The sequence below is a fragment of the Periophthalmus magnuspinnatus genome, chromosome 20 (genome assembly GCF_009829125.3).
Source record: "Periophthalmus magnuspinnatus isolate fPerMag1 chromosome 20, fPerMag1.2.pri, whole genome shotgun sequence".
NCBI classification, from domain to species: Eukaryota; Metazoa; Chordata; class Actinopteri; order Gobiiformes; family Gobiidae; genus Periophthalmus; species Periophthalmus magnuspinnatus.
Window position 1 is genome coordinate 6,792,620 of NC_047145.1, and position 576,716 is coordinate 7,369,335.

Consider the following 576,716-nt stretch of genomic DNA (forward strand, 5'->3'; position numbering starts at 1 on the left):
GTGTTTGTTAGTTTGAAACAGACCGGAATTTCATACTGTCTGAAAATTCTCTGAAGCTTTTCAGTCACAGCTAAAAACAGGACAACAGGGAAAGTAAACCTAGAAGGAAAGGTGTAACTATGCCTTGCACAGCTGGTGTAGGCATGGGAACTTCAGGCATCATCTTTCCCCCATCTTTAATTCCATCTTCAGACCCAAAGCAAACAAATTAAACAACGAGAACAATAGAGCTAGCAAGTATCCCAATAGGTGTGAAAGCACCCATTAAGAGTTGAATGAATATGATAAGTATTATGTTGGCACTGCACACTTAGTGTAGCTCAATAGACCTAGCCTATATATAGAAACTGTAAACAGCACGTGTTTCCCTTCAGATAGATATAAGGCAGTGTCCACCAGTAATCTGACCACTAATCTTAACTCTTACAACTTTTTGTCCAGTTGAGAAATTTTACTTTTGGCTTTTACTAAGGATCACACCTGGACGACTGAGGGATTACACAGATATGGTGAAACTTGTTGAGTAAAACATAACTTTTGATAGATCTGAAAAATGTCAGAATGCTCAAGTGTCCTGTCCTGTCTTGGCACCATAGGTTTTTATTTTGCGCTGTGCGTTACGTGCTAACATGATCATAGCACCACCAGTTGTATAGTCAGCTTTTTTGGGCAACACATCATCTGTTAAGACTCCATTGTGACTGGGTGTAGATAGTTGTGCTTAAAATATACATAATCCTTAAAAAAATGTGTGGGGAAAAGTACACAGTGACATGTTAGTGACAGTATATACAGGAGTGTGTAGGAGGGTGTAGATCACCCTGTACGTTGCAGGGCTGCATCTCAGCTCCTCCTATGTTTGTGTAATAATGCCACACTTCCACGTGGTTAGCTGCTTTGCATAGAGCCGGTGATGAGATGGGATCACAGCGCTACACAAATGCCACATGCTAATGCAAAGGGCAGAGGAGGCAGTAGTACACACGCGCAGCTCTATTAGCTCCACTCTGCACACACTCTGATTGATCTGCTCCTCACAGCCCTCCTAATTAAACATTTAAACCCACAGGCTGCGCTGGTTCAATGCAATTTTCACCAAATCTAAAAGTGGCCCGGTCCAAAGAAATCTTTATTATTGGCACAGCAAACACAGGCTAACAAGGAGCGGCTGGAGAGACGGGGGATGCACCCAGCGCAGCCTGGGAGGGATATTAGTGCGGAGGATAGGGCTGTGCTGTTCATTGAATTGTAATCAATTTTAGAGACAATAATTTCAAATCATCAATAATAAGCTTGGGTCTTTTTAATCAACACATCTACAGCCAATCTTCTGTCAGGAAAAGCATGTGGTTTGAGCAGAGTTCACGTTGGCGCTGATTATGTTAGTGAAGATTGAAGACTGAAGGGCATTTTTATTAGTTTTAATCAAGAAACATATAAATTTAAGACAGTAATCAATCAATGTGAAGGGGAAAACATTTTTGGACACACAAGCAGAAGAGGAAACAGTGGACCTTTAAGGGTTTAGTTATTTATTCCCAAAGAGGCTAGTTTCCATCTGTAGTTATTTAGCAGATGTACAGTCAGTATGGAACTTCTGGCTCTTTTATGGGATCCGAATCTTTTGAATCCATTAATTACAAATAGCTGTTCAAAAGACTGGCTTTTGTCAGATTTATTTATATGACAGAAGCCAATGTGAGAACTCATTTTATCTAGAGACTCAACACTGAGAGAAATGAACGAGGCTCATATGTGTTTAAAATGATTTAAAGTGAGAGTGGGAGTGTGTTTGTCCATTGAAATAATGCGTAATCTACAATAATTTAAAAACAAACTGTTATTATGACGTTACATTTTTTTTTTGTGTTACATACTGTGCTTCGGTGCTGATTCTTGCAAAAATACATACAAATTAGAATGAACAAAATCTGTCTCTTTTCAAAAATGAGATCTGTCTCCAACCGTTCACGTTAAAGAGCCGTTCAGAAGAGCAAGAGAAGAGGAATCACAGTGACGTATATAGTAACAAACATTCACAGACGGGGACAGAGAGTCTAGACAGTGACACACTGTTACAAGGGGGTACTGGGTAAGTTTTCACATTTGAGGAAAATAAAAGTGCAAATGTAAAGCAGCACAGTGAAGCGCAGTAGCAGAAAGCTTTTAGAGTTTAAGAGGCAGCATTAAGGAGGGATTATTATACTTCTATGGGGTATTTATTGCTAAGACATATTTAGATCACCACCTTACCTTTTATTGTTTGAAATTGCTATATTCGCCCAAAACGTATTAAATTGTAACATGTTTTTTAAGTTTTACTTTTGTTTTTTGATGGTCTGAGCTAGAGTAGGGGGTTTATAACACCTCTGTAAGTTATGAAGGTCAGGTCTTCACTGGTTTCATTACTACTGACCATTGTTCCTAATTTTATTCTGCAAGTCAAAGCCATAGGAAGAGTGGTAACTTACTTTTTCATTTTTTTAAATTATATCTTATTGTTTTTTCTGGACAAAACATACTATGCAGTGTACAATCAGCAATATTTTTACCCACATCTTTTTTTTTTTTTATTTATTTTATTATTATAAAGAAAATAAAGTTACTAACATAACTAAGTTGCTGAACACAGAATTTGGGAATAAAGACAGTTAGATAGATCTTATTAGTTTTACAAAGTCCAGTCAATACTCCATATACTCTCAGATTTCTCTATCCCTAATCTTAAAGTATAAGTCAGTTTCTCCATATTATAAATGTCATGCATCACATCAACCCAGTTTTCCATTTTTGCTGCATCTGCCCTTAACAATTTCTGAGTAATACCCTTTTCCCCACTAACAACATGATCCTAAACATTGTGCCATTCAAGTTCTTTTATAATTAGCATTAAGTTTACCTAAATAAAACAATTCAAAAATATAAGGGAGGTCAGCATTATGTATCTTATCTGCACATTTCTTTAGCTCTGCCCAATAATTCTGTACTGAGGGACAAGTACAAAAAATATGAACATGATTTGACACCTCTCCAGCACGTTGTTTCTTGATACTTCTAAAATTCTGTTTCCAGGCACACTCTCCACGTTAGTTTTTACACAGAAAATATCTATATCTTCATTATTGGCTGGAACATGTCTACTTAAAAAAAAAAAAAAAAAAAAAAATATATATATATATATATATATATATATATATATATATATATATATATATATTTGTGGAAATGTACCATTTACAAACAGAGTTGAGAGAGATTTATTTACTTTGATATGACTAGAAACTGAGACTATTACACCCAAAGCCCCACACTGTGATCCGCAGCAGAGGGAGTACGATTTGGACCCCTGCATCATTCTTAAGTGTGCCAAGCCTGATCGTCTAGGGGATTTCTCTGACTCAAGCAATCCAGACAAATACTAGGATAGAGGCAGATTGTCAGGAATGTAAATGCGCGTGGTTAACCTGGCTCCTAACACAGTTACAGCAGAGAGAGCGAGACAGAGCCATCCGTTACACCGCAACGGCCTTTTGGAAAATCACCACAAATCCACTCAGTCAGGCGCTGTGGCATTTCCATCCTTCTGCAGCCCAATATCTGCCCCAATGGCACAGGCTCAAGTTTAGTCTCATTTCAAATAACGTGAAATAATGCTGCCTGAGAGCTGAAGACAAGCACGCATGTTCTTATGAAACATGTAGGGCTATGTTTTATTCAGATGTGGTTGGTTTTAAAGTGGAAAGTCCTTAGTTTGGCTTTTTTTTTTTTTTTTTATTAATTTACCTTGACTGCTGTCTGTCATCCTCAGAAGAGTCACGTGATGTTGCTATGATGTGTCTTGCGGCTGATTGACACGGTCTTTGGTGAGGAGGGGGAACAGCGCCCTCTGCAGTCCAGCTTCTTCACAACAGTACCCCCCCCCCTCATCTCAGTTTTGTGTATTATGGGCACGTTATTGGGTTTTTTCTCCAGCGATGGTGTTTATTGTCCACTGTCCCAATAACTGTGGCTCTGTCCCAGTCCACAATGTGCTTCTCCCTTTTACAATGGTTCTTGTTCTGCTTTTTGTTTAAGTGCTCGTGTGCATTCTCCTGATGTTCCTTTTCGCATTCTGATCTATGTTCTTTCTGTCAAGTAGTGAACGTTTGCCAGCCTGAAAGACACGTCACAGCAACATCATGTGACTCTTCTAATGATGATTACAGACATGTCAAAATAAATAAACAAAAATGGACTATTAGATGAAAACAAAAAAAGAAAACCAAATTATCCCTTTGTATCCTTGGATTTGATATTGTGTAGGTTGGAATGTTCCACAGTATGACATTAAACTCACGGTATGTTCCTCCATGCAGACAAGCAGGTGATACCACTAGGTCTGTCGTTGTGTCCTCAGGTAAAACACTTCCCCCATCTCGCCTAGTATGAAAGTGGTGTGTGAATGAGTGCATGACGGTGGTTGGAGGAATCAATAGCACAAATCAGCAGCCTCGCTTCTGTCAGCTATGGCAACAATATTAGCTTACCACCACTGAGTATGGGGTAAATGAATAATGGCTACAGTGCAATGCTTTGACAGGTTTTGGCAAGATTTTAAAGCGCAGTGCTAAGTCACTCCCTGTTCAGAGTGACTTCACAACACAAACAAACATCTGTTGATAAAACTACTGCACATCGCATCAAACTGCTGTGTACAGATTTGTGTCATGTTTTTGTATGTTTATGGAGAATAGTCATGTGGGAGCATGGATGAGGGCTTACGGGCCGAGCATTACACAGAATCTTACAGCTAATCGCAAGGAGGGTTTGAATAGGGCCTGGGCGAGATTGCTAAATTACTCAAACATGCATGGATGGCATCTAAGACCGCTTCAGGCATGTTTTTAATGAGGGAACATGGTAGAAAGCTGGATTTTGCAAACACCCTCTCTTTAATATGTTATAACTCTATGGCTGTAGTAAGAACACAAGTTTGACCTACAACACTGTGACAGTGTGGCTTCTGTAGTGTCCCCTCCAAGCACATGCACACACTGTACTATGCCCCTCACTGAGGGATTCTCCTGTAGGACTGTGTTTGAGGAGCACAGACTGAAGCCTGCAACTGCCTGAGTGACTGCAGGTGAGTGTCTTACATGTATACCAGTGTAAGTGATGTGAGCAGTGAGCCGTGCAGTGAGGCTCTATGTGCAGCCACACAAAAGAGACTGTGATAACAGGAACAAACAGCCTGTGCAGTGAGGACAACACAAAGGTTGTCCCTGACAGCTCTGTGACAAAGGTCAGTGACAGGCTCACACTGCTAATTAAGTCCAACTGCTGAATGTCATACTCACAAAGGCCAGCGCTAACCGCCACCATGGCTCCCATGCAGACTGTACCAAAAAGTGCCTACAAGTATATATATTACTGTATCATAAAGTATCTACAAGTATATTTACTACTGTACCACAAAGTATCTACAGGTATATATACAACTGTACAAGAAAGTAAACAATAATCCAGTGCTATTCCCCATCATGGCTCCCCTGCACACTATACAGGAGGAAATATTTTCAAGTATACACCACTGTACAGATGGAAGTACGTACGAGTATACACTACTGTACTGGAGTGTGCATGTATGTATACCAGGCCCTAATCTTAACCATAACTTTACAACCCTTCAATCTTAACCCTACATCTAAGTCCTAAACTGAACCAGTACCTTATACAAAAAGGCCCTATACTTAAAACTATACTTATATCACAGCCTTACAACAAAGTCTTGATCTTTGCTATAACTACTGAGTTACTGAGGTCAAAGTGGACTTGATCCTCCTGAGCAGCTCACTCTTCTCATGTGCTGGTATCTGGCCCTGTTCACAGTATAGCACAGCTCTCCCGGTGCATCAGAGCGTCCTGTGTGGGGGCTGGAGGCTCGGATGCCTGCTGTCTTCAGGATCAGCAGTGGACAGAGGCGGAGCACAGTACATGTTTGATGATGGGCTGTTTCATGGGAGTGGTTTGCATGTTTGTTAGAGATGAGCAGCTAACGAGCCCCGCTGGTGATCCTCTGCTGTGGCCCATTGATCATTAGGCTGTGTGCGTGTACGTGTGTGTGCTTGAGTTTGTGTGTGTGTTTTCAGCCCCACGCACACACCGGTAGCCTCTTGCTGCAGCTGATCAGGTAAGTGTCTGCTAGCATTTGTCTAGGGTGATACAACCACTTACTCTGAGCAAACACAGGCATTTGTGCACAAGTGTGGACGAAGCTAAAGCTGAAGGAAGACAAATCAGTTCACATAAAACTGTCACCCAAAGTTGTGTTGTAAATCCAATTGGAGCATGGATAGTTATGTAAGTGAATTCAATTACAGGCACTGAACCTGATTATTACTGTTTTAAAAAACATGAAAAACAGGACTATTTTATGAAACAGTGCATTGGTCCAGTATTATTCTCCACTTCCCTTATGCATTCAAGAATCCAAATTATTCATCCTGATGAATAATTGAGATTAGAGCAGAGGTTTTGCTGTCATGGTAAGCTAACAATGACACAAACAATTCTAATATTTTTCTGGCTGTTTATTACCTTGCGCAATTGAATGCCTCTCCTAGTCTGTGCCTAATGTAAACCGGACTCTACTGTTACTTGGAGCGAGCTTTGATATTTGATCCAGGGCACCTCAATCGCCGTTTCCGGGTTCATATGCATTTCGAAAGTTCTGTTTAAATTGGACCTGGCCTATTATCTGGTTTTCCCGACGTGCATGTAAAAGTTGTGAAATGAACAGAATGAGTCCTGAGAATGCTCTTGCTCGTGTCATCAGTTCACGTATTTGCTATAACCATTCCACTGGTTTGTATAATGTTAATAACTTCTTTAAACCAACAGCACACCTGCAGCACGGTAACACAGTGTCAACACTTCATTATCACAAAATGCACATGTTTTTCTCCTGCCAGAGTCGGAGAGACAGGTGCTGGGATCCGCCTGACATAAACACACATTTCCATGACAATTAGAGCGCCGCTACAAGGCAGGGGAGGGAGGGGCCCAGCGGGGGGCTAATGGGGATTCCTGTGCGTGTGGACAGGTTGCTCCATTCCGCAGTACCACCCACCTACAGCTCAGGGAGGAGGAGGAGGGGAGCGGCACACACTGGCTACTGTACTGTATTGTATCCTTGCATATATTTAAGACTCAAGCAATGATGATTTTAAATATGCTACTTAATTCTCTCCATGGAGATCATATTTCTTTGCCTGGAATCTTCCACAATTTGGCTTTATGTTTTACTAACTTTGTGGAGATAAGCAGATGATATCGTCAGCAAAAAAAGACCTGCTGAATAAATGCAAGACAGATTAGTTTAATGCCGTACAGTGGAGCATCGGGCTAAGCAACAGCAACTCTATGGAGACTATAATAATAATAATAATGGCTTACACTTGTAATGCACTTTACAGGCTTGTCAAAGCCTCTCAAAGTGCCACACTATAGTCATTATTCATTCATTTCCACACTTGGTGATGGTAAGCTACTATAGCCACAGCGGCCCTGGGGCAGACTGACGGAAGTGAGGCTGCCAATCTGCGCCATCGGCCCCTCAGACCACCACCTATCATTCGCACACACACCACTTTCATACTAGGCAATGTGGGTGAAGTGTTGCCTAAGGACAGAAGTTGGTCCGAGCGGGACTCGATCCTCCGACCTTCAGGTTGGGGGACCAACACTCTAACCACTGAGCCACTGTCGACTATCAGGTGCCGAGCCTTGGACCGGAAAAGTTATAAAGTGCATCTTTAATGTCTTGCACTTTTAATTATTTGTATATTTGTATATAAGAAAATAAAAGCTGTGGTGCTGTTCACATTTTAACTGAGATAATTCAATGAGGAATCAACTCTGGGGCTGTAAAGATGAAACTGATGTCAAGGCTGAGAAGGCCAAATAAAGCCTCATCATCATGTGATTGTCCCTGGATGTGTGTCTCACCAGTGTGTACAAGGTGTGGAGGACCAGTACCAGGTGTGAAGGACCAGTATTAGTGTGTCCCAGGCAGTGTTGGGAATAACGCTGTTGCATTAGTAGCATGTAATCAAACTAATTACTCTTTCCTCTGCTGTACAGTAGATACTGCCAATATAACAGGGCTCGTTATTTTACTGGATCTCAGTAGCAGTGACTGATCAGACTCAGCTCTCTTGTCTCATTTAGAGGAGTTGTCAAGTTTTTCCTTTGTTTTGGGAAGTAAACAGAGATGAGGGATTAGAGACAGTGATTGGCTAAAACAGAGATTGTCTGTAAAGGTGACCAATCAGATGTAACATGAGGTGGCCGTAAAGACTGTCATGACGTTCAGTTGGTCCGAATACTAGCTGTTTTCAGCACACATAAGGAAATATGCCAATTCTTGTGTATTTTATGGATATACATTGTTATTTCATGACTCTTTTGTGACGGGAGTGCAAACAGATGACTACAGGGGTAGTGACATGAGCATTTGGAGTTTACAAATCACTAAAGAGATGTCAGCCATGCATTGGTGAACACAGTCCTTTGTTCATGCTAATTTAATTAAAGCTGACTTAATACCTGTTTGGTAGTTCATCGATGATTTTGCGAGTGCATAGGCGTTGTCATGTAGCGTGTAGATATTTGTAATGTTCTGTGTGTTGTGACCGTACAGTTGTGAGTCCATGTTGGTGCTTGAGTTTTGTGGAGGATAATAGCTTATAACACTGGCTCTGGGCGCATTTGGTGATTTGCAGGACAAATAAGGCTGGATAGAGCTTGATTTTTACTTGTTTATTTTAATCAACCAGTAGGGCAATTACTAACACAATTACTTTGGGGGTAAAGTAACGGGTAACTATAACTAATTACTTTTTGAAGGATCTTATCCAACACTGGTCCCAGGTGTGAAGGAGCAGTACTAGTTTGTACCAGATGTGGAGGACTGGAGCCAGTGTGTAGCAGCTGTAGAACATGTTTAGTCTTGTGAGATTATTATTCCATGTAATATGGTAAATCATACTTTGTACTCCTGTTTACGTGTGCGCCAACGTGGCATGAGATTGTATATGTACCCTGAACCTCCATATATGATGATACTTTGAAAGATCAGCTAAAAATGCTTGTTTTTGTGCACTTTGTCTTCATTGAACCCAGATAACAATCTGCGTGCTGTACATTTCTAGCTAATTATTGAGGAATTATGACGTGTGTTAACTAGTATATAAGGAGCCACAGTAGAGATGTAAAACAGGAGACAGTTGGTGTTTCATTCGATTGATGCCTGCATCTGCTGAATAAAGAGACTGATTTGAAACTGCCCGGCCTTCTCGACTCCTGCTTCTAGTTCGCCGTCCAGGAAAACTGACAGTTTTGGTGACCCCTGACGTGATGCTAAGTCCTGGTCGCAAGGGCGAACCTTCTCCTCCACAGAACGCCTGAGAAAGACATCGCAAAAACGAGCGCTCCAAAAGACGGTACGACAGAGGCCTTTTTCATAGAATTTCTGTCAATTGGTTTAATGCTAAATTAATGTGATGTGCTCTTGGGACATTCTGTGCAATTAATTGTTATAACTTTAAATTAGTAAGTATTTCCGTGTTTATGGCTTAGCACGAAGAGAGAAAAAAAGCACTAGGAATTAATAATAAATAGCAAGTTTACACTTAGATCAGGTAAAGTGTAATTAGAAACAAATTTAATCATTTCCGTGTTTATGGCTTAGCACGAAGAGAGAAAAAAAGCACTAGGAATTAACAATAAGTAGCAAGTTTAGACTTTGATCAGGTAAAGTGTGATTAGAAACAAAGTTAATCATTTCCGTGTTTATGGCTTAGCACGAAGAGAGAAAAAAAGCAAGTTTTATAAAAAAATATTTAGTGGTTAAAACTTTACACTAAAAAAGAAAACAAAACTGTTTAATCAAGTTTATATAAAAATGTGGTACCCAAAAAAACTATATGTAATGCTGGCAACAATATTTATTAGCATAATAAGAGCTCAAGCAAACGAACCTGTTCAAATGAATTTTACTCAGAATGAACATGAAATTACTTGTTACTGCAAAGTTGATAAAGGGGCAATAATTCAGATTGGCATCATTTATATTCCCTGTGAAACAGAAGCATTAATAGATGGAATTAACTTGGTAGACTTAACTAGGAAAGAGCAAGAAATAGCAACTTATTCGCCGGAACACGGTGTCCACTCGAAAGTTTGTGATTTCATTAGCAATATCCCCAAGCAAAAAGATAATGTAACCCAGACCAAAATACAGTGTACATGGTACAATCAGCCCATTCGTTCTAATATTGGCTGTGTTTGCATCTCATATCCTTTTGGTAGTAAGGAACTACGTAATATTGACAATATTTGTGAAAATAATACAATAAGAAATGTAAATACAACGGTCAAAAATAGCAAGCATCTTAATGTGACATACCAAAATGCTAGTGAAAATAGTCTGTTTGATGTCCAAATGATAAAAAGTCAAATTGGCACTCTTATGAAAAAGGTTACGCTTACAATTGGAGCAGTTTCTGAATCAAAATCCACACAAGAAACAAAAATAGAGACTATGATTAAGAAATTAAAGAATGAAATGGTAAAAGAGATTATAGACGAAGCTAGAATTATAACCAAAAACTTGTGTCCGTCAAACTCAGCAAATGTCGCTAAAATGCTAAAAGATCTAAAAGAAGAGTATGATGCCTTAAAAAATATCTTGAAAGGAAATGTTATTTATATTGTGGCTGCATTTGTTGCTGTTTTTCTAACTCTGGCTATTGTGTTGATTATGGCTTTATTGTTATGCTTGTGTTCGCCACGGACCACTAAAATTATGGCATTAAATCTCCCTGATTCAGCTTCCATCTTAAGTTGGGATGATTGTGATACAAAATAGACAGTTTAAATGGTTAACTGATATATTATTGGATGATATTTGTTAGTGGCTGTATCTTGTAGTGGCCAGATGGGTTATGGTTCTTTTAAAATGATATTCACATAAATAAATTGACTAATCGGGAGAATTAAAAAACTGTTGCTATGATTGGAAGTTAATAGAAGGTATAGATAATTGTTTAATTAATGTGGTAAAGGATTGATTTTGCATTTATTGGGCAATTGTATGGATAATTGTTTAATTGATGTCAGGTGATGCTAATGTTTTGCATTTATTGAATTATTTGTGAATAATTGTTTGATCTAAGTAGGATAAAGCTATTGATTTGTACTTACTAGTTATTTGTGGATAATTGATTTATGTGAAATGATGCTAATGTTTTGCATTTATTGAATTATTCATGAATAATTGTTTGATTTAAGTAGAATAAAGCTATTGTTTTGTATTTACTAGTTATTTTTGGATAATTGATTTATGTGGAATAATGTTAATGTTCTGCCTTTATTGGATTATTGGTGGATAATTGTTTGACTTAAATGGAAGAAAGCCAATATTTTGCAATTACTAGTTGTGTGAATCATTGTTTTATTTAAGTGAAATGGAGCTAATGTTTTGCATTTACTAGATATTGGTGGATAATTGTTTGATTTATGTGAACAGAGCTATTATTTTGCGTTTATTGGGTTATTTGTGGATAATTGTTTAATGCATGTGGAATGAAGCTATGGTTTTACATTTGTTAGTTGTTTATGGATAATTGCTCAATGTATTTGAAATAAGGATATTGCTTTGCATTTATTGGATGCTTGATGGTTGTGGGATGACGGTTTTGCTTCTCATTGTGAAAGGTTGAGCCTTGTGTTGTCCTGGGATAATTTATGACTACAAAAACAACTTTGTTACAGCAGAACTCATTTCTTCATCAAAACTGAGGCACTTATTCATTTTGACAAATTTCATAAAATAAATAAATAAATTAAGAAATAAAAATTAAAAAAAAATAAATAATTAAATTAAATTAAATTAAATTAAATTAAATTAAATTAAATTAAATTAAATTAAATTAAATTAAATTAAAATTAAATTTAGATTAGATTTGGATTGAATTTGGGTTGAATTTAGATTGAATTTAAGTTGAGTTTGAGTTGAATTTGAATTGAATTTGGATTGAATTGGAATTGGATTTGAATTGAATTGAATTGAATTGAAATTGAATTTAAATTAAATTAAATTAAATTGAATTTAAATTAAATTAAATTAAATTAAATTAATTTAAATTAAATTAAATTAAATTAAATTAAATTAAATTAAATTAAATTAAATTAAATTAAATTAAATTAAATTAAAATAAAATTAAATTAAATTAAATTAAATTAAATTAAATTAAATTAAATTAAATTAAATTAAATTAAATTAAATTAAATTAAATTAAATTAAATTAAATTAAATTAAATATTTTGAAGTTCAAGTTGTCTCCAGGTTTCTCCTATAACGTGGCTCAACTTAATTTGTATCACTGTACAACCAACGAACACAATGCAGTGGTGGAAATTAAGAGTTGCAGGAGGTTTTGAGTTCCAAAATTGTACATTATCCATTAAAGTAGGGTCTACTAACCAAAACAAAAATGTATTATTTAATTACTTAACTAATCTGGTAATTAACTCATTAGTGTGAAGACAGATTGAAGATAGACCCCAAATTAAAAAAAAAAAAAAAAAAAAAAAAAAAAATTGTTACTTTAAGATTTTATTTTGAGAGCTGGGAAATGCAAATTGGGGAAAAGTTTAAAGTATTTGTAATGTAACTCTATTGGAAGGAAAACGCAAGGCTTAATGGATATGAAGTGAAGCTGTTGTTGTACAATTGTTGGGCATTTTGTAGTTTACATTTTTGCATTATTAGGTGGATGTGAAGTAAAACTGGGTGGCACTTTGTAATGGCTGCACCCTATTTGGCCTTAGTGAAGTGCAGGTACTTAATTGGTGGTGATTCGGGCTTAGGGACTGTTTGGTTGTGGCCTTAAGTGAGCACTTGATTTGGAATTTATTGGCTTGTGTTGTGTGTAGTTGTTCATGCTAGTTTTGTGCTTGGTTGGTCCTTGGCTAGCCATTTGTGTGTGTATTTGTGGACGCATGTTTGAGTGTCAATTTGGGTTGATACTTGGGTGTGCGTTTGCAGGTGCATGCGCTGGTGGTTGGTTGATCATTGACTAGGTGTGGGTAGCTGCACGTGGCGCAGGTCAGTTAGTTGTTGGTTGGATGTTTATTTAGGATGGAGATTGAGTGATTGTTGGGCCTAGGTCGCTATTGGTCAGGTCTAGTCATTATTGATTGAATCTTTGTTCGTGCCCTGTTGGGGCTGAGTGAAGTGTAGTTGTTGAAAGGTGTTATCTAAAACTGTTTTTTAAATAATACTAATAGAAATAAACAGAATTAAATTATAATAATAATTAGCAGGATTGTTAAATTTAAATAATAATAATAATAAAGAATATATTTATAATAAAGAATAATTTTAAAACTTAAAAAAAAATAAAATAAAATAATACTTCTTTAATTTAAAAATAAATAAATAAATAACTAATACAAATTAAAATAAAAAATTGAATTGAAATTGGAAAAAAAAAAAAAAAAAAAAAAAATATTAAAAAAAAAAATAAAAAATAAAATAAAAAATAAAAATTAAAATTTAAAATTTAAAAAAAAAAAAAAAAAAAAAAAATTTAATTGAAATTTGAATCGGAAAAAATTAAATTGAATTGAAAATAAAACTTAAAAAAAAAAAAAAAAAAAAAAAAAAAAAAAAAAAAAAAGGAAGCGATAAATAAAATAAAGAATAAATAAAATAAATGATCTTAATCAAGTACTAAAATAGGATAATGCTGGCTTTTGGGTGAATTTCGAGCTCTTTCTAAGTCTTCTAAGTTAAGTTTTTTCTCTCTTTTAGAAACCAAATTAAAGGCAGGAAGTGAGAACGAAGACGCCCCCCCTCCGAGATCAAAAACCCCTTAGAGTCCACAGGTAGATAGTTAAAGACAAATTGTTCATTAAATAGTAACTCATTCTAAGTTAAGTTCTTTCTTTTTTTAGAAACTAAATTAAAGACAGGAAGAGGGAACGAAGACGCCCCCTTCGAGATCAAAACCCCTTTAGAGTCCACAGGTAGATAGTGAAAGACAAACTGTTCATTAAATAGTGACTCATTCTGCCAAAATCATAGACTTGACAACAAATTTAAAACAATATCCAAATTGTTATACAGTAGCCGAGAGGGTAATTTAACAAAATACTATAATACAATATATATCACAATGTCCCAGTTCATCACGCTAGACCAATTGGTAGAATTCTGGAAAAATAAAGCCCTGCAGGAGGAGGCAGATCCAAAAAAGGCCCAAGAAACCCAGTCCATCATTCAAGTCATTATTAAAAAATATGTCAAAAAAGGAATGATCCATGGTGGAAAAGATGCCATTGCCCCCACAGAAGAACAATGGAAGAACATCAAAAACTACTACAAGGAGAAGATCAAACAGTGCCAATTGGACCCAACCCGAAGTGCTTTAGTAAGAAAGGTGAACCAATTGAAGATACAAAAGCACAAAAATGAGATGAAGAGTCAAATAAAAATACAGAAGTACGAGAATGAGATGAGAATGGCGAAGAAGATGCATAAATGGGCAAAGGAGATGACGGTGATAAAAGAAACGAAAGAATTGTCTTCTATCCTGGTTCTTAAGCCGAAGGAGAAGGAAGTGTCCCTGAAGGAAGAACTGCTGAGAGAGAAACCGAACGAACCTGCAGCAGGCGTATATCCAACCCTTGAAGAAAATAAAACATCACACAAATATGCCACACGCTCTAAGCACAGAAAGTCCTGGGAAGAACCTGAAAATTCTGATGAAGAAGAAGAAGTGACTGGCAGTAAAGTACTAAAGAAAAATCAAAGATCACAAAGATGGGATGAAGACAACACAGATGATGATGTTCCACGTCTCGACAGTACTTTACGGTATGCAACCAGTCCATCCCCACATGATGAAGAATGCTGGTATGAGATGTCCAGAAAAGCTGCTCTGCCCCCACCATATTCAGGTACCACCAGCAAAAACCCAGTGCTGAGGAAATCTTCTGCTTCCATGATGACATCAGACCTGGCTGCATGCTTGACCCCGAAGATAACTCACAAGGTAGTTGGAGGAGAGTTGGCATTAACATCTGTTGAAGCATGCTCAAGAGAAATAGAAGAAAAAATTGACTCTGTCCAAAACCAAGTAGCTGCACTGGCTCATATTATTGAAACTGAGAAAAAGCTGAAGCGAAGTGATGACGAGAGACGCATGCAAAGACAAGAAATGATGCCTGACCAAGAGATGACAACGAAGACAAGCGGAAGTTTGCTCTCAAGGACTGAAGAAGATGAAACTAGAGGTGCTATGGCTGAAGTCTCAATGAAACAAAATGATGAACCCTTTTCAGTTGATGGATCGTTCAGCGGAACTGTTGAAGAGACTCGATACGAAGAGGCATACATCAACGGTACCATCAATCCCATCCAACAAAGAGAACCTGCAACTGTCTTTCCAATAAGGACGGATGGCCGACAAGTGGTCTACCAGCCATTCACATTAAAGGACTGGAGTGCCCTGATGCTCACCCTACCAAAGCTGACCAAAGGAGGCGTGCCATGGATGAGAGCTCTCCTGAAGCAGACGGCTGGAGATAAACTATGTTGGGGAGACATGCAAGCTGCCCTAATCAAAGCTGCCGATGAAACAGTCGCTGATAACATCAGAAAAGCCATAGAAAGAAGATTGAGAATGCGGCTACAGAATAACAATGCCATTCACATCTTCCGAGACATCCTGGAAGAAGAACTCAGGACACGATATCCATGCATTGTGACAGAAGAGTTGTTATCCATGCAGATGAGAGATACTGAAGATTATTACAGCTTCAAGCAACGTGCCACAAGCCTATATCATGATGTCACTGGAGAACCAATTGAGCCAGGAACTGGTATGTCAGTCATGTTCAGGTCTGTTCTGGTCAAGGGGATGCCTAACCAGGTTCAAGAGGCTTTGCAAAATGTGATGGGGCTGTACCGTAAGGCTGAAGACGACTTTGATGCACATTGCAATCATGAAATAAACAAGTGGCAGAGAAACAGGAAGGCGTTTGAGGACCAGAAGAAGGAGTTGGAACTGGCTACTGTGAAGTTGCAATTGCAGAAATACCAAACTGAAGTTAAAGAGAAGAAGAAAGATAAGAACACAAATGTGATGAGTATACAGTCAGACCCTGCTGAAGAAGACATGTTATCTGTCACAAAACAACTAACAACTGCAATCAAGATGGTGATGAACACACAGCAACCACAAGCAACAGCAGTGACACCCAACTCCCAAACAGGTCAGCCTATGTCAATACCAAATGTGCCAGTGATGATTTACAACGGTCCTCAATCAAGGAACCAAGGAGGTTTTGGAGACCCCAGAAGAAACAAAGGTACTGGCTACATGAACAATCCAAGACGTGATCAGTGCCACCTATGTCATGGAATAGGACACTGGAGAAGAAGTTGTCCCTTAGCATCTCAAGGACAAAGGCAAGAGCCACACAATTTTCAACAATACAGGCAACCAATGCAGAGATACAACCGACAACAGCAGCCACCAATGATGCCACAGCAGACAGCCGGTCCAATGCCCCCACCTCCAAATGGAAGACTCATGAACGTCGGAGCTTACTATCAAGGAGGAAGAGATGTTCATGGATCCTTGGATGAACACTATGACTACTGAAGGGGCCTACAGCCAGACCATTCGCTAAAACCATGGAAGAGCGAACCAATGGTGGTCTTGAAGGTAAATGGACAAAAGATTAAATTTTTGGTGGATTCAGGAGCCACAGTATCCTGCATTCGACAGAAATTTCCACTCTCATCGAAGACTATGTCCATAACCGGCTGTGTGGGAGAACCAGAAGTAAGAACTTTTACTGAACCATTGGCAGTAACAATGAATGAACAGACAGTGAAACAAGAATTCTTATACTTGCCTGACTGCAGTATCTCCATATGTGGAAGAGACTTGATGTGCAAATTATCATTGTCAGTGGTGTTTTGCCCCGAAGGTCACAAAATACTGGACCGATGTGAAACCCTCAAGATACTGAGAGATGCAACTATGTGTAAAACCACTGAGATCTTGTACCTTTCTCCAGATACTGCTCAAGACTCAAAGTCACAAGTCACAATCTATTGGACAGAAATACTCACAGATCCAGAAAAAGGTAACACTGCATCAGCATTATGGCAAAACTACAAAACATGGGCAAGATCACTATATCCACTCAGTGAACCTTTTGACCCCTTGCATGTCACTCTATACTACTCCACACTTGATGATGAGACCTATGACGAATTATGGCAAAAGGTGGATGGACAGACTTTTCGAGTGAACTACTCATATCTCTACTTGGGCCCTCAAGGTATGGCACTCGCAGTCTCCCTCCCAGAAGAACTGAAACCGTATTCCAGGGGGAGTGAAGAAAGCACACCACACGTATCGCTGGCCATATCCAAACATCATTCACCAAGACAACTTGGTCCAATGGTCAAGCTGGCTTCAAGTCTTCAGTATGAAGCCACCGAAATCGGAGGTGTGTTCTACAACTCACAACACAAAATATTCAGAATTGTGCTACCTCAGGGCTCTGAAGATAACACAAGAGCATCCAAGCAATCCAGACAACGAATTTTCGAGAATCATCCGGATACAGAGAGGTATCTTGCCCAAGTACCATCACACATATGGATGATGCACCCGAATGATGTGGGTCAGACGAAACATGCTGTTAAAGTGCAACTCACCACAAGCAAGCCGATATACCATCCCCAATATCCACTCAAAGAAGACCAAGTAATGGGGATTCAAGAAACTATTAATGGATTGCTGGAGTCTGGAGTGATATATGAAACTGAATCAGAATACAACACACCTCTCTTTCCAGTGAAGAAATCGGACTTGCAGAACTGGAGGATGGTTCAAGACTTCCGTCCAATCAATGAAGTTACAGCTGGAGAATCATATCCAGTGCCAGACCCCTACATCGCCTTGAATAATCTGTCACCAGAGCATAAGTATTACACTGTCTTAGACTTGGCAAATGCATTCTTCACAATCAACTTGGAGGCCTCCTCCCAGAGGTATTTTGCTTTCAGACACGGAGACAAAGTCTATTCCTACCGAAGAATGCCCATGGGATGGAAACACAGTCCCGGTTATTTCAGCCACTTCCTAAGACAAGACCTGGCAGATTTGAAGTTTCCAGAGACATGCACTCTGATCACTTATGTGGATGACATCCTCATCGCTGGAAAAACGGCAAAAGAGGTCCTAGAAGCAACAGTACAACTGCTCACACATCTGTCGAAAAAGGGGTACAAGGTAAAAAAGCAAAAGATACAAGTTGCAAGACAAACTGTGCATTTTCTCGGACGAGAGGTGTCGAACGGTGCGCAAGGAGTGTCTGCCAACAACAAAGATGCTATCCTGAGTACTCCAAAACCAACTACGGTACGTCAAATGCTCAGTTTCCTGGGACTCTGCAATTACTCTAGGGAGTACGTCCCTGGCTATACCGAACTCACAACGCCCCTCCGAGAACTCATTAAGCCCCATGGTATGCATAACCTCTCAGCCAATTTACAGTGGACGACGGAGTCTGAAGAAGCATTTATCAAGACAAAACAAGCTATTTGTGCAGCATGCAGCCTATGTGCTCCAAATTATGACATTCCCTTCCATCTAGATGTGACAGAGAAACAATCATTTGTCCAAGCTGTTCTCTATCAAAAGCATCATCAGAGCCGAAGAGTGCTGAAACACTACTCTTGTAAGTTGGATCCCCATGAACAAACTCAACCTGGTTGTGCTCGTTATCTGGCTGCTCTGGCAAAGACAATTGAGAAGACTTCACATATTGTACAAAATCATCCACTGGTGGTGCACACTCAACATGGGATACTTGCTTATCTCAACTCTCGTTTGTTCATAACTACTGCACGAAGATCCAATCATATTTCAAAGACTTTGAAACAGTCCCATATTACTTTTGAAGGAGGAAATACCAATATGGCAGTAAATATGGAGACTGAAGGACTTTCACATGTGTGTGAAGAAAAAGTCAGAACTGAACTGTATGTGAGAGCAGATTTGCATACTACACCTCTTTCAGACCCAGAGATGACCATTTTCTGTGACGGATGTGCATACAGAGCAAAAGAAGGTCATATTGTGTCCTCGTATGCAGTGGTGGAACAACTGCCCTCTAACCAATATCGTCTGATGGAAGCCCAGCAGATAGCAAAAGGTTCTGCACAAGTAGCTGAAATAACAGCAATGTTACGAGCACTACAACTTTCAGAAGGCAAAGCAGTAAACATCTATACAGACTCAATTTATGCTTACAAGACTGTCACATTGTCTTTAGCTGGCTGGATCAGAAATGGTTTCAAACTTGGGACCGGCCTTCCAATTAAGCATGAACAACTGATCAAACAACTGATAGATGCTGTCCAATTGCCATCAAGACTTGCTATCATGAAATGCAAAGCTCACACCAAGGGAACAGACTCCATTTCCCTGGGCAATCAAGCCGCAGATCAAGCTGCAAAGAAAGCTGCAAATTATAATCCAAGAAACATGCTTGTTTGCACTGAAGAAAAGATTGAGAAGTTACCTGATGCAAACCTGATCGATGCAACATACATAAGAGAAATTCAAGAAGCAGCTGGAGCATACGAACATGGTGCTTGGAAACAACGTGGGGCCATTAAAGATCCTTCAGGAATCTGGAGAAATCATGAAGGAAGAATTGTGGCTCCTATCTCACTGCTGCAGATGCTCTACGACGAATACCACACCCCTACTCATCGTAGCTACGAAGCCATCCTCAAACATATCGATTTGTGGTGGCACCCAAACATGAAGTCTATCATGCAATATTGGATAGATGATTGTCGCATTTGTCAAACCATGAATCCAAAGAAAGCTTGTAAACCACCGCCAGGAACTTATACTCTTCCCAATAAGCCTTTTGAAAGAATTGTCATGGACTTTACAGACATGGGTCCAGAAATGAGAGTTCGAGGATATCGCTATCTACTGGTCATAGTCTGTGAGTATACAAGATGGGTTGAAGCGTTCCCCTGCAAGACGGAAACTGCCAAGGAAGTAGTTAAGCACCTAACTACTGATGTCTTCCCACGATTTGGCATTCCACACGTCATAAGGTCAGATAACGGGACACATTTTACTGCTAAAATAGTCCGTGATGTGCTAAAGGCTCTTAATATCACCCAACGTTTTGGTACTGTCTATCATGCGGCCAGTCAAGGGGTATGTGAAAGGATGAATGCCACTGTCAAAAGAAAACTTGCAAAGGTTTGGAAAACCACCAAACTTGATTGGGTCACTGCCTTACCTTTTGTTTTGATGGACATCAGAAATAGCGTGAACAAAACCACGTCATATTCTCCTCATCTCCTATTAACAGGCAGAGAAATGCATAAACCAGAAGGCTCATTCACTGAAGATACACCATTTATAGAATGGGACAAACAACATCACTCATATGTTCAGCAGCTCCAAGAAATAGTGATGCAACTACATAAATGTAGACAAAGAACACATGATCTTGAAGATGTAATTGATCCAGAGATGAACATAACCCCGGGATCTTTTGTGTATGTGAAGGTACACAAACGACACAACTGGACTCAACCATATCAAACTGGTCCATATCAAGTTCTACAGTCCACTGGAAGATCAGTACAAGTTCAAAAAGAAACATCTAAAGTGTGGTACCATTTATCACACTGCTTTAAGTCACCAGTAGACCCAAGTGAACGAAGTCTAACCCAAATCCAAACTGACATTGCCACCACATCTACCATGCAGAATGAAGAAAGCCGACCAAATCCAGACATCGCTGGAAACAGCGACCCTGATGAACAACCCCAACCACCTTCTGACACTGGGGCTCCAGAAGAGGAGGAAGAAAGGGGGAGAAGAAGAAGCGGGAGAAGGAGAGTATAGGCCATTTTTTAAGCCATATTTTTTGAAAAAACTTTTGGAAAATTTTCATTGTCTATTCTGGATCACACTAATTATGCTAATTTCTATTGTTCTAGTGTGTTGGTACGTTCCCCTTATTCATGGAAGTGTTGAGAATGGCCTCGGACAGCCAACAATCAAAACAACAACCGAGCTGACAACAAACAATACAGGTAAGAGACAATGGGCACTGAAAAGAGTAAAGAGAGGGACACCAAAACTTCTAAAATATTGTTATGAAGGACAAACGTGCAACGTACTTTTTGATGTATGCGAAGTACTAGACTGTATGCAAGACGCACCTGCTATAGACCATGCCTTAAATGTACAAATTGTCTGCAAAGATACATGTCTGACCAAGGTAAATGCTCAAAATGATAAGGTTATAGAGATCGCCAGAGTTATAACAAGTACCAGTGGACAATATAATAAAGAAAAAGATACTTTTGAAATTGGCTTACAACAGAGAATTACTTTAACAAAAGTTAGGAAAAATCATGCTTCTTATCAAGAGGACCTAAAACATTGTAGAGGGCGCAAATCAATTACTCAAAGATGCAATCCTTTAGTATTATCTATTAAAAATCCAACACTTAATGACTCTGGAATCTATTCTATAGGATTCCAGTGTTCAAAAATTGATACTGTACCCTGCAATAGAAAACTAAAGTTAAATTTTGAAGGCTACATCCAAACAACAATTTTGAAACCTAATAAACCTGCTCCAGAAAATGATTTAATTTCCCTAACCGAAGCAATTAAAATTGAAACAGGGCACGAAATGAATGAAAATACTTGGCTAAAATGGGTACAGTATACCGCCCATACTTTAACTACAGAAGATTGCATTGCATGTTCTGCAGCTAGACCACGATTAACAACTACATCAATACCATATTCTAATGAAAAAGACCTAACTTGCATACTTAAACTCTTCACTAAAAATTCATTTGATAAAACTGATGAATGCTATCAACTTCATAATAAACTACCAGTAGTAGCCTCCAAGGATGTGCCGACATCCTGGACTCTGGGAATAGCTAAATATACGTGTTTCCTTAAAGATACCATTATGCGTACAGACGCAGGGAAAAATGATAAAAATGAAATAGAGAGTTTCACTAAACATTTTTGTAATCAGACTTTATCTTCTGATAATTATAGAGAATTTGCTTTTCTGAACGGCCATAATACTGCTCGTGCAGATATTTGGTGGTTATGTGCAAATTTACGTTTGTATGCCATTCTACCAAAAACATGGTCAGGTGTTTGTGCACCGATTATGTTAATTATTCCATTTACCATAGGTCCAGCAAATTCACTAAATTTAAAACAAACTCAATTGTCATACAGAGTTAACTCAGGAAATAATCATGTATTCAAAAGGTCGTTGTCTCCTCAATCTAAACCCAAACTCCAAGGATCATTTAATGAAGATATCTACCTCAGTTCTATCGGTATACCCATGGGGGTTCCAAATGAGTTCAAAGCACAAGATGTAGTTGCGGCTGGATTTACTTCAGTTTTATTTGCTGGAGTAACTGCTACTAAAAATACGGCTTGGATAAATTATCTCTACTATAATCAACAAAGATTTATAAATTACACAATTGAGGCAATAGAAGGCATCGTAGAGCAATTGGGCCCTACGTCACTTATGGCCTGGCAAAATCGGATTGCTCTAGATATGTTACTTGCCAAAGAATCATCAGTATGCAGCATGTTTGGAGCAGAATGCTGTACTTATATACCAAATAATACCTCACCCGATGGAAGTATTGCAAAAGCTTTGAACAAACTTAAGTCCTTGTCCATGGAATTTGCTAAGAATTCTGGCGTATCTGAAAACACTTGGTCAAATTGGTTATATGGGATGTTTGGTCCTTGGACTACGACCATAATATCTGTCATTACTACAATATTGACTGTAATTGCTATCTTGATCATAATTGGATGCTGTGTTATCCCATGTCTCCGATCTCTAGTAGAACGATTGATTGCAACTGCCCTAACGAAAAAAGACCCCTCGTCACAAATTCTATTACTCTCTGTAGGGTCCCAACTCTCAGGTCCCGAATCAATTGACTAAGTTTGGTCAAAATTATGTAGATTGCTAAAAAAGTATACAAGAAAACAAATTCTGAATCCTAGTAAGTGCTCCTTGTTTCTTATTTGCTGTCCGAGAGTCATGTATTGATTTATGTGTTATGTTAGCCTAAGGGCTGGGTTGTGTTATAATCAGGGTGGTTAAAGCTAAAGCTAAAATTTTACTCACATATGGGAACTTTAAGTTGAATGTATTATTATGTGAAAGTAGCTTTTTGTTTTTTTGTTTTTTGATTTTGTTTTGATGATCACATGTGTGTAAATGTGATCAAAAGGGGAAATTGTGAGATTATTATTCCATGTAATATGGTAAATCATACTTTGTACTCCTGTTTACGTGTGCGCCAACGTGGCATGAGATTGTATATGTACCCTGAACCTCCATATATGATGATACTTTGAAAGATCAGCTAAAAATGCTTGTTTTTGTGCACTTTGTCTTCATTGAACCCAGATAACAATCTGCGTGCTGTACATTTCTAGCTAATTATTGAGGAATTATGACGTGTGTTAACTAGTATATAAGGAGCCACAGTAGAGATGTAAAACAGGAGACAGTTGGTGTTTCATTCGATTGATGCCTGCATCTGCTGAATAAAGAGACTGATTTGAAACTGCCCGGCCTTCTCGACTCCTGCTTCTAGTTCGCCGTCCAGGAAAACTGACAGTCTTCAGGTTGTTGAGGTCATGAAGCGCGGCATGGTTCTCCATAGCTTGAGGTGCCATTAGACTGAAAAGAGAACCACAAATTAAACATACATCTTTTAAATTCAGGGTCCGCAACCACTGTAAAGAGCCACATGTGTCTGTGATGCGGCACTTTGAGCTTTGATTGAGACAAAAAAAAAAGGCTTTGGAAAAAAAATTATCTATTATGCTTATTTATTATGTTTTTATTTAACAGTTTTGTATAGCGGGAGTTACTTTATGTAGCACAGACATTCTTGGGTTGGGGCCTCCTCCAACAAAACAATGTGTTAAAAATAAATCTCAAGTCTTTTTTACTATATGTTCTAGTCTAGTGAAAATCATGTTTCATTAATTTCAAATGAAGTCCAAGACTGGTCAGAATAAAGATTATTTTGTATGTTGCTTGGTTTAATCTTACTCATAAAATGCACCAGAATGCAGGAAATGACATACCGTATTTTCCAGACTACAGTATATGTCGCTCCGGAGTTAAGTTGCACCAGTGAAAAAATGCGTAATAATGAAAAAAAAAACATATATAAGTCTCACAGGACTATAGGTTGGATCTTTAAAGGCAATTTATAATAATAACAATAAAATAGACAACAACAGGCAGTAGCAGTACAGCACGCTAACATAACACATAGACAGCAAACTGAATATAGGTCTGGTATGTTAAAGTAAGATATTAACAGTTAATCAGATAACTAAAGCATGAAAAACAAGCTAACAAGTTTACTCTCACCCCAAATCACTAAATCCATTGAATTCTTCATCGTCCGTCTCACTTCTGAACAACTCCACCTGCTCCAGAAGTAGATGAAGCGCCGCTCCGGTAGATGGCTGTCATACTGGTGCAAGATTAGAGTGGCTTCATGCAGCTGTCAATGTGACAATAATGAAGATGTGAAATTATATATATATATATATATATATATATATATATATATATATATATATATATATATATATATATATATATATATATATATATATATATATATATATATATATATATATATATATAATGTCGCACCTCCAGCCAAACTATGAAAAAAGTGCAACTTATAGTCTGGAAAATATGGTAATCAAAGGGTTCCCCCAGAGCCACACTTTAAATAAATTTACAAAGTTGATAAATACAAAATGTTACATTCACTTTACAGTGGATTAATAGTGCAAACATTTGACCTGCTTCTTTTGAATTCATTTTATTAATCAGCATGTTTCTTTTCTGACTTTCATTTGGTTTGAAACTGTTCTTCTGCTGCTATAGGTTGCAGACCTCTGCTTTAATTAAATGAGCTCCTGGGGATTCTTTACATGAAGCCAGCACAGCTAGTGTGGTTAAGACATGGCACAGTGGATTTTTTCCCAAGATATAAAAACACATCTATAAAGTTTGTCTGCAACATTTTCTGGCTTTGAACTAACTCCAGCTCATATCATTGGCCTTTTTGCCCATGGCACAGTTTGGCAGCCCCACTTCTGTCAGTCTACCCCGGGGAGTAGACTGACAGAAGGGTAAATGGGGTAAATGAATATTACTCAAAATGGTAAAGCGACTGAAAGTCTGGAAAAGCTTAATATAAAACTGAAACTAAAACTAACATTATACTAATAAGTAAAATACCATGGAGACAGTTTTCCTCTATTTCGACTGGTTCATTTCGGAGCTGACATCTGATTTCAAACACAACCAAGGTCAAAACTGTCTGAATGAAAGAAAAGTGTGCCAGTGTTTGTCAGACACTTGTGAGCAGAGCCGTGATGGGGAAGCAGCTGGCTGAGTGGATGGGCCTTGGAGGCTGGGGCTGAGTTAATGGAGGAGCAGCCAGGGGAAGGTGGGCCTCACTGGGGACAGACTCAGAGCGGCCCTGTCCTCTGCTCCGGGACAAGCCTCTTATCCCTATGACTCAGCAGTGATGTGAGTGGTATTTCAATACTCACATCAGGATGAAGCCATCAGAGGTCAGATATGCTTTACACTTGAGCCGGCATCAGTGCCACCTGCTGCACCTGGGGCATTATGGGTGATGTGGATGTTATTGCTGTTAAGCATAACATCAATATTGCCTTAATGGGGACAACGTAACAAGACTATTTAAGCTTTTGTCTGGTATTTGGCCATAATTTGTTACAGATATGTACACTAAAAACAATTAATATTGACTGACTGAAATCTACTTCATGATAAAAGAACCATGATAACATGGTTATAAGTTTCAAGAAGCTTCAGTTAGAAGCCTGCTTTGCATAATATGTGTCCATTTACATGATTTTTAGAGGAGTAATAGTATATCTGTCTATAAACATTATGTGGACTGTTTAGGCAGTGGTCATTTACATCATGCTTTAGGGCTAAATTGCTGTTCCCACATGGTACAGTGTCTCATACAGCTGTGTCTGTGGACTTACGCCGCCCTGACTCAGAACTGCTCCAGCTCCACAGGGACTGGGTTTAGTCCAGGCTCATTCTGCAGGATTATCTCCTCAATAAATGGACTGAGCACAAACACAGCCACACTTACCATGCTGAGTCATCTACAGTTAGACACATCACAGCGACCGCTGCTGCAGTGCAGACTGCCCTAGTCTGACACTTATAGTCTTAACACTGGTCCTTGCCTCTGGTCTTAGGCAGCAGCTCCTGCACTGGGGGTGCACTCTGACCTATCTGAGCCATTAAAGCTGTTTTTTCCTGGGTCATTTTGGAGTTGTATGGTCTGAAAGTGTTTCTACTGTCATGAGTGAACTGGGGACCTACCGCGGCCTATTTGAGCTTTGGGTTCCTGGATCATTTTAGCTTAAGAAGAAGCTACACAGCACAGCAAGATGATTGGATAAGAGAGAAAGCAGACTCAAAACTAACATGGCAAACCAGATATAAAGAGAAAATAATAATCTCACCAAACGCTGACTTGATCTTGTCATAAACTGCCGTATTTCTACTCGTGGACACTTATATATTGAGCAGACATGTTAGCAAAACAACACTAGCTCATTTTATTCAAAAGTCAAATTAATCAAATTAATGAACTGCCCTGCCCTAGCATGAGACCCTCATACTCAAACATAGCGATTAGCTTTTAAAAAATGATCAAAGCATCATTTCAGAGCAGAAGCCTGAGCCTGAAGAAAGATGTCAGCTGCTGAACATTTGGGAGATTTTAAAAAGACAGAAAAGCTCAGTTGGAAAGTGCTACAATCTCCATCTGCCACAAACCTGCTCCAATTAAGACATGCGTGGACCGGAGCTCCTAATGTGAGAAGATACAGGTGCCGACTGCTTCTTGCTGGTTTTTGAGAAGCTTTTAAGACAACTGTCACAAGCTTCCAGAGACAAGGGGTGGATTGAATCAATTTTATACTTAAATTTTTGCATGTTTGAGTAATCCTACATGCTGACAGCTTTTCCTGAAAACATGAACATTTACTGTTTTGGGTTCATGTGATGTTGACCTCTGCTAGGAATAAAGTTCTACAGCTAAACTTTATACATTTTGTGGTCATTTTAGCATTTAAAGAGCCTTCACTAGGATGCATCTTCTGTTAACTTGTGAGCAGAGTTTTGCTGTCACAGTAATGATAATTAAATGCAGAGAGTACACAGCAGACTTATTTTGACATGAGCTGCTTTTACTATTTATCTGCCTCTCTTTGTCTCCTTGTTTTTCTCCTCTTTTCTTATTCCTTCTAAGACATGTACACAGGGGATTCAAAGCCCAAGAGCTGTTTGCCCCATTCGATGCCCATAACCATCCTTTGTAAATAAGCTTGTCAGTCATTTTCATGCTTGATAAAGGTTGGGGTCCTGCTTTACTCTCCTTTTTTCCTGCAAATAAACTTTTATTGCAAGGGAAGTACATTGCCAGCTTTGTGGTTTGAAACTGTTAAAAAACGTGTGTGTGCTGCCACCTGTGGTCAAACTCTGGCTCTGCATGTCAAGAGATATATGACATCACACACCTCTGATATCAGGAGAGACGCAGTCCACTTCTGAGGGGACTGTAGCTATCCACAGGTGTTTTGTTGTAATGATGACGAGGGAGGAGTGCAGATTTGAACTGGAAGTCAATGGATCCATTTCTTTTGTTGAAGTCTCAGTTTGTAAAGAGATTAACCGACCCTGTTGTATTCTCCCGTAACACCACCTGATGCTGACAGAAGAAGAGCAGGGAGCGCAGACAAACCTGAACCTGAACCAAGGCCAGGCGAAGGGAGGGGGGAAGAGCCAGGAGATGAGCCTGAAGGGGGAGGGGCCTGCTCAGGGGCTTCAATAATAGGGGAGGGGGGAGGGGTCTGACGAGAAGAGGAGCTAGGTGAGGAGAGACGAAGAGGGGAGAATAGTTAAAAAATTATGGAACAAGTAAATAAACTTATATATCATAGCTTTAATTGTTTTAGCTCAATATTGTGATTTAAAGTGATCAAAAAGTAAAACAATCAATCTATGTGGGTCATATTAGATCAGGGGTCACCAACCCTGTGCCCGCAGGCGCCATGTCGCCCCCAAGCCCCACATGAGTCGCCCACAGACCGGTTGTAAAAATAGCACAACGCAATAATGAGCTGCATCTAAAATTTAATTTTATTCTGTTGCTATTTTTTTTTTCTGTCACCCTTGCGTCTATATAGATTTAAAAATGACAATATCTTAAACATATGTTCATTATACGTGAAGTTTAGATAAGTTAAGGTGAACTTTGACCTACTCACTTCAAAGGTCAGTATTGTGCGCGTGACAAAACCAGTGCTCCGCTCGTGAGCGCTGTGAGGATGTGCTGAAAGCAGTTTCTTACTCCAAAACATGGTAGAAAATAAAGAGATCACTTTCTCAACGATTTAAGACTGTAAAAGAAACCTGCGCGTATCTCATCTGAGAGACTGTGGTGACGGCAAAGCAGCACAATGTGGAGGGACACGTCACTACGTCTCACAAAACTCCACACTAACTACCCACGGGGACGCGCACTCCCCACGGGGACGCACACTCCCCACACTATGGGCAGAACAAGCCCAGAGCTAAACGCAGCTTTGGGTAAACAACAGGCTTTTTTCACGACACCGGTGAAAAAGTCACACAACGCAACCGAGATTTATTTAAAAATATGTAAGCTTATTTTTCTTTAACATTACATAATTGATAACTTTATGAAACATGGTGCAATGTATATTATTTATGTTTTGTTAAAAAGGTTTGTCAGTGGATAGTGAAAATGGGACACTTTTCCTATGAGATGTAGTGATGTAAGTGTCATCTGGAAATTTTACAATTACTAAGATTAGTAAAGTTAAAGTGCTGAATACTGATAACTGTTTCCCTCCTCGCTCATTGTTGATAATTATTTTGAGAAATCATTAATGTGATCAGTGTCTTTTAACGTGATCAGTGTGTTCACATAGATGATTATCATTTATCGTTATTAATAATGTATAACTAAAGGCAAACTGAGAAAATGTGTTATTTCAGAAGAGCGTCTCAAACTGGTAGCCCTTCGTATGACTCAATGCCCATAAAGTAGCTCTCAGGTTAAAAAAGGTTGGTGACCCCTGTATTAGATCATATTAACAAAAAAAGCACAATATGTACACATAACAACATAGATCACCGTGTTACTGCTTTGAAATGCTATATTCGCCAAAACAACGTATTAGCATGTTTTACAAGTTTCCCTGTAGTTTTTGACACTCTGAACCCCCCCCCCCCCCCCCCCCCCCCTTATGCTAAGATGTTTTAGTTTTTTCTTTTAGCTTTCTATCATGTTATAATATACATGTCATCAGTGCACGTTTGAGTATTTTAACGATCTCTCCCGGGCTGTATTCAAATCCTTTTAATAGTTAGCTTCTGTGCAAGGCTACATCACCGGTTAATATGTTGTTTCCGGCGAATGCAGCATTTTCAAAACAATAAACGGTAACATGGTGATCTAAATATGATTGTTAATATCCCATAGAAGTATAAAACCCCCTCTTTAACCTAAAAAAAACACAATATGTCTTCTTCAAAGGCCCTGTACCTGACTGTAAAGAAACAGAAACCTCTGCACTAGTGAACCACACAGAATCAGGTATTTTAACTGTGACTCGCTCGTATCCAGATTAGCGCAGCCCTTGCATGTCCACACCCCATATCTAACACCACGCTCTGGGTAGATTAGTCAAAAAAGACCCGTGTTTTCATAGCGGATCCATCATTATTCCCCTGTCCCGTGGTCATCGCCGTCCTCTGCCCCTCACACAATTCGTCGTTACACCTGCCCACTAACACCTCCTCTGCCTCCATTTGGGCAAATCCATTCCACCAAGGCTGCCTGCATAATGGTCTATTTACCGGCGCATTACCATTTCGCGAGCTTGTAAGCCGTGGATGAAAAACAATGCTTCGGGGCTGGGAGGGGGGGGGGGCACAGAAAGCTCCTCTGGCCCGCGCTGACGCTAATTAGTTACCGCTGCTTTTTGACAGTAAATTGATTTTTAATTGTTGCGCTGCTGCATCGGTCCAGGTGGCGGTGTGTTCTCGGCGCGCCCGTTTCCCCAAGCTTAAGTGCCGCGAGATGCTTGCCATGGTTAGCGGCAATTTCCCGAAACAGAGCGATTGGTGAGCATTACGGGCCGGCGCCAAAGGGAAGCCAGTGCGTGAGACTCAGAATTGCACCGTAATTGTCAGTAATGCTTTTCTACTTTAGTCATTTGGAAGCGAGGAGCGGGCCAAACAGACAGTCCCGGTGACTTCCATTTGGGTGGGTTTGGACACGTGTGGTGGAGGTTTGCGGGTCGGTGTGCCGAGGCGGTCCACGCGTAGTTAATGCACCAGAAATGCAGTTTGTTGGTGGTTCCGATCGAGTTTGGTTAAGTGAGGGTGGAGGGCTAAACTGCTGGAGAAGGTGGTGGGATTGTAGCGCTTAGAGTGACGCAGCAAGCGAAGGAAAGAGACTGATGAGAAAGCTCCACACGCAAAAGTCAACGGAGGTGTAGTACTAGTAGAAATAGTAGTAGAAAATAGGTGGCAGCTGTGTTGGTGTTGGAGGAGTATAACTTTTCTTTTGGACTGGGTTTCAGCAGAGAATTACTCCACTTTATAATGCCTGAACGTTAAAGAATGGGGTATTATGTGGTATTAACTGCAAATGCATAACATATTTAGATCACCACGTCACCTTTTATGTACTAGCAAGGACTATATATAAGCGCAATGACGATATTTATTGTTGGATGATATGATGGCTCCGTCTCAGGTGGTCAGCCCATCTGATACAGCAAGGACAGGCCAGTAGAATTAGACTTCTGGGTAATTAGAGGTGTAGTTGACATGAGCTGAAGAGGAAAAGAAGGAGGTTGAGGTGTGGCCCTGCTCCTGAATCTTAGTCAATCATATTAACTCATATTTCGAAAATGTTATATTCGCAGAAAACAATCTATTAACATGTTTAATATGTTTCATTGTAGTTTTGGATGCTCCGAGTTAGACATGGACCGATCCAGCTTTTTCAGTTCTTATACTGATTTCCGTACTATAGTTTTAAGTGTTTGCCGATACCCAAAGCTAACTAATACCAGAGCAGGGACTGAAAACAGCATTTATTTTCTTAAAACAAGTTTAATATAAGACAAACGGATCCAGATGTGTTATGTAGCTGTTATTCATACCTCAAGTAACAGCTGAACAACTTTGTATAAATAAAAGTTCAAACATTATGACACTTTCTGGGCCAAGTATGACCAGTAAATAGTTTTATTACATAAATCTCACCAACTCCCTCCCTTTGCGTAGACTTAGACTTTGTTGTTACTCAGATACAAAGAGTGCTATCACAACACAACTGGGGTGCATTGCGTTAATGAAACTATGGCACATCGCATCAGTTGTGTGTAGTTGTAGTGTATTGTTTTGTATCATGGTTTGTATATTTATGGAGAGCTGTCGTGCAGGAGCATGGGCTGATGAAGGCTTGTGGGCGGAGCATTAAACAGAATTGTGAGGGGGTATATAGTTACAATCTATCTGACATTATGTTATATTTTGCACATTTAAAATTGAAGTATTGATCTAAAATGACCTAAAAAGAAACATGTCTGCTGATTCCGGGTTGAAAACTGATTTTTAAATGCCTCTTTACTGTAGGTCGGCATAAACGTCAGCACAACAAAGCACCACATGTCGTCAGCTCCTGTGACCGGAACAGTAGGTGTGAAAACGTGGTAGATCAGAGCAATGATGTCTTGAACACAGGAGAATAAAGATTACTCAAACATGCTTCAGTCACTCTAAATGCAACTTCGCGTGGGTAAACATCTAAAACATGTTTAAACGTTTTTGGGTTTTTTTTCCGTTTAAGGACATAACACTGTACTATGTGCTGTAGTACTGTATTGTCACAATACTAAAATTACAACATTGATTTTGATAGAAAGGCAAAGGCTTGATACATCATACTGATTTTGATGTCATATTGATAAAAAAACAAAACAAAAGTATGACATAAGCTCATCAATCTTGTACTTTATTCCAGGCTCAAAAATATGCATGACCAAGCAAATACACATTGAGGACACAGCCGTCCACTGGGGTCTAAATCTAGTCCGTGGGCCAGTAGTTTGACATGTCTGCTCTAGTGCCTTCTCTAAACTTGGCAGCCTAGATCACTCAGCTTATTGTCTGGGACTCTCAGATCACAGGAATGCCTGGACAGTACATATCTCCTGGTCTTTTTTTTTTTTGGTGATCATAAGATTTTGATTTTCAAATGATTGCAAATTGTTTGTTGTAGATCATCTTTTTAGACATAGTTCAGGGCAGTACTTTGCTTTTGCTTTTTAAATCAGTTCTATTCATCTTGTCACAAATTGTACTTTCATGGCCTGTGAAAATGGAAAAAGAAATCTGGAGGGCTTTCTCATAGTGAAAAAAAATATTGAGTAGGTAACATTATAATATAATAAGTGCTGCAAAAATAGCAGATAAAAACAACAGCATCAAAAGGGAATTTGTGCACCTTTAGGTTTAAAGGAAGATTTAGATTTGACATAAACCTGTGTCTCCAGACACCAGGTTCAAATCAAATGTGCTCTTATTGATAACAATTATAATCTACATAATGGTAAAGTTGTTAATAGGCTTGTTTGAGATGAAAAGTTAAGCTGGTGCTATGCCATGAAGTCCGCCCATGCTAAAAATCGAAAATACTTTCTACCCTGCAAGTTGTGGCTTTGCAATGCCTAATGTCTTAATACTGCGATGTGAGAGGATATTTGAATTGAAGTCAGAATGTGTCACCATTGTGTACTATTTTATATGTTTTTACTTGAAATAAAGATGTAATGCATAGGGGAAAAAAAGACATTTAACTAGTTAAGTGTTTTGAGAACACATGTGCATTCTCCTTTTATTCATATATTACCCAGAGAAAGTGTCAAAATAAAGCGATCATCCAATCAGAAAACAGAATGAGCCTCACATCAGTCTCTCATTTGGGTTGCCAGTTCCAATGTTGAAATCCAGTTTAAACATAAAAAGACTGATCCAAATCTTAGAGTCATTCACTATTTTATTTTACTTGAACCTCAACCAAGACATTTAGCACATTTCTGATGTATTTCAAATATACCATGTGACTATGTGACTCTGTGTTCTGTGATTAACTTAAAACCAAGCAGCACCAGGCAATTTCCAGTCCATAATGAACCTTACATTGCTCAGGTAACCCAGCTTTAACAGTCAGGTGGAAACATTCTTAGTCAAATGAGTCCCCTCCCCCTGGTGAACGGCGAAGAGGAGGAGGTGGAGAAGGTTTTATTTTGAAAAATCAATCAGACAGACAAAGTGTTGTGAAATGGCAGCGAGATAATGCGATAGTGCAGTGGGGTGACCTTTAAGCGTCGCACATGTTACATCCTGCCCCCCGAATCCTAACCTTTGTGGAGCCATTACCGCAACCTCCATCTGCACCATCGCCTTATACGCATATGAAGATACGCCTGCGCCAAAACAAAGGCGGGACCGAGGAAGAGAAGCACTTTTATATGAAGAATTATCTGCAACTGTGTCCAATTTCTGATCTGATGTATGTCTGAGCCAAGTGATGGGCAGCTAAAGGAATACAGCATTTAAAGCTGCGCTATATAGCTTTTCTGCTACCTGCTTGTTTCTGTAAAGATGTTTAAAGGTCCTATATTGCATAAAATGGATTCTTGTGAGCTTTGAGCCGTGCTATAATGCACCTAATCAAAAACATACCTGGATCCTGTAAATTGAGTACAGCTGTTTACATCTCCAAAGCTCAAAATGCTCTGTTCCCCCGTGTGATGTCATGAAGTGGTAGTTTTCAAGTTAACAGCTGCCTTTTACGTTTAGTTCAGTAGAAACTGGCAACTCCAGGGCTGAAATCATCCAAATGATTCTAGTGAAGGTGTACTGAGTTTAAAAACACAGTGGAGCACGTCCTGTATTACCACATGACATCACAAGGTGGAACAGCGTTTTCTGTTTGAGAGAAGAACTCGGCCTAAACATGCGAATGAAAAAAGCAAACTCCAGGCATGTTTTTGATGAGGAAACAACATTATAACGTAGATCACAAATTGACGCAATAGGCCTTTAACCTGGAATGTTTCACAGCGTAGCATTTACTGATCCAGCTTGTATTCATTTGTATAGTTGTTATGCTAAAACATGCAGGTAAATTTTTACTTTACCTGCTAAATACTATATGAGTTAGTGTTGTCACAATATTAAAAGTAATACTAAGGAATAGAGACACTTTATGTCCTGTGAATGTGACTTTTTAGTATTGACACCTCCTTAAATGTGTCTAGTTTTGATACTAATTTTATCGATTAGACAAGAGATTCACATTTTGCGTATCGATATACAATTCTAACAAGTTTCTGATTATTTCAATATGCGGGCAGAAATCATGGCCCCTGCCCCCATCAAACCCAGTGTAGAGTTGCCTATTAGCAGAGAGCATAGAGCAGATACATGTAATCAGATAGAAATATGCATACAGCACACACAAAGACCTGAGCCTCCGCCTCGCCTCGTACTCCTGGATCATGCGCTCGGGCCGTTTTGAATTGCAAAACACCAAAAGTGGAGCGGCGCATTGTTTGTAAAGGCTATTGGCACATTCAGAGAAAAGAGAACATACATGGAGGGAGGGAGAAGGAGAGAGAAGGAGAGAGAGGGTAATGAGAGAGAAGAAGGGAGAGAGAGCAAGAAAGGGAGAGAGGGAAAAAGAAAAGGGAGACACAGGAGAAGAGAGAGAAAGGGAAAGACAGAAAAGGAGAGAGTGGGAGAAAGAGAAGAGATATGGAGAGACAAATAAAGAGAGGTATGGGGGTAAAAGATGAGAGAGTGGGAGAAAGAGAGAGAGAAGGAGGGTAGATGAGGTGTGGTAGAGAGAGAGAGGGAGAAAGTGGCAGAGAGAAAGAGAGAGAGGAAGAGAGCAGGAGAGACGTAGGGAGGGAGAGTGGTAGAGGGTGAGACAGAGGGAGGAAGGGGGGGGGGGTTAGAGAGAAATAATGAGCGTGCATGTGTATGAGCGTGCACGTGGAGTATGGATTATGGGCTATCCAGGTTGTCCGGGTAACGGTGATGTGATGGTGAACACACATTGACAGCAGTGAAACAGCAGTGAGGTTATCTGACTGTAACATGTGGAGAGAGGTGTGGACTGTGTTCATGTGGACCTGCTGGAGTCTTAATGTGGTTTATTCATTAAATGCTGCCTTACACAGGAATTAATTCATCTTTTGATTTATATAGCAGTTTTCATGACACCTGAAGCACTTTACAGAGCATTATTCATTCAGTCCATACTCAGGGGTGCTTAGCTGCCATGTGAGGCAGACTGACGGACGTGAAGCTGCCGAGCTATTGGCCCTGCTGACCAACACACACACACACTTTCATATTAAGGAATGTGGGTGAAGTGCCTGAGGACACAACGACAGCTTTTGCCACTGATGTCCCACTGTGGCACCTCCTATTCCCAGTGGCCTCCCTAGTACTATCCAGGACTGGCCTTGTTTAGCCTCTGAGATCTGATGAGATCAGGCTTTGACAAGCTGCTATGGCCACATCTCCATGCTACTGTTTATTGCCGCTGCATCTTGCTGCCGTTCTGTATTTTCAAGTGCTTTTACAACAATAGTTGTAAAAGGACAAGAGTTCAGAGGTACTTTTTTTTTTTTTAATAGACATACTTAAAGAAGACATATTGTGCTTGTGTCTGCTATAGAGTTATAATCTATAATACTCATGGATCATTATAATTTGCATATTTTAAATTGCATTATTGATTAAAATGACTTAATAAAACAAGTGCAAACATTGGAAAATGGCAGTGCCCAATGGGAGCTGACGATTAAGAAAATAAAATTGGAGAAAGAAGTAAGAACAGAGCAGTGGGCGTGTACTGGTGGAGGTGGAAACTGGAGTTGATCGGCAAAATGGAATCTTTAGTGATCAGAGATTGGTCAAACATGCATGAATCACTCCAAATCCAACTTTGAGAGGTAAATGAGAAGGAGAGACAACTATAATATCTGACAAGTCCATTTTGCATAATCATAATTAAAGGTACTGTATGTAACTTTCTGGAGAGAGCATGTCACCTGCATGATTCCATTGAAATAAAAAGTTAAAACCATACTTTGGAACATTCTCCACGTAGACAGAAATGTTTTATGCCAGACCCACTGAGCTGGAGTCTGAGGGCTGTGCAATGAGGACATCTAGTGGCTGGGCTGTGTACTACTCACATGAGAACATCTGCACTACGCACCACTGGATCTGCTCCTACAAAAGAAGATGTGCTCCTCCTGCTCCCGTCTGGCAGACTGGAACACACAACAGTAAATTTGGTATTACTGTAAAACCATGGGCATTTCTTCTCACCCTGGACATGGATTATTTGAGCCACTCCTCTTGGGCAGGAGGCTACAGAACCTCTTGCTACATGAACAGTTTCGTCCCTTCTGACGTTGGAGTCATAACACCTGTCACGTTATGAGACCTGCCACTTTATATAACACCTGTCACTGTATAAACCCTGCCATTCTATAACACCGGTCACTTTAAAACACCTCTCACTCTACCTTATTTAATGCATGCCCTTATTTGATTTGATCACAGTGTTTTGTATTATTTTTCTCTGTTTAATGTTGCACCATAACGCCAAACAAGCTGACCATAGCAGTAAAAGTGATTCTGATTCTTCCATGGTTACAGTCTATGTCCACACACTATCAGAGCTTAATTATTGCACAACAATAATATGATCATATGGGTCAGTATATCATATTCCCATGTGGACAAGGACCATTACTCTCATTCAAAGCGCTGGTGATCATGTCAGCCTCAGACTTCATATGTATAATGGTCTACCAGGAGAGGTGGACTGCAGCACGTGACAAAAAGACTTTTTACATAACCCTGAAGGACTGGAAGTAGCCTACCGCACGGGGAATATGAGCTCATGAAACACTTTTTTTTTTTTTTTTTCATTTTGGTTGAATTTATTGCACTGAAAAAAGTTTGAAAACATGCATCAGGTTTGAGCAAGCTTGCATCTCCACAAACCTGATTCTTTTTGACATGGAGGAGGGTTTCTTCCTGTTTGTTTTTGTGGAATTGGTGTTCCTTTGGATTTAATATTCCAGAGTATGTCACAAAAGTCAGTCTATCTCCATGTACATGATTCCGAAGTATGGCATTAACTTTATATTTTCACGAAATCATGGAATCACGCCAGTACAGTGAATACTTCAAATCTGTGTTATTATTCCAAGTTAGACTGAACCACTAGATCTTTATTCATGCTTACATCCTCAGTAGGACACATTAAATATTTGATATGGGCTTGTTAAAGTAGATTTTCAGAAATGTACAGTAAAAAGTACTGTTTAAGGTAATATGGGCCAAAGCTTGAGGGCCAAGAAAAATTGGTCTGCGGGCCCCGGGCCACAGTTTGGGCATGTCTGTACTAGACCTATCACTTTAAAGGAGCACATGTGGGTTCTCTAACATTTGCTCTGGAGCCTATATCACGTTCTCTAGTTTCATTTTTCTTGTCTTTTTTTTTTTTTTTAAATCTTGGTAAAGCTTAACGCCAAAGTAAAGTTGGCTGGATTTTTACGCAGGCCTGTCCCAGTCCACATTCCAGTGCAGCAGAGAGCGCTCACGGCTCTCCACAGCCACAGCCACAGCCCGGTGAGGCGGTGCCATAGGAGCGCTGTTTCCGTCCCTCTGTCCGCTGCACCTGAGTGCGCGTACAGAGCGTCAGTTTCCCCCGGCTGTGCGTGCGATCCGCGGGGGCGCACTGAGGACTATGGCCGTGCAGGGATCCGCCGCTGACCTCTCTGTGCCCGTGCTGGATTTGGAAGAGGACGATGATTTGGAAGTTTTCTCAAAGGTACACGTAAACACCAACTAACCCCGTGTGCGCGCTCATACGTGGACAGCGCGCGTCTCCAAAACTTCTCAGAGGAAACTTGGTCCGTCCCGGTGATTTGTTGTAGGGAAGAAAAGTTGTTTAAATGCTTTTCGTGGTCTTTACGCTGCGCAATTCTCAAGGCACTCCCTCTGGAAGAACTGTGGAAATATGGGCATGTGACCGCAGCAGTGAAGTAGGAAGTGATGCAGTGAGACAAATGGACAGGGACGATCAGATCTGAGTGTGAACGTGTGGAATACAGGATTTTAAGCTTTAAATCAAACATCCTTTCAAGTAAATGAACCAGTCACGGATACTCTGTATGGATAAAGTAGTTACAGTCAGGTCTCCACATAATAAGCTATAATAATAACACTAATAATACTACTCAGTTACATTTACTTGAGTAACTTTTTAAAGAAATTATACTTTCTAGCAGCATACTTTTACTTCTACTTGAGTTATGTTTCTATTAAAGTATTAGTTCTCTTACTCAAGTAAAAGTTTTAGTTCCTCTTCCCCTTGTGAGTAAGTCTACAAGTGACAAAAGCTTTACGTCGACAATATGAAATTATTTTGTGTTTCTTACAGCGCTCCTTCACATATGATTTCTCATTTTTGTGTCTTTGAAAATACCACATTTTGTTGATTATTTAATGTTTTGTCCTTCAAATTGCATTAACTTTCTATTATTAATCAGATGTTACGTCCAATTACTATACTCTCACTTCAGTAGTAGTTTTCCCAAATGCTTTTTACTCTTACTTGAGTAATTTTTGGACCACTACTTTGTACTTCTACTTGAGTAATATTATTTTGAAGTAATAATCTTTTTCTCGTACTTGAGTACAATTTGTTACCCATCCCACCTCAGCTTGTCAGTTTAAGCATAACGGGAAATGGAAACGTTAAAGCAAAATACGAATAATGAATGATGTCTATTCAAACAGTACTATATTATGAATCTCTACTTAGCTTCTGTCTGTTAGTTGTTGTTTTGATTCAGTGTTATGAAGTTGTTTTACAGCAGCCCTTAAGATTGACTAGTTTAAATTAAAAAGTATTCAGATCATGTTGGAGGCTGAGATCGACAGCTGCACACACAGCCTACGATGAGAGCAGCAGAAACAGTTGAGACTAATAAACAGGGCAGTGGTGTTGAACCTGCTTACTTCCTTTTTCAGTTGATCACATGATCCAGGTGCACGGCTCACACAGACAGTCTGGTCTGTAACAGACCATAACAGCAAGTGAGACAAGTGTCCAGCTCTGGGACAGTCCACCTCAGTGTGTCATGGGCAAAAATTTAGAATCAGGGCTGCAACAATTAATCAGAACAAATCATATTTTGGACTATTCAGACTGTAAAACACACACCACAAAGCCTTTTAGAACAAATACAGCAGAGTTATTTAAAAAAAAAACAAAAAAACATTTCAAACTTTTTTTTGGTAAAACTAAATCTCTGTACAATAGAAATTAGGGTTTTTTTGGTGTTGTTTTGGTGATGTTTTTTTTTTTTTGGACATATACCAACTATGTGTTTCCCTGATTGGTTAATCCACCTGTCAATCACACCCTCTGAACATCATGGAGACTGGATACTGTTCCAGACGATACATCTTTGTGCAGTAAAGTCTGTTATCTCCGTCGATGGTTCCCCTGTCATTACCTGTGTGTCATTACCTGGACTTTTCAGCTGGACTTGTTGAGACATGCACACCTCTCAATGACAGTCTCCACACAGGACTGAGTCCCTCTTTATGTCAGACTAAGACTGGACAATATGAACTTTTTATCATTGTTGATTTATCAGTCCCAACAGCTCTAATGTGGGTCTGTAGGTTGAATCATTTCTCTACAGTTGTATGTAGTATATTGCCCTGTAAAATGCTGTAAATTGATATCCTCAGCTATAAAAGTCTCCATGGGGTCTTAGATGTCGGTAATCAGCTAATGAGGCAGTGACAGTATCAGTGAGGGCTGAGTGATTTCAGTCAATCAAAAATAACTTTATTTGTGGCAGTTTACGCACATTGACTAGTAAAATACAGTAATGATAGAAGGTTCAAACAAAAGCCTCAGTGCAACAGGTAGAGTCAGCAGATCCAGTGTCAGTGCAGTTTGCGTTGTTGTATAAAGTCTGTAGCATTTCAGCGCTGGCTAGCATCGCTGTTTCCAAGCAGGGTCACCACGGATACAGGAAAAACACAACTTCTGTCTTTTGAACTGCACAAACTGCACTTCTTTGTTGGTCAAAATCCCCAAATATTGAGTAAAAAATCTAACATTTGAAAAAAAAAAAAACTTTAATAACTGCTCAGTGTGCCAGCCAGACAGCTTCAAGAGCAGCCAACATAGCAACCACAGAATGATTTTGTGTCATTAAAAACTAATAGAATGCATTTCATTTTTATTTTCCTGAACATAAACAAGACACATTTTAAATAACTGGAGGAATACAATGTACATTTTTATTTTAATGACAAAGTTTGGTATTAGAAAGTTACTGGTCAGATCTGTGGAAAGGCTAGCCCACTGACAATAAGAACGCACCTGTAATTGAATAAATGCAGGATGGGTACATTTATTACCGTACTGTGGAACATTCCAGGCAGAGCAATAAAATCTCCATGGAGACAAGCACATGACAGACTCCCACCAGATAATATACATTTTAAAAACAAAAGTAAACATGGTCATTTCAATACCATATAATATATGTCGTGTTAGCAGTTAATACCCTATAAAAGTGTAAAAAAAACACTGCTGACTTGGATGAACGACCCTGTTTCAGAACACCTCTGTGGCTGATGGGAGCCCTCTGCCCACCTCCCCCAGCTCCATGACCAACCAGTACCACCTGGACCGTGAGGACCCTGAGGAGAGCCTGGAGCAGAACCCAGAGGAGAGGGAGAGAGACCTCTTCATCACGGTGGACAACCCCGAGAGTCAGGTGACCGCCATCGAGACCTTCATCATGTACAGAGTGCTCACCAGGGTAAGACTGTCCACTACTGTCCAGCACTGTCTTCACTATTGTCCACTGCTGCCCGTTACTGTCCAGCATCGTTATAATACTAAAATTTGAAACTCGATACTAAACTTTAATACTAAGGAATAGACTTTACACTCAATACTGATTCCGATACCACAATGATAATAAAAAATAAACAATACAATGTAATTTTCAACATTAAATGGCAATATGTCCTTTTACATCACCACATGACCTTATATCTGTTATCGGTCTATGTGGTCTTATACAGCTCATCATTCTAAAGCTATTCAGAAAAGATTTATTCCTCTGAGTGTGACTTTTTTAGTATCAATATGAGAATGAGAATCTCAAATGAGAATCTAGTTTCTACACCAGTTTTAGTATCTGATTTTCAATACATCTGCACAGAAATGGATTGACCAATAGGAGGAGCTGGCATCGTGCTGCATTAAATAGAAAAGCACTGAATCACAAAAAGGCAGCCTTGGTTTGCACGTTTTTCAATTTTATTTTTTTAGAGCCCATATTACGCCATTTTCTGCTTTATGTTATAATGTTGTTTTCTCATCACAAACATGTCTGGAGTTGTGTTTTGTTTCATTCACACATGTTTTGAAGCTTTGGAGATGTAAACAGACTAATAATAAAGAGTAACTCAAACATGTGAATGAAACAAAACACAGCTGTTCATGTTTTTGATGAGGTAACAGCTCTTTAACGTGACTTAAAGCTCATAAGAGTCCATTTTGCACAATGCAGGACCTTTAAGTGTTAGTTGGAGCCTTTCGCCGTCAATATGCCAATAGACAGTTGACCAATCACGCAGTGTTTTTTATGGTCACTAGATGGGTCACTATAGATCACGGTGCAATGCCAAAGAAAACACAGAGCAGCGGGACAATGACGGGTCTTCTGTGCACAACACGACTCAATAAGAATCTATAAATACTGTTTAAACACACTCTGTAGTTGTGATTATGAATAAACTACTCTTAAATAAAAACCCTTATGGTGTAAAGTTGATGTCATTAGTGATTTACCTTCACTTAAAAGATCAATAGCTTCTCATCTCACAAGAATGTGTTTTCTTGTGATATCCATGTCAAATAAATTATGTATGATTAATATTAGTCCATAAATACTGCCTTTATGAGACACATACATTATTATTGGAGTTACATAAGTTCACACTGTTATATTTGTACAATCTTGATACATTACTTTAATTAATATATCTTTTATCCTGTATAACTTGCATGTGATTATTATATTTAAATGTAGTCATGATTGTGGTGACCTGTGGTGACTGGTGTGCGCTCTGTGTGTAGACCACCCGAGGGGACTTTGACTCCAGTGAGGTGGAGGTCCGGAGGAGGTACCAGGAGTTCTCGTGGCTCCGGAGCAAGTTGGAGGAGAGCCACCCCACTCTCATCATCCCTGTGAGTCCCTTTACTACTACTACTGTTAATCACCCATGTTGTAGCATAGTTGTCTCATTCTCCTCTCAGGAACCTACTGCAACATTTTTTTACAACCAAAAAACAGTTTCTGCTCAAGGTGAGAAGATGACTTGTGCTGAAAGTATGTTTGTTGTAAAGAGCAGGTATTATACAAAATTGACTTTTTGGCACATGCTATCGTGTTATAATGCTGTTCCCACATCAAAAACATTCCTGAGGAGTTTTTTTAATGTCATCTATGCTTGTTTGAATAATCTAGAGATCTCTCCTGGGCCCTATTCGGACCCTGCACTCTTCACTACACTGAATGGAGTAGACCACATTACTTTATGGCTCAGTTTTTTTTTGCTTTGGGTGAAAGTGTTTGTAGGGTTGAAATAGACCCGAATTTCATACTGTCTGAAAATTCTCTGAACCTTTTCAGACACACCCGCTGTGGAAGGATAATAGTTGCACCTTTCCTTCAAGGATCAGGATTCCCTGTTGTCCTGTTTTTTTAGCTCCCTTAGATCTATTAAAGGCCCATTTTGGATATCCACAGGCAGAGAGGGCTTTCTCCATGAGTTGTTCCCCCCAGAACTGAAGAAGTGGCTTGAATGAGCAGTGAAATGTCTTCACTCCTACAATTTTTTGTCTAGTTGACAGATTTAACTTTTGGCTTTTGTCCCTTTTTAAGTAGAGGGAACCAATGCGATTATAAAGGGTGTCTTGAATTACGGTTTTCACAGTTAATAGTGACTAAAGATACCTATATGGTTGTTGTAACTATATTATAATCATAAATCCTTGCTGTATAATACCAGTCAAAAGTTTGGAAACAAGTGTCATTCAGTTATTGTATTTATTTATTTTTTTACTGCTTTCTACACTTTATACAGTCATCAAATATATGAGAAAGGAAATATGGAGTTATGTAGCAAAGAAAAAAGTGAAATAACCCAACTAATATTAGCCAAAAATGCAATTCTTGACAAAGGGTCAAGAATTACACTTTTGGCATTTCTTGACGCTGTGTCTTGTCAGGGTCAACAAATGCTAAGAGTGCAAACCATGCAAACCAAACCAAAGCGTGGCTATGTTTAAAAATCTCAAACAAGTGGAGTTATTTTGACTTCATTTTTGTTTGCTACATTCCATGTGTCGCTGATAGTTTTGATGCCTTCAGTGAGAATCTACAATGTAAATAATCACGGAAAAGTCCAAACTTTTGACTGGTAGTATAAATTGAATCTACGCTCCACAAATAATGAACATTTACTGCTACAGGATTGGCTGTAGACCTCCCTAAAAAAACAAAACACCTAAACACTTGAGTGACACAATTTGATATATAAATGTAATTCATTCAGGAACTCTCTACTCGGGATGTGATGGTATTGGTGATATTGTGATATTGTGGCAGGAGAATTGTCTCGATATGGTCGTGGCCTCTTTTCTGTATTAAACTGTATTATTTGTGCTCAAAATAAATAGTTTTGAGTTTGTGTCAGCGGAAAAAAATATAACTACATATAGTATGATCTTCCGTCAGATCCACAGTTTGAGCCAATAGGATCACGTGCTGCACGGTTTCTATTAACAACCAAACACAGCGGCATGCGGATGGCAGCGTTTGTTAAGAAGGGAGAATGGATAGAGGAAAGCTGAGCAAAGACCCTGCATGCTCCCAATGCTTTTAAGTCCCAGATGTATTTTGGTTTTGCCAAGATCAGTGGAACAGTGCTGCCCTACAACAGAGCAAGATATGCTGCAGAATACACAGCCAGTGAGTCACGTATGTTTTCTGATGCTGGCAAAAAAGACTAGAATATACTACTGGAATACTAGAATTTACTGCACAGTTTCATTTATTGGGTAGATAAGGGGAGTTGTAGAGCACAACACAAAGTACAGCCTTATTCGAAGTGCTTTACAGAACAAGAACGTGTTAAAACTATTAAATTGCAATGCAGTTAAACAAAATATTGTTTTTTTTACTACTCCACCGGGCTGTTCACATTGCAGTTGTTTTGAACATAAATTGGTATTTTGCACTTCAGAAAAGGTATCATTGAAAAGTAAAACGCAAAAAGCACAATAATAAGCACAAGTTCAATATCACAGTAAATATTGTAGTGTGAGGTTCATACCCAACATAATATTGTACTGTGGATATCTCTGCTTGTCCTCATCACATATCTAGAATCTGGCCACTGACTAAAAATGTTATTTGAGTCTAAAGCCCAGTGTATTTTGCCTGTGTGTTTGTTGCAGCCTCTGCCAGAGAAGTTTGTGGTGAAGGGCATGGTGGAGCGCTTCAGTGAGGACTTCATCGAGACCAGGAAGAAAGCTCTGCATAGGTTCCTCCAGAAACTCTCTGTCCACCCAGTCCTGTCCCACAGCCCCCATCTCAAGGCCTTCCTCACTGCACAGGTACAGGGAGGGGGGAGCATGGGAGGGGTTAAGGGGTTTTCTAATTCTGACTTGGTTTGGTGGGATAGTACCTGGTCAATATTTATCATAGTTTTACATCAGTTAAGTTTCAGAGTTGAAAAATGAAATCCCTGTATCTACTTCATCAACCCGGAGAATTCCATTCATTCAAAAGTCAGGGAAAGGAAGGCATATTTTACAGTTTAAATCTTCATTTACCAAAATATAGTTGTTGTCATTTATGTTATTAATCTAATCATAAAGTTTGTGTAATTAAAGGGTGTGACCCTTTGTTTTCTGCTAGGTAAGTTATATATCCATGTATGTCACATCTGCTACCTGTGTCCAGGAAGTAAAATATAAACTTCACCATATATATATTTTATATATATATATATATATATGTATATATATATATATATATATATATATATACACACACACACATAATATTATCATATTAGCTTTTTTTTTTGTTTGTTTGTTGTTGTTGTTGTTTTTTTGTTTGTTTTTTTATAGAGATGGGTGATATATTGGTTCCACTAACCGTATGGGCCGATACTGATACAGATTCTTCATACAGACATCAGCTGTATATTATGTGTGTACTTTTTGAAAAAAATAAACTAAATGGTTTCTGTTTGAGAGAAGAACTGAGTAAAAATGGAAAATTTGAATTTTAAGAAGTTTCGACAGGCAAATGGTGCCAATTTTTCAGAATAACTGTGAATTACAAATTGAAATGTCATTGTTAAGACATTTTAGAGTCAAGTTGCACCAAACAGAAATGGAAAAACCTGCTGAGATGCACCAGAAATGTCTCTTTAAACCTCTTGGGGGGGATAACCTGTCAGACTTAAACTATCCACAGCAGTGACACCTGCAGACTGTGGTGCTGAGTGTCCATGTCTTACAGGACCTGACTCCCCATAAGAAGCAGGGCCCGGGGCTGCTGAGTCGTATGGGGGACACGATGCGCTCAATGGCCCAGTCTATGAGGGGCGTGAGGGGCCGAGCTGAAGAGTTCTCCTCCCTCCAGGACTACACCGACCGCTTCAACTCCACCATCTGCTCTGTGGACAGGGTCACACAGAGGGTCATCCGGGAGCAGAAAGGTGCACACACATGAAACAAAAATGCACACACATGAAACACAAACGCACACATTCATGACATTTCAGGGTAGTGTTATCACAATACAAAAATTTCAACCTCAATTTTGATACTAAGGAATAGGCTCAATACACAATACCGATACCACGATGGTAATAAATAAAAGCATTCTTTCTTTAGACGATAAAATGTGATTTTCAACATTAAATCATAGTACTTTATTTTATAATTCCATGTGGCCTTGTATATTAGTCTATGTGTCTTATACTTGTTCTGATACAGCTCAAGATCATTCTAAAGCTGTTCAGGAGAAGTACATTTCTATCCTGTGAATATGACCTTTTTGGTATCAATACCTGCTCAAATGATTATCTAGTTTCAATACTACTTCAGTATTGATTAGTAACTGATTTTGACAAGCCTATTTCAGGGTTCAGATGACATTTTGATGATTTTTAAATGCTTCTGTAGTTGTTTACAATCAGCACGCTTAATCCAGTTGTTTACAATCAGCACGCTTAATCCACATCCTTCTTTTTAAGCATATATTGCAAATGCAATGTTTGTTAGGAAAATTGCAATTACATATTTTTTCTAAAATTTTGCTGCTGTACCTTTCACTATTTAAAAGATACAATATTTATTTTTTATTAGTATTTGATGTGCCAACAGTTGCACTTTCTCCAGGCATTACCTTTTATTTATTATTTATAATTAAATTACATTCTCTAAAAAAATACCCTGAGGAGTCTTTAAATGCAGTTGTTATAGTGATTTGATTTTTTTTAATGCTGTTTCAACATAAACAAACTACTGCCTCTGCTTTTAACCCAGACGTTTTCCATACACTTATGTTGATCCAAATGTGTGCAGAGTACCTGGATGAGCTGCGGCAGTATAGCCCCACCTACAGTCAGTGGGCGGAGCTGGAGGAGGGCCTATCAGAGACTCTGAAAGGTGTGGCCAGGAGCCTGGATCTGATTGGTCAGGAGACAGAAGGGCAGGTCCAGGAGCTGTCCGAGGTGCTGGTGCCAGTGCTGCACGAGTATGTGCTGTGTGCCGATACACTCAAGGTAAAACGAATACACTTTTACACTGGAATATATATTACTGGAATATATATTGGGATACAAAATGATATTTTTTGTATCACAGAATTAAATCTTGTAAATGATCTTTCAAAACGCAGATGGTGCTGAGGCGCAGAGACAACATCCAGGCAGACTTTGAGGTGAAGAACGAGGCTCTGGCCACAAGGAAAGTGGAGCAGGAAACGGTGAGGGTGTGTGCCTGGGTGTGTGTGTGCGGGTGTGTGCGCGTGTGTGTGTGTGTGTGTGTGTGTGATTGTGTGCATGAGTGTGTGTGGGCTTAAAGTGCATATGAGATGTTTTCATGTTTTTCTAATTACTGCTCTGTTTGGGGGGTTGAAGGCATTTTTCTGTCAGATTTAACATTGAGCTAACAAAATAAAGCTGATGTAATGTATTTTTATTTGTCTAATCACAACTATAAGACAGACTTTGGTCCTTGTTAACATTATGGTTGCTAGGTAACATTATGGAAATACTTGTACATATGTCATACCTGCTGCTCCTGTCCAACCAGTAAATGAAATCATAAACTTCACTAGAATTACAATACTAAGTACAATGTTTAGTAAAATCTTATAAATAATTACGCTAACTATGTTTTAGTGAAAAAGTACTCAAACAAAAAGATACAAATGTCATGTACTAATGTTACGTGAACTGCAGCTTGAGTAAAAAGGAGTTTAGGAGAATCACGTCCAGAGAAAGCTGCCTGGTACTGCCTGGTTTGAAAGTGAACTTATGGAGGAGACTAACAGAAAGCACAGAGTGAACCAGCCAGAGGAATGACTCCTGTGGCATGTGCAGTGTTTTTCTTCACTTAGAGAAAGAACAGCTGGAGATTAGACTTAACTCCACAAGTATGAGACAAAAATATCTTTTAGAGCTACATTGTCTGCGGTTTTACACACATGTCCAGGGCATTTAAATTACAATACTTAAAGCTGGGATACCCAACTATTGTTTTTACTTACTTTCTCTTTCTTTATTTATTTCTGGCCTAAAACTGAATGGATATTAACTATGTGCCATTAGACAAATTACACAGATTTAAATATATACTTGTCCTCCTTTTGGAGTGTGAAAATGAGGTACCCCACATTTAAGATCACAAACTTGATTTCAGTACTATACAGACTTCTTTAGTACTACAAAGATGTCATCGGCAAATCTCCCTGAGTTTAGATGGGTGTGATTGACGGGTGGATTAGCCAATCAGGGACACACGTGGTCCGCCCTATCAAAACCAATATAGCAGCTTACAAGGAAAAACAACCAAAAAAAGTCACAGGGGACTGAAAAACATGGCAGATTTAAGCAGAATCAATTAGTGAAGCGCTAAAGTCTGTTCATCTGAGGTGAGACAAATGTAATATTGTTCAAAGTGATGGGGGACCAATGAGCTCCTTCTTCAAATGCATCTCTGATATAAATAAATGAATTGATCATGATTGATTCTGAGTTCAAAGAGGTTTTTCATTTCGGATTTGCCAGGCAATGGTTATACTAATATTCACTAGCTTTAGTATAGATGGACAATCCTAGACTCCGCCCATTGTGCTGAAGTAGGAAATCACATGTGATGAGTAGAGTTCACCAATAGTAGTATTAGTGAGTAGTGCCAAGTAGTGCAAAGGAGGAACTATTGAAAAGGGCAGCCCTGATCTCGTCTCTGATCTCGTCTCTGATCTGTCTCTGATACTTACACACACAGACTGATCACAGACTGATCAGTCTTCCTGGAGCCTTAATAACTCACACACTCCTTGTGCTCATCTCAGCTAAAAAAGCTCCGTTCAGATTACCCAAGCACAAGGTCCCCCAGCTGTGCTCCTGCCCTGCTCCACGGGAATCCCAGCGTCAACACTGCTCCTGTGTAAACCCACGCGCTAATCGCAGCTAATGAAAATTCCCAGCCTCTCCGTAGGGGCTCGCTGGATTCAAAATGTCAGGAGACAGAGAGCGCGGAATGAGAAGTTATCAGAGTAAAGGACAGGGCTATATTTGGAGCTCGGTGTTCAGGTGCAGATCATATGGGGATCTATAAGAGCTTTAATTAAGGAGAAGGCTCCCAACGATATGCACTCCACTTTTAATTAGGCTGGGCTAGGGATGTGCAGCAGGCACAGTGTGGTTTAGCTAACCTTTGCGCAGATAAAGCAATACTTAGTGATACATCAGCTGCTGTCTAATATACTGCAAGTATAGGAGTTTAGAAGTCTGTTTGGAAAACTATCATCATAATCATTATATTTACATGAAGTCATATTTCAGATGGAGGAAAGAAAATATTCTCCTGCTGAATATGTAATTGACTGGATTGCTCATTCTGTCTTTTTGACGGACATTGTTTTTTGCAAATTCACAAATGAGCCACTCCCTGTGATAAGCCTGACTTCATGGGTGGATCCAATTACAGCGCAGCATCGTGGTAGCCAAAGGTCAAGCAGGCAACTAACCAAAATAAACATGGCAACTCTAACTTAAACAAGCTGCAATTGACTAGTGCAACCAAAATTCAGACTCAGTTGTTTTGTTACTGTTGTACCTCTTTCTGTATGTTTACAATGGCAGCATTCCCAGATTGTGTGTAGGATTTTACTCAAATGCCACACATCAGTATGACTTCTGCCCGGTTTTATTGCAGTCGGGAAAAGTAACATTTGGTGCCAATGTTGCTCTTGTTCTGTATCTATACTTTACAAAGCACATGTGATTTCCTTTATATGCAGACAAGTGAATGCCAATAACCTCTAGACTAGGCCTTTGTACTTCGAGGTCTGCTCTAATGCTACCTGCTGTCTGTGGTGAAGTTGCAGGAGGAGGTGGATTCTCTAGCTGACCGCTTGGAGCAGGCTAACGTGGCTCTGAGAGCAGACTGGAGGCACTGGAGGAGCAGCCTGAGGTCGGACATCCAAACATCTCTGCTGTCCACAGCTGAGAGGAACGTGCAGTACTATGAGAAGGTGTGCATCCAGTACACACACACTTAGGACTGTCACTATAGCGTATTTTAAAGTGTGACATATTGGGGAAGAGAAATAATAATAAGAAGAATAATATTTAATGCCATTATGCCACTGACACAATAAATTTAAATCAGTACATATATTGTGTATGTAGAGTATTGTTAAAGGGCCCATATTACACTGTTTTAAGTTTAACACAGAAATTCTGCATATTTAGGATGACTTCTTCTCTCAAAGAGAAAACACAAAGCGCAAAATGCTCTGTTCCACCTTATGATGTCATGTGGTAATACAGGAAGTGCTCCACTGTGTTTTAAAAATCCATACACCTGTACTATAGCCAGCCTCTACTGAACAAAAGGTAAAAGGAGCTGTTACTTTGAAAACTACCGCTTCATGACATCACAAGGTGGAACAGAGCATTTTGAGCTTTGGAGATGCAGAAAGACTTATAATAAAGTGAATGAAGCAAAAGCTATGGTTGTGATCAGGCAGCACAATTATAACATAGGTTAAATCTCATAAGTTTTGCATATTATGGGACCTTTAATGAACATGTGCTGTAATAAATACATGAAACACTTCAATCATAGAAGTTATTTATTCAACCCTCCAAAGCTCAAATCTTATTGCAGAACAGAAAAAATAACAAAAACTCCCCAATTACTGATTAGGCCTGATTAGTCCCCATGATGAATATTGACCCCCAAAAATAATTGTTCAATCTACAATGTAGATAAGTGGATGTAGTAATTGTTATGACAGGCCTATGCAAGCACACACATATATACACACACACACATTCACACTCACCTCTGCATGTGCATCTGCGCGTGCACACACACACACACACACGTCGGGTTGCTTTTTGGAAATATTACATTGACTTGATTCATCATTCATTTACTGTTGATTAACCTTAACCGTAGTTATGACTCGCCAAACCTTAACCTGCATTTACCAGTGGAGGAAGAAGTACTCAATTTTGTTACTTGAGTAAAAGTACAGATTATTAAGCAAAAAAAGTGAGTAAAAGTATTTTAAGTACCGGTTTAAAATATACTTAAAGAGTGAAAACTAAAAGCATTTTGTGCATATTTTGAGGTCTTTTAAGGCTTCAAATGTATTGATCTTTGTACAGATTTGTGCTGAATTTTGTTCAATAGACACAGTTGAATCAATTGTTTTTTTAGCTGCTTTATTTCTATATTTTTGTTTGCACAAATATGACCTTTATTAAAAAACAACCTCCCTTATCAGCAGGTCTCAAAGAATTAAAAACATTTTTTTTTCTGTTTAAATATTTTGTGGAGTAGAAAGTACAAATACCTTCTGTCAAATGTAGTGAAGTAAAAGTAAAAACTATATGCTTTAAAATGTACAGTAAATGCCTAGTACCTAAAATTTAACACTGTACTTTACTACTTTTATTTTGTTGCGTTCCACCACTGGCATTTACCCATCTGAACTTAAAACCATGTTGTTGATCTAATGGTTAAGGATTTACCTCATGGGACCTGATTTTTGTCCCCATAAAATGACAGATTTTTCAGTCCTCACAATATGATAAATACCTGCTCACAGGTATAGCTAGAACACATTCAACATACAGCAGAAATAAGTATCTTGGGAGATACTTATTTATTACATGTCTGTACAGCACAAACCTGATGCTGCATTTCTATGGAAATGTTGTGCCTTTGGCTATAATATTTAAAGAAGACATACTGTGTTTGAGCTTGCTATATAGTTGTTACCTACGACACTCATGGATCATTGTTATAATTTGCACATTTTAAATCGAAATATTCACCTAAAGCGACTTAATAAAAGAAACAAGTCCACTGACTTCTGTGTTAGTGAACTTCAGTGCCCAATGAGAGCTGACGTTGGTGTGAACGTCATCACAACAAAGATCCATGAAGTTGTCGGCCGCTCCGATTGATAATTGAACCTCACACTGGCGAGTAGCAGATTTTTTTTCATTTGTGCCAAAATGACTACGCAATGCTGCCAAATCCTATGCATATCACTGATTAAGAAAATAAAATTGGAGAATGAAACAACTATAGAGCATTGGGCGTGTGACAATGGTGTCTCGAAAAGGGTGAAACGTCACCCTCAGCAAACCAAGTCTACACAAGTACGTGGATTAGGATACTGTCCTTGTCTTTGTGGAAGCTCCAGTAGAAGTTCTGAGTGGTGTACTGTGGGCTGCTTGTGTTTTGCAAGGAAAGGCTACGCCCCCTGCAGTATGATGCTGGTATAAGCTGTTTTTGGGTTTGTTTGTTTTTTGTTTTTTTTGTGTCCTTTAACATTTTTCTCCACAATTGAATGCATACATTTTTATTAGGTGATAGGATTATTTCACTTTTCAGCTTTTACCATGTTATAATTGTTTCCTTCTCATTTATACTCTCAAAGTATTTTGAGTAATTCATGCATGTTTAAGTGATCTTTTTTCTCCTGTATTCAAGACATCATTGCTACTTGATGTAGTCCACTTTAGCCCTAGATTAGACCTACAGTAGTCCTGTTATAGACCTGGCTTAGATTTGGTGGTACTCAGATAGCCAAATCTTTTCTTTAGTGTTACTGAGTGTGAAAAGTTTGAGAGCCATTGACTTATTACATTATTGGCAAGATTTTATTACATCACTGGCTCATCATAGTTATTACTTTAGTGGCCTTTATTCCATTATTTCCCCCTACGTCCCCCATAAATCCCCTCTACTCTGTACTTGGCGTCATGTAGACATATTGGCGCATACTAAAACTACTATTTGACTTGTTTCTTTTATTAAGTTGTTTTAGATGAGTCTTATAATTTAAAATGTTCAAAATAAATGATAAAGACAAAGACTTATGTCTTGATTAAGTGCTCTCTCTCTGGTCCTGTACGCTCCTTGTCTTCTGTCGGAGCAGGTCTATAGGAGACTTGAAGCTCATAAACTAAGGATTATGGGTAATATTTCATCTGAACCGGCTGTGGCTTTCCCATCTGACTGTGTTTGTATTATACACCCGTCTTTATATTGGTTCATATCCTACGGAATCTGCTGGTTTTACAGTTACAATACACACTTAGTAATTAGTGTTTTAGTGTTAGTGTTTTGCCAAAAATAAAATCTAGATTTGTGAGTTTGTTTTGTTTTTTCTGCAGACACTGGACGATTACAGTTTTAATCATTTTGAATCAAAGTCAGAGGCAGGACTCCTAGTGTATCAAACAGGAGAAGGTCTTTACATTTCCATCCTTTCTAAGAAATTGTAAACTGCCTATAATGTGGATTCTTTAATTGCAGTTTGTAAGAAAGTCAGGGGTAATTTTGTTTCATCATATTCCTCAATTAAATTATTTTACAATTTTACCAAATCACATTTATTACAAACACAAGTTAATCAAATTAATTTGATTAATATGTTGGACTGCAAGGAAGAAAAAAAAAAAACAACAACTCTGAAGAACCACTGTGAAGAAGGCCACTAGTGAGCAGTAGAAACGGGTATGAAAACAAACTAAACCTTTGTCTGAAAAATTATCTATTAAATTAATTTCATTAATTGTCCTGACATATTTTGACTTGGTTTCACAGCATTTGCAAACATTAGATAATTATTTTTTTTATTAGAAAAAAAGCCGCATGGAAGTTATGCAAAGCTCTGGTGCACCTTGATGCTTCAGTTCTACCACCAGAGGGCAGCAGTGCATCACAAATCTTTTTGAACCTCGTCAATGACAAAAAATCTGGTTTTAACAGTTTTTCATTTTCTGTTTAAATAATTCTTATCAAAATAAAATTTGATGTACTTGTCACAGCTTCTGTCCCTGTCTGAGAGTTAATCTGCAACATTTTAGACACTGAACAGTTAATAGAATTGGGTAGATATTACCAGTAGTAAATATTTGTGTTTTTCAGTTCGTTGTTATGTGCAACATTTTTAGAAGTTTTTTGGGTGAATCATAAGCTAAACTTGAGGAGGGTTCAAATAATACCCACGCGAGATCTCTAGGTTACGCAAACAATTTATGTGTTATACTTGTACCTTTGGCTACAGTCGTCTATCCTTCTGAACAGTCCTCCTCTCTGTGTGCGGTGCTTTACATCATGCTATTTTGAGAAGAATTGTTGTGTCATTACCCCCATGATGAGCATGTGTGCTGTAGCTGCTGTGAAATGGAAGAGAAAACAGTTCACACTTTTTCTCTCTCTGTATCATTCCCATCTCTCTCTCTCCCTCTTTCTCTCACCGTCTCTCTCCTCTAGCCTTCTCTCCCTCTCTCCTGCCTCAGGGTAAATCTTCCTGGCAATCAACAGAAGGAAGCACAATATTTAAAGAGATTTAATCATGTCATTACAGTGCTGCCACATCATTTATCTTACTGGAGTTGTGTTTTTATCGCATATTTGAGCTATCCTGTATTGTTTTGTTTTTGTAGCTTGAGTGCTCAGAACATTTTCATCCTACCCCCTATCCCCGCCCACTTGTCTGTACTTTCTTGCAAATATATATACAAAAGAATATATATCAAACATCGCTCTTTTTCAGCAACACCACATAAATGATAATGGATCAATGGAATACGTTTTTATTAATGAAAATTGATCAATAGCGCCTGTACCTGATTTTAATTTATTCTACTCAAGATAAGTGCTCTTTACATCAAGCATTGTTTGGTAAAATGTGATAAATAAGAAAAACACGGAGACAAAATCGAATCTATTCATTTTACAAAGCATTTTCTGTGGTAAGAACTAACACAGAATCTACTGATGATCACCTTTTTTCAACCAATCAGGCACATTGTTACTAAGAATCATGGGAAACCCGCTGCCTGACACTATCCCAAACACTTGAGTCTCTGTCATGGAGCATTTTCAAAGTGACAAAAGCAAATACTAGGCATAGACTGGAGATATAAGGAAACAACCACATAACACTCTCCCAGACAGTTGCAGAAAGGACTAAGTGGGCGGGGGCTAAAAGTTCAAACTAAAATATATTCCTGACTCATGGTTTGAAAACAGTTACAGGCCCTTTAAAAAGACTTATTATGCTTGTGTCTGTTATATAGTTATAATCTCTGACATGTCGTTAACATCATCTAAATAAAAGTGTAGCATACTGTTGACCTCTTCAGTGGATACTTTTTCTTATTTGTACCAACATTACTACACAAAGGTGGCGAATCCTACGTGTATCACCGATTAAGAGTTGAATAGCTTGAAAAATGTCTTGAAAATAAGCGATTAAAGATTGCTCAAACATGCATGAATCACACAAATGCAACTTCAGGCGTGTAAATGGTGAAGGATAACAACTATGACACGGTTAAAAGCTCTGAAAAGTCGATTTTGCGGAAAAGATCTGCTTTAATACCAAATACAAAAAACAATGTCTTCTTTAAGCTGTTTGGTGCTAAAGTCCAACCTAGACCCATGAACAGATGTGTAATATGTTTTATAGTCAAGGCAATCATATACACAATCGCTAAGGGAGCTGTAGAGGGTCATTTCTCTCATCCTCTCTCACACTGAGGAGAGACCAGGCTGGATGCGGTTGCCCATAGCAACAGCACACACTTCATACGTGTACTTATTGAATGGACCTGTAGCCTGCAAGATGGACACCATAGTTACTGTAAGAAATCAACTGGAGACTGAAGACTCCTGGTGCTGTGACATATTCAGTAACATTAGCATTGACCCCTCAACTACTTAAAATCTCAGCTTGAGTACATTTCTTACTTGGATACAATGTTTTATAATAGGTTTGTCAAGTTGCCGTGTTCAGTTTTGTATCGTGTTTTTGGAGATTTATGGAGAATTGTCGTGTGGGAGCATGGGTGATGTAGGCTTGGGGGTGGAGCATTGCACAGAATCTTACAGGGAACCATAAGGAGGGTTCGAATAGAGCCCCGGAGAGATCGCTAAATTACTCAAACAGGCATGGATGATGTTTTTGATGAGGGAAGAACATTATAGGATGGTCAAGAATGCATAAAACTCCCTCTTTAATATTTTAACTTATTATAGATACAGCGGTAGCACAAGTTACCTGGTGCACCTTGTAAAAGTATGTTCATATTTGTGGAGTATAGCTCATCTAAGCCGCTTCTTCAGTTCTGGTCAGATTACTGGTGGACACTCCCTTATATCTGTCTGAAGGGAGGAGCTAAATACACTGAAACTCAAATCACCTATTGTTTACAGTTTCTTTTTGTAGGTTAGGTTTATTGTGCCCTAAGTGTGCAATTTGTCTGAGTCCTATTTAACATAGTCATTAAAGCCCCAAATGAGTGATTTCACACCTATTATCAGGGAGAGGAGTTGAGATTTAAAGAAGTTTTTGTGTATTTAGTGTACTTTTTTGTGTACTTTTTGTCATATTTCCCCTCCCAGCACTGACCTCCACTGTGGTCTGAAAAAGTAAGTTTGTATTCCCTGTGCTCACTAGACCTCTGCAGACATATTGGATTATGCACTACTCAATAGTCATTTCCGCGATTTATGAGACAATGCATCACTATTATCATGTGCTGTTATGAGATTAAACATGTATTGTCTCACACTGATTCATGCAGCTCGCAAAAAAGGTTAATCTGTCAAAATTATCAGCAAAATATAGGACAATAGATTTGTACTCAAAAGGAGTAGGTAGAATTTCAAAGAACTAGCTGTGAAGTTGTCCCAAAGCTCTTGACATTTAGATTTTTGTTGTGGTTCACTAAAAGTCACACACTGTTTGAATAAATAACACAAGAGAATATGATCAAAATACACAAAATCAGTGGTAGACTAAGGAGAAAAAGTGAGACGGGATTTTTTGCAGAGTGGGAAGTAGGTTTGTTTTTTGTTTTTTTGTTTTTTACAGCACTTTAGGGCATGTGCAATATGTCAGCTCATTTTTAGGTCAACACAGTACAGTATGGCACTTTATAAGTGTTCTTAAAGCAAAATACCAGGATAAAATGTAACAACTCCACTCCTGAGTTTGTGGTTATGAATTGCTCCTATCTACCCCTGCCCTGCTCCTGTCCTAAATAAATGCATAAATTAATTAATTAATTAAAAAAATGAATAAAACAATTACTTATATGTAAATAGGGGTTCGGGGGGGGGGGGGGGGGCTCTGTTCCACCTTGTGACGTCATGTACTGTTAGTTTTCAAGCTAACAAATACCTTTTAGCTTCTATTAAGTAGTGAAGGTGTATGGAGTTTAAAAACACAATGGAGCACTTTCTGTATTACCACATGACATCACCAGGTGGAACAGAGTGTTTTCAGTTTGAGAGAAGAACTATGCAATTTCTGTGTGTTTACCATGTGTGAATGAAACAAACCAAAAAAACAAAAAAAAACACACCTGTTTTTGATGATGAAACTACATTAAATCATAAATAAAAAATAGGGTAATATGGGCCTTTTAACGATACTAACTAAGTTTTTACGGCAGAGCATATATGTAAGAGAGTGACTCACTCCACCGATAAGAGATGATAAAGAACTAAAAACACTTGCTCCTTGTTTAATCACACAATAGAGTACTATACCCTGGTGCACGCATTCTGTCACTCACTCAGCTCTCGCTCTCTCTTGCTTTGTGCCTTGTGGTGCCTTTTTTCCCTCTAACTAGGCCTGTCATGATATTTACAATATCGACTTATCGTTCAATATAGTTAAACTGGAGCGAAATATATTGGGGTTCAGTATTTATTGCATGTATAATTTCTTTGCAATGATGGGCAGATTTTAGCCATTTTGCATATAAAATTACACGATTTGAGCTGGATGTACTGCAGTTGTCTTAACACTTGTTTGGAGAGGCTATTGAGTCGGCTGTTACTGTAGTCTAACCTACTGGAGACAAATGCTTGTATAAGTTTCTTTAAGTCTGGTTTTGACAGTATACCTTTTTAGATGGTAAAACGCTGCGGATGTTATCGATTTGACGATGTGGCTGTTAAAGTTCAAATCTGAGTCCATTAACACTTTCTCTGTTTCTGTGGGCCAAAGACTATGACTTCAGTCTTGTCTGAGTTTAGCTGGAGAAAGTTGTTTTTCCTCCACACACTGATCTGTTGGATGCAGTGGCAGAGTGAATCCACTGGTCTATATTCACCTGCTGCAGTGAGACATAGATCTGAGTGTCATCTGCAGAGTTATGGTAGAACACTTTGTTGCTGTGTATTAAGTGGCCTAACAGCAGCATGTACAGTGTGAACAAAATGGGTCCCAGGATTGTCTTCTGAGGCATCCCACAGGTCAGGGACATTTTATCTGAGACACATTTTCCCATTTCAGCAAACTCCTTGTTTTCTAGATAGGAGCTCCTTTGTTTCACATGCATCATTCGAAAAAAATAAAAAAATCTGATTGGACAGACATGTTTGGTTGGGATTGAGACACAACGAAGGGAGTGGGGACGAGACTGATATCTGTCTGTATAAAAAATACAGAGATATATCAGTCTGGATTTGCCAGACAGATGTTCTGTACTAAAGTTGAAGTGTTTGTATGTTGCAGTGTCTGGCCATATGGGAGTCCTTCTTGCTGTCTCAGAAGGTGGACCCAGCGCAACATCAGAACCAAGAGCCCTCCTCTTGAAGAAGTGCCAAACGTCCCACCGCCAGAGGGGCCCTGAAGTGCACATGACCCCTCCCCTTTAAAGACACCGTACCTGATTTTTGCTATTGTGAAAAGCAGAACTAGTTAATTGTTTGCAGTGATCCAAAGTTATTCCACACTTACCTTATGCATTCCCAGCAGACCAAAGTTCTACAGTGATGGTAAAGCTAAGAACAACTAGCATGCTAACACATACTTCCTGATTGTTTTTTATCAAATGCATGGGGAAAAAAATCAGCTACAGGGCCTTTAAGAAGAGCCAAATGTCCCACTCCCAGAGGGTCCCTGAAGTGCACATGGCTCTCCTCTCAACTGCCAAAGTAAAACAAGAGGCCAAAGATGGAGCATTCCACAACACTAGAGTACTGAGGGGCTTAAAGTGCATGTGACAGGTTTTCATGTTTTCCTAATTCTGACTTGGTTTGGTGGGATAGTGCCTGTGCTAAATATTTCATAGTTTTACATCAGTTAAGTGGCAGTTTCTGGAAACAGGAACAGAATCTCATGAACACGGAAAATTCCATCCAAAATGCAGGGACAATTTATACACTAGGAAAGCATTTTTACGGCAGTTTAAACATTAATTCAACAAAATAAAGGTGGTGTCATTTATTTTGATTTGTCAGATTGTCACTGTTTAGACAAGTTCTGGCTTGTAACATAATGGTTGCTAGATAATAGTTATGGAATTACCTATACACATGTCATATCTGCTGTCCGTGTCCAACCAGGGAGTAAAATGATCAACTTCACCAAAATAACCCTATGATACTAAAGATATTGATGTTAATTTTGTTTTAATGAAGTGAATAGTCTAACCTGTCATATGCACTTTAAGACAAGTTCCACTTACTATACAGATACTTTGAATGGACCTTTGTTTACTAAAATAATTCTAAGTTTAAGTTTTACTTTCACTAAGATGACAAAACACAGCACTTGTTACTATTAGCAACCATAACAGTTTTGTATGACTCAAGTGGGCAATAGCTTGACACTATGTGGGTGGGTGCTTGGTTAGGTTTTTGAACCGGCAACTGACCAATATGCAAGCCACTGCACTTTAGATCATTTAGATAATTAGTTGTATTGTAATAATTAGTGTAGATTTGTAAACCTCACATTTTGAATTTGAGAGATTGTTTTTTATAAGGGACTAACTATGGGAGGAATTCTACAGCAGTAAAAAAAAAAACTTGCAAAATTTTTACACAATTCTTCACACTTCTTAAAAATGACATTCCTTCTTTAATCATAAAATATCATTATGATGTTTTAATTTCTTTTTTTTTTTTTTTTTTCATTTGATTCATTTAAATAATAATATGTTTTCTGCCCGAATGCCACTTTCGGCCTGGAGATTCTCAGGCGTTTGTGTAACATTTCAGCTTGTATACATTTCACCATATGTGCCTTTGTTATTAAAAAATACTATAGATAAAATTCATTCAGAAATTAAATCCACAACTTGAGACAAATTGTACTAGCTAATAATCAACACTGCATTAATAAATAAAGGGACTGGCTTTTCGTTATGGCTGCAGAATTTGGGGGAAAAAAAAGTTGATAATAATAATAGTGATGTTTACATTGCCTTTTTTCCAATGACTTGAGAGCTTTATGTGAATATTTTGAGCAAAACACACACACACTTACACTTACTCTTTTTGCCATGTGGAGCTCAACCGTGACCCCCCATCACCTGGTTCCAGACGTAGAGTTTCCATTCATTTTTCATAGAGATGTTCCGAAAAAAAAAAAAATTAAATGTTTGAAAGCTCAGGACTAGTCAGCTCTGTGATAACTAATGATCACACGAACTATAATTTAATTTCAAATCTGTTTCTGAAAGTTTACAAACCACCAAGTTATTAAAACATTTCGCCGAACCATGCTTTTAAAAGTGCTTTTTGGACTTTTGGACTAGCCTCTACAGTGGATTTGAACTTTCAGTATCTGAAATTTTCAAAAAGTCTATGGGAAAAATGAATTGAAAATGTATTTTTGGAGCGGGTAGTCACTGCTGAGCGCCATTAGTTTTAGGGCCTTGTAGATTAGCCAAAACAGACTCTTATAATTTAACATTCCTATTAAGTAAGGGCCAAGACGTTTTTGCTTTTGTTTCGCAGTGAGAACAATGGAAGGATGCTTTTGGGAACATGAACCAAATACATGCATAAATAATCCAAAAATGGTATTTCTGCTCTGCCTAATGTGCTATATCTAAAGCGTATACATAGGCGTCGGATTAATCAAAAGGTAGGACCGTTGCCATAGCAATTAACAATTCAAACCAAATATTACATCTTTTGTATGGCCAGCAGTCCTCAAAATGGCACCATGTAACAGGAGCTGAAACTGTGAATAGTTGCCATGGTACTCGTCCATAGAAAAGGCTTGAGGTTTGGCAGTATTTTATTTCATGGAATTTGTCAAATCTAGCTACGTGCAGAGGCATTTCTCAACATATGGACATTAAATGAGGATATAAAACAGGCTAGAATTCTTTGGTAGAATTTGTTAAAGGTCCTTTATTATGCCAAATGGACTCATGTGAGCTTTAAGTCCATGTTGCCTCCGCAGAAACATACTTAGAGTTGTTGTGTTTTGTTGCATTCACACATATTTGAGCAACACTTTATTATTAGTGTCTGTGTAATCGCTCATACAACGATTTGTCCAGTTGACGGATTTAAAACTTCGTCTTTTGCTCCTTTATTATTAGTCTTATTCATCTATCTACATCTACAAACCTCAAAATGCTATGTTCCACCTTGTGATGTCATCAAGTGGGGTTTAAAAGCTCAGTTTTGCCTCACTCAAGCAGATAACTAGTTTCCTTACAAAAAAATAGTGTTCAGTAGAGATAGCCACAGAAAGTCTCTAATATCGGCACTTCCTGTATTACCTCATGACATCACAAGGTGGAACAGAGTGGTTTTGTTTTTTTGTTTTGTTTTAGCCTAAATATGCAGCATTTGTGTGCACCACGTGTGACTGAAAAACACAACTCCAGGTATGTTCTCGATGAGGATACAAGATCAAAACTTGGACAGTAAGACAATTTACTGGCCCATATTAGTCTGACCTGCCACGATTTTAAAATGTAGTTTATAGATTATGATTGTGTAACGTAAATACAACTTGTTCCAATTCCAGGAGACCTCTACTTTACTTACTCTTTCAACAGAAGTGGGATCATGAACAAGTACTGTATCTTGATTATTTGAATTACCTAACAATAATCTCCATGTGATTAACTGTTTGAGTGCCAAAGGGGGGACAGTTTGAGCAGTGCCTTGTTTCCTATTTAAGAGTAATCCTTTTGTACTGATGTGATTGTTCAGTGTGTTTTTGTAAAATGATGCAGACAATTGTGTTGACGTAATAAAGACACTAAGGACTGTTGCTTTTTGCTGTTGTTTTTTTGACGCTCCGAGTCTCCTCTGTCTTTGCTCCTCATGCTAAGTTACTCCCCCTTCAGAGCGCTATCACAACACAATCGGAATCGGCGTATATCCTGCTAATGAATCGACTGCAGGTTTGTCAAGTTGCTGTGTACAGTTTTGACTAATTGTAATGTTTTTGTGACATTTGACCATGTTTTCTTCATATCTGAGGACACAGGTGAGACACACACTTGTACAGGACCAGATATTTGGACCGTCTAACATGAAAAGCTAACTGTAGGTACTGCTCTGTCTGAAGCTCTGTTAGACTTTAATCTGAGCTTTGTTTTAACACAATCAAGAACTGACTTAATTGGAACTACAACAGATGAGCTGATTTGTGTTGTTATAAACAAGTCTGTAACACATGAAATTACAGTCACAAGCTAGCTAGCATTAGCCAACAGCTTTTTAATTAGTCACTCATCTTTTTGTTGAAAATCAAACACCTAAAAAGGACCATGAACGCTCATATTGATCACAGACACACACTAATAATAATAATGCCTTACACTTGTAATGCACTTTACAGGCTTGTCAAAGCCTCTCAAAGCACTACACTATAGTCATTATTCATTCATTTCCACACTTGGTGATGGTAAGCTACTATAGCCACAGCGGCCCTGGGGCAGACTGACGGAAGTGAGGCTGCCAATCTGCGCCATCGGCCCCTCAGACCACCACCTATCATTCGCACACACACCACTTTCATACTAGGCAATGTGGGTGAAGTGTCTTGCCTAAAGACACAACGACAGAACTTGGTCCGAGCGGGACTCGATCCTCCGACCTTCGGGTTGGGGGACCAACACATCGCACACACACAACATACACCACACACACCGCTCACACTCTACACACACACTGCACACACACCACACACCCGGCACACACCAGGCACACGCACTGCACTCACCCCGCGCACACATCGCGCACACCCCGCACACACACTGCACACACACCGCACACACACCGCACACACACATCACACACATCACACACACCATACAGAATAAATAACTCATCTCAGGACTATTTTTAGTGCCAGTGTAAATCTGCATCTGTTTCATGTGGGGCTGAGGAGGCTCTAAGTAGGTTACTGTGAACACTTAATCATATGAAATATTCAGGGGGGATACTTTAAATAAAGCAGAAAGCCCCTCGTAAGCACCTTTTTACACACAAGTAGTAACACGTGTTTGTGCTTTGAACCAGAGAGAAAGTAAAGAAGAGAGATAGAGTGTGTAGAAAGGGGGGATGCAAAGAGGATGAAAGAGGAAAGGAATAGGAGGAGAGAGAGGGAGAGAGAGTTTGACAGGAGTGAGAGGATGAATGCGTGTGTATGTGTGTGTGAAAGAGAGGATGAGAGTGTGAGAGAAAGAGACAGGAGGAGGTGTGAGAGAGACAGAGTGAGAGCAAGAGACAGGAGGAGAGGATGAGAGTGTATGAGAGAAACGGAGAGAGGATGAGAAGGAGTGAGAGGATGTGAGACAAAAACAGGAGGGCTGAGAGGATGAGGAGGGGTGAGAGGATGAGAGTGTATGAGAGAAACAGAGGAGAAGGAGTGAAAGGATGTGAAACAAAAGAAACATGAGGATGAGAGTGTATGAGAGAAACAGATGGAGGAGGAGACGGAGTGAGAGGATGTGAGACAAAAGAAAGAGGAGGAGGGATGAGAGGATGAAAGAGTGTGTGTGAGAGAGAGATACAGACAGAGGAAGAGGAGGGGTGAGAGGATGAGTGTGAGAGAGAAGGGGGTGCATTGAGAGAAAGAGGGGAAGTGAGAGTGAAGAAGAGAGCTGGATTTTAGAGAGAAGAAAATGTAGAAAACTGTGGAACTAATTTTGCACAGAATATCCTCACTGTCACTGCCCAGTCCTCCCACTCATGTAAATGGAGGACGTCATGGTAACGGATCAACAGTCAAATTATATATGTAAAATAAACCTGTGGTTTTGCAACTGACAAACTTTCTCTATGGATTTACTCACACAAAGGGAATAATCAAGAACAGAAAGAGAGGTAAATGTTCCCTACTACCCCTTTATCACAGCACTGACACTGTAGCCCCGGGATGAATAAAGTATACCTTATGCCTTACCTTTACACTTTATAGATCTTATCTGTAACTTGGACTAGTGATGTCACCTCCTTGTCTCCATGGAGATAATTAATGCCATGTAGTGAAACTCTTCTAACATCTCCATGGATACAACCCTGTGGCAGATTTTCCATTAGTGCAGCTTTAAGGTTGGGATGTCACAGTTAAGAATGCTGTTAATACAGTTGTTATTAATTCTAAAACACCACCCACCTTGTATTTTTTCATTATTATTTTTTTTTTTTTTATTTGTTTTTTTTTTTATTTTTTTATTTTTTTTAACTGTTTCTTGGCTGGCCTGGGAACGCCTTGGGGTCCCAACAAAGGAGCTGGAGGATGTGTCTGGGGTGAGGGAAGTTTTGGAATCCCTGCTTAGACTGCTGCACCCGAGACCCGACCTTGGACAAGCGGATGAAAATGGATGGATATTTTAAAAGTACCACATTTTCTGGAGTAGAAGTCGCACCAGCCAAAAAATGCATAGTAATCAAGAAAAAAATCATATATTTTACATATAAAACACATCTGAGTATAAGTCACATCCCCGGCCAAACTATGAAAAAAGTGTGAGTTATAGTCCAGAAAAGGCAGTATATATTAAAGTGTATAAGAAGCAAATATATAAGATTTAAAACAGGAAATACTCTGGGGATGGATGCATGGAGACAAAGGCAACTCGGGAAGGCCTCACAGGTCCTAATTGTAAAGTGCTACATCAACCCAACATCTGTCCCGGCTTCTAAACCATGAGAGATTGCAGATATAGTGATGTTAAAGTCGATGTTACGTGCTAATTCAAGCATACAGCCTATATAGTGTAGACAGTGGGTGTATGTCTGACTCACCGTGCTCTCACATGAGGACGTGTACACAGCAGACGTCAATTCCATGGCTCCCTCACACCTCACACCATTAGCACTGCATTAGCCTCTATATAAACACAGATGCTTCTGAGGAAAGCGTCTGCTCTCAGGAAAACACACAGAGCGAGCAAAACAATGAACTAAACGTACACTATGTAACTTTAGTTTATGTCTCTGTGGTGCAGGTGAATCTGTTTGCTACAGCCATGTCAGATCTAGATGGGAACCTTCATTTTACGCTAGATAGATAGATGGCCAAGCAAAATAATAACATCTTCATGGCACACTCACCATCAGAAAAAGGACTTATAATCATGTAACTCATTCATGGATCTGATATCGAAGAAGGCAAGACGAGACATGTGTAGTAGCCAAACTCAATAGAAACAGCATTACACTGATGAGCGTACAGAAAAGTCCAGTTGTTAAATGAAACGCCATGTTTAACAGAAGAATGTATCGTTCAGAGCAGCCAGTGTGTGAGGCTTGTGGGCACTGAAGCTGGGCATTGAAGCTGGATCAAAAAGTGAAGACCTCGTGAATGAGTTGTGTCCCCGCTGTGCTTCAGAACTGCAGATGTTTGATCATTTCTCAGCACTCAGAAGCCAGAGAAACGCTTTGGTACAGCACAACCTCAGACTAGTCCCAAAGGCGAGTTAAAGAGAGCGTATTACACTTCTTAGTTGTTAACACATATTTTGATCACCGTGTTACCTTTTACTGTTTTGAAAATGCTATATTCACCAAAAACAGTGTATTCAAATGTCTGTGTAGTTACTCAGTTGTCCAGGTCTGATCAATAGTAAAAGCAAAAGTTAAATCTGTCAAGTGGACAACTTGTTGTAGGAGTGGAGACGTTTTGCTGCTCATCCAAGCTACTTCTTCAGTTCTGGTCAGATTACTGTTGGACACTGCCTTATATCTGTCTGAAGGGAGGAGCTAACTACACTGAAACTGTGAACAGCTATTGTTTACAGTTTCAGCCTTAATGGCCTACATTCAACCTTTAATGGCCCTACTGGCTCGCTCTATTGTTCTCTTTGTTTGAGACGGGAATCTCAAACTGTCTGAGAATTCTCTGAAGATTTTGTAAGGAAGCTGTGTAAGGAATAGTTACGCCTACCTTTCCACGTTCAGATTCTCTGTTGTCCTATTTTTTAGCTCTCTTAGAGCTATTGAAAGCCCACGTCCAAAATGAGCTTTCACACTCACTTTAAGACAGACACTGGTTCACCCAAAGGACAAAACCCAGAGTTGGAGAAACTGCCACTACATAAGAGAATGTACCAACACAGTCGTGAGAGCTCCTCTGGACCCCAGTCCACCGTGCATCTCCATCTCAAAGCCACTAACTACTCCTTTGAAGATAGTGAGGTTCAGATCATAGCTAGAGAAAAAGAAATGGTTTGATACGGGAGTTAAAGAGGCTATTTTTTTTGTCAGGAAAGACAATCCTTCCTTGAACAGGAATGGGGGCCTGAAACACCAACTGTCCCCCATATACAACTCCATCCTCAGACCCAACGCAAACAAAGGAAACAAAGAGAACAACAAAGTGAGCCAGTAGGGATATTAAAGGTTGAATGTAGACCATTAAGGTTGAAACTGTAAACAAGAGCTGTTTCCAGTTTCAGTGTAGTTAGCCCCTCCCTTCACATAGATATAAGGCAGTATCCATCAGCAATCTCACCAGAACTAAAGAAGCGGCTTGGATGAGCAGCATCTATGAGCAAAACATCTTCAGTCCTACAACGTTTTGTCCAGTTGACAGATTTTTTTTGCTTTTACTATGTTTCAGTTTTGTTTTTGACGCTCTGAGTTCCCCCTTCCCTTGCTCCCTGCGCTAAGTCATTCCACCTTCAGATCGCTAAAGGGGGCGTGATCAGGTTTGAGAAGTTGTAGTGTACAGTTTTTTATCCTGCTTATGTATTTTTTTATAGAACCTGTGCGACGTAGGCTTATGGGTTGACTCTTACACAGGATCATACTTCTAACATAGGAGGGTTCAAATAGAGAGAGATCACTGAATTACTCAAACATGCATAAAAGTAGAATGCAGTACTGTGCAATACAATATAAAACAACACACTAGTCTCTGTTGTAATTCTGTATTTTTTATTCAAAGGCGTAATTTTTTCGTCCATTTTGTACAGTGTAAAAGGTCACAAAGTACTCAAGAGAAAATCAAACACACATGTAGAAATCATGCATGGAAAAAACAATTCATATTCAAACAAATCTGCAGAATTCTGACTCAAAATTCTTCCCATCAAATGAAATGTAGAGTAATATATTTTAGTGACCTGAGTCTCAATAGAAAAGACACTTATTAAGATGAAAACAGAACAAATTAAATATCGTATTATAGTATTAGTGATAAAGATTTGACAAACTACTCATCATACAGTTAAAGGTCCTATATTACACAAAACTCATGTGAGCTTTTAGCCATGTTAGAATGTTGTTACCTCGTCAAAAACAGACGTGGAGTGATGTTTTGTTTCATTCACACATTCGAATAATCCTTTAATCCAGGGCTGAAATGATCAAAAATGATTCTAGTGAAGGTGTATGGAGTTTAAAAACACAGTGGAGCACTTCCTGTATTACCACTTAAGGACAACTCCATGTATGTTTGTGACGAGGAAACGACATTATAACATAGATCAAAAATTGCGCAATTATAGGCCCTTTAATGCAGAGAAATTACACTTGAACACCACACGTCATAAGAAAATACTCCGTTGTCATGGAGACCAGACATCAGGTTTAGACATAATACATATTCATAGATATATTTCACATAAATATTGTACAATTCCCTTTTTTTGTCATAGTAGAATGAATGGATTCTGAGACGTTTATGAGTTATGAATGACCAGCAGCGGCAAAACAGGTCAGCTTAAAGTGCCGATTCGATCCATATAATCTTTTTTTCTCTATATAAAAATAGATCTTTGCGGGGGTCATCTGGGTCACACGTAAAGCCATGTTATTGCTACAAAATAATGGAATATGGCACGGGCTTTCAGATTCCTGCAACGCAACTTGTGTAGACAGTGAAGAATATGGCTTGACTGTACCATCTCTTAAAATGGCCCCAAATTACTGCATTGGGCCTCTTGAACAAATTATTTGAATATGTTGACTTTTTCTTCTTATATGTGAGGAAAATTTGTCTTACCCAAGTACAGATATATCACATAAGCAGCTCTTGAGGTCAACATAAGTCTGCAGTGTACTGTCTGCATCTAGTTGTCTGAGAATCAGGAAATGTGTGATTAGCATGCTAGTTGTGTTTAGCGGCAGAACTCCACTCTGGCATTTAAAAGGATCAGAAGATAATTGCATTGGAACTCTGGGGTTACCTTGGATATATCAGATAGTACTGTGATCCTCGGACAAGCAAAATGGCTCTTTTAAAATGAGGATTATTTTTGAGTAAATTTAATACTGCACAGTTTTATTTTACAATGCAGATTAAATTACTGTGCAAAACCTGTATTTTAGTTAAAAGAAATATGACACATTTTTAAACTTGGCCTATCTGTGCCCAAAATTATGACGTAAATATGTGCAAATTAAATATAACTTTTACTGTTAATAAATGTAATTTCTAACTTGTTAAAAATCCTTAGACATGTTGTTTGTGTTGTTGTTTGGTGTTTTGGTTCTCAAGATGATTATCCAATCAGAAGGCAGTATAAACCTCATATTTGGGTTGCCAGGTAAACCAACTAAAACCAGTTGGAAAGAAACATAAAAGGAATCCTCATTTCCAAAAGCGGAGCAAAACTTGTATATGTCCTCTATCTGCAGGTTTAGGCACTGGCAACACAGGTTCAATTGTGATTGTATTTCGTTTTTAGTCATTTACCAACTCTCAATATATATATTTATCAAGAATGTCATTAGGGCCCTGTAGTTTCAAAGCGTTCTGTGATGTAACTACAGATCCCAAGATGCACCAGGCTTAGTAAGACTCCAGCTCACAAAGATGCTATGGTTCTGCAGTATTCTCCGCTTTAAACAGTCTTTTTTGTCTTTTTTTTCTGTTCAGAATTTAAACCATCCCATCTTTCAACTAGAAAGCTATCCCGTTTACAGTAATTGAATCAGGTTAACACAGAGAAACACATGGTGTGTTCACCCAAATGATAGAACAGGACACTGAGGTGATTGTCTGAAGCTCAAACTTAAAGACTTCATGATCCACTGGGTCCACAGGAGGCTGGATTTACACGGCTCACTGCATGTAATATACTACACCCCCAGGGAAGTATTTCAGCTCTAGGATCCATTTTAAGATTTTTATTTATTTATTTTTTTTGATCCTGAAGGAAATTCAAAGCTATAACATATTCTTCACACTACTATGCGATTTGCTGCTACACTTGTGTGACACCCTGCACATTATTTGACATTGAAGATGTTATCTATAATCACTTTATCTTGCCTGGCCACCCAAGACCACGTGTTTTTGCAATATTTTAGCCATTTAGTCTAGAACCACATCATGGCTGCATGATTTCTGAAGGCAGTGATCGACAGGCGAATTAACCAACCAGAGACGTATGGGTTGTTTGTGTCTGTGAGTAAAAAAACAAAATTAAGAACACAAGAACACAGGGGACTGAGAATAATGAATCTCAACAGAATCAGTGAGGTGAAGCACTAAAAGTAAATGTATGTAAAGTAAATACAATGTGAAAGAAGTCCATTCTGAATGACACATTGATATTTGAGAGACGTCTTTTGCATTTGACAGATGTGTGCTACAAATAAGCAGCTGTGATTGGACTGTCCTAACATGGTCTGAAGGACTGGGTCACCAGGCAAGATTAGACCACCATCACCACCTCTGGAAATTTACAGAATATTCCTTTCAACATATATTTTGTTTTTCACCAGATTAAAGCAAGAGAGTCAGGCTGCAGACCTCCACACAGACAACACCACCCCACAGGATGCACCTCCACCCACATGTCCCTACTTTTTTATTAGTTTACTCTTTATAAGCAATTTAATTACACTTTTTTTAATTCAGATGTTGCCTTAGTTTGCTATGAAAAGTTATTAAAGTTGATGAAGCTCATTTAATTTTTTGCACTTCCAAAATCTGTAGGCTACATTTAATACCTAAAATAGTTTCCTAATTTGAAATTGTGTGTTGTCTCTGCTCTACTCTGCTTGTGTAGGGAAACTAGCAGATTTAAACATTTAGCCTACAACTAACATAGGCATATGAAGTAGTTTGTCCGTGAATGTGTTGCTGTAGGTCGCATTTCTGCTTAAGATTAGGCACAAGTCTGTAATGGTGCATTTCTCTGTCGGGACCTGTGGATGGAGTTAAGTCAAGTGAGGGTCCTGTTGTTCAAGGTCTGCAGGTTGGACCCCTCTCGATTAAAGAACTCTGTTTACTTCAGCTTTGCCACCTGAATTTCAAACTATTTTTTGCACCAAAACAGCACAGACAAAACTTCAGTGTATAATTTTAACACAAAGATTGTAAAAGCAGATTTATGATGTTTGGTCCAATTAGCACCCTTGCACTGTACACACAAAAACATAGATTTCGGGAAAAACATATAAAATAACACTCAACAGATAATATCTTTGTAGAAATATGTGTGCCACGGACTATGACAACCTTTAAAATTCACATGAATACACATTTGATATGATGTGACAGAAAAAAGTCAAACCAGGATTATCCATTCGGGGCAGTACTGTAAACCATTAACTGCATGTTTTCTGGTATGGGTATCATAGGAGAGCACTGAAATAAAACATTATATATATATATATAAGTCATTTAGCCATTACCCACAATACTGAAAAGGAAGTCCATTTTCCCCAGTCTTCTTCTTGCATGATGTTTAAATGAGATCGTCTACTGTACAGACTTTGGTGTGATTCCTCTATGGGATTCTGGTTGTGGTTGAGTGCAGTTCCTTGAGTGCATATACCTGTCCAGGTGAAAGCAGAGCTGGGATGGGCTAGTTCACAGTGGTCAGGGGCCAGGTGCATGGCCCAGCATAGGTGCAGGGGCCAGTGGAGATGCATAGATGGAGGAAGCAGAGAGTCCAGTGCGAAGGTCTTCAGGTCAGCTGAGTGTGAGCACTCAGGGGTACGGTGGCTGTCTCAGTTTTGGTTGTTTGTTGAAAGGCAGACCTTTGTCCCCTATCCCACCAATTTTGATTAGAATACCACATTTCGTAAGTGCTAATGAAATAAATTGAAAAAAAAATAACTTTTGGAAAGTTTAGATGAAATATAAATATTAAATACTGTATACTATAACTTTTTTTGTATTGTCCTATATTCTTGGACTGGACAGTTTGGTAACCAATGCTAACAAAGTCCTAGATAGGTACTGTATGCAGGTTTAGAAATAATCAAATCTGTAATCATAAACATTTTACTGTTTACTCATGAAATAGTTTTTAGTAAAACGAGTAAAATGATTTGAATATGTTGACTTAAATACAAATATGATGATTTTTTTGTATTGTCATTGGTCTTTAAACAGTGCCTTTGCTTTGGCATTTTTTTTATTTGGAACTATAAAAAATGCCTGATAATAAAAAACAAAAACAAACATCAGTAGATGTTAAGCTAAGGATAGAGTGGTAATGAGTGTGATTTGGCATCAGAAATGCTTAAAACAAGTCTGCCGATGATTTATGGACTGCACAGGGCTTCTATCTATGGCATTACAATCCTGGGAAATTTTACAGTGTTTTCGTGAGAATCAGTGGCAAAGGACTTTCTACAAAGGATTACTGAAACCAGTGTGACCAATGAAGCAAAATACAACTCCGGGTATGTTTTAGATGAGGGAATAATATTCTAACATGGTTGAAAGCTCAAAAAAGTCGATTCTGCATGATGTGTGTTCTTTAAAGGGCCTGCACCAGATGTGTTTTCATGGATTTGAGTTCCCGAGGTCAGTTATGTACAGTCTACATCTAATTATAAAATATTTTACTGTCCAATAATCAGCAAATGCATTGTTAGCATGCTTCTTGTGGTTAAATTTACCACAGCGGCAAAACTCTGCTCTAGTCTGGGAAAAGTGCTCAGGAACTCATTTTGAATAATTAGGATCCTTGGAATGCATAAAGTAAGTGAGGAATAACTTTGGAGTACTGCGAACCATTAAAAATGAACTAGTTTTCACATTTTTGAGACAGAAAAAATTAAGCGCAATGCCTTTAATATCTGGAGGCATAAATGTCATAATAATATTAAAGGGGGAACCTGCATATAGTACCTTTGCAATGACTTTGTACAATCTGATGACTGCCCATCACTCCATGCCCTCCCCAAGTCCCAAACATTGTCCCTCCTTTTGAACTTGTGGAGGTCAGTCTGGTCAGAGGAGTACAAAGGAGCAAACAGGAGGGGGAGGGGGGTGGCTCAGTTCCGCTAGTGTGATTGGATGGTGAAGAGCGTGGACGTCCAGTGGGTCTGCCACACTGCCGACTCCACGTCATGTGACCTCAGCGAAGGCGATGTGGTTCTGCAGGAACATAAATAAATAAATAAGGCGTTAGGCGAGTCAATCATAATGGATCACAATGACCCAGAAAGGTGCAGAGGAAGTCTGATCCATGACCAGAACAGGCGCAGAGAGTTTAGATACAGGGCCAGGAGAGGTGCAGAGGAAGAAGGAGGAACAGAAAAGGAGCAGAAGAAGAATTTGGACACAGTAGGTACAGAGGAAGAGTTTGGATACAGGACGAGGAAAGGTACAGCGGAATAGTTTGGACCAGGACCAAGAGAGGTACAGAGGAAGAGCTTAACCCAAGACCAGGACAGGAGCAGAAGAAGAGCCAGAACTAGGAGAGGTACAGAAGAAGAGTTTGGACCAGGAGAAGGCCAGAGGAAGAGCCATGACCAGGAGAGATGCTGATAAAAAGCCTAACAAAGTACCAAAAGAGGAGCAGTGGAAGAACCTGACCCAGAATCAGAAGAGGTGCAGAGAAAAAGCCTCGTACAGGATCAAACTAGGGCAACACACTGCACATCCCATGCACAAAGGGAAGGTGTCAATATCACACCCGAAAGATGAACGCAACTATTTAACTCAGAAAGATGAAGACCTGGTTTCAAAGAATCTGTTAAGTGATGAAGTCCTAACTGTAGTGTAATATGTGTACTGACTCAGAAGGTTCAGAAGGTCAAAGTCTGTATTTCTGCCATTTGTGTCAATGTAACGTCTGTCTGAACCAAGGTCACTCACTGCCAGCTCAGTGTTTATTTTGGCCTTTGTCATCAGAGCTATAATACTCCCTACAACTAAGACTTCAAGTGCATTTGACAGACTAGCATTTTTTTTTTTTCAGATTATGACTCACCTCTGCCAATAACAAGAAACTGCACACAGCCAATACACCACAGTAATAAAACCACTCTTAGAAAATCCTTCGCCCTGCAGTAGTAGTGATATCATGATCTGATAAATTTCCAAATGTTTGCACTACTCATGCCTCTATATTGTTGTGTTTACAGCCTTGAGCCTTGGATGCCTGTAATGTCTTAATCTTCACTGCCCGGCCGCTACAGCTCATTTTAGCAGACATATTAGCATTTAGATTGGGGGATTAGCGCTCAGATGGGCCGTGTTACAGTTTAGCTAAAGGCCAAGAAAGAGTCCGGCGTGCGATTAAAACCTCGTTATGAGCTGAGCCAAAGCACCCAAACGTTTCTGTGCTCGTCTCATTTCTCTGGTGCAATAAATATAGGATCAGTGTGAGGGCTGCTGCCGGGTCCTGCTCTGAAATGGGCACTTATTTATAGACCAAGTACTATTGTAACTCGCCCTTAGTGCCATGGGTGAGATTGTACTTTGCTTATGTATCTAAAACCAGCGGATGAACAACGCAGCAATATAAGCCTTCTTCAAAATCCTGGCTCTAGATCTGATGATGGGTCTATCAGGAGTAGTATTGCAAGTTTAAAGAGGGGGTATTTTACTTCTGTGGAGCATTACCTGCTAACACATGATATATTTAGATTACCATGTTACCTTTTATGGTTTTGAAAACAACGCATTAACATGCTTTATAAGTTTAATTTTCATTTTTGATGCTCTGACTCTCCCTTCCTTTACACTCCCCGCATTACTCCCTCTCCAGAGCACTATCACAACACAATCTGCATGCATCCCACTAATGAAACTACTGCACATCGCGTTAGATCTGTCAAGCTGTGTACAGTTTTGTATTATGTTTTTGTATATTTATGGAGAACTGTGTGTGAGCCTGAATGACGTAGGCTTGCGGGAGGAGCATTGCACCTAATCTTACAGCTAACTGTAAGGAGGGTTCGAATAGAGCCGGGAGAGATCGCTAAATTATTCAAACATGCATGGATGACATATAAAACCTCTTCAGGCATGTTTTTAATGAGAGAACATTATAACATGGTAGAAAGCTAAAAAAAATAGCATTTTTGCATAATACCCCCTCTTTAATTGGATTTGACTCTAGATTATCTCAGCATGTTCTGAAATGCATGTGATCCTTGGATTAGTCCTGTTTTAAATGTTAATTCTCCTAGTTGTGTTCAGGAAAATCTGTACTCTTAACAGGAAATGTACAATGTTTTTGTGTACTAAAGTAAAACAAAACAAAAAACGGTTGTGCTCGAGCACAGATATATTGTAATTCAAAATATGTACTTAAAAAGGTTTTTTGTCATCCACGAAGTAATGCATGTGTGCTGTTAGCATGCTAGTTGCTGTTGGCAGTGGTGTGATGCCCAAACTCTGCTCTGGTCTCTGAAAGTTGCCAAAAGTATCTGTACACTCATAGTGGTGAATAAAAAGGATGCACAGAATGCCTTAGGAAAATGGGGAATAACTTTGGACCGCTGCAAACCAGTTTAAGACAGTAAAAATCCGGTACAGCGCCTTTATTGAGACTAAATATGTCTCCTAACTCATTGTCTGAAAGAAACACAGCATTGCAAAATTTGATTTTGATTTTTCAGAATAGGGAAGCCTAATCCTGAGTGACACAGAAGGGAGGTGTATGAGAGGTGAGGTACTGCAGTGGGCTGTGGAGGCACACAGCTCCATATATTTAAGGATGTTATAGAAATATGTCTCTGAGAAGCTCTGCACCCGACCTGACATCAGCCTTACTCAGATATGTCCTGGTTGGGCTGCAGTATGTGAGTGACCATGTTGGAATGATTTTTTGTTATATTTATTGACAGACTGAAGAGCATGGTCACTATGGTAACCACTCACTCCAAACCATGAGTAACGATGTGTCGTTACCTTAATCTGTAGCACAAAATATTTGTATATCACATTTCATGAGCCATACGTCCAGTTAGCCTGAGTTCATACCTGGCAAATCATTCCAGATATATACCCAGCTCTAATGTATTACTGATAGAGTTATATGATGTGTGATGTGGTGCTTTGTCATTACAATATTGTCAACAGTATTACTATATTATCTGCATCAGAAGCATGTGTGTCAGTCAGTTGTAGGGCATAGCACAACACACAGAGACACACACAGGGGGGGGGTTTGCCTTTTCCTCTTGAAACAAAAGAGCCAGTCCAGGCCTCTCAGCCACTCCACAAAGGTTGTGACCTTCCCCATCAGGTCCCAGCTCTGCGTTTCCTCACTGTCCGTCTCCTACAAACAGCACCACTTTACACAAATATACACAGACTCTCAAACAAACTCATAGAGGCACACTCAGGTGCTGGTACTGGAACTTTCAGCTCTTTGGTTCAAACTGATAAAATTATGATAAAATGGTTCAAACTGAGAGTGGAGGTGTGTTTAACCATTAAAATGATGCATAATCCAAATACACCATTGCACTACAATAATAATAATGTTAAAAGCTGTTATGATGCCAAATGTGTTTTTGTTTTTTTTTTTGCACAAAGCTCTCAGTTGTGTTGCCTGCTTCTGTTCTGACTCTGGTATTTGTTCAACATTAATCAGTTTCAAGATTCGGTTATTTTAAAAAATGAAATTCGGTTCCAAGTGATCACACTAAGGAACTGTTCAAAAGAGCCGACTCATTCAGGAACGTCACAACACAGGCACAGGTGTGCGTACACACACACACAAGCTGGCACAGGTGGAGCTGTGGAGGGGCACATCGGTGCATCTGCAAAGGAGCAAAGTGAGTTATCCCCTTTCCATCTGCTATACTTTTATTTATCTCTGGTATTTTGTGTCTGACCTCATAAAACTGTATTTAATAGATAGTTGGTGGGTCCATGTAGCTCAGTCATTTGATTTTTATTTTGAAATGGGAAGCCTAAAATCAAAAGATGACCATTTTCCCATTTCCCAATCTTATAACAAAAACTGAAAACCAAAATTGGAGTTGTTAAGTTCAAACTATAGCTGTAGCTTACCACCGATGAGTGTGGAGGGACTTCATAATGACTACTAGAGTGCTTTGTGAGGCTTGTTAAGGTACTTTACACAAGTGTAAGCCATTATCATTATAATAACTGTTATTAACAGTACTACAAATGATACTTATATATAACTGCCTCTTCTTTGCGCAGCTGTTTGTAAGAGTGCACTACACAGGCCCTCTCTGTGCGTGTCCTGCACAGTGTGTACATGTCCCGCTGCTGCAGACCATGCTCTCTCCATTATTTATAAGGACTGGGTTATTTCTGCTACTCGCTCCTGTTTTAGCTGTACATTTGTCAGTGTAATGGGTGCGGCTCTGACCTGGGAGGACATGTACTTCTCCAGAGGACTCTCCACACGGCCCAAGTTGAGTGCAGCGGGGCTGGGTACCTGCTCGGGGACAGGTGGGTCCTCGCTCAGGAGCAGCTTCCCCTTGAAGTTATGCACCACACACACCACCTGGGGGCACAAGAGAGCACAGAGTGAACAAACACAGGGTTTGTGTGACCAAAGAAATAATCCACAGAAATGTACTTTTACACCCTGTTTATACAAACAAGGCCAGTCAGTGGGCTATTTATTTCTTCACAATTATGTCCTACTCCTACACCTCATTTATGCAGCTGAGCCTTCAGTGCTATTGTTATCTATCTAATTATCATTATGCATTTAGAAACCATATGAGTCACCTATGACAGCTCTACAGATGTGCACCACACAAAATGTACATTCATGAAGAGATACTAACAACAACAGTGCACTGGTCAGACAGGTGCATGTATAATAAGTCCTCATGTGTCACAAATGTCCCCTTAAACACACTTCACTGAAACATAAAGGTAAAAGGGAGTTATTTCAGTCACTTTTGTTGAAAGTTAGCACTGCTGTTGTCATCTCCTGCTGCACATGCGCACTCACTAGAAATCTCCTCAGATCTCAGATTCCTCCATATTCATCGCAGTTTGAGCCTGCGGTGGTCCTCAGTGCAAGCCTCTAAAGCAATTGGCCTCTCTAGTTGTAAAAGCACATGTTGATCATGTGGCGTGCCATGGCATCCGTAGCAAAGGACAACAACACAAGGTATAAGATGATCAGAACCGTGATTGCTGCAGTCTGCTGAATGACCAGTAGGATGTACTAAAGACATTGTGACTTCAACCATGCTTCAAACAGGCAGAACTGAAGGGAAAACGAGATTATTTGGATATATTTCATAACTATTTAATTGTACATTTGACCCACAATGATTTTAGATTTTATTGGACAAATACTGCTTACCTTGATTGCCCTGACCACACACCACTGGTTTAACTTCTCCTAACTCTTTGCCTAATTACTGTATGACTATTTGAATTATTTCTACAATCTAAAAGCACTAGGATTTACAAAGCAGAGATGAGGCCGAGCAGACCAGACCTAGGGGTTTTAATTATGTTATAATTGTTTCCCTTCTCATTTATCCTCTCGTGTTATGTTATTCATGATGTCATTGCTCTGATCTACCCCCACTGCCACTGATACACGGCCACTGCTCTGTACTTTTCCTTTTTTTTTCCCTTCATCAGTGATACATGTAGGCTTTGGCATTTTACTACAAATGAAAAAGAAATCTACTGCTCGCTAGTGTAATGTGCAGCTATCCATATTGAGATCAGAGAGCATGCAGTGCTTTGGTGTGATGACATTTACAGCAACACAATAGGTCTTATTACCTACCTCTAAATAAGAACGCAAACTACAGTAACACACATAAAATGAATTAATTTAATCCAAACTTACCATTCATTTCAAAGACAGTAATAATGAAAAGCAAATGTGTATTATCAGCCCCTTGGTGATGGTGGCTACCCCAGAGGATTGTGGGGAACGGAAGATGTAGGTCACACTCCCTATGGCGCTCTAACTAGCAGAGCAAGCTGTGAGTCTGGCATGATGCTAGCTAACAAGATCAGAAGGGTCAGACAGAGCAGTGCATTCTGGGAACTCTACGGCTGCTTGTGTCAAACCCAACCAGGAACACTGCTGCAAGATAAATCACAAGCACTAAGGGCGTGATTATTTATGTAATATCAAACATGTTCTGAAATGCACATGTTTTGAAGTTTACTTTTCAGCCTTCTCTCAATATCCAGGACTTGTTCAATGTGTTAAAAGATTTGTGAATTACAGAACACACTGTATGCAAAATTGGGCATTTTGAGCTTTTACTGCTCGTCAGAATCATACCTGGTTTCAATAATCCAAAGTCGTCTTCTCAAGCACACAAAAATGCTATGTTCACCTTTTCCCAGTTTTGATGCATCACAGATAAAAGTCCAGACTTCTCCTATGCAGTTTTTAAACCCATAAACCACCACCATACTCATTATATGGTCAAACTGTGTTCATGGCTCAATTCTAACTGCTCAATTCTAACTGCTCATTCCCTTTGCTGACAGCAGAGGGAGCTCAAGTGCCTAAATGCCTCATTGAAAACAGAGATGAGGTTTATAAGGTATATTTTCAAAATGAAGACATTAAACCTCCGTTTCACCTCCACCAGTATGCACTGCCACTGCTTTTAACTTACTTACTTTTCCGATTTTATTTACCTTAACGGGTGATACACACAGGAATCGGCAGCATGACGTAGCCATTTTGGCACAAATGAAAAAAAACAACAACATAAATCCACTGATTGCTAGAGTGATCTGCAGCTATCCATAGGAGGGGCCGAGAGCATGTGGCACTTTGCTGTGATGACGTTTATGGGTACCGTAAAGGGGCAGGTGGGAATCGGCTTCCAGTGGGTTCTGCAATTTGTGATTTAAAATGTCCAAAAAACAAAATATAACATAATGATCCATGGCTGTCATAGACTAACTATATATTAAACACAAGCACAAAGGTATTTTTTTTTCTTCTTCTTCAAATAAGTCTTGTATTGTGTGTGTGGGGACAGAAGCTAAGGCCAGACATTAGCGGCTAATGTTCTGAGGCGAGGTCTGGCTCATCAGCACAGCTCAGAATACACTCTGGATCATTAGGCAATAACTGCACCATCACAGGATCCCACCCATATATCCCTCAGTATTAGCATATAATCACAACAGCCACGTCCACATCTGTCCCCCAGTGTTAGCATATAATAGCTAATGCTAGTAGTAGGATACATTCACAACAGTCCTGCCTATATCCTTTCCCCCAGGGTTAGCATACAATCACAAGATCCATGTCTCTTTTTTTTCATGTTTTAGAACTTAAAATAATGCTTACGTATAGAAAACTTTATTATTATTAAAAACGTTATTTTATATCAGTTCTGCTCCCTCTGTTGTAATTTTGGTGTTAACACCCCATCTACTGGCTGCAGTTAGAATGAACTGAACTGTCATTTAAGTAGTTTATGGAGGTGGCGCCTGCATGAATCCATTGAAATAGAAATTTAAAACCATACTTTGGAGCATTCTCCAATTCTATACCATACTGTGGAAGATTATAGCCATAGGAACAACGGTACCATGGACACAAGCAGGTGGAGCTAATGTTGTACAAGTTGTAAAAATCCCATGTGTGTGTACGGTGATGTGGCCAACCAGGAAAGTGGCGCTGGCTGTCCCAATGATGTACCCTGCATTGGCTGTGGTGTGTTAGTGTGTATGGTGATAGCACGTTAGCATATACGTATGGCATTAGCATGTTAGCATATGTGCATGGTGATAGCGTGTTAGCATGTTTGTATGGTAATAGCGTGTTAGCAAGTGCATATGGTGATATAATGACGTACCAGGAAAGTGGCGATGGCTGTCCCGATAATGTACCCTGCATGGTTGTGGTGCGTTAGCGTGTATGGCAAGGGTGTCCAAACTTTTCTCATTAAGGGCCACATATAAAAACACTGACACAGGTGATTGAGGTCCATAGACTGGTCCCCAATACAGTGAATTCTTCAAATCTGCATTATTATTACAAGTTAGATTGAACCACTAGACCTTTATTCTTGCTTACAGCCTCAGTGGGACACATTCAATATTTAATATGGGCTTGTTAAAGTAGATTTTCAGAAATGTACAGTAAAAAAGTACTGTTTAAGGTAATATAGGACAATTCACCTGGAAGCTTGAGGGCCTAGAAAAAAATGGTATGAGGGCCGCATTTGGCCCCTGGGCCCCAGTTTGGGCATGCCTGGTGTATGGTGATAGTATTTTAGCTTAAATGTATTGTGATAGCATGTGAGAATGTGTGTATGGTGATGGCTTGTTAGCATGTGTGTAAAGTGATGACGTGTTAGCATGTGTGTATAGTGATGACGTGTTAGCATGTGTGTATAGTGATGGCGTGTTAGCATGTGTGTATAGTGATGGCGTGTTAGCATGTGTGTATAGTGATGACGTGTTAGCATGTGTGTGTGTGGTGATATAATGACGTACCAGGAAAGTGGCGATGGCTGTCCCGATGATGTACCCTGCAATCACATCAGACCAGTGGTTGCGGTACTCGGCCACACGGTTGAGTCCAGTGAGGAAGGCCAGGCACATGAGCCCCAGAGATATCACAGGAGAGGCCAGACGAGTGCCTTTGGATTTCACCACACACGTCACGTACATCTGTGCACAGGTATGGGAATAAGATATATATATAGAGAATGTTTTTGTTTTGTTTTTATTTTGGGAGAAGTAAATAGTTACTAGGCAAAGTAACTATGCCGTTACTTATTATGTTAAACAATAAAAACACAACAGATGTGAACCTTTAACATTTATTTCACTTTAACAGATTGCCACTATATTGTATTTGTTTACAAGTAAATTACAGAATGTATCAAAAATAAAAAGTTTCATTTGAAGTGCAAATAAATCAACATGTCACACAATTTCAGACAACTGAACTTTAAGTATTTTCTTCATTAAAATAAACAATAACAATAAAGTGCTTTCAATATAATACTGAAAAATTCATTGCAATGTTTTGCAAAACTAAGTCATTCAAATAAAACCATGTAAAATAAGACAAAACCTTTAAGCTTCTCTGGCCACACACTGTAATTCTCTGCCCAGTATTCAAATATTAATCACTCTTATTTCAACATAAACTGAACTTTATCCATCTCTTGAACATTCATTAAAAGATTCACACAATCCCTACTAACACTTATCTATTCCTTTATTTATCGATCTATCCATCCTAACGATTGAACCAGTGGTTGTATCTTAGAAGCAGAAGTCTTTCAAACCTCTGATCTGAGCCTGTTCCTCTTTGGAGAGAACACAGTCACGTTTCTGATCAAAACACAACTCACAATCAGCATTCAGTGCACGTGTGGACAGGACATCATTTCCCATCATGCATTAAGTGTTTGTAGTCCATGCAGGCGGCCGCAGTCGGTGGAGAGTTGCTGCACTCGCCTCGCTCAAAAACTTCCCGTTACCGGTGCACATGTTACGTCAGAGCAAGTCGGTGGCATCTTGGACACAAAACTAACCGGCATGCACCGTGCACCGATCGACGGCGTCGTATCTGCGCCCGCCTCATCTCAAACAAGCCTTTTATCTCACCCCGAGCCTCCTCTTTCACCAAAGAAACACAACAGCGTTGCAGCTCCTTGGCTGAGAGACTCTGATGAAGAGCAGAGTGAACTGAATTAAAAGTAACGCACCACATTTTATTGTCAGTAATGGTAATGGCGTTGGGACGCTGGGAAAAGTAATTAGTTAAATTACTCCGTTAGTGAAAAAAATAACGCAGTTAGTAACGCTGTTATAGTTTAACTCCGTTATTCCCAACACTGTTCAACAGTGACCAGACTCTCATCTTTGTAAAATATTGAACAAGTGTGTTATCTGGATCTCAGGAATATTAAGCACTAAGCCAAACAGATACATACGTAGAGTTTGCTTGTTTATTTTTTTAAATGTACTGTATGTAACTTTCTGGAGGTAACATTACCTGCATGATTCCCCTGAAACAGAAAGTTTAAATCATTCTTCGGAACATTTTCCAAGGACATACATGAGTTTTATGCCATACTGTGGAATATTATAGCCAAAGGAAGAATGTTGCATGGAGACAAATAGGAGGAGACCAAATAAAAGTCAGGTTTGTGGAGATGCAAGCCCACTCAGAGAAGTGCATTAAAAACATCCAACACACTTTTATTTGAGTACACTTTTAGGCTAAAAAGTTATATACTGTGGCGTTAAGGAGCAATACTTCATGGCAAAAATGTGTTTCTGGTGTAGCTGTCCATGGTCCTGAAATCCCACACTCCCTTTATTTAGAATGATCATTGTCCCAATCAATTTCAACTAATCCTTAGCATCTGCAGCTATTTCAGTTTTATCACATTTGTAAACATCCTTCACCAAACGCAATGGATTTGTGTGAGTTATTATACTGAATTTCTGAGACTTCTGTGCCGCTTCCTGTTCTGTTATACTGGCTGCTCCACAGACCCAGTGATCACGTGACCCAGGTCATGTGACTGTGGTCATGTGACATGTGTGTCCTCATTGGGGTCAAGGTGAAGTCTGTGTGAGGGAGCAGTGGTCACATGATGAGCCTGGAGACAGCAGTATGTCGACAGTCCTGCTCTCGCTTGTGTGTGTGCTGAGACTGAGCACGCACAACACTGGTTTGGTTCATGTAAAGCTGATTTAATTTAAGATACAGAAAAACAAATTATAATTAATATTTTTACCGCTAAATATTATATGGAAAGACTACTACAAGCACTGTACCTGTCTTAAAATATGAAAGACAGAACCAGTTCATTTTAAACGGTTTGGAGTGGTCCAAAGTTATTCCTCATCTATATTATATTCTGAGCCTTGAAATTATTCATAAGCACTTTTCACAACTGTCAGAGGCCACAGCAGAGTTTGCCATCATGGTGCTGCTAACAACACATATCATGCTAACCCCACACTTGCTTATTTTTAGTCAATATTCTTATTTTGACCTTAAGAACTGCTTATACAATATGTCTGTATTGGGGCAAGACATGTGTTTTTTCAAATACATTGGAAAAAATCAGGTATAGGACATTTAACTCCCTATTATGTCTCACATTTAGATTTTGCGAGAGAGAACCAATGGTGTGAGTCTTTTGTCTAAACCAGCTGTAAATCAACAAGGACGCATTTCGTCTAAGTGTGCAGAGCAGATGTGCCACAAGCTACACGCAGAGGCGAGAATGGAGCAGCCGACTCTCAGACTGAAGCTACTGATTCCTCCACTGTCCTCCAACACTCTAGCGCAACAATAAAAAGAAAAAAAAAAACTTGTGGAAAAATGTTTGGGACTGCAGTAAGATTTATACGTGAGGTTGTTTGGGAAGATTGGGGAGCTGCACAGGCTAAAATTATCTCTAAAGGGAGACATTAAGAAAATCTTTTTATATTTTATTTGAACAAAATATTCAATTTAACTGTGGGATTTATTTTTATATCAAAACATAATGAAAACGACACAGTCACTTAAAGAGACAAATATATCCAAATGATATGATGTGACAGATCAGACATTCCCAGACAGCATGTGGGCAGTTCTCATATTCACCCCTGCCCACTTACCCCGTGGTGGGGGGTTCCATGGATGGAACTTTTAGTGGTCAATATTTATCACCGCTACTTTTTCTTTGTTCAAATGGGGAATTTAGTTTCAGTATTATGCTTATGATCTGTATTTTCTTCAACATTATATTACACTTAATGTGTTATTGTGACCAGTGTAAATAATTATTTGTGCCGTCCTCCCATCTATATAAAAGCGGAGGTATTATGCAAACTTGACTTTTGGAACTTTCTACCATTTTACAATATTCCCTCATTAAAAACAAAAAAACAAACAAACAAAACAAAACAAAAAAGGATGACTGAAGAAGTTTTAGACCTCATCCATTCATGTTTGCGTAATCTAGAGCACTGAGCACTTTTCAAACCCTTCTTATGGTTAGCACTAAGATTCTGTCTAATGCACAGCCCACAAGCCTACGTCACCCATGCTCCCACACAGCAATTTTCCAAAAATATACAAAAGCATGATAGTTCTCTGAGCTGTGCATTGTGATAAATCTCTGAAAGGGGAGTGATTTAATGTGAGGAGTAAAGGGAGGGGGAGGCTCAGAGCATCAAAACGCAAGTGAAATTTATAAAACATGTTATTGTGAATATAGCATTTTCAAAACAATAAAAGATAACATGGTGATATGAATATGTTATGTGTTAGCTCTTGATACCCCATAGAAGTGTAACACCCCTTTAACTATGACTGGCCTATAGAGACCAGCTATAGTCTGTCCAGTCTCCAGTGTAGTGTGCTAATACTCCTGTCTGTCCCATGGCCTCAGCGCAGCCCCTGCAGGATGGATGAGGGAGTGCGGTTGACCTGAGTATGGGGTGAATCATATCTCATCTCCTCTCTCATCTGAGCCTCATAAATCCAGTGTAATGGTCCGGTGCAGATGTGGCTGTCAGCGCGGGGGAGTGAGGGACACAGGGAGCTGCTACTGAGGAGTGTCCATGGCTCGGAGACCATCTAAGTTAAGCGATTTCCTCCTCTACTCTTATGTTAGGATGGACATGTACAAGCACTCAATATCCAGACAATGTGTGTGTTTTAATAAATGTCAAAAAAATGTTAACAAACGGTAGACCAGGTCATGTATATAAGTGACAACCAACATAATTAGCTGATTAACTACAATATGAAGTGTATGATAGAATATTTTTAAATCTTTAGGTCTCCATGGAGAAAAGCAAGAGAGGTCACAGGTCAGATCTTTGAAGAAGCACCCACTTATAGTAAGACTGCAAGTTTTTCAAGGTGTTCTTGAGCAATGAAAACAACTGTAATAGCTGACATAAAAGATAGATAGGTTCATTGCCATACTGTGGAACATGCAGACAAAGCATTAACATCTCCATGGAAACTAGCAGATAACACATGCTGTACCAGAAAGGTTACATGCACATGCCTTAGATAGTGTAAGGTATACTAATTATACACTACCTTAGGTAGAGGTGTATAAAGTATACAGAGTTAAAGCTGCCTGTCGGATTTTTACATAAACTGTGTATCTATGAGATGAGGTGGACATTGAGTGGTGCATTCAGGAACTAAGTCTGTAGCCGAGTAAAAAGGTAAAGTGATAAACTGCTGATTGGATAAGAAGAAACAGAAGAGACTCAGAGCTGAGGCAGCTCCTCTGACCACAGCCTACAGCCCTACAGGGATTAGCATAAGAAACACTTTGGCCCGCAAGACCGGGAGAAAGCAAGAGAAAGAGGAGAGAGAGGGGAAAGAAGAAGGGACTGAGCAAGAGGGAGAGGATGTAAGCAGAGAAAGAGAGGGACAAAGAGAGGTGAAGGGAGAGAGAGAGGGAGAGGGAGAAATAGAGGGGAAGAGAGGTAGAGGGATGGGGGAATGGGAAGGAGAGAGAAAGAGGGGCAAATAGAAGAAGAGAGAAGTGAATGAAGATAGGGGAGAAAGAGAGGGAAAGAGAAAAAGAGGGGAGAGAAAGAGGAGAGAGGGAGAGATAGAGTAGGGGTAGAAGGATTGAGAGACCGAGGAGTGAAAAAGGGAAAAGGGAGGTAGGAGAGTGAGAATTTGCAAGGGGAGAGAATGAATGAGAAGGAAAACAAGACATACAGAGAAAATAGACAGACACAGAAAGAGTGAGTAAGACATAGAGAAACAGAGAGAGGGGGGATGGGGAGAGAGCATGAGAAATATGGAGAAAGAAAAAAAGAGGGGGAGAGAGATGCTTCTTCTGCAAACGTGTACGTAACTAGCTTTTCCAGTCACAGTGAGGATGTCCAATCAGGAAACAGCATTAGACCAACACACAGCTCCTCCCCTCACATATTCCTAACACAAATCCAGCAACACACAGAGACCAGCAACAGCAGTTTCTTCTCAATATCATTCAAATATTTGTCTGCTGTATAAGATCATCCATAATACTGCTGCTCCTCTGAGTTCTGAATCCACCTCCCGATCCACTCGCTCAATTGGATCCCTAAATGTGGGACAGAATTTGGAATACGTTACCAACAGAGCTGAAAACATGTATGAACTATGGCACATTTTCACGCCTGGCGAAACATTGGCTCCTCTCAAACCAAACCCGCTCCCATAATGTGGACTGATGTGTGTCTGGAGAGGGAGTGATGTTCTGAAGTGAATGAGTTGATGGATGATGACTTTATGCTGCTGAGAAAACTGGATGTGAATGGTGTTACAGAACTTTTACAATGGTCTGGTCCTTACAAAGCCATTTGTGCACTGTCTCATTAAATAAATAAACTAAACTACTCAAAACACTGCATTTACTCTCAAACTTGAACTTCTTGTTTGGAATTCATCTACATATTAGAATAGTTGCAGATGGCTTCATTAGCTTCATTTTCTGACTCCAAGTCTCTGGAGGTTCTGAGCTCTCATGAATACTTCCCTTACTGCATAGTACCATAGTAGTAGTACCAAATACAACTTACCAGTCAAGAACTATTTCTTTTTTGCAGTGATCCATAGTAAACACAGTGGCCATATTATACACTCTTGCCTATGAGGAGAGGGTTCTATGTTTGACTCCCTTCTTTCTGTGTGGAGTTTACATGTTCTGCCTGTGTCTGGGTGGGTTTTCTCCAGGCACTCCTAGTTCCCCATCAACCCAAAACATGCACAATATGTCAAATCCTCCAGTTAAGGTAATCCTGACCAAGACTAGCTCCAGATCTGGAGATGGGTCCCGAGCATTGCACAGCTGCGCTTTGCTTGTGACAGGTTGCAGGATGGGTAAAATTACCCTAAACAACAAAGTGCACGGTAACAAGATTAAGATTTTAGAGAAACAAAAAGAGACTGAATATAGCCTCTTAAATACTACAACAGTTCAACATTTAGACCAAACAAGCTGCCAGTGTCAAACCTACACTGTTATAAAAGTGTGTTTTATCCATCAGAGCACAGGATTCCAATGTGCAGTCCAATTACACTTTAAGCCCAGTGAAGCTTCTGATTTCCTGTCTGGCCCATGGCCATCTGCACCCACAAAACAACATCTGAAATATGAAAGAGGGTGAGGAGGCATCCAACAGAACCCACAAAACAACATATCAAATATGAAAGAGGCTGCAGGAGGAAAAAAGTGGTCAAGGAGCTCCAGTGGTCAAGAAAATTTATAACAGTAATTTCACAAAACACAAAGACAAAGGTTATTATTCAAATTTTAATGGAGGTTGAGCTCCAGTGATCTCTGGTCAGTGATCATCTTGGGTCTTTTTAATAGAGATGTCCACAGCCAATCCTCTGTCAATAAAAGCATGTGGTTTGGGCTCAGGCGCATTTTTATTTGTTTCTAATGGGACAAAATTAAACCAAATCAAAGAATTGTGATCGATCGAAGAATTATGATTGATTGATACATGAAAAAAAATAATAAATCGCTCAGCTCTACCGATTACATTCCTCCAACCACTTCTCTAATTGGTAAAATTGTGCCAGTTTGTTAGTCTAAGGTTGTGACATCATCTGTAAAGTGGGCTGATGGTAACTATTAAACTTCAGGATGGTAATAAGAAGCTGACACAGTTAAAGTAGTTGTAAGTTATCATTAATCAGAGGCACTTAAAATAAGTCACAGCCAGTTAGAGCGCTTAAAGTGGGACTAAACACCTCAACTCCACAACCGTATTTCAAATAGAGCTGCTAAACTGGGCAGTACCTGCAGGATTAAAGTAAAGAGACAGAGGAGGAGGGGTGGGGTCTGGACATATGACGAACAGTGTGATTGGTCAAACAGATGTCCACTCCGCCCCAGCAGTCGGATCAGAAATACTTGGCTGTAATCAGGGCAAATGTGTGATGTCACCAACTACTTGAAATTGCAGAGGCCACCGAAGGCAGCACAAACTTAGATTTAGCCATTTTTTACCAGAAAGCTGTAAATATACTTAGTTTGCACTAAAGTTGCCCAAAAAAAGAGTGTAAATAATGGTATAATGCTCCTACACTATATACACATGGCACCACTTTAAGTTAGTTGTAATGTTGTTGTAATGTTGTTATGTTATCATTCACTCACAGCCAGATAGAGCGCTCCGTACACACTGAGAGCCGCCTCCTTGGATGGGAAGCTCTTCCTCGCTCGCAGGATGTCGTCCTGGTTGCCTGTGCACGCCTCCTGGTGGCTGATGTAACGTAGTGCCTGCTGACAGCCCAGTGCAGTGTAGTTGGGTTTGCACACGGTGAGGAAGTATGGAGCCAGGTTTCCGGTGACCACCTGTCCCGCGTTCACAAAGATGTCCACAGTGAAGAGGCCGAACACGTACACGCCTGGAACACACGCAACCAGTCAGTCATAGAAAGGTATAACAATCTCAACTGCTATCATAGAGGTCAAGGGAGTTTGCAATCAAAACTGCATGCATAGGCTGTAGGAAGTGTCCAATTAATAACAGAAGTTATTAGACTGTAAAGTGCTTGTCTGACCTAAAGGTCTCCTGATGATGTACCGCTTGAGGTTATTCTTGGTCTCTTTTTATTTTTGTTCAATGCTGGATTTGTTTGTATGAGCTTATGTTGCTGTGATGTCTTTTCTCTGTGTTAAAGCATGTGACCCCCTGTCCCAGGACAAATTTCTCCCATGGGAGTAGAGCTGCGTGATATGGTGATTAAAAAAACACATTGTGATTTCATACCTGAGGCAATTAGCTATTTTGGTAAAATCGCTATATTGTGATTCACAAATTTTCTCTTGAATGCAGCTCAGCATTATCTTATCGTAACGTCTATTAACCTGACGGCTGGTGGTTAGAACCAAACTCAAACCAGTCTATGCCTGAGCAGCAATAATAGCCCTGCATGACTGAAAATGCAAATAACCAACTTATTACAACAATTAATAAAGAGTCAAGTCAATTTTGAATGGGGATGGAATTCATAATCAGAATGAACTGTATTGTCCCAGAGGTAAACGTGTCTTGGCGGAGTACACACAGCTGCAAACACAACAGTAACACAGGGACATGCATCATAGAAAATACACAATACAAGGCAGTGACATTCTGCACAACATCACTGCTGCTACAGTTTGTTCAGCAGAGTTATGGTTGATGGAATAAATGCATTTTTTAATGGATAGGTCTTATATCGGGCTTCTCAATAGCGTCACTTGGAGAGTAGTAAGTCAAACTCTGAGAAGAGAATGTGTGATGAGTAATAATTCTTTGGGTGAACCGTGTTTCAGAACACTAGGGCCTTTAGTCGTTTAGTCGAGTGATCAGTCAATGGAGTCTCAGTTGATTCATTTGTATTATCTAGATTATAAGGGTGGGACAACAGCGGAAAGGAGGAGTTAGTGAGTGAGAGTTAGCTCAAGATTTGGTATTTTTTTATGTTTATATGTAAAACGATCTCTGTGTAATCCCTCAGTCATCCAGATAGGATCCCTAGCAAAAGAAAAATTATATTCTGTCAATTGGACTAAAGCTTTACAGTGCAGAGGTTTTGCCGCTCATCCAAGTGGCTGCTTCAGTTCTGGTCAGATTGCTGTTGAATGTTGGACACTGCCTTATATCCATCTGAAGGGAGAAGCTAGCATGCTTATTTGTTTACATCTTCTATTTGTTAGCTAGGTCTATTGAACTAGACTAAGTGTGAACTACACCATCATATTTCGCAGAATTGCACTGCAGCACAGTTATTTGAACATTACGACACAGGGCTCAAGTGGTTTCTACAAGCACAGAGGGAAAAATGAAAGAAGAACAACACGTGCAGGAAACCCTCTCTGCTTGTGGTTATCCAAAATGGGACTTCAATAGATCTAAGAGAGCTGAAAAACAGGACAACAGAGATTCCAAACCTAGAAGAAAAGGTGTAACTATTCCCTACACAGCTGGTGTGTCTGAAAAGCTTCAGAGGATTTTCAAACAGCATGAAATCACAGTCTTTTTCAAACCTACAAACACTTTAAGACAGAAACTGGTTCACCCAAAGGACAAAACCCCAAGCCATAAACAAAGTTATGTGGTGTACTACATTCGGCGTAGCGAAGAGTGCAGTGAGTGTTACATTTGAGAAACAAAACAGCTGCTCCCTACGAGAATGTACCAACACCTTTGTGAGAGCTCCTCGGGATCCCAATCTGCTGTGCATTTCTATCTCAAAGCCACTAACCACTACTTTAAAGATACTGAGGTACAGATTTTTGTCAAATAAAAGAAAAGGTTTGAGAGGGGAGTTAAAGATTCATCTTAGAATTCGAATGGACCTCAGCTTAGACATCATTTATCTCATATTTATAATTCCATCCTCATACTTAAATCAAAACAAGGAAAGCAATAGTAATAGCAAGTATGTCTTCATTCTAAAACTTTTGTCTTTGCTATATGTATAAAGGCAAATTAAATTCAAACTTGAAGTGCAATATACTGCAGAAGTAAATATAGACGATAAACAATATTACTGAAACAAATTTAAATTAATAGCAGAATATAGCACTTTAGTACTTAGTTTGCAACTGTAATGAGTAATAGAAGTTATTCATTCAACCTTTACATGTTAAATGTTATCATATAGCCAAAAAATAACTAAAAAATCCCCAGTAGTGCAAAGATAAAGTACACACGATAAATAATTACCAAAAAAAAAATATTGTTCCAGTTTTCATATATTGAACAATAAGATATACCAACAGTGCAGGCAGGAGGGGGCGAGCACCTTCAACAACGTCACTCCCCACTGGCACTTTGGTTACACACGCAGATTTCCAAATATGGTCCCTGGTTGCAGATTAGCCGCTATAACTGCTTGCCTCGATTAGCTTCATTTGGTTATAACTGGGCGCTAAGGGTGATGTCACACTCCCTTACTCCACTTCTATTATACAGTCTATGCTCCTGACACATGTCCAGTGAAGGCTTTGTTAGAATAATGAGGAGACTAAATGACCGAACACAGTCACTACACGGGATCGATGTGTATCCCCAACCACACAAGCCGCCGCCGTGTAAATCATCCACACAAGCCTGCGTCGGTTTAAATCAATGCTCCAGCCTGCTCTCAGCTCAGACCTCAAATCAATATGTCGTACATCAGTGTCCAATCACTACCTCCCATACAATCTGTTTTCGTTCCCCGACATGCCACTTTACGGACAATTAGCAGCAGACATACAGACATAGCTCCACACGGATGGGATCAATGGATACTTAATACAATTTGTATTATTTCAAAATCTCAAACTCAATTTCGATACTAGACTTCAATACCACAATTATAATTTTCTTTAGACAATACAGTGTGATTTTCAATATGAAACTGTAGTGCTTTTTATATTACCATGTGGCCTTATATCTGTGTAATCCCTGAGTTCCAGGTAGTTTTCATAGTGGTCCATGGGCGCATACTAGTCTGTGTGGTCTTGTACATGTTCGGAGCTCAAGATCATTCTCAAGAGATTCAGGAATAGTTTATTTACTTTTTTTCACCTGGTCTCATCTAAGGCAATAATGTATACAGGTTATTGAGTATTTAGTGGGAGGATGGTTAACACTGGGAGGGCATCTGTTTGCACTGATTCAGATTTCTCATTTCCAATACTGATACTTTGGTTTAGGGTTGGGTGATAAAGTTATAAAAATGTAATTATAATATGAGTTTGACACCCACACTTCTTAGTGGTCAGCCTCTGCAATTCTCTGAGTGTGTCCCTGACTGAGTGACAGGCGGTTTTAACCAATTACAATGACGTGTAGAGTGAATTTTGAGTAGTAGTACTGGTGGTATCACTGCATACTAGTAATATCTGCCAAACTACAATACAAGTTTTATGTTGTTTTTTTCAGGTTGGTTGTGGATTGCATGCATTCATTCTTTGTCTTGTCCATAGACTGTATCTTTGGACATAACTAACCTGCTAATGTCCATGTTCCAAAATCCATATCCATCAGCTCTGGTTCTAATGAATATTCTACTGAAAAAACATTGCCCCTCTCTCTGTAACTGCTGCTTAAAATGTTCATATTAACCCACTCTACACGACACTGGTGTATTTGTTTTGCTATTTTTGTCCCTAAATCAACTCTCAGTCAGATTTCCAAGTATGAGTCTTGGCTCCAACTTCGCTTCTATAACTGCTAGCCTTGATAATAGTCATCTGACTGGAGACGAACGCTACGGGTCACACTCATATTTAGTCCACTTATTTATATAGTCTATGGTCTTCCCTATTAACTAACATTTACAAAAGCAATGTTTTACTATAAACTCTTGTATGTGTCCTCTATCTGCAGGTTAAGGCACTGGCAACCCAGGTTCAATTGTGTGGCTACATACAGTTCCTTTAACACCAATTATTTAGGTTGACATATTGAGTTGAGTATAAGATTTTTACAGCTCTTTGACTGGTTTCTAAATTTAAGTGACAAACTCTGCATTGTATTTTAGCCGATCTGCCTATAACTACACTCTGGACATTATCTGGTAGAATAAATTGGCTCCTCTCTACGACTGAATATAATGATTATAATAACTGTGTGAAGGCAACGTATGTTTTATAGCTGCACAGATGTTTCTGCTGCCTGGGGCCACCATTACCACAATCACTCCTCCAATGAAACCACTGCATCAGGAGCATAGCCATATCTGCACTCTATATGACATTCTGTGTAATCGCATTATACAGACAGAACGTTCATCCTCTGCTCCTTTGATCATCTCCTCCGCATCCTCTGCTCCATCTCACTCTCTCCTCTGCTCCATCTCACGCTCTCCTCTGCTCCATCTAACTCTCTCCTCGGCTCCATCTGATGCTCTCCTCTGCATCCTCTGCTCCATTTGACCCTCTCCTCTGCATCCTCTGCTCCATCTGTTGATTAATTTGCTTGTCTGTTTCTCTTTCACTGTTGATGTTTTAACACTGTTGGTTAAATCAATTCTCATGTTTAGCCCTAAGAGGCAACTGCTGTGTTGATTTTGGACTTTACAAAAATAAATTGAATTGAAATGTAATCTGACCCTCTCCTTTGCTCCATTTGACCCTCTCCTCTGCTCCTCTGACTCTCTATAGTGCTCTATCTGACCCTCTCCTCTTCGTTCTTTGCTCCCTCTCATGGTTTTCTCTGGTCTGCTCTGTGTGAATGGACCATGTGTATCTGGAGTGTGTTTGTTCCATGTGACGAGCCTAGAGCTACTGCAGAGTACTTTTAATAATGTAATAATACACACACAGGCCTATGAGTCATGGAGCAGAGAGCCGCCCTGGGCCGGAGGGGTGAGGGCTGGGGAGGGGGAGAAAGAGGATGAAGCAAGAACAGATGGGACATGTGTTGGCATCTAAACATGGAAACAGCACTAATTCAGAGTCTACACTTAACCAAACAGCACAATGTAATGTGCAGTATGATCCCTGTATTACACCACACCACCTTGAGAATGCCTGATCTTGTCTGGTCTCTGAAGCTAAGCAGGGTCAGGCCTGGTCAGCACTTGGATGGGAGACTGCAAGGAATATGAGGTGCAACAGTGGCTCTAGTGTGTGCTGCCGTTGAGTCCTTAGGCGAGACACTTTATCCACATAGTCTAGCATGATTTAAGATGGTATGTGAGTGTGCGATTGGTAGTGGTTGAAGGGGCCTGTGGAGTGGATTGACAGCCTCAATTTGGTGTCTTGAAAGGAGTTATATAAATCCAAATTATTAGTGTGTGTGCGCAGTCTTACCCAGGAAGCGCACGGTACGGCGAACCAGAGGGTTGAGGTAGCAGCAGTCCCCAATGGCCACTGACTTTTCTGAGCGGTCGAACTCTTTGGACGTGTACTGGACCAGGAACAGGGCCGTCTCCGTCACCGTGATCTGGAAACAGATGGAGGTACACGTCATGAGGGAGTAAACCAGGACAAAAACAGGACTAAGCCAGGACTAAACCACGTCTGAGCCAAGACTTGTCTGAAGAAGGGCTTGACCCTGAAATGTCACATTGTGGTTCCATTGAAATATAAAAAATTGGAAGCTCTAAAGAATTGCGGATCTGTTTTTTTTCTTTTCTTTTCTACTAAACCAGGACTAAACCAGGACTAAACCAAGTCTGAACCAGGTCTGGGCCAGGTCTGAACCAGCTCTAAACCAGGTCTGAACCAGGACTAAAGCAGGATTAAACTGGGTCTAAACCATCACTAAACTAGGCCTAAACCAGGACTAAACCAGGACTGAACCAGGACTAAACCAGAACTAAACCAGGTCTGACCTGGTCTGGCTTGCTTTAGTCCTGAAGCAGAACTAAAACAGACCTAAACCAGGACTAAACCAGGGCTAAAGCAGAACTAAAGCAGGTCTGAACCAGGACTAAAGCAGGACTAAAGCAGGACTAAAGCAGGACTAAAGCAGGACTAAAGCAGGACTAAAGCAAGACTAAAGCAGGACTAAAACAGGACTAAAGCAGGACTAAAGCAGGACTAAAGCAGGACTAAAGCAGGACTAAAGCAAGGCAACTCAAAACTAACCAAGGTTAACCTTAACAGTAAAATGAGCTGGGCAAAAATGCGCTTTTTTTAACTTGCATTGATTGATCACAATTTCATTTCTTTTACTATTAAACACTTAATATGATAATTGGTGTGATGTAACACATAACAAATGTCCTGTTTAGTCCTCTGAACATTTCTCTCCAAAAAGCAGCATTTATGTGAGAACAGTGGCTAATGGTGCACACTGAAGACCCTCATTATGCACTACCTCATGAATGATGAACTAAATTGTATATTATAGTTCTCACTGTATTTACAGAATATGTGCCAGACAAAAACAGAAAGTGTTTATGTGAGAGTGAAAGTGTGTGAACAAGACTGGTGGGCAGCTAAAATGGTAAAACAAAGAAAAATACTGGTACAATTATTATACATGGATAGTCTGGTTTGGACAATACTTACAGAATAAACTACAGTATGTCAGTATTTGTTAGTGCAGAACAGGTTTTAAGGGGAGACACTGCATAGGGAAAAAAAAATACAATTAGAGATAAATTTGAAACTTCTTCTGTAGTTTACTTACAGAAATGTAAGAAAAACACATTTTACAAGTTTATCATTCTGTAATGTTTTCATATAAAAATAAGACATTTTGCGTGTAAAAACAGCCAAAATTAACAAATTCTATTGAAAAATATATATATAAAGATATGATATTAGATACTAAAAACTATACAAAGGGGATTTTGGATATGTTTTTGGAGAATAAAACTTGAAAAAATCAGGCTTCAAATCAACACATTTTTCAGCACAATCCTTTAAAATATTATTAAGTAAAAGATTGATTATTAATAATAAATAATGAAAACATATTTTGCTGCAGGTTAGACAATTGTGTTGTTTCCATTTGAGAGTTTTAATGCCATGAGACCAAACTGACAAAATGAGTTTCGGCTATAGCTCATGGGTCAGACAAAAAAATCAGTACCGCTCTAGAGTCATGGGCTATCAGTGATTTTGAAAAGGTCCATATCTAAGTCTGGTGTAAATGTCTTCCCTGTACTTCAGCAGTATCACAGTTATCAGCGCCTGGAGTTTACACACAATGTGTCAAAAAAAATGCACAGTTTGAGTGGTACCAATATGTAAAATTTTGGCAACTGGCCCATGGACTAATAGTCTCCCCTCAAATAAATTAAACATCAAATGATAATATTATGATAACTTATGTAACTTTTCAGGTTGGGAAAAGCAATACAGTGACAATTCTGATAGTGTTAGAATACTTGTACTGTTTGGAGCTTAGCACCTGAGCTCCTCCAGCCCCGTGCCCACCTTGCTGACCCCATGACACCAACCAGGGGATTACCGCTCTAAGGCCTGACATCTGACACCTGGACCGGGACAGTTTAACCTCGACTTGACACTATTTTCTGTTTACACTCCACTGCCACAAACAACACAAGCACAGAAAGTTCACAATACAGCTCAGGCAATCTAATAGTACTTCTCCAGATCAGAGCCAGGACTAAACTAAGACTTTATTATGCATGTCCATGCAGAGAGGGAGAACATGTAAAATCCACACATGGTCTCAGGATCATATGTGGGACCTTCTTCATGTGGGGTAGGAGCAAATCAGGGTCTTTAGTCTGTGGTCAGACTTTAGTCTGTGGAATTGTATCTGCAAATGGATGCCTGTCAGTCTTGGCCACATCTACTGTCCATTCCATTTTAGTCCTGGTTTAGTCATGGTTCAGTCCTGGTTTAGTCCTGGTTCAATTCTAGTTAAATACTGGTTCAGTCCTGGTTTTGCAGATACAAAAATACATTGAATTTGCTGGTTATCCAGCGGTTCTTCAGTTGCTGTGGTCAGTCACTGAGCAGCTCCGAGGTGCTTAGTCCATGTTAATGTGATGAATGAGATTAGTCGTAGTTTAGAAATCCTGTTGAAGGCTCCCTGGGGTCAGCTGGAGCCAAAGATAAGACTGCACTTAACCAGCTTATAACTAGAGAGGGGCTGAGGGCGGAGGGCAGGGACTGGAGCAGCCTGGACAACCAGAGAGGACTTAACAGTACGGAACAGTACAAAAATGTGCTGTGTAAATCTATCTTAAAACTTTTTTGGCAGTGACTCCTAATGTGTGTATTGTGTCACCATGGTAACTGCTAAACATTCTACCATAGAGGTGCATATAGAACACCGCCGTTGTGAAATCACTGCAATATAGGCTACAATTCTAAATGTTTTAATGTATTTTGATAAGCAGGTATTTTCATCTTGACTATGTTTTCATTGATGCAAAACTGCAAATAAAATCAATCAATAAATTTACTGTGTTCTTGTGAGGCCAGTTTAAATCCATATTTGTCGAGTGTGTCCTCTCTAGTGCAGCCTTGGCTTGACTCACTCAGGAGCTCAGCAGACCTTGGCAGCTCTGTGCCTATGCCGGGGGCCTTGTGTCCCACTTCCCTGACGCGGCTAACCGGAGCTGACGGCTAAATGAACCTGACGGCTAACTGGGCCCTCCTTCAGCAGTGCTCCCTACGGGGCCCTTATTTAGAGCGGCCTGGGCCCCAAACACACCTCTGTGTTCTGATGTGCACCTCTGCGGCCCTCGGCTCACTCCCAGAGGAGCAACTATCAGACAGTGTTTGGACAAAGTGACAATGGCCTTTTCACACATGCTCGTCTCAGCGCTGCCTCAGGGAGCAGCAGACAGCACAGACGAGATATTCTGTATCATAAGACAGAGCACTACAGGGAGAGAGTCTTATGTCAACAACCCAATGTGATCACAGTTTGTACATCAGCAACATTATGTACAATTTCACTTTACATAAAAGTACCAGAGGGGGTTCTATTTATGTGCAGAATGAAGAGGATGGTTGTTGAGAAGTTCACAGACTTCGGGATAGTATCATGTGTCTATCACAATAGAAAAGCTCACATTAAGTACTGCATATTAATGACATATAGCCAATAATATTAAAGGTGCTCTTCATAACTACTGGGTGAACTGTCCACCACCTGCTTATATCTAGGGAGATGTTAATGCTTTGCTTGAAATGTTCTATAGTATCTCAATATACATATCTATCCCCATGTAGACAAGCAGATGATGCCAAAACTCCAAGTTACAGATCAGTTTTGTGGAAAGGCAACCTTTCTCACAGTAAGAAGATGTTTTCGAGATCTTATTGAGCTGAATAAATCACTGTATTATATGCCGACATAGTGCTCCTTTAATATATAATTTAATCTTTTGATACAAAATATTCTCTTTTTTTGTCCATATGAATGTGCCCATGACCTTAGTTGTCAGTTTAAACATTGCAGGAGCTTGCAGTTTTCCTAAAAATTGTGTGATTATGGGTGTATTGCATGACTGTTTTGTTCAGTTTCATTTTAATGTATTGTTGTATATAGTATAACAACAGTCACCTAATGGGGTTGTCATTTATTATGTAATCATCACACTTTAGTTCATATAATGTTGTTTCTTTGTATTGGACATTAATGAACACATAGAATTACATGTCATATTGTGTCAGATGTCAGATGTTCTCAGTCTACGGCGCCCCCTGTTCTTGTGGAGGTTATATACTGTGTCCAGGCCCAGAGGAAGCATCAGACCTTCTGTGACTGTGTGACACTGCACATGGGCCAGATACACTCACAGCAGCTTTACATGACTCCTCCTTGTGTTTGAAGACATATAAAGGACAGAATATATATTGAAAATGATTGTTTATTGCTATGCCAACTATTTCACTTTTTCATCACTTGAAACCCATAGATTGGCAGTGTTGTTCTATGATTTAAAGGAGCTGTCTGTAGATTTTTATTTGAAATAACATGAACTTGACCTGTGACCCCAGATACAAGGTAAACATGTTCAAATAAAATATAGCTTTCAATGACAAAAACATTGGGCATAATGGAGCTGAATCATCACTACCTAAACGCCAAAAGTTGCATGCAATCATGAATCAACGGTAGTGCAGCCTCTGCAGCTCAGTGAGTGAATTCTGAAGATACAAACCCAGCTTCAGTTTGGATTTATAACAGGATACATAAAGTTCCTTTAACATAAAAAATGAATAAAAATAATAGTAAATCTTCACATGCTGATTGTTCTCATTTTATGTCAGTGATTCCTTATGAATAAAACTGTCCGTATTCACCCTTGAAGACTAGGTATAGCTCTTGGGCTTGTGCCTCTTTTGTCCTGCGCAGCCATTTACACCACTGTCCCTCGTCACACTTATTTACAGAATTAATTATAAAACATGAGACTTACATACATGATTATATATTTTTTCTCAGAAAAAGCAAATCTCATTGCAAGGCATTCATTTCAGTTGGCATTCTTGTTGGCACCATTTGTTATTCCAATCTCTATGTGCATTCAATACAATTGATAAAAACTAAAATTCATACTCATATTCAACAACCTGTGCCTCTTTTATGTGCCTTTTTTTTCTTTCTTTTTTTTGACATGGTCAGTTCCAGGGATGAAATTATCCAAATTATTCTAGTGAAGGTGTATGGAGTTTAAAAACACTGCAGAGCACTTCCTGTGTTAACACATGGCATCACAATGTAGAACAGACACAGGCTAAATATGGAGGGTTTGTGTGTTAAAATGTGTGAATGAAACAAAGCATAACTCCAGGTATGTTTTTGATGAGGAAACAACACTATAACATAAATGACAAAATAGTGTAATATGGGCCCTTGATATATAATTATCATGACAGGCCTACTTATGTCTATACTCTTCTGTAGCAGACAAGGTTCTCCAGGTGCTCCACGCTTATATGAGGTGTGTGTCAGCCGTGCACTCACCAGCAACGTGGGCAACCCAGCTACCAGCGCGTACAACAGGACCGGAGGCACCGCGCTGCTGTCCTCTGGGCCAAGGTACGGCTTCGTGTATGTGGTGTCGTAGCAGAAGAATCCTTGCACGTGCACGCTGAAGGTATCCGTGTACTCGAAGTAATAGGCCAGCATGATAGTCCCGGCCATGATCACCATCTGGAAGTAAAGCATGGTAGTGGTGAGCGAGGGAGGTGTGGGAGAGGCAGAGGCAGACAGCGTTCCCAATGCCCCAAAGCTAATGCGTGTGTCCCAGAGCCCCTAGCCTCTCCGTGGCTCCTCCGTGTGCCCGCCGCGCCCCCCTCCTCCTGGTCCAAGCGAGAGCCGCATGTCCTCGCTACAAGCCCGAGTGCTGATTTGTACCGTGCCGTGTGAGCCGGAGCGCTGCAGTGGAAGAGTGTGTGTGAGAGAGGGAGGGAGAGGAGAGGAGCGAGTAAAGAGGATGGCCACACCCCCCCAGCTCGGAGAAGACAGGAGCAGGAGAGGGAGGGAGGAAGAGAGAGAAAAAGGAGTGTGAATGGGCGTGAATGGAAGTGGACACACAGGAGCGACACACGTGAGGGCCAGACGGGGATGGGAGACAGGAGAGGGGGAGGGAGGGCGGAGTGGTTCATCTGACACAACACACACATCTCTACAGACAGCGCTCACATGGATGGGGAAAGGGGCTAGCATGAGACAGGAGACAAATGCAGGGTCTCCGACTGTAAGAGTAACACAGCTATATAAGCCGCTAAATGCATCTTATACTTAAACCTTCAGCGAGGTACTCCTGGTTAGGGCTGCAATTAATGATCATTTTAGTACTAATCTAGTTGATTAGGGAGTCAGGGATTTTTTTTTTCCGTTGACTAGTCAGACAATTATTTCTAACTTTTTAAATGCATTATCAGTCAAATGCAGGTTGAAATATAGTGACTGAAGGCTTCTGAATGGAACATATTTACAAATAAAGTGTATTATTGATGAAAATCCCAAATAATTTATATTTTTTTCTTACATTTTCATTTAATAATGCCACTGTCTTTGTCACATAAGTGAGTCTGTATTGTCCAGATAACGATTACAATTATCAAAATATGACTATGATTATTAGCCACAAGTTGATTAGCCGATTAATCGTTACTGCCCTACTCCCGGTGATGGACAAGAGCTTGGTACTCTGATCATAACTACTGCCTGGCCCCTGAATGCGTTCGCAGGGATCATTGTGATAACATTTATGTGATACATATGTAGTACAGTACTCCTGATTGCAATACTTAAAGATCTGGAGAAGTTCTTCAGGGCTAAACTGGATGGGTCAAATGCAGAGACACATTTGCAAGCAGAACATAAGACAGTATATCTCCTCTTGTGACTTATGCTGGAATCATGGAAGAGATTAATCCTCCACCTAGGCATTCCAGATCAAGATTTCTCTGACACAGTAAAGGACAGGACAAGTGCAGAGAACAGTCTGTCTCGTGAAATGTTTTGACTAGCTTTTCAAGGAGACCATTTGTTTATTTTCTTTTTCAATAACTCAAAAACATATTTTAACTGGCATTTTTTCTTAAAGGTGATGTAGCTTACCCAATTTTGAAATATGATTGAGGAATATTCATTTTAGAGTCTTTTCTTTCACTGTAATCATGAACCATAACAGAGAAACAACTGATTGGGATAGTCACAGGTTGTTTGCACATAGTCCAAACATGTCTGAGAGGTTGCTTCTGTTTGGTTCTCAACCTAAAAAAATGTGTTATATGATGCAGATGACCCAAGGCAAAACAAAAATAACACATGGCCATGGGATAATCTCTAGAAGAACAGGATAATTATCTTGGGACACCAGATTATCAGATGTGAATAGTTTATTTACTTTAAGCCCCGAGAGTTGACTGCTGTTGTGACTTTGGCTTATACAAAAACAATTTGAATCTAAACTAAAACAGAATTACATGGTCTATTGCTGGCCAGTTTGAGACCCATGGAGTGAAAATATAGGCCGTTAAGGAGAACGGTAGGACTGGAAACAAAAAGAACATATTCAGGCCTTTAGCTATCGTCATATGGATTTAACGTGTTGTTGAGTATTCAGTTTGGCGCTGCTTTCCCACAACCAAAAGTCTCAGGACTCAACATTAAAGATAGAAACAGGACTTCACTTATGCGCTAGGCCTTTAAATTGGTTTCCTCCAAATGTTATTTTATTTTCAGGATTTGACCATAGCTCAGGCAGCAAGGTAAAAAACCTTGGGGAAAGTAAAACATAAAACCCCAGTGTATGAGCAGAACACTGGGAGAAGCACACTGAGATATGAGCCTCACTGTTTGGGTCATTATTGTGGATGTTTACTTTACCTTTGCAAAACTTGGACTACCAACCTTTTGGATTATACTATTTTCCATTGGATATAGTGAAATGACCTGCCTGTGGAAGAAGCCCATGACAACATACAGTTGGTTGAAACTTGAACATAATGCAACTAGAATGTAATTTAGTTGCCACGAGTGCTACAGCCAGAGCAGAGTTAACCTGCCTCACAGCCGCAAACAGGGAGGGCCGTTTGTCGTGACCATCTCCACTTCCCTGTTCAGAGACTTAGAGATGAACTCCAAAATTCATTTAAAACATTTTTTTTAGAAGTGTGATTTATGAATCAAAATCATGCAGAAAGCCTGACCTTGTCTGATTTCAGAAGCTAAGCAAGACTGGGCCTGGTTAGTACTTGGGTGGGAGATGCTGGAAAAACTATTATTGTTATTGTGTCCTTAGGCAAGACACTTCATGCCCATTGCCTAGTATGAATGTATAAATGTGGGGTGTTGTTAGCCTCACTTCCATCACAAAACTGTAAAGCAACTTGGAGTGTTGAAAAGAAAAGTGCTATATAATTCAAATGCATTACCATTATTATTATTATTATTATTAAATGTTTAGCATACAGGACAATGTGAACTAGAAAATATAAGAGTCAGGAACAAGTCTCAGGAGAGTAATACTGCTGAGCTTTCCAGGTTAGTTAGATCAAATGCATTATAATACTAGTTTGTGTTATCCTATCAAACACACAGCATCCTTTTGTGTACTGGACCCTGCTCTCCAGTCTATCCCAGGCTGTGCTCCCCACACACTGTCAGATCAAGGCTGTTGGAGCTAATATATTCTTTGTGTCTGTTTATTATTCCTAGCATGGCGCGTTGACCTCATTTCTCTGTGCGCATCGTGGAGCTTTATCTTCCTCTAGCCTGGCTCTTGTAGCACAGTCATTCTGGGCCTGGACAAATACAGACATGGGTGAAAGTGTGGTACTGTAAATGCACTCTCTCTTTCCACCATTTACAGACGTGTCAGCTACAACTACGTCTATCGCACGACACCATGACACCTCTGCCTGCGGCGCTTTTACTTTAGCATCTCATCAATAATGGCTAACTACAGACAATAGACAACATGTTCCTACAGGTGTGCTCGCTCTACTGAGATATGGGGTCAGCATGTCATCTACTGGCAGCTAAGGGAATTGCCACTGAGAAATCAAACAATATCTTGGGTTAGCAACCTTTTGCACCATGCTAACACAAGCACGCAGTTGTAATGAACACAATTATATGTCCTTATAATGTGTCTGACGGTGATTTATGGACTTAAAGCAGTGCAGGACTTTTACCTATGATGTAACAATCTTGGAACAATCGTGAATACAGCTATATGCAACTCCAGGTGTGTTTTTTAACGAGGAAACAATGATATAACATGTTTAAAAGCTTAATTTGCATAATATGTTAGTTAAACTCATTATTAAACTCCATCCTAAGTCTATTCTCTCCAACCAACCCATAACTCTGGTTTTCCTATTGACCATTTCATATCTAAATGTACACGTCCAAGCTATTTCATCTATGTCCAGTTCTTGGTAATCTGCAAACATCACAATTCAAGGATAAAATGAAGCGAATGCTACTCCTCTGTGACCTCATCTGTCAGCCTGTCCATCACCGCAACTAACAAGAGGGGCTCAGGGGACATCCTTGACAAATCCGTCCTGCTTCTCCTCTGTCAGCTACAGAACACCGTATAGGCCCGTCACAAACACATTTTCTAGTGTGATCTAAGGGAAAATATAGAGGTGAAATAATAATATTGAAACGAATTTATACAACTGAGACAATAACCCTACAGCAGTATTATACCCCCTAAATGATTCTAAATTATTTATTACAAGTTATTTATTCAACCCTCTACAGTTCATTGCAGTACAGAAAAATCCCCCATTGTACGAAGAAAAAGTACCCACAACAAATACTGCCCCCCCCCCCAAAAAGTACTGTTTCATCTCCCATTTATTTATTTAAAAAGTTGACATAGTAATTGTGGCAGCAGGCCTACATCTTTATCTAAGTAGAATTGTCCCACAGGTCAAAGCCTTCAAAGGAAATCTGGGAAAAATGGGAAGAATATGCCCAATCCACTGGGATTGTGGTATTGTATGGAGCGGTTTCCTTGGTAACAAAATAGAGTTTGAAGTTCTAGCATCATAACATCTAAGGTTGCGTTAAAAATTGAAGGGAATCATGGGCTGCTGCATCGATACATAGTATTTTTGGTATCTTAAAATGATTTTGTTGCATGTTTAGAGAAAGGAAACTTGATCATGCAATACAATTTCCAAATTCGCTCTTTAGGTGATTAAAATGTGTGTATTTATTATAACTTTCTGCAGGTAGTGGTTTAACAAAGAAATACTGTTGGTAAAATGTATCTGGTTCTTAAAAAATTTGATATATCATATGAAATCGTGAGGGAACATGTAGGCCGAGCTCTAATGACAACACCCCTCTGCTGAGCGTGTCCAGAAGCACAGCCCCGGCATGTGCCTGTGCGACGGAGCAGTGGAGCAGAAGCTTGGCCTCCTCCATCTGTGCTGCCTGGGTATAAGCTCTGGCACTGCTGTCTGTCTCACATATCAGTCCCAGGCAGAACACTGGGGTCAAATGCCTTCAGAGCAACAGCAAATCAGTTTAAATGGAAAGGAAAAATGTGGAAATATATATCTTTCACCTGAATGTCATGTCTTGTAAAAATGGTATCTGAGTACTGAAATGCACATGGCTGAAATATGATAAACTGATAAACTAATACAAGGATCACATACATTTCAGAACATGTTTTTATAGGTCTAAACCAGAGATGTCCAAACTTTTTTCACCGATGGCTGCAACCTGAAGCGGAGGGCCACAGACTAGTGTCGATACAGCGAGTCAAATGATGCATTTAACACAGGTTTGACACATTATGCCTTTAATAAGACTTTGAAGATTATTTTTAGGTCTGTCACAATGCGATGTGATGTTATTCAGGTTATAGAGGTAGAATCTCTTCACTTTGGAGTAAAAACTACTTCCTGATCAATTGGCCAGTTTAGGAGGAGGCATGAGGGCCAACAAAAATTGGTCTGAGGGCCGCATTTGGCCCCTAGGCCGTAGTTTGGACAACCCTGGTCTAAACTATCTACACCATAAACCTTACCTAATTTTCCTAGTTTGAATAGTTTAAAATGAGCTGGGGAGCTGGAGTTTTATGGTGGAAACTTCTGTTTAACTGTCAGACTTAATTGTTGACCTGGTTTAGGGTTAATATCTCTGTATTTACCGAGCGTATCCACGTGAAACAAAAACTGGCACAAAAGTTCAACGTCTTTCCTGTCAGCAGCAATATATTAATATACAAAAGTGAAATGAATTGTTCACAATGGCTTCAACCTTAAAGATGTGATTGTGTCAGTTGAAAGAGCTTAAACCCATAAGATTTATATGGCAAGTTTGTGAAGTAAATCTTTCACAAATAATGATAAGGTTCAACATTTGTGGATCATAAGTTTGGATACCTCTTTCAACAGCAGCAAATCTCTTATAGAGTTATTTAGACCCCTGCTCTCCATGTGAAATTATGACACCATCAAATCCCAGAAAGTGAATGCAGCCTCTATAGTATATGAACTCTTCTGGGCATTCCTGCACAATGCCAGCCCCCCCACAGTCCCTCCCAGGCCTGAGCTCCTGGTGCAGGGGCTGAGTGAGGAGAGGCTCCAGAGACAGAGCCAGAGGCAACACGGTGACCCATATACCAGCCCCTTCATCTGCACAACGCTCACAATGTTCTTCACAATGTTCTTCAATATGTGCCTGTGGAAATATGCTAGGGTCTGACTATGGAAATGAATACAGATATATTTTTCCTGGGTACAGCTGTTGAGGTTAGAATTGCTGTTTATTTTTTAATCCATCTGGAGTTCCTGAGTTTGTTAAAGCTGGAGTACCTGATTTTCACACCACAGAAGGAGGAAGTAGGTTTTGTCTAACTCTACAAACCCTTTTGCACTTTTAATATTCACATGCATTCATTTTCAGGCATGTTCATAGCTTTAGAACAGCCAACATTAACACAGGATGAGGTAGCCCTGTTGGACGTCTTACTTTTGAATCAGAGGTTGGGATGTCACTACCACATGACATCACAAGGTGGAACAGAGAAGAATTCAGCTCAAACATATGTGAATGAAACTAAAAGCAACTACAGGTATTTTTTGGATGAGGAATCAACATTATAACATACATCCGAAACAGAAAGTAGTGTAATATGGGTTTTATAAAGATTATTCACGATTATTGATATAATGAACCATAGTGAAATCATGTTTCATTCATTTTCTTAAATTTTTGTTCTAACATAGAGTATGTGGCCAGTTTTATGAATTCAAACTTTCTGAAGGATAAAGTGAAGTTGAGGTGACATAAACAACCAATTTAAAAAAGTTCTTTACATGAAGTACATGAGTACTTTTTTATTGTAAAAATGAAATGGAAATGACTTAATTTTACTTCTGGCCAATCATTATTTTTTGGTTCTTATGGTAATATGGTATGTTGCCACCCGAATAATTCCGATTATCAATTATAATCTTGACACCCCTACTGACAGAGATGTTAAAAAAGACACATTATGCATAGTAATGTCTCTTATAAAGGAATAATTAAGATGTGAACTTCAAGACATGGCTCAATGCTAACACCACAGTGGGAGATAGACTTTCACATGACCCTCACTGGTGGAATACACTGGTTTGTTTTAAAGAAAATCTATTGTGCTTTTGTCTGCTACATAGTTAGACACTATAGACCACCATGTTACCTTTTATTCTTTTGAAAATGCTGTATTAGCCAAAAACATTCAAATGTTTTATAAGTTTCACTTTTGGTTTTGATGCTGAGTCCCCCCTCGCTTTGCCTCCTGCGTTCCCCCTTCAGAGCACTATCACGACACAATCAGCGTGCATCCCGCTAATGAAACTACTGCACGCTCCATCAGGTTTATCACATGTACTGTGCACAGGTTTGTATCATGTTTTTGTATATTTATGGAGACTTGTCGTGTGGGAGTATGGATAATGTAGGTTTGTGGGTTGAGCTTTGGACTGAATCTTACAGCTAACTGTAAGAAGGGTTTGAATAAAGCCAGGGAAAGATTTCAGAATTACTGAAACTATTACTGTTTATTACTGTTTTATTTAGATGACATATAAAACTTCTTCAGGCATGTAATATTTGATGTGGGAAGAATGTTATAACATATTTTGCATAATAGCCCCTTTTTTACTGTCTCAAGTGAACCATAAAGTGTTGATGGTGGTGACTATGTTCAAACTATCACAAGTCATGAGGTACATCAAGCAATCAAAACTGTGTCACAAAATAAATCCACAATAATGGATCATACGTCTGCTGTAGGCACCTCTCCTTGCCATGTGCCCTTCTGTCTTTGTTTTGTTCCAGACTGTGCTGTTGGTGATAAAGATAAAGCAGGAGAAGTGGGCAGCCCTGAGAACTACACACCCATCACTCTGTAAGAACACGGGCCTGAGTCTTTGAACAAATCATCCTGAGTAAGTACAATAATCACATTATCTCCACGGACACTCCATTTAAAGTCAACTACAACACTGACAGCTGCTTTTTTATGCTCAAAAGAACTATGAAGTAAATACAAAATCAGACACACACTGGAAGAGTCGACCTTGTGAACCACAGACAGTTACATCACAAGCTGTGTCAAGTCAGTCTGGCTAAAATATAGTTTGATGTCTAATCCAGTTTGTTTGAACCTAAAAGGACTTTCTGATATGAATCTTCACTACACCGCAGCCAATCATTAAACACATGCACATAACACATAACATATTTAGATCATGTTACCTTTTATTGTTTTGAAAATGCTATATTCGCCAAAAACAACAAATTAACATGTTTTATAAATTTAACTTTTATGTTTGACACCCTGAGTCTTCCCTCCTTTTGCTCTCCACGCTAAGTCACTCCCCCTTCAGAGCGCTATCATAACACAATCAGTGTCCATCCATTTAATGAAACTACTGCACATCGCATCAGGTTTGTCAAGTTTTTGTATGTTATTTATGGAGAATTGTGTGGAGCATGGGTGATGTAGGCTGAGTATTGAACAAAATCTTACAGCTAATCATAAGGAGGGTTTGAATAGGCCCCTGGGGAGATTGCTAAAATACTCAAACATGCATGGATGACATCTAAAACCTCTTCAGGCATGTTTTTGACGAGGGAACAATATTATAATATGGCAAATAAAGCTCCAAAAAATCGATGTGTCTGCGTCTCCCTCTACACTGCTCGTCTTAATTGTGATACAGAGCTTCCCTTTTTAGCGCTATGCAAAAACAGACACTTTTCTCCACCCACTCCTACTGGTCAGCCTCTGAGCACATTTATATGAGAACAACATGAAGGAAGTAAGTATACATTAATTAAGACAAACAAACAGGGATATTCTCGGCTCCATTAGAATTACGTAAACATGGGATTTGCTACTTCCAAGTATAAAAATAACATGTTCAGCCCTATTAGATGCTTAGAGATGATGCCCAAATGCAGCGCAGTGTAATTGTATCTGAGCGGGCGCAACAAGACGGCAGGAGTGAGACACGGAGTGAGAGAGAGAGACAGCAGGCATCACAAGACTGCAGGAGTGAGAGAGTAACAGAAAGAGGGCGTCAGACTGCAGGAGTGAGATAAAGAGAGTGAGCGAGAGCAGGCATCACAAGACTGCAGAACTGAGAGAGAGGGACAGTGAGAGTGGGCATCACAAGACTGCAGGAGTGAGAGAGTGAGAAAGAGAGCGAGAACGGGCATCACCAGACAGCAGAGAGAGAGCAAGAGGTGGGGTACATCACAAGACTGCAGGAGTGAGAGAGAGAAAGTGAGAGAGAGGGGGTATCATACTGCAGGAGTGAGAGAGGGTGAGAGAAAGAGAGGGAGAGAGGGGGCATCACAAGACTGCTGGAATGAGAGAGTGGGAGGTGGGGTGCATCACAAGACTTTAGGAGTGAGAGTGAGCGGGCATCAACAGACTGCAGGAGTGAGAGATAGAGTAACAGAAAGGGCGCATCAGACTGCAGGAGTGAAAAAAGAGAGTGAGAGAGAGCAGGCATCACAAGATTGCAGAACTGAGAGCGACAGCGAGAGTGGGCATCACAAGACTGCAGGAGTGAGAGAGAGAAAGTGAGAGAGAGAGAGGGCATCAGACTGCAGGAGTGAGAGAGCGCGAGAGAAAGAGATGGAGAGAGGGGGCATCACAAAACTTTAGGAGTGAGAGACAGAGACAGAGAGAGATAGACTGACTGCAGGAGCTGGGGGGGGGGGGGGGGGGGGTAATAGTGAGAGAGAGTGACAGCGAGAGTGGGCATCACCAGACCAGACTGCAGGAGTGAGAGAGTGAGAAAGAGAGGAAAAAGAGCGAGAACGGGCATCACCAGACAGCAGAGAGAGAGCAAGAGGTGGGGTACATCACAAGACTGCAGGAGTGAGAGAAAGAGAAAGAAAGAGAGAGACACACTACAGGAGTTAGAGAGGGGAGACGGGGGGCATCACCAGACTGCAGGAGTGAGAGGCAATGTGTGTGTGAGAGAGTGATAGAGGGCTGAGAGAGTGAGCGGGAATTACCAGATTGCAGGAGTGAGAGAGAGTAGGCATCACCAAACTGCAGGAGTAAGGGAGGGAGAGTGGGCATCATTAAACTGCAGGAGGAAGAGAGAGACTGGGAATTACCGGGCTGCAGGAGTAAAAGAAAGAGAGAGAGTGGGCATCACCAGACTGCAGGAGTGAGAGAGAGAGAGAGGAGCTAACTTCAAAGTGGAGGAGAGCAGGCTGCGCTCTCTCATCCCTGGTGTCACACTTCATAAGAAATTCATATGCTACTTCTGTAGCTGCTGATGCAAACCTGGGATCTAAGGGAAAGATACAAGCAAAGAAGACACACACTCAGGGCAGAAGGCTAAAACACACACACACACACATCAGGTGATTTAAAGAAGACATATTGTGCTTGTTTCTGCAGTATAGTTATAATCTATGACACCCATGGAAACGACTCAACAAATAAAAGAAACAAGTCCAGGTTGGAAAATTGCAGAGCCCCTTGAGGTGTTAGGAGCAGATTCCCGCCTGCCCCTTTATGGTTCGTCACGCTAAATGTCTTTACAGCAGAACAACAAGAACCACAAGCTGAGGGGCCTCCTATGGACAGCCACAGATTATAGTAGCGAGCAGCAGATACTTTCACATTTGTGCCAACAGGAAAATAAAGATTACTCAAACATGCATGAATGACACTAAATACAACTTTAAGAGTGTACATGAGAAGGGGAAAAAGATGGTTGCAAGCTCTTACACATTCAGGTGGTGGTTTTCATTTTCAAGAATGTGATTCAAAAGAAAATTTGACAAATGTTGAACCTGGTGACTTCTATTAGTGAGCAGAAGATAACAGTAGAAGGTGTGGATGGAGAAAAGGCTACAGTCTGTGATGGAGCATAAACCTCCATTAAAGGTGCACTATGTAACTTTCATAGTGGAGGGTTCGATGTCCCTGTTTCCATGGAGACCTTATTGTTTTGCCTGGACTGTGTCACAGTATGGCATTAAATTTGACCAATGCTGTCAACTTGCGGTGGTCCAAAGTTAGTCTGCACTTACCTTATGCAATCTGAGCATCCTAATTATTCACCATGATGAGTTTATAAGTGCTTTTCAAATCACTCAGAGACCGGTGCTGGAGTTTTGTGTCACAGTAACACAGACAACAACTAGTATGCTAACTACACACTCACTGATTTTGGGACAATAAAACGCTTTATAATTAGACGCAGAGAATACACAGCTGACTTATAAGTGGCTCATACCATACTGTATATCTGTACTGCGGCAAGACAAATTGCGTCACATACTATGATGACAAAGTTGATAAATAAATACTTTACTGTGATAGAGTCCATAGTCATAAAATAACTAGCTGGTTATATCATCCATCATATGAAAGGTAACACAAAATTAGATTGAGACCAGTATAATCCTGACTCTCTGGGATTAATGACATCCTTATTTCCAGTGGTGATGGGCAGATGGATCAATAGCAAAATACTGATATTTCAAAAAAAGTATTGCTTCTGACTCACAAATATTCATACTTAAAATTAAGAGGAGACACTACAGGCAAAACCCGTAGTTTCAATTTTGTGTATTTTTGCTCAGTTTGGCTCTCAGCATACATTCATGTGAAAAAAACAAAAAACTGACCATATACTTAAAGCTAGTTCAGAATTGGTATCAGAACTGGATCGGTGCATGCGTAATTCACAGACAGTATACACCTTACCACTAGGCCTATCATGATAAATACTTATGACTTATGGAAAAATATCTTTGAGCTGTAGAAGGTAAATTATTTGTTCATTTAACTATTTATTTGTTACATCTCAGACCTTTCGATGATACGGTACATTTAAAAACAGGTTTACTGGGATCATCCTGATTTGTGCCAGTGGCATAAAGTAGTTTCAATATCACAATATTTCTCTATAGCAATATATTGTTCTTGAAAATGTATTATACTGACAGACTTACTTCCCATTCAAATCTTTCCCATAGACAGGCACTGAAGTACTGAAGAAGACTGCAGCGCCCTCCTGTGGTACTTTCATTTACTACATATGTGTCATTCAAATTATTGTTTTTTTTTTGTTTTGTTTTTTTTTTACTTGGAATGTAGTTTCTTCTAAGTAACTTTTCTGGTGGCTACACACTTAGTAAGCATGCACATTTTTTTTAAATCTTTTTTTATTATTATTATGTTTAATACAGTGGGACATTCGGGCAAGGCAATAACATCCATTGAGACAAGCAGGTAATGAGCATGTGTTTTGTTTCATTCACATATTTGAATAACCGTTTATTATTAGTCTGTTCTCATGTCCAAAGCTCAAAATGCTCTGTTCCACCTTGTGATGTCATGAAGTCGTTTTCAAGTTAACACCTCTTTTTACCTTTGGTTCAGTAGAGATTGGCAATTCCACTGCTGAAATTATCCAAATGATTCTAGTGAAGATGTACTGAGTTTAAAAACACAGTGGAGCACTTCCTGTATTATCACATGACATCAGAAGGTGGAACAGAGTGTTTTGAGTTTGAGAGAAAAACTCAGCCTAAATATGCAGGGTTTGTGTGTTAAACATGTGTGAATGAAACAAAACACAAGTCCTGGTATGTTTGTGATGAGGAAACAACATTATAATATAGATAAGAAAATGGCGTAATATTGTCCTTTAACCAAATGAAACAAACAAATAATTTTTATCATTATTAACAATATTAAAGATGTGAATGTTTCTGGTACATTCTGAAGAGAGCGGGACACTGGACAGTCTGTGTGTGCTGTGAGTGAGGTGATGTTTGCATGTAAAAGTTGACCTGACACATTTTAGACACATGGGCAGAGCAGACATTACCTCTTTGGCCAACTGCTTCAGCTGTTTGTTTCTCTCTTTCCTGCTCAGCTTCACTTTAGCCATGCTTCTTATCTGAAACATACACACACGCACACACAGAGGGTTAGTGGGTAAGGTCATGCACACTTCCCGCTCTCGACATAAACATCATTGGTTGAGCAGTCGGATTCACTGACCCAAAGTTTAGTGATGCGATTCTAGCTCCCACAGTGAATGTTGTTGTTGTGTACTTGCCCCCGGTGTCGACGTAAGCACTACATAAAAATGTCAATTTACCATTACCATAAAAGTACAAGGAAATTAAGCATTATAAACCAAGATTTGATATCCACTACTGCATCGTGTTCTTGTGTCCAGTGGCAAAACACTTTCAGCCTCCTGTGATTGTAAACACTGGGAGAAGAAACTAACTGGGACAATACACTAACATATTAATGATAATAACTAACCTGTTGTTATGAAAATTTAAAATTAGAACATCCATTTATAATAAAAGAACACAGTACTTGCAGAGTAATATTTGGTAAGGGGGTATACAGCAAGATTTCTGCACTTTTATGGTTCATTTTGCTACTCGTGCACTTTTCATGACATTTATAAGCCCGTTTTAGCGCATAGATCAATGTAATGCAATTTGTGTTATTGTTGTTGTTATTTTTATTATTATTATTATTATAGACTGCCATTGTTGAGGGTGTGATAATTCCTTGTTGTCTAGAGATGGAAAAGCATGTGACATTTGAAGCACTATGACTTCATGTGAGTCAAAAACTGCTAACTGTACACTGCAGAGCGCACTTTGTCCACACGGGGTCAGTAGAGGGCAATAAACAAAACACATCATCTGCCTACACTGCCCCATGATGGCTTAGTGCAGCAAAAAATGTACTTAGGCTAATGGAACAGAAATGTGACTCTGAAGAATACAGTTTATTGACATTCTAGTTTATAATCGCAGAGAGCAGAGGTAAAAAATGATTGATTTAGACAATACACACATCCGTTTAAAGGGCTTATACACTATTCTCTGATCTTTGTTATAATGTTTCCTCAAAAAAATGCCTGGAGTTGTGTTTTGTTTCATTTGCAAATGTTTAATACACAAACCCTGCATATTTAGGGTTCTTCTCTCAAACAGAAAACACCTTGTGATCTCATTAACTAGTAAAACAGGCAATGCTCCACTGTGTTTTTAAACTCCACACACCTTCACTAGAATCATTTGGATCATTTCAGTGCTGGATTTGCCTACCTTTGCAGTTGCAGCTATTGTTTTAGCCTCATTGAAACTCAAAAAGAAAAGCAACCACTTAAGATTTTTCAGTAGTACCGGAGAGTAAACCTGTTCACTTGAGGTTAAAACTCGGGGTTAACCTTAAAACTACCACTACGTGACATCACAAGGTGGAACAGAGCATGTTTGAACTGTGGTGATGCAGACAATAATCCAGGGTTACTCTAATATGTGTGAATGAAACAAAGCACAACTCTGGGTATGTTTTTGAGGAGTAAACAGCATTATAACATGATGCTCACAAGAGTCAGTTTTGAATAACAGAACCTTTAACTTAACCTTATCATGATTTGTGTAAATGTTTAAATCACAAAACAGCAGATCGTCACAAAATTACCCAGTCCTTCCTTCAACTTTTTTTCTTTTTTTAATTGTTACAAAAAGCAGGATTCACTGCTCAGAGATTAATATAAGGCAGCAGAGACTGTGCACATTGCTGGTGTTTGGAGCAGAGGCCCGTGTGTCAGTTTGAGCAGATAAGGTTGCACTGGAGCTCTCTGGAGTAATAAGAACTAGAGCCACAGTGACACTGGAAGCCAAACCACAGACAACTTCACCATCCGCTACTACCGCGATAAAGATGGAGCAATAGTCGACTGCAAACATATTTAATTGCAACTTTTGTGACAAACATTTCAATTGCGATTAAATTTACATGTGTATGGAATATGTTTTAATAATAGGATTCTGGTCAAACTTCATATTTTAAAGACATCCAGAAGAACAGGTAAAAAGACTGAAATATGAACAATGATAAACTGATACAAGAATCACATTTCAGAACATGTTTGTGCAGATCTAAACTACAGGGTGAGCAGTTTTTATGGAGAATAACACAGGAGATTTTGTTCGTGGGTGAAAGTAAACAGTAGTAGACTCTGCTCTGCTCTAACTCACTCACCTCCGGAGCTCACTGACGCGCGCCCATGGCTCCTCTTCCCGCCTGCTGCCTGTTGCGCGCGCCTAGGTGCCAACACTTGTTTCCGGAGCATGGAGCACCGTGCGCGTACCCCCGGGGACAGCTCCAGGTCAGTGTGTCAGCGGGACAGGGCACTCCACACGCGGGGACACAGAGCTTTTACTCAGCTCCGCTCTCGCCTCATGTCAACCGCGCGTTTTGTTTCCAGTGCGCATTTTCAGTGGATAGCTCCAACGCACGGTAATGTACCGTAACTGGACTGACTCTTTAGGCGCATGCGCACATGAGACCAGTAACTGGCGCGCTCAGGTTCCTGCTTCAGGTGATGGAGAACATTAACATCTTAAAAAGTTGTAAGTTTATTGGGATGCAAACCTGTTAGACTAACTGAACATACCATGGATGGATGCATGTATGCATCCATCAACAGGAAAAATGGGATTATGGCCTCTACTTTAATCACCCCTTCATCAATTTAGTTAATCTGGTCAAATGTCCGTAATCCAGTCAAGTGTGTAATCCCTCAATAGTCCAGGCAGGTTCCATAACAAAAGGAAATTCAATTCTATCAAATGGACAAAAGTTTTGGAAGGAAGACGTTTTGCCGCTCATCCAAGAGGTGATTGAATTATTTAAGTAACCTTTACCGTCTATGCTTTCCCAGGCCAACAGAGAGACGTACTCCCTTCAGCATGTCTTGGGTCTTCCCCAGGGCCTCCTCCCGGTGGGACATGCCCGTAACACCTCCTCAGGGACGTGTCCAGGAGGCGTCCAGAACAGATGCCCGAGCCACCTCAGCTGCTCCTCTGCACGTGGAGGAGCAGAGGCTCTGTTTTCCAGGGGCAGTGCTGAAGTGGACACAGACATTTGAACTTGAGTTTGCACCTGAAGTGAGATAACCAGAGGTCCCTGAACGCCTCACAGGTCTGTGGGATTTCCTGGAGCAGTAACCCTAGTACTATGACGCTCCGGTGTCGGTTTACCCACATATCATGAATGCCGAGGAAACCAGAGCTGCAGAGTGCACCAACATTACCAGGATTTAACACAAAAGCCTGTAATGAGGCTATGAGAGTGGAAGCCGCCTCAGTGTCAGTCTGTTCCTGGGCAGCTGAGGCTAGAGTAGTATCTTACCATCACTGAATGTGGAGTGAATAATGCACTGTAAAGCACTTTGAATGTCTTGAATCTTGCTATGTAAATCCAAAGCATTATGTATCATTGTGGGGAGGCTGGCCCGAGTGATCAAAATAGGAGGCAGACTCAAAAGAAGTCCCATTAAACACATTTATTACCCGTGCAGTGGTACACCGTGGACAAACAAAAATAATACATATGTACAAAAATTAACGGTGCTCAACAAAAAACTAAGCAACCAAACTTAAGCAACTGAAACAAAAGCCACGTGTACTCTGGCTACACAGGTGTTCCCTATCTGGCTAATTGGCCAGACTAATATACTTCCCTGTACTGGAAGCCCCTCCCCCGGTCTACTCCATTTCTTGTCCAGGGGCGGTGGGAGTATCATAAACACTATATTGCATAAAAACAGCTCTCGGGCCCAAGTCCTTTACCAAAAGTGTTTAACTAAACACAATATAAACACTTAATTCCAGAAATGAAAATATACAAAACATTAACACAAAGAAATAAATAAACTTAAGCCAGTTTTTCCCCCTCCACATGGTCCGGCCCACGACCCCACTCTAGCCTATAAAATGGCTGACATAGGGCACGCCCCCTCTTTGTCTGGACCATGTGGAGATACAGGTAAGATGATTGACTGAACTGAATAGACGCATTTAACTAAATAAAATATATTTAACTAACAAATGTGTGGTGCTTTAAACTGATAACAAAACAAACCCGGGATAGTTATATTTTGTTGGGTATTGAAGTTATTGAAAATGAACAAAGATGTGCAAACCAAATCATAATACTATTAAAAAGGGACAAAGGCCCACTTTGTCACACACCCCCCCCCCCATAAGCCCGTTACTCGTCAGAGTCACGGGACAGAAAATCAGCAACAACATTTTTATGCCCTGGTTTGTACTGGACCTTAAAACAAAATGGCTGCAGAGACCAATACCATCGAGTAATACGAGCATTAGTGTCCTTCATATTATGAATCCATTGCAATGCACGATGGTCAGTTTCTAAAACAAAGTCTTTACCGATAAGATAGTATCTCAGAGTGTCCAAAGCCCATTTAATGGCGAGAGCCTCCTTCTCAATAGTTGAATACTTTTTCTCTCTTGGAAAAAGTTTCCGGCTGATATACTGAACTGGAAGTTGGTTACCCTCCTCCCCTTGCAGCAACACCGCCCCCAGCCCCACACCTGAAGCATCAGTCTGTACAGTAAAGGGCAGTTCAAAGTCTGGACACTGCAAAACAGGTTGTTGACACAAGCAGTCTTTCAAGTCATTAAAAGCACGTACAGTCTCTGGAGTCCATTTAACCTGTACTGGGCTATTTTTACAAGTCATGTCAGATAAAGGGGCGGACCTAGTTGCAAAGTCTGGGATCAGGCGTCGGTACCATCCCACTAAACCCAAGAAGGATCTCAGCCTTCTCTTGGTGTTAGGCAATGGGGTAGCAGAAATTGCTTCAACTTTACTGACCTGAGGATGAATACCCCCAGCTCCGATCACATAGCCCAAGTACTGCACCTCAGGCTTGGCGATGTGGCACTTCTGGGCGTTGATAACAAGACCTGCCTCTTGGATCCGCCTGAAAACATCAGACAGATGGCGTAGGTGCTCCTCCCAGGACTGGCTGAAGATGACGATGTCATCAATGTAAGCAGCAGCGTAGTCCTCAGCTCCTCTTAGCACCTCGTCAACGAGCCGTTGGAATGTGGCCGGCGCTCCGTGTAGACCAAAGGGCATCATTCGGAACCTGAAGAGGCCGCTGGGCACCCGGAAGGTCGTCAGATCTCTTGAGGCTTTATCCAGGGGCACTTGCCAATACCCCTTGCAGAGGTCTAAGGTTGTCAAATAACTTGCATGACCCAGCCGCTCGATCAGTTCATCTACCCTTGGCATTGGGTAGGGGTCAAATGCAGACACCGCATTCAATTTAGAAAAGTTCACAGAATCTGAGCTTTGGATCTTCCTTTTTGGGAACCAAGACTACCGGGCTGCACCACTCACTGCGCGATGGTTCAATAATTCCCATCTCCAGCATGTCCGCTACTTCTGTCTTTAACTGTGGGATAAGCTTAGCTGGAATGCGACAGGTAGTGTCTCTAATGGGCTGCTGTTCTGGTGAGCGTAGGCGGATCTGGTGCTGGATGAGGTGAGTGTATCCAGGTTTCACACTAAAAAGTTCATTTGTCATGTAAATTTGAAGGTTCTGTTGCTGCTCAGCACTCAGATGACTTACATCAGGGAACACTGGTGCCTCTGCTGGTGAAGGGAAGTACTGCTCCTGGACCTCCTCCTCATCTGTGACTGCACGTGCCATTAAAGAGAGCTGGTCTGACCGGTCCACCCACTCCTTAAGTAGATTAACATGAAATATTTGAGCCTTCTTACGACGTTCCGGCATAAACAGTTCATAGGTGACTGGACCAGTTTTTTTTCGGATCTCATATGGGCCTTGCCATTTAGCTAAAAGACCACTCTCGGATGTTGGCAATAAAAGCAAGACTTTCTGGCCCACCTGGAATGCTCTTCTTCTGGAGACCTTGTCATAACTGTGTTTTTGTCTCTCTTGTGCTTGTGTCAAGTTGTCACAAGCAAGCTCTTTGAACTGCTCCAATCTATCTCTCATTTTCAGTACATATGAAAGTTCATTACATCCCTGCTCTGGCGTTGGCCCCTCCCAGGCTTCTTTTAGGACATCCAAGGGCCCTCGAACAGAATGTCCATAGAGAAGCTGAAATGGTGAAAATCCAGTAGATGTTTGAGGGACTTCTCGGTAAGCAAACAATAGGAACGGCAGCCACTGGTTCCAATCTGCTCCCGACTCAGCCACAAACTTTCTCAGCATAGATTTGAGAGTCTTATTGAAGCGCTCAACAAGCCCATCAGTCTGTGGATGGTATGGACTTGTCTTTATGCCTTGAATTCCCAGGAGGTTGTAGACTTGTTTCAGCAATGTAGAAGTGAAGTTGGTGCCTTGGTCGGTGATGATCTCTCTGGGGATGCCCACTCTGGAGAAGAGCTGAATGAGGCAGGTGACGATCTGGCGTGCTTTGATCTTCTTCAGTGGAAATGCCTCCGGATACCTAGTGGCATAATCCAACACCACTAGGATATACCGATGTCCCGCACTGCTCCGCTCCAGTGGGCCAACAATGTCCATGGCAATACGAGAAAAAGGGGTGTCAATGATGGGCATGCTAATAAGGGGCGCCCTATCTCCCTTTTTGTTTGGGGCTGTTAACTGACACTCTGGGCATGACTGACAGTACTTTACAGTGTCTGCATACTGCCGGGGCCAATAAAACCTAGGCACCATTCTAGAAAATGTTTTAGCTTGGCCTAAATGTCCTGCCCATGGAACTGAATGACTAAGATTAAGGATAGTGGGTCTCAATGATTGTGGGACTACTAATTGGTCCCCCACCTCACTTCGTCTGTAAAGTCTATCACCCTTAATCACAAAAACTTCACTCCCTCGCGTTGTCACTTTTGTCGTGTCTGACACACATTTACTGAACAAATTAGCTAACGTTGGATCTTGTTTTTGTAATTTTGCCACATCACTACAGATGGAAAACAAATCTGCCTCAATTGGTGTTTCTATATGTTCCTGCACTTTAGTCCCTTTGACTTTTTCTTGCCTCTTTTGTCTCTTACTCTTCTTGATTTTGCCGTTATTAGTATTTGACATGTCTGAATTAGCGAAAGGTAAGTCCTCCCATCCTGTTCTCTGACTACTTACTTTCTGATGAGTTTGTGATCTAGTAACTGCCATTAAACTAGCATTTACCTTGGCTACGTTAGATTGATTGGCTATTAGCTCAGGAAGGACCGGAACATCCAGGCCTAATACAACTTGGTAAGGCAGCTGTTCTAGCACGCCTACAGCAAGTGTAAAAGACTGGCTTTCCACTTGAACACTTATTTCTGCAAGGGGATAGCGTACCCTGTCACCATGGATACACACAATATCTACGGTCCCTCCACAAAAAATTACATCCTTAGGCAAACTGTCCTGTCTGACCAGAGTACGATCACTTCCTGAATCTAATAAGGCAATACAAGGTTTGTCATCTATCACCACCCCCATAGTGAGCTCCTCCTGATGACCCTCCCGACTGTCTACATTAGCAGGTAAGGTGGATACACTACACATGTAGTTTTTACTAGCCCTGCTATTAGCCCTGGGACACTGTGCTTTGAGATGTCCTATTTGACCACATAAATGACAAGCATAAGTGTCTCTACTCCTGCTGTCTGGTCTAGGTGCATGTAAGGGAGCACTAGGTCTAAAGTGTCTGGGTCTAGGTTCAGGGGCAAATGTCTTACCCATTGGGGTGGGTTGGTGAGTCCTTGGGGCAAGTAGTGTCTTCGAGGGGCGGCGTGCAGCAAGGAAAGCTTCGGCCATGTCCGCTGCCTCTTTGGAAGTCTTTGGGTCTCTTTCCTTAATCCACGTGCGTAGTTCTGGACTCAGAACTCTAAGGAACTGCTCCAGGATGATTGTATCTCCAATTTGCTCTTTGGTTTTGGACTTTGGGTCCATCCATTTATTGTACAGCTCCTTCAGACGAACCTGTAGCTCCTGCGGCGTCTCCTCTTCTCCCGGCTCCGTTGAACGAAACCTCAGTCGGTAGGTCTCCGTGCTGATCTCAAACTTTTGCAAAACAGCACGTTTCACTTTGTAATAGTTCATAGTATCGTCAATGTCCATAGCAACGTACGCTGAACGTGCTTTGCCAGTTAAGAGCGGTGCAAGACGAAGAGCCCACTCATCATTTGACCACTGGCATGCATGTGCAATTCGTTCAAAGGTGCACAAGTAATGTTCAATGTCCTCACCATCAGTGTAGGGTTGCATTTTTGGGCCTTTCCAGTTGCTGTTTCTCATGGTGCTGGATTGCCTGGAATGACTTTGGTCAAAATGAGAGCTCTGGGTTGGAAGCTCCTCTGCTCTCAGTTCATCAGGTCCATCCATTTGCGTCACACGACTTTGTTGCATTTCTCGTTGGAGGTTAAAAATGTCTCTGCGCATTGTAGTCCATTGCTCATTTTGTTGTTGCATGAGGCGATGTAGTAGACCTGATAGCTGATCCACACTGTTAACCTGGGGTTCTGGTTCGCCACCAACTGCCACCTCCTGGTCGTCTGGTGGTCTGTTCCAGCCTCAGCACAAGACTTCTTTGGGTTCTGTCTTGTGGACTTCATCTTCACTGCCTCCTACTGGCCTGGATCCCACCACTGCCACCAAATGTGGGGAGGCTGGCCCGAGTGATCAAAATAGGAGGCAGACTCAAAAGAAGTCCCATTAAACACATTTATTACCCGTGCAGTGGTACACCGTGGACAAACAAAAATAATACATATGTACAAAAATTAACGGTGCTCAACAAAAAACTAAGCAACCAAACTTAAGCAACTGAAACAAAAGCCACGTGTACTCTGGCTACACAGGTGTTCCCTATCTGGCTAATTGGCCAGACTAATATACTTCCCTGTACTGGAAGCCCCTCCCCCGGTCTACTCCATTTCTTGTCCAGGGGCGGTGGGAGTATCATAAACACTATATTGCATAAAAACAGCTCTCGGGCCCAAGTCCTTTACCAAAAGTGTTTAACTAAACACAATATAAACACTTAATTCCAGAAATGAAAATATACAAAACATTAACACAAAGAAATAAATAAACTTAAGCCAGTTTTTCCCCCTCCACATGGTCCGGCCCACGACCCCACTCTAGCCTATAAAATGGCTGACATAGGGCACGCCCCCTCTTTGTCTGGACCATGTGGAGATACAGGTAAGATGATTGACTGAACTGAATAGACGCATTTAACTAAATAAAATATATTTAACTAACAAATGTGTGGTGCTTTAAACTGATAACAAAACAAACCCGGGATAGTTATATTTTGTTGGGTATTGAAGTTATTGAAAATGAACAAAGATGTGCAAACCAAATCATAATACTATTAAAAAGGGACAAAGGCCCACTTTGTCACAATCATTATCATTATACTGATCAATCACAGTTTTCAATTCAATTTAATATTGTCCTAACAAAATAAATAAAATGTCTCTCTCTGATTCTCTGAACAGAAACAACCCAGGCTTTTAATTATTGCTATTTAAATCAAACATGTAATCTTTTTTTTTTCTTCTGCCAATTCTGAACTCTGCTCCAAATCAGTCTTTTACTGACAAGAGGATTGCTCCATTAGACAGATCCAAGCTGATCACTGACCATAAAATTTGATTAATTGCAAAGCTCTAGCTCCAAGCCACTGTCCTTTTGAATGCTTGGATTTGTGTCAGACCTTTCTGTATTAGTGTCAGTGTCAGTGTGAGATGGTTTAAAGGGGGTTTAAGTAGTTCAGAGTGTAATTGGGTATCAGAAGAAGATCCTTGGCATTTCAACTCAGAGTATCTCAATGAGATGAATATAGGCTGTATGTAACATACTGCACATGGTGTTCTCTGATCATAAGATTATTTAAAGTATGTGTGAAAAACGTTTTATTTATTTATTTATTTTATTAAACAAGGTCTAAACCAAAATCAACAAAGTAAACAAGGACTACTACTAAACCTTAAGGACCCAACATGTAATACTTTAGCCAAAAATAGAAAATACTTTTTTAATGTATTTATTTTTTATGTTTTTTTTATGCACTAAAAACATGCAGGCTTGCGTCTCCACAAACCTGACTCTTATTTGACCTGAGGCATGAATAAAACAACCATAATGGTGGCACTCACGTCAGGGTCTCACACTTTCTTCATGATCCAAGGGGTTGAGATGGAGTATGCATGGTTTAGTCCAGGTTTAGTTCCAGATGTCACAATAATTGCTACATGGGGTTAGCATTACATAAATGATAGATGGAACGATCACTTTTGGGGGGCAGTATTTATCGTGGGTACTTTTTAGTGGTGAACTTTTTGTTATTTTTCAGTATTACAATACGATTTGAGCTTTAGACTGTTGAATGAATAACTTCTGACTAATTATGACTCATTAAACACAAAATTATATGTTTCATTGTGTTATTTATTTATATTTGTAGTATCTATTTTTATCTATGTTGTACAATTTTTTTTTTTTTAGATAATCCTTCTGCAGGGTTATTATGTCAGTGGCATAAATTAGTTTCAATATTATCGTTAATTGTCTATATTTACTTGAGCTTTTATCTCTTGTCAAAATGTGTTATTGTGAGAGGCCTAAATGCAGTAAACTTTGGACCAAAGTCAGACTAAACCAGGTGTAACGTGTGGCAGGTTGAGAGTGCTAGCTATACCCACATTATTGTTGCCAAAATTATTGAACATCAGACAATAATCAATACAAAAACTAGTATCAAAATAAGATACTCATCTGATCAAGTACCAAGTCTTTCACGGGACAACAATGAGGCTTTCCTGAACATCTTTAGAATGATCTTGAGCTGTATCAGAACAAGTATAAGACACATAGACTAGTATACACCCATGGACCACTATGGAACCTACCTGGACCACATGATAATATAAAAGAAGGTATTATGATTTAATGTTGAAAATCACATTCTGTTGTCTACGGTGGTCTCCTTAATTACTTGGTTTATTGCACATTTAGAAACCATACAGGTCTCCAAGCACTAAGTCTAAATCATATATGACAGAGAGATTAGTCCATTCTATAGGTGTACCTCACATTACTTGAACGGTCCATGATACTGCACTGTAAAGTGTGACCTTACAGGACTATAGTAAATAGCAGACGCAGCTATAAAGTACTACAACACAATAAACTTGTACAGAGGTAGGTAATCAGTTACATTTCCTCAGTTACATTTACTTGAGTAACCTTTTTAAAGAAATTGTACTTTTCAGAGTGATGTTGTAGCGGAATACTTTTACTCCTACTAAAAAAGTTGTGGTTACTTTTCCCATTTTTAATAAGTCTACAAGTGTCAAAAGCCTTATCTTGACAGTATGAAATGATTTGAACATTTGTGTTTCTTGCTGCACTCCTTCAGATATGTTTTAGTTTGTCACATTGTTGGTCTGTTTGAAAATACCAGATTTTGTGCATTATTTCATGTTTTATCGTTCAAATTACATTCACTTCATATTATAATTCAGATGTTAGTCCAGACAGTTAATCTTTAAGTTACTGTAGTAATCATTTCTTGGACCACTGAAGTAACGTTACTCTTATCTGCTGTTTCTGCACTTGACTCATTGTGACACACAGAGCGCGTCTCCCATGCCCGCTGCCCTACTCTCAGACAGCGTCCCTCGCCTTTCCTCTGCACTGCGCATGCGCCTTTCATCCTCCTCCTCCTCCTCCTCCTCCTCCTCCTCCTCCTCCTCTCTTCATACCTGCCGCCGCTCCAAAGAGGACATGCTCAGACGCGCCTCCCCGCTCAGAGCCCGCGCTGCTGCCGGTACCGCGGAGCCGCACCGCCCGTGACGCAGCTCCGTGGGCTTCGTGTGGAGGAAATCCGCGCTCCCGTCGCCATGCTTCGGCCTTGATCTTCCTTCCCCAGCTGCCTCCCGCCGGCCCCCCCGCCCCCTCCCTCCTGGTTCCCTCCGCACACCGTCGCCGCTCTTCTCCACCGCTTCTCCATCCGTGTGCGCGCGCGTACCGAGAGGCCCCAACAACATGTCCGCGCGAGACAAGAGGATCCTGACCAAAGACAGTGTCAGCCTGCTGCCCTGCTTCTATTTCGTGGAGGTGAGTGGGCATCACGTTCACACATTTTGGAAATAAATGACCGAATTATGGTTATCCAGGCGTAATTGTGTCCGTGCGTAAAAGTGGCGGGTTTCGCTGGTGCTGTTCAGCGTATATAGGTCAAGGCTGTGCAAAAGTAATGTGCATGAAAACGGGCGGAGAAGCGACTCTGAGCCAGGATTTGTGCATTATACAACACAAACGCGAGATCCGTAACGCAAAGAATCAGAATGTCACTTGGTTAAAACTGTTTGGTTCTTGGACTTCCTTTGATTAAGCTGTCAGTCCAAGCGCTTATCAAGAAAATGCCCATAGACTACAGCTATAACAGTAGACTACTCTCTGATGTGGTAGAGGCATCTTCTGATATGATTGACACCATATATTTGATGAACTGTCTGAAAGTGAAAGGATTGCACCAGAAAAGAAAGGAATGCTGTTGTGGAAATGGATATATTACATGGATTTTTATGACAAATATCCTCCATTAGCTATATTGAGGAGGAAAAAAAAACAACAAACAACACATTTTTTTGGAGTAAACGTGTATGGCTTGTAGCTCAGAGTTGATATATTTGTAGTAGTAGTTGTAGTAGTAGTAGTACCATAGTACCCAGGGACTGCAGATGTAAAGTAGCACTAGGTAAATCTGGTACAAATCATCTTTTCTTTCGTAAGATTAATGAATTTGTACATGGTCCCTGTGAAATAAGGAATAAAGAAAGTAAACCAAGCAACACGCATAGTCTGGTGTGTTAATACTGTCTTTCAAAAAATAAAATAAATAAAAACTTTGTGCTTATTAGGCTATGTATACAGTTTATGTATAATGGGGCGACAGTGGTTCAGTGATGCCCCGACTCGAAGGAGGATCAATTCCCTCCCGGACCAAGTTTTGTTGTGTCCTTAGGCAAGACACTTCACCCCACCTTTGCCTAGTATGAAAGTGGTGTGTGCGTAAGTGAATAATGACTAAAGTGGAGTGCTTTGGGTGGCTTCAAGGCATAACAAGTGCATTATTATTATTATTTTTAGTCATAAATGGAAGGTGTAAACTCGCATTCCATCATAATCTGTTCTAAAATTGTAATAGGTTGAGTCAATTCGTAATGAGATTTATATTTCAGCGTTACAAGTTGTAGTGGCCCAAATAAGTCTGTGATGATGTTGCAGTGTCACAGATGGAGGGTGTAGCAGATTGTGGATCGTAGCACTGCAAGGATTTAATAGGAAAAGAATGAAAGAGAAAGGATTACAGTTATATTATTAATAAAATAACCAGTATGTTTTTTTACAGTAGTAACAGTGCGTTTTGAGATTGTGGCATTCTTATTGTGGTCAGGAGGTTAAGAAAATATTAAGCGGTGGGCCAACAGTCTTTTTGTCTATTGAGGGAGGACTTTCTGCTGACATGATCTCCATTTATCGGGGAATCAAATTGTCGCCACAAGTATTTTTCACATGTTTTTTGATAATTGGCAACTTTTCTCTTACACTTTTTGAGGCGCAATGTGTGACGTCTCCTCTGCTATCAGCCAATAGTGCATCTGGAAATATTCTCATGCCTCAAACCCCGCCCACCTGCTTCAACTTTTGCCATGCTCCCAACCATGAGAGAAGATGTGCTGTGTGGAGTGTGGTATAAAGCTGGGTACTTGCGTCAGGGCTGTCATACTTTTTTAGATTCATCTTTTGCGTCTCTACCCTAAACTCTCTCTACCATGGAGCTTTTGTAAAATATGTGCACTGTAGGCAACTTTACTGACATAATAACCAAGACCAAAAGCTTCCGCAGATGAGGAAAACCAACAGAATAATAATTAGTTTGTGTGAATGTATGTTGTAATAGCGTCATTTCAGGAAATCTTTAACTAATTTATAAAGATAGACCCTCGTGTTGGTGGCATTACATTGACACAAAAGATTACTGCTTTGTTGTCTGTAAATGCGCACCATCTTCTAACACTCACATTATTCTTATGAAGCCGAACTCCAGCCGCTGTCTGTTTGTGTTCTGAGTGAACAGCTGTGTGGTGCTGCTCACTGATTGGTTCATGGTCAAAATGCATCAGGCAAACTCTTGGTTCATGACAGTGGTGTTTGTGCAAGAGTGCCAACAAAGCAGGTCTCATTGAGTAAAATATATTCTACTTATATTTTGAATTCTGTTTCATCCCTCGATGGAGACGTATGTTTTCACAAAAGAACGCACGCAGATGCTCTTGGCCCGTTACGTCATGGGGTTTCCTCTTGAAGAGTACTGTTTATTCTGGCAAATGTTCACAGTCAAAGATGAGTTAAAATTACATAAATATTCACTAAACTTCACTTGAGTAATTTTGACTAATTGTATTTATTTATTTGATAGATCTAAACTTCTTCCAAAAGGTTTTCTAATATCCAAATGGGCTTAGAAAGACACTTAAGACTAGGGCTGGGTGTCATTAAGAAATTGCTGATACGATACATACCTCAATGGCCATGATATGATACATATCCGGATACAGTCCATATATTTCATATTTATTTGACACAGTTCAGCAAAAAATAAAGGGCTTCAGCTCCTTACTTAACAATCAACCCCATTTTGGTGTAGATTACGCACTGGAAGAACACATCAAACTGTTGCATTGGTTATTGGTTATTCATCCATAGCCTATACAAGCTCAACATTTACTTGTACGAAGGGACATATGAAGTTTAACAGCTCTAAAGGATCACAACAAAACTTGTAAATCATGGCTGTGTTACTAAATGTCTTTGTTAAACACATGGCATATATCGATACAAGTGCTTACAATACCGATACTGTATCATCAAATTAAATGACACGATATGTCGATATTTCAGTATTATTGCACACCCCTACTTAAAACAGGCATCCTTATTTCAAGCTTTAAAAAAGTCATTTTGCAGTGAAGAACTTTTCCCACACAGTAACCGCCAGTTTTCACAGACTTTCTAATCAGATCATCCTCCTCACATCCATGGATTTATTTTATCTGACACGCTGTGATCCATACATCTGACCATGGGTGCACTCCAACAGCACCCATGTAGACACCCATAGAAGTCACGTGTGTGTGTAAGTGTGTCTGTGCTGCTTATATATGCTCCAGTTCACCAGAAGCCCACGGCACCCAGCAATTAACCACACCCATAAAACTCTATCTGTGAAGGACGCATGTGTGTGAGAGGACAGAGGGGGTGAGGGGGCAGAGGGGGTGAGAGGACAGAGGGGGTGAGAGGACAGAGGGGGTGAGAGGACAGAGGGGGTGAGAGGACAGAGGGGGTGAGAGGACAGAGGGGGTGAGAGGACAGAGGGGGTGAGAGGACAGAGAGGGTGAGAGGACAGAGGGGGTGAGAGGACAGAGGGGTGAGCGGACAGAAGGGGTTTTGAAACACTGGAGCCAGTCCCCTGTATTTTTCCTATAGCCGTTAGCATTCAAAATAATCCAGAGGTTGTCAAATGATACCAACACATCAACCACATTAAGGTGAGGACAAAGTCTCGTTTGAAGTCATTGTTGAGTGTGTAATTTAATGTCTCATTTTAGATAATAATTGGCCTGTAAAAGTGGCATCTGAGCTAATAGTTGACCCACTTTCAGTAGAAATTTCTGAACTTTTGTTTGTCCGGTAAACATTCTCTAAACATCCTCTTTTACATATTACTGTAGGAGACTAGATAAATGACATAAATATCATGAAATAAACATTTTTATATACTTGGGGGATTGGATTCACCTTTCTTTTATATGTGAAGGAATGTTCAATTTGACATAATTCTGGGTAGTAGCGATTAGCCAAGTGAAGAGTTATAGCGCAATGCAGATATAAAGTATTTTGCATCTATGAATGTGTATGGTTGAGGTGATCATGAGGAGTGGGTAAGGTGGTGGAAGCGTGGTGAAAGGCGGCAAGGTGAAGGAAAGGAGATGATGGGGGTGAGGGGGCTGAGGGGATGATGGGAGCAGTGTGATTTTGAGCTAAATTTTAAATGTCATAACATGGGATCTTAACACCCTAAGAAGTGCAGCTTGTGCAGTTCAAAGGACACACTAAGAGACTGTTGTGATATGAGATGTTTGTTTATCCCGCATCCATGGATGCCATGCAAGAAGCTATCTAAGAAGCTAGTTATGGACCTCTGAGATGCTACAGTCTTTTACAAAAAATGGTGGCAGCAAGTGTGGTGGTAGCAAATGTTTCCAATGGAAATACTTCAAGACCTTCCAGATATACTTTGAGTCAATGTCCAATCACATCAGCAACTGAAACAACAGAGCGGAGGAAAAATGAGGCTTAGAAGAGGCTTTCCTGTTGGGTGTCCAGGAGGAACTTGGTGAACACTGGACTCTTTTCTGTGATACTCGGACTGCAGGACACAGTGAAGGGACACCTTTGTCGAGAGGGCTATTACTCACCTCAAACTGCCTTGACACAGGATCTGCTGACCCTACCTGACCAGTCCTCCTGTTAAACTGCTCTGAGACCTTTGACTTACAAATGGGACTGAAAAGTGCAATATGCTGCTGCAGCTAAGTTTGTCTCTCTGGGTGAGGGTGATTAGGTGGTGATGACAGTGTGGTAAAGGTGTTGAGTGACTAACACTCACTTCACAGCAAGAAAGTCAAAGTTTAACTCTCTCGCTGGCCCAGGCCTTTCTGTGTGGAGTTTGTGGTCTCCCTTGGTCTGGGTGGGTTTCTTCCAGGCATTCTGTTTACCCCATTGCAACTGCAATTTATGTTTTAAAGGGCCCATATTACGCTCTTTTCTGATATATGTTATAATGTTGTTTCCTCATCAAAAACATATTTGGAGTGTTTTGTTTCATTCACCCCTGTGTACCACACAAATCCTGCATATTTAGACTGAGTTCTCTCAAACTGAAAACACTGTTCCCCCTTGTGATATCATATTGTAATACAAGAATTGCTTCACTGTGTTTTTAAACTCCATACACCTTCACTAGAATCACTTGGATACTTCCAGTCCTGCCTTTTTCAATCATTATTGAACAAAAGGTAAAAGGGATTTGTTAACTTATATAACTAATAATAAAGTGACACGTGTGTATGAAACAACACAACTCCAGGTATGTTTTTGATGAGGTAACAACATTATAACAGGGCTTAGAAAGAGTCAATGTTGCACAATATGGAACCTGTGATAACAGGATTCTGTTCACCTTTTAAACATGTCCAGAATAATTGACAGAAAGAAAGCTGAACTGAACTAAATCTAATAGAAGAATCACCTTTCAGAACATGTTTGTACAGATATAAACTACAGGGTTAGCAGTTTTATGCAGAATAAGACAGAAGATTTTGTTGTTTGTGGGGGAAATTTTGGAACTTGAAAAACTGTGGCTTTTGAAATTCACTAATTGTGTCCATTCAAATTGCAATTTTGATTCAGTTGTGCTGAATTGTGCAGCACTAATCTCTGTAATGAGGGACACTGAGGTGAGACAGAGTGATGAGGTGGTGACATGAGTGATAGGGAACGCTGAGCTCTCATAAAAGTGTAGTTTCCCTGAGTGTGGAGGTCCAGAGCAGCTGTGTAAAGTAGGTCAGCTACTTTAGCTGAACCTGTGATGAGGAGAGTCAGCCCTAGTCCACAGTACAGCAGAGAGACACAAGCACAGTACTGCAGTTACTCACGGCCCCTGAACACATCATGCAAGGTCTATTCAGTACAGCGCAGAGAGACCCAGCACAGTACTGCAGTTACACACAGCCCCTGAACGCATCACACAGGCTGCAGGTCTCCTCAGGACAGCATCTTATGTGATGGCACAGGAGGACAGAGCAGTTGACCCATAAACAGAAGGTTCTCACTTTAGATTGTGTTTATACTGTTGGTGGTTTTGCTGAATTGCACATCCCTACATGTGTATCACATCACAATAGCAAAAAAAAAGTTCAGTTCAGGTTTTAGAGTGAAGATCATCCAAGCAGCTTCTCATCCAAGCAGCTTCTTCACTTCTGTTCCAGTTCCTTCACTCTAAAAGTTGATTTTTTTCTTCTGCTATGGAGCATACCTGGATGACTGAGGGATGACACAGACCAGATCACAATATTCTATATCAGGGTGCAAAGTTACATAATAATTTGGGTTGATGTGACAACACAGCATTCAAGAATGCTTATAATTTCAAACTGAGTTGGAGAACAGGTTCGAGTTCTGTGGTGGAAATTCTGTGCTGCAGATTTGTTGACATGTTCTTTGTTCTTTATCTTCTTTCTTTTACTGAGATGATCCACATGAATCAAAAACTAGCACAAAGTTCAACATCTTCTCTGTCAGCATAAATAAACAGCAGTGAATTTCTGGGTAAATGTGAAGATGGAGAATTGTGTCCTCTGCATTAGAATGATCCTATTGTACAGCACTGAGACCAAAGGGTCACAGGGAGGACAGTGTAATTTGTGACATAATTTTCATTGTGAGAACAAGGTCTCCTGGGGGACTTCAACGCCCATGTGGGTAACGACAGTGACACTTGGAGGGGCGTGATTGGGAGGAACGGCCTCCCCGATCTGAACCCGAGCGGTGTTTTGTTATTGGACTTCTGTGCTAGCCACAGCTTGTCCATAACAAACACCATGTTCGAGCACAAGGGTGTCCATCGGTGCACGTGGCACCAGGACACTCTAGGTCGGAGGTCGATGATCGACTTTGTTGTCGTGTCATCTGACCTCCGACCGCGTGTCTTGGACACTCGGGTGAAGAGAGGGGCTGAGCTGTCAACTGATCACCACCTGGTGGTGAGTTGGATCCGCTGGCGGAGGAGGAAGCCGGACAGACCTGGCAGGCCCAAGCGTATTGTGAGGGTCTGCTGGGAACGTCTGGCGGAGCCCTCCGTCAGGGGGGTCTTCAACTCCCACCTCCGGGAGAGCTTCTCCCTGATCCCGGGGGAGGTTGGAGACATGGACTCCGAGTGGGCCATGTTCTCCACCTCTATTGTTGATGCGGCTGCTCGTAGCTGTGGTCGTAAGGTCTGTGGTGCTTGTCGCGGCGGCAATCCCCGAACCCGGTGGTGGACACCGGAAGTAAGGGATGCCGTCAAGCTGAAGAAGGAGTCCTATCGAGCCTTGTTGGCTCGTGGGACTCCTGAGGCAGCTGATGAGTACCGGCAGGCCAAGCGTGCCGCGGCTCGGGCGGTCACAGAAGCAAAAACTCGGGGTTGGGAGGAGTTCGGGGAGGCCATGGAGGAGGACTATCGGACGGCCTCAAAGAGATTCTGGCAAACCGTCCGACGCCTCAGGAGGGGAAAGCAGTGCTTCACCAACACTGTTTACAGTGCGGGTGGAGAGCTGCTGACCTCGACTGGGGATGTTGTCGGGCGGTGGAAGGAATACTTTGAGGATCTCCTCAATCCCACTGTCACGTCTTCCGAGGAGGAAGCAGAAACTGGGGACCCAGAGGCGGACTCGTCCATCACCCTGGCTGAAGTCACTGAGGTGGTTGGCAAGCTCCTCGGTGGCAAGGCTCCGGGGGTGGATGAGATCCGTCCTGAGTACCTCAAGTCTCTGGATGTTGTGGGACTGTCTTGGCTGACACGTCTCTGCAACATCGCGTGGCGGTCGGGGACAGTACCTGTGGAATGGCAGACCGGGGTGGTGGTCCCTCTGTATAAGAAGGGGGACCGGAGGGTGTGTTCCAATTACAGGGGAATCACACTCCTCAGCCTTCCCGGTAAGGTCTATTCCAGGGTACTGGAGAGGAGAATCCGACCGATAGTCGAACCTCGGATTCAGGAGGAGCAGTGTGGTTTTCGTCCTGGTCGTGGAACACTGGACCAGCTCTATACTCTCCATCGGGTCCTCGAGGGCTCATGGGAGTATGCCCAACCAGTCCACATGTGTTTTGTGGATCTGGAGAAGGCATTCGACCGTGTCCCTCGTGGTGTCCTTTGGGGGGTGCTCTGGGAGTATGGGGTCCGGGGCTCTTTGCTAAGGGCTGTCCGGTCCCTGTATGACCGGAGCAGGAGCTGTGTTCGCATTGCCGGCAGTAAGTCAGACCTGTTCCCAGTGCATGTTGGACTCCGCCAGGGCTGCCCTTTGTCACCGGTTCTGTTCATTATATTTATGGACAGAATTTCTAGGCGCAGCCAGGGGCCGGAGGGGGCCTGGTTTGGGAACCACAGGATTTCATCTCTGCTGTTTGCAGATGATGTTGTCCTGATGGCTTCTTCAAGCCAGGACCTGCAGCAGGCACTGGGGCGGTTTGCAGCCGAGTGTGAAGCGGCTGGGATGAGAATCAGCTCCTCCAAATCCGAGGCCATGGTTCTCGACCGGAAAAAGGTGGTTTGCTCTCTCCGGGTGGGTGGTGAGTCTCTGCCCCAAGTGGAGGAGTTCAAGTATCTCGGGGTCTTGTTCACGAGTGAGGGAATGATGGAGCGTGAGATTGACAGGCGGATCGGTGCAGCGTCTGCAGTGATGCGGTCGCTGTATCGGTCCGTTGTGGTAAAGAAGGAGCTGAGCCGGAAGGCGAAGCTCTCGATTTACCGGTCAATCTACGTTCCTACCCTCACCTATGGTCATGAGCTTTGGGTAATGACCGAAAGGACAAGATCGCGGATACAAGCGGCTGAAATGGGCTTCCTCCGCAGAGTGGCCGGGCGCACCCTTAGGGATAGGGTGAGGAGCTCGGTCACACGGGAGGAGCTCGGAGTAGAGCCGCTGCTCCTACACGTTGAGAGGAACCAGCTGAGGTGGCTCGGGAATCTGCTCAGGATGCCTCCTGGACGCCTCCCTAGGGAGGTGTTCTGGGCATGTCCCACCGGGAGGAGGCCCCGGGGAAGACCCAGGACACGCTGGAGGGACTATGTCTCTCGGCTGGCCTGGGAACGCCTTGGGGTCCCACCGGAGGAGCTGGAGGACGTGTCCGGGGTGAGGGAAGTCTGGGAGTCCCTGCTTAGACTGCTGCCCCCGCGACCCGGCCCCGGATAAGCGGAAGAAAATGGATGGATGGATGGATGGATTTTCATTGTGATTATAATTATTGTGCTGATCAAAAAACAAAAAACAAAACTGGTGTTCAGAATAATGTTGGTTACAACACTTGCTTTATTCAGTTGCAGGTGCTTTTATTGCTAAGAACTTCTAACTTGTCCCAATGGCGTCATATGCTTGTTTCCATGGAGATATATAAGTGTAATGCCATACTTAAAAACATTCAAGGCATTCTCATAGTGGAACCTTCACAAGAAAATTTTCACATTGCACTGTTTTGTCATTCAGTTTTACACAGCTCCACAGCGACAGGCTCCAGAAATAGGGAATGGAGCTCGAAGCTTCTGAGAGCGATAACGCAAGAAGCTAATTTGCTATTTACGCTACATGCTAACAATCTGTGTGGGCTGTGTGCAAGTTTACAAAGAGAGAGCCTTTGAGCGCATGATGTCTGGATTCTCAGGTAAAACTCTCCGCTACAGACTCACTTATTTTACTCGTCTTGATCGGTTTTCGCTCTGCTTCACCAAAAATAGCAGCAGCAGAATCCCGGTGGAGCGATTCCTCTATTTTCAGGCATGTTTTATTCAGCTGAGTGTTCGTGGAATTACCTCCAGCCCTCCACTCATCGCTCCAACTTTAGGAAAATGCAGACTCCTCATACAGCCCAGTATTCCTGTGGGACAGTACAAGTGAATGCAGAATGTTGTATCATAGGCAAGTGCTTTTACAAGGGTTAGGGGCTTCAACATGGCTCCAGTATTCTGTTTATAGCAAAACGATAGCTATTAAAGAAGACCTGTTTTTTTGTTTGCTATATAGCTATGATCTATGATACCTGTGAATTAGTATGTTATGATTTCCACAGTTTAAATCGCAATATTCATATTTATCAAATACAACTAAAGCTTAGAAAAGAACATGTTAATATATTGTTTTTGTGGAATATAGCATTTTCAAAACAATAAAAGGTAACATGGTGATCTAAATATGTTATATGTTAGCAGTTAATTCCCCATAGAAGTAAAATCCCCCCTCTTTAAACATTAAAGAGCTACATAACATCATCTGAACCCCACCGTAGTAGCTCCTCCGCCCCATGTTGTTGTTATGTCTGACCACAGCCCTGACCATCTGCCCGTGAGCTCTTCATTTGTTTATGGGGATCATGAATTCTCTGTGACACGTTCCATCAGCCACACTGCCATTCCCTCTGTCCCCATCCGAGTGTATTAGTCTGCTCATTGAACCACACGCAGCCAGGGACAGTTACAGTGATATCTGCGTCTTTATGTGGTTATAACCCTCTTCTCTTGCATCCTCTGCTCCATCTGACTCGCTCCTTTACTCAGCCTGTCAGTATATGCTTTATTATTTGGTTAGAAGCTCTTTGTCTCAGCGTATTAAAGAGTCTGTGAAGTAAACCTGAGAACACTTTTCAGGTCTCTGGTTGCCTGTATAAACCTGAAATAATAAAACCTAGCAATATCCTCCAGCTGGCTAATAAAAGTTCTATGCTCAAGGTTCTTGCCATATAATTAGAGCAATACAGCCATATTTGTTTTGATATAGTCAGAGCATGTGTGTCCCTGATTGGCAAATCTACCTGTCAATTACATCCATCTGAATTTGAGGAGACCAGACTCTCATCCAATCAAATAGGTCTTGGATCTGTATCCAGGTCATAAAAACTATAAAATGTAGAAATAGTAAAATGGAGTAAATGGAGTAGTAAATAGAGTAGTAAAGTAGTGGTTACTGTATTAAAGTAGTGGTTACTTTGGTTAATGTTACTGTAATTACTAGTGAATGACATATGATCTGAGATGTTCATTGTGCAGCCTGACAGCTCTTGTTCACACAGAGAGGATAGTTTTGTATATCATCAGTTAAATTCAGTAGTTCCAGGTAGTTGTGCACGAAAAATATATTCATAAAATATAAAGAAATTCATGTAGTTTTTTTTGTTATAGCCAGATCATGATTCGATTGTACCATGTTTTTCTCATTCATCTTTTTTTTGTATCTTTTATACAGTAAGAGGTAAGTAAAGCTACGTGCTGTTTCTGAAAGTTCACACTTCACTGTGATTGGTTGAATCCAGCAGTCACTCACTCGTACATAATAGAGGCTGACCAGTAGCAGTGTACTAAGTGACATCAGAATATCACAAATAACCTTTCCTGGCATTTGATGCTTCAGCGCTCAGGGTATCCTCACCTTATGCTATTTTCTACAACTTTTTCATTTTGTAGAAAACCTTTGAATCCAAAGGAAACTTGCCTAAACACATAGAAAAGTAACTCCTTTCAGAAATGCACATTTTCATACTAATATCCATCCAACAGTGAGAGAAGAATGTTAACCACTCTGCCACATGTCTGACACTGCTGTTTTCTCTGTGTCCCAGCTGCCCATCCTGGTGTCGTTCGTGGTCAGCCTGTACTTCCTGGAATGGACCGATGTCTTCAAACCGGCCAAGTCGGGATTCACCTGCCACGACAGGAGCCTGAGCCTGCCATACATCGAGCCCACGCATGAGGTCATCCCTCTGCTCATGCTGCTCAGCCTGGCCTTCGCTGGACCTGCCATCACCGTAGGCACAACACCACAAACATACAAACAAATCTTTACTTTTTATTTCTTTTTCTGTTTAGGTTTACTTTCTAGTTGGACACAGATATGGCGTTGATTTTTGTTTAATGATCTCCAGTATGCCATTAAACTCTATCTATCTGGCATTTATTCAATTATGGGTGTTCGACTGCTCCAAAATATCTTCAAAAACATGTATTGTTGTTAGCGGGGTCACCTTCAGATCTGACATGTGACTTGAGCTGTTTGACACTGCAGAGATAGATAAAACAGTAAGATCTCCATGGAGACAATCGGTGGGCCCTGCACTGGAAAAGTGACTTGAGTTAACTGAAATAAATGTGGATTATTCAGGTTTATGCCATTCAAACTCAAAAGAGTCCTGTATTGTCTTGCTTTCAAAATCCCCTGTTTTCACCTACCCCTTATCTCAACCTACTTTTCTGTGCAGTACTTGGAATTATTCAAGAAATTCTGACTCTGGGTCATATCTGGAGAATTCAAAAATGTCACTTAACTATTTTTCAACAATACAAACACATTAATGAAAATCTGCTGCTTGCTACAATATAAATGTCAGTATGAGGAGGTGGGGCTTCTGCATTCACTAGCAAGGACCATGCTACAACAATAGTATACGATAAAGATATTTATTGATAATATGAATATATGTGGAGGCTGGGTAGAGACTCAGGATGGGAACTCAACATGGGGCGCTCTGTCTCAGGTGGTTAGCCCAGCCGATTCAGGACCTCCTCTCTGTAGATGGTGAGGTCTTTGGGCTGAAAGATAAACAAGAGACATGGGTGGAATGGAGGGTCCTAGAGAGTGGAGACAGACGGTGTTGCTGGGATAGGCTTGTAAAAATAGGGCTTCTGGGTAACTAGAGGTGTGGTAGAGGTGAGACGTGGTTTGCTGGAGAGGAGGAGCAGGAGGAGGTTGAGGCGTGGTCCTGCTCCTGAATCTCAGTCATTCCTATTAGCTCCATGTTTTGAACAGAAAGTTTGCACCTGTTTCTATTCCTAAACTGCTTTAATCATAATACGTCTTCATAAGGAACAACATATTTTGTTCTTTTTGGACCTCTTTACCTGTCGTGGTGCATGTTCATCACAGCTCCTTCATTGGTTTGTGTCTGCTTGTGTCTTTCTTGGTGAAAAATTTAAACGTGTGCACAAAGCTAAACCTAGCTTTTGTTGCAGATCATGATCGGGGAGGCCATCTTGTTCTGCTGTGTGTCTCGGAGGAGAGGAGGAACTGAGGCTAACATCAACGCAGCAGGGTGTAACTTCAACTCCTTCATCCGCAGGGCCGTGCGCTTTGTCGGTACGGACTCTTTTTACACTCTCTTTAGTAGTCACAGTACTATCAATGCTCTCAGCTAATGGGGTTTAGCGTGTATAGGCTCACCTGCATTTCTCTTTCTTTCTCTCCCTCCCTCTTTCTCTCTTTCCCATCTTACATCTCAATCTCTCTGCCTGTCATGCCTCTTTATCTCCCTGTCTCACTCACCACATCTTTATTCTCTATCTGTCCCTCTTCCTCTCTTTCTCACCTCTCCCTCCTTATCTATCTATCCCTCACTTTTTCCCTCTTTTTCTGACTATCTATTTGTTGCACCCTGTCTCCCTCAACCACCCACCTCCTCCCTCTCTCATCCCCGCTTCCCCTCTCACTCACGCCCCTCTTCCTCCCTCTCTTGCCCTCCTCCTTCCCTCTCCCTCTCTTTCCCCCTTCTCTCTCTCCCTCTCTCTCTCTCTCTTCCACCTCTCTTCCCCAGGAGTGCATGCATTTGGACTGTGTGCGACGGCTCTCATCACAGACGTACTGCAGTTGATGACAGGAAGTCCCGCCCCTTACTTCCTGACCGTGTGCAAACCAAACTACACCAGTCTGAACGTGAGCTGTGAGCACAACCCCTACGTCCTGGAGGACATCTGCTCTGGGCCCGACCCAGCCGCCATCACCCAGGGCAGGTCAGACTCAAATACTGACAGAAAACTAAAACACTGTGCAGATCTTGGTACTTGGTAAATACATTCTATTCGTGCAGTGTGTTTGAATCATATTTACAGATTGAAGGCAGGGGCCTGTATAACTCTGTGGGAGATTCAGTATTATCTATACGTATGATCCACAAATGTTGAACCTTGTCAGCACTCGTTAAGGATTATTGCCTCATTCATATGATCTTGGAAACTCAGAAGATCGGGAAAAACAGGCTTGAACCATAGACTGCATAAAGAAGTGGACTAAGTGAGTGTGACGGCACCCATAGCGTTTGGCTCCAGTCAAATGAAATGAATCGAGGCTAACAGTTATAGGAGCGAATTTGGAGGCGAGTTCCACATTTGGAATTCCAACCACAAGTATCATAGCAACCAAAGATCCAATCCAGAGTGAGGCTGTTGAAAGCAATGCCTCTTCCTGCCTTCACCGCTAGTTTAGCAGGGATGGGCACTTATCTGTTATTATTGTTCATATCTTGATTCATGGATAAAATTGCAAAATAAAAACACCAGGGTCATGTAGAGCAGGTTAATACAAACATTTTAAGATGAAAATGATGAGGCCCAGTGCTGCAATTACAGAGGGAGGAGTAACATTTTTGATCACTTTGGTCTATGGCTTGAACACCAACTCAAGTTGAAATTCCAACCAGGAAACTGGTGTGGAAGCTCTGGAGTTTGAGGTCCTGAGTTTATGTCACAATAACAGGCCAGCATCAATACAGACTCAGAGATTTGGTTTTACACTGATGGTTTCCTCACACAGCCAAACACCAGCTTTATATTATAATTAATGAAGTCATCAGCAACATTGTGAAAACATATAAATCATTTATTTATAAGCAAAGAAGAAATAAGACATCTCCTCACATGGTCCTCCTATCATTACAATACACCGTTACAGTGCACATGTTTGTTATTGTTGCAGTAGGACTTTGGTTTTGGGAAGTCAGTTTTTTATGTAGTTATCTCTGAGTTTCTGAAATCAGATGAATACAGCACACTCCATAAACTTGTAATATTAATCTTATGCCATAAAGGTGCACTATGTAGCTTTTCTGGTGAAGGGTCTATCAGCATAGAGATGTTATTGCTGTCTGGAATGTTCCACTGTATGGTGTTAGATTTCATTATCTTGATTTATTCAATCATATGTGATACTTACTGTGAGCAGGGTCACCTCTCCATAGAGTTGACTTATAACTTGGCCTAGTGGAGTTTTTTCTGCATGGAGATAAGTGTGTTTAATGCCATACTGTGGAGCATCCTAGGCAATCTATAACATTTCCATACAGAGCAGGTAACAGACTCAACCATAAAAGTTACAGAATGCACCTTTTAAGTTCTTTCAGACAACAAGAGTCATGTCTTTGGTGTGGAATAATAAAACCAGTTTTTGAAGCTAAAAAAAGATGCTTTTTTTATTTATACTGACAGAGAAGACATTGAACTTTGCCACAGTGTTTTGTTTTATGTGGATAGTCCCAGTCATTATAGAGATATTAACCATAAACCAGGTCAACCTATGTGACAATTAAACAGCAAACTCCACTATAGACCTGTCCTCCAGCTAAACTTGATGTGTCAGTAGGGGGCAGTAGTGAGTGCAGTGTCTTTTTGGCTGCAGACTGTGGTGGACTATAATTAGCCTCATGCTTTTGGCACAGCTCTGTTCTGTAGCTCTGGAAAACAATGTTTCTAGTTCAACACAAATCATTACTTATGCTGAGTCTGTGGGGCAGCTGTAGTTATGGAACACACTCATTATAATGGGATGATTCTGTGGTATTTAAAGCTTACTATTTCACATTCTCTATTAAATATTAAGGTGTTGTGCTTTTGTTTATTTATATATCACTAAACAGCATCCCTTAGTCCTTAGATCCATTGGTTTCAGATAGAAGAACATGGGGTTCACGTGACATCCCTTTAGTTTAAACAGACCTGGAGGACGTGGAATTTTGCAGATTTGTTGACATGGTTTATGGTTAATATCTGTAATTACTAGGCCTATCTACATGAAAAAAAAAAAAAAAAAAAAAACTGGCACAAAATTCAATGTCTTCTCAGTAATTACTTCAGAAAGTGGTGCCATTACTCCAAAAAGGACTTTAAGCCACAATATTAATATGGCAAGTTTGTGGAGCCAGCTCAAACAAATAATGGTATGGTTCAGCATTTGTGGATCTTAAGGTTGGATATTTATTTAAAAAACAATGAATCTCCCATAAAGTTATATAGAGCGCTGCCCTCTAGCTCTATATAACTTTATAGGGTTTTATAAGATCTAGTCAATAACAGAAGTAGAAAAAAAAGCCGACTCTGCCCTCCATCTGGGACTATGACGTCATCACAATCTGAAAACCACCAAAAGCTGCCTCTTGCCCAGATGGACATTTCCCTGTTGATACTTTGCAACTGATGTCATCAACATTCCCTGGGGTTGTGATGCTAACTGGAGGCACTGCTCTGTCTGCAGCTCTGTCACTCAAGTTAGACTTAGGCTTTGTTTTAGCACAATCTCACCATGAAGAACTACAACAGATAAGCTGATTTCTACTGTTAAACAAGTCCCTCTCACCTTTTTTGTTGAAACTTAAACGCCTAAACAGGACCATGAACAGTCGTATTTATCACTAGCTCCTGAAACTGTGCTGTTTAAATCCATTTTGTCATTTTTCTTAAGGTTTCAGACCCCCAGAAACTTATTAGGCAGGGTTGGCTAATGTGTGCCTCTTGTCACCATGGAAACCACTGAACATTCCACCACAGACATACATGCAGGACCCCCCAGCGTGACACCACTGCAAAGTATTACTTGAATGCATTATGCTTTAATTAGAACTATCCAAAAGGCAAATTCAGAAATGTTGAACCTGATCATTTCTATTAGTGACTAGACCCAAGAACTCACTGCATTACAACAAAAATCTGCATTTTAGCAATATTATTTTAGCTGCCCCCATCTGTATTCAGTTATTATTGGCCAAAAGAATGTGGTGACATCATCTGAAACCCAGCAAAACGCTAATGAGGGAAGAAACCTGTATTCTTGTATCCATTGTGGCATTTTAACTAGAACTACTATTATAATTTTAATAAGATAGACTATTTTCAGCTAACCTCAGAACCTCCACAGAATCTGCACAGAAAAGCAGTAAAACAGTTTAGCCCCAGCGCTTTGTACATCTCCTCCATAGTTAGTGTGTGAAGCTGGGTGTGCTGTGTGGAGCTGATGGGAGCTGCTGTCAGGAGGGAGTGGGGGAGCACAGCAGAAGTAGGTCATGGAGCTCAGAGAAGAAGAGGCCAGTGCTCGGCTCAGCTCTGCCCAGAGGGAGAGGGGGAGAGCTGGGCACGCCTGCTGACGAGCCTGGGCTAAAGAGGGGCAAGGATCTGGTCAAGACTAGCAGCTAAACAAGGGCCGGCTAATATTTACAATCATTAATACAACAGGATCTATCCATGCTAGCCTGGTTTGCTCTGGCTGTTTGCATAATTCATCCATAAAGACTAGATTTCCTCTGTGCTCCTCCCTTCTGTCACTGAGTACGTATAGATGTGCTCGAGTATCCCGGTTATGATCTTTTTTTTTTTTTTTTTTTTTTTTTTTTTTGAGAATTCTGGTTTACCGTGTCCATGTATACGCAAATTTCTTGGTTATGAGAAACTAGGATACTCTCACTGGGATATTCTCATAGTCTTCAGGATACTGTGGCATGTAGGTGCAGTATCCTGATTACTCACCACTGGTGCTGTACTGAGCATGTGCCAACTGAAGTTACAAATAGAGTATGAGCTGCAACTTTCCCAAAACGACTCAAATGTCTTCCAAGACTAATAAACAAAATAAGGTTGTGTACTGTTTAATACAACGATCTTCTAACACCAGACTAACCTCTGTGACTGTCTGTGTTACTCTTGGACTAAATTGATGCCGCGGGACTCGGTTGTATTTTTCAGTTTTTAAAATGCCTTTTACTGAAGGTACTGTTTTTATTTAATATTTTTTGCTATTATTATAGGACTGCTTTTCAGAAGTACAGCTTCTCAAAATATATCACAAGATCATTTTCCACAATTTTGTGACTAATTTATATTGCAATATCTGACAAATCAAATTTCAAGACATTCATTAAAAAAGACTCTCTATATAATCCCCACTGTAGCAGCAGAACCACTGACATGCAGCCTCTCCTCCTCTTTAACACCATTCGTAATATACTCTTGTATTGAAATTTCATTTTTGCTCTTAAGCACTCTCTGTATCATAAATTTCTTCATTGTTGTTTTCTCTTACAGGAAGTCGTTCCCTTCTCAACACGCCACGCTTGCATCGTTCGCAGCCGTCTATGTTTCGGTAAGAACCACTTACTTATCAATGAGCTGAGAAAAAAAGATTTGTAAAAGCTAAAACATGTCTGCTTGTCATTAAATAGGAGGTATTATATAAAATATCTTGTTCCTTCATCATATTCTTGAAGAGGTTTTAGATGTCATCCATGCATGTTTGAGTATTTTTAGCGGCCTCTTCCCAGCCTTTAGGGCTGTGCCAGAACTCGAAAGATCGATAGATCGCAATCTGAACTTTGATCGATTTTGATGAAAAGGCAAGTGCATTTAATCGAGGACTACAGCCAATCCTCTGGCAGTAAGAGTGTGTAGTACTGAAGAGGAGTTACGCTTTCTTCTTTAAAGCTCTGAGTCAGAGCCACAGTCTCTCTATATCTCCTCACATGTCCACAAGTTTCAAGTTTCACAATTTTTGACTTACATGTTCACAATTTGAGGCCAGTCTTTCCCTCTGCCTCTCTGATCTAAACTCACCTTTTTCCCCTCTTTTCTCTTGTCTTGTGCTTCTTATCATTATAATCCAAGTTATGGAAAGTAAACAACTATTTTCTCATTTATGAGCAAAACTTGAGGTTCAATTTAGCACATGGGCATCGCACATGTTTTTGCTGATAATAATCAATAATTGATTAATTTATAATTATCAGTGCTATCAGCACGAAATAAATAGAAAGAAGAAGAACTGTAGTGATGGTACCTTGCTTTTTATGCTTGAAGTCCCCCTGTCTATGTTTTCAATAAAATGGAAGAAAATAAAAATCAATAAATGATAATATCGAAACTGATTTATGCCACTGATATAATAATCCAGCAGCAGATTTATACCAAACAAATCTACAAATCTAAATCTACAATATTGTAAAAAAATTAAAAAAATTAAAAAAACATGAGCTGAAATAAATAAATAGCACAGTGAAACACTTAATGAAACACTTTAGTAATTAGTTTGCATCTGTAATGAGTCATAGAATTTATTAAATCAAATCATATCATATTGCAAAAAGTAAAGAAAAATTTCCCAAGAGTGCAAAGAAAAAATACAGACAGTAAGTATTTCCACCCCAAAAAATATTGTTCTATCATATATTGAACAATATAGTAATTATGATGACAGACCTAGTTGTTGACTCCACAGACCAGACCGTGTTGTTGTGTTGTGTGCAGATGTACTTTAACAGCACCCTGACTGACTCGTCCAAGCTGCTCAAGCCTCTGCTAGTCTTCTCCTTCATCATTAGTGCCATCATCTGCGGCCTGACCCGGATCATCCAGTACAAAAACCACGCGGTGGACGTTTACCTGGGCTTCCTGCTGGGAGGAGCCATCGCCGTGTACCTGGTGAGACTTTGTGAGCCTGTTAGGGATGGGACTATAACTGTATTAAGGTAAACAAAGGGCCAAATGTATCAAGCGTTTATTGTGCTAAAGAGCTAATCATGCTAAAAGTGGAGCAAAAATCTGACGCAATTTCTCAGAGAGACGCTAAAGGAGACGCTGAATATGCAAAATGGGGTGTTTTTTTGGCAGCATGCGCAAAAGTGTAGGCGGGGGAAATGCAAATGACATTGTTTAATGGGTGCAGATCAAAAACTGTGTGATAATATATAGAGATTGGGTTTTTTTTTGTTTGTTTGTTTGTTTTGGGGGTTTTTTCATGGCCGATGCAGATAGCTATTTCTATTAATATAGTACATTAGTGAGAGAGGTGCAAACATTAAACACTTTGTGCAACTATAGGGCATTTGATAGTGGTTTTAAATGTGTTAAAATGACCCATAAAGACAGATAAGAAAATAACATGTTGTTTTCAAAGCAGAGTAATAAAATATCCTCTTTACCTATGACACTTTGGCCCTTACTTGACTCCCACTAGTCTTCCATTGATGCATAGCGTTCCACAGCAGCAACCCATCAAACTGGACTTTCAAGCATTTATCCCATGTCCTAAAGACTGCAGGGTCCAGTCACTGCATGTTCTATAGAGATCATCAATGAGGTCGATGCGTGTTCCTGTCCCTGCACCGCTCTGATCCAACAAGCATGGGTGATTTTGTGCATGTATTTCTGCGATCTGTCATCCCGTGTTTAAGTCCAAAGTGAAAAGGATAATGCCAGTAAACGTTCTATTCAGAGTTTTCATTACTCCCCATCAGACGCTCCTTTACTTCAGATGAGGTAAAGCCAACCTCTGAGAGGACTGTCCATGTACCCGGCCACATGTGTCCTCTGACCAAATGTGTCCTTTTTTCACAGGGCGTGTTTGCTGTGGGAAACTTCCAGCCCAGTGACGACAGCTGTCCTGCTCCTGTGCAGCCCCAGAGACCCCCCTGCTCCCTGCCCCACATCAGCCAGGAGGCCGTCATGCACCACATGCAGTTGAAGGCCATGGCCGGAGAAGCACTACTGCCCACCTCTCACTCTGAGGGTCTGCTCCACCGGGGCCTCCCCCAGCAGCGGCCTGACGACGGGCTTAAAGCTCACCCTGAAGGGGGCACTCTGTCCCCCCGCAGCACTCAGAGTAAAGAGGCCTACATGGCCTTCAGCCACACCCTGCCCCGCGTGCACACACCCCAGGCCATCGCCGCGTACGAGGAAGCCGCCCGCCGACATGCTGCCACCCTCCACCACGCCTCCATGGACTCCAGCCGCTCAAAACAGCTCCTGTCTCAGTGGAAGAGCAAGAACCACAAGTGCTCCCTGCAGGTTCCTGATTCTTTCTCCTCCTCCCTGGACTCGTCCTCAGGGCAGTCCTCACAGCATCCCCCTCACCACGGCAGCATGGACCACCTCCACCCCGGCTCAGAGCCGCCCGCCATGGGCCTAAATGGAGGCTTTGACTGTCATTCGTACATGTCCAAGCTAGCTGCAGGCACTAGCACAACCTTACCCAGTAACTGTAGTGGCATCACTGGAGGTGCCAGGATCGCCATGCAGTCCCGGCCAGGATCTTCTCAGCTTGTTCACATTCCAGAAGAGGCTCATGAAAACTACAACTCCTCCCCGAGGTCAATGCCCGGAGGAGCACCGGGCGACAGCACAGGCGCTGGTGCAGGGCAGGCCAATTGGCAGAAGGCTGCTGAGAAGACCTGCCGGACTATTGATGCTCCACCCAGGATTATGCAGGTGATCGCCATGTCCAAACAGCAGGGCCTGCTCCAAACCTCCAAGAGCCTAGACGAGAGCAGTATAGGCACCACCACGCCCTGTCAGGGCCCCCCACGATACAGAGCACTCACTGACCAAGACAGCTCCAGCATGTCCGGAAGCACAGGCGCCATTGTCCGAATAGAAGCCCATCCAGAAAACAGCAAACCCGTGATCCAGCCCCCTTCGACAGATGGGAGTGGGTCGTGGAGGTGGCGTTCCCTGGACCACGGCACAGGCACTCGGGCAGGAGCCACCCTGGAGCCCGGAGGATGCCCGGCAGGTCTCAGGCAGTCCTTTGAGATGAATGATCTGAACCGCGACTCTGAGAGCTGCGAGTCGGGCTCTATGGACAGGAAACGGCCTAATCACGTAGTCACCACCTCCGCTGCGGCCTGCACCCCTCCTGTAGTGACGGTGCACACACAGAGCACCTCGGGCCAGGCTGAGCAAAGGCCCCATCCTGCCGGACTCTCCACCATACGAGTGACTCCAGGAGATGGGGGGTCTACAGCGGGGGCAGGGGGAGAGAGTGCTTCTGAGACCCCCTCAGTCGCGTCCAGTCGAGAGTCCACGCTCCGGAGGAAGGCCAATAACGTGATCCTCATCCCCGAGAGGGCCAACAGTCCAGACAGCACCCGCAATATCTTTTACAAGGGCACGTCCATAACTCCAGCTTTTAAGGAGTAACTGTAGCAGCACTGTGGGTTCCCACACGTCCTGGAATATGGATTTAATAAAAGTAAATGAACAGGTTTATGGCGGTAACTGTTGCACTAAAAACCTGGTAGAAATGAGCCACTGTCAGTTCTAGTAAATTTGCAGCTAAATAGAAGACCCACAATTGACTATATCTGAGCAAAGGTGCTCAGCTTGTGGTTGATTTGTACATTCTGAGCCCATATTCCCTGTGGAGCAGTGTGATCCCTGCTGTAGCCAAATGGAGCGGTTCGTGTACATATATGTGATGAGCATGATTTTGTATGTTTACACCAAAGCACAACCTCCATGTGTAGTTTGAACAATCACTGTGTTAGCTCCTCCTACGAACCAGAGCAGGGCCCTGAAGAACAAAAAAAAAAAAAAAAGAAAAAACAGAGTATAGGGCAGAAGCAGACGTAGTAGCAGGTTAGGCTAGCCCCTGTGTGTGACCTTGCTCTCCACTCCCTAATACTTATTTAAAAAGATAAAAGGTGCTGTTGAAGACACCATGTGGAGTTCTTTATGTGGATAGCTGATGTTTTGTACAGTCTTTATGTACTAGTGCACAATGGAGATACTGTTGGAACCATAAGTGTGCTTAGCCTCCTCCTGTAGCGATGAAGTCCAAAATGCTGTGACTGCACTGAGCTGCGTGAAGCTAACCTGTCTGTGCACTGTCCTGAAATACAGACATGTAGAAACAGCTTTTTATACACACACATTTCCAAAAATGTTTGATATGAAATGTAGCTGACAATTCTGATTCTGACTGCTCTCAATGTCACTGCCAAAAGCTAACGCTACGGTGCACGGGGAAGTTCTCTGTTATTCAGGCTGTACTTTTGTGTTCACTGAACAAATCATTCACTCTTTATGCACAATATTATTTGATTTCAAAATCTGTCTACTTGCACTTGCTCCTCGCATAAGCATTTGTACTTTCAGAGCTAAGGCTAGCATACTGCCCAAAACATGTGTTCAAGTGAATTTGAATCCTGCCTGAGGAGTATGTCATCAACAGTGTAGCATTTTGTTTTTAGTCTAGCAGAAGGCCAATATGCAGCCATCGTTCTAATGCTATGTGGATATTATTCAGAGTGCTTCCATTATTCTGACAAAGTTTGGACCGCTTAGCAGAAGAACATGTTACATACATGTTCATGAGGGACTGCACACGGACCACCTGTGACTGCTGGTGGTATTTGCTGCTGTGCTCTTGCAGTCCACCTATCCACACGATAATTAAGAAGTTATGAAAGAAAACTGCAGGACTGCAGCATCCAGTGAAAATAGACTCCCACCAGAATTCACCCAGAGCTCTATAAGATGCTTTGGAATTCTTGTGGCCTCTCCACCACTGCTGCTCCGTGTGCAGTCTGAGCCAGAAGGGTTGAATACAAATCTAATGTTGGAACATCTTCAGTAAATCTGAGACAACTGTGGGAGTCAGAAAAAACAAAGAGTTTTTGTGAACTGAGCTTTTCCTCCATTTGAATATTGCTGAGGCTTTCAAAAAATGTTTTACAACTAGTTTCTCCACATGATCTCGAGTCAGACTTAAGTCTAGTTATATCTATCCTGTCAGTTAAATTCTTTGGTTGGTTCAGCTTGGGTCAGGTTGGGGGTGGTTTGTCTTGAATCGGGTTGTGTCACCTTGGGACACATTGGGTCTAGTTGTGTTGGCTTGGGGTTGGTTCGGCTTGGGTTGGCTTGGGTCAGGTAGGTTCTGCTTGGGCCAGTTTGGGTTGGGTAGGTTCAGATTGGTTCGCCTTGGATCGGGCTGTGTCAACTTGGGTCAGGTTGTGTCAGATTGTGTTGGCATGAGTCAGTTGGGTTGGTTCGGCTTGGGTCAGGTTGGGTCTAGTTGTGTCAGCTCGGGTCGGGTTGGTACTCTTCAACAGTATATATCCATCTCCTCATTCACAGAAACTCTCTTGTCTGACCCCAAACCCTCTCAGTAAAAACAGCTGTGGTTTGGCCCAGTTTTCTTCAGATGCACACAGTACTTAGCCTGTAAGCACACACAGCATTCTGTTGATGTAGGTTCCCGGGGTAGACCTGGGTCACATGTGAGTGCCATGAGGTTTTTACACACCGTGTTTTATAACAAAAAGCTCTCATGAAAATAGACTTTTGTAAAAGACTAGTTGTTGGTCAAAAGTAATATTTTCCTAAATCAGTGTTTGGTGGTTTACAGTGTAAAAAAGAATCATGTTTATCTGTTCTGCTGAAGTGATGGCCCAGCACATATTTATATTTATGAACATGTTTTTTGTTGTTTTCCAATCAAAAAAAAAAAAAAAAAAAAGCCAAAGTACAGAATGGAGAGCCGTTTTGCGTTGTACAGTCTGATGATGATTCTTTGTAACAGTTGCATGTCACTAGAGTTCATACAGTCCTCATCCATCTCCAATATGAGATTTATCTTTCATATTATTCACCAGTGTCTTACATTACATTGTGTCATGGATGCATACATTTTATTCTCTTCAAAAAGTCCCTTATAACCTACTTTCCCGATCATGAAAAAAAAAATTGAACAGATCCTTTTTATTATATTGAGCAGGTGTTCTCAAAGTGAGGATGTAATACTGTACGTCCACAAAATTATAGTATATGTTTTTCAAAATTGGGATCACTTCAGAATAAGCTTTTTAAAGATGTGCTACTCCTAAGTAACTTTTAAAATACAACATGAAAATATATGTTTTAATCATTTTGCAGCATGAAGTTATTTTGGGGGATTTGCGTTTGAAGCCCCTAATATAAAAGCAGCAATGCCAATGAAAGTTAAAGAGGGGGTATTATGCAAAGCCACACAAGCGTCAAGCCACACAAACAATAAAAGGTAACACGGTGATCTAAATACGTTATGCGTTAAGTTACTACCCAACAGAAGTGTAATACCTCCTCTTTAAACAAGCTCTCTATTATGTGAATTAAAAGCAGATGTAACAGATTATTGCATATCCATATATTTATTGACATTGTGTTATGGAATAATGATAATCACAGTCACTCCAGTGCATTCACTTTCTCCTGCTGTACACATAACATCAAATGTGGAGAATTATGTCAAATCAGATATATTTTATTAAAACAGATACTGCATTTTGTGAGAACTTAGATATTCTGACCAGCAATTTCAGCAGAAGTCATACTAATTGTACATGGTTCAACTGAAAATAAAATATTTTGTAAAGCACTTTGATATATGAATATTTTCTGCATCAGCCAATTGTACTTCAAAATCATTGGAACTTTTCTTGATGTCATTTGAGGAAGAGCAATGGAGTTGAGAATTTAAAGGGCATGTTCTGGGATGAATTATGTTAAAGGGATGTTTTATTAACTGCCGAAACTTATGCCAATCAGTTTTATTTTTAAAAGAAAGAAACCTCTCTATAAACATGCTGTTGTATCAAACAGTGCGTAGTTTACTGCTGTAGATTTATACACAGAAGTGGGTTCACAAGATAATCTCATCAGTCTTGTGTTGGTCCTTGAAACACGCACACACTATTCACACAACTCAAATACACACAAATGTAAATTCAGAGATATGCATACAAAATCAGACACAGATTCATGAATACAAACTGAATATCAAATGTAGAAACAAAATGTAAATTCGAAAATCTCAAAAATTCATAACCGTGCCCAGAAATACAAAAGCATGAATGTAAATGCAGAATATTTTGTTCAAATTCAAATGCATGTATCAAATTGTGAATCATGCAAATCCAAAATAATGCACACAAATGCAAGATCATGCATACAACTCTGGAAACATGAACACAAAGTCAGGATGTATAGCTAAATTTCAGAAACTCAAATTCTAAAATATGCCCAAATTCTGAATCATGAACTCCTCACACAAGTTTACACATACGCACACATTTGAAATCACGCACACCAGCTTATAAACATACACACACATTCAGAAAACATGTAACACCCCCGATTTGTGCGTGCTTTGGTGATTTCCATTTCTGCTTCTGCTGGTGGCATTAACTTGGAGTAATATGAGCGTGAAAGTCCCACGCGGCCCTTTAGATTCTCCATCCTGGACTTTGGACGTGGATCATGTGGAGATGATTGACAGGTCCTCTGGTTCTCCTGGTTCCACTTAGAACACTAGAGCTGTTCTGCATGTGGTGTTTGTAGCTAACTGTGTGAGATACTGTGATGATACGTGTCAGAGTTCTATGCAGCTAACGCGCCGCACGCACCTAGAGTCCAGCAAACTCCAATAAACTTTATATTCATTTCAAACTGCTGTGTTTTATTGTTTTCACAGTTTTATTTAGCACCTCAAAGCAGCACACAACTGGTGTTTAGGGAGGTATTGGGCTGGCTAGAAAGCAGGCAGGCAGACAGGCAGCTTCCAACAATAACGACAGAGGCACCTGGACACAGAACAAAGCAACTGTAATATAAAAACACTGAAAAAACTGAACTTGTCTTGTGACGCCAAACGCATTTATTAACTGGAGTAGTATCAACGACAAACTGGCGTGGATGAAAAACCTCTTTTACTGTAGGTAAAGAGGGATCCAGGTGAGCCAGGAGGGACAGACAACACAGAAGGGAGGCGGAGACAACAGGGAAAACAGCAGAAGATAGGATCCCGACAATTGTATTTGTATTCTAAATGGTTTACAGTTTTTTTTGTGTTTTTTATTTTTTTCAGTTGCTTTGGCTCATGTTCTGAAGCTTTTCATAAACCTGGAAAATCTTCGGCACACTTTGCAAAACTATTCGCACAAAACAAAACAAATCAGAATGTTTGAGAAAGTAAACTTCGCGAGCAAAACTTAAGGCATTCATGTAAAAAAAAAAAAAAAAAAAAAAAGGACACTTCAGGGTTATAATAAAAAAACAGTGATCAGATTTTCGAACTTATCTAACCATCATCCAGACACTGCTGCAGCACTTTTAGACGTGTCGTGTGAGGGAGTCAGAGAACTGTATGTTTGCAAAATAACACAAGAATATAGCTAATAAAAAAGCTCTTTAAAGGGCCTGCATCTGACTTGTTTCCATGTATTTGAGCAATTTCTTGCCTCAGTACACATATATTGTCTAAGCAGCTCTTGCGGTCAAAATAGGTCCACTGAGCGCTGTCTACATCTAACTGTTATTATAGCTAGTTATTTTTAGCTTTACCGTGAAGGGTATAGTGTGCTCTGAATGCAAAGGTAATTGAGGAATAACTTTGGACCACTGCACTGATTTTCACGTATTAAACACAATAAAATCATAAAATACACACCGTACTATGCATTTTTCTGCTAAATAGTTATAATGACTGTTAAAGTACCGCGGGTGTGTTATGGAGGGATCAGTGAGCAGCATCATGATGACAGGAGACTAAAGATTACTCAAACATGCATGAATCACCCAAAATATAAATATAAACGAGAAGGGAAAACAGTAATTACATGGTTAAAAGGTCTTACAGGAGACCGATCCTGCAAAATCAGCTTTTCATGATGCTTGGCTTACGTTATTCTCCTGTATTCGAGACGTTATTGCACCGATCTATCCCCGTTTTCACTGCCACTAGTACAAGTCCACTGCCCTCTGCTGCTACTTACTTCATTCAAAAAAAAACTCCAATGTAATCTGCAGCTTGCCATAGGAGGGGCCAACAACCTGCCTTTTAAAAAGGCAGGTGGGAATCGGCTCCCATTGGACTTTGCAATTTTCCAATCTAGATGTCAGCCGACCTCTTTTGTTAATTATTTTGAATGTAGCTCAATATTGTGATTTAAAATGACCAAAATATATAATACGGATCATATAATACATCCTCTTTAACTAACCTGTAATGTGTACTCCTGGACTACACTGAATGAAAATAGGCCAAGGCACAATGTAGCTTTAAATAATTTGCCATATCAGCACATTCCATCAGCATCGTGTTTATGAATTATGGATGGAAAATTTTTAATTATTAATAGTCACTTTGACATGACACATCTGTGCAGATTAAGACACAAGCTAACACAAGGTAAGGGTTATACAGTGTTAGCATAAATGGTGAGGTCAAATTGGTGGAATTTTTTATTTTATTTTATTTTTTTATAAACCTCGTGTGTCTCTTCTTTTTTTTTTTCCCCACATTTTGTGTATCTATTATTGAGTATGGAGAAGAGGCTTGTCTGTCCCTGTGCCCCGCTGATATAGTGTGTAATATGGGCCAGTAGAATGCCACAGCCTTTAGTGCTCAGTGACCTTACAACTAATATATGACACTGCCAATTGGAATTTGATTATGTCCAAATCTCACATTAAGGGTTGACCAATGTGATTGTGAGGAAATCTCCAAAAAGAAATTACACAAATATAAATCAAGGTACAGTATGTAATTCTCTGGAGGTGGCTTGTCACCTGCATGACTCTATTCATCTCATTGAGATCGATCAGTTTCATGACATATTGTGGAAAATAATAGCCAAAGGAACTAAATTTCCATGGAGACAAGCAGGTGAAGGCCCTTCTCCAGGCCAAATAAGAGTCAGGTTTGTGGAGATGCAAGCCTGACCTAAGGATCATGTAAAGGTGCATGTAAAGATGTATGTTTTTCAGAGCAATGACCAAAAATAAATAAATTATAAATACATAAAAAATGTATTAAACATTTTATTTTAGTCTATTTTTGGGATCAAATGTTACATTAAATTTTAATTTACAAACTTGTCATATTAATGTGGCTTGAGTGCTGCAGACAGAGATGATTAAACTTGTATTTAATTTTTGTTCCATGTGGAGAGGCCCTTGTCTGGTAAATCCAAACTGATATGTCTCTGTATTTTTTTATATGCAGATTAATAGTCTGGTCCCCACTTTCTCCGTTTTGTCTCAAGCCAGAACCAAGTGTGATCATGCAGGTTTGTTTATTTCAGTGAAATGAAACGACTATTGTTTAGTGCTTTGCTCATTGATTCTGCAGAAATCTGCAATGTTTTTCAGTCCCCTGTGATATTTTTTCCCTTTATTTTATCCAATACAGATGGACCATGTGTGTCCCTGACTGGCTAATCCACCTATCAGTCATGCCCATCTGAACTTGGAGAGAGTCACCAGTGACCAGACTCACATCTTCGTAAAGTACTGAAGAAGTGTGTGTTCTGGGTTCCAGGCAGGATAGGCCCAGTAATAACAGAAATATTAACCATAAACCACCTGCTATAGAATTATTCTGTCCAGGGGCTCTTTATTTCATCAATATATGAACATACGCTCAATATGACATGTTGATGTACATAAATACAGCCCTACTACGCCACCCTTTCTCCGGTCAATATTTTGTGTTAAATGTATAGGCTGTATATTTTTCATATAGGATCATCTTAAATAATGTATTTCTGATCAACATAAACAGTTCAAAGGACAGAGTGTAGGCGCACCATAGCAGCACATCTCACAGTGAGTAAGTCTCATTGATATTTAATGCTGTGTCTTAAGTGACTGTCTTCAGATGTACTTAAGCTTTAGTCCAGTGGAGGGCAGTGTGGACTCTATGATGACAGCTAATCTGGTGAGGCTCAAATATTTACTTATGTGACGTGAAGACAACAAATGTAATGTATTTTGAAATATAATCTGCATTTTAAAAAGCTGTGTTCATATGACATCACAACTAGGCCTACTCAATTCACTTAAACTTAGTTAACACAATGATACTTTTGCAGGCAGAAGTAGTATTGTTGCCAAAACTTCAATTTTGATTTGCATTTGCATTTACATTTTGGATGTTTCATGGCAAAGTATAATGTAGCCAATAGGAAAAAATATCTCTTGCCCACATCTGAGAGTATGACATCTTCACATCTAGAAAACTACCAATTAGAACAACAAAACATGTCGCATTTAGCAGGTTACCATAGCAACCAATGTATTTACAGTTTACTTTTCATTGAACATTTACATAGAAAGTATGGAGATATAGTTAGTTATTTCTTGTTATGTCCTTTTTTCTGGTTATGTACATTTCAGGAGGGTTAGGTGGACAACAGCGCCCTCTACTGGACAACAACTTCCCCCCCCCCCCCCAAATTGATGTGATTTCCTACAAACTGATGTAAAACTATGATACCTATTCTTATTCTCATCCCTATGCTTAAACATGGGGATTCCAATTCTGGACTTGTGAGTTTCTCCCCTGAATACTGCACACTCATATATACGTATACTGAAGAGTCTGAATGGTGTGTGAGGGGCTCAGAGTATGAGTGGGAGGCTGGAGCACAGTGCAACCTATCCCAGCTTCAACCTGCGCCTCCACCATTCATCACTCACATACACACACATGATTTAGAGCTTCTTATAGACACCTGTATTTTTGTCTTAGACCTGGACAGTGTCGGCTGCACTCTGCACCATCCTCTTCAGTCCTTTTTTGTTGCTGTGACTTGTCTGCTCAGCTGATTTAAACACATTTTGGCTCTGTCTTCCTACTAGGAGCAGAAGGATGACAGCGCCATTTGTAGTTCGACTTCTTCAGAACTGTATCCCAGGTGTGAGAATGTTGATAAGCCCCCTCATCCTGATTTACAGTCTGGTGGGTGCATTTCTGGATCTCGATGGCCTCCCTGATCCCTGATTTGTGGCTCTTTGTGCTTATGACCATAGCGTTTTCCCAATCCAGTACATGGGTCTCTTTATCAGTGTTGAAAATGGTGGAATTGAGCTGTTGTTGTTTTGCTTTCCGCTTGATGGCTCCTGTGCATGATTTCTCCTATGTAGGTTTTGTGTTTTTAAATCGGCTGAGCAGATACGCCACAGCAACATCACACAACAATAAGGAAGGCAGCAGAGTGCAGACGAAACATGTCAAGGTATGGCCCAAAAATGTCTGACTATAAGATAAGAAACTCTAAATCATAATATCACGAAGACCTAACGAAACTAAGTGGACCACACACAGACATGTAGCCTAATGGTACTACTGCTACTGTAAAACTACTGCCACTGGCCAGAACCACAAAGAGTTTTTTACAAGTCTGCAAATTTTTGCTTGACAATTCCAGACTGATATCTCTATTATTTTTTATACAGAGTGATATGAGTTTGGACCCCACTCCCCTCTGTCACACCTCAAACCAAACATCATCGTGCAATCAGATTTGTTTATTTCAGTGATGTAAATGAAAAAAAAGAGCTCATTGGTTGTTCATCATTTTAAATAAAATTACATTTCTCTTCCCTCAGATTAGAGTTTAGTGCTTCGCTCATTGATTCTGCAGAAATCTGCCATGTTTGTCAGTCCTCTATGATATTTTTCCATTTCTTTTTCCCTTGAGAACAGCCATATTTGTTTTGATACAGACAGACTATGCATGTTTCTGATTGGCTAATCCACCTGTCAATCACACCCGTCTGAACTCAGAGAGATTCACTGTTGATTAGACTCACATCTTTGTAAAGTATTGGAGAAGTGTGTATTCTGGATCCAAGGCTCTACACGACTACTGCTACTAGAACTATGTTGAATTGTTAATAATATTGTGAATGGTTTTTTTTTGTTGTTTTTTTTTAAATATATGCCCCAGGTCAGATCTGTGGAGAGGCGACCATGGTCACAATTAGAGTGCATGTTTTTCAAAGTATTTCTGAGCAATAAAAACACCTGTAATTGAATAAATGCAAATACTGTGCCAAATTTCTGACCAAGGAATGACATACTGACGACCCCTAACTTGAACTAAACAGCTAGTGCTTTCTTCCTGCTGCTACAATTTTTAAAACTAGTATTTGTAGTCACAGTATCAGGCTTAACACTCACTTACATCCTTTTTTTCTAAGGATGTCGTCATATGTCCACGATAACCTGATACAGACCCCGGCTCAGATCTGGAGAAGTGTCCCAGCAGGTGAACAGTGTGTGGGTCAAATGCTTAAGACACATTTTCACGGGTGCAATAAATATATGGACCAATGATGAGACAGTACTAACCAATTAGAATAAAAAAGCATTTCCTGATAAGCCCAAGAAGTGACCTACGGAAACTCTAGAGGACCAAAACTCACATTCAAAAATGCCTCCAGATTTAAAAAAAAAACTTTCCTTATTCTGAGGATAATGCAGTGTTATGCTGTAGTCTTCAGATTGAGACTTAAGTGCCTGGTGCTGAGTTCTATGTTTATCTGGAGAGCGCCCCTGCTCGGCTCTGGAGCTGTTGCCGTGGTAACAGCAGAGCGAGCTGTGATTGTGTCATATTGAGCCCGGCAACAGTAGAATCAGCCAAATGTGATCATAACAGAGCTCGGCATACAGTAATTTTACTGTTCAAATGTCAGCTGATCGGAGAGTACGAGGGTGCATGTCCTGGCAAAACCTAAAACTAAATCCACTTTTTTCACTACTAAACTGTGTCTATGTGCTTATCTACACTAGCGTAACAGTTCCTAGTAATATTTTGGCAGTTTGTGCTGCCTCCAGTCGCCTCTGAAATGTTAAGTACTATGTGACATCACGCACCCTGAAACACCTGGCTGCAGAGGCGGAGCTTGAAGTGTGGACACCTGTTAAACCATTCACACTATTCCTTATACCTCCAGACTCCGCCCCTCTGCGACTCCTCTCCCCTCTCACTCTCCCCTTTGGTCCTCCAGGCACTGCCCAGTTTAGAAGGTCTATTTGAAATGTGGTTGTGGGCGGAGCTTAAGTGTTTAGTCCTGCTTTAACATCTAACAACTATATATATGCCTTGTCTTTAGATGGGAGAGGGGTGGGCTTTGGGCATTTCACTACGACAGCCAGGCATGCAGTAATCGGTTAAAAATATCATTTCATTACACAAATCATCTTTCTTTTACAACAAATTTTGTTTTATCTGGACACTCCGGTTTCCCCCAACAATCCAAAATCCTCCAGCTTAAAGGAAGGTACCTCACTACTCTTGACAGGTTTAACCCAGAGGCATCAGGTGAAGGATGAGTCATATGCAGAGGACACATTCCTCCTCTTCCTCCTAGGAGAGAGAGAGAGACACTTTTTCTTCCTCAGTCTTTCCTCGCTGACACACAGATCTTGATGGTAGAATCCCTGCGTTCTCCTGATCTCTGGCACAGATCTGGAGTAAGGACTGTTTCTATGGTAACCGCCTCTTTTAGCCGCAAGAGCTGTGAGTGTGCCTCTTTGTAAAATCACTGATACAAAGTGCAGAGTATGAATGACCATAATACAGAGAGGAGAGGAGCCTGTACCTGAGCATGACTGAGCACATGCAGGAGGAGATGCAGGGTGTGGGGTTAACGACCAGGAAGTGTCTGACCTTTGTGGCCTTTAGTGATCAGTCCTGATTGAATCCTAGTTTGATGCTGATGTAGACTGGCTTTGGTCTTGTTCTTGTCCTGGTTTAGTCCTGGTCTAGTATCAGTCCAGTCCTAGTTTAGTCCTGATCTAGTTCTGGTCTAGTCCTGGTTTAGTCGTGGTTTAATCCTTGTATAATCCTGGTATAGCCCTGATTTAGTTCTGGTCTAGTCCTGATATAGTCCTTGTTTAGTCTTGGTCTAGTATCGGTCCAGTTCTGGTTTAGTCCAGGTCTAGTCCTGGTCTAGTCCTGGTCTAGTCCTGGCTTAGTCCTGGTTGAGTCCTGATCTAGTCCCAGTCTAGTCCTGGTTTAGTCCTGGTCTAGTCCTGGTCTAGTCCTGGTCTAGTCCTGGTTTAGTCCTGGTCTAGTCCTGGCTTAGTCCTGGTCTAGTCCTGGCTTAGTCCTGGTTGAGTCCTGATCTAGTCCCAGTCTAGTCCTGGTTTAGTCCTGGTCTAGTCCTGGCCTAGTCCTGGCTTAGTCCTGGTTGAGTCCTGATCTAGTCCCAGTCTAGTCCTGGTCTAGTCCTGGTCTAGTCCTGGTCTAGTCCTGGTCTAGTCCTGGTCTAGTCTTGGTTTAGTCCTGGTCTAGTCCTGGTTTAGTCCTGGTCTAGTCCTGGTCTATTCCTGTTCTAGTTTTGATAAAGATAAACAAATTTTATTAGGTTTTTTTCCAGCAGTAGATGGCAGATGTGACCCTGTTCCCCTCTGTCCCCTCACCTGTCCCCTCAGCTGTCCCCTCACCTGTCCCCTCCCTTCTCCCCTGTCCCCTCCCCCCTCACCTGGCCTGTGTTCAGACTCACCTGTGCTCTCTGGCCTTCTTCTGTCAGGCCAAAGCTGCCACACTCTCAGACAGAAGTAATAGAGAAAACATCTAGTGGTCAGGTGTCCTTTAAATCCCCAGTATGTAACTACCAAAACAAAAAAAAGAGTCAGGTTTGTAAGTACTGATGCTTACAAATCTGACTTTTATTTGGCCTGTAGGAGGGCTTATACTGACATGTCATAGAGCTTACACTTCCATATAGTTGATTGCGCCACACAGGGTAACTATTTCTCAACATAACACAGGAGACACCCAGAGGAAAGACTAGATTTTGTTAGTCAGTTCATTTTGAAGAAAGAGAGAGATAAACTTTGTATAATTCTATGGGTCATATGTAGTTTATGTGTTGAACTCCTCACTTAAGCAGGCGGACTCGGGCAGGTCTGACATCTGACTGCCCACCTTGTGTTGAACCACTTTGAAGTTATATATAGACCTACTCTTACTGTCTACAAACACTACAACCACCGTCACACGGATGGGCGAAAGCGGTTCATATACATTGCAAAACATAACCATATATTTACAATGAATTTTAATATTTTAGCTTCACTTTCTTCCATATGTGAACAAGTTGCAGGTTAATATTTACTTTGCCCAGAGGAGTGAAGCAGTTTGAATCCAACTATAAACATTCATCTGAGCACATTTTACACTATGACCATATGCCACAATGGAGTAATTTATAACTTTAGGTAGTTTAAAGGTGCACTGTGTAACTTTCCACTGCCTGTGTGTTGTGGTTGCAGAAAAGTGCTCCTTTAAGTCATTATAATATCATTTTGTGGGTCAGACTCTAGTGAGACTGTAGCATTATTAAAAATCAGAATATAGAAACTTTTACCAAATCATTTATTAACCTACAATCATAAATACTGTTTTGGTCACTATGTAAAGGTGCTACAATCTGCCTAATTGTATTTACTTATCTTAAAAACGTGAAAAACAGAACTAGTTAAACAGTTTGCAGTGGTCCAAAGTTATATCTCACTTACTTTATGCATTCAGCGCATCCTAGTTATTCACCATGATGACTTTATAAGCTCTAACACACACTTCGTGTTTCTTGGAGGACAAATCACTTAACAATTAGATGCAGACAGTACATAACAGTCTCATTTTGATCTCAAGAGCTGCTTATGCAATACCAAACCAAACCAAAACTGGGTAAAGCTCTTTAAATATTTGTCTCTCCCACTGTAGAGATAAAATATAACATTAAAGAAGACCGATTGTGCTTGTGTCTGCTATATATTTAGAACCTATGTCAGCCGTGGATCATTACCTTATAATCTGCACAGTTTAAATCACAATATTCATGTAAAACGACTTAATAAAACAAACAAATTCGCTGATTTCCGTGCAGCTGTCAGCATTTCCGATGAATAGCTGCACATCACACCAGTGAGTAACAGGTTTTGTTTTGTTTGTTTTTTTTCATTTTACCAAACTGACTACATTAAGCTGCAAAATCCTACATGTATCACAGAAGAAAATAAAATAGGAGAATGAAGTAAGTAGGGAGCAGTGGGCGTGCACCGGTAAGCATTAAAGATCGCTCAAACATGCATGAATCGCTCCAAACACAATTTCTGGTGAGTAAAGGGTGAGGGGAAACAACTATAACATGATTAAAATCTCAAAAAAGTCCATTTTGCATAAGATTTCTGCTTTAACGACACAGTGGACACTTGTCACTTGGCCTTTGTCTTTCATTCTGCCCTTCTTGCTTTCTTCTCATATGTCACTATTCACTTCTGTCCCACAGCCTGATCCACCAACTGTTTGTGGAGGTATTCTGGGCTCACACACACACACACACACACTCACACACACTCACACAAGAGCAAGGGAGGAGGGAGAGAGGGAGGAGGGAGAGAAAAAAGGCAAGAGGGAGGAGAGACAGATCTGCCCACACACTCCACTCTCAGCTCCTGATGCTAACGGCACACCGGCAGCCTCCTCTGTACCGCGCATACAGGAGCTAGGACCCACGTCGCGGTGAGTGCTTTTGCTTTGTTAGCCCCGGTGTGGTGGAGGCTGTGCGGGTTGTTAGCACTCGGAGGGTCGGTGATGGTCTGATCCTTTAATCTGCTGAAGTGTAGGTGTGTGTGTGGATCAGAGTGACAGCGGGGGGTAGATTTAACTTAGCACTTTCACTATAGGAGAGGAAAAACCTATGTGTGTTATAATTGTAAAGTTCCACTACCCTTAAAGCCTCTGTACCCAGTTTTCAGGACTATGGTGCAACCAATAAGACTTTAAAGGAGACATTATACCTCAAGAAACCATATACCAAAATGACTAAAACACATGCAATATCATTAAATTTAAGATTTCATTAAGAAAAATTACAATGTCTTTCCCAGTTTGGCGTTTTTTGGGGTTTAAAATTCCACTTCCTGGGTGGAAATCATGACATCACACTAGGGAATTCCATAACTGTTACCTAGCAACCAATTCGTACAACAGGCCAAAACTCCTTTAATAATATACACAAGAGTAATGATTTGGCAAATAAATAATTGAAATAATGTTTAAAGTATCAGAAAAAAAGTTGTAACTTTTGGACAGACTTCTCCGCAATGTGATGTCATTAGTATATTTATAGCTCTCTGCTTCCTGTAATTTTCATCATATTTTTCAACTTTTCTTCTCAAATTGATTCTTGATTGGTGTAAAACTACAATTTATATTTACAATAGATGTATTCCACCAAATTAAAGGGCCTGTATTATGCTATTTTCTGATCTATGTTATAATATTGTTATTTCATCACAAACAGACCTGGAGTTGTGTTTTTGTTTTGTTTTGTTACCTGTTAACTTGAAAACTACCACTACTTGACATCACAGTGTGGAACAGAGCATTTTGAGCTTTGGAGACAAACAGTTTAATAATGCAGTGTTACTCTAACATGTAAGAATCAAACAAAACACAACTCCAAGTATGTTTTTGATGAGGTAAAAACATTATAACATGGCATAAAGCTCATAAGAATGCATCTTCTATGATATATGACCTCAGGTGCTTGGATATGCCTGGAATGTTCCACAGTTTGGCATTAAACTTATCTATTTGCATGGAACTACATGCCAGATCTATGGAGAGGCAAACTTGCTCACAGTAAGAGCATTAAAAACATAATATAATTGAATAAATAATACATTTAATTGATACTTTGGAGATGATGTCATCAACATTTCTTGGGGCGTTGCAGCTAACTGGCAGCACTGCTCTGTCTGAAGCTCTGTTACTCAAGTTAGACCTTAATCTGAGCTTTATTTTAACACAATCTGACCATGAAGAACTCCATTTGTGTATTTAAAAATGCCTCACCTATTTGCAGAATACAAATCTGACCAATGGACCCTGTTCACCTGTGTGCTATCATTTGATGTCACAATATCAGTTTACAAAATATAACTTATTATCAGTCTTATAAGTAAGTTTCATATGGATAGACTTACAAAGACATTAATCAACTGCCCATGACAGACTGGCCTGCTTCTTTTTCCACAAACCTGACTTGGTCTGAACGAGGACCTCTTCCTGCTTGTTTCCATAGAAATGTTGTCCCTTTGGCTATAATATTCCACAGTAAGGCATAAACATATCTACCAAAGTTCCAAAGTATGGTTTTACACAAGTTACATACTATACCTTAATTTTTTATTTATTTATTTATTTTTTTATACCAAAAATCATGTTTTCTAGCTGTTTTTATTTGGGTTAAGTTCACAGTTGTACAGTACAGTATGTCAGAAAATTATCTGACATATGTATAGAAGTAATAATGCAACTGTAATGTTAGCGAGGTTACACAATATGATTTATAAATGACTAATAAAAATAAATGACAACATCTTTATTTTTAAAAATCTCAGAAAATTCTCTTCCTTGCTTTTATTTTTGGTATTTCTGGGTTGCTGAAACAGATAGAGGTATTCAGTTTTTAACTCAGCGCTACTTCCTGTATTTTAGCTATTTTCCTCAGCTTTTTTCTACATATATAGCACAGGTACTATCCCACCAAACCAAGTGAGAATTAGAAAAACATGAAAACCTGTCATATGCACTTGATGGACTCTTTTGAATGTTGTGATGTTTCTGTTGTGATGACGTGATGTGAACCCAGCCTCCTGATACTTTACAGCTGATCTCATCAACATTCCCTGGTGTGATGCTAACTATAGGCATGCTCTGTCTGAGGCTCTGTTAGAGTTTAATCTGAGCTTTATTTGAACACTATCTGACCAGAAAGAACTGATTTAGTTGGAGTTGCAACAAGTGATATGATTTTTGCTGTTAAACAAGTCCCTCTCAAATAAAATTACAGTCACAAGCTAGCTAGCATTAGCTAACAGTTTTTCAGTTAGTCACTCTCACCTTTTTGTTGAAAATCGAACACCTAAACAGGACCACGAACGCTCGTACTGATCACAGGCTCCTGAAAATGTGTTGTTTAAATCCATTTTGTATTTTTCTAGAGATTTCTTTATACTTTTTGACTGTGTTTGCTAATGTATGCATTGTGTCATCATGGTAACTGCTGAACATTCTGCCATAGGCTTACACATACATTCAGTACCCCCCTGCATGATGTCATTGCAAAGTATCAATTCAAGAATGAAGAAAGTGGATGTATTCTTTCTTTTTCTCAGAGCAAAGTGAAAATTACCTGATAATCAGTGTGAACACAGTTGAATGATGCTGAGTTTAGGATCGTCCAATCAGAAGTGAGAGTGTGTGCCCCTGCGTCCCCTGGTGATGACCTCACACTGTCGGGAAGGCCTGACACAAATGTAGCATGTAGATGGCATCACTCTGTCACACACACGCAGGATTCTGATCATTCTCCACAGCTCCGGTTCAGACCAGAGACACAATGTGAATGTGTAGCTGATATCACACCAACCACCCACACCCTGCTGTTGCGGTGGCACCCATGACCCTCCCATTGGTGCTTTTCAGTTTCTAGAATGATGTCATACTCCCAGATCAGGGGCAAGACACTTTTTGCACTCAACTGATTACATTGTGCTTTGTCATGAAGTATCTAAAAGGCAAAGTCAACAACAAACAAAAATCTCCATTTGAACGATATTCATTTTAGCTGTCCCCATCTGCATTAATACTTTGCAGTGACATGAAGCTGGGAGATGCTACATGTATGCCTACGGTGCAATGTTCAGCAGTTTTCTTAGTGACAATGCAAATATGGCCGAATACCTTTTTGACGGTCTAACAGCACATTTTAGCAGCCTGTGATCAATATGAGGGTTCATCATCCTGTTTAGCTCAGTGACAAAGTGAAAAATTGTCGGCTAGTGCTAACTACCTTGTGACTGTATTGTTATGTGAGAGGGACTTGTTTAACAGCACAAATCAGCTCACCTGTTGCAGTTCCAACCAAGTCCGTTCTTTCTAGTCAGATTGTGTCAGCCAAAGACAGAACAGTGCCTACAGTTGACATCACACCACCAGGGAATGTTGTTGACATCAGCTGTAAAGTATCAATTAAATATATTATTATTATTATTATTATTATTATTATTATTATTATTATTATTATTAACAAATATTGAACCTGGTCATTTCTATTATTGATTAGACATTTAAACTCACTGTATTACAAAAAAAAAAAAAAAATCTGTATTTAGCAATATTTATTTTAGCTCAGCCCCATCTGTATTAAATATTATTGGCCTGTATAATGTTGTGATGTCAATCCAACCAACCCAGCAATAAAATGTTCAAACTGAGCTGGAGACGGAGCAGGACACTCAATACTGTGGTGGAATTTGCTGTGCAACTGTCAGATTGCAGATGGGCCCAGTAATATCTCTGTAATTACTGGACTTATCCACATGAAACATAACGCCTTCTCCGTCAGCACAAATGAACAATAGTTTCAGAAAAGTTTTAGAAAGTGGTGTCATAGATGTGATTGTTGTCAACAGAAAAGGCTTTAACTAATGAGATTAATATAACAGGTTTCTGTATCTAATCCCTAATAAATAATGATAAAGTTGAACATTTGTGGATCATAAGTTTGGATATTTCTTTCAAAAATAGTACATCTTCCATAAAGTTATACAGGCCCCAGACCCCTATCTGAAATTATCACATCATTCAATTCTAGAAAGAGACTTATTGACCCGTTTCCACCAGCCCTACTCTACTCCATTCGGCTCTACTTGGCCTGGTTGCATTTCCATTTCTCTATGGTATTCATGATGGAAACGGTCCACAAAAAATCAAAGCATAGTAAGTCAGTGGTAACCATGGATTCTGCCAGTACTCTGACCAATCAACGAGCAGTTAGTACCTTCTTGGTCATTTTAGAACCTGAGCACTAAAAAAGCACCTGGTTAGTAGCCAGTGGAAACAAAAAATAAAAAAATATATAAAAAATTTGGACTGGTATGAAGTGTAGCAGTAATAAAATATACAAGTTGATGTAGTCTGGATACTTGAGGGAGCATAACAGTATTATACAGAGCCCTACAGAGGTCTAAGTACAAAGTAGTGGCCCAAAAATTACTCAAGTAAAGTAGTAGTAGTAGGATTAAAAGTCTGTTGCTACTCTGAAAAGTAAAATTTCTTCAAAAAGTTATTCAAGTAAATGTATCTGACTACTACCCACCTTTGGAGCCATGGTCCAGGAATCAATCCCAGGAACTATTTGAGAGGAGTGTAGAGTGCTATGTAACACAATACAGTCACATGTTGTGTCATGGATCAAATACATGTTTTCATGGTTTTAGTGAGGGAGGCTCTGTGCCTTGATAAGTCAAATTCTTTCTTGAAGGATTACATGGTCCAGCCAAAATTAGCTCTGTGTTGTCTGTCATTGTATCTGTAGAGGACAGACGTAAGCCTGGCTAAAGTTAGCTTGGTCCTGGAGCTTGCTTGCCATTCAACACATCTTAAGCCCAACAGTAAAATGACCTCCACTTCATACAGACTATTTTTAATTAGATTTAATGTATTTATAAGTCAAAAACTTACAAAACATAGTTGTGATATAGCATTTAGCAGCCAGAGTATGTTAGCTCTTGTTATGTTAGCTGTAGCTGTTTTCTCAGTAACTGTCCATAAATCCACAAAGACATGGACTACTCATCATTGTGAGGAATTGCGTGTGAACTGTACAAAGGTCTGGTGCAGTGTCAGTCTGAGGCTAATCTGGCCCAAACCAGATTAGCATCAAGATTCAGGGATTAACTGTGCCGAGGGAGCAGACAGACAGTTAACACGGTCATCAGATCATAGCTCACACAATAACCCCAGAGCAGGGTCAGGGAGTCGTGATTGTCATCAGTTGAAAATACTTTAAACCACAATATGACATATTTGTGTATCTAATCCCTAACAAATAATGAAAGGCTTTAACAACTGTGGATCATAAATCTGAATATTTAACTCAAAACATGTAGTATTGATTGTTTTCAGATACTAGAATGTGGTGAGCCCAGAGTCAGGGATGCCAACAAATACACTGAGCCCAGGGTTGGTGAGACCAGCAAATACACTGAGCCCAGGGCTGGTGAGACCAGCAAATAGGCTGAGCCCATGGTCAGTGAGATCAGTGCATAGAGCCCAGGGTCAATCTGTTACCAAGTTAACCTACATGTTGCGCCCTTTTTTACTCCCAAATCATTGTCATATTTCATGTGTACATGTCCCCTAAATTATGAGAATTTCTCCAGGATGGGTTGGGTATATGATGGCGTTTTTGTAGATTGCAGATGGTGAATAATAAAGGAGAAGTGACATATCCCTGAGGAGCTCCACACAGTGTAGGACAGCTGTAGTCATAGAGTGGCACCAGTGGAGGGTGTCCGAGTGACCATAAGTTAATGTATTTTGCAGAACAAAGTCATTCTTCTGTATTATAGGTGGAGGAGTACTGTATACTATAGGAGTAATGTTGGATAAGACAATGTTTTGAGATCAGATGAGAGAAAAGCCTGTCTGAGCAAACAGGATCTGGTCTGGTATAGATTTAGTGAAGTGTGGAATTTCTCTTGGAATCTACATCACAACTGAAGTTAGAGCTAGGGGCTCTCCAGTCCCTCCAGTTTGTGACACAGGCTTTGGGCTTTGGGACGGTGTGTGTCCAGTGAGTGCTTAAAGAAGGACTACTGCAAGCTATTTGTCAGGTTGCAGCTCCAGAAGGACTTGAACTTGTCCAGAATAGTAAGATTTAACATAGTGACTGCACAGATGTTACCTGGGTCAGTAGACCTCCAATTTGAATTTCCTGTGTTTGGACCAATCACAGTTAGGGGATGAGTTCAAGATGGCTGCAGCATTAGAGGAATACTTCGCTGATATTTAGTCTGCCCTGCACATGCCTAACCACACACACTGTATTAGCTCTATCGCTCTGTAGACCCCTGTGCTCTCTCTGATTGGTTTGGTCTGAGTCTGTTAGTCCCATTAGTATCTCATGTGCTTATATATAATGAGATTTTGTACTGCTTGTTTAAGAGTACCTAGCTGGAGGATGCACCTGTAGTACGGCATGTATCAGTGTGGCTTGGATAATCTTTGAATCAGTGCAGTGTTGCTGTCTTGACTAGACCTGTCGACTTATCATTTAATATATGACAGATGGAACAATGCTTTTGGAGGTCAGTATTTGTCGTTTTTTTTCTTGCTCTAGTGGGAAACATTTGGTTATTTTTTCTGTACAACGATGAAATTTGAGCTTGTAGAATGTTTAATTATGAACTTCTATGACTCATTATAGATACAAACTAATTACGTAAGTGTTGGACTCTGTTATTTATTTACTGCAGTACGTGATGGTAACAATATTGTACGTTAAGAATACTTTTTGGGGGGTTATTCTGCTTCATGTTTTCTTTTCAGTATCATTGTTTATCGTTTATATTTACTCATATAGTAATATATCTGACTTCAAAATCTGTTATTGTGATCTTGACCCCTGCTAACCCCTGCTGACCTGTGTTGACCCTACTGACAACTTTCACCTACTCAGGAGCTGGAGTATGACTGTGTCTGACATGGGATTATCATTATATATTGACTAATACTGTGTCCATGTCTGAGAACCATGTTTTAGTTGTTTTCCCTCACCATTTACTCATCCAAAGTTCTATTTAGAGTAATTTGTGCATGTTTGAGCAAGCTTTAATCGCTTATTTTCAAGATGCCATTTTGCCAATCTACCCTCGTTTTCACCACCACTGGTACACGCCCAGTGGTCTGTAGTTACTTTGTTCTCCAGTTTCATTTTCTTAATAGGCAATACACGCAGGATTCGGCAGCATTGCGTAGTCATTTTGGTACAAATGAAAAAAAATCTGCTCATTGCTTGCGTAATGTGCAGCTATCCATCGGAGGAGCTAACAACTGCATGGCGATGTCAGCTCCCATTGGGCACTGGACGTGTTTCTTTTATTAAGTAATTTAAGATAAATATTGCGACTTAAAATGTCCAAATTATATCCAATCCACTTTATTTATATAGCACATTTCATAAACAAATTGTTTCCAAAGTGCTGCACAGAGACAAAGTGACATAAAAAAATAAAATCAATAAAATCAATAAAACACATAAAAATAAATAAAATAAAATAAAAACACAGAGGACCACACAACTCACGCGGTGTTAAAAGCCAGAGAATAAAAGTGGGTCTTAAGACGAGACTTAAAACACTCTACAGTGGGAGCTGTTTGAACGTGGGGGGGCAGGGCGTTCCACAGTTTAGGTCCAACCACAGAAAAGGCCCTGTCCCCTCTGGTTTTAAGTCTGGTTTTAGGGACCACGAGCTGGAGCTGGCCCTCAGACCTCAGAGCGCGCACCGGGGTGTAAATTTTGATGAGGTCCGAGATGTAATCTGGGGCCAGACCATTCAAAGCTTTAAAAACAAACAATAAAATCTTAAAATCAACTCTAAAATTAACAGGAAGCCAGTGCAAAGACGCAAGAATTGGTGTGATATGATCGTGTTTTTTGGTTCCTGTTAAAAGTCGTGCAGCAGAGTTTTGGACTAACTGCAGTCGGTAAAGCGAGTTTTGTGAAATGCCAGAATAAAGTGCATTGCAGTAGTCCAGGCGCGAAGAAATAAAAGCGTGCACGACTTGTTCAAAAAGTTTAAAAGATAAAAACGGTTTGACTTTGGATAAAAGCCGCAGATGATAAAAACTAGATTTTAAAACGCCATTAATATGCTTGTCAAATTTAAAATCGCTGTCTATGGTGACGCCAAGGTTGGTGACTGTGGGACGCACATAATTTTGAAGAGGTCCCACGTCCGTGAGGGCACTGCCAGAGCCAAACAGTATAACCTCGGTCTTTGCTGGTAACATACAATACAATACAATTATAACATAATGATCCACGGGTGTCATAGATTATAACTACAATACAAGCACAGTGTATCTTTTTTAAGCCGTCTATAATCCTTTAAAAAACATATACTATTTATTATTATTATTACGATTAGTGGCATTTCATCATAACAAGCAACATTTACAGATTTTCATTCACATTTTTTATTGTGGAATAATGAAAAATGTTTGAACCTATACAGACCAATGGGACAGGACAGGGGTAGTTAAAAACAAAACAAATTTCTCTTCCTCTCTCATGCATCAACCCTCCCCTCTTCACCTCCTTTTCCTATCTCTCTCCTCCTCCATATACCTCTCTCCCCCTTTCTCCCACCTCTCGCTCATTCTTTCTTCTCTCCTTTCCATGGGTGCTCTATTTCACACTGTTTCTGCCTCTCTTTTCCCTCTCTTGATCTCTCTATTTTCTCTTCCCCCTCGCAATTTTCTCTTCCCCCCTCTCTTTGCCCCCCCCGCACGTCCTCTCTGTCTCTCTCTCAACCCCAACACTCTCTTCCATCACTCGCTCTGTCTCCCTCTCTTCTCTCTCTCTCCGACTGTCTCTTTCAACCATCAACCCTCCCCTCTCTTCCTCTTACCCTCCCCCTCCCATATAAGTCTCTCCCCCTTTCTCCCACCTCTCGCTCTTTCTTTCTTCTCTGTCTGCAGGTGCCCTTTTTCATACTGTTTCTTCTCTCTCTTTCTCTGCCCCGCCTCTTTTTCCTCCCTTCCTGCATCTCTCCCTCTCTCTCTTTCCTCCTCCAACCCTCTCTCTCCCTGCACATCCTCTCTTTCACTTTCTCATCCCCACCCCACCACTCCCTGTCTTTCTCTCCCCCTCTTTCTCTTCCTGTCATCCCTCTGTCTCTCTCTTTTCCCCCTCTCTCTCCCTCTCTGTGGGTGAGTAGTTATAGTGACTGTTAGACGAGTGTGTGGGCGCTGTACTTCCTCTGTCTTTCTCTCACTGGCTGCTCTGTCACTGGGATGCATCTGCTGTTACTGGGTCGAACAGAGCAACAATATTAGACTCCAATTCAGAGCTGTTCATTATCCTCATAGAGAAATGTGTCCTCTGCATTTGACCCATCCTTTAACACCACATGGAGTAACCCGTCAGGATCAACGGGTGACTCCAGGACAGCAACTACATTGATACTTTTGATGCTTTGCAGTGATATCACGCTGGAAGTGTTCTGCGTGTATGTCTATGGTAGAATCTTCAGCAGTTACCATGGTGACACAATGCGCATATTAGCAAACACTGCCAAATGAATACAAACAATACAAAATGGATTTAAACAACACATTTTCAACAGCCTGTGATTAATACAAGCAGAGCAAAACAGTAGGCTAATGCTACCTAGCTTGTGGCTATTATGTAATTTTAGTGGTGCTGTACTTGTTTAGCAGCACAAATCAGCTCACCTGGCTAACTCAGTTCTTTATGGTCAGATTGCATTAAAACAAAGCTCCAATTAAAGCCTAACTTGAGTGACAGAGCTTCAAACAGAGCAGTGCCCCTAGTTAGCTTCACCCTCAGGGACTGTTGATGACAGCTGCCGAATATAAATTGTGCTCGTTTTAGTTCTGGGGTTTAAAGATGTTCTGGAGCAGATTCAAATGCATCTCATACCTAGACACTGGTGGTGAAGAGGATGAGGAGGAAGTGGAGAGGTTGAGGAGGTGGTTGTTCTGCTGCTGCGATGGAGGTGATATGTTGGATGATTGTAGCTGATTTAAAAGAGACAAGAATGGGAGAGAAAGTGTATTTACACAAATGTCTTGAGGGTTGATTGGTTGAGATACAAGTGGCTGTGATTGGCTGACACTGACAAACCGGTGACAGGAAGTAGGGAGTAGGATAGTAAGAGAGTGATTTCCCATGTACAAACTCTACAAAATAAATAGGTCAGACTTATTATCTGCCTTATTGACATTCCCATTGAGTGCCTGTCTAAACCCACACTGTGCTTTGAACATACCCAACACTATCTGGGACTTTATGGACTTTCATACTAAGCAGTGATGAAGTACCAAATGCTAATCTGTAGGTTTGCTGTAGGGAAATGAGTGTTTGTGTGTGGGATGCATTAGAATAAATTGTTGTAAATCGTGTATAAAGCTGCATTCAGGAGCACTAAGTAAACAAGTGTGCAGTTATGTTATGTAATGTTTATTGAGGGCATTCAAGGCACCACTCACTCTTTCATATATTTGTATAACAGTGTACACAGGAAAAACTACAAGGTCAAACAGGTCTACAGGTCAATACTACGTCCCTTTGGATTACAGATTATTTCACTTCAAGGAGCAACTTTTCTGGTATGTCATTGTTTTGTCTCCATGAAGTTGTTATAGCTTTCCCTGACATGTTCCACACTATAGCACTGAACTTGTCTAACCAGCACGTAGCACCATCAGGCCAAGTTACAGGTCAGATCTGTGTTTTTTTCAGCAATAGAAACACCAGAATATGCTATATACTTTCATGCCATAGGCTACTGTGGAACATTCCAGACAAAGCAAAAGCATATCCATGGAGACAAGCAGGTGATGTACTTCCTATCAGAATGTCCCACTTTAAAGAGACATCATGTGTGAAATGGACTATTATGAGCTTTTAACTGTGGTGTAATAACATTCCCTCATCATTATTTTACTCAGTTATATTTTGATTGATTCATGTATGTTTGAGTAATCCTGTGTTGTCCTGCATTTGAGGCCTGAGTGCTCAGTGAATGTCTGTTTCACCTACCCCCTATCTCCGCCCACTGCTCTGTACTTTTATTTTTAAAATTCAGACTCCGGGTTACACACGTAGAGCTCAACATGTCACTGAGGTGGGGCCTATCAGTTCAGCAGTTTTGAACAGGAAGTCTGTTTATAATGACGAAGTACACAGGCTTCTAGACTAAATGGAAACCTCTATTAATAATAATAGTCTGTTATTAATATATTATAAAAGTCACGAGCAGATGTGTTGACATAAAGTTATGTCTGTGCACCAGCTCACAGTGCTCTTAATCCCAAATCACTCACTGTAGTGCATTATGTGTTCTAGTAACATGTTCTGAATGTGCTGTGGAGTGTAATCTAACCCACAGCCTCCTTCCTGAGAGGAGGAGGCATGATAAGCCAGTAAATGCTCCGCTAGTAGCCTGGTTACTCTCTTCTGAATATTTCAGGGTAATTTACAGAGCAAACACAGACAGCTCCTCTCTGAAGATAAACCCCATCATTAGTCCAAATGAAAAGTCCAAATGAAAGCCTCTTCTCCTTATTTCTTGCTCTTGAACTCCACCAAAACTGAAAAGCAGATCAAGTCGTTAAAATTTTTTTTAATACAAGCTAAACAGTGAGGCACCAGCTGCAGGCCACCACAGTCATTCCACGGGAGCAGCACAAGCCTGCGAGAAGGCGTGGGGGGACTAAACCAATGCACTAGGACTGGTTTCTGCCTGTCAATCAACAGCAAAGAGAGAATCTGATTGGTCAGTTCTACCGCCAGGGCCCTGTCAGGTGTTGTCTGCAGGACAAGTGAATGAGGAAGCACTTCTGAGTGTGTAACCCCCAAACAACAACAAATCTGATTGGACATTGTAGTTTTCTTTATAACATTACTCCTTATTTAAGAAACTATAGTCTTAAAATTATTTTCATTTTAAGGCCAATCCAAAACCGGGCCTTGAGGTCATCTAATCAACTCCTTTTGGAAGTTCCGAGAACTAAATACAAACACTGGGGTGATGGGGCCTTCTCTGTGGCTGGGCCCAAACTCTGGAACAAACTGCCTCCCGATATGCACACCATTACTGACTTTGGTCTTTTTAAATCCAGGCTTAAAACATATTCAGACTGGCTTTCAACAGTAATGTTGTGACACATTATCATTATTTATATTTTGTTGTATTAATGCATTTTATTTTATTTTATTCTCCTATTTTACAGTTTTAATATGATTTTAACTTGTTTTTAATTTGATTTTACTGGAAAGCACTTTGGTCACCTTGAGTGTTGTAAAGCGCTCTATAAATAAACGTTGATTGATTGATTGATTTTATAGATATATTCTGTTCTGTTTAATAATATGTATAGACCTAATATTAAATTCAGCATTTAAATGTTTAGGCCTTCTGTAATGGCCTAGAAGTCCCTGACCGTTCCCCTCTGATGGAATTACCTCTACATATCTACTGTACATGTCCAACCAGGAAGTAAAATGATTAACTGCACCAAAATAAAAAGGCAAGATTTTTTGTATAATATTATAATATAATTATGGTATGTGTTAGTGAAATGAGCAGTCTAACCTGTGATATGCAGCTAATCACAGTGAGCTACATCTGCCTTTCCACCCGTCACCTCTCAAATCATCCATTTGAATACACGCGCTCTCTCCTCCATCTTCAGCCCCCTCAGCCTCTCCATCTCCTCCTCATCACTGCCATAATAGTCTATTGTATTCCCCCTCTGTTCTGACTAGTGTGTGTTCAGATACAGTGGTGGTTAGAGAGTGCAGCAGAAGCAGTGAGAGCACAGACTCATGCTGCTGACCTTTTCTCAGTGTGTGGCGACATTTACCTCAGTCACAGAGATCCACACACTAAGTATCATTACACTTTTGACAAACTATGGACTAATTTGGGTTGTATAGATGATTACAGCATCTTAAGCCTTGGGGTAGATTTTGACTGTAGAATTTGTCCCTCTGTGATAGAGGCAGCAGAGGCCAGTATTACAGCATTTTCAGCTGAAATTTCCAAAAGACATAATCTACTATAAATCCAATATCAAGATCATATTTCCACTGTTCATCATCTTTAACAGTATTTTGTCTTATTAACAATATTTTTTTTTATTTATTTATTTTTTAAGGTAGATTTATTTCACTTTTTGGGTCGGTCTTGTTCACATGCACCACGTGTTATTTACCCTGAGCACGCCCCATGAGCCAGGTGAGAGACATCAGCTGATCGGTAAACTTATTTCCATGACAAGTCTCTGAACCCTGTGAATACACATGCACATGCTCACTTCCTCTATATGCAGTGGTCCGTTCTTTCACCTGTGATGACATACACCGTGAGGGTGACAGCAGAGAAAAACCTTCCTGAAAGACACACAGATCCAGGTTCACCTGTACAGACAGGGGCAGGAGGAGATGTGTCACTGATATTAAAAATTGATCCAAACTGCCTTGTCAGACAAATGTGTCAAACAGCTTCTCTTCAGCGTCCATTCATAGAAATGCACTCACTTTTTAATCCGTACTTTTACTTGCACCGTCAGTAATGTTCACACACTCTCCCCACTCCAGAGTGAGAGTGGAGCCACTCCAAAGTGAGAGACTCTGACACGCAAAACAAATATGGCTGCTTAGGAGGAAAAAATAAAGGAAAAAATATCACAGCGGAATTAAAAATATGGCGAATTTCTGCAGACTCAATTAATGTAACAATAACTCTATTCATCTGAGGTAAGAAAAATATAATTTTGTTTGTAAATGATGGGTGGCCTTCATCTCATATGCATCACTGAAACAGACAAATCTGATTACATGATCGTGTTTGACCAGATTTGAGATGCAGTGGGGTGGGACAGAATGATATCTGATATCATCTGATATCATTTGGCACTGGGTCCAAAAAATCCCCTACTATTGTTTTACTCTTGCCTGGATCCAGAATACACACTTCAATACTTTACGAAGATATGTTTGGTCTTGATGAATCTCCCCAAGTTCAGATGGGCATGGTTGACAGGTGGGGCATGGTCAGGGACATGGTCCGTTTGTATCAAAAAATAGAAGAAAAATGGCACAGGGGGCTGAAAAACATGGTGGATTTCTGCAGAATCAAGTGGTCAAGTGACCAATGGTCTCCTTTGTTCCACGTGTCATTGAAAGAAACAAATCTAATTGCTGCATGATCACGTTTGATCTGACCTGAGATACAACAGAGGACATGACAACCAGACAGATATCACTCTGTATAAAAATACAGAGAGATATCAGTTTAGATTTACCAGGAAAGTTTTATTCTGTTTGGGCCATTAGTTACTCACTTCTCTGGCTTTTAAACCATTTGACTGAAAATTACTTGCATGTGCGATTACTTTTCATATGTGTAATTAGATTCATACATATCAAATAAAATATATTAGGAATTCTATACCTTTTCCGAAGACTCCACCAGCATGCTTCACAGCTGAAACCGTCTTTAAACCAACAGCTCCAACCAAGGTCGGCCCTAGCTTTCAGGGGGCCCTAAGCTGAATTTGTCTCTGGGGCCCCTGGCAGCAGATGTATCCTGGCTCAGTTATTGGTGATTCACATCATCAATAACTGAGCCAGTGGGCTTACATTTAGTGTCCTTGCACTGGTGTATACACAGTTACCCTCACCTATGCCTGGCTTAAAAACAAATGTAGACAGCAGCAGATATTTTGCTATTTTACTGTAGATATAAAACAAATGTAATCATTTGAGGGGAATATTTAGGCTGCTGTAAACACACAAGCCCTGTTTCCAATAAGACTTGATATATTATTTTCAATATAAGTGCATGGGCTCTCGAGGGCCCTAAGCAGCTGCTTAGTCTGTTTATAGGCTGGGCCGGCCCTGGCTCCAACAGTCCAGGCTCCTCTGAATCAGTGGAACTGTAGAGGATACTCCACACCACGTTGAATCATAGGGATGCTGGTTCAAGACCTCACTCTAGCACTTTGTGCAGCCACTCACAATGGATTCAGTCATTGTACTGTATCTAGTTACATTTTATTCTACCTCTGTTGTAGCCTATTTGATGGTATTATTAAGTACAATCCTTGTCTCACTCTACTCATAGTAACCCACCCACACACAGGCAGAACATACTAGTGTAGTAGACCATCACAATATGTCTTTCAAACTTAGTATCATCTAGTGTTTACGATTCCACAACCGTGGCCCTGGGGGTGCGTGCAGAATGTTGTACCTTAGCCTCCATGTGAGCATTCCCGCTCTCATGTTGTGTTCCTGTGACGAGTAAATCAGGAGTTTGACATGTAGAATACAAGTGTGAGCGCCCCCTTCTGTCACAGTAATAAACAGGGCAGTGCTAACAGACAGACCTCATCAGCTCTGACAGCAGTGTTAAGAATGACATCTATATCAGCTGTAATCATGTTTTAACTGTGCCAACTTTTGTTCACATGTGAAACATAAAAACATTCAGACTAATGTTGAATGGCGTCATAATGTTCTCAATAGAAAATCTGTTTAGAGTTGAGTTTGGTTTCATGACACAACCTTTCTGTGGTCAGTTTGCTTATTATGCAGTTTGCTTATTTACTTTAGTCAGTGTTCATCCAGAGGTTTATATGTGACATTGTAACTCAAAGGCATTTTTTTCCCCATAGGAAAATAAAGTATAATTTTTCATGTTTGTTAAGTTGCTGTGTACAGTTTTGTATCATGTTTTTGTATATTTATGGAGAATTGTCATGTTGGAGCATGGATGATGTAAGCGTGTGGGCTGAGCATTGCACAGAATCATGTCTGTGTCCCTCAGTCATCCAAGTCTGATCTGTAGCAAAAGACCAAATTTAGAACCTTACAGCTAACTGTAAGGAGGGTTTGAAAAGGGCCCGGGAGAGATCACCAAAATACTCAAACATGCATGGATGACATTCATAACACTTCAGGCATGTTTTTGATGAGGAAACGTTATACGTTATTTTTCAGTGTACAGTGAATTGGAGCTGATGGAGCCAGAAGCGTGTACAGTCTATGGGCTGAACGTAACAATAGTGTCCAGAAGTACAATAAACTGCTTGAGTATATAGAGTGGGATCTGTAGTGACATTCGTGATAGCATGTGTGATGTGCTGTGTGGTGTTTTTCAGGTGAAGATGGAGGAGGAGAGCCTGCTCAAGGAGAGACTACAGGCCATCACGGTGAGTCTGTCCAGAAAATACCAATACTCACACAATAGACACACAATAGAATTTAAACACATTGTCACATACACAAATCTAAACAGTAATCATTTGGTGTTTACACTGGTATCATCAGTACCATAGACTTTGAATTTTGAATTTGGAGCCGAGTTAGCAACCAAAAACCCCAAGGCACGCTGTTGATGGTAAAGCTTCAACAGTGGGTGTGGGTGATTAGCAACACTGTCAATCAAACCTTTGCTAACGGTAGAGGGAGCGACATTGGGGAAAGAAGGTGCCTGATTTGACTGTTATTAATGTTCATATCTTGGTTTGTGGACAAAATAACAAAATAAAATCACAAGGATCATGTAGAGCGAGTTAATATGAACACTCTAAGACCAAAATGACAAGGCTCAGTGCAGCAGTTATGGAGAGAAATGTGACAATTTGTCAATGTAAAGTGAACTGGAATCACAGTCAACGAAGCCGGAAGTGCACTCATGCACACTTTCTATTTGGAAAGTGCCGGCTGGCAGGTTAGCTATGTCCATTTATATATACAGTCTATGATCAGTACGCAGTTGGTTGCTTAAAGCAGTGTTTCCCAACCAGGGATCTGTGAACCCCTACGAGGGGGGACTTGGAATGATTTCAGATTGTAAAAGAAGGTGAAACGATATCGTATTTGAACAAAAAGTATTCTTTGTAATCCATTTTACATATTTAAGAACAATTTATGTGGATGTTAGATGTCAATATCATTAAAACAAGAAAAATCGACAATATACTGTTAGTAAACATATTTATTTGCTTGACGTTCAAGTTAGGGGGTACTTGTAGTGTGTAACAAATCTTAAGGAGTACTCAAGACAAAAAAAGTTGTGGGTTAAGGCAGTGGTCCCCAACCACCGGGCCGCGGACCGGTACCGGTCCGTGGATCAATTGGTACCGGGCCGTGGGCCGTCCAAGAAATAATTAATTATTTCTGTTGTATTTATTATCTGAGTCTGAACAATCGTTTATTTTGAAAAATCTTTTATTTTGAAAAATGACCGGATTCTCTCGGTTACATTTCCGTCACTTGAGCGCCGACAACTTAACCACTTAGCGTTCCGACGGCCCGCCCGCGTTACAAGTTACAACTTTACAGCAATGTACGTGTATTTCTGCGTCACCCACACAAACAATCTACACATCAAATGAAAGCTACGGCATTCATCTTTCTGAATATGTAAACCATTTACACCTCGAATCACCACAGTGCTGACAGGAAAGCCGTTTTTACAGAGAAGTCAGAAATGTGAATCTGGACTTCACTTACCATTGAGCGCTCTGGTTCTGTCAAACATCAACATATTCACACAAAGTTGGTCTCATTCGTTCCGTAAAGGTCCAGAGAATATAATCCAGTCAAGAAATTATGTCCACAAAGGAAGTTAGAGCCTCCATGTCCAATCTGCTGCAGGAAAGTGAAATCTGTTCCGTCACTTCTCCGCGTAAAAACACGAGACTGGATATAAAGATCCGCGCGTAAAATTATGCGCGCGTATTGCGTAATTTTACGCAGCAGTTTTGCGTTTTAAACATGACGAAACGGACAAAACAAAGGAAGTACGCGACCGAGGACACTGTGGATGTTTGTACAAGTTAAACTAGAGGCATCTCGGACCCGGAGCGGTTCGTGGAACCGAGTGAAGATCTCATGGTGGACTGAGGAGTAGAGGGACCTTATGTTTTGATGGACTGGATGCTGTTCCTGATCGGTAAGCGTGGTTTATTCTGCTATTAACTTAATTGTGGGTCAAATGTGTATCATGTGTAATCATTAGCATTAGCATTAGCATTAGCCCCCCCCCCCCCCCCCCCCCCCCGGTAAAATTTTCAAGCGTTGGCCGGTCCGCGGTGATAAAAAGGTTGGGGACCACTGGGTTAAGGTACACTGTATTCTCTCACGAGGGAAATTCCTTCTATTCATTTGACCTATTACTCTTGCCTCACACCAAGAAGGTTCTGGGTTAGTGCTGCTTGTGTGAAGTTTGTATGTTCTCTCTATGTCTGGGTAGGTTTAGTCCATCAACCCTCCAGCTAGGGACCCATCTCCAGATCTTGAGCTAGTCTTGGTCAGGACTACCTTAGCACTGTACATATAGAATCTTTTGGGGGTAAATCTGTATTTTCTTCAGCAATATATGTGCATTGTTGATGGAGAAACCCACCCAGACACAGCGAAAACATGCAAACTCCACACAGAAAGGAGACCTGGGAATCAAACCCGGAACTGACTCGTTGTGAGGCGCGAGAGCTAACCACTCAGCCACCATGCCGCCACTCGCATTCTCTGATAACATTTCCTTGGCTCCCTCTGTCACTGTCAGGAGGTGAGCTGTAGTGATGTATGCCCCTCTGTTATGAGCACAGTGACTCGCACATGTGAAGTGGTCCCACCGCTCTGCAGACTTCTACACCCCCACTCTACACCCCCACTCTACACCCCCACTCTACACACACACGCACACACACACGCACACACACACATTCACCTCACATCCAGGGCGAGATCCCCTTTCACTGGGCTCAGGCTGGATTCTCACGCTAAATCTGGCAACCCTTCGCTATGTCCACACACACCCATAGGACACAGCTTCTGTACGTCATCGGTACATGTCTTCAAGCATAACTGAGATGACCTGCATTACTAAGTGTTTGTTACCATTGTTGGGTGTGGAGAGTATGACCCACACGCCAAAGGATGACCGGTTCAAATCACAGTGAATTACATGCTGTCTTTGTGTCCCTGGGTGGGTAAGGCACTTTGCACATTCCACATTGCAAATTCCATTAACAATGATGTAGTGGGTTAGAACAGGCGGGGCATCTGATGTAAAAGTACATCCTGTGGCATCCCCTTACTTCTTATTATTTCTTATGACTTCTAATTAAGTACGTATATGCACATTGCCAAGGTTGTCCATTGTGATAAAGCTTCATTTACACATTCACTTATGCATTGGCCGTACTGTATTTAAACTCTGAGTTGGCTGTTTATTTATAAGGTCACTGTGCATGTAGGTAGGTATTTATCACACTGTGAAGACAAAAATCTGCACACACTCACATCATGGAGACTTGCCTTGCTTATGGGGGCAAAAATCAGGTCACTATGAGGTAAATCCTTTATTATTAGATCAACAAAAGCTCAGATGGGTTAAAATAAATGCACATGGCAGGTTAGATTACTCATTTCACACAAAAACATACAATCTGGCCTAGTTTATTATTAGGTCCGAGCCTGGGACAACGTCCCAGTGAGGGAGTCATTAAAACTGTGTCCGAAACCCGGAAAATGGCAAAAATCAAGTAGTAAAACACGCCCCGACATGGCAGTGAGTGGTGTCAAAAATTAGAACTCGACAAGCTTTAATCGTCACAAAAGACTCCAAGAAAGAATAACAAAAGACGACTCAGTAACGCCACCTCAAACTTTGATTTTCATGGGGCCAATGGGAGCCCGACTCAGAAAAAAGTCAACGTAAAAATCTGAAACTCACATCACAAAATAGAACATGTCAGGTCATGACAAAAATGATATTATGGCCCCGCCCTAAAATGTACAGCAAGTCGGCCATATTGGATCAAACTCGGGAATGACAAAAGTGCATACCCTCATTTCCTCACAGTTTTCATCACAAACTCTTCAAATTTGTCCAAATCCCACTAAACCCATGTGTGATTAAAGATTATCAATTACATTTTGAATGTGACTTTGGGTGTGGTCAGGGCGAATTTTCAACAAAATCGCAATTTTTTGAATATTTCAATAAAATATTTCTCTTTCACACATTTTTTGTTGGGAAAAAGATAAGTTTATGCACATTTGTGAGCTGGCAAACAACGAAGTTAAATCTGTCAACTGGACAAATTTTGTAGGAGTGAAGACGTTTCGCTGCTCATCCAAGCCGCTTCTTCAGTTCTGGTCAGATGCTGGTGGCCACTGCCTTTAAATCTATCTGAGGGGAGGGGCTAACTACCCTGAAACTGTAAACAGCTATTGCTTCCAGTTTCAGCTGAAACTGCCCTCTTCAGCCCTTAGCGACCCTGCTATTGTTCTCATTGTTCTGGGTCTGAGGATGGAGTTGTAGATGGGGGAGAGATTATGTCTCAGGCCCCCATTCCTGTTTAAGGAAGGATTCTCTTTCTTAACAAAATAGCTTCTTTAACTCCTCTCTTAAAGCATTTCTTTTCTCCGGGTAAGATCTGAACTTCACTATCTTCAAAGTAGTGGTTAGTGGCTTTGAGATGGAGATGCACGGCAGACTATGGTCTAGAGGAACTCTCCCGCCGGTGTTGGTACATCCTCTTATGGAGTAGCAGTTTAGTTTCTCCAATGTAACGCTCACTGCACTCTTCACTACACTGAATGGAGTAGGCTACATTGCTTTGTTTATGGCTCGGGGTTTTGTCCTTAGGGTGAACCAATTTTTGCCTTGAAGTGTTTGTGGGTTTCAAAAAGACACGAATCTCATACTGTCTGAAGATTCTCTGAAGTTTTTCAGACACACCCGCAGTGTAAGGAATGGTAACACCTGGTGTTAAAATTTGAAATTTGGTACAAACATAGCACATGTCAAGCCAAGTAAAAAATGTATATTATGACCCCACCCTAAACCCTAGGAAGTCGGCCATTGTGGGTGGGACCTAATTTTTTCAAAATTTTAACACTCACATTTTAATTTTTTGCGCTTTGGATTTTCATTCCAGAAACTTGCAAATTGGTCAAAATAAGGTAGATAAATTTGGGATTATAGGATACTCTCCTGAATTTGTTTTAGTTATAAAATGTGGGTGTGGCCAGCCTGCAAAGAAAAAATATGTTTTTTGAAGTTTTAAATGGCCCGTAACTCAAACGTGCAGTGTCCTATTTCCCAGCATTAATATGTTTTGTTCAAAATCTTGTTCTTAATGTAACGATATAAATTTTCATAGGTCAGACATTATATTGCTCCACAGCGCCCCCTTGAACTTTTGTATAGGACCAAAAAAATGACTTCATCAAAAACATTTGAAATTCGGCATGACATCTGGCTTGACAAACTGAACAAAAAAAGCCAATGAGAACATACCTCTATCTGCAACCATGTTACCGTGGTAACATAATAAATGTGTCATTGAAATACATGGGGTTCAGAGTACTGGACTTTGTTGTAGGCTAAATAGATGCTCTACACTAATCCAGCTATGGCCTAAAATTCAAGATTGGCAAAAAAAAAATGTGTATTTTCATGTGCAAAAAAATGTATGTTTCAAAATGACTCAATAGCGCCACCTCAAAAATCAAAATACATTACGGCAATGAGAGACCTTTTTCATCATAGACAAATTAAATTAGGTACAAACATAGAACATGTCAAGACAAGTAAAAAAATATATTATGACTTTACCCTAAACCTTACAGAATGTCAACCATTGTGGGCAGAACCCAATTTTTTCAAAATTCTCATGTTTGAATTTTTTACACTGTGAATTTTCATTCAAGAAACTTGCAAATTGGACAAAATGAACTAGGCCCATGTGGGATTAGAGGCTCCTCCGACGGCTCCTCTGGGATGTAAACAGTCCGTCCTGTGGCCAAACATCCATCAAAGACCACAACCCCTGAAAAACAAACATCTATGAGCACATCTAAAGTTTGAAGTAACTGTACTGGAGTATACAATTTTGGTTACTCTTCCCATTGTGAGGAAGTCTATAAGCAGAGATGTGTAGTACTCAGTTACATTTTACTTTTTGAACAACCGTATCTTTACTCCTACTTAAATAATATTTAGTTTGAAGTAACAGTCAACAAGTGACAAAAGCTTTATGTTGACGATATGAAATGATCTGAACATTTGTGTTTCTTGCACCGCTCTTCAGTAGTAGTTTCCCCAAATACTTCATATAAATACTATTTGCTACTTGGCAAATTTCTTGGGTTACTCTTAATCTTATTAGTACAATTTGTGGCCAACTCTACCCAATTTGCACGGACATCAAGGGAGCAACATTTGACTCTCACAGTTAGCTAATAACTACTAGCGTTAAACAGAATATATTTAATATTTTGTACATAAATTAAATGTCGAAATGCTGGTAAAGTATAGTAAAGTCATCTGACCTGGGACGTGCTGAGAGCTGAAGTGGTTGAATTGGACACCCGTTGAGTTCAGGTTCTGCTGAAAAACAAATGAAGAATTAGCCGATTAGCTTGATGTTATTAGCTAGTTAGCTTAGCTTAGCTTCTCTCTCCAAGTGCAGAGAGAAAATGGCAGAAAATCGGAATGTAAGGGCTTATATATGCAACTATTAGCAACCATGGAATGTATCTGGTTACCATGACAGCGGTTACCTTGTTTTGATTTAATTTGAGGTTTGTTGTTATGGTTTTACATGGTGAAAAGAGCGCTAAACATTGTCAATTCTCTACCCACGTATGGGTCACTATATAATCTCAGGGACTTCTGCTGGTGTATTTTTGCCTTATGCTCATTATATGCAAGGTTTTCTTAATTTTAGCTAAACAAATGACAGTATATTCCCTTTTTTACCGTTAACATGTATCAAATTTGTTAAATATAGAGACACCTGACCCATAACCCACATTAAGTCTAGAGCAGGCCTATCACAATTATTATGATGTCACTTATGTTGAATAAATAGAATCCTCACCAGCCCTGCACCTATGACTTCCCCCCCCCCCCCCCCCAAAAAATAAGTCATAGTTAGGAAAACATGAAAACCTGTTCTATGCACTGCTTAAGGTTAAGTCCAACATGAGTGTGTGTGTGTGTGTCCAGGACAAGAGGAGGATACGGGAAGACATCAGCCACAAGAGGAGAGACATCGAGGAGGAGAAGCTCAAACTGCAGTACATCAAGGTACTCTCCACACATCACGGGATAGAGTCAATTACATACTCATGCACTGAATGTACATCAAGTCTGAGGTCAGGACAATAAATAATATATATGTATTTTACTACAACCACCAGAGGGCACCACACCACACAGAAAAGAACAGAACAAACCCAGCATCCTCCATGTTCACTGCAATATATTTATTTATTTATTTATTTTAGAAAGCTGAGAAATGTTTTTTACTATTATTTTAAGTTTATTACACTGAAAAACCTGACTCAGCCTCCTCCTGCTTGTTTCCATGGGAATGTTGTTCTTTTGGCTCTAATCTTCCACAGCATGGCTCAAAGTGTATCTGTCTCCATGGAGAGTGTTCTGAAGTATGTTTTTAACTTTCTATTTCCATGGAATTATGCAAGTTACAAAAAGTTACATATTATACCTTTTTAACAATTTGCAGCTCAATTCAGCAATTCACTTACTACTTTCCATGCCTTGGCCCGGGGATTTGGAGAATGTGAGAGACGAGCCACCCACTCATCTGTATTTATCACATTGTTGGGACTGAAATCTATACACAGTGACACAGAGATAGGTGGAGATTTTAGTGTCATTCTGCACAAAACAACAAAACGTCAATGGAGCAAAACAGCAGTAGTATCTACATGAAGTAAATTTGATGATTACCAACATATTCTCTCATTCAGTATTAATACGGTTACACCTGTGCTCAGAGTCAGGTCCAAAATTAGGTCCTTAAGAGATAAATTCTTTATTATCACATCAACAACATGGTTTAAAGTTCAGATTTGGCTTAAAATAGGTTACAGTTTGGTTTTATGGTTATGGTTATGCAAATAGTGACTGTGTTTGTATTGTGTTTGATTATGTGACGCACTTTGTCAGCTGGAGTTGTTTTAAAAGCGTTATTTAAATAAACTTGAATTTAATTAAATGCTTAAGGTCAGGACTGCGTTAAGTCAATGTAATGCAAAGCATTACATTGCATTCAAAGCATGGAAACCCAACATGTCGGAGTGTCCATGTGTGTTTGTGTATGTGCATTTGGCAAGTACATCCAGTCTCCAATGGGGTCTCTATATAAAGCTGAAACTGAAAAGCTAAATGTAACTGCACAAGGAACAAACTATTTCATTTGATGTGAAAGAGACTGCTGCAAAAGAATGTTTTTTCAATAGCATATATATATATATATATATATATATATATATCACAAAAGAGTCTCGGCATGAACGTTTTTTTTTTTTTCGAAATGTGTCAAAGTGAGCGCAAAAAGCATATCTCCTTTATAAAAAATTTAAAAAAACAACCCAAAGTGTAAACCATTTTTTCTCTCCTGTAGTGTCACAATACTAAAATTTCAAACTCGATTTTGATAAGAACAGACATATTTTTTTGAATGCTAATTTTAGACAATATTTTCAATGCAAATAATATTTTTTTGTGGACTAAACTCAAGAGGAAACTGTTCAGGAAAGGTCCATTTTTATCCAGTTATGTTACTTGCTTAAATGTGTATCTAGTTACTATCTGATTTTGATACTTTTGACAACCGTACTCCAATTAAAGCCATGCTCCTATAAAGCTACATAAAAGAATGAATTAAACATTTACCAATATGTGTTCTGCAGAAGAAGTCTCTGAGGGAGCAGTGGCTGATGGACGGGCTCCAGTCTGAGGAGGAGAGAGAGGCCATGAAGATCCAAGCCCAGGACGAGCTGGAGAGGACCACCCAGCTACAGAGCAACATCCTCAAGTAAGAAACTGTTGCACATGACCCTGATGTAGCAACATCCTCAGGTTAGAAATCTGACCCATAACCCTAATAACGCACTGTAGTTATTTTTCGCCTTTCCAGACACCCAAAGTGCTTTACATTGCATTATTCATTCTTTCCACACTTTGGGGGTGAAATACTAATGTACTGGGGCAGACAGATGGACGGAATATGTGTTTCCAGTTTCCACTCGAGCTACTGCTGTCCCACTGTGGCACTTGGTATTCCCAGTGGTCCCCCATTCAAGCACTAACCAGGCTCGACCCCGCTTAGCTTCTGAGATCAGATGAGACTCGGCTTTGAGAAGTAGGTATGGCCACTAATGGAGGAACATACTAACTGTTCACAAGTAACTAATAGACCATCTTCCTCGAGTCAAAACAGTGCTGCTCACTCATACATAGCAACACAGCATATGTTCCTCTACGGGGATGTTCTGATCCTGTTGGGACACCATCGGCAGGACTTTGAACCCAGGGATAATCTACAGATAAAGAGGATCAGGAGGATACATGTTGTGTGCATGTTTTAGATAAAATTCCAAACCAACATATAGAGAAGATGCTAATTTGGCGCAGCAAGAAGGTCCTGGGTTCAACTCTTGGGAGACGTTGGACTTTTCTGTGTGGAGTTTGCATGTTCTTCCTGTGCCTGTGTAGGTTCTACTTCTATGGAGTCTCCCTTGAACATAAGATTCTAAATTTCAGTGGGACTTTCCTGGCAAATCAAAGAATAAATATATAAATAAATAAAGTATATAAATATAAGTGTTGTGCAGTGTGTTGTGGTGCAATATTGCTAACCACTCTGCCACCACGCTGCTAACCCAAGAGCTAATTTGAGGTCATTCATTCCTAGCTATTTTTACCCATTGTCAGCCTATAATTTGGCATGGCTCTATTCCAGGCAGATTAGGCAGAGCTGGAGTTAGATTTAGACAGATAAAATGATAAAGCTCATTCTGATTGACTTTGTAACAGACATTGTAAGGATTATCAAATATAATTACAGGCTATAAACATCAATAAAAGAGCTAAAGAACAATGAGAGTGTGAAATCTCCACATGAAGTACTGTCTCCAAAATTGAGCTCCTAAATCTGCCGCGTGAGAGGGTCTGATCCCAGTCTGAGCGGGGCGTAACAGAGAGGACAGAGAGACAGGGGACACAGGAGGGGAGGGGGGACACCAGAGAGGGAACGAGACGGGAAGCACAAGAGGGAACATCAGGGAGGAGGGGGTGCAAAGGAGAAAGTAGAGGTGCCAATAATGAAGATATTTTGGTAATAGGCTAAAAGTCTATTAAAATCGGAAAACATAAAATACAGAACCTATTAAAAATCAAATTCATTTAAATAAAAAAATATATTATTATTATTATTATTAATATTATTATTATTAATATTATTGTTATTGATATTATTATTATTATTAATATTATTATTATTATTATGTATTTATTTATGTTTTTTTCTTTTTCTTTTTTTTTGCATTGAGAGAAGCATAAACTCTCTTTCTACTCAAAGCTCACTGTCCTCTGCCTAATCTTTACTTATTTCTTCATTTTAGCATAAAACAGCAAAAACCTCAAAGAGATAACATTGGACAGGAAGTAGTGATGCTAACAGTGAGGTTGTTGTGCACAGAGCCAATACAATGCAAAATGGAAATATACCTCAGTGGAGGTTTAAAAGGAGGGTATTTTATTTCTATGAAGTATTAATTGATAAAGCATATATTTAGATCACAATGCTACCCTTTGCGCTGCACATAATGTTACCTTTTATTGCCTTGAAATCGTTATATTCAAAGACGTAGATGGTAGAAAGCTCCAAAAAGTCAATTTTGCATAATACGAACTCAAGTATCAGACAAATGTGAATGGACTGTCAAGCTAAAAGCAGAGAAATAGGCCTTTTAATGTAATGTTAAGGTGAGAGTGGCCAGAGGAGACAAGAGAGGAGACAGGGAGACACAAGAGGGGACAGAGAGAGACAGTAAAGAATAGAGGAGGACACCAGAAGGGATAAAGGAATGGACAAATTGACAGGGTACACCAGAGGGGACATGGTTACACAAAAGGGGAGAAGGGGGACACAGGGCCAGACAGAAAGGCTGACAGTTCAATTCCTTTAAACCTATCTGTGCTTTGTTAAGATCAGAAACAGCCACAGAGCTCAGGAGAGGAGGAGGACAATTGTTTCCGAGCTGCAGACGTTAGTATTCCCCTGACCTCCACACTCACGCTAAATGAGAGTGACTGCTCCACTCGCCCAGCGTTAGATTACTGGAGCTACTTTTTACAAACTCTCTTTACAAACTGTGTGTCGGGTTTGTTTAGGGTCAGGAGAAAGTAAAGTAAAACAAGGATTTGGGAATAGGTTTCTAGTAATGGGCAAAAAGTAACTTATCACCATGTTATTTTTACTTTTACTTTTATTGCTATAGTCACCAAAAACAATGGATTAACATGTTTTATGAGTTTCACTTTCATATTTGACGCTCTGACTCCCCTCCCGACTATATTATCTCTAAAGTGTGAATCTAAACAGCTCCTGTGTAGTTTGCTGACACATTCGGCTCTGATATTCGTGTGTGTGCTCAGGATGGAGAAGGAGATGGAGGAGCTGGAGGAGCAGGAGCTGGACCTGTCGGCCAAAGAGGAGAACATTCTGAAGAGGCTCAAGGAGGTGGAGCGCACCACAGAAGACATCATCAAGGTAACACCGGTACACAGCTGGGTCAAATGCACTACCACTGAGAGGGGTCAAATGTACCCATACGCCACACACGGGCGGGTCAAATGTACAACACCAGGGTCAAATATACCACCACCACTAAGCTTGGTCAAATGTACTGCCACTGAGGTACAGCTAAAGAAGATGCCATTCTGAGGAGGTTGAAGGAGGTGGAGCACACCATGGAGTGCTGGGTCAAATATCGCACCACTGAGATGGGTCAAATGCACTGTATCACACAGCCGGGTCAACTGTACCGCACATGACACAATAGGTTATGTGGAATATGGCATTTTATAATACAGCTGTCAATAGTCTCCCAAGGCTAATCAAACAGATCTTATCATTCTACTAAAAATAAAATATGTCAATGAAAATAAGATCACATCAGATTAAACTTCATCTTCCTATGAATATATTCATTGTCAAACAGTGCCCTCTTCTGATCAATCCTGGATATCTGCAACAGCCACGTTTATTTTAGTATCTGCTTTTTACATACTACAGCTACTACCACAACCACTACTGCTATTTTAGTCACCAACGGCAATATTCTCTGGAGCTACCACAGCAAGTACTCGGCTTGCTCTTGTGCAGTTCTCTTCATTTGTTACCAAAAGAAAATACTACAATATGTTTGTACATTTTGAGCAGTAGAACCACAACTACCATTACTGTTACTTCTACTACTACTACAAAACTACTTAATACTACTATGTCTGCTACTCATGTATCTGCTTGTTGTTGTCCTATCATGATTACTTCTACTACCAATGCTGTACTTTATGCCAGTAGCAACGATTGTCCTCCTATTATCAAGTACTTTGATTGTTTTTAATGCTAGTGTAGTGTTTTATTCTCTTCCTGGCATGTTTTACAGTATTAGCCTTACTACTGCAACTACTACTACTACTACTACCACCACTACTACTACTACTACTACTACTACTACTATTACTATTACTACTACTTCTGCAACTCAAGTATCTTTTTGTTATTACCCTCCTACCACCATCACTACAGCTACCATTACTTCACTTTACGAATGTACTAACTATTTACTTCCAATACTACGACTACTACCACTACTACTACTACTCCTTTTACTCATGTATCTTGTTCTTGTCCTCCTATCATGATTACGTATGCTACCAATCTACACTTTATGAGTAGCACTTATAAATACTTTTGTTAATTCTGCTACAGTAATTACTCTTTCATGACCTACCTTGCACTTTTTACAATATTACTCCTTGTGTTCCTACTCCACTACTGCGCTTGTATGTAGGATTGACAAAAATATCGAAACTCAATATTCATTTGAGCAAATATTGGCATTAAAATGTCACATTCATGGGACAGAAATGAACTTTTCCTGAATATCTTTACTATGATCATGAGCTGTATCAGAACAAGTATACAAGTACAAAACATGGCAGTATAAGTATAAGTATAAGTACTACAATTTAATATTGAAAATCACATTATATTGTCTAAAGAAAGGATGTTTTTCTTATCACAATTTAAATTAGTATCAGAATCAGTATTGAGTATCAAGTCTATTCCTTAGTATAGAAATCAGGGAAAAACATACTTTTATTGCTTCTAATACAACAACAACAACAACGCGGTTTTATTACCTTTCTTGCAGTTTGGCAGTATTATTACTACTACCATTGCTGTACTTGTATGTACCAGCTGATGCGTACATACTATTTACATATCAGTGTTTGCATATAGCCTTTTGTGCCTTTTGTGCATTTCCACTCGACAACATAAAAGACACATTTTTCCCCTAATTGGACGCCCCTCTCTGGAGTGTGTAAGTGGTGCTGTTCTGAGGGCTGCGTGGGCTGGACGGGGCTCAGAGTATAAGCATCTCAAGTAAACAGCCTCACACAGAGATGTACTGCATGTGTGTGTGTGTGTGTGTATATGTGTGTGTGTGCCGGGCTCTCCGCGTGCGCCCTGTGACCCTGCTCATTTTGCCTGCTCTGTTGACGCCCACTGCTCTTGTTGACCTGCAGGAGCTCAACGAAGACCCGCTCTCAGGTAAAGCGCCATGGTTTTTCTATTCACATTGGATTGAATATATATATAACGTAGATTTAACGTTATATAGTTTAGTGCAAAAGTGTTAACATCTGTTTGTGAATGGGTGATCCTGCTAACTACTAATGCTGGCTCAGTTAAACCCAGAGCTGTCCAAAACTTTCACTGCGCACTGAATATAAAAATTAATTTGAGACAAACTGACAGACACATTTTGGCTCATAAAAATATTTTGCAATTTATTAGCAGAGGTGGGAAGAGTAGCCAAAAATTGTGTTCAGGTAAAAAGTAAACGTAACTTAAAGAGTAACTAAGACATAACCTATCCATCCATTTTCTTCCACTTATCTGGGGCCGGGACACGGTGTCAGCAGTCTAAGCAGGGACTCCCAGACATCCCTCACCCCAGACACTTCCTGTAGCTCCTCCCAGGCCAGCCAAGAAACATAGTCCAGTATGTCCTAGGTCTTCCTCCTCCCGATGGGACGTGCTGGGAATGTAACGTCCAGGCAATACGTAAAGTAATGAAGGATAAATATTCAAAAGATAGACACAAAAATGAGACAAACTAAATCATAACTGAAGGCGTGTTGCAAGAAACACAAATGTTCAAATAATCTCATATTGTTGACATAAAGCTTTTGTCACTTGTAGACTTCTAGACAATTTCTTTAAAATTATATATATATATATATATATATATATATATATATATATATATATATATATATATATATATATATATATATATTGGCATTGGTGTCAAATACAAGATTATAAAGTCTGGTGTATGTAGGTGCTACTTTAAGGCTGATACATAATATATTCTTACTGGAGGAAAATACATTTTGAGAAAACAGCCTTTGAAATTACAATGTCCCATATATATCTATGGCTGCTAGTTAATTAAAGTAAATGTTAAAACATCTTTCAGTGCAGAGTGGACAATTTTGCTTCTTGTATGTTTCGAGACCAAACTGAGCAAAACATGTAACAAAACAGAAAAATCTGGCTTCACATCTGGCATCTCCTGGTAACAAAAAATCAAATAAACTTAAACTATAACATGGATTTTCATTTATGGTAAAAAGCTACACTATATTTTTAAACAGGGATAATTTCCAGGTAATGATGTTTCATGGTTATTAATATTATTTATAAAACTATTTCCATCACAGACAGTTTCACATATTGGACAGCCCTATGTTAAACTACGCCGATGAGTTTACTTTGTTTTTATGTGTAATAAATAATAATACTAATACTCATAATTTGCATGAAAGTACTGTATATATTTGTAATTATGATCCAATGAGCTGTGTAGTTTTAACCATGTGGTAGCGTTTTCTATAAAATTGCAGTGTTTTTCTTCACACGGCATGATTAAGAACAGTGTGTGCTAAATGACAAAGCTGTATAATAGTGCGAGTGCTTTTAACAGCAAGACTGATCTAAGCAACACTGTGAGACTGGAGAAGAGCTCTGGGACGATAACTCCTGCATTTGTGCTTTTGGTTTTTCATTAGTTGCAGATTTGAACATAACTGTTTCTTTTAATTATATGGAAATATATTCATTCCTGTATTGCTCAAAGTGATGCCTCAAAATCAAAGTAGCTTATACTGCATTAATCCTTATAGTTATTAAACAGAATATGAGTAAGCGTGATTCATAAATGTGATTCTATAGCCTCAAAATAACCACAAACAAAAGCAATTTGTTAGACTCCATTCAGTGTAGAGAAGACTGCCGTGAGCGTCATATTGGAGAAACTAAACAGCCACTTCATAAGACACCACTGTACCAACACCCTGCCTTCATATCCCCTGTCCCCTGTCCTCTGTCCACATGTCCTCTGTCCTTCTGCAGATGTGTCCTGGTCGTCTCCGCTGACTGAAGACTCTCTGTCAGATATCTTTATTGAACCTCCTCCTCTTTACCCACAAGTTTCTTCAGACCATGGACCCTCAGAGGATAAGAGAGGTAACATTTGTTTTCATGTATTTGAGTAAAATGTGTCTTGTCTCAGTGCAGATATATTGTACAAGCAGCTCTTGAGGTCAAAATATGCCCACTGTGCACTATCTGCATCTAATTATAAAGTGTTTTATTGTCTGATAGTTAAGTAGTACATGCTAGCAGATAGTTGTGAGTTTTATTAGTTAGTTTCACTGCAAAACTGGTCTCTGAAAGTTGTGAACAGCTCTTATAAAGTCACCGTATGGCTTTAGAACAATTTCTGTCAGACATAGAAGTGGAACTTGAGTAGCCCACCCAATCTCAGTCAATCAGAGCGCTGCTTTTGACGCTTATTTCTGGGTTAAATAAGCGTCTAATGTTAAGAAAAATACAGTAATCACTGTTTTATTACCTTCCTTTTTCATTTTGCAGTATTACTCTGCCACACTTGTCTGTAGGGTCAAAAGTATTAAAATTCAGATACTAATCAATACTAAAACCAAAACTCCAAACTAGATACTGATTTGAGCAAGTCGATACTAAAAAAAATCACATTCACAAAACAGAAAATAACCTTTCCTGAATAACTTTAGAATGATCTTGAGCTGGATCAGAACAAGTATAAGACACATAGACCTATTGTGGAACCTGCCTGGACGACTGAGGGATTACACAGATATAGGACACATTATGCAGACACTGCAGACAGTGTGCAGAGCTCTCATTTTGTTACAAAGTGCTGCTTTTACAATATGCTCTTTGGAAAAAACATTTTCTCATTTACAAAAAGAAGGGGACTCCAGCTTTAATACTGTCTAATAACTATTTATCTAGTGTAGACAGTTTTAACACAGCAAGAGGGCTGTGTGATGTTTGACCACAATGGGATTACACAGATATAAGGCCACATGGTAATATAAAAGCAAATGCTGTGATTTAATGTTGAAGATCACATTCTATTGTCTAAACAAAGGCTGTGTTTTTTAATTATCATTCTGGTGTGGGAATTGAGTATTGAGTATCGAGTCTGTTCCTTAGTATGAAAATCAAGTATGAAATTTTAGTATTGTGACAACACTAAAACAAACTACAAAATAGGTGTCGTACAGAGGAATATTTCAGGCAATGTAATCTCCATGGAGACAAGCAAGTGACTGATCTGCTACGAGAAAAGTTACACAATACACCTTTAAATTAACAGCAAAAATCCTGACCAGCAGCAAGGATCTTTTACACTTGTAAAACAGTGCAACCATCTATAAAGGTCATTGCTGTTTTATAGCAGTAGATCAGAGTCCAGCAGAGAGGGGTCCAGCTCGTCTGTGCCCTAAATTGAAAGACTGGCTGAGGACAAAAACATTGTAGGTGTGTGTATAACAAACTTCTATATAATATAACTCCTTTCAAATTCCCTACTAGACAATGACCTGCCAAACAGCTGCTGAGTAAGTGCACTATCTCCAGTCACTTTGTGTTACTACATGTGCTACTATGCTGTTAAGACCTGGAACAGAAAGTCCAAACCCTTTGTACTCTCTAACTTGAGGAGTGTTAATAGACGTAAAGGACTAATGTCATGTAATGTAATGTTGGTGTTAGAGACTGTTAAGAACACCTCCTGAGATGTGCTCTCATCAGCCCTCTCCATCTGCATACAAATCACTCCTCCATTAGTCTGTGCTGCCTTCAAGTGCTGCGACAAATGTCTGTAAACCAGAGTGCTGGTTGTCATGGTTACTAGGCTAACATTATGTGGGAATCTGTTCAGAACAAACAGCCACAGCAGTACACCTTTGTCAGAACACATCATGTTTTCAAGGTTAGTGCTGAATGGAAATGTAAATGGTACATGTCAGTTTTTATACAATGTGTTTCATAAGAGAAACTATTCAGAATCAACTGTCGTCGCCTGCAAGATATCTATACACCCCCAGTCCTCTGCAAACAACGGTATATAGGCCGTTGTTTCATTAGAGGCGATGAATTTAAAACCTGTCACTGTATTCTCTTTGAAAAAAAAAATAGGTTGACCATCGCTATCTGTCAGAAGAGAACAACACTATATTAAAATATAGAGTGTTGGAATATCTCACCTGCTTGTTAATCATTGAGATGGGAAAAAGGGCTTTTAGCTGTTTTGCTTCACAAAAATGGAATGTATTTCAAGGATAAGCAAAATTGGATACTTTGGTACCACAAATACAATTTAATAATCTGGTAACAAACTTTTTTACTCACATCTGCGCCTGTTTTTAATGTTAAATTGATTTATACACTTATTCGCTTTGATTTTTTCTTTGTATTTTTTTCTGTATTTTACCAAGGCGCCCTGAAAAAGGGAGTCTAAGTGCTCTAATTCTGTCTGCCTGTGTAAATAAAGCTAAATAAAAATAAATACAAGAAAATAAAAGAGGGAATATATTCTATTCCTTCTTGAGGAAACCCAAGAATCCTGTTCTATTCATACCGCCTTTGTAGAGGGCGCTGTTAAATCACTGAACACCAATACTGACTGTCAGAAGATTTCTGAATACATGTCTTTCTGAGGAAGAAAAAAAAAGAGGATGAGGGGTAGCTACAATCATGTTGTAGAATCTGATAAAAGTGCACAGTGTGGCCAAAGATACAGCAGCATGTTTCCAAAGAGACTCATAGCTGCCCATGAAGTGGAGATGCCTCTCAACACCTCTGGATCACTGAGAATTATAATGAATCACAAGCTGAAGAAAGGTGATAAAAGGGAGTGGACTGGCCAGCCAAAGAGAGAGACCATATTGTGAACATCATCCAGACAGTGAGGTGACAGACAAGACTTCATGGCTATGACCAAGGTCAGGCCAAAACACTGTTGTCTGGGATGGTTGTACTTTAGGGCACTGCACTGTAGAGCCTTGCTGAGGAATTTCAGGTGTACCAGAGCCTTGCACATTGCATCCTACACTGAACTATCGTTCATGTCACTAACTAAGCTCTGAGAAGTACGAGGCATCCGAAACACAAGAAGACTGGGCTCTTCCTCATCTTGAAAATTGGCAGTTGGCACCGTCAGAGAGAGGACATCCTCTTTATCTACTCTAGAAGAGAGACTTTGATCTGAGCCAGCCTTCATGTTTTTAGGAGGATCCACTGTGACTGCAGCTCAAAGAAGTGCTTGGAGCACCAGGGCATTGGCACTGACACCTGAGCCAAAGGTGGGAGATGTGCCATCCTTGCCAGCTTGTTGTCTTGTGGCTGCAGTTCATGCACAGGTGGCCTGACAGCCTCTCCCTGGTGGTCATGGCCAATGCTGGCTTGGCAAAAATCGTGATCATCACTGATCTAATGACTGCTATAACTCCTGCTGTGTAGATCAAACTACACCTAAGAAGAAATAAGGAACTGTCACATATGTCAACTGTGAAATATGTCACAGGTCAAACTGTTACTCCGTATTACTCCTTGGACTGTGCATGTGCAAAAGGAACATTCAGTGCTTTCAGTGCCGCCCTCTACAGATCAGGAGGGATAAACTCGAGCTTCTCTCACCTTTGATTAATATGTTTCATGTTTTACATTTATTTGACTAAAGTCTGGTTAGTTATTCTCTTTTGTTATTTGTCTTATGATCTGTTTATCTTATTGGAAACTTTGTCTGAGAGTATTTAGCCTGAGTGGGACAAAACATGGCTCCAGACTCATTTCTTCTATATTACTGAGCGGGAATAAACTTCACTTGTGCCCATTTCGGCTTTATAATTGTGAAGTCATCTTAAACCCAGCAATAAAAAAGTTAGTTATGTGGTGGCCAGACAAAAAGTAAATACATAAACAACATTTATTCCTTGGTACTACACCTTCACAACAGTTACTTGCATGATTACTCTATGTACACAACCCTTTACTAGTCAAATGTCTTCTGTGTTGCAGCCACATTTGCCATGGAGATCAGCGTGGAGCTTGATAAAAGAACTGGGAAAACTCAAGTCATCTCCACTGCCTCCATAACTCCAGATATGATCCAGGAAAAGGGTCTTAAGGTGTATGAAGACACACGCAAGTCTGTGTATGCACTGTCCCCTGGTGGAGGCTCTGGAGAGGTGTCTGCGATGACCCACACTGATGTAGATGAGCTGCTCCGTCAGGCCACCGACTGGAGCGGGGACATCCAGTACCACCAGCCCGTGTACGCAGCCCCCTTCACTGGGTCAAGTAGGCCCTCAACCCCCGGGACCTTCAAGACCACCAACACTGCCAGTCCAAGTCTGGGTCATGGCAAAAGCACCAGAACCCCAAATCCGGCCTCTAGTCGAACCGGGTCTAGACTGGAAGTATATTCTGAATTAGAAGAAGGAAATAACCACTTGATTTCAAGCTCCAACATGCAAGCTGTTGATGATATGAATGATAGTCCTTACGCCATTTTGGGCTCTTTCAAAACCTGCTCTAATGCTTCGACATCTTCAACCCGGCAAGTCAGTAAGAACATTGAGTCAAGCCCCCAACATGCCCGGCATAGATATGAGTTAGATTTCCCAGCAAAGTCTATGAATCTCGACAAAACATCAATGAACAAAATTGGCCAAAGCGAAACCCCAAGCCCTACTTTCAGCAGATCCGAGTCTGGAATTGAAGAATACCAGGAAGGATCTGATATAAGTCCTTCAAAGAGTCCACCAAACTTCCAAACTTTACACTGCATCAATGATTTTAGTGATTTGGTTTCAGAAGAAATTTTAACCACAACCATGCCACCTTACGACGACCACGGATCTAGGTCTCTTCTGACTACTCACAGATATGAATTGGATTTAATCAGAAGATCTATGAGCAAGTCTCCTACTAATTTAACCAACCAAAATGAAATGACAATTGGAAGGTCCAGAATTGAGATAGAAAATGATATGACTCCAGCTTTGGCTAGTGCTAGCGTAAGATTTGAAGGATTGCCAACTACAACCAAACCAGTCCAAAAGAACACAGAGACAAAACATGAGTTGGATGTAACTCAAAGGTCTTCAAATCTTCATGGTACCCTCAAGATCAAGACGAATGATTTCAGCCAAAGCAAAACAACAAGTCCTGCTCCAAGTGAAAAAGAAGTTGGATCAAACCAGATTCCAACACGAAATAGCATGACAAAACAAGATATTGACAACCAAAAAGCAGCGGTAGTTTTGGTTCGAGCAAGTTCAGATGGGATGCCAACCCAACTGATTTACAAGAACATAGAAAAGAGTCCATCTCCTCAAAACTATCATCTTGACACAAATGAAAGCAATCTTGACAGAATCTCACCATCCTACCCGGAGAGCCTAGCCAGCAGTCTTCTGGAGGAGCTAGACCCAGGAGCAGTGACTATGGTCTTCATGGGTTATGAGAACGTGGATGGAGATGAGGAGGAACCCATCGAGGCTGAAGTGGTGGTGATAGGGAATAGCGATGAAGAGGATATGAATGAGGAAGACGATTTATCGATCTACCATCCAAATGGATACACAAGCAAAGTCTTCCAACCCGTAGTGGGTGTGGCCAAGGTGATGGATGGGAGGGGCTTCGATGAGGAGATGCACTGGCGCGAGTCTCTGCCACACAAGCCCACATTCAGGGCTGGGAAGAACACCCCCTGTCAGAAAGAAGGAAGACTGCAAGGGAGTGATAAAGAGAGTGTGATGGAGAGATGAATGGAGGATGACAACTTGTAAATATTTTGTATAATACTGTGTTCTTTGAGTGTTCTTTGTGAGTTTTGTGGGATTTTATGTAAAGGTCCACAATGTAACTTTTCTGGTGGAGCGTCTGCCAGCTGCTTGTCTCCATGGAGATTTATTGTTTTGCCTAGAATGATCCACAGTATGGTATTAAGGCAGTCCTACCAACTTCACAACTCTTTGTTGTGATGTCCTTTATGGTGACATTGAGTCCCATTGGGCACTGTAGTTGTGGTGGTCAGTAGGCTTGTTTCTTTTATTAAGTTGTTATAGATTAATATTACAAGGTGTCTTATAATTGAATAAATGTAAGCTGGATAAGTTTAATGCCAAACTATAGAACATTCTAGGTAATGCAATAACATCTGTATGGACACAAGCAGTTGGTAGTTTTTCATGCCATTCTTGATATGTCTAATTGAACAAATGTGAAATATAAAACTTAATGCCTCACTCTCAAACATTTCAGCTTATGCAAAAACATCTCCATGGTGACAAGCAAGTAGTGAACCCCATCTGAAAAGATACATACTGCACCTATAAAATGTCTAAATTGCCAGTAGATTCTGAACATAATATATTGTAACTTGGACAGAAAATGTGCAGATGCAGAATAATGCCAGTACATATAACAGCCATGCCTGCTGTGACTGTTGCCTTGACAATCTCTCATTGTGGAGCTATTCTTGATAGTTTGCAGCTGATGTCATCAACATTCCCTGGGGGGTGGTGCTAACTGGAGGTACCACTCTGTCTGGTCTGAAGCTCTGTTACTCAAGTTAGACTGTAACCTAAGCTTTGTTTTAAGACAAACTGCCTATTTGGTATTTTTCATGAGTTCTCTAACTTGACGTTTATCAGGCAAAATTTTGCTAATGTGTCACCATGACAACTGCTACACATTTTGCCATAGAGATGTATGTAGTACCCCCTCACTTGCTGCAAAGTATCAATGTGTTAAAGACAAACTTGTCAATTTATGTGCTAGACCTGTGTTTCTGAGTTCAATATTAAAACTATTGCAGGCATTGCATTATTGATCTGATTCTATTCTGCAAACAGTTTAAATGTTCTATATTACAAATACAAAATTGACTCTTGTGAGTTTTAAGCCATATTAGAATGTTGTTACTTCCTCAGAAACTAGAGTTGTGTTTTGTTTCATTAACACATGTTTGAGTAACCCTTTAGTATTAGTCGCTCTATATCTCCAAAGCTCAAAATGCACACAGCTCTTTTTTTATCTTTAAGGGCTGAAATTATCTAAATGATTCTAGTGGTGTATGGAGCTTAAAAACACAGTGGAGCACTTCCGGTGAGTGTTTTCCATTTGAGAGAAGAAAGAAACAAGAAACAAAACACAACTCCAGGTATGTTTTTGGTAGGGAAGGAAAATCATTATAACATACATCACAAAATTGAATAAGATAGGCCCTTTAAACAGGGCAATTACAATACCTCTGTTGTACAAATACAATTGAATTCTCGGACGTTTATTTTGATCAAGGCAATATATATACAGTATACATATGGTAGCACTTTAAAATAGGGTCTGATACAAAAATCCCTTAGTAATGATTGACATGCTAAATGAATGAACACACCCTCCATCACTGTTTGACCTGCACAACCCCATGCACTTACCTTTTGTCTTCTGAGTGTACTTATTATTTGGCTGGCATTTCCAAAGAGATGACATTTGTGCTGCTTTCACTGTCATTAAAACGTGTTCCTCATCAAACCAGGTGTGATTTTCTCTCATTCAGGCCGATGACTCACTCAGTCTGAGCTCCATAGCCTCAGAGCCCACAGCGACAGCACAAAAACAGTCTTATCCAACCAAAATACAACAATAGAGTGTTCCCAGGCTTCTATTCGTGTAAGAACAGACTGAAACTGCTCACAGGTAGTTGTGTCAGTGCTAAAGAAACGCCATTATATAATTTGTACGTTGTACGTAATTTGTATGTGAGGAACTATGTGAATTTGAATTCTTTTGAAGGGAAGGCAGATGGAGTGTCTGGCCGGATGTGGAGTCGAACCATGAACCTTTGGATCAGTGTGCGAATGCTCCATCACTGAGCTACTGCAAACTTAAAGTGGAACTAAACTTTAAATGCACTTTTTTCACTACTATCTACTACAACTGTGTATAGGTGTTTTAATAGCAATATTTACTGTTCCTAGTCTTTTTTTTAAGGGAGACATTTTAGTGGTAAATTTGCAGCTTTCTGGTCAAAAATGTCAAAATCTAAGTTTGTTCTGCCTTCAGTGGCCTCTGCAATTTCCAGTAGTTGGTGACATCACACAGGACTGCCCTGATTACAGCCAGGTGTTTCTGATTACGAACACCTGGCTGCAGGGGGCAGAATTTTAAGTATGTAGAGCCACTCGTGTTTCTCTCTGAAATAAGCATCACATGAAATTAGCATTACAACTTCTCTGTAAATTCATCTTTATCCTTTTATCTCTTTCTCTCCCCTGTCTCTCCTCTCTCACTCTCTGTCTTTGTCTCTATCTATCTATCTATCTACCTATCATCTGTCTGTCTGTCCATCCGTCCATCTATCATCTATCTGTCTCTCTGTCAATCTATCTACCATCTATCTACTTATCGTCTATCTGTCTGTCCATCCATCTATCATCTATCTGTCTCTCTGTCCGTCTATCTATTTATCTATCTATCTAGCTATCTTCCTTCTAGCTTTCTCTCATCTAATATCACTCCTCCCAGTATCGCACGTCTGTCCATCCATCCATCTATCATCTATCTGTCTATCCATCTTCCTTCTAGCTTTCTCTCTCTCATCTGATATCTCTCCTCCCCGTATCTCACGTCTGTCTCTTCTTCTCTGTATCTCTCTCCTGCCTGCCTCCTCTTCTCTTTCTCTATATTTCTATCTCCCTCTCCTTCTCTCTCTTTGTCTTTATCTATCTCTTTCTCTTTGTTTTCCTTCTGTCTCTCTTTGCCCCCCCTTCTCTCCACATCTCATCTCTCTTTTATCCCCCCCCCATGTCTCTCCCTCGGTTCTTCCTTTCTTCTATCTCTCTCTCCTCTCCTCTCTGCGGCACATGGCCTTGTGGGAGCTCTTCTGTGAGCAGGAGTCTAGCTCAGACGTGGTGTTCTGAGATGTTCTCCTTACATAAGTCCGTGTTGTGTTTGTGAACAGAGGGGCAGGAGATGACCACAGACCCAAGGACACATGTGAGCTTTTCTCTTCCACACAATCAGATGACTCACCATCACCCTTCACCATGCAGTGCTTTTACGGTTGAGAGCAAGAAGTCTGTCATTTTCTGGTTTTGAGAAAGGAGACATTGTATAAAAATCGACTTTTTTGAGTTTTCAGCCATGTTCAAATATAGTCTGAGCTGTATTTTGAGTGATTCATACGTGAAAAATGTGAATAACAGTGATATTTTGTGCTGAAATTATGGGTCATGTGGTTGTACCTACAAAACAGAAGGATAGAAGGTTAAAAATGTGTATATAAACCAATAATACACGTAAGGACATTTGTGAGACTGTAACTATACTACTTTTAATCGCTAAATCAATGTGTTTTTTTGCAAATAAACTGTAAGCTGGCATTTTAGTAGCATTCTACTCTGTTTCTAAGTCTTGTTTTACTATTCTAGTGCAAGATTTTTACTGTTAATCTCTGCCACTGTGTTTTAAGAAGCCTAACCCAGGGGTGGAGTCAAACACACCTGCAAGGGCGGAGCTTACCTTTACTCTTCCTACAGAATCCACCCCCTCACTCTCCCCTTTAGACCCCAGACCACGCCCCTCCTACCCCCTCATCCTCCATTTAAGTCCGACAGACCCCACCTTTCCTCCCCTTTCACTCTCCCCTTTAATCCTCCAGACCACGCCTCTCTTACCCCGTCATCCTCCCCTCCTCCTCTTTCAGACTTCGACCCTCTTCCTACCCTCTCATGGTTTCTTTTAGTCCTTCAGACCCCACCCCTCCTCCCCACTCACCCTCCTTTTTCCTCCCTCAGACCCCACCCCTCCTCCCCACTCACCCTCCTTTTTCCTCCCTCAGACCCCACCCCTCCTCCTCTCCTCTCACTTTCCCCTTTAGTCCTTGAGACCCCGCCCCTTCTCTCCTTTCACTCTGTCTTTAGTCCTTGAGACCCCGCCCCTCCTCCTCCCCTCTCACTCTCTCCTTTAGTCGTGCATCTTAAATGGCATAAAGGAGGGCTAAAGAGTGCATTTATAGAAATAGTCTGGGAGATTATTGGTCGGAGATGGAAATAAGAGGCTGTGCTTGGCTGATATGTCTGAGTTTGAAACAATATGCTGCAGTTTTATTACACAGATAACTTACTAATAATGGGTGCTAGTGGCTTAGGAGTTAAAGTTGCTGCCCTATCACCAGAGGGTTCACAGTTGGTAGTCATTCACTCAAACCGAAACATTATTTTAAACACATCAACTGTCCAATCAACAGAAGCCATAAAAAACAGATACTAGCCATTCACTTAACCTGTTGCTCTGAGTGATTTGGTAAAAAACACTAATTGCAATCTTTCTGACAGCATTGCAATTAGGATTTGATTAGTGATTTCTTTTTTGAGAGTTGCATTTTGTTCAAAGTTCACATTTTAAAGAGGGGGTATTTTAGGATTAACTAGCATTAACTGCTAACACATAACATATTTAGATTAACGTGTTACCTTTTATTGTTTTGAAAATGCTATACTTGCCCAAAACAATATATTAACAAGTTTTATAAGCTTCACTTTCATTTTTGACCCTCTCCCCAGTCTCCCCTCCCTTTGCTCTCTGTGCTAAGTCCCAACAACACAACACATACAGTGTGCATTCCGGTAATGAAACTACAGCACATTGCATCAGGTTTGTTTTTGATGAAAGAACGTGATAACATGGTGAAGACATGGCATAAAGCTTCACAAATTTTGTATAAAATCTCTACTTAAAACATGGAGCACTAATGTTTGAGAGAAAACTGAAATCTGAAGGGCTAAGCATGTTTGTAGAGGTCTAAACAAGGTTAGCTGCTTTTATGCTGATAAAGATGGATATTTTTTTCCTTTTCTTTTGCAAAGAATATTATGTTAGATAAATACTTGTGGTCCTTGTGATTTGCTAATAATAACTATTCAAACTGATTTCGATTTAACTGCGATCAGTCTTGCAGCCCCACTTATCAGTCAGAATGTTCAGAATGATTGGGAACAGCATTTTTTAAAAAGCAAATGCATTCTTTCCTCTTAATCCAAAAATGATAGAGTGATAATAATGAAAGAGTATACACTGCAGGTGACAGAGGAGCATGTTGTTGATGGAGTTATGCCTGGTGGCTGGTGGCAACAGCGTGGGCATGTCTCAATGAAATCCTCCCACAGCGGGGTAGGAGAAAGTGATTCTTAACAGAAAGACAGAGCTGAATCAGTTTTATTGCCTTTGCCTTGTTAACATTCACAAACTAGGAACTTGCTCAAAAATCAACTTTTATCAATTTTACATTAGCTTCCCCTCATCCTTATCTCACTCAGATTTCAAAATATGTCAGTGGGGCCAGCAGAATCACATCTGTTCTGAACAGCACTGCATCTGTCCATATTGTGGCTTACGATCTACATATGTGAGCACAGAAAAAAAAAATTCTGTCAAATGGACAGAAGTTTCTTTTTTTAAAGAGTAAATACGTTGTACCACTCATCCAAGCAGCTTCTTCAGTTCTGACTGCAGTTTTCTTTAGCGATGGAAACTACCTACCCATTGGTCACCCATCATTTACAAATACAATTTAATTTCTCTCACCTCAGATTTGGTTGAATTTAGTGTTTTGCTCATTGATTCTGCAGAAATCTGCCATATTTTTCACTCTCTGGTGATATTTTTTTCTGATATGGATGGAGCAGGGATGTCCCAGATTGGCTAATACACCTGTCACGCCTATCTGAAAGTCAGATTCACATCTTTGTAAAGTATTGAAGAAGTGTGTATTCTAGATCCCAGACAAGGAAAATCTGAGCGTTAGAGTTAGTGGGGCGGTCACTAGTGGAGTGATACTTGGACTAACGATATATGAATATATCTATTTTAATTGCTTGTAATCTTGCCATGAAAGTGTGAAGCTAAGAAAGATCTGTGCTTCATCGAAATTAAGTCTGCCCTGCTTCTGTAATACCCATCATCCCTCATCCCTCTCTTCTTCCCTCTCTCCATCCTCTGCTGCAGTCCCTCTCTCCATCCACACCACACTCTTTCAGGAATCCCATCTCTCCCTCTCTCTCACCATTGGCTCCCGCCACCACTTTAGTCCTGCCCCTCCTCTGCTCACGTCCAATCAGAGCGTCACACTGGGGAGCTTGTGTGTTCGTGTGCTCTTAGCTGTCAGACAGTCCCTGCTCCCTGCGTGCTCTGCACTGGTACAGGTAAGTCCGGTCCCAGTCCTTGGATGTATATGGAGATTTCAGACCTAAGGGTGCTTTGTGGGTGTTAGGAGGGTGCTGTGTGGGTGCTAGGAGGGTGTTTTGGTGGGGCTGACGTAGCAAAGATTGGGGAGAGTGTAAATGAATGGCTTAAATATGAATAATAAGAGGGAGAATGCAATTTTTTTTTTTTTTTTTGAAAAACATGTTCTGACATGGAGGGACAAATTGAAGCATTTAACACTGTCTGGAAGCTTCTTGGTGACTCAGTGAATGGTTCTTCATTAACTCTGGTGTAGGTCAGTCGCGACATGTGGCTTACTCAAGCAGAATATTAGACTTAAAGATGCACTATTTAACTTTTGGTGAGAAGTCCGCCACTTTATCTCCATGGAGATGTTATCACTTTGCCTGGAATGTTTCACAGTATGGCATTAAAAGTATCAATGTATCCGATTGTAGGTGTCTTTATTGCTCACAAATGCATGCATTCTTACAGGGAACGGGGTCGCCTCTCCTCAGATCTGATGTGTAACTTGTCCTGGAGATTAATAAATTGAATGCTAAATTGTGGAATATTCAAGACAAAGCAGTAACATCTCCTTCTCCAGAAAAGTTACATAATACACCTTTAACTTGGCTCTAAAAGCATTATTATTGTCATTTTTCTTACTAATTTGCAGAGAAGTGGCCTCAGTAGCTCTGTTGGTACAAGGCTTGCCCTATAACCATTAAGTTGACAGTTCAACCCTTGCTTATTTATTGCGTGCTGTGATGTCCTTGGGCAAGACACTTCCCCTTGTCTATTCTTATCTCAGGCAGGTTGGAGGCTTATAATTCAGTGCAAAGAGGTTTTCAAAAACACAGGGCGTGTAATATGGTAGCACGAAACACAAAAAGCTATTTCTATCAGATTTTCTTCAGTGAACTGGACATTTTTTTTTCCACCTGAGTTAATTTAATTTTCACCTCAAAGAAAAGCTCTATTGTAGCTCTATTAGACTATACACTATATACTCTTTGATATAGCCATAGAGGTCCAGCTGTGAATAAACTGAGGTGTCAGGAAGGGCATCATGAGTAGGTGTTTAAATGAGACCATTAATGCAAAACTGAACTGTTTTCACGCTCGTTTTATAAATGCTGTTTACAAGGTCATCTTGCTCTTAGCCTGAGAAAGTACTCAGTTTCAATTTTCCTCAGATGTAAGTAATATAAAATAAATCGGAAGTCTCCTGTGCAGTCTTTAAGTCCATAAACAAACACCAGATTCATTCGGAGCCCTTCTGCACTCAAACTGAAGAAAACAAGGGCATTTCAACATGACGGACTGCTACTAAATGGCTGCTTATGGGGTTTTTTTTTATCGTTTTTTTGTGTGTTTTTGTGTGTTTTTCCTCCAAATATAGCAGTTCTTTTCCATCATGGTAAAGCTAACAGCACCTAGCACACTAACTGCAAGTGCACACTTTCAGATTTTTGGACAGTAAAATGCATTATAGTTCGATGCAGACATTACACAGTGGATTTATTATTGACCTGAAGAGCTGCATATACAATATATCTGTGCTGGGGAAAGACAAATTTTGTTCACATGCATACCTTGCTCATACCTTTGCTTTGGCATCTCATGTTTTAGAACTTAAATTAAACTAGCGAATAAGCAAGATGCCCCACATAAGCAAATGTAACAAAAATGAAATAAGTGACTGAAGCCAAATAATTAAAAACATGAAATATAATTAGCAAGATGACTGAAAGCATCCAAGGCCAAAAAGAACAATGATGTATCTTCTTACGATCTAATCAACTTACTGTGTCTTATGCTTTCATTACCAGTCTAAAATATCCCCCGTACATGTTTGTGTCTCCCCACGGACTTAACTTCTGAGTGGAGTGGTCTGTAAGTGTGTCAGAGCCTTACCTCTTGCTGTGTTTTTCATGACGACAATGGCTCTCCGGTGGCTCCACGTCCTCCCAAATATAACCTGGACTGGAGCTGAGATACAGTCTGCGGAGCGGAGCTGTGTGGGAGAACCTAGCACGCTAACGACAGGGGGCATGACACTGCCGAAACTAATTGGTTATCAGAGACTACGTGGCTATTGTTTATTATTAACAAAACTTGGTTTGAAGTCCGGTTAAAGTTAAGTTAAGGTACACTTTGTTGTCCCCGTAGGTAAATTTGTCCTCTGCGTTTGATTCATCCTTCAATGCCGCTGAAGAGCAGTGAGCACCACAACAGTGACCCACCTTTGTGATCTTGGTTAGGACTACCTTAGCTGGAGGATTTTACCTGTGGTGCATGTTTTGGGTTGGTGTTAGATCCCTCTTTTGTCAATTGTAGCTTAAAGTACCAGTTTGGCAGTTCGTTGACTCTTGTGATCTTTATGCAGGATTATTCAAATATGTGTGAGTGAAACAAAACACAACTCCAGGTATTTTTTGATGAGGAAACAACATTCTAACATAGATCAGAAATAAGTAAATTTGCTTTCCAGAATAGCAGTTTGTTCACCCATAGCAGATGGAAGCTACTGCTAATTGGCTGTTAGTTTCTCTTAAAAGAACCTTTATTGTCCTTTGGCAGTGAAAAGAGCCGACAGTTTGGATCTGCCAGCTTTGAATGAAGCAAAATACCGAAAAATGGATGGGGACTATACACAACAGCAAAACCGCCCTAAGTTTAGACATTTATAGACAGGTACACTGCTTGCATAATATGTAGGAGGTAATATGCTAGGATTTAAAGAAGACGTATAGAGCTTGTGTCTGCTATATAGTTATAATCTGACACCCGTGGATCATTATGCTATAATTTGGTTATAATTTGCACAATTTAATCTGAAATATTAATCTAAAACTACTTAATAAAAGAAGCAAACATGCTGACTTCTGGTTTAAAAAACTGCAGCGCCCAATGGGAGCTGCCAAATCCTCCGTGTATCACTAATTAAGAAAATCTAACTGGAGAACGGTGGTGAACATGGGGGTTGATCGGCAATGTAGCGTCTTGAAAATAAGATATTAAAGATTGCTCAAAAATGAGGGTTTTTAGAACATCTTTAATATGTTTAAAAAGCTCTGAAATGTTGATTTAGCATAGGAGGTTTACTTTAAACTCAATACAGGATAGAGGATTGGTCAAACATGCACTTTTTTCTACCTTTTACCTTATCGATTTAACCAGCAAAGTCCCATTGAGACTACTAATCTCCTTTTCGAGTTAGTTCTGGGCAAGACGGCAGCACAGATCAAACCGTGTACCCTCTTGAAGTTGTATCCGCTAGTGTAATTTGCAGCTATCCATTGGAGGTGCTGACAGCTGCACGGCTCTTTGTTGTGATGACGTTCACAGTGACATCAGCTCTGATTGGATACCCCAGTTTTTCAACGCTGAAATCCGGAGACTTTTATGAAGACGGTTTTGATGAATATTGAGATTTAAAAAGTGTTTGAATGAGTTACTGTATTATGAGTCAGTGCTCTGTCTCTGTGGGCCGTGCTCTCTACGGGCCGTGCAGGGCTACATGCTTCAGTGGAATCATGATTATGCACCATGGCGTGTAATTGATTTAGTCCCTTCGTTAATAATGTTGTGTCGTGTTGGTTTAACAGAAAGCAGACTTGGCAGCTGACAGTCTGAGAGGAGCTACAACTAAACTCACTGTACCACCTGTGTACTGCAAAGAGGGTTATGTCTCTGCTTTCTATCGGTCTGGGGGTTTAGATTATTACTTTATAACTGCAGTATTGATTTGGAAGGTCTTAAAGGCTCTGTACCCGAATTTTATCATTTATCTTAAAAAACATGTAAAACAGAACTAGTTCATTTTAAACAGTTTCCAAAGTTATTCCTAACAACCCAATTATAAATGCTTTTCACAACTTTGCGAGGCCAGAGTTGAGTTTTGCCGTCGCAGTAAAGCTACAATACAGTTATTAACAGCTAACAGTGCACTTTCTGGTTTTGCAACAATAAAAAAACACTTTATAAACAGATGCAAACAGAACACAGCTGTCTCATTTTGACCATACGAGCTCCTTTTACAATATGTTTGTACAAATACATGGACAAAAATCTGATAAGCTACCCAAAGAGTATTTTATAAAACGATTTTATGTGTTACTATCTCAGAAGTAAGTTGTAAGTGGTCTGCCCATTGTTCCAAAAAAGCTGTTCTAAAGCCGTGCATGTGGCCTGTAAATATTAACAATGTAAAAAATGTATACAGTACTCATTCAATGTTATCTTCTCTTTATGTTTGATACTTTCTACATTTTAGATACATGTGGAAGATATCAAATATATGGTGCAAGATATGAGGAATTATGTTGTAAAAAAAAAACAACATAAAACTGCACTGCAAACCCTCAGCCTTCAGGTTTTCACGTTACAGCTGTGTCGTGTCAGGGTCAAAAAACGCTACAAGTGCAAAGCAGGATTCAAAGCAAATTAGTTCTTTTGAGTTTATTTTGTGTCTACTTCCATATGTGTCATTCATAGTTTTGAAATCTTCTGTGAAAATCTACAATGCAAATAATCCTGGAAATAAAGAAGAACCATGAATGAAAAAGTTGCATAATACATCTCCACCATACATCAATATGAAAGTTTTTGCATACACTAGGCTATGTAGTCTCATCATAATCATCATAATCATCATCTCTTTGGGAGTATTAAGCGCACCCTTTATTGAGTTAATATCTTTTGTGTTGCCGTGGTGACATGTGAGTGATTGACACGCACTGTTCTTGTTGTTGTGAGAGGAGCAGTGTGGTCAGTGCCAGTGCAATCTGGACTGGGCTCTCTCTGCTGCTACAAAAACACTCCAATATATCATTATGGATAGTAATATTATTATCTGCCTATCATTAAAAGTTTTTTTTTTACTTCTATGGGGTATTATCTGCTGACACATAACATATTTAGATCATCGTGTTACCTTTTATAGCCTTGAAAATGCAATATTCACTGAAAACGTCTTAACAGGTTTAATACATTTAGGTTTCAGTTTTGGCATTCGGAATCTTCTCTTTTTGCTCTCCATGTTAAGTCACCCCCCCCCCCCCCTCAGAGCACCATCACAACACAATTTGGCGTGTATCCTACTAATGAAACTACAGCAGATCACATCACATTTGTTAAGTTGTAGTGTACTGTTTTCTGACTTAGACTTGACTTACAGGATTGTATAGGTAACGATAAGGAGGGTTTGAATATGGCCCTGGAGAGATCACTAGATTACTCACACATGCATGTATGACATATAAAACATCTTCAAGCATGGTTTTGATGAGGGAACAGTGTTATAACATAGTAAAAAGCACATTTGCATTATATCCCTCCTTTAAATCTATTACGAGTCCTGGTCAGCACAAGTCCAGCCAGAGAAAAGTATTGCAACATTAGACATACCCATTAGTAGAAGAGCTTGATGTATATTGAATAAAGCAAACTAAAGATTAAAGAACGTCCTGGCCCTGTACCCTTTTTATGTCCATCGATTTTAATGAAATGCGTCTTTTCATAAATATTGTACATGTTGTAGCTCTTGCAGACAAAAGCAGTTCTTTGTATTGACTGCATTGGTTTTTCTGTCCGGGAATCAGGAACTTTGTGTTAGCATGCTACTTGTGTGTGTTTACAAACTAATCGTGATGAATAATTTGAATTCCTGGAATGTATACAATAACAATGAAGGCTGAGGTACAGCGCCTTTAACAATGTACAGCCAAGGGGAACTGAGCACAGAACATGAATTTGGTGCATAAAGTAAACTCTGAGGTAAGAGCTGTGTGTGGGTGCTCTGGGTGCTCTGGGTGCTCTGGGTGCTGGTAGAATCAGGGTTAATGGAGCAGAGCCTACTTAGTGTTCTTGCTCAGAGCAGTTCAGCACAGATAAAATTCTGTACCTCACTTTATTGTGGACACACTCATCTCATTCTGCTCCACAGGGAGATTTGGGCTTTATTGTCTCATGTGCTTGGGTGGTACTTGGGTGCTTGTCAGGTGGTGCTTGTTGGGTGCTGTTTGGGCAGAGGTACGTAGTACTCAGTAACTTTTTAAAGAAATTGTACTTTTCCAGCAGCATACTGTTACTCCTAATTGAGTTTTTTGAAGTAAGAGTACTCTTACTTGAGTAAAAGTTTTGGTTCCTCTTCCAACTAAGTCTACAAGACAAAAACTTTATGTTGACAATACGAAATTATCTGAACATTTGTATTTCTTGCACTGCTCCTTCAGGAATGATTTAGTACCTCTACTATTTCAGTAGTTGTCGTAATTTTCCCAAATACCTTTTTATCTCTTACTCTAGTAATTTCTTGGACCACTACTTTGTACTTCTACTTGAATAATATTATTTGAAGTAATGTTACACTTACACCCAACCTCCACCACACTTGACTGTGTGGTAGAGGTTGGATGGTGCTCGAATGATGGTTTAATACTTGTGAGTTTGTGAGTAAGAAATCCACTCTGAAATATAGATCAGAATAATAAAAACCTATTCAGTGACACACTTCTTCATTGTATTCTTCAGAAAGTAGTAGTCTGGTACTCCTTGGTTTGAATTCACTTTACTGTCCAGACGAGAGAGATCAGAGTTAGAATTTTGACAAAAAAATAAATAAATAAAAAAATCGGCTTAAGGCATGTGCGTTAACTTGGAGTGTATGTGCTAGTGTTAACTCTGTGTGTGTGTGTTAGCATTAAGTGTGTGTGCTAGTGTTAAGTGTGTGCACGCCGTAACGACTGACAGGGGGGCCAAAGATACAGAACTTGCGGATCAGTTTAGCAATGTTTATTTACAGATTGAAATGTGCAAATGAAGGTAGATGGATCAGACAGTTGAGAGCGGGGTTGTTTGCAGTAGTCCTTGAGCAGATCGTGGGCAGCAGGGTCAGAGACGAGATAATCTGAACTGGTTCGGAGGGTGTGAGGTTCGTACCTGTTTTGGAGAGCTGGGTCGGAGGCAGAGGAGCTGAGCAGGTCCAGGAAGCGGGATCTGACGAGGAGCAAAAACATCCAACTTAGAAAAAGGTAACAAATGCAAAACATGAGATTGAGCCAAGCAGAGCTGTACCACTGTGGATACACGGACGATCTGGTCCCTTTGTCCTCCAAAGGTGCAACTTGATTCACGAGACGGGTTGCAGGTGTGCATGGGAGGAGCCAGAATCTCCTCTCAGCTCCAGGCTCTGACACAGAAGGGAGGGAAAACAACACAAAAAAAGGCAGGACAGACTGGGATCTTTACAGTGTGCTAGTATTAAGTGTGTGTGTGCGGGTGTTATGTCTGAGTGTGTATTAGCATTAAGTGTGTGTGCTAGTGTTAAGTGTGACCCTGTTAGCATTGGCTATGTGCGTGTGTGCGAGAGTTAAGTGTGAGTGTGTGTTAGCATTATGTGCTAGTTTTAAGTGTGTGTTAGTGTTAATGATGGTGGCGAGCCTGAGGGTGTCTCCGATTGACAGGCGAGCTCTGGGACTAGACCCGTCTCTGCCTTCTCCCTTTGCTCCGTCTGAAAACTGCTTCGTCTGAAACTCCATCCACAGAAACAGGAGCCGGGGAACTTTCAGAGGAGTTTGGGAAGCTTATGCTGCAGTTTGGGATCATGCATATTTATTGACTTGAGTAAAGAAGTGTATTTTTATCTATGGGTTAAAGATTGTATCTGTGAGATTTGACTTGAATAATTTGAAGACATTTGAAGCTTTTTCAAACTATAATATAGATCAGTCCCACATTTTGTTCATGGTAAAGAAAATATTGATATAAAATCGGTTAATAATCACTGAGATAAACATAGTAAAATAGTTTATATTTGCAGTTTGTGTGTTGACTCTCAACAAAAGCAGAATGAGCTCCCCACTGTGGGTTGCCAGACTCAAGACTAAAACCAGTCTGTGATAAAACAAAAAGAGCTCTCTGTGATACGCTGTGTTCTGTACATCACAGGTTCAGTAGTGTTTGGATTGGATCGGAGTGTAGAAATAGGGAAGCACGTTACAACTTGTTGGAACTTAGACATTTTGTGCAATGCAGTCAGGGGAATGGACTCAGATAAAAGCAAGAAACTGAGATGGGGTTGCTTAAAGTGGGACTAAACACCTAAACTCTGCCCACAACCACATTTCGAATAGAGCTGCCAAACTGGGTAGTACTAAGGGTGAGAGTGGGGGGGCAGGAGAGGTGGGGTCTAGGGATAGAAGGAACAGTGTGATCGGTCTAACAGGTTTCCACACTTCAAGCTCCACCCCTGCAGCCTGATGTTTGTAATCAGAAACACCTGGTCATAATCAAGGCAGTCTTGTGTGATGTCACCAACTACTGGAAATTGCAAGGCAGAACAAATTTTGATTTAGAAAGCTGCAGATTTACCTAGTTGGTGCAAAAATGACCAAAAAACACTAGAAACAGTAGACAGTGCTATTAAAATAATGAAAAAAACAAAATTGTGTTTAGCTCCATTTTAATAACAACATAAGAATTTATAAATAGCCACATTAGCCCGAAGCATTTCACTGAATAAATGATTTAAAGAGGACAGATGGAAATTTGACTTCGTATCCACTTAGAAATGTGACCTTGCTATAATTATTAAATCTAATCTAAAACATGAAATGCAAAGCCAAGGAAGCAAACAAACAAAAACAAACCCAAAAAAAAAATCATGTTTAAAAGTCACTTATGACCCACGGCATATCCTCTATAACTCAGTGCTTTAATCAGAAGCAGACATGAGCACACAGATGTGGTCAAATGAGACATTGGTCGTGGAGAGGAGGAGATGGAGGGGCTGAGGAGGCTTGTGGTACTGCTGCTGTGTAGATGGAGCAGAGGAGTTATGACAAATAACTGACAGAAGAGAAGCATTTATGTAAATTAGATGACTGGCTGATTGACAGTGGCTACAGTTACATGCACTCAAAATCTGATTATTGTCAGATTTTTATTTATTTTATTTATTTATTTTCTTGTTAAAATGACATTTAAACAGCAGAGTTGTCTGATTTCTTTCTGATCATGGTCCCTCTGATTACTCACATCAGATTTTTAGGTTTGAATGTCATTCAAAAACGGGGTATTATGCTAAATTAACCTTTTGGAGTGTTTTACCATGTTAAAACTTTCCCTCATCAAAAACAAGCCTGTAGAATTTATTGTTTATTTGTTGCCTTTTTTCCCCAAATTGTGTTAATATAATGGTGGTGCATGCCTCAAATTATGCTCATGTATGTTGCTTTAGATGGTGGTCGTACCATTCAGACCCCACCCTGTATAGCTGGGAGCCCACTTCTTACCTGGGTTTGTCCTAGCTCCCTGAAGAAAGCTGTGTTAGCCAAAACTCATTGATGCATATGTTTTTATCGTTACTAGCCATGATCCAATAAAGGCTTTTAACCATTTTTATACAGACGGAGTGCCTTGGTTTTGGTGTTGTCTGATTTACCCTAGAGCCAACTATTGAAATAAGTTAAAAAGACCCCTTCTCAAAAGACCTGCCTATAAATTTGTACTGTACACGTACCCAAGTAACACTTTTCATCATATTCTTTTTACATGTCTGAAGTGGTTTTAGATGTCATCCATGCATGTTTGAGTAATCTAGTGATCTCTCCCTGGCACAGTTTAAATGGTTAGCAGTACAGTTCTGTCCAATGCTCAACCTACAAGCCTACGTCACCCATATTCTGACACGCAATTTTTTTTCATAAATATACAAAAGCAGAATACACAACAATACACTACAGCTTCACAAACCTGATGGAATGCGCTGTAGTTTCATTAGTGGGATGCAGGCTGATTGTGTTGTGGTAGCGCTCTGAAGGGGGGTGACTTAGTGTGGAGAGCAAAGGGGGGGGGGAAATAAAATGAGCTGAACATGTTAATATGCTGTTTTCGGTGAATATAGCATTTCCAACAACAATAAGAGGTAAGGTAACATAGTGATCTAAATACGTTATATGTTAACAATTAATAACCCGTAGAAGTAAAATACGCCCTCTTTAAATAATCTTAAATGTTCAAATGTCAGATATTAATCAGATTTTAGTGTACATGTGAACAAAGCCAGTGACAGATGGTTGAGAAATGAACAAGGACGAAAAATACAGTTGATTGCATAATTTGTTTTCCCATTTCGCACAAAGATCAACACAGATATGAGCCTGTGTCTTACATGTAGTCAAACCTAACTCAAACAGAACCAATGTGTTCCATAATGGTGCTATATCCCGGTAGTAGCAGTTGTGTTTGTGAGGAGCAGAGGGGACGGACTTGGTGACAGCTTGTGCCCAGCGTCAAGCCGGCTGTTGGTTGTCATGGCGACAGTGTGGGTGTTTGGGTGAAACTTCCACAGGAGGAGAATGAGACACGGATACGGCACTATCAATTACCACGGACACGGCACCCAAACACAGCTAATTACACACAACTGGCAAGACCTGGGTAAAAGGAGAGATTAATTATAAAGATGGTGTAAACTTTCTTATCATTAGCTTATTCAAAAATGTCTTTTGATTGGCTCGTGTACATTTGAGTCATCTTTTATTGTCTTGCATTTAAGGCTTGGGAGCTCAGAAAATGTCTGCTTTCACCGAACTTCTATCTGTGCCGGTTTCAACAGTGGTCATCGTTGTTTTTGCGATCGAGATGTTTTGGTTCCCATCCAGAAGCCATTTTAGATTTGATGGATCTGGACTGAAGCACTGGGCTTTATCCTAACCTTACTAAGGGTGAGTGCTTCAAGCCAATTCCATCAAACATAAAATGGCTTCTGGATGGAAGCTGAAACGTCGGGATCGGAAAAAAAAACAGTATCCACATGACCACTGCTGAAATCATCTCTATGTAGAATCACTCCTGGACAAATGAGGGATTAGACTGTCTCATTACCCTGTATGCTCTTTCACACTAAAAATAGACTCCGGGGGTTAAAAAAATGTCAATGTGCAATTTATTCACAATAAAGTAAATTGAAATGTGCTTGCTAATAGCTACATGTTATTATGAAGAAGCGGGGCCATGCCGTTTGGAACAGGAAGTCGATGGACCTATTTTTATTGTCTGCCATTTTAGATCAATATTGGAGTTTTTAATGAGCAAAATGATGGTTTGTGTGTAATTTAAAATCTGTCCAAACAATATGTCCGATTGGAGAGTGGACAGTCCTGACCATAGACTGTATAAAGAAGTGGACTAAGTGAGTGTGACGTCAAATGAAGCTCATCGAGGCTAGAGCAGTTACAGGGGCAAATTTGGAGCCAAGTTTTACATTTGGAATTCCGACTGCATGTATCATAGCAACCAAAGAGCCAATCTGGAGCGAGGCTGTTGAAGGTAACCCCCTTTTCTGTTAGATCTGTCCATTTATATATACAGTCAATAGTCCTGACAGAGGTGGACAGTTCCGACAGAGTTGGACAGTGAACATTGCTGTTTCTCGGTATCATATTTAGATTTTGCAGTTCTTTATATCTTCTAAATCCTGTGAGCTTCAAAAGATGAGACAGCTCAGGGCAGGACCCAGTTCCCATGGCAACAGTGGACCGTTTGATCGACTGAAGCTTTATTGAGACAATACAGTTAAAATTTTCCCTTGAATAAAGTCAGTTTTATTTTTATATACTGCTTTTAATAATACTGCATTAGTCATTCGCTCCATACTCTGTGGTGGTAAGACACTGTTGTAACCACAGCTGCCCACACTCCAAACCATTAATCAGTCAAACACACCACATTCATGCTAGACAAGGTCGTTGAAGTGTCTTGCCTAAGGACACAAGCAGTTTGTCCTAGAGTCACTGGCGCCCCACTGTGGTTCCCGGTATTCCCAGAAGTCTGCCACCCAAGTACTAACCAGGCTCAGCTCTGCTTAACTTCGTAATCAGACAAGATCAGGCATTCTTAAGGTGGTATGGCCTACAGCAGCGTGTCAAACAGCGCAAGGAGAGTGTTCAGATTATTTGTGTCCAGTTGTGTGAGTGTAAAGCAGGCAGCTGTGAGGAACTGGAGCAGCCACCAATGTCCCCACGTGAACCTGACACATTCCTCTCACACATTATTCTTCTCTCTGTCCTCTCTCTAATGCCTCCTCTCCATAGTATCAGAAATCAGATACTAATTGATGCTAAAACTAGTATCGAAACTAGATACTCATTTGAGCAGGTAGTGATACTAAAAAAAGTCACACTCACAGGACAAAAATGAACTTGTCCTGAATAGCTTTAGAATGACCTTAAGCTGTATTAGGGCGAGTAAAAGACACATAGACTAGTATACACCCAAGAATCACTATGAAACCTACCTGGACGACTGAGGGATTACACAGATATAAGGCCACATGGGACTATTTTATGGGACTAGTTTAATGTGGAAAATCACATTCTATTGTCTAAATAAAGAGTGTTTTTATGATCATTGTGGTAGTGGTATCAGAAGCAGTATTGAATATCGAGTCTATTCATTAGTATCGTAATCGAGTTTGAAATTCTAGTATCAGGACAACACCAGTCCTCGATCTTTGCCTCTGTCCTCTCTCCTGCTCTCTCCTGTATCCTGTGCCTCACCCCCCCCCCCCCCCCCCCCCCTTTGGCTTAAACAGCTCAAATCTTCCGAAACCCTTCTCCCTCTCCCCCCCGAGTTTGTGTTGCCGTGAGGAGCTGGCGCTGCTGCCTGTGCGTGGGAGTGGGACTGCAGTCTTACATAAGCACACAATGGCTCCACAGCCCCTGTCAGCACACTCTATCAGGGACACTTCTCTCTCTTTCATGCCCTCCTTGGTTCTCAATTTTCCTTGATTTCAATTCAATCTTTATTAAGAACACAGTCTTTAGTCCATAGTTTCTAAAAAAAATAAAAATAATAATAATACAAAGTTTTTAAAAATACAGTGTACATTGCAAGGTATACAGACACGAATGTCTCTCACAGGACAAATTCATGGCTCTACACATAAATACAATATGTGATCGCAACAGTACAGGCTCTCACACCACATTTTACAAACATTTCACAGGCACTACAAAACCTTGGTACTTTCAATAATATTCAGTATATTAAATTGTGAATATTATCCAAGTTGACTTTTTTTTAGCTTTGTTATAATGTTCATCAAAATGCTCATCAAAGACATGCTTGAATAGGTTTTTTATGTCATCCATGCAGTTTTGAGTCATCTAGCGACCTCTCTCGGGCTCTACTTGAACCCTCCTTATGATTTACAGTAAGAATCTGATGATTAACAGTAAGACTGAATGCAATGCTCAGTCCCCCGGCCTACATCCATGATCCTACACAACAATTCTCCAAAAAATATACAAAAATATGACACAAAACTGTACACAACAACTTGACAAACCTGATGCGATGTGCAGTGGTTTCATTAGATGGAAGCATCATGCTGATTGTGTTGCGATAGCGCTCTGAAGGGGGAGAGACTTAGCACGGGGAGCAAACGGAGGGGAGACTCAGAGTGTGGAGAAACTTATAAAACATGTTAATATGTTGTTTTCACCAAATATAGCATTTTCAATCTCAATATGTTATGTGTTAGCAGTTAATACCCCACAGTAAAATGCCCTACAACTCATTAAGATTTGAAAAGTGCCGTCTTCACATAACTGCAGTTTAGGGACATCATATTGGCTTGGCCATTAAGTTTACACTGCTGCCTATACACGTCTCTGTCATCTGAGAGTTCACTGGTAACATAATGCCCAATATATTTCATCATTTCATTAAGCTGCAGACACAGGTCATCAACATAGATATTAAACAAAAGAGGAGACAAGATTCCATCCTGTTGAACCTCATACTGACCGTCAGTGGGTCAGCGGTAGAATTTCACTTGCATTTTATGTGTAAAACGGCCACAATTTACCATTTTTGGGACATTTGAATCTCAAAAATAGGTGGATCCAAGTTTAGATGTCTTGCTTCATTTTGTAATCATATTAGATAACACAGATGTGATTTTAAATGTCTTATTTAGTATTTGAGTCAACAAGATCTCACAGAAAAGTTTCCTAAAATGTTTTATTTTGCCTAATTTTTTGGAGTCAAAGCTTTAATAAATCAGACTTTGATATGAAAAAACACTTTTTTTTTTCTTTTTTTTTTTTTAAATAATAAGAAAAATGTGACTTAACACAGGGATAGATTGTTTCTAGGTGACTATATTTTAGAAAGGGGAATTGGCACACCATGGACAAGCCCCCTATTGTTCCCAACACTAGAGCTATTTTCCACCTCACATACAGACCGCTGGAAACTGTAGTGAAGAATGAGTTTTCCAGTGCAGTGTGTGGGTGGCCATCCTAGTGAATGAATCATGGTGAAGCAGAGACGGTTTATCCCTGTCCGGAGACGCTGTGTGGGGTATACGCACACACCTGAGACTAATTATCATGGAGGATGTAAGGAGGAGTGGGGCGGAGTGGGTACTTTAAAACAGTTTAAGACAGATGAACAATCATATCATTGGAAAAGCACAATTCAGTTTGAATATTTTCCAAAGTTTAATTTATGACAAACTAAAATAATTAACATGCTAAGGGCCTATTAAGTGGTAATGTCACCGGACGTTGTCGACTTCCAGTTCTTAAAGAATTACGGCCTCATTAACTATCATCACAACTTTGACTATTATAACCTGCTCCAAAGTTTAGAAAAATGCTGTTTTAAATGGTTTGAAAGCACAAAAACTCTATAGTCTGGTTTATTGCATAGACTAAAAAATGTGGTAACACTTTATGATAACAGCAGTTGTAATAGCCTTAACAAAGTATAAAAAAATACTTAATTCATAATAACAATTAGTTTGTTAAGAATGATTACTTGGACTAATGGGTTAGGAGTTAGAGCTAGGGTATCAATTAAGTAGTTACTAAGCCTGAATCACTATAAATTTCCCTCTTTCGGTTTCTCTCTCTGTTTGTCTCTGTCTCTCTCTGTCTGTATCTGTCTCTCTATCTGTCTCTCTGTGTCTCTCTCTGTCTCTTTCTCTCTCTCTATGTCTCTCTTTGTCTGTCTCTGTCTCTCTTTGTCTCTCACTGTCTATCCCTCTCTCTCACTCTCTCCGTCTGTCTCTCTGTCTCTCTTTGTCTGTCTCTCTCTGTATCTCTCTCCCTGTCTGTCTTTGTCTTTCTCTCTCCCTCTCTCTGTCTCTCTCTGACTGTCTCTCTGTGTATCTCTCTCTCTCCGTCTCTCTCTGTCTCTCTTTGTCTGTCTCTCTCTGTATCTCTCTCCCTGTCTGTCTTTGTCTTTCTCTCTGTCTCTCTTTTTGTCTCTCTCTCTCTGTCTCTCTCTGTCTCTCTGTGTATCTCTCTCTGTCCGTCTCTCTCTGTCTCTCTTTGTCTGTCTCTCTGTTTCTCATTGTCTCTCTCTGTCTACCCCACTCTCTCGCTCCCATTGTCTGTCTCTCTCTGTATCTCACTGTCTGTCTCTCTATCTGTCTTGGGCTTTCTCTCGCTCTCTGTCTGTCTGTCTTTGTCTCTCTTTGTCTCTCTCTGTCTATCCCTCTCTCTCTCTCCCTCTCATCCCACATAATGACTTTCTTAAACCTGCTCTGCCAGGAATATGTAGATAGTTAGAATGATCTAATTGTGTATAAGTAGAAAATTAGGACTCACCGTTGATTCAAAGCAGAATCAAAAACAACAATCTGGAACTGATGACATAACATTTTTTGTTCATATTCAGAGTGTTTAAATCCATATGTTTGTTGTAACTGCTAAGCTTACTAATATAGCACTATTGATTTCTGTGTTTCTCTCCCCCATTCTCTTTTTCTCCCCAGACGGCTGCCTTGGTGGACACAGCGACAGATGGAGGAGAACTGAACCAAGGTTGCAGCATAAGTCAAAATCACAACTCAATTTCTGTTGCCATGGAGACCGGTGAACAATCAAATGCCGCACTGGAGGCGGAGGAAATGCTGTCTGATCCGTTTGAACAAGACGGAGCGTCCAGCGCACTTGATGAGCAGGTTTATTTGAAGAGTGACTCACCAGATTCCCCAGGGCACAAGCCGTCTCAGGACCTTTTACCACCCGGACCACCAGCAGAAATACATGCGCCTGACACTCCAGGAGAAGCTAGCATGCAGGATCAGAAAGTTCCAATAGCAGAAGAGGGGCATGATGGATTGAATCGAAATGAATCCACAAATTCTTCGGACACTCTGTCTAGTGCGGATAGTGTGTATGAGAATGATGCTCATAAGAAGAAGGAACCACCACAACAAGTGCCAGAGGAAGTTCTGGAGGTGGAACTAGAAGAACCTCCTCCAGAGGAACCCGTAGAGGAACATCAAGAGCTTTCCGCATTACATCTAGATCCCATGGAGGACCAATTTCCGGAGCCAGATATGGAACTGATTCTAGATCAGAGTTTGGAACCGTTAGAAGATGACTTTCCAGATCCAGATATTCTCCCAGAACAGTTTTCTGAACAAGAGCTAAAGCAATACCAAGCAGCCACCCTTTACACAGAAACAATCCTGGACTCAGATCCTGAAGCATACCCAGAAGACATGTACCCTGGTCCCGAGGCGCAGGAACTGGATGCCGATGACATTCCGGACTACATGAGGGAAGACCAGGATGAGTGTGAGGTCCTCTTCCCTCCAAGCAGAGATGAGACTGAGTTGGAACAGCGAATCCGCGAGGAAGTAGCGTCAGATGTCTCCAACGGGTCCTGTCACGAACTAGACCCAGAAGACATTGAGGACTGTCTGGGGGTGGAGATTGGAGCAGAGTCATCAGAGAGCGAGGCGGATGAAAAATGGAGAACAATTTTCTCATCATCCATAAACAAAGAAGATGATGACTCCTACTTGGACAGTCTCCAGTTGAGCGCTCAAGAACTCTTTGTGAAAAAAGTGGAGGTGAATGATCTAGTTGAAGAAGATCAAGGTAATATTGAAGTCCGTCTAGATGTGCCACAGACGGAGGAGGTGCTAGAGCAACCTGAGGAGGTGGTGTCCATTCCGGTGCCCTCACAAGAAGTCAAGTACAATCTGTTGGGCATTCAGAGCTTGTCCAAAATCTCTGAAGACGATGGTGAAAATGGGAAAGATGCCAATCAAAATGTAAATATCATTCGAGAACATGAGGAAAATTTGAACAACAACATGGAAACAACCAAGAAGGTGCCTAAGGACTTCTGCGTCATCCAGGAGACCAAGAGCGAGAACGTGAGTACGGAGCACGTGGACTTCCAGTTGGCTCGCAAACAGTGGCGCAAAATGGAGGAGCAAACCAAGAACAAGGTCTACATCCCCAACACCAAGCAGGCTCCTCTGCACAGCAGCCACAGCTTCATGTACACTCCAGTCCGCAACGTCGAACGAACAAACAAGAAAGGACACAATCTGGAGAATTTGAATCTTTTCGGAGAGTACCCAAACACCCAGTTCAGTCCCTGCTCAGAAGATTCAGGTCTGGGTGACTCTAGCTACAGATCTCCATATGAAGATGTTGAAACACCAGTGGAGAAGGAGATCCGACTGTCCATGGAGCGGGAGGAGAGCTTTAGAAGAGAGAGAGGACTGTCGCGGATGGGTAAATCCACAGACTGCGCCCCGTCTCGAAGTATGCCAAGGTCCATCAGCACCCCTCTGACGCCTTCGTTCATCATCACATCCTCACCCACCAAAGAGCCGCTCCAACGCGAGGTCTCGGCACACAACGTCATCATAGTGGACCCTGCCAACGAGTCCACCCAGAGATTGGGCAAAGACCTAGGGGCCTGTTCTGCGGAGTGGCGTTCAGAGGATACCAGCTCAAATCTCATCATTCTGGAAACGTCCAACCTGATCATCCGCAGCGCCTCAGAGTATTCCCTCAACAAGGCGTGTGAGCAGCCGGAGGAGAAGATGTTCCTGAACAACCCATTCTTCAAGCTGCGCTCCAGAAGCACCATCTCGCTAGTGGATGAGGAAATCAAGCAGGCCAAGCAGAGGGAGGAGGAGCTAAGGAAGGAGAGGGAGGACAGGGCGGGTCTCTATACTAAGGACCGCTTCTTATCAAACCACAAGGATACACTGTCTTTTGACATATCAGGTATGGTTAATGATACTCCAGCTATAGTATGTGTGAATGTCATATCTGAACAGTCCGTAGTTTAGTATTGGTTTATGGTCAATAGCTCTCATACACAGGTAAACTAAAATAGTAACACTTTATAATAACACTATAATCCACTTAGTAGTTTTAATAAAGTTTGAACTTAATTCTTAATGAACAAATAGCTTGTTAAGAATGGTCCATGCTTAGTAACTATTTAATTAATACCCTAACCCTAAAACTCCCAACCCTTAACCACCTATTAAATGTACAGTATGTAACTTTCTGGAGGTGTTATGTCACCTAAAAGATTCCAAAGTTAAAGCCATACTACAACATTCTGCATGGGGGTAGTTCAGCTTTATGGCATACTGTGGGACAACAAAGGGACAACATTTCTATGGAAACAAGCAGGAGGAGGCAAAGTAAGAATCAGGTTTGTGGAGATGCAAGCCCACTCACAGTATGTTTTTATACCATGTTAAATTAAACATGTCCGAAAACACCAAAAATGGCTAAAATGTTACATACAATGCAATGCAATGTTTAAGTAGTTACTAAGCCTGAGTTATTCTTTATAAAGTATGTGGTCATTTTGTCCTATGTTTTTGCTCATGTTTCATTAGCGTTAAACTTTTTAAAATATTGTCAAAATGCCCTGGCCATTCAGACATGGTTGCTGTCCATCTACTACAAAATTGATTTTCAGTTTGTAGATTTCAAAATCATTTTCTCAATTCTAGAGTATTATTGTCCCTAGACTGTGTGAAAGCTCTTTACTACCACACACACACTGTGGACTTGGTCTTACACACTGTGTTTTGTGACAGAGCCCGTCAAGTGCAAGTCATCCCCATCGTCGCCCATGAAAACAGCTTACAAGATGGACCGCTCTGTCCTGTCCTGTGACCACAGAGTAAGAGGACTCATAACATGACGCATTATATTTACTCATCTGCATTTTTTCTATTCTAGCATAATATAAATGTAAATCAATTTATAACAATACAGTCTTCCTTAAGGTTGATCTACCTGATTTTTTCTGTCTTAAAAACGTGAAAATCACAGCTAGTTCAGTGCAGTGGTCCACAGTTATTCCTCACTTATCTTATGCATTCAGACCATCCTAATTAATCACTGCAATGAGTTTATAAGCACTTTTCACAACTTTCAGAGACCAAAGTGGAGTTGCTAATTATGCTGATTATGGGACAGTGAATGGCTTTATAATTAGATGCAGACAGTACACAGTGGACATATTTTCACCTCAAGAGCTGCTTATACAATATAATTAGGGCAAGACAGATTTTGCTGAAATACATGGGAAAAGTTGGGGGCAGGACCTTTAACCTTTGGGACCTGACAGCTGTTTGTGGTTTGTTGTTGATCTGTTTGTTGCAGTTCCCAGAGGCGTACAGCGGGGTACGCCGTAAGAGTGCCATGGCCCTGCGCTGGGAGGCCGGAGAGTTCAACAAGGACTAGCACACTCTCGCCCCCTACAGGACATCATGTAACACTACACCGTCTCCATGGAGTTTCTCTCTGTTGTGTCGCTACAGTTTCTTATTGTGAGTGACTCTGCCTTTGTGATGCTTTCTCAGTCTGTGGCCACCAGTCCTGCTCAGACCATGTACATCATGTACAAGTACACACCACACAAGGTACTTCGTTTTATGTACAAGTACACACCACACAAGGTACATTGTTTTATGTACAAGTACACACCACACAAGGTACAGTGCTTTATGTACAAGTACACACCACACAAGGTACTTTGTTTTATGTACAAGTACACACCACACAAGGTACATTGTTTTATGTACAAGTACACACCACACAAGGTACAGTGCTTTATGTACAAGTACACACCACACAAGGTACTTTGTTTTATGTACAAGTACACACCACACAAGGTACTTTGTTTTATGTACAAGTACACACCACACAAGGTACAGCGCTTTATGTAAAAGTACACACCACACAAGGTACTTTGTTTTATGTACAAGTACACACCACACAAGGTACTTTATTTTATGTACAAGTACACACCACACAAAGTACTTCGCTTATGTATAAGTTCACACTACACAAGGTACAGTGCTTATGTACAAGTACACACTGCACAAGTACTGCGCTTTATGTACAAATACACATTACACATATAGGTACTGTGCTTTATGTACAAGTAAACACTACATAAGGTACATTGCTTTATGTACAACTACACACTACACAAGGTACTGTGCTTATGTACAAATACACACTGCACGAGAAGTTACTGCGATTCTGTACATGTACACATATAATACAACATAATAATGTGCTTATGTACAAATACAAACAACACATGAAGGTATTGCGCTTACGTACAAGTACACTCTACACAAGGTACTGCACTTATTTACAAGTACACTACACAACAATGCAATGTGCTTGTGTACAAGTGCACACTGTACTGCACTTTAAGTACAAGTACACACTACACAAGAAGGTACTGCGCTTTATGTACAAGCACACTACACATGAAGGTACTGTGCTCATCTACAAGTACACTACACAAGAAGGTACTGCGCTTTATGTACAAGTACACACATTACACATGAAGATACTGCGCTTTATGCACATGTACAAGTACATACATTACACAAGAAGGTACTGCGCTTTATGTACAAGCACACTACACAAGAAGGTACTGTACTCATCTACAAGTACACACTACACATGAAGGCACTGCGGTTTATGTACATGTACAAGTACATACATTACACAAGAGGGTACTGTGCTTTATGTACAAGTACACACATTGCACATGAAGGTACTGCGCTTTATGTACAAGTACATACATTACACATGAAGGTACTGTGCTTTATGTACAAGTACACACATTACACATGAAGGTACTGCGCTTTATGTACAAGGACATGTACACACTAAACATGGGTCTACAGGGATGAGCTCCAGACCAGGTGGACTAGAATGTGCCAATGTATTTTGTATAAAAAAGAAAGTTGAATGTTTCACTTTGTCTAGATTATGTTTTAGAGTAGTTTGTTAGTGTATTACATTTACTATTTTAGTAGTAATGATATTATTATATAGTATTTTATTATAAATATTATAATGTCATTTAAAATCATTATTATGAAGATAACACATAATATCCAAATGTGATATAATCAGAGCATGAAAGGAGGCACATTATGTCATGACAAAACTCTTTCTGATCTGTCTCTGTGGTTTTGTATCTAAAGCACTTGTCAATAGCAATAGTACTGAGCATGGAAGCACAAGAACAAGCAGAGAGCACGTTTTTAGGGTTTAAAAGACTATTTATGATAATGTATTTGTTTTATTATGGAATGGTGCATTTATTGACCACAGTGGACCAAAACGAGGGCTTGACTTGTGTGATATTTCAGTTTTCAGCAGTCCAGTGTTATTAATGCAGTTTACTTTAAGTGAGGCCGATGAATGTAAAGTGTGGAGAGTCGCTGCTCAGTGTGTAGTCTATGCTTCAGTGTTTGACGCACATAAAATATACATGTACATATATTTTTTCTGTATCTGAAAATATGAGCCATATACATTTATGAAAAAATGCAACTATAATAGCGTCATGGCCATTTACAGTATTTCTTCAGTCATGTGCTGCTATGGAGTTTAAAATAACTTATTTATTACAGACACTTCTATTTAAAGTATTATATTTACCAATAACTTGACTATTGCAATGAGCAATCCCTTTAGATTATAGAATTTATATGTAAATGCATTTGTGAATGTATTTTGTTTGTGCGATGTTTCTATATGTTATTATAAAATACTGTTTAACAGGTCAGACTGAACAGCCTACTTCACATTTCAATTCAGTGGAGAAATCTGCTGTTCGAAGTTGCCTATAACTGATTATGGATGACAGAATAATAACAAATTATAATAATATTAAAGGTGCATAGTGTAACTTTTCTGGTGTGGTGTCCTCTATTTGCTTGTCACCATGGAGATGTTATTGCTTTTCCTGAAATGTTCCACTTTATTGCACTAAACATCTTATATGTATTCAGTGGCACATGTTTTTATTGTTTAAGGAGAGGATATTACAAAAAAACCCTTTTTTTTGTGTGTCGAAGCTTTCTACCGAGTTATAACATTATTCAAAAAGATGCACGTAGAGATTTTAGATGTCATCCATCTGTGTTTGAATATTTTAGCTATCTCTCCCACAAGCCTACGTCACCCATGCTCCCACACGACAATTCTCCATAAATATACAAAAACATGATACAAAACAGTACACAGCAACTTGACAAACTGTATTGTGTGCAGCAGTAGATCTAACCTTTTACAATATGAATGCCTTCCTGTGGATCATTCCAGGCAGAGCAATAACATCTCTATGGAGAACAGAAAAGTTACACAGTACAGCTTTGATAAATATAGAAAAGTTGGTCAATGATTTGCCAACAACTGTTTTTGAGAAATTTCAGTAACATATTTTGACTGTGGAAAAATACTATATAATAATTTATTTAGGTAAAAAAGTGTTGTAGTCTTCTGACATTTTGTACCATTGGAAAGTCTTTGCACTTCTCACACTATACACATGCTGACTTGGGCCTGCAGATGGCGCTATAGACTGTGTCATTGCTGTGAGCCTCATGTTCTTTCTCTGTTTATGAGCCAGTGTTTTTATTGCATATGGAATTATGGACAATATTCATGTAACAATAAACTCTGAATGTATATACTATGGTTTTCTATTGTCATCTTTGTTATGTTATAATGTTGTTTCCTCCTCAACTTTTGAAGGCTAAAGGTGAGTAGAGCCAGCAGTACTTAGAATGGGCAATGGAGTCAATAACACTAGGCTGAAGTGAAGCTGACTGGAGGCTCTGCAGTGTCTGAACCTCTGTTACTCAGGTTAGACTTTAATCTGTCCCTCTCACATAAAATTACAGTCACAAACTAGCTTGCAATAGCCAGTAGTATTTCTGTTATTCACTCTCAGCTTTTGGTTTAAAATCACCTAAATACACCTAAATAGGACCATGAACGCTCTTATTGATCACAAACCCCTGAAAATGTGTTTAAATCCATTTTGAATATTTCTTTGTTTGAGGTAGTTGCAGTAGAACAGATGGACTCGCAGGTGTTCTACAAAAGATTAGTCTGATTATCTGCTCTATTATTTATGAGTTATCATTATGAAGACTTTAAGCACCAGGCACCTGTTTTCTAACAAGGGGAGCACTACCTCCAGATAGGTCTTATTTGGTACGGTGTGGACCCTGAGTGTTTCAACTGCATAAATCCATACCGGCTCGTTTAACTACCTTCCAAAGGGGTCTACAATGCTTGGGATCTGGGACCGGTGCACAGTCACTGGAGGACCAGCAGCAACTCCAGCCAAATTATATTTCTATGCTCTGGGTACGGCTCCGGGTCCAGGGACAGGGCTCTGCTACATGAACAACCAATGTCACTTCATCATCACTAATATTAACTTAATAAATAAAATCGTACCTGAATTATACTTGTACTACCTTAGGACAATGGATGTAAAGTAGCTATTGTGCTGATTCCGGCATATTTACATTGATGCTGTTTGTTGACATGTTGATTAATATGCACTGTCCTAATTAAAATAAATAAATAAATAAATAAATACTCTCATACGGCAGATGTAAGCGAATCACAAAAAGGCATTTAGTTTTCCAAGTTTGTGGCGCTGTGGACAAGGCTAAAGCTAAAACTAGCACAAACACTAATTCCACTTTATTTCCAGTTTGTTGCATTTATTGAATTAATCTGCACCTCTATGCCACGTTTTAACTCCTGTTTATTTAATGCAGTGGGCTTTTCTGTACCTTAAATATTTGTACTTACTGAAATGGCTTGGTAGCTGGTGTCTCAATACTAAAATTGAGACACCAGCTACCAAGGGTTGTCTCAATACTAAAATTTAAAATGTAATTTTGAATGATGATGACTTTTTATTTAAACAGTACAATGTGAACATTAAATGGTAGTACTTTCTTTTATATTATCATGTGATCCTATATCTGTGTAATCCCTCATGTAGGTTCCATAGTGGTCCATGGGTGTATACTAGTCTTATACTTCTGATACAACTTAAAATCATTCTAAAGATATTCAAGAATTACAACAGTTTTAATCATATGACAATAATGGACTGATAAAAAACAAAAGCCTCTCCATGGTAGCCACTAATAAAAAGTGTCAAGTCATAACTCTCACACACTTGTCATTACCACTGAAGCATAGAGCTGGGGCGCCCTCGTGTGGTATTTCTCCAGCTTTACACCTGCTCCAGAGACTGTGTTGTGCCTGTCTCCATGGAAACAGCTTGTGTTACCTGGTGCAGGTGAAGAGCACAGACAGCAGTCGTAGAGGACGGCAGCCATGACAGGGCTCTTCTCCAGGTAAAAGACTTTATAATTACATAATTTGGTTCAACATTTGTAGATTTCAGTTTTGTGGGGTTGTATGTCTGTATAATAGTTATTAGAGAATGACAGCAGGATATGGCCTTTCTCAGTAGTGGCAGTGACAGCATTAAAGGTGTTGAATTTTTGTTTTTTTTGGGGGGAGTGTCTGCCAACTGTTAGCCTCTGCAGAGATTATTATAGCTATAAGGATGTATGTTGGATTGAGCTTCCTTTCGTGTATGTCCGATAATCTGTATGCACAAATAGGCCTGAATCAGTCTATTTTCCATACTTAGGCTACCATATATGCCTAAGTAATAGAACAAACATATAAATCACAAGAGTATGACATAGTAAAAGAAAATTTAAATTGTGTCACCTGGACAAAAAGCTTCATTGAGTGAAAATTGAGTGGGGCGACAGTGGCTCAGTGGTTAGAGTGTTGGTCCCCAAACCCGAAGATCGGAGGATCGAGTCCCGCTCGGACCAAGTCCCGCTCGGACCAAGTTCTGTCATTGTGTGTGTGAATGATAGGTGGTGGTCGGAGGGGCCGATGGCGCAGATGGGTAGCCTCGCTTCTGTCAGTCTGCCCCAGGGCAGCTGTGGCTACAATAGTAGCTTACCATCACCAAGTGTGGAAATGAATGAATAATGACTATAGTGTAACGCTTTGACAAGCCTGTAAAGTGCATTACAAGTGTAAGCCATTATTATTATAAAATATTATGCTGCGCATCTAAGCCTCTTCTTCATGTAAATATGCAAATTAGCAAATTAACAGAACATAAACACAACAATAAAATACACAAATGGCCATTAGCGGGTCATTAAAACTTGTTCACAAACACACCATGGTAACAACACTATGCTCCAAGGACCCCTTAGCTACACAAGAAAAGTCTCTAAATTAGGATGACTAGATTTTCAAAATTCAGGACTGGGACATATCCGGGTTGGGGTTGGTATGAATAAAACTGTGAAAAGAGTACGTAACGTTGTCTATTCTTGTGTCAGTTCTAATCTGACAAAATTCTGCAAGCACGTTTTTTTTGTATTATTTTTTTTAAATATATATTCCCCTGTTTACTGTTTCCAGGAATCAGATTGGTCTAAAATAGGGTCACTTGGGACATTTCTTGTATAAAACTGGGATCACTGGCTTTAGATAAATCTGCTGTGTACTGGGGCACAGCACTCAAAACTGGGACTGTCCCGGGTCAATAGGGACTTTTGGTCATCCTAAACTAAATACTAGTTTATAACAATTGCTACAACTTGAATGTTGGACAGTATGGCATTAAACGTATACAAGACAAGCTGGTGATGTAACTAGGCCAAGTTACAGGTCAGAGCTATGAAGAGGCGACACTTCTTACAGGAACAATGCATGCAGGTATTTTTGAGTAAAAACAAGTGTAACTGAATAAATGTAAAGACATGTTTAATGCTATACTCTGAATTATTCCAGGCAATGCAATAATAACTCCATGGAGACAAGCTAGTACATAATGCATCTTTAATTAAAATTATAGTTGTTTGTGTGTGTTTAACTGTAAGTATGTATTTGTAATTAACTTGACTTAACTATATATAGGCAAATTGTACGGCTATAATACATAATGGCCACATAATTATAATGTTATTAGATCAAATATTCATTATATCACAATTTCTACACAAGCCATAATTTATCAACTTAAGAGGAAAAAAGAAGGAAATGTAACCTGCACTTTTACAGTTTTAAAAAAGGTACTACAATCACAACTGCACCTGGTCTGCCAGTGTCTTAACCTGCAGATAGAGGACACATGCAAGTTTTTCTCATTCTCATATGGACAGGTCATGCCTCATGTGAAAGATCAGAGCCTCCAGGATTCACCTCCTGAGAGAGAGTCCTTTTAGATTTAAAGATTTTGCGCACCAGAAATCCAGATTATTACGTAAACAACTTGGCTATCATGTCCAATGTTTTTGTAATTGGAAATAAATCAGTATTACAATTTTTTACAGTAAAAGCTATATTGGATTTGAATGTGTTTACATGGGGACACAGTTAGGTCAAGTTTATGACATTTTAAATAAAAATCTTACACATAGTCCTTTTAAAGTCTGTGTTTTATGCAATTATTATTATTATTATTTGTTTGTTTTTTGCTTTCTTCCATCTTATAAAATTGTTCCCTCATCGAAAACAGGCCATGCTTTGAAGAGGGAGTGAAATAACGCAAAAGGGGAGCCTCAGAGCATAAAAAAACCCCAAGTAAAACGTATAAAATATGTTGTTTTCGGCAAATATATCATTTTCAAAACAATAAAATGTAACATAATGATCTAAATATGTTATGTGTTAGCAGTCAATACCCCATAGAAATAAAATACCCCCAGATGTCACTTCGGCTTTTACTATAAAATACCCCCACTTTAAGATATTGTCCCTGTCTGTACCCCCTGCCCCTCTGCTCTGCCCCGTACAGGGACGTGCAGGTGAAGACCATGGAGCAGACAGTGTCCACCACAGAGAAGCTCCTGAGTCAGCTGTGCTCTGTGCTGGCGGCTTACACCAGGAAGACGGCCGGCCTGAGGGATAAAGGGGACGCTCTGGTGGGACAGCTCCTGGACCTGTCCCGCTCTGAAGACCCTGAGCTCCAGCTGGGACTCAAGAACCTGGCTGAAGACCTGGCCATGGTGCAGGACTACAGACAGGCACAGGTCAGACACAGGTCAGGCTAGACAAATGCTCCCAGTCCACAGGAAAATATAGACAAGCATGAGATAAAAGTTATAAGGCACACAACAAATTGTCATAATTGTCTTTTGTGTAATTTATTCCATGGAGAAGAGAGTCCTTGCTTTGTGTTATTATACCGCACATTACATTTCTACGTCTATTGATGGAATTATCTAAGGTGTAAGGTATACTTCAGGGCTCTCTAACATGTGGCTTGGGAGGTTCCAGTAGCTCTCCATCCCATTCCAAGTAGCTCTCCAAAGCATTTAGGAGTTATGAATATTACACTGACTAATTTAAATTTGATTCATCATCTTTTATCATGGTAAATCTCTGATTTTGTGCACTGATATATTGATTTATGCATTATGTTTATTGGCATCTAAATATACCCCGTCTAAAGCTATAGTTTCCTGGTATAGACCCCTGGTATACTTTATTAATCCCTCATGAGGGAAAGTCATTCTCTGCATTTGACCCATCCTTCAACTAGTGTCACTGTGGCAACCTGTCAGGGGAAGGGGCCTGCTGCTTTACAGCTGGAGGATTTTACCTATTGTGTGTGTTTTGGGGTGATGGGGTTAACCAGAATGCCCACCAAGATACAGGGAAGACATGCAAGCTCCACCAGAAAGGCCTGGTACTGAGAATTGAACCCAGAACCTTGTTGCTGTGAAGCGTGAGTAGCCACTCAGCCACCGTGCTGACAAAAAAATCTAAACAAAGCTTATTTTTACATTACAATTTACTGATGCTTCCCGATGAAATGCTAGAAACAGTTCCTATTTATATACCAGACCATTTTTTAAGGGGACATATTATGTAAAATTACTTTTATGCACTATAATGTGTTCTCTGATCATTAGTTTAGTGTATTTTGATTGATTGAAGCATGTCTGACTAACCCTGTATTGTTATGCATTTGAGGTCTGTAAGCTCAGAAAAAATGTATTTTCAACTATGACTTACCTCAAAAATATAACACTAAATACCCAGAAAAAAACATATGTCTTCTTTTAAAATTAGACACATAAAGTGAGCGTGTAAAGGTCTCTTTTGGAGTGTAACTTTACAAAAACAAACCTCAGTGGTCTTTCTGTAGTGAGCTCATATGAAACAGGTGTGATGCAGTGAGCTGTGCTGTGTGCAGGTGGAGAGGCTGGAGAGCAGGGTGGTGGCTCCTCTCAAAGCATATGGAGACATCATCAAGAACAAGAGGGTTAGTACCAGGTGCACTATCCATTGATACTTTGCAGTGAGATGTATCTCTATGGGCAAATGGTCTACAGTTACCATGGAGACACAATGCACACATAACCAAACACTGTCAAAGTGTTAAGATGTCTGTCAACTGGACAAATGTGAAGATGTTTCACTGCTCATCCAAGCCGCTTCTTCAGTTCTGGTCAGATGCTGCTGGACACTGTCTTATATCTATATGAAGGGAGGAGCTAACTACAGTGAAATTGTAAACACCCATACTTTACAGTTTCTATTTGTAGGCTAGGTTGAGTTACACTCAGTGTGCATTTTGCCTGAGTGCTACTTAGCATAATCATTCAAGCTCCTAATGAGGTATTTCACACCTATTATCATCCTGGCTCATAGGTGTGAAGGCTATTGTTTTCTTTGTTTTGGTTTGGATGGAGTTATAGATGGGAGATAGATAATGTCTAGATGATGAGACAAAAATAGCCTCTCAAACAATTTCTTTTCTATGGCTAAGCTCTGTACCTGACTATCTGCAAAGGAGTGGTTTGTGGCTTTGAGATGTAGATGTACAGTGCACTGAGGTCCAGAGGAGCTCTTGTAGCGGTGTTGGTACATCCTCTTATGGAGTCTCATTTTAGTTTCACCAGTGTCACGCTCACTGCACTCTACACTACACTGAATGGAGTAGACTACATTACTTTGTTTATGGCTCAGGGTTTTGTCCTTTGGCTGAACCAGTTTCTGTCTTAAAGTGTTTGTTAGTTTGAAACAGAATGGAATTTCATACTGTCTGAAAATTCTCAAAAGTTTTTCAGACACAAGGAATGGTAACACCTTTCCTTCTAGGTTCAGATTCCCTGTTGTCCTGTTTTTTAGCTCTCTTAGATCTATTGAAGGCCCATTTTGGATATCCACAGGCAGAGAGGGCTTTCTCCACGTGTTGCTCCTCCTTCACTTTTCCCTCTATGTTTGTGGGCACCACTTGAGCTCTGTGTTGTAAAGTACAGATCACTCTGAGTTTGTGCTGCAGTGGATGGTGTAAATCAAGTGCCTGGAAACGAGGCCAATGCCTCCTGTTTAAATTGTTCCATATATAAGTCAGGAGAGACCAGTGAACCCATGGCACAGCCATAGATATGCCACAGCTGTGTAGAAGTTTCCTCTGAAATGGAAATGTTGCCAACAGTTGGCAGATTTGGTCAGGTAACAGTTTAGTTCTGTCTTTTAGCTGCAGAAGTCTCTTTTCTGCCTCCACCGCTATTGATGTAGGGATACAAGTAAAAAGAAACCATCAAATGAGACCATGGTCTCAACCAAATCAAATTCAAGATACTTGACTTTGCTCACAAATTCTGCTGTGTACTCAATATGGTGCTTCGTGTTGACATCCAGAGGAGCAAGGATGGTCTTCAGATGTTTGGCCACATTGTATATGATGAAGTCTGTGCTTCAACAAAGCTTATATTAAAGTCTATGTTGACACCACCAGAGAATGTTAATGATATCAGCTGCAAAGTATCAATAAGAGTCCAAAAAGTCTCTGATTAAATATGATCCAATGTCTGTACGGTGCATGTGTCCCTCAGACAGAAGTGAAGAAGTTCAGTGCAGACCGGAGCAGAGAGATGAAGGAGATCCAGAAGCTGGAGAAGATCAGGCTGAAGAACCCTGCAGATCGCCAGAGCATTGTATCCTCAGAAAAGAAACAGCTGTTTGTACCTTGTTAGTCCTGTAGGAGGCGCTGTGGTGGAAGTACAAGGAACAATAAACCATTAGTTATTTTTGATCATATTTTGTTTTTGGACCAGCAAATTTCTCTCTCTTTTTTTTCTTCTGAAAGACCAAATACATTATGGGTATTTTTGATAGATCAAGGCAGCTAAGTGTAGGTTTATGTATCCTTGGTAAAATGCTAAAATTCTAACCAAATGGAGAGGACATGTCTGTGGAGGACATAAACATTAGAACACAACTTGAATGGCATGGAGGCCTTCCCACGGCCAGAATAGACTAAGGCATGAAAAGGTACCTAGGCTTTCGAAAACACCCATATTGTGTGGTTTCCTTGACAAAATTTTTCAGTCTCAGGTAAGTACATTAAATGTATTACAGCTGACTGACAGCAGGGGGCAGAAGACTGTGTCACAGTCCACGGGCCAGACCTCAAAATATGACATATTGGTATCACTTGAAAATACAAGTGTTTGGTGGTACCTGTGGTAAATATTTATCATAGTTTTACATTAGTTAAGTGGCAGTTTGTGGAGAAAAATATTGAAAAAGAAAGTACAAAAATACAAATTGTGTTGAGTACTAAAATGGAATACCTCTACCCATGTCATCAATACTGAAAAAAAAAATAAAAATGTTTAGTCTATTTCCTATATGTAAACCAACCAGGAAGTAAAATGATACAATAAATAAATAAATAAATAAATAAATAAATAAATAAATAAATAAATAAATAAATAAATAAATAAATAAATAAATAAATAAATAAATAAATAAAAATAATTTAAGATTATCACAAAATCTTACAATGATAAATATAAAGCATAGATATGGAACTTTTCAAAAATCACTGGTATTCCTACCACCAATAACGAAAACTTGTCTGGCCCATGGACCATGGGTATGTGCACAGGCCGAGGTGAGCGCTCAGAAGGCCTCTAACAATGCCCAGAGGAGCACCAAGCTCATGGAGGAGGCCATCATGGACTTCCAGAAGAACAGGCTGGAGGACATCAAGGTCAGACTCACACATGTGCACAGACAGGGCAGGGCACAGTACAGTACGGAGGGGTATGCGGTTACAAGCAGAGACAGCACAGGGGCCCATGTCCAATACGGGGCCCCAAAATTGAAACTTTATCCTCATCAGGGCAGAAAGTTTGAGGTTATTTTTCAATTTAGTTGAAGCTAAAATGGGTCATACTATGCTGTTTTCTGATCTATGTTATAATGTTGTTTCCTCATCATAAACATAACCTTGAGTATGTATGTATTTAATTATGAAGGCTTAATTTGGATTTTATTACACATGCAGTCTAGATGTCTTTAGTTTAGGTAGAACTTGTTGTTGTTGTGACTCCTGATCTATTTGAACCACCTTACAAAGTTTACAGAGGGACCTATTTTGAATTCTGCGTGTTGTGTAGACCATCTTCACAGACTTCATCACAGTGGAGATGCTGTTCCACGCCAAAGCTCTGGAGATCTACACCCACACCTTCCACAACCTGGAGGCCATGGACCTGCACAGAGACCTAGAGGTAAGACCACTGATCGTTTCCACAAACCAACCAGAGTTTGTCCAATAAAATAAATTAAAAAAAAAAAATCAGCTGCATCACACACGTTGATGGAGCCTTAAAGGTGCACTATGTAACTTGTCTGGGTGAGGGTCCACCACACGTCTCCATAGAGATTGAAGAGGTTATTGCTTTACCTGGGATGTTATTAAACTCATCTTGCTTTGTCATGTAATTACAGAGGTTTTATTGCTGTATTGATACTTTGCAGTGACATCATGCTGGGGGTGTTCCGCATGCATCTCTATGGTGGAATGTTCATCAGTTACCGTGGTGACACAATGCATACATTAGCCAACATGGTCAAATATGATACGCTTTTAGATTGTCTAAAAACGCAAGAGGCCTGTTGTAGTTTCAGCTAAATCAGATCTTGGCCAGATGTTAAAACAAACAGTAATGCCTTTAGTTAGCATCAAACCACCGGGGAATGTTTATGGCATCAGCTGTACAGGAAAGAAAAGTTACAGAGTGGGCCTTTAATGATAACAGTAATGTGATATTATTTGACTAGCTTCATGTTTCTGATGTGTATAAGCTTCACAGATGACATTCTGTTGAGTTGTGTGTAGAGCCTTCTTCCTCCCTCTTGCAGCTGTTCGGTGGGCGAGTGCGTGCGTCTGACTTCTTGACCACTCGTGTGGACAGTCCTGTGAGTGGACACTCTCTTTACAACAGCCCCCTGCAGAGCTCCAGCACTCGAGGGAGCCCCAGTATCCGAGGGGGCCTCAGGGAGTACCCGGGACCACAGGCTCACCCCATACCCAGGGTGAGTGCACCAGTATTTACCTAGTGTAGTTAAATGCCCTTTTGGAAGTATAACACAGTACAAGTGGGTGGAAATGCTCAGAATTTACAATAAAGAAAGTAAGTGGAAAACCATTTTTTGTTTTTAAGGTGCACTATGTAACTACCTGCTTGTCTCTACCGTGAAAAAAAAAAAAAAAAAAAAACCTCAGGAAAATACATTCTTAAGGTTGCTCGTCTCTCCACAGACCTGTCCTGTAACTTGGCCTGATTGTGTCTATAGAGATAAATATATTTAATAATAATAATGGAGACAAGCAGGTGGCACACTCTATCATTAAAGTTACACTGTGCATCTTTGAATAACTAATGAAACGCCACTGGGTAATAAATGAACTAAACTGAAATGAGTTGGTCCTGATTCTTAGACATTATGACTCCATCAATATCACTGTTTCCTGTCCAGCCCCGCAGCACCTTAAGGCGACAGAGGCACACGGAGGAGCCCCAGAGAGAGGAGGAGGAGGAGGAAGAAGAAGAAGAAGAGGAGGAAGAGGAGGAGTCAGACACAGAGGCCCCGCCCACCAGACGCTCATATGCCGCCCAGTACTCTCAGATGCGCAGATGGAAAAACTGACACTGAAAGGGGGAGGAGCCACAGAATAAGGACTCATCAAACAGCTTTGAAATGTCACTGTGGGGTCAATGTCACTATAACTTTTTTCAGTTATACACGATTTCCACCAAGGAATGTAAGGTTAGATCACCAATGTAGCAACACATTTTGACAATAATGGGTCTTTTTTTGTCATATTTATTAGTGTTTCCTACATTGTATGTGCCTACTGACATCTTTCTGTATTTTTTATGAAGAGGGACATCAGTCTGGTCCCACTCCCCACTTCGTTCGTCGCGCCTTGAGCTGGAACCAAACATAATCATCCAATCAGATTTATTTCAGTGATGCATGTGAAACACAGGAGCTCATAGGTCACCCATTAGTTTGGACAAACTGACATTTCTCTCACTTCAGATTAACAGAGTTTGATGTTTCTTTCACAGATTCTGCCAAAATCCATGATGTTTTTCAGTCCACTGTGATATATATATTTTCACTTTCTATTTTCCACATAGCCAGGTAGCCACATTTGTTTTGATATGGACAGACCATGCAGATCATGCATGGCTAATCTACCGATCAATCATTCCCATCTAAACCCGGGGAGATTCACCAGTGACCACATCGTCATAAAGTACTGGAGAAGTACTGTATTCTGGTTACCAGGCAAATATAATATAAAATAATATAAAATAATATAATATAATATAATATTATATATATATATATATATATATATATATATATATATATATATATATATATATATATATATATATATATATATATATATATATATATATATATATATATATATATATATATATGTCAATATATCTACCTTTACTTACATTTTAAGATATTGTGTAACCTACTAATACAACATGTCATAAAAGAGAATCTGAATGAATGTGAATGGAGGTAAATGTATAATATTTTATATTTTAGACCTTATATTCTTGTATGACTAATTCAGATGTATATAAAAATATGTTGAAAATAAAATGGTGTTTAAGAAGCTGTCCTTTTGTAAGTGAATTGTAAATACTGTTGAAAGTAGAGATGGGCAATATATCATGACCCATCATTTAAAGGAACTGTATGTGATATTCTGATTTTATTTAATAAACAAGACCTATCTGTGTCCCCAGATACAAACATAAGTCTGTTTATGTTATAATTTAATGCTTTGGTTCTCAAGACGTTTATCCCGTTAGAAAGCAGAATGAGCCTCAAATGAGTCTCTCATTTGGGCTGCCATTTCAATGCTGAAATCCAGTTGGTTTAAACCAAAAAGGACTCTAAACTGTATAAATCTGTTACTTCATCAAAAACATACCTGGATTTGGGTTTTGTTTCATTCATAAGTTTGAGTAATCCTGGTTTATTAGTCGGTCTATATTTCCAAAGTGTAAAATGCTCTGTTCCACCTTGTGAAGTCATGTAGTGATAGTCATCAAGTTCAGCTACCTTTTGCTCAGTAGAGATGGGCAGTTCCAGGGCTGAAATGATCCAAATGATTCTAGTGAAGGTGTATGGAGTTTAAAAACACAGTGGAGCACTTCCTGTATTATCACATGACATCACAATGTGTTTTTAGAGAAAAACACAGACTAAAATTTGAGGTTTGTGTGTTAAAAATGTAAAATTAAACAAAACACAACTCCAGGTATATTTGTGATGAGGAAACAACATTGCACAAGATCGCAGGTTACATACAGTTCCTTTAATGCAGCTCAACTATTGCCTACAGACAGTTAACCACTCTGCCACTGTGGTTCAGCTCAAATATGGCAACAACACCGTGTTTTAGAAGTAGAGGAATGTTTAATATTCCATGAGCAGAAAAGTCCAGTATGAATGCACTTACAGAGGGGGAGGGGCCGCACACCGCAGGAGTGCAGAGGTCAGGGGTCAAGGGTCAGGGTGTGTTTACACTTGGCTCCTTCACTTTTCCCATCCTCCTCATCGTCAGATATACACAAAACGCCATAAATATATCTCTCTTTATGTATGTACAGTACAATCTAACAGAACGGTAATACTAACCCATGCCCACCAGGAGGCGCTACATGTGGTGCAAGCAAAACTTAACCATTCAACTTCAGTGTAGGCCGGGGCGTGCTCTGTTTACCCAGACTCAGTCAGCTCAGCAGCAAAATATAAAATATCTCTCAAAACTTAGCTAAGAGAAATAGTTTAGTAACATGCAAGTGCACTGCTTAAAATAGATACATAAAGTAGGGGTGGGCCATACTCTAAAAACTTTCTATCGCAATATATTTTTTGCATTATCTCTGGAACAATATTAAAGTGGAACTAAACACTTAATTCCACTTTTTGCTACTAAACTGTGTACACGGTGTAGCATGATCTACTGAAATTTTTGGCAACTTTAGTGCAAACTAGGTACATTTGCAGATTTTTCGTCAAAAACACCTGTAAGTTTGTGCTGCCTTCAGTGAACTCTGCAGTCTCAAGTACTATGAGACTTCACACAGGACTGCCCTGATTACAGGCAGATTTAGGAGATTACACTATATGTTTATGCTCATTTTATTTTTACTCAGCTCTTTTTACTGTAACTTTAAATTGTTTCATTTATAGACAATATACTGTATAGACTATATGTTAAGTTTGCATATCTTCAGAACAATAATTACAATCTTTTCCATTTTTTGATATATTGCCCACCCCTAACATAACGTGAATTTCCATATTAGAAATGTGTCACCAAACCACATATATTAGAAATCTTTTGAAAAATAACTCCATGAGTTTATCCAGTGGCAAGAGAAGCCAACCTGTCGTATTTAGATTATGAGGTACACAATGTGAAGGACCAACGCTGAGGTGCCAAAGTAGTGAGACACAATTATCAGCTCTGTGTACGATTTTTTTTTTAGGATAAAATGCCTGTAATTGAACCTTTAAAGTGCATATGACAGGTTTGAATGTGCCTCATAGTACCTGTGGTCAGTATTTATCAGTTTTACATCAGTTAAGTGGCAGTTTGTGGAAAAAAGTTGAAAAGAAAAGTTAATTTTTCAGTCAAGTTAAAAATGCAGTGGAGGAGAAAGTACAGATAAGAGTAAAAAAAAGTATCCACTTTAAAATCTACTTAAGTATAGTGCAAATACCTAAAAAGTGTATTTAAGTGCAATACTTTTACTTTCTACCACTGAGTAACAGTTATGGAATTTCTTCTGTTATGTCATATCTGCATCCAACAAGGAAGTCAAATTTTAAACTTAACTTATTATATTAACTATGTTTTAGTAAAAATTTGTAGTCAAATCTGTCATATGCACTTTAAATAACTTTGCAATGTGCCTTTGACACAACATCTCTCAAATCAACATTAATCTTGATATAATTTACCAAAAGAAAAAATATATATACATACAATTTCAAACATAACCTTCATAATTTCCATAACATTCTCATTGACATGTACCATATTCACTACAGCCTGCGCCCGGCATTGCCAAGTCTGAACACACCCACAGGACACTCCATATTTGGTATGCAGAGTTAAATCCACTATGACTTATAAATGTTATAAATATGTGTTTTTTTCACAGAGAGGGAAGGGGCTGGTCCAAAGCTGTGAGCGAGGCAGCACGTGGGAAGCGGACATCTGCAGCTACATACTGTACAGCAAGGGGGCGCCAGTATCAAAAGTTCACAGTATGTTTGAGCACATCCATGCACGTCCACCAGGGGTCTCATCGCACAAGTCCAATGGCACTTAAAGAACACCAGAGAGGAGAGAGAGGTGCCAGCCACAAACTCAACAAGCTGCAGAGGTCTAGAGATATGGTGGTGTGATAAACTACAGACCCCACCTGTTCTGCTGGTAGAAACGTGAGGCTAAAGCTGAGGGACACAAATGATAGTTAAAGAAGACCTATAGTGTTTGTCTCTGCTATATAGTTGTAATCTATGACATCCGTGAATCATTATGTTATAATTTGGACATTTTGAATCGCAATCGTGCTGTCAAATCCTAAGTGAATCACCGATTAAGAGAACAAAATTGGAGAGGGAGACGGCGATGGTGAAAATGGGAGTTGATCAGCAATATGGCGTCTTGAAAATAAGCAATTAAAGTCACTCCAAAGTACTGAAGTGAATAGAGCCTTTAAAATGTTGTGCTATCAGAGTATTCAAAATTGTGGAAATGAGGAGACTGGTGGCAAAGTGAAATTAGCCAAGACACATTTCAATAATTAACTGACATCAGATCTAATAGTTAGTCATTTTAGGTAATTGTAAATTTAAATGAGATACAATTTGGAAATCCCAGAGTAGTTTTATAATGGAAAAAATAAAAATAAAAATCTAGTCTCCAATTTTTATTATAACATATTTTAAAATGTATTCTTTTAGTAAAGTATGCAATCTGTAGATATGATGAAAAACTATTGCAAAGTTAACATTTCTGTAAGTATTTTTCTATTAACTTACAAATACTTACAAATGCAAAAGTAAAATGCGTATATATCTAATGTTTGTCACTTGCTACAGCGTCCTAGGTTCAAAGTTTTAGCCTAAAAGGTCTATGTACCTCATTGGAGTAGTAGGCAAAGGTGAATAGTAGTACTTTTAATCAAATTGTACTTCTCTGGGTAGAAGTACTTTGAAAATACCAGACTTTGTTCATAATTCATTACAATTACTTCAAATTATAAATCAGATGTTACTTTAGTAGTAGATTTCATAGTACAGTACTTTTTTATTATTTCTTGGACCACTACTTTATACATTACATTATTATGAAAAGTAATGGTACTCTTAGGTAGTTTCTGGCTACTCTACCCACCTCTGGTAGTAAGTTAGGCGGTAAACTATGAATAAGAGAGAAGCCAGTTCAATTCCAGGTCTGTGGGTTAAAACATTGCCCACTCTAGTCTCGGCAATTGTTGTGAAAGGCATCTGGCATAAAAAACAATCAAATAGAGCAGAACAGGTGGTCTCTGAATGATGAAGCTACTCTGTCTCCTCTGGATCCCTTTTAGAAAAAACACAAAATTCAATCCAAGCGGCTGGCACACAGAGACATTGGCAAAAGGTAATGGTACTTCGATGGCAGCACAGTCAGGAGTCGGATCACTGGCAGCAGTAGTAGTAGTAGTTATAGTAGTAGTAGCAGTAGTGATAGTAGTAGTAGTGGCATAGGCCCATTGTCTGATTGCTCTCCACTATAAAGTGCTTTCACATAGTCCCCGCTCCTCTGTTCAGTTCATTAGTCTGGTGAGGAGGAGCGCTTCATTTCTTGAATGGGGTCAGCCTGCCGATGTTGTGCCAGAAGGTGGAGGCAGACTTGCGCTTGGGCTCGGCCAGCATGAAGACCTGCTGCTGGGGCAGAGCCGTGGGGAGGGAAGGGTGCTTCTGCCGGACCAGGAAGTCGTAGTACGGTCGTGTCACTGCTGGAGAAATAAAACAACAACAAGGAATGTTATGGGAAACTGGGGCTAAACCAGAGCTCATTCATAAACTGTGTGTAAACCAACTAATATAAGTCATGATTTTAAACAGGTTGTATTATGATAAATAGATTTTTTTTAGCTTTCTACCATCCATCTCTCCCAGGCTCTTTTCAAACCCTCCTTACAGTTAGCTATAAGATTCTGTATAATGTCTACCCCCTATGTCGTCCATGCTCCCACCCATCAACTCTCCATAAATATATAAAAGTAAATTACAACACTGTACACCACAACTTGAGAAACCTAAGGTCTAAGGTAACTTAAGCCTGAAAACTAAAGAAAAACAAAACAAAAATGGATTTAAACAACACATTTTAAGGAGTCTGTGATCAATGTGAGCGTTCATGGTCCTGTTTAGGTGTTTGATTTTCAACAAAAAGGTAAGAGTTGACTAACTGAAAAACTGTTGGCTACTGTTAGCTAGTTTGTGACTGTAATGTTATTTGAGAGGGACTTGTTTAACAGCACAAATCAGCTCACTTGTTGTAGTTCTAACTAAGTCCGTTCTCTCTGGTCAGATGGTGTAAAAATAAACTTCAATAAACTTGATGACATCGGCTGCAACTATCAATAGTCCAGATAACTACTACAATTATCAAAAAACTGCTCTGATTACTTTTTATGGTCAACTAGTCAGGATGTGGCCAGTGTGGTGAGCCTGTACCTTTGGGCTTCCCTGTGGGGTGGCTCTTGCAGGCGTTCAACATGGCCTGCTTCTTCTGCACCTCAGTCAGAGAGAAACCTGCAATGGTAAACCAGTCATGTTACTACAAACTGACCCAAAGTTCAACGTCTTTTCTGTCAGCACAAATCAACAGCTAATCAAACGAAGAGTTTATTTCAGAAAACAGATAAATGCCATTTTAAAAAGTGATTGGGGGCTTTTTGGCATATATTTTACTATAAAATACTATTCCATCCCTCCTTGAGCAAATTCACCAGACATTATTTTCATTGGTAATATTGGTGCGTATATTTGGTGTATGACCAAAATGAGGCGCTCTCCAGGATGTATTAAAACTGATGTAATCGCTCGGTGCCCACAAATCATACAGCAGGTCTGGACATACACCTATTTCAGAATAAGGTTTAGGTTAAGGTCAGGCAAGTAGTGACAATGGTTAAGGTTAGGATCAGTCTCCAGGAAATGAATGTAAGCCAGTGTAATGTCCCCAAGAAGCATGTGAACCCAATGTGTGCATGTATGTGTATATGTGTGTGATGACTACTGTAGGCATATGTGTATGTGTTACCTGTCTCACGGTCAGCGAGCACCTGTCTTCTCTCGTCTCCAAAAGCCCTGAGCCAGCGCTGCTTGTGCTCGGGCTTCTTGGCACACAGCAGAAGGAGGTGGTCCCCAGAGCGCGCCCGCAGCTTCAGAGCGTTCTTCACACTCACGTTAAAGTCCTTCTCCCTCCCGTCCTCCACGTCCACAACCTCCATCTGGTCCATGTCCACCCGGCCTTTGTAGTATAATATGTCCCTGCGCAGGAGGTCCTGGAGACATGGGAGACACAGGAGACAAAGAGAGCGTTAGACTAGATAAGACTAGACCTCATCAAACAGAATGTAAATGCCCACTGCAATCTGCTCTGTAACTGTATGGTGGCTGGCTCAGGTGCAATTTACAGATATCAAGTGGAAAACTAAAGGCAGTCAGAGGACCCTACCCTCTGCTGGCTGTGCTCTGCACCTGTGGCTGCATATGTTATAGATGTCAGTCTGATCATGAACTGATTCACCATATGGTGATTCATCTGATTAAATACGGTTTACATCACTAAGGAAACAGTTTGGTAAAAGTGTCTGTGTATTTTCTAAATTTTTTGTTTTTGACCATGTGCTGTTTTGGCAAGTGAGTGAGGTGAGTCATGTGACTGTGTCTGTGTGTGGGTTGTTTGGTTTTGTGGGGTAAGACAGGAGTGGGGGGAGGTTGGTGGGGGGAGATCGTTTTTGATGGACTATAAAGTAGTTGTGTTACATCTTTAGTATGAAAAGTGCTTTAAAATAAAGTTTGACTGATTGATGCCCCTGGTAAACATGTGTACGTGTGTCTCTCACCTTCTTGCAGAAGACCATCTGGTGGTCGAAGAGGAAGAACATCCTCTGCTGACCCTTGGTCTGAGGAGGGGACAGTTTGGTCAGCTCTCCAGAGAAGATGAGCTCTGAGCTGCGGCTCAGAATGTCCTCGCCCTGCACAAATACAAGCACACATACACACACACACACTGGGTTAGATCAGACTTATGGTTAATGAGAACCAAAGGGTAGTTTGGTATGTTTAAGCTTAGGATCTTTTTGTTTGTCCTGTCCTGTAAAACTCTTGTTATAGACTCTTGTCTATATACTGTAAACCTATAGTGCTCCAATGTGAGATGTTCCTCTGACCTCCCAGTCCTCAATGGAGCTCTGCCATTGGGCGATCTTGTCGATGTTCTCCAGACGTCTCTTCCTCTCGTTGATGAGGCGAGCCACGTTCTTCATGGCATCCAGCGCGGCCTCTACGTCTTTGTAGTCTCTACAGCACAAGGAGAAGAAACAGGACATGCGAATGTCAAACTAATGTGCCATTATTAGCAATAAATAAGTCAAGTGCAGTGTAATGAGATCACTAATAATTTGGTTATTCTGTCTGAGAAGGAGAGTCCCAGGACAGGGGGCACTCTGAGACAGTTCTCCTTGTGCTTATTTCCTGTGAATGTCGGTTAATCTGGTTGGTTAAATCTACAATTTTGTAAAAAAAACTTGCAAGGTGACTACTGTTTGACTGAAGGTACAGTATGCAATTTTCTGGAGATAGCATGTCACCTGCATGATTCCATGGAAATAGGATTCATGGCTTTATACCATAGAGTGGAATATTATAGCCAAAGGAACAGCATTTCCAGGTAAACAAGCAGGAGCCTCCTCCAGGCTTCCAAGCATCAGGTTTGTGGAGATGCAAACCTGCTCACTATAAGGACACATGTTTTTTGTGCAATTTTTAGCTTTAATAACAAGACTTGAAAACTGAAAGGGCAAAAATTACAATTTGGGTGAAATTCAGTAAATGTAAACTGTTACAGTCCTGGTTTCTAAGGTAATGTTTGAAAGAAGTGGCAGTTCAAAAATGGCAGAGCATACATTTAAAGTAAGGTGTTTAAGATGTCTACCTCTGACCCTTAAAATAATGTTCATTTGAGAAAATGTATATTTTTATAATCACAATAATGATCTGGCCCTGGTCACCACTGTGTCCCTTCTGATAATTGTTGCTTAATAGAGTTGTACATAAATAACTGTACATTTGTTTACATTTGTATAGCGTAGTCATAATATTTGCCTTTATTGCTTTTTATCAGTGCTGGATAGAGTAGTCAAAAAACTGTACTCAAGTAAGAGTAACGTTACTTCAGAATAATATTACTGAAGGAAAAATACAAGGTAGTGATCCAAGAAATTACTAAAGTAAGGGCTATATTATTTTTCTCCTTCGCCAAATTGCACACTAACAAACACTTAAGACAAAATAAGCAAACCCTTGGTGTCCACCTGTGCTGGGGGTTGGTGTATTTGAGCAGCTCGGCCAGTTGCAGAGGGTACTTGCAGATCTTCTGGACGGGTGTGAGAAGGAAGCCGTCCAAGGAGATATGGATCATGCGCTGCAGCAGACGGCACGCCTCGAAGAAGAACACATACTTATTGAGCTTCACCAGCCTGGACAGCTGCGCGCACGCGTTTGGGTGGTTATTACAGTACTCCGAGTAGATCTGGAACTCCGTTTGCTGTACAGAAACATACAAATGCAAAGTCAGGAGTAGAAGCAGCAACCTAAACATCAAGGCAGCATCTATAAAAAAGCATTAAGTCGAAAGATCAAGGAAGACTTTCTCCTGTTTGTAGCTGTCAGCCAATCACAACCAGCTAACTATGCCTTTCATCCAATCAGCTCTTAGGGCATTTCTAGTCCTAGTCTGGAGCTGTGTACTTACGTGCTGGAGGAAGCAGGCTCCCACTTCGCTGGCGTGGGGCTGCTCCTTGTTGAACCTCTTCTCCAGAGCTTTCAGGAAGCGTCTCTGGAAGCGGTAGATCTCCTCAATGTTTCCAAAGATGGTCCTCAGCTGCTCCTCGGAGAACATGTCCGTGCGCTTACGGCACTGCTTTATGTAGCCCTGAGGAGTACACATGTGTGAAGGACGTGTCTGTAGATAGCATACACAGGAGATACTACACAGAGGCACATATTACATACTACACAGTACCTCACATATGTCCTTGAGGTGCTTGATATAGTCCCTCTCGGTGCTCATGATCTCGTTGATGACGTTGGATCTCATCTGCTCTTTGCACGGCAAGCTGGGTCCCAGGTACAGGCCCAGGTGTGAGGGGTCATCCTGCCCCGACTGCCCTTCCTCCAGGTGGGACAGGTACTCCTCCATGGGCTCGTCCTGGTTCACACGCAACTGCACAACACAGACACAAGTGTGAACATAGTCACCTCTCCACACACCTCTCTGACCTGTATTTTTGAGCTGTCTCCAAGTAGGTAGAAGTCATTTTCACTACTGTAGTTCATTGCAGTGTACAGGTCAGGTAAGGACAGTGAAATATAAATGATTACTATGCAAAGCACTCCCCCAAAGTGAGTGTGTACCTACTGGGACAGTGTGTGAATGCATATTAATTACAGTCAAAATGTTGAATAGTAGTAGTGAGCAAACCCCAAAGGCTGTGATGATTTGAGTCATGCAGTATTCTGAATGTGCCTGTGTCTCCCTGTGGTCGTATTCTGGACATACACAACGTGCTGGCTGCTGACACTGTAGTTTGGACTGGAGATGCTCTAATCATTTTTTACCCATATTGATATTTAGGCTCTAACAATTTACCAATGCACAATATTAACTACTAACAATAAAAAATATAATCCCAAGTTTATCTAATTTGTTAAATAAGTGTAAATTTATAATTATACTGCATTGTATAAATGAGGGTAAAATATTAAATGTTAATGGGTAATATAAACTAGGAAATAATCAAATTTATTGCATGAATTGAGTATCTGGTATCAGTAAATTCTGAAATGCATGGGATTCTTGTATTAGTTTAACAGTTCATATTTCATATCCTCTCTCAGATCTCATATCCTGGGTACTGGATGGGTTTAAATTGTGTGAACTGAATCCTGATTTTAAAATGAATACTGCAAATACTGTCTGTTCAATAGTTAGGCCCTAGCGGTGTAGCTTTGTGCTTTTCTCGGGTGCTCACACACAGGTCTCACCCGTACAAAGCTGGCGGGGAACCAGCCCTCACTGTCCTGGATGCGGCCCCACCACCACTCTTTGTTTGTGGCATCTACCACCTCGATGACATCACCCGCCTTAAAACCCAGCTCCTGGTCATCCATGGTCACATGATCCCACAGGGCCTCCGCGTACACCACACTGCCATCACTGATCAGCTGCAAGACAGGACAGAACATGTGATTGACAGGATTAGCCAGTAGGGACACCCATGGTCTGCTTATGAGGAGAAAATAAAGCAAAAAATATCACAGGGGATTGAAAAACCAGAATCAATGACCAAAACACTAAGCTCTTAATCTGAGATGAGAGACATTTTGTTCAAAATGATCAATAATAATAATACATTTTATTTGTTAGGCGCCTTTCAAGGCTCTCAAGGTCGCTGTACACATATACACACGTACACAAAGTGTATGTGTGTGTAAAGCGTCCAATGAGCTTCATTGTTACACATGTGTCACTAAAATAAACCAATCTGATTGGATGGCCGTATCTACATGTGTCTGTATAAATAAAATAATGTCATGAAATAAACACAATTAATGTTAAAGCATTTTATTGACTGATAATCAGAGACAGCGCAGTAGCATGCTAGTTGTTGTTAGTCTTGCCGTGATGGCAAAACTCTGATCTGGTCTCTGAAAGTTGTGAAAAATAAACTGATCGTGGTGAATAAATAGGATGCTCAGGATGCATAAGGTAAGTGAGGAATAACGTTGGACCACTGCACACAGTTTAAAATGAACTACTTTTGTTTTCCACATTTTTAAAACAGTAAAATCAAGAAAAGGTTTGATTGGATGGTTTATTTAATTTTATGTTATGCTTGAACCAATAATTTGCATTTACAGACAAGTTTTAACATATTTGTGGTGTAAATGCAAAAATATAATATCACTACTGGATACCGCAATATGTGTTCTGCCCATTTTACAACAATCATTTTTCTAAACTCTCTAGTCAGCAGTGCTTAGCTTGCACAAAATCTACAGCAGGGTCAGTGAATGCACCATTAGCTGTGTCCCTAAACCCACCACAGTGCTCCATATGCTGAGAGCAGGAGGCCGGGACAGTGAATGCACCATCAGCTGCCCCAGATCCCCCCATGTGTGCTCTGTGTCTCGGAACACAACACTCATTTGTCATTCTACTGCGAGCTCACTGATCCAAGATGGCCGCCGGAGAACAGTCCTTGTGCAGTATCCAGGCAACACTCCCCCAGCCTCTCTGCACTCAGCACACATTATCACACAGGCACTGGAGGTATTTTTAACAGGGTTTGGTGGAGGTCCTTGAAGATAGCAGTATAGAGGAGAGAACCATCACTAATAGATGACGCAAGAACACAAGGTCCTTCATCGAGGGGACATTTCACTTCTAAAGGGTATTAACTGCTAACACATTACATATTTAGATCATTGTGGGGTTTTTTATTGTTTTGAAAATGCTATATTCACTGAAAACAACATATTAACATGTTTTATAAGTTTCACTTTGGGCCCCCCTCCCTTGGCTCCCTGCACTAAGTCACTCCTCCTTCAGATCACTATTCAAACACAATCAGGGTGCATTCTGCTAATGAAAGTACTGCACATTGCATCAGGTTTGTCAAGTTGCTGTGTACAGTTTTGTATCATGTTTTTGTACATTTATGGAGTTGTCAAGTGGGTGCATGGATGACGTAGGCTTATGGGCGGAGCATTGCACAGAATCTTACAGCTAACCGCAAGGAGGGTTTGAATAGGGCACATGAGAGATTTCCAAAATGCTCAAATATGGCATCTAAAACCTCTTCGGGCATGTTTTTTTAATGAGGGAACAACATTATTAACATGGTAGAAAGCTCAAAAAATCGATTTAGCATAATCTCACCTCTTTAAATGGAGGTCAGTCCTATCCACCTTTAGGCCACTCATCTTAGCCTTCAACAGACTTTTCCAAACTCAAGTTTTTTTGAAAGATTGAAGAGAGCTAATCTTTTTTAAATCACTGAAACAAAGTGGAATTAAACACTAAATCAACTTTTTCTGCTACCAAATGGTTTATATAGTTCTAATATTGTTCTATATTGTTCTAATAGCATTTTCTACTGTTCCTATTGCCTTTTGTGCAATTTTAGGGCAAACTAGGTACTGTACACTTGCAGCTTTCTGGTCAAAAACAGTCAAAAAAGAGTTGCTTCCATTGGTCACCGCAATTTCAAGTACTACATGACATCACACTGCACTGCCCTGATTACAGCCATGTGTTTCTGATTGCAAACACCATCTCTGTTTGAAATGCGGTTGTGGGCGGAGTTTAGGTATTGATTCAAACTTGAAACCATCAAGTTATTAAACATCTAAATTTGAGATATAGTTTTGGGTACAATATAATCACATTATGGACATTTTTACCCCATAAATGATTAACGCATTTACATGAGTGTTTAGTATTTGTTTATTATTCGTTGCAGAGATGGGTCCATGTTGCTATAACTTCTTTTCCATTTGCAAGTAATTCAATTTGGAATATCAGTATTATTGAGTCTGAATGTAGTTTACGCAGCCTTAAAAATGCATAGGACCTTTAAATACTTTATACCCTTCATAAATGGGTGAGCAGAGAAACCAGCTTTAAAGCAACTGCTCCAACAGTCCACATTCTTCTGTGTCAGTGATAGTACAGTGGCAGAATTGGCACAATGCGCAATCAGGTTTCTATTTTTATGTTTTATTTTCTCCATCTACATGTCAATCAGCTGGCACAACTGTTTAGCTCTGTCTCCACTGATCTGGCCCTCACTTATCAATAGAATGTACTATTAATTATTTCATGATGATCACTTAATCAACTTATCGTTCAATATATGATAAATTGAACAATATCTTTTTAAACTCAATAATTATACCATGTCAATTTTCTGTACGCTAGTAGGGCATGTTGCCTTGTTTTTGCAGTATTAAGCTTATGGGATAACATTTGAGCTGTAGCTGGTTGAATAATTTACTTCTATGACACATTATACAGGTTGGCCCAAAAGTCACTGACACTTTTAAATCTTCAATAGCTCCTATAATTCTTAAGTTATACTCACCAAATCAGTAGGTGAACTGAGCCTTCTGAGATTTTTGGCAATATATGCAGTTATAATTGTTCACTTACACTTGAACTCATCACTACTTAAACTAGGGGAAGTACATATAATAATAACACTTAAAAAAATAAAAATAATGCTTTTTAAGTGTCCATTTTCGGTTTCGCACTGAATAGCTCGATCCAACACACTTTGCATAACATCTGAAAGCATTTCTGGGCTATTTGATCCTCAGTATTACGTTTTAATTTGTTTATTGTCTGAGGTTTATTTGCAAACACCTTTTCTTTACAATAGTCCCACAGGAAGAAATTTGTACTAGTCAGGTCTGTGGAGATCACATACTGCACTCTGTCTTTGAAAACCACTTATTATTCCTTTAATGGCATTTACGCTCGGGGCATCTCTGGTATTAAAATGTCGATGGTAACACAGCTAGGTTTCTGAATTGGACCCATGTGACTCAAAGCACCACTGTACAATGAGGGTTCGTTCCTCATTTGCTCATATTAATGTCGGAAGGGTTGTTCTAAATGCTTTGAAAAAATGTAAGAAAAATATTTAGAAACAAAAGAGTTATGATTTTTTTCAACTGTCAGTGTTTTTGTAGATACTAAAACTAAGTACTAAACTGTGAAATAGTGCAATTTATTTATTTATTTCTGGCCACACTGTTACATTATGGTTCATTTAGCAAAAACGGGTATGATCCTGCATTAGGGTTATTGTGTCAGAGGTATTAGTAGTAGTAGTACTTTCAATATTATCATGTATCGTGATTTTTTCCTATACTAATATCTTGCTTCAAAATTTTTATTGTGACATGTCTAATTACAATGTTCCAAATAGATAGCCTGAAGTTTATTACTGAGTAGCAGCCATAGTTATAACTGAATTCAGCTGGGCCTTTACTGTTTATATTTTCTGAGAGAATTTTATTATTATTATTTATATAAGATACAAACAATACAACAATCTTTCTTATACTTGTTCTGGTAAAAGTCAAGACCATTTCACTATTCAAGAAAAGTCCTAATCCTGGAAGAGATACTAGTTTTAGTGTTGATTATCTGGGTTTAAATTTTTGACAACACTATAATATACATATTCTTGGACCTTTATTAAATATGATATAAATCAGATGCACACAAACAAAGTCAGACTAAAGCGAAATCACAATTTGTACAAACTAGGACCACTTTCTGTACTTCATCTTTATTCATAAGAAATACCTCTCATACAGGATTATGCATAAACACCATTAAAATAAGACTAAATGAACTGTCTCATGTAGAGAGGTGGCAAATACAAAACCACGTGTCAGGAAAAAATGTGAGGTTCAAACGTGCAGTGTCTGTAAAAATCTATATCTACGCAAAACTGACGTGTAGAATATCACTGAATAGACTGAATAGGTTGCATTAGAAATATTTGATTATGTTATGCTTTTAGATGTAGTGCAGGAACCTATATAACTCTGTGGAAGATTGACTGTTTTTAGCTGATGAGAAAAAAAAAAAAAGAAAAAAGTTGAACCTTGATTGGCTCCACAAACACGCCATAGTTATCTTATGGCTTAAAGTCCTTTCAACTGACAACAATCACGTCTTTGGGCTTGAAAAATGGCACCACTTTCTGAAGCTATTGTGAAAAAAAACATGTCATTTTTGTTTATTTATACTGACAGAGAAGACGTTGAACTTTGAGCCGGTTTTTGTTTCATGTGGATAGGCTCAGAAATTACAGAGGTATTAACCATAAACCAGGTCGACAATCTGCAACCTGACAGTTAAACAGAAGTTTCCACCATAGAATTCTGACTTGTCTCCAGCTCAGTTTAAACAAGAGAGATACTAGAAAGTTGATGTCACATGAACACAACCCTTTCAGTTTCCCGTTTAGGTGATATAGTGAGGAGTGGAAACAGTTCTAGATATACACCACTCTGAAAGCCGTAGATTTGTGGACTGAGAATCTTAAATGGCACAAGAGACGTTCATTGCCATAGTGTGGAACATTCCAGTTAACGCAATGACGTCTCCATGGAGATGAATAGGTGGCAGACTCACCACTTCACAAGTCATCTAATGCACCTAGCAACAGCAGAGGCTAAAATTGTTCACATTTTCGATTTCAATATTTCTTTAAAGCTGGTTCACACACACGAGTTATACCCAATTTGGCACTGAATAATGTACATTTCATTTTCAAACTTTTTTGGATTCTCCCTGAAACTATGAAAACCAATTCAAGTCATTTTCCCGTCAAAGTAAACATGCACACTCCATCTGTACCTGGGTGCTGCAGCAGCCATGTTGGACCCCCATGCGCCCTCTTGGCTCCTGACCGGCCCTGCTCCAGTCAGACCAGACCCGCGGCAGAGTGGTTAGCTGTGTTACCTCTCCACGAGAACTCCCTTGGTTTGGTTTTTATTGACAAGGTAGTCCATTGTCCAACTAAAGTCCCAAGTCAGGACTTCAAATCAGAATTCTGGCTCAGATCTAAAGACGGGTTCCTGACATTTTGTCCCAGCAGCATTAAATAAAAGGTTAAGAACAGAAGTCAGACTTGGGAACAGCTTGAGCTAACTTCAACTCTGAAAAGCAAAGTCGTTACTGGAGCAGCTGTAGCACTGTTCGTAGACACAACTGCCCACTGACCCGTAGGTTGGTAGTTTGATCCCGACTACTTGCAATGCATTCTGCTGTTGTGTCCTTAGGCAAGACATTACACCTGCCTCGCCACCAACGCGCTGGTTGTTTTCTTTGTGTTGAGTGTATCGTAGAGATAGTTTGACCTCTTGGCGGTTTCATCACTTCTAGTACCAGTGCAGTGCGTTGTGTCCATGGGCAAAGCACTTCACTTTCCTTGTCATCTAAGTCTACACACAGTTTATATTTGAGTGGGATTGGTTTATCCTTTACGTAAAGAGCTTTGAGTGTCCAATAGAGTTAAATTAACCCCTAAAGGCTGGTGGTTCGATCACGCCTATGCATCCTGCTGTAGTGTCCATGGGCAAGGCCACCTATGTCTGCGCACACTGTTGTATTTGAGTGGGACTGGTTTTATCTCTTATCTTTCATGTAAAGCTCTTTGAATGTCCAATAGAGGCTGATGGTTTGAGCCCCTCGTTGTATTTTGCTGTAGTGTCCATGGGCAAGGCACTTCACTTGCCTTTCCACCAATGTGTGCACACACTGTGACTGGCTTATCCTTCATGTAAAATACTTAGTGTCCAATAGAGGTAGAATAACCCCTAAAGGTTGGTGGTTCGCTCACTGTGCATCCTGCTGTAGTGTCCGTGGGCCGCTTATGTCTGCACACACTCTTGGTATTTGTGTGGAATTGGTTTTGAGTGTCAAGTAGAGGCTGGTGTTTCTATCCTCTCTATGTATCCGGCCGTAGTGTCCATGGGCAAGGCACTTCACTTGCTTTGCTGCCAATATCTGCGTGCACGAGAGAGAGTATAAATAATTCCTTCCTGGTGTAGCACTTTCCATAGTCCATAGTCCAGCTCCTCTACCCTGTCCGTCCTCTCTCCGGCTCTACTGAAAGGCCAGGAGAAACATCAGGACCACGTTGATAATGATGAGGAGCATCATGATGACGAAGACCACCACTTTCTGCGTGTCGGGGGGCAGGTTACACCTCAACAGGGTGTTAAACAGTCCCATCCTGTGCCTGCCCCAGCGTCCCGAGCCAGTGCCACGCGCCATCAGCCCGTCCCGCTCGTCCGACCCCGCCTCCGACCCCTGCCCCTCCTGCCCCTGGCTCCCCGCGCGGCCCCTGTCCCTCCTGTCTCTCAGGCCTCCACACCACACAGCAGCGCTTTCCTCCACAGCCGCGCTCCTCCCTCTCTCCTCCGCCTCTCCTGCCACCTTGGCCTGCCCCGGGGAGAAGCTACAGGCCGGTTAGCATCGGGATGTGGCTACGTCTTGGGATGCTATTTAGGAGCTTAGCATCCTCCTACAACACTTTTCCTCGTTCTCTTGCTCCTCCTGTTTTGACAAGAGGAATACAGGCTCAGATGTTTGCTAATGGCTTAACTGTAGCTTGACCTTTTATGTTGTATTATTTTTGTTGCGGTAGGCTTCTAAGTTTCACCAGTAGAAGCTTATCCTAATTTGGTCCAGGCCTCCTCTGGTTCTCCTGCTTCTACTACTTCTGCTTTGAAAATCCAGGCACCTCCCCTCATAGCTTTGCCAACCGCAATATCAGCTGTTTGCGAAAGATCCGATCTCGGCTAGGCTAGTTAGCTTAAAAATGTGCACTATTTTTGTATTTTTGCCAAGAAATCAGCACATTCAGAGTCAAAGTCAGTCCTTTTGCATTTTGGTGATCCTTCAAGTTTCTTACTGCAAACGCTAGCAGGAATACGCCGTGCAAATCCAAACGTGGTAGCCGAGTCCTCTTTGAATCACAGACACCTCCCTTTTCCTCTTCTGTCTCCCACCAGCCTCCTCACAATGCAGCAGATCCGGATAAACACTAAGCTAGCAGAAGATGGCTAGGCTAATTAACTTGAGTAGCTTGTTTCCTTGGGAGCAATATGGATTCACGATGCACAATTTGAATCTAAATGTAGATGGTTTACTGCGGACAGTCTGTGAAGCTTAATTAATCAAATCCTGGTTGTAGAAATGTTGCGTTGGTTCCTACTTGGAGTTATTGGTGCTTGAGTTGAAGAGATAGCAGCATGCTCCAATCTTCTTGGTTTTAACAAATGTGTTCTTTCGGTTTATTTCCTCGCGTTTTAGGTCTCATATGGTCCAGAGCATCTCTCCTCAGTATCCCTCGACTCCCCCCGCTCCTCTGATTCTCCACTCTCTCTCTTCACACACAAGCCCCGCCCCTCGAGCCTTCCTCAGCCAATGGGGAGGTGGTGTGTCGTGTCTCCTGGATACTGCAGTTCTGTTGTGAGGAGGGGGAGGGGCTGGGAAGAGGGGCATGCAGGTCCCCAGGGAGATGTGGTGCTAGCGGCTAACGGCGCTGCGGCCGGATTGGAACATGAATGAAAAACATGTGAGGTGAGGGAGGGGGATCAAAGGAAGAGAGGGACATTTTGGGCGATTTTATCTTATACAATCAGTGTGTAATGAGCACTAGTATGACCAGCAGGAAAGATACAGATGTTCAAATTAATACAAACAAAGCTATCTTTTTAAATTCCACTGCCAAAATTGTGTAAATGCCTTTAACCGCTAGTTCTGCTCAGAAAGACCTTGACATATATAAAGGTTTTGAACAGTGTTACATGATAAAAGTGGGTTATGTGATTTATTACCTTGTCTAGAAAATCTAACTTTCAAGAATTTAAAATTTTCCCAAATGCTTTATTTGCAAAACTATAGATTTGGCAACACAAGCTTTAGTGCAAGTCGTACATATAATAAAAACAGATAATGATAAAAATTAGGGCTGTCCAAACGAGGGTCCAGGGGCCAAATGTGGCCCTCGAACCAATTCAACTCCTGCTGAATTGGCCCAAATGATCATTGGCAGTAATTCATACTGCACATTTAAGTAATTCTATCTAGAGATAACGGTTATCGGTGATAACGGTGATAGCAGTTATACTAAATATTGGTGCCAGTATTTGGCACCAGTATTTTTTCTGCACTGCTTCAGTCTGTGTGTTCCCAGTTTGTTCTCAGCGGATCAAATTTTACTTTTTGTGAAAATATGAATTTATATTTCAGATAAATAAATTTTTTTTTTTTTTTTTTTTTTTTTTACCAAAGTAATAAGTTAATTTGTAAACTTCAATAACATACATTTATTCGGTACTATAGATTTTAGAGAAGTTTTATATTGGTTTTGGCAAATATCGGCAAATGTATTTTTCTTTAAAGAAGGAGATGCAAAATATATGTATATATATATATATATATATATATATATATATATATATATATATATATATATATATATATATATATATATATATATATTTAGCTTTGCATGTTATAGCATTGTTACCTCCTCCAAAACCTGCTTTAAGAGGTTTTAGATGACATCCATGCATGTTTGAGTATTGTAGCGATCTCTTCTCGGCCCTAATCAAGGCAGTTAGCTGTTATTTCTGTCCAAAGCTCAGCCCACAAGCCTTTCATTGTACTGTGACATTTTGCAGTAATATGCACAATATCACTTGAGTGTTGCAGGAGGGTCACTGCAGGGCAAAAGAAAACTGGAATATGTCTCATCATTCTGCAATGGAGCTCCAGCATCATGAAATCCCAGAATACGTCTCAAAACCCCAAACTGGCAGTGGTCATGGTGGAGAATTCCCATAGAAACGAACTGCCGTAATTAACAGACTTTATTTCTGTTTCAGAGATTGTTGATTACTGTTGCGCATTTGAATGTACACATTATCAAACGTAGAATAAAGCCTGAGCCTTGAGGGTAGAAGTAGATTTCTGAATCTAAACAAGCTAGCAGTTAATCAAGCTATAGCTACATTAATTAAGATATAACTGTATTTTTTATTTGTTTTATATGAATGATTCAACCATTGGTGATTAAAAAACTGTATGTTTGTGTATTGCTAATGCATTATAGTCTATTAATTAAGCAGAGAGACTTTAAAGAGAAACACTCCTTAATGTTTTTTGTTTAACACTGATAATTTGCTTAAAGTTAATTGACTGCATAGAAATGACGACTATAGAAAACAAAATGACAAACTTAATTTAAATTAATGGTTTTTGCGTTTATTACATTGACATGAGTGATTTAGCTGCTACGTAGCTACAACATCTGCACTTTAGTTAGAGCTCATCATGTTTTCACTGTTTCATTAATTTCACATCATTTAAACGCTCAGTATCAGTAAATATTATTGGTACAGGGCTTAATAAATATAATAAAGCATGTTTTTCACAAATATCTCTAGTGACCCTTTGTGATGATCTAAGATATCCAGATACTGCACAGTTAAGGCAAAATCTATATGATGTATACTCTTTAAAATCACATCCATGCCAAGAATCACTAATGTTTAATCTGATTAGTTAGATTAGATTATACATCATTGTCTATGATTTAGTATAATGACATCACAGTCACATGGGTGCAGAAGCTCTATTGAGAATTCATTATCTCCAGGTAACCACCATAAAACCAACTTAAACATGCTGTACCTGATTTTTACAGTCTTAAATCATGAAAAACAGAACAAACTCATTTTAAACTGCTTGTAATGGTTCAAAGTTATTCCCCACTTACCTTTGCATTCAGAGCATCCTAATTAGAGTTTGCCATGACAGTAAAGCTAACAACAACTAGCATACTAACACAAGCTTACTGATTTTTGGACAATAAAATGCTTTCTAATTAGATACAGACAGAATGCAGTACAAGTCCTTTAAGTCCAAAGTCAGGACTAGGTTTACATTCTGGCACAGATCTAAAGCAGGGTTCATGATTGGTTTTCCCAGAAGAATAAAAAAAAAAAAAATTATAAAAGGAGCTGTGAAAATAAACTCTAGAACAAATCTGTGAAGAAAAAAACAGTTCTAAAGGACGACTGCACAAGTAAATAGTATGTCATTATCAATACTGGCTGCAATAATAATCATAGTTAGAATCATTTTCTGGAGTTGGATAAAGTCCAAGTGTCCTAGTACTGCATTTCATAACTTGAGTTTATGTACAGATACACCTGGTGATATATTACTCCAATATAAGTAACAAAGTCAAATTATTACTTAAGTTAAAGTACCAAGAGTATATTTTTACCAGTCATTTTAAATAAGGATTATGAATGAACTTTACTGCCTCAAAAATAATATAATACAGTAGGTTACTTCTAAAAGAGAAACGCAAATTGTGTTTTGGTCTTATCCCGTAAAAGATGTAACTGCTGTAAAAGATGATTAAATTAGAAAGAGAAAAGACATATTTGGTTAGAATGGGTAAATTGCAAATGGGAATTCGATTAGCCTTCGGTTAGCCTATGGTTTGTATATTTACTATCTCCATAAATGAATAAAACTACTACAAACTACAGACTATAGACAACTGTTAACAGCCTGAAAGTAGAAATAGAAATAAAATCCAAATCACAACAAGTTTGTAACAGCACATCTGAACAGCTCAAGTCTCTATGAGCATCATGAGTCTGGGACAAAAGACATAGAAAACTGCTCCACATATGCCTTTTTTTAAAGAAATGCAGTGAAGTAGAAAGTATTATATTTGTCTTTCACATGTAATGGAGTAATAAGTACTCAACTAAAGTACAACTCAAGTAAAGTACAGATCCTCAAAATGTACTTAAGTAAATTTACTGTATTTTCAGGACTATAAGTCACACTTTTTTTCATAGTTTGGACAGGGCTGGGACTTATTCTCAGATGTGACTTATATGTGAAATTGTTAAAATATATGATTTCACATCTTCGTTATTGTCACACTGACCACTGCGTGAGGGCGCTCTAGGCTTGTTTATCATTAAGGCAGCCATCTACTTCCAGAGCAGGCCCCGTTGTTCAAAAGCGAGTTACTGACCACTTCTGGTTAAAATATATTCAACAGATTTCAATGTACAAAAAAAATATCGACTTGTGGATCAATTAAAAAAATAATTGCTGATAATGGCAGACTATTGGACTACTAAAATAACCATTAATAGCAGCCCTAATGAGGTCAGAAGGTATACACACCTCATTGATGGCCAGCTGCTCTCCTCCGCCCCCTCCTGGCACTCCAAAGCGGTGCGAGGAGCTGCGGTAGTCCTCATACAGTAGGTCCTCCTCACTGCCCCCCTCCTCTCCCAGAATGCACTTCTCTGGGCCATCAGGGACCACCACCGCTATAAGAGACACAGACACCTTCTATTAATGGTCTTATGTAAGAATGCTTTTACCTCCTCAAAAACACACCTGGACTTGTGTTTCGTTTTCCCACATGTTTGAGTAATCCTGCATTTTTAGTCAGTTTACATATCTAAAAATCAAAATGCTCTGTTCCATCTTGTGATGTTATGTAGTGGAAGTTTCCAAGTTCACGTTTTACCTTTTGCTCAGTAGAGATTGGTAATTCCAGGCTGAAATTATTCAAATGATTCTAGTGAAGGTGTGTGGAGTTTAAAAACACAGTGGAGCACTTCCTGTAATCCACATGATGTCACAAGAAGAGTGTTTTCTGTTTGAGAGAAGAACTAAGCCTAAATATGCAGGGTCTGTGTGTTAAACATGTGTGAATGAAACAAAACAAAACTCCAGGTCTGTTAGTGATGAGGAAACAGCATTATACCATAGATCAGAAAAAAGCCTAATATAGTCCCTTTTAATACAGTAAAAGCACAATGTCCCATGGGTCAATCACATACCGAGTGCTGTTTGTATGTTGGGATGGGTCAAATGCAGAGGGTACATTACATGTCTTCACCTGTCCTTGTTCTTCTGTGTGATCCAGCTGTGCATATTAACCTCTGCTCATGTGTGTACTTATTTTGTACACTTTACTCATTGCAGTTCCCATCATTGCACAGTCCAAAATATTGCACCATCCCCATTATTTCACAGTCAATTCAGCCATACATTCAAAACGTGTATATTTTATACCCGCCCCCCTCATATTTTGCCCATACATCCCGTTATGTCTCCATAGAAAATCAATTAAAATTAAAATGCCACCATAAATGAGTGCAACTTTGGTTCAAATCCATAACATCTGCAGCTTTTTTCCATCTAAAAAAACATTGAAAAAATGAAAAGTATTTTGTCTTAACCAAAACTGGAGAGACCATGCATTTGTTGCTGCTCGGGTCCTGGCTAGAACCAGGAAGTACTTCACACATGCGTCCTGTGCTCAGGTCTCTGCACTGACTCTTGTGGCTCAGAGAATAGACCTTAAAGCAGTGAACAAGCTTGTGAACAAGTCTCTCCATGGCCCAGCACCAAGGTACATCTCTGACATGTTAGTGCCACATGAACCATCTCACACTGAGGATTTCAGGGACCGGCCTCCTGCTGGTGCACAGAGTCAGGACTAAACATGGAGAATCAGAGTTTCAGTTTTATGCAGCTAAAACCTGGAACAGTCTTTCTGAAGATGTGAGACAGGCCTCTACTTTGACAATGTTTAAATCCAGGCTCAAAACAGTTCTGTTTAGCTGTGCATATGACTGAAAGGTTTTTATTCTGTGCTGTTCTATTTTAATGTTAATTTTCAGATGATTATTTATGTTTTGATTTGTACTTTTTCATTTGAGGGATAAAAGAACTGTACATAGAACATTCTGTATCCCAGGTCAGGTGATGGCGGCTTACGTGGTCCTTTCTGAATTGTGTTTAAATTTAAAGTATTGCTTTAACGGTGGTAGCGCAAGGGAGTGTAAGATTTAAAGTGGAGGTATTACCAGCCTTTGAGATTTGCTAATTGTGTCTATTCAAATTCTTGCTGCCCTAAATCCTTTCTATTAGTGGCACGACTCATTATCTCACAATATTTATCCAACCACACCCCAAACACACAAAGGGACAAGACATCTGGCATACCAACATCTCAGACCTATGGAAAGTTGTCATATCGTCTCAAACGTAAAAAAAATATACATGTTTATTTTTACAAATCAAAAACAGAATCCTTCCTTAATTCTCCCCCACATCCCCAGACACCTTAGTCCATTTGAAGTGCGTGTGAACACTCGGATACCTGGCACCAAGCTAAAAATACAACTCTGTCACACCTCGTCAGACACCCGCAGCTTACAACAGATGCTCCACAAATCACCGTGGCAACAGAGGCGGGAGACGGACCAATCAGAGCGCTCGGAAGCAGGAACAGGGGCGAGACAATGTGGCAGTGTGACAGGAGACAGATGAGGCAGTGTATGGAGCAGAGGGGGGACACAGGGCATGAGGTGTAGTGCAGGAGAGAACCACAGGAGGGCAGTGTGAGATATGACTGCGGATCTATTGTTTGTGGAGGATTCAGTGGTTAATATATTTTTGCTCATTCATTATAGCTACAAAACAATGGAATTAAAGGTCCTATATAACGCATAATTGCCTCTGGAGTTATGTTTCATTCACGCATTAGTCTATTAGTCTGTGTGCATCTCCAAAGCTCAAAATGCTCTGTTCCACCTTGTGATGTCATGAAGCGGTAGTTTTCAAGTTAACAGCTGCATTTCACCTTTAGTTTAGTAAAGAGCTGAAATCACCTAAATTATTCTTGTGAAGTAAAAACACGGTGGGGCACTTCCTGTATTACCACTTAATGACATCGCAAGAAGAATTTTCAATTTGAAAGAGAAATATGCATGTGTTAAACATGTGTGAATGAAACAAAACAACTTCAGGTGTGTTTATGATGAGAAAAAAACATTATGACAGAGATGAAAAATCTTTAATGGATTCTTTTCAAGTCGCCATATTACCGCTCATCTCCTGTTTTCATCGCCATCAACATGCGGCCACTGTTCTGTATTTACTTTGCTCTCCAGTTTTATTTTCTTAGTCTGTGATATTCGTAGGATTCAGCAGCATCACGTAGTCATTTTGGTACAAATGAAAAAAAATCTGTGGCTCGCTAGCGTGATGTGCACTTATCCATTGGAGAGACTGACAACTACACAGCTCTTTGTTGTGATGACGTTTACGGTGACGTCAGCTTGAATCAAGAAGTTAAAATCTAAGCCAATGCAATAAACCACAAATGCAGCTCATAAAGGAACAGATTCTTGGCCAGGAGTTGTGGGAGACTGGAGAAAGGACTTTGATCCTTAGGCGGGGTAAAATCAGCTCAACTCTGACATGCTAGAAAAAAAATCATATATTATTTTGCACAACTCACATGCATTCTATGGTGTGGTATCCTCAACTCAGCAGATTTCAGGATAATCATATATGGCACACATGTAGTATGGAGTAAGAAAACTTTAAAGAGGGGAAAATTTTAAATCAACTTATTTTTAGCTTTATACCATGTTATAATTTTGATGGTCTTTCATCAAAAACATGTCTGAAGAGGTTTTAAATTTCATCCATGCAATGCACACACTACAATTTCACAAACCCGAAAGTGATTTTGTCAATATGTTGTTTTGTGCAAAAATACATTTTCAAAACAATAAAAGGTAGCCCGGTGGTCTAAATATGAAGTAAAATACCCCCTCTATAATGTCTGCTCAAGTTCTTTTTAGCCATTGGTCCCCCACATAGTAACTGTTTTGTCAGGAATTTAAGAGTGATTGAGTAAAGTAAAACTGCTTTCTGCCTCAGGAGAGAGCAAAGACTGGAGAGGAAATGAGAGGAGCATGAGATTATACTGAGTTTGGATAAGCAGACAGGAGCAGACAGGAGCAGAGCCAGAGGAGCAGAGCCAGAGGAGCAGAGCCAGAGGAGCAGAGCCAGAGGAGCAGAGCCAGAGGAGCAGAGCCAGAGGAGCAGAGCCAGAGGAGCAGAGCCAGAGGAGCAGAGCCAGAGGAGCAGAGCCAGAGGAACAGAGTCAGAGGAGCAAAGCCAGAGGAGCAGACAGGAGCAGAGCCTGATGAGCAGAGGCAGAGGAGCGGAGCCAGAGGAGCAAACAGGAGCAGACAGGAGCAGAGCCAGAGGAGAAGCCAAAGGAGCGGAGCCAGAGGAGAGGAGCCTGAGGAGCAAACAAGAGCAGACAGGAGCAGAGCCAGAGGAGCAGAGCCAGAGGAGCAGAGCCAGAGGAGCAGAGCCAGAGGAGCAGAGCCAGAGGAGCAGAGAGGAGCAGAGTCAGAGGAGCAGAGCCTGAGGAGCAGAACCAGAAGAGCAGATAGGACCATAGAGGAGCAGAACCAGAGGAGGACAGCCAGGGGAGCCAGAGGAACAAAGCCATAGGAGCAGAGCCAGAGGAGCAGAGCCTGAGGAGCAGAGCCAGAGGAGCAAGAGCCAAAGGAGCAGACATTTATTTGAAAGAAGGTTGCATCCGACAGTTAGGGCCATTTGTAAATGATTAAGATGAGATGAATTTGAAACATTTCCTGTAGCTGTGATATAAAATAGATGGTATGATGCTCCGTGTGGCACAAACAGATGCCCAAATTTGCATATTTTTCCAGACACAAAATTTAAAAGATGAATAGAGCCAGACTGCCTGGGTTCTTTTATGCCATGCCCAGCTAACTCTGATGATAAATGGGCCCATCGCTAAACCCATAACATGAGGCACTAGTCCACATCTCTGTAGTGTTGAGGTCAGCTGATTTGATGTTTATCCCTGCCTTCTCTCTGCTCTGAGTAAAAGTTCCCTGTATTTGCCTCTTGACCGAGAATGCACACGTGAGGCCAGTCTGCGTGCAGAGGGAACCGGGGACAGGACGGAATGTGGGTTAGCCCGCTAGCCTGATAGCCCGCTAGCCTGTTAGCCTATTAGCTCCAGCCTCACGTAGTACAGGAATCAGTGCTCAGTGAAGTGGAATGGTGGTACTCTGCTACTGCACGTGATAGCCCGCCCTGGGACCACAGAGCATTTCATTCATTGTCATTTGTTTTCTGAGCTTTCTAGGTTTTGATTCATACTAATGCCTAATGCTTGTCTTCATGGAGATGTGTATATATCTGCAGGACATGTTCCATCCAGACATGTGAACAGAAATAGAGGTGTTTGCAAATGCCAAATAGTCAATAAGGATATGACCCTGAGATTGAACGAGACTGAACTGTTAGTCCCACATCCTAGTCTGGGCCCTGGAGGCTTCACTACATCTGTCTGTATTCCTGACACACACACACACACACACCTTCTTAGGGACATTTGCATTGACGTACATTCATATCCTGGCAATGGATCATGACTTTAACCATAGTCACTTATTTATGGATTTTTCACTGCCTCACTGCTCTCCAAGTTCACACCAAGTCCACAAAATTGATTTAAAAACAGGACTCGTGCATTCTTTTCTCTGCATATATCAACCACGTTGCCTTAAACACATAAGGAATGACATTGTTAAAGAGGGGGTATTTTACTTCTCTGGGGTATTACCTGCTAGCACAACATATTTAGATCACCGTGTTACCTTTTATTGTTTAAAAATGCTGTATTCTCTGAAAACATATTAACATGTTTTATCAGTGTCAAGTTGTTGTGTGCAGTTTTGTACCATGTTTTTGTATATTTTTGGAGAATTGTCATGTGGGAGCGTGGATGGCTTGTGGGTGGATCATTGCACAGAATCTTACAGCTAACTATAAGGAGGGTTTGAATAGGGCCCAGGAGAGATCGCTAAAATACTGAAACATGAGTGGATGACATATAAAACCTCTTCAGGCATGTTTGTGATGAGGGAACAATGTTATAACATGGCAGAAAAAAATTATAATAATATAATATAATATCTCTATGACTATGATGTGTAAATCATGTAAAAGAAGAAAAAGTTGAGTTGCCCATAATTAAATAAAAATAAATAAATCCCTCTTTAACCTTAACTCTAACCTATATCTGAACCTGAAATTGTGTTGTTGATCTAATATCATGGGAACCTGATCTTGAATACAGATTAAAGTCCAAGCACTGTAATAAATACCCACATATACTCCGTGGGGCAAGTGAGGATGAGAGTGGTTGAGGAAGGTCCATGTTGTGGCCTCTTCCCATATGGACCTGTGTGCTCTGAAACACACACAATGCAGTCTGTATGGAGCAGACAGACATGTGATAGACTCCACACTCAGATCAGCAGTGCAACAGTCTGGAGTTATGTCTAGAATGGTAACAGAGGGCAGTTACTGCATATTTATTGCTTCTAATTACAGATATTATGGTGGCAAAGCGGTTAGAAACTTCTTTTCACATTAAGAAAGGAGATAGGCAGTATGTTGAGCATTGCCCTGCATTCGAGGCATTATTGCTCAGCTAATTTCTGTTTTCCCTACGCCATATCTCCCACTGCTCTGTACTTAATAACTAATCATTTCAACACTCAAGGTAATATATGTAGGTTCAAAAAGTTACGTAGCTATTTATTCACATATAAAAACACAAAAAATGTAAATCCTCTGCTTGTTGTGGTGAAATGTCACTATGAAGAAGCAGAACCAGCAACACAGAAGTCAACGGATCTGATTCAAATTATTTTAGATCACAATTCAAGGATATATTGTCATCTTTACAAGAAACAACAGAATGACATTTAGAGCATTAAACTGTAAGTGTGGCTATAACACAAGACAGAACAGTGCAAATACTCAGAATGTAAACATATACACTACTGAGCTACTAATAGCATGTAACACAGCAACCAGACATGAAAGGCAGCGGTAGAGTTCAGTTCACAGTTACGGAAGGTGTTGTGACAGCTGTTAAGGTAAATGTTAAGGCAGGTGTTATAGCAAGTGTTACGGCAGGTGTTACGGCAGGTGTTAAGGCAAGTTTTATGGTAAGTGTTATGACAGGTGTTAAGGCAAGCGTTATGGAATCAAACTTTATTTATAGAGCCCTTTACAGCACTCAAGGTGACCAAAGTGCTTTCCAAAAAAAAACAAAACAACGCAATATAAGAACATTCAAAACATTTAACAATTAAATAAAAACTAATTGTACAAAGTGTCACAATAAATACTAAATCGACTTATTATTCAATACATGACAGATGGAATAGCAATTTCGGGTACTGTTTCCTTGCACTAGTGATAAATATGTGGTTATTTTCCTGTACTACAGTGATATTTGAGCTGTAGAGTGTTGAATTACTAACTCTCATTGTAAAGATGAAGTTAGAGAGTTTTGTACTAAGCTTTTGTGTTTGAGTTTTAGGGTGAGGAGTAGTGCCTGGAGCAGTGAGCTGAGGAGGTTTGACAGCCCCATTCACGTTCTGAAGAAGACGAGGACGAGTTAAGAAGGGGGTGAACAAGTGGAGAGGTGGAGGGGGTGAGGGGCAGACAGGAGTAGACGGGAGAAGAGAGGAGCAGACAGGGGCAGAGCGTACAGTGCAGTACCAGGCTTACAGCTCAGATCTATACAAGGCCAGCACAGACAGACCCATTCTCCTGCTGTTTTTGATCAACCCAAAAGTCTACAGAACAAAAAGAAACAACTCCACTATACTAAATATGGCTAATACATGGCAGTACATTTCAAAATAAATACATCGTAGAAGCATCACAGGGAGGGCATCTGGAGTAAAACCTGCCAACTTTAGTTTGAACGTCAAGAAACAGCCCTCCAAAGTCACAACCAAAAATAGAACTTTGTATCTCAAAAGTGCACTGTGTAACTTTTCAGATAGGAGGTCTGCCACTTGTTTGTTTCCATGGAGATGCCATTGCTTTGCCTGTTATGTTTCACAACACGGCACTTAAGTTATCTGTAACCCCTCTCCCACAAGAATCAGTGTTTGCCAAGGTATTTGCTCATTTCTTTATACACCTGTAATAGAATAAAGCAATAACATCTCCATGGAGACAAGCATTTGGGCCCATCTAGAAAAGTTACATAATGCACCTTTAAATAACCTGTGGGTATTAAGTCAGAACTTGCCTGAGAATGGTGCGTCAGTCATGAGTCCACATTTAGTCAGTTTTAAAGGTGTGTCCATAGAGTCCCAGAGTATGAGGGCCTATCAGAGCCTATCAGAGCCTCTGAGAGAGTGTGGCTGACCTTATCTCACACAGCTGCATTCCTCCTCTCTCCTCCTCAACACTTACGTGAAACACTGAAACATGTACACCGAGAAGGTTACTGAATGAGGAGTCTAATCATAATGGGCCTCATTCATGAAGCCTTCTTACCAACACATTCGTACTTAAGGCCTTGTCACGAAAATGTTTGGCATTCACAAAATTCCTGCATCGTTGTACATTATGTATTCTCAAAATTTCAATACTACAGAAAACACAATGTAATACAATAATGTTCACATGTGGATGTTTTAGGGAATTGCAGCAAAAGACCCATGACCCCAGCTCTCAATGATCTCAGCTCTCCATGACCTCAGCTCTCCATGACCTCAGCTCTCAATGACCTCAGCTCCCCGTGACCCCAGCTCTCCATGACCTCAGCTCCCCATGACCTCAGCTCTCCATGACCTCAGCTCCCCATGACCCCAGCTCTCCATGACCTCAGCTCCCCATGACCTCAGCTCCCCATGACCTCAGCTCCCCATGACCTCAGCTCCTCATGACCCCAGCTCGCCATGACCCCAGCTCCTCATGACCTCAACTCCCCATGACCTCAGTTCCCCATGACCCCAGCTCCTCATAACCTCAGCTCTCCATTACCTCAGCTCTCCATGACCTCAGCTCTCCATGACCTCAGCTCCTCATGGCCCCAGCTCCCCATGACCTCAGCTCCCCATGACCTCAGCTCTCCATGACCTCAGCTCTCCATGACCCCAGCTCTCCATGACCCCAGCTCCCCATGACCCCAGCTCCCCATGACATCAGCTCTCCATGACCTCAGCTCTCCAAGACCCCAGCTCTCCATGACCCCAGCTCCCCATGACCTCAGCTCCCCATGACCCCAGCTCTCCATGACCTCAGCTCCCCATGACCTCAGCTCGCCATGACCCCAGCTCCTCATGACCTCAACTCCCCATGACCTCAGTTCCCCATGACCTCAGCTCTCGATGACCTCAGCTCTCCATTACCTCAGCTCTCCATGACCTCAGCTCTCCATGACCTCAGCTCCTCATGGCCCCAGCTCCCCATGACCTCAGCTCCCCATGACCTCAGCTCTCCATGACCTCAGCTCTCCATGACCCCAGCTCTCCATGACCCCAGCTCCCCATGACCCCAGCTCCCCATGACATCAGCTCTCCATGACCTCAGCTCCCCATGACCCCAGCTCTCCAAGACCCCAGCTCTCCATGACCTCAGCTCTGCATGACCTCAGCTCCTCATGACCTCAGCTCTCCATGACCTCAGCTCCGCATGACTCCAGCACACTCGTGTCCATTCGGTTTTCTATACTCATACTCAAACCTTTCTTTCACTGCAACTATTATTCTTCCTTATCATGAATGACAAGAAGAAAATACTTTTTATCTTCATCTTTCCTATGTAACCACAAATCTATGTTTTGTTTCCTTCACACATGTTTGAGTAACACTCCAAAGCTCAAAACGCTCTGTGCATTTCCAGAACTGAAATCATCCAAATGATTCTAATGGAGGTGTATGGAGTTTGAAACAGAGTGTACTTCCTGTATTACCACGTGACATCATAAGGTGGAACACAGTGTTTTCCGTTTGAGAGAAGAACTCAGCCTAAATATACAATGTTTGTGTGTTAAACGTGTGTGAATGAAACAAAACAGAACTTGGAGTATGTTTTTGATGAGGAAACAACATTATTACATAGATCAGAAAACAGCATAATATGGGCCCTGTACCAGTTTATATACTTTTTTTTTTTAAATTTATGGTAGTGTAGCAGTACATTTTAACAGTTACCCCACTATACAGCTACATAACAGTAGCTCAAACTTTTCACAGAGCACACTCCGAACTACCCATCCTACATCTCTTTGGCAGTTGTATGTAAGGCGTTTCATTCGCTTGAGATACATTGTATTGTAAAGCAATACAAATCAAAGCCTAAAATGTTTATTATACTGTACGGCGCTCAACAAATGTATGCTATAAACAAATGGAATGTAATGTACCAAGGCACATATGGAAATCTGTCAGGCCATGGCATCAAACCACAAAAAAACAAAATCAATATTCCATCAATATTTCTCTATAATAGTATTCACCCTCCCTGGGACATACTTGGGACCTGGACCGCGTGTCTTAGTCCACTGCCCTATACTTTAAAAGCATCAGTCTTCAGGTTTAAAACACAAAGCAGTCTGACCACATGGAGCCTGCTGTTGAATCTATGGACATGTATCTATTATAAAGCTGTTTGTTATAACATTATTCCCACATCAAAAACATGCCTGAAGAGGTTTTAAATGTCATCCACGCATGTTTCAGTATTTTAGTGATCTCTCTTGGACCCTGTTCAAACCCTCCTTATGGTTAGCTGTAAGATTCTGTGCAATGCTCAGCCCACAAGACTATGTCACCAATGTTGCCACATGACAATTCTCCATAAATATACCAAAGCTAACAAACCTGATGCGATGTGCAGTAGTTTTATTAGCAGGATGCACACTGCAAAAACACTTTGAAGGGGGAGTGACTTAGCGCAGGGATCAAAGCGAGGGGAGATTCAAAGCATAAAAAATGAAAGTAAAACGTATAAAACATGTTAATATGTTGCTTTTGGCGAATATAGCACTTTCAAGACAATAAAAGGCAACATGGTGATCTAAATATGTTATGTGTTAGCAGTTAATATAGTAACATGCCTTAATGTGCACAGACCATCCACTTAGACTCAGCATGGACACAATAGTCACTCCACTTACTTATATCCTCTGCCAGACGGGCAATTCACTTTCAGATTAACTTTGACTTTGTATGACACTTTGAAGGACCAAAATGACATTAACACTGCCATTTGAAAGGGCACAGCAAGCAAATCACAAAGACTGCCATTTCTAGGTAATATAATGTCCTCTTTGAGACCTAAATGTGTCTCTACGGGGTCTTATTCTGTGTAAACACTGCTGGCCCTGTAGTCAAGACCTTTACAAATTGTTCAAAAATGTTCTGAAATGTCCCTGTGTGTCAGATGCCCTCCCTGTGCCTCTATGGGGTCATACTCTGAGTAAAAGCTGCTAACCCTGTAGTTTAGACCAGTACAAATATGTTCTGAAATGTGTCTTTGTGTCAGATGCCCTTCCTGTATCTCCATCTTATTCTGTGTAAAAGCTGCTAACCCTGTAGTATAAAAATCTACAGAATGTGTTATAAAATGCTTGATATTCAGTTTAGCAGTTCACATTTCAGTCTGAGGTGATAATGCTCCTGGACATAAAATCTGTGATGTAATTCTTAAAGAAGACCTATAGTGTTTGGTTTGTCTATATAGCTATAATCTATGACAGCTATTATCTATAACCCATGGATCATTGTGGTATATTTTGGACATTTTAAATTGCAACAATCATCTAAAACAACTTGATAGAAGAAACAATTCCGTTGACTTCCATTTTAGAAAATTGCGGTGCCCAGTGGGAGCTGACGTTGCCGTAAACCATTACAACAAAGCGCCGCATGGTATTGGCCCCTACATTCGATATAGCTGTATATCAAGCTAGCGAGCCACAGATTTAAATTTGTACCAAATTGACTCCACAGCACTGCCGAATCGAATGTAATTATAACATGGTTAACAGCTCTGAAAAGTAAATTTTGCACATTAGGCCTGTTAATCACAATATTTGTCAGAAATATCACAGCGTTTAAACATTCATCCAAATTTTCAGCCATACTTCTTAGACATAATATCACATATATAATCGAACAAAGGTCAAAAAGGGTCAAAAGCCACAGGTCAGCCTCACCCAGAGTCCACTGTAGAATATATAGTCTACTATACGTAATAAATGATATAGGGGCAGTTAATTGCACTATTGACTTTTGGCTCAATGCAGTGGAATGGGAAACATCTGGGTCACCTCCTGTTTCTGCACTGGGCTGGGGTCATGGGGCAGTTTGAAAATACAGTAAAACTGTATGTCCTCCAGTCACCTGTCTGTCCCTGTGAGCCAATCACAGCCCGCTACCTTTGGCTCTCAACCAATCACCTCTCAGGACATTTGAAAATCTTTGAGAGACTCCGATCCATATCCCAGCCCTAAAGAAGACTGCATTTGAATTTGAATGGGTCAGTGAACTACTCATAGCACTTTTTATGTAGTATTTAGTATTACACAGAGTACACACATTTATAAAATTGCATAGCAAATTTAGCCTGCCCTATATTAGATATCCCTGGCAAGTTCATCGTATTTGTCTGAAATGTTACAATGTTCTTGCACAAACAATCATAATCCCCGGCTATTGAGAGTCATAAATAGGCAATATGTTGTCCGTATCTTTGATCACAGCCCCATAAGACTGTGTAATGGATCTTGCTAATGTGCACTTTTACAATTATTGTTAGTAGCTTCTTCTCGTTTTGTTCCTCATCCCAAAATTCAAACTCAATTGTAGATGTGTCATTTCATGAACAAAACATAATACAATTTTCTCAATTCCTTCTGATTAATATCCACCTATATTATGTTTTAGATTATGTTTAAGAAGTAACTAAAACTGTCTGCTCAAAAATATTAATTGAATATAACATTTCTTTGAATATAAATACAATGTTTTACAGTTCAGTCTATAGTATTATGATGCTTTAAGTTCAAATACTGTTTTTCAGTGTAAAAAAAACTGCAAATAACCTATAGTCACAGGGATCAGATTACAATGTGATTTATGTTGTCAGGTTCTAGTTTGGAGATCTGTGATTGTTCATTTTAAATAGACTTAAAATAACACATTGACAGCCCAAAGTTACAAAATACGTAGTGCAGCTGATAAGGACAATCCCCCAAATCCAAATGACCAAAATCAGAATCAACTCAAAAGTTAAACTCTGCAGCCAGCAACGCCTTCTATTGTTATGTCCCTGGGCGAGACACTTCATCCATCTACACTACAATATCTGAATAAATATACAAGGTGCACGTTCTCCGGCTTCAGTCCCTGTCCTCTTTTAAAACCTGAACTTTTAAACCCACGTACTGAAGTGCTCTGGGGCCACTTCACTTGTACATCACCGCTCACTACTTCACTGAGCGGCCCCTCCACACACACATGCACATACACCCCTTCTCTCCGCTCGAGGCTGACTGGACGTCCAACTGCGACCTAATTCCCGCTGAGGCTCGGGACTCCTCTTTGTGATGGATGCTTTCAGACACCCCTCGCTTGTGTACGTTTATGTGTGTGTTTTTGTGTGTGTTTATGTGTGCGTGTGTGTGTGTGTGGGAGGAGGGGGGCACGAGTCAGGCCTGGACACAGTTCTGAAGCAGCACGTGAGAGCCAAGACTATGACAAGACAATAACATCCCAAGTAGTCCAATTCTGATACGGAGATGTAGTACTGAAGATTCAGACTTGGCCCAATGAGTTGCACTTATATCCAAGTCCAAGCGCTGCCAAACTCTGTATATTTGCTTTTATAAACAAGATGCACTAGAGCCTCATTTCTATTGGCACGGTTTATTTGGGGGGCACCTTGGCACAGTTCAGTTTAGTGTGGCTCCCTGTGTGCTCTGGGTCCAAATATTATGGATTTGGAATTGCAGGATTTTAAACTTACCATCTACTGGCAGCAGAGGGAATTACCAAAGCGAAAACTTAAACTGTATAATGGCGAACATGCCTGGACATATGATGTAAACACAATGAGCATGATTTTAAAACAAGTCTGGTGATGACTTATAGACTTTAACTATGACATCACAATCCCGGTAAATTGTGTTCAAGTGTTTGGTGAGGCAAAGGACTTCCTGAAACTACGGTGAATTACATTAAATACAACTCCAGATATGTTTTTTCATAAGGGACAATTTTCAAACATGGTTAAAAAGTAAATTTGGCATAATATTTGACCTTTAATAAATAAAATCTAAACCGTACCTGAATTATACCTCTCAATACCCAATTCAACAAAATGAGACGAGGCTAAAGCGGCCCTATTCAAACAGCCTGGTATGTTCACTTTAGATAGTGGAGAGCTCCAGAGTGAACCAATGGAAACGAGCCTTACGTAACTTTAATGGGGGAGGGTCTGCCACCTGTTATTTCCACACAAATGTTATTGCTTTGTCTGGAATGCTTCTCAGTGAACTTATCTAGCCCTTTATAATTAGAAGCAGACAGCACAGAGCTTACCATACATATACAAAGACAAATTTCACTCAACTACATGGCCAAGAATCTGGTTCAGCCATTTTAATGTCTTAAAGAAGACATACTGTGCTTGTGTCTGTTAAATAGTTCTAATCAATAACACGCGTGGATTCTTATGTTATATTTTGGACATTTTAAATATTGTTGTAAAATGAATAAAAGAAACAAGTGTGCTGCTTTCATGATTGGAAAACTGCACAGCCCAAAGAGATATTACGAGCCGATTTCCGCCTGCTTCTTTACGGTACGTTGCCGTAAACGCCATCCCAACAAAGCGCCGCATGCTGTCGGCCCCTCTGACGGACAGCTGCAGATCACACACCCAAAATGGCTACGCGACGCTATTGAATCCTACACGTATCATTGATTTTTAAGAAAATAAAATGAGAGAACAAAGTAAGTATGTCACAGTGGGCGTGTACTGATGGTAGTGGAAACGGGGGTAAATCAGGGTAATAATGAGTTGAATACAGAAGAATAAAGATCACTCAAACATGCATGAATCATTCTAAGTATAACTTCAGAGGGTAAATGAGAAATGAAATAACTATAGCGTGGTTAAAAGCTCTGAAAAGTCAATTTTGCAAAACACGTATCCTTTAACCATAAATGGAAGGAAAAAAGCTACATAAATCCAACATGGCAGCATCCGTGCGTTTGGAGTGTAGCATTAAGTGGAGAGGAGCCTTAAGCCGACTGTTAGCCTTTTAACTGACTCAAAGTGTGACTCCCACCAGAGGGAATACATTATTACATATCACATCACTTGTTCTTTTGATAAGCCCTCCATGAATCACAGCTGGACAACTGCATAGGTCTAGTGGGTCTTGGAAGGTAAGTAGCAGTTTAAAGAGGTTGTATTACTTCTATGGGGTATTAACTGTTACCCAATAACATTTTTAGATCACAATGTTACATTTTATTGTTTTGAAAATGTTATATTCACCGAAAAGAATATATTAAACAATCGCTCTGCATCCTGCTAATGAAACTGCTGCACATAGCATCTAGCTTGTGAAGTTGTAGTGTATATAATAAAAAACACTCTTTCTTTAGATAACAGAATGTGATTTTCAACATTAAATCATAGTACTTTCTTTTATATTACCATGTGGTCTTATATCACAACACAATTAGCATATATCCCACTAATGAAACCACTCAACAACAGGCTATTGCAGTGTTTCTAATCACACTTTCACAGGGCTTATTTTGTATTATTTATTCCAAAGTTATGCCTGACCTCTGACCCCTGCAGCAGCGTCCAAACTGAGCACGTGCAGTAGACAGATGTGCTGCTGTTACCATGCCAACCTTCTCACAGAACAATATGTTCATTAATCTGTCTTCTTATTTAGGACAACAATATCTCCTATATTTAGCTGCTACTACTACTACTCCTACAACTACTACTACTACTACTATATTGTTAATATTCTTTCACTATATTGTTTCAGTGAGTAATAATTAATAGCAAATACAATATGAATATTGTCTACAACATAATCTCCTAATTTTTTTTTCAGATGAAATCGTAAAAACAGAAACATGCATAGTAATCTTCAAAACACTATAAGGCCATATTTATGCACCTTTGTGTTTATTTTCTATTGTTTTATTATTCATATGTGGAAAATACATGTACAGGTAAGTTTTAGGACAGAAGCTCTCTCTTTTCAGAGTGTCACATAAGATAATTTGGCCTTCCAAGTACCATGCCCATAAGCTAAAACAGGCCTAAGTTAAACATGGTCATAAATGAGTGTACAGCAGGTCTAAAATGGGACCAAACCATGGATAAGGTAGTTCTAATTAAAGAAACACGGTGTGAGACATGTCTGCTAATTGCTTAAATTATTTATTGTGACTAAACACCAATGCATCTTCATCAGGGCATAACACAGGTGTGTCTTCTGATTGATTACATCAATCATGAAGGTTCCATAGTGGTCCATGGGTGTATACTAGTCTATGTGTCTTGTACTTGTACTGACACAGCTCCAGATCATTCTAAAGCTATTCAAGAAAGGTTTGTTTTTGTCTGAATGTAACTTTTTTAGCATCAATACCTGCTCTAATGAGTACCTAGTTTCAATACTAGTTTTAGTATCAATTAGTATCTGATTTTCGATATTTTTGACAACTGTAGCAGCAATTCATATTGGATGCAAGGTACATGATTACACAGCTCACAGACCAGACGTGCCTCTGACATTGTTTTTTTATCAGGGGATTTTTGATGCCTTCTTTTTGTTCTTGAAGAGCACCTGGTACGTGCATGTTTACTCTCTATACTATGGAGATCCAGAGAGCACTCCCAGCATCCTCTCCTCAGTTTTAAATGATGATTAACTCAAAGGAGGAGAAAACATTACCATATCTGTCTCTAAATTAAACACATACAATCAGAGTGTTGAGAAACCATTTGTGATGGATTTGAAAATATTTATCATGATTAATTATTGATTTTTGTTTTTGATTATTAAAGAGGGGGGACTTTTGTATTAACTGCTAACACATAACATATTTAGATCCCCATGATACTTTTTATTGTTTTGAAAATGCTATATTCACCAAAACCAATGTATTAACATGTTTTATAAGTTACAATTTCCTTTTTTGGCTCTGAGTCACCCTTCCTTTTGCTCTCTGTGCTAAGTTGCTCCCCCTTCAGAGAGCTATCACAACACAATCAGTGTCCATCCTGCTAATCAAGCTACTGCACATTGCATCAGATTTGTCAAGTTGCTGTGTAGAGTTTTATATCATGTTTTGTACATTGTTTATATGTAGGTCTGTGAGCTGAGCATAGGACAGGATCTTAAAGCTAATCATAAAGAGGGTTCAAATAGGGCCCAAGAGAGAGCAGTACAATACTGAAACATGCATAGATGACATTTAAAACCTCTTCAGGCATGTTTTTGATGAGGGAACAATGTTTGAATCAATTTTACATTATACCCTCTTTAATAATACCTCTCTCCCAATCCAAGTGTTGGAGTGAATAAGACATTGCTGTAAGTCACATAGTCAACTCTTCCACTGTAGCCTATAAGAACAATCCCGGTTTAAACTCCAGAATATCATGACTTAATGCATTGGACTCCTGAATTGTATGTACAGCGGCAATATGCATCCCACACTTTGAGAACCCTTGTCTTCCAGAAGACCCGGGCACTCAGATAAGCACAAGCCCCTCTGCTTACACTACTGCACAAGCCCCTGTGCTTATACTAATGCAGTGTAATAGCTTAGGCCTTCTTTTACATAAACAGTCTGTCTCTGTTATTGACACGTACCATCCAGTGTCTGCCTCAGCCAGACACAACCCCAATCCCAGAGGACTCACACTGATCCTGGGGAGAATCCTGTCTCCCTCTGCCTGACCAGAGTTGCCATGTCCACTTCTTTATAGTGACTTTGGGCTTGTTTTTTGGAAAGAATGTTGTAAGCAGTTTTTTATTTAAAATATTCAATTAAAAACATGCTCATCTGATTAGCACACATACATCATAATTGCTTATAAATGGCTTATATTTTCAACTGGTTAGGTGAGGCTGGGGGTTGCTTGTTTTGGGCTTTTTTTCAAAGGCTTGGTCAATTGCTCTCTGAAAACCTGGCAACCCTGGGCCTGACCCAGACCTGGAGGCCTCACATGCTTTCCAGTCTTATTCTGCATGAAAACAGCTAGCCCTGTAGTTTAGATCTGTACAAGCATTTTGTGAAATGTGATTCTTGTATTAGTTGTCCTTTCATATTTCAATTTCATATTTTTCCCAAAACTCTTAGCCCTATTGGGAGTGTCCTGTCTGCCTCAGCCTCAGTCTGAGCCTAACCCAGCAGTCTCCTCCTGATCCTGGAGGAGTATCCTGTCTGCCGAGCCTCTGGAATCTGTCCCTCCACCCTGCACCACCTTGCACCCTCCTGACCAGAGCACTCCCACTCCAAAGCTAACATCATGCTACAGGCTAAAGTCCTGCTGACTACCTGTTTCTCCACTCGAGCAGGAGAGCCGAGGCAGAGATAGGAGCCTATAGGAGATCTAATGTGTTTATTGTATAATAGAAAAAATATAGACTCTGCTGCTGAAGATTTACTGCAGGTGTTTTAGGGATGCACCAGTCCAGCTTTTTCAGTTCTGACACTGATTTTGATACAACATTATATTGGCTGAAATGATATTTGGAAGCCAATATCCAATCTAGCACATTTTTCAGTATCGGTGGCAATATCCGATACCAGTCTATCCTGATAGTCGCCAAATAACATCCATAATAACTGGACTAATCCACAACAAAACAAGATGGTACAAAGTTCCAACATCTTTCCTGTCCACACAATTATACTAAAGTTATACTGAATTTGATGATGCAATTTCAATGTATGTTTCAATGTTTAAATCTAATACATTTGAAGAGGCAACAGTGGCAAATAAACATATAAACAGAAAGTTGGCCATCCAAATCTTGTGTCCTTGGGCCAGGCACTTTATCCACAATATTTGATTATCGTTGTCTCACAACAAGTAACAAATAAATGAATACACTGTGTGTTTGGTTGTTGGGTGGTTGGGGGAAGCCACTGGTGCAGAAAAAGCGGTCAGATATATTAGGATCCTGCACTGATACTACTATACACACAGAGAAGTACAAGTACACAGGATTTGCATAGAGAAAGGTCAGATTAAACCATCCAGTTATTCCAAAAACTCCAGATAACTCACTCTACATATTCTTCTTTCTGCTGTTGCCCACATAAAGCCTTATAATTACATTAAAACAATTGGTCAACTAATAAAAAATGTAATGTCAAATAAGTTTCTATTAACTGATTAACCAGCTAAACGACTACATTGCTACTAAATGCCTCCTCATCTTTTTAAAGCAGACTAATCTGCAAAATTGTCTATCAGTGGCATCCGCTGCTCTGTACCTGCTTTGTTTTCCAATTGTATTTTCTTAAATGGTGACACACATAGAATTCAGCAGTGTTGCATTGTAATTTTGGTACAAATGAAAAAAAAAAAAAAAAAAAAAATATATATATATATATATATATATATATATATATATATATATATATATATATATATATATATATATATATCCGCAGCTCACTAGTGTGATGTGCAGCTATCCATAGGAGGGGCCGACAGCTCTTTGTTGTGATGACGTTTACGTCACCTCCCATTGGACACAGTTTTCTAACCCGGAAGTCAGTAGATTTATTTCTTTTATTAAGTCATTTTAGATGAATAATGCGATTTTAAATGTCCAAATTATAACGTAATGACCCATGGGTGTCAGATTATAACTAAATAGCAGACACAAGCACAATATGTCTTCTTTAAAGTCTAAATTAATTATTGATTTCAAACAGTTACAGTAAGTCCTTAATTAAAATTTTATATTTTGCTTTGTAACATGTGTCAGCACTCATCTCTGGTACTGGTACTGATGTGAGCTTAATGCTGGGAAACTCCACTGATGACATGCTCTCTACATTATTCATAAGTGTGGGAGTCTACCCCACATGTCTATCTGAACGCCTGCATGGTTCTCCTGCAGCTAGCATGCTAATCCACCAAGCCCAGTCAGAGGAGCAGACAGGGGCACTGCAGATATCCCTGAGGATACCACCTGTTTACTGAGAAATCCAACTACTGCAGTCTGTTACCTTTCTGTCTCCTGATGCATTTATATTTAAACACTCTCTTTTTACTCCTTCTTATCTTTTGAGCTACAACCCTCCTCTGTCTCATCCCCAACACAGCAGCAGAACCATCATCCTCTTCAGCCGCCCCTCTTCACCACCCACAGTCTATTGGCCCCATGGGAACACATCATTTCTGACAAATCTCACAGACAATATTAAAGAATGTATGTTTTCAAGTTTTTTTTTCAGCAACTAACAGCTGTGACTAAGATGAGGCACTGCATCTAAATCTGACATACAGAGCATTATCATTTTGAAACTTCTTCAGTAGTTCATTTACACAAAAAACTTTTTTTTTTCATATGTTTTCATATATAAATATAAGAATCATTTTATGTATAAAAGCATATTGCATGCACATATTTCTAACATGTAAATCTGATGAAAGGAACGAGTTTAAATGATTCATTTTGTCATGTTAAATACAAACAAAATAACAGATTGATTTTGAATATTTTATTTAGTATTTGACTTATCTAGGTCCTAGAAAATTGTTGCAAAAATTCAAAAATCTCTGAAGTTAGTCTCCCATATAACTTTATGGATAGTTGATGACATGAAATAATGAAACATGTTTAGGAACAGACTGATCAATGTTTCCACATGAAAGCTCATAAAAATGCTCTAATAAACAGAGTTTTGGTTGTAGTGTCTCGCCTTAACTCTAAATGCCCAAAATACCCAAACCACAGTGAGTCATTGTTCTGACAGTGCTGAATTTCCATTGCATTGGCTACAATGCCACATATCTACAATCACATACATTGTTCTAACTGTGAGCAGGCTTGCCCATACACAGATCTGACCTCTAAGTTTGCCTGGTGGTGTCATCTGTTAAAGCAGACCTATTCTGCAAAATCGAATTTTCAGAGCTTTTAATCATGTTATAGTTGTTTCCCATCACTCTTTATCCTGGATTTGGAGTGATATATGCATGTTTGAGTAATCTTTAAGCAATTTCACTGCCACTGGTACACTCCCACTGCTCTCTGCTTAATTCGTTCTCCAATTTATTTTCTTAATCGGTGATACACGTGGGACTCTGCAGTATTGTGTAGTCATTTTGGTACAAATGTAAAAACTGCTCGCTAGTATGATGTGCAGGTATACATAGGAGGAGCCGACAGTATTTGATGCTTTGTTGTGATGACGTTTACAGCGACGTCAGCTCCTATTGGAAACTGTAGTTTTCTAACTCAGAAGTCTGCAGATATGTTTCTTTTATTAACTCATTTTAGACGAATATTGTGATTTAAAATGTCCAAATTATAACATAATGCTCCACGGGTGTCATAGATTAGAACTATCTAGCAGACACAAGCACAAGGTCTTCTTTGATGCCACACAGTGGAACATTCCATGGAGCCCAGCCGGTGCGCCATTAGAAAAGTTACGTAGTGTTCCTTTCATTTTGGGCAGTCAATTCCACCCATGATAAAGTACATGACTGGTACATAGCGGTGTTGTGGTGCTGCAGTCCCACACACACTTCGGTTGTACACATGTCTCCAGGCGTGCCCCCTAACCATGCATAACTCAGCCCATACCTGTGGTGGAGTGTAGGCTCTCCAGGCTCCAGTAGCGGGACAGGACGCCTCTCAGAGTTCCTCCCAGGCTTCCCCCTCCTCCTCCTCCACCACCACCGACCCCTCCGCCCGAGCTGCCCCCCATCTCCAGCCCCATCGTCCCGTCTGCCGGCCCTCTGTCTGTGGGACTGCCCCCCTCCGAGTCGGACCCAGGGGACAGGCCAGACGAGCCGCTGCCGATGCTGCCGTAGCTGCTCCCCGGCACAGGCACGCCCCCCTGCGATCCCTGCTGCTGAGTCCGCATCACCACGTTACCACCACCGCCACGCACCACCACCCAGGCAAGCCACAGGCGCTCCCCAGGCACAGGAGCAGGTGCGGGGACCGGCAGGTGCAGGGACCGACAGGAGATGGTTGATTGGCAGGTGAAAACAGGAGATCTCAGGGTAGTGTCTTTGGAGATATCTGTAGGTCCTGGTTCTTCGTGGTACCTTTAGCCAGTCTCCTCCCAGTGCACATGCAGCAGACCGCTCCCCTCCCTCCCTCTCTCTCTCTCTCTCTCTCTCCTTCTCTGCTTCACTGCCCCTCGCTCGCTCCCTCTCTCTCCGTCTCCAGGCTGACATCAGTGGGGGACCATGAGGGGGGCTTGCGCTGCTCGTTTTGCCGGCAGCGACTGCGCGGTGATGGTGGTGTATCCAGGCTGTGTGAGGGAGGAGAAAAACAGAGCCCCTCCTCCTCTCACTCTCTCTCTCTCTTCAACCCTTCCTTCCTCCTTCCATTTCTCTCTCTCTCTCTCTCTGGTATGATGGTATCACTCTTGTACACAATGCACACTGTTCTGACCGCAGCCAGCCACTGGGAATACTAGTCTTGATACGATAGACACAACATTTTTTTTTAATCTTTTGTAGACAACAGCCCTGCAATGATTAATCACCTAATCATGGCTAGTTCATTATTAAAAAAAAACATTATCGTAGTTGTACTGGATTACGCACATACAAAAACAGTCACATTATTAAAGAGGGGGTATTAACTGCTATCACAGAACATATTTAGATCACTATGTCACCTTTTCTCGTTTTGAAAATGCTATATTCACCAAAAATGTATTAAAATGTTTTATAAGTTTCAGTTTTTTGTTTTTGTCCCCCACCACTACCTTTGTTCCCCGTGTTAAGTCATTCCCGTCCAGAACGTTATCACAACACAGTCAACGTGCATCCTGCTAATGAAACTACTGCACATCGCATCAGGATTGTCAAGTTGTAATGTAATGTTTTGTGTATTTATTGAGAATTGTTGCGTGGGAACATGGCTAACATAGGCAAACAGAGCCGCAGAGAGATCGCAAAATTACTCAAACATGCATGGGTGAAATTTAAAACCTCTTCAGTCATGTTTTTGATGAGGAAACAACGTTATAACATGATAGACAGCTCCAAGAAAACGATTTTGCGTATCAAAATCCAAACTATTTCTGATGTCAACAATAATGCTATACCCATAAATATTCTCTATTTTCTAGAAGCTTTCAGTCACCATATTTCAGCCTTTATTTTTGTTTTAAAAAGTTTTGATGTGCAATAAAAATAATCATATGACTAAACAAATAATTGAAAAATAAACCGCTGACAAGTCAACTACTAAAATAAAAACAAAATAAACTAAAATGATTGTTAGTTGCAGAACTAGTAAACAAATAGCTTGACTGTTTGACATATTAAACACTACAGTAGGCCATGTTGTAAAAATGCTTTGTCTGCATTTCATTATAAAGCCATTTTATCACAAACCTGGAAGATGAGTTAGTACATTATTAGCAGACTAGCTCTTGTTAGCAGAGTAGAGCCATCACTGCAGTTTGAAGAATCAGGATGTTAGGTATGCATTAAAAATAAGTTGGAACTAGTGTTGTCATCAAACTAAAATTACAATGCTAAGGAACAGACTCAATATGCAACACCAACTCCAATACCACAATGATAATACAAAACACTCTTTCTTTAGACAATAGTTCAGGTAGGTTCCATAGTGGTCCATGGCTGTACACCAGTCTATGTGTCTTATACTTGTTCTGATACAGCTCAAGATCATTCAAAAGCTATTCAGATAAGGTTCATTTCTGTCGTGTGAATGTGACCTTTTTAGCATTGATATCTGCTCAAATGCGGGTCTAGTTTTGATACTAGTTTTAAATTCAATTAGTATCTGATTTTCGATACTTTTGACAACCCTTGTATGTACTGGTGGTGGTATCAATTAACAGTATGACTAGCAAAACATGGCTATACGTTCAGAATTTGTTTTCCTATTATTTCTTGGAACAACAATGCAGCAAAGCCCACAGTCTACATATAGAGTTAGACACAAACATAGTACTTTTTTTCATCTTCATATAGTCATTTCATGCAAAAAAAAAATTTAAAAAAATCCCTGATTTACCAGACTTCTGCTCCAGTCTGTATACAAGTCCATTTTTAGATATGGAAGTATGTAAATGGCGCCCCCTCCTGGACATAGCATGAGGTACAAGTAGGGACATCCTTTTAGTCAGCCTAATATTAAAACTACACAGCTCATGCACCGGCTCATGAGATTCAATATAACTCATCGTAATCAACAGAGCGACTACACTGAAACAGAGGCACTCCAAAATGAAATGTTGTGTCACTGAGTAAATTTGTCTCCCCAATCCTCTATAGAACTGTTTGTCAGTTCAAGGTCATATTTGAAGCAGAGAGCTGAAATAAAATCCCCAATTAATGCATCATAATAACACAGTGGAGTAAACAGGAGTGACGGCTTTGCTTTGGTTTAAAACTGAGGTCAGATATTCTACTAGCAATACAGTAGTACACAGAACTTGTAACAGAAACAGCCAAAAGGAAAAGGCCAACCTCATGTAGAGTCGGGAATCAAACTCACAACCTGTACCCGAGAACAGGGTAAATAATACAACTAGCCTTGGCAATATGACAAAAAAATCACTTATTTCCCTCATATAGACTGATTCTATTTTTTATGTCTTTCAATATTAACTTCCTTAATATAAACAACAGAGTTTTAATCATTACCATTTAAGACATAATGCTTCAAACAACTTGCTTTTACTGACAGAGGATCGGCTGTAGATCTCTCCATAAAAAATAAATAAATAAATGATCTCAATGAAAATTTGATTAATTGCACAGCACTTAATACAACTGCAAAACATAGAAAACATGATTTCATAATACAGTATTTTCAAAAACTGCTTTTAAAGTTCTCAAAAGTCATGATTGATACTCACGAAATAGCAAATGTGCAGTGTACTGTATTCTGGTTGCTGAAAGGCAAATAGAGTTTCTTATTCCCTGCCGGTAGACTCAAGAACACTCTATAACACCTTTTATTCACTGACACAATGTCTTCACTGACAATGGCAATAAAACTCGTTCTTATTCTGCGTTCATTCTAAAGTATTCACTACAGTGCAGTAGATATACTTGTCAGTAGTTACCCAGCAGATCAGGTTGTACACCTCATTTGGTAACTTGTTTCTTTATTGTTTTGTTTTGCACACTTGCCACAAAAATGGGGAATTTGCCAATACATTTTATTTTTTTACTGTTTACTATCAAGCTCTATCTGGGAGTTCAAGAATGATGATAAATTGGGACCATCACCATAGCTATTAACAACTTAAAACAAAATATTATATCTTTTGAGTACGGAAAACGTCCTCAAAATGTTGCTTATAAGAGGAAGCTGAAAACCATGCTTTTTAACTAAAACTATTACAACATGGATATAAAAAAAAAAAAAATAAAATAAAAAAAATGATTGTGCCTCTGACTGTTTTTACCAGTTTGGCCATTTTTAAAAGGTTTAAAATTCTACTTCCTGGTTAGACATCTTGACATCACACTAGGGAATTTCATAGCTGTTACCTAGCAACCACATTGTACGCTGGGTCAAAACTCTAATTTACACAGAAAGTATTAATTTACACAGAAAGTATTAATTCACAAATAGAACTCTAACAAACATCTTTATTGTGCTGAAATAATGTTTAAAGTACTCGCTGGTGTAACTTGTGCCTACCTTTTGGATAGCTAGTGTGATGTCATCAGTATGTTTTAATACTTTTAACATATGCCTATTCTTCTCAAATTACTTCTTGATTGGTGTAAAAAATAATTTATATTTATAACAGGTATTACCCCATCAAATTAGGGACGTGTCATACACACTTTAAACGTGAACTGGACGCATCACCCTGAAAAGCACCTCTGCCTACTGTCTTTAAAACGTCAACACAAAGACACCAACATAATATCACCATGGAGCTAAAATGACTGAAACAGGTCTTACCAGAGCAGGACAGTTGCCTCCTCCAGCCCAGGCAGTCCAAACCTGTGGGAGTGCTCTGGGACCAGCAGTGATCCCGGAGAGAGGTATCCCTAAAGGGCTCCATGTGCTCCAGGGCCGGTCCAGAGGGCGCCTGCGGGAGACAGGGGCAGGGTCAGGGTCATATCTGCTCATGGGTATGTCCTGATCATAGTGACAGAGATGTAACAGAGAGGTCCATGCAAGATCCAGAAAGAGAAGAGGCAAAAAGAAGTTCTAAGAAGACAATCTACAACCTCACAGGTATCCTACTCAGACGTGTGTTTGTAATATTTAAAGTACATCCTCCAGAATAACCAATACTGACTATTGAAAGAGTGCAAGTGACATTCCAGCACACGGACAGAACAAAGTGTCCCTAAAGGCTTGAACTTTAAGAAAAATGTTGGCTAAGCAAGTTTGGGTCTGGTTAGACCTTGAATGGGAGACCAGTGTGAACACCAAGTGTCACAGGACGGCACCGGTGGCTCTGGTGCAAACTGTTGTGTCCCTTGATAAAATACTTCACTCACATTGCCTACTATTAATGTGGGGTGTGCATGAGTGTTGGTTGTGGCTGGAGGGGCCAATGGCACAGACTGGCTGTCTCAGGGCAGCTGTGTAAAGTGTTTTGGCTGTCTTGAAAAGTGCCATACAAATCCAGTGTATTTCATAACAAAAAATATTGTTTTTAGCTATTTCTGAATATAGTTTTGTTAGATATCATTTTTAGTAAGTCTACACAATTGTTACTTAGGCCATTTTGATTGATAACGCACCAATACAAACAAAATTGGTGCATTCACCCATATAAAAACATAATAAAAATAAATAAAAATAACTGTTTTCAATTTGACACAGCAGAGGCATTTGAAACCAGTGTCTTTAAGCAAATAAAGATGACTGGCATTAGTAAATATAAGTATGAGGAGTATCATTTTATAGTGTGATTGTTTGTAGCTAAGATTAGTGACAAGATGGGTAAGTGTGAATCCAGTATTGTTAAAAGAGGAGGAAGAAAGAGAAGTCAGAAAAGAAAACCACTGGTGAGACAAAAGCTGAGCCCAGAAGATATGTGCAAAGTACGACCAGGAGACAGAGTCAGTGAAGCAGGAAGACCCCAAGATGAAGATGATCCCAGAGGAGCAGACGGAGGTAAGGCCCGATCGGATCCTTACTTTGTCCAAATCCTGACACAGCACAGAGCTGAAGTGGCACAGGCTCCCCCTAGTGGCCACAGACAGTTTGTGCTTGGATCTCCTCAGCTCTTGGATCCAGAGGTCATCCACACTCCTCCTCCTCTTCGGATGCTGATGTGGGGTATGTGGGGTGCTCTGTGGGGTGCACTGTGAGGTGCTCCAGGGTGCTCCAGCCGGGCCCTCTGATGTGCTCTGTCTGCTGCCCCTCCCCACGCTCTCACCCCGCCTCTGAGCGGACCACACAGGCAGTTAGCAGTTAGCCATGGTTAGCTTGAGCTTAGTCACAAGCAGGACAGTGACTTCTCTCAAATGTAACTTTACAGTAAATGTGTGAGCACTGACTGTCAAGAAGTACTGATTTCCTACCACTATGATTTGAATGCATTTTAAATTAGTATGTATGAAGTTATTCACCATAGACGTATTGCATTTGAAGTTTCCTTTGTAATTAGGGATGATATATCGGCTATTGGTGATATCACCACATTTTCCCAGACATCAGTATCAGTCTGATATTGAAAATTTTGCCCATATTTGGCAGCAATATTTTTTCTGCACTGCCCCAGTCTCTGTGTCCTCATGTGCCAGTCTCAGTTTGCCTTCAGTGAGTCAGATTTGTCTTTTTGAGCAATGGGTGAAAATATGAATGTTTTTACAAAAGCAGTAAGTTAATTTGTAAACTCCACTATAACTTAACATAAATTTGCTCTGCACTATATATTTTAAAAGCTTAAAATTTGTATCTGCAAATATCGCTTATTGCCTACAACAGCAAGACAAATATCTGTATCGGGTCCAAAAAAAAAAAAAAAAAAAGAAAAAAAAAGAAAAGAAAAGAATAATAATAAAAATTTTAAATTTAAAAACCTATATCAGACTATCCCTATTTGGAATACAAGACCAAATACAATTGCATTATAAAACCTGTTGCAATTACATAAACTATTATTAATACTGCTGGTAATAATAAATACTGCTGCTAATAGATAATAATAATAATAATTCTTAATATTACATTGTATTTTTGGCACTTCTGAAACTTGCTACATTAAAAAGTGTTTACAAGGAACAGTAGCACAATTCTGTTCTTTTAACATGCGCAGTAATAACAACCAGTCACTAGAGGGCGCCACCCACCAACTATATATTCAGAGGCGGCAGCGACAATAAAAAAGGATTGTTTGATTAAGAGTCTACTTTTCAGTTTCACTTTCACTCAAATGTCACAAATAAATCCAGACATTTTGGGTGTACTTGTTTTCTAGGTTGTGTTGTTATTCTGCCCTCTGTGTGTTACAGTTGATTACAAAAAAAACAACAAAAAACAATCACATGGGGTTATTAAAATAATTATCTATGTAATTATCTATGAGCTTACATTTTCCAAGTCTGTCCGTTCATGTTCCATCACATTCAACAAACAGGATACATCTCTCTCTGTCTCAAACACAATATTAGGATTCCAGGTGTATTAAGTATCTGTATCATTTAACAGTAGTAGCAGTAGCAGTAGTAGAATCAGTAGTAGTAGCAATAGTAGTTGTTGCCGTTTCAGAGATGTGTAGTACTCAGTTACATTTACTTGAGTAACTTTTGAGTATTTTTCTAGCAGCATACTTTTACTCCTACTTGAATAATATTTTGGTTACTCTTTCCAGTGTAAGTCTACACTACACATGTTGACAATATGAAATGATTTTAACATTTGTGCTTCTTGCATAACTCCTTCAGATATTTGTGGTATATCTGTTGAAACTTCTAGATTTGAATGTTTCGTTCGTTCAATTATATAAACTTTAAATTATAAAGCAAATGTACATCTTGACAGTTACATTTAAGTTACTCTTACTTCAATAGTATTTTTGCCAAATACTTTTTTACTCTTATTTGAGTAATTTCTTAGCCCACTACTTTTTATTTCTAATGTTATTTTGAGCTAATGTTAGTACAATTTTTGGCTACTCTACCCATCTCTGGTCTGTTTTTGCAGTACATAGTATTTAAAAACCTTGCATTTGTTGTTAACTGTCTTAAACATATCTATCTGATACATTGTTTCATGGTTTTCTTGTAAGTATTAATAAGCACACCTCACAGACCCAGAAAGTCCAAGCCTCCTTACCTCTAACTGCCCTGTGGAGCCAAGGGCATACAGGCTGATATGAGACTGGCTGTCCACATCCAGCGCCGCGAGGTGGGGTCCCACGGGGCTGCTCGAGGGCTTCACACTCTTGGGCCTCTCTGGAGCATCCAACAGTCCATCCACACTGACCGCCTGTCCCAGCCCCCCAGAACAGCCACTTCGCAGGGAGCAGGGTGGGTACCGGAAGGCTCTGCGCTGGGCCGCGGGCCTGGGGCTGTTTGGTTTAGGGCTCATAGGCCGCACGGGACCCTCTGTGGGGGCCTCTGGTGCAGCCGGATGCACTCTGCTCCACAAAGGTAAATGCTGATAGGTAAGAATGGAGTGAGAGGCCGGGCTGCTGGGTGTGGATTGAGGCTGCAGTGACTCATCTAGTGCACTTGTACCGATCTGTGTGCACCTCCGCCTCTGACCCTCCGATAGGCAACCCTGAGGGACCTCTACGGCACACGGAACCCCGCGTTTGGAGATGGGATCGGTGTGGCAGACCCTTTCCAGCCCTGCGCTCGTGGTCTGCTCCCCTGTACTACTGGTGTCCATTGTGGCACCGTTGGGCACAGAGAGGGTCCTTTTGAGCCCCTCTGCCTTCTTCAACCTTCTCCATGGCTGTTTCACCTCCATCCCTTCCCCTTCACCCGAATCACCACCCTTCTCCACATTTTCCTTGTCTCCGCTCCGAGCCTCAAACAGGCTAGAGAGGGAGCGATGGGCTTGAGCAAAACGCATCCGCAGGTTTAGGCTCTCGTTGACCTTTGACCTCTTCCCCGCTTGCCCGTTCAGCACCTGAGACCGCCTAAGCAGAGGAGAACCATGGCTGTTTTCTTGCTGTCGCTGCAAAGATGTATCGATATCTCCGGAATTCTCTTTGACAATTTCTTTACCGTTTTCACTAAAAGCATCATCGCTTGAATTGTCTGAAAGTTGGACCTCATCAGAAGACTCCTCGTTGATGCTTCCTTTTGAGTTCTTGCCTTTTTTGAATGACGGAATCTTGGAGAAAACAGAAAACCGAGATTGGATTTTGCTTTTTTTCTGATGTTTGTCGAGTCGGATGTCTAGATCGTCAGTGCTAGCCGAGAACACGTCACAAACAGTTACAGGTCTGCAGTGTTTTTGACTGTAAGTCCGGAGTAGCGGCTGTGGTTCCTCGGAGAAGCTAGCATGTCGCTCGTGATCTCGGGTCTCTCCTGGCTGCATCGCTAACTCTTTTGCCGCGTTGTCCATCGGGTGCTCAGTTTCCAAAATAGGTTCCAGACTTGTGACGGCAAGCAGGCTTCCTTCGGGATGAGAGAACCGGAGAACTCTCAGCTCTGGATGCTCTGCGGACAACTTGGCGCAATGCCCATTTTGACACTCAGATATCGGACTGAACGCTCTGTCATAAGAGGCTGATGTACATCCTATGGACACTTTGTTACACAGGTTGTTAGATTCCAGTTTCAGAGCTCCTGAGTTGTTGTTTGCGTCCGAGATTGAAGCAGTTAAAGTTTGGGACCTTGTGGATATTAAGCTCGCATAACCATTTATTTGATTATCATTGCTACAATTGGTGTTATATTCTATAATATCACCAGCTAGCTTAGAGTGCTCAGTGCCATCGCATGTTGTTGGGATGTTAGCTTGTTTGGTGTTGGGAATGACATTTGTGCTAATTTCGGGCCAAGCAATCTTCTCTTGTGTTTCATTGGATATAATAGCAGGTTTTAGCAAGTCAGATGGTAAGTCGCAATGTTCACTGCTGTTATGATTGATCTCATTTGGATTAAAACTTGTAGGGAAATCTATAGTGTCTATCTCTTGCTTTGAATTTGTGAGTTCTAACGGTTTAACGTTGTCTTCTAAAGTATTCAGAAAGTTTTCTTCTTGATAGTTGTTTAAGTCTGAAATCAAACTACTCTTGCAAGTTGATTGAGTGCCTAATTCTTCCTCTACTTTTAGGTCTCTTCTCAGATTCTCTAGTTCAGTACAGTTTTCTGAATCTATCACATTTTCATTTTCAGAAGTACATGAAGTACTGATTTGATCACAATTAGTTGGACTGTTACTTTCAACTTCGTGACTGAAATCCTCATATTCTAATTCTTTTTTGTGATTTGTCAAATTGTTAAGAAATTCTACTTGGGGGAAATTATCAAACAACTTCTCTGTGACACTGTTGCTACTGTTGTTCGGACTGTTTGACGCCTCCACCTCATTGTCCATAAGATAATGATTTAAAAAACTGTCAACAATATTATTCTCTGGAAATTTCTCAGACTCAACCTGATCTGAACCGCTACAAGCTAGTCTCCCCTCCCTTTCCTTGCTGAATGAAATGCCCTGCGCAAACGTAATGGAAGAGGCTATCTCATTGACGGTCCCTGGTCGCTTGTTCCTCTCGGTTACACCCTCGCCATCTGACACCACGGCCCCGTCCCGCGATGGCTTTGTTCCATGGGGACAGACCTGCGGGGGGCTCTCTGACACCTGTTCACTGGGGCTTCCCTCGCTCTGAACTGGGAAGCGGTAAACATCCACTGTACACGCCGACGCGCCAATGCCGAGATCGGGTTTCTTTGCTGGAGTTGTGTCATTTGCCTTAGAGACACTTGCAACAATGTTCTTAGAATCAGTGCATTCTAGGGCAGCATCCTTTATGTAGTTCGTATAGCTTGGATTTGAAGGTGCTAAGCTATCTTTTTGCACCTTGCAGTTGGTTTTGATTCCATTGGACTGTGTCTCATCCTGGAAGAATTCGACGTCTATAGAGAATGCATCGGGAGAGTGGACCTGAGAAGCAGAGTTCGTTTTAGGATCAGTTTTGTCAATGAATTCCAAAGTTGGTGAATGTAAGCTGTTTCTTGTCTCTTGGGGGTGAACTATGCATGGTTCTATCTCCACAGAGCACAGATCAGCAGCTCTCAAAGACAGCTCGGGGTCCACATCTGGGGTACGCCTCCTCTTGACGCTGCTGTGCTCCGTCTCACTGGCCTCTCGGAGTTGGAGGTAGTCTTTAGCCGTGACAGACTCCCTCTTGCGGGGTTTGCTGTAAGAGGGGCTGTAGCTGAGGTAAGGCCGGGCCCCAGCAGCAGAGCAGGGGTCTGTGGTGGTCAGGCTGGCTCCTTCCTCAGAGCCCTTCCTCCGGCCTCGCTCGACACAGTCAGCCCCAAAGACCCCGGCTTCCACGGACAGGCTGGGACACAGGTGAACAGAGCCCTCCAGGGACTGCCGCGCCTGAGGACACACAGAGGGGGTTAGAAATGTTCACACTGTTATGGAGTTTGTGTAATGATTAACGTGTTGAATAGTGTTGAGGGCTGGATGATATGATTGATCGCAATTTTCTATTTAATTTTACTGTCTTTTAATAACTGACATTTAACACTAAAAATAGCGAAATTTAGTGAACTCCACTCCAAACTACATGCTTTTACTGATGGAGGATTGGCTATAGACCTCTCGATCAAAAAGACCCAAGATGATCATTAACAATGAGAAGCTACTTAATCTTGATCACATTTTTTGAGTAGCCCACCCATATACCTCATTGTCCCAACACAACACAGAATACAGTTTGTTAGCTTAAAGATGTAGTGTAAAAGTAAAAGTAAAAGTGCTTATGTATGAACAGCGCTAACATAACAATGCTATGTTATAGCAGCCTATGTAGTATGGTATACCCATATAATTATGCTACTGTGAAGTGTATTTAACCCAGCTGAGTTCCTTGTGCTCCAAAGAGCTTGTTGGACATGTCTGATGACTCTCAAGCCCATCACATGTTCACATTGATAATACAACTTGTTCTATACTGCACTAAGGTAATGCTACTTTGACTGCACTTATATATTTCTTAACTCACAGCTAAATGTTACTTATATAGCAACACCATTTAACACTATATTCTTTTCTTATGATGTCTTGATTTTAAAAGTTATTTCATTTTAACGTGACAATACATTGACTCTTCCATCTTATTTTCAGACTGGAATCACTGGCTGCATCATTATACAGTGTAACATATACCTCCATAAACTTCAATTTGTCACTATCCTAATTCACTAAAAAACAAACACTTTAAACAGCATAGCTTTGTGATGGTAACCCATATTACATAATCTGTTTTTCTCCTCTAAGTAGGAGTAGCAGTCACTTCACCATAGTGGATGGTAACCTTGATTTTATTGTTTTGTCATTTGAAATATTGATATACTGATACTGATAGTTGTATGTATGACAAAGCTTCTTTATCAATCTGGAGTGTTTTACACAGTCAGGAAGGTTGTGTTCCTCACATCGTAAGTTGATCAGAATTTGATCAAAAGGATATGTCTGTATATCCAGACATATACTTTCATATACATCTGTATATGAAAGTATTCATACATTGGTATTACTAAGATGTGCACACATGTGCACACAATGGTGACATTACTCACTCGAAGGTGCGTCCATGTTGTGGCCGCGGGAAGCAGCAAACTGTAGAGCTGAGCTGACACCCAGCTCAGCACAGCCCCCATGGTGACTCAGGCTCACAGGCATACCCCCAGACGCTGCTCCATCCTGGGCTAGACTTCTCTACCTCTCTGTGCTCTCCTCCTCTTCCTCACCTCCTCACTACTCCTGTCCATCTCTCCTTAAAAGCATTTATAGCGGACATAACACGAGTGACAACAAACTCTGTTAGCTAGTCAGCAGAGCATGTTAGCATCCCCAGGTTTAATCCCGGTTTAAAACAGCATGCACTGATCTCTGCTAGGACCAGCACAGACTAAAGAAGAACGCTATAAATAACTCAGGCTGTCAGTGGCCAGCATGGGGCTATGACAGTTCACCTGCAGTATTATGGGCCACACCTTGGCCGGGTCACTGGTCACAAAGGGTTAGCTGGTTCTCCTTTTGGTCAAATGATGTAAACTGTTTAATACATTTATTTTCCTTGAATGTTCCACAGTATGGCATTAAAGGCACTCTACCAAATTTTTACTGTTTTAAAACATGAAAAACAGACAAACTACTTCATTTTAAACATTTTGTGGTGGTCCAAAGTAATTCCTCAGTTACCTTATGGATTCCAGGCAACCCAATTATTCACAGCAATGAGTTTAAGCTCTTTTCACAACTTTAAGAGATTCACAAACAATAACATTTTATAATTACATGCAGTGTTGAAATCAAGAGCAGCTTATACAATATATCTGCAGTGGGGCATTTTTGCTCAAACACATTTGACCTGTAATGTGGCCTGATGGCTTCATGGAGTTTCATGTCATACTGTGGAAAATTCCAGGAAAAGCAATGGCATTCCCATGGAGACAAGCAGGTGGCAGACCATCTACTAGAATGTTACTTAGTGGACCTTTAATGCTTTCTTGAATATGTAATCCTTTTATATGTCTAAGGCACAATTACAGTTTAGGCTAAGAGTTTAAGATTTAAACTGGCAGTCATCTGGTTGGAAGGAAATACTGCTCCACTGTTGCTTTTAAATATCTGTTGATGAACATGGAAGGGCTCCTTTCCATAACATTTGATCAACTGAAATGCTTATATTAATTTTAAGGCAGTACCATGAAGTCAAAAGTGTTTTTGCATTTGCATTAAACTCTTCTACCTCTAATGGTCCTATGGTCCATGAATGTGGGGTACGATTGCAGGCCTGGCTCAAGAGCACTTCAGCAGAGTAAATAGGAAGAATGGTGTGGGCATTAGTCCAAGAGTGTCCCTTTGACAAGCTGCTGCCTGGAACTGTGATTGGAGCAAACATGTCCAGATCTCCAGATGAAGAGGACTCTCTTCTCTGTCTATGGAGGCTCTAGAGTCAGGCTTTGTTACAAACATGTTAGCAACCAGAGCTGCTACTCGAACACATTAGCAAAGACAAAGCACAGGCAGAGAACCAACTCAAGTGATATTCTGCTTACAAAACGTCTGGTAAAGTATGCATTATTCAGGCTTTTAAAGGTGGATGGTCTGCCACCTACTTGTCTCCATGGAGATGTTATTGCTTTGCCTGGAATGTTTCACAGTATGTAATTAAATTTACAGATCTCCATGTAAACAAGCAGGTGACACTATCATGTCAAGTTATGGGTCAGATCTGTGGAGAGGCAAGCATGCTAACAATAACAATGCATGTTTTTCTTGTTTTCTTCAATAAAATATCAGTAACTGCAAGACAGGGAAGGATACTGTGGCCATGGTACACAAAATGTCACTGTAGTGAGTTGGAGGGCATAGGGTGCACCAGTTTAAATACGGCTAAATCCATAACTGTCAGGTAATCACAACATATGCTTTTAAACTAAGGTAATTTGAGTGCTATAATGATCCAATAGACTTTAAACCACAGAGGAGCTACATCTGTAGGAGGGCACCACCTTATGACATCAGGAGGTGGGGCACCACTTCTATGAGCTGCTATCCAATCGGAGAGCAGCTTCGGGTGTGGAGACGGGGCTTGTCTTTAATTTCCAGGTCCATTCATAGTTTTTTTTTGTTTGTTTTTGTCTTCTGCTCATTATCGGTGTGTTAAATCAGCTTAAAGGATCACCCTCAGACACATCAGAGCCACAGGAAGTACAAGCCGTCTCTCAGCCAATCACACACAAGCTCTGCCTCAGCCAATCACACAGATGCTCTGTGTCATTAAAGGTGTGTACTGGGGTTTCAGGCAAATGATTCCTTTGTTTTAATGAGGACCTTACTCCATTCCAAAGACATAACATTTTGGTTTAAATTTCTTAATTGCTATGGTGAAACCCATCAAATCCTTTGTCACTTGACATATTTGAGTAACTAGTAGCATTAACACTATAGCTCCACCTTCTGGTCTTATGAAGTGGTGCTGTACAGCATGATATGATTAAAAAAAAAAAAAAAAAAAGTTTTTTCTTCGTATTTTATCATCATAATTTTCAATTAAATTTTATTTTGTCCAATTCAAAATACATTTAAAAAATGGCTCAATATAAACAGTATATACATTGTTGCTGTGTAACTGTATAAGTGTACTGTAAGCTTGACAAAAGTTTCAAAAATCAGATACTAAAACGTTTTGAAAAAAATCACACTCACAGGACAGAAATGTACCTTTCCTGAAAAGCTTTTGAATGATCTTGAGCTGCATCAGACTAAGTATAAGACCATATAGACTAGTATACACTCATGGACCACTATGGAACCTACTGGACGACTGAGGGATTACACAGATATAAGACCACATGGTAATATAGAAGAAAGTACTACAATTTAATGTTGAATATATATATATTTTTAAATTATCATCGTGGTATCAAAATCGGCATTGAGTATCAAGTCTATTCCTTAGTATCAAAATCGAATTTGAAGTTTCAGTACTGTGACAATACTATTTTTTTGGTTGTAGACCTCTCAAATAAAATAACAGAATCTCAATTAAAATTTGAGTAATTGGACAGCCCTGTTCTGAAATACTACTGATCAATTACTTAAAGGTCCTATATTACACAAAATGTATTTTTGTGAGATTTTAGCCATGTTAGAATGTTGTTACATCATCAAAAACAAACCTGGAGCTGTGTTTTGTTTCATTAACACATGTTTGAGTAACCCTTTACTATTAATCTCTATATATCAACAAAGCTCAAAATGCTCTGTTCCACTGTGTGATGTCATGAAGTTGTTGTTTTTAAGTTAATAGCTACTTTTTACCTTCAGTTCAGAGATTAGCAATTCCAGGGCTGAAATTATCCAAATTATTCTAGTGAAGATGTATGAAGTGTAAAAAAAACAATGGAGCACTTCCTGTATTACCACATGACATCACAAAGTGGAACAGAATGTTTTCAGTCTGAGAGAAGTGAGCCTAAATGTCCAGGGTTTATGTGTTAAAGATGTGTGAATGAAGCAAAACACAACTCCATGTGATGGAGGAAACAACACAACAGATCAGAAAATAGCAGAATATGGCCCTTTAAACATAATAAAGAAATCACTGGTTCCTTTACCGGTCCCTGTGGTTACATCTTTCACTGAAGATTAAGAACCTACAAAAAACAATCTGTTGTAGATTGAAACTGTTTTTGTGATCCATAGGACAAGCATAGGCAGAGAATGTGACAGGCAAATTTATGTGTGTGCAGATATAATTATGATGGAAACATTATGAAACTTCACCATCAACATGTAAAGGCAGATGACAAGCCACTGTTTTGAACCACATTGTTTTATATAACCATAAAAAGCAAAGGTTTGGTTTACTATATTACTAAATTTCATTCACACAGGATTCAAACATTGTATTGTCAGGTGGGTATAGTAGCCAAAAAATGAACTCAAGTAAAAATAAAGGTACAAAGTAGTGATCCAAGAAATTACTCAAGTAACAATAAAAAAGTGATTTCAATGTAATTTAAAAAAGTAATTTCAATGCTAAAAATCTCAACACCAATTCCAGTATAATGATGATAATTAAAAATATTTTAAAATACAACAGAATGGGATTTTCAACATTAAATCATAGTACTTTCTTTTATATTACCATGTGGTCTTATATCTGTGTAATCCCTCAGTCGTACAGGTAGGTTCCAGTGGTCCATGGGTGTCTAGTCTGTGTGGTCTTATAATTGTTCAGCTCAAGATCATTCTACAGGTCTTCAAGAAAAGTTCATTTCTGCCCTGTGAATGTGACTTTTTTAGTATTAATACTTGCTCAAATGAGTATCTAGTTTTAGTACTAGTATCAGTTTTAGTATTGACTAGTATCTGATTTTCAATACTTTTGATATCCCTAGTTAGAGTTACTAAAACTACTATTTTAAAGTATGACATCCTGCCAGGATGCCATATTTGATTTATAATTTGAAATTCATGTAACTGGAAGGACAGCAACAACAAATAATGTAAAATCTGGTATTTTCAAAGGAGAGACAGAAAAATTAGAAACATAAAATATCTGAAGGAGGGGTGCAAGAAACATAATACTATTAACATAAATCTTTGTTACATGTAGACACAGTGGGGAGTGTAAGCCATCCTAAAAGTACCTCAAAATATATTGCAATATCTGTGAACAAATGGACTAAAAGTGGAACTGTATACTTCTGATGTGTAAACTGTATGGGGTATATAAACCCTTGAGATTCACAATAGAGAGGAGTCAGTATTGTGGAGCTGCCTGTTCTTCATACTGAGTCTCAGCCCACACTCAGCTCGGGGAGAATGCACCCGTGGGTGCTGTGCAGAGCCACTCTCACAGGTCAGAGCCCGGGGGACAGGGGCCTATTGTGCCACAATCAGAGCAGCCGAGTAGATACTGTAGAAATGTAAACCACAACACGCCCTCAAATGTACTGCAGGACTATAGGTCCATACTGGTCAGTACGTTTATCTATTCATAGGTTGATAATCTCCATACTAGTACACCACTGGTTCACATCTGTCAGAACTGCTACGCCACTGGTCCCAAACTGAAAGAGCTGTTGTGCCATTGGTCCATGACAGTCAGTGCTATTACATGATTGATTTGTTTTGTCATCTTTATGCCATCGCACCATATCTGTCAACACCATTATACCATTTGTCAACAACTGTCCCTGCTGTTACGCCATTGGTCCACAACTGTCAGTGCAGTTACACCATTGGTCCACAACTGTCAGTGCTGTTACGTCATTGGTCCACAACCGTCAGTGCTGTTACATCGTTGGTCCATAACTCTAAGAGCCGTTACACAATTGGTCCACAACTGTCAGAACTATTACACTATTGGCTCACAACTGTCAATACTGTCATGCAAGTGATGTCAAGAAGTAACGCAGCTATAGTGGGACTAATGAATGAATTTAGAGACACCCACATTTGAATGATTAAATACTGTGGGATGTGAGTGACCCTAACCACATCCAAGCATTCATTAATCAGTATCTGTGAATAATTTCTGAACCTACCTCTGGTGCAGTGGTCAGCGCTGATGCAGATCGCTGTGTCTGAGCTGTGTTTTCTCCTCACTGCCCCTCAGACCCTTCCCTCCCCCTGCAGGACCCCCAGACCCCGGGCCCCTCCCTGCCTCCCTGCCTGCCTGTCTGCCCCACTCTCTGCTCCTGCGACAGGGTGAACATGATCTGAGCTCCGGCCTGTCCCGTGGGTCTAACCTGATCCCTCTGTGAGTACGCCGGAGGGCTGGGAGATAGTGGAGCCAGTTTGGATGCTCACACCACTGCACTGGGCACAAAGGCATTCCACACAAAAGACAAGATACAAGTCCTTTGAGTTTAACAAGACAATCATCAAGCGTCAGCATCTGTAAACGTGCACTCCTCCTCTTTATATTGGTATTTGATGTTTAATAGCTTCAATACATTATCTATATGCTTATTAACAATTGTAACATAAAGGCTAATTCACTTTTCTATGCTTTAAAGGTCCTATATTATGTCAAATTTACTCTTGTGAGCTACATCTCCAAAGCTTAAATGCTCTGTTCCACCTTGTGATGTCATGAAGCGGTAGTTTTCAAGTTAATAGCTCCTTTTACATTTTGTTCATGAGAGATTGGCAATTCCAGGGCTGAAAACATCCAAATGATTCAAGTGAAGGTGTATGGAGTTTCAAAACAATTTCTGTACTATTAAGTAACATCACAAGGTGGAACGGAGTGTTTTCTGTTTGAGAGAACTCTTTTGATGAGGAAACATTATAACATAGATCAGAAAACAGAGTGACACATGCCCTTTAAAAATGCATAGATTGTACGTCCGTTGGTTATATTGCAAATGTAAAGTATACTGAAGAACCCTCAAACAGAATGACTAAACATTTGTGAAGAAAAAAATACATCACAACATTGCACTTTATTGTTGGATTGCCACATATATATTGTTGAAGAATATGGCATGCTGGGTAATGTAGTGCAGAGTGTGTACTACAGCAGTAGATGGAGCGGAAGCCAGTGCAGACTCAGTGGTCTACAGTTACACAGTGTACGACCACTGCTGTTTTATTGATGAGTTGAGAATGCCCCACTCCCTCCAAAGGTCAGAGAAGACAGGGAAAGTGTGCTCCGTGCCACCAACATGTACAATATTACTACAATCTGTCTATTGAGCCAAATAATCCAAAAACCCAAATAGTGTAGTTACAGGAACTGAATGTAAGATTTTTATTTAAAATTTCACAAATATGATCTAAAACCATAACAACTGATTTATTCTTATTTCCAAAAACACTGGACATGTTACAATGTGGTGTTTTGACTCTCAAGATAGTTATTCAATCAGAAAGTAGAATACGCCTCACATGAATCTCTCATTTGGGTTGCCATTTCGATGCTAAAATCCAAAATTATTTGTCCTCTATCTACAGGTTAAGGCACTGGCAACCCAGGTTCGTTGTGATTGTAGTAGATCTTCACAAATCTAAGAGCACAGGCTACATACAGTTCCTTTAAAATGTAGTTTAGTTGTAGAAGCCGTTGTTGGGTCTATGGTTTATGACAGAAATGGCAGATAGATCACAAAACTGAACATACATGGAACAGGAATATAGGTCACAATTATGTTATCATGTTATAATATCAAATATTGCTGAAACTACACTTTAAATGGTTTGATTCTTGCTGTCTGTAGTATTGAGGATAGGAGTCCAAAACCATTCAGTAACAGTACAATACCTGCATGGTTAAAAAGAGCTATGGGTGCTATGTTCCCTACACAAAACCATTTTTACAGCAGCCATAGCAGCACTCTTGGCTCCTCTGTTGTCCCAGTGTGGGGGGTGTGTGTGGGGTGGGGGGGGGTGGGGGGGGGGGTGACCTGGTGACCTCTGGGGTCAGGGATGTGCTGACCTGTTTCCCACCGTGCGCAGCAGAGGCATGGCACTGAAGGGCCAGAAGGGGGCAGCACATATGTGGACTGTGGTTCTGTAACTTTAATGGCCCACATGTTGATTATTAAAAGATTGGACATAATGAAGCTGGTGGTCATGTTGTGCTTTTTTGTGTGGCATTGACTTGGTGTTTATGTTTAATAAAACAATCCATTATTAATTAATAAAACACAGTTATAACTGAAATCACAACAATGTTTTGCACAGTGTGGGCCATCGGTGCACTTAAAGTTAAACAACAAACACATGAAATGAAAATAATACATCTGTTGGTAGAGTGGTCAGATCACACCTCCAACCCACAGGTGGTGTGATTCCAGCTCCCACAGATGAATACTGCCACTGTGTTCTTGGGCAAGACACTTAACCCATCTTGGCCCCATGCAGTGTCTGTGTACACTGGTGTTTGAATGTTTGTGTGAATGAGTGAGTGGTTCCTTGACATAAATTACTGTATGAATGTGTCCATTTTTTTCCATATAGCACTAAAATGTCTGTTAAAAGTGTAGCATGTAACTTTCTAGAGGTGGCACGTCACCTGCATGAATCTAAATTTAAAGCCATATGTTGGAACACTGTGGATTATTATAGCTAAAGGAACAATGCTTCCCCCTTTGGCCCTCCCCCAGACCAAATAAGAGTCACGATTGTGGAGATGCAAGCTGGCTCACAGAAAGAGCCCATGAAATGAAAGTTTTTCAGAGCAAGAAACACAACCAAAATGAAAAAAAAAAAACATGCTTGGCTTATAGAAACTGTAAATATGCGTTTTTGTATTGGCTCTGAATTATAATTCCTATAAAGTCCCTGTACTCCTTGTTGTATAACTACATAAGTGTACATGAGTGGGGGTCCCAAAGTCACAGACAGTGCACCTGATTATTCATGTGTGTGCTAAACAAGTACAGGGGGAGTGAGGGGTGGAGGGGGGGTGGTCCACTCATCACAAAGGCATCACTTAGCCAGCCTGTGTCCCTGCTGCGGACTGTGTCATGGTAACAGTGGACAATGGAACAGCAGTTAAAAAGACTGGGATGGACTGGGAATACTAATGTGGGAGTGTGGGAACCAAGCGGATATAACTCCACACCACACTGCCAGGGTCTGTATTGCATGGTCTACCACACTGTCAGGGTCTAATATGTAGGATCTACTACACTGTCAGTGTCTAATCTGCAGGCTTTGCTATAGTGGCAGGGTCTAATCAGCAGGGTACACATACTTAGGGTCTAATCTGTAGGGTTTACACACTATAAGAGTCTACAACACTGTCAGGGTCTGCCACATTGTCAGGGTTTACTACACCGTCAGGGTCGAAAATGCAGGGTCTACTACACTGTCGGGGTCTAACTGATACTTTGCTGCTGATATTATCAATATTCCCTAGAAGAGTGATGCTAATGAAGGCACTGTCTGAGGCTTTGTTACTCAATTTAGACTTTAATCTGAGCTTTGTTTTAACACAATCTAACCAGAAATAACTGGAAGTACAACAGGTGAGCTGACTGGTGCTGTTAAAAAAGTTCCTCTCAAATAACATTAGTCACAAGTTAGCTAGCATTCGCTAACACTTTTTCAGTTATTCACTCTCACCTTTTTGTTGAAAATCAAACTCCTAAACAGGATTATGAACTCCCGTATTGATCACAGGCTCCTGAAAATGTGCTGTTTAAATCCATTTTGTATTTTTTCTTGAGTTTTCTGATAATCCTAAAACTTTTTAACTGTGTTTGCTAATGTGTGCACTGTGTCAACATTGTAACTGATGAACATTCCACCATAGAGATAGATGTAAAACACCCCCAGTGTGATGTCACTGCAAAGTATCAATGCACTGTCCGGGTCTAATATGCAGAGTCTACTAAAGGGTCAGGGTATAATATACACTGTCAGGTCAAGTCTGCATTTCAAATGTGTGCTCATGGAGGCTTCCATGTTTGTTTGGACATTAAGGGACCATGCAATTCTCTGGTTATAATACAAGTTTCTTCCTCTTTATAGAATAGAAAAGCCTGTAGTATTGGTTGGCCAGACAAAGGGCAACAACCTAAAATGTTACCAGTGTTTGTAATTTTGGGATGGAGTCACACAATTAACCAAGCAGCTAGAACCATAAACATTCAATATTAATTATCAAAACAATTAAGTGCTAAGTAGAATGTCTGTAATCAACGCTCAGTTATTGGTCAGAGGTAAAAAGTTCTAAAGTCAGAAGTATTTGACCAGACCTGGCATGGTCATGGTTGCCAGTTTTTCCAATAGTAAAAGTAAAAGCTGGAAAAAGCTCAAAACAACCCCAATCCCACAAAACTCCTTTAAAACATTAATCAACTGTTAACTGTATTTCAGCCTTTACAGGATATACTATTATATAAAAAAGGCTAAAATCACCTCTTTTATAATGTGAAAATGTTGCTCAGGAACAAGCCAAAAAAAAGCAAGTCCAAAGTTGCTATAAAGAAGCGAACATGGCAAGTCTGGCCAGGGGCCCTCAGACCCCCAGGAGCCAAACACCGACACAAGGACAGAGGCTCCTCCCCCTCCTCCGCACTGTACAGGGCCCAGGTCACACACTGTCTGAGGGAGTAGATGAATGGTTACACTGTCAGCTCAGCGAGATAACTGCTCCAAGGTCACTGCACTGACCGATTGCCTTAAATCCACTAGAGCAGGAAGAGAAATGCATGGTAAAGTCTTTATAGGATTCACAGGACCTGACATTTGGGTTAATGAACCAGCATTTTTTTCAACATTTTTAAGCCAGATGCCCTTAGTGTTACATACCATTTTGTTAATTCCTCATCTTGCCTGATCTTGAAAATAAGCAGGTTTGGGCCTGGTTAGCACTTACATAGGAGATTGCTTGGAATACCATGTGCCAAGACACTTCACCCACACTGCCTAGTGTCAATGTTTCCATCAGTCTGCCCTAGGGCAGCAGTGGCTACAATAACAGCGTAACCCCATCTAGGTTGGAGTTAATGAAAAATTCACAAAATTGTAAAACTACTTTAAGCATGTGTACTATAGTGTTTCAGCGTCCAGAGTAAGAATGGGAGTATCAGTATTGAAGTATTGATATATCAATACTGACTCAGTAAAATGTAGATATTTATATTGTTATATAAATATTGATAGAAATTAGCAGATGTAAATTTTAGACATAGGGCCATTTCTTGTGTAAGAAATTAGGTGTTTTGTGTTAAAACACCTCCAGCAGCATTTTGACTGTCCCATCTGACCCATCTGTGCCAGGTGTCCTATTAAACCTTTTTGAAGCCATTTATTATACATATATTTATTGAAATGCCTTCACCCGTAAGGCTGGAGCAGTATCAGTGTCAAAAATGTACCCTCAAAAGTATCATATCAATACCAAATTAAAGCCGCAAGCGGCGATGATGGCCCTCGCCCCCCATGCGACCGCCCCCCCCATGCAACCGCCCGGGGCTGGCCACTGCCCCCACGCACCATTTTCCCCACCCGGCCACCCCACGGCCGCAATCCGCCCCCCTTCACACAGTTTCTATATAAATATCTGTGACCAACACATTATAATGGAGGTCCACGGCGTTGAACCGGCAACCTCGTGCACAATACAGGTATGGTGTAATGGACTTTTTTGCCCCCTTTGAGGTTCACAATTATCTCCCCAAGTTTCATGCCAATCGGACAAAGTTGTGTTTTTTACCAGTACAGTAGGGGGCGCTATAGAGGTCACTGTCCATCTGCTCATTATGTTTCTCTATTCACAGTTTTATTCTGTATCAGTGATTAGAATTTGAGCTTTTTAGGCTGATCAATGTGTCTGTGAGAGGGAATAAATTATGCAGGAAAGCAGTCATATTTTGACAGTGTGCTGTGCATAAACCAGAAAGAATATCCCCAAAACGTGGTTGATTATTGACAATCGACATATGCACATACTGTATGTGGAGTTTGATGTAATTTGGATGAAAAACCTAGGAGTAGATATAATTCATAGACATGTAAGTCAAAGTGCCAAGTGCCAATTTCTTTTCAATTCATTGCGCCCCTGGTGGCCAACAGTGGAAAATAACCCATGGCCATAATGTAATTTTTTGTTTCTTCTGATGCCACCGATTTATTCCCCGAATTTCGCAGGAATCCGATAATGTTGGCGTTTCACCCCTATGGTAGGGGGCGCTATAGTGTTCATTTTGATTAAAATTAATATTTCATTCCATTCATGCCCCAATCTCGCATATGTGATGTGAATGTGAGCTCTGTAGGGCAATGCCTGTGGTCGTGAGAGGACATCGAAAAAACAGGAAACGAAGGCGTATTTCGGTGGCGGCGTACGGGCGAACCGTGTGGAATTCGGAGAAAACGTGGATAACTTCTGAAAACCCATGTGTCTGGATGTGGCATGTGAAATCTGAGCTCATTTGGACCAAAAACCTGAGACTAGTAGCGTTTTGAAAACACGCTGCGAATGAAGTGGCGAATTTTTTATCAAAAATGGCCGACTTCCTGTCTGTCATAGAGCAGTACTTCAATTCATTTTTATGCTTGTCCGATGGTGCTCTATCACTGTTCAGAATTTTGTGAATGTATTCCAAAATTAAACAGGCTCCTCTCCCATAGGGGTGAAGTTTTAGGTGGCGCTGTCGAGTCAGGGGGCATGGGTCATTTTCCCGACACCAATTTTATGAAATTTTTCACCAAGCCAGTCGATTTTATACCCCCATGTGAGACTTTTCGTGAATGTTCAGGGGGTGAAAAATGCGATTGTTTTGGCGGAAAAACGAAGAACAATGTTAATATGCAGTGTGGCCCTGGGCTGTGTGGCTCTGACTCTATATGAGAGGGGTCTGTGGCTTTGCACCGGCAACCATGTACATAATACAGGTATGGTATAATTGACTTTTTTGACCCTTTTAATGCCCCCAATTATCTCCCCAAGTTTCATGCCAATCGGACAAAGTTGTGTATTTTACCAATACTGTAGGGGGCGCTATAGTGTTCATTTAGATAACAATTATTAGTGCATTCTATTAATACCCTCACATCACACGTGTGATGTGAATTTGAGCTGTGTAGGGCAATGCCTGTGGCCGTGAGAGGACATCGAAAAAACAGGAAACGAAGGCGTATTTCGGTGGCGCCGTATGGGCGAACCATGTGGAATTCGGAGAAAACGTGGATAACTTTTGAAAACCCATGTGTCTGGATGTGGCATGTGAAATCTGAGCTCATTTGGACCAAAAACCTGAGACTAGTAGCGTTTTGAAAACACGCAACGAAAAATTTGGCGAATTTTCGATTCAATATAGCCGACTTCCTGTCCGTCCTAGGGCCGCACTATGATTGGCTTTTTTGCTTGTCTCCATGAGCTCTATCACTGGTGTGAATTTCGTCAAGCTAGGGCGAAAAATGAGTGTCGGCTCCCAATTCATTTTAAAATTTTGAATTTTCTGGGTGGCGCTCTCAAGTCAGGGGGCATGGGACATTTTCCCGACACCAATTTTATGAAATTTTTCGCAGAGCCGGTCGATTCTATACCCCCATGTGAGACTTTTCGTGAATGTTCAAGGGGTGAAAAATGCGATTGTTTTGGCGGAAAAACGAAGAACAATGTTAATATGCAGTGTGGCCCTGGGCTGTGTGGCCCTGACTCTATATGAGAGGGGTCTGTGGCTTTGCACCGACAACCGTGTACATAATACAGGTATGGTATAATTGACTTTTTTGACCCTTTTAATGCCCCCAATTATCTCCCCAAGTTTCATGCCAATCGGACAAAGTTGTGTATTTTACCAATACTGTAGGGGGCGCTATAGTGTTCATTTAGATAACAATTAATAGTGCATTCTATTAATACCCTCATATCACACGTGTGATGTGAATTTGAGCTGTGTAGACCAATGCATGTGCGTGTCAGGCATTTTTAAATGATTTTTTTTGGAGTCTTTGCGCCCCTGGTGGCCAAGTGTGAAAAATGACCTATGCCCGTAATATTATTTTTTGGTCCACGTCATGCCCCCAATTTATTTCCCGAATTTCGTAGGAATCCGATAATGTTTGCGTTTCACCCCTATGGTAGGGGGCGCTATAGTATTCATTTTGATTAAAATTAATATTGCATTCCATTCATGCCCCAATCTCGCATATGTGATGTGAATGTGAGCTCTGTAGGGCAATGCCTGTGGTAGTGAGAGGACATAGAAAAAACAGGAAACGAAGGCGTATTTCGGTGGCGGCGTACGGGCGAACCGTGTGGAATTTGGAGAAAACGTGGATAACTTTTGAAAACCCATGTGTCTGGATGCGGCATGTGAAATCTGAGCTCATTTGGACCAAAAACCTGAGACTAGTAGCGTTTTGAAAACACGCTGCGAATGAAGTGGCGAATTTTTGATCCAAAATGGCCGACTTCCTGTCTGTCATAGAGCAGTGCTTCAATTCATTTTTATGCTTGTCCCCCCATTCTCTATCACTGTTCTGCTTTTTGTGTGTGTTTTCCAAAATAAACCAGGCTCCTCTCCCATAGGGGTGAATTTTTAGGTGGCGCCGTCGAGTCAGGGGGCATGGGACATTTTCCCGACACAAATTTTATGACATTTTTTGCCGAGCCGGTCGATTCTATACCCCCATGTGAGACTTTTCGTGAATGTTCAGGGGGTGAAAAATGCGATTGTTTTGGCGGAAAAACGAAGAACAATGTTAATATGCAGTGTGGCCCTGAGCTGTGTGGCTCTGACTCTATATGAGAGGGGTCTGTGGCTTTGCACCGGCAACCACGTACATAATACAGGTATGGTGTAATGGACTTTTTTGACCCTTTTAATGCTCACAATTATCTCCCCAAGTTTCATGCCAATCGGACAAAGTTGTGTATTTTACCAATACTGTAGGGGGCGCTATAGTGTTCATTTAGATAACAATTAATAGTGCATTCTATTAATACCCTCACATCACACGTGTGATGTGAATTTGAGCTGTGTAGACCAATGCATGTGCGTGTCAGAAATTTTTTTATGATTTTTTTTTTAGTATTTGCGCCCCTGGTGGCCAACCGTGGAAAATTACTCATGGCCATAATGTAATTTTTTGTTTCTTCTGATGCCACTGATTTATTCCCCGAATTTCGTAGGAATCCGATAATATCGGCGTTTCACCCCTATGATAGGGGGCGCTATAGTGTTCATTTTGATTACAATTAATAATCCATTTTATTAATACCCTCATATCACACGTGTGATGTGAATTTGAGCTGTGTAGACCAATGCATGTGCGTGTCAGACATTTTTAAATGATTTTTTTTGGAGTCTTTGCGCCCCTGGTGGCCAAGTGTGAAAAATGACCTATGCCCGTAATATTATTTTTTGGTCCACGTCATGCCCCCAATTTATTCCCCGAATTTCGTAGGAATCCGATAATGTTTGCGTTTCACCCCTATGGTAGGGGGCGCTATAGTGTTCATTTTGATTAAAATTAATATTGCGTCCCATTCTTGCCCCAATCACACATATGTGATGTGAATGTGAGCTCTGTAGGGCAATGCCTGTGGTCGTGAGAGGACATCGAAAAAAACAGGAAACAAAGGCGTATTTCGGTGGCGGCGTACGGGCGAACCGTGTGGAATTTGGAGAAAACGTGGATAACTTTTGAAAACCCATGTGTCTGGATGCGGCATGTGAAATCTGAGCTCATTTGGACCAAAAACCTGAGACTAGTAGGGTTTTGAAAATACGCAACGAAAAATTTGGCGAATTTTCGATTCAATATAGCCGACTTCCTGTCTGTCATAGAGCAGTTCTTCAATTCATTTTTATGCTTGTCCCCCCATTCTCTATCACTGTTCTGATTTTTGTGTGTGTTTTCCAAAATAAACCAGGCTCCTCTCCCATAGGGGTGAAATTTTAGGTGGCGCCGTCGAGTCAGGGGGCATGGGACATTTTGCCGACACCAATTTTATTAAATTTTTCGCAGAGCCGGACGATTCTATACCCCCATGTGAGACTTTTCGTGAATGTTCAAGGGGTGAAAAATGCGATTGTTTTGGCAGAAAAACGAAGAACAATGTTAATATGCAGTGTGGCCCTGGGCTGTGTGGCCCTGACTCTATATGAGAGGGGTCTGTGGCTTTGCACCGGCAACCACGTACATAATACAGGTATGGTGTAATTGACTTTTTTGACCCTTTTAATGCCCCCAATTATCTCCCCAAGTTTCATGCCAATCGGACAAAGTTGTGTATTTTACCAATACTGTAGGGGGCGCTATAGTGTTCATTTACACAACAATTAATAGTGCATTCTATTAATACCCTGATATCACATGTGTGATGAGAATTTCAGCTGTCTAGAACCATGTATGTGCGTGTAAGAAATTTTTTAATGATTTTTTTTTAGTATTTGCGCCCCTGGTGGCCAACCGTGGAAAATGACTCATGGCCATAATGTAATTTTTTGTTTCTTCTGATGCCATTGATTTATTCCCCGAATTTCGTAGGAATCCGATAATGTTGGCGTTTCACCCCTATGGTAGGGGGCGCTATAGTGTTCATTTTTATTACAATTAATAATCCATTTTATTAATACCCTCACATCACACGTGTGATGTGAATTTGAGCTGTGTAGACCAATGCATGTGCGTGTCAGAAATTTTTTTATGATTTTTTTTTTTAGTATTTGCGCCCCTGGTGGCCAACCGTGGAAAATGAGTCATGGCCATAATGTAATTTTTTGTTTCTTGTGATGCCACTGATTTATTCCCCGAATTTCGTAGGAATCCGATAATGTTGGCGTTTCACCCCTATGGTAGGGGGCGCTATAGTGTTCATTTAGATAACAATTAATAGTGCATTCTATTAATACCCTCATATCACACGTGTGATGTGAATTTGAGCTGTGTAGACCAATGCATGTGCGTGTCAGGCATTTTTAAATGATTTTTTTTGGAGTCTTTGCGCCCCTGGTGGCCAAGTGTGAAAAATGACCTATGCCCGTAATATTATTTTTTGGTCCACGTCATGCCCCCAATTTATTTCCCGAATTTCGTAGGAATCCGATAATGTTGTCGTTTCACCCCTATGGTAGGGGGCGCTATAGTATTCATTTTGATTAAAATTAATATTGCATTCCATTCATGCCCCAATCTCGCATATGTGATGTGAATGTGAGCTCTGTAGGGCAATGCCTGTGGTAGTGAGAGGACATAGAAAAAACAGGAAACGAAGGCGTATTTCGGTGGCGGCGTACGGGCGAACCGTGTGGAATTTGGAGAAAACGTGGATAACTTTTGAAAACCCATGTGTCTGGATGCGGCATGTGAAATCTGAGCTCATTTGGACCAAAAACCTGAGACTAGTAGCGTTTTGAAAACACGCTGCGAATGAAGTGGCGAATTTTTGATCCAAAATGGCCGACTTCCTGTCTGTCATAGAGCAGTGCTTCAATTCATTTTTATGCTTGTCCCCCCATTCTCTATCACTGTTCTGCTTTTTGTGTGTGTTTTCCAAAATAAACCAGGCTCCTCTCCCATAGGGGTGAATTTTTAGGTGGCGCCGTCGAGTCAGGGGGCATGGGACATTTTCCCGACACAAATTTTATGACATTTTTTGCCGAGCCGGTCGATTCTATACCCCCATGTGAGACTTTTCGTGAATGTTCAGGGGGTGAAAAATGCGATTGTTTTGGCGGAAAAACGAAGAACAATGTTAATATGCAGTGTGGCCCTGAGCTGTGTGGCTCTGACTCTATATGAGAGGGGTCTGTGGCTTTGCACCGGCAACCACGTACATAATACAGGTATGGTGTAATGGACTTTTTTGACCCTTTTAATGCTCACAATTATCTCCCCAAGTTTCATGCCAATCGGACAAAGTTGTGTATTTTACCAATACTGTAGGGGGCGCTATAGTGTTCATTTAGATAACAATTAATAGTGCATTCTATTAATACCCTCACATCACACGTGTGATGTGAATTTGAGCTGTGTAGACCAATGCATGTGCGTGTCAGAAATTTTTTTATGATTTTTTTTTTAGTATTTGCGCCCCTGGTGGCCAACCGTGGAAAATTACTCATGGCCATAATGTAATTTTTTGTTTCTTCTGATGCCACTGATTTATTCCCCGAATTTCGTAGGAATCCGATAATATCGGCGTTTCACCCCTATGATAGGGGGCGCTATAGTGTTCATTTTGATTACAATTAATAATCCATTTTATTAATACCCTCATATCACACGTGTGATGTGAATTTGAGCTGTGTAGACCAATGCATGTGCGTGTCAGACATTTTTAAATGATTTTTTTTGGAGTCTTTGCGCCCCTGGTGGCCAAGTGTGAAAAATGACCTATGCCCGTAATATTATTTTTTGGTCCACGTCATGCCCCCAATTTATTCCCCGAATTTCGTAGGAATCCGATAATGTTTGCGTTTCACCCCTATGGTAGGGGGCGCTATAGTGTTCATTTTGATTAAAATTAATATTGCGTCCCATTCTTGCCCCAATCACACATATGTGATGTGAATGTGAGCTCTGTAGGGCAATGCCTGTGGTCGTGAGAGGACATCGAAAAAACAGGAAACAAAGGCGTATTTCGGTGGCGGCGTACGGGCGAACCGTGTGGAATTTGGAGAAAACGTGGATAACTTTTGAAAACCCATGTGTCTGGATGCGGCATGTGAAATCTGAGCTCATTTGGACCAAAAACCTGAGACTAGTAGGGTTTTGAAAATACGCAACGAAAAATTTGGCGAATTTTCGATTCAATATAGCCGACTTCCTGTCTGTCATAGAGCAGTTCTTCAATTCATTTTTATGCTTGTCCCCCCATTCTCTATCACTGTTCTGATTTTTGTGTGTGTTTTCCAAAATAAACCAGGCTCCTCTCCCATAGGGGTGAAATTTTAGGTGGCGCCGTCGAGTCAGGGGGCATGGGACATTTTGCCGACACCAATTTTATTAAATTTTTCGCAGAGCCGGACGATTCTATACCCCCATGTGAGACTTTTCGTGAATGTTCAAGGGGTGAAAAATGCGATTGTTTTGGCAGAAAAACGAAGAACAATGTTAATATGCAGTGTGGCCCTGGGCTGTGTGGCCCTGACTCTATATGAGAGGGGTCTGTGGCTTTGCACCGGCAACCACGTACATAATACAGGTATGGTGTAATTGACTTTTTTGACCCTTTTAATGCCCCCAATTATCTCCCCAAGTTTCATGCCAATCGGACAAAGTTGTGTATTTTACCAATACTGTAGGGGGCGCTATAGTGTTCATTTACACAACAATTAATAGTGCATTTTATTAATACCCTGATATCACATGTGTGATGAGAATTTCAGCTGTCTAGAACCATGTATGTGCGTGTAAGAAATTTTTTAATGATTTTTTTTTTGTATTTGCGCCCCTGGTGGCCAACCGTGGAAAATGACTCATGGCCATAATGTAATTTTTTGTTTCTTCTGATGCCATTGATTTATTCCCCGAATTTCGTAGGAATCCGATAATGTTGGCGTTTCACCCCTATGGTAGGGGGCGCTATAGTGTTCATTTTTATTACAATTAATAATCCATTTTATTAATACCCTCACATCACACGTGTGATGTGAATTTGAGCTGTGTAGACCAATGCATGTGCGTGTCAGAAATTTTTTTATGATTTTTTTTTTTAGTATTTGCGCCCCTGGTGGCCAAGTGTGAAAAATGACCTATGCCCGTAATATTATTTTTTGGTCCACGTCATGCCCCCAATTTATTTCCCGAATTTCGTAGGAATCCGATAATGTTGTCGTTTCACCCCTATGGTAGGGGGCGCTATAGTATTCATTTTGATTAAAATTAATATTGCATTCCATTCATGCCCCAATCTCGCATATGTGATGTGAATGTGAGCTCTGTAGGGCAATGCCTGTGGTAGTGAGAGGACATAGAAAAAACAGGAAACGAAGGCGTATTTCGGTGGCGGCGTACGGGCGAACCGTGTGGAATTTGGAGAAAACGTGGATAACTTTTGAAAACCCATGTGTCTGGATGCGGCATGTGAAATCTGAGCTCATTTGGACCAAAAACCTGAGACTAGTAGCGTTTTGAAAACACGCTGCGAATGAAGTGGCGAATTTTTGATCCAAAATGGCCGACTTCCTGTCTGTCATAGAGCAGTGCTTCAATTCATTTTTATGCTTGTCCCCCCATTCTCTATCACTGTTCTGCTTTTTGTGTGTGTTTTCCAAAATAAACCAGGCTCCTCTCCCATAGGGGTGAATTTTTAGGTGGCGCCGTCGAGTCAGGGGGCATGGGACATTTTCCCGACACAAATTTTATGACATTTTTTGCCGAGCCGGTCGATTCTATACCCCCATGTGAGACTTTTCGTGAATGTTCAGGGGGTGAAAAATGCGATTGTTTTGGCGGAAAAACGAAGAACAATGTTAATATGCAGTGTGGCCCTGAGCTGTGTGGCTCTGACTCTATATGAGAGGGGTCTGTGGCTTTGCACCGGCAACCACGTATATAATACAGGTATGGTGTAATGGACTTTTTTGACCCTTTTAATGCTCACAATTATCTCCCCAAGTTTCATGCCAATCGGACAAAGTTGTGTATTTTACCAATACTGTAGGGGGCGCTATAGTGTTCATTTAGATAACAATTAATAGTGCATTTTATTAATACCCTCATATCACACGTGTGATGTGAATTTGAGCTGTGTAGACCAATGCATGTGCGTGTCAGAAATTTTTTTATGATTTTTTTTTTAGTATTTGCGCCCCTGGTGGCCAACCGTGGAAAATTACTCATGGCCATAATGTAATTTTTTGTTTCTTCTGATGCCACTGATTTATTCCCCGAATTTCGTAGGAATCCGATAATATCGGCGTTTCACCCCTATGATAGGGGGCGCTATAGTGTTCATTTTGATTACAATTAATAATCCATTTTATTAATACCCTCATATCACACGTGTGATGTGAATTTGAGCTGTGTAGACCAATGCATGTGCGTGTCAGACATTTTTAAATGATTTTTTTTGGAGTCTTTGCGCCCCTGGTGGCCAAGTGTGAAAAATGACCTATGCCCGTAATATTATTTTTTGGTCCACGTCATGCCCCCAATTTATTCCCCGAATTTCGTAGGAATCCGATAATGTTTGCGTTTCACCCCTATGGTAGGGGGCGCTATAGTGTTCATTTTGATTAAAATTAATATTGCATTCCACTCATGCCCCAATCTCGCATATGTGATGTGAATGTGAGCTCTGTAGGGCAATGCCTGTGGTCGTGAGAGGACATCGAAAAAACAGGAAACGAAGGCATATTTCGGTGGCGGCGTACGGGCGAACCGTGTGGAATTTGGAGAAAACGTGGATAACTTTTGAAAACCCATGTGTCTGGATGTGGCATGTGAAATCTGAGCTCATTTGGACCAAAAACCTGAGACTAGTAGCGTTTTGAAAACACGCAGCGAAAAATTTGGCGAATTTTCGATTCAATATAGCCGACTTCCTGTCCGTCCTAGGGCCGCACTATGATTGGCTTTTTTGCTTGTCTCCATGAGCTCTATCACTGGTGTGAATTTTGTCAAGCTAGGGCAAAAAATGCGTGTCGGCTCCCAATTCATTTTAAAATTTTGAATTTTCTAGGTGGCGCTGTCGAGCCAGTGTGTGTGGGTCATTTTCGTGATGCATATTTTCTTGAATTTTTTGCCAAGCCGGTCGATTTGATACCCCCATGTGAGACTTTTCGTCGACGTTCAGGGGGTGAAAATTGCGATCCCAGGGGGAGAAAAAAAATAATAATAATAAGAAGAAGAAACCCAGGAAGAACAATGCCCCTCGCCATCACTTCGTGAGTGGCGAGGGCCAAAAATGTGGTATCGCCCATCCCTAGTCCATAGTGGAACAGCCTCCTCTTCCTCAGTCTCCCACAGTAACAGCAAGAGCAGGGCATGTATGTGCTCTTCATTTACATGACAACTACAGCCCAGAGGCCCATGGTGCAACACGACTCTGCTCCTGTCTAATACTACAGACTCTGCTCCTGTCTGCTCCTGTCTAGAAGAGAGAGCTGTCTTCCATGTTCTTTCACAAATGCACACTTTTATTAAGAGGTTGTAGTAAATATGAAATGAACAGGATTTTCTAGTATTTAACCTGGTTTTAAAGAGGCTAATCTGGGGCAGTCTGTGGTGCCAGCCTCAGTTCTCCAGATCTGGGGCAAAACAACACTCAGGGAGGCCCAAAATGCTCCCTCAAATCAAATGGACCTGTAATAGTTTGATTTCACTGTGATTCTTCTCTTTACTGTCTACTTCTACTCTCAGAATTGTCTTAAAAATGTATCTAAAGATATCTGAAAGTTCACCTGGTTAAAGAATACATATTACGCTTTTTGTTCCGGTACTTAATAATAAACTACAACATACAGAAATCATAATTGTACATTTTGTCCAATGTAAACTGCAATACAGATCTAAAACAGTTAGATAATAGAAATTGGACTGTTGATTTCCCGTTCAAAACTGCACAACTGAGAGGCCCCTCTTGCCTGGTATATCCAAAATTATATTTCTCTTTTTATATAGAGGGATATCATCGGTAACCCATCATTTGCCAACAAAATCATATTTTTCTCTCCTCAGATTAACAGAGTTTAGTGCTTCACTCAGTGATTCTACAAATCATGTTCATGTTTTTCAGTCCCTTGTGATTTTTTTTCTCCTTTTTTTTCTTGCAAGCAGCCATATTTGTTTTGATGTAAGGGGCATGCATGTTCCTGATTGGCTAATATACCCAGGTAGGTTCTGTGGTTGCCATGGTCGTGGTTGGCTGCTCTTGTGTCTGGATGGCTAAGTACTAAGTAGTTTTTAAACTTTTTTTTATTTTTCATGTTAGGGTATTTTGACCAACTAAGATGTGCAGCTTGTGTAGTTCAAATGACACAAATGAGGGACTATTGGATTGTGTCATTTAAAGGTCCTATATTACACAAACTTGACTCTTGTGAGCTTACATGTTATAATGCTGTTACCTCATCAAAAACATACCTGGAGCTGAGTTTTGTTTCATTCACACATGAGTATCCCTTTATTATTAGTCTGTCTAGATCTTCAAAGCTGAAAATGCTCTGTTCCACCTTGTGATGTCATGTAGCTGTAGCTACCTTTTACCTTGTTGAGTGTTTCTGTCTGAGAGAATAACCTAAATATGCAGGGTTTGAAACCCTGAATCTGTCCCTTTTTCCCCATGAAATCCTGGCTGTGTGAGCCCTTCCTGGTGATTGGACTGTTTTCCCGCCTGGCCAATCCTGTGGCTCACCTGCAGCACCTCCTTTACTTAAGGAGATACAGCAGACCTGTTCGGGGCTGGCCTTTGTGGCCAGTGTGCCATTTTGTCTGTGTCTCATTTAGTTTGTCTGTCATGTGTTTATCCCTGTGTCTAACTTTATGTGTGAGACACTAGTTTCGTTTTTGTGTCTCTTTTTATTTTGTCATTTGATTCTATTTGTAGGCTATGTGACTCGTGTTTGTTTTGGGACACTCGTGGTTTGTTTTCGTGTTATGTTTGCCTTATTTTTGTCACTTTGGCCTATGTGACCAGTTTTCAGACACACAAAACTTATTTGTTTTTGCTTTCTTAGTTTAGGTTCTTTTGTTGTATACATTTACGTAAATATTTTAGTCCACTTTTGTTACTTTGTCTTACGTTAAATTATTATTCTTTATTTCACCATTTTTCCATCTGTTTTTTGTTATTTCCATGACCCTAGACAAGCTGGGTCGTAACACATGGTTAAAAGCTAAAAGAGATCAACTAAAACCACAATCGAGACATTTACAGGGACATTTTAGAACATTCCTGAAGCACTGTTAAGATGTTGTTAAATATCACTATCAAGATAATTGCAAAAAAGAGATTTCCATTGGAATATCGCTGTGTGAGGTCAAAGTCCTAACAACAACTGTGCCGCCTGCTCTGTTCTGAGTTTCCACCAGAATCCGTGAAACAAAAACCTCATGCAAACCCAACCAGAATCTGAGGAGCTGTGTCGTTCGGTAAATTGTTATTTTATGGCTTTTCTTTTTATGGTGTCCGTGGGAACATCCCATAATCGGCCTGTACAGTGGCCCTGCTGAATGACGATGCAGGCTAATGTTAAAAATGTCCTCAGGCTCCCTCCTGCTTGTGGTCTGGAGCTGGCCTTTTCAACCAGATCCCATTTAAAGCAGAGCGGAGGACATGTGCAGAGCCAGAACCCACAGCAGACATGTGTCCAGTGTGTCCAGCCTGGTCAGGAGGAGGGAATGGGCAGACACACCACAGGGACAGAGAAAGCCTGGGCTCATACTGATTCTGCTGCTTTGGCCTCCCCTGCCCTCCTTCACAGCTCCTAGAGGAATGTAGGTTAGCTCAGGATCAGACCCCAAGAACAGCAGTGGGAGCAGGCTTACTGGTCAGGTGGAGCAGGGAGAGTGGTGCCAGCCATAGACATTCATACACGCCAAATACTATATCTCTGCCTGTAACTTCAATTCAATTGCTAGCCCATGCTACCAGGGGCAGAACAGACAAATGAATAGTGAAGCAGACCTCCAAATTAAAGTAATATGTTTATTTCATGACATTTAAATTATTTAAGATGTTCTCTTTGTTAATAATATGTAAAAGAGGTTGTTCATTAGATGCTAACCAGAAGGACACAAGATCAGAAATATCAACTTCAAGACATATTGTGCTTGTGTCTGTTTATATAGTTATAATCTATGACATCCGTGTATCATTATAGTCTCTTTTCCACTGGCACAGTTTGCTTGGGGCGGCCTTAGAGCGGATCTGTTTGGTGTGGCTCCCTCCAGCCGAGTTGTGTTTCCAGATCTCTGCTATTCATCTAAACATAACTCATGTTTCCTTAATAAATACAATCTAAATCGTATCTGAATAATATTTGTAACTATAAGGCTGATTTCAGTGATTCACAAAAAGATGTTAAATAATTCCATGTTTGTGGTGCTGTGAGACGTCGCTAAAGCTAGTGTAAACAAAACTGCTTCCGGTTTATCGTCAACTTTTTCTGCATTTCACTTGTCTGCGCCTCTACACGGTGTTTTATCATCTCAAACTGGCTCAACATATAAGTCCGATCACAGTAAATATGGCAGTTTATCACAAGATCAATTCAGAGTTTGATGAGACATTATTACTTTATGCTTATATCTGCTTTTTGCTGTCTTGTTTCTGCCTGTCTGCGTTCAATCGTCATCTGTTTTGTCATTTTGTCATTTTAACCATGCCTGGAACCATTGTTCCCTCTAATTTTTCATGAGTCTCACACAAACTCCCTGAGCAGTCCCATGGACCACTGTGAGCGACATCAGACGTGCGCACTGTGGTCACGCTGCATTGCATTCATCAAAGTTAAATGGTTTATTAAAAGAATCAAATTATCGCATTTACATTTCTGTTATAAGACTTTTAATTAAGTGCTTTAGCCACTTATACAATGAAAATGACAAAAATCTTGCTCATGACCTGTGTAGTATGTAAATGCTATTGGAAGTATAAATATTTAATTTTAACTATGGCAAAACATGAGCTTCCAATCAAACCAAGACAACTGTAAACTCCAATGTTGAAAACACACTTAACATTTTTATTATAAAGCTCTGACTTGTATTATGAGCATAAGCCATTGTGTGAAGCTTTTGCTGTGACTGAGTGAGATTGTCCTACTGTGTCTGGGAGACAGTCCGTTAACTCTTTTTCAGTATATGACACGATCATTTGATTTTTACAACTCATAAACTAGTGACAGTCAATGACCAATACACACTGAGAGGAATCTGTATCTGCACAGCTGCTCTATTGCTGTACATTTACATAACAAAACACAATATATAATGTGTATTTGTATATAAAATATATTCAAAACAAGTGGTATGGGTCAAAATAAATATATATTTACAAACCACACACTGCAAACAGTGAACAAACACACACACTTCAAAATGTAAACAAACACACACTGGAAACTAAAAATACACTGTACATGTGACAGTGTGACAGTCATTCTGTGACAGAGGTTGGTGGATCGAGTCCCGCTCGGACCAATTTCTGTCATTGTGTCCTTAGGCAAGACACTTCACCCAAGTGGTGTGTGCGTGATGATCGGGGGGGGGCGCAGATTGGCATTAGCTAATGCTAATGATTACATATAATACACATTTGACCCACAATTAAGTCAATAGCAGAATAAACCACGCTTACTGATCAGGAACAGCATCCAGTCCATCAAAACATAAGGTCCTCTGCTCCTCAGTCCACCATTAGATCTTCACTCGTTTCCACGAACCGCTCCAGGTCTGAGATGCCTCTAGTTTAACTTGTACAAACATCCACAGTGTCCTTGGTCGCGTGCTTCCTTTGTTTTGTCCGTTTCGTCATGTTTAAAACGCAAAACTGCTGCAAAACAGTGCGTAACAGTGCGCCCGAGGGCGGGCCATCGGAACGTTAAGGGGTTAAACACTGAGAATCATTAGTGAGTCTTCACTCCACATTGGCCACATCCGCTAAAACTCTGGTAGCGGGACATGAGGACGCCTGTCAATGACGTGGATAAACTGCACAAATATGTATGTGAATCACATAATTGGCTGGAGCAGCTAGTCGCCGGTCACACTCACTGACTCACGTTGAAAAATAGCGCAGAATGAATTGTTGTGTGTTTATTTTATTTTCAACTCTGGTTTGATTTTTTTGTGCGCAGCACAGATTTTCTGTGCGCGGAGACCGTGTCAGCAGTGCGCAATTGCGCACGCGCGAAGCTTAGAGGGAACAGTGCCTGGAACCGTACAGTACCCAGACTCCCCTGGGAGCTAGTGCCCTCCTGGATCCACTTCGGACCCCTGAAATGGGGCGGTACATTTCACTTTAGACAGTGGAGGCACTAGCAGACCGCACTGATCCTCTCCAAACTGAGTGGAAATGAGGCTTATGTTGTATTTTGGATAGTTTAAATTGCAATATTGATCTAAAACAACTTAACAAAAGAAACAAGTCCACTGACTTGGTTTAGAAAATTGTGGTGCCCAATGAGGTATTAGGAGCCCACCTGCTCCATACGTCTACAATAATGTTAACTTCTAGCTCAGATGCCACTTTTACACTCTAATTATCATTTACAAAAAAATGCAAAAAGGTTCACAAACTCAACAATGACTTTTCATGAGGCTTTGATCCCAGGTAAATGTGTTGGGTTAGTTGTGATTTGATTTGAGTATTTATTTTGAGTAAAACCTTATTAATACTGTGATCACACGTAAATTAAACAAGTAAATACTCTCTCCTCCTGTACATGAATCAGGGCACTCACTGGGCATTATAATAGGTAGACCTATAACCTTGCGTATAGATACAAATACATGTATGTAGGCTACTGTATGTCTCTGTGGGAGGGGTCTCTTACCTGTTGATGGGCAGCATGGCATCGGAGCTTCTGTGGAGACAAACAAAAGAAAAATATTTATTCAAAACATTAAAAAATCCAAAGAATACACACCCCCTTCAACTCATGTGATACTGTTGTGAATGCATTTGAGCAAATGAAACAATAGACCAATCCGCTGTAGCTTTGTTTAGTTATAATAACCGGAAAGTCTATTAAGTTTGTGTCGGTTTTTGTTTTTTCCTGTGGATTTGCCCAGTAATTACAGAGGCATGAAAAGCACCCTACCTTTACTTTTTTTACTGTCTTGAAAACATAAAAACATTTTAAATGGTTTGCAGTGGTCCAAAGTTATTCCTCACTTACCTTATGCATTTCAAGCATCCTAATCATTCACTGCAATGAGTTCATAAGTGCTTTTCACAACTCTCAGAGGCTAGCATACCAATAGTGCACTTCCTGATTATTTGACAATAAAATGCTTTATAATTGCAGACAGTACACAGTGGACATATATTGGCCTTATACAATGCATTTGTACTGAGGTAAGACACATTTTGCTCAACTATATAGGTAGAGGACCTGTAACCAAAAACCAGGCCAACAAATTTGCAATCTGACAGTTAAACATAAAATTCCTCCTTAGAATTGTGACCTGTCCTTCAGCTCTGTTTAAACAATAGGGATTCAACAATGTTGTGATGCCACGTGAATGCATCTAATACAGTCTGCAACCTTTGAATGAAAGTGTCTGATCCTGTGTGAGTCATGTGTCTGAGGTGTTACAGGGTGTGTGTCGTCTGTGTGTGAGGTGTGCGTGAGATGTGTGTGTGAGGTGAGGCAGAGGAGGAGCAGAGCCTGTGGTGAAGAGCATGACTGCACATGCCCAGTGAGTGCTACCTCAACCATCACTAAACTAAATGAGCTGATATACACATCAGCAGTAGTGATCCTAAAGATGCTTTGTTATAAGAGCAACCATGGGACCTATGAAAATAATACCCACAACTGAAATAACGGTTAGAGGCTAAATTCAAGGCAGCATGGAGAGAAGTGAGCCAACTGTCAGACTGCCAGAAAGGTGCAATGACAAAACAAGTACTTAAGAAATACAGCCAGATGTCCGTACCTGAAGCACTGGAAACTGCTAAAGAAAGGGTTCAAGGCTTGGCCATCAGCCTAAAGAGGTGCACACAAGATCATGAAACCAGATGAGTAAACCGTCTATTCACAACACAACCTATGAAAGTGTGCACTCAATGACAGGGTAATAACACCAGAGCAGACCCACATGCTCTGGTGTTATTGCCCTGGTTAGAAACTGAACAGTGCTAAAAAGGCATATGAATCCAGTCACCATCACAGTGGCAGACATACAGGAAAGAGTCTCAGGTATGAAAAAACTGGACTGCACCAGGCCCTGACAGTAGCCATGTCTACTGGCTAAAGAAACTCACTGCACTCTATGAGCACCTGGCTGCACAAATGAAACAGCTGCTAATGGAATGGCTAATGGAATGGCTAACCGAAGGGCGTACAATTCTGATCCCTCAAAGGGTACAATCCCATCCAACTATCAGTCCATAACCTGACCCTCCACAACATGGAAGCTCATCTCACGCGTATTCATAGGCATAGCATTCATAGTTTTTTTGTTTTATTTTTTTTTCTACAAAAACCTGATACTGGATTGATTACAAGAAAGGCTACGTCTCAATGCAGCACACATGGATCACTGAGTGCATGGATCTGGATAACATCAACTGAACTCTAAGAGCCTTCACTGCAAACTCGATGAGGTTATAGAAACCCCCTGAAGGTTAATGGCAAGCCACTTGCACACGTGACCATCAACTGTGGCATATACCAAGTAGTAAACACTGCAGTCCCACTGCTGTTATGCATAGGTTTGAACTCCTTCAGTCAAAACATCAACGACACTACAGACACCAACTCAGGAATGGGCCCACCATCAGTCACCTCCTCTACATGGATGATATCAAGCTGTACACTATGAGTGAGCGGGACATCGACTCATTGATCCACACCACCGAGATTTACAACAATCGTACTTGAGAAGTGCAGTCAGGTGGTGACAAAGAGAGGGAAGGTAGTGCTCACAGAAGGGGTGTCACTCCCAGAAGCAACAACATTGAGCAACATTGAGTAGACATTGAGGAAAGTTGCAAGTACCTTGTTATCCCAAAAGCAATTGGCAACCTCGAAGAGACAATAAGGAAAGCAGCTACGGCCAAATACCTACAATGAGAAGAAGTCAGCTCAGTGGCAAGAACAAGACAAAGTACAAAGACCCCAAGTCTGGTGGTGAACAAACAACAGAGAAAAGCAATTGTGGTGGACATTGCAGTACCAAGTGATGAGAACATCAGGAAAAAGGAACATGAGAAACTAAAGAAATATCAGGGGCTCTAAGTAGAGCTGGAGAAGGCCTGGAAGGTGAAGGCAACAGTGGTGCCCATGGTCATCAGAGCATTTGGGGTAGTGGCCCCCAAACTGGAGGAGTGGCTACAGCAGATTCCAGGAAAAATATCAGACATCTCAGTTCAGAAAAGTGCAGTACTAGGAACAGCAAAGATACTGCAGAACCCTAAAGCTCCCAGGCCTCTGACAGAGGACCCAAGCTTACAAAAAGGCAATTACACAGACAGCTAATGTCAGTGTTTTTATTTGAGCATAGAGCTGCATTCAAGAGAAAATTTGTGACTCGCAACATGATTAAACAAAAATCAAATCATATTGTAGCTGAAACACTTGCGCGTACTCCCGCTATCGTTAGAAATACATGTGATGTCCATGCTCTAAATCAGGTATGAAGTTGCTCTCATATATGGTGAGAAAATAGTTGATTATTTTCAATAACTTGGATTATAATAATAAGAAGTACATGAGAAGAGAAACAAGTGGAAAAAAGGTGGTAGCTAGATCACAGCAATGACCCTTTCAATACAGGAATAAAGATTACTCAAAAATGCACAAATCACTCTAAATACTCCTTTAAAGAAAACATATAATATGTTTTCAGGTTTGTAGTATTCCAGTATAAGATACATAGATCCTTATTTAACTGCTCAATAATAGAATCGTCCTGTGTTTATAGTTGAAAAGTATCCATTTCTGAATTCTAATGTCTATTTTGTTTTAAATAATCACAAGTAAGTACAACGAAGTGGGAGGAAATAGGGGTGAGGCCAAAACTCAAGCCTCAAAGCTTTAAACACACGACAGCACAGAATTACTCAAACATGCATGAATCAATCGAAATACAACTGATTAAACTAATGATGGGGAACACCTTTTTTTTTTTTATCTGAAATGCTTTCTCTGCACCCCCAGTCAGAGCCCTCAGTGTCTGCTGGATTGCCTCCAGTCCAGACTTAAGAGAAGAGGAGACAGATTTCTCCAGAGCAGGTGCCAAACTATGGAATTCTCTCCCTCTGAGCATTAGAACTTCAAATCTTTATTAAAAGAAGTCTTATTTTTAATACTTTACATGTGTATTTATTATGAATTAGCTGTGTCATAATTCAAGTTGTACAGGATTTTGGAGCAGTGATGGCTGTTTGTAAATGTGCTTTATAAAAAAACTTTGTAACACCACTATAACATGGTCAAGAAAATAAAACAAAAAAATAATAATTTACATATTACAAACAATTATCAATTACTAATTTCCAGTGAGCATGACTGACAGATGATTTAACCAATCAGAGAAACTTGGTCAGTGTCAACACAGAGGACTGGGACAGGGCAGACTTTTAAAGTATGATATGAGTGAATGATATGAGAGAATGATATGAGAATTTTTATAGATATCTTTCGCATTTGAGATGTGTGATACAAATTTGGGGCTGTTGTTTGACGCGTTCTATGGCCTAGTCTCAGTCCTGCTACTTTTTTCCTTTGAAAAAGCCTTGACAAGACTTTGGTGCAAATCACTGTTCTCATAATCTGAAGAAGTGAGATTTAAAATTGCTTAAAAGAGACCTATTCTTAGCTTGTAATCATGTTATAATTGCTTGCCTTCTCATTTATCCCGTCAAAGTTGTGTTTAGAGTGATGCATGCACGTTTGAGTAATCTTTCCTCTCCTGTATTCAAGACAACATTACTCCGATCTATCCCCATTTTCATTGCCGCAGGTAGCTAGGTGCTTGCTGGTGTGATCTGTAGCTATCCATCAGAGGGGCCGACAGCATGCGGCATTTTGTTGTAATAACAGTTACCATGACGTACTGCAAAGGGGCAAGCATGAATCGGCTCATTGGGATCTGCAGCAGGGAAGTCAGTGGACTTGTTTCTTTTTTTAAGTTGTTTTAGAGCAATCTTATTTAAAATGTTAATTTATGAGGTTAAATTTCTCACCATAAACTATTACACCTACGGGGGGGCAGGGGGGACATGAGCCCACCTTGCCTGACGTGTCCTCTTATCCTCTCACTGACTTCCAAACAAAAGTTGTAATTTACAACTGTCTATTATGTCTGTTATTTCAAGAGAATAATTGCATTTTATGTCTTAGAATAAAAATTACCCTCTCCCTTTGGCCAGTTCTTGGTTTAGTCCCTAAGCGCGGTGGATTCGACAGACCAGCAGCTGCGCTGTTGCTTCAATTATCAAGGCATGACGCCGCGTTTGCCACTGAGTAAGGAGCAGAGTGGAGGGGACACAGCGAGGAGGAGTAGACCCAGAGAGACCACACGCAGACCAGGAAGAGGGGGAGGTTAAGTTGCAGTGAAATTTGTGTGAAATTTATGAACATAGATTAGCATCATAGGTTTGCCAAATTCAAGCGATAACAATATGTCCAAGAGACCCAATCCACTTGAAGTCAGATCACAACAGCACTTTATGCCCTAAACTTTATGTTCACTTTGTAAAATGAAGCCCTGTTCCACTTTGGGGAAACTGACCTTTCAGGCTCTATGATTGGATGAGCTAAAGTGCCTCTTAGTGCGCACCAGTCCAGCTGGAGTGCAAAAGAGTCTTTGTCTTAACGACAATCCTCCTTATGGCAGTAGCATGGTATATATGGACATTGGAGAGAAGAGGCTGGTTTCTACAATTCCAGTGTGGAGAGATATGCCAAGACCTAGACATTTTAATGGAAGACAACATAGATATAAGCAAACAGTCAATGAAACGGACACAACCTCCACTGTAAATGTTAATCGCCCTAGTGATTCTCCTAAGGACGAGAGCAAAAATGGAAGATGGAAAAAACAGCATTATAACCCCCGACCAGGTAGGTTTGAGCAGGCAGCTGACCAAAGACCATCTGTAGATGTTCGAGTTAGTGAAAATGACTGCAGACCTAGATGCATTAACATCAACAGTGAAGAGGAATTCCCATCTCTTTGCAGATAACAAAAAGTACAGGATAGAAATTATGGCAGGGTCAACGAGGCAAAATTCAAGAAAGGGTGCTCACATAACCACAACTGAACCTGAAGAGAAGCCAAGTGTTAGAGTCTATTGTGAGGTCCCTCATGAGCTAGTAAGTCAGAGTGGTCCTACAGTGCGACCTAAAGAGATACAAAGGCTGGACATCGCTTTTGGTCTAAGATGCCGTATGATGATCCAGATGAACTTCTATTGCAGCCGTTTGGATTTTTCATCAATGACCAAACCACAGTGGAAGAAAGGAAAGAATCACCTCCAATAACCCAGGAACCAACACCAAATCCTGAGCCAGAGGAGGTGAGCGCTCTATCAACAACAGAGCAGCAATTTGGGGAAGAAAGTCCCTCATCCAACGTTCCTGCTCTTCCAGAAACACAGGCCTCAACATCGAGACCTGAGCCAGAGTAGAGTGCCCCTTTCGTTGATGAACAGGTCATGGCTGCAGCACCCCAAATCAACATGCCCCCAGTGAGCACAAGTAGTGCTAGGGCAACAACACATCGGCCTAGTCATGTTAGGGACAACTGACAAGAAACATACTCTACACAAAACTGGGTCCCACATAACAGAAGGGCCCCCTTCTGTTATGTGGGACCTAGCAGACAGGGTAGGTTTGAAGATGGATTTCAAAACAGACCTCCAGTCCATTATAATGCCTATTACAACCATCCCTCTAACGCACCTATGGACATTCGTCCACCTTGGAACTGGGCCCCGCATAACAGAAGGGGAGGGTATGGACATTATAATGGCAGGTTTGAACAAGGATTTCAAAACAGGCATCCAGTACATAACAATTAATATCACAACCGTCCCACTTATGCACCTAGGGACACTGGGTCCCACATCACAATGAGCATTATAGGGACAACAGGTACCCTCCTAGGCGATTCAATGAAAGAAGACGAGGGGGTGGACATTTAAATCCTAAGCTCCCCTTCCCACCCCACTCTCCAGTAGGGGGCAGTCTAAAGTTGATGATGGAGGGTCTGTTATGTTAAGTTGTATTTACATTTTTCTATATGCATAAACAATGTATTAGAAAGAAAGAAATCTTCACCACAATGAAACAAGCCATCATCTCTCTCATCTCCAAACAGGATTAAGGTACTCTACTACTAGACAACCTTCAATCAATTACATTACTTACTTACTTACAATTACATTGCGGAGATTTTCTGTTTTTACTCACTGCTGAACTGCTCTCTCTGACTACTGTTGAAAATCTTGAGTTAAAGGGGATCTCTATTTTTGCAAGAAAACAAAAAAAAAAGCACAACTAGCTGATTACAGAACATGATTTTTGAAAGATAAAGCGTTTTCTCTGAAGCTTCAGGGTTGTTTTTAAACATTAAAAATTGTGAGCTTCTGCCTCTTTATAATTCTAATGAAACCCATTCCTGTAATATCCATAATCCATCAAAATCTCTGTTAAATATCTAGGTATCAATATAACTCAAGACATCACCCTTAGACAAAAGCTCAACTTCTCAGATAAAATGACCAAGTCCAAACTCAATTCGTTGCTTCAGGGAGACAAGTATGTTTGGCAGAAAACTGGTGATTTATCACATTATATCTAACCTTCTCTCTTTATAGGTTAATGATAAGATAGTGAAGGACATCAATAATCTCTTTTTAGATTATGTGTGTAAAAACAAGGCACATAAACTGAAAAAAGATGCCATAACTAGATCTAAAGCCTATGGAGATCTAGAATTTATTGACTTTTCAGGCCTGGTGAATACTTTTAAAATCAGCTGGATCAAAATATGTTTAACTCAGCCAAACTCAATATGGTTCTTTATTCCAAGTAATATTTTTTTAAAACAATGGGTGGTCTGTCTTTCCTGTATGTGTGTACATATATATGTATATATATGTATATGTATACATACATGTATATGTGTGTGTGTGTGTGTGTGTGTGTGTGTGTGTGTGTGTATGTATGTATGTATGTATGTATGTATGTATATATATATATATATATATATATATATATATATATATATATATATATATAAATATATATATATATATATATACATACATATATATATATACATATATATACACACATATATATATATATATATATATATATATATATATATATATATATATATATATATATATATATATATATATATATATATATATATATATATATAAATTTTAGTCCTACTGATGGTTTTAAGCCTGCTTTGATCATGATTCATAGCTCATTTATTCTTTATGACCACAAAATGGTCATTTGATCAATGACAACGCCTTGGACATCTTTAAACTTTAATATGGAAAGTGCTCAACACACTTCAGTGCTCTCAGTGAACATTGCTTTATTAACCACATTAAAACATGTCCCATTTCATCCAGGGAGCTAATACTGATAATACCATGGTGTGGTAATGTTTTAAAGATATATAAACACAATTTTAAAAACAAGTAGGCTATATGTTTTTTCATAAAAGAATATGCAGTAAAAAGAGCTGATAAAACATTTAAAAATGGGAAAAACTGTGATTTTGGGGGGTAATTTTTCACATTTTTCTAATCCATTTAATGGTCCTACATTACATCAAATTGACTCCTGTGAGCTTTTAGCCATGTTAAAACCTCATCCAAAACATAAGCAAAGTTGTGTTTTGTTTCATTCACACGTTTCAGTAATCCTTTATTATTAGTCTGTCTACATCTCCAAAGCTCAAAATGTTCTGGTCATGAAGCGGTAGTTTTCAAGGTAACAGCTACCATTTACCTTTAGTTTAGTAGAAACTGGCAATTCTAGGGATGAAAGTATCCAGGTGATTCTAGTGAAACTGTATGGAGTTTAAAAACACAGTGAAGCATTTCCTGTATGACCACATGACATCACAAGGTTTCAGAGTGTTTTCTGTTTCAGTGAAGATCTCAGCCTAAATACGCAGGGTCTTAGTCAGTTTGTGCAGGGTATGTTTTTCATGAGGAAAGAACAGTACAACATAAATAAAAAAAACAAAAACAAAAAAAACCCAACAGACTTTAAGTAATACATTAGGATATGTTTTAGCACATTTGTTTGAAATGAAGTTCTGGTGTAAGAAAACACAGCAAATTTCTCCAGTTGTTTTTTTTTTTTTTTTTTTTTTGAACACAAGGGCTACTCTAGGCCGTAACCCACGCCAAAACAAGAGCAAAAAAACAGTAGTCTCAACCTCTACAGCCAGTCTCCAAAAACAGACAGTAAAAGATGAATGAAAAAAACCTTGTTGGCATGACAACCAAGTGTCACATAGAAAAGCACTTAACAATAACACATAAATAGTTACAAGAACAACAAAAAGTGTCAACTTTGAACTAAACACAAAATATCAGATCATTAAAATATATGTTTTTTTAAACAAGTTTGGTTTGGTTTAAAAACAAAACAAAACATTGGTTTAAAGAGGGTTATCACACTTCTATGGACTATTAATTGGTAACATATTACATAGCTAGATCTGGCTAACTATAAGGAGGGTTTGAAAAGAGTCCAGGCGAGATCACTAGATTATTCAAACATGCATGGAGGACACCTAAAACCTCTGGGTATCAAAATTGGTATTGAGTATCGAGTCTATTCTTTAGTATCAAAATCAAGTTTTAATTTTTGTACTGTGACAGTACATGATGGAAAGCCCCAAAAAAATTTAGCTATATTTCAAATAAAATATCAGTTAAAGTGATAGTATGTAACTTTCTGAAGGTGTAAAGTCAACTACATGGAAATACAAAGTTAAAACCATACTTTGGAACATCTTTCCCGATAGAGACAGAAAAGTGCTATACTGTAGAATATTATATCCTAAGGTACAACATTTCCATAGAAACAAGCAGGAGCAGGCCCTCCTCCAGGCCAGGTAAGAGTCAGGTTTGTGGAGATGAAAGCCCGCTCACATTAAGGACACGTGTTTTCATGTGCAATAAAAACATTAAAAAAAATCATGATTCTATTTTTTGGCAAAAGTTACATATTGTGGCTTTAAGCTATTTTGATAATTTATGTGGACCTCATTAGGCAACAAGTTTGATTTTCAACCTGCCTATGCTAAGTTTGATTTCAGACATGGCCAAAATAATCAATGAAAGTAATGACCTAAACATGTTAAAGGCCGTATATTGCACAAAATGGATTCTTGTGAGCTTTTAGCCATGTTATAATATTGTTTCCGCCTCAAAAACATACCTGGAGTACCTGTTTTGTTTCATTCACACACGTTTGAGAATAATTCAGTCTGTCTGCATCCCCACAGCTGAAAATGCTGTTCCATCTCCTAATGTCATTTAGTGACAGTTTTCAAATTAACAGCTACCTTTTACCATTTGTTCACTAGAGATTGACAATTTCAGTATTTGAGAGAATTCAGCCTAAATCTGCAAGGTGTATGTGTGAAAAGTGTGTGAAGGAAACAAAACAAAACTCCAGGTGTGTTTTTGATGAGGAAAAAAACAAAACAAAAGTCCTTTAACTAAACTACAGAGATGTATCTTAAACCTAAACTTGTTGCTGTTCCTCATATTTGGTAGCCTCCACATGTTCTGGCAGTGAGGGGGACTGACCTGGTACCAGCGCAGCAGGGCCCAGCAGAGCAGGTAGGCCGCCACGCTCAGAGTGTGCACCCGCTCAGAAGTGTCCCCCTCGCTCCCGTCCATCGCTCCAGAGCTCAACACTTTCACCGAGTTGCGTCCCCACTGCAGGAGCGTGCAAAACCGGGCCAGCGTCCTCCACAGAGCGTCATAGTCCCGCGGAGAGTCCCGTTGGTCCCTTACGACTCCCGTTTGTCCCGCAACGGAGCGCGCCAGAGCAGCCGCATACGCACACAACCTCGTACTGCTCTGAACTCATCTCACCGCGAATGGCCCTCGGAATTCCACTTGGCTTCACTAGTTCAGTCGCAGAGAAACATAGAAAAGTTTAGTTTAGTGATGAAATGGCGCCTCACATAGGTCAGAAGCGTAATTGCTCATCTCAGCAGTGTTAAACAAACCACTTTTGCCACACACAGTTGTCATTCTAAATATCTTAAGGTCATATATGTCCATCTCAAAGAAAGTAACAAATAACCACGCTCTGCAACACACTTGTTTTTACTTAATGTTTATTGAACGCTTTTGCATAACTAACAATTTAACATTAGCCTTCATTAACAAGACTGTTTTCACCTGACATATGACATGCCTGTTCACTGTACAGACAGCCTGTGCAGATCTTCCACAGTTACATACACCACCTAGAAGAAAGTCCCAAACTGTCACATCATTGAAAAGCAGTTCAAAACTCATTCTTTTTGTTCATATGCAGAAGAGACTTGTGTGAGAGACTTGTTTAACAGCACAAATCAGCTCATCTGTTGTAGTTCCATCTAAGTGAGCTCTTTCTGGTCAGACTGGGTTAAAATAAAGCTCAGATTAAAGTCTAACAGAGCTTCTGACAAAGTAGTGCTTACAGTTAGCATCACGCCCCCAGGAAATGTTGGTGACATCAGCTGCAAAGTATCAATTTAAATAAACTACAAAGACTATAATGTTGTAACGTCGTGCAGTTGAGTGTAGTGCCTAAGCGTAATCATACCTGGCTGTGACTGGGGTCCTGGTAGCTGCAGACGTCCTGGGGGAAGGCTGAGCACACTAGCCTCTTCACAGGCTCTGGGTACACATATGTGGGACAGCCGCTTGTGCCTGGCTCCATGCCTATACCGAAGCTCCACTAAATGTCACCAGGGCAACAGAGGACAATTAAGATCGCTAAATGTGTTCAAACTAAAATGATACTGTAGTTATTGTTAAAGACAGGAGTATTATGCAAAATCAACTTTGTGGAGCTTTCTACCATGTTATAACATTGTTCCCTCATCAAAAACATGCCTGAAGATGTCATCCCTGAGTAATCTTGTGATATCTCCCAGGCCCTATTCGAACCCTCCTTGTGGTTAGCAGTGCAATCCAAAGCTCAGACCACAAGTCTACATGAGTACTTGCTTTTGTGTTTGTTTATTGTTGTAAGGCAACCTTGAGTGTCTACAAAGGCACTCAATAAACAAAATGTATTATTAGGCCCAAACCGAAGACAACATCCTGACGAGGGACTAATTAAAACCACATTCAGAACCTGGAAAATGGCAAAAATCAAGTAGTAAACAAGAATGAACTTGCCAGTCTAGACCAATCTATAAAATCAGAACTCGATGAGGTCTAAATTAAAAGACCCTGAGTAAAAAACAAAGACGATTCAGTAGCACCAACTCAAACTTTTATATCTATGGGGCCAATGGAAGCCTGACCTGGAAAAAACTTGTTTAGGACATCTCCTTGTGCAATTTTTATTGTGAACACTTTAAATTTGGTCAAAAGACACTAAACTGTGCAATGTGCAATTAAAGATTATCAGTTAAATTTTGAATATGACAATCTGTCATGGACTCGTGAAAAACATTTACAGGGGGCTTTATTTGTGATGGGGCACAATGTGATAAAGTCACATGACTCTAACGAGGGACTAATTTCGGACACCATCCAGAGCATGGAGTACGCAAGAATGGACATGCCAGTGACCGGTATTGAAGATTAGAAGTCGATGAGCTCATGCCCCGTTACACATGAGACTGTCCTAAGTGGATGAGCCATAGAGAGAATAGGTGAATGACCCACCAGCCTCCTCTGCAGGAGCCTGTAGACTTTCCTCCTGGAGGCACGGTCACTGTGCAGACGCTTGGCAGCATGGAGAAGAGGAGCGATCCAGGCAGGAAGGCTAAGCAGGGAAGACACTACAGTATATAGACTTTTTATTTAAAAGACAGGGTATTATGCATTTTATTAGATTTAATGTTAGCTTTAAAAAAGCGACGTCATAACATTGTTCCCTTATCAAAAACATGCCTGAAGAGATTTTATATCTTCTATGTTTAGCTTGTCCATGCATGTTTTTGTATTTTTGTGATCTCTCCCAGGCCCTATTAAAACTTATGGTTGCAAGTAAGAGTCTGTGCAATGCTCCGCCCATAAGCCAATTCTCCACAAATATGATACAAAACCGAACACAGTAACTTGACAAACCTGATGCAATGTGCAGTGGTTTCTTTAGCAGGATGCACGCTGATTGTATTGTGATAATGTTCTGAAGGGGGAGTGACTAAACACGAGGAGGAAAGGGAGGGGAGACTCAGAACATCATAAGCGAAATTGAAAGTTAAAAGACATTTTCATTTGTTGCTTTTGGCAAATATAGAATTTTCAAAACAACAAAAGGTAACGTGACGATTTAAATAAGTTGTGTAAGCAGTTAATATCCCATAGAAGTAAAATTCCTCCTCGAAAGTTTTCAAACTAATCCATTCAAAATTCCAGAACAGAGTCAACTGGAAATAAAAAAGAAGGTGATTTCAATGTGATTAGTCTGAGAATATCATCACATTAGAAAAATGTATGTGGATTTGACAAATGAAAACCACTCAGCCATGTGTAAGTAAACAGAGCATAGAAACAAACATATTTTCCTAATTTCCTTATTCACTTATTGCAGTTATTATACACTCTTTTGCAATCCTGCAACATGCAATTTGAGCCGAACTCTGTTAGACGCCCTCTTCAGGTGGGTGGAGAGTCCCTGTCTCGAGTGGAAGAGCTCAAGTATCTGCAGGTCTTGTTCACCAGTGAGGGATGGATCAGTGCAGCATCTGCAGTGATGAAGTCACTGTATCAGACTATTGTAATGAAGAAGTAGCTGAGTTGAAAGTCTCTTGATTTACCGGTCAATCTATGTTGCTAGTCTCACCTATAGGCAAGGCAAGTTTATTTGTATAGCACAATTGATACACAAAGTAATTCAAAGTGCTTTGCAGAATAAGGAAGACATTAAAATCACAATACAAACAAATCAAAACATAAACATAATAAAATTAAGATTAAAAGAGAAGAATGCAGAATAAAAAAACGTTTCAGTCATATTCACAGCTAAACAGAACCGTTTTGAGTCTGGATTTAAACATTGTCAAAGTAGAGGCCTGTCTCACATCTTCAGTATGACTATAGCCCCCTCGTTTAGGTCTGGTTTAGATCTCTGTCTGTGCTCAGCTATGGTCATGAGTTTTGGGTAATGAGCAAAAGGACAAGATGGCAGATACAAGCGGCCTAAATGCGTTTCCTCCGTAGAGTGTCTGGGCACTCCTTTAAAAATAGAGTAAGGAGCTCAGTCACAGGAGCTCAAAGCAGAGCCACTTTGGTCACTCTCTCTTCAAAGCACTATCACATTACAATCAGGGTGCTCATGAAACTGCTGCACATCACATCAGGTTTGTGAAGCTGTAGTATATTGTTTTGTATCAAGCTTTTGTATATTTATAAAGAATTCTCAAGTGGGAACATGGATGGCGTAGGCTTATGGGTGGAGAACTGGACAAATCTTACAGCTAACCGTAAGGAGGGTTCTGATAGGGCCTGGGAGAGATCTCTAAATTACTCAAATATGTGTGGACATATAATACAACTTCAAGCATGTTTTTGATGAGAGAATATTGTTATAACACGGTAAAAAGCTCCAAAAAGTTTATTTTGCATAATACTGTACATGCATAGCCAATGTCAAATGATTACTCTGTGAGTTCACTTACCCAAAGGAGAGACAGAGGTCAACATATGCATCCATTTGTGCCACTCCTGGCTTTCTGTTCTGCTAAACTAAAAAATCCAAATGTAATATCTGCTTAGCCTGCTTTTATTGGAACTGCAATAAACAAAAATCATTCAATCAGTTCATATTAACAACATAAAGCTTTTGTAGACTTACTCACAGTGGAAAGAGTAACCAAAACTTATACTCAAGTAAGAGTAAAAAATAAAAAATATTACCCACGTGGGAGTAAAGTAAGCTGCTAGAAAAGTACTCTGAAAAGTATAGTTTCTTTAAAAAGTTACTCAGGTACTGTATATCTAATTGAGTATGCTACTGCCCGCCTCTGGATCTAGGCTATAGCTACACGATTCGCAACAATGTCTTCAAAAGTGGTCCTGACTGATGACGTAACTTGTCCGCGCGCTAAAAGGCCACGGTTTAGCCAAATCTAAATGAAAAGTGCGCATTAACAGGAGATCAACGCCTACCTGTGGATGAAACAGCGACCTCCAGCGGTGACACGGGGAAACGTGGACCCGCAGCAAGTGTTTCAAAACAAACTGCTTTAAACGTCCACGTTTAATAGTGTAGAATGTATGCAAGCACTATTAGATTTTTATTTCCTTTTCCACTTTAATTACAATGAGCGTATCTGTAGCCGAGCTCATTTTTGTTTATGTCAATGTATAGATCAATAAATGTATTTATTTGGTAATTTCTATATTTTGCTATAGACCAACTATTTCATAATTTAAATTTTCTGTATGTTTTAGCACAATTTTATCATCATATATTGTCGTGTTTGGTATGAACTGATGGTTAATTCCGTTAAAACAGAAAATATAACAGAGCATTTGACAAACATAAAGCGTGCCTGTGTTTTTGCGCATGCGCCAGGGACTGTTGTAAATACACTTTATGTTGTGTGCGTATGCAGTGTGAGTATTGACTGTTCATGATTAACTGAGAACCACTGTGGAGAGGCTTTTTAAATCATATTATCCAGTTTGTGTGTTGAAAATGAAGCCATTCTGACTGCCATTAGAGGTGCATGCTTTACATGTTATAGTTTTAAAGGCCCTATATTATGCAAAATTGACTCCTCTGAGTTTTAAGCCATGTTAGAATATTCTTACCTCCTCAAAAACATACTCGGAGATGCATTTTGTTTCATTTATACATGTATGAGCAATCCTTTATTATTAGTCTGTCTACATCTCCCAAGCTCTGTTCCACCTTGATGTAATAAAGCGGTACTTAACAGCTTCCTTTCAGATGAAATTACCCAAATTATTCTAGTGAAGGTGTGTGGAGATTAAACACACAATGGAGCAAGTCCTATATTATCGCACAATGTCACAAGGTAGAAGAGAGTATTTTACATTTGAGGGAAGAACACAGTCGAAATATGCAGCATTTGTGAGTTAAATGTGTGAATGAAACAAAACACAACTCCAGGAATGCTTTTGATGAGCAAAACATTATAACAGATCAGAAAATAGGATAATATGGGTTCTTTACGCACTGACCTTTAATATGACTAAATACAACTTTGAGCTCTTTGGTGTGTGAAAGTGATGGCAGCTTTCTTCAGAACAAGTTACATAACACATGACCATATACTACACCAAAAACTCAGACTCACACATTTTTCAACATTTTAATTTAAAGTGAAACAAAATAATTAAATTTGAATATATGTACCTTAAAAGGCCTATGTATGCTACTGTGACAGAAACAGTACAATACAATATAACAATGTGGATGTTGTTAGTCATTGTCCACAGTACTAACGGATAGGAGCTGTGCATAGCAGCCTCTCCAGAGCCAAATGTTCAGTAGGGCTTCTTCCCCAGTGCAGCCAGCATCTCCTGCCTCTCAGCCGCTGTAGGCATCTCTGGTTTGACTCCTTCTCTCCGCCTCTGAATCATGATGTTGTGCTGAGGAAAAACATACTTTTGTTAAAAAGGGACTAAACATCTAAACTTCACCCGCAACCACATTTTCAAATGGAAATGCTAAAGTGGAGTTTTGTTTTGATTCATTCACTTGAGGGCTATTTTACATCTATGGGTATTAACTACTACCATATAATATATATAGATCAACATGTTATCTTTTGTTGTTTTTAAAAGGCTATATTCACCAAAAACAACATAGTTTCACTTTTGTTTTTGACGCTCTGAGTCCCCCTTCCCTTTGATTTCAGTCACTCCACCTTAAGAGTGCTATCAGAACACAATCAGCGTGCATCCTGATAATGAAACTACTGCATATCACATCAGGTTTGTTGTGTACAGTTTTATATTATGTTTTTGTATATTAATGGATAATTGTCATGAGGGAGAGAGGATGATAGAGGCTTGTGAGTGCTGCATAGACTCTTGCAAGGAGGATATGAATAGGGCCTGGGAGACATCACTAAAACATGACACTGAAACACTGTCGGTGATCAGCTTGGGTCTTTTTAACGGTGAGGTCAACAGCCAATGGACGAGGGATCACACAGATACAAGGCCACATGGTAATATAAAAGAAAGCACTACAATTTAATGCTGAAACCCCATTCTATTGTCTAAATAAAGAGTGTTTGTTATTATCATTGTGGCATAGGAATCGGTAATGAATATCGAGTCTATTGCTTAGTATCGAAAAACACTAGAACTTACCCAGTACTTTCTGCAGTTTTTGTAGTTCTGAAAATACGCACCACACCTGTCCCTCTCGTAGTTGTGATACTCCATACACATCCGGGAGGCATCAGTTTCCTACAGCAAAGGAACATTAGAAAACACATTTTCACTATGAAGCAGAGAGTACACAATGTGTATGTACTAACCGCAAGGCACGGGTTTATGTCTTCGTTCCGCAGTTTTTTGGCATTTTTATCCATTTGCGCTTGGAGACAGAAGAGAGACAGGAAAATAAATATGAGCTGCATTAGAGACAGGTTTTGCAATTGTATGATTGATATTGTGATTTGACAGGTTACAATAGATTTGTAGGAACTACACAATTATAAACTTAACGAGTTTTAGAAACACAAAAGTAAGTTCTGTACAAACTGACAACAAACTAGCTAACCTAAAAATAGATTTTGCTGTTTAAGTCACATTAACTTTCAATTTAATTGGGAAAAGTCTGATTTCACACAGCTAGTCGCACACTAGAGGAATTTAGGCAGAGAGCCTGGTGACTTGGACAGATACAGAGGGATAATGACCACAGACCAGTGCAGGAAACAGGTAAGTTTAATCAACTGAAACAATGTTTCCTGGTCATAATACTCTTCAGACAGAGGTACGTGTTTGGGTAATCCTCTAACCAGGAAATAAAGAAAAGTGACAGAAGTATGTTGTAACAATTCCCATGATTACACAGTGCTATTAATGCTATTAATGTCCTGAGTGAGCGTTAGCATCAGTCTGGACCAAACACTGTACTTTAGCCTCATGTAGCAGATACCTCTCAAAGGGGCACACATTTCAATAATATTACAAATTCTACATAATAATCCCGTAAAACAGCACATTAGCAGTGTCCGAGCTGCTGTCACCTACCCTCCGTGTCCCTCTGCGCCCTTCAGCTGCAGCACCGGGCGGATCACAACATTAGCCGCGGAGCTAAAGCCCGTGGACCGGAGCTCTGTGCCGCTGGTCCCGGTCTCTGTGTGTGTGAGCCCGGCCTGAAGAAGCTCCGCCACATACAACCGGGACCTTTCAGCGCGGTGCTGGGAGCACGGAGGGCATGGGGCATGTAGCAGGGGCAGGTACAGTGTGCAGGGTAACTGTGAACTGGGATGACCCCGGCACCGGGACTCACACACGGCCGCACACCGCCCCCTGCTGTCTGGGAGCAGGCACAGCTGAGGGGCAGAGGTGGGTTATACAGCACTATACAGCACTATACTGCATGTTAGCTTTAGGTTTCACCCCAACACAGTCTGGCTGCACACCTCCACCCAGATGCCCCTGCCCCAAAGGCTCCACCAGGAAGATACTCTCGTGACTGACCTCCATCCACAGATGACTTTAGTCTGCAGAAACAATGTACAAACAGTGTAACTGTTGTTGTTGTTTTTTTGTTTGTTTGTTTGCTTTTAAGTTCAGTAATTTGTTCCCTTAGTCCACTGTTAAAGGCCATTTAAGGTGAAGCACATTACAAAAAGGTTACTTTATTAGAGGAAAGGCTAATTAACAGTTTAAAACATAAGAAGGTTATTATGAGGGATGCACCGATTCAATACTGGTGTGGGATAATCTTAACCAGACACCATCTGGGTAAGATTAGGCACAAGTCTGTAATGGTTAAGATTAGGAAAAGGGTTTGGGCTTGTCTTTAGTGTAAAACAATGTTAGCTTTTGTAATGTTACGTACAACATTAATGCTACCACATCAAAATCCATAATGGTTATGCAATAAATGATTAACAATATTAAATCCCTTTTACATGATAGTGATGATTATTATACTCCAGCATAAGTGTTTTATAGTCAAAGAGCCAAGAGTTTTCTATCAGGGACATGTGGATGGAGGTAAGTCACATGAGGATCCTCCTGGTGGAGCCTTTGGCTCAGGGTCTTCTGGCTGGAGGACTGCAGCCTCTCTTAGGTTTAGGTAGTGACAATGCAGATCAGGCAATCCTTTTAGGTTTAAATCAACTGTATTGAAACTGGCAACCCAAATGAGAGACTCATGTGAGGCTCATTCTGCTTTCTGATTGGACAACAGTTTTAAGAGCCCAAACACTGAATTATAACATAAACAACTTGGCCATGTCCAATGTTTTTGTAACTAAGAATAAATGAGCATTACAATTATTATCAGTAAAAGTTGATCCAAACATGTTAACCTCATGGCCTGGGGACACAGATAGGTCATGGCAATGGAATTTGAAATAAACATGCCAAATACCATCCCTTAAAAAAAAAGGATAAAAATAGACCTATGCAATAAGCAGACAGATTTCAAAACACTAGACACTCTCTCCAGCTTCTCATCTGACAAGACAAGGGAAACAAAGACAGTACAAAAGTACTGACACCTTAAACCATGATACAGTCACATACAGCACTCAGAGTGAAGTGTCCTGTCTCCACACCTCATGGACACACTCGGACCGCTGACCTTTGGCCCGGTGAGGAGTGCCATACAGAGTTAAGGACCAAAACCCTCTTTTTGAAATATATATTCTTAGTTTTGGTTTATATCAAATTTAATTTCTGTAAACATTTCAAAATAAAAATACTTAATTATTCCAGTATATCTGTGAACTTTATTTGACAAATAAAGTTAAGTCTTGTGTTTGTCACATTGATCAGTCTGCCATACAGACTAAATACACTGAATGTTGTATATGGTCAGGGGACAAACATGAACAATATTCAATTGGGCTGAACTATTTGGGAAAAATATCTCATTGCAATTGTTTGCGAGATCTCCCTCCTCCATCTCAAAAATATTGTCAAACTGATGCTGAAAAACTGATCCTTTTTTTCTTTTACGTTTATCACTTTCTACATTTTATATATAGACAGAAGACATCAGATTTATGAAGCAAGACATATGGAATTATGTATCAAAGAAAAAGAGGTAAAAGAATATATTTTAGATTCAAATTCCTAAAGGTAGTCACCCTTTGCTTTGTTGACAGCATTGCAGACCCTTGGCCTTCTCTCAGAGCTTCATGATGAAGTCTCCTGAAATGGTTTTCACTTCACAGCTGAGCTATGTCAGGGTCAAGACAAAAAATAATTTGTGAATAATCATAGAAATAAAGAAGTAACTTAACTGAAAATGTATGTTCAAACTTTTGACTGGTCGTGTACATGGAGCTGCTCCTGCCTACTGATGTGAGTGCCTTACCCCACACTCTGCCTCACACCGTCTCATACCACCTCACATCACCTCTGCTCCACCTCCTCTTAATGCCTCCACCAGCCCAGGACCAAGTTCTCCACTGTGGGAGGCGGTCATTCCATGCCTTTAGAATACCCTCCCGGAGTCTCTGAGGACACAAAGTGTGGAGGTCTCTAAAAAGGCCTGAAATTATTATTATAATTTTTTTTTTTTTTTTTTTGTCTACTCATACATGTTTATTACCATTTTAATATTTGATGTGTTTATTATTACCTTGTACTTCTAAATATGTAATTGTTTGGCTTAATCTACCTGGTGTAGCACTTTGAGATTTCTTTGAAATATGAAGAGCAATATAAATAAAATGTCTTCTCCTTCTTCTTCTTCTTCTTCTTCTTCTTCTTCTTCTTCTTCTTCTTATTATTATTATTATTATTATTATTATTATTATTATTATTATTATTATTATTATTATTATTATATTGTAATTGTGATCAATTTGTGATTTTGTTTTTAATAATAAGATTCTGTTCAAAGGCTGGGTCCTCTGGCTGGAGGTCTGCAGGCTGGGTCCTCTGGATGGAAGTCTGCGGCCTGGGCCCTCTGGGTGGAGGTCTGCAGCCAGAGCCCTCTCTTTGGATCAGTCTTTTATTTCCAGGAGGACTCTCTTTTCTTTTGTGCATGACTGGTTTTCATGTATTTATAATTATAACTTGGTTTAGTGCGATAGAAGTTACTTGTGCGGTAGATATTTATTATAGTTTTACAGTTTGTGGGGAAAAAAAGGCTGAGAAGAAAAATACAAAATACAGGAAGTAGTGGGGAGTTGTTCAACAGAACCCCCCTGACTATGTCATCAACAAAGAAAACTCCATCCAAAATGTAAGGACAATTTAAGCACAATGAATGCATTTTTCTGTCAGTTTAAACCTTCATTTCACTAAATAAATGTATTGTCATTTATTATTAGTAGTCAAATCATTGTATAGTTCAGACACATTTGTAGGAGTCTAATGAAAACTACTGTGTAATTTAGACAGATTTCCATAGCAGTTATGAAATTATTTCTAGGTATGTCATCTGTCCATTCGCGAAGTAAAATTGTCAGCTTCACCAAAATGATAAAACTAGACAAAAAAAAACAAAACAAAACAAAACAAAAAAACAAACTAGGCAAGATTTTTAGTAAAATTTTAAATATAATGATGTTAACTACGTTTTCAGTGAAATTAAGAGTCTGACCTGTCATATGCACTTATATACTAACTTTGTGGAATAAGTTGAGCAGAAAAGTACAAAAATGCAGGAAGTAGCATAAAAATTCTTAAACAGAATCCCTCTACCTATGTCATCAACATGGAAAATTCCATCCCAAACGGCAAAGACAATTTACGCACAAGGAAGGCATTTTTCAGGCAGTTTAAACCTTCATTTAACAAAAATAAAGGTGCTGTCATTTATTTTTATTAGTCTAATCATTGTGCAATTTAGAGAAATTTTGGCCCTTGTTAACATTATGGTTGCTGGCAGTGGTGGAAATTAACAAACTAAAAGTAGTAAAGTACTTTACTTAAGTACAGATTTTTGGGTAACTTAAGTAAATTTTAAATGATACTTTTGACTTTTACTTCACTTCATTTGAGAGGATGTATCTGTACTTTCTATTCCAGTACAGTTTTAGTAGGAATGAAAAGTAAAAGTATTTTTTATTATTATTTGAGACCTACTGAAAAGGCTGAGGGGTTTATTTTTATGAACATAATTTGAGCAAATAAAATATACAAATAAAATCAGCTAAAAAAAACAACCAAAAACAACTGATCCAGTTGTTTGAGTTGAGCAAAATTCAGCATAAATCTTTATCAAAATCTTTACATTTAAAACTTTATTAGATCTCAAAATCTGAAAAAAATCCTTTATGCTAAGTACATTTTTAAACAGCCACTTTAATACCTTTATTTAAGTAGAATTTTTTTATATATGATACTTTTATTTTTACTTGAATATTTTTTGCTCCTGTCCTAGTACTTTTCCTGAAGTAACAAAATTGAGTAGTCTAGTTCTTCCACCAAGAGTTGCTGGCAAAGCCTAAAATGGAATTATCCCTTAGGTCCTGCAGCCTGTGTCCAACTGAGTCACTTTATAAACCTAATACAATTTTTTAAAACTAGAAAAACATAGGCAAGATGTAGAATCAAATATTAAATATCCCTAATTATAGTATGAAATTAATGGCCTAGTGTGTGCACTTTAAACTGAGCCTGTTCGTTAAGCCTACCTTAAACCCGCCGTGCAGAGGTGCGGGCTGTCTGTCAGCACGCTGCTTCGTGCACTGTGAGAGCTCCGGTGTAAACAGCGCACCAGGAACAGCCGCGGACTGACGCGCGCACGGGCCAATGGGAGCGCGCCCAGCTCCGCCTGCAGTAGCGCAACAAGTCCTCCAGCCAATCGGGTATATTTGCACTCCGTGCTTATTTTAGTGTCTTTGTGGTACGAACGGAGCACACATAAACTGTCGGCAGAATTGTGGGTAATTTAGACGCAATGTTGTTCTTGTACAGCGCACACACAGGCCCAGCAGAGCGCTCTGAGGACCAGGCAAAATTGGTAAAGTTGTTGTAAGAATGTATCGGTTGGAGGGACGTAGAGACGCGCTGGGGTGGCTTTCTCCTGTTCTCATTGGTGCGCTTGTGCTGTCAGTCATTTCCTCCACACACATGCACACATATGCACACACATATACACCCCTACACACACACACACATATACACACATATACACACCTACACACACACATATACACACATATACACACATATACACACACATACAGATGCGTGACAAAACGTGCAGTCGAGCAGTCAAAGTGCTTAACACAAATGCAGTCTTTTATAGACCTGTTTGTACAGGTGGAGCTGTGCAGCTCTTCATCTCAACTGTAGTGTTTCTTGTCTAATAAAGCACTTTTCTAACTTAGCTTCACCTCACAGTTTGGTGTTTTAGGTTGTTCATTCAGTCGTATTTGTCGGTGGTGAGAAGTAATCACACCATGACAAAACGTCCAAGAGAGAGAGTGAAGTGTCATGTCCAAAGACACAACAAAGACATAAAATAAACCTGTAGTTCCTGTGTTTAGACAAAGCAAACAACCTTTGTTCATACATGTCTTTTAAGCTTCATTAGTCTCATGCATGCTGCATATTGGACATCTGCAGAGCTCATGTGGGAGATTATAGGCTCATGTGCACATGTTTGCATCTTCTGCCCAAGGTGCCTTCACAGCACTGGAGGATGGGTCTGGGTTTGAGACCGGCCTGCACAAGGATGAGTCAAATGCACACAGTCATAGACAGAAAAAGTCTTCTGAAACATAGACCGAGAAGAATGCTCTGTATTGCGGGCAGAATTGGTGGATAGAGACTAAACATGTTCACACAGCCAATGAGCGCAACGTCCCTCCGGCCGATCCATTCTGCCAGCGCGAGCAGGGGGCGTGGCTAAGGGTAGTTGGGCTGCACCGCAGCGCATACACAATGGCTGCTCGAAAGAGGGGAAAGCAAACAATTTTCAGGCCCGCCGCGTCTCGCAAAAAATATGAGAAAAAAATTATTAAAAATTCGGAAAATAGTTGAAAGTCCAGAAAAACTCTACCGAAACGATGTTAAAGCATCCGGGGTAAGTTTGACGTAAATGAAGTGAGCGGTTACGTTGTATTTGAATTAAAATATCGGGGTTATTTCAATTAGGAGAGAGGGGTGAGCTGGGGGAAAGTTAGTGTTAATCAGGACTGAGTTTGCGAGCAGTGACAAAGCGCGTGGAACGCACCAGTCCGCGGGAAAAAGCTGCTGTCGGGACTGCGGGGGTCTCGGTGACACTCGGTGGAGCAGAGGCAGCGGGGAAAGTTGGACACAAGTTTATTTGGAATAGAGCGCAGTAACAACGGCATGGCGGGGGCACTGCGGCGCACGACACCGGAGCTCCGCACTGCTCCGCGTCCGCGGCATGACACGGGCTTTGGCTCGGGCTTTGCTCGGGCTTTGGCTCGGGCTTTGGGTGCACTTTACCGCACGGTGTCATCTCGTTTGAGCCGGGTTTGGGGCAGCCGCGGGGAGCTGTAGCACCGCACATGGAGCCACAGTCCCACACATGACACACACATGCTGCGGTGTGCTACTGTCGTCAAACATCAAAATGGATGCAGAGATAGCTGCGATAATTAGGGACTTGTAAAGTGTTGGGAGCCCGGTGGCAGGTTCACTGTCTGCGGGCTCCACTGGGGTGATGCTGCAGTAGTACTGCTCTGACTGTTGGAGATGGGGCGCTGTGAGAAAGAGCACAACACTTTGACCAAATAGACTAGGCCCATTTAACTTCCATCAAATATGAATAAATGGTTGCAGTTGTTGTGGCGAAGCAAGCACTCTGCCATGCTCAACTCTGATTTGTAGAGTTTCTCCTGCACCACACACCGCCTACAGGCCTAGATTAGAATCACCTATTTGACATCCACAGAGTTGTAATAGCCTATGTCAACCGTGTAATTACATGTTACTCTACTTTTAGGACTCGTTTTCTTCCAAGTGATGTTTAGAATAGAATAGTATGAAACAACACAGTGCATCCATGTTGGACCATTCGTGCTCCACTCTCATCCTCACATAGGCTTGCAGCATTTGTACAGCCTAAAGAGTGTATCTGTCAGCTGTCTGTGTAATGTGCTCTTTTAGCCTCTATTCTGAGGTACTGATGAGATGATTGTCCATTTGGACTTTGGTCCCTGCGTAGAGCAGCCCGCTCACAGGGGTGGCTTTACCTGCACGTTTTCCCCTTTTCCATCAGGCAGAATCACTGAGTGTACACTGAGTGTAGGCGCCTCCTGGTGGACGTTTGTTTTAGTTGAAAAGGTTGTGTAGTCATAGAATCCTCTGCTGTGTTTGTGTTGCAGGCCTGTGGGCATGGGCCGGTCTGACTTGATCAAACTGGACAGATTGCTCCGCCCCCCTCTCCTGTAGAGACCATGGCCACCGGACCCCAGGCCCCCCGAGAGCAGGTCCTGGAGGTGACCAGCGGGAGGCGCAGGAGAGCAGAGGGCAAGCCTAAGAAGAACTTCTGCTGCCAGCAGTGCCAGAAGGCCTTCAACAGCCTGGAGAAGCTCAAGGTGCACTCCTACTCCCACACCGGGGAGAGACCCTTCGGCTGCTCCCAGCCCGACTGCTCCAAGGCCTTTGTGTCCAAGTACAAGCTACTCCGGTACAACCACACACACTACTGTTTAGAAGCTATTCCATCTTTAGCATCATTGTGATCTTCTAAGATAGACATGCTTCCCTCACACATCTTACCTGACTATGGTTTTCTCTTGGCTCTACACTGTCTTTAGCTCTTTCTAATATTTTTTCTAATACCTAATGCATGTTCTGTGTGAGTGTTGGTGGTGGTCAGAGGGGCTGATGGCACAGATTGACAGCCTTATTTCTGTGAATCTGCCCCAGGGCAGGTTCAGCTACAAAAGTAGCTTACCACCACCGAGGGTGGAGTGAATGAATAATGCATGGAATTGTAAAGCAACTTTGAGGCTCTGGAAAGGTGCTGTATAAGACTACTGTATTTTTTGAAGTGCTAGCTGAGATATCTATGATGCACAATGTGTAGCTAACATAATTAAAAATCAGATTAGTGCATTAGTGTAACTGAAGGTCTGTGTGCAGGCATATGGCGACACATTCTCCAGAGAAAAACCACAAGTGTTCATACTGTGAGAAGATGTTCCATCGCAAAGACCACCTGAAGAACCACCTGCACACCCACGACCCCAACAAGGAGGCCTTCTGCTGCCAGCAGTGCGGCAAGAGCTACAACACCAAGCTAGGCTTTAAGCGGCACCTGGCCCTGCATGCCGCCCACAGCGGGGACCTAACCTGCCAAGTGTGTCTACAGAGCCTGCCCTCCACCAGTCTGCTCCTAGAGCACCTCAAGAGCCATGCAGGCAAGTCCTCCTCTGGCACAAAGGAGAAGAAGCACCGCTGTGAGCACTGCGAGCGCCGCTTCTATACGCGCAAGGACGTGCGCCGCCACATGGTGGTGCACACAGGGCGCAAGGACTTCCTGTGTCAGTACTGTGCCCAGCGCTTCGGCCGGAAGGACCATCTGACCCGGCACGTGAAGAAGAGCCACGGGCGCGAGCTGCTGCGGGTCAAGAGTGAACCAACGGACCTGCTGGAGTCTGGAGTGTATGACCCCGCAGGCACCTCCACGCGAGCCCAGCCTCAAATCGCTTTCCCCGGGCACAGCCTGGACACAGAACCCTATCCTCTCACCACACAGCCTTTCTCTCTCAAGTACCCTCTGGGTTTTACCTCATTCAGTGGCTCCTCTCAGGAGCACGCCCTAAAGGGAGACTTGGACACCTACCTGATGGACTTACCCTCCTCTTCCTCTGCCCCAGAGCCCCCACTGCCCCCCTCCTCCAAACTGGAGCTGGACGACCCTGACCAAGAGTCCAAAATGTCTACCCCTACAGCAGCCACGGCAGGCGAGTCACTAGCTTCTTCGCTGATAGATTTCTCCCAACTCTTCAACTTCCTGCCTCTGAACGGACCGGTGTACAGCGCTCAGGCAGGGGGCAGTGGGGAGGCCTCTGGGAGCTACCGGTCCAGTGAGGACCCCCTGCCTCTGGAGGACGCCCCAGAGTCTGCAGACAGCTCCCTGCAGCTCCCCCCCTTTATGTCCAGCCTGAGCAGTGCTCCTACCCTGCCCCGCTTCCACCAGGCCTTCCAGTGACCAGAGAGGGACCAGAGAGGGACCAGAGCCCAACTAGCTCAGAGCTGCTCGCACTGTGCAGAAGCTCCGCTCATTCTCCTACAAACAGGGTCCATGCCTCAGAGTAAAAACACTTTCTTTTATTTAATACAACAAAGATAATAATTACAATGATATGCATTAAAAGTAAATCTATAATAAAATAGTTTACAAAACAAGGTTAAAATTAGCAACAAAAAAGATCACTTAGACACCTCATTAGTGTAAGTACCTTTAGTCCACTGCAGAGGGAGCTAACCTCAGGAGCAGAGGGGACTCTCTCTGGCTCTGATGCCTGAGTGCTGGGTCCCTGGTAACACTGATCAGATGTACCACCAGCAGTGCCTTTAGGGCCCTCTTCCCTGTCCCCAACAGTGCCTTTGGGGCCCTCTGTCTTGTCTATGAGAGCCTTGTTCATGAGGAGAGGCTGCAGACAGCTCTGAGTGTGGACTGTGTGTGTAGGACAGGAGCTTTCTCTCTCCTCTCACACTGGGGTGTGCCATCACTCCGCTTTAACAGTACTTATGTTTTATATATAGCACTTTAGATTTGGTGTCATCACCAGTTCCGTGGTGATGTGTGTGTTTGGTGCATTAACAATAGTTTAACATATATCTCCTGTATGAGGTTATTCTGACCATGTTCCATGTGCCACACTTAAACAGGACTGTGCGAGGGTCTTTAGTATCTCCAGTGCAATAGCGCCTCCTGTGAGTATGTGAGGTGTATGCACCTGACCTGGCTCACCTTTAGGTACACAATACTGAGAGATTTGCTATAAGCTTAAGCCCATTCAGAGTGATTGTTACTACACACAAAAGCTATATTTTTGTGTTAAAAAACAAACAATCTATTTTTGAAGCAAAGCTGAGCACCTTGTCAAAATAAAAATCATACAAGAGCATTTATTATGAAATATTTCAACTCAAGCTGGTTAAATGCCTTATAAGCTCCATGAAAAAGGCTTTGCCCCATGCACACACATGTGAGAATAATGTGTGTGTCTTATCCACACGTACACACATGAGAGTAGTGTGTCTTATGCACACGCACACACACGAGAGTAGTGTGTCTTATGCACACGCACACATGTGAGAGTAATGTGTCTTATGCACACGCACACACACGAGAGAGTGGTGTGTGTTTGTGTGTGTGTGTCTTATGCAAACACACACACATGTGAGAGTAGTGTGCCCTATGCACACAGGCACACATGTTCCATGCCAGCATGTGTCAGGGCCTTGTCCCCTGTGGACTCCTAATCGCAGGGTAGAGGTGGGCCATATTGACAAAAGACAAATACATTTAAGCAGAGCAATAACTTCTCCATGGAGACAAGCAGGCATATAGAAAGGTTGCATAGTAAATCTTAAATTTATACAGCATACCATGACTATTATCTTGTAGACGACGTATTGCCCATCTCTGCCTCTTCGAGCCCTGTTTAGAGCTGGCCATCATTGAATCAGCACTTAGCTTCTCTTTGCACCCATCAGTTTAGCCTCAAAGTGCTAAGAATGTATCTATGCCTTAGTATTATTATACATGCAACATTCAGCGTCCTCATGGACATCTCTGCTCACTTTGCTCTCCACAAACAGAAGTATTTTATCAGTGAATGTCCCAACATTTTTGTGAAGGTTTTTTTTTTTACATGTGGGAGTGTGTTTTTTATTGTTCGTTGTTGTAATCATAGCACTTTTGGTAAACCCAATGCCTTTATTTTTCTCCAATATGTTTTCAAATCTTTATTACAAATGTGTAGATGATATATTTAGCTTTTTTAAGAGAACAATACCGTGTAAATACAATACTTTATAAAGACGTTTATTTTTGCAGGTACAATGTGGACAGTGTTTTTGCTTTACTTGCACATGTGTTTGGGAGGGAAGCTGGATTCTGCCGCTGACCAGGGCCTCTCTGATCATCGGCCATTTTGAATCCCTGGCAAAACAATAATCATGATTTTGGATTTGAAGATAGGAGATATGTTTTATGATAATTATGGATGGCTAATTTAGTTAGCTGACAGAACGCAGCTTCCTATATCATCAGTATTTACAGACCGTAGACTGCATATTACTGATTAGGCCTTCACAAACATGTTCTGAAACACATGGGATTCTTGGATTAATTTAGCGACTCAGATTTCAGTCGTTCTTCAATTCTTAAAGGCACAGTACCTGATTTTCTTGGTCTTAAAAAATGTGAAAAACAGAACAAGTTCATTTTAAATAGTTTGCAGTGGTCCTCACTTACCTTATGCATTCTGAACATCCTAATTATTCACCAAGATGACAGTACTTTTTACAACTTTGAGAGACCAGAGTGGAGTTTTGCATAGAAGAAGCTAACATCAACTAGCATTCTAACACACACTTCCTGATTGTCAGACAATAAAATGCTTAATAATTAGATACAGACAGTACATAGCAGACTTATTTTGACCCCAAGAGCTGTGCATAATAATAATAATAATAATAATGGATTTAATTTATATAGTGCTTTTTGGACACTCAAAGACACTTTACAGTGCATTATTCATTCACTCCATACTTGGTGGTGGTAAGCTACTATTGTAGCCACATCTGCCCTGGTGCAAACTGATGGAAGCGAGGCTGCCAATTTGCGCCATTGACCCTTCCAACTACCACCAGCATCCACTCACACTTTCAAACTATTTTTATACAATATTTGCTTTCTAGGGCAAGACACATTTTGCTTAAATACATGGGGAAAAAATTGGTACAGAGACTATATTGCGCTATTTTCTGATCTATGTTATAATGTTGTTTCCTCATCAAAAACATATCTGGAGTTGTTTTGTTTCATTCGGACATGTTTAACACACAAACCCTGCATATTTAAGGTGATGGCTTCTTCTCTGAAACAAAAAAACACTAATTTTCACCTTGTGATGTCGTGTGTTAATACAGGAAGTGCTCCACTGTGTCTTTAAAGTCCATACACCTTCATTAGGATCATTTGAATGATACTACTGAACTAAAGGTAAAAGGTAGCCATTAACTTGAAAACTACCACTTCATGATATCACAAGGTGGAATAGAGCTTTTTAGGGATGTAGACAGACTAATAGACCAGAATTACTCAAACGTGTGAATGAAACAAAACACAACTCCAGATATGTTTTTGATGAGGCATTATAACAAGACTTAAGGTTCACAAGAATCCACTATGTGTGATATATAACCTTTAATGCTTCTAAAAGTATTTAAAAGGTGCAATGTGTACTTAATCATTTTGTTTAATATGCAGTCTATGGTCTAAGGTCAAATTGAATGTGATTGAAACTGCTTGACAATTGTCGACAACATTTTCAATTTCAGTGAGGTTATACAGAGCCCTCCACTGATACATGCTACCAACAAATTGAACAAAGTACTACCCGAGTGATCTTGAATGTTTTTGCTAAATCTGGATACAAAGGTTATTGAGTTTGGGGTCAGAAAGTCCCAAAAAATACAACACAAACGTTGATCAAGGCAGGGTTACTATTGGTGGGGGCACTGGATGTAAAGGAACTGTATAAACATCTGTCATGTTGAGTGTTTCTCATGTTTGTTGTACCGTGAATCTGAATGTTTGGGACTGAACTATAGCTGCTATAACACACTGACTCTCCTCAAGGTGCTAAGTCCGATTTCTTTCTCTCAATCTCTATTCATCTTTCTGTCCTCTGCATCCTGACATCATACTGTGATTTTGGACACTCAATGCCTGTATTCCTGTAGCCCCATGCTGCTTGGTTCTGGAGGTCCCTCTGATCACTGACAGTAGACAGTAGTAATAGTAGTTGTAGTATTAATTGATGTTATATTGGTACATGATTCTATGGGGATTCACGTCCACTACTTTTCTCCACCTTCTCCTGCTATTGGTCAACCTCCAGCATGCTATCAATAATAATAAGCAATCAAAGTGAACTTATATGCAATATGATGTGTATGCAATATACTGTATGCAATTGAGAAAAAACAATATCAGGCTGTTTCTCTTCATAGCATTAGCTGCCAGCAGTGCCTTAGACCTTTTATATGCTTCCTGAAGTGTTGGACAGTCACTCCACACTGTCAGTGGTCAGAGCAGCACACTGTGAGGGGTTAGATGTACCCCTCAAAGGAGCTATGTGAGAGGTCAGATGTACCCTTCAGAGGAGCTTTGTGAGGGGTCAGATGTACCCTTTAGAGGAGTATTATGAGAGGTTAGATGTACCCCTCAGGAGCACTGTGAGGGGTCAGATGTACCCCTCAGAGAAGCTGTGTGAGGGGTCAGATGTATCCTTCATAGGAGCATGCTGAGGTGTCAGATATACCCCTCAGAGAAGCTTTAAGGGGTTATATGTACCCCTTAGAGGAGCACTGTGAGGGGACAGATATACCCCTCAGAGAAACTTTGTGAGGGGTCAGATGTACCCTTCAGAGGAGCGCACTGAGGGGTCGGATGTACCCCTCAGAGGAGCTCTGTGAGGGGTCAGATGTACCCCTCAGTGGAGCACTGTGTGGGGTCAGATGTACCCCTCAGAGCACTCTGCAGTCACTAGTGTTGCATTCCAGACACATTGGTTTGATTTGTATAACACAGTCCTAATGTTACTCCAGACACACACACTGTTGGGTTGTGTAGTCGTCTGTGTACACTTCAGTTTGGAGGTTGTGTAAAGTGAAATAGAGCTGCGGCTTGTGTCTTTGTAACATGACATCATCCAAAGAGGCAGATTATTTATTGTTTGGCAACGCTGAGTTGATTTCCATACCTTGCTGCTATAAAAAGGGGAGCTGCAGTTGTCAACTTTAGTGTTTGTATATGTTCAATAAAGTGAAAGATCAAACTCTGGTGTGGTGTGGTTTGTGACATGTCACCACATTAACCCAGTGAATATCAAACATCCGTCAATAACAACCCACAGAACTGTCATCGGAGACAGGAGCCCGTGCTTCACATGAGACTGTGGCTGAGTACTGTCCAGCTCAGAGCCCACTGCTCAGACCCCTGAAGTTTGGTTATGATGCGGCACTGGCGCTGGTCTGTGTTCGTTCAGACGTGCTGGCTCTGTCCTTTACGCACGCGCACGAACACATGCGGGGTGATCGGAGGCCGCTGTGTGAGACTGAACCCATTGACCTCAGCTGGAGTAGTGCATCCTCCATCCGCACAGCGTCGCTGTGTCAGCTTACAGTGTTTATCTGTGGCTGTAATGGCGGCGATCAGTGTGGATGCGCCCGCACTGGAGCCATGCCGTCTCCGATCCCCGCGTCCAGGCTGCTGCCCAAGGACCTGTTCCCCAGCGTGGACGCGGGAGCCTGCAGCAGCCCGCTCTTCAAACACGGCACAACTCTGCACATCCCCGCTCCACGGCCTGGCCGCTGCTCCCGGCCCTGGTCCTCGGCGATTCTGTGGTCGGAGCTGCGGACTGTGGGACCGGTGGGTTCGGGAGGCTTTGGCTCGGTCTTCAGGGCGGAGTACCTGGGTCAGAGCGTGGCACTCAAACGGGTCAACAGGTCTACTAAGAACCGCCTAGCCTCTAGACACAGCTTCTGGGCCGAACTGAACGCGGCGCACCTGCGCCACCGGAATATTGCACGCGTTCTCGCTGCCAGCACATGTGTGCCCGCGGAGCCGGAGTACGAGGGTAGTCTCGGGGGCGTGCTGATGGAGCTATGCGTGTCGGACCTACAGCAGATCATCTACGGCACTGATCCCCTGGAGGAGAACCGTTGCTTGCGCTACGCCGAGGACGTGACGCACGGTCTCCGCTTCCTTCACGCGCACGGTGTGCTACATCTGGACATTAAACCTGCGAATCTGCTGCTATCCCAGGACGACGTGGTCAAGATAGCGGATTTTGGCTGCTCCCTGAAGCTGGAGTCCGGGTCAGAGGCTACAGCCGTGAGCCCGCAGCTTAGCCACGTGGGCGGTACATTTACGCACCGCGCACCAGAGCTGCTCAAAGGCGAGCCCGTTTCAGCCAAAGCGGACGTGTTCTCGTTCGCCATCACGCTGTGGCAGCTGCTGACCCGCGACCAGCCGTACGTTGGGGACCGGCAGTACGTCATCTACGCCGTGGTTGCCCACGAGATGCGGCCGCAGCTTCAGGGTCATGCGGTTTTCAGCGGAGCGCGTGGACAAATATACAGTGCGCTGTTGAAGCGCTGCTGGAGCGCTCAACCCCAGAGTAGACCGAGCTCCGAAGAACTACTGCAGCTGCTGCCCAGGGGCCAGGACACGTGACCACTGTGTCCCGTGGACCTCTGGTTCTGAATAAGTGAAAGTTACAGACGTTGTTCCGCAGCGCCCCCTAGAGGACTGATTATATCGCGAGACTGGCAAACATGCACTTTACTGTATGATGTTGTTGTATGTTGTTGTGTTGAGATGTGACTCTGGTCTTTAAATGTTTTCATTAAACTTATTTTATATATCTTTAGCAGCTCTCATTGGTTCCTGTATGTCATATATTGGGCACTGGTACAAACGAGCCATGTGGAGTTTCTTACAGATTTAAACTTTATTGCACAACATTATGGCACAGTGTACACATGGGAGTGCACTGAAATACACCAGGCAGACACATCACCTGTGTGGAGCTGAGGACACACTTTACAGAGCCGGGGATAGGAGCAGGAACGGGGCGGGAGTGGGGACAGGAGCAGGGACAAGGTTGGACAGGGGCAGGAGTGGGGGCAGACTTGACAAAAGCCTGGCTCATTTACAACATTCAGACATAGAAATTGGATGTGAGAGATTGGAAGTGTCTTACCTAAGGACTCACAGGCGTTTGGTATACTGTTTGAAGCTGGGATTCAACCACTGATTTCCCAGTTATAAGACGACTGTCTCATATCCTTTGATATTTTGTACATTATGACCAAAGCATAACTTCAATAAAAATATACACAGACTGCCTTTATAGGGACCTGGTTCACATTAGCATTTTGTATAATTGCATTTCATTTATTTAATATAATTGATTTGACAAGATTATTTTGTTAGTTCATATTGTGATTTGAATGATCTCAGTTAAGAACATGACAGTTGTTACTATTTTATAAGTAAAAATAAGTTTAAATTCAATCTACACTTCAAAAATATAAACCTGTAAAGTGTTTTTATCAGTCTGTTTATGTCACAGTATATACTAGAACAATGGTGATCTATTAGACAGTGTGAAAGAAAGTGAATAAATGAACTAAAGGTAAAAGGTTGCTGTTAACTTGAAAACTACCAATTCATGACACAAGGTGGAACAGAGCATTTTGAGCTTTGAAAATGTAGACAGCCCAATAATGCAGAATTACTCAAACGTGTGAATGAAACAAAACAACTCCAGGTCTGTTTTTGATGAGGTAACAACATTATAACACGGCTTAAAGCTCACAAGAGTCAGTTTTGTGTAATATTGGACCTTTAATGTCTGACTTGAGCAGAATGTTACTGCTGTTTCTGTATCTGGAGCTTGGAACAGTTCGGATCCTGATGTCTCTAATCTACCCTCAAAGCTGGGTTCCTCACATGATGGTAACCCTCTCCGGAGACATAGCAGCCCCCACGGGCTCCAGGCGCGAGGGGCCATCCTGTCGGCTGTCTCGTCCCCTCCGAATCAGGTGTAGTCTGCGGGCCAGGCAGGGTAGCAGCAGCAGCAGCTTGCCCAGCACCACACACACGGGCAGGGCCAGAGCCGGGACAAAGCTGGGGGGCAGGTAGAAGCGGTATGAGTCCCATTGGAAGGCCCTCCTCCAACCGAACAGCAGGCCGTGCAGCGTGGCTATGAGCAGAGCGATGTAGCCCAGAGTCGACTGACAAACACAAAACACACGAAGCTCATAATAGGATATGGAGTCAATCGCACAGCTAACTGTTATGGTTTGAATAGGGCCTGAGAGAGATTGCTAACATACTCAAACATGCATGGAAGACATTTAAACCCGCTTCAGGCATGTTTTTGAGGTGGGAATAGCATTATAATATGTTATAAAATCGATTTTGCATAATACCTCTTTAAGCCTTATCCAGCCATTATAGAAAATGTACCGTCATAGGCCCCACAAAGCACAAGAGGGCCCAAGACTGAATACATGTTAGGTGGTCTAGGTATTTACTAAGCCATACTAAATCTAATAACAAAACTGTATAATCAAAGTCAAAGAAAAGAGAAGTTTGGATAAATTTGGTCATTTTAGAATGGTCTGGATCTATATTTTCTTGTCTAAAATATTTTAGTGTTTTGGTATCAGGAATCAGTATTTAACCTTTTTCTTAGTATCAAAATTTAATTTGAAGTTTTATTGTAACAACACTGTTGTGCCATTTGTCTCGCAGTGGTCCCAGGTTTGATTCTTGGGCATGTTAGGGTCTTTCTGTGCAGAGTTTGCACGTTCTCTCCCTGTCTTGGTGGATTTTCTTGAGGAACTCTGGTTTCACCCTGGGCCCATTTCTAGTTGGCTTAATTTGGAGGTTTATGTCTGTTTGTATTAAGTATAGGATGGAATGGATGGACAAGAATTTCATTTGGGTGTGCAATGCCCACCCTCGTCTATAGCGGTTCTCGTGGGATTGTACAATTTGTGTAACCCTCAGGCTGCATCAGGCATATGCACGCCATTTGTATCTGATGTGACATTTTCATTTGCAGATTCAACACGAACAATACTGACTCCATTATTACCATAAATATGCTCTTGTTATTGACATGACAATAACAGCATGAAATATTTTGTAAAATTTGATTATGCATTGTGCAAAATCATCTTTTTGGAGCTTTCTACCATGTTAAAACATTGTTCATAACATTGCTGTTGTTGTACATGTCATCCATGCATGCTCCCAGCCCCTATCCGAATCCTTACGGTTAACTGTAAGATTTGTCCAATGCTCCACCCACAAAAACGTACAATAATTCTCCATAAACATACAAAAGCATGATACAAAATAAATAAGTTATGTGTTAGTAATTAATACCAAACAGAAGTAAACTACTCCCTCTTTAATGATGTTAAATCACTGAGTGAAAAGTACACTGTAAAATATGAAAAAGGCACTTGTGTTTCTAATTCCTAGTGTAGTATTCAGGTAAGTTCACAAGGGGGCATAACATTGAACCATGCCAGCCCTGGGTCACCTGTATGAAGCTGAACTCCCTCCAGTTGAGGGCCATGTGGACAGAGGGCAGGGATGTGACAGCGAGCAGAGACAGCAGACCCAGGCTCATGACCCCAAAGGACACATACATCTCCACACGCCACACCTCCTCCTCATTCCACGTGCTCTCCACATCCGCATGGACCTAGAGAAGAAGACAAGAGCAGGGAGTAGACCATGAAGAAGAACATGGGGATGAACATCGAGAAGAACATAAACAGGAACATGGAGAAGAACACGGGTCTCAGGTCGTCTCCTCTGTCTTCATGATCTTTTTTAAAAAAATCTCTTTTTAACATGTGAAATAGTTGTTTTCAATCAGCTGATGGACCTGGAATTGATATCACACTTCACAGCTCTATTCCCTGACTGTTTGACTGTTTTGTCGCTGACCTGTTGATCGGACATTATGCTGTATGACTGTTGCGTGGTAGGACTGTTAGTAGGACATTATATTTTCTGACTGTTGCGTTGCTGACCTGTTGGTAGGCGGTGTTGAGCAGCTGGTACCTCTCGGACCTCCTCATGGGCAGGCACAGGCTGTAGAGCACGTGCACCGCTGCCAGGAAGAAGCTGAGCAGACCCAGCTGTTTGCGACTGCGCAGCCAGCCCTCCAGCCAGCCTGGGAACTGTCGGTACTTTGTCCCATAGTACAACTGATGCCCCGCCGCCACCTGCCCTGCCAGGTACACTAGTGCTAGAAGCGTGATGGCCACTGCGGGCAGGGTACGGTTGACAACTTCCATGGGGATCTTGTAAAAGTCGCTCTGCCGGGACTGGACGTATGGGTGAATGACGTCCCGCACAAAGGAGTAGGAGAAAAAGAAGATGGAGAGAGCCACAGCGGCCAGCACAGGACCCCTCCAGCCGGGAAAGAGGCGCAGGGGCATGGTCTCGATGTCCCGGGACCAGCTCAGTGGTCCCATGTCCACAGGCCGGAAGTGCAGCAGCCGTGCCAACTCCATAACCTGCTGCCGCGCCCACACGCTGTCACTGCAGATATACACCTGTGGAGGAAAGGGTCACTGCAGATGTGCTGGCATGTAATATGTGTGATACCCACATGTGTACTGGTGTGAAGCCCATGTGATACTCATGTGTGTGCTGGTGTGTAGTCTGTGTGATACCCACATGTTTGCTGGCATACACTGTGTGATACCAACATGTGTGCTGGCGTGTAGTGTGTGTAATACCTGCGTGTGCTGGAGTGTAGTGTGTGATACCCACGTGTGTACTGGCGTGTAGCCTATGTGATACTCATGTGTGTGCTGTCGTGTGGTGTGATACCCACGTGTGTGGTGGTGTGTATTCCCTGTTATATTCATGTGTGTGCTGGTGTATAGTCTGTGATACTCACGTGTGTGCTGGCATCCAGGGGGTAGCTTTGCTGCATGGCCCAGGCGGAGATGACGTTGAAGCCTTTGACCACAGTGCAGGAGGGCAGCAGAGAGGACAGGTACTCTGCGTTGGACTCAGGGTACTGGTTCACTCTCCTGTTGTTACTTACATCTACCAGGATCTTACCTGTGCATCAAACAACAGGATGGAACTGTAATAATCACAAACTGTCAATCTACTGTGAGCAGATACTTTTTAGGGATCCCATTCACAGTGAAGCCTGACAAAATCGTCCTCAAAAAAAAGCTGCAATAGGGTTTCAGAATGATGAAAAATTAGGATCGTTGCTATGGTGATTAACAATTTCCAAGAACTGTATGTAGATTTAAAAAAGGTTTTACAATCACAACTGAACCTGGGTAACCAGTGCCTTAACCTGCAGATCGAGGGTACATTTTTTTCACATTTTTTCATCATTTTTTCATTCATGTGAAACTCCAGAATTCACTCACTGAGCTGCAGAGGTGGCGCTAGCACTGACTAATGATTGGCTGCAGATGCTGAGGTTTAGGTTTTGATGCTTCGGATCAGAGAGTCCCTTTAAGTTTAAACCTCCTGGATTCCAGCATTGAAACTGGCAGATCCTCACATGAGAGACTCATGTGAGGCTCAGAATGCAGAGCCTGTGATTTGATATCTGAACCAAAAAATACTGAATTATAACATAAATAAATGGGACATATGGGAGTGTCAGGTTAATGAATTTTATAAACAAAATTTGACATGCAATTCATTTAAAACTAAAAATAATACATTTTAAATGGGGAAAAGGTCTTTCATGAATTATATAGTATAAATACCATTCACAAATCCAAAATGTTTAACTGCAATTGGGCGGAAAATATTTAAAATCTACAGATCTTGTGGCGTGATCAGATTTAATGGGGTAATGGACCTTGATGAGATTCTTCAGTGGATTTTCATGTAAGATATTTCTTAATGGATACAATAATACCAGCTCTATTCCCCATGTGAAAGTGCTTAGGTCAAGAGTCAGAACATAGTACAGTGTGTAAACCACTGTGGTACTGTACCCTCCAGCAGATGTTTGAGGTCCCACAGCACAGAGTAGTGTTCCCTGCGGATGGCCAGAAACACGATGTTGGCCTTCCCCACCGCGTCCTCATAGTGCGTCACGTCCACCACATGAGGAAAGCAATGAGCTGCCTGCTTGGGTCTGCGGCTGCCCACCACGACATGGAAGCCCCCACGCAGCAGTCGGAGGGCCAGTGCTCTGGAGAAGTCGCCTGAGCCCAAGATGGTGATGGTGGGCAGGGGAGAGGGGCTGGAGGGCCCGGAGGGTGCGGGAGGGCTCGAGGCTGCACCGTAGCCATTCCTCAGAGGGGTCAGGAAGTGTGAGGAGGAGGAGGTGAGGAAGACTGGGGTTCTGCTGCTGCTCATGGACAGATTCTCCATCGTTGTGCTGTGCAGGTCTGCTCCTGCTCAAAGGGCTGGGGGTCTGGGACGGAATCTACAACATGAGACACAGAACAGAGCCGGGTCAGCCAGCAGAACAGCACAATATATCGGAAAACAGGGCTGGGAATTACAGGGTCCCTCACGATTCACAACGATAGATGGCTGACGATACGATATTATCATGATATGGTGATGCATGTGATAATCAGAATATATTGTACAAGATATATTGTTGTTTTTTAAGAACCAAATATATTTTAGCAACAATATATCTTTGTTACACCACTACTTCTGCAAAGTTAATATGAAATACAGCTATTAAATATATTATTGTGAATATGTTGTGTATATTACATAAACAAGTTTCCTTCCACTAAAAAATTGCTAAAAAATACCAAAAAATATTCTTGGCAATTATATATATTTTGATACAGCAGCCCACAATAACAACTGTATTGTATTACGAAATTTAGTATCACAATATTTAGTATTTTTGCACACCCTTATTGGAAATGTACCAATATCACAATATTAGCTGACGTAGTAATCAGTATCAAGGTTAATAACTCCATCTGATACTGTTTATATATATATATATATATATAGTTATGTTAAATTAATTAAAATGTAATCATGCCTAATAATTCCTAATAATGCCTAATAATTCCTAATTTCCAAAATTAGCCTTGATTTAGTCCTGGATTTGTCTTTTTATTTTGACAGAGTTTAAATTAAAGCATGTATTTTTGTTTTGTTTTAATATAACTGAAATTATTGAGTAAAAAAATGTATTCAAATAACGCAACAATATCGCCATTCTTAACAGCCATATTGCATATTGTAAAAATTTCCAATAATGTGCAGCCCTATCAGTCGTATAATTCCCTTGTACTGTTTAGTTACAGAATACTGCAAACTAGAGTATTATCACATTCACAAGACAGAAATAAACCTTCCCTGAATTGGTTTAGAACAGGGGTCACCAACCTTTTTTAATCTGAGAGCTACTTTATGGGCACTGAGTCATACGAAGGGCTACCAGTTTGAGACGCTCTTCTGAAATAACACATTTTCTCAGTTTGCCTTTAGTTAAACATTATTAATAATGATAAATGATAATCATCTATGTGAACACACTGATCATGTTGCAAGACACTGATCACATTAATGATTTCTCAAAATAATTATCAACAATGAGCAAGGAGGGAAACAGATATCAGTATTCAGCACTTTAACTTTACTAACCTTAGTAATTGTTACATTTCCAGATGACACTTACATCACTACATCTCATAGGAGAAGTGTCCCATTTTCACTATCCATTATGTAATGTTAAAGAAAAATAAGCTTTCGTATTTTTGTGTGACTTTTTCACCGGTGTCGTGAAAAAAGCCTGTTGTTTACCCCAAACTGCGTTTAGCTCTGGGCTTGTTCTGCCCATAGTGTGGGGAGTGTGCGTCCCCGTGGGTAGTGCGCGTCCCCGTGGGTAGTTAGTGTGGAGTTTTGTGAGACGTAGTGAAGTGTCCCTCCACATTGTGCCGCTTTGCCGTCACCACAGTCGCTCCGCAGATGAGATACGTGCAGGTTTCTTTTACAGTCTTAAATTGTTGTGAAAGTGATCTCTTTATTTTCTACCATGTTTTGGAGTAAGAAACTGCTTTCAGCGCATCCTCACAGCGCTCGCGAGCGGAGCACTAGTTTTGTCACGTGCACAATACTGACTTTTGAAGTGAGTAGGTCAAAGTTCACCTTAACTTATCTAAACTTCACGTATAATGAACATATGTTTAAGATATTGTCATTTTTAAATCTATATAAACGCAAGGGTGACAGAAAAAAAATAGCAACAGAATAAAATTTAATTTTAGATGCAGCTCATTATTGCGTTGTGCTATTTTTACAACCGGTCTGTGGGCGACTCATGTGGGGCTTGGGGGCGACATGGCACCTGCGGGCACAGGGTTGGTGACCCCTGGTTTAGAATGATCTTGAGCTGTATGAGAACAAGTATAAGACACAGTATACACCCATGGACCACTATGGAATATACCTGGACGACTGAGGGATTACACAGATATAAGGCCACATGGGAATATACAAGAAAGTACTATGGTTTAATGTTGAAAATCACATTCTATTGTCTAAAGAAAGAGTATTTTTTATTATCATCGTGGCATTGGGATCAGTATTGAGTCTATTCCTTAGTATCGAAATCACATTTGAAATTGGCAACACAAATGCATACCTGCATTTGAAAAGTATTTTGAAACATATTTCATGGCCCACTGTATTCTAAATACTAAATTGCACTTGCACATTTTCTAGTTTTCTTATAGCCGTGTAGGTTGAAGCAAACATGACATGATCAAGCAGCCTATTACAATGTATTCCTCTGATTTTAAGCAAGTAACTGAATGTAATTGAAAGTAATTTGAACCAAATGAAAGAGTAACTACAGGGTTACTCAAAATAAGCAGGCTACACTGTAAATTCTCAAAAGTTAAAAACAGTGATATTAATATTGTATACTGCTAATTTTTTTAATCTCTTCAGTAGTTAAATAAATCAGAGTTGTTTCAAAAAGATCAGAGTCATATTTCTCCCAGTGCTGGTGTTAATACCCACAGATTCAAATAAAGAGAGCAAAACTAAACATACACTAAACACAGCAGCCATGACAAGTGATATGACTAGTTCAGTGTTGACTATCAAGAGAGTTTACTCAAATAAGTTGAATCAAATGTGCATGTTTTGTCATTTAAAAAATCCAACTGCATTTTTTTTAAGTGTTGAGTAGGATGAATTTTTTTGTCTATAACTCTAAACCAGATTACTCTCTGTAGAGATAATATTGCACAGTGTTAAAGCTCCTCCAAATGCCACAGTGTTCACAGAGTCAAACACTGACTCTGTCCTAACAGACTCTGAAAAATTAACTTTGTCTCAAGAGTAAACTCACAAGGAACAGGACCATGTGTTCACTGAAGTAGTGTTGGAAAATAGTGATACACTTACACTTCATATTGTACTGTGTATTCTGGACTTGTATTCAGTACCCGTAGCCTAGTTACTCTCAAATGGTCTAGATTTCCACTGATGAATTGCAACAAAGGAGCACAGCTTTTACAGCAGCTGAGCATCAGTATTTATTAAATTTATGGTAGTTGAAATTGTCAGCACAACTACTGGTAAAGTAGTTTTTGCTCACAAGTTTAGCAATATCCAAATATCATGACATCTTTAACCTGGATCATGACAGCAGCTCTATTCTACAGAGTCAGACAACTGTAGCCAAAGGCACTACCTGTGGACAAATGAGCTTTACAGAAGATAAAACTTGATCCATAACAGCACTTTACTTAAGCCCCGCCCTACCCCACGTGTTGCCAGCACAATTCAATGAGGCCTTTGCGTTGTGTCATCAAATGCTTTCAGCTGATAATCAGCACACAGACAAACTCACACTCACTGTGATGAGGTGGGTTAAGCGACGGTACAGGCCTCATAAAGCATCGCGCTACACGTGCGTGACAGAAGACGCGCTGCTCGACCTTGGCCGCGCACGCGGAGGACGTTCACCTGTAGCATCCTCACGCGCACGTATCCTGCTCTGTGCACACGCACCGTCAGCATGTAATGCGTCACTCACTGACCTGGAGCTGTCAGGAGAGCCTCGCAGGTCCCCGCGCTGTGCGAACATGGTACAACAGCTGCCCGCCATCCTCCTGCCTCGCCAGCCCTGGTGCTACCGTCTCGTGCCACCGTCTCGTGCCACCGCCTCCTGCGCCGCCCGCCGCCTCTGAGCTGTGGCCGCGTTCAGGCTCCAGTCGGCCGCTTCAGCATTGTGCGCGTTCTGGCTTCTGCCGCTCCTCCTACCGCCTCTAGCTGCTGCGTTCACGCTCCTACTGCCTGTTTCAGATGCTTCAAATAATATCAGTCAAGTGAGCCGCTCAGATTTTGATTGCGCATTTTTACGGTTACTTGAGGGAACAGTAGTAGTAGGCCTAGTCCTAAACTAGAATGGCAAATTTCAAACAAATATAAATGTAAAGGTTTTTGTTTTATTATGCCAAACTATAGCCTAATCATAAAATAAAATTTTACATTCTCAATCTCTTTATTTCCCTTGCAAAACGGCCAGCCTACAGACATAGGTCTACACTGAATTTTCCAGCAGAATGTAGCCCACTGTAGAAAGGTAATACAAAAATAAATAATTATATATATATATATATATATATATATATTTTTTTTTTTTTTTCCCTCTTTCAACTTTTCCCATATAAATTAAATTCCAAAGTAGGCGTCGTTCTCTTGTCTGTAGCATTTTTGCTTCTCCTTATATTAGCCTATATCTATTGTACGTACTTATTGTTTAGGTCCTTTTTAATGATTGATTTCTGTGGCAGCAGCATGTTTAGCAGTGACAAAAAGGAGGTCTGTTTGGGTGTTACAAACGGCCTACTCTGTTTCCTGCAGTTGCACAAAATATCCACAAGAGGTCAGTCTAAGACTACATATAAATTTAGGTAAGACGTGTAAAATGGGCCACATAACAATTAACGGTCACTCACAGTAGGCCTATGTGTAGTAAGGCTCTCAATTTATTACCTCCTCTATCAATGCAGAGAATGTTTTTCTTAGTTAACACCAGATATTCCAGCAGAGGACGTAGTATAAACTAATACATCCATGAGTACAACACCGTGAGCTTGCGTTGGAGTGATTTACAGTTGTTTGTCCCTCCGCGCTGCCTGTAGTCATCATGCTAGCTCTTGAGACAGTTGTGGTAACTCTTGTATTTTTATTCCTTCTGTTTTGTCTCCGTCTGTATGTAGTCCTAAAATCCGGGGCCAAGTACAAGCCTGGCAGTAAGGGCTCGGTGTCGGTGTTGGTCGCGGTCGGATCAGGTAGCATCTCCCCGCTCTTTTTCCCTGTTTAACACTGCTGTGATGCTAGCCTGTCTGCCCGATTTGCGTCTTGCTAATATAAATCAATACAAATAATAATATAAGTGTTCCTGTAAATGAAAACACCTTACCAAAAGGTTTTCCTTATTTAGAACATTTGGAAGGTTTGGTACAGCCAGTATTCCTTTAAATTGGCTTTTTAATTGTGAAACTGTCAGACCAAACCTGAAAAACATCTTTGTATGTGGTTGGATTGTGAAGAATCCTGCTAAGACTTTGCAAAAAATGTAAAAAATCTCGTGACAGTTATGGATTGTATTAGCAAATATGCTTATTGTAAAATTTTGGAATAAGTGCAACATAGATTTACATTGATTACATAAAAAATAATGCTGTATTTGTTTAGCTATATATTTTGTAGCATATTACCTAATAACTAAGCTCCTAAATTGACTCTTATGAGCTTAATGCCATGCTACAATATTGTTACCTCCTCAGAAACATACCGGAGTTGTGTTTCATTCAAACATGTTTTAGTAATCCTGCATTATTAATCTGACTACATCTCCAAAGCTCAAAATGCTCTGTTAAACCGCATGGTGTCATATGGTGGTAGTTTTCACATTAACAGCTCCTTTACCCGGTCCCTGACCCTGTCCAGTTGAGATTGGCAATTCCAGGGTTAAAATTAGCCAAATAATTCTAGTGAAAGTGTATGGGGTTTAAAAACACAGCCGAGCACTTCCTGTATTACCACATGACATCACAAGGTGGAACAGTTTCTGTTATGTTTCTCAATTTATGCCTAAATATGCAAGATTTGTGTGTTAAACATGTGTGAATGAAACAAAACACAACTCCAGGTCTGTTTGTGATGAGGAACCAACATTTGAACATAGATCAGACAATAGTGTAATATGAGCCCTTTAATGTTTGATACATCTAGAACATTGCTGGTTGAAAGGACAGTCATGTTATAATCATGTCATAATCAGAAGGATGGTTGTTCAAATTCCCCTTCAGCCAGCTTATACTTGTGTTGTATTCTTGAGCAAGACACTTAAAACCCAATATCTACCTGGCCCTTGGTTATACTCTACTTCACTCCGTCCCAGCCTGTTGTCAATGCTCTGTTGACTGACCAATCAGTGGCAGTTCCCTGTTTAGTACCTTTTGGATAGAACTCCACCTAGGCTAGTACTAAAAAGTAGTTCAGAACCAATGATGTTACTGGCAGAGGTGGGTAGAGTAGTTAAAAAAATATAATATTACTTACTCAAAGTAGAAGTACAAAGTAGTGGTGTAAGAAATTAATCAAGTAATAGGAAAAAAAAATTGGGGAAAACTACAACTCAAGTAAGAGTAACATAAAGAGTAACTGTATGGACTTAACATCTGATTTATAATTTAAAGTTAAAAAAAATTAAATAATGCTCAGAATCTGGTATTTTCAAAGGACAGACACAAAAATGAGACAAACTAAATCATATCTGAAAAACTGGTGCAAGAAAAATAAATGCTCAGATCATTTCATATTGTTAACGTAAAGCTTAGGTCACACAACTTTTACTTGTGTAAGAGTACTGTTTCTTTAGTAAAAATATTACTCAAATAGGAGTAAAAGTATGCTGCAAGAAAACTACTCTGAAAAGTACAATATCTTTAGATAGTTACTCTAGTAAATGTAACTGAGTACTACATATCTCTGGCTACTGGAAATGCTCCAGATATGCATTACGACAAGTACAATAAGTCGATATCGTATTATCTTATCTATATTATCGTGACCTAGACCTAGCTACACTGGTGTACACTACAAGGGCACTGATAGAGTACTGTGCACATATGTAGAAACATCTGTAGAAACTGTACATGGGTTTACTTCTCTACAGATCTGATCAGTAACATCTAGTGTCCTCATTTCACCATTCCCCCAGGAGCGTATTTGAACCAGCTGAGTAGTCACTTCTGTTTATATTTGTAGAAACATATTCTGAAATGTGATCCTTGTATTAGTTTGTCAGTTCATATTATAGTCATTTTGTCAATTCTTCTGGATGCGTTCTCAATCTCAATGCTTGTCAGAAAAATCACCCCAGAATATAACACATTTTCCCAAATCATTCAGGCTTTCTTTTCAACCAAATTAAGGTAGAAATATGTTAACTGAAGCTTCTAGATGGAGATATTTTTTTACGGATAAAGTGTATTATTGCTAAAAATCTGACATTGACATTTTGGTTCAGTAATGCCACTGTCTTTGTGTTCTTGAGTCCGTACAGCCAAGATAATGATTGAGATTAGTGCTGCAAGATTAATCACAGTTGAACCGAAATCACAATTTGAATGGACGCAATTAGAAAATGGTAAAGGCTGCAATTTTTTGAAGTACCATAATTTCCTCCACAGACAACAGAATCTCCTGCATAAAAAACGCTAACCCTGTAGTTTCAAATCTGAATTGACAAACTAATACCACAATCACATTTCAGAACATGCTTGTACAGATCTAGTCTTTTGGTCAATTATTTTAGACATGTTTAAAATGTGAACTCAGTTTTAAAAGAATCTATTAAAACATAAATTGCAATCTTAATCTCATTGCTTGTAGTAGACATTTTTCCCAAATTCACAACAATTGTTCACTGCTTATTTTTAAACAAATAATTGTTGAAATGTGGTTACTGTTTACTTCTTGATAGAGAAAAAAAAAATATTTTTGCATTTGTTTTGGAGTAGTCCAGATAATAATTTTGTCACAATACTAAAATTTCAAACTTGACTCTGATATTACGGAATAGACTCAATTCTCAATACAGATTCCGATACCACGATGATAATAAAAAAACACTCTTTATTTAGACAATAGAATGTGATTTCAACATTTTTAGTACTGATAAATGGATATCTGGTTTTAGGGATGCACTGATGCAGCTTTTTCAGTTTCGATACTAATATTGATACTTTGACTTTAGTATCTGCTGATATCTGATCAACCGATACCAGAGTAGGGGTCGAAAATGTTATAAATATTTCCTTAAATCACAATTAATTTATTACACAAGAGATCCAATTGTGTTGTGTAACTGTTATTTATCTTTAAAATCACTGCTGAACAGGTTTGTATGGACAAAATTTCAAACATTATGAGAAGTTCTAGGCATGTAAATAGTCTTATTACATCCAATTGAAGGCCGAACTAGGATATGGGCTTTACCAATATCATGGAACCGATGCCCGATCCAGCTAATTGTTCGGTATCGGTGCCGATATTTGATACTAGTATCGGTGCATTCCCATCTAGTGTGGTACTAGTTTAAGTATTGATGGCTGTCTGATTTGTGATATTTTTCACAACCCTTCCAGATAACGATTATGATTATTAACATATTGAATGAGAATAGTTGACTAGTCCTGATTCTTCTGCGTAACAGTTGCAGCCTCTCTGACCTTGTTGTGTGTGTGTGTGTCTGCAGGGGGCCACACCACAGAGATCCTCCGACTCTTGGGCAGTCTGTCCTCAGCATACTCACCTCGATACTACGTCCTGGCTCAGACCGACCGCATGAGCGAAGACAAGATTCATGCCTTCGAGAGCTCCAGAGAGCAGGGAGACTCAGAGGTACTGACCACACACCACCAGCAGAGGGGACACTTTCACATGTATCCTTAGTATCATTATGTCACCAGAGAGTAGCTTTGCCAGCAAGACGAATTCTCATGATTTTTGTGAGTACACAAACTCTTGAGAATCCAGCTTGTTCGGCTCGAGCTGAAGCGTTTGCATGTGATAAGTCTTATCACAGAATGACCTTTCACAGGGCAGCACTGTGGTTTGGGTGAAAGCCAACGCCAAGTGAACCAAAACAAACATGACAATGCTGACAGCGGAAATACAGACTATTTCGTTTTTAAAAAACATGCAGAGGGAAGCACTTGTGCATTGTGAAGCCAGGTTAACCATAGGTTTCTTTCTCTGCAAAATGACTGCAAATGTGAATGTGGTTTTATAGCACTTTGTGAGACCTCAGGACTCAAGTTTTTCTTTGTTCATCTTGCTTATGTTGATTTGGAACATAAGCCATTTAGCAGTATTATCACTGTGGTTTATATTTTCAGTTCAGCGTGTTCCGGATCCCGCGCAGCAGAGAGGTGCACCAGTCCTGGAGCTCATCTGTCTTGAGCACTGTGAACGCCCTGTGCTACTCTGTGCCCCTGGTGTTCAGACTGAAGCCTGACCTGGTGAGCCTCAACATGGTATACACACAGTACATACAGGCACAGACAGCATACACACACACCACATGTATGCGTGCACAAACGTGTAGGGACAAACATGCACTCAGCTCTCCTAAGCACTGTGAATGCCCTGTGCTACTCTGCTCCTGGTGTTCAGCCCGAGCTGGTGAGGATCAATACAGCCTACACACAGCAGCATGTACACACAGGTGTCTATACAACCTTTTTATTTCAACTAAGACTCAACAGATTGAGATGTGCAAGTAGGATGCTGAAAAGGAAGGGAAGACATTTTGTGAGTGGGTTGAAAGGCGACTGGTTGAGAGGCTAAGGTTACAGGTTATTTCCCCCACCCTGCCTCCAGTGTCTTTTTGTACTGGTGTATCAATGAGAGTGTGTTGGTTTAGTGTGAATGTTGAACAACAGTTTACAGCATGTATTATGTATGTTCCTTGGCTTGCACGGTACCCTACCAAATATACTAGTTTTTTTACTAACTGCTAAATTAAGACTTTGAAAAATCACAATTAAACTGCCTTTTTACATATTAAAGAGGGGCTATTATGCAAAATTGAAAAATCTTTCTACCATATTATAACATTGTTCCCTCATCAAAAACAGGCCTAAAGAAGGTTTAGATTTCATCCATGCATGTTTGAGTATTTTTGCAATCTCTCCTGGGCCCTATTCAAACTCTCCTTGCAGCCCACATCACCCATGTTCCTGCAACACAATTTTCCACCAAAATACAAAAGCATGATACAAAACTGTACAAAGCAGTTTAAGAAAAAAATTTGCGATCTGCAAAGGGAGGAGGGACCGAGGAACATAAAGTGAAAAACGTATAAAACATGTTGATATATTATTTTTTTGTGAATATTGTGTTTTAAAACAGTAAAAGGTAACAAGGTAACATGGGGATCTAAATATGTGTTAGCTGTAAATACCCGACCAAAGTAAAATACTCCCTCTTTAATAACAAATTCACAACGTATTTAGTTTATTGTGATGTGAATGACCGTGTTAGCCGTTCACCAATATGAATGTATTTGCTATATATTGTGTAGTAGTTGTACCTGTGTGCGATACTCAGACTGGAGTATCTAACGTGATGAAGTTGGCCACATTTTTTTTTTTTATAGACCAAGACAATACAATGGGTGGAGCTGAAGCCTGTTAAGCCTGTTTCTAATATATGGTCAATGGTTCTAACATTCCTCAGTCTGTTCATCAAAGATTCTCTAACAAATGAAATCAGTTTAGTTTAGATTTAAATCCAAAAAATGCTGTCTATAATACAGATTTAACTGTACAGAAAGAGACGACACAGGACAGTGAGTGTAATGTGATCAGTCTGATTAAATTCTCTCATCTGTCATATCTGGACTGACTTTTGGATTCGGAGAAAGGAAAAGGGACACAGTGGAAAAAAATACAACCTTTTTATTGCGCTGCTACATTCTTATGAGGTTATCTGTAAAAGAAGCAAGTTTATAGCATTAGATGGAAACTCAGTTTTGATCAGGGTTTTGTTCCCTAGAAATCCTGACTTTGACAATATGGGACTGGCTGAAGTGAGGGCATCCAGTGTAAATCCTCATACACGCCCTCCTTATATTTGAGTGACACTGAATAGCATCCCAGATCCATTTCAATAGAACTAAAACTGTGTTCATCTAAGTGCCGCATGTTCAGGACCGCTCATTTAATTATAGGTCTAGTCTTACCAATATGCATTGAAGATTTAGTTAAGATTTTGTCTTTTTAGTCTGCTCTTAATGTTCATTTCATGCTAATTTAATCAAAAAACAAAACAAAATAAATGTAGTAAACCAAATAGGATTCATTAACGCTGGTTCTGGTCAGTGTGGTCTCTAAGCGATTTGCCAGAAACTATAAACCTACATGCAAGTACATTTTCATATAACACAGCAAGCTAAAAGTGCATTTGTAAAAGCCCTACCATGTAACTTTTCACCCCAAAAATAGAAAATAAAAGTCTAAAAGCTTATCTGCACTGAAAAACAGAAAAACATGCATCCTTGTGAGCGGGCTTGCATCTCCATAAACTTGGTTCTTATTTGGCCTGAAGGAGGGCCTCCTCCTGCTTGTTTATAATCTTCCACAGTATGGCATTAAATTTATCTCCATGGAGAATGTTCTGAAGTATAGTTTTAACTTTCCATTTCCATGAAATCATTCCCGGAGTCTGAACCGCTCTAAGAGAGCCAAAGCTGGGCTCCGAGGTGAAACGATCTGGGTTTGTTTGTTTTCTTATTAGTCACTTTTGCTCGCAGTCTGCAGCCTGCAGCCTGCAGGACATTTATTTTGTTGTGAAGTAAACGCACTTCTCTCATATGAAGCATTTTGGAAACAGCGGGAGGATATTCTCAAATGACTACATCAGGCGCAATATGAAAAGATAGAGAGGTGGGTTCTGCCTTTAGCTGTCTGCTATATAAGTTATTATGCCAAGATAACTGAAGGAATCTGTAGCGACTGGACATTATTATGGGTGAATTATAGATTCACGTGTGTAAACTTCGTGTCTGGATTGGCTTCTGTCTTGCATCTGTTTTACATCTGATGAATGATATGGAATCAATATCAACATGGTGCTACTTAGTAAAACACTTGCATAAATAGCTGTCTCCTTCATGTTTGTTCACCAAGTTCAACTTCATCTCAAAAATGAACGAATAATATTGGCCACACTCTTGGAAAAGAGATTTTCAATCTCAGTGAGGTTCTTCAGGTTAAATAAAGGTTAAATAAAAAAAAAAATAGCTGATGCATAAGAGTAGAGATTAAGATGATTAATGCTGCAGGCAAAAAAAAAGTTGCTTTGCTGTGGAGGCACTAATAACTCCAGATGTTCAACATGTGGCAAATAAAACGTGATGGGTTTATTTTACGCCGTCATCAGAGCGCATACATTCTGTGGATAAATGTCAAGACATCATTTTCATTCATTTACAGTTGATTGGCCGCTAATTCTCATGATGGCCAACAAGACCAGCAAAGAAAAAGTCTTGTGTAACCTCTGCTTTACTGTGAGCGGGTTTGCATCTCCACAAACCTGACTCCTACTTAGCCTGGAGAAGGGCTTGCTTCTTTTTATGGAAATGTTGTCCCTTTGGCTATAATCTACCACAGTATGACATCAAACTTATTTCCATGGAGAATGTTCTGAAGTATGGTTTTAACTTTCTGTCTCCCTGAAATATTTCAGGTGACGTTCCACCTCCAGAAAGTTACATACTGTACCATTGTAACACTGTACCCATCTGTCTCAGTCATGTTCCTTTTCAAAACCGGTTTGTAACAGGTGATAAGGAAAAGTTAGTGACAGGTGACACCCTGCTCCCGTGAGCCTGTGCAGAGCTCCATGCAGTTAAACAGACCGCTCAGGCCCTGGCTCTGTCTCACTTCAAATGATTGTATAACATGCAGCAGTTCAACCAGTACCCTCCAGCTGTGCTGATTTGAGACATTTGGATTATTCCCATAAACCAGTTTAAATTGGTGTAGGCTGCGATATGGTTTTCTGGCTTGTATGTAAATCGAGTGAGAGGAAAACGCTCTGTCAAGAAAATACGTGCTCATTTTTACACACCTGGGATTGACCTTTTGACCTCTTCAGAGCCTCCAAGTCAGTGTTTAAAGATTGTTGTATGTTGTAAAGGTTGTAGAATATTGACAATCACTTTCTATTCTCTAAAGAAAGAGAGCTTTTGAAAATTATCATCATGGTATTTTAACTGGTGTTGATTATCGAGTCTATTCTTTAGAATCAAAATTGAGTTTGAAATTTTAGTATAGTGACAACACTAGTCTATAGTTCACTTATTTTCTACTATGCAAGAAATCAGTGCATTTTAGGCCCAGACCTCAATCCAGTCTATTAGTTCTATGTCTCTTACTGTCCACAAGTCATTTTGACATTTATGGATTTGTTTGTTTGATAGGGACAAGTATGTGCACATGACATGTAACATGCTACAGGATTTATAACCAAGGCTAATTTGCAACATTTGGCCCTAGAAGGGCTTACATCAAGGAGCCACTCACCCATTCATACACTCATTCATACACCAGTATAAACAGACACTGACGGGTGAGGTGGGTTAAGTGTTAAGTTGCCCAAGAACAACGACAGCATTCATCTGTGGAACCTGGAATTGCACTCATCATGTGGGTTAATGGATCTGACCACTCTCCAAATGATGTTTATGTCGAGATTGGGATTCAAACAACCAACCATCAAATCAATAGACAAATACTCTACCAATGAGCCACCATCAAAGGCAGATGCAGAATATGATTCTGTCACATGAATTACATTGCTTTCACTTTTTTCTCAGATTTAGTTGGGAGTAGTGTTGTCACGATACTAAAAATTCAAACTATTTCATTACCAAGATATAGACTGATTTTGATACCAAAATAAAATAACAATTAAAAACTCTTTATTTAGACAATAGAATGTGATTTAATTTCAACATTAAATCATATTACTTTCTTTTATAGTACCATGAGACTTTATATCTGTGTAATCCCTCCATTGTCCAGGTAGGTTCCATCGTGGTCCATGGGCGTATACTAGTCTGTGTGATGTTATACTTGTTCTGCTATAGCTCAAGATCATTCTAAAGGTTAATTTCTGTCCTGTGAATGTGGCTTTTTTAGTATCAATACCTACTCAAATGAGTATCTAGTTTATATTCTAGTTTTAGTATCAATTAGCATCTGATTTTCGATACTTTTGGGAGCAGGTGTCTCTAACTCCACAAGAATGCAGCAGCAGCAGCAGACTCCAGTTGTGTGGCTTGGTCTTAACTGTTCTCAGCCTCAGTCTCAGTATTGTTTTCCACTGGCACAGGCTCCATTTTTCCAGAGCTGAGTCCTTTTGGAGTGGTTGTGCCGGCCAAAGAAGCTCTTGTTTGGGTGAGTTTTTGTGAGCACATTCCTGGGGCAGAGCAGTCACCAGCAGCAGCAGTGAAGCCTCAGTGGAATAGGGGTGAACGATTTGGGAAAATATCTAATTGCAATTTTTCTGACAAGCATTGAATTTCTGATGAGTTTTAATAATGGGATTCTGTTCAAAGTTCATACTTTTTACACACCCAGAAGAATTGACTGAAATATGAACTGACAAATTAATACAAGAATCCTTTTTCAGAACATGTTTGTACAGCTCTAAACTACAGGGTTAGCAGTTTTTATGCAGATTAAGAGAGGAGATTTAGTTGTTTGTGGAGGAGATTATGGTACTTAAAAAAATTGCAGTCTTTGTGATTTGCTAATTGTGTCCATTCAAATAGTGATTTTGATTTGATTGTGATTACAGCCCTACTCTGGATCAGCTGCACACAGGAGGATGTGGTGCCAGACTGATCTGGAATGTTCCATCAGGCTTTGCTCTCCCCTCAGGCAGCACACAGCTACACTGAGCTGGACTCACTGCACTATAGGCCTCATTTTGGGAAGGTGTATTATGACATAAGATATATGCAGATAATTTTAAACTGTTCATTCTGTTTTCACCTTCCCCCTATCCCAGCCCACTGCCCTGTACGTATTATTCCAATTGTACAATTAACAACAATGAAGATACACAATACACAGGGTTCCCACACATCCTGGAAATCCTGGAAAACCTGTAAAGTAATTTGCCTGTTTTCAGACATGGAACATGCATGGATGTTTTTTTTTAAGGAAATATGTATTATGATTTTGAAAATTTCTACCCCCTTTGCTTTTTTCATTATTGGATAAGTAATAAAGAAACCTTTATTTTATTACCTGTTATTGGCATGATCTCATCGTCACATACAGGTGTCACCAATTTTCTGTTCCATAAACATAACCATAGGTACAGTGCCAGCCAAAAGAATGTATAGTCAACAATAAATACTTTTACATACGTTTTATTTTATCATCATGTTTGGGTTCATATATATTTGGGTAATCTATGTCTAAACATACAATGCAATTATACCATGATGCAAAGCAAATATATAATATATTGAGATATGTGAATATAATTAGTTTGCATCATCGTGTACTTTGGGTATGGTAAGACTACATCTGAATAAAGTGGGTCATGTATTTGTAGACACAGTGATTACATCATCAAAAACATCCTGGAAAAGTTCTGGAAAATGATTTCAAGCAAAATGTGGGAACTCTGATACAGTGAGAGGAACCAGCTGAAGTGGCTCGGGCATCTTTTCAATCAGACTACAGAGTCTTGCTTGCATCCTCCATCGTTGGGTCTGTGGCTTCATGACTCCGTAGACGTGGAGCTCTGAGCGGGCTGACGGGAGAAGCCTGACGTCAGTGTGCTTGGCTGGCTGCTGCGTGTGAGTGTGATCGCTTATCCAGACCACTCACTGCTGCAGTCTGGTTTCCTGTAAGTCGAAACCCCAGCTCCCCTCCACTGCCCCTCCACTGCCATGCTCCACTTACTACGTTTACATGCACACCAGGAAAACCGGATAACTGGCCTAGTCCAATTTAAACCAGTTATTAAAATGCATGTAATAGGTATTTGGATACCTGCTGCATGTAACTGTGCAGATTTACATTAGGAGCAGACTAGGAGAGGCATTCAACTACATAAAGTAAGAAACAGCCAGGTAAATATTAGTGTTTGTCAACACTGCTGATCTAAATCATCCAAACTACAGCCCCTACACAGCAGACTAGCACGTGTTGTTTTATTGTTTTGGTCTGCTACTTTGAAGCTCTGTTTTTTACTGTCACTTTAATGTGTTTTATTTGTGTTGTGCAGAGCCACTTGTGATCATTCAACTGTAAACTTAACTTGTGAGTAACGTAGTTTGTCACATCTCTGAAAATCAAACACTCAATGTAAATGAGCTGTCACATAGCTATTTGTGCCAAAGGCATGGTTTTATGTATGAAAGTTGTTTTTATTAGCAGTCTCGAACCCCCTGTTCGCAACTGTTGGGCTCTTAGACCTGCTGTAGATTGGCGCAAAAGTGATCTGATGTTTTGGGCCAAATATGATTTGAATTTGGTTATTTAGCGCACTCAAAATTCTCTGTGCATGTAAATGTAGTGACTGAGAGCCCTCATTAACCCCCCTCCTCCCTCCTTCTCCCCCTCTCCCCTCAGCCCCCTCACAGCCCCCTCACTCACACACTGGATGTATTAGGTCAGAAGTGAAGGCTCCTCAGCTCTCTGTTTTCCCAGATTTAGCAGCAGGTCTGGGCTCAGGTTCAGGCTCAGGTCAGGGAGAATGGCAGCCTGTTTAAGGTGTTGAATATGTCTATAGCTTTAGAGATCCCCTGAATAGAGCTGTACAATGTCAGGTATGAGTGTGTGGAGGACTAGAAGCTCAAAACTCAAGTCAATACTGTTATGTGATACCTGGTGTGAAGTTCATCATTCATGATAAGACAATATCTGGGGTCTAGCTCATGAGTGAGTTAGTCCTGGTTTAGTCCTGTGTTATATCTCTGGTTCTACTCTCACCTATGGTTCTGGCTTAGTCCTGATTTAGTCCTAGTTTGGCTCTAGATTCCTACTTTCACCTATGGTCATGAGCTTTGACAAAGACCGAAAGGACAAATGGTGGATACAAGTGGTTGAAATGAGTTTTCTCCAAAGGGTGACTGGGTGCTCACTTAGAGATAGAGTGAGGAGCTTAGTCACACAAGAAGAGCTTGGAGTAGACCCACTGCTCCTCCACGTGGAGAGGACCAGTTAAGGTGGCTCAGGAATCTGTTCTGGATGCCTCCTGGACGCCTCCCTAGGGAAGTGTTCTGGGTACGTCCCACCAGGAGGAAGTCCGGAGAAGACCCAGGACACACTGGAGGGACTAATTTGTCTAGTGTCATTTTGTAAAAAATAACAAAATTCACATTTTTTAAAGATACAATGACTTGACACAATTACCACAATCTGGATTTTATTTAGGTAATGAAACGTCTTCTGTAAATAACAGAAACCTGTCTTATTCAGAGTAAAACCTCCTAACCCTGTAGTTAGACCTCTACAAGTATCTGAAATACATGGAATTCTTGTATTGGTTTATCTGGTTCATTTTTCAATCTTCTCTCAGAAGTTCATGCTCCTGTACGTTTTTAACCCTGCAACCTGAATTCACAATTTGATAACACTGTGATATCTTAAATGAACTGTATGCAGCCTGGGCTCTTACTGGGTTAAACACTCATATACATACTTATTATATGGACATGCTTCATGTGAAAGCTCAGAATCTCCAGAACCCAATCACTGAAATTTCAGGGCTTAAATTTTACAAATGATTCTAGTGAAGGTGTATGTATTTTAAAAACACAGTGGAGCAGATGAATGAAACAAAACGCAACTCCAGATATGTTTCTGAGGAGGAAACATTAAAATATAGATCAGAAAATAGCGTTACATGGGCCCTTTAAAAAAGCTGTGCAAGAGGTGAATGAAGTGAATACATGAGAATGCTGTTTGTGTTTCAGATCCTGTGTAACGGCCCTGGCACGTGCGTCCCTCTTTGCCTGGTGGGGCTGCTCCTCGGGGTGCTGGGGCTGAAGCAGGTGGTCCTGGTGTACGTGGAGAGCCTGTGCCGTGTGCAGTCCCTATCTCTCACAGGCAGGATCCTCTACCCCCTCACACACTACTTCTTTGTGCAGTGGGCCGCGCTCAGGGACAAGTACCCCAAAGCCATTTTCCTCGGGCGCATCGTCTGACCACCCCAAGGACATACTACAGCAACATTGGAACTAAACTTGATCTAAACCCGGAACTAAACCTGGGCTGGACTATGACTAAACCAGAACTGGAACAGGACCAAACAGTCTGCATCAGGACTACACATGGACATGACACTGGCATAGGTTAGAGCAGTGGTCCCCCATCCACATCTTTGTGTCCTTTGGCAAGACACTTGCCTAGTATGAATGTGGTGTGTGAGTGTTGGTGGTGGTTGGAGGAGCTCATGGCACAGGTTGACAGCCTCATTTCTGTCAGTCTGCCCCCAGGGCAGTAGTACAGTACAGTACAGTTGTAGCTTACCACCAGCGAATGTGGAGTGAATGAATAATGCACTGTACTGTGCTTTGGGCGTCTTGAAAGGCGCTATATAAATCCAGTGTATTATTATTATGAACAAGTGTGAACACAGCCTGGAGCCTGAAGGGACTGTTTCTGCTGTGTCAATAAAGACTATTGTAATACATAATATGCAATCAGTTTCATTCAAAAACCATGTCATAACATTGTGATCTGTCTGTTATGAAAATGCACCTCACCTCCTTAAAAGCACTATACTTGATTTATATTCTTAAAACCATGAAAAAAATGTTTTTGTGCAGTTTATTTTAAGAGCACATTTTGAGTCATGTTTCAGTAGAGGAAAAGCATTGTTGTCATTGTCCACCATGCTGTTTTGGTTCTTTTGTGTTCCTTATCCTGTTCCTGGAGGGAGAGGAGTACAGGAAGAACATCCACAGGCTTTGGACTGAACCATCACAGAAGACCAAGGGGTGAGGAGAGAGGAAGGGAGACGCAAGGCCTGTGTCTCAATGCTCTTTCCTCGCCTTCTCATCGATTCTGCAAGAAATGAGTGTTGAAATCCCACCCACATTGGAGAGGGGAGCAGAGGAGAGAGCTTTGGGACACCACTTATTATGGCACAGCTGAAAAATGGAGGAACGAGGAGAGGAAAGGAAGCGAGGAAAGAGATTTTGGGCTGAACCATAACAGGAGACCAGGGGGAATTGGGGTTGGTATTTAGAATTTCCCTGGCCCCTGCTGCTGCCCTGTTATAGTGTGAGCAAATCTGAACTGCATCTCTCTTCTCTCTCTCCTTTCTCTCTCCTCTCTCCCCCCCTCTCTCTATCTTTTTCTCTGGGAAACTTTTGCCTCAGTGACCTCTGACATTGCTTTGAGGATGGGCCAGTTTGAATATGAAGAGTTACACTGTATTCTGTACAAGGCCCATTGAGCTTGTAAGGTCTGTCTGGCCAACACATGTGCCGGAGAGTTACAAATGTGAGACTTCGTATTGTTTAGAAATGTTCCAACACGTTTTTGAACAACATACAGAGCTATTTTATACAATCATTGTTAAGAGATTCCTCATCTTTTCTGGTAATCTTAAAGGTGCACTGAGGAACTTTTCTGGAGCCACCTGTCACTGCGATGCGATTGCTATTATGCTGTTGAAATGAAGACAAAACACAACTCCGGAAATGTGTCTCCTCCATGTGTTATCCAGCCGTGCGTCTGCGTGGAGACCCCTTTAATACAATTTACGCGCGTGTATGAGAGATGCTGAATGATAACACACCTTCTTTTTAGTAATATTACGCACATGAAAACCACAATCCAGAACTGATTTGATTTTGGCCCGATTGATCCAAATCAGCAGAGGGCGTGGGCTCCCCGAACGCTGCGCACCGATTGGCTCCCGTCTTTCTCCATCTCCGTGCGACATTTTTGTGCTGGAAAAAGTTGCAGTTCGGTCAAAGAAAGTGATCTCTCCCGTTTCCAGTCTTCACACGGTGGAATCTGCACACTCCTAGCGGAATATCTTCGCTCGTTTGCGGTTACACACCCCGAAGACACCGCGTAAAAGAGGAGTATCGCAGCGCCGTGCAACTTTGTAACGGGAATTTTTTTTTTTTTTTTTTTTTTTAACAAAAGACAATGACTCATTTTAACAAGGGACCAGCGTACGGATTGTCGGCAGAGGTCAGGAGCAAAGTAAGTGGACATTTTCATACCGATCAGAACTATTTGTCTGTGCGGATTGGCTTTGTTTCCTTTGGTTTTAGGAGCGTTGGTGCAGGTTTGAGAATGCGCAAAAAGCTCTCCACCGATGCGCTTTAGACTCGTCACGATTGTTGTCCCAAAAATGAAGCCCCACGTTCCAGAAGTTTCCACTCACTGATTGAGCAGCTTTTGTGCAACTTAATGACAGTTTAAGAACTAGATGTGGTAACTAGTGTGCACAGTTCACTTAAGTACAACACTTTTAGAGTAACACAAGTTGTTGAGGTTACTATTGGAATAATAGGCCGATTATTCAAGTAAAGGCAAAAAAAGATTTATTCAAGTAAGATTAGGCTGCTCAGTTCAAAGGTGGGTACTCAGTTACATTTACTTGAGTTGTACTTTTAGAGTATTTGTCTGGCAGCATACTTTTACTCCTACTTGAGTAATATTTTTTAAGTAACTGTACTTCTTACTTGACAATATCAAATGATTTGTCAAAACATTTGTGTTTCTTGCAATGTTCCTTCAGATATAATTTAGTTTGTCTGATTTTTTTTTTTTTTTATCCTTTGAAGGACACATAATTAAAAGTTTTCTCCTTCAAACGACATGAACTTCAGTTGTAAATGAGATGTTTTGTACTGACAGTTGTCCTACTCTTAAAGTTACTGTTACTTGAGTAGTAGTTTTCCTAAATGCTTTTTACTTTGAGTTGTGTAATTTCCACTACTTTTACTTTGTATTTCTACTTGATAAAATATTATTTTGAAGTAACGTTCCCCATTCTTTAGATGAGACCATTTTTGGCTACTCTACCCACCTCTGATAATAGTCTGCTGCCAGAATTAGAAGTATAGATTAGTGGTTCAAGAAATTAGTAGTAAGAGTAAGAGTAAAAAACAATTTAGGAAAACTACTACTTAAGTAAGATTAAAACTGTGAAACAGTTATTATTTGATCATGTAAATTGAAGGCCAAAATCTTATATAATGCACAGAATCTGGTATTTTCAAAGGATAGACCAGAAAATATTACCTAATTATGTGCAAGTCTAGTCCAATAGTCTAAAGCAGGTTTATTGTAGAAACGCACACTAATCGTTATGTCTTGCCATTTGAATAGACATAAGCTTAGTTGACTTTAAGAGTGGAAAAATGATATTGGTGTACTCGTGTAGACTGTAAATTAATTCACACATACATTTAATTTAATTATTTTACAGTGTCCCGAGCAAGTTCTGAACCAAAATGATGATCATTCCCAAATGTAATGAACCAGAGACAGTGGAAAAGAAAATATTTGCACGTTTTTCAAAATTATGTAATTTGGTAATCTTTTAGTAGTTGGTGAGCTGCAGAAACTTTTTTTTCTTTTTAATAATCCAAAAAACTTTGAAAAACTCTGTCATATCTGCACTGACTGAATCAATGGTTTTACTTTCAACCAAAGTTGTCAACCATCTCAGAAAAAAAAAAAATATCTGAACTAGGGACAAAACTAGAATGACACCAGCCTATAGGGCAGATTATTTGCAATCAATGTATTTTTCTTCTATGATCAGCTTGGGTCTTTTTTAATGGAGAGGCCTACATCCAGTCCTCTGTCAGTAAAAGCAATACAAGCAACATTAAACTGTTATTGTATTAAATATCAGTGATCAAACATCTGTATTGTTGTTCAGGAAATGGATACTAAGCCACTGTAACTGATCAACACAAAAAGAAGAATCTCTTTAAGGGTGCTTTTCACTCTTGAACCATCATCATGTCCAAGCTAACCTGGGACTAAACCCGGACCTAAATCTGAACTAGAACAGGACTAAAGCAGGGTCATGATGTGGTTTTTATAGGCTGTACTTGCCTGGAAAATCCAAAATGATATCTCTGTATTTTTTTATACAGATTGATATCCGTCTGGTTCCCACGCCCTCTGGTATCTCAGTCCGTTTTTTGGGGTTTTTTTGTTTTTTTTCTGTGACATGTGAAACGAAGGAGGTCATTGCTCACCTATGATTTACAAATAAAATCAGATTTATCTCACCTCAGATTAACGGAGTTTAGTGCTTTGCTCACTGATTATGCAGAACTCTGCAGTGTTTTTCAGCCCTGTGTGATATTTTTTTTCCTTTTATATTTTCTGATACGGACAGACTATGTGTGTCCCTGATTGGCTAATCTACCTCTCAATCACGATTATTTAAAAACGAGGAGGTGATCAGTGACCAGACTCACATTGTCGTAACTATTGAAGTGTGTATTCTGGATCTCAGGCAAAGGCTACACTGTTGACGTGAACATAAAAATATCATAAATGAAGTAGTATATGTATCTCAGAAAGTACAAATCTATTTCTGTCTTTTGTGTGTTTGTGGTCGAGTATTTCTCACATTTTGGGGATTAAATCTGCACGCACTCACTTCATGGAGACCTGCCTCCCTTATGAGGACACAAATCTGGTCTGTATGACGTAAATCCTTCAAAGTTCAAATGTGGGTTTTTTCCATGTACTTGATAAAATGCGTCTTACCCCAGTACTATTACAGTAATATTGTATAAGCAGCTCTTGAGGTCAAATATGTGATGTCATGTATTGTCTGCATCTAATTATAAGGTCTTTTATTGTCCAATAATTGTGTGTGTTAGTATGCTAGCTGTTGTTAGCTTTACCATGATGGCAAAACTGGCCTCTGAAAGTGGTGAATAATTACAACGCTCAGAATCGAAATGTGTAAGGCAAGTGGGGAATAACTTTGAACCACTATAAACCGTCTCAAATGAACTAGTTCTGTTTTTAAGACCATAAAATCATGTACAGTGCCTTTAAGGTTGGGATCAGTCTTCAGGAAATGAATGCAAGTAAATGTAATGTCCCCGAGAAGCATGGAAGCCGACATGAGTGTGTGGGTGTGTCTACAAAACATGGAGAGCCTCAGTAGAACAGTGTGAACAGACTCTTGAGTGATGGCAGATAATGAGAGGGCTCTGGGTTTGGGTGGAGGGCCCAGAGACTAAGGCAGGGCTGAAACCAGGACTGAAACCAGGACTGAAACCAGGACTGAAACCAGGACTGAAACCAGGACTGAAACCAGGGCTGAAACCAGGGCTGAAACCAGGGCTGAAACCAGGGCTGAAACCAGGGCTGAAACCAGGGCTGAAACCAGGGGGCAAACCAGGAGGCAAACCAGGAGGCAAACCAGGAGGCAAACCAGGAGGCAAACCAGGAGGCAAACCAGGAGGCAAACCAGGAGGCAAACCAGGAGGCAAACCAGGAGGCAAACCAGGAGGCAAACCAGGAGGCAAACCAGGAGGCAAACCAGCCTGTGTGATCTGTGGATTTCCTCTGGGTACTCCAGTTTCCCCCATAAACCAAAAGCATTCACAATGTAGCTCCACAGGCCCGCCCACTTCAAAGCTTACTGTGTTTTCTGTAAATTTCCCATTCATTTTTCCCAGAGACTTTAGAAAAATAAGAGTTTACAGTGATTTTCAGCCCAGAAACACATTTTAAACAGAAATTTGGCAAAATGTTTTAAAAACTTTATAAAGTTTTAAAAATAATAATTAACAGATATGTCTTTTGCTATTTTCACCACATAGATGTTTAGGCTTGAGTAAGCTTTCAAACTTTTAAAGAGGGTGTATTAAGCAAAATCCACTTTTGGAGCTTTCTATCATGTTATAACATTGTTCCCTCATCAGAAACACGCCTGAAGAGGTTTTGGATGTCATCCATGTTTGATTAATCTTGTGATCTCTCCCAGGCCATATTCAAACCGTCCTTATGGTTAACGGTGTGATCCCTCAAGCCTACGTCACCAATGCTGCACAACAATTTCACATAAATATACTAAAGCACTAGAGCAGGATACAAAACAATACACAGAAACTTGACAGACCTGATGTGATGTGCAGTAGTTTCATTAGCAGGATGCACACTGATTATGTTGTGATGTCACTCTTTTTTGATGCATCAAAAAAAGTGAAACCCGCATACTAAACATATGTGTTATAGATTTGGGCGGTACGATATAGTATGGTATACCACAATATGTCAGTGTCACCTTGAATATCCTGCTAAAAATTAAGGTGTTTTTTTTTTTTTTACGGATTTGGCTCAATTAAATTGAAAGGCGACAATAGCATTTATTGTGGTATAATTTGGGAACAGTATGACGATATAAAAAAATGCCCAACTCTAATGTGTCAATACATTGTTTTTGACAAATGCATTTTCATAATATCACAACACTGTGATCCAAATATGTGATGTGTTAATAGAAGAGTAATACCCACTCTTCAATGTTAATTTCTTTCAAAAAGTCTGTGGGGAAAGCTCCTGTTGATTTCCTGTGGGTAATGCACCAGCTGAGGTAGTCCTGGCCAAGACTAGCTCAAGATCTGGAGATGATGGAGATGATGGAGATAATCAGTTAGTTGTGATTTATCAATGAACTTGTTTCAGCCCTGCTCTGGCTCTTTTCCCCTGAAGGATGGGTTAAATACTTTTGCCATGCTCCCTTCGGCATGTCAGCTAATCCATTGGCAGGACATGTCTTTAGTCCACTTAAAATTTCTTCAGGAGATATAGCCAAACTTTTCTTTAAAAAAGAGTTGTGCTGGTAGTCGACTATAGCTCTAGTGATGTGTCATACATTTGAGCTGCAATGGAACTGATGTAGGAAGTTTGAGTTTGGTATGAAACGTGCTGATCGCCATAGAGACTGGGGTTTGCATTTTTTCCATATTCGGTGTTGCGTTGAAATAGTTTTGAGGAGTAGAAATCCCTTGAATGTGCCCCATCCTCTGTTCACTTGGTTTCATAATTCAGTTTACGACATTCGTCTGAGATCGGGTCATCAGGACGGGAATATGGAACTTTTGAATCATTCAGTAATTGCCACTTGGTCAGAGGCTCACGGGTTGGATCCTTGTTTGTTTAGAGGGGCTGTTAGATAATATACACTTAATTGTAACAGAATTTAAATGTAGGTCCTTTTCAATACTAGGTGACATTTTAACAGTTAATCCTACTACCAAATAATCAGAGAAATTTGCCTCTTTATTTTACTGAAAATGAAAATCAAGTTTTGCAACACTGGACAAATTAATCAGTTTTCCCATTTCCTGGATAAATTTAGTTTGATAAATTCCCTGTACAGGTTTCTACTGAGTGGTCCCTGTTGTGGAAAGCAGAAGAGTAACTGCCCTTGAAGACTTAAAGAAGACCTATTGTGCTTGTGCTTATAGTTATACTGTACAACACCCATCGATCATTATCTTATAATTTGCACATTTTAAATCGCAATATTGATCTAAAATAAAAACAAGAAACAAGTCTGTTGACTTGTGCTGTAGAAAACTGTGGCCTCTATACTTTCTAAGTATAGAGGCCAACAACAGACTAGAGCTGTCACCATACAAAAAAATTCGCACTCGATACTTAATACGAATTCCAGTACCATAATGATATTTAAAAAACACCCGGGGTGTATATTAGTCTGTCTTATACTTGTTCTGATACAGCTAAAGATCATTCTAAAGCTAAAAAGTTCATTTCTGTTCTGTGAATGTGACTTTTTTAGTATCTATACCTGCTCAAATTAGTATCTAGTTTCGATATTATTATCGATTTATTATTGATTAGTATTTGATTTTTGATGCTTTTCACAACTCTACAACAGACACCCAGAAAGCAGTAGTTTAAACGTGACATGTAAAATTGGTAAAATATTATTATTATTATTATTATTGTTAGTAAGTTTCATAAAAGCCATCCCCACATTATCACAACAGATGCAAAATTGTGAAATAAAAATGCAATGTATTTTCACAGGGCATCTTAAGAGTTCAGCTCACATTGTAGTGAGTACAATGTTGGCTATGAAATGAATGCAAAAATGAAAATTAAATATTGTGTGCCTAAGTCTTAGGAAAAGTGAAGATGTTCAGTAAAGTAGAGCTAAGAAATTAACCATTTTATAATGATAGTAGTGCCACTGGTTCTTCTGGGCTTTTATTAAAGAGGGGGTATTATGCCTGGACGCCTCCCTAGGGAGGTGTTCTGGGCCCCGGGGAAGACCCAGGACACGCTGGAGGGACTATGTCTCTCGGCTGGCCTGGGAACGCCTTGGGGTCCCACCGGAGGAGCTGGAGGACGTGTCCGGGGTGAGGGATGTCTGGGAGTCCCTGCTTAGACTGCTGCCCCCGCGACCTGGCCCTGGATAAGCGGAAGAAAATGGATGGATGGATGGATGGGGTATTATGCAAAATCTACTTTTTGGAGTTTTCTACCATGTTATAAGATTGTTTCCTCAGCAAAAATATGCTTGAAGAGGTCATGCTGAATGTTTAAGTATTGTAACAATCTCACCCAGGCCCTATTCAAACCCTCCTTATGTAAGATTCTGTGTAATTCTCAGCCCACAAGCCTCTGTCACCCACACTCCCACACGACAACTCTCCATAAACATAGAAAAACTTGATACAAAACTGCACACAGCAACATGACAAACCTGATGCAGGGTGCAGCAGCTTCATTAGCGGGGTACATGCTGTTTGTGTTGTGATAGCAATCTGAAGGGGGAGTAACTTAGCACAGAGAGCGAAGGGAGGGAAGACTGAGATCGTCAAAAACAAAAGTGAAACTTATAAAACATGTTAACACGTTCTTTTTGGCGAATGTAGCATTTTCAAAACAATAAAATGCAACATTGTAATCTAAATATGTTATCAGTTAATATCCCATTGAAATAAAATACCCCTCTTTAATGATGGGCTATTTAATGTAGTTTACAAATGCTTCAGTCAGAGAAAACCTGATTCCTCTGTGTGGCTGGTTACTTTGTACTAGGACTAAAATGGTCCCTCCAGAGAATACCAAATATCCATGTGATCATTTGTTCTCCTCGGGGCCCTCTGTTATTGTGAAGTGCAGTGTCAGGGTGGTGAGGACATGGACACTGGAGCCAGGGGCCTGTCTGGGGGGCGAGTCTGGGGGCCCTTACATAAGGTCTGATGATGTGCGCTCTGCTGCTCCTGCACAGCTCTACACTGCACATTCCTCAAATAGTGCAGGCCAATGGGGACTCGCTATCCCCCGCTCCTCTGTCTCTGCAGTGGACACAGTGGACAGGCTGGTTTGGCTCCTCTGGCTCTGCTCCTCTGGCTCTGCTCTTCTGGCTCTGCTCCTCTGTCTCTGTTCCTCTCTGCTCCTCTGGCTCTGCTCCTTTGGCTCTGCTCCTCTGGCTCTTCTCTTCTGCTCCTTTATAAACCGTTACAAATGTAACAACAGTTCTATGATTTTTGGATGCTATAACCATTTAAGTCTGCATAATCCCTCAGTTGTCCGGGTGTGATCCACAGCAAAAGAAAAATTCAATTCTGTTAGCTGGACAAACGTTTTACAGTGAAGATGTTTGGTCACTCATCCACATGGCTTCTTCAGCTCAACTGAAGAAGAAATATCAAAAAGTGAAAAAGGTATTTTGGGAAACAGGTAAGAGTGCCTGGTGGGATGTAACATCTGATTTATAATTTGAAGGACAAAAAATTTAATAATGCACAGAATATGGTAAGATAGACACAAAAATGAAACAAAGTAAATCATATCTGAAGGAGCGCTGCAAGAAAGACAGATGTTTTCAGAACTGAAGAAGCCTCTTGGATGAGCGACAAAAACATTTGTGTTTCAAATTAGAAATCAGATGTTATATCACAACAGTTACTAGTAGTTTCCCCAAATACCATTTTACTTTGTACTGCTACTTCCGTGGTACTTTTAGAAGTAGCAATATTTTTGATAGAGTACAATGTTTGGCTCCTGTCCCACCTCTGTCTGTGCTGTAGGCCTGTTGTCCTGGTTACACATTAATTCAATGTTTGGCCATTATTGGGTCAATGCTCTGAGGGTCACTGCACCAGCTCCTCCTGTGTAACCTTACTGCTCACTCTTGTATTTGTAAGGCCTCCTCTATGGCTGAAAGATTCAGGAAAAATATCAAATTACAAAAGTCTGAAGTGACAAACTAATAAAAGAATCACATTTTAGAACAGGGTTAGGTTTGGCTTTGTGGAGGAAATGATGGTACTTAAAAAAATGCAGTCTTTGGGATTAGTAGTGTTTCACAATACTACAGTCATTGTGGAATCTTGATACAGATTCCATATTGACTATTAAAAAACACTTTATTTAGACAATAGAATTTGATTTTCAACAATAAATCATAGTACTTTCTTTTGTATTACCATGTGGTCTTGTACGTGTAATCCCTCAGTCGTCCATAGACCATAGTGGTTCACGGTCTGTGTGGGCTTATACTGACAAAGGTCAAGAACATCTTAAATCTATTCAGCTATTCAATACTTTTGACAATCCTGACCTTTATTACAACAGGCTTCTCTAAATCAGGAGAGTTGGAATATAACTTCAACAAAATATTACATTTAAAAATTCTCTCTTCCTCCACCCTTCCTCCAGTCCCTCCTTCTCTCCCCACTCTTCTTTTGGCTCCCCTCCTCCTTTTTCCTCCTCTTCTCCCTCTGTCTCCTCCTCTGTGATCCTCCTCTCCCTTGTCTTCTCTTTTTCCCTCCTCTGTGATCCTCCTCTCCCTCCTCTTCTCTCTCCCCTGTCTCCTCCTCTGCTTCTCCCTCTCCCTCTTCCTCCTCTACCTGCTCTCTCTCCACTCTCCCTCTTTCTTCTCTCTGTGATTCTCCCTCCTCTTCTCTCTGTCCTTCCTCCTCTTCTCTGTGATCTTTCTCCTCTCTCCAAAACCTGAGGAGCTGATGGTTCCAGAATAGCTGCTGCAGAGGACGGTTCTCCCTGTAATCATCTTCTCAGAGTGAAATGAGACGTGTCCCACAGCAGATGGTTCTCTGTTATTAGATCTGTTGTAGGTTCTGCACAGGAGGCTAATGTAGCACTGCTTTACACTACGCAACATGTCAACATGTACACTGTGCCATCTATAGTTCCATCTGTTGTGAGTAATCTGATTTCTGTCTGGTTGTTCACACTTGTTCAGGTTTGGACAAGGAACATTATGCAAAAAAAGTTAAACTAATGTGACAAAGACCAAAATACAAGATAAAATGTTATTTTAAAATACTTTTTACTTTGGCTCCCAAATACTAGTCTAAAAATCCACTGATTCACTGACACGTGTCTCCGGGTGACTTTTGATGCACTGATCCAGCTTTTTTGATAACGATTTAGATACTATGGCTTTAAGTACGTACTGATACCCGATATCCACCGATACCAGAGCAGAGACTGAAAAGGGCATTTATTTCCTTTAAAATAAAATTTGACAAAACTGATCCAAATATGTGATGGAGCTATTACATATCTTTCAAGCAACAGCTTTGTATAAATAAAAATTCAACATTATGAGACTTTCTGGGCCTACTACCACCAGGAAGTAGTGTTATTACATCAATTTATATGTCCAACAAGGATACTGGCTGAACCGATATTTGGAGGCTGATAGCCGATCCAGCAATACAAGTATCAGATCGATGCATCCCTAAATCAGATCATCATCAGATTTTACACACACACGTAAACTAGAAATTGGCCAATATATATATTTTTTTTCATGGCCAATGCGATTCCAATTGTTTAGAATCCAGAGAAACCAATGGCTGATAAGCTCTGCCAATATTTTTTGACTTATAAATAGACCAAATTAAGGTTATTTCCCCCAAATGATATAATTACAATTTACTACAAACTCATCCACAGCCACATTTTTACTACAGACTGGATAAAATAAGTGCATAGCATGGCCTGTCCGTACTGAAGTGTGTGAATAAGGCTTTTGTATATTCTATTGGCATAAATATCTGCCTGTCAACATAAGGCCGACAGCCAGTATCATGTCCTGGATAATGATCAGTGGCTCTATGAGCTACAGCTGTGGTCTGGGATCTTTTGTGTGGAGTTTACCATCTGGCTTAAGTATTTTGAACCAATATCTCTTAGCATGCATAATTGAGATTGTGTTTAGATTTGCACTGTGTTTTTAACAGTAGCATTCTGTTCTGAGTGCACATTTTAAACATGTCCAGGAGCATGAAAGAAGACCTATTGTGCTTGTGTCTGCTACAATGTTGTAATCATGACACTTGAGGATAATTATGTTATAATTTGCACATTTGAAATCGCAATATTCATCTAAAAAGAAAACTGTGGTGCCCAATTGGAGCTGACGTTCCCATAAACGTCATCACAACAAATTGTCAGCACCTCTGATGGATTTTTTTTGTTTGTACCAAAATGAGTACCCAAAATTGCTGAATCCTATGCATATCACTGATTAACAAAATAAAATTGAAGAAGGAAGTCAATACAGATTAGTGGGCGTATGCCGCCATTTTGGGCATGTGACGCCATGATTGTTGAAAAAGCTTGTAACATTTCCATGGAGACAAGAATCTAGTGGACCCATCACTTAAAAAATGACATGGTGCTCCTTTAAATAATGTCCATATTCCACCTCTCACACAGTTCTGGTGCATCTCCTCAGACCTGATTAGCCCATTGCTCCACACACTACTGGACTGGTCCTCCCTGTGCTCTGTTCTGATTGGTGGAGGACTCTTGTTTCCTTGAGTCTTTTATAAACATTTACTTGTATGTCTTTAGATTGCTCAGAAGTACGACCTGCAGAAGGAGGAGGAGCTGCGTTTTTGGATCGAGGAGATGACAGGCATGAGCATTGGGGAGAACTTCCAGAAAGGCCTCAAAGATGGAGTCATCCTCTGCGAGTGAGTCTGCTACTGAGAAACGGGGAGACGGGACAGGGTTAGGAGCTGAACTTTTAAGTGCATATGACAGGTTTTCATGGTTTTCTAATTCTGACTTGGTTTGGTGGGATAGTACTTGTGGTAAATATTTATCATAGTTTTACATCAGTTAAAGGTGCATTATGTTACTTTTCTGGGGAAGGGTCAGCTATCTATGGGTTTCTGAGTGATGAAAATCTAGCACCGTTGCCATGGCAATTAACAATTTAAAACTAAATATTCTATGTTTTAATGTGTGAAAGTCTTCAATTGGGGAATGGGGAATAGGGAGAGAAGGGGACAGGGGGAGAAGGGGACAGGGAGAGAAGGGGACGGAGAGAGAAGGGGACGGAGAGAGAAGGGGACGGAGAGAGAAGGGGACGGAGAGAGAAGGGGACGGAGAGAGAAGGGGACGGAGAGAGAAGGGGACGGAGAGAGAAGGGGACAGAGGAGCAGAGAGAGTGTGGATCATAAGCATTATAGCAGGATACATTCAACCATTCAGACATTCTCCTCTATAGTTTCTGAACCACAGTAACATACTGTGAGTGATCTCCTGTGACTTTCAGACTTATGAAGAAACTGCAGCCTGGATCCATCAAGAAGATCAACTACTCTCAGCTTAACTGGCACCAGGTAACACAAGGCCCTGTCAGTTTGTAGTGCAGATGCTCAGAGGGTTTGGAATCCCACCCAGACACAGGAAGAACATGTAAACTCCACACAGAAGGGCTCGGGCGACTCAGGGATCAAACCCGGAGCCGCCAATGTTTACCTAAAGAATAAAATGTAAAATTTAAATACACTGTACTAGTGTAGTTTTACATGCATGCAGGCATGGTGGGCTTTGGATGGTGGAGTCCCCTCTACACAGGCCCAACCTGCAGCTTTGTAAATGCAGCTTTAGGCTGCGAACAAACACAAACTACATAAAATGATTGAGAGCACAATGAATGTATAATTTAGCAAAAATGTGTAAATTCCTCTTAACCAGGATTGTCAGCTCCACACCTACTGTACCATGGCCATGCGGACCACTCTGTAACTGTGGCATTTCCAAAGCAGACTGTTTCTGCTGTGAGGACACTTTGAATAGCACAGCCTTAGATATTCTGTTGGTTTGTGGTGTGATGGTTCCTGGGTTGTTCCTCAGCTGTGTGTGTGTTTCAGCTGGAGAACCTGGGGAACTTCATCAAAGCCATGCTTGTGTACGGTCTGAAGCCCACCGACATCTTTGAGGCCAATGACCTCTTTGAGAACGGGAACATGACCCAGGTTCAAACTTCTCTGCTGGCTCTGGCTAGTATGGTGAGTGTGGTTTACGGACAACAGCGCGCCCCTACCCTCCTCACCTTTACTCATGTTCTCTGTGCTGTCTCTCTTCTGCAGGCCAAGACCAAAGGGCTGGACACTAAAGTGGACATCGGGGTGAAGTACGCAGACAAAACTGAAAGGCACTTTGACGAGGGCAAGATCAAGGCAGGACAGTGTGTCATCGGACTGCAGGTAACTCATGGTTACTATGGGGAAAAATAATACATATTTACAAAAAATTAACGCTCTCCTAAAGCAAAAGCAACAGAAATTAAGAAAACAAGGAAAAAACCCACATGTACACGGCTGTACTGAAAGACTGATTGGCTGGCTTAAATACGCTCCTAAGCAGGAAGCACCGCCCCCAGGTATATACCATTTACCTTATAGGTGCTGTAGGTATAACTTTTTGCAGTATCTCCCCATCAGCTGCAGGGCCTAAGTCACTTTAGTTTATTTTTAAACACTTTTAAGTTAAACACTTACACATTGACACAGACACAGTCTACCCTTGACATAGTCCGGCCCATGACCACATCCAGGCCTTTAAAAATGGCCAACGTAGAGTATGCCCCCTCTTTGTCTGGACCATGTGGAAATTCAGGTTAGAATAGATGCATATGTATTGTAACTGAATCTAACTGAATGGAGTACATGGGACAAAGGCCCACTTTGTCACAGTTGCGTTTATACTGTGTATATGGTGTTTTAATAGCATTGTCTACTGTTCCTAGTAATTTTTTTTAGAAGCATTAGGCACATCTACAGCTTTGTTCAAAAAGTGAGTCTATGCTGCCTCCACTGGCCACTGCAATGTCAAGTACTACATGACATCACATAGGACTACCCCGATTACAGTACAATTACCTCTTTAGTCCTCCAAGTACTGCCCAGTTTAGCAGCTCTATTTGTAATTTGGTTGTAGGTGGAGTTTAATTTTCTTCTTCACTTTTGTATTTTCCGCATTTAGTTTTTAGCTTTTTTGCATAATTCTTGTCAAAACATGCACAAGTGTGAACAATCAGAAAAAATCAGATTGCTCTCATCAGATGTAACTGTTTATAATAAACTCCAGAAATCAGATAATGATCTGACTTTTTGTGCGCATGGGAACATAGTCACTGTGGACTCGTAGATGGGATGGTGGTGGAATCTTCTAAGGAGCTATAAGTTTTGAGAGCCTGATGTTATCTGTTATGTGTGCTGCTTAGATGGGGACTAACAAGTGTGCAAGCCAGGCTGGGATGACCGCCTATGGCACCAGAAGGCACCTGTATGACCCAAAGACCCAGACTGACAAGCCCTATGACCAGACCACCATCAGCCTGCAGATGGGCACCAACAAGGGGGCCAGCCAGGTACCAGGGCATGGATCACACTTGTGTGTGCGCGCGTGTGTGTGTGTGTGTAGTGTATACAAACTGCCAAGTCATAATTCGGAAAATATATTTGTCAAATGCACTTTAATTCTGTATATTGAGCACTAAACTCAAATGAATTCAGTTTCTCCTAATTGTCACTGTGAAGTGACCTGCTGTAATCTGTACATCTCTGCTCTCTGGACATATCTCTGTACTTTGCCCCGTTAAATAAAGACTAAACTAATTGTATCCTGTTCCAGTGCTGATTTCCCACAATCAATTAAATTAAGACCCCAAAAATCCAAATGTAAAGTGCTTTTTATTAGACAAGTACACCGACTAAGTTACATTTATTCACACTGATTTTTACTGTCTAAAAAATGTGGAAAAAATTGACTTGGTTAATTTTAAATTGTTTGCAGTGGTCCCTAGTTATTTCTAAGTTAACTTAAGTCAACTGTCAGAGACCTGTGCGGAGGTTTGTCATAATGGCAAAGCTAAGACTAGCATGTAAACTATGCACTTCCTGATTCTGTGACAATAATACAATTAATAATTAGATACAGACAGTGCACAGCAGACTTATTTTGACACCTTTTGGTCAAATACAGGGTACAAGAATTTAAGAATTTCATGGTCATGGTGTTTCCTAGATAATTGTGAATAATCATCAAAAACTTGTTTCTTCTTATAATCATTACACTAAAATTTATCATAATATGTAAATATTGTGAAATCCCAACTAATTACAGCAATTTTTAAAAAAGTCACAGTGAAGTATTAAGTCTTTATACGTACTGAGCATGTAAAATGTATCAGAGTATTATTTTGTGATAATAGTCTGTTTCCTCCACAGGCAGGCATGTCCGCCCCCGGCACTCGCAGAGACATCTTTGACCAGAAGGTGGCGCTGCAGCCCCTGGATAACTCCACCATTTCCCTTCAGATGGGCACAAACAAAGTGGCATCACAGCGTGGCATGAGTGTGTACGGCCTGGGACGCCAAGTGTATGACCCCAAGTACTGCGCTCCACCCACAGAGCCCGTCATCCATAGCAACGGCTCCCAGGGGCCCCAGGGCTCTGACATCAGCGACAGCGACTACCAGCATGACTACCAGGGCCCCTACCACGCAGACTACCCTGCCGAGTACCACGGAGAGTACCAGGGAGAGTACCAAGGGGAGGAGTACCACCAGGGCTACCATGATAACTACAACTACCACAGCCAGGGCATGGACTATTAGGGCCTACAGTGTTAGCATGTACATAGACCACAGTCTAAAGGGGACAGCCTGGGTCTATCACAAGCTCTGGTCCAGACCACCTTTCTCCTGACTCAGTCCTCTGCCCCTTCACACAGTCTCATGGCTCCTAATGGTACCAACAATAACAATTACAATGTTAGGGGTTTTTTTTATTATTATTTTTCTATTAAAGATCCATGGAAAAATCCATAGATCTACAATCTAGATAGGATATTACATTTTATTTTAGTAGGGTTGTCAAAAGTAACAAAAATCAGATACTAACACTAAAACTAATATCAAAACTAGACACTTATTTGAGCAAGTATCGATACTAAAAAGTCACATTCGTAGGACAGAAATGAACCTTTCCTAAATGATCTTGAGCTGTAGCAGAACAAGTATAAGACACATAGACTAGTATACACCCATGGACCACTATGAACCTACTGGACGACTGAGGAATTACACAGATACGAGACTGACGGGTACATACAGTTTTCACAAAGGTGATTTGCTCTTCTAGATTTTTCAATTCTTCAGTTTCTCGCTTCTCCTCGAACTCTTGTGAAAGATCAGCATTCTCTTTTTCCAGAGTTTTAATGTGCTCCAGTGACATCTCTAGTTCCTCTTTTAGATATATTGTGATTTTTGCCTTTTCAAATTTTTAGATTTCAGATTTCTCAGTCCAGAAACCTTCCGTTGTCTTAAAACTGCTTTGTAATCTTTGTTATTTTATTTTAATCTTTAGCTTCTGCTCCCTCTGTTTGGTCTGAGTCCCCCTTCCCTGTGGAGGAGCCAGTCTAAACTCCCTCACACAGTAATATAGACACGGCAGACTCCTCGGGCCATGGTACCTGTCCCTGCTCCATGCTTCTGTCCTCTGCCACTGCAAATACAATGTCTCCGTTGTTTCTCCATTTATCATTCAATCCAATCCAAGTTTTAGTAGTTAGTCTGACTGTGTGAAGGGGCCCTCAGTGACATAGGGCTTCCTGAGGTTCTGATAAACAGTATATTGTAGTTTGATGATGTAATTGTTACCCGGGTGACAGAGGGGCTTTACATTCTCTGAGTGAATGAAGCCAGCCGTTGTTACGTTTTATACAATCTTTTGGGAGATTTCTGCTCTTATCCATGAAGTATTTTCTGACTTTGTGAGAGACATTCAGAGGACGTAACTCTTTAGACTTGTCCTCTCCTGTATTTTCTTAAGGCTTTTCTATTTCCTGTTTTATATTTATTGCAATGACCGCCATTGTATCCCCACCCTCAGTTTTAATCAAGTCTTAGTCTTTCCCCACTCTTCTGTAGTTGGAGTTTAAACTGAACTCTGAAGTGACTAATGAAACATGATGACAATGTGGATGCTCCTGTATGCATTTGTATTGGATCGATTTGTACTGTTGTTTTAAAAAAAATAAAATATATTTGAAGAAATCAGGCATTTGTTACTTTTAACTTTTAACAACAAAACATGTCACCCAAGGAAAACTGTTTTGAGAAGGAAAAGTAGATTTTAATTTGGCTAAAGGTTGACTAATCAAAATGAATCATGGCAACAACTGGTATTGTACCCTTGGGCAAGACCCTCCAGCCACCTCATCTTTAGTGCATATGTAGTAAATGTGTGAGAAGACTGAAAGCTACACGCATGGAAAGTGGATTGATTGGACATGATAGACAAGTTACTGATGTTATAATTTGGTGTTTTGGTTCCAAAATGATTATCCAATCAAAAAGCCGAATGAGCCAACTGAGTCCTAAAAACCCTAAAAGGACTGTCTCTAATCTAAATGCTCACTGCCTAAACCCCAGCACATGCTGATCTTTAATCAGTGCTAGTGCAGCCTCTGCAGCTCTGCAGTGGGCTGAGCTTTCACACAAAGCATGGCCTGTCCACATACAGAGAATGAGGAAAAACTTGTATGTGTCCCCTATCTGCAGGTTAAGGCACTGGCAACTCCGGTTCAGTTGTGATTGTACTTTTTAAAGCAGTAGGAGCCACATATCCTCTCTTTAAAAACACACATAAGTAAAGATATAACATACAAGATTTTATGTAAATGTAAAAAATGTTTTTTTAAATGAAGATCCAAGAGGACCGAGCCATTTGAATAAGACAGGCTGCCTCTGTTGTGTGTCAGTGGCTTCATGGGAACTCCCCCCTCCCCCTCTCTCCCTCAGCCTGCTCATGTCCCGGAATAACCACGGCTTTGTGTTGCTCCGTGGAATATGGGGTGAAAGCGCACTGTTCAGTTATAGAGACGCGGTTCATAAAGGGCGTGTGCTGTGCGCCACGGTGCCACATGGGGCCGATAACAGGCTGTGTGCGTGACGTGCGTCCCTTGTGCGCGCGGTGTACCTGTTTGAGTGACAGGTCAAAGGTGAAGACAGGACCGCGCCTGTTACGTGCCAGTTGGTCCAGGGGTGGTGGCACGCAACGAGTTGATGTTAAAACCGGGCGTAGAACAAAAGTGAGAGCGTGGAGACGTGGTCAAAACAATCATAAAGTAAATTTATTCTTACAAAAAGTGCTCAGAAAGTGTATACAAATTAAACAACTAGATAATACAAAAATAAAATACAAATAATTCGAAAATGCTACAGCGGAGGACCCACTGGTCACTGGTGGAGTGCGCAGCTCCGGGCCGTTATATCCTGCACTGATTGCTGAGTCTCTCCAGGTGCGGCTCAGCCGGTGGGTGGATCTGACAATTGGAGGCAAGGCCAAAAACCGGATTAGTCCGTAACAGCGCCCATCACTTCCTTTATCCTAGCTTTGATTGGCTGTAACATGATTGACGGGGGAGGCAGTTCTGACTGTGAACACACGAGGGAGCACTGTCCTCATCTATAGACAACTACTGTACTCTTGGGTCAACAAGAGCAGCCTGTTTATATTTTCATGTCATAAACTATTGCTTCAGCTTACTCATTTGGGCAATTTGGGCAGAAGTGAGTAGAGTAGCCAAAAATTGTACTGAAGTGAGACTAACACAAGAAACACAAATGTTCAAGTAATTTCATAATGTCAACATAAAGCTTTTGTCACGTGTAGACTTACTCACAATGGGAAGAGCAACTACTGCTTTTATTCAAGTAAGATAAGAGTACTATATATATATATATATATATATATATATATATATATATATATATATATATATATATATATATATATATATATATATATATATATATATATATATATATATATATATATATATCTATATATATATATATATATGGGAAATCTGTCCCATCCTTCAGCCCCGTTGTGGTAACCTGACAGGAGTAGTGTTGCACTCAAAGACCCATCTCCAGATTCTGAGCTAGATAAAATATTCCTTACCTGGAAGATTTTACCTTTTGGGCATGTTTTGTTTTTTTCTCTGAGGAGGTGATGGAAGAGAGTGAGATGTTCTGAGGAGGCTCCTGGGGAAAGCAGCATGTAATGTCCGTAGGCCTCTGGTGACTCTGGGGCCCTTTGCAACTTTTGGGGTCTCTTCCAACTCTTGGGGCCCCTGGTGACTCTCAGGGCCCCTGGTGATTCTCGGGGCTTCTGCTGACTCTCGGAGCTCCTGGTGACTTTCGAGGCCCCTGGTGACTCTCAGGGTGCCTTGTGACATTTGGGGCCTTTGGTGACTTTTGCAACCCTTTGTGACTCTTGGGACCCCTTGTGACTCTTGGGACCCCTGCTGTCTGAGTTCCTCTCCGTTGACAAAAATCTGGCTTTGTTCCAGATCTTGCACAAATAAACAGAGTGCAGCTGATTAGACACATAGGTTCAAAGAGGAGCACATAGTTTCCACCCTCTGTTACTCTGTCTGACTCACATCCTGAAATAACTTAAACAATATTTATCCACTATTACAACCTATCCATCACTCTAGTCATTATGCAATATTTGTTATGCAATGTAGTAGATGTTTCAGATCACTATTATAGACTTGATGACCTTTTAATCAGTTTATAACAGTGTTCCCTTATCAGACTGAAGCTTAGTCAAAGTTGGATTTTGATTGATCGATGCATGTTTGATTAATCCTGTATTGTCCTGCATTTGCGGCTTGAGTGCTCAGAAAATCTTTGTTTTCACCTACTCTCTGTTCCCGCCTACTTTTATTTACTTGTGATTATTCAACACATTCAGGCTATAGGTCATACATGTAGGGTAGCCATTTTCAGCTGTAAAACATGTAATTTAAAGCTACCGTCCATATTTTGACTGGCTGACCCATCCCTGTTGTATTCTCGCATATCACCACTAGATGCTATCTACGTTACTGCTGTATTATAGTGAACAGGGACCCGAGAGCACAGGTGAGGGGAGAATGGAGGGGCCAAGCGGGGAAAAGGAGGTAAGGGGATCAGGTTTCACATCTGACATCTACTGGTGAAAAAAAATCAAATAAACTTGCAGATGGTAGCTTTAAAGATGCACTATGTAACTTTTTTTAGGTGGATGGTACGCTGCGTATTTGTCCGCACAGAGATACAATTGCTTTGCCAAGAATGTTCCACAATATGGCATTAAACCTATCATGGAGATAAGGCCCAGTTACAGGTCAAATCTGTGGAGAGGTGCCTGCTTAAATACTTGTTCTTCAAAATGTTTTTGAGAAATAAAAACATCTTTGATAGATTTTTTATTTATTTTAACTGATTGGATGGACTGATGGACTAAGAGTCTGCAGTAAAGTATTAATGATGATGATGATGATGAAATGCAGATATTTTAATGCTATAACATCGAATATTCTACGCAATCATTTTCATACAGACCAATCCCTACCAGACAAGTTTCATAATTCACCTTTAAATTGCCTGTACATGATTTTTCCCATGTATTTGAGCAAACACTGGGCCTCATTCATAAATGTTTCCTTAAAAAAAAAGTTCCTTGCTCCAGTCTGTGAGAGTTGTGAAAAGTGCTCATAAACTCTGAATGCATAAGCTAAGTGAGGAATAACTTTGGACCACGGCAAAACATTTAAAATGAACTACTTCTGTTTTTCATGTTTTTAAGACAGTAAAAATCAGGTACATCTCCATTAAAATCTGCCAGCTTGTTACAGTGAAATATGTCCACTTTAAATTTAGCCAATTCTAAAAATACCCTATGAGTATTACCGGTACACCATTACACTTAGCTCACCCAAACACTACAACTACGATGGAGGTTTTCTGTTCCTTTGGTATAACAGTCTTGTGATAGTCCAGAGGATGTTGTGTCATCATTACGAGACAGTGCCCCAAATCTTCCACACATCAGTGTCTAAAGTGTTGCAAGTCTGGCCATTCACAAATAGCACACAGGAAATTTATAAATGTGTAAGAGTGGACCTATGACACAAAGGTAATATTAACCTCAATATGAACCTTTCCTGAATAGCTTTAGAATGATCTTGAGCTTTATCAGAACAAGTATGAAACCAAATAGACTAGTGTACACCCAGGGACCACTATGGAACCTACCTGGACGACTGAGGGATTACACAGATATAAGGCCACATGGTGATATAAAATAAAGTACTACAGTTTAATGCTGAAAATCACATTCTATTGTCTAAAGAAAGAAGTCTTTTATTATCATCATGGTATCAGAATCAGTATTGAGTATCGAGTCTTTTCCGTAGTATTGAAATTGAGTTTGACATTTTAATCTCATGACAACACTACATCCAAGTCCTTAATCTGACCAAATATGGCTTTAACAGTAATATTAGAAATGACAAGATCACATAACTTCTTGTAGCTAGCTGAATCATGGTCTATAAAATATAATATCCCAGAATACAATAGGCGTGGAGACTTATTTGTCAAAAGAACATGAAGAAGGAGCAGAGCGCACCACTCCAGAGACTTTGTCAGGTCCTCTACATTCATGTGACACTAAGTCAGAGTGTGTCGGGCCCTGCTCAAAATAGTATAGCCAGCACGAACTGTATTTTACTGCAGGCCTTTACCGAACTCCATCCCCCAAAAAACATACTAAATATAAGAAGTATTGTACCAGAATATTATTATTTCATTATTGTTTTTAGTTATACTTCAAGTTAGGTTACTCATGTTTTGAGTTTTTTATTCAAAGCATCCAGAAGTAGAATATAAATGATAGGCCCTACATTTCTTACCATTTATGCAGGTTGCAGGAAAATCATACAATTTTAAAGGGATGATGATTTTAAAAACATTTAGTTGGCCATGAACAAATATTCTAAGATTTTCACAGCTTTCCAACTTTGCAGTAGCATGCAAAAACTAGCATGCCAATGTACACTTCCTGATTATTGGATTATTGATTATGAAATGCTTAATGATCAGATGCAGATAGCACACAGCGGATGTATTTTGAGATCAAAAATATGGTGCAGGGCCTTGAAAATTCTTGTTACAATAACGATAGGGCTAGACCCATGTTTAAAGCATTTACCGTATGGATATTTTTTACTTAAACAGTGCTAAAAAATCAAATTCACAAAAAGTTTAAGTAACAGCAATAGCCAGTGTGTGTCACAGGGGGCAGTGTCCTTCCTCACACACTGCTGGGACAGCCTGTAGTCATCTTGGTTATTGCTTAGGTAAGAAAAATGCTTAAGGTTAGCCTTTGGTTAAGTTTAAGATGATTTGGTTAAAGAGGGAATGTTATGCTTTTCTATGGTATTTAGTATAAATACCATTGAAAAGAAAAGAATACCATTAGTGGGTGGAGATAGGGGTAGGTGAAAACTGGAATTTTCTCAGGCCTCAAATGTGGGACCATACAGGATTAATTAAACATGCAGGAATCAACTGTAATAAAACTGACTCTAACCTTATGATGAGGGAACACAATATTGATATATGTTTTAAGAGCTCATTAAAGTAGTTTTTACAGAATATAAACCACAAACATGTTTAGAATCAGTCTTAAATACCCTGCCCTCCATTAATATTGTCCCCTCTTACAATCCATATAGTCTGACAGGGGCATTTTGCATTGTAGCTTAGGAGACTTTCAGATGGCTGCCAAGATCCAGCTAACTTCAGTGCACTTCTCCAGTGGATTAAACCAAAACAAAACTAGGGTTAAACCAGGACAAAACGAGGGACCAGGACTAAACCAGGGCTAAACCAGGACTAAAACCAGGACTAAACCAGGACTAAATCAAGACTAAAACCAGGACTGAACCAGGACTAAAGCAGTTCCAAACCAAATTTGAATCAGGACTAAACCAGGACTAAAACTGGGACTAAACCAGGACTACACCAGGACTGAACCAGCACGGAATCAACACTAAACCAAGACTAAAACCAGGACAAAACCAGGACTGTCGAGGCTTAAAACAAATAGAAAAGATTATATCATCTTAGTTGTTTGTTGTCACAGTACCATTGATAGAAGCATTTGCAGACTGTTTGGTCAGAGTAGGACTTTGGTGAGAGTTTTGCAGTGTGTCGTTAAACAAGCATTCTTCACAGAGGCTAGAGAGAGAGAGAGAGAAGAGAAAGAGAGAAAGAGAGGGCATGTCTGTTACCATGACGGCTGCTTTGGAACAGCCACACAACATGGAGGTGCCAGTGGTTCAGGAGATAGTCTGCTGCGGAGAGCCAGAAAAGGATGACTCAACTCTGCTCCGAAACTTAACCAAACCCTCATAAACTAAATTTAACCAAACCCTCCGAAACCTAACCAAACCCTCCGAAACTTAACCAAAGCCTCCTAAACTTAACCAAAGCCTCCTAAACTTAACCAAACCCTCCTAAACTCAACCAAACCCTCCTAAACTTAACCAAACCCTCCGAAACTAAACTTAACCAAACCCTCCTAAACTCAACCAAACCCTCCTAAGCTTAACCAAACCCTCTTAAACAAAACCTAACCAAACCCTCCTAAACTCAACCAAACCCTCCTAACCTTAACCAAACCCTCCGAAACTAAACTCAACCAAACCCTCCTAAACTCAACCAAACCCTCCTAAGCTTAACCAAACCCTCCTAAACTTAACCAAACCCTCCGAAACTAAACTTAACCAAACCCTCCTAAACTTAACCAAACCCCCCTAAGCTTAACCAAACCCTCCTAAACTAAACTTAACCAAACCCTCCTAAACTAAACCTAACCAAACCCTCCTAACCTTAACCAAACCCTCCTAAACTAAACCAAACCCTCCTAAACTAAACTTAACCAAACCCTCCTAAACTTAACCAAAGCCTCCTAAACTAAACTTAACCAAACCCTCCTAAACTCAGAATGCCAGTTGAGTTGGCCCTGTCGCAGGTCTCTCCGTGCATGAGGAGCCAGCTGGCTGTGTGCCCGCTACTCAGAGTCTCTCAACAGTTTGAGAGCAACACTTTGACTGTGTCCTTACATGACACTGCTGAGCTAACCACTCTGCAAGCCCATGTGGAAGACCCAAACTGACCCTGTAATACATTGTTTCTATATTGAGAAGGAGAATCCAGGCAAAGCAATAACATGACCCAGGAAAGTTACACAGTGCACCTTTAACTTTAACCATTATTAAAGAGGTGCAATGTAACCTGTAACCTGTTATGTGACAGGTTAGATAGAATATAATTGTTTAAAATGTAGCTAAATTTTGTACTTTTTCGCACTACTTTTTCCTTTTTTGACTATTTTGGTGATATTTATGGGCAGTATATGTGACATGTTGTATAGAAGTACTGTTAACAAAGGCCAAAGCTTGTTTAATCTACACAATAATTATTCACCACAGGTACTATATCACCAAACAAAGTAAGAATTAGAGAAACATAACAAAAAACAAGCTACGTGTATCTTCTCGGATGTGGGGTCTGTTACCTGAAGGTGGTATAGATGACTAAACTATGAAGTACGCACACAACACTGACCTGTTTTGATCTTGTCAAAGTACTCTAGAAATACACAGGAAAAGGTAGAGTGTAACAGTAAGAGGGGATATTATTAAGTACACCCATTCACCATTGTACATAATTTAAGTACCACCCACCATTAAGTACTACCAGTCTGTACAAAGTGTGACTGTGCTGACAGCTATGGGCATGTTTTATAGTACACTGGAACTGCTTTCTCTGAGCAGAAATGCAGGTAATGCGTCATCATGAAAGATTTGGGAGACAAGGTACACATGTATTTCACATCTAACAATTAAATGTACTTTATGGGCATTATACTTGATTTTTATTGTCTTTAAAACATGAAGAACAGAACTGGTTCATTTTACACCGCAGTGGTCCAAAGTTATTTTGCACTTACCTTATACATTCTGAACATCCTAATTATTCACCGCAATGAGTTTATAAGCACTTTTCACAATTTTCAAAGACCAGAGCAGAGTTTTCTAGAATACTAACAGAGAACTTCCTGATTACCAGATAATAAAAGGCTGTATAATTGGATCCAGACAGAACACAGCCTGACCTGATATGTATCTGTACTGGGGCAATACACATGTTTGTAAATACACGGGAAATTGGGCACAAGATCAATTTTCTGGAGGAGGATTTTTAACATGCTTGTCTCCATGGAGATGTAATTGCTTTACATGTTCCACAGTATGGCATTAAACTGATTTATTTTTGTTGAGAGAAGCAGGCAATGACATCTAAGTCATAGGTCAGATCTGTGGAGAGATTGCATGTTTTTGGTATTTTTTTTAGGCATTTTTGAACAACAAGAACACTAAAAAACAATGAAAACAAAATTGACTATGCAAGATAAATGATTTTAATGCCATTGTGTGGAATAGCAATAGCAAAGAAATAGCATCTCCATAGAGCAGCAGTGTGTGGTGAATTTTATTGGCAGGCAAGCAGACTTAAGGTGAACATCAATATTTAATCGATAACAATTTAATAATACCACTTTTTATACAAACTACATTGCAAATGTATTTGTACTGACATTGAATGCATATATACTGAGCCATTTGGAGTCAAATTAGAAAAGTCTAGACATAATACTAATATTTGCATATATTGGACTGTATTTGACACTGGGCTGACAGGTGCACAGGTCAGATGGGTGCACAGGTCAGACGGGTGCACGGGTCAGACGGGTGCACGGGTCAGACATGTGCATGTATAATAACTTCTCATATGCCGCAAATGTCAACTTAAACAGGCCTCTGCATTTGAACTGTGCACTGACACTCACCTATAGAGACAAGGAGGTGGTGGACCCTCTGACCAAGCAGTGGACCTTTAAAGCAACACCATGTAACTTTCTGGCGGTGACACATGACCAATTCCATGGAAGTAAAAACCATATATTCTCCATGGAGACACATATACTTTATGCCATACTGTGAAACATTATGGCCAAAGCAACATTTACATGAAGCAATCAGGATGAGGTTCTTTTCCAGGCAGGTTTGTGGAGATGCAGGCCTGCTCACTTTAAGGACGCATGTTTTACAATGCAATAAACACAACCAATTCTATTTTAGTCTATTTTGGCAAAAAAAAAAAAAAAAAAAAAAGTGACATAGTTGAGCTTTTAATAATTTCAGGATCTATATTGTAAATGTGACTTACACCACGTAGGTCTGTGTGAAACATTTATAACAAAAGTAGCAGTGCTTCATAGTCATTTTCAGTTCCTCAATAAAGAGGCCATTTTTTATGAATGACCTTTGTTACAAAAATAAAAAGATATTGGTTCATACAATAACCTTTATCTACTGGGTCATGGCTCCTGAAAAAGTTTGTGAAAAGAGGGGGTATTTTACTCCTCCTAACACATACCATATTTAGATCATCATGTTTCCTTTTATTGTTTTGAAAATGCTATATTTGCCAGAAACAATGCATTAACATGTTTCACTTTCATTTTTGACACTCTGTCTCCCTTCCTCCATTGTTTGCCATGCTAAGTAACTCCCCCGTCACAACACAATCAGAATGCATCCCACTAATTAAACTACTGCACATTGGATCAGTTTGCTTTTGTATATTTATAGAGAATTGTTGTGTGGGAGCATGCGTGATGTAGGCTTCTGAATTAGGCATTGCACGCAATCTTACAACTAACCATGAGGAGAGTTCAAATAGTGCCCGGGAGAGATCGATAAAATACTCAAACATACATGGATGACATTTAGAACTTCTTCAGGTATGTTTTTGATGAGGGAACAATGTTATAAAATAGTTGAAAGCTCCAAAAATGTGATTTTACATAATACCCCCTTTTTTAACATTACTTAACCACATTTTTCAGGTACATTGCAGAATGTTGATGTAATCATGGCCAGCCATCTGACTGGCTCAGGACAGAGCAGATAAAGGAGGTATGCATCAGCGCAGTGTCTACAAAGGCGCATGTCCCCCCCCCCCCCCCAGTTCTTTTCATTTCCTGTCCATGTGTCACCGTCACTTTTAAAACCCAATAATTATACACTCAATCCCCTCCACCTCCCCTTTAAACATCTGGACAGTCGGGTCAGCAAAAAGTCACATGTGGGTTTCCATCACCATCACAAGTAAATCTCAGATGAAACAAAAACTCAAATGAAACACAAACTAACGGCTTTTGTTTCGTTTGACTACTGCTACATTTTGGAGTAAAATATATCCTCCCCTCTGTTTATCCATCCAAAAACTCTAAACAAGCTTAAAGCAACTGAATGTAACATTTAAAATTTAAGTTTCATAAACATACAAAGTGTGTTCTCAAATACTAGGTCATCTTCATATCAAATATAGCTTTTGCTGATAACATTGATGATTATTCTTAAAGAGGACGTATTATGCAAACGCAACAATCATCCATAAATTTACAAAAACATGATACAAAACTGTACACAACAACTTGACAAACCTGATGCAATGTCCCCTAGTTTCATTAGTATTATGCACACTGATTGTGTAGTGACAGGGCTCTGAAAGGGAAGTGACTTAATGCAGGGAGCAAATGGAGGGGGAGCATCAAAAATAAAAGTGAAACTTATAAAACAGGTTAATACATTGTTTTCAGCGAATATAGCATTTTCAAAACAATAAATGGTGAAGGGATTTTTATATAGCCCTTATCCACCTTAAGGCATGTTACATCAAGGAACTACTAACCCATTCACACACACATTAATACACCATTGTACACAGACACTGAAGCAGAGGTGGGTTAGGTGTCTTGCCCAAGGACACAATGACAGCATTCATCTGTGGGAGCTGGTATCTCACCGCCAACCTGTCGGTCAGTGGACCTGACCTCTCTCCCAATGTTTATGTCAAGAGCGGGATTTGAACTACCAACCTTCAGACCAGTGGACAAACAACCAACTACCAATTGAGCTACTGTCGCTCACTGAACAGTCAGTAACATGGTAATCTCAATGTTATGTGTTAGCAATTAATACCCCATAGAAGTGTAATACCCCCTCTTTAATTACAAAAATTACACCTGAGACCAAGTTGTTTGATTCTCCAGAAGATTATCCAGTTATAAAGCAGAATGAGCCCCACACAAGTCACTCATTTGGGTTGCCAGTTTCAATGCAGTTGGTTTAAACCAGAACTCTTAAACTTAACTTAAACAGAACTCTCTCTGATCTGAATGGTCACTATCTAAACCCCAGCACTTGTGGCCAATCATTAATCAGTGCTAGTGCAGCCTCTGCAACTCAGTGAGTTAATTCTGGAGGTTCTGAGCTTTCACATGAGGCATGGCCTGTCTTGAAAAAATTGTATTTGTCTTCTATCTTCAGGTTAAAACACAGGTTCAGTTGTGATTACATTTTTTAAAACAGTAAGAGCACAGGTTACATACAGTTCCTTTAAAACACAGTCTCTACTAGCTAGTTTGCTAGTTTGTAGTTTCATAGCTAGCTGTAGGCCTAGGACCAATTGCAAAACACTGAAACTTGCAAGTCTGTACTTAATGGGAAATGTATCTGGTTTAATTGACTCATCAATAACTCAGAGTCAAAGTAATGGGAAAAAAATGAACAATTATGCAATAACTAATTGGAAACATAATAACAACAACGGACAGATGCATCATAGAGAATTTAAGATTACATCTATGTAGAAAGAGACATTTTGATATTTCACATGCTTTGGAGGAGCAACAACAATCATAATCACAATCATAATCAGAAATCTTTGTAAAAAGTTATTTAGGCTTTATGGTCCCTACAGTCATCCTTGGAAGTAGTACAGTGATTAGTACATGATGACTGTAATGTGCCACAATCTCAGAATTTCTACTCTAACCCAAGTCAGAGTTAGAAAATCCAGCATCGCTGCACCCTGTGTTTGGTGAAAAGAAAACCCCGATGGTTTAATATATTGTACTTAAGTATATAAAGTATATAAATAATTATTTTCCCTTTAGATGATCTGTACAGTCCACCTCTTCTGTGAACCTCTTCTGTGAACCTCGTCCTGCACAGCCATTGAGCCTCTGCTGTTATAAATGTACTGTTATCCTCCATTACACTAATGTTGCTAACCATAGAGTGTATATAAATAGACATAGCCACATAGGGTTTCAAATTGGAAGTGAGCATGGTTTCTGCCTCTATCACTTTCTATTGAAAAACCTTTGCCCCTGATGTGGAAATTATATCTTGATTAATTATAATCCATTTGATAAGCCTGGTGAGTTATGAAATACAAATTATTATTTATTTTTTGTTACAACTCATATGGACAGGACAGGGCTCAGGCCAGACTGGCAGCCTTCCCGCGTCTCAAGCAAGTCTCTGTCAGGCTTCCTTTTAAGCTCTGAGTATTTATACCAGAACTGCAAATGTACATACATATCAAAGAAGACTTTGACTTTTGTTTCAACTTTTACACTTGGAAACTTGTAAAACAACACAGTGTTTCCTGTGGGATGGGGGTAGTTGCTGCTGAGTCTTTGCACATGTGAATGTCTGGTCTGAGTTTCTGACAGACACAGATCACATGCATTTACACAAAGACACATGATAAGAATATTTTATTCACAACAGGAGTACACACACATTTCCATCACACTTTCCCGCTTTTGATTGTTCATTAATCATAAACAGTCATCGTCACAAACAGAACATGCAGAGAAATGTTAATGATGTGGATCCAAACACAATTCATGTACATGAAGTTAGTTCCATTATTGTTGTTCAAAAATGGAACTTTAAGTTGTTAGTGTTGTTAGTGTTATTAGTGTGCAATTACTTCAAATGAGCATGTGTATGTTGAAGAAAAGAAGAGACATTATATAGCATCCACACTTCCTGTAAAAAAACAACAAAAAAAACAAAACAAAACAGTTTTTTTAATTTACTGCAGAAAATTGTGTTTAAACACAGAGTGTGACACTGGAAGTCAACTGTATGTTTGTGTGTCACTGGGACCTGATCAGTCAAACTCTATGGTCTAAGGTGTGTCCAGAAAATATGTGTTTAACATTTGAGCCTTTTGTAAACAGTGTCAACAAGAAAATGATTACATGCAGCCATGTATTACATTTCTTAGCTTTTAAAAAAATTATATTTATTATATGCACATCTTCTTCTTTTTTTTTTTTTCTTTTTTTTTTTTTTTTTTTTAATTGGTGTTAGTTTTTGCCTTGTTTTCACATGTTTAAGAAAAGTTTAGCTGGTACCAAAAACCCTCCTCAATTGTAATCTGAAAGTTCTTTTGGGAATTCACAATTTTTTTATGAGCTTAAAAACACAATGAATGTCTTTGTTTCAGAATTGTAAATTAACCAAAGCGTTCTCTTATTGAATCTTTACTGATCATTGTTTTCCTACTTAACAGCTGAAATGGGAATCCGATGTTTAATTTGGAGATTATATCATTCCAAGATCTGAGTTCTGACCCCCAATGGGCGACTGGAACACAGCGCCCATCATAGTCACATACTTCACAGGTCCATGTAGTTACACATTGTTTGGTTTGAAACACTAACCATTAACTCAACTCAATAAAAACATGACTCACTTTTGTATGAATGAACTACTGCCAAGCCAAATCCAGATAAGAGCTAAACCTGATGCCCTTCCTTCAGGATACAGGGTCACACAGGTACAGCTCACCTGGACGTTCTGAGCAGATGGGTGTGATCAGAGCTGGACTAAACCTGATGCCCTCCCTCTGTACAAAAGCTCACACAGGTACATTGGGCGGGGGTGATAAGGAGCTGTCGTCACGGTAGCAGTCACAGGTCATATATGTTGTGTAAATGTGGACCGTCTGGGACATTACTCATGCTTTTATGGGTCCTGTTGTGACGTTTCATTTGGTCATAACAGAAACAGAACTAAATACACACAAAATACTCCTTTGAAATTTATTAGACCAATTTAGCTTGTGACATATGTTGTGACAGGAAATCAAATGAGTAAGATGTTTGGTAATTGTGATAATGAAACCTGGAAAAGCCACTGCAATGTCAATAATGCTACATTGGAAAAAAATATATCTTAAACCGTATTAAGCTTAAAAAGCACGCATTATGCAGAATCGGCATTTTGAAGCTTTCTACCATGTTATAATGTTGTTCACTCATCAAAAACATGCCTAAAGAGGTTTCAGATGTTATTTGTGCATGTAGCGATCTCTCCCAGGCTATATTTGAACTCTTCTTACGGTTAGCTGTAAGATTCTGTCCAAGCATGTGGGAGCACACAGGCTACGTGCTCCCACACAACAATTACCAGAATGCATGCTGATTGTGTTGTGATAGCGCTCTGAAGGGGAAGTGACTTAGCGCAGAGAACAAAGGGAGGGGGCAAATTTATGAAACAAGTTAATGTTATTTTTGGCAAATATAGCATTTTCAAAGCAATAAAAGGTAAAATGGTGATCTAAATATGTTATGTGTTGACAGTTCACATTAGCGAACAGCAGATTTATTTTTTAATTTTTTTGTTAATGCTTGTTTCTGTGTAGACTCTGCACATTTGACTGGGCGACTGCGTAGGAGGAGAAGCACTTGGTCTGAAAGGTTAAGAAAACTCCTGCACACTGTCTCACTCTTGATTCACTTTTATTCTCATGTTTCGGTCCCCCTGACCTTCCTGAGATATTTCTGCCAAAAATAAAATAAAGATTACTCAAACATGCATGAATCCCTCTAAATACAACTTTTGAGGGGGAGAAGGGGGGGGCACTGTTGGCACCCAAACTGTAGAGGAGAACACAGCGAGTGACTCAGATAAGAATGTGTTGTGTAGACATAACTATTACTGATAACCACTCTGCCACAGTCTGAGTCAGGGTACCAGCACTGCAACTTCAGGGGAAGTTTTTATCGGACTTCAAAACCGCAAAATGTCCTGTTTGAGATCCAGTATGTACCTGATGTAGAAACCTCAGCATATTTAAATAAAAGTGTACAACTTGGAGTTGATTTACACCACATTACTCAATTACTCCTTCCGTTCCTACAAAAGCTTTATGTTGGCAATATGAAATGATTTGAACATTTGTGTTTCTTCAGATGTGATTTGAAAATACCAGACTTTGTGCATTTTTAGATGTTGAATGTTTTGTCCTAAGATTACATTAAAGGCTCTGTATGTGATTTTGCATCTATGCATTTTCTTCCACTCTACCCGGGGTTGGGTTGTGGAGGCAGCAGTCTCAGCAGGGGCTTCTAGACTCCTGTGATCTTGTCCTTTAGGTTATTACCCAAACCTCATGACCATAGGAAAGAGTACAAACAGAAATTCAAACTAGGACTACATCAGAACTAAACCAAGACTAAATGACCAGTGACCATAGGTGACAGTAGGAAGCTAGATTGAGTGATAAATGGAGAGCTTTGCCTTTGGACTCAGCTCCTCCTTCACCACAACAGTTTGATGTAGCAACTGCATCATTGCAGACGCTGCACCAATCCCCCTGTTGAAAGTTCTGATTTAGCCCTGGTTCAGACCTGTTTCCAGTGCATGCTGCAGGTTTAGGTTTGATGAAGCCTTCAGAACAACATAATACACAAACAGCAGAGATGAGACCATGAGACCATGTGGTCCCAAACTGGCCCCCCTCCCGCCTCTGACTTACTGCCAGTAATGCGAACACAGCTCCTGCTCCAGTCATACAAGGACCAGACAGCTTTTAGCAAAAGGCCCCAGACCCCCTACTCCCAGACCACCCCCTACAAGATACCATGAGGAACATGGTCGAATGCCTTCTCCAGATCCACAAAGCAGAAGTAGACTGTGGGACACTCTCATGAGAGTATAGAGCTGGTCCAGTGTTTCATGACTGGCCCACAATGGCAGATTTGAGTTTGGTCGGTAATTGTTGAGTATCGTGGCATCCAGACAGTTCTTCTTTAGGAGAGGCTTGATAACTCTTTTCAAAACTCTTGGGAATGTTACAGATTGAAGTGACATGTTAACTATGCAAGCGAGTGGTGACAGCAAACTGTTGAGCACAGATTTAAAAAATTTAGTGGGTAACACATCGAGGCAGCATGTAGATGAACTCAGACTGGCGATGATCTCTTGGACAGTTTTGTTAGTTACAGGTGCAACCTGGGTCAGTTCTAAGTGTCTAGGTGGCTGCAGGGTTGTTATGATTATGTTATGGAATTTATGGTACTTTTAATGCCCTGAACCTTTTAATTAAAGAATACTGCAAACTGATCAAATTCATTCTAACGGCAGTGGAGCTGGGGGGGTTTGTCAATCTGTTTACTGTTGCAAACAGGACACAAGAGTTATTACTGCAACTTCCAATAATGTCAGAAAAATACCTTGAAGTATTTATTCCTTTTGTAATGACCAGGTCCAGAGTGTGTCCTCTGTTGTGGGTGGGCTCCCTGACATGCTGAGTCAGACCAAAGGTTTCAAGGACAGACTTTAGCGTTATCCACGTGTACATTAAAATCACCTGTAATGATTGTTGTTATGGGATGCTCCAAACGCAATTTCGTTGTTCTTCTGTGACAATGACTACAAATAAATTGAAATGAATTGAATTGATTAAACTATCAAAGTCTGTGCAGACGACTGAAAGCATCTCAGTAAAATCATCAATAAAAGTCAGACAGTGCTGGGGAGGTTTGTATATGACTAAGTAGGGTATGGAGGGGGATTGTAGTTCCATTTTAAAGGAAACATGAAAACACCCTAATGTGAGTAACAAAATTATCTCTAAAAACACACACACACACACACACACACACACACACACACACACACACACACACACACACACACCTCTACCCTTTTTATTTACTAATGTTTCAGATTCAAATTTGAAGTTGAGTGGAGTTTATTCCACTGGAATTGCATTATCTGTGTTTTTATTTAGCCATGTCTTGACTAAAAACATAAAGTCAATATTAAAAGAAGAGATAAAATCATTAATTAAAAATCATTTGTTACATAAAGATCTGACATTGAGCACAGGAAGTTTCAGATTAGTTTCAGTAGAAGTGGATGTTATTTTCTTACAGGGAATGTGAACTAAATTTCTCTGATTGGACGGTGTAACTGTCCTTCTGTTAATCAGTCTCCGTGGTGTAACTGTAGATATAGCTAAGTATAGATATAGAAAGGTTACATATTGCACCTTTGAAGGTCAAAAAGTGTTATGAAAGACGTATTAATTTTTATTACTTTGTTGGTATGTGTTTAATTCATTCCTGTATGACTTCATTAGTATCAGCGCAGCATCCTTCTATTCTCTGCTCTAACAGGCCCTGGCGATACCATCTCACCTCTAGTCTACACAAACACTGCCAGGTCATGCACGTTCCACAGGAATGCGCTGGAACGTTCTGTATCAAACCAGGACAACACCATGCCCTTTGAAAGCCTTCTACGGAATCATTAAGGTCTGGGAATGAGTGATGTGGCCAATTGGAGACACGGGAAACAAAGTAACAGTAATGGTGCGTTAGAGGTTCACACTGACTTGTCAGCAAAAGAGGAATAAGAAACAAAAAAAAAAAAAAAAACAAAAAAAAACAAAAACAAAAAAAAAAATATATATATATATATATATATATATATATATATATATATATATATATATATATATATATATATTTTTTTTTTTTTTTTCATCCTGCTGATGTGTTTTTTAAAAAAAGCAACTATATATTTAGCAATCAGATTTCTCTTGTTCCCATTTACTGTGAAATTTTGTTCAAAACCATGTTCAGTACTTCTTTTTATAGTTTTACTCTTTCTAGTTTAACTCATCTGAAAAACACTTGCAATGTTCCAAAGTTATTTGTCACTGACCTTATGTATTCTGAGCATCCTAATTATTCACAGTGATGAATTTATAAGCGCTTTTGACAATCCTCAGAAACCAGGGTCATGATAAGGCTAACAACAACAACTAGCATTCTACCACACGCTTCTTAATTATCAGACAATAAAATGCTTAATAATTTGATTCAGACAGAACGCAGCGAACTTATTTGACCTCAAAAGCTGCTTATACAACAAATCTGCACTGGCAACTGTACGAAACATTTTGTTTAAATGGGAAATAATTGGATGCAAATTTAGTTGAGAAAAAAACACAGGTGTCTTTCCCTCCACAAATGCACAAGGCGCTTCCCTGTGCATATGTTTCACAAACTAAATAGTTTGTATTTCCACTGAAATAGCCTGAAGTATGTCTATTGGTGTCTCCATCTTTATTTTGGTTCATTTGGCGCTGGCTTCCACCCAAACCGCAATGGTTCAAACATGGAGCAAAACAAGACAGATTCTCAAGAGTTTGTGAGCTCATAAAAGTCTCAGAGCATAGAATCATTTGATAAGTAAACTCATAAAAATGTTTTATACTGAATTTAACAGTATCATGACTTCTGGCAGATAAAAAAAAATGTTGTAAGGTTCAAAGGGTGGGGCAGGTGTCTGAGCCTGTACTGGAATGTGCAGCTTCCTCAGTGAGCTGGAGGGAGGGGAGTATGGGAGAGGAGAGAGAGATAGAGGAAAAAGAAAGAGAGGGGGGTGTCTCACCTGTACGAGCATGACTGCACTGACCCACCCTAAGTAAGCACACACAGGTAGCAATAGCAGAGCATTAGAAGCATTAGATCATTCCGAGCCATGATTAATATGTGAGTTATGGGCTTTGTGTTCCAATGGGATTTTAAACTTTGTGCCACAAATGAACCTGTTATGTCTTGTCTTTCCACCTCCAGTTTTTGCTCTCTCTCTCTATTACCTCTGATACTGTATGAAGAAACAAGATTTGGATCACTTCTCTGGGTGTTATGTTTGATGCGGTGGAGAGCCTGGGTCCAAACAAGTGGGGGCTCATCCAGGAAGTGTACAACAATGAGTGGGAGAGTTCAAATACAGTAGAATGTTTCATTAGTAATACTGTGTGGAGTTTCAACTGAGAACATGCACAATAGAAGGAGACTCCCTGGTTGCTGTAATTGTGGTTGACTGCTCTTGTGGCTGACTGGCTGGCTCACTGAGAAGTTTTTAATCATTTTTCCCTTTAAATTTTTATGCTGCATTTTTAACATAATATTTGGGATTTTTTTACCAACTAAGAAGCCTATGCAGTTCAAAGGATAGACTATTGTTGACTATAAGTTTAGTGTTCTCAACCAGGTGCAACAACCGTGGAATAAACACCATGCTAAACTCCATTCACAATAAAGCGATGAGTCGACGTGGTATTTTGTATCTTTAATGCAGACTCCTTTACCATGACATGGAGTGAAAACTGTGGTCAAAAGCACAGAAAAATAAAAAAATATTCAGTTTACATTCATTATAGAACATGACAACCATCACCTCCGTGCAATCCCCATTAGCAGCAACCATTCCCACATCACACTTCTATATTACAATCATCATGCCCCCTTTAACCTAAATTATTTAAAAATTACACAAAATAAACATTGATTTATAAACATAAGCTCTTGTATTTCAAATTAAAATAACTTAAGACATTGGTTTATCAGTCCGTAACCATAGATGCAACTGGATTCTCCCTCTAGCTGCAAGCCATGTGCCTTCCCTCTTTCTAAAGGGCAAACAAAACAGGAAGTGATGCGCCTGACTTGTATAAACTTTATCGACAACCAAACCAATACAACACTGAACAGATAACATAATGAATATTAAACAAAACAATAAGGACTATTGATTGTGTGATTTGAGCAGTTTGTTGTTCCTGTATCCATGGTGACGTGGCTTACAGATAGCTATGTCTAAAATGCTGCAGACCTTTTACAACAATGCAATGGGCTTTCTATACCAAATATGGCAGAAGACGTTCCAGACCTGTCTCATCACAGATCGAAACAGCAGAGAGTGGGAGTTAGACTTAGGAGAGGCTTTCCTGTTGTGTGTCCAGAGTTCACATAGCTCCCCATGGAGGCTGCTCTGGAGGACACAATGGACACAGAAAAGGGACGCTTCCTTGACATTGGATCTGAATATTTTACCTGTTGAGCTGCACAGACACTTTTGTTTGAGCTTTTCTATTATTGTTGTATTTTAATGCTCAATGTGTTTAAATTGCCCATTGGGAACAAATAAAGTGATTTTGGTTGATTGATTGATCGATTGATTGATTGATTGATTAGGTCAGCTATAAGTAGTCCTGACCAAATCACATGCAGATCTGAAATGGGTCACCAGTCACAGCACTGTGATCATTGCCCCAAATGTCCACAACATGCTTGATAATTTTCACTTTTGTTTTTGATGCTCTTGAGATTCCCCTCCCTTTGCTCTTTGTGCTAAGTCCTCCCTTTGCTCTTTGTGCTAAGTCATTCCCCCTTCAGATTGCTATCACAACAGAATCAGCATGCATCCCACTAATTAAACTATGGCACATCATATCAGGTTGTAGTTTTATATGAAGCTTTTGGAGAACTGTCGTGTGGGAGCATGGGTAACACAGGCTTGTGGGCTGAGAATTCCACAGAATCTCACAGCTAACCATATGGAGGGTTGTAATATGGAGAGAGAAATTACTGAAACGTGCATCATGGAGGACATCTTAAACCTCTTCAGAAATATTTTCAATGTGGGAAAAACATAACATGGTAGAAAGCTCAAAAAATAGATGGCATAATACCCCCTCTTTAAAAAAATGAAGGCAGGTTGGCCACGAGTGTACAGGATCGTAAGATACATTCACTCTAAAGCTCTAAACATGCAAAAGTGAGAGTTGTACCAAATACCACACACAGGAATGATGAAGCTAAACCATATACTGTATAATCGAAATGGACAAAGGGAGTGTGACGTCACCCATAGCATTCAGGTGCAACCAGAAGAAGCTCATTGAGGCTAGCAGTTAGAACAGTTAATCTCCAATCAGGGACCATATTTGAAAATTCGAGTGTGAAACCAAAGAGCCAATCAGGAGCGAGGTTGAAAGTACATAGCCTTTCCCGCTTGCACTGTTGGTTTGGCAGGGGGCAGGTGCTTAAAAATGTGACAATCAACCTGTTGCTAATGCTCGCGGGGCCAACCTTGGGGAAAACAGGCACCGGATTAGTCTGTTATCAGTGTTAATATTTTAATTTAGGGCCAAAATAGCAAAATAAAAGGATCATGTAGAGCAGGTTAATATGAATATTTTAAGGCTGAAATGAAAGTAAATTGCGACCAGAGCTCAAAGAACGCATGCTCACTCATTTGGAATATTTATGTGCAGTCTTTGGGCTGAAATCATATAAGTGGCTTAGTCTCAGTTGGAAACAATTGTTCTTCCTCAGTATCTAATCCACACTACTACTGATAAAGCACATTTTATTTAACTTCACTTTCTCAATGTTATTGTTTACTTTTAGTGCTGTCTCTTATCTTTTTTCCCCATATACTTGAGCAAAATATGTCTTGCTCCAGTACAGTTATACGGTATAAGCAGCTCTTAGGGTCAAAATATGCTAGTGTACTGTTAGCATGCCAGTTGTTAGAATACTGTGATGACAAAAAGGGTTTATAAACTCCAAACTAGGAATGAGTCAGTATAAGGAATGTGTTAAATAAGTTTTGACCATTTTAAATGAACCAGTTTGTTTTTTCTCTTTTTTAAGACAGTAAAAATCAAATAAGTACAGCCCCTTTAAGTCTGGGTTTAGTCACACTTTTGTCCTGTTTTGGATCTGGTTTAGTCCAAATTTATTCTTGGTCTAGTTCCATTGTTTGTGGATGTGCTTCCCTGACCTCTTCCTTCTAAAACAACTTATTAGAAGAAACGAGTCTGCTGACTTTCGTGTTAGCAGCTGTCAGCACATTTCATGGATTGCTGCACATAACGTTAAATGACGTGTCACAGATAAGAAAATAAAATTCAAGAAAAAAGTTAGTACAGAGCAGTGGCTGTGTATCGAGGGTGGTGAAAATGGGAGGTGATAGGCAATATGGTGTGTTGAAAATAAACGATTAAAGATTGCTCAAACATGCATGAATCATCTTCAAGAGGTTAAAACAAGGGAAACAATTATAACATGGTTAAAAGCTCTGAAAAAATGTATTTTGCAGAATAGTGCAGAGTGAATGGATTGTACACTTGTGTTTATAGTGACTGTCCCTCTCCTCTCACAGGAATGTAAACCTCTATTATTAGTACACAGAGGAAAAGAAAGAGAGAGAGAGAAAGAGACAGAAAGAGACAGACAGAGAGAGACAGAGACAAAGACAGACAGGGGGCAGAAAAATAGGAGAAGAGAGAGAAAGAGAGGGGGGGGCAGAGAGGAAAAGGGAGAGAAAGTGAGAAAGAGAGAGAGAGACAGAAAAAGAAAGAGAGACAGACAGACAGACAGAGAGGGGGGAGAGAAATAGGAGGAGAAAAAGTGAGAAAGAAAGAGGAGACAGAGAGAGGGAGAATTGAGATAGAGAGAGAGAGGAAGAATGACAGAGGTGGTGAGAAAGAGGGCAGAGAGAGAAGCACGAAAGAGTGGCTGAGAGAAAAAAGAGAGGCAGAGCACGAGAAGGAGAGAGAGGGTAAAGCTGTGGCAGAGAGAGAAAAGAGAGATGGAGAGAAGGTGGCGAAAGAATCACAGAGAGAGGGTGAGTGAGTGAGGGAAAGGGGTTGAAAGAGAGTATAAGACAAGAGCCTAGTGGAAAGAGAAAAAGGAAAAGAGAGTGGGATGAGAGAGAGGATAGCTCGTCCTTGGAGGCCTCTGCAGCAGCTGAAATCACATCAGCTTGATATACATACACTGTACTGTTCTCACTGATGCATTACTGACGTTAACTGATCTAATAATAACCCACTCTCATCTGTGCTGAAATTGACTGAGCTGAAAACTCTGTAGCAACCTGGAGCTGTTAGTCTCCAGAGTTAGCAGAGTTAGAGTTAAGAAGAACCTATTACTCCAAAATAAACATAAAAAAGCCAGATTACAATTTGCAAATGCACACAGAGACAAAGACATTTTTGAAATTTTTGAAGACATGAGACATTTTTGAAGACATGTCCTGTGGTCTGACAAAACTACAATTGACGTGTTTGGCCGTAATGATTATCTTTACGTTTGGAGGAAAAAGGAGGAAGCTTGCAAGCCTGAGAACACCATCCCAACTGTGAAATACAGAGATGGCAGAATCATGTTGCGGGGTTGTTTTGCTGCAGGAGGGACTGGTGCACTTCACAAAAAAGATGGCATCATGAGGAAAATAAAGTGGCCAAATAAAGTGGTTATAAAGTGGTTTAAGGATAACAAAGTCAATGTTTTGGAGAGGCCATCACAAAGCCTTGATCTCATTCCTCTTGAAAATTTATGGGCAGACCTGAAAGGGTAAGTGCGAGCAAGGTGGCCTACAAACTTGATTCAGTTACACCAGATTCTGTCAGGATGAATGGGCTAAAACTTCTGCCAACTATTGTGAGAAGCTTGAGGAAGGTTATCCAAAACGTTTGATCCAATTCATAAAGTGTAAAGGCAATGGTACCAAATATTAATAAAATGTATGTAAACATCTGACTTTGTAGAAAGTAATGACAAATTGTCTCAAAAAAATCCTTCTTTCCTTATTCTGACATTAATCCTGATTGTACTAATTTTAATTGTCCTAAAACAGGGAATGTTTAGTCTGAATTCATGGCAAACAGTGAGAAAAAAAAGAAAAAAAAAAGTGTATGTGTCTTTTTATATAGTGTATGTAAACTGTAGGCTAGCTCTGATTGAGAAGACTTCCGCACCGAGAGGAAACTCAAGAGGTCAGTGTAATTCATCACTGATCTGGCACTGAGGGCGTCAAAAACAAATTCAGGAAATACAGCATTTTTAATGGTGATGTAAATATGTTATGTGTTAGCAAGTAATACTTCACATAAGTAAAATCCCCCCTCTTTAACTATTGTTCCAAATAATCAGCAAAAAAAATATATATATCAAGTAACAGTTATGCAAAATTGTTATTATTGCATTTTACACAGGCTACTTTCAGATTTTGGGAACTTACGTAGTTATCTCAGAGTTGCTGAGATCACATGAACACAGCATAAATCCATCTGGTAACTCTACTCATCCTCACAGCCCATACCACAGACACTTTGAGAAGGACAACATCACCGCTGCTTTACACATCTCTTTGCCATGTTTCTGCTGCTTTATTGACTCCGGTCTTGCCTTTCTGCTCTCTCTGACCTCTGACAATATATGAAGAAGCGACTTTAAGAGCATGTTTGGGTCACTTCTCTAGGCGTTATCATTGATACAGTGAGCCTTGTTTCAGGAAGTGTACAACAATGAGTGAGTATTCAGATTTCAGTGGAATGGTTTATCAGATACTGTTCCTTTCTGTGCTGAGATTAGAACATGCACAATAGTTCAGATCCTCCAACTAACACTTGAAAATGCTCCTAACAGGATGCCCCAAAAACATTGAAGGATTGTGTTATGACTCAAAAGGTGACCAAAACATATTTAATAAGGACATAGGAAACAAAGATAAGGATTCAATGCTGTTTATTATTATTATTATTATTATTATTATTATTATTATTATTATTATTATTATTATTATTATTATTATTATTATTACTACTACTTTCTGGAAAAGCTGTGAAACAAAACAAAAAAAACCCAACAAACACAAAAACGTAGGCAATAAAAAAATAAAAAAAAACAATGGGAAAAAGAGCCCAAACCTAACAGATGTGTCAATTGACCTTTCCATAAAGCTGCACTTTGTAACTGTCTTGGCGGAGAGTTTGCTACCGGCTTGTCTCATGGTGATGTTGATTTGCATGCTTTGCCAGGAAGGCACTTTGAGAAGGACAACATCACTGCTCTACACATCTGTTTGTCATGTTTTTGCTGTTTTATTGACTCCAAGTAATAGATTCCAGACTCCGCACACTTAATCTTAAAAGACTGTACAAGAAAAGAAAGATTACATTTCTATGGGTATTAACATATCATCTATTTAGATTACCACGTTACCGTTTATTGTTTTGAAAAAGCTATATTTGACAAAAACAGCGTATTAACAATACATTTAAAAAAAGAATAATTGCTTTTGTATCATGCTGGAGAGATCGCTGGATTACCCAAACATGCATGGATGACATCTAAAACCTCTTCAGGCATGGTTTTGGTGGAGGAATAATGTTATAACATGGTAGAAAGGTCCAAGTTGATTTGCATAATACCCTCAAAAATTCCATACTGTGGAACATTCATGGCAAAGTAATAACATCTTCATGGAGACAAGAAGATAACGGACCGTCGACCCAAAAAGTTTGCCTGGCTGGTTTTGTTTTCATGATTTAACAGGCTAACTTGACCCTAAACTCTATTGTTTGTTTTCATTATAAAACACTTAAGTCAAATCTGCCACGACTTTTGTTCCACGAATGTTGATGAGGAAACAGGAAGTTCTATTAACCACTCCTCAACTTATTGAACCATCTCACAAAAACAAGGTAAACAAGTTTAGTGATGCTTTAACATAAGTAGTATTGAAGATGTTTTAAAATTTTAAATTCAAACCTTTCTTTCATGTAAATTCCTGGAGGTGCTTATGTGCCTGGGGGATTTTGGCAGGGCCACAACAAAAGCAAAACAGGAAGTCTAGGCTACAACACGCAATCCTCCTCTAAAGGGTATTTCCTCCTCCGCACACGGCACCAGAGCAGAAGGAGAAGTGAAGATTGCTCAGATGAGCACCTTGATAGCACCCTGACAGAAAAGCACCCCGACAGAGAGAAGCACCCTGACAGACAGTGGCACCCTGACAAAGAGAAGCACCCTGACAGACAGTAGCACCCTGACAGAGAGAAGCACCCTGACAGACAGTAGCACCATGACTGAGAGAAGCACCCTGACAGACAGTAGCACCCTGACAGAGAGTAGCACCCTGACAGACAGTAGCACCCTGACAGACAGTAGCACCCTTACAGAGAGAAGCACCCTGACAGTGAAGCATCCTGATAGAGAGAAGCACCCTGAAAGAGAGGCACCCTGAAAAAGAATCACCCAGTCAGAGTAGCACCCTAACAGAGAGGGCACCCTGACAGAGAGCGCCGGGACAGACAGCACCCAGACTGCAAGCAGCCGGACAAAACTAGCAGCCTGACATAGAAGCACCCTGATAGAGAAGCACCTTGGCAGAGAGAGGACCCTGACAGAGTAGCAACCTGACAAAGAAGCACCTTATGGGGCAGTAGTGGCTCAGTGGTTAAAGGTCATAAATGGTGTGGTCTAAGGACACAACAAGTTCTGTTGTTGTGTCCAAAAACAAGACTTCACCCACTTTGCTTAGTGTGACTGTGGTGGTCGGAGAGACCAATGGTGCAATCACTTCTCTCAGTCTTTCCCAGGGCAATTGTGGCTATAATAGTAGCTTACTACCGTTGAGGGTGCCGTGAATGAATAATGACACAGAGAAGCTCTTTGAGAGGCTTTGACAAGTCTGTGAAGTGCATTACAAGAGTAAGAACATTATTATTACTCTGACAGAGAAGCACCTCTCTATCTGTGACAGACCCATAAACTAAAATGTAGAATGAGGAAGTGAAACATGTGTGTCATGGAAAAAGAGGCCATTTTGAAGAAATTCTGGAAGACTAAATTTTCAGCTTTCAGTTCCAACTCATCCCATGTTTCCTGCCATACAGTTTCAAATTCAACGGAAAATAACAATGCATGCAGATTGCAAAAATTACAAATTTGTATTCATAAATCCATTATGTAACTGCGCGTCTCAATAGAGATGTTTTCGCTTTGCCTGGAATGTGACACCATATGATATTAAAACATATCTATAGAGACTAGCAGATGCCACCAATCCAAGTTACAGGTCAGATCTGTGGAGAAGCAAGCTCGCTCACAATGTTTTTCAAGCTAATTAAATCACCTGTAATTTTGTAAATGCAAGAAAAAGAACAGAATATGGTACAACAGTCTGGGCAAAGCAATAACATCTCCATGGAGGCTATCAGTTGGTGAACCCTTTTCTACCAGAATAGTTACAAAATATACATCCACATCAGAACCATCAGCCTCTTCATCTCCTTCTCCTCTCCATCAGTACCAGTACAACCCCTATGGTGAGATCCAGCTCTGTGTCAATACACAGAGTGGATCAGGATTTGGCTCTCAGAGTCACTAATGAGGTTGTGGACTCACAAGCCAAACACAACAGTGCTACTTCCAGCTCTCTCTCTCTCTCTCTCACTCCTTCACCCCTCCATTCCTTTCTCTTCACCCCCTTCTCTTCCCCCCCCTCTCCATCTTTCTACCCCCCTCTCCATTCTCACACATAGTCCATCAGATTACAGTAATAAAGACTGTACAAGCATTTGTTTTGAAGACTTTCTTATCCCAAGCAAGAACTAACTCACTAGTGATTCATGTTCTCAGGACACAGGATCAAAATAAGGTCACACCAGAATAAACTAAGGCTAAACCAGAACTAAATCAGGATTTAAACAGGATTATCAGTGATTCATGGTCTAACCCAGGGGTCGGGAACCTATGGCTCGTGAGCCAGACATGGCTCTTTTGATGACTGCATCTGGCTCTCAGATAAATCTTAGCTGACATTTGTTAACACAATAAGTAATGAATAAATTATACATAAATACAGAAGTAATCAAATCAAGTAATTCTCAAAAATAAACAATACTACGGTAAGAAAACCATTTGGCTCCATCTTTATGCGCTGCCTCAACTAACACGTTCTCACAGCGCGTGCTATTTCCCCTCGTGCGCGCTATCGCTGACGGTAACATATTTATGTAAAACTTTAATAATGACAATCCTAAGATATTTTCCAAAATCAACATTAATGCAATAAAACAAGTGTAGCTTATACATATAAATCAAATATTAACACAAAACAGCATTTATTAACATTAAAATATTAACACTCTGAATTTACATGCATTACCAAAACTTGGCTCCCACAGATGTTATTAAAAAAAAAAATTAACAATACATTCAAAGACTTCTTATACTCTAAAATTGTTGGTCTTGTTTAAAAATTCACACATTTAGTTGTATTCAGTGTTAAAAAATAAATAAATTTATTGCTCCCATGGAAATACATTTTAAAATATGTGACTTTTTTTGGCTCTCTCGACTAAAAAGGTTCCCGACCCCTGGTCTAACCCATGATCACACAAAGACTTTACGAGTATTAAACCAGGACTAAACAAGGGCTAAGCCAAAATGTAATCAGGACTAAACAAGGACTAAACCAGAATGAACCGAATTTATACCAAACGTAAACCAGAGCTAAACCAAGGCTAAACTAGGACTAAGGCAAGATGATCAGTGATTCATGGTCTAACCCAGGCTCAGACCAAGGCCATACCACAACTGAACCAAGACTAAACCAGATCAGAACAAAACAGTCAACCTTTTCAATCTCCTTCACATTCCTGTAATAAGTGTCTGTATTTGTTCTATTGTTGCAAAAAATACATAATGAAATATGTCATGAAAAATGTGACACGTTTCTGTCATCTGTCAGATTTCCTCTTAATCAGAGGCTGAAATGTTACTTCCACTTAAAGGAGGAATGCGGTCTGATTTATAATGGCCTATTGACCCTCTGCACTGTCATGTGGAAATGTTCAAAATAGCCTTACAGCTAGACTGCTGTCCTGGAAATGAGGTATTCTTCTGTATTTGATACAGATGCAGTGTTGTTGCCTGCCAAGTCCAGACTGATACATCTGCATATTATATATATATATATATATATATATATATATATAAATAAAAGGATATCAATTTCCTCACCACTACCTCCTTTGCGTCTTGAGCCAGAAGATCATCCAATCAGATTCGTCTATTTTAGTGATGCATGTGAATCGAAGGAGCTCATTGGTCTCCCATCATTAAGAAACAAATTTACATTTCTCTCACCTCAGATTAACAGTTTAGTCCTTCACTCATTGATTCTGCAGAAATATACCATGTGTTTCAGTCTCCTGTGGTATTTTTTCCTTTAATTTTTCCAATATAAATGGAGCATGCATGTCCCTGGTTGCTAATACACCTGTCAATTACACCCATCTGAGCTCGGAGAGATTCTGACCAGGCTCTTCGTAAAGAATTGAAGAAGTGTTAGCCTCATAGCATAATTAAAAAATTAAGCATTTTTGAAGTCTAACTAGAAGAGCAGAGTTTCAGACAGAGCAGTGCCTCTAGTTAAATTCACTCCCCAGGGAATTTTAAGATCATCAGCTGTAAAAATGTAGTGGTTGCCATTGTCGTGGTTGGCTGCTCTTGTGGCTGACTGGCTGGCCACATTGAAGTGCAGTGTGGCCAGTTCAAGGGACGGAAGTCAATGACTATGTCGTAATGGCTGGTGTAGGGCGGACCAAAGAGTGCAGAACTCGGGGCAGATTTACAGTGTTTTACAGTTTGTGCAATAAATAACAAAAGATCATTAAACCAGCAAGGGACGGGGAGCGGGGTGCGAGTCAGAGTCCGAGGATGTGTTGTGAAGAGCGGAGACGCAGGAACAGGGAACAACCAGGACCGGAGCGAGGACAGGATCGGGGACGGAGCCAGAGAAGACCAAGCAGGAGCAGTCCGAAGAACGGGAGCCGGGGCTGGAGACGTGGAGCAAGCCGGAGTCCAGGACGAGACAAGGTGAAGACAAGGAGTAGACTGTACCGGAGCCGGAGCGCGGGGTCAGGAGCTGAACCAGAGGCCAGGAGCTGGGACGAGCGAGGGAGCAGGGATCTGAGGAGCAGCAAAAATCCAGTCAGCATCCAAAAGTAGGCAACAAGAAGTACAAAAACAGAGCTGGAACATTCATGTTAGACACTCGGACAATCTGGCACCGAATGTCTTGAGCTGGTCCATCTTATACCCAGCAGCTGGTGGAGGTAAGTGCGCTGATGGGCTGCAGGTGCGCACGGGAGGAGCCAGGGGCTCCGCCCAGCTCCAGGCTCAGACAGGTGGGGGAGGGGAAGACACACAGGGAGACAACACAGGAGGCAGATAATGCGTCCATCATGACAGACTATTGTCATGTGATTTGTTTTTCCTGTATCTATGGTAACCCTGCATGGAGCTAACTATGCTAACCAGCTAGCTCTTAAATGCTACAAACTTTTTCCCACAATGCAACAGACTTTTGCTGCATTCCAGTCACCCTCGGAGATCAGAACTGGGATCGCGGAATGAAGTAAATTTCTGACTTCAACATTGGATGCCTGTTTAGTTGTCAAATTGGAAAAAAAAACAACAATATTACAGTAAAGATTCAATAATCTAATTAATACAAGGAAAGTCACTAAAATGAGGATCCAATTAAGTTGATTTAGTTCATTATCTGAGTTACTAAACATTAATAAAACAATGTTTGAGAGTGAATTTCTGCTTTTGTTGACATTAGGGCCATTAGCAACATTAGTATAATGGAGCATAACAGCACATTTAACTGTAGAGGCTCAGTGTGCAGAAGCAGGTTCACAGAATCAGGCGGACAGGTTTGAGCAACTAAAGGGAAAATTACACAAGTACATCAATATTTTAACTGTGGACATCAAATTTTATCCAAACGCAGGGTGCAGCTATTTTGGATTTCCTAACTTGGACTCTGAAATTTTCTCTGAGTTTCTGAGGAGAAATTCTGAGATTGCTATGCCTTCCAGTCCTTTTGTACAAGTCGAAAATTGGAAAATCCAACTTCCGAAGATGACGGGAACCATTTCTACACCAAATAATGTTGAAGATATTCCAGAGGGAATTGGTCCTTGAAGACATGGACCAAAATTATAGAGTGGAGAGAGACTCCGGTTGTGTCTCCAAAGTTCACCTGGCTCCTTTTGGAGATCGCTGTGATGCTGCAGGATACAGAGGACAGAGAAGTGGGACACTTTTGTTCAAAGGGCTGCAACTCTCCTCAAACTGCCCAGACCCTACCTACTGCCCTGTTGAGCTGCACTGAGACTTTGTTTGAGCTTTCTTTTATTATTGTATTTTACTACTCAACATGCTTAAATTGCCCCTCGGGGACAAATAAAGTGATATTGATTGATTGAAAAAAATATTAATATGAACTGGTTGGACTGAAACACTGAGCTACTGCTGTGGATACCTGGATTTGCCGTTGTGAGTTAGTCTGGACTTAATACCAGAGTTCCTGCGAAGCTTGTCATAACATTTAACATATTTTGCAGACTCAGTAAATCCACTAACGCTGCCCAGTGAGAATTCCACTGGTCTGGACTTTAGTTGAGCTCATTTCATTCACAAAGTGCTGAGTCAAAGCCACAGCCTGACTCACTGACCACAGCGGTAGTAGCACAGTAAAAGAGTGGTCATGGAAACAGAAATAGTAGCAGTGAAAGTAATAGTAGCAGCAGTATACTAGTACTAGGAGCAGCAATAGCAGTAGCAGTATTAGTAGAAATAGCGGTAGTAGTACTAGCTGCAGAAGTGATAGCAGTAGTAGTAGATGTACCAGTAGTACAGTAGTGGCACTAGTGATAGTAGAAGTACGTAGTATAGCAGTGGCAGAAGTGATAGTAGTATAAATGGCGGTAAAAGTAATAATTAGTAGCAGTAGTAATAACAGTAGCAACAGACGTTGTTGAAGTAATAGTAGTTACAGTAGTATAGTAATGGTAGCAACAGCTAGTAATAACAGTAGCAGCAGGAGTAGTAATAGTAATAGTAGTAATAATAATGCATTAGTCCTTTATAGCACTTTTCTAGACTCTCAAACTTGCTTTACAATGTTGTGTATTCATCCGTTGCAGGCACTACTTTCCGGGGGAGTAATGGTAGTAATGGACTGAGGCCATACCAGGACCAAACCAGGACTTAAAGAGGACTAAATCACATGACTTAACCAGGACTAAATTAGACCTACTAAACCAGGAGTATCAGTGATTCATGGTTTAGCTCAGAGTCACCTCAAGGCCATACCAGAACTAAGACTAAACCAGGTCTAAAACATGACTAAACAAAGACTAACCCAGGACTAATAGACTAATACTATTACGCACTCATTTCAGCCACAGCATCCATGGAGTAGTAGTAGTGGTAGTAATAGTAGTAACAGCAGTAATCAGTGATTCATGGTTTAAGTCAGGGTCCAAGGCCATACCAGAACTAAGACTAAGCCAGGACTAAACCAGGATAGTAACAGTAATAGTAGTGCTGTGGTCTAAATGTAATAGTAATAGTAACAGTAATAGTAGTACAACTCCCTCCATCCCTTGGCCATACGGTCTTGAACTCTATCTGCAAGTGGATGCGCATTAGTCCTGGACATATCTCCAAATGTGGTCTAAATGAAATAGTAATAGTTACAGTAAAAGCAGTCGTCACAGCGGTCTAAGTATTAGAATGTTTATGTCTGCGTGTCCAGATTAACAGAGAAGACCGAGGCTGAGCTCAAAAGTGCACTTCCAGTAATCTGCCTGGGAAAGCAATTAGGCCTGCTCCCTCAGAGACACACATCTGGGTTACAGGGCCAGTAGCCAGTCAGGGTGGAACCAGGGTGCAGGCTGGGGTACAGGGTGACATCATGGGGCCCCTAATCAACTGTATTTGGCTGAGGGACAATAGGAGCATGGAGGAAACAAAGGCCCCTGTGTGTAGACTGATTTAGACACAATCAGCTTTGCATTGGAATTGGGCCACTAACAGTCATGCACTTCACTCTGCTAGGAAACAACTATAAAAGGATAGTTAAAGGAGTATTATGTAACTTTCCTGGAGGAACATCAACTATATTCTTATCACCATTGAGATGTTTTTGCTTGGCCTCGTAGTAGTCGTTTCTATTTAAAATCCTAAGTCTTAAAGTATTAGCTATAGTTTAAAATGAGATGGAGACAGGTCAGAATTCTATGGTGGAATTTACTGTCTAGCTGTCAAATTGCAGATTTATCGACCTGGTTTATGATTAATATCTCTGTAATAACTGGGCAGATCCACAACAACAAAACAAAAACTGGTTCAGAGTTCAGAGTCTTCTCTATTAGTATAAATAAGCAAAAGTCACATTATTTTTCTCATTAGTTTCAGAAAGTGGTGCCATTATCTCACTTACACCTGTAGACTCATATTCAAGAATTCCAGCTTTACCATTCAAAATTAAAATGGTTAATCATTATGGAAGTAGCCCTAATAACTTTTACACCCATAGATGGAGCCCCTGCCCTCCATCTTAAATTATTACATTGTCAAATGTGAATGCAACCTAAATACTGGTACTTCCTTTATTTAGTACAGATCTTAGGTACTTCAGACTTCCTTCACACTAAAGGATACATTGTTACATACATTGTTTGGCTGTTTCCCATGTTTCTGATGTTTTTGAATTCTCCGGATATGGCTCTGTCTCAAACACGGCATTCCACGCTAAGAATAGTCCCAAGAGTAGTGGGCTCTGTGCGTGTGTGGGCCGGTATCTATCAATGTGTGGGGACTACAATTTGTACACACTCATGTCATAGGGACAAAAAAGTGCTCGTTTATTATTAGAACATGGTTTAACAATTCTAACTCTAATTTGATGACCAAGTTGTTGGTGTCATAATTTGGTGTTTTGGTTGTTAAGACGATTATCTGATCAGAAAACAAAATGAGCCTCACAAGGGTCGCCAGTTTCAATGCTGAAATCTACCTGGGGTTGAGGCACTACCTAAACCCCAGCTCCTGCAGCCAATCATTCAATCAGTGCTAGTGCAGCCTCTGCAGCTCAGTGAGCGAATTCTGGCCATGTACTGGCCTGTCCATATACTGAGAAAAATGTGTGTACTCTCTCTGCAAGTTAAGACACTGGCAACCCAGGTTCCGTTGTGATTGTACTTTTTTTTTCTTTTTTTTTTTTTAACTGTAAGAGCATTGAATACATGCAGTTCCTTTAAGTCTAAGTCAAATTTCCAGAAATCACATAATGACTGTATTAGTAGTGTGTATGTAAACACCGGAATCCCCTTAAAAAGCATGGAAAACCCTGTATGTGTGTGTGGTGTGTGGTGGGGGGTTGTGGCGATCGTAACAGGGGGGAGCGGGGTCCTGAGTCACTCCCAAAACGCGACGCTTCTACCACAGCCCCCTTAGGTCCCACGGAGGAGCACATTTCTCCATTCATCACGTAGTATTCAAGCCTCTCAAGCACATACCAGGGCTCTGTGTGAGTGGGTGAGTGTGTCTGGTGATGTCATACTCATCACATAAGGGGTCTCCACTGTCGGTGATGTCATACACTACAACAGGAGCCTCATTTCAATTGGTTTACTTCGGAGTGGATCAGTACAGCACAGTACAGTGTCTCCTGAATTGATCTTGTGATAAACCGCCGCATTTCCAAAATATAATATCTCCAGTGCAAGATGCATCTACATGAGCCAAACCCAATGCATTACATAAAGAGAGGTTAAATGTGGCATAGAGAGCAGAGAAGTGAAATAAACCTGTTCTGCAAAATCCTTTTTTAAACTGTTGGATTTTCCCTTTCCCATTTATGATCCGTGTATGTTTGAGTCATCTTTATTCTTCTGTATTCAAGACGTCATTGCTCCGATCATTTTCACTGACACCAGTACACAACTACTGTGATACACAGTATCACAAATGAAAAAAAAAAATAAATCTTCGACTTGCTAGAGTGATATTGCAATATTGCGATTAAAATATCAAAATACAACTATATAGCAGACACAAGTGCAATGCCATCTATAACTTATTTTGTTTTGTTTTGTTTTATCACAAACTTAAAGTGTAAAGTCACAAGGTCAAGATTTTTGTAGCCTTAATTAACAAATAACACAGTTACTAGAAAAATATTATCATGAATAATGAACCAATCCATGTCACCATGTCACCCCCCCCCCCCCCACACACACACACACACTAATGCTGTCATGATACTAAAATTTCAAACTCAATTTTGATACTAATGTATCCATAGTACTAGTCTATGTGCCTTACATTTGGGTAAGGTTCATTTCTGTTCTGTGAATGTGACTTTTTAAGTATCAATGCTTACTCAAATGAGTATCTAGTATCAAATGAATATCTAGTTTTGATATTGATTAGTATCTGGTTTTAAATACTTTTGACTACCATAAAGAAAAACAATAACATCTCCATGGATACAAGGTGTTACATTGTACACCTTTATCTTTAGCTTTTACTAAAAAATACCAGTTACTATAAAAATGCAGTAATAAACTAAGTCATACCACCATGTGTTTTGAATTAGCAGATTTCTATTTCTAGGGCAGTAAACATGCACGCGAGCGCGCTCACACACACACACACACACACATACGCGCACGCTCACACACACAATAATTAGATCTAATTATCAGGTTATTGGATGAGTCTAGTGTGGCCCTGTAAATATATCCATTGACTCACCCGTAAAACATACAATATGAGCTGTCCCTGTGCTCTACTCACTCCTAATTCTGTCCATGAACAAAGATATGCTCCTATCTGCTCCTCTGGATCCTCTGGCTCTGCTCCTCCATCTGCTCCTGTCTGCTCTTCTGGCTCTGCTCCTCTGGCTCTGCTCCTCTGGCTCTCCTCCTGCCTGCTTCAGTGCAGAGATTATAGGAGCAGTGGATATTAGATCAAATACCGTGAACTGAATTGCAGATACTCAAGGTATTTTAGAACCATGTATGTTCTAGTCGCCTGCTTCCTGTCAGTCAGCAGCAGCTCCTCCTCAGACTCTGACTCTTGTGGCGTACCACCATAGAACATCTCTGTCTCTGTTTAGAGTTGATATCAGAGTTAGAACCACATGGTAATATAAAAAAAATACTATTATTTTGTGTTGAAGGTGCACTGTGCAACTTTTCTGGTGAGGGCTTGCCATCTTCTTGTTTCCATGGAGATGTTTTACTTTGCCTTTGATCTCATAGTGTGGTGTTTAATCAGTTTGTGTGTTTATTTATGCGGTTGAAATAAAATAAAATGAAAAACATGTGTTCTTACTGATCTGACTTGTATGGCTTAGTGATGGCACCTGTTTGTCTCCATGAATATTGCTATGGTTAAAGCTACGCTTTGGAATATTTCAGGCAACGCAACATCTCCACGAAGACAAACAGGTGGCAGATCCTCCAGCAGAAAAGTGCATCTTTAAGTGAAAAGAATAAAATTATATTTTTAATTGTATCAGTATCAGTATCAGTACTGAGTATGAATCCTTAGTATCAAAACTGAGTTTGAAAATTTGGTATCACTAATGTAAATGTAGGTTGTTGGGCCATCTAGCAATGTCTCTCTCAGTTAGTTCCAAAAAGATCCTCAGCCTTTGCTCAATCGGCTTTTTCTTATCAAACCATTAGGCAGTGGAATCAGCTTCCAAATTGTCTGTGGATTTTTAAAGTTTTACTAGAAATGTGAAAAAGTACATTTTAAATAATCAAATGTGTCCACATCAGTCTAGTTAGTTGGTGCTGCTCTGTCCTCACTGTATAAACCTGCACATAATGATTTTTATATTAGTCTGGACTGGAGGGACATACTGTATTGGACATGGGGTCATTTTTTTTTTTTTTTTTTTTTTTTTTGTATTTAATTGTTATTGTTGTATGGCAAATTGGTAGTCGTATATTGTAATTGTTAATTGATATGTGTTTTTTAATGTGTGTTCACCTGCCGAGGGACTGCAGATGGAAAGTAGCAGTAGCTAAATCTGGTACAAATCATCTTTTCCTTGTAAGATTAATGAATTTATACATGGTCCCTGTCAAATAAAGAAAGAAAGAAAGAAAGTCACAGTATGTCACTTTTTTAGCCAACGAATGACTAAAATAAAACAATGTCTATTTATATTGTTTATTGTTCTGAAATATTGAAAACATTACTCTTACTTAGCCTGCTCCATTTTTGTTTTTAATAATATTCCACAGTTTTGGGATAAAACTTATCTCCCTGTTCCAAAGTATGTTTCAGTTTGTATTTCAACTGAATTATGCAGTTGATGCGCCAACTCCTGAAAGCTCCAGAAAATCAAACTACAGAGTCTCGTCTCACAGTTGGATCCTTTGACGCTGATCAGAGCTTTGCAGACCTGAGTTTGGCGCATGATTCCGCGGTTTTTCTGCCAACGATAATAGCGCCAGTTGTCTACCTGCTGCTTGCGGGAAAGTCTGAAAACGTCCCACTGCAGAGTGACCTCAACGCGGGACAGGCATGTGCGCCGCAGCCCCTGACGTCACTGGCGGAGGCTCCATATTTGGTCCGAGCGCACGTACTTAAACGCTCCATCAGGACTCGCAGACACACGACCAAAGCGCAACAGACACAGCGGGACCACAGCTGACTACCACCCGGGAAAAAAACTCTCAAAATGCGGATTCATACGAGACAGACGACCGTGTTTGTGGCGGTACTTTTGCACATCTGTCTGACCACGTCGCTCGATCCTGGTAAGTCCACGGTTTGTACTTAATATTCACAGATCAGTACAATCCTCCTCAAACGCGTTCGGACTTGCATTCGCGAAATTAAGGGCAATCATCGTCATTCCTGCCTCGGAATTTTTCTTCTGAAACGTTTTCCATGGGGGGATAAGGTCTACACTGCAATGTATTTTAGAGATTTGGGTTTTAGTTTATAAGATTTGTTTTTATTAGTAGCCCTGCCTCAAATCACGTTTACGAATCACCTCAGCCTCATTTGCAACTGTGGATATTTCCAAACGTTGTACCTAAAAAAATATGTATCTTTTTCTAAGGATAGGATAGTTTAAAATGTAAAAAGGAAAGTAAAAAAATAAAAATAAAAAATACATCGTAGGTATTTTTTTTTGGCTGTGGTTGTTATTTAAAGTCACAGTATGTAACCTTTTAGCCAAACAGAGACAAAAATTAAAGCATGTTTCTTTATATTGCACTGAAAAACTGCATCCTTGCTGTGAGCGGGCTTGCATCTCCATAAACCTGACTCTCATTTGGCTATAATCTTACACACCATGGCATAAAACATATATCTCCATGGAAAATGTCCCAAAGTATGGTTTTAACTTTATATTTCCATGGAATCATGCAGGTGATGAAAAGTTACATACTGCATTTCTAAGTGCACTTTTGGCAGCAGTACTTGTACTTGTAAGTGAATATATTCTAGTCATGTAACTGCACAAATGCTCAGTACTTTTCCCAGCACTGCCTCCAGCCCAGCAGCCTGTTGCACAAAGCAGCTAGGTTTTTCAATAGTTATTTAATGTTATCTGCAGTTTGTCTTTAGCAGTAGTGGAAACATTTACTCAGACTATTGACATTTAGGCAGCCTTATGAAACTGCAAAAATATGAAGTTTAAAGGTTATGCAAGAAAATCACTGTGTCTTGAGGTTAAATCAGATACATTAGTCTGATGAACTAGTCCATGAGATAAAATTGGTCTATGGCTCAAAAACTAGTGAATATAAATCAACTTAACATTTGATTAAAGCTGCACTATGTAACTTTTTTCCCTTGTTGCTGTGGAGATGTTATCACTTTGTCTGGAATGTTTCACAGTATGGCATTAAACATATAAGCTATATCACATATTTTTTTAACTGCATGTGTCTTTATTGCTGATAAAATACCTTGAAAACCTGCATTCTAACTCTGAGTGGGCTCGCCTCTCCACAGATCTGACTTGTTCCATGGCTGGGTGTGACTATGGGGTTGAATGATTTGAGAAAAATGTCTCATTGTGATTTTTCTGACAAGCATTGCAATTTGATCCAAGAGTCAGTTCCACGTACTATAGGATATTTGAATATGTCCAGGAGAATTGACAAAAAGGCTGAACTCTGAACTGACAAACTAATACAAGAATCACATTTCAGAACATGTTTGGACAGATCTGAACTACAGGGTTAGCAGTTTTTATGCAGAATAAAACAGGAGAAGGAAAATTGTTGTTTGTGGAGGAAATGATGGTACTGAAAAAAACTGCAGCCTTTGAGTTTTGCTAATTTCTTTCGTGTGAATATAAAGATTGCGTTTGGGTGTGGATTCCGCGGTCACTGTTAACATGACTGTGCGAGATACGTGATGAGAAGCATAGAGTTTGGCGATGGTGTGGGCAGACAGTGGCCAGAGACTACACTGTCATATGCTCAAATACATGAGGCTAAATATTCACGATGACAAAGCATGACACATAGGACCGAGTGTCATGGATATATTAAAATAGCTTTGAGAACAACAATATGTCTTATCACTAAATGTATGTATTCATTGGTGCAGTGTGGTGTTTTTTTGGGTGAACAGGGTTGTAAAAAGTATCAGAACAAGTATAAGACCACACAGACTAGTATGTACCCGTGGACCACTATGGAATCTTTCTAGATGGGTGAGAGATTACACAGATATAAGGCCACGCAGTAATATAAAAGAAAGCACTATGATTTATGATTTATGCCGTTGACTGAATTTTGAGTCAACATAAATACAGTTTATGAAGTATTTATGGAATCTCAACAGAATCCTATTAATAACTAGGGATGCACTGAGTCGATACTGGTATTGGATATCGACACTGATAGTTCAAAATTTGCTGGATTGGGTATCGGCCTCCAAATATCAGTTCAGCCGATGCGTTGGTTGGACATATAGATTGATGTAATAAGAATATTTCGTGGTTGTAGCTGAACCAGAAAGTTTTATAATCTTTGAACTTTTATTTATACAAAGTTCGTCTGTCGTTACTTGAGAAATAAACAATAGTTACATAACGCATTTGGATCAGTTTCTGTTTGATTTTGTTGTAAAGGAAATAAATCCTGGTTTCAGTTTCTGCACTGGTAACAGTTGATATCGGGTATCGGCAGCTACTTAAGCCATAGTATCGAAATTGGTATTGGAACTGAAAAAGCTGAATCGGTGCATCCCTATTAATAACTAGCACATACTGTATTATTTATGTAGGTTGTATATGAAAGTGTTTGAATGAATAGCACTCTAAATTATTCATGAAATACTTTTTTAGTGTCCAAAGTATATTTACACAGACATCGTAAAGTGTAGGACTTTGGTCATGGGACAATGGAGCTTTTATTGACTTGACTGAATTGTGCAATATTGTTACTTGCTGCAAAGGTGTATTTTGTTGAAAATCTGAAAGCTTAAAGGCCCTGTACTGTATCTTTTTTCCATGTATTTGAGTAAAATGTGTCTTCCCCCCAGCAGGGATGTGTAAGCAGCTCTTGAGGTCAAAATAAGTTTGCTGTGTACTGTCTGCATCTAATAACTAAGAAGTCCGTGTTAGCATGCTAGTTGTTGTTAGCTCCTGTACTCAGCTCTTCTCTCTCCTCTGCAGACTTATTCCCTCGGGCCCAAAACATCACGTGGATTTCCAGTAACTTCAAAACAGTACTGACGTGGGGACCAAAGCCTACTGCTGACTACTCCTACACCGTCGAGTTCCAACAGTGAGTACCTGCACACATGCCCCTACTGAGCATGGAGCTCTATCGAGTACCTAAACAATCCTGAGCATGCCCAGTAGTGACCTCTCCGTGCTCTCCTTGATTATTTTCCAGTGAGGGTTTTTCCAGCCAGTATCAATGTCTGATAACTTTCAAGATCCACACATTATAGTTAAAGGTGCACTCTATCTTCATGGGATTGCCTCTCCACAGATCTGACTTGTATCTTGGCCTGTTGGTGTCACCTGTTATCTTCATGGATATAGATCAACTTAATACTGTGGAACATTCTAGGTGAAGCAATAGCATCTCCATGGAGACAGGCAGGTAACAGACTTTCCACCAGAAATGTCACATAGTGTAATTTTAAGTTCAGAATTTTCACTTTTGTAAACATAAAAATAATGTCTGGGATTTAGTAGAATTAGCTGACAAAATTAAAGAAAAGAAAGAGAAATTGGATGCCCTGAAAACAGACTGGGAAAGACACACGGGCACACACAGACTGGGGTAGTACAGGACACAATGTCAGTCCTAAATATCGGGCAATTTTACTGATACAATATAAAAACAAATCACAGATTATCATCCAATGTTGATAGACAGACCGACCGATTGATTGCCTAGAGTTGCATACAGAAGGCCCCTAGTGTCACAGCCTCATGAATTTGTCAGTCACCACCCGACTGTACCCAGTGATCCCCCGAGCACTGACCTCATATACTGATACATTACACTACCATCTGAGCGTGCCCAGTCTTAGGTGGCATTCAAAAAGATAAGCAGTAGGAGTGGCTGCACTAAAAGCATGTGCCCACAGGAATGCGTCCCGGAACAGAGCGATAAAAAGATCAGAGGACAGACCAGAGGAGAGGTGTGTGAGAAGGAGAGAGGACAGAGAGCGGGAGAGAGAGTGAAGGCTGGCCAGTCATTAACACATAATGTCTCTAGTGCACACAATAGCAGGAGGGGAGGTGCTTCTCTCTGGGGAAGTGTTGGCTAACTGATAACTGAAATCAACACACGCAAGGCATATTAGTGCTGGCATGTTTTTACACCAGATGCCCTTCCTGTCACAGCTAACCACATTGTTTGCCCAGAGACACAACATGCGCCCCTACATTTCTGATCTGGTTAGCATGTTTTGGAGAGATACGGCTTACCATGTTGCTTGTATAAAGTTGAAGTTAAAGATGCACCTTCACTAGAATCTTTTGGATCATTCAGCCCTGGAATTGCCACTCTCTAACCTAACCTACACCTTAATCTATTTTAACCCTGACCTGAATGTAAAACCATGTTGGTGAACTAATAAAGGATTTGCATCATAGAGACACATTTGTCCCCATAAGTCTCTATGATGTGAATGTGTATACGGAGTTTAGTTCCCACACTGTGATAAACATTCGTCCTCACACACACACGCGAGCGGCTCCTTCCCATGCTGTGATGCTTCTGGGAACAATTAGTGAAGTGATTGCCATTTTTTTAGTCAGAACTCATGTACAGTTAGGGAAGGGTGGTACTGATTTGGTACTGGTGTAGACTTGGTTTGATTTAGTTCTTTTTCAGTCCTAAGTCCTGGTTTAGTCTTGGTTTAGTCCCTAGTTTAGTAGAGTAAAGTTCTCAGACAAATTTCATATATTACAAACAAACATTTACCTGGTCATTTAAAGCCTCAGTATGCGACATTGTCAAAACAATGTTTATTCATTTTGGTTGTGTTTATTGCACTGAAAAACTTGCATCCTTAATGTGAGTGAGTTTCCATCTCCACAAACCTGGAGGAGAGCCTCCAACAGCTTACTTCCATGGGTAGGGGTCCCTTTGGCTATGGTATTCCACAGTATGCAATAAAACCCGTCTATCTCCATGGAGGATATTCTAAATTATCGTTTTAACTATTTCCATGGAATCAGACTTCCATCGAAGAAAAGTGTTCACAAACAGAAGTGTCACTGTTCAAAAATGTTTATTTGGACCTGATTTTAAGATAATATAAACTTGGACCTGGTTAATATCTTTGTACTTACTATGTCTATCCACATAAAATTTCAATACTCCTTCTCTGTCAGCACAAATGAGCTAAAGTGAAATTATGTAGAAAAGTTAAGATCCCCAAGGTTTGTGCACTGAAGTTACGCCAAGAGATGAATGGGGTGACTCTGGGGAACTAGTTCCTTGTAAATTCTAATGAAGCTCTATCAGCATTTGCTCCTCTCATAGAGAGACACTGACCCCTGCTCTCCATTTGAAGGCACAGTGTGACATCATTAAATAGTACCACGGTAACGCAATTCTAATAAAACTCAGAATGTCCTCATTTTGGTGAAACATTTATTCACAAACAAAAAACATTAAATTGCAACCCTCTCTTCTCGTCTATTAAACGTACAATGTGCACAACTTTTCTGGTGGTGACCTGCTTGTCTCCATGGAAATGTTACTGCTCTATCTCTCTACCTATCATCGATTTAATAATGGACGCCTTAATTGCTCAAAAATACCTTGACAAACATGCATTCTTGTGAGTGGGGACATCTTGGTATGGTTGGACACCCTACCTGTTTCCATGGAGATAGATATGTTTATAGTTTATCTTACTGCTTTGCCTTCTAGTTTATGCCGCAACATTAATCTGACAAGTTTGTGGAGCCAATCCCTAAGTAAAATTTATAAAAATGGATATTCTGTGTGGTAATTTAGTTAAAAAAGTAAGTCTCTCATAGTTATGGGCCCCTGCCGGTTGAGCTGTTGTAAGTAAGGGGAGCGTGTCTTCACTGTCCCTCGCTTGTGTGTGTGCAGGGTGGGCAAGGATCATCGGAGGAACCCCCATTGTATCCGAAGCTCCCAAACCGAGTGCGACCTGACCAACACCATGAGCGACCTGCGTGCCTGCTACACCGCAGACGTGATCTCAGAGCCACCCATGGGAGTACCCAAAGAGCCCCAGGAGTACCCCCATAGTAGCTCCCCACGCTTCTGCCCGTACACAGACAGTGAGTACCCCTGTGCTTCTTCAATTGCTCACACATTACTATATAATATAATAACAAAGAACAAACATATAATTGGTAATAATAAATTCAAAATAAGTAGCAAAAATAGCAAGAGACTAATGTCAAAAAGGCACAATTATACAGTTGTAAATGGGCAAGCCATGTCCTGTGTTAAAGCTCACAACCTCCAGAATTGACTCACTGAGCTGCAGAGGCTGCACTAGCACTTAATTTGCTTCAGGTGCTGTGGTTTAGGTAGTGACAATTCAGATCAGAGAGTCCTTTTAGGTTTAAACCAACTGATATCAGCATTGAAACTGGTAATCCAAAATAAGAGAGAGACTTGAGGCTCTCTTTGCTTTCTGATTGGATAATTGTTTCGAGAATCAAAACACCAAATTATAACATAAACAACTTGGCCAGCATATCCAATGCTTTTGTAAGAATAAATCAACATTACAACTGTTATCAGTAAAAGCTACATTTGATGTTTACCTTGTATATGGTCCACAATTAGGTCATGTTAATGTAATTTAAGATAAAAATTTCATACTGTCCCTTTAAATTGCTTCGACCAAGAATTGTATTGCAAAACATATGCAATTTATTTCAGTAAAGTAAAACATACACATATTATTAAGTAAAGAACAAAATTTGGACATGTGAAGCAAAAAGATATGTCTGTTTGTGTCCAGCGGTTCTCCTGAGCCCAACCTTTAAACTCGAGGTCAATCCGGATGGGAGGACAGTCACAGTTCACGTCACTGACCCTTTGACCGCCGCCTTTCAAGATGGCCGACAGCTCAGCATCAGGGACGTGTTTGGGGAGGAGCTGGAGTACAAGGTCATCTACAAGAAGAACAAGAGCACGGGCAAGGTACCAAACCAGGACTGGAACCACAGACTGTCTATATAAACAGACATTGTTAACCTGCTAGCCACCGCTGCCACTATTGATTTGTCCAAGTTTTATACAAGAAATGTACCAGGTGTCCCTATTTTTGACTAATTGGATACCTGCCACCAGGGGCATTAATTTGTTTAGCCAAAATACAGAAAAACAAGCTTGAAAATTACCAGGACACAAAGAAAATGTTACACTGACTGAAATCTCTCATGAATGGACTGAGTGCATTACACGCTTTCTTCACTATTATAATATTATTATTTTGAAAATATGAACCTGGACTAAACCTGGACTGAACCAGGACTGAACCAGGACTGCACCAGGACTGAATTAGGATCACATCAAGACTAAACCATTTCAGAACCAGGTGGATAGATGAGGACTAAACCAAGACTGAACCAAGACTAAACCAGGCCTAAACCAGAACTGAACAATGACTAAACCAGGCCTAATTTCTGCTCTGTGTTCCTACAGAAAACGGCCAAATCCAATTCTAACGCAGTGGAGGTGACACGTTTGGACCGGGGGGAGAGCTACTGTTTCCAGGTGCAGGCTGTGGTCCGGTCTAGGCCCACCTCCACACAGGAGGGCGAGCTCAGCCAGACCCAGTGCACCCACCAACAGAACCCTTCACTCCTAGATAGTAAGTCTCTGCACAGCAACACATGCTAATGCACTAACAGCAGCAGCAGGATGGCTTCCGACATGGAGGGTACAGGAATGTTTGTGTATCCTCCTACACAGGACACACAGTACTGAACAAAACAAGAATTTCTAGAATAATTCACGGATACATGGTAGTAAGGCTGTACAATGGATCGCAAAATACCAATAAGGCAATAATTCAAAACACAAGAAGTTTTAAATTAATTTATTACACTAGCTGCATTTCTCATATCATGCAGCCCTAGTACATACAGTACACATGTACATAGAGAATAAGGTGAAGTGTCTTGTCCTGTTGACAGGTGATGTTTTTGTAATTAAATCCTGAGTACAGTTTTTTTGCCAAAATAGCGACATTTTGGTTATTTTTACTGCACTAAAAAGAGACAAATATGCATTTTTAATTTTTTTTTTATTTCTACATACCCTCCTTGTATTAACAGTAAAATAAAAAAATACCTCTTACAGGCCAGGACAAGGCAAGGAATTCCTTACCTCCACAAATGGCAAATAAATTGATGTTTGCATATAGTTAGAATGTTTTTGACCCGTGCCCTGACCCTGTTGTTTTTGTGTTGACAGATTATTCGGTGGGCGTCATTGCTGGGGCCATCCTGCTGCCCCTCCTGCTGGTGGGAGGGCTCATCGCAGTGGTAGTGATTTGCTGCAGACGGAGGAGCAAAAAGCAAAGGAATGAGAAGGAGAAGGAGGCTGAGGCACTAAACGTGTAGAAGTGTGAGTGTGTTGCTGTGAACGCACTACGACACATTCACTGTGTGGGGCTGTAAATGCACCACGACGCATTCACTGACTTTAGTTTCCGTGAAACTGCACCACACATACCAGTAGTGGTTATGTACTGTAAAAATGTAATATGTTTGTATGGTGTATGAGGGAACACTAAGCTAGGGCTGGGCTCTGGTCTGATAACTGCTGTTTTATAATATTAAAGTGTTGTACTGTATCATGTGACCATTTGTAGGCTATAATATGAACTAGGATTGCCAAAAGTATCGAAAACCATATATTAACCGATACCAAAACTAATATTGGAACTTGATACTCAATTGAGCAGGTATCAGTACTAAGAAAATCACATTCACAGGACAGAAATGAACCATTCCTTTTTATATTTTATATATAGTTTTAGAATGATCCTGAGCTGTATCCGACCTCTTAGACTAGATTACGCCTGTGGACCACTATGGAACCTACCTGGGCGACTGAGGGATTACACAGATATAACGCCACATGGTAATATGAAAGAAAGTACTACAGTTTAATGTTGAAAATCACATTGTATTGCTTGAAGAAAGAGTTCTTTTTATCATCATTGTGGTATCGGAATCGGTACCGAGTATCGAGTCTACTCCTTAGTATTGTAATCTAGTTTTAAATTTTAGTATCTTGACAACATTAATATGAACATGTGATAGGTGGCGTTCAAGTGACGTCACAACACTGCAGAATCCGTCTAGTTTAAACTGAACTGGAGACAGGGCAGAATTCTATGGTGGATTTTGCTGCTCTCCAACTGAAATTATGACATAACAATTCAAGAATGTAGCTTAGCTGAATTTGAGTTGTATTTTTTTTGTTTTAAATATTTAAATTTTAATATATCTTCCTTTCATTTTTAATACTACTGACAGCAACTTCCACAGTTTGACCCAGTCTAAATGAGATGGTAGATGAATGGTATAGTGGGTCTATTGTCCAGCTGCACTGATGTAATAGTGTCATCCATGCTTGTGGCCTGTGTAAACCGTTTTCACTGTACAAATGAGAGCACTGCTGCAACACTGCCCCCTGTCTGTGGATGGCAGGCCTTACACTCTAACACTCCTGTTATATTTGTATATTTGGATTGCAGAAATAGTTTATAAAGTTATATAATTGTTATGTATAATTATGCATCTTGTAATCAGCTCTTTATACACCATGTCCCCTTAGAATTATGAGGTCCCTTCTGTGTTCTGTGTAATTCTGAGGTATTAAGGTTTATAGTGAAACAAAACACTAAACTATATTTTTTGTTACTAAACTGTGCGTATGGTATTTGAATTGTGTTATCTACTCTTCCTAGCCATTTTTGTCAATCTTAGTGCAAACTAAGTACATTTACAATTTTAGTGTGTGCTGTGCTTTCATTGACTACTGCAATTTCAAGTCCTATGTGATTATATCCAGATGTTTCTGATTACACCTGGCCAATCACACTGGTGGTGTAAGACCACATGGTGTTACAAACATATTGACTTTAAAATTACAATATTGTCTAAAAAGAGCTTTTAAAATGATTATTTCGGGAAATGGGCTTTTGTTCAACCTAAAAAAAATGACCAGGCTCAACACAATTTTGCGCAGAGAAGGTATCCAAGAAGAATATAACTCAGTTTTGACAAAAACACAGATAGAACCGTATAATTCTAAGGAGACAAGTGTGTGCCGGGGTATTGTATTTGTGGATGTAACATAATCTTATATAAATGTATGAGTAAATGTGCTTTAGACTGTATAGTGGTGGCTTTTAAACACTAGCTCTTTATTTATTATGATGGGACTGCTATGGGAAACTACATATTCTATTTTTGTATTAATTTATTCTTTTGATCACAGAATACTTTTATATTTCTGATTGTGGCTGTGTGTTATGAAATGAATGAATAAAACTAAAGCTTAAATATGTGTTGTGTTTACTTTATTTATGCACAATATGAAATAAATCACTCATTAAATCTAGGGTTGTCAAAAGTATCAAAAATCAGATATTAACTGATACTACTAACAAAATTACCGGTAGATACTCATTTGAGCAGGTACTGATACTAAAAAAAGTCATATTCTCAGGACAGAAATGAACCTTTCATGAATAGCTTTAGAATGATCTTGAGTATAGGACCTCATAGACTAGTAAACATCTATGGACCACCATGGAACCTACCTGGACGACTGAGGGATTACACAGGTAGGGTGGTATTATTATTATTATTATTATTATTTTATTTATTTTTTGCTTTCTGCCATGTTAAAACAATGTTCCCTCATTAAAACATGCTTGAAGAGGTTTGAGTATTTTAGTAATCTCACCTGGTCCCTATTAAGACTGTGCAATACTCATCCAACAAGCCTTACATCATCCATGCTCCCACATGACAATTCTTCATAAATCATAAAACTTCATAAAAACATGATACAAAACTGTACACAGCAACTTGATAAACCTGATGCGATGTGCAGTAGTTTCATTAGGGGGATGCAGGCTGATTGTATTGCGAAACCGGGTCTGAAGGGGGAGTGACTTTGCATGGAGAGCAAAGGGAGGGGTGACTCTAAAAAGAAAGTTAACCTTATTAACCATGTTAATACCTTGTTTCCGGCGAAAATAGCATTTTCAAAACAATAAAATGTATCATGGTGATCTAAATATGTTATGTATTAGCAGTTGATGCCACATATACGGTAAGTGTAATACCCCCCTAACTATTTGTACATTTGTATTACAGAAAACAATGAGGTGACTGATACTAGCTAGCAAACCAATCATAACAGAACAATGTGTTTTCCCACAAGGTTTATTAAAGTGATATTTATACGAGTTCATTTTCTATACAGTGTTTTAATATTAGGGTTAAAGCTTTTCATATCAAGAAACCATTTAAGCTTTAATGTCCATATGAAAATCAGCCTTAAGAACATTGCAGTAGTTAGAGTGAACAGTGCTGTAGATCTATTATTAATTCATTTTATCACATTGCAAATTACAAAACTGTAGTCATATAATATACACACTAGACCAGAGGTGGGTTGAGCAGCCAAAAATTATACTAAAGGAGAGAGAAATTACATCAAAATAATACTACTAAGTAGTGGTTCAAGAAATAGCTCAAATAAGAGTAAAAAAAAAAAGTATTTGGGAAAACTACTACTCAAGTAAGAGTAACTTAAAGAGTAACTGGAATGTAAAATCTGATTTATAAGTGTAATGTAATTTGAAGGACAAAACATTAAATAACGCACAAAATCTGGTATTTTCAAAGGATTGGCACAAAAAGGAAACAAACTAAATCATATCTGAAGGAGCGCTGCAAGAAGCACAAATGTTCAAATCATTTCATATTGTCAACATAAAGCTTTTGTCACTTGTAGACTTATTTAAAGAGTAACCACAACTTTTACTCAAGTAAAAGTACTGTTACTTTAATAAAAATATTACTCAAGTAGGAGTAAAAATATGCAGCTAAAAAGTACAATTTCCTTAACAAATTCCTCAAGTAAATGTACTACCCACCTCTGCACTAGACAGAGTAGACATTTTTCAAAAGTGCAACAAATATTTATGCCCAGATATAAAAGCTGCACTGCTTTTCTGATGGAGCATCTGCCAACTGCTTGTCTCCATGGAAATGTTATTGGTTTGCCTGGTATGTTCAACAGTATGGCATTAACAGTATCTATCAAGAAGACAATAAAGTGATGTCACTAGACCAAGTTACATTTCAGATCTGTGGAGAGATGCGCCCGCTCCCAATAAGAACGATGTATTCTTGAGCAACATGAACACTTGAATAATTATAATGCTCTGAATGCATAAGATAAGTACGGAATAACTTTGGACCACTACAAACCATTTAAAATGATCACATTTTCAGACAGCAAAAGTCTTTAATGCCCTTCTGTTGAACATTACAGGCAAAGCAAATACATCTCTATGGTGGCGAACACTACACCAGAAATGTTACATAGTGAACCTTAAAAGGTCCTCGATTATGCGTATTAAACATGTGTGAATGAAACAAAACAAAACTTCAAGTATGTTTTTGATGAGACAACAACATTATAGCATAGATCAGAAAATAGCGTAATATAGGCCCTTAAAAGACATGAACAGCCTATAGCAGCATCCACACATTTCCCTGAGTTAATTTCTATTCTTGGGTTGCTGGTTCCATTCCCAATGGCGCGAGGGCAGCTGGGCCTGGTACACACACTTTCCGCCTGTCTGCATGAAGCTGACCATCATGTTATCTGGGCTGAGCTGGAAGTAGGCCACACCCCCTACAGTATGATTGACAGGGCTGGAGAAGAGCTGCCAGGCCTGGGGCACACTGCTCCTGTGGGCAGTGTCTACATCAGAGATCATGCCACTGCCACTGACCACGTACGCTGTGCCGTCCTCCTCACGAATGAACTGAGCAAACATAGGGAGAGCAGTATTACATGAGACTCATTTAAACTACTTCATTTAAACTACTTCATTTAAACTACAGTTTAACATTTGTATTTCACAATGTATCATTTAAAGGAACTGTTAAAAAAGGTACTACAATTACAGCTGAACCTGGGTTGCCAGAGCCTTAACGATTCTCAGTATATGGACTGGCCATGCCTCATGTGAAAGCTCAGAACCTCCAGAAGTTGCACTAGCACTAATTATTGATTGGCTGCAGGTTTTGGGGTTTCGGTAGTGATGATTTAGATCAGTGAGAGTCCTTTCAGGTTTAAGCCAAGTGGATTTCAGCTTTGAAATCAGCAACCCAAATGAGAGACTCATGTGAGGCGCATTCTGCTTTCTGATTGGATAATCATCTTGAACCAAATCACCAAATTATAACATAAACAACTTGGCCATGTCATGTCCAATGTTCTGTAAGAATAAATCCGAATTACAATTGTTATCAGTAAAAGGTATATCTCACTTGAACATGTTTCTCTCATATCTGGAGACACAAATAGGTCAGGTTTATGAAATGGAAAATACAAATTAAGTCCCTTAAAATGAATGGATGAACCAGAGTGTTTTGAAGAAAGAGAAATATTTCTCAAATATGTGTGAATGAAACAAAAAAAGCTCAGAACACAAATACCCATGACTCACCTTTGTGCCATTATTATTAATCATTAACATCCATTGTTTGCTCTTATGACTGTATAATAAATCTATTAAACTACGTTTTCACATAAGATGTGTGTATTGCCCAAGGACACAACAGTAAAAACACAATACAGGAATTGAACTTCCAACTTACTGACATAGGATAACATATGCCTGCATGCCCATTAGAAGCTCCAGTGTGAGTGAGAGGTAGTACCTGCAGGTTGTGGTCATGGCCGCTCAGATAAGCACTGACCCTGTACTTCTTGAGCAGAGGTCTGAGTCTGTCCCTCAGGCAGGGGGTGGGGCCATGGTGCCCGATGGACCAGACCGGGTAGTGTCCAGCCACCAGCACGTACTCCGACCTGCACGACACAAAGGACACAGAACAGCAGTCAGAGCCCAAAATACTGCAAGTAATCTATCTAAACATTATAGACATTTGAACCATTAAGTAACTAGGACCATAGTACCATTATAATTAAACAGGGTGTACTGCACTTTGGTATTCACACTAGTAAGTCTGTTGTACTGACTGTGTATTCTGTAGGCTGCTCTGGATCCAGTCCCACTGCCTCTGGGCCTCTCGGGGGTCGTCTGGTCCCTGGGGCTGGTCCTGGTCCCATGTATTTCCACAGAGCACCACTGTGTCAATCATCAGGACGGTGAGGGTCATGTTAGAGCCAGGCACGGGGTAGACCAGAGAGTAGTACAGGCTTGGGTACCTCCTGCAACACAAGGAGCACACTAGGTCAGCTATAAGGTCAGACATCAGGGAGGGCTCTAGGCCTTCAGTCGTTTAGTCAATGAATCAGTAAATAGTCTTAGTTGACCAAAATTATAAGGATTTATATGGGACAGCAGAAAGTGGCATTTCTATGTAAAAAGGCAGATTAAACTCAAGATTCACTACTTTATATAAATACATTGTTTCCAGATACTGCACTGGAGTTTTTGCATGAACTCCAATGTAGGTGTAGTCTTGGTGAGTGCTGTTTCAGTCAGATACATAAAAATTATATTAGTTCTGATTTTGATATTATAGCTTTAAGTGCCTGCCGATACCTGATATCAACCAATAACAGTGCAGAAACTGAAAAAAGCATTTATTTCTTTAAAACAAAACTAAAATAAGACAAAACTGATCCAAATGGGTCATGTAGCTGTTACTTATCTCTCAATCTCTAAAGCATATAACAACATTCTACAAACAAAAATTCAAACATTCTGAGATTTTCTGGTCCAACTACGACCAGTAAAATAGTCTCATTACATTAGTTTATTTGCCCAACCAGAATATCGTCTGAACTGATATTTGGAAACCGATATTCAATATGAGTATTAGTTCGGTGCATCCCTTAACAAACCTGATGCAATGTGGAGTAGTTTCATTAGCGGGACGCACGCTGATTGTGTTGTGATAGTGTTGTGAAGAGGGAGGAACTTAGCATGGGATAGGGGCAAATTAAAAGCTTTTTAGCAGAACCTTTAACTACCATTGATGTAGGTTATAGTATTTGGCATGAAGTACTTGACAGTATATGTAGTGAGTAGAGTACCATCTCTGTGAGACATTGGAGTATTGGATCTGTGCAGACACGTTGCCTCTGTGATCGTGGTTTCCAGACACCAGGTACCAGGGCACGTCCTGCAGAGAGGGCTGATGGAACACTCGCTCAAAGGTTTGCTGTGGAGCACATGTTAGGGTTTGTTATGGGGATTTTAAGATTTAAGAGATTAAGATTTAAGATTTTAAGAGCTTTGGACAATTAAAAAACATTTCATAACTTAAACCTGTGCATGGAAAACATGTACCACCAGCAGGGGGGAGAGAATCAATTTGTAAACAACCTGGCCTAATTACAACATGAACCTGCCGATAGAATCTTAGCAGAAAGGGCAATTAGAAACACTATTTAAGACAGCAGTTAAGGGTGGGTGATGTGCCCAACTAAGCAAATAGGTATGAGCCTCCACCAGTTGGTCAGGTCCAGGTTCAGCAACAGTCTGAGCTCAAAGAATGAGGTCAGCTGACAACCTGAATATACTGAATGACCAGGTTAATCCATCAATGGATTTTTTCTTCCCTGATGGCATGGGCATATTCCAGGATGACAATGCCAGGATTCATGGGGCTCAAATTGTGACAGAGTGGTTCAGGAGCATGAGACATCATTTTCACACATGGATTGGCCACCACAGAGTCCAGACCTTAACCCCATTGAGAATCTTTGGGATGTGCTGGAGAAGGCTTTGTGCAGTGGTCAGACTCGACCATCATCAATGCAAGATCTTGGTGAAAAATTAATGCAACACTGGATGTAAATAAATCTTGTGACTTTGCAGAAGCGAAATTGAAACAATGGCACAGTGAATGCGTGTCATAATCAAAGCTAGAGGTGGAACAACCAAATATTAGAGTGTGTGACCTTTTTTTTGGTGGCGACGTTTTGGCCAGGCAATGTAGTATTTATATTTTTTACTTTGAATGAGAATTACCTTCATCCAAAAGGGGACATTCTTTTTGTTACAAACAAGCAGCCGACAACCAGAAGAAGAGACTTATCAAAAAGACAGTTAAGAAAGTTTAAATCAAATATAAAATATCAGTAGCCTGAAGAAAATAAGTACAATAAGTCCTTATGAACTAAACTCCAGCTGAAGCTGACTGACAGAGGAAGTGGGTAGGGAAAAAGTGTCTGTTTGATCATTTACCTATATTCAGGAGAAAATGAGGTCACAGTAATAAGATCACATTTGACTATTGCTCAGCCGTGGCTGTAGTGGACGTCTAAAATCACTGCTATAGGTGAAGTGATGATATGGTTCAACGCTGCTGAACTGTCATACCAATAATAACTTCTGATGAGTCAGTATAAAAGATGGACATAGGGGTGTTCTTTAAACACATGACCCCGAGCAAAGAGGGTTAAACCTGTGTGTACGTGTGTGTGTGCTTGTGTGTGTGTACATGTGTATGTGTGTGTGTACATATGTGTTTGTACGTGCCTGGGCTGTCTGACCTTAAAGCGGGGGTCCTGTACATCCTTGACTCCATCGAAGTAGAAGTGGTCCCCCAGGCTCAGGATGAAGTCCAGGCCTGGCTCCTGGCTCAGTCTGCTCAGCTCTTCAGCCACAGCGGCCTGCTGCAGAGTGTGGTATGGGGGGAACGGGAGGCCGCCCCAGTCTGCAAACACCGCGAAGCCTAGAGGGCCTGCTCAGGGAGGGGCACAGGGTCAAGGATCAATGTAGAGCACAGAGGATATACAGGAATCAAACCTGAGCGACAGTGCTAACAGCTGGAACCTAACCTATGTCAGCATAAATGTTTTGTCAACGTTATGCTGACATAGACACCTGAATGTAGTTAATTATTATTTAAAGGCACTGTATGTAGCCTGTGCTCTTACAGGTTTAAAAAAGGAATAACAATCCAACTGAACCTGTGTTGCCAGTCCCTTAAGCTTCAGATAGAGGACACATACAAGTGTTTCTCATTCTCAGTAAATGGACAGGCCATGCCTCATGTGAAATCCCAGAACCTCCAGAATTCACTCACTGAGCTCCAGAGGCTGCACTAGCACTGATTAATGATTGGTTGCAGGTGCTGGAGTTTAGGCAGCCTTTTAGGTTTAAACCAGTTGGATTTCAGCATTGAAACTGGCAACCCAAACTCACTGGAGTGAGGCGCATTCTGCTTTCTGATTGGATAATTGTCTTGAGAACCAAAAAACAAAAAAAAAACAAAAACAACTTTGTCCACTGCTTTTGTAATTAAGAATAAATCAGCATTTCACTTTACATTATACTTTGATTTGAACATGTTTACCTCAAATCTGAGGACACAGATCATGTTTGTGAAATTTCCAAATCTAAATCTTACATTTATTTCCTTTATTTGATAAAGGCCCATCTGTTGCCTGAGCTCCAGACCGGTGCTCTCTGTTCTATATGAAAAAAGCAGGTAGTGTCATGGCCACTAACATACTCTGTACAGTTTGAGGAAGTTCTTTATGAATAGAATTTTTAATACAGTTATTCATATTGGATATTAGATTATGAAACTATCAACAATTGTTTGACTGGTTTAAAATGTGTTTTAGTATAAGCATTTCAGATTGCAAGTAAATATTTGTTATCCAAATTAATACGGCTCATATTTAAAGGTACACTCACTAACTTTTGTAGTGGAGGGTATGCCATCTGCTTGTCTCCATGGAAATGCTATTGCTTTGCCTGAGATGTTCCATTTTAATGGCATTTAACATATCTGTCCTGGATTTATTTAGTTACAGGAAGAACTGTTGCAAATAAATAAATAAATATAATTTTTAAAAACACTATTATTGTGAGCAGCCATGACTCTAGACCTGACATGTCACCTGCTTATCTCCATGGGGAATTTAATACCATATTGTGCAACATCAACAGATCAACATCTCCATGGAGATAAGCAGGTGGTGGAACTTTCAGCTTGGCAAACCCAATCCCCTCTCATTCACTCACTGCAGGTGTGTATGTGTACTCTAGTACTCAAGTAAACTGCTCTGAACCTGCTGTACTGCATTTCTGATCATAACTGTTTACTGCCTTTATCTCATAACCACAGGAGCGTGTGACCAGCACTATTTCATAATCCACTCTTAACATGGTACTGCTATTCTGCATAACACTAAGGCTGGAGTTTAGATCTGTACAAACATGTTTTGAAATGTGATTCTGGTATTAGTTTGTCTGTTCAAATTTCAGCCTTTTCGTCAATTCTTCTGGACATCTTGAAAAAGTGAACTTTGAACAGAATCCTATTATTGCAGCATAAATCACAAATCTAATCACAATGCTTGCCAGACAAAATGGAGTTAAATATTTCTATGTATTGTTTTTGCCATAACTTCTATTCTACATAACAAGTAGTACCTTGTTGTGCAGAGTGTCCCAGGAGCCAGCAGCAAGACTGGAGCAGGAGCAGACCTTTCCACATGGCTCTAGTGCTTCAGAGTACCTACAATTACCTCCAAATGAGTATTCGCAGCAGTAATAGTACTAGTAGTAGCGGCAGTACAAAGTGAAAGCAGGTAGTTCTTGAGTGTGAGTACTTCCTCCTTGGGGTAAACGTCACTAGTTCTTGGAAACAGCACGCTGACCTGCCAATCAAACACAACAACGTTCATAAACTACAATACTGCAGCAAGCATCGTTACCTCAGAAACAACACATTTTCTTTTACTATAGATCAGACCTGGACGACTGAGGGAGTACACAGACTGCTCTTTTATTTAACATTTAGGCTTCTTCTTTGGTTCACTAATACTTTAACTTGACTGAGTTCTAGCTCAGTACTGGTTTAGTCCCTGACATCACTGCAATGTAGAATCCCTACAGTAGTTTAAAGTCAACATGACAGGTTTTTAGATTCTCCCATTTTCACTTAATTTGTGGGATAGTACATGTTGTAAATAGAAATGATAGTTTTACACCAATTAAGAAGAAATTTGTGGAGAAATTTGAAACATCATTCAATATTGATGACATCACACCAGTTTATATGCAAGAAACACATTTTTCCTCACACTTTAAACAATATTTCAACAAAATAAAGGTGTTTTTAATATTTTTATTTGTCAAGTAATATTTTTTGTGTACATTAGGAGTTTTGGGTCAGTGCGCTATTTGTTTGCTATGTAAGTTATAGTTATACTAGTGTGATATGGTTGAAATGAAAGTTTGATATCTAAAAAAGTGGAAAAACATGTGCTTTTTTTGCAAAATCAATTATATATTGATTTTAAGTGTGTTTTAATAAAATGAAAGTCCAACCTGTCATAGGCGCTTTAAAATGTATTTAAACACAAGTATTCTTACTGTGAGGGGTCACCTCTCCACAGATCGGACCTGTAACTTTGTCTAATCCTGTCACCTGTTCCTCATGTATACACGCAAGTTAAATATTTTGGAACATTTCAAGCAAAGCAATAACATCTCTATGGAGACAATCCTCCACCTGCAAAGTGCCATAGTCCACCTTTAATATTTCCATCAATACTTAAATATACATAAAGAGAAAAAAGTGTAGTCAAATTTAGTTTTTATTTCAGTCTGATCATAAGAGCAGGATTATGAACACATGATTTTGGTCAACGCTGTGGAAGACTTCATCCAGCCCCATAGTCCAATTCAGACGTGTTAGCTCATTTACAATTACATAAACATACATGACAAATATAATATTAAACGTCAGATAGAACACAATAATCTAATCTTTGATTCACATGTCCAGAAACCCAGATTACCAACTTGTACTACAGTATTTCAACAGATATGAGAGACATTGTGGGTTAAAACATTGCAATTTTGTAAGAAACATTTAGACAAATTATTCTCACCAAACTGCAAGTTATGTGAATCCAAACACTGATTCTCTTTTGGCATTTGTCAAACAGAACTGGGTCCAACCAAAGATTAGATTCTTAATGTTTGAAGCATTCATAATTCTACAAAAATTACAATAACATTCTATAAATTAATTTCATCATAGACTTCTCCATTTTGACCACCATATGAGACAAGTAGGTTTCCACAGCAGTACAGGGCACTAGCATGTTTCTCATGTTCTGAGCGTAGGGCATGAGGCAGCAGTGAGTCAGTGGATATCAGGGCTGAACGATTTGGGAAAAATATCAAATTGCGATTTTTAAAACACAAGATTGAGATTGTGATAAGATTTACCATGTATGTTTAAATAATAGGATTCTATTCAAAGTTCACCTTTTAAACTTCCAATTTGAAAATGTGAAATATGAAATGACAAACTAATACAACAATCGGGTTTCAGAACAGGTTTGTACAGATCTAAACTACAAGATTAGCAACTTTCATGCAGAATAAGACATTTCATTTTGTTGGTGGGGGGAAAATAATGGTACTGCAAAAACTGCAGCCTTTGTGATTTGCCATTCAGACATTTTGATTTAATTGTGATTAATCATGCAGCCCTTGTGGATAGAGCTATAATCACCCCGAAGGTTTGTGGTTTGACTTTAGCTCTGACCACTGCATACTGCCATTGTGCTCCAGGGCAAGACACTTCACCCACCTCAAATTAAAAACAAAAAACAAAACACAAGTGTAAGACAAATGCTGCATTACTATTTGGCACAAGTTTGGATTGTAACTGCCTAACTGAGCCTTCACCATTCTGTTCCACTATGTCCATCTTATTGAGTGAACCCTCCACCTCCAATTAACTAAATAATAACCAATCAGAACTAAAAATGCCAGGCCAAATATACAAGGATGCAAATTAATTGATACCATTCAAGTGATGTCATTAACATCCCCGAAGGACAAGTCAAAGCTAAATAGAGGCACTGCTCCGTCTGAGTCTAATCTTTAAATTTTGTTTTACCACAATCTGACTCTAAAGAACTGACTTGGAACCACAACAGGTGAGCTGATCTGTATGGTTAAAAAAAAAAAAAAAATCCTCAGAAATGGCAGTCACAGACTCCTCAGAATGTGTTGTTTCCATTTTGTATTTTTTCTTGAGTTTAAATGCATCAGGCTGTGTTCCCTAATGTGTGTCACCATGGTTACTGCTGAACACTCCTCCAGCGTGATGTAACTGATAGTATCACTTGACGTAGAATAGCTGCACATGATCAAATAACTTTATCATATTAATAACATTATGAAGAGGAATATAGTTAGAATGTTCTTAGTTACATTAGCAAAGATCAACCTCAGATATAGACAGTATTATGATTTGACTATTTAAGATCCAGAATTGATCTTGTACTCCTGTTGCCTCATTTTGATCCTTGCCAGTTACAGTTTTAGTTTGACACATTTGTGACACAGATTGCCTTGTAATTACAGGGATTTAAACATCATTGGACTGAACTTAGTGTTATTCTAGTGGCTTATTACAGTATTCCTTTTGCAGGTGATAATGCCATGTGAGCCCTGTGGGAGGCAGCACTAAACACCTGCCTGATGCCCTACTATATTGCTGTGGAAACGTGCTGTAGTATTGTACACTATGGATAGCAGATACTTACTGCTGACACAGGCCACTGCCTAACAGAAGCACAGATAATGCTGCACTAACCCTCAGAGTGGTAAGAGGACGAAGAGGTGATTAAAAAGGACGTGTTTATTGTCCACATGTGAGTGCAAAGGAGCGGACTGGACCAGAGCAGAAGGACAGTGTTAGGAGCCAAACTCCACTGTCTCCTCCGTGATGGGCTTGAACTCGTAGTTCCCTCTGCCGTCCATGTGGAGGTAGTACTGAACACAGAACACAACACTCAGTGACAACATGCACTTCAAAACTATATAACAGACTTTTGGGATCAAGGGTCAACACATTGCAATGGCTGTGTTTGAAAAGCTACATTATCTGATGAAATTGCCCAGTTACCACAGCCATGTAAGGGGGTGAATGTTGTACAAGTTGTTAGGCTTATTATGAAAAACACAATTTATCATTTACAATTATTAATACCATGACTAAAACATGTTCAGCTAAATCGCTCACTCTTCTTTCTGTTGTCCCATATGAATCTTTATAATCTAAATAAAGTGATTTGTCGACTAATACACATTTTGGACAAAGTCTAAGACAAAGGTGTAGTGTGTAAACCTGTACTAGCAGCATAAGGACTTACCTTGTGGTGCTTCCACAGAGATTTTCTGTGGGACACTGTGAACAAGGTGATGCCCACCTGTGAACATGTAGATACAGGTTAATACACATACTGTTTGTTAGGCTTGCATACTATTTTGTCTGCATGATTTATTTCTAGGGCTCTAACAAAATCCAAATCTTAGGGTACATTATTTCCATGATATGCAGCTCATGGTACTTTCTTAGGGGAGGCTATTTGGTACTATTATTACTGTTATATTCTAAAGATGATATAAAAGTGCTTAAAGAGGGGGTTTTACACTTCTAAATATATTATGTGGTAACAATTAATTCCCCATAGACCAACATGCTAGGTTTTATTGCTTTTAAAATGCTGTATTTGCCACAAACAGCAGCTGGGCTCAAACCATAAGGAGGGTTCAAATAGTGTCCGGGACAGAATGCTAGATTACTCAGATGTGCATGGATGACATTTAAAACGTCTTAAGACATGTTTGTGATTAGGGAAAAACATAACGTAGTTTAAAGCTCCAGAAAGTAAATTTTGCACAATACCCCCATAATAGTGGGTTCTCCGTGTTTATGCTCTGAAACAGAGCAAACGTTCACGGTCTTTGTAGTTTCCTCAGTTTAGGTGTAATGCAATTTGGTATTAATCAATATTATTGTGAGACTTTTGATGATTTGATATCAGAATAGTTGGTTATTGTTACATCCCTCAGTGTTTGATGCCGTTTTATGTCATGTACCGTGCGACAGTGGCTGTAGATGAAGTCCTCCACGTCCACACTCACAGCGCTGGTGCACTCATCCAAGATGGCAAACTGAGGCTTGTGGTAGAACAATCGAGCCATCTGCACAAGCACATAGAATAAAGACATGGGCTCATAATATAAACTGGACAGTGGATTGTAGCACTCAAGTTGGAATAGTGTGCATTGAGAGGTAAAACTTTGTGCAAACAGCGAAACCAACAGTGATGAGCCAAAATGAGACAGTGGTTTGGAGTAGGGCTGCACTATATATTGCAATCAAATCTATAGTGCAATTTGAGTTGGCACAGTTAACAAATCGCAAAGATTGCAATTTTTAGATCTTTACAAAAATCTGGCTGTACCTGTACTTTACACCTCTACAAACTGATGCACTGGATTCTTGTATGAACTATTAATTAATCCTCCTGGGATTAATTAAAAACAATCTTTGAATTGAAATGTATCACAAATCGAATCGCAATACTTCCAATTCATTTTTTTTTTATTCTGCTCTTTGGAGATGCAGACAGACTAATAAAACAGAATTAACGTGTGAATGAAACAAAAACAACTCCAGGTATGTTTTTCATGAGGTCATCAACATTCTATCACATCTTAAAAGAATTAATTTTTAAATCTGCCATGTAAGGAAAACCAGGGGTAGATTTGTGGCTACCATGCCATGCGGTTAGCTAGTGTAAGTATGCCCATGTAGTGGTGGTGCTTACAGCCATTCTCTGCTTCTCTCCTCCGCTCAGTACGTCCATCCAGTCTTGCACAGAGTCCCAGCTGCCCTCTCTGTCCAGGATGTGCCCCAGCTGCACATTGTCCAGGTACTGCTTCAGAACCTGTGTGCACGCACACACGAACACACACACCAGTTAGGTTTGCTTGCTTTGTGGGGAGATTACACTGACTTTACATTAGTTTCCTGTAGACTAAACCAAACCTACACCAAGCCAAACTAGTCCATATCTTAACATGATCTAGGGCTGTACTCGATTAAATATTGGTCATTGGTCCCAAATCAAAGAATCTCACTTGGACATGACTGATAGTAACCACTCAGGTGAACCCAGTATGTCCGGTCTGCTCACTGCTCTGTCTAGATCCGAGCCAATTATACACTAGGTGAATGAATTTACCCTGTGCAATACAAGTGTGTGGCAATAAAATATATATATATGAATGCTTTGTTATCAATAATGACCAAAGACAAAGTATGGCTGACTCCCAAGAGGAAGAGTCATGCATTACAGCTAAAATGTACAGACAAATGTAGGGCTAAAGTATCCAAAGCTTTTATGAAGTGGCTTTAGGGCATCTGATAAAAAAAAAAAAAGAAAAAACAGTAGTAGAGGATAAATAACTGGTCAAATGACTTCGTAACGGAGGTTGGGGTTGATGTATTTGAGTTGAAAATTGCTTGTAAGAAAAACATTGCTTATGGAGGGCTTGTGTGATATTGTTTGAATGATAAAATTTTGTGAACCATAGCACAGTGCCTCCGTTTTTAGTATGTGTGCGTGTTTGTGCATGTGTGTTATACCTGGTCTAAGATGTCCTTCCTTCTGTGTGTGTGTGTTATACCTGGTCTGAAATGCCCTTCTTCCTCTGCTGCTCCTGTGTGTCTGGGTATATGACCTGGTCCCTCAGAGATCCCAGCGTCATGTACGGCCTCTGTCACAGAAACAACAGTCTGTTTAGTCCTCATGTCAGCAATGGCATTAGTACATAGTTGTCACAATACTAAAATTTCAAACTTGATTGCAATACTAATAGACTTGAGGCTCAATACTGATTCTGATACCACGATGATAGTTAAAAACACTCTTTCTTTAGATAATATCTTGTAATCACTCAGTTGTCCAGGTAGGTTCCATAGAAGTCCATAGGTGTACACTAGACTATGTGGTCTTATACTTGTTCCGATACAGTTCAAGATCATTCTAAAGATATTCATCAAAGGTCCATTTCCGTCCTGTGAATGTGACTTATTTTAGTATTGACAGTTTTGATGACATTTTTAATACTGATTAGTATATGATATTCGACTTTAGACGCGTTACCTGTGGGACGTAGAAGAGCTTTCCTCTCTCTGGTTTGGTCAGCTCTCCTCCAAACAAAGGCCACAGCTGAGACACAAAAAAAGTTTTTGGTTAGTGCTTTAAATATAGTGTTAGTACAGGCTAAACAGTTGTGTCTCACCTCTCCGAGCACTCTGAACAGGGAGCTCTTCCCACAACCGTTTGGTCCGCACACAAGCACGTTTGCCCCAGACCGCACCTGCACAACCACAAGCAAGAATTTATCTATGTATACTGCAAGGTCAAACATGAAAACAACTCATCTAATTATAAAGGTTGGACGTCATAATGCCTTGAATTTTATGCCCCTAAGGCTGTGGGTCCAAACCTTTTGTCTTGAGTACCCCCAAAGCTTTGTCTCACACTCACAGCACCCCTAGTAAGTTCGAAAACAGAAAACATCTACCAGTGTCATTGATATAGAAAATTACCAAGACAAAATCCAATTTACGTGAGAAAAATATTTTTCATTTAAAGGGCACATATATGCCATTTTCTGATCTATTATAATGTTGTTTCCTCATCAAAACATACCTAGAGTTGTGTTTTGTTGTCAATCACACATGTTTAACAAACAAAACCTGCATATTGGTTTTCAAACAGAAAAAGCTCCACTGTGTTTTTAAACTGCATACACATTCACTAGAATCATTTGGATAATTTCAGCTCTGGAATTGCCAAGCTATACGTGTGTTTTTTACGCTTTAGTTATCCGATTAACTGTTAATATCTTACGTGTAGTAGCAGACATGTGTTCAGTTTGCTGTCTATGCTTCATGTAGCTTAATAAATATGTGTTATTTAACGGTTGATTATACGTCTTACAGTTCACTTGTTTGACCAATAGATGGCGTTAGTGTCTTTGTAATACCTGTAAGAAAATTTACTTGAGTCGTTTTCTTTTTTACATTTATAGTTTTCCCTTATTGATTTCCCCTTCATTTATAAGACCATAAAGGTGATAATTTTTCATTTGGAAGAATATTGTAAATGTTTAGTCTAGTTTAAGGTCGCAAAAACTATTTCCTGTTTCGGCTTTTTTTTACACTAATGAGAGGTCTTACCCAACAGAGCACTATTTAGGAAACAACTGAAAAGTAAAATATAAAGTTTTGGGTTCACTGGTTTGTTTACTATCAGGCCAAAGTGTCATTTTTCCGTGTGTTCATATGTAATTTGTGTGTATATGTAATATGAGCCAGAGCTTATGTTATATTTGATGTGCTCTATGATGCGAACTGTGATGAAGACGTAAGACCATAGTAAACATCAGTGAAAAGAACTCTAGTGTCAGGTTTGTGGACAAGCCTGCATATGTTACGTTAGTGTAGTCATCTGATTAACTGCATACCATACCATACATACCAGACATGTATTCAGTTTGCCGTCTGTGTTACGTTAGCGTGCTGTGCTGCTATTCAGCCTGTTCTCCATTTTATTGTTATTATTATAACTTGCCTTTAAAGATAAAATGTCTGTTCTTGGATTTTATCAAATACATTTCCCCTAAAAATGTGACTTATAGTCCAGTGCAACTTATGAGTCATTATTATGCATTTTTTGCTGGTGCAAGTCCAGAAAATACTACATGTTTTGGTGAAATGAGAAGTCTAACCTCATATGCAATTTAAGAATGTAAAATGTTCTGATTCAAATACTTTCAATTTAAACTTTTTAATATGAAACCATTTGAAGAACCCTTACCAGCACTGGCACTGCCATAAGGGCATCATGAATGAGTATGTACAGATTCCAGTCCCCACAATGCAATAGCCACCCACTGAAACATGACCCAACTAAACCACTAGAAGTATGCAGAAATTCATCTGTTTATTGGAAAAATATTCACACTATAGAGACAGAAATAAGATATGTTACAAATGGAATATGTTGTCTCTAATCCAATGAGGTTCTGAAGGTAGATGAGAGCAGAACACAGTGGGCCTACCTCAAAGGACAGGTCTCTAATGAGGATGTCTCCGTTGGGCGTCGCTAACGGCGTGTGCTCAAACCTGGAGAAAGCACAAAGATCAGTTTAATGCCATACTGTGGAATATTACAGGCAAAAAATAAAACCTATCATCCGATCTCCACAGGTTGTGATGAAAATATAGGTCATTTATTGGGGTGGGACAAGATCTCGTCCCAAAACGAGGCACTCTCCCGGATTTATCAAAATTGAGGTGCACATAGGGACATATGCACAAATCGTATGGCAGGTCTGGAGGTGGTGATCCAATACACCAATTTCAAACATACAGAAAAATGCACAGGAAAACAACTTTTAACTGCATGTAACGTATTGCCAATTGAGGCATCTAAACCTACTTGATGACGTTGTCCTGGTTGATGACTCGGCCATTGCCTAGCACCAGCGGTATTTTCTGGGAAGTGTCAGACTCTACAGCAGAGAAGAGTTAAAATTTAAGTCTAGAAATTGCATTGCAGTTGTTTGTTCACGTACATCCACCTCAAACGCGTTCACACAACAGGTATCTTTGGGGCTCCATAGCTGCTTGCAGGTGTAATTGGCTCTTATTGTGACAGATAAGCGCTGTTGGAGTTTGCCTGGCGTCTTCTAATGTTCTGTAGTCGTTTGGTGAAATATGTGGCCCATTTTACTTGTTTTACCAGAGCGCATGGTGTCATTTTGTTTTGATTAGTAGCAAGCGTTAAAGTTGACAGCCCTAATATTACATTGTATTATTATTATATTATTATAATGTCTGTCTCACTGTCACACTCTCCCTGTCTCTGTTGCACTCCGACTCTCCCTGTCTCTGTTGCACTCCGACTCTCCCTGTCTCTGTTGCACTCCGACTCTCCCTGTCTCTGTTGCACTCCGACTCTCCCTGTCTCTGTTGCACTCCGACTCTCCCTGTCTCTGTTGCACTCCGACTCTCCCTGTCTCTGTTGCACTCCGACTCTCCCTGTCTCTGTTGCACTCCGACTCTCCCTGTCTCTGTTGCACTCCGACTCTCCCCGTCTCTGTTGCACTCCGACTCTCCCCGTCTCTGTTGCACTCCGACTCTCCCCGTCTCTGTTGCACTCCGACTCTCCCCGTCTCTGTTGCACTCCGACTCTCCCCGTCTCTGTTGCACTCCGACTCTCCCCGTCTCTGTTGCACTCCGACTCTCCCCGTCTCTGTTGCACTCCGACTCTCCCCGTCTCTGTTGCACTCCGACTCTCCCCGTCTCTGTTGCACTCCGACTCTCCCCGTCTCTGTTGCACTCCGACTCTCCCCGTCTCTGTTGCACTCCGACTCTCCCCGTCTCTGTTGCACTCCGACTCTCCCCGTCTCTGTTGCACTCCGACTCTCCCCGTCTCTGTTGCACTCCGACTCTCCCCGTCTCTGTTGCACTCCGACTCTCCCCGTCTCTGTTGCACTCCGACTCTCCCCGTCTCTGTTGCACTCCGACTCTCCCCGTCTCTGTTGCACTCCGACTCTCCCCGTCTCTGTTGCACTCCGACTCTCCCCGTCTCTGTTGCACTCCGACTCTCCCCGTCTCTGTTGCACTCCGACTCTCCCCGTCTCTGTTGCACTCCGACTCTCCCCGTCTCTGTTGCACTCCGACTCTCCCCGTCTCTGTTGCACTCCGACTCTCCCCGTCTCTGTTGCACTCCGACTCTCCCCGTCTCTGTTGCACTCCGACTCTCCCCGTCTCTGTTGCACTCCGACTCTACCCGTCTCTGTTGCACTCCGACTCTACCCGTCTCTGTTGCACTCCGACTCTCCCTGTCTCTGTTGCACTCCGACTCTCCCTGTCTCTGTTGCACTCCGACTCTCCCTGTCTCTGTTGCACTCCGACTCTCCCTGTCTCTGTTGCACTCCGACTCTCCCTGTCTCTGTTGCACTCCGACTCTCCCTGTCTCTGTTGCACTCCGACTCTCCCTGTCTCTGTTGCACTCCGACTCTCCCTGTCTCTGTTGCACTCCGACTCTCCCTGTCTCTGTTGCACTCCGACTCTCCCTGCCTCCGACTCTCCCTGCCTCCGACTCTCCCTGCCTCCGACTCTCCCTGCCTCCGACTCTCCCTGCCTCCGACTCTCCCTGCCTCCGACTCTCCCTGCCTCCGTCTCTCCCTGCCTCCGTCTCTCCCTGCCTCCGTCTCTCCCTGCCTCCGTCTCTCCCTGCCTTTGTGCGTCTCTTTCTGTCTTTCTCTATCTGGTCTTTGTGTGTCTGTACCTCTATCCTGTTGGACCATGGTGCGCTCGTATTTGCCTGCGTTCAGCTCCTTCAGCACCTTCATGAGCTCTGTGATGCGGGCGGTGAACCTGGTCAGGGGCAGTCACAACAAATGTATAAAGTTTTGGTTTAGAGGACAGTCATAGTCTGAATTCCCCTTGTGAAGGAGAGTATCTTACCCAGAGAGGCGGGTCATCTCTCTCCCCGCCAGGACGATCCTGCCCAAGGCCTGGGACATCCGGAGCAACATGCGTCCACTCTGGTAGTAGTCCTGCAGCAGACAAACAGTCACTACACATAGGCCTGTCATGATTTTGAAGTGCAATATAATGTTGAAGAAATAGACAACAATAATATTGAAAAAAAAAAAATTATGCCACTGACATAATAATTCTAAAGCAGGATTACCTAAAAAAATCTATCATCTAAATGTACTATATCATTAGAGGGGGTATTTTACTTCTATGGGGTATTTTACTTCTATGGGGTATCAACTGCCAACACATCACATATATAGATCACAATGTTAACGTTTAGTGTGTTGATGATGCTATATTTGCCAAAAACAGCGTATTAACACGTTTCCCCTCCCTTTGCTCAAAAAAAAGAAAAAAATGATTGCATAATACTCCATCTTTAAAACAAAGTGAGGCGCAATAAATAAACAGCAGAATGAAACACTAGTTATTTTGTGTCTATAATATGTCATACAAGTTATTTACTGAACCCAGTACAGATCAAATCTATGATAAAATATTGACCCCCCCAAATTTATTGTTACACCTGTCATATAAACAATAAGTTGAAATATATTATTTATCATGACAGCAATCACACTACACAAGGATGAACCTCAGTTGAAAGGGAATTCCATATTAAATTTGCCTGGCCAGTCCAACAAGCTATAATAATTAAAGCCCCCTATACTACACAAAATGGATGTGAGCTTTAAGCCATGCCAAGCCATGTTGCTACTTTCTAAAAACATATCTGGAGTTGTGTTTTGTTTCATTCACATATGGTTAAGTACGGTAATCCCTTATTATTAGTCTACTCTTTTCCACCTTATGATGTCATGAAATGGTAGTTCTCAAGTTAACAGCTACCATTTACCTTTTGTTTAGCAGAGATTGTCAATCCCTGGGCTGAAATCATCCAAATGACTCTTGTGAAGCTGTATGGCTTTTAAAAACATAGTGCAGCATTTCCTGTATTACCACGTGACATTAGAAGGAGAGAAGAACTCAGTCTAAACACGCAGGGCTTGTGTGTTAAACATGTGTGAATGAAACAAAACAACTCCAGTTAAGTTTTGATGAGGAAACAACATTATCACATAGATTAGAAAATAACATATTATGGGCCCTTTAAATTGAATCTAGGCCTCTGGGAGCTGCAGTGCGGTAGACATACCTCCAGCAACTCTGACTGAGTGCTGTGCAAGTGCCGAGGGTCCGACAGGTTCAGGAACGGCCGACTCACCACCAGATACCCCACCACTGTGGCTATGTCTACACAGGGAATAGGACAAATGGGACTTTTAATCAGTGCAATCAAACACCAAAAATAGGCAAATTTCTTCCTCCAAAATCTGATCTCTGCTCCAAACCACATGCTTTTCCTGACAGAGGATTGCCTGTAAACCTCTCCATTAAAAAGACCCAAGCAGATCACTGACCATTAGACATGACTGAATCTTGATCTTGCCCAGGCCTAATTCAAAGTATAATGTTCCTTGTTTACATAATGAGCCAGACACCCTTCACTATGAACCTAGGCCAAGATGTGGAGAACTTCTTATTTATTTATTTATTTTTATTATAGTAAGCAGGGCGTCCGCTTCTAAGCTTTTTGGATTTGCTTGTAGTGAGGAATAAAGTCTAACTACAGTCTAAACAAAAGTAAAATAGGATCAACAAGTCAAGGGCAATCGTAGCAGAGAGTTGGAGACTTACATTTGGCAATGATGCTGTCCACAAAGCCCATGGAGAAGCGGAAGAAGATGAAGGCGTGTAAATGGTCCACCTGCACACAGAGGGGAGGGGCATAGGGTGGGGGGGTCATAGAGTGAGGGACACAAAGGGGGGAGAGCACGCATGGGTCAGGACCTACCAGCTTCTTGAAGGTGCTGTGGATGGTCTGCTTCTCCCTCAAGTTCCCATTGTAGAAGGCGATCTCCTCACTGCACATGTAAACAACAATGTGTCTCAAAAGCATTATTCATTCCACCCTGAGTGGTCATAAGCTACTACTGTAGCCACAGCTGCCTTGAAGAGTCTGACAGATGCAAGACTGTCAATAAATAAAACAATAATACAGTATAATAAATAGTATAGTTGAAGTCAAATGTTTTAAGTGGAGTAACTAATAATGTCTCAGTAGATCAGTATATTAATTCAGTTCTCTTAAGTTGCTGAAAAGTTATAACATATCTCAACTTGTGCATGCGATTAAATTAACTTATAACACGTTATGAAATCAGTTTCGTCACAATGAATATGTTCACTAAAGTAATTCAGGCTTACAGTTTAAGCGATAGTTTTGCCACTGGTGCCCCGTTGTGGCACCTAGGATAGCCAGTGGTCTCCCAAGTACAATACAGGCCCAGCCCTGCTTAACTTCTGAGATCTGACGAAATCAGGCTTTGACAAGGAGGTCTGGCCACACATATATGAAGTCTTTATTTGGAGAGGCTTGCCACATAAAAGGTGTGTTTCTCTAAACACCAAAATCTGCACACACACTCAAATCATAGGGATCTACTTCCCTTATGAGAACAGAATCAAGTCCCCATGATGTAAATCCTTTTTTTTTAGAGCAACAACATGGGTTCAAGTCCAGATGCAGGTATAGTATAGGACAAGTTAAGGTTAGGCAAGTTAGTCACATTCATTTGCTGGAGACTGATTGTCTGTAGTAAGTCAATGTAATGTTTGTTTGAGTGTCGGTGTTTGTATAGTGCAATTACCTGTTGGTGATGAGGCGGGAGTTGACATAGCGGTACTCTCCCTCGTACCTCTGCTCTGTCACAGTCATCTTTCCAATGGGCCTCCTAAGCCTGGTCAGGAACAGGCCTGACACCAGCAAGTAGGCCATCATGATCGCAGGGCCCTGGGGGAGGAGGAATACACAGTTCACACAAGTTCATATAACAACTCCTTTGTGAATCCTGCTCTATTGTTGCCTTCCTAATGTTGTTGTTTATATGGAAAGGTATGCAAAAAATGTATGCTTTTATAGAAGCACTGAATCATAATAGTATTTTAATAGCAGAATAACATCTTTATACTGACATACTGCTCAGTTGTGATACTTTATTGTTGTGATACTCTATGGCTATGCCATGGTTAAGCTATGGCAGCCTGTAGCCAGGTCGGAAATCTTTTATATAGGCTGGCCAAATGATCCAATCAGGGCACTACTGAGGCATTTCTCCACTTTACCATTCTGTTACCATTCCACATGAGTGAACAAGAAAAGTAAGAGTAACAATAAATCAGACATCTAAGACTAACTACACTGTCTGGTGCACTATTTTCCACTTTCATTGAAAGTGTCAAAGAATGTGCTTTATACTTTGCGGCTTAAAAATGGTTCCTTATGAGTTTATGATCTTTGATGTTATCAATGGCCTTCACTTTTGGGGGGGTGATGATATTTAGAAAAAATTGCATAGTGGATGAATTATTACAAGTTACTAATACAGATACCTGAGCTCCAATGGCACTTGTGAGTTTGAAAATGTACAGGCCAATGTCCAACAGCGGCTGCAAAACACACACATCATTTAAGTTAAAAACACTCAACACGGCCTGATCTGGTCCCTCAGTCTTCAGATGTGCTCCACAGTGTGCTCCACAGTGTGCTCCACAGTGTGCTCCACAGTGTGCTCCACAGTGTGCTCCACAGTGTGCTCCACAGTGTGCTCCACAGTGTGCTCCACAGTGTGCTCCACAGTGTGCTCCACAGTGTGCTCCACAGTGTGCTCCACAGTGTGCTCCACAGTGTGCTCCACAGTGTGCTCCACAGTGTGCTCCACAGTGTGCTCCACAGTGTGCTCCACAGTGTGCTCCACAGTGTGCTCCACAGTGTGCTCCACAGTGTGCTCCACAGTGTGCTCCACAGTGTGCTCCACAGTGTGCTCCACAAACAGGGAGCGGTACATAAACAGGGAGCGGTACATAAAGACTTAGGCCTGTTATGATAAATACTACATCCACTTACTGTTCAATATATGAAAGCTAGAAAAATACTTTTTTTAGGGGTCAATATTTATCGTGGGTACCATTTCCTTGCACTAGTGAGAATTTTTTATTTAATTTTTTATACTATAATGAGATGTGAGCTGTAGAGGATTGAATTATGGACTTCTATGACTCATTCGAGAAACAAACTAACTACGTAAGTGTTGCACTCTATTATTTATTTAGTTAATGTTTTTTAAACAATATTGTACATTAAGAATACTTTTTGTGAATAATTCTGTTTTATGGTTTGGCTTCAATGCTTATCGTATATTTCCTTCAACAATATAATGCACTTAAAAGTTGTTATGGTGACAGGCCTATAGTGACTGAATGGTGCAGGTGTATACTGACCTTGCTGAGATTGGAGTAGAGGTCCACCACACTGTTGCAGAACTTCTCCACGTCCTGTGTGAGCAGCTGATCGGCATTGGCGATCCGGTTGTCCAGATTTCCCATTTTGTAGTACGTGTACCCTCTGCAAGTCACAATTTATCAGTGGAAATAAACGTCAGGCAATATATTCATAGACATATTACAATTTAAAGTGAAGATACACCTAAATTATAGAATTATATAAATCTGGCAGGACTGGAAGTACCTGTAGCAAGTCACCGTGTCCTGACATGATCATGTTGTGTATGGAGGTTGGTCAGAGATTTGTACTATGTAATGCCACTTTAAAAAACACCAGGGTGCCCTATATTTCTCAGCAGGCTTAAAGTGAAGCATGTAAGTCATGGGACAAACAATCATGTTTTACATATAACAGTTTAAATTTAATTATTGTGCCATTCAAGGAGATTGGTTTAGTATCTGCCCCGGCCTACCCATTTTAAACAGTTGCAATACAAAGTTCCATCAAAAATGGATACTAGTTATTGTAGTGCATGGAATGCAAGATGTCATGAGAATATATATGTGAATGCCCATACATTACATGTCAGTTATTCTGAAGATGTCTGATTAAAAGCCACTACACTCTCACAAGCTTTCTGCTGGTTTCCTTAGACAGTTATGAATTTCAGCACTCATTATTGTATTATTGTTTTTTTTTTATGTTGGCTACAGTGAAGCTAGTCATGATCATCATATATCTGTCTGAGTACATCCTTGATCCAGATGATTACCCCAAAAGAGCAGGATTTTTCTACACTCATTTTTTCACATGAGCGAGGTGTGTGGTGGGATCACTGTCATAATAACTAAAAAAAAAAACTTGAACACATTGTCTTTATGCAGTGTGAGAATACTGCTTTGAGTTCTATATGCAGCCGACCAGAAGAATGTCCTCCCCCACAGTCACACCATCAACAGCAATAGTACTAGTAGTACCAGTAGTAGCACTAGTAATAATAGTAGTAGTAGTAGTAGTAGTAGTAGTAGTAGTAGTACAGGTACTCACTGAAGGTACTGGTCGTACAGGTTCTTGGTGAGTCTCTCCCTGAATCGTAGCTTTAACTCATTCAGGCCCAGCTTCAGAAAGTTGTTCACTAAGGCGATCTACACACAAAAACATGTGTGAGGTAACTCCAGTTTGGAAATACTTAGCAGTAAATAAATAACTCATTGAACACTATACTAATAATCTTGACAGCATTTCAGTTGTGGCAGTGGTTCATTATATTGAAGGGAATATTTTAACTGAAAAAAGCCTGTATTTACTGTATGTGGGTTGGGATATAGGAGCTTACCACTGGCATGAATTTGATGAAGCTGAGTAGGAAGGTCTTGAAGTCTCTAGTGGAGCGTCCGATAATTGCACTGCAGCAGAAACAGGCACATATACAGAAGGTCTGGTGTGGTTTGATGGGTTAATCAAGTTACTATACCTTTTTTTATTCTGTGGATTTTAAATAGTTAAAAGGGCCTATATTATACAATTTTCTGGTGTTATTAATATTGTTTCTTTACCACAAATATATCCAGAGTTGTAGTTAAAAGGGCCCATATTATACAATTTTCTGGTGTTATTAATATTGTTTCTTTACCACAAATATACCCAGTTGTTTTTTGTTTCATTCACACATTTAATAAACAAACCCTTCATATTTAGGCTGAGTTCTTCTCTCAAGCAGAAAACATTCTACCTTGTGATGTCATGTGGTAATACAGAAAGTGCTCCACTTTGTTTTTAAATTTCATATACCTTCACTAGAATCATTTGGATAATTTCAGCCTTGGAATTGCCAAACTCTACTGAACTAAAGGGAAAAGGTTAACTTTAAAACTACCACTACATGGCATCACAAGGTGAAACAGATGTAGACAGGTCAGAATAAATAAGGATTATTCAAACATGTGTGAATGACACAAAACCCAATTTTACAAAGTAAATGTACAAACGATACACATTTAGTTATAAAATATATTGTTCCAGCTTTCATATATTGAACAGTAAGTCAATATAGTATTTATCATGAAAGGCCTAGAGCAGACCTACAGGCCAAAACCTACTGAGCAACACTGAATCCAATCTGCACAAACCAAGCTTGCTTCTATAGCCCAGTGTGGAGTACACTACATGTTATTGCAGCTCAACAAGAGGAACAAGGGATCAAAGAACAACAAAGATGACATTAAAAATAATGTGTCTTGTATTCTATAAGATTCTTTTACATGGCCACATGGTAATATGTGTAATGTGTAATCCCAGGTAGGTAGTCGTCCAGGTAGGTTCCATAGTCATCCTTGGCCTATACTAGCCTATGTTGTCTTTTACTTGTTCTGATACAGCTCAAGATCATTCTAAAGTTATTCAGTAAAGGTTCATTTTTGTCCTGTGAATATGACTTTTTTGTATCTGTTTAAATTAGTATCTAGCTTTGATACTAGTTTTATTATCAATTAGTATGTGAGTATCAGTATCAGTCAATATTCATCTTGAAGACCAAATAAGGCCCTCCAAATGCTCTGATCTGGTCCATGGTCCATCTCACAAATATTACATTTATTTTTTCTTGTTTACTGGCTTAGTCCTGGTTTAGACCTGGTTTAATTCTGGCTTAGTCCTGGTTTAGACATGGTTAGTACTGATTTTGTTCAATTCTTATTGAGAATTAGTTTGGCAGTTGTTAAATTACAATTACTGATACAGATCTTTGTGTGACCCCAAATTGTGTTAAAAGTAATGGTGCACGGTGCATATATCTGGCTCAGAGACACAGCCCTGCAAAAAATCTGTCCCTCAAGAAAATTAAGTTGAATAGCCCTGAAATAGTGGTTCCTTTCCATACGGCAATTCTATCTTCAGGCCTCAGTATGACTGTGTTTATCCAAAATCATAATTGTGTGATATGGGCCGCACATTCTACTGTGTAAAACCACCAGTGTCACCTTTCTATCATGGTTCCATTCTGGATCATCCACACATCGCAGTATGTGCGGGTCACCAGCATGGAGGCGATGAGGAGTAGGTACCCAGTCTGTGAAGGCACACACAGTTACACAGAGAAGAAGAATCATATAAAAGTCTATCAGGATGTCCTTGGTGTTATCTGCCTTAAAGAGCCAGTCATGTCGGCTCTGTGGACTCCTGGACCGTGTGTCTGGGGCAGAGGTAACACAGTAAAAGGGCTGGACAGTGCTAGCACTGTTGGCTCATGTTTACTATCCTCAAGTATACCTAGAGCTAGCATTAGGTCATAGGGCCATGGTTGTAACCGTAACATAAAAAAAACACTTTGAGCCCAGTTTACTCCTGATATAGACTTCCTGTTGTCATGTCCTAGACCTGGTTTAGTCCTGATCTAGTTCAGGGTAAGCAAGATTTAGTCCTAGTTTCCTAGTTCACAGCAAAAAGGTTCCGGGTTCAACTCCTAGGCCCTGCTTCTTCAGTATACTGAAAAAACATAAGGTGTGTCCAAACTTTTGACTGGTAGTGTAGGAATACATATTATATTTAATGGTCCCATATTAAGCAAAATTGACTCCTCCTATTAGCCATGTTATAATGTTGCTATCTCATCAAAAACAGACCTGGAGTTGTGTTTTGTTTCATGTCTGTCTACATCTCCAAAACTGAAAATGCTCCGTTTCACCTTGGGAAGTGGTTGTTTTCAAGTTAACAGCCACCTATTACCTTTTGTTCAGTAGAAATTGGCAACTCTGTGGCCGAGATGATCTAAACCTTTAAATCAGATACTGTTGCTCCTAAAATGACTAAAATTACATACATTGCTACATCTATTCAACAGCTCATATTTTAGTTATTATGTACTTTACATTAAAAGTTTAAATTTCAATAAGTCACTAGGCCTGAGCTTGCAAGCAGCAAAGCCGTACCTCCATGCAGAAGAACCTGGGTACCATGATCCGCAGTATCCGCAGTATTCTGAGGAAGAACACTCTGTCCACGACAGCCTTGTCCTTCCGCACATCTTTCTGTAAACGCACATACACAACCATCAGTGATTCATTTGGAAACTTTTAACAGGGCACTTCATTCCAAAGACACTGGCACAGAGCCGACAGACAATTCATTCACTATATCAACATTCCTACACTTAATGTTAACCGAACATTAACAGAATGAAAATTGGCATTGCAGACAGGAGTTCTTAATCTCAACCAACTCAGGGATAAAAAGCCTTAAACTAGGTCTAAACTTTTCTTGAGGCAGGACTAACCAACTAGCCATGGTAATAATGTTGCTTTGGATTTGTATAAGGTTTTTAAAGTGTGTTACATTGCAGTTTTCATTCACTCACATATCACATTGATATGACTGGCAAGATGTTTTAAGTGTCTTGCCTAAGGACACAATAGATATACTGGTTTAATGGAGTATGAACCACTGGAATTGGTAATATATTTTTCAAAAGTACAAATTCAATTAAAATGTAATCGTAATGGTGGACCATAGAGAAAGAAACAGACATCAGGATTCAAACCATTGGGTTACTATTTTGTCATCTAAAACAAGAAAACTTGTAACATGTAAAACCTGTAGCCTCTTTTAGTAGTATGCTGAGCATATAACTGTCAAATCCTTATTGTTGTCATGAATACACACTTGTGTATAGATAGATGGATACTTTATTGACCTCAAGGAAAATGTAAGTTTAGCTGCAGCAACCTACTCCACTTCTATATACAGTACCAGTCAAAAGCTTGGACACACTTGCATATAAAATATATGATGCAAGATATATGGAATTGTGTAGCAAAGAAAAAAGTGAAATAATGATATTTTTTATTCAAATCTTCACAGTATCCACCCTTTGCTTTGCTGACACTGTTGCAAACCCTTGGCCTTCTCTCAATGAGCTTCTTGATAAAGTCTCCTGAAATGGTTTTCACTTCACAAGTGTGCCTTCTCATGGTCAAGCAGTGTCAAAGGTTTTTTATTTTTAATCTAAAACAAGTTTGGAATTATATTGAGTTTATTTTTTGTCTGCTAAATATGTGCCATTCATAGTTTTGATGCCTTCAGTGAGAATCTACAATGGAAATAAAGAAGAAATGTAAAGGAAAAAGTCTGTCCAAACTTATGACTGGTAGTGTAGATAAAGATATTAAGTAAAGTGCATGCACTGGGACAGGTGTCAGGTGAAAGGTCAGCACGGTCAGGCCACGCCCACCACCCCTCAGCACGTTACTGCACTATTGTGAAGCTAATAATGCATATAACATACACATAAAAGACAGCCTTACCTCTGTGGTCAGGAGAAGCTCTGTGGACCCTTGTCTGAAGAAACAGAACACAGACTAGTGAGACAGAGAGCCAGCATGTTAAAACAGAGCTGATGGGCTTTTAAAAAAGTAAAGTCTACATGTAATTTTACTGTTACCATCACTGCTACTACTACTACTACTACTAATAATAATAATAATAATAATGCATTTGTCTCATACAGCACCTTTACAAGCTTGATATTTGATTTTGACCATTTCTGATATCACGATAATAAAAAACCCACATTCTTTAAAAAATAGAATGTGATTTTTGACATTAAATCATAGTACTTTCTTCTACATTACAATATGGCCTTATATCTGTGTACGGTAATCCCTCAGGTGTTCAGGTAGGTTCCATAGTGGTCCATGCATGTATGATGGTCTATGTGGTCTTACACTTGTTCTGATACAGTTCAACATCATTCTAAAACTATTCAGAAAAGGTTCATTTCTGTCCTATGACTGACTTTTTTTTTTAGTATCAATACTTGCTCAAATGAGTATCTAGTTTTATACACACACCACATTCATAATAGGCTATTTATTTGAGATACAGTCTTTTTACAAGGGGGTCATTACCATCCACTACTACCAGTACCATCTGCTACTAGTAAAAATATACTGTTAAAACCAGACTTGGAGAGACTTATCCATGCATGTGTCTCCAGTAGGTTAGACTACTCTGTACACTGGCCTCTCCCCAACGAGCGTTATGACAGCAGTACATCCAGAACGCTGCTGCTCGGGCCCTGAGTAGAACCAGGAAGTATGAGCATATAAGTCCTGTGCTCAGGTCTCTGCACTGGCTCCTGTGGCTCAGAGATTAGACTTTAAAGCAGCTCTGCTTGAGAACAAGTCTCTCCATGGCCTAGCACCAAAGTACATCTCTGACATGTTAGAGCCATATGAACCATCTCACACTCTGAGGACTTTAGGGAGTAGCCTCCTGCTGGTCCCCAGAGTCAGGACTAAACATGCAGAATCAGAGTTTCAGTTTTATGCAACTAAAATCTGTAACAGTCTTCCTGAAGATGCGAGACAGGCCTCTACTTTGACAATGTTTAAATCCAGGCTCAAAATGGTTCTGTTCAGCTGTGCATATGACTGAAAGGTTTTTATTCTGCACTCTTCTCCTTTAATGTAAATTTCATGATGATTATTTGTAATTATTTATGTTTTAATTTGTTGCATTGTGATTTTAATGCCCTTCTTATTCTGTAAAGCACTTTGAATTACTTTGTGTATGAATTGTGCTAAATAAACTTGTTTATTTTTTATTTACTTAGTTTAGGGTGAGGTCATGGTTGTTAGAATCCGGCTTTGTTAAGACTGGGTAATTCATTGCCTAATTGCCGATGCACTGTGCAGTTGATTAGGTTTAAAGCATTGTTAAGCAGACTGGTTACTTTAAGCTTTAGTCTTCATTTGAGAAGATCTCGTTTCAGTTCTTAGTTACAGTTAGAAGTTTTGATCCAGTCCAATTAGGCCCTGGCTTAGACACGTTTGCTCAAAGACAGTTCGTTACTTGCTTAGTTTTACGCACGTGTGATTGAGTGTCACAATCCTCAGTAACCATGACGTTCGATCAGAGAAAAAGTAAGGTAAAAGTAACAGTAAGACTTGAAAGGGCTTGTATGATCGTATTATTTTTTATTATCTCTGACCCAATCCGGTCACACATGAAGATGATCATTTACTAGTACCTGTCACACTAGCTCCATGTACAACTACAGCAGTTTACTCAGTGTACATGTGGCTTTACCTGCGCCGTCTGCTCGCCCGTCTTCTCTGTCTGAGCAAGTATAAAACCAGCAGAACCCCGGCACCTATGGAAGAGTTTTTAGCTGTCAGATATTTACTAATGGCCGCCATGTTCGTGACACGACCGACCCGCCGGTGAATGCTCTATGCTCTGTGCTGGTGCAGCGGAGCGGAGAGGGCCACTTCCGTATGCAGCCTGTCCCCCGCGCTGATTGGACGAGGAGCAACAGCGGCCCCTGCACTTCCGGGGTAAAGACCAATCAGTTTATGCAGTAATAGCGCTATCTGGTGGATTTGTTTACTTTAAAAGAGGGTATTTTTTATATATTTTATATCATTTTCTAGCTCACTCTACTCACATATTTATGGAAGCCCGTTTCCGCCATGAAAAAAAAAAATAAAAGCCCCACAGAAAGTCGAAATTACGAGTTTTAAACTCGTAATTATGAGTTTAAAACTCGTAATTATGAGTTTAAAACTCGTAATTATGAGTTTAAAACTCGTAATTACGAGTTTAAAACTCGTAATTTCGACTTTTAAAACTACTAATTATGAGTTTAAAACTCGTAATTAGGACTTTTAAAAGTATGAATTATGAGTTTATAACTCGTAATTTTGGGAATGTAACATTTACAAAAAGTGAACCTTATCAATTTTGATTAAATGAATTTGGTATTTTAATAATTTCCTCAATAAACCAGCGGGGTTGTGACCAGCTGGCACTCTGCTCAGACCAGGAAAACGAGCGCTCACAGACACAGAGCACAGCTCATGAGTGGTCAGAACAGCACTCAGGGCCCACTGATTTGTTCAAGACGCCAGAAACTTTACTGGAGCTTAATTTATTCATTTTTTAAAAGTATGTAGGTGATAAACATAACAGTCCTCCTCCTGTCTCCTCTGCTCTGTACACTCAGTTGCAGTGTGCTACAAGCTCAATTGAGACTTTAAAAGTTCTAATTACGAGTTTTAAACTCATAATTAGTAGTTTTAAAACTCATAATTACGAGTTTTAAACTCATAATTAGTAGTTTTAAAAGTCGAAATTACGAGTTTTAAACTCGTAATTACGAGTTTTAAACTCATAATTACGAGTTTTAAACTCATAATTACGAGTTTTAAACTCATAATTACGAGTTTAAAACTCGTAATTTCGACTTTCTGTGGGGCTTTTATTTTTTTTTTCATGGCGGAAACGGGCTTCCATACATATTTGACTCTAGAAAGAAAATAAAAAAGAGAGCGTTACTTTCCCCCGCCTTCGCAACAGAGCCGTATTGAAGTGCATCTGACGGGTGAGACTACTAATTTCACCAAAACAACACTAGTCACAAAAAATCATAGCTAGTTTTCCCTTGTTTGACAATTCTGTTTTACGCTTAAACTTCCAGAAAAATGGCTTCCTTGAGTGTAAATTTTCACTGTATTTTGGATGGAGTTTTTTGTGTTGATGACAAGTAGAGGGATACTGTTTTAGGACTCACCACTATTTCCTGTATTTTGTACTTTTCTTCTCAACTTTTTTCCGTAAACTGTCAGCTAACTGTTGTAAAACTATGATAAATATTTAGATGAGGTACTATCACACTAAACCCAGTTATAATTAGAAAAACGTGAAAAACTTGTATGCACTTTACAAAACCTATATCTAAAGTCTAAGGCTTATTAATCCAGCTCACCGAACTTGACCAAATTATATTAAAATATGTAAGGTTAAACCTTGTTTCAGGTTTTTTCAACTGAAATTTAATAATTATTATTTTCAATTCAATGTATTTTTGTGAAGCCCAAAATCACAACAGTAGTTGCCTCTGAGGGCTGAACATGAACATTATTTCAACCAAAAGAGAGTTAGAAAATCAATAGTTAAAGAGAAACAGGCAAGCAAATTAATCACCAGAGTTATCCAGCAAATGGATAACTGTCCCAGAACATCTGTTGCCCTTAGACCCTCCTTCTCGGCAAGGAAGAACTCAAAAAAATATTTATTAATGCATCTGGAAAACAGTTTGTACAATGAGCCTTACATATTCATGCTTTGCTACATATTGCAGGCCAAATCTCTAATGTAATGGCCTGTGTGTCGAAAAGCTTGCCCAACCTTGGTCTAACCACATCCAACAGTCCACAGAACAGCAGCTTTTATGTTGCAGTGAATTGAAAATAGAACTGGCTCAAAGGGGACCAGCAGAATGCGTGCAATTGTGCAAAAGGCCACTAGAGAGGGCCTAAACTAAGTGTTGTGTTATAAACTGCAAATTCATAAAATACCTTTAGGGTTAATGTTTAGGTATATATATATATATATATATATATATATATATATATATATATATATATATATATATAGCCTGGGTCTTATATAACTGAAGTGGCTAATATTAAGAAATCCTACCAATAGCTTGAGAAAGCTGGACTGAAGGACAGCACAGAGGCACTAATCCTGGCTGCATAGGAGCAGGCCTTGAGCACCAGAGCAATAGAGGCCCAGATCTACCACACCAGACAAGACCCAAGGTGTAGGCTGTGCAAAGAGGCCCATGAGACAATCCAGCACTTAACTGCAGGGTGTAAGATGTTGGCCAACCAAGTGGCGGGCATAGTGTACAGAAACATCTGTGCAGAGTACGGACTGGAAGATCAAGGTGGGAAACACCTCTAAAGGTAGTGGAAAATGACCGAGCCAAGATCCTGTGGGACTTCCAGATACAGACTGACAGAATGGTGATGGCGAACCAACTGGACATTGTGGTGGTGGATAAACAACAGAGCAAAGCCGTTGTGGTGGACATCGCAGAACCAAGTGATGGGAACATCAGGAAAAAGGAACATGAGAAACTAGAGAAATACCAGGGGCTCAAAGAAGAGCTGGAGAAGGCCTGGAAGGTGAAAGTATCAGTGGTGCCCGTGGTCATCGGAGCACTCAGGGCAGTGACCCCCAAACTGGAGGAGTGGCTACAGCAGATCCCAGGAAAAACATCAGACATTTCAGTCCAGAAAAGTGCAGTACTAGGAACAACAAAGATACTGCGTAGAACCCTCAAGCTCCCAGGCCTCTGGTAGAGTCCCGAGCGTGGCAAAGAGGGGATGAGACCACCCGCGGAGGGTGAGGAGGAGATTTATATATATATATATATATATATATATATATATATATATATATATATATATATATATATATATATATATATATATATATATATATATATATATATAGAAATGGATGGATGAAAAATCAAAACTTTGGACACATCTTCAAATTCAGTGTTTTTGTTTTTTAAATTTTTTCTTTATGTTTACTACTTTCCACATTGTTGCAGATACAGACTGAAAACATCAAATAGAGCCATATGATGCAAGACGACATAAGGAATTATAGCAAAGTTGGAGAATATTAGGCTAGACTCCCAGGAAAAACATCAGACATTTCAGTCCAGAAAAGTGCAGTACTAGGAACAGCAAAGATACTGCGTAGAACCCTCAAGCTCCCAGGCCTCTGGTAGAGTCCTGAGCGTGGCAAAGAGGGGATGAGACCACCCACGGAGGGTGAGGAGGAGATTTATATTTATATTTATATATATATATATATATATATATATATATATATATAAATGGATGGATGAAAAATCAAAACTTTGGACACATCTTCAAATTCAGTGTTTTTGTTTTTTAAATTTTTTCTTTATGTTTACTACTTTCCACATTGTTGCAGATACAGACTGAAAACATCAAATTGAGCCATATGATGCAAGACGACGTAAGGAATTATAGCAAAGTTGGAGAATATTAGGCTAGACTCCTCAAAGTAGCAACCCTTTACAGTGCTGGAAAACCCATTAAGGATGGCTACTTTACAGGGCTAATTTTGATGCCTTCAGTGGATAACACTGCAATGAAGATGAAGATAAAGGAGAAAAAATAAAATAAAACATTAAATGAGAAACTGTCTCCAAACTGGTATTGTTTATTTAATGTGAAATTGCTCAAATAGAGAAACTAAATAAAAATATGTATTTAGTTATTTTTTCAATAATACATACTGGTATAGTGTTTGTTTTAATCAGACTGGGATTAGAATATGTAGCTGTAACAGATCATTTAAGAATTTTCCCTAAATCTGAGCAAATAGTAGTGGTAGATGGAGCAGGGAAACTGGTCGGGTCACTGGCCCCTGGGACTGGGTACAGCTCCTCATAGACAAACAAAACCCAAGAGACACCAGACACACACACTATTGTTCTGAACCATGACAATCCGGTAGGACAAGCCAGTGCCTGATCTCACCATATCTCAGAAAGTAAGCAGGGCTGGGCCTGGTTAGTACTTGAATGGGAGACTCCAAGAAATATCAGGTGCCACAGTGGGGCGCCAGTGGCAACAAACTTTCATTGTGACCTTAGGCAAAGCACTTCACCCACATTGCCTAGCATGAAAGTGGTGTGTGTGTGAGTGTTGGTGGTGGTCAGACGGGCTGATGGCGCAGATTTGCAACTGTGCTTTTGTCAGTTTGCTCCATTGCAGCTGTGGCTAGTAGTTTATCACCACAGAGTGTGGAGTAAATGAATAATACATTGTAAAGCATCTTTGAGGGTCCAAAAAAGTGTTACATAAATCTGATGCGTTATAATACTACTACTACCAATAATTAGTAGTTGTAGTTGTTGTTTATTTGTTTTTATGGTTAAAGGAGATGCAATTATTTCACCTGGAATGTTCCACAACATTGCATTAAAATTATCTATCTTGTATTTATTAATTACAGGTGTGTTGTATTGCTCAAAAATACATTGGAAAACTGTATTCTGCTTAATATATTGATTGTTATTTGACCTAATGGCATCACTACTTGTCCCCATGGAGATAGATACATTTAATTACATTTTGTGGAGCATTGCAGGAAAAGTAAAAAGATGACAGAGGTGGGTACAAAGTCACATTTATTGAAGTACATGCAAGTTACTTGAGTAACTTTTTGAATAAAATTATTCTCCTCAGAGTAGAACAAGCATACAACTTCAGACAGCATACTTTTCCATCCGTATTATATTGTACAGTGTAACAGTACTAGGTCTGTTACAAGTACCGAAAATCAAATACTAATCGTTACTAAAACTAGTATCAAAACTAGATACTCCTTTGAGCAAATATCAATGCAAAAAAAGGTCACAATTATAAGACAGAAATGAACTTTTCCTGAATAGCTTTAGAATGATCTTGGGCTGTATCAGAACATGTATAAGACACATAGACTAGTGTACACCCATGGACCACTATAGAACATACATGGACGACTGAGGGATTACACAGATATAAGGCCACATGTACTATTATTTAATCATAAAAATCACATACTGTTGTCTAAAGAACGAGTGGTATAGGAATCAGTACTGATTATTGAGTTTATTCCTTAGTATTGGAATCAAGTTTGAAATTTTAGTATTGTGTCCACACCATTGTCAGGAGTAGTTACCTGGAGAATAATTGTTCCTGTGAGAGGTTACTTTGTGTTTGATGTTTGAGAACTATGACCTTGTCAATGAGCGAGGCGTGTATAAGTTAGATTTATGGAAGAATATTTACTGGAGTAACTTTTTAACAAAACTGTTGCAGTAGTTTTTAGGCACATACATTTACTCCTACTAGAGCTTAACAGTACTCTTACTTGAGTAATATACTGTGTACCAGTACTCTTGAGTAAAATTTCTTCACACTGTGAGTAAATCTACAAGTGACAAAAGCTTGATGTTGACATGAAATGAAATGATTTGAACATTTGTGTTACTTGCAGTTTTCCTTCACATATGATGTAGTCTGTCTCATTTTTGTGTCTGTCCTTTGAAAATACAAGATTTTGTGCATAATTTAATGGTTTGTCCTTCAAATTACATTAACTTGAAATTATAAATCAGATGTTGCATCCTGACAGTTACTCCTACAGTTACTTAAATTTCCCTAATGATGATATCATTTTGAAATAACGATACTCTTACTTGAGGACACTTTTTGGCCACCGTACCACCTCTGCCAATGCCATAAATCACCAGTTTTGTCTGAGTCACAATCCCATTCACACATTCTGCCAAGTCATGGCCCTGCAGCAGAAACATGACACCTGGTCATCGTTACATCCTCACCCTCCCACACCTTCCTCCACCCTGCCCCCAGTGTCAACTAGTGTCAACTCCAAAACAGAAACAAATAGAAATTAAAGGTCATATGACAGATTAGACTATTAATTTCACATAATTATATTTAATATTTTACAAGAAACAATGTGCTTAGTGTTTTCTTGTTTTTTTGTTTTTTTGTTTTTTTTCCATTTTGGGAAAGTTTATAATTTTGCTTCCTGGCTGGACATGGGCAGCAGACGTGATTGCCATTACCCAAACTGGCACCTGGTCTGATTTGGCACCTTTGTAATTAAACCCGTTAAGCCCTTTTAAATGTGTTTATTCTGTGTTCTGCGGCTGTAGTCACACGGATGTCTCAGCTTAAATACATTCATATCTAATTTTAACTCTTTCACAGAGTTTATTCTTAGAAATACAAACAGAAACAATCATACGTGACCATAACCATCAAAGAAAGTGTTTTTAATATTGTCGTGGTGTCAGAGCCAGTATTTATTGAGTATCAAGTCTTTTCCTTAGTTTTGAAATCAAGCCTGACATTTTAGTATGACAACACAGGTGAGAGGAGGGTTTGCTCACAATAAGAGACTGGGTTTGAGCAATAAAAACACCCGTAATAGAATAAATACCATATTGTGAAACATGTCAGCATTTCCACAAAGACAAGGGAGCAGCAGGGAAGGTTATACCCTACACCTTTAACTTTCTTGAAAATGCTTTGTAGTAACCTGAGTCTATGCAACCACCACATTCCCGGGTGTCCCAGAGGAGGCGGGGCTCAGGTGTGATGAAACCCCTCCCCCTTCCACTGTGTCGGGGAGGGCCTGGCTGTGTCCTGGGGCTGAATACACGGGGGTATTTGAATGAGGACTTGGGGTAGGAGTGTTCAGTGTGAAGTCATGGAGGGTAAGGGAGTGCTGGTGGCGCTGGTGCTGCTGCTGTTGGGTTGTAGGCTGGGAGTAGAGGCTTTCCAAAATGGGAAGGTGACTACTAGCTGTAAAACTATGATCCCTGGGCACGAAGCGACCAGCCCTCAGAATACAGAGTCCCCATTCACAGTGAGCACCCAGAAGACCAGCTACATGGCGGGGCAGGACGTCACAGGTGAGACTCTTGTAAAGATATTTCATTATTTCCCCAAACCAATTTTCATTCATAGATTTAGAGAAATATTGAAAAACAGATACTAATCAATACTAAACTAGATTGGATTTAAGCAAGTATCGACATTTAAAAAGTCACATTCACAGGACAGAAATGAACCTTTCCTGAACAGCTTTAGAATGATTTTGAATTCTCATCCATAGATTTAAAGAGGGGACTTCGAATGCTGATTTGTCATAGAAACCTCCACTTAATGGGGTATAAAGATGGTAGAGTAGCTAAAATCTGTATTTGTACTTGTAAGACCAATGTTACTTCAAAATAATATTACTCAAAGTAGAAGAACAAACCAGTAGTCTAAGAAATTACTCAAGTAAGAGTAAAAAAAGTATTTGGAAAAACTATACTCAAGTAAGAGTAACTTAAAGAGTATCTGTTGGAATGTAACATGTGATTTATAATTTGAAAGTTATTAATGAAAACATTGAATAATGCCCAAAATCTGGTATTTTCAAACAGACACAAAAATGAGACAAACTAAATCATATCTGAAGGAGCGCCGCAAGAAACAAATGCTCAAATCATTTCATTTTGTCAACATAAAGCTTTTGTCACTTGTAGATTTACAGTGGGAAGAGGAACCCAAACTTTTACTCATGTAAGAATACTGTTACTTCAATAAAAAATATTACTTAAGAAGGAGTAAAAGTATGCTGTTAGAAAAGTACTCTGAAAAGTATAATTTCTTAAGTTACTCAAATAAATGTAACTCAGAACTTAACCTCTTCTGAAGATGCATTATGTATCTTTCCTGATGGAGGATCTGACACTTTTTTGTCTCTATGTATGTAATGATATGAGCTCACCTTTCCATGGTTGGGTCCAGTAATTTGGTCTTTTGGTGTCACCTGGTTGTCTATATGGAGAAGGATGTTTGATGCCAGACTGTGACTTTCAGTACATTTCTAAAATAATAATGTAAGAATGTTCGATTTTGGTGTAAGGGTCAAAGAGGACCAAGAGTCTGAAACATAAAGTCAGAAGGGTTTAATGAGTTCCACACAATGAAAAGTGAACAATGAAGCAACGGACTCTACGGAAAGGATAGAAGAGAGTCCTGAGCTGTGCATGTTGACAGCTTTTATAGTGTCTCTCAATTTGTGTGTGTGTGTGTGTGTGTGTGTGTGTAAGGCAGGGTCTCTTCTGGTCTCCATGGCGTTACACATTAAGAAACTCTAAGCAAAGTTGAAGTAGGGGGTCACACATTCCTTGAGAGGGAGAGGGGCTGCAGATAAGAACTGGCATAACCAAAATGACCAGAACGTAGCTGTTATCTTATTGTCCACACGTCCTTGTAAGCCCCCTGCTCCATGGCGTCTTGGTGACACCCCTCCCCCCCCCCCCCCCCCCCCCCCCCACACACACACACACATATTCCATATCCACTGGCGAGCACCTGTTATTTACCTTAGCATTAGTAAGTCAAGATACCAGTTTGATGTAGTGCTGCACTGCTAGAAAATACCATAAAATAATGATATCAATACCAATTTGATTCCTGCCAGACCAATTTGGTATTAATACTTTGCCGCTGATATCATCAACGATCCCTGGAGCTGGCACGAGGCACTGCTCTGTCTGAGGCTTTAATCTGAAATTTATTTTAACACAGTCTGACCTGATTTAGCTGGAACTACAACGTGAAATGATTTGTGCTGTTAAACAAGTTTCTCTCACATAAAATTAGTCATAAGCTCGACAGCATCAGCCAGCGTTTTTTTCATTTAGTCACACCTTTTTGTTGAAAATCTAACAGCTAAACAGGACCATGAACACTCTTGAGTTTTCAAATGATCTTAAAACTTTGCTAATGTGCCCATTGTGTCACCATGGTAACTTATGGACATTACACCATAGAGATAGATATAGAACACCCCCAGCATGATGTCACTGCAAAGTATCAATTCTAATAGAGGAGGGTACCAACTGCTACTATACGTCTATACTGGGCTCTTTTTAATTAGCTCTAGTTTTTCTGAGGTCATTTACGAACATGCTGAGTCATTTCCATCCTGAAGATGTTATTTATATATTTATAATATAATATTGACACAGACTCAGTAATAACAAAGGTTGGGCCCTCGTGTTGACACTCATATCTGAAAGGAGACACTTGATAATCATTACATTACTGTAAGCAGACAATGGGCTAGGTGACTAAACACAAATAGGCAAGGCAAGTTTATTTGTATAGCACAGTTCATACATAAAGTAATTCAAAGCGCTTTACAGAATAAGAAAGACATTAAAATCATAATACAACAGATCAAAGCATAAATAATCACATATACCGTAATCATCATAAAATTAATATTAAAAGAGAAAAAGAGAATAAAAACCTTTCAGTCATATGCACAGATAAACAGAGCAGTTTTGAGCCTGAATTTAAACATTGTCAAAGTAGAGGCCTGTGTCACATCTTCAGGAAGACTGTTCCAGGTTTTAGCTGCATAAAACTGAAATGCTGATTTCCCCATGTTTAGTGCTGACTCTGGGCACCAGCAGGAGGCTACATTTTCTCCAGATTGATACTTTGCAGTGACATCATGCTGGGAGTGTTCTACATGTATCTCAATGGTGGAATGTTCAGCATTTACCATGGTGACATAATGCACACATTAGCAAACACTGCCAAAAAAGTTTTAAGCTCTCAAGAAAAATATACAACATATTTTCAGGAGCCTGCATTCAATAAGAGTGTTCATGGTCCTGTTGAGGTGTTCGATTTTCTTCAAAAATCTGATCCATGTGTAGATGATGTATTCAGGGCCTGCCTAAACCTGGGAGATTGAACTGGGCCAACAGCCATTGCTGTCAAACTATGTATTACAAATTATAAACAGTATGATGTTGTATGTATGTTATACAGAAAACAGAAAAGATTTAACATACTAATTTTATTATTATTATTATTATTATTAATAATAATATTTTTGTACTGCAACTTTTAGAAGCCTTTATTATTATTATTATTATTATTATTATTATTAGTAGTAGTAGTAGTAGTAGTAGTAGTAGTAGTAGTAGTAGTAGTAGTAGTAGTAGTAGTAGTAGTAGTAGTAGTAGTAGTAGTAGTAGTAGTATTGTGTCTTATCCAGCTGTTTCCAGCTTAATAGATAGACCTACATTTTATAGCCTACTGTGAGAAATACTACAGTCGGACTAGATTCAAACCCAGAGTCTGAGCCAGCAGAGAGTGGCTCTGGTTTAGCAAGTCTTAGCTGTGCTGATACTGTAAACCATCAAATATTAAGTATGACATATTTTTGTCACATCCCAACTCGATGTTGCTAAAACATCTGGAAAATATTGTAATCAATACATCAAGAATGGAACATAACACATACACCAACAAAAACCTTCAAAATGCTGGGTAAAAGATTGAAAAAACATGTTTTTATCGGGACTATTTCAAGAGGCAAGCATTTACCCTTCATATGTCCCATGAGAATAACCCTGTAATACCAGCTGTGCAAGGGAAACTAATTGGCATGGGCCACAGTTATGAATATCTTATTTTGTTTTTCAAACTACATAATGCATTGCTGGTACGCAAATGAAATGAACTGTATGTGAGATTTTTAATTCCATAAACATGACCTGACCTTCCCACATTGGCAAAGCAAGGCGAGTTTATTTATACAACACAATTCATACACAGTAATTCAAAGTGCTTCACAAGATATGAAAGGTATTAAAATGAGAATATCATACAATTATAAAATGAACACACATCCAAGTAGAACCATTTTGAGTCTGGATCATATGCTCCATTCATGTAGTCCTCTAGAAGTTGAAAAATTGGTTGAAAAAAGCACGTGAATGCTCACACAAGTCGGAAAAATAACTCAGGGATTGGGTGAAAATGAGCAGTCTGATTTCCACACCTGAAGTCACCTGCTGTGTGTATATTTTAAACATTTGAGTTCTTTGACTAAACATAATTATACTTACGTTGTATAACTCATATCACAAGAGCAATGTCTTGGCGGAAAAACTGGACATTACAGTAGTCTAACCTATTGGATAAGCCTCTTCGAGTCTGGTTTTGACAGTATACCTTTGATTTTTGTTTTTTGCATTGTAAAAAGCTCTGTAAGGAATGGGCATGTTTCCATGTGAATTTGATGTTCAGATCCACAGCATTGTGTAGGAAAAGGTTCCAGATCTTGAATTTTTTTTTAGTCCAGTTCTCATTCAGGTATTGATACCAATGCGTGGGTGGAGTACCTGGAAATGAGGAAGTGCCTTCTGTATAAACATATATAAGTTAGCCATAACAGGAGGGACCAGTGAGTGCATGACACAGCCGTGGATTTGCCTGTAGAAGTTTCCTCTGAACTGCAAATATGTGGTAATTAAACAAACTTACAGTAGTTGGCAGATTTGGTCAGGTGACGGTTTAGTTCTCTCTTAGCTTAGCATCCTGCAGTAGTCTCCTCTTTGCTGCATCACCGCTACTGATGTGGGGACACAAGTAAAAAGAGAGGTCACATCAAAGAAAACCGGTCTTTTCTATTATTGCCCAGGATGCACTGTCCTTGTTTCCAGAAACTCCACCCACGCCCTGGTGCCGAAAACCCAGCACCTGCAGCCTGGCATTAATCAGCTAGTGCTAGTGCAGCTTCTGCAGCTCAGTGAGCTCTGGATGTTTACAGTTTTTCTTTTCTTTATTTATTTATTTTTTAATTGAGAGATCAGGTTACATTTGTACAAACATACAGTTCCTTTAAAAGTGAAACTAGAATTTGATTTCAGAAACAAATCCTGATTCACACTTGTAGCTCGGATACACTATGTCTCTGTGACTGTTTTTTGTACCTTTGAGGGACACATGACAGGATGATCTGATCTTTGTGCTTGAGTTGGTGACCTGTAGCCACCTCCTCACCCTTCACAATGAGCTCTACCCAAAGCCCAGTGTCTTTATTAGAGACACATTGTTGTTAGCCTACAAGGTCTCACGTGTATCTTCTGCACCTCCCTGCTGTTCTCTGTCCATTCTTCTTAGAAGGCGTGTTCTGAGGAGAATGGGTTCAGTTTAAATGAAATTGTCTGATCATGTTTCAGTTAACATATTTTGTTCCTTTCTGAATAAAAGACAAAAGGACTCTTTATATTGCTGTAAAGTTTATAGTTGGTTACAGTGGGTGCTACTTTAAAGGACATATACTGTGCTTGTGTCTGCTATATAGTTATAATCTATGACACCCATAGATCATTATGCTATAATTGGGACATTTCAAATCATCAATCATTTAAAACAATTTAATAAAAGAAACAAATCTGCTGACTTTGGCCTTATAAAACTATGATGCCCAATGGAAACTGACATCATTATAACAAAGAGGCGTGTAGCTGTCCTCACCTTCAACAGATAGCTGCAAATCACGCCAGCAAGCCATGAATTTTTTTTTCATTTGTACCAAAATAACTACAAAATACTACTTTTCCATAGAGGAACAGAGCTCTAGCTTAGCACATACTGACATGAAAATGTGAACGGTAGTGGAGCTTAAACAACCTGAGAACCATTACAAGTCCTTTATTGAGACATGGACCAGCCTACATGTTTTGACACCTGAGTGTCTTTAGTGTCAAAATGTTCCTAAGCTCTTACTTAGGAACGCTACTCCCAAACCCTAAGCCCTGATGAAGTTGTCGAAACACATAGTCTGGTCCATGACTCATTAAAGAACTTGAGTGCCTCAGATTGTTTCAGCTCCACTACTGTTCACCTCTCCACGTCGATATGTGCTAAGCTACATATCTGTTTATCCATGATAAGTGGCCCTGTCCTTAAAGAACCCCTGTATCCTATATCCTTCTATCTGACTCACTAGAGCCCCACCAAAGCGTTCACCTTATCTCCTGTCCTTAAATACAGTTCCATATTCTGGTTGTTGAAAGAGGTGAGAGTTCACCTCAAGATTCATCTGATAATATACAGTACAAACAGAATAAAGTAATACATGCATACATAATACAATATAAATATAATAATAATATATCAAATATATCTTCTCTAGGTCATCTAAAGATTATGTTTTTAACAGTTTCATCATTAGGAATAAATGATGGTGCTAAGAATATCAAGTAACCAAATGCGCAGGGTCAGATTTTCTTAGAAAAAACAATTATACCATATAAAATTTTGAGTATTATTATAAATTAATGAGCTGGACTAAAAGTACAAAATAAAAACTGCAATGTGGCAATTTATAATAAATGGGGGGGGGTTAACTAAAGGTTAAACTAAAAACTGCGAGAAAAAAAAAGAGTTTTACCTGTAGTATCTGATTGTTCTCTTGTAAACTGTGTAATGCTACTGTGATGACTGTCATGTGCTATTCGCCTCTTGGCCAGCTCTCTCTTGACAAAGACATTGTGATCTCATGTGTGTTTTAATTGGTTAAAAAGTAAATTTTGTAATACTTAAAAAAAAACAAAAAAACAAATAAATTAGAAACAACCTTAGAAGCTACAAAGATCAATGCGAATAATTGGGACTGCTGCAATGAACAATTTAAAACAAAATATTACGTCTTGAATGGGGAAAAAGTCCTCAAAATGTCTCACAATACATGAAAATATATATTTATAAATAACAAATCATCTTTTGTATCCACTGTTTATAAAGGTGTGCATGTTCTGTGTTGTCCTGTTGTCCCATGTGAACACTCTGTGTATTACAGTCCCCCTCTGTCCTTTCCTCTGAAGCCCTCTCTGTGTGTTACACACCACCCCCGTTACTCTATGCCCTCCCTGCTCTGTTACAGTGATCCTTAGCACCTCCTCTCCCAAGTTTGAAGGCTTCCTGCTCCAGGCCCGGGAAGAGGCCAGTGGCTCGGCTGTGGGCTCCTTCGTGTCTACTCCTGTGGGCACTCAGACCCTCACCTGTGGGGGGGTAGCGGTAAGTCCTCACACCTCACCTTACACTTAAAGGAAATGCAGAATTGTCCCTGAACAAGACATGTCACCCATACTGCTTTCCTTCCAATCATAACATGAAATAACATGAAGGGCATGAGGAGGTAAAGGCTATATTGAAACAAAGCTATGCTTCCTTAGCCACACCCTCGGAACAGGTCTTATCTAGTTACTAAGTGTTTTGATTTCGGAGCTGTGCAGATAAGCAGAAATTTTGGAGTAAACAAAGAGCGTAACATGAGCGCAGTGATGTCATCTGTGCTCCAGAATAACCTTGAATATAATAATCCACTGTGTGGATGAAACTGATCTGTTTCTCTCATTTATTCAATTATGTGTTTTTATTGCTCAAAAATATTTTGAGAAAAAAAAAACATTCTTACTGAAAGCCTTTCCACAGATCTGACCTGTAACTGGTCTGGTAATACCATACTCAGGGACATTTAAGGCAAAGCAATAACATCTCCACTTCACAGAGACAAGGTAGCCTACCCATAGTGTACCTTTAAGGGAACTGTATGGAGCCTGCATTCTAACAATTAAAATAAAGTTACAACAATCTCAACTGAACATGGGTTGCCATTGTCTTAAAATGCAGATAGAGGACACATACAAGTTTTTCTAATTCTCAGTATATGGACCGGCCATGCCTCATATGGAAGCTCAGAACCTCCAGAATTCACTCACTGAGCTGCAGAAGTTGCACTAGCACTGAGTAATGATTGGCTGCTGGTGTTGGGCTTTACGTAGGTGACCATTCAGATCAGAGAGATTCCTTTTAGGTTTAAACCAACTGGAGCAGCATTATCAGCATTAAGATGATCTGATTAGATAATTATCTTGAAAACCAAAGCACACAATTCTAACATAAATAAATGGGACATCATGTCCAATGTTTTTTATAATTAAGAATATCAGCATTACATCCGTACTATGAACAGGGTCATTTGACCTAAGACACATCCAGTTTCTCTCCCTTGACATGTCATATTGTTCCCATAGTGAAAAAAGCACATTTCTTCTAGCTGTGCCTCCTTGCCAAGGTGAAGTTCTTTCTGCTTGGAGCTGACAGCTTGAGAATGCCGTCCATGTCTTTATCAATGCCCTCTACGCCAGGCTCAACCAGCCTCTACTTCATACTCTCCAACTGATGCAAAACGCGAAAGCCCGTCTCCTCTCCAACACTCCTAGGCATTCACATCTCACCCCTGTCCATCGCTACTGGCTCCTTCAGGTTTATAGTTCAGGATGAACTATTAAATCCTGCTGTATGAGTTCAAAGTTTGGGATTCAAAAAGCTGATTTGCAGACTCCTTTCCTTGAATTTGTCCAGTACCTACAGCAGTGGAGTGCCCTGTAACTTTGATTTCCATTCTCCACTCATCAAATGAAGTTAATTATGGAATAAGATAACAACATAATCGTCTTGTTTGTTATAAAGAGAAAAGTAGTTTTCCAACAACAAGGTCATTTACATGCCCAGAGGCCATTATTTTCTGTATACTTTCACATTTCCATAGCTGAGCACAAACAAAACCAGTCCTGTGAGAGTGGGGCAAACTGCTGAGTCACTGTCCCATACTTGCTCTGTGAAATCTGACCCCTGCCTGCCCCTGTGATCCAGACTGCACTGACATTTACAGTCAGCAGGGGTCGCTGTAACATTTATTACTGTAGGCTATAGGCCTATTGACCTTATTCCGCCCTGCCCACTTTTGCTGTAAATGCGTCTGAACCGCACTTCCGGTTAAGCAGGAATCCCATTCATTTTGATGAAGAATTTGGGTTTTGCCACTAAAATATGATTAATTTGTTTGTTAATTTGTGTAAAATGTTCAATATCCATATGCACCAACAAATCAATAGTACGCCAATTCTCTGGGAGGCTTAAAACAGCTCTGTAGTCCCTATAGAACGTATTTGCTGTCAGGGTTTGCAGCCCCATGCAAAATAACACATCCTGAATGACAAAGGCGGTGCTCATGAATAGCTTGCGCTTTTACAGTTTTAAAGAAGGTGCTATCACAACAGAACCTGTGTTGCCAGAGCTTTCTGCAGAAAAGATTTGAAGGTTTTAGAGAGAGAGAGAGACTGGTGAGAGCTGACACTTTCTCTTTGTTTCAGTGGGCCAAATACCACGACTTCAGTCTCGTCTGAGTTTAGCTGGAGAAAGTTGTTTTGCATCTACACACTGATCTGTTAGATGCAATGACAGAGTGACATTTTGTCTGGAAGTTTAGGGAGGTGATTGGTTTAGAGTCAAAGGTAGTGGGACTGTGATTGCCTGACAGTGACTGGCAGATGACAGGAGGGATTGATCATATTGTTAAACTCCATGTAACAGATGTGTTTTGTTTCAGAGCTCAGCGCTGTCCCACACCTCCAACGTCGACAAGAGCTCTGTACAGGTGACATGGAGACCTACGAGTAACCGGACTGTGCAGTTCTAGTAAGTCCTCTCTTTCATTCTGCTGTCTATAACCAGGCATGAATGGTAATCAGTATAAAATGTCTCTCTAGCACCACCTTCGTGCAGAGTTACCAGACATACTGGGTGGGTGTGGCTAGTCCTAAAGTCGAGTTCACTGGAGAGTACAACAGCAATGACAACAGCAATGACAACAGCAATGCCCATGACTCCTCCACAGCCCGGCCCTCCACTTTGCCTGCTACTCCTCTGGTGAGTCTCATGTAGCTCTGAAGTTCAGACATTTTAAATTAATATAAAAACCTTACAAAGAATAGACACACATGCCAACTGTTCCACAAATATATCTAAATGTTTGGACATAAAGCAGTCTGATTTTTATCCCTATGCCAAACTAGCCCGTTATCTGATACTATGACACCAGGTCACCAGTACCCTCAGCAGAGACCTCAGGGGCAGATTCACCCACAGAAACTCATTGAACCATGCCACACAATTCCGAGCTCTCATTCAAAGGTCCTATATTATATTATATTTTATTCTGGTTTTGTAAAGTGCCTTTTAAACAGCTCAGCTCATTCACATTTTACAACATTGTTGTAATAACGTGGCTGCCACCAGAGGAACTGTTCACTGAGAAGTGCCTGCCAAGAGCTGCTAACTTCATATTGAGATTCATATGTAGCATGGACAAAATGGTCACAGGAGACAGGGTTCATTTCGTGCAGGTTTAATATCTCTCCTTTAAAACAGTGACAGAGGCATGAATTAGTGCACAGTAGCAACTTGGTCTCCCAGCACACAGCCTGCTCTGTACTGACAGAGGGACAGAGGCAGTGTGCACATATCATGTGCAATATGAAATAAACAATAAAATATTCAAACCTTTAAAACAGTACACAGTAGCAACTTGGTCTCCCTACAAACAAATAAAATCAACATTAGCATAGCACAAAGCCTGCTCTGTACTGACAGAGGGACAGAGGCAGTGCGCACATGTGCTACAGGGTGTGTCACACCAATTACGGCCCGTGCGCAACAGGTACAAAGTGGAACCTTAATATTGTAACATGGAAATGAATGTTGAAACCAAAATAAAAACATATTTTACAAGGTTATTCAAAATGAAAAATATAACAAAATAAAACGTTTATCACTGATAGATTTTGAGAATGTTCACAAAAAAATTTTTTTTTGCTACATACTCCCCTCTGAACTTCTCAAAATTGTCCCAATAGACTGTAAACTGGAATCAGGGTAGCATTCACGCCAGCTAACATAGACAATGAATCTTTTACACATCTGCAACATAAATGTTTCCCTCTACAAAAAGGAAAAGCAACACTGAAAAGTTGGCCAGACTAAACAATGTACACTCGCAATGAGATAGCACCGTATACACAATCTCCTACAGGTAAGTTAGCGGCTGCTCCTCCCCATTAACTTGAAATTCATTGGAAGATGACATTCACAGCGACTTTGTAACACTTTGGTCACACCCCAAAAAAACTATTATTCTTTACAAAAATAAATTCCTAGCAAAATCAGAAACGGCATTACGTGTCTGAACATTTTTTTGTGTCATGTTTTGTATCAGTCTGTTAACTGGTTTCACTAATCTACCAGCCCTAGTTCTGAAAAGGCTGACTGCGTCAAGGACTGCTTCTTTAGATTCGGGCTGGTCACTAGAGGGTGCGGAGACTGGACTGGAAACACTGCTTCCCACTTCTCGATGATTACCCTCAGCATCCTGATGATCTTCAGGGTCAGACTCAGTGCATGACTCATAGACTAGATCTGGGGCAGCCTGAGGAGGGCATGAACTTGAAAGGGGATCTTCAAACATTGTTTCTTCTACCCACTCAGCGGTGCGATCAGCTACATTGTGATCCGACTCAACAAGTGACAAATCCTGACTGACACTGTTGGCATTGCTTTGTTCAGAGGTGGATTCAAAGGAGGACACTGACTCTTGCACGTGATTAAGCTCAAGTGGCAAGAAGTTGGCTGACAAGAGCAGGTTTCGGTGGACTACTTTCTCTTGCCCAGTTGCTGCATTTCTGACTCGGTAAGTATGACACTTGGGATATTTGGACACAACAGTGTAAATCAGGGGTCACCAACTTTTTTTAACCTGAGAGCTACTTTATGGGCACTGAGTCATACGAAGGGCTACCAGTTTGACGCTCTTCTGAAATAACAAATTTTCTCAGTTTGCCTTTAGTTATATATTATTAATAATGATAAATGATAATCATCTATGTGAACACACTGATCATGTTGCGTTGTGTGACTTTTTCACCGGTGTCGTGAAAAAAGCCTGTTGTTTACCCAAAACTGCGTTTAGCTCTGGGCTTGTTCTGCCCATAGTGTGGGGAGTGCGCATCCCCGTGGGGAGTGCGCGTCCCCGTGGGTAGTTAGTGTGGAGTTTTGTGAGACGTAGTGACGTGTCCCTCCACATTGTGCCGCTTTGCCGTCACCACCTTTGCCGTCGCTCCGCAGATGAGATACGCGCAGGTTTCTTTTACAGTCTTAAATTGTTGTGAAAGTGATCTCTTTATTTTCTACCATGTTTTGGAGTAAGAAACTGCTTTCAGCGCATCCTCACAGCGCTCGCAAGCGGAGCACTAGTTTTGTCACGCGCACAATACTGACCTTTGAAGTGAGTAGGTCAAAGTTCACCTTAACTTATCTAAACTTCACATATAATGAACATATGTTTAAGATATTGTCATTTTTAAATCTATATAAACGCAAGGGTGATAAAAAAAAAATAGCAACAGAATAAAATGAAATTTTAGATGCAGCTCATTAGTGAGTTGTGCTATTTTTAGAACCGGTCGGCGGGCGACTCATGTGGGGCTTGGGGGCGACATGGCGCCCGCGGGCACAGGGTTGGTGACCCCTAGTGTAAATATTGGAACACCACTTGTCAGCAAGCTTTCTACGGCCACGCTCACCCTTGTTTGTCAAGAGAACCTGGTCACCTTCCTGAATGTCTGTGCTTTTCACTTTCAAGTTGTACCAGCGAGCTTGGCGTCACTGACTGTCTTCAGTATTGGCTTGGGCCGCAGCAAGGGCCTCCTTGAGAGTATCTCTTACTTTTTTTACATAGCTGTCGTAGTCGGTGATTTCATTGTCTCTTTCTGCATTGTGAGACATAGCATCGACTGGAAGTCTGGGTATCCGACCGAACATCATGTAAAATGGTGCATAGCCAGTCAACTCATGGGCTGTACAATTATAGGCGAATGTCAATGTCTGGAGCATCTGTGGCCATTTACCCTTATCATGGGGTGGCAAAGCTCTGATCATGTTCCCCAGTGTCCTATTAATACCTTTTGGTCTGCCCGTTGCCCATTGGGTGATAAGGCGTGGTCCTAGATTTTTTCACTCCAGATATTTTCAACAGTTCCTGAATGAGCTCGCTTTCGAAGTTTGCGCCTTGGTCTGCATGGACTCTTTGAGGGAAGCTGTAGACACAAAAGTATCTGTCCCATAACTGACGGCCGACTTGTTTTGCAGACTGATCGGGGCACTGAAAGGCATGGGCCATTTTGGTAAAGTGGTCAGTTACCACTATAACATCCACGCTCCGACCTTTTGCGTCCTCAGCCGACCAAATCAAGACAGACAAGCTCTAGGGGGCTTGTCTTTTTTATGCTTTCAAGTGGAGCTCTTCCCTCTGGATCAAGAGTCTTACGACGCAACGTTTGCAGCATCTGACATATTCACGGGTACTTTGCTCCATATTGATCCAAAAGAAGTGCTGCCTGGCAAGATGTAAGGTGCGGCTCTGGCCTTGGTGCCCAGCATCGTTGTGCACACCATGGAGGACTTGGCCAACTAGGGAAAAGGGTGTCACATACTGGTGTCGCTTTCTGCCAGTTGTTAGGTCTTTGCACACCCGGTACAGAATGCTATCAAGCATTTTCAAATTCTCCCACTGCTTGAGGAGCTTCAGGGCTCTTGGAGACAGATTGGACTTCTCTCTCCTTGACGGCCGCCTGCCACGTGTAACAAACGGTATGACTTGACCAATGGTGGCGTCACTTCGTTGTGCGTCTTGGAGTTCTTGAACAGAAAACACGGGTAAAGTAGATTGGCCTGGGGGCATTAACCTCTCTATATCCTGAGCTAGCCAAGAGAACACCCTTTGCTCTGAGCTCTGGTCCTCATCTAGCTGACCTGACAGAACTGCTGACACTTCCTCATCATTCAGTGACTGATGTTCTAAGCACGATGTGACACTGAGACAGTTCACTTCTTGATAGTCTGCACTGGCCCTAAACACTTCCTGAGCTGCGTCTTAACTGAGTTGCTCTGACTCTCTCAACAAGCTCTCGTGGGCTCTGTTACCAGTCTCCGAGAAACTCTGCCTTTAACAAAAGGTTGGCGGCTTAAGGCATCTGCGACAACGTTCTTACTGCCTGGTATGTATTTGATGCTGAAGTTGTATGGCGATAACTTCGCCACCCATCTTTGCTTGCACGCATCAAGTTTGGGCTTTGTAAGGATATAGGTTAGAGGGTTATTATCTGTCCAAACAGTGAACATGTTGCCCTTGAGTCAGTGGCTGAATTTATCGCAGACTGACCATTTTAGCGCCATAAACTCTAACCGATGGGCTGGATATTTGCTTTGTGCACGTGTGAGAGCTTTGCTGGCGAATGCAACAGGCCGAGCTTTTGTTTCTCCATCTTGGATTTGAGATAACACAGCACCTAGTCCATCCATTGAGGCATCAGTGCACAGGATGAACGGTCTGCTGAAATCTGGGTGGGCTAGGACAACAGACTCTAAAAGGGCAGTTTTAAGACATTCGAATGACTCTCTATGTTCCTGTCTCCAGTCACTGGCATGCAACGTCCTGAATGCCGCAACACCTCGCATTTTCCCCTTCTTCCCTTTTGGAGCAGCAGTGAGTGCAAAAAGGGGCTTGGCAATACTGGAACAACTTTGGATGAACTGCTGGTAGTACATTCCCATGCCCAAGAATGATTTGATTTTCTTCTGCGAAGGAGTTACACCATCCTCCATCATGAGATCTGACTCTGTCATAGAGGTGATGGCCTTGATCTTGTCAGGATCGGTTGAAACTCCATGTCCATCCACAACATGACCGAGAAACCTAACACTCCTTCTGAGAAGTTGGCATTTTTTTGGGGCTAGTTTTAGTCTGTGAGTTTTCAGCCAGCTAAAGACCATTTCCAGCCTTTTCAGGGCTTCCGGCTCGTCATGCGCATAAACAAGGACATCATCTAAATAACAGAGAAGTGTCAAAAAGTTCTGGTCCCCGAAAATGCTCATCATTAGTCGCGTGAAACTCGCAGGACTGTTACATAGGCCTTGCGGGAGTCTATTGAACTCATAAAGGCTCATGGGGGTTGTGAATGCAGTGTGCTTCTTATCCTCCTCCGCCATAGCAATGTTATAGAAGCCTGAGGTGAGATCCATTGCACTGAATATGGCACTTCCTCCGAGGGCTGCCAGACAATCCGCCTGGTGGGGTAATGGATGAGCGTCTTTGATAGTGCGCGCATTTAACCAGCGGTAGTCCACACAGATTCTCAGATCTCCGTTCTTTTTCCACACAAGGACCAACGGTGATGCCCATTCACTGTTCGATTTGCGGATGATCTCTAGCTCTTCCATTTCTGAGAGGACCTCTCTGAGTTTGTGGTATTGCCTAGGGGGGACTCGACGGTAAGGGAGTCTAAATGGGCGAGTGTCGAATAGATGGATTCTATGGACAATGTCTTTAGCCGAACCACAATCAAGTTTATTTTTTGAAAAGACATCCTCATATTTTTGAACAAGCTGCAGGAGTTGACTTTTCCAGTAGGATGACACCTCACAAGAGTCAATGTCCAGATTTCAAGGCCTAGCTTGGTTAAAGTGTCTTGGTGGCTTTGGGTGTGGTCAGCTTGCTCACCCAACATTGTCTGATTCCTCATTTCCAGTGGTTCAACAGCTCCTGTGTCCTCATCCAAATCCTCAATTGCAACGCAGGCAGACACCTCTGCAATCTTTGCGCCTCAGAATGACTGGCTTGTTGGAGGTGTTAAGCACTCTGACTGGGATCCACCTGTCACCATGCATGTTGGATACAGTCCTGCACACGATGATGGAATTATTGTGTGTGAGACTCTTGGTTGGCTCGAGTCAGCGCTGCTTAACATCTGTTTGGCCTCTTCACTGATGGTACATGCCATCGAACCAGTTTCAAGTAGGGTTTTGAGGGAGACTACATCCTCCACCTGTGCATTAGTATAGAATAGACTGTCCGCTTTGTCAAGCCTAACTATGTCTTGAAATAGCACAACAGTGTCTGGGGGTTAGGCTGTCACACATTCAGAGTAGATGGACTGGGCATCATTGTTAAGTTTGAGGGTATCTTCTACTTTATCACTCACACAGTCCCCTCCCATATGTGAGCGCATTAGTTTCCCTGAAACAGTGGGGCTGGGGTACTGCCTTGTTGAGTTGCGGGGGATTTATTACAGTCTTTTCTCTGGTGTCCGACTTCTAGGCAGCCCAAACATCTTTTCTCTTTCATACAATGTGAACGTGTTGAGTGAGAGTTTTGTCCACAGACGTGGCATGGAGATGGACGGCCAAATGAGGAGGACTGTGCTATGGCAGCAACTGGTGCAGGCTGACTTGTACATTCCAGCACCCTCTCCAACATACTCAGCACTCTCTCTAATGCATTTGACTCTGGGACAGCTTGTTCACTCACCTTGACAGGGCTAGTTACCTTGGCTGTGTTTACATTGGAGTACTCTGCGTTACATGTTGGAGGGTCAACATTTGCTACAGCTGTAGCCACACGGAAGGCGTGTGCTTTGGGCAAGGCTGCAGGTAACTTTTTAGCTTGGCACTCCATCTGATGTTCATCTATAGCTTCCTGCACTTCAGTGAGTGACCATTTACTGATGGGCTTACATTTGAAAACACAAGCGAGATTAGTATCAGGGCAGTTTCTGATAAACATCATGGATATTTCTGAGTCCATATTGTCCATTTTACCACCTTGGCACTTTAGATGTCCATCAGCTGCTTCAGCAGCTGTGTTTAACCTGATCCAATAGTCTACTGGTGTTTCTTTGGCTGATGGCTGGGTGGCATAGAAATCAGCTAATGGTAGACAAGAGCCAGGGGTCTCACTAAAGTAGCATCTCAGAATACTGTATATTGTTTCTGGAGTTGCTGGGGTGTTGCTACTTTTCAGCCCCACTTTGACAATACTTTTTGCCCTGCCAAGGAGATGGTTTAACACTTCCTCTGCTTGCTCACTGGGGGGTGGGTCTTTTTTATGCAAGTACACTTCTACAGTGTCAATCAACTCATGAATGGAGTACTTGTCTGCACCATCACCACGATACATGGGGGGTTCTTTAACGTCTGGTCTAACAACAAGACTTATTCTGGAGAGGTCAGCAGTTGCATTTAGTGTTTCTGACCTGGATGACATGCCTATGGCTAACATCATCTGACCCAAACAGTTTTTTTTAGGGATAGGCCCCGGAGTTTCACTCACAAAAGTAAATAACCCTCTCCCTCTCCCAGCGGGTGATAATACATCATAGGTCTCATCACTTTTATGTGCCATGGTTAGAACAAATCAACCAAAAGTACCACAAAACAATGACTCAATCAAAAAAAAAAATTGCAACTGCTGAAATAAAGCCCTTTTTTGTTATTGAGCTAGGAGGCGCTATATTCGACCCACAGTCTTATAACTGACGACTATACCCTGCCAAACAAAATGGCGACCAACATGATCCGCTTGAAGACCAGCTTGAACTCCGGGCGTCACGAGCACACAGCAGAACCTCGGTGATCGGCAGCAGCTAATCAAGGGATCCGGGTCACGGCACCAGTTTTATGTAGCATGGACAAAATGGTCGCAGGAGACAGAGTTCATTTTGTGCAGGTTTAATATCTCTCCTTTAAAACAGTGACAGAGGCATGAATTAGTGCACAGTAGCAACTTGGTCTCCCAGCACACAGCCTGCTCTGTACTGACAGAGGGACAGAGGCAGTGTGCACATATCATGTGCAATATGAAATAAACAATAAAATATTCAAACCTTTAAAACAGTGACAGAGGCATGAATTAGTGCACAGTAGCAACTTAGTCTCCCTACAAACAAATAAAATCAACATTAGCATAGAACGTTGTTTTTTTTTTTTTTTTGTATTTTTATAAACCAAAAATTATTAACCTCACAATTATAAACTTTATATTATACCAACAATGTTAAGACAAGTGCTAGATTAATTTTTCAGGGAGACAGTGGAGCATAACTCACCAGCACAAAACCTGCTCTGTACTGACAGAGGGACAGAGGCAGTGCGCACATGTGCTACAGGGTGTGTCACACCGGCCCGTGTGCAACAGGTACAAAGTGGAACCTTAATATTGTAACATGGAAATGAATGTTGAAACCAAAATAAAAACATATTTTACAAGGTTATTCAAAATGAAAAATATAACAAAATAAAACGTTTATCACTGATAGATTCTGAGAATGTTCACAAAAAAAATATATTTTGCTACACATACACAGCACAGTACTTCCTGCATTACCACTTATGACATCACAATGTGGAATCAAGCATTTTTACATCTGGAGCAGTAGACGCATCCGACATGTGTCAATGACACAAACACAACTACAGGTATGGTTTTTTTTTGTTGTTTTTTTTGTTGTTTTTTTTGTGCTAAATTTAAAAGCTCTAAAAGTTTGATTTAGCATAATATAGGATCTTTCAATTGGGGACAAAACATGGAATATGGAATGGTTTACTACAGTATTATATCTACACAACTTCTACAAACAAATTAAGACATTCTTAAAACACTACTCCTGCATGTGCAATTAAAAATCACATAATCTTAGGTGTTTGGCAGTCTCATTTTCCTGTGTTCTTTCTCCTGTCTCATGGACTCATGTGTAACTGTTTGTCTGTCCCAGAGTCTGCTACTGCTGCTCTTCTGCTGCTGGGCCCTGTGATGTGTCCCCACCCCCCTCTGTGTGAGCTGTGCACCTCCGCTCCACCAGGTCATCTCATCCTCTGAATAACCAGCGCTCTTCAGTAGAACTGAGAGTTGGCCATAGCTAACACAGCATCACAGTATCACCCTTTTCCCCTAGTAGCCATAGACTGTATACAAAAGAGGACTAAGGGAGTGTGAAGTCACCCATAGCACTCAGCTCCACCCAAATTAAACTCACTCAGGGTAGCAATAATGGCAGCTAATTTGTAGTTGTGCTCCATATGGTTTAGCAAATGGTAGAGGCTTAGCAACCCTGCTATCAGGAGTGACCTCAAGGAAAAACGGCACCAGATTTATCTGTTGTTTAGGTTTATATTTTAATTTACGAACACAATAGTGAAATAAAAAAGACCAAAACCAAAATAATGAGTCTGACAGTAGCAGTTACAGAAAAGGGGCAACATTTTTTCTATAGAAAGTGAATTGGAGCCAGAGTCGACGGAGCCCGAATCACGTCCATGCTCACTTCCGATGTGGACTCTGTCCATTTATATATACAGTCTATGCTAGTAGCCATATGACACTGTACACATTGTAGGCATTGCTCAGAGTGCACCCAGTTAGCATTAGCAACCATTAACTTACTGTGATTTGTCTATAATCGACCTGCAGCCTTCTTCATAGAGAAAGATAGTTTTATGCTAAAGGGCCTACTCTGTCACATTTCTGGTAAAGCAATAACATCTCCATGGTGATAAACAGGCAATGAACCATCCACCAGAAAAGTTAGTGCACCTTTAAATAGTAAAGAATATATTTGTTATTCTATGGTACAATATAACCTTGATGTACCAAACCTTGTGCCTTCTTTATTGTAGATGTCTCTGTAGTCTCTCTGTGTGTGTAATAAACAATCTTGTGTGTGTGTGTGTAATAAACAATCTTGATCCAATGTGGCTTGTGTTTGGGTCATTCTTTGAGTTTAAAAGGGATATATTTTGCTTTTTCATTTCTTTCAACACTTTTGAATGCCAATAGAGATCAATATAATATTATTATATTAGATTACATTACAGCACAGTAATGACATGACAATAATATGGAAATAGCCCGGTATCACGAGGGATAAATGCATTTTTCAACCCTGTTTTTATATTAGCATAGTGATCATTTGTAATATGATATCAAACAAAGATAATTTTATTTATTTGACATTTCAGTGAAACACAATTATCATACACAAGAATTTCAATGTGTTTCTGAGGGGTGATATTAAAAAAGATGTAAAAAGGTTTGTGGTCCTATAATCTCTGCAGAGCTCTGCTCAATGCAACAGTTGTTTAGCTGAAGTCTGAATATTTTAACAAATGAATTTGATCTTTAGAACATCATCATTGAGTTGTGATGTGCAACTTATTTTAGTACTTGATTGTGCCACTGAAATTCTATGACAACATTTTTTACCAATGACATAAATACAATAATAAAGATCAGACCAGTTCCTGTGTTGCTATTGAGCCACAGAAGATGAGTTCTTTCCCATCGCAATCCATCCATCCATCCATTTTCTTCCGCTTATCCAGAGCCAGGTCGCGGGGGCAGCAGTCTAACCAGGGACTCACCCCAGACACGTCCTCCAGCTCCTCCGGTGGGATCCCAAGGCGTTCCCAGGCCAGCCGAGTGACATAGTCCCTCCAGCGTGTCCTGGGTCTTCCCCGGGGCCTTCTCCCGGTGGGACATGCCCAGAACACCTCCCTAGGGAGGCGTCCAGGAGGCATCCTGAGCAGATGCCCGAGCCACCTCAGCTGGCTCCTCTCAACGTGTAGGAGCAGCGACTCTACTCCGAGCTCCTCCCGTGTGACTGAGCTCCTCACCCTATCCCTAAGGGTGCGCCCAGCCACTCTGCGGAGGAAACCCATTTCGGCCACTGGTATCCGCGACCTTGTCCTTTCGGTTATTACCCAGAGCTCATGACCATAGCGAAGCTCTCGATTTACCGATCAATCTACGCCCTCACCTATGGTCATGAGCCCATCGCAATCAACCTCCTAAACCCTACTGTATGTTGCTTCTTACAATATTCTTACCAAATATTGTACAAAAACAAATAATGAAGTTAAATGAAAATAACATATTTAACATCTTTATTTTTAGTGAGGGGAACAGTGCATGAATTTAAATTCGTTGTAATGATGATGATCACAGTCTGAACTTGAAGAGAACATCGTCCAAAAGTGCCAAATGCGCTGATGGCCTCTGTCATATAAACATCTGAGCCACAGAAAAGCTGATGATAATTCAGTGAGTCCAGACCGTGGATACAGTAGGATGGTTTTCAAACAAGTTCAGTTTTGCTGATTATCATAATTTTGATAAGTATGATCACATTCTGCCATTCAAATACAGTGAAGAAACAGTGCTGCTGCTTCACTCTTGCTAAACAAACAAGTTTGCAAGTGAAGAATGCAATAGCATCACTTGTAGGCTTTCGAAAAGACAATATAATGGCATGTCTTTTTAGTAATTAGTTTACAATAACCCTGGGTACTACTGTAGTCTACAAATATATAGTCTTCAGTCAACCATGTTTGCCAATGGAATATTGTGGTGTCTGAAACTCAACAATAATTATAGAAGATGCATTTACCTGGGTTGAATTCAAGTCACTGAAGAAATCTTTTGGATCAAATTTCTAATGTTTGCTTGTAGGGGGCAAAGTGGTCTGTTGTCCTGGGCTCCAGAACTTAGGGACCCAGAATTGGAACCTCTGCCTGATCATTTATATTAGAGGGGGGCCTATGTGAGCCTTTTTGCACTGGGCCCCCAAATTTCTGTTGACGGTCCTGGTGTGGTTTTGTGTGTTAGTGGCCAGTGGACAGCCCCCCTCCCTTCAAAGCTGTGATGTGGTCTTGGTCAAAATTGTGTGTGTTTCAACAGTGAACTTCATGTGAAGGCAAGTGAGAGACGGTGCAGGCACCATTTTAGACACTAATGCCTACATTTTAACACATTTGCAAGAATGTTTATTATGGACTATATAAGACCCATTTAGACAGTAAAAAAAAGTGCACACGCCTATGCACTTGAGTGTAGATGTTTGAGATGGGCATTTTGATGCCCAAAAGTTTGACTTTTCCAACAGGTATTTGATGCATCGTTTCCTTTAATGCCAACACCTTGTTTGGTCTGAATGCAGCATAAGACTTATAAATTAAGATTTCCATGTACTAGGAATGAGCAGAGATGTGATCCGGCCCTGTGGCGGTGCCCTGTGCTCTCCCTTCACAGGACATTTCATCGGGAGGCTGTGGAGAGTCTAAGGTGTGCTTTCTGAACCCTCCAGACTGTGACCCAGCACAGAACCCTGCTAACTGTTACTTCCTGTCGGCCACGTTGGTGTCACCTGGGTCCTCTGCCGTCCAGTACCAGATGTCCGGCCCCTCTGACGGCTACATCTCCTTCGGCTTCTCAGACGACCAGGAGATGGTAATGTACTGAATGTTAGATTGGGGTGTGTGATCTTTGCTTGCATATTGTTTCCTTCTGCACATTTTATAGTTCATTCTTTCCATAAGATGTGCAAATTCAACCAAGTATTCAGTCAAGTATTTTCTCTGTCCTGTAAAGTGTTAATCACTGTCAGCCAATCACAGCCTGCTACCTTTGCCTCTTAACTGATCACCTTTCAAGCCTAATATAGCAAATGTTCTCTCGCCTTCATCTTTCCATATCAGCAGAAGAACCATCAGCCTGCTCAGCCTTTTCATCTCCTCCTCTTCACCTCCATCAGTAGCAGATATTTTCCTAAGAAATCCATCATTCTCTTACTTCATCCCTCCCTTGTTTCTGGACTAATTTATCTTTCTGTTTCTCTTCTGGTTAGAAAACATGTTAAAAGGACAGATTTATAACTGACATTTCGTCTCTTCTGAAGGGCAATGACGACATATACATTTGTGTTATGGACGACAGTGGCCTGGTGCAGCTACAGCACGCCTACTCCACCGGATCAACCACACCACAAAGTGTTCCTCTGGTAAAACATGAATATAAAACATGAGTCTAGAGAGTGAGGATGGAGAAGAGTCAGTTAATAGTAATATAGTGGCGAGACAGTACTAAGTTAGTCAGATTCATAAAACTGAATAAAAACACAACAGATGATTGTTCTTTTGCAGGGCAACATTTCAGATATACAAACGTCAGTGGAGAACAAAGTGATCAGATGTTCCTTCATCTCCACCAACAGCATCTCCACCCAGAGGAGCAGCAGCAGCCAGGCCTATTACCTCCTGTACGCACACGGCCCCAGCAGCAACGGTAAGAAGAGTGGGCTCAGAACCAGCTTTGTGGAGCTCAATCAGTGCTGATTTTAGTATGACTTTAGTCACGGGTATTGTCCGATATGAATACTCAATGTATTTATTTGGGATATAAAATAATTTGTTGTATGATTGTGTAAAAATACAAGCATACTTTCACTTATGAGCTGAAAAAGATGAATCTGATGCACTGAGGGCAAACTGGGACTGACACATGGCACACAGAGATTGCAGCAGTGCAGAAAAATATTGTTCCCACATATCAGCTAAATTTTCAATATTGGACCGATACTGATGTCTGGGGAAATCCAATATTGCCAAAAGCCGTTCTCTAGACAACTATTCCCTCAGACACTGAAGGGATTCATCATTTTTCATTATAATAAACATGCTATAGTGAAAATAATAACTGGAAAGGGTTTTGTCCATGTAGTTGAGGAAAAAAGAGCTAAAAAGAGCTTGCCAAAAAAAAAACCAAAAAAAAAAAACCCTACGACGAAATGCATAAACAAGTGGCGGCAAATAAAATTCACTATAAACGACGCCTACCCATTGTAAGCGTATATACATAAAAATGTCTTTCCTCAGTAGAGATATATTGTATAAGCAGCATATAGGGTCAAAGTGAGACCACTATGTGCTGTCTGCATCTAATTATAAACAGTCTATTAAAGCTGTGAAAAGTGCTAATAAACACATTACAGTAAATAATTAGAGTGTTAGGAATGTGTAATCAAAGCAAGAAATAACTTTGGTTTGTGTTTTGACACAGTAAGAATCAGGTAGGCCTGCAGTGATTTAATTATAGCAGCATTAAACCTTGGCTCCCACTTGTGATTTTCAGAGGCCTACGCAGGTGCTTTGGTGGACAAGTGGCATAGCTTTGGTTTAGATTTATCCACAGCTAAGCGTTTGTGTTTAAGTCTTGTTCTCTTTAAGAGTTGTTTTTTCAGCCCTCACTGTTTTTGTTATGTATTTTTTTGTAGACATCCTATAATAATCCTGTGTGTGTGTGTGTGTGTGTATATGTCTCTGTACAGGACAGATCAAAATCCACACAGGGACATTTGTCAGTAGGGACAGAGTGGACATCACCAAACCTGGACAGGTGCAGAGCGTCCAAGCACCTGCCATCATCAAGGCTCATGGTGAGGCCTGGACACGCATCTAAGCAACAAATGTCATTATAAAGATCAATCATAATAAATGAAAACATTTCAAATCTGAATCAGACTCACCAAATATTCATACTCATAGTTGCACGAAAAGCATTAAGGTATTATTTATGAGACTAGAAATATTATTATTAATATAGGTATCAATATGAATTTTATGAACAAACAATACACACTTTTTATGCAGTTTAACTAAAAGTCTAGTCTAATTTGTTCCTCCAAAGTCTGTGTCTGCCCCAAACCACACGCTTTTACTGACAGAGGATTAGCTGTTGGCCTCTCCATTTGTTTGTGGGCAGAAAATTGCATAGAATTGAACCATAAGGAGGTTCAAATAGAGCCAATATTCATGTACGCCTATAATCTATGTTTTCTGTGCTTCCTTCTGCCCATAGGTGCCCTGATGCTGGTGGCCTGGATGTTCACGGGCTCCCTGGGTATGATAGTGGCCAGGTTCAACAAGAAACTGGCCCACGGTACCAGGCTCTGTGGAAAGGACATGTGGTTTCTGGTGAGTTACTGCACAATACAGTAGTGCACAGTAGGGTGAAAAAGCAGCTGAATGCACATGAGGTTAAACCTATGGGTATGGGTATTCATCACTTAGTGGGGACAAAAATCTGTACACACACATTATGGAGACCTGCCTCCCTCCTAGGGACAAACGTCAGGTTCCTGATGTCATTAATCCTTTATTATCAGATCAACTGAAGTTTGCATCAGTTTCAAGGAAATGAATGGAAGTCAATGGAATGTCACAAAAATGGAAACCTAGCATGTGTGTGTGTTTGTGTGTAGGTGCATGTGTTGGTGATGTGCCTTACCGTGGCAATGACCATCATCGCCTTCATCCTGGTCTTTGCGCATGTCCGCACCTGGTCTGGGGTCAGTCTCTGTCCACATCTCAGCTCTTATTTTAACTGTAGAGTTAGAGCAGGAGTATAATGCTGTTGTGTGCCTTCAGGGGGCGCACCCTGTGTTGGGCTGTTTGGTGATGATCCTGTCCTTCTTCCAACCACTAGGGGCATTGCTACGATGTGGGCCTCAGCATCCAAAGTGAGTGTAAACAAGCTGCATTTCCTATACTGTGCTGTACTTCTATATTGTACTGTAAAGTAAACATGTTTGATTGTTAATGATGCATTTAAAGTGGGGGTATTATGCTAAATCAGCTCCTTTTAATATGGTTTTCTCATCAAAAACATGGCTAAAGAGGTTTGAGATGTCATCCATGAATGTTTGAATAATCTAGTGATCTCTCCACATATCTTTTCTAAGGTTCTCCCACAAGCCTAGTAACCAGGAAGTTATCTGCAATGCTCCGTGTGCTTCCACCACACAGCCCGTCACTGCTCGATTTGGCACAAAACTTAAAACTTATTAAACGTTTTAATACAATGTTTTCAGCAAATATAGCATTTTCAAAACAATAAAGGGCAACATGGTGATCTAAATATGTTGTGTTAGCAATTAATACCCCACAGAAGTGTAATACCCCCTCTTTAAGTAGATAATGAATCATATTTTCCAGGCGCTTCCTCTTTAACTGGTCTCATGCTCTGAACGCTTTGGCAATAAAAGCTTTATCTGGTAAGATTTTCTCTTTAAATGTTTACTCTCGCTCCCTATATTTCTTTGAATATTTTGCACTTTTTACATAGTGGCGGCCATTTTTACCGGACTCCAGTTGATTGACAGCTCCCAGAACCAATGGCTGCCGAAGGTGATGGGAGGCTTTGTGGCATGGGAGGCGGTCTACTTCCTCCTGTCTGACCTGAACTTAAAGTGGAGCCAGAAAAGTGAAGGTATAATACTTTTGGTTTTGGATGTATTTCATTGAGTAATACTGATCAGTTCAGTCATTTGTATTTTATTTTATTAACAGTTAAACTTAATGTTACTTATCCAAATATACAGAACTTAAAAGGTCAATTTTTATCTCATAGCAAAGGATCTATAGTTAGTTAACCAGTGATGCCAAGGTTTTAAGTGTTAAACCAGTATAGTGAAACCCACCAGAATGCATTCGAGTAAAAAGGTAGTAGTAATAGAAGCTACTACTCAAGTACTAAGTCTGAACGTAAAATGTATTTGAAATCTTATTAATGATTTATGAATTAATGTAGTTGGACATGATGCACAGGTTCTGGTACTTCCAAAGAAAAAACGCAAACATTAAATAATATCTGAAGTAGCGATGCAAGAAACACAAATAATTTCATATTGAGGGAATTGGGAAGAGTAAGCAAAACCATCACTCAAGTAAGTATAACCTACTCTATTGCGTAAAGTAGGTACCATTTCTCCAAAAGTCATGTAACTGAGTACTGTGATGAGGGGAGTACAGCTTTGCTAATATAATATACCGATATATATATATTTTTATTTTACAGATACTCATCTACTAAATGTGGTAAGGACCAAAATCACATATACTATAAATATTGCTGACCTATTCAACTTACAGTAAACATGTTGTATCCAGGTGATGGGTGGTCCCCTGGTTCCTGGGCTCTTCCTCCTGGGGAACCTGGCCTTCCTGGTGGCTCTGCTGGCGGGCATCGGCATGTCCTGACCAACACTACCGAGCTGTTGTACAATCCATATGCATCTAATCTGATTGTACATATCTTTTCATATTTTTGGAATGATTAGTAAAATGAATAACACTATAAACTCCACTGTTCAAAACATTAAATTGTAACTAAACACCACAACCACATTTCAAATAGAGCTGCTAAACGGGGCAGTACCTGGAGGACTAAAGGGGAGAGTGAGAGTGGAGGAGGGGTGGACATAGAGTCTGGATATATGTGGGACATTGTGATTGGTCTAACGGGTATTCACACTTCAAACCCCACCCCTGCAGTTTTTGTAATCAGAAACACCTGGCTGTCATGTGTGATGTCACGTAGTACTTCAAATTGCTGCAGCCACTGGAGTCAGTATGCACTCAGTTTTTAACAAAAAAAGCTGCAAATTTACCTAGTTTACACTAAAATTGCCAAAACTGACTAGAAACTCCATATAGACAGACATATTAAAACACCATATAGACAGTTTAGCAGCAAAAAGTTGATTTAGTGTTTACTTTCACTTTAAAGGAGCCTGTATCTGATTTTGAGTGAGTGAGGAACATGTTTTAGTTTGAACTTTTAACCTCACTCACTTAGTCCTTTCTGCTGTAGTGATATTGCACCATGACAGAGAATCAAGTGCCTGGGATAGTGGGCTTGTTATCTATTTATCTACAAACTAATCACAGAGAGAAATGATCAAGGCTCAGATGTGTCAGGCAGTTGGTTTCCCATGATTCTTAGTAACAATGTGCCTGACCAGACAAAAAGAGGTAACCGTCTGTAGCTTCTGTATTAGTTATTACCAGGGAAAAAAAGCCTTGTAAGATGAATAGCTTATATTTTACAGTCTCAGTGTTTGTCTTATTTATCAGCTTTTGATGTAATGCATGATGCAAAGAGCACTTCTGTTTACAAGAATAAACTAAAATCAGGTACAGGCCCTTTAAAGTGTGCACAGCAGTTGCACTCTGTTGCCCTCTGTTGATCAATTCCTATATCACACCAGAAATCATGGAAACTTTCATTTTCAGATCAAGTTTTGATAATTAGATCTTTTAAAATGTACCTGTTATGCTAAATTACTTTTTAAACAAATGAGCATTTTTATGTTTTTTAACTATTGATTTTTTAAAATTAATTTGTACATTTTGTATTTGTCATTGAATAAATTAAAGATTAACCAGTTTGATGTCCTCCCTCACTGTGCATCCTTTGCTAACCCTCCTGCTTTTGCCTTTATGGGGTCAAGGAGCCAGCCAAGAATATTGGCACTACAAATGTTTGCACTTTTGTTTATCCAATGTTGTTGCTTAATTACTTGAAAAATACATATTAGGTTATTGAATTTGAATCTTCCTATTGGATCTATAGTATAAACAAATAGACATGGAGGCAAAACCAGACATGCTTCTGATATTAAAAAAAGAAGAATCAAAAGTTTATCTTCATGAATACAGTGACTAGAGCAGAAGCATCTCCATGGAGACGACCTGGTCCCTCTTCCTGGCCAAGTTAAGAGTCAGGTCTGTGGAGAGGTGCTCACAATAAGGATACAGATTTTTCGTCAATAAAACATATGAAATGAAATATGCTAATTAATGGTTAAGAAAGTACACTTCATCCCACCTACTGAGATGCCCAAAAGTAGTATTGAGCAAGATTAGAATATCCTTGAAGCTGTCACAAACATCATGGTGCTCTCATTCATTATAAGTTTTATTTTTATTTATTATTGTTTACCTTTTGTTCAGTTGAGATAATTGTCACAGGAAGTTCCTACATGGTACATCGAGGAGTGAAGCCATTTCAATGAGGCAAATCCAGGGATAAAATCCAATGATTCTAGTGAAGGTGTATGGAGTTTAGACACAGTTGAGCACTTCCTGTATTACCAGTAAGTATCTCCATGTCCTCTGCTCCACCTTTATGAAAGTACTAGAGCTGCTCATGTAAATGCTGCTCAGACCTGTGCACAAGCTGTCGGCTGACAACATGGTGAGTCACTTTAACTTTAACTTCACTACATATATCAGATAAAACTCTTGTTTTGGATAAGACCAGTGATTCAGAATTCAGCTTTTTGTACTCAATCTAAAATAAGAGGGATAGTTAAAAAAAAGAGCATATTTCCTCAAGTAGACATCATTAGTTCGTGCTTTCCATTCTACCACTGACTGTAAAAGTAACTGCCTCTAAAAGTGAGGGGTATACTGTTCTATTCAGTACAATTGGAAATGTTTTATTTTATTTATTTATTTTTTTGCCAACAAATGTTAAAATAATATTTGAAAAAATGACATTGTGAAAAAAGGATGGACCAGATTAGTAAATAATGATGAATATTGTGTCACAGTGTTCAAATACTACACTTCTCAGAGTAGTATTTGAACAACACACTTTTTCTCCTACTTCTGTAATATACTGTACAGTGTAACAGTACTCTTACTCGAGTAAAAGTTGTGGCTACTCTTCCCACTGTAAGTGAGTTGACAAGTGACAAAAGCTTTATGTTGACAATATCAAATGTACATTGTACATTTGTGTTTCTTACACTGCTCCTTTAAATATGATTTAGTTTGTCTCATTTTTGTGTCTGTCCTTTGAAAATACCAGATTTTATAAATTATGTAATGATTATTAACTTCAAATTATAAATCAGATGTCACACCCAGGCAGTTACAGTACTTGTAATTGAGTCGTAGTTTCCCAAATACCTTATACTTGAGTGATTTCTTGGACCATACTTTGTACTTCTACTTAAGTAATATCATTTTGAAGTATGCGTCTATGAGCCTGTTTACTCTGCCCAACTCTATGGTAAAGTAGTGCTGTTTTGTCTCAAAATCACCATCACCATAAATTTGAAGTAATAACATTCCAGTTCGATTGGGGCTAGTTTGTTATGAGGAGCTGTGGAGTTTTACGTAACGCCAGGACAGAGCCAGGCCTAAACATGAAAAGTAGCATGCAAATGGAGCTAGCACAACTCGAAAAACACCGTCAGATATGTGCTCGCTTTCTTCATACTCTTCAGTATAACATGCAGCGTAGCTTAAAGAGGGAGTATTCCAATATGTTGTGACGTTATCATCAAAAACATGCTTGAAAATAAACTAGCAGTGTCTCCCCAAAGGGTCGGGGGACTGTTGTTGTGTCCTTAGGCAAGACACTTCACCCACATTGCCTAGTATGAATGTGGTGTGTGAGTGTTGGTGGTCAGAGGGGCCGATAGGGCCGATTGCCAGCCTTATTTCCAACAGTTTGCCCCAGGGCAGCTGTGGCTAAAAATGTGGATATAACAGACTAAGAAAACACTAAAGCTGGCACCAGAACAAGCTCACAGTTTGAGAAACACTGAACCTTATTATTTATTTTTGAATTTTGATTATATTTTTTACGAGCAGGAAAAAAGGAAGTATGCTTTTCATCAACTCTATTTGAAGCATTAAACAAACTATATGCATCATTCCGATTGTAAATTCATAAATCCTACCTGTTTCCTCAGATACAAGGTAGACATGTTCTAATTAAATATAGTTTTTACTGATAACAACTGTAATATTGATTTTTTCTTAATTACAAAAACATTAGAGATGATGGCCAAGTTTCAAGACAATTATCAGAAAGCAGAATGAGCCTCACACGAGTCTCTCATTTGGATTGCCAGTTTTAATGCTGCAGATTAAGGCACTTTAACCAAGATATTTTCTCTTTTTCTTACCTCCTGTATCTTTTTGTAACTGTCACAAACTTGCCAGTCCTCTTCTTCTCCTCTTCACCACTGCGTCTGTTTATTCAAATGAATGATTTGTCATTTTAAGATCAATGAGCTTTATTGGCTTCACAAACTGACATTAGAATGGTGTGAAACTGTTATTAAAGGGAACATATTATGCAAAATTGACTTTTATGGGCCTTTAACCATAAGAGTGTTCCCTCATCATTAAACTTTCTACCATGTTATAAAGTTGTTCCCTCATCAAGAACATGCCTGAAGAGGTTTTAAATGCCATCCGTGCATGTTTGAGTATTTTTGCAATCTCTCCCTATTCAAACCCTCCTTATGGTTAGCTGTAAGATTCTGTGCAATGCTCAGCCCACAGTCCTACGTCACTCATATCTCCACACGACAGTTCTCCATAAATATACAAAAACATGATACAAAACTGAACACAGCAACTTGACAAACCTAATGCGATGTGCAGTAGTGTTAGCATGATGATGCCGATGCCGTGATAGCACTCTGAAGGAGGACATATTTGTTTTTAGAAAATCACATCTCCCCTCTCTCTGCCCAGAGCTCTGTAATAAAAGTAGGGCTACAAACAGGTTAGACAGCTGATTTCTTTAAAACATAGTTAACATAGGTAGAGGAATTCTGTTTAACAACTCACCACTACTTCTTGTATTTTTGTTCTTTTTGTTTTCTTCTTTTCTTCACAAACTGCCACTCAACTGATGTACAGTGATGATAAATATTTACCATAGACTGTATAATAGAAGTGGACTAAGGGAGTCTAAGTGTACGGTTGCAACCAAATGAAGCTCCTTGAGGCTAGTAGTAATAGTGGCTAATCTCCAACTAGGTACTGTATTTTGGAAATCTGAGCATGAAACCAAGAACTAATCAGGAGTGAAGTGGTTGAAGGTACAAGTGACAGTTATTTGACTCTCAATGGTTGCAGCGGAACAACAAAAAATCTAACTTCTTACAGTTGAGAGAAAAGCACAGACATCTTCCTGTTCCACAAATGTACAAGGCTCTTATCTTGTGCATATTTTTCACAAACAATATAGTGTATATTGATGCTAAAATAGACTGAAGTACGTCTGTCAGCATTGCCATGTTTGTTTTAGTTTGCTTTCGCACTTTACCTTTGGCTTCTGCACAAACCTCAGTGCTGCTCTGTGATTGGTGCAAGGTTACTATCACTTTACAGTTGGCGCTAATGAAACTCCTGCACATCACATCAGGTTTGTGAAGTTCTAATGTATTGTTTTGTATCTTGCTTTTGTATATTTATGTAAAATTAGCATGTAGGATTGGGAGTGGAGCCTTGTACAGGTTTGTAGAGCTAACAGTGAGGAGGATTTGAATAAGGCCAGTGAGATTGCTAAATTACTCAAACATGCATTGCACATCTAAAATCTCTTCAGGCATGTTGCTGATGAGAAAACAATGTTATAATATGGTAGAAAATACATTTTGCATAATATCTTTAATATTTGTCCGACAAACAATGTAATAATAATAAAAAAAACAAAACACATACAAATATTTCACTTAAAATCTCTCCTAGTTGATAAATTGTAGTTTTCCAGTGGAGCCAAAGCAGAGCGTGTTCTTGACACTTGGCCAGGCTTAGTGCAAGGCTGTGGTGGGACAGGAGCAGGAGGAGAGAGCTGTGTTTCCTAATATAGCCCTTTGTATGTGGGACGTCTGCAGTGTGTGGACATGTACCACCAACCCTCAGGTCAGGTCTCACATTGTTTGCTCAGATGCTCGTCTGCTCCTCCAGGCTCCACACATGTACGCTCTCAGCAGCAGATTATGGACGTGACCTTTGTGACGTGAAGATGTCCAGGATCTTCTAAGGTATGGATTCCAATAACATTTCGTCTTTCTTGGGTTGACAGTAGATTTTTTTGACACTGAACAAATAGAACATAATTGTAGTTTGGTCAGTTTAGAAGGTCTTGAAGTAAGCCTATTTATTTTGATTTAAAGGGGAAGGAGAAGGTTGTAAATCAAATGACAGATGCACAAAGAAGGTATTTTACTTCTATGGGGTATTAACTGGTAACACAAAACATACTTAGATCACCATGTTCCCTTTAATTGTTTTGAAAAAAACAAAATAACTTAAAATATTTTACTTTATGCGTTTTGAATTCTCTGAGTCCCTCCCTCCCTTTGCTCCCCATGCTATGTACCACCCCTTCAGAGCACTATCACAGCACACTTGATGTGCATCCCACTAATGAAACTACTGCACATTGCATCAGGTTTGTCAAGTTGTAGTGTACTGTTTTGTATCCCTCTTTTGTATATTTGTGAAAAATGTGTGTACAGGAGCATGGGTGGTGTCGGTTTGTGGGGCTGAGTGTTGCATAGAATCTTACAGCTAAACCGTAAGGATGGTCTGAATAGGGCCCGGGAGAGATCACTGGATTACTCAAACATGCATGGATGACATCTAAAACCTCTTCAGGCGTGTTTTTGATGAGGGAACATTGTTATAACATGTTGTGAAGTCAAAATAGCATAATACCCCCTCTTTAAGCTATAAACTACTGATGTTCCCATTTTTTCAAATATTCCCATGTTTGCAAATGAATCCAGGGTGACTGTGCGATCATAATGCAGCTGTAACATGTTGTAATAACATTGTGTACTCCTGTATAAACATGTGCAGCGTCACAGGCCTTCAGTGTCCAAGCTCAGACTCACAAACAGAGCATGTAACAACAGCCAGAACCCAACTGCTCCACTTATCATATTAACATTACACAACTATGTTAATATTTGTGACACCTTAACATAAAACACTATAATGCTGTGGAACAATCAAACCTCACTTAACATATGAGCCAAAGATACTTTTTTACAAAATGAAAGTGCGTATGACAGATTTTCATGTTTTTCTAATTCAGACCTGGTTTGGCTGGATAGTATCTATGATAAATATCTACTATAGTTTTACATTATTTTAGTGGCAGTTTGTGAAAAAAAAACATTGAGAAGAAAAGTACAAAAATGAAATGATATCCTTCTGCCTATGTCATAAACATGGAAAATTCCGAACCCTCTGTAGTCTCTAGGAAGTGTGTGTCGGTGATGGGTGGGTAGGTGGACTCTGTTGGGGAGCTGGTGGAGAAGAGGATGAGGAGTCTGATGCAGACCATCCTCAACAACAGCAGACACCCGCTGCACGAGACTGTGTCAGCTCAGAGAAGCAGCCACAGTACCAGGCTTCTCTCGCTGCACTGTAGAACTGAGAGGTTCAGAAGATCAGCCATTCCTGCTGCTATAAGACTGTATAACAGCTCTTGTTGTTCGGGTGCACTTTATTATCTTTGTATTCTTTGTGATTTTATACCTGTGTGCAATTTGTGTTGTGTCTCTGTTTTGCTGCTGGACAGGTGAATTTCCCTGGCTGGGGATTAATAAAGTATCTATCTATCTATCTATCTATCTATCTATCTATCTATCTATCTATCTATCTATCTATCTATCTATCTATCTATCTATCTATCTATCTATCTATCTATCTATCTATCTATCTATCTATCTATCTATCTATCTATCTATCTATCTATCTATCTATCTATCTATCTATCTATCTATCTATCTATCTATCTATCTATCTATCTATCTATCTATTTATCTATCTATCTATCTATCTATCTATCTATCTATCTACGTTCCATCGCAAAATAAATTTTTGTTAGAAAAGACAATCCATCTTTGAATAGAAACAGGGAGCTTAGACATTATTTATCACCCATTTACACCTCAGATCCAAATCAAAACAAAAAAATGAGACAAAAGCACAACGTCTGAACAGGCACATTTGTAAAGTACTCAAGAAAACAGTGGAGCTCAACAGTGACCGCCTGCCCCTGGTTTCAGAAGTAAATTTCTCACTCATCTTTCCTATAGACTTTCAGCTATGGCACTAACTAATGATCACAAAACCTATCATTTTATTTAAAATATTTTTCTGAAACTTTATAAACCACTAAGTTATTAAAACATTTCACTGAATTTTGCATTTTAAATGTGCTTTTTGGACTGCATTATGGATATTACTTACCACGTAGCTGGTTACCATGTAGCTGGTTGCCCTCCGCAATGTCTTTGAACTCTTAATATTAAAATTTTTCGAAAGGTCTATGGGGAAAATAAATGGAAAATATACTTCTGGAACTGCCACTTCAAAGTGTGCGGGACTACTGAGCGCCAGGGAGAGATAGTATGCTAATAGATGTGAGATCACCCATTAGGGGCAGGAACAATTAGGCAAAATATGACTCAGCGTAACTCAATGCACTTACCTAATAAAAGATACTCCTTACTGTAAACAACAACGGTGTGGTAGATTCAGGGTAGTTAGCTCCAAGGCAGTGGAGGGCTCTGTCAGAACTGAAGAAGCTTCTTGGATGAGTGGGCAAATGCATTCACTCTTAAAACTCTTTTTTTTCTATTTTCATATAGTACTGTGGTCCTTCTTTGTGCACTATGGTATTAATGAGCACTTTGAGTTGTACACACCACACACATACACCATATCTAAACTGGGACTAAACCTGAAACATAATCTAAACTAGACCAGGACTAAACCACGACTGAAACAGGACTGTACCAAATCTACATCAGGACTGAACTGGGATCAAAGCAGGACCATGTTTCTTGGTCTGAACTGAACCAAAGTAATGTCTTATCTAATCACATTTATTATTTCACTCAAAGCATATCATATTTCTTTATCTATTTGACTTTAAATCAACCTCATTCAAATGAATTTGTCCTAAACGTGTTTGTGATGCGTATGACCCTGTGAGCCAATGCACTTATTTACCAGGCAAATCAACCACCAGAGTTTTGCATGAGGCTAATGCTAACAGCAGCTAGAGACAAATGTTTTACTGTCAGTGTTTACTGTTTGTGTATATGGGCTCTACATATGAACAAAAGAAACAATTTAGAGGCAGCATATACTGTATAAATATAAAATTAGCATAAGCTTTTCTTGTTTAAGTCACAATGGGCCGAGATGTGAGGTTGATGCCACTGGAAAGATCCAAATATGGGATTAATCAGACAGGTTTAATGAGGAACAGAGCAGACCCAAGTGCCTTTATTACAGGAAAAAATAAGAATATTTACAAAAATAACGGCACCAAATTTAAAACCATGGCCATAACAGCCTGTACACACGGCAACTTCATCAAGTAGACTGTGGTTAGCTCCTTTTATAGAGCACCTCCCACACTCCAGTACAGGTAAATATCAGCAAGTTTAACAATATTTTTAAAAGATAGCCTTGACAAAAGTAGTGTTAACATTTATTCAATCAATTCAATTACAAAAAATAGAGCTCTATAGTAATTTAGCAGTGTTAAATGACTAAACTGACTAAATACAAAAAGCAAAAATATTTAGACGCCCCTCCCTCTCAAGACACAGTTGTTTGCCCTGGGACCTTCTAAAGCCGTTTGACCTTTGTAATGGACTAGCAGACCATTACAGATGGTCATGGATCTTTTACTTTTGAAGGACAAGGGGGAATCATATATATTGAAAATAAAATAGGGCCAAGAATAGAACCTTGGGGAACACCTCACTGGAAGGGACGATAAAATAGACCTTGTATAACAGAGAAAGAATGTAATGTAGAATGGGATGAGAATCAAGATAAAATTGTAGCAATACCAACAGTTTTGAAGGCAATTTAGGATGGTACGGTCAATAGAACTTAAAATTCAGCACCTTATTTTACATGACATATTGCCTAATTGCTACTGATAGCCAGGATTCATTCTCCCTGTGCTACTTTGCTTGACCCCATTTTAAACCACGCACTACGCTGAACCAGACACTCCTGCTATGAACCTATTTTGTATGATTTGGAGACGTTTTAAAATTTCCTGCTTTTTCATGCTGTTGTGTCACTGGGCACTTCATTTGCCAGTGTAAATAAGGTGTGTAAGTTTATGTTTGATAGTGATTTCCATCTTCATCATGTCAAAACACCACAAACCACAACATGACATAAGGGCCTCCAATTATATCATCAACAGTTGTGTGTCACTGTGTGTTTTCCAAGGTAAATTTTGACAGGACTTTTAGTTCAGTTTCTTTTTTTTGCCTTTTTTTTTTTTTTTGCCTTTTATTTCGACATATTTTGTTGTTTTATTCAACATTTAGTCCCATTTTTTTTCCCAGTTTTTCAGTAATTTAGTTGACTCAATACAGAGTCAACAAGTCCAGATGTGTTCCTGGATGTTGAGTTTCTTTAAAGTCTGTAAAGTATTGAAAATCCGATACTAATTGATACTAAAACTAGTATCAAAACTAGACACTCATTTGAACAGTTATTGGTACTTAACAATAGAAAGTACTTAACAAAGAAAGTACAATCTACTGTCTAAAAAAGAACTTTTAAAAAAATATATTATTATCATTGTGGTATCGAAATCTTTATCATGTATGGAGAGTATTCCCTAGTATCGAAAATGAGTTTGAAGTTTTTGTATTGTGACACCACTAGTCTGGTTCAGGGCTCCAGGATTGAAATGTGGAACTTGGATCTAGTCTCCAACTTATTTTCAGATCTGTAGAACCAGTACCACACTGTTTCTGTGGGTTTGAGAGTGAAGTACATGCTGCAAATATGTGTACAATATCACACAAGTTATAGCTAATAAAAAAGCACAATTCACAAAATCTGTACTTTTTAACACTTTGTATATGAACTGTGTCAGACCCGGACCTCAAAGTGTCTGAGTGAAAACTTGGTTCACACTGGTTTTCACAACACAAATCTTTTACATTGTGTTTCTAGTGATTCTGTGTCAGTCTATAAAATATATTCATATTTTGAATATATCCGTATTTTGAGCCCTGTATGTTCTGTTTTGTCTTCTGTGTTTTTGTTCTATGGACTTCGGCAAGAGTGTGCAGTATTTAAGTACACAGCACGTGCAGATGGTGTGTTACAGTTACAATCTGTGTTTAAATAGCTGATCGTTGTGTTTTAGGTTCTGCAAAAAATGTTTAGTGGATTTGATCTGAGAGTTAAGGCTTGAAAATGGATATATGGTTGTGCCAACATGAACTGAATATTTGCTCCTTCGTTGGCAAGTTTTGGAATTTGTTGGTGAAGATTTAGACTTTAGCGTCAAAGCGAATCGAAAAAACTGTAGTCGATGAAGTTAACGCTGTTGGTTTTGTGATGCTCGTGTCCCCGTGCAGCAGCAGAGATGGACCTCCTGTGGAACGATGACCCTGAGGAGCTGCTGCTGGAGCTGGGCTTTGGCTGTGACGAGCCGGATCTCTCTGGACGTATCCCTGCGCGCTTCATCAACTACCAGTCCCAGGCCCGTGGCATCAACCTCAATGTGTTCTTAGACGCCCAGAGGAGCCGCATCGATCTGGAGAACCCCGATGTCGGCAGTAAGTACAGCACCTAAGACAGCCACACTCCATACTGAAGAGATGGTGAGCTACCTCAGAGTGACATGTTACTCAAAGCACATAAAGAACACATATGCAAAATTGGCTTTTTTCATATTTCATATCAGAAACCTGGAGTTGTATTTTGGCTTTATTGTCTCAATAAAGAGGGGTATTTTACTTCTGTAGAGTGTTAACTGCTGATACATAACATATTTAGATCATCGTGTTACCTCAAAAAACATGTTTTATAAGTTTTTACATTTAAATTCCCTCCTTTGCTCCCTGTGCTAAGTCACTCCCCGTTCAGAATACTATTACAACACAGTCAGTCAGGTTTGTCAAATTGCTGTGTACTGTTTTGTATCATAATTTTGTATATTTATGGAGAATTGTCATGTGAGAGCATGGGTGACGTCGGCTTGTGGGCTGAGGATTGCACAGAATCTTAGAGCTAGAGGCCCAGGAGAGATTGTTAAAATATTCAAACATGCATGAATGGTTTTTGATGAGGGAATTTGATGGATTCAAGATATAGGTTTTGCCTCCCCGTCCTTTCTCCTCAATGTTGAGACAAAATAATCTCTCTTGTCTTCTCTTCTCTTTTGAACTGTAACTTAGGTATCATTTTATGATATGGTATTAAGGTCAAAAACATAGATTTTGACCTTACTACCATGATTAATCCACCAATCCACAGTCGTCTTTTCTGAGCACTCACAAATGCTCCATTTGCATTTTGCCCTTTTAGCTGTGTCATAGACAAAGCCATAAACATCACCGGACTCTGCATTCACATTGTGTTCACAATAACACATGGCTCTATTAGCACATCATTCACAGGAGATAAAGCATCATTGAGACAAGCAGTTATGTTGCCACCAGGAAAGTTACAGTGCACCTTTAAGTTATACATATTAAAACATTGCACCTGATTTTTATTGTCTTAAAAGCATAGAAAACAGAACTAGTTAATTTTAAACAATTTACAGTGATCCAAAGTTATTCCTCATTTACCTTGCATCATAGCAGCAACTAGCATGTTAACAGCAACTAGCATCCTAATACAATAAAATACAATAAAATGCTTAAATTAGAGGCAGGCAGTAGCCTACACAGCAGACCGATTTTGACCTCAAGAGCTGTTTATAAAATATAGTATATAGTATAGTACTTTAGCATTTTTTCAAGCTAGAAATTATATTTAAAGGGCCCATATTACACTATTTTGTGCTCTATGTTATAATGTCGTTTCCTCTTCACAAACATACCTGATGTTGTGTTTTGTTTCATTCACACATGTTTAACACACATATTAAGCTGTGTTCTTCTCTCATATATAAAACACTCTGTTCCACCTTGTGATGTCATGTGGTAATACAAGAAGTGCTCCACTGTGTTCTTAAATGACACACACCATTACTAGAATCATTTGAATAATTTCAGTCCTGGAATTGCCAATTTCTAGTGACCAAAATGTAAAAGGTAGGTTTTAAGGAGGTAACAACATTCTAACATGGCTTAAACCTCACAAGAGTCAATTTTGTGTAATATAGGATCTTTAAAAAAAATGTCCATGTTCTCCATGTTCTTCCACACAAATCTAACTCTCCTATCCTCCTATATGTCGTGTCAGACCGCTTCAGGCAGGTGGAGGTTCTGCAGCAGGTGTCCGTGGCCTTCTCCTCTTTGGGCGGGCCCCACAAGGGCCCCTACACCAGAGACATGTCCCCTGAGGCCCGGGAGAGACGCAGGCGGATGGGCATGCTGTTCCGAAGGGCCTCCAAGAAGTCCCTGAGCCAGCTCCACAGCCCCATCCCTCAGGATCTAACTGTGGCTACTGCTATCACTGCACCCGGAGTCTATCCCAAAGCCCTGGAACCCATGTACGGGCCTGAGGAGAGGAAGGTCCCATTTAAGAGGGTCAAACTGCAGGACACAGTGAGCCTCAGTCCCTTTGTGGAGGAGGAGGGAGAGGAGGCAGAGGCCCAGGCAGGCACCAACTCATCTGAGCACGCTGGAGAGGGAGAGCCCAGGACTGTCCGAGAGCGCTTCCTGGACAGAGTTCTGCAGAGGAAGAGGAGTCTGCAAATGAGGGAGTCCTTTGAGATGGAGGAGGTGGGCATTTATGGGGTATTTATTATCATTGTTTAAGGACACATTTTGCAAAATGGAACTTATAACCACGTTATAAGAGTGGATGTATGAAATGTAGTAAACAAAAAATCTAAAATAACTAAAAAGCCTTTAGCCTTTGCTTTAATCACCACTTTGGACTTTTGGCATTTCTTGACCCTGACAAGGCTCAGCTGTGAAGTGAAAACTATTTCAGGAGAATTCATCATGAAGCTTATTCAGAGAAGGCTGAGGGTTTGCAGGACTGACGGCAAAACAAAGGGTGGATACTTTGAGCATTTGAATATAAATTCTGAGAAAAAAAATATTTAGTTGAGTTATTTTACTTTTTAAAACTTTTTCTTAGTACATAATTCCATATATCTTGCATAATATATTTGATGTCTTCTGTATGTATCTAAAATGCAGTATTAAACATTGAAAGAAACATTGACTAAGAGAGTGTCCAAACTTCTTGATTGGTTGTATTTCATATTTGTTTCATTAATCCATTACATTTACAAGGCCTTCTCCCTCTGAGGTCAGAAATACATTTTCCCAGGGTTGCCCACAAAGTCCAAAAATCATTGTCAAACTGATTTTGAGCAACAGGTTGCATTCATTACAACCATGTGTTTGCTTGTTGCTAAAATAGCAAGCTTTATTTTATTTTTTATTTTTTTTCTATAGTAATTAACACTACTGGCAGTAGATGGCATGCTAACATCAAATCCAGATAGTAAACAAAACAACTCAAATCAGTGTGTGTAAAAAATTCAGATCATATTTACTGGCTGTATGGCCCAGCCCTACATGATAATGTGTTTAATTGCCCACTCTTTTCACAATCTTATTATAACCTCCCAACTACCCCACTTTTGAAAAATGAATCACTTGACAAAGCTGTTAATATTATCTGTACTGTTTATTACTTCTGTCATGTATCTTCTAGATCCTTCAGGATGGTTTTCACTATAAACACATTAAGAACATAACTCCTGACACATTCTTAAGGAGCTGGAGCAGGTTCAGAAGCAGCAGAGCTAAACTGTGATCTAACCCTCTGTGTTCTGATGCTACAGCTGGGCAGCTTTGATGACAGCAGCGCCGCGGGACAGGACCTTGCAGGGACACACTTTGGTGGATCAGGTATTGGACAAAAGGTTGTACTATTGATACTTTGCAGCTGATGTCATCAACATTTCCTGGGGGTGTGAAGCTCTGTGAAGACAGAGCAGTAGGCACTGCTCTGTCTTAAGCTCTATTACTCAAGTTAGACTTTAATCTGAGTTTTGGTTTAACACAATCTGGCCATGAAGAGCTGATTTAGATGGAATTATAACAGGTGAGCTGATTTGTTCTTCTCACATAAAATTACAGTCACATTTCTTGTTGAAACTCTGAACACTTAAACTGGGCCATGGACTTTCGTACAGTTCAGACTCCTGAAAATGTGTTGTTTAAATCCATCCATCTTGAGATTTCAAACTATGCCTATCTAAAAAAAAATGGCAGCGTTTTTGTAATGTGTGCATTGTGTCACCATGGTCACTGTTAAATATTACACCAGACCTACAAATAGAACCCCTCCAGCATGATGTCACTGTAAAGTATCACTGAGTCAGCACTTTGTAATGTGTAAACACATGTATTTGTGCTTCCTGATCACAGCGAGGGGTCTGATCCGAGTCAACAGCTGCCAGTCGGACAGCAGTGGGTTCCTGGAGGACCCGTTGATCCCAGCCATGCCCCAGGACACCTCCCCAGCTCCAGATCTGCTCAAGGTCAGAGAACAGCTTTGTCAAACCAAACATTTCTGTCTCTTTACAATAATTGAACCTTTGGACATAGAGCTGCCCTCTTGTTAACAAGCCACTGACCTCTGCACACCAGACCTACTGATACTTTGCAGTGACATCATTATGTCACCATGGTAACTGATGAACATTCTGCCATACACATACATGTAAAACACTCCCAGCGTGGTGTCACTGCAAAGTATCAATAGCAACAGGCATCCCGTCTCGTTAGAGATAAAAATATTGTTGGGCAGGAGTAAAGTAGAAACTGGGTATAAAGCCAGGTTTGCTTCAAACTATTTTGACAGACAATTTGAGGGAAATTTTCCACCAACTAAATGTTTGTGATTGGAGTTATGAAGTTATGATTCATCAGGAGCACTTTGCACACCTCAGTCTGCTATACTGTGGAGTTTTAAAGACATTTAAAGACATGTAATTGTTTATCAGGTTACAAAAAAATAACAGTATTGTATATTTTAGAAAATGGGTCAGGGGTGTGGATACGCCTGGAGACTCCACGGTCAGATAAACAAATTGTCACATTTGTATTTATATTATTACAGTGCATTTGGTGACACATTTCTTGCTTGTTTTTGTCTGAACACTAGAAAAACTATATGGAAAAATAATATTTAATATACTGTAGACTCTGCACTTAGATAACTGCGACAGAAGCTTGAGTGTCGAGTTGTTTTACCTCTCATCTCATCGCTTCATAGTTCTGCATTTGGCCCCTGGGTCATAGTTTGGACACCTCTGTATTAAATGATGTGATAGAAAAAACATTAAAATCACTACAACGTTATATTTAAAGTCAGATACTAATCGATGCTAAAACCAGATACTTATTTGAACAAGTATTGATACTAAAACACATTCACAGGACACCTTTCCTGAATAGTTTTAGAATGATTTTGACCTGTATCAGAACAAGTAAAAGACCAACTAGAGTAGTCAACACTTATCGAGCTGTGTCTTCCAGGCTCTCTCTGCTCTTTCTGGAGGAAGCACTGACAGTCACCCTGGAGACATGCCCACACAGACCTCCCTCTCTTCTCCCACGGCCATGGACCACATGCCTGAATTTCTTCCTGGACTTGGGTCTCCACCGGCTTCAAACCTACCGCAGATTCCAACAACAACCTTGGATTCTGGTGCTCCTTCAAATCTCCAGGCCGGAGAACTGGTTCCTCAAGAGAATGGGCTTGACAGTGATGATGTCTTATTACCACCTGATAATTCTTCACCTATGACTGAATCATTTGCAGTTGATCAACAAAAGACTGCAGCTGAAAAGAGGTCTTCAGACATAGACAATATCCATAAGACATCAGATTTAGAAGAAAAAAATCCGTACTTTATTCCTTCTCCAAAAAGGGAAGTTGATAGTAATTCTTCCATCTATTCTACTGATTTTGATGAAATTCTGCCTCACCAAACCTCAAAGTCCAGAGAAAAAGTCTTCCAATCTTTGGACAGGATGAATATTCCTGGCGTGACACATTTTCTAAGTCGTCAAGATTCATTTGAAACTGTCAATGATGAAGGACCTGTGCAAGATATTTTAGAGGTAAAAAAAATTGTAAGTGATCCAGAGAGTCCAAGATTGCCGTCAGAAGATGTCTACCTTGAGACAGATATTGAATGGCAGGAAGAACCGCAAGACACAGTTGTTGAAGAATGGCAAGAAGAAAGTTTTCATAAAGATTGTTTAAATGAAAAGAATGTTGTTGAAGATGTTCCTGGTCATGAAGAATTGAGCCCAAAACTGACAGAGCTGATCGAGGTTGAGAGCTTGGATGATGTGTTTGAAACATCGGTGGATAATTCCGAAGTAGACTCTGAAGATGTGGAGACATTCTTTGAGGAGCTGAATTCTATTGGACTAGTGTACTGGGCGGAACCAGTCCAGGTCGTAGATTCAAGCCCTCAGTCTGAAAGTTTGGAGGGTCTAGACATCATCGAAGAATATTCCGAACTGGCTATGGAGTCCGATCTTGGTGATTTTCCACCAACACCTAGACCTTTGTTACCAAATGATAGAACCTTCAGAGATTCCATGGAGTTCATCACATACAACACTGAAGATAAGTCCTCTTCAATGTCCCTTACAGACTTAGAGGACAAACCATCCAAGCATTCTATCTCCGCCCAGATGCTGTCCTCGTCCTCTTCTCACATTGTCCATAGAAAGGATGTTCCTTACATGGACAACCCCAAGCACGTAGCCCTCCCGAGGAGGTTCAAACTGGACACCACCAACCCTTTCCGTGCGGTGCAATCATGGACAGATCTCCACATTCAATACAATCCAAATGTCATGAAGTCCAGGCAGGTCTCCACCAGTGCTGGCGCTAGTCTGAACAGGCCCTCTGATAACTACTGGCCTCCTCATCGAGCGAGGGCTCACGAGTGGCAGTCAGATGATTGTCTCCACAGGACGTCCAAGGAGGAGGAGTCTCAGGCAATCTCCAGGGATACGGGTCTGTGGGCGGAGGGTGAGGACGAGGAGGTGGACAGGGCTGGAGCACAGGGGAGTGGACAGACATGCACCTGTGACCACAAGTGTAACTGCAGAAAACAGGGCAGCCAACAGCGCATGGTAAGATTTAGTTATGAGTCAGTATTTGTCTCTCACAAAAGATTAAATATTTTGTTTTAATCGGTTGTCGCTATGGCAACAGTCTTAAGTTTTTATCATTATGAAACCCATGGATATCTGTGGTGTTTACATGTTTTTTGACCCTCTGGAAACTCCAACTTACAACAAGCACAGGCCAATCCTTCAGCTAGAGCCTTACAAGTCCTCAGAGCTATGAATAAAGTTAGATGAATCATTGCCTCGAGAAACAGACATCCAGTTCCAGCTGCCATGTTGTCACTGTAAAATTCTACTTATGTATGTATGCAGTATAATTGGGAGGGTTTTTTATATAGCAAATTTATTTCAATTTACTTTGTTAATTTGACTTTTTTGCTTTTGAGCTTTATCTTATCCATGTTCAATCACTTGTGATGGGCGATAACTATTTACTATGAATAATTTTACTTATCATTACCTTTGTTTACTTGTCATTATCTTTGTTCCACCCCAGTTTGAACTGATCTAATAATTAAATATATATGCAGCTACACTGATATATTTTCCCCACAAAATCTTTAATTTATTTTGCATGAAAATCAATACTTTTCGATATCTTAGTCAATATTGAAGACATTGATGCACCTCTGACTATCAATCTTAGTAATAAATAATAATACTCAAAATAGAATCATTGTAAATGGGTGTGTCCAATGTTCATGCTCATGATTCAGTAAAACACGTCAGGTCAGGACAGGTACAGTCAGAGTTTTCTTCATTACAGGCACATTAATTATTTATTTATTTATTTATTTATTTATTTATTTATTTATTCATTCATTCATTCATTCATTCATTTATTTATTTATTTATTTATTTATTTATTTATTCATTCATTCAGTTACTGAAATTACCGTATCCATGATCTCTCTCTCTCTCTCTCTCTCTCTCTCTCTATATATATATATATATATATATATATATATATATATATATATATATATATATATATATATATATATATATATATATATATATATATATATATATATATAAATTTTGACTGGTAGTGTATGTATTTTTTGTTTTTTAATGACTCATGGATAGTGTTAAACAAAGAGTTAAACTAAGAAAATAAAAATTGGTGTTATATTTTTGATGTGCTACAGCCTAACCAAGCATATTCAGTACTGAATGAATCAAATGAACAGTATGAAACAGTAAAGGAATAAAATCCTCGTCTTAGTTTAGTGCTGCATACAGAACTTCTCTGATTATGTCAGTTGTGAACAGGCTTAAACAAATCCCTCTGAATGGATGATGTGCTGGTCATTCTACTGTGGGTCTATATATTATGTAAATGCTAGTAGCCTTATTTAGCCTGCTGTAGCCCTGATCACAAACAGAGGTGACGTTTAGACTTTTGTGTTGACATGTTACCGTGGTTACTGTAGATGGGTCAGAGGTGCTCAAGAGCCACAGCTCTAGGTGGAGTATTTCCATCTCAATATGTCATTTGCATGTTTCCTCGGCACAGCTTTGAAAACATGGATCTGATAACGACATTGACGCCATATGTGTGAGTGTGTGTCTGTAAATCAGGGCAAGACAAATAACAGAATAATTTTCATGTAATACCATTAATACATATAGACCTGTTGTTAAAGCATCTCTTATAATCAGTATTAGAACGCCGTGTGTTCTCTGTATCTATTTATAAAGTGTTTTCTTTGTACGCAAACAGAAAATTTGCTGCTTGCTAGTTGTTGTACAGATGGAGGATTAGCCTGTAGTTGTATGGGAAGGGAAATCAAAGTACCCAGAGGAGTCCTTGTCTGCCCAGCCAAGACTCTTTTCCAATATTAAACAAAGACCTGTAGTTTACGCCCTCAGAGTTCTCTGACTCGCAAATAGATAAGCCAATCAAGAATACACATGGTCTGTCTGTATGAAAACAAACATGGCTGCTTATGAGTAAAAAGAGGGAAAAATAACTTGTTCAACGGCACGAATCAGCTCACCTGTTGTAGTTCAAAATAAATCACTTGTTTATGGCCAGATTATGTTAAAACAAAACTCATATTAAAGTCTAATTTGAATAACACAGCCTCAGACAGAGCAGTGTCTATGGTTAGTGTCACACCCCCAGGGAATGTTGAGTTGCATAGTATCAATAGTTCTTTGAAGGTATGAATAATGCTCCTCCTGTGTGCTGTCAGTTGTCTCAGAGGGAGCTGGAGGAGCTGCTTCTGCACCTGCACAGGTTCTCCTCTATGCTGGGACTCATGGAGGAACATCTGACAGAGGAGCAGACAGCAGTGTACAGCGCCCTCTCCCACCAGGACAGGTACTCCCTCAGGCCTGTAGTGAGTCCTGTACCACTTACTGTATAAGTAGAAGTCCCAGAGAGGATGTTATATGCCTTGTGTTCCAGGGAGCGTGTGGCTGAGCTGCTGCGGCTCAGACAGGCTGTGAGGCAGGAGGCTGTGGAGCTGGAGAAGCAGCTGTCTGACCTGGTGCACCACGATGACCGCAGCCTCTCTCTGGTATTGTCTAAGCAGGTTATATCTGTAACTGTCTGACTATGTACTCTGACTATGTGTGATGGATGTTTCTTTTTAAAATTCAAGATCAACTTTATTATTATTTATTTATTTATTATATTTATTATTATTATTAATCTGCCTTGGGCTATTCAGTTCTCAACACCATCTCTGTAACTATAACAAAACCCCACCCAAATATAAAGCACACTGTTATTGTTAAAGTGGCTTAAAACCCAGCTCTTCTCCTCATGTCTGTGTGCAGAACATGCTCCGTCTCCTGGATGAGCAGTCACTCCTCTGCTCCCAGCTGCGGCTTTCTTCCCAAGGGCCCCAGGAGGCTCACAGAAAGACAGTGGCCACACAGTGCAGTCTGCAAAAGGGACCCCCACAGCCCCACGGTGTGACCGCTGGGCCCCCCTCACTACAGCCAGCTCCATCTCACCCGGCCCTAGGCTGTGCTCCGGCTAAAAGTGACAAACTGCACGTGGTTGGATTTTTACACAGAGTGAGTACAAACTATTCACTTTATTCATCATCGTTCATTGGTTTTGTATTAATTTACATGAGGCTTGATAGCAAATGAGTTCTATACAGAATACAAAGCTATTTTGAATTCCCACTTAACCGGAGGTGCCACCACAACAAAAGTGCGGTTTAATAGCATTGAGAAGCAAAACAAGGTCAATAATGCCCGATAAAACATGCAGAATGTTACTTTTACTTAAAGGTGCTGTACCTGATTTTTACTGTGTTAAAAATGTGGAAATGTGAAGTCAATCATTTAAAATGATTTGCAGTGGTTCAAAGTTATTCCCAGTGCCGAGTTTAGAAGCTCTTTTCACAGCACTCAGAGGTCAGTGCAGCACACTTTTAGCATGCTAATTAGATGCACACCGTACACAGTGGAGTTACACTACCAGCCAGAAGTTTGGACACACTTTTTCACTGATGTTTCCTCTTTATTTCTATGAATATTTACATTGTAGATTCTCATTGAAATAGTGTGACTAGACGTCCCTATTTACCCGGGCTAGTCCCAGGTTTGAGCCCTCTGTCCCATACAGATTTATACAAAACCAGAGATTTGTCCCAGTTTTATTCTTTTTTGGAGTGGCCATCACAAAGCCCTGATCTCAACTCTTGTGAGAAACTTGTGGAAGAATATCCAAAACAATTGACAGAAGTCATACAGTTTAAAGGCAATGGGATCAAATACTAATGAAATGTATGTAAACATCTGACTTTGAAGAAAATCATGAAAAAACAAACAAACAACTTATTATTCTAGCATTCAGCAAATACAAATAATTTTGGTAATCCTGACCTAAAACCAGTTTAGGCTGAATTCATGTCAGACAGTCACAAAAAAGCGTATCTGTCTTTTTATATAGTGTATGTAAACTTCGGGTTTCAACTGTATTGTCATTTGTTTGGCAAAAATACGGAAAACTGTGCTTAAAAATGAAAATAAGGCAAAAATAAATAGATAAATAAAAATTATGAATGACCCAGAAGTGAGTCGAGAATGGACAATGTTACTCGCTCTTTTCACTATTTTATTTATACCAACCATCCAAACCCAGGGGTGTCCCAGTTTAGAATTTTTGAACATCAGGTAACCCTACATTGAAAGTACCACAAAATATAAATGGACACATAAGGAATGTAGTTATCCAAAATAACTCTGTTTCTATATAAAATGTAGGAAGTAGTAAACAAAGAAAAAAAAAAAACACTGATTGAGGAGGTGTGTACAAACTTTTGGTAGTGTACTTTGACTCCACGAGCTGCTTATACAATATATCTGTACTGGGGCAAGACATGTTTAGCTTAAATACATGGAGAAAAATAGGTACATGGCCATTAATCTCTCTAAATAAGTAAATGTTTTCATGCATCATACTTTTGTTTTGTTCTAGCTGACACATTCAATTCGACATTAGCAAAGCACCGACTCAAAGGACGATCAGCTGGTGGGACTTATCAGGATGAAGATGTTCAAGACATTATACAAGACAATATTATAACTTATGTGTGTCTAATAACACGATGGGAGTACTGTGATATCTCCCTATGGGGTCAAGACACTGGAGATGAAGAGGAGGTGATGAGAGGCTGATGAGGTTCTGCTGCTGCGGTGGAAGGTTGAAGTATGTAGATAAAGTTCATGTCACTGAATTTACTTTAGGTATTTATGCAAAATAAACACAAACATTTTTACTCCATTTTTATGATTTTGTACACATTTTATGATCTGTATATGGTATTAAATCGGTAGAAACATGAGATTTTTTTGGTGTTTTTTTCAATTACTGTATCTCCTTTTGTTGGCACTGAAACCATTGTGAGTGTTTACAGTAGTCTAGTGTTTACAATACAAAATTATAAAGCGTTGCCACGGTTACATCTTATTGAAAAACAGCTCATTAGACGTCCATTTGCGTCTAGATTATTCTTTTCATATCATGTAGCCTGAGTTGCCCTGGCTTAGACTGACGGAAGTGAAGCTGCCATTGTGTGTCATTTGCCCCTACAAATATAACTGATCATTTATACTAGGCAAGGTCGGTGAAGTGTCTTGCCTAAGGACACAATGACGCTGCACTAGAGCATTGCTGTGTCACTGTGGTTCTTCCAGCGATCTCTAAGTACTAACCAGGTATTGACTGTATGGTGATCTTGCATTTATTCAATTACAAATGTTTTTACTTCTCCAAAATACCATAAAAAACGTGTATTCTTACTGTGAGTGGGTTAGATATACAAGTTTAGTGCTATACTGTGGAACATTTTAGGAAAAGCAATAACGTCATGGAGACAAGCAGGTGGCAGACCCTCGATGAGAAAAGTTGCATACTGCACCTTTAAATTTTGTGCCTCTTAAAGTGGGGCTAAACACCTAAACTCTAACTCTAAAGGGGAGGGGTCTGGAAATATGACAAACACTGTGATTGGTCTAAAAGGCATCACCATTTCAAACTCCACCCTTGCAGCCAGATGTTTGTAAATGTACGCCTGGCTTCAATTAGGGTGGTGCAGTGTGATGTCACATAGTACTTGAAATCGCAGCAGTGCAATGTGATGTCACGTAATACTTAAAATTGCAGCAGTGCAGTGTGATGTCACGTAGCACTTGAAATCGCAGCAGTGCAGTGTGATGTCACGTAGCACTTGAAATCGCAGCAGCGCAGTGTGATGTCACGTAGCACTTGAAATCGCAGCAGTGCAGTGTGATGTCACGTAGCGCTTGAAATCGCAGCAGTGCAGTGTGATGTCACGTAGCACTTGAAATCGCAGCAGTGCAGTGTGATGTCACGTAGCACTTGAAGCCGGAGCCAGAACACATCTATTTTTGACCACAAAGCTGCAAATGTACACTAAATTTGCAATAAAATAACTAGTTAAAGTAGTACTATTAAAACAAGATATGCTCAGTTTAGTAGCAAAAAAAATGTTGATTTGTTGTTTAGTTACACTTTAAACTCTCAAATGGACCAAAGTGCTTTGAAAGATATCGATTCCTGGTTTACCCTGCCGTGTGTGTGTGTGTGCAGTGGGGGGTGGGGGTCTGGGGGACAGTCTGTGAGGGATAAGCTCCGCCCACATGCTTCATAACCACAGCTCAGCACTTCCCTGGACCACTGGGACACAGCGGAGGTTCAGGTAAGATCTGGATACACTTTTTCTTGATGAGTAGCTTACTGTTGGATTAGATGAACGGTTTGTAACGTGACAGTAGAGACATTGTTTGGTTTGGTGGTTTATAGAGGTGGAGTCACTACTGTCCAACAAAGGTATCATAATGTACAAAGAAATCTAAATTAAAACCTCATTAATTGTTCATTAGTTTGAAATGATGTCTTATTTTTACACATATTTTCTTACATTTTTGGTTACATTTATCAGTCTAAACTCACACAAGGACCAGATAGATAAAAAGATAGATGTGATGATAGTGGGTAGATGGTTTGGTGTAGGCTTTATTTAATGATAAAAATATAATGTCATAATATTAAACCAAATTACTAAAGATTTGGGATATCTTATAGAATTGAAGGGGATGTAAGAGCACACTGTTTTTGTGTCCTTGAGCAAGACATGCCATTACCTTTGCAAGTAACGTCCAGGGCACCAAGCATAGAAAGAACAACAATTACAGCGTCTAAAGAACACATTTAAGTTTAAAAATTGAAATTCTGGCCATCTTTGAATTAAAATGTTGTTATCTGTTTAGAAAAACTGCTTATAATCCTTTCTTTTCCAAATCAAAGCAACCCAGAGACAGAGAGTGACAGAGAGAAGAGAGAGAGGCAGAAAGAAGAGAGATAGAGACAGAGAGAGGGATCCTTTGTCCTTCTCATGAAAGATGCATCTGTGTGTGTGTATGTGTGTGTGTGTGAGTTTATATTCATCGCATTGTGGGGACTAAATTTGTACACACACACACACACACATCACTGGAACAAAAATCATGTCCCGATGACGTAAATCTTTTATTATTGGATCAACGACATGGTTTAAAATTCAGATTTGGGTCAAAACAGATCACGGTTAGGGTTTAGGTTAAGGTTAGGTAAATAATGACAATGGTTAAGGTTAAGGTCAGTCTCCAGGAAATGAATGGAAGTCAATGTAATGTGCCCAAAAAGCATGGAAATCCAAAATGTGTGTGTGTGTGTGTGTGTGCGTGTGTGTGTGATATGTGATCCTGCAGGGCCAGAGGAGAGATGACGACAGGCTGTGTGGGGGCCACCTTGGAGCCAGAGCACAACTGTGAGTACCTCTGCCTTTCTCTCCCCCGCTCCGTCCATCTCAAGCTCTCTCCATCTTTCTCTCTGTTTCTCTCCCTCTCTGTATTCATCTCACTCTCTCTCCATCTCACTCTTCATCTTTCTCTCTCGGTCCACCTCTCTCCGCCCCTCTGTCTATCTATCTCGCTCTCTCTCCATCTTTCTCTCTGTCCATCTCCTTTGTTTTCTCTCTATGTATTTTTCTCTCTCACTCTTTCTCTGTCTCACCTCTTCTTTCTCTTTCTTTCATTTGCTCTTATTCTTTTCTTCACTCTCTCTGAGGCTGTCAATACCCCTGCTCTCTTTACCATCTTTCTTTTCCCCTCTCTCTTTCCATCTCTTCTTTCTTTCCTTCCCTTCTCTTCTCTCTCTTTGTCTCTGCATCTCTCTATCTATGTCTCACTCTCCTGTTTTCTCTTCTGCTTTTTCTGACTCCCTCTCTCCCCTTGTTTCTGTTTTTTTTTGGGGGGGGGGGGGGGTTTATAAAAAAGCTAAAAATACCGATTTTGATATGTTTTTTTCAAGGAAAACCTCTACTCCACAAATAAGTATATCCAAAATTAATATGGAATATTTTGAAGCTACAATATGTAACTTTGACAGTGGAGGGTCCAAGAATCTGCTTGTCTTCATGGGGATTTTGTTGCTTTGTCTAGAGTGTTCTACAATATAGCATTAAACTTCTAATTTATTCAGTTACAGATGTTGATAAAAACTCATTAATGACGTGCATTCTTTCTGTGAATGGACTCACCTTTCCACAGATCTTATCTGTAACTTGCTCGTATCTATAGAGATAGTGCAGTTTCATGCCATAATGTGGAACATTCTAAGCAAACCAATCCCAATCTCCATGGAGACAAGCTTGTATCGAACCCTCCACCAGAATGTTACATAGTGCACCTTTAAGAATTTCTATCTGCTCACTATACGCACACTCTTATTTGTTTAGAAAGTTTCCATTCATTCTCAACTAAAATATCATCAAGTACTGCCATATAAACATTTCCAAAATAAGAACTGTGTCAAACGTTTCACTAAACACAGTTGTTTATGTATTGGTTTAAGTCCAGGAGCACACTGAAGAGGACACTGAGGGCCTCAGCTCAGAGCCGCACCACGAGGACCATCTAAGCCTCACCACGGAGCTGCACCAGGAGGACCATCTGAGCCTCACCACAGAGCTGCACCACGAGGACCATCTGAGCCTCACCACGGAGCTGCACCACGAGGACCATCTGAGCCTCACCACAGAGCTGCACCATGAGGACCATCTGAACCTCACCGCGGAGCTGCACCACGAGGACCCTCTGAAAAAGCCTCGCCGGAAAGACACACCTGTGCTCAACTCTCCACCACACATACCAGGTCAAATGAACTAAGTCTAGTGAGGGGAAAAAACATAATATGCATGTTTCAGTAGTGGGTACATTGTTTGTCAGCAGGTCATATGTGCGATGGAGTATAAGGGTCACTTAAATTAAAAAAAATTATGCAGGCACTACGAGAATAAAGCCGTAGCATTTCGACATTAAAGTCGTAATTTTACGAGAATAAAGTCGAAGCCAGAAAAAGTGGTAATATTACGAGAAAAAAAGTCGTAATATTATGAGAATAAAGTTGGATTTTTATGAGAGTATAGGCTGCTGTGTGTGAATGAGTGACCAGTGCGTTATGAAGAATTTGGAGCATTTTGTTCAGATATAGCAATTTCTTCCAAATCTGTATGGTTCTTCTGACTAAACAAACTCAAATGCTTCCAGTGTCCCTTCAAAGTACTTATACTATTACGACTTTTTTTTTCCATAATATTACAACTTTTTTTCTCGTAATATTACGATTTTTTTCTCGTAGCGTCCACATAATTTTTTTAATTTAAGTGACCCTTATACTCCACCGTAGATATGAAACTCCCTTTTTTTTTTTTTTTTTGGGGGGGGGGTTTTTTGTATTTTTGTCCGCAAACTTTTCCTAGACGTGCTCTGATTGTTTCAGTGCTCAAAATAACTAAGTAGTTGCTTTTTCTCATGATTCCAAGAGATACTGGTGGCTGGTGTTTTTAAAAAAAAAAAAAATACATCTCATACTTTACTAGTAAAATGGCTGACCCTGATTTTTAACCTTAACATTAGTGACTTTACACCATAACAGTTTATTTGGCGCATTCATAGTCACAAGTCAACAATGCATTTAAAGGGGAAATGTTATAAGCTATTAAACATATTATAACAGTGTTCCTTCCCTAATCATTTGTTTAGTCAAAATTGTATTTTGATTGATTGATTCATGCCTGTTTGCGTAATCCTGTATTGTCCTGGATTTCAGGCTTGGGAGCATAGAAAATTTCTGTTTACACATATCCCCTAATTCTGCCCACTGCTCTGTACTAACCTCAGAGTCATGCATGTAGGCTTCAAAAAATTCACAGCTATTTTCAACAATAAAAGCATGTAAAAGCAAATCTGCTGCTTGCTACAGTGATATATCAGTTTCCATTATTACCGTAAGTGGTTTTAGATCAATATTGTGTTGATGTAAAACAATGACTTATGTGTATGATAGTTTAATCATAATATCCCCCCTTTAAACTGAATTTTGGCTTTTTTACATATGTGTTCTGTACATTGCACTGTTCCCCTGCTCTCCTTTGTATCATGCAGTACATTGTGGTTTATTTTGACCCACACAGTGTCCATTACATTTTCAGATGCATTATGGCTGATTTTTTTTTTTTTACTTTTTCACCCATATTGGGTATTGGGTGTCATGGCTGTATTCTGTATCTGTATTCTGGTGTCAATAAAATGCATGCATGTTATTGGTCTGTCCTTGAGTAAAACACCTCAGCCCCTTTCTTGTCAGTACACTTTGAGCAGTGGTTTTCATATATTGTTTCCGTTTTAATGGCACTAACAGTAGTACATGTTTTTTTGCAGGTGTGCGTCAGATGAAAGCAGAGAAGAACACGGTGTACTTAGAGGACCAGGAGAAGGATGTTGGGGATTAAACTCTTCACTGCTTTTTAGAACATGTGTTTTGTATTGTTGACAAAGTTTTTATGTGCACTGTTTATTTAGCCCTACAACCTATACAGACTTTTATGGCACAACACCATACCCTATACCAGCAAGTAAATGTATATGTAACATTGCATTAACTCCTTGCAAAAAATCCTGAAAAAAAACAAACATTGCATTTGCATTTGTGTCACTTATTTATTGTTATTGATTATTTTTTTGAAAAGACACTGGAACGTACTACATTAAAATGCCACAGGTTCAAAAATGGCAAGGTTACAGAAGTAGCTCACCACCAGCACAAGGGCAAACTGCATTTTTCTAGAGGAATCCATAACCCTCTTCACACTTTTAGTTAAAATGAGATATATTTTTAATAAATATGCAACTAATTATGAATAAGTATGTTGTGTTGTTCAGTAAGATGCTGGGGAGAGCTGCATCTGTAGACTTTTGTTTTTATTATTCATTCTTCAAAGATGCATGTTAATATTACACCAGAAGTTGAACGGTACCAGAACTGATCCCTGTGGAACCCCTAATGTTTATTTCAATCATATACAAATCCACAGTGCTCTCAGAGAAGACAATCAGAACAGAACTTTGTTAAAATAAATACAGACACATTTCATTACCTCATAAGGACACATGATTCTGTGCGGCTGAATGGCTTCATGGTAGAGCAGCGGCACATATGCAGTTTGCTGAATGTCTTTACTACTCTCTTCTCATGTTTGTAGTATACTCTGTCATATCAAATAAAGCCTTATATGGCCATAATATTAAAACATGCTTATGAAGCTTTATTCAAAGGAGTAGAATAAATGCAAGTTATATATGTACAATATTGTGTAAAGTAAGCCTTAAATAAAAAATAGCATTAATATATTGCCCCCAGAACTGAAGAAGCAGCTTGGATGAGCAGCAAAATGTCTTCACTCCTACAACTTTTTGTCCAGTTGACAGATTTAACTTTTGGCTTTTATGTCTGTGCAATACCTCAGTCGTCCAGGTTTGATCTATAAAAGCTGAAGTTAAACCTGTCGATTTTTGGCTTTTACTATGAATCAGACCTGGACAACTGCGGGATTAATCTTAATATATTGCAGCATATTAGAATAATGCACAAAAAGTTGAACATTATGGACTTAAGTTTCCAATGTCCTGGGTAATACTGTGGGGGGCTGGGTAGCGGGATATTGTGGTGTGATATTGTGTTTATTGGGGTAATAGGCTTGGTATATCGAGGTAAGGGGCCGGATGTAAGGATAAAGGGTATTGAGAGAAGTGGTTAAGGTATCAGGGCTGGGAATCTGGATAAGGGGCCCGGAGTAGGAGTAAGAGGCAGGGTATCAGGGTAAAGGGCATATTGAGGTTAGGGGCAGGGTGTCGGGGCAGAGGTGTGGTCACTTGCGGCGGCGCAGGGAGATCCTCTGCAGTCTGCGGGCCTTCCCTCGGGCATCAATAGGTCTCATGTCGCTCATCTTGGAGTGCACCACCTGGTATGCACGCACGCAGTAACTCGGCCGCTTGTAGTAGTAGACTATGGGCCGCGGGTGGGACTCTCCTGGAACGACATGTACAAGAGCAACTCAGTCAGAGATGGCAGAGACCAGTGAGCATTGATCACTCACAGTACTTCTATTTGATTATAGACAGGCTAGACAAGTATTTCCGTGGTGGCTAGTGTGGCATTTTCTAAAGATGACCAATGCAGAGATTTCACCCAAACCTTACTCTGTCTTTGTCCTCACCATTAGGTACTGGAGGGATTTTTTCCGATTGGCTGCTGGAGTCATGTGATTTTTCAGCTGACTGCTTCTGTCTCTGAGTGGGGACTGGTCTTGTCACAGGCACAGTCTTGTCCACTGTCTCCTTTTTCATCTTCACAGTGTCCTCTGTCTTCTGAGGATTGGCCTTTAGCAGTCTATCCTCCAGATCCTCAGGGTCCACTTTGCTCTTCTTTCTGGAATTGTCCTCCACATCTGTGGTATAATCTTTGATTTAAAATCATGGAGAATTATCATACATGTTTATGTATAATTTAGTCATAGATGACTTGGTGTGTATGGTGAGTACCTATGGAGGCCTGGCTCTTCCATGTGTCACAGTTGTGCTGAATCTCCTGGTTCCACACGACCCTGAAGCTCTTGAAGTCCACGGAGGCCACAGGGACACCGCCCTCAGACGCTGTGCTGCGCAGGCTCTTTACATCACTGCCACTCACACTGTTCAGACTGACAACACACACAACACAGGAGAGGATGGTTTATTTAGCATCATGGTGTTTAATGGGTGGCCAAGACATCAATTTAGGTAGGCAATGCCCACCCTTGTCTATAGCTACAGCCAACCTCAATGTGTGGTACCAGTGGCTGGTGCAAACAAAGTTGTGATGTGTGGTACCTGTGGCTGCTACCCATGGCTGGTACCTGTGTCAGGTACCTGTGGTGTGTGTGGTACCTGGAGTGGCGCCAGCCCCTGGCCCCGGAGCGGGCAGTTTCCTCCATCAGAGGACTGACAATCTTCTCGATCATGTCTGTGAGCACAGTGAAGGTGGGCTCCACGATGAACTCGATAAAACCTGCACACAAAGCACAGCAGCCTCATCTCACTTTACTGAGGAAGATCGTTTAATGTGAATAAATTTAGCACATGAGCAAACCACCAACAGAGTGTAAAACATCATTACTATATGATAAAAGATAATTAAGTAAGAAACATTTTGAAAATACCAATAAGTTAATAATAACTAAATATATACTGTGTACAGGAGTAAAATAACATTTGATTTTCAGCAGTTACCGATCTGAGACTGAGCCACCATGGTGGACTTGCGGTCGCACAGAGGAGAGAAGGGCAGCCCGAGCTCGGCCTCTTTGTCCCCCTGAGATACACAAGTTCAGGTCAAAGATTAAAGGTGGCATCAGCAAACTGCTGTGTGCCACTGCTCTGAGAAGTGAGCTGACATTTACTTCTGTTAACACTTTAACCACTGTACACCACAGTGAGGTTATAAACTGCAGGGTCAAACTGGTGACATGTACCTGTCTGAAGAACTCCTCGAGCAGGGAGGAGGTCCAGCGGTGGTGCAGGTCCCAGCGTTTAGCAGGATGACTGATGTCGGCCGTGTGCAGCAGCAGAGACAAGGCCTTGGGCTTGTCTATTCTGGACCATGATTATACATATGAAAAGAGTTAAGAGGGTCACTTTAACTGACATTTAAGTGTTGTGATTCTTATGTATCATCATTGCAAACTACTAAATCCATATGGTGTTAGCTAATATTTCACAAATATTATGATGCCACTATTGGGTTTTGTTTTTTTGCTTTTTGAACAATAAATGTTTATCTGTGATATTATCTTATCTTAAGTCAGGTTTTGCAGATGCCTCATATTTAATGGATTCCCCAGTGGTCCCAATAAACCCAGGGTGGTACTCACGTGTCGGGCAGCTGCAGCAGGCCCTTCATGGTCTTGATCTGCTGGAAGTGACAGGACATATCTGTGGCCAGCACCATCTCCACCACCAGGGACCTCAGCTCTCTGTACAACCAACAAACGCTCAGAGACACAGCCAAGTACCACCACAGCAACCACCAAACACTCAGTAACACAAACTAACCACTGTGAAAACCCCAAACAATCATGGGAAACTGATACTAGATACTTGATTCTCTGTCATGGTGCAATATCAAAGAGAGAGGACAGAGAGGACTAAGTGAGCCCGACCAAAAGGGCCTATATTTTCTCATTTATGTTATAATGTTTCTTCATCAAAAACACACTTGGAGTTGTGCTGTTTCATTCAAACATGATTGTTCTATCAAACAGAAAGCACTCTATTCCAGCTTGTGATGTCGTGGTGGTAATACAGGAAGTGCTCCACTGTGTTTTGAAACTCTATACCCTTTCCGAATCATTTGGATGATTTCAGCCCTGGAATTTTCAATCTCTACTGAACAAAAAGTAAAAGTAGTTTTGAGCTTCGAAGATAGGCTAATAATAAAGGATTATTCAAACATGTGTGAATGAAACAAAACACAACTCTGCTATAATGTTGTTATCTCCTGAAAAACATATCCATAGTTTAAAGGTTCTATATTATACAAAACTGACTTGTTTGAGCTTTACTCCATGTTAGCTCCTTAAAAACATATCTAGAGTTATGCTTTGTTTCATTCATACATGTTTGCCTAACCCTTTATCATTAGTCTGTCTATATCCCCAAAGCTCAAAATGATCTTGATCACCTTATGATGTCATGTAGTTGTAGATTTCAAGATATTAGCTACTTTTTACATTTTGTTCACCAGAGATTTCCCAGGTTTGTTTGTGATGAGGGAACAACATTATAACATAAATCAGAAAATAGTATAATATGGGACCTTTGAAGGTCATAAGAGTACATTTTGAGTAATATAGGACCTTTAATGTTCCTGACTAATGGTTTGAAATCAGGAAAAGGCTCTTTAAGACACATTACGGCAACTCAAATGAACTCGAATGAACTGAGATTAATAGAAACCATATTGAGTAAATGAAAGACTGAACAGTGTGGTCTGTCAGATGTGTCTGCACCTCCAGTCTTCTTTGGACAGGTTGCACAGGATGTTGTGCTCGTCTTCAGCCTGCAGGAGGCGGTATGCAGCGCTGATGTGGTGGTTCTCCTGAACAGCGCGGTCGTTGTAGAGCATAGCAGTGTCTGACCTAGGAAAAAATCAGGAAGTGTCAATTCATCAGATTACTCAGAATCAGATTACTTTGCTCATCCCAACCAGGAAGTATTTCTCATAATTAAGAATTTTAACTGTTGGGAGAGAGGATAGGACAATTTCTCGTAGCATTAATCCATGCAGTCAGTTGTTAATTATTGGGCACAATGGGGATACATGTCATCACACACAACCTATGTCCGCTCAATGTATCAGCTCTACACTAACTTGTGGAACTCCAGAATCAACAAATAAATATTTAGGACTATGCAACATCAAATTCAAATAGTAGGTCTTCAAGAAAGTGGAGTGCAGGAAACAGGAATGTTGTTCCATCATTTTGTGTGTTGAACATCTGCTTGCTTACATGTTTATTAAAATATGTTTGAATCAGGGATGAGTCAGGCAACAGTATTTAGGTCTAAATTAGTCATTAGTAAACACAATATTCTAGTGCCTCAAATACTGTACATAACAGGGATTTTCTCTCACAGTTACATTCACAGTCAATCATCAAGATAATTATAAAGTATGTTTTTATTATTATTTAATTTACTTATTCATTTTGTTATTTACTGGTGTGAATGTGCTTCCATGAGATATACCTCCAATAAAATATAAAGAAATGTGATAATTCACCTGGTCTGAACGTGGAAGTTGTTGGTGGTGCCTGTGTGTTCGTAGTCGTGGATCGCTGCAGCAAATATAATGGCAAAAGTCTCCAACTCAGTCAGCCAGTGCTGTGAAGAACACAATTATACTTAGCAGCATTATAGAGGATTATAGAGGAAACATGACACATAACATATTTAAATCACCATATTATGTTATATTTGCCGCGTTGTATAAGTTTAACTTTGTTTTTGGCCATAGATTTATAAAGGAGTGGATTAAGGGAGTGTGACGTCACCCATAGCATTGGGCTCCAGCCAAATAAAGTCAATGGAGGCTCACGGTTATAGTGGCGAATTTGATTCAGATTCAGATTCAGAAAACTTTATTTATCCCAGAGGGCAATTCATTTGCAGCATTCTCAGAGCAATTCACTCAAACATACACGCAAACACACCATGTGTCAGTCCATTACACATGGAGCCAAGTTCCATATTTGGAGCTCCGACCAATCGGGAGCAAAGCTGCTGAAAGTAATAATAATAATAATAATAATAATAATAATAATAATAATAATAATAATAATAATAATAATAATAATAATAATAATAATAACGTTAGCATTTATAGATACAGTCTATGTTTTTGTCCCCACTTCCCTTTCTCTCTCCCTTCACAGTGCTATAACAACTCAATCAATGCCCATCCTGCTAATGAAATTACTGCACATTGCATCAACTTTGCACAGTTTTGTATGATGTTGTATATTTATGGAGAATTGTCGTGTGGGAGCATGGATGACATAGGCTTCTGGGCTGCACATTGCACAGAATCTTCCAGCTAATTGTAAGGACAGTTCTATAGGGCCTGGGAGAGATCACTAAAATACTCAAACATGCATGGATGACATCAAAAACCTATTAAGGTGTATTTTTGATGCAGGGACAACATTATAACATGGTTGAAAGCTAAAAATACAAAATCAACTTAATAATACCCCCTGTACTGTATAATATGTCTCCATTACTTTGCCTAGAATGTTCCATGGTATGGCATTAATCTGATGTCTAATGTTAAATATCTTGCATTTATTCAGTTAGTGTGTTTTCATTGTTTAAATGATCTGGAAAAACATGAATTCTTACTATAGTGTCACCCTCCACAGATCTGACCTGTAACCTGGCCTGTAGTATCAGGTTTTTTTTTTTAAGTTTAATGTCATAGTGTGGAACATTCAAGGCAAAGCAATAACTTCTCTGAGGAGACATGTATGACAAGTACAAAAAAGAGACATTTGCAAAGTAGTCTTGAAAGTTGGTAGTTCAAATCCTCCTCCCCAATCAGACCATCTTTTTGCCCATGGATTGAGTAAAAACCTGTACTTAAGGCCCTTGTGTCCAATTTTTTCCATGTGTCTAAGTAAACATTGTCTTACCCCAGAACAGACATATTGTATAACCAGCTCTTAGGGTCAAAGTAAATCTGATGTGTGTGGTCTGCATCTAATTATAAAGGTTTTATTGTCTGATTAGCAGGAAGTGCATTGCTAGCATGCAAGTTGTAGCTTTAACCTCACAGCAAAACTCCACTCTGGTCTCTGAAAGTTGTGAAAATCTCTTGTAAACTCATCTTGGTGAGTAATTAATATGTTTGGAATGCAGGTAATAAGGGAACTGAGGAATAACTTTGGACCACAGTTTAGTTCTGTTTTTCACATTTCAGGCAGGTACAGTACTTTTAAATAAGAGCATTGTTACTTGTGGGTTGTATGTTTTGGAGTTGTGTTGTTTGTAGTAGTGTTGTCTCATCTACGTACCACTATGCCAGTCTGGAGCAGCAGGTAGTGGATGGTCTGCGTGACGTCGGCCGCGTGCATCAGGTTGTGGTAGGGGTTCTTGTGTTTGCTGTAGCCCTCCTCCAGCAGGTCCAAGAAGGACAGCAGAGACGAGATGGGAATCTGCAAGAGAACAAGCCACAGACCTGGAGGATTTGAAACAATTACGTTCAGGTTTTATTGAGGACTTCTCCTAAATCAGCCTGCTCTTTTCAACAACAATATATGTTAAGGTGGCTAGACTATATTTTCCTATACTTTGACCTGAGGAAACTTCTCAGGTGGAAACTGGAGCATCTATGGGAAACCAACTGACTCACGGGAATAACAAGCAAAGTTGAGGTGAGGGTGCTAACGGATTTGTTGTTATAATAATTCTCCTTTTTTCAAGTCTATTTGAAGAGTTCATTTATAAAACAGATATGTGCATCACAGGCTTATAGTTTACTTGCAGTAATATTTTCAAAAGCCAAATCAATTTTACTGCTAACAAAATATAATTCCATCCCTTCTTGATAAAATCCACTACACAGTACTGTCATTGCTGATAACTCAAAAAAAAACCAAACAAATTAATAGAGATATGTTTTTGTTATTAAACTCTTCATTTTTTCAAAGGTCTGGATAATATTTTTTTTTAAATGTTGCCTGTACTTACTGTTAAAAAAATGTACTTTTACAATCACAACTGAACTGATTAATAATTGACTGCAGGTGCTGGGGTTTAGGTAGTGACAATTCAGATCAGAGAGAGACATTTTAGTTTTATATCAACTGGATTTCAGCATTGAAACTGGCAAACCAAATGTGAGGCTCATTCGTCTTTCTAACAGATACGACATGTTTAAGAAATTTAATATCTAAATCATACATACAGTTCCTTTGATACCTTAAAGCGGCTGATGAAGTTGTGGGTGTGTACCTTAAAGCGATTGATGAGGTCGTAACGGGAAAGCAGCTCGTAGAAGACAAACTTGAGGGCGTGGTCTCCACTGGCATCGTTCAGAGCGAATACATCAAATGACCACATGTCCATGTTCTGCACACATGGTAACAGTCAGACACACACAGGCTGTTTGTGTCTGTTTAAAGAGGGGGTATTATGCTGAATCAGGTTTGACCTTTGTACCATGTTATAAGCTTCCTTTTATATTATGCATGTTTGAGTAATCTAGCAATTTTTCCTTGGTAATATTTGAACCTCCTTTTGGTTAGGAATACGAAACCATGCCCCTTGTGCTAGAAAACAAAGAGATGAATTTCGCAGGCTGTGCTGGGGTGGTGACCACGGCACATGTTTGGATCTGCGACCACACGGCATGTCAGCTTTTGCCACTTTCAATGTTACTCAGAAATCAAAATATTAAATAATTTTTTCTGTAATTTTGTTAAATACCAAAAGACTAAAGACCAAAAAGACCACAGAGAGAACCATACATATGTGAAGTGTAATAAAGCCACTCTAAATCTTCTCATTTGTGTGGATCCATATGAGCAAAATATTTAGTAGTTAGAGTATTTAGAGAACGTCAGGAATGTAGTTTGTTAAATTAAGCCTGGTTTTATCTATTTAGTCGAACATTAAACACATAAATCCCATTAGGGTCATATGCACATTTGGGTGACAGCCTGTTCCAAGCTGTTTTGAATCAGTTGGTGCGTCGCAAAGCTTTCTGATTGGTTGTGAGGTGCATTTTGGAGCCGAGTAGCAAAGCCTATAGTCCTATCTGAATTAACAGGAAATCTGTAAGCCTGTAAAGTGCATTACAAGTGTAAGCCATTATTATTACATGAGTGTGAGAGTACCTTGAGCACAGAGATGACAGTGGAGGGGTAGCAGAGGCCGGCCTGGTTGGAGGTGCGGCGGTACATTCTACAAACAAGCACTGTATTAGAACCTACACAACTGTTTCAGCCATACACGCAGCACTCCCGGATCCACTCAGAGAATTTAAATCCAAGAGCCTAAATAATGCAAAAGGCTAGCCTGTTAAAACAATTTAGCACAAGAATCACCCAGCCTAAATTCCCTAACACCCCACTGTTCCAGATCCTTGTATTTGTACCTCTCCACAAAGATGCTGGCCTGCACTGCGTGGACGATGGCCCTGAATCGAGGTTTGTCGTCGGAGCGTCTCAGGAGGGTCCTCTGCCTGGTGAAGGTAGAGGCCAGCCAATCCCTCACCTCAGAGGGGACGCAGTCTGAGTGAATATCACTGAACTCATCCTCTAGGTCCATGAGACGCCTATGGACACACACAAAACACCATATATCACCTTTATGGAATAAAGGCAGCTTAACTTAGATAACTGTTCATTCACTGTCCATATATTATTTTTCTGGGGTGATGTTAACGCTTTTTGAATTTACACTCATAACTCTGTGTGTGTGTGCGTGTGTGTGGGTGTGTGGGTGTTTGTGTGTGCGTGCGTGTGCGTGTGTGTGCGTGCGTGTGTGTGTTCCTTGCCTGGTCTCCTCCACATACAGAGACTCCAGCACAGAGGCAGCAAACACCAGGTTCTTCTTGAGGTCCACTACAGAAGCTTCTCCTCTCTCCAGCTGCTTCACGAGACACCGCAGCCTGCAACACAGTAGACCAGCACTCAGGAAGCCTCAGGAGGCTATGTTATATCCAAAAACACAGTGGTCCAAAGAATAAGTAATAGGATATTAATACCTGTCTCTCATGAAAGGGAGCAAATAAAATATAAATTAGTGTTGGGGAGTCAGATTTAAATTTGTTACTTCTTCCCAATCATTTAGACTTAGTTAATCTTAAAGGCAATGTACCTGATTTCTTTCCATGTATTTGAGCAAAATCTGTCTTGCCTCAGTACAGATACATCGTATAAACAGTTCTTGAGGTCAAAATAAGACCACTGTGTGCTGTCTGCATCTAATTATAAATTGGTTTATTGTCCGATAATCACGAAGTGCATTGTTAGCATTCTGTTTGTTGTTGGCTTTATTTTCACAGTAAAACTCTGCTCTGGTCTCTGAAAATTGTGGAAATTGCTTATAAACTCATCACAGTGAATAATTAGAATGTTCTGAATGCATAAGATAAGTGAAGAATAACTCTGGACCACTGCAAACTGTTTAAAATAAACTAGTTCTGCCTTTAAAGTCTCATCTATTTGCCTTCCCACAAACTTGTTACTGCAAAGCAAAGTTCTCTAACAGAGGAACTTCAATATATATTTTAAATGTCATTATTATCATAGGTTCAGACCAACAGAATCAAACTTCAGAGCAGTATTGGTTCAGACCTGACAGCCGTCCTTTCCATGGCATCAGGAGCTTCGGGTGAGGGGAGCTCTTCTGCCAGGATCTCAGCCGCACTGCGCTGATCCAGCACCAAGGGCCGGAGGTCAGGACCCCCCAGAGTGGCCCCCGGAGAGCCCCCAGAGCACAGGGCATTCTGCGAGCGCGAGCCTGCACAACATACGCACTGCAACACTTAGGCAATGGAATAAACAGAAATATTTCTCCTCAAAACCTCACGCTCCATTTATCCCTCACAAATGTGTTTAATGATCCTGTATTATATAGATAATTTTTATACATGGGCAAATGGGCTGGTTTAGCAATGCTGCCAATCAAACCTGTTGCTAATGCTAGTGGGAGAGATCTTGGGGAAAGAAGGTGCCTAATTTGATCTGTTATTAATCTTCATATTCTGATTTATGATACAATAGCCAAATAAAAACACCAGGGCCCCATGCTGCCTATGATTCTATTGTAGGGAGTATTCTATCCACTATGCAAATTCTATTAAAGCAATTAATCTTATCTATCAAGATAAAATGTTAAATTCTAGGAACATTAATCTCCATGGAATCAAGCAGGCAGCGGACCCACCAGCATAAAAGTTACACTGTGCACCTTTAAGATCCAAGAAAGTTACATTTGGAGTGGGTTGTGTCCACTTAAAGCCTGAGCACTCTACTCCATACTGACCTCACGTGATCACTCCTCTCCACTGCTCCTCTGCTTCTCTACCTCTCTACCCCTACTACTACATTTCCTTAAGTGCACTACTACACTACATTTGAACAACAGTAACTTGAAAATAGTTTGAAGGAAGGAAAAGAGGAGGTGGATTTGAATGGAATGAAATCCAGTCAAAGCAGAGAAGTGACTCACGTGCCAGACGGGCCAGGGGGCGGGGCTTTCCTGTCCTCGTCTCATTGGCCACTGCAAAACAAAACACCTGGGTTATGGTTATCTTTATTGTATAGCGGCTCCCAAAGCATTATGGGTATGCATTCAAACCAGTGTTGTGGCTAGTTTGTGTGCAGCAAGTAAATATTTATGAAAAAGTGCAGTTCAAACATTCAGGAATTAAGATGAGTAATGGGGGATTATATCTTATTGGAGAGTATGTAGCCTGCACTCTAAAACAAGACATTACAATTACAACTGAATCTGTGTTGCCAGAGTCTAAACCTACTCATTCTCAGTACATGGACGGGCCTCATGTGAAACCTCAGAACATCCAGAATTCATGCACTGAGTAATGATTGACTGCAGGTGCTGGGGTTTAGGTAATGACGATTCAGATCAGAGAGAGGGATTTTAGATTTAAACCAACTGGACTTCAGCTTTGAAACTGGCAACCCAAATGTGAGAGACTTATGTGAGGCTGTTTGGATAATCATCTTGAAAACCAAAACACCAAAATTATAACATAAACAACTTTGTCCAATGTTTTTTGTAATTAAGAATAAATCAGCATTAGAACTGTTATCAGTAAATTTATATTTGAACACATTTATATCATATCTGGGGACACAGTTAGGTCATGTTTATGAAATTTGAAATTGAAATTGAAAATGATTTTGTCTTCACACATTTCTGCTTTTTGGACGTGTCATATCATATGTTATTGCTGATACATTTTGTGGGTTTTATTTACTTTTTACTAATTTACTGCTCTTCAAACCACGCCTGCGTCGTTTAAGCGCTGAGTGCATTAGTGCTAATGAGTCCCTGAGCTCTGGCCTCACTGAAGCAGCTGTACCATCACTGCACATCACCGCGTTTCCATAGCAATGCTCAGTAAACACTCACACACACACACGTTATGTTTCCATGCTTCTTGGGGACATCGCATTCATTTCTTGGAGCCTTACCCTAACGTTAAAGATGGTATATTGTATTGTATCTTTGGTGGGTACTTAGTATTAAACTACATACTTCAGAGAGCATTATTTTATATTTAGTTCATTGTAACCAGTAAATATTAACAAGTGACTTGGTTTGGTGGTCTAGTAATAGTTTAACATCAGTTAGTGGAAGTGGAAAAAAAGGTAGCCTACAAAAATACAGAAAGTAGCGCCCACCCAAAATGCAGAGACAGTTTACACACAAGGAAGGCATTGATTAAAGAAATTAATTGTGTTGTCATATATTTTTATTTCTAAACATAATTATTGTATAATTTAGTCCTTTCTGACCCTTGTTAACATTATGGTTGCTAGGTAATGGACCAGGAATTACCTCTACATCTGCTGTCAGTGCCCAACCAGAAAGTAAAATTATAAACTTCACCAGAAAAAAAATAAAATAAATAAAAATATATGTATTATTGTTGTTGTTGTTGTTGTTGTTGTTGTTAATCATCATCATCAAATTTGGCCTTTTTTGTAAAATCTTAAGTATAATGATGTTAAGTATGTTTTATTGAACTCAAGTACTAAAACCTGGCATATAAACTTCAATCTAAAATGTCTTAGTAATATGACCAGGTTCACTTCTTCATAACAAAAGCACACTGTAGCAAGCAGTGGATTTTAATGTACTTTTTTATTGTTGAAAAATGGCTGTGACATTTTTGAACCCTACATGTCTGACTCAGAGTCTGAATCTTTTGAACAATCACAAGTGAGTACAGAGCAGTAGGCGGAGATAGGGCGTAAGTGAAAATTTTCTAAACACTCAAACCTCAAATGTGTATGAACCAATCAAAACAGCCCCAAAATTGCCTAATTTTGTTTAAGCCTCAATGAAACAGGTTCACTCCTTAGTGCGCCAACAGATATTAGAGACACTATTAGAGACTTTCTCTTGCTAATCTCAACTGTACTGTGCTGTAAAACAAAAATATTCAAAGCTAAAAGAAACAACTTAAATATTGAAGAGTAAATCAGTTCAATTGAGGTTAAAATTGGCTGGTAACTTTAAAACTTCCATTAAACGACATCATACAAGAGCATTTTAAGCTTTGGAGATGCAGACAGCCTAATTAACCTGTTCTGTGTAACATAGGACCTTTAACTTACTTGAACTTGAACATGTTATTGATCTAATAATAAAGGATTTACGTCATGGGGACCTATGTGAGTGTGTGTACAGAGTCAAGTCCCTACGCTGGGATTAATACCCGCTCACACACACAGATACAGGTGCGTTCAAAGCCCTGGTGCTTAGGGGCTGTATGTAGCAAACTAGTATACAGGGACATATAGTGTTCATTATGACATCATACTAACACTGAGCTGAATGTGACACAACACACTCACACACAGGCAGGTGGGGGCTGAGTGCACTGCTGCCGCAATGTGTGAGGCTTGGTGCTAAAAAAAAAAACATGAGAATTTAATCCTCATCTAGAAGAAATTTAGGGTATGACTGATATCTAAACTATTTTATTTATTAATCGTTTCTGTTATAGAGCTGTATGTCTATCACTTCAAACCAGGAAACGTCCCTATATCCTCCAGTTGTTTTGGTAAAATCTATACTACAAGCCTATATGAAAACTTGTTTGAAATCAGCTTCATTAATATATAGTGTGTTTAAATATACCGCTTTAGGGGCCCCATAGCACTGCAGACTTTGGGATGGCTGGTATAAAGGAGTGCAGGTGACTGTGGTGCTGTCCATGGTGCTGAAGACACTTAAGGTTATAATATTAGTAAAAAGGTCATGCCAAATCATGCAGTCAAAGACACCCTCAGACCAATTTTTCTAGGCCCTCAAGCTTCCAGGTGAATTGGCCCATATTATTTTAAACAGTACTTTTTACTTACATCTCTGAAAATGTACTTTAACAAGCCCATATCAAATATTTAATGTGTCCTACTGAGGATGTAAGCATGAATAAAGGTCTAGTGATTCAGTCTAACTTGTAATAATAACACAGATTTGGAGTATTCACTGTATTCGTGACCAGTCTATGGCCCTCAGTTGGCCCTTAGCTTTGTCTGTGTTTTGTTATGTGGCCCTTAATGGGAAAAGTTTGGACAACCTTGTCCTAAAGTATTGCTTCTGTGATGGCGGTGGTTCAGGTATGTGATTTGCAATATTGTAATGACAAAATAGTAAGTGGATTTGCAGCACCAAGGACTTTAGCACTTTATAGTTCTCTTTGGTCCAGGTCTGAATGCCCCAGACCATGGTCAGACTGGCCCAGTGTGTTGTGAAGGAGCAAACGTGAGAAGGACTGAGCCAAGACATAAGGAGAAAAAAGAGACAGAGCGTAAGGGCTGATTCACACCTGATCATTGACTTATTTACATTCATTCTCTGGACTTTTGGTTTCACACTAAATCCCTAAAATCTGACTTCAGACTTTACCTGGAGTCTCTGCTGTTATGACAAAATGCGTGCAGCAGACGTGAGGATAGGATGGGGTGTAATGACTAATGCCAAACTACTTGTGCGGGTATAGCTATTCTGCTCATATTCAGAAGCAAATGCAAGATCTAACATTACAGGCAAAGCAATGTTATGTAGTGCATCTTTAACTTGATTAGGTGAAAGTGCATTTGACTAAGGTTAAGAGGTTAAACTACTCATTTCATTAAAATATAGGTAATATGCTTATATTTAAGATTTAACTGGACACAACAAGACAGAAGCGCAGGTTTATCGCACTCTTAAATAAACAGTTGCTGTGTGAAGTTGCTTGCGTTAGCTGCTTATCTTAGGTCAAGCTGTTAAAAGAGCGATAATTTCCACATCTCAGACAAAAAAAATGTAAACTCGAGTCTGTTTATGTGAGATCCAGCTTGACAAAAACTGGTATGGTTACTTTTAGTCCATAAAAACTTGTGTTTGCCAATCCAGTTTCAATTTTTTTTATCCAGATGCCAGAGTCTCGTGACCCGACTGTAGCGAGCTGCGTGTCTGAATCGCTCTGTGAATGAGTGCACTATTGAATAAACTAAAGAAGAGGTTAGGGGCTAGGGTTGATTTTCGGACACAGCCATAGTTACAGGTAAATCTATAACTATTACCTAGCAACCATAATATTGAAGGGCTAAAACATGTCAAACTTGCACAGTATATATGATTAGACTAATACAATTGAATTACAGCACCTTTATTTTGTTAAGTCCATGTTTAATGTGCCAGAAAAATGTACTTAAATAGTCTTTGCATTTTCGGTGGAATTTTGTACATTGATGACATATGTAGAGGGATATTTTTGTACTTTTCTCTTCAGTTATTTTCCACAAACTGCCACTTAACTGATGTAAAACTATGATAAATATTTACCACAGGTACTATCCCACCAAACCAAGCCATAATTAGGAAAAAATGAACATGAAAACCTGACATATGCATTTTAAATATTCAGCTGTGGGGTAAAAGTACATCAGAAAGTACAGACTGAAGGCCGTGTTGTTGACGGAGCCCCTGCGGTCGCCATGGTAACCAGACACATCCTCCATACACTGGTTTGTACAGAGGCTTCGGAGGAGGCTTTGTCTGCTGGTCGGGGAGGCATGGGACAGACAGGGGTACGAAGCGTGTGTACTGAGGGTATCTGCAGAGCGTGTAGTACTTGTGGAGCTGAAGTAGGAGTAGTACAATGAGTATTATGTAACTTTAGCTGAGGGCTCTTATACTGTGGCCTTGGACATTGGAAAGGCAAGAGACTGGATCGCTGCATCTGTTTTAGGCAACAGAAATGCAGCACTGTTTCAGATGTGGATCAGATTCATACTTTTGTGTGTTTTTGTCAGTGTAAAGAATCAAAAGAATAGAAAATCTGAATTACTAAGAACTAATCAATGCTAAAACTAGTATTGAAACTAGATACTAGATACTCATTTGAGCAGAAATGAATCTTTCCTGAATAGCTTTAGAATGATCTTGAGTTGTATCAGAAATCAGTTTTGAGCACTGAGTCAGTTTTGAGCATTGAGTCTCTTCCTTAATATTGAAATGAAGTTTGAAATTTTCATCCAGATTTAGTATCACAAGTTCAATTATCAGCCACTTTGAATATTGATTTTTAGATTTTCTCAAGCTCTGGAATGTTCCACAATATGGCATTAAAGGTCCTATATTACTCAAAATTGACTCCTGTGAGCTTTTAGCCATGTTATCTATAATATTGTTACCTTCTCCAAAAAAGACCTGGAGTTGTGTTTTTTTTTTTTCATTCACATATGTTTGACTGACCATTTATTATTAGTCTGTTTACATCTGCAAAGCTCAAAAGGCTCTGTTCCACCTTGTGATGTCATGAAATGGTAGGTTTCTAGTTAACTGCTGCCTTTAGTTTTTTGTTCAGTAGAGATTGGCAATTCCTAGGCTGAAATTATCCAAATGATTCTAGTGACGGTGTGTGGAGTTTAAATACACAGTAGAGCACTTCCTGTATTACCGCATGACATCACAATGTGTTTTTTTTTTAAAGAAATATGCAGGATTTCTGTGTTAAACATGTGTGAATGAAACAAAACAAATCTCCAGGTATGTTTTTGATGAGGAAACGACATTAAACTGGATCCTGCTTTTAATAAATTATAGGTCTTATTGCCTTATCTTACTGTGGGCAGGGACACCTCTCCACAGATCTTACCTACTTGCCTTAGCATCATCACCTGCTATCTCCATAAACGTTGATAAGTTATAATAATCCGGGCAAAGCTACAACGCTTCCATGGAAACAAGCAGGTGGCAGTTCCATCACCCAAAAAGTTACACACTGCAGCTTTGACTTCAACGCAATTATCTGATTCAAGTTAGTTATCTGCATTTAGTATTCTTGTTCAATGTTGCCCTGAACAAAACTGACACTCTTCATTTCATTAAAACACAGTTAACATATCAGATTTAAGATTTCACTAAAAATCCTCATTTTTTAATTTTTTTTTTAATTTATTTCACTTCCTGGTTGGACACAAACAGCAGTTATGAAATAAGTAGAGGCCATTGCATGACTGTTACCTGGCAACCATAATGTTAACAAGGTCCTAACCAGTCTAAATCACACAATAGTTAAGATTAAACTTATAAAAATGAATAACAACACCTTTATTTTGTTAAATGAAAGTTTAGTGCTTTGTATTGTATTGATGACAGAGCTACTTCCTGTATATTTGTACTTTTTGTTTCAACTACTTTCCACAAACTGTCACTTAACTGATGTAAAACCTATGGTAAATACTGACCACAGGTACTATCCCGCTAAACCAAGTCATAATTAAAAACATGTAAAAAAAAACCTGTCACTTTAAAATGTAGTTACATAATAAAAAGTGATTTTAGTTATACATATATAAGGTGACTTACCGATGGTGAAGCTGAACCCGTCTATACTGAAGGTGGCGCTGCGGCACTTTTTGATGCCCTGTTTCTTTGTGGTCCCCTCCGCCATGGTCCTGGACTGTCCTCTGTCCCACAATATCCTCTGTCCACTGTCTCAGCCTGTCCCTGTCCCCTCACTACTCCTCATGTCTCCTAGCTCCTTGTCTCCTCTTCTCTTCTGTGTGGTGGCCTGCACACTTGATGCTCCCTCCCTCTTTCGCTTTCTCTTACACACTTTCTCTCCTCCTATCTCCCTCTCTCTCTTTCTCTGTGTGTGTGGGTTTATCTCTTTTTCTCTCTCCCTGTCTCTCTCTCTCACTGTCCCTCCCTTTCTGCTCTCTCTCTCTTTTTTCCCTCACGCTCCCCTCTATTTCTCCTTCTCTCTCCCTTTTCTATCCTTTGCCACCCCCCCTCTCTCTCTAACTCCCTCACTCCCTCTCTCTCTCCTCTCTCTCCTGCCCCCTTCTATTCCTCTCTCCCCTGCTCTGTGTCCTCTCTCTTCCCCTCTCTCTCTCTCTCTTCCTCCTCCCCTCTCGCTCTTTCCCACTCTCTCTCTCTCCCTCCTCCTCTCTCTCTCTTCCTCTCCTTCCTCCCCTCTTGTTCTCTCTATCTTCTCCCTCCCTTCCTCCCTCCCTCAGATTTACGTGAATTAGCACTTGTCCGGTGTGATTAGGGCCACTTGAATGCGTGGTTAGCGTGGTTAGTGTGGTTAGCATGGTGACCGGTTGCCAGGCTGCGGGTGAAGAGGGCTGTCCCCCCCTGGAGGACACCTCTCATGGGGGTAAGAGGCGAGGAGAGGCGGGTGGAGCGGATTGAAGCCTCGTTAGGGGGAGAGGAGGGGTGAGGGTGGGTGAGAATGTGATAATGACCACAGTTAACACGACCGGCTTAAAGACAAGCACACACAGCACAAAACAGATGAGGAAGTGATGTAACTATGAAGATCCAAGTCACAGGTGAGATCTGTGGAGAGGTGAGACTGCACGATTTCGAAATTTGACACAATATATCTGTCTTGTTGTCGTAGTAATAATAATAATAAAGATAGTTTCAAAGGCTGTAGTTCTCTCCCATTGTGTACTTGTGCTTGAGTAATATTATTTCTGACATAACAGTACTCTTTCTTCACACTATGTAACTATGTACCACCGGCTTGTCTCCATGGAAATGTTTTTGCTTTGTCTAGAATGTTCCACAGTATTGCATTAAGTGTTGTTATTATTATTATTTATTGCCATGGAGACAAGCATTTGACACCAGCAGACAGTTCTGTGGAGAGGCTACAGTAAGAATGCATGTTTTTCAATGTATTTCTTTTAGCTATGAGGAACAAATGCAAGATAGATACTGTACTGTCCAGGAAATATTGATTTAAGTCTACATTTATGATTAGAATGTCCCACCTGTTGTATTCTCACATATCACCACTACATGTGATCTACATTACTGGTGTGTGTGTCCTGCGTCAGTTCAAAAACACGGCTAATGGAGCACACTTCAGAGTTATCAAACATAAGGTACAAAAATGCATCAGATCTACAACTACTGCACACTACATACATATGACAGACATGGTAGCTTTAAAAGCATTTTAAAGATGCACGATGAAGGTCCAACATTTCTGGTGGAGGATCTGTCACCTGCTTGTCTCCATGGAGATGTTATTAGGTTTTGTGCTTATCTATCTGGCATTTATTCCATTACAGATATATTTACTGATCAAAACTACCTTACCTCTCTATAGATTTTAGAAGATAATTAATTTTTTGTCATATAACTGCAGTTTTACATTACAAAATGTCACTTTTTCTGCCTCTGTCCAAGTATCTGAGGTGAGTGGCATCAGCACTACCAAATCAGGCTATGGCCCACCAAAAAAAAACAACCCAAAAACTGTCTCACCCTCTCGTAAGGACAGTCCTGTAAGGACATGTTAGGACAGTCACATGACCTCACCAGCCAATCAAGTGAGTCCATTTCACCTGAACCCGAAACAACAGCAGGCAGGTCAGACACTGCACTGATTACACAAAACTGACTCTTGTGAGCTTTAAGCCATGTTAGAGTCCTGTTACCTCCTCAAAAACAGACCTGGAGTTGTGTTTTGTTTCATTTACACGTTTGACTAACACTTTAGTGTTATTTTGTCTTCAGCTCCAAATTTCAACATGCTCTGTTCCACCTCGTGATGTCATGTAGTGATAGGTCCTTTTACCTTTTGTTTGTTAGAGATTGGCATTTCCATGACTGAAATTATCCAAATGGTTGTAGTGAAGGTGCATGGAGTTTAGAAACACAGTGGAGCACTTCCTGTATTACTACATGACATGATAAATGCAACTATAACCTGAAATAAAGCTACAAATAACACTATGTAACTTTTGTGGTGGAGGTGTCCTATCTGCTTGTCTCTATATTATTATTATTATTATTATTATTATTATTATTATTATTATTATTATTATTATTATTATTATTATTATTATTATTATTATTATTATTATTGTTGTTGTTGTTGTTGTTGTTGTTGTTGTTATTTTATGTATTTATTTGTCTGGAAAATGTTTGCAATCAGTCCATTTCTAAATGACTCGTAATTTAATTATAATTGTATATGAATGTTGTAATAAATAAATACATAAAGGAATATAAAATGGCAAAATGTATCTGTAAATAAATAACTTTTTTACAATATTTACTGCAAAATATAAATAAATAAACAGATAGATAGATAGATAGATAGATAGATAGATAGATAGATAGATAGATAGATAGATAGATAGATAGATAGATAGATAGATAGATAGATAGATACTCTTTACCGCTGCTGTTCCCGAGAGCGGCCAGCAGATGTCGCTCTCCTCTCACACATCTCCTGTCTCCTCTGTTCCTCCTCTGATCTAATTAGCGCTGGGTCTTGATTCCGCGCACATGACGCTCCTGCACCGTGTCCTGGCCCGTGTCGTCCGTGTGGCGTGGTGCTCCGTGTGGCGTGGTGCTCCGTGGACAGAGTGCTTCTCCTGTCCCAGCATGGCTCTGTGGCCCCCGGCTCTGCTCCTGCTCTGTGCCCAGCTCCTTTGGTCTCACCCGGGCGCCGCGGGACCCCTGCACGCCCAGTGTAAAGTGGAGTGGTACGTGCTGCTCATGGGTCTGTTTTCTAACTACTTGCATAATTCATGATTGGATAAAAGTTGATATCTGTCATGATATTTTCATTTTCTGTGTCTGTGTACAACTTAAGATTGATTAGGAGATCAGGAGCACAATTGACAGTATAGGTGACTATAGAAGGTTTTCTTAATTGATAGCTTTTTATTTTTATCTAACAAGTAAACTGTATATAGCACCTTTCTCAGACAAGTGCTTCACAACAGGGAGTTAAAACATTTATAAAAGTCAATACAGTACAAACAATATAGTAATTTAAAAACGCTTCACCAAATAAGATTGATTTATTTATAGAAACATTTTTGTCCTAATTGCACAAAGTCTTTTTTTTATGAATAAATTAATATACAGTATTCATTATAATCTGAGTATGTATCAATACTGGAAAAAACATCACTTAAACAGGACGAAGTTGGGCCTTCCCTGAATACTTTTACAGCAGTCTTGGTCTTTATCAGAATTGGAAACAGAAACATGGTCATATTTAATAAAAGGATGCTTATTTTGTGTTCAAACGTCTTAAAAAGGAGTGTTTTAAATCTGTATCGAGTATCATCTTTCTTAAGTTTGACATTTTTGTACCAGTGACAAACTATTCTGCATACAGTATGAGCCTAAATGTATGGTTCATCTTTATTTCCATGATTTTTTACATTGTAGAATCTCACTGAAAGCATCTAATCTGTGAATGAACACATATGGATGATGCAAATACAAAATAAAGTCAAAATAACACTGGCATTTCTTCAACCTGACAAGGCAAAGCAGCAAAAAAAAAAAACATTTCTGGAGGCTCCATCAAAGGTTTGCAGCACTGTTAACAAAGCAAATTATATTTAGTTGAATTTTTATTTCTTTGCTACATTATTTCATATGTCTTGCATCATATATTAATGTCTTCTGTGTATATCTAAAATGTAGAAAGCTGTAAACATAAAGAAAAAAACACCATGTCTAGCCCAATTCAAACACTCAACACCAGCGTGACACTTTGGATTTTGAAAACAAAACCTCTGCACTAGTCAAGTATCTATATGCACTGATAACTGCTGCTTCTCAACTAAAAGTAAATAAAGAAATAACATTAAAACAAGCCAAATGAGGACCGTTTAAAAGCTTTTTATTCTTGTGTCTACAGGAAACAGTGTTGAAAGAGTGAAGAGCATTGATGTGTCACATTGTTGTTCATTTGGAGTTTAAACGTCATGCGATCACGAGTCTAATCAGATTAAGAATATCAGAGGGAGAGAGACGCCCAAACACTCCGCTGTCTAACGGAACAATGTAGGATAATGGGGTATTTTAGCTAGTTTTGCTTTCATTTTTAAAGCACACTGTTAATTTGATCTAAATGCCAGATCCTGAGATGAGACCACATGTCATGCTTTTTCAATTCTAGTCAGTGCTTTACAAAACAGGAAATATGCAGTGGAACGTAATGAAATAAAAGTCTAAAGTATAAATTTTAGGTATCTTTACTTTACTTATGTACATTTTACAGTGGATACTTTTTCCTTTTACTTCGCTACATTTGAGTGTAGGTATCCGTGCTTTCTTCTCCACTACATTTTTGAACTAGACTGAAAAGTAAAAGTATTTTTTTTATTATTGTTTGAGAGCTGCTGAAAAGACTGAGAGTTTATTTTTAACATGTTTATATCAAAATAAAAACAGCTCGGAAATAAATAGTAATTCAGTTGTTTCGATTGAAGAAAATTCAGCTCAAATCTTTATCAAAATCACTACATTTGAAGCTTTATTAAATCTCAAAACCTACGTTAAATACTTTTACTTTTTACTCTTTAAGTACATTTTGAAACAGGTACTTAAATACTTTTGCTTAAGTATATATTTTTTTTCATGTTATACTGTTACTTTTTGAGTATTTTTTTGCTCTAGTATCTGTATTTTACTTAAGTAACAAAGATACTGGAAATATGTTTGTAGTAATTTAATACTTTGTGCTATTACTCAAGCAGTATTACTAATTCATACTTTTGTTTTACAGTTAGTATATTTGAATGTAACAGTGCTTTTCCTTATTGCTTTCAAATTTCCCATGTGAAGATAGTTCAGAATGTTGGAATTATTGTGTGTTTGGTCCACAGTTACATAAAAATAAATAAATAAATAAATAATAATAAAAATAAATAAATAAATAAATAAAAATGGACAAAAGAAATAAAACAATTTTTTGAAAATAGAGGAAAAAAGTATTTACAAGTTTACAAATTTAGAGATAATAATATTGTAAATTTGCTTATAATAATAATAACTAATATGCTGCTAATGCTTGACTCTTCCCCTGTTGTGCGCAGGTACTTTGGGATCCGCTGCACAGAAGTGTATGAGGCGCTAGTGTCTCAGATTAAAGCCTGGAGAGGCATGACCAGCTGCACCACCGGGGGGCAGCGCTGTCTCTACAAGGTTTGTGTCAGCCAATCAGGTTAGAGAGGGAGGAGAGAGAGGCTGTCCAGGAGTCCTTCTACAGCCCACACCCATGACTTGGCCTTAGATACAGTGGGTCACATTTAAAGTCAGACATGTTCAAGCCTGAGCAGTCAATGAGTGTTACTGAGTTTAAGATGAAAGCATCATTCTAAAGGCCAATAAGAATTTAATACAGGGGGAAGTAAATAAATATTGTTCCATTGCAAACGTCTGCTGTAATGTGAGTGAGTTCTTGGGTCTAGTCACAAATAGAAATGGTCAGGTTCAACATTTGTGAATTTACCTTTTGGATATTTCATGGTAAAGTACTGGACTGAAAAGTTAATAGTGAAATCTGGCTCTTGCTCCTGGAAGTATGACTTCATCACATTCTTTAAACTCATGTACTATGACAATAAAGATAAAACATTATCATTAATAGTTTATTACAGGAGGTCCACACTTTTCACTGAAGGCCAAATCTTGAAACATATTTGAAGCAGAGGGCCAGAGTGTCATTCAGATGGGTGCATTTTACAGAGCTGCCATATTTTAATAATAAGACTTGGACCAAATGTTAGGTCGGTATCACCATGCAATATGACGTTATTGAGGTTATAGTGGTAAAATTACTTAAATTTGCTGTAAAAAGTACTGATATACATCTACTGGGACAGTTCAGCAGAATAAATCATTTAAACTTTAAAGCACTTTTCATACATAATATTGTGACTGTGTCTGCTTTCTTTTGCAGCTACAGTCGGCCTCTGTGCACTTCATCGAGGCCAAACACACCACACCCTTCAAAAAACACGTGGACAACATCCATATACGCCTGATGCCCTTCCGCTTTTTCACCTGCTGTCATATCTCGGTACAGGACTTTGTCACAGTTTCATCAAACTGCTGTAGACTTTGTAGACTCCTATTTTTGTACTATAATCATATTTATTTAATTTTTATGGATCTTCAGGCAATGTCCATCTCTCAGACGTGGTATGCCATTAAAGACCACGGCACCAACTATTGTAACCTGTACAACCTGATGGAAGGTGGGTCTACAGCACACACTTAGCTCCTGTCAGAGCTGACATTAACCCTCTTTATTCATGTTACAGGAAGTAGTGGCATTGTCTTTATCTCTCACTGCTAATGTTATAAGGAACATCATGATTTTAAGCAATAACTGTTGCTTTTTGGAGATACAGGGAAGAATAAGTAGCTACAAGTTGTTAATACTGTGACAGGAAACAGTCTATGATGTTGTTTGGTGTGGATGATGTAACAGGATTGTAACAATGCACTTTGCTGGTCTAACATTTGTCATTAGTGTCACATAGCGTGGTCTAGCATTTGTCATTTCAGTTACAGGGAGTGGTCTGTAAATGTTGATGTTACAGTTTTCAGGGCTGAAATTGTTGTCATTTCCATAAAGAGCGGTCTAACGGTATCATTGTCACAGGGAGTGGTGTAACATCTGTCATTACTGTTACATGGAGCGGTCTAACATGAGTCATTGCTATTACAGAGAATGGTCTAACAGTGTCAATACTGTTACAGGGAGTCGGTCAGTGCTTTTCATGTTATACTAAAATGGTCTGTAACTAAAGATGTTACAGTTACGGGCATGAACTGTAATTGTTTCAATGTATTCTAATTTTTGTGCACACATAAAAATGAAATACTGTTTTGCAGCCAAAGTTGTTGCTGTTACAGGGAGTTGTCTAATTTTGTCATTCCTGTTACAGTGAGTGGGTCAAAGCTGTTCATATTACAATAAAGTGGTCTGTAACTACCATAGACTGTATAGAAATGGACATAATTAACCTGCTAACTGCAGCGTTCCAAATAGGAAGTGAGCATGGGCGCACTTCTGGCTCCATTGAGTCCTGATCCAATTCACTTTTCACTTTGGTTGCCATGATATTCGCAGTCGAAATTCCTAATGTGCAGTTTGGCTCCAAATTCGCCCCTATAACAATTAGCCTCACTAAGCTTCATTTGACTGGAGCAGAATGTTACGAGAAACGTCACACTCACTTTGTCCACTTCTTTATACAGTTTATGGTAACTACTGACATTTCCGTTCTAGGGGTGATCTATATTTGTGTCATTGCTGTTACAGGAAGCAGTCAGGTTGTGTAACTAGAAGGGCTCTGTAACTAACAGCACTACTATTTAACCACCTTGTGTCTTTGGTGTTGCAGGTAGTGGTTTGACGGAGGCGCGGGGGTACAGGGAGATGACCAGTGACTTCATGTGTACTCAGAGGTCTTCAGCTAACTGCACTGTCTACTGACCACAACTGACCACAATATTCCCCACTGACCACAGTGCTCCCCACTGACCAGGCTGCAGCATTTTTCTAATTTTGTATTCCAAATATATGAGATTTCTATACATCACAATTTTTATAATCTCCACATTTTAACCTGTTATGATCTATGTGCTTCATATAAGCATTGTAAAATGTATATTATTCATACCATTATATTCATTAGTAAATCTTATCAGGCTCAGCTGTTTTTATGTCAACAAATTTGACTGGATTAGGAGTTTTAAACTCGTAATTAGGAGATTAAAACTCGTAATTACAAGTTTTAAACTTATAATTACGACTTTAAAACTCATAACTATGATTTATAATCTCCTAATGATGAGTTTAAAACTCAAAATTTCAACTTCATGTGAGGCTTTTTTTTTTTTTTTTCCCATGGCAGAATTGGGCTTCCATATGTTACTTGTGCTATAATACATTTTTAAGAATCATTACTACCACTTCCTGTTTTTTCATGTTATTATATTGTAGTATTTTATATTTCTTTTGACCTAATTGGTAAAAATATGAAAGAAATTGGCTTAATATAATGTTTAGTGAACTTCATAAATCAGTAACACATGTTGAAAGTTGCACTATATGAAATGAACCAGTCCCCCAGTCAGAGCGCCTCATAGACGGCGGCCATTTACTCTTAAATACACCATGTGAGTGATACAGGCCAGCGCAGGGTTAGATGTAAATATAGCTGTGAGCCCTGCGCCGCCGCATCATTCTTATTGACACATAAACTAGTTTTCGATCTTAAAAATGATGGTGCAGAGAGGAGGGGTGGAGGGGGGGTTTTATTAAGGCGGCAATATGGTCAGGTGGGCTTCATCATCCATCACCCCAGCCCCATAAAACAAAGAGGTGTCTGTGCGTGTGTGCTTTTACAGGCTGCGAGAGGGAGTTCAGTGTGGAGAGATAACTATTAGAAATACAAAGAGACTGGCAAAAGGTGTTTTTATTCATTACAAAAGAGGCTGAAATACTAAATAAATGCTACAAACAAAAAGTTAAAGAACTTGCACCTGAAAACACCCATTGCTCCATGTAGTGTCTGATGTAAAGGCACTTTGAGTTAAAAGGAGAGACTGTATGATATTTAGTATGTGGGTTTTAACATATACTTTAATGGATTAGAACCACAAAGTGACAGACAAACATTTTGTCTCATTTAGGCATGTTGGGTTAGGACCAAGTGGAAACCATAAACCACTTCTGTGTCATAGTACACAGAGCGAGGGAAGGGGCTAAGTGGGCGGAGCTAAGATTCAAACTGAACTTAACTCAGTTCAAAATCTAGTCAATAAAACACATCCTCAGATTCAAAGTGAAGACACACCCATGTGTGTCCTGTGTAGGACATACAGATGTGTCCTGTGTAGGACATGTAAAACATATAGATGTGTCCTGTGTTGGACAAAGATGTAGATGTGTCCACTGTGTTGGACTTGTCCGTTGCAGCCTCTTGTCTCAGACTTGGGCAGGGCAGGCTTCAGGGATCACTTTTAATTGACACTTGGTGTCTGGCTGACAGATTTTAGGCCCTTGTGTGAATGCATTTGACTGGCTCAGATCGGGCCAATTTGAGCGTACTTTACATGCAGCGTGCATTACTGCGCATGTCAGTGCTGCACACATGAGCGCACAGCAGCGCTGTATGACTGCACGTTTACACACGGAGCTACGCTAATATTTTAGCTAAACTGCCCAGTCCTCACAGCTGTTTTTCTATCACTCTCTCCTCTCCTCTTTTGTCTCTCCATCCTTCACCCCATCTCACGTTAGTTCAAAGCATGCCAAATCCTTCCCAAACCAATTAGAGAGTGTGCAGGGGCCTCATGGGGCATGGGCAGTGACAGTGTGGATATAGAGTGGTAAGGGTATGAACAGGCCATCACTCTGCACTATTAGAAATATAAGAGATCAAAATAGTGTCTGACGAAGACAGAAATCACAATGACCTTTAAGGAATGGATTTAAATAATAACAATAATTTATAGACCCATACATTATCTGGAAGCTTTTTATTACACAATTTATTTATAACAGTAAATAGTTCATAAAAAGAAGAACAATAATCACTGTTGAAGAAACACAGATGGAGGTTCCCCTTGGAAATAAGCAGGTGAGAGACGACCCCACTCATAGGAAGAACACTTGTTTTTCCAAGGTATTTTTGAGCAACAAAAGTACTTGAAATAAATTAAATGCTAGATATATGTGTAATGGTTTAATACGAGGGCAGGCAAGGCAATAACATCTTCATGGAGACAAGCAGGTGACGTGCCCTCCATCAAAAATGTTATGTAGTACACCTTTAAATGAAAAAAAAAACAAAAAACAAAACTATGGTATGTGGAATATTGCATCTGGACATGTTCCCTGTTCTCCAATGACATTGACTCATCTTTTTTATTGTATTAAACAATGGTGATTACAGCCACATGTTCATTTGTATAGCACTGACACACCAATACATCAATATCCTGCACGAGCAAGGCTTAAGCGGCAATCATGATTACTGCCCCTCTCCCTCCACCCCTTCCCTCCCTCCCCCATTAGGACATTAGACCTGCAGATTAATACCTGTGTGTATGTGTGCAGGGGGGTGACCTACAAGTAGTACAACTGTAGGTGAAGTCAGGTAATCACATATATGTACACAATTCCCTTGTGCTAGTGGTCTGAGCTTATTGCTAAGTTGCAGGTGTCATTGTTGTGTAAAAATAACTATTCTAGATGAAAAGTAATAAATTTGTGAAGTTAGTTATGAAATTTATGCTGTGTTACGGCAGATATGGACAGGACAGGGCCCAGGTCTCCCCTGGCCACAGACTGGTTGCCTTCTGGCATCCCAAGTCTCTCTGAGTCTCTCTCCTAGAGCATCTCTCCCCCTGGTCTTTAGTTTCCCCTGAGAATCTGAGCTCTGAGTATTTATACCAGAATGACAAAGCTACCTCCATTTTAAAGCAGTGACTTTTGTTTCACACCCATGAGATAATTAACTTTTACACTTAGACAGGTAGAACAACATAGAGTTTCCTGTGGGATGGAGACAGAGCCTTCACACATGTCAGTGTCTGGTCTAGGTCTGACAGACTGACACAGATTAATTGCATGAATATGCTTAAATTTTCATCGCAACATCACATTCTATAGGCCAATAATAATACAGATACTGTAAGATTTATGTTGCAGTGCAGTAAGTTCTTGGATCTGGGAGTATGACATCATCATATTCAAGAACAGGGGTCGGCAAACCTTTTGACACACGGGCCACAAGGCATTCTAAATTTTGACAGAGGGGCCGGGCCAGGATACATATATGTATATATTACATTAGAGATTTAGCCTGTAACATGTAGCAGAGCATGAATTTGCAAGACTGTATTGTACAAATAGTTTTCCAAATGCAATAATTTAATTAATAATCAATTTATTAAATTTCAGTTAAATAAACATAGCAGAAAAACTTTGAACAACGTTTACTCTTACCTATTTTAACATAATTTGGTGATGTTCGGCGGGCCAGATTAATAAACCCAAAGGGCCGTGTGTGGCCCCCAGGCTGTAGTTTGCCCATGTCTGTTCAAGAACCTGAAAATCACTCCTAGTCACGCGAAGAAGTGGACTAAGTAAGTGTGACGTCACCATAGCATTCAGCTCCTGTCAAATGAAGCTCATCGAGGCCACCAGTTATGGGGCGAATTGGAGCCAAGTTCCATATTTGGAATTCAGAACGCGAGTATCATAGCAACCAAAGAGCCGATCTGGAGCAAGGGTGTGGAAGATAACGTCCCTTCTCATCCACACCACTGGTTCAACAGGGAGCGGGTGGTTAGCAACACTGTCAATGAAATCTGTCGCTAAAGCTAGCAGGAGCAACCCCGGAGAGAGAAAGAGCTGATTTGTCTGTTATTAATATCCATATCTTGATTTAGAGACAAAATAGCAAAATAAAAATATCAGGATCATATAGAGCGGGTTAATAGGAACATTTTAAAACCAAAATGACGAGCCTGACAGCAGCAGTTATGGAGAGGGGGTAACAATTTCTCATTACGAAGTGAATTAGAGCCAGAGTCGAGGGATCCGGAAGAGCGCCCATGCTCACTTCCTATATGGAACGCAGAGGCTAGCAGGTCAGCTATGTCCATTTATATATACAGTCTATGCTCCTAGGTCACATGTGGTTTGTTCCTCTACTGTCCTGCTCCCCTACTCCCCTACTCCCCTGCTCCATGGCTCCCCTACCCTCCTGCTCCTATGCTCCCGTACGTCCCAGCTCCCCTACTCCCTTACTCCCCTGCTCCTCTACTCCCCTGCACCCCTGCTCCCCTAGTCCCCCTGCTCCCCTATTCTCCTGCTCCCCTACTTCCCCTGCTCCCTTACTCTCCTGCTCCCTACTCTCCTGCTCTCCTGCTCCCCTACTCCCTTGCTTTCCTACTCCCCCGCTACCCCCTGCTACCCTACTCTCCTGCTCCCCTGCTACCCTACTCCTCAACTCCCCGACTGCTCCCCTGCTCTCCTGCTCCAATGGTCCCCTACTCTCCTCCTCGCTTACTACCCTGCTCCCCACTCCCCTGCTTTCCTACTCCCATGCTCCCCTACGCTCCTGCTTTCCTATTCCCCTACTCTCCTACTCTCCTACTCCCCTGCTTTGCTACTCCCCTGCTTCCCTACTCCTCAACTCCCCTGCTCTCCTGCTCCCCTGCGCTCATCCTCCCTCTCTCCCCTGCTTCTTTCCTCTTCTGCTCCCTCTCTCCCCTGCTCCCTTACTCTTCTGCTCCCCCTGCTCCTCTTTTCCCCTGGTGCAGTGCACAGCTCTGACAGACAGACTGAGCTGCTTAAGCCTGACCCCAGGCCAGGCTCTGCCTCTCCCTCTGAAGGTTTACATCACCACAACACAGGACAATACAAGACTTAGACTTCAGCCAGATGTGGCAAAAATTCTGTGCACTTTTTTTAATTGGACAGTTTTCATGTGCATACACTTAAGAAGCAAAACCAATCTGAACAAACACTTCGACATGTTTTTTTTTCTTGTAGTTTATGTGTTTTGTTTGTTTTGTTAGCTTGATCAAAATTAATTATTAGCATATTAGATTAGCTATAATTACCTGCTTTTCAAAGGAGAGAGTGGTTACATAAATCTAACTTGTTGCTAGCTCATGTCACTTGTATTCACACGCATTAATTTTCTGACACGTACATAGTTTTAAAACTGATTTGAAGTGGCACAGGTGCAAACCTCCAAAACAGTCAATCCTAGCAACGCTTATAACTTTTACTTCTGGATTTATGATAAGTATTTACTTTATTATGCAGACAGCACACAGCAGGCTGATTTCGTAAAAGTGCTACTTTTACTAATGAGGTGGTTGTTGGAGATGATACTTACTTCCTTCATCAATTTTAGTTTCTTAATCGGCAATACGTGTAGGATTAGACAGTTGTCCTTAGGAGAGGCCAACAGTGGTGCTTTGTCGTGATGATGTTTATGACAACGTACTGTAAAGGGGCAGGCGAGAATCGGCTCCTAATATCTCTTTGGGCCCTGCAATTTTCCCACCTGAAATTCAGTGGACTTGTTTCCTTTCATAAGTTATTTTCGATCAATATTTAAAATGTCCAAAATGTAACATAATGGTTCACAGGTGTCATAGATTATAACTATATTGCAGACATAATCACTATATGTCCTCTTTTTTCCCAAGCTAATTTTAACAGAACCTTTCACATACTTTTATATTTGTCAAGAAGCACCAACATGTGTGCCCTGTATGATTTCAAATAACCAGTCATATTATGTGCTCTGATTTGATCTGGGTGGAGCGGTCTAATCCCTGTGTACTTCTCCTTCAGGACAAACACCGGTCCGTCGCTCACCGCTTTAGTTCACATCATCACTTTGTTTGTCTGACCTCACACAGGCCTCCATTCACACCAGCTCCTGTTTTATTTAATGTGAGGGGACAATCTGCTGTTAGGTGACCCCGTCGATGTGAGGCCAAAGTGGAGTCAACATTCCAGATAATAACACAAGACAGAAATAGGTTTGTTATTAGAGATGAGATCCAAAGCATGAAGGTTCTGCAGTTGGAACACTATGGCAAGACTTGTTGTGCTCTATAGTTATAATCTATGACACCTGTGGATCATTATGTTATAATTTGGAGCTTTTACATCATAATATTAATCAAAAAGCACTTAATAAAACAAACAAATCCTCTGATTGCGGTGCCCAATGGGTGTTGATGTTGCTGTAAATATTATACCTGCACATCACATTAGCAACACTATCATTTTTTTTCATTTAACAAATTAAGAAAATAAAATTGGAGAATGAAGTAAGTACAGCGCTGTGGGCATATAAACAGGGTTAGATCAGAGCAATGGTGTCTTGAATACAGGAGAATAAAGATTACTCAAACATGCATGAATCACTCTAAATACCATTCCGACTAACATGGTACATTTTGCGTAATAGGCCTGATTTAAAGGCTCTTTACCTTATTTTTTCCCCCATGTATTTAAGTAAAATTTGTCTTGTATAGGCAGTGCTGGGGAGGTTTGGGAAAGATGTCTATGCTTTTCTCACAACTAAATTCAGAGAGCTACAAATGTAAGTCTGGTGTGAGCAAGGTCTGTGAGAAGAAAGAAAATTCAGAATTGTTGAACCTGATTGTTAATATGTGGCTCTTCAAATCAAATATAGCTTTTACTGATAACAATTCTAATGCTGATTTAAAAGGACTTTTAAAACAAGAGCGCAGTCTACACATAGTTCATCTTATATTGAGATAAGAGATGATATTGTTGACTTGTGTACTATTTTGTTTTTACATCAAATAAAGATGACACAAAGAAGTGACATTTAACTAGTTAAGACTTTTGAGAAGCATTAATGTTATTCATATTATCCAGAAAAAGTGTCTATGAAAAATTTTTTGCAAAGGGGGGGTAACTGTTTGGCAGGGGGTAACTTCATGGCATAACACCAGCCCTGCGACGGGTGAGGAGAGGAAGTGGTGATATTGCACGGTGCCAGAAGACAGATTTGACAGGTGCGATGGACCTGCCACAGTGCGACGGATTGAGTGTCCAGGCGAAAGTGCTTTAAAGAAAGAGCCAGGGTGACTACGGCGCCCCCTGATGAGATTAGGCGTTATTGTGGGCGCGCGGACCTGCAGCTAATTCAATTGGAGGCTAGCATCAGGCCTGAGGTAAAGACGAAAGTTCAGGCCAGGCAATATAAAGGGATGCTTAGGGGGAGGAGGGGGAGGGGGGCAAATGGAGTGCTCAAAGACTGCGCTGGAGTTGTTATATTTTTATACAGTGGGCTGAAGGAACAGCAGACATGTGGCTCCCAGGGGCCCCAGCCTCTGTGTGTGTGTGTGTGTGTGTGTGTGAGGAGGACAGACTGTGGTTGTCTTGTTGGGGTGGAGGTGGGATGGGGAGGAGAGAGAAGGGAAAAGAACAGTCACGAGTCAGTTTTCCCCTAGAGACGTAATTGTAAAAAAGTTGGGACATAAGGTGGTTTATGGTGGGGTTTAGCTGAGATGGGGACAGGTGAAATGTTACTGTTGATGGATGTGGATTTGGTGGAACTTAAAGGAACTGTATGTATCCTGCACTCTTACGATTTTTAAAAGGTACTACAACCACAAATGCATATAGAGGACACATAGAAGTATATGGACAGGCGATGCCTCATGTGAAAGTTCAGAACCTCTAGAATTCACTCAGTGAATTAGGTAGAGATGATTCAGATCCTTTTCGATTTAAACTAACTGGATTTCAGCATTGAAACTGGCAACCTAAATGAGAAACTTGTGTAAGGCTCATTCTGTTTTCTGATTGGATAATCATCTTGAAAACCAAAACATCAAATTATAACATAACAGCCTGGTGCCGTTTCATAATGGGAGTCTGGCTTTTGCTTTGAGGCAGGCAAACTTTCTCATTCGCACATCCAGACGTGCACAGCTTTTTATATTACAACACAAATAAGCATATGGACATACATTTGCCTCCCATCTCCGTTTTATATTTTACTTCTATGGAATGTTGTGGTGCCATTTTAGTAAAGCTATACTCAACTAAAGAAATTCTTGGTCGACTAAAGACGATCTAGGGACTAAAAAGGGAGCATGGCAAAAGCTCCCAAAACACACCTGCACAGGAGTTCACGCAAAGCAGAAAAGGGTATTAGGAGACAATGAATTTATATAAAGACAGATTAAATGTGTGAATCATGAGTTTAATCTGCCTTTTTACACGCAAACTCTGAAAAATTTCAAATCTTCAGATAACCTCACCTCACTTTGTCTGTCTTTTGTCTGATATTCCTAACATAACTAGTGGTTGCTTTATCCTTTGTGTCTACCGGGGACGTGTTGTTAGTTTCTGATGCAACATTTACCTGTCCATCACTAGAAGACACACTCACCTCCTCTGCCTTAAGCTTTGGCGTCGTGGCCACAGTTACAAGCTTTGATGCTGTTGCTTCAGTTACTGGAGATGACTCTGTCGTCTCTTGCACTGTGGTTTGATCCGTTGAGGAAAAATCTAAACATCTACAATAGAGGTCCTCGTCTGGTTTGTCATCCGACATCTTTGACCAAAAGCGACTGCCTGCCTCTGTAAAACTACATTTCTCTTAAAGTGGCACTGAAGGACCATGCATCTCTATTGAGACTTGACTTCTTCTCTTCAGGTTCAGAAGTGTATGTTAAAAGTTTTATATAAAGTTCCCCTGTAATTGTAAAGTCTGTTTACTCCTCCTGTTTTGTTTTGTTTTTATGAATTTGTAGTTTACATGTTGTATCAAATGTCTCTACACTAACGTATAATCTTCCTTCATTGAATACATTGTCTGCTCCTTGTTCATTGGCCCCTGACTCAGGTTCTAGTGTTGGGTCTCTAGAGTCATCTGAATGTTGGATGTTGGACAAATTTGGGGATTTTCCAAAACATGGCTCCCTTACTCCATTTCAGTTGTGGTCATGCAATCACCAACAGAGTCAGGTTTGCAATATTATTGGGCTATAAGAACGTCATCCGTTGCTGTTGCTCAAGTCACATCTGACAAGGCTTCTGTGATTTCTCTCAGCAGAAATTAGGACTTTTTCTAAACCGCATAACATATCAGAACAGAAGTGCTTTTACTCAGTTATATCAGTGACTGTAACTATACACACTGTTAATTCAGTTTTCTTGCAATAATAATTGTCTTAATACTGACATTTTTAAATTAGGCTAAAATGACTCAAAAAAGCTGATTGTTTTGACATAAAATAAAGCATTTATTTAACTAGTGGGACATGAATTATGGGACAAATTTTGGCAGGGGGGGACTTTATGTCATAACACTAGTCCTGTAGCCTGGGGAGTGGCTTTGTTGTACGGTACAGGGGTGAAGTGTGAGGAATTATTGTCAAACAAGCGATCAATTGGACAGCAATGAAAAAGACTCCAGTGTTTTTGCATAATCCCAATTTGTGGAGAGAATAGCAAGAAGGAGCCAGTGAGAGAGTGCAAGCAGGCGGGCGGGTGTCATCAATGCACTTTGAGGTGACAAATGAGACACACACCGTTTCATTAGGCTCTTAAATTTGGAGGGGGGTGGGGGGGATTAGGTGTGTGAAGGGAGGAGAGGAGGAGGAGATGGGGGTGGGGGTGATACTGGAGGACATTGGAACTCGGAATAGAAGCAATCTGGTCACATAATGGCGTTTAAGGAGAGCAGAGACAGCTAAATGCATCGTGTCAGTGTAGGTTAAGGGGAGATTTGGCTTTAGATATGAAAGCTGGTATGAAGAACAAATGACCCTAATTAATCCACCAATGCATCAGTCAAGTGTATCTCTTTATAAGTGGATAAGATAATTCAAACTGCAAACTAAAAGCGAGTACAAAACAGTTTAAAAGTTGATGTGCATATGACAGGTTAGACTATACGTTTCACTAAAGCATAGTTAACATCTCATATTTAAAAAGGGGGTATTTGACTTCTACGGGGTATTAATTGCCAACACATAACATATTTAGATCTCCATGTTATCTTTTATTGTTTTGAAAATACTATATTCACCGAAAACAAGGTATTAACATATTTTTGCTCTCTGTGCTAAGTCACTCCACCTTCAGAGCACTATCACAACACAGTCAGCGTGCATCCTACTAATGAAACTACTGCACATCGCATCAGATTTGTTAAACACTTTGTTTATCAGTGTCTAATCTGCCAGAAAAATGCCTTACTAGTTTGTAAATTGTCTTTGCATTTTAGATGGAGTTTTATGTGTTATTCTGTTTTACAACTCAGTACTATTTCCTGTAATTTTGTACTTTTTGCCACTTAGCTCATGTAAAACTATCAAAAATATTTACCACAGGTACTATCCCTCTAAACCAAAGTCATAATGAAAACCTGTCAGATGCATCTAAAAGGTTAAAACACCTGACCCTGTACACTCAAAGTCTGCGGCTGCAGTCCCACAGTTTGTCTGCTCTTTGTCAGACTCAAAACGCATTATCTGATGAACCAGGAGCCTGGAGGACCCAGAGCCTGGACCTTTAGATGTGTGTGTCACACACAGCCACGGCCGGGTCTTTATCACACATCAGGGGCCAGGGCCCCGGGGACGCACTTTGTGCTCACACAATGGCCCTCATAGACCTTTTATACTAAAGTCTGAGACATCGTCTCATCCTGAGCATCAGTGTGGACAGTCTGCTGTTCCTCCTCTGTCCCTCTGTTCCCCTTGTTCTTCTGTCCCCCGTCCTTCTCTCCCTCCCCTGTCCCTCTGTTCTTCTGTCCCTCTGTCCCCCTCTCCCTCCTCTGTCCCTCTGTTCTTCTGTCCCCCTGTCCCCCTCTACCTCCCCTGTCCCTCTGTTCTACCGTCCCCCTGTTCTCCTCTCCCTCCTCTGTCCCTCTGTCCCTCTGTTCTTCTGTCCCTCTGTCCCCCTCTCCCTCCTCTGTCCCTCTGTTCTTCTGTCCCTTTCCTCCTCTGTCCCTCTGCTTTTCTGTCCCCCTCTCCCTCCTCTGTCCCTCTGTTCTTCTGTCCCTTTCCTCCTCTGTCCCTCTGCTTTTCTGTCCCACTCGCCCTCCTCTGTCCCTCTGTTCTTCTGTCCCCCTGCCTGCCTGTCCCTTACCGTCCCTCTGTTGCAAGACAATCTTTGCTGAATAATGTCTCTTATTTCAAAAGCAGAAGTATAGGAGCATTTTGGTGACCTGTTCACCTCATGGTCCAAAATTACATTAAAATGACTATTTCAGACAATAGAGGCTGTATTTGTACCTCTTTATATGATGCTATGTTATTATGTAAGAGTTCAACTTTACTCACAAATACAGATTAGATAAATATTCAGCACAATTACAGCATTACACTTAAATATTACATTCTTAAAGCTTCAGGTTTTGTTGCAGGTCACAGTCCATTACGATCGGTCAACCCCTCAGATTGGTCGATCCCTCATAAGCCTCTTGTCTCAGTCATTGAGCTTCTCCTTCAGGATTGTCCTCACTTTCTTCAGGTAGTCTTCGTCTGGGTAACCATTCCTGTAAGAACAGCAGCACTCAGTATGTATAATCATGAGGGATGAAAGTATTCGTATTTACATTCTGTATGATGACATCACTAGATCAAAAGTTAATGGTAATTAACTGTACAGTTGATTTTTTCATAAAGATAAGAGATATATTCATGTGTAGCCTACATATTTTACAAGGATTTGAAGTCTAACTGTCCGAAAGCCACAATGTGTTTTGACAACATAACCTCTGGGTAAGGAGAGACTTGTATAGTTCATGAAAGGCTTTTCCAAACAAGCAGGGAATAATATTTTGAATTTTTGAAAATTCTAAATATTATTCTAGCCAGTGTAATCCCTCATTTGTCCAGAAGTGGTCCATAGAAAATATTTCAGAAGCTGTCATCTGAACAACATCTTTTCAGCCTGAAAACAAAGAGGAGAGTCTGGCTATAACTCCTCTCTAAGGACAAGGCTAATCGAGTTAAGGGCAGGATCAGTAAATTCAGACTGAAAATAACTAGTGATGGGTCTTTTGGATTTTTTATGGTATCCAAATCTTTTGGATCAGTTCACTTTGAAGAGTCGTTAAAAAGGGCAGCCCAGTCTGGCTTCCACTGTAGGGAGTATTATACCTCTGATGACACAGGTTAAGATAACAGGGACTGAGCTGGCAGTCAGAGCTCTCAGTATAACACAGAAATGGAATTTCTCTATCAACAGAGATAAATGACCAAGGCAAAGATCTGTTTAAAATGGTTCAAACTGAAAGTGGCAGCATGTTTACCCTTTAAAGTAAAGCATAATCCAAATAAAATGTTGTGCTACAGTAATAATAATTTAAAAGTTAAGTTATTATGATGGCAAATAAGTTTTTGTGAAAGTGTTAATCAGCATAAAGATGGTTCTTTTAAAAAATTAGATTGTTATTGTCTCGATTTCAAAAACTTTGTCCAAATATTTTTTTTCTTGCAACAAATCCTAAACAGTGCACGGGGCTGACACTCACATGATAGAGCCCCCCTCTGTCTGGGTCTTCAAGGGCACAGAGGTGGAACACACTACGTCCTCTCCGTGGACGTCTGTGGACACAGTGAAGAGCAGCTGCTGGTTGTAGGCTTTCTCCATGAGGGCCAGAACCTTGCGGCCCTCATGGCTGTCGGGCAGGTAGGCACAGAGGCGCAGGCTGGGGTAGGGCTGCCCGGGCCGGGGGTGGCCCGTCTGTAACACAGCACCAGAACCATTATGATTAGATCTCTGTTCGATGTTTTAAAGAAGACCTATTCTGCAAAATCATCTTTTCAGACCTTTTTATAGTTGTTTCCCTTTTCATTTTTCATCTGAAGTTGTATTTGGAGTGATTGGTGAATGTTTGAACTATCTTTAATCTCTGATTTTCAAGGCGCCATTTTGTGGATTATTTCCCGTTTTCACCCCCACCGGTACATGGCTACTGCTCTGTACTTACTTCATTCTCCAATTTTATTTTTTTAATCAGTGGTGTAGGATTCATCAGTGTCTCCAAGTAACTTTTGGAACAACTGAAAAAAAAAACACAGCTCACTAGTGTAATGTGCAGTTATCCATTGGAAGTGCCACAGCTGCACCTCTTTGTTGTGATGACGTTAACAGTGATGTCAGCTCTCACCAGGCACAACAATTTTCAACCGTGGAAGTCTTTTATGAAGTTGTTTTAGATCAATATTGCAATTTAATGTTCAATTTATAATGTAATGATCCACGGGTGTCATAGCTATTTTGTAGATACAGGCACAACAGGTCTTCTTTAATATAGATTCAGTTCACAAGCCACATCTGCATTTTTCAAAGCCAGGTTACTGGAATGCTACTTGCATGTCTTTGCAGTTTCAATAGTAATGCTTTCACCCAGGTGCTCTTCTGTTTGAGGATCAAGTATCTTTTAAAACAGGACAGAGGCACTGGTGGGATTTAGAAAATATTAAAAAGCCTTTATTCAATCACGGCTGATTTCATTAAAAAAAACGTCAATGCATTTCAGCCTTACTTCATCAGGGTGGAAAATAGGATCAGTTAAACTACTACAAGAATCCCATGCATTTTAGAACAGTTTGTACTCACTGTGTAAGCCTGGCATACTCAAATTGCTCTATGTGTCAGTGAATAGGCCTAATGTGTTAGTGCTGCAAATCAAATCAAATATATAAATAATAATATAAAATACATCTCTTTTTTTATTGTTTTGAAAAAAGGGCAGCTTGTACACATGTGTGATACAAACTGGGACTTCTAGACCAAGTTCCTCTGTTTAGAGCAGGGGTGTCCAAACTTTTCTCATTAAGGGCCACATATAAAAACACAGACAAAGCTAAGGGCTGATTGAGGGACATAGACTGGTCACCAATACAGTGAATTCTTCAAATCTGCGTTATTATTACAAGTTAGATTGAACCACTAGACCTTTATTCTTGCTTACAGCCTCAGTGGGACACATTCAATATTTGATATAGGCTTGTTAAAGTAAATTTTCAGAAATATACAGTAAAAAATACTGTTTAAGGTAATATGGGCCAACTCATCTGGAAGCTTGAGGGCCAAGAAAAATTGGTCTGAGGGCCACATTTGGCCCCCGGGCCACAGTTTGGGCATGCCTGGTTTAGAGCATAAAGACAGTTTGTGCCCTTAGTGAACAGTCCCAGTCACTATCCTTACCGTCTGCACTCCCTCAGGAAAGGTGAAGTTGACCTGCAGGGTGTTGTTATCTGGGTACCCAGGCAGATCTCTGTGCAGCACCACCCACGTCATCTGACCCTGAGGCTGGGTGGTGGGGGCAGCAGGGCCGTCGTGAGCTGATACACACACACAGATATATTTATGAGTATGAGTATATGAGTATTAGAGCATGGGGAGATATGAGCCTCACCTGCCTTCTCCAGCGAAGGGGGGCCCTGTCCATTCAGATAGCGGTTACAGTGCAGCGTCTCATTGCTCTGGTTATTGCCCATTCTGAAACAGTTACATTTACTTGAGTAACTTTTAAAATTATACTTCTCTAAGTAGTTTTCAGACATGATATATGTTTTACTCCTTCTTGAGTAATATGTTCTACAGTGTAACAGCGCTCTTATGTAAGTCTCCATGTGACAAAAGTTTTATGTTGACAATATGAAATGATTTTGTCATTTGTGTTTCTTGCACAGCTTCTTCAGATATAATGTTGTTTTTCCCATGTGTGTCTTTCATTGGAAAATAGCAGGCCTGAGTAATGTTTCATGTTTTGTTCTTCCAATTACACTAACAACAAATTCTAGATCACATCAAGTCCAAACTGTTACTCTTACCACTCCCCAAATATCCCCAAATACTTTTAGCAATTTTAGTAACTACTTTATACTTCTACTCCAGAAATATTATTTTCAATAAACTCTATTTATTTTAGTCAAATGTTTAACTACTCTATATGTACATGTGATTGGGTTGTTGCAGAAGCATACTAAACAGGGAGGACTGCATTCATGATCCGTCGTAATGATTTTTGCAAAACTATTACCCCCCAGCGACATTAGCTGTTATGTAAGCTGTAACATGCTCTTGTCTTTCCATTATCCTATGGTTTATCTCAGTGAATCATGATCTGTTTAGTTCTTGGTTACCCTGCACTGCTAATTCTTTGTGATATCCTTAGTGAAATGCAACATAAAAGTACCACAGCCAGTTCTCACATACATTTCCTGGGCCAGTGTTTAAAGTCATGTCAGACCTGTTGAGCTGCATTTGAGCGATGCACGAGAGAATCAAGTAAACACAAGTCTAAAATACTTTTCAGCCAGGCAGAAAACACACAGGTCAGTGAAAGTCTCTCTCCAGGAATATCGTGGCAGTTGCAGCAGTTGTTGTAGTAGTACTAGCAGCTGTAACAGTGGTAATAATAGCCCTAGTTGTAGTTGAGGTATTAGTTACAGTAGTGGTTTACAGTAGTTATAATAGTTGCAGTAGTAGTGGTGATAAAAAATAAATTTAAAAAAAGCATTAGTAGTAGTTGTAGTAGCCTAGTAATAGTAGAAGTAGTAGCTTCGGGGTAATAGTAGCAGCAGTAGTTTAGTAATAGTTGCAGTGCTGACAAATGTAGTAGCAGTAGTGGTGGTTGTAGTAGTAGTAGTAGCAGCAGTACATAACTTAGATAATAGGTCTAAGATGTGAAACTTGTTTGAGGTGT

At 40.1% G+C, this 576,716-nt stretch overlaps 22 protein-coding genes across 26 annotated transcripts in view; 13 read left to right on the plus strand and 9 right to left on the minus strand.

The window, feature by feature from the left end:
- Positions 1 to 38,073: 38,073 nt before the first annotated feature.
- On the plus strand, positions 38,074 to 60,474 carry snx7 (sorting nexin 7). The gene is made up of 9 exons (XM_033986049.2): positions 38,074 to 38,248; positions 41,067 to 41,270; positions 42,599 to 42,709; positions 44,984 to 45,142; positions 46,059 to 46,257; positions 47,129 to 47,328; positions 47,445 to 47,531; positions 50,157 to 50,309; positions 58,842 to 60,474. Exons 1-9 carry the CDS (start codon positions 38,165 to 38,167, stop codon positions 58,920 to 58,922), a joined length of 1,278 nt encoding a protein of 425 aa, XP_033841940.1. The 5' UTR covers positions 38,074 to 38,164; the 3' UTR covers positions 58,923 to 60,474.
- Positions 60,475 to 72,741: 12,267 nt separating this feature from the next.
- On the minus strand, positions 72,742 to 100,277 carry plppr5b (phospholipid phosphatase related 5b). Its single transcript, XM_033985848.2, has 6 exons — positions 100,065 to 100,277; positions 94,469 to 94,601; positions 88,829 to 89,079; positions 81,174 to 81,350; positions 77,086 to 77,223; positions 72,742 to 72,881 (listed from the first exon to the last, which is right to left on the minus strand). The coding sequence occupies exons 1-6, from the start codon at positions 100,266 to 100,268 to the stop codon at positions 72,852 to 72,854; spliced, it is 933 nt and encodes a 310-aa protein (XP_033841739.1). The 5' UTR covers positions 100,269 to 100,277; the 3' UTR covers positions 72,742 to 72,851.
- A 24,683-nt stretch (positions 100,278 to 124,960) lies between these two features.
- On the plus strand, positions 124,961 to 146,783 carry LOC117388317 (phospholipid phosphatase-related protein type 4). The gene is made up of 7 exons (XM_033985831.2): positions 124,961 to 125,032; positions 136,406 to 136,591; positions 137,793 to 137,916; positions 138,371 to 138,566; positions 142,899 to 142,956; positions 144,114 to 144,287; positions 145,203 to 146,783. The coding sequence occupies exons 1-7, from the start codon at positions 124,961 to 124,963 to the stop codon at positions 146,781 to 146,783; spliced, it is 2,391 nt and encodes a 796-aa protein (XP_033841722.1).
- Positions 146,784 to 160,843: 14,060 nt separating this feature from the next.
- On the plus strand, positions 160,844 to 224,536 carry palmdb (palmdelphin b). Of its 2 annotated transcripts, none has more exons than XM_055230257.1 (8): positions 160,844 to 160,942; positions 177,194 to 177,244; positions 184,063 to 184,143; positions 185,775 to 185,899; positions 188,524 to 188,638; positions 220,566 to 222,831; positions 223,665 to 223,750; positions 224,236 to 224,536. In XM_055230257.1, exons 2-8 carry the CDS (start codon positions 177,200 to 177,202, stop codon positions 224,314 to 224,316), a joined length of 2,799 nt encoding a protein of 932 aa, XP_055086232.1. In that variant the 5' UTR covers positions 160,844 to 160,942; positions 177,194 to 177,199; the 3' UTR covers positions 224,317 to 224,536. The 2 variants fall into 2 exon arrangements, with proteins under 2 accessions (XP_055086232.1, XP_033842145.1); XM_033986254.2 differs by lacking the exons at positions 220,566 to 222,831; positions 223,665 to 223,750; positions 224,236 to 224,536 and adding exons at positions 190,684 to 190,708; positions 192,578 to 192,691; positions 196,574 to 198,513.
- A 4,716-nt stretch (positions 224,537 to 229,252) lies between these two features.
- On the plus strand, positions 229,253 to 237,918 carry LOC117388669 (CBY1-interacting BAR domain-containing protein 2-like). The gene is made up of 9 exons (XM_033986256.2): positions 229,253 to 229,277; positions 231,758 to 231,992; positions 233,162 to 233,230; positions 234,810 to 234,911; positions 235,306 to 235,311; positions 235,868 to 235,972; positions 236,382 to 236,495; positions 237,130 to 237,303; positions 237,748 to 237,918. Exons 1-9 carry the CDS (start codon positions 229,258 to 229,260, stop codon positions 237,916 to 237,918), a joined length of 996 nt encoding a protein of 331 aa, XP_033842147.1. The 5' UTR covers positions 229,253 to 229,257.
- A 1,789-nt stretch (positions 237,919 to 239,707) lies between these two features.
- On the minus strand, positions 239,708 to 291,192 carry arhgef4 (Rho guanine nucleotide exchange factor (GEF) 4). 2 transcript variants are annotated; one of them, XM_055230256.1, is made up of 13 exons: positions 289,476 to 291,192; positions 287,333 to 287,581; positions 286,140 to 286,269; positions 260,426 to 260,574; positions 248,656 to 248,835; positions 247,634 to 247,834; positions 247,364 to 247,543; positions 246,924 to 247,156; positions 245,781 to 245,910; positions 245,454 to 245,585; positions 244,646 to 244,889; positions 244,057 to 244,134; positions 239,708 to 243,332 (listed from the first exon to the last, which is right to left on the minus strand). In XM_055230256.1, exons 1-13 carry the CDS (start codon positions 290,715 to 290,717, stop codon positions 243,172 to 243,174), a joined length of 3,309 nt encoding a protein of 1,102 aa, XP_055086231.1. In that variant the 5' UTR covers positions 290,718 to 291,192; the 3' UTR covers positions 239,708 to 243,171. The 2 variants fall into 2 exon arrangements, with proteins under 2 accessions (XP_055086231.1, XP_033842014.1); XM_033986123.2 differs by lacking the exons at positions 286,140 to 286,269; positions 287,333 to 287,581; positions 289,476 to 291,192 and adding an exon at positions 281,805 to 282,087.
- LOC129457253 (uncharacterized) lies at positions 290,725 to 331,045 on the minus strand. The gene is made up of 4 exons (XM_055230273.1): positions 330,748 to 331,045; positions 320,771 to 320,800; positions 291,539 to 292,706; positions 290,725 to 290,822 (listed from the first exon to the last, which is right to left on the minus strand). The coding sequence occupies exons 1-4, from the start codon at positions 330,838 to 330,840 to the stop codon at positions 290,725 to 290,727; spliced, it is 1,389 nt and encodes a 462-aa protein (XP_055086248.1). The 5' UTR covers positions 330,841 to 331,045.
- A 5,406-nt stretch (positions 331,046 to 336,451) lies between these two features.
- Positions 336,452 to 338,593, minus strand: chchd7 (coiled-coil-helix-coiled-coil-helix domain containing 7). The gene is made up of 4 exons (XM_033985950.2): positions 338,356 to 338,593; positions 337,635 to 337,693; positions 337,465 to 337,563; positions 336,452 to 336,735 (listed from the first exon to the last, which is right to left on the minus strand). Exons 2-4 carry the CDS (start codon positions 337,686 to 337,688, stop codon positions 336,631 to 336,633), a joined length of 258 nt encoding a protein of 85 aa, XP_033841841.1. The 5' UTR covers positions 337,689 to 337,693; positions 338,356 to 338,593; the 3' UTR covers positions 336,452 to 336,630.
- Positions 338,594 to 344,203: 5,610 nt separating this feature from the next.
- On the plus strand, positions 344,204 to 348,395 carry plag1 (pleiomorphic adenoma gene 1). Its single transcript, XM_033985886.2, has 3 exons — positions 344,204 to 344,329; positions 345,600 to 345,904; positions 346,363 to 348,395. Exons 2-3 carry the CDS (start codon positions 345,672 to 345,674, stop codon positions 347,432 to 347,434), a joined length of 1,305 nt encoding a protein of 434 aa, XP_033841777.1. The 5' UTR covers positions 344,204 to 344,329; positions 345,600 to 345,671; the 3' UTR covers positions 347,435 to 348,395.
- A 4,222-nt stretch (positions 348,396 to 352,617) lies between these two features.
- On the plus strand, positions 352,618 to 354,041 carry mos (v-mos Moloney murine sarcoma viral oncogene homolog). The gene has a single exon (XM_033985795.2). It carries the CDS (start codon positions 352,706 to 352,708, stop codon positions 353,699 to 353,701), a length of 996 nt encoding a protein of 331 aa, XP_033841686.1. The 5' UTR covers positions 352,618 to 352,705; the 3' UTR covers positions 353,702 to 354,041.
- Positions 354,042 to 354,270: 229 nt separating this feature from the next.
- Positions 354,271 to 363,243, minus strand: steap2 (STEAP family member 2, metalloreductase). The gene is made up of 6 exons (XM_033985840.2): positions 363,079 to 363,243; positions 359,041 to 359,477; positions 357,966 to 358,132; positions 357,088 to 357,615; positions 356,589 to 356,753; positions 354,271 to 355,266 (listed from the first exon to the last, which is right to left on the minus strand). The coding sequence occupies exons 2-6, from the start codon at positions 359,420 to 359,422 to the stop codon at positions 354,979 to 354,981; spliced, it is 1,530 nt and encodes a 509-aa protein (XP_033841731.1). The 5' UTR covers positions 359,423 to 359,477; positions 363,079 to 363,243; the 3' UTR covers positions 354,271 to 354,978.
- A 926-nt stretch (positions 363,244 to 364,169) lies between these two features.
- alg14 (ALG14 UDP-N-acetylglucosaminyltransferase subunit) lies at positions 364,170 to 377,854 on the plus strand. The gene is made up of 4 exons (XM_033985847.2): positions 364,170 to 364,335; positions 367,812 to 367,957; positions 368,455 to 368,577; positions 377,064 to 377,854. The coding sequence occupies exons 1-4, from the start codon at positions 364,191 to 364,193 to the stop codon at positions 377,292 to 377,294; spliced, it is 645 nt and encodes a 214-aa protein (XP_033841738.1). The 5' UTR covers positions 364,170 to 364,190; the 3' UTR covers positions 377,295 to 377,854.
- Positions 377,855 to 379,010: 1,156 nt separating this feature from the next.
- cnn3a (calponin 3, acidic a) lies at positions 379,011 to 395,462 on the plus strand. Of its 2 annotated transcripts, XM_033986029.2 has the most exons (7): positions 379,015 to 379,311; positions 389,965 to 390,086; positions 390,674 to 390,740; positions 391,275 to 391,412; positions 391,494 to 391,610; positions 392,630 to 392,776; positions 393,636 to 395,462. In XM_033986029.2, the coding sequence occupies exons 1-7, from the start codon at positions 379,255 to 379,257 to the stop codon at positions 394,023 to 394,025; spliced, it is 1,038 nt and encodes a 345-aa protein (XP_033841920.1). In that variant the 5' UTR covers positions 379,015 to 379,254; the 3' UTR covers positions 394,026 to 395,462. The 2 variants fall into 2 exon arrangements, with proteins under 2 accessions (XP_033841919.1, XP_033841920.1); XM_033986028.2 differs by having other exon boundaries at positions 379,011 to 379,311; positions 391,275 to 391,610; positions 393,636 to 394,197.
- Positions 395,463 to 432,624: 37,162 nt separating this feature from the next.
- On the plus strand, positions 432,625 to 443,029 carry f3a (coagulation factor IIIa). Its single transcript, XM_055230320.1, has 6 exons — positions 432,625 to 432,779; positions 435,665 to 435,776; positions 438,579 to 438,772; positions 439,468 to 439,649; positions 440,154 to 440,322; positions 440,928 to 443,029. The coding sequence occupies exons 1-6, from the start codon at positions 432,701 to 432,703 to the stop codon at positions 441,074 to 441,076; spliced, it is 885 nt and encodes a 294-aa protein (XP_055086295.1). The 5' UTR covers positions 432,625 to 432,700; the 3' UTR covers positions 441,077 to 443,029.
- Positions 443,030 to 443,910: 881 nt separating this feature from the next.
- acp5b (acid phosphatase 5b, tartrate resistant) lies at positions 443,911 to 451,311 on the minus strand. Its single transcript, XM_033985991.2, has 6 exons — positions 451,138 to 451,311; positions 449,244 to 449,434; positions 447,780 to 447,907; positions 446,757 to 446,948; positions 446,438 to 446,585; positions 443,911 to 445,536 (listed from the first exon to the last, which is right to left on the minus strand). The coding sequence occupies exons 1-6, from the start codon at positions 451,199 to 451,201 to the stop codon at positions 445,267 to 445,269; spliced, it is 993 nt and encodes a 330-aa protein (XP_033841882.1). The 5' UTR covers positions 451,202 to 451,311; the 3' UTR covers positions 443,911 to 445,266.
- A 977-nt stretch (positions 451,312 to 452,288) lies between these two features.
- On the minus strand, positions 452,289 to 473,756 carry abcd3a (ATP-binding cassette, sub-family D (ALD), member 3a). The gene is made up of 23 exons (XM_033985940.2): positions 473,580 to 473,756; positions 471,794 to 471,827; positions 470,423 to 470,521; positions 469,475 to 469,563; positions 467,833 to 467,902; positions 467,544 to 467,641; positions 466,493 to 466,616; positions 465,605 to 465,661; positions 464,863 to 465,005; positions 464,007 to 464,076; positions 463,850 to 463,919; positions 463,308 to 463,405; positions 462,074 to 462,165; positions 461,895 to 461,983; positions 460,038 to 460,110; positions 459,658 to 459,721; positions 457,831 to 457,908; positions 457,692 to 457,757; positions 457,213 to 457,302; positions 456,351 to 456,470; positions 455,617 to 455,721; positions 454,887 to 454,943; positions 452,289 to 454,506 (listed from the first exon to the last, which is right to left on the minus strand). Exons 1-23 carry the CDS (start codon positions 473,687 to 473,689, stop codon positions 454,429 to 454,431), a joined length of 1,974 nt encoding a protein of 657 aa, XP_033841831.1. The 5' UTR covers positions 473,690 to 473,756; the 3' UTR covers positions 452,289 to 454,428.
- Positions 473,757 to 480,579: 6,823 nt separating this feature from the next.
- Positions 480,580 to 508,502, plus strand: LOC117388743 (putative ferric-chelate reductase 1). Of its 2 annotated transcripts, XM_033986326.2 has the most exons (15): positions 480,580 to 480,813; positions 487,653 to 487,786; positions 490,164 to 490,252; positions 490,324 to 490,483; positions 502,527 to 502,724; positions 503,173 to 503,274; positions 503,417 to 503,558; positions 504,601 to 504,708; positions 505,131 to 505,246; positions 505,534 to 505,620; positions 505,700 to 505,791; positions 506,267 to 506,325; positions 506,397 to 506,540; positions 507,129 to 507,148; positions 507,221 to 508,348. In XM_033986326.2, exons 1-15 carry the CDS (start codon positions 480,609 to 480,611, stop codon positions 507,308 to 507,310), a joined length of 1,746 nt encoding a protein of 581 aa, XP_033842217.1. In that variant the 5' UTR covers positions 480,580 to 480,608; the 3' UTR covers positions 507,311 to 508,348. The 2 variants fall into 2 exon arrangements, with proteins under 2 accessions (XP_033842217.1, XP_055086294.1); XM_055230319.1 differs by lacking the exon at positions 507,129 to 507,148 and having other exon boundaries at positions 506,397 to 506,554; positions 507,221 to 508,502.
- A 4,334-nt stretch (positions 508,503 to 512,836) lies between these two features.
- Positions 512,837 to 529,548, plus strand: itprid1 (ITPR interacting domain containing 1). The gene is made up of 10 exons (XM_055230275.1): positions 512,837 to 512,910; positions 518,299 to 518,493; positions 520,130 to 520,611; positions 521,691 to 521,757; positions 522,280 to 522,392; positions 523,393 to 525,012; positions 527,211 to 527,338; positions 527,426 to 527,537; positions 527,800 to 528,042; positions 529,457 to 529,548. The coding sequence occupies exons 2-10, from the start codon at positions 518,301 to 518,303 to the stop codon at positions 529,478 to 529,480; spliced, it is 2,982 nt and encodes a 993-aa protein (XP_055086250.1). The 5' UTR covers positions 512,837 to 512,910; positions 518,299 to 518,300; the 3' UTR covers positions 529,481 to 529,548.
- A 1,600-nt stretch (positions 529,549 to 531,148) lies between these two features.
- ppp1r17 (protein phosphatase 1 regulatory subunit 17) lies at positions 531,149 to 536,130 on the plus strand. Its single transcript, XM_055230322.1, has 4 exons — positions 531,149 to 531,200; positions 532,252 to 532,310; positions 533,396 to 533,695; positions 535,264 to 536,130. Exons 2-4 carry the CDS (start codon positions 532,265 to 532,267, stop codon positions 535,332 to 535,334), a joined length of 417 nt encoding a protein of 138 aa, XP_055086297.1. The 5' UTR covers positions 531,149 to 531,200; positions 532,252 to 532,264; the 3' UTR covers positions 535,335 to 536,130.
- A 620-nt stretch (positions 536,131 to 536,750) lies between these two features.
- On the minus strand, positions 536,751 to 553,139 carry pde1ca (phosphodiesterase 1C, calmodulin-dependent a). Its single transcript, XM_055230276.1, has 17 exons — positions 553,042 to 553,139; positions 546,655 to 546,705; positions 545,778 to 545,943; positions 544,976 to 545,089; positions 544,574 to 544,753; positions 544,314 to 544,380; positions 543,430 to 543,546; positions 542,490 to 542,630; positions 540,701 to 540,801; positions 539,928 to 540,056; positions 538,791 to 538,892; positions 538,392 to 538,512; positions 538,150 to 538,231; positions 537,808 to 537,928; positions 537,424 to 537,581; positions 537,099 to 537,329; positions 536,751 to 536,911 (listed from the first exon to the last, which is right to left on the minus strand). The coding sequence occupies exons 1-17, from the start codon at positions 553,124 to 553,126 to the stop codon at positions 536,751 to 536,753; spliced, it is 2,127 nt and encodes a 708-aa protein (XP_055086251.1). The 5' UTR covers positions 553,127 to 553,139.
- Positions 553,140 to 556,016: 2,877 nt separating this feature from the next.
- On the plus strand, positions 556,017 to 561,008 carry LOC117388671 (uncharacterized). The gene is made up of 5 exons (XM_033986258.2): positions 556,017 to 556,187; positions 558,543 to 558,651; positions 559,409 to 559,528; positions 559,628 to 559,706; positions 560,862 to 561,008. Exons 1-5 carry the CDS (start codon positions 556,087 to 556,089, stop codon positions 560,951 to 560,953), a joined length of 501 nt encoding a protein of 166 aa, XP_033842149.2. The 5' UTR covers positions 556,017 to 556,086; the 3' UTR covers positions 560,954 to 561,008.
- An 11,302-nt stretch (positions 561,009 to 572,310) lies between these two features.
- dtx3la (deltex E3 ubiquitin ligase 3L a) overlaps positions 572,311 to 576,716 on the minus strand; it is a 5,370-nt gene continuing 964 nt past the window's right edge. The window contains exons 2-5 of the mRNA XM_055230321.1: positions 575,424 to 575,506; positions 575,213 to 575,349; positions 573,531 to 573,742; positions 572,311 to 572,549 (exon numbers count right to left, since the gene is read on the minus strand). Of these exons, the coding sequence (XP_055086296.1) occupies positions 572,480 to 572,549; positions 573,531 to 573,742; positions 575,213 to 575,349; positions 575,424 to 575,505 (501 nt within the window). The 5' untranslated portion in view covers position 575,506 and the 3' untranslated portion in view covers positions 572,311 to 572,479. The remainder of the gene's footprint in view (positions 572,550 to 573,530; positions 573,743 to 575,212; positions 575,350 to 575,423; positions 575,507 to 576,716) is intronic.

What these genes read in the sequence shown, in the direction of transcription:
- snx7 (XM_033986049.2), top strand. Translation starts at nt 38,165, where the DNA reads ATGGCCGTGCAGGGATCCGCCGCTGACCTCTCTGTGCCCGTGCTGGAT. An exon ending in GGTCATCCGGGAGCAGAAAG is followed by an intron (nt 46,258 to 47,128) that starts GTGCACACACAT and finishes AAATGTGTGCAG; the next exon opens with AGTACCTGGATGAGCTGCGG. An exon ending in TGTGTGCCGATACACTCAAG is followed by an intron (nt 47,329 to 47,444) that starts GTAAAACGAATA and finishes TTCAAAACGCAG; the next exon opens with ATGGTGCTGAGGCGCAGAGA.
- plppr5b (XM_033985848.2), bottom strand. Translation starts at nt 100,268, where the DNA reads ATGCTTTACTTCCAGATGGTGATCATGGCCGGGACTATCATGCTGGCC. An exon ending in CCGTACCGTGCGCTTCCTGG is followed by an intron (nt 89,080 to 94,468) that starts GTAAGACTGCGC and finishes CGTGTGTTCCAG; the next exon opens with GCGTGTACGTGTTCGGCCTC. An exon ending in AGAAGTACATGTCCTCCCAG is followed by an intron (nt 72,882 to 77,085) that starts GTCAGAGCCGCA and finishes ATGTTCCTGCAG; the next exon opens with AACCACATCGCCTTCGCTGA.
- LOC117388317 (XM_033985831.2), top strand. Translation starts at nt 124,961, where the DNA reads ATGTCCGCGCGAGACAAGAGGATCCTGACCAAAGACAGTGTCAGCCTG. An exon ending in CCTGCTTCTATTTCGTGGAG is followed by an intron (nt 125,033 to 136,405) that starts GTGAGTGGGCAT and finishes TCTGTGTCCCAG; the next exon opens with CTGCCCATCCTGGTGTCGTT. An exon ending in TCGCTGGACCTGCCATCACC is followed by an intron (nt 136,592 to 137,792) that starts GTAGGCACAACA and finishes CTTTTGTTGCAG; the next exon opens with ATCATGATCGGGGAGGCCAT.
- palmdb (XM_055230257.1), top strand. Translation starts at nt 177,200, where the DNA reads ATGGAGGAGGAGAGCCTGCTCAAGGAGAGACTACAGGCCATCACG. An exon ending in ACTGTCTTTTGACATATCAG is followed by an intron (nt 222,832 to 223,664) that starts GTATGGTTAATG and finishes GTTTTGTGACAG; the next exon opens with AGCCCGTCAAGTGCAAGTCA. An exon ending in TCCTGTCCTGTGACCACAGA is followed by an intron (nt 223,751 to 224,235) that starts GTAAGAGGACTC and finishes TGTTTGTTGCAG; the next exon opens with TTCCCAGAGGCGTACAGCGG.
- LOC117388669 (XM_033986256.2), top strand. Translation starts at nt 229,258, where the DNA reads ATGACAGGGCTCTTCTCCAG. An exon ending in AGGACTACAGACAGGCACAG is followed by an intron (nt 231,993 to 233,161) that starts GTCAGACACAGG and finishes TGCTGTGTGCAG; the next exon opens with GTGGAGAGGCTGGAGAGCAG. An exon ending in ACCTGCACAGAGACCTAGAG is followed by an intron (nt 236,496 to 237,129) that starts GTAAGACCACTG and finishes TCCCTCTTGCAG; the next exon opens with CTGTTCGGTGGGCGAGTGCG.
- arhgef4 (XM_055230256.1), bottom strand. Translation starts at nt 290,717, where the DNA reads ATGGACAACGCGGCAAAAGAGTTAGCGATGCAGCCAGGAGAGACCCGA. An exon ending in GCTCCACAGGGCAGTTAGAG is followed by an intron (nt 287,582 to 289,475) that starts GTAAGGAGGCTT and finishes TGGTCCGCTCAG; the next exon opens with AGGCGGGGTGAGAGCGTGGG. An exon ending in GCTCGCTGACCGTGAGACAG is followed by an intron (nt 244,135 to 244,645) that starts GTAACACATACA and finishes TTACCATTGCAG; the next exon opens with GTTTCTCTCTGACTGAGGTG.
- LOC129457253 (XM_055230273.1), bottom strand. Translation starts at nt 330,840, where the DNA reads ATGGACGGGAGCGAGGGGGACACTTCTGAGCGGGTGCACACTCTGAGC. An exon ending in CCCTGCTGCGCTGGTACCAG is followed by an intron (nt 320,801 to 330,747) that starts GTCAGTCCCCCT and finishes TTGTCTCCACAG; the next exon opens with AAGCTCCGATGCCATGCTGC. An exon ending in TTTCAGTCACGAAGTTGAAA is followed by an intron (nt 290,823 to 291,538) that starts GTAACAGTCCAA and finishes CATTGCGCCAAG; the next exon opens with TTGTCCGCAGAGCATCCAGA.
- chchd7 (XM_033985950.2), bottom strand. Translation starts at nt 337,688, where the DNA reads ATGGATAAAAATGCCAAAAAACTGCGGAACGAAGACATAAACCCGTGC. An exon ending in ACATAAACCCGTGCCTTGCG is followed by an intron (nt 337,564 to 337,634) that starts GTTAGTACATAC and finishes CCTTTGCTGTAG; the next exon opens with GAAACTGATGCCTCCCGGAT. An exon ending in AAAACTGCAGAAAGTACTGG is followed by an intron (nt 336,736 to 337,464) that starts GTAAGTTCTAGT and finishes GTTTTTCCTCAG; the next exon opens with CACAACATCATGATTCAGAG.
- plag1 (XM_033985886.2), top strand. Translation starts at nt 345,672, where the DNA reads ATGGCCACCGGACCCCAGGCCCCCCGAGAGCAGGTCCTGGAGGTGACC. An exon ending in TCCAAGTACAAGCTACTCCG is followed by an intron (nt 345,905 to 346,362) that starts GTACAACCACAC and finishes GTCTGTGTGCAG; the next exon opens with GCATATGGCGACACATTCTC.
- mos (XM_033985795.2), top strand. Translation starts at nt 352,706, where the DNA reads ATGCCGTCTCCGATCCCCGCGTCCAGGCTGCTGCCCAAGGACCTGTTC.
- steap2 (XM_033985840.2), bottom strand. Translation starts at nt 359,422, where the DNA reads ATGGAGAATCTGTCCATGAGCAGCAGCAGAACCCCAGTCTTCCTCACC. An exon ending in CCTCAAACATCTGCTGGAGG is followed by an intron (nt 358,133 to 359,040) that starts GTACAGTACCAC and finishes TTTGATGCACAG; the next exon opens with GTAAGATCCTGGTAGATGTA. An exon ending in CCCTGGATGCCAGCACACAC is followed by an intron (nt 357,616 to 357,965) that starts GTGAGTATCACA and finishes TTTCCTCCACAG; the next exon opens with GTGTATATCTGCAGTGACAG.
- alg14 (XM_033985847.2), top strand. Translation starts at nt 364,191, where the DNA reads ATGCTAGCTCTTGAGACAGTTGTGGTAACTCTTGTATTTTTATTCCTT. An exon ending in GAGAGCAGGGAGACTCAGAG is followed by an intron (nt 367,958 to 368,454) that starts GTACTGACCACA and finishes TTATATTTTCAG; the next exon opens with TTCAGCGTGTTCCGGATCCC. An exon ending in TCAGACTGAAGCCTGACCTG is followed by an intron (nt 368,578 to 377,063) that starts GTGAGCCTCAAC and finishes TTTGTGTTTCAG; the next exon opens with ATCCTGTGTAACGGCCCTGG.
- cnn3a (XM_033986028.2), top strand. Translation starts at nt 379,255, where the DNA reads ATGACTCATTTTAACAAGGGACCAGCGTACGGATTGTCGGCAGAGGTC. An exon ending in GATGGAGTCATCCTCTGCGA is followed by an intron (nt 390,087 to 390,673) that starts GTGAGTCTGCTA and finishes TGTGACTTTCAG; the next exon opens with ACTTATGAAGAAACTGCAGC. An exon ending in AGTGTGTCATCGGACTGCAG is followed by an intron (nt 391,611 to 392,629) that starts GTAACTCATGGT and finishes TGTGCTGCTTAG; the next exon opens with ATGGGGACTAACAAGTGTGC.
- f3a (XM_055230320.1), top strand. Translation starts at nt 432,701, where the DNA reads ATGCGGATTCATACGAGACAGACGACCGTGTTTGTGGCGGTACTTTTG. An exon ending in TACACCGTCGAGTTCCAACA is followed by an intron (nt 435,777 to 438,578) that starts GTGAGTACCTGC and finishes GTGTGTGTGCAG; the next exon opens with GGTGGGCAAGGATCATCGGA. An exon ending in AGAACAAGAGCACGGGCAAG is followed by an intron (nt 439,650 to 440,153) that starts GTACCAAACCAG and finishes GTGTTCCTACAG; the next exon opens with AAAACGGCCAAATCCAATTC.
- acp5b (XM_033985991.2), bottom strand. Translation starts at nt 451,201, where the DNA reads ATGTGGAAAGGTCTGCTCCTGCTCCAGTCTTGCTGCTGGCTCCTGGGA. An exon ending in GGGACACTCTGCACAACAAG is followed by an intron (nt 449,435 to 451,137) that starts GTACTACTTGTT and finishes CTCCCTGAGCAG; the next exon opens with GCCCTCTAGGCTTCGCGGTG. An exon ending in AGCAGCCTACAGAATACACA is followed by an intron (nt 446,586 to 446,756) that starts GTCAGTACAACA and finishes TGTGTCGTGCAG; the next exon opens with GTCGGAGTACGTGCTGGTGG.
- abcd3a (XM_033985940.2), bottom strand. Translation starts at nt 473,689, where the DNA reads ATGGCGGCCATTAGTAAATATCTGACAGCTAAAAACTCTTCCATAGGT. An exon ending in TCCCGCCTCATCACCAACAG is followed by an intron (nt 464,077 to 464,862) that starts GTAATTGCACTA and finishes TTACATGTGCAG; the next exon opens with TGAGGAGATCGCCTTCTACA. An exon ending in GGACAGCATCATTGCCAAAT is followed by an intron (nt 463,406 to 463,849) that starts GTAAGTCTCCAA and finishes TTCCCTGTGTAG; the next exon opens with ACATAGCCACAGTGGTGGGG.
- LOC117388743 (XM_033986326.2), top strand. Translation starts at nt 480,609, where the DNA reads ATGGAGGGTAAGGGAGTGCTGGTGGCGCTGGTGCTGCTGCTGTTGGGT. An exon ending in CTTTGCCTGCTACTCCTCTG is followed by an intron (nt 490,484 to 502,526) that starts GTGAGTCTCATG and finishes CTCCCTTCACAG; the next exon opens with GACATTTCATCGGGAGGCTG. An exon ending in ATACTCATCTACTAAATGTG is followed by an intron (nt 507,149 to 507,220) that starts GTAAGGACCAAA and finishes TGTTGTATCCAG; the next exon opens with GTGATGGGTGGTCCCCTGGT.
- itprid1 (XM_055230275.1), top strand. Translation starts at nt 518,301, where the DNA reads ATGGACCTCCTGTGGAACGATGACCCTGAGGAGCTGCTGCTGGAGCTG. An exon ending in AGTCCTTTGAGATGGAGGAG is followed by an intron (nt 520,612 to 521,690) that starts GTGGGCATTTAT and finishes CTGATGCTACAG; the next exon opens with CTGGGCAGCTTTGATGACAG. An exon ending in CAGCTCCAGATCTGCTCAAG is followed by an intron (nt 522,393 to 523,392) that starts GTCAGAGAACAG and finishes TGTGTCTTCCAG; the next exon opens with GCTCTCTCTGCTCTTTCTGG.
- ppp1r17 (XM_055230322.1), top strand. Translation starts at nt 532,265, where the DNA reads ATGACGACAGGCTGTGTGGGGGCCACCTTGGAGCCAGAGCACAACT. An exon ending in CTTGGAGCCAGAGCACAACT is followed by an intron (nt 532,311 to 533,395) that starts GTGAGTACCTCT and finishes TATTGGTTTAAG; the next exon opens with TCCAGGAGCACACTGAAGAG. An exon ending in CTCTCCACCACACATACCAG is followed by an intron (nt 533,696 to 535,263) that starts GTCAAATGAACT and finishes GTTTTTTTGCAG; the next exon opens with GTGTGCGTCAGATGAAAGCA.
- pde1ca (XM_055230276.1), bottom strand. Translation starts at nt 553,126, where the DNA reads ATGGCGGAGGGGACCACAAAGAAACAGGGCATCAAAAAGTGCCGCAGC. An exon ending in ACCTCATCAATCGCTTTAAG is followed by an intron (nt 542,631 to 543,429) that starts GTACACACCCAC and finishes GTTCTCTTGCAG; the next exon opens with ATTCCCATCTCGTCTCTGCT. An exon ending in CTGCTGCAGCTGCCCGACAC is followed by an intron (nt 538,513 to 538,790) that starts GTGAGTACCACC and finishes ATCATGGTCCAG; the next exon opens with AATAGACAAGCCCAAGGCCT.
- LOC117388671 (XM_033986258.2), top strand. Translation starts at nt 556,087, where the DNA reads ATGGCTCTGTGGCCCCCGGCTCTGCTCCTGCTCTGTGCCCAGCTCCTT. An exon ending in GCCCAGTGTAAAGTGGAGTG is followed by an intron (nt 556,188 to 558,542) that starts GTACGTGCTGCT and finishes TGTTGTGCGCAG; the next exon opens with GTACTTTGGGATCCGCTGCA. An exon ending in TCACCTGCTGTCATATCTCG is followed by an intron (nt 559,529 to 559,627) that starts GTACAGGACTTT and finishes ATGGATCTTCAG; the next exon opens with GCAATGTCCATCTCTCAGAC.